Source organism: Opisthocomus hoazin, chromosome 15 (assembly GCF_030867145.1).
Source record: "Opisthocomus hoazin isolate bOpiHoa1 chromosome 15, bOpiHoa1.hap1, whole genome shotgun sequence".
In the NCBI taxonomy this organism is placed as follows: domain Eukaryota; kingdom Metazoa; phylum Chordata; class Aves; order Opisthocomiformes; family Opisthocomidae; genus Opisthocomus; species Opisthocomus hoazin.
In genome coordinates this window covers 13,000,936-13,492,117 of record NC_134428.1, presented here as the reverse complement: position 1 = coordinate 13,492,117, position 491,182 = coordinate 13,000,936, and the positions used below count along the sequence as shown (strand labels likewise).

The window sequence follows — 491,182 nt, the reverse complement described above, 5'->3', positions numbered from 1 at the left end:
TGTATTCCAGCCACGTCCGCAGGCTAATTTCAATTTCCTGGTAATTATGCAAATGAATGTGGATTTAATTAAGGGCAGATTTCATTAAAGTCTTCTTGGGGAAATGAGAACAGGGTGGGGGAGAGCGAGGAGGAGGAGGAGGAGGCAGAGAAGGTGAGATGAAGGCAACACCCGCCCCAGAAGATAAATGGCTGCAGGGGATGCCGAGGGGATGGGATGGGATCCAATGGGATCTGATGGGATCCCTTGGGAGCCGGGGTGTTGCCTGCTCCCTGCTGTGGGACCCTGGTGCGGGGGGCTCTGGGCCCCCAGCCCAGAGGCAGGGGCTGCGGGGGGCCGGTGTGCAGCGTGGCCAGAGGCAGCACCCGGGATGGGCTCAGGGAAGATGCGGCAGTGGCTCCTCCGGTGCATCTCCAGCCCCGCTCTGGGGCAGAGGGCAGCCGGCAGCGAGCCCTCTGCGTCCGCCGACTTCAGCGGCCAAGGCTTTCATCTCTTTTCCCTTCCCATCAGGGCAAGGAAAGCATTTCTTTGACATGTGATTTTCTTTTTTTTTTCTTTTTTCTTTCCCCCAGCTAAAAATACAGATTTGGCCACGCCAAAAGGTCTAGGAAATCAATGTCATTGTCACCAGGCGCTGGCTGGAAGGACCCTCCCCTCCCCGATCGCAGACAAAAAAGGAAACGCTGCCATTTGATGTCGCTGAAATGAACCATTCCGGTCTCTTTCAGCTGAACTGTCTTTAATTCAAAGCGAAATGGCTAATTTTATCCCAGCAAGGTCAGGGATGCTGAGAGCCCGTCAGTGCCGGGAGGAGGGGGGCTGCTTGTCCCCAGGTGAAACCTTCAGACCCCAAAAAAGTGCCAAAAGCGGTGGCTCAGCGAAGCCATCACCTGCCTGCGTCCCTTCTGAGTTTGCTCCCGGGTTCGGCCGGAAAGGCGGCCGCACCGGTGCCGACCTTGGGCAGTCCCCGAGCGACAGATGAGCAGCGCAGGTGCTGCTCCGAAGGAAAGTAACTGATAGATTTGTGCAGATCCTCGAGCCGGCTGTGAGGCCGGAGAGAAGAGGCACAAGGTGACAGGAGAGTGGTGTCGGTGCTGGGTCTGGGATGGGTGCAGCAGGCCCAGCCCCACTGGCATCCCGTAAAACCAGATCCTTCCAGAGCTGGGAAGGCCAGCAGGTCCTGGTCATGCTACTTGGCAAAACCTGCTCACCTCAAATTTCATCCAGCCCTCTATTTCTGGAGCTGAATTTTGCCCATTTTTGCTGAGAGATGCTAAGTGAGCCACTGCAACCCCAGCTAAAATACTAGAGAATGAGAGTAAAAATAACTGTGAATGATCTGCTCGTTTGGAGCACAAATGATCAATGCCAAGCTGGCATCGCAAAAAACCCACTGAGCCCCACAGTAGCCCTTTAAAAGGCAATATTTTGCCACCAAGATGCAGCTTCAGCTCCCCAGTGATTCAGGAGGGGGCTACAGGATGAGACCCGCGGCTGGCATCCCCATGCATCCCGAGCCAGGAGCGGAGCACAGGGTCTGGGCTGCCGGTGGGTTCCCCTGCCGCTGCACAGAGACGTCAGGGGATGCGAGTCCAGCGTGGCGAGAGCGTTCATTAAATGTGCTTCTTCGGGCTGATCCGCTTTCAAGAGTTTCCAAAAATAGCGACGGCACCGAGCTGAGATGGGCGTTGGAAGGAAATGTGACTCATGTGCTACCCAGCGCCCAAGCAGAATCAGAGGAGCTCGAGGCCGCCGCGCAAAGTGAGCCACCCGAGGGGAGCATGACCCGCTGCTTGGGGATGCTGCCGACATCGGGGTCTGTGGGAGGAGGCACAAGGGCATCCCCATGCCCTTCCCAGCGGCCGCAGAGCTGCCTACGGAGGGGACACAGCTTGGGCTCGTCCCCTGTGTGTCCTTTCCACAGGGCCCCTCCACTGCCGGCGTTTCCAGCTGCCAGGGAGATGACGGACAGATGTCAGTCAAAGCCTGGCAGCTGCTGAGGGCCCCTGTGGGGACAAGCTGCTGGAGCCGGGCAGCAGAAGCTGTCCTGAGATGGGGAAAAATCCAGCCCTGTGCCACATGGAATCGTTCAGCAGGGCCGCGGCAGGTGGCAGAAGGGAGAAGTGACCTTGTGTGGCAGATCCAGCCACCTTCTGCCAAAGGGAGAGCAGAGCTGGCTGCGCCTCCATCCCCACCCCTTTGCAGCCCGTCTCCCGGGCAGGTCCTGCTCCGTGGAAACAGCCCCACGAGCATTCCACAGGGAATGGCTCTGCACCGAACTCTGCGGGGTGCCGACTGCCTTTACTCCAGTCTCAGCCGTCTGAGAGGATTTTGGCACAGGGCAGAGGAAGGCAGGAGGCTGCCGGCGTCTCCAACTTGGCTGTGTGCTCCCTGCAATAGGCTGGGGCACATTTCTTCACCTGAAGGTGTTGCTTCCCATGGAAAAGCCTGTGGTTTTCACCAGGCTTTGCTTGCTGGAAAATGGGTGGGGTTGTCAGCTTTGGGATGAGCGGGGTCCACCACAATTTTGGGGTGCGGTGAGGGCCCAGGGGAAGTGGTGGGGAGCACACCCAGCCCTGCACACCCTCCCCCGCCACCCAAACAGTTGGGTTACGGGCTCCGGCTCCGCAGGCCTCCCGTGTTGCCATGACGACTGCAGCATCCCAGCCTCGGCAAGGACGGGAGATCTCTGCCATCCCCACCACCGCCTGGCCCAGACACGGCTCAGGATGCTGGCATGGGTGTCACAGCCACAGGCAGCACCCCTGCCCTCAGACCTAGCTTAGGGTGCCAGGGGCAGCACCCCAAGCCCACGGCTGAGTGTAAGGTGCTGTTTACGCCTGGCTCTAAGTGCTCATCCATGCTTCTCCTAATTCAGACCTTCCTTCACGTCCCTCTGAAAGCCACAGGGCCAGCAGCGGCAGGAGAGGCTTTAGATTTTCCCATGAGGATGTGCCCATTCGAAAGCCCTCCGCAGCCAGGCAGTGCGTGCCGTGACCGAGCCGATGCACAACTCACACCGCTGCAGGCAGGTCTCTCCCCCAGCCGCTTGGCTGCAGAGCAGCAGCCCCTGCCTGCTCTGGCTTTGCTGAGTCCCCGCTGGCAGAGCAGCCCCCTGCTACACACAGCGTCCCCAGGGTGCCCCCAAAGCCCTGCTGTCCTCCCTGGGGGGGACAGGGTGGGCAGTGCGTTCCTGGATGGCAGACCCCACTCCCCCAGTCACCCCAGCTCTTGGGGTCTCTGGGACTGGCATTACCCCATGCTAATTAGAGCGTCATCACGGGCAGCTCTCGCTCTCAGCAGCCTCACAAAACCTCAGCCTGATGAGATCCCGAGCTAAACCCTGACTGACATTGATGGCACCGGGCTGGGGAGAAACTAAGCTCCTCGCCTCAGAGGCTTCTATGCCTCCAGAAAGGTCTTATTTGAAAAGCATTAATACAAGATTAATCGAGGCTTTAATAAACAGTGAATCAACCACTAATGGAGCCCAACTTGTAAGCCGTCTGTAACACCTTTGGGGCTTAAAGGCATCCAGAACATGTCTGGAACATGCTTAAAATGGGTGTTAATCACCTTGTAGCCCTGAAGACACCACACCTGGAAAAAACTTATGGATAAAATGTTACAGTTGAGACAGGAGGACTGCCTCATTCCTTGGCTGCTTTAGACGGGGTTCACTTACAAGCATCGTGCCCCCAGCACTGGCATGAAGGCAGGCAGAGGAATTTGGGTCACCCTTGTTGTCCTAGGGCTGGAGCTGGGCCAGGACCCCGTGACAAAACAAGGCCAGTTTGTGAGGGACAGCTGCAGCCCACCCAAAGCACAGCCACCCCCATGAAAGGGCACCCAGCCTGGTCAAAGAGCCAGGGCTGGAGGGGTATTGGGACACTGCCCGCAGCAGGGCAGACGCTGAAGCAGGTCCCTCTTCCAGGGCTACACCACCCTCCTCTCAAAGAGCTTTTCCCTGTGTCTATCAGCACTTCCTCACTGAAGCTTCACCACTTCATCCTTCTACTTTGCACCTCCCCATCTTCTCTGCTCCCAGCATTAGACAATCCCAGACAGCGATTCAGAGCTTCCTTCTCTCCGGACTCGGGCAGGGCCAGCTCCCTCAGCCTGTGCTGGACCCGCTCCAGCCTGTGACACATCTGCAGTCACTCAAGTGACTGACCTTCCCCAGCCTGGTTTGAGGAACACTGTGAGGACCCTTTGCCAAGGGTTTCCAAGCCCTGCTTGCTCTGGCCAGGGGCTCATGGTGGCTTGTCCTGCAGAGCTCCTCAGTCACGCCTGCCCTCACAGCCACTGCTGGCTGAGGCTGGCCAGGATAACCTGCGTGTGGTAGGACTGACTGGCTGACCCACAGGATGCCTGGGACACTCACCTGGCTTCAAATCCAAGCGAACTTCAGTATTTGGAGGCTGCCAAACATGCTGGCTGAGAGGCTCTGGAGGCTGGGAATCAGAATATAATCCATTCATGAGCTTCTTGGTGGTCTTTAATTCACTTCATAGCACCACTGCTCAGTGTGTTCAGGTCCATGTGCTTGGCTGTCTCCCTTTGGGGGAGAGGAGCAGGACGCAGGGGCACTTTGGTTGGCATCAACTCTAGCTCGTCGAAGCAGATCAGGATTCTCTGCCTGCTTGCAGGGTCAGGAGCCGAACACCATCTTGGCTGGCTTCCAGGCTTCCCAAGGGAGGCTGGATCTTGCAGAAGGCAAAGCATGGATGGGGTCAGAGACTGGAGCCAGCACAGCTGACCCTCTCATCCCTTGGCACTAGTCACATTAGTCTTACAGCGAACTGCCTGCAGCATGAACTACCTGGCTCCGAGTCACTACCCAGCTTTCAGCTAGAGGCAGCCCACAGCCATTGCTGGGAGCCACTTCTTCATGGCAAAGCCTCCTCTGCTCTACCATGCGGCGAGCCCAGCCCACTGCAGACCAGATCTGCAGGTCTGAAGAGCTGCTCCATGGCTCTCAGGTAGATACTCACTGGCCAGGCTGCTTTGAGAGGGTATCGCTGTCTCAGTGCACAGCCACAAACAGCTCAGGATTTTCTGCCAGAGCTCTGGAAAGGAGTCCCACACCCAAAGTCACTGCACAGAGCACGGAAACACAGCTGTCTTGCAGTAAGAGCCATGCGAGTGCCTGCAGCCATGTAGCAGGAGCTAAATGTCTTCTCCAGACCCCAAGCAGCAGCTGCCAGCTGAGGGCTAAGGTTCAGCTGAGGCAGACGGGCAGGGAAATCCATTCCGCCATGCCCACTCCTTCCCTCTCCAGATCAGTTGAAGAGATCTCCCAGATTTCAGCTCCAGACAGGTCAGCCAGAACACCGCAACACTGAGGTCTCCACTGTTAGATCAGCACCAGCAACATAACAGGGTCAGGCACAGCACGAGAGTAGCTTCAGTCCAGAGCCAGCAAGCATGGAGCACCACCCACAGTGGAGGAATGTCTTGCTCGGGCAAACCAGTCACATGCAGGTCCACTGGAGCCACCTGAGGACCCTGATCAGCTGTGGCAACTTGGTAATATTGCTGGAGACAAGAATCTTCATCTTCAAAACCATCTTTGAAAGCTCACACAGATCTCAGGAGGTTCCTGATGGCTGGAAAATGGTAAACAGCACACACATCTTCAAGTAGGAGGGCTCTAGGGGGTCAGCAGAAGAGGCAGCCCAGCCCCAGGGATGGGATGGGACAGGATGGGACTCAGCCCCAAGGCAGGGACAAGACTCCAAGGCCCAACAGAACTCCCTCTGGGTTTATATACCCCTCCCAGCAGCAGTGGCTACACATGATTGGCCAGGACAGGAGCAGGGAGATGCATGATTGGCCAGAGACAGCATGGCAGCAGGGGATTCCTGTAGGAGTTCTGTATCCCAGACCAATCCCAACCTGTGATGGGTCGTATGGCCAAGGGGAGGGAGAGCCTGGCTGGTCTCCTGCAGGACCTGGGTGTGTGATGGGTTTGCAGGGTGGGAGCAGGGATGGACGGATGAAAGGATGGATGGATGGAGGAACGGACAGATGGACAGATAGATAGATAGACAGATGAATGGATGGATGGACAGACCGACCAACTGACCAACCAACTCTACAGCCCCTCTGCCAAGCTCCCCAGCAGTGCCTGCAGTACCAGCAGCCCCAGCTTGGCCCCGCGCCACGTGAAACTGCCCAGAGCGAGCCTCTGCCCGGATCTGACGGCGCGAACCGGCTGCTCTCCGGGACAGGGAGCAGTGTCGCCGTTGGGTTGCGGCCATGCCAGGGCCAGGTGAGCCCACACAAGACGCTGCCAGCACCAGTCTCCTGCCTGACCCAGTTAGAGCAGTTCAGTGAGCTCCTTGTGCACTGGGCTGGTGTTTGTGCCTGAGCCATCCGCTGTTCCAACCAGTTTAATCACCCACCTCTGAGTCATCCTGGCCCCGCTTTATCAGAGCTCGCAGCCTCGCAGACAAGCCACCCTTTGTGCCTCTCCAGCCCCTGTCCATGGGGAATTGCCAAGTACCAATTAATCAGTGGCTCCCACTGCGACAGGCCTGGGAGGTGGTGCCCCAGGAAGGTGGAGATCAAGGAATGGAGAGGGGCCACTGCCCGCCTGAAGGAACAGAGCTGGGACTGGAGCCCGGGTCCTGATGCCACCCCTGGAGGGTGAGGAGGAGGCACACGCTTCCCTCGCAGGGACCGGCCACCACCCTTGCTATGCCTTCATCCCAGCCACTGGCCTCACTCATGTCTGAAGCATTTCAGCTCTCGGGCATGGCATGTTTCTTGGGTGGTGGCTCAGCAAGCCCTCCAGATGCAGAAACACCTGGAAATCCAGCAGCTGCGGCTCTCAGCCAAGACAGAGGTGCTTCTGGCTACACCAGCTAGAGCAAGGCAACACTGGTGAGCATGGGATCTGCGTGGACCAAGATTGTCCAGCCCGATGAGGATGGCTGATTCAGTGACAGCTCCAGCAGGTCCACCGGCTCCTCCTGCTTCCTGAGCCAGCCGTGGGCCTCTGGACATGGAAACCAGCGCCCAGTTTCTAGGCCATGCCTATGCAGTTCACCAGGAGAGCAGTAAATCCTGTTTGCTGTGGATCGATTTTCAGGCTGGTGGGTCTGAGTGGTGATGTGAGACATCCCCGCTTCTCAGCAGGGCTCATGTGCATAGGGCTGGAGCAGAATCAATTTTTTTGGGTGAATGTAAATGTTAGGAGGAAAAAAAAAAAAGAACTATTCTGGCCCAAATCAAATCCGCATGCTGGTGTTAGGAGGTTGTTTCAATTCTAGGTGTTGCATGTCTTCAAACCTGCTTAATAGAGCAGAAGGAAGGTGTATGGGGGACATCAACATGAAATACCCATAAGTTTTGCTCTGAGGTGATTGATTTTATTCTGGGTTATTCCTTGCCATTTTAATTTGGAAAGGATGGAGGGGTTGGTTAGACCAGATTGCAAAACCTCTGAGCAGCTGCTGAGTCTGCACTGGTGGCTGCAAGAGGGTCAGCAGAGAGAGGTTGGTCACCCACCGCTCCCGGCAGCGGTTGGATGCCGACCCTGTCCCAGGGACGCCTGGAGAAGGGCGCAGCCAGTGCGTGCTCACCGGGGATGAGCTGCTCTTGGAGCTCCCAGCAGAGTGGAGCAGGAGAGTGGATCGGCTGCCAGTTCAGCTCCTCTACCTGTGAATAGCAGCGTCACGTGCGTGCGCCTTGCTTAGTGCTGACAAGGGAACCGTTACGGTCCTCCTCTGCTCAGCCAGCTTGGTATCAGCATCCCGCTGCTGCTGGTGGCAGCCAGGTAGCGATTTCTAGGCCTAACTGATAATTAGCTAAATCTGTCCTTGGCACAAAGAGGAACACAGTGAGCTAGAAAGCTACAATGTGAATGTGGCCCTCCACTGCCCGTGCCCACGATCGGGAAGAGCACCCAGCACCTCTGCATCCCTTGGGACACCAATTCGCTCCAAGCGAAGGGCTCACGTGAGAGCTATCGAGCCCTGTGCGCAGTGAATAAATGCAACGTGCGTGAGCCCGATGGTGCTGGGGCACCGCGATGAGCTCTGTGAGCGATGAGGAGCTGCTCTGCACGCTGAGGCACTTCCCTGTGGAAGGGAGGTGATGATCGGGATGGAGCATGCTAGGAAAATGGGAGATCAGCACTGGGCGCTGCGCTGCTATCTTTCGTATCGTAGGACCCTAAGGAGTTAACACAAAATGCCACCTACTGTATTTTCTCTCTCCTCCATTGAGGCTGCTCTGACACTGGCAGCTGAACAATGCTAAATTCTGATTAGCTCTGGTTTTCCAGCAAGAGGGGAGGCACAAGAGGGTGGGGAATTAATACTATTCTGCATAATTTTTAATCTAAATTCCATTTCTTTTCTTTTCTTTCTCTAGGAAGCAAACAATCTAGGGGGTTTTGTACTCAATTTCTTGCTTTCATAATCTAAATGAATTGTTTGCAAGTAGGAGCCAGCTGCAAAGCTGGCAATCTCGGATCAAATCTGCCTTTCTCCTAGTTCTAGCAATCATTAATTTCCTCCTCAGCTCTGATTAGCTAATCCTGGCTGCCTTGTGGCAGTTTGCAGGGAAAAATAGCGTGTGAGCTGCAGCTCCCTTTGACAGAGCTGGAGCTGGCGGCGGGGTGACAGGATTGATATCTGCAGGGTCCATGGTGCTCCTGGTTGCCAGCTCTCCCAAGAGGAGTGGGGTGCTCTGAGAGGAAAGGCTGGCGAGGTTATTTATGGAATCCTGGCATTCTGGAAATATCAGAGAACGATTCTGTCCCTCGCTCTGTGCAGGGCGTGCTAGTTTGTTATGTCAACGCTAATTAGCTGGGCTTTAAAATAGGAATTTAAGATACTGCAGCTGCGTCTCCTTTAACAATATTGGGGTGCTGCCCCATTTTTTGATGTTGCTGGTGTGCCTGGGGGACGCGGCAGAGCTGTCACCTCTGTTTCATGCATGGGAAACTGAGGCACGGGTCTTTGCCTGCTGGTGGACGGGGGTTCACGAAGAACAAGCCTCAGCAGCAGGGCGGTGGTACGGGGTGCCTTCTGTGCCAGGCCCTGTTTTTTCACACGGCGAATTAAGAGTCACAGTCTCAGCTCCTGCTGTGAAGCTCGGAGAGCTCCTGCCTGCTGGCAGGCCTGGACCGGGCCAGGGTTGTCCGAACGGGGTGTCACCACCCCAGGCTGACTGCTGATGGTCACCAGAGCCCCACCTCCTGATGGCCAGCTCCCCGTGACCCCATTTTTCACAGGTCCAAGGGCCCAGGAGAGTCGTACGCGGCGCTGTTGGCCCACATGCCACTACGCTGGCTGGGTGCAGGGCTGCTGCTGGTCCTGCATGCTCCTTCCTTGCACGTAGCTCTGCAGGAGGCCTTGTCTTTCAGCTGCTATCTGGCTGCGTTTTGTTCCAACACACTCCTTTTTCAGATCAAATTCCCTGAGTGCTGGGGGTGGATCCTTTTAATTTTCATTTGTTTCAAAGCCGTACATGGCTTACAAGCATGACAGAAATGTGCCTGGAGTGCAGGAAACGGCCTACTTAACTGCAAGAGCAGAGCAGGCTCTTCCGTCACGCTGAATCCTGGGACCCCGTCCTCCCGGGGGACTGGGGCAGCTGCCTGCTTCCCTCACGGGCGCGTGTTTCTGCAGCTTCTCTTTAGCAGATGTTCGGTCCCACTGTAAAGCCCAAACAGCCTGTCCAGGCCGAACGGTGCTGGGCAGCAGAGGTTTGGAGGGTACTTCCAAGTTCTGACACCAAACTGCCGTGGGAGGTCAGGGCAGGTCCCCTCTCCATGTTCCCCGCTCACCGTGACAATCCCTTGTTGCTGCTTCAAGGTAGCTTAAAGAAGGGGAGATTGAGGCAAGACTATGACCAGCTGAGGATGAAGAAGTTGCAGGGCCAGACCTCTAACACCTTTCGGACTTACTGGACACTTTCAGCCTAGTTTGACAGGGGACAGAGATCCAAGACATGCTGAATTCTCAGTCTGTGCAACCTAACAGCTGGGGAGAAGGACTCCTACCAGGCTCTCACGGAGGGAAAGGCTGGTGCACAGAAGGGGTTCACCCTGCCAGCGGCACCCAGAGGTGGGCTGGCCAGCCAGCTGCACGCCGCTCTGCCTTACCACCACTTAGAGAACGCACAGGGACTGCTCTTGCTGTGTCCATGATGTCTGGAACTGGATGCACGTGCATGTCTGTCTTTGCCTTAGCAGATAGGAACATGAGGCATGCTGGGCTGAGAAGAGTCTTCCCCAAAGGAGCCGAATTTGTCCATTGGGTCCCAGGATGGCTGAGGACAGAATCACAGAATCACAGAATAGTAGGGATTGGAAGGGACCTCTGTGGGTCATCTAGTCCAACCCTCCTGCCGAAGCAGGGTCACCTAGAGCAGGCTGCACAGGACCTTGTCCAGGCGGGTCTTGAATATCTGCAGAGAAGGAGACTCCACAACCTCCCTGGGCAGCCTGTGCCAGGGCTCCGTCACCCCCAGAGGGAAGAAGTTCTTCCTCATGTTCAGACGGAACTTCCTGTGCCTCAGTTTGTGCCCATTGCCCCTTGTCCTGTCACTGGGCACCACTGAAAAGAGCTTGGCCCCATCCTCCTGACACCCACCCTGCAGATATTTATAAGCATTTATTAGGTCCCCTCGCAGCCTTCTCCAGGCTGAACAAGCCCAGCTCCCTCAGCCTCTCCTCGTAGGGGAGATGTTCCAGTCCCCTCATCATCCTTGTAGCCCTCCGCTGGACTCTCTCCAGTAGCTCTTCATCTTTCTTGAACTGGGGAGCCCAGAACTGGACACAGTACTCCAGATGAGGCCTCACCAGGGCAGTGTAGAGGGGAAGGAGAACCTCCCTCGTCCTGCTGGCCACACTCTTCTTGATGCACCCCAGGATCCCATTGGCTTTCTTGGCAGCCAGGGCACACTGCTGGCTCATGGTAAACCTGTCATCCACCAGGACACCCAGGTCCCTCTCCGCACAGCTGCTCTCCAGCAGGTCCACCCCAAGCCTGTACTGGTGCATGGGGTTGTTCCTCCCCAGGTGCAGGACCCTGCATTTGCCTTTGTTGAACCTCATCAGGTTCCTCTCTGCCCAGCTTTCCAGCCTATCCATGTCACGCTGAATGGCAGCACAGCCTTCCGATGTGTCTACCACACCTCCCAGTTTGGTGTCATCAGCAAACTTGCTGAGGGTACACTCTAACTCTTCATCCAGGTCGTTGATGAAGAAGTTGAACAAGGCTGGGCCCAGTACTGACCCCTGAGGGACACCACTAGTTACCAGCCTCCAACTAGACTCAGCGCCGCTGATGACAGCCCTCTGAGTTCTGCCATTCAGCCAGTTCTCAATCCACCTCACCAACCACTCATCCAGCCCACACTTCCTGAGCTTCCCTAGGAGGATATCATGGGAGACTGTGTCGAAAGCCTTGCTGAAGTCGAGGTAGACAACATCCACGGCTCTCCCTTCGTCTACCCAGCCGGTCATGTCATCGTAGAAAGCTATTAGATTGGTCAGGCATGATTTCCCCTTGGTGAATCCATGCTGACTACTCCTGATAACCTTCTTTTCTTCCACTTGCTTGATGATGGCCTCCAGGATAAGCTGCTCCATCACCTTTCCCGGGATGGAGGTGAGGCTGACCGGCCTGTAGTTCCCTGGGTCGTCCTTCTTGTCCTTTTTGAAGATTGGAGTGACATTGGCCTTTCTCCAGTCCTCGGGCACCTCTCCTGTCCTCCAGGACCTCTCAAAGATGATGGAGAGTGGCTCAGCAATGACATCCGCCAGCTCCCTCAGCACTCGTGTGTGCATTCCATCGGGGCCCATGGATTTGTGGACGTCCAGATCGCTTAAGCGATCCCTCACACAGTCCTCCTCGACCAAGGGAAAGTCGTCCTCTCTGTAGGCTTCTTCTCTTACCTCCGGGGCCTGGGATTCCTGAGGGCCAGTCTTAGCACTGAAGACTGAAGCAAAGAAGGCATTCAGTAGCTCTGCCTTCTCCGTATCCTCCGTCACCAGGACACCCGCCTCATTCAGCAGCGGCCCCACGTTGTCCCTAGCCTTCCTTTTGCTGCTGATGTAGTTGAAGAAGCCCTTCTTGTTGTTTTTGACATCCCTTGCCAGCTTCAGTTCCAGGCGGGCCTTGGCCTTCCTCGTCGCATCCCTGCATGCTCTCACTACGTTTCTGTACTCTTCCCAAGTGGCCTGCCCCTCTTTCCACATTCCATGGACCTTTCTCTTCTGCCTGATCTCTGCTAGAAGCTCCTTGTTTAACCATGCAGGTCTCCTGCCTCCTTTGCTCGATTTCTTTCTCAGGGGGATGCATTGCTCCTGTGCATGGAAGAAGTGTCGTTTAAAGAGCGACCAGCACTCATGGACCCCCCTGCCTTCAAGAGCCCTGGCCCGAGGTCCAAGGTTTTGATCCTGCTTATCGCCCTGCTTCCTCCACGCAGGATCCTGAACTTGACCATTTCATGGTCACTGCAGCCGAGTCTACCTCCGACCTTCATATCCTCCACCAGTCCCTCCTTGTTTGTTAACACAAGGTCCAGCAGCGCGCCTTTCCTTGTTGGTTCCTCCACCACTTGCATCAGAAAGTTATCATCGATGCTCTGTAGGAACCTCCTGGACTGTGCCTGCCTAGCTGTATGGTCTTCCCAGCTGATGTCAGGGTGGTTCAGGTCCCCCATGAGAACCAGGGCCTGTGACTGTGAGGCTGCTTGCAGCTGCCTGTAGAAGGCCTCATCAACCTCCTCCTCCTGGTCAGGTGGCCTGTAGTACACACCTACCATAATGTCACCCTTATGAGCCTGTCCCTTAATTCTAACCCACAAGCTTTCAACTTGTTCCTCATTTGCCCCCAGGCCAAGCTCAATGCATTCTACTTGCTCCCTCACATACAGAGCAACTCCCCCACCTCTCCTTGTTGGTCTGTCTTTCCTAAAGAGTCTGTAGCCATCTATGACAGCATGCCAGTCATGCGAGTTGTCCCACCACGTTTCTGTGATGGCGACCAAGTCGTAGCCGTCCTGCTGTATAATGGCTTCCAGCTCCTCCTGTTTATTGCCCATGCTATGTGCATTGGTGTAAACACACTTGAGCTGGGCTGTCAATCTCACCCCTGGTCTTGGCACGACAAGCCTAGGCTCATCCCTAGTGAGCTGGGCAATATCCCCTTCCCCCTTCAAACCTAGTTTAAAGCCCTCTCAATGAGCCCTGCCAGCTCGTGGCCAAGAATTCTTTTTCCCCTTTGAGACAGCTGAGTTCGACCTGTCGCGAGCAGGCCCGGTGCTGTGTACACCTCCCCATGATCAAAGAAGCCAAAATTTGACTGATGGCACCAGTCCCTGAGCCACCTGTTAACCAGGTGAGTTTTCCTGCCCCTTTCAGTGCTGTTCCCTGCCACTGATGGGATGGAGGAAAACACCACCTGCGCCCCTGATCCCTCAACCAGTTGCCCCAGTGCTCTGAAGTCCCTTTTGATGGCCTTGGGACTTCTTTCTGCTATCTCGTCCCCGCCAACCTGCATTACCAAGAGAGGGTAGTAATCAGAAGGCCTCACCAGACCAGGGAGTTCCTTAGCAACATCCCTAACCGTTTGTATTAATGCCAGCTTACTTGCCGGAGAGCTCATATAAAGGACTCGGCTGAGGAAGAATCGTGCTAGGATCAGCGGCTGCTGCAGACGGAGGAACAAGAGGCAGGGTTGTGTGCCCACGGGAGGGCAGGGAGCTGGGGCTGGGCAGACAGACGGTAACAGGGCTGCGGAGCAGAGGCAAGCGAACATTGAGCCGGCCAGCTTTTAATCTTATTTAACGTCTCTACCTGGTGTACTGAACTCTCCAGGGATCCAACCTTCCCTCAGACTATTTCCATTTTATTTACTGTGGTTTTGTCTTTGGTTCAAAGAACATAGTAGCAGCAGAAAATGGGAGTATCTCCATAATGTCTTTGGGGTCTGGAGAAGATGGAGTCTCCAAGCACCTGAGAGAAAGATAGCATTGAACCCCTGCCCCTATTCACTTTACTTCCTGAGTTTTTCCCAGCCAGAGGAATGCTCCAAACCTTGCTCCGTGAACGCAAGCAGGTTGTCTCTGAATGCATTCCACTAGAAACCACGGCTACAGTTCAGATAGATTTGTTCTTGGGCACTGATCCTTTCTCTCACCACTCTCATTTATCTTACTGATATTAATACCATATTTCGGACTTTATGTTTTAATGACAAACAAACATCAGTGCTCTTAGAGGCTGGCGGTCCCTGTGTGACCAGCTGCACAGATATGTGCAGTGGTGTCCACCCATGAGCTGCTTGAGGGCCTTGACCATCTTGGTTAGCAATCCTGGGATTCAATTCGGTAGACACTCTCAGATGTCAGGGAGTCAAAAAGGCAACAGAGCAGCTCTTCGGCCTGGGGAGAAAAGAAGGAAGGGGTTGGGGAAGAGATGTGATTTCTCTGCATTGCAGAGAAACTTCAGTGGTAGGTTTCTCGTGCGTGCTGCAGGCAGCATAGCGAGGACATTTACCAGGTTGAATTAATCCCAGTACAGAGGCTATGAGTGTGCCACAGCAAGGAAATGTCTGCTAGTTGTAACCATTGTTTGGCTGTTCTCAAGATTCACATTTGCAAGGAACTGAAGAAAACCAACAACATGCAAAGTGCCAAGTGGGAAATCTAACTCCTTCCCCAGCTGCTCTGCCTCTCCTTCCCAAACCTCGCTCCTGTGCGGCTCTGTTGGCATGGCTGCTGCAGAGACGGGGTGGCCAGCTTAGCACCAAGGGCTTCTGGACCAGTCTGTAATTCTGACCATGCTAGTGAGCACCACGTTCCTCTGAAGCATTGTGCGTGCTGTGCTGACAGCCCACCCCACGCAGCCCTTGGGGCCCTCCCCCTGCCAGCACTCGGCTGCTCCTCATAGGTTTTTAGGTTTCTTCTGTATGACTCCAGCCCTCCTGCCTGCTGCTGAAGGGCTAAGGATCATGCCAAGGTTGGGATGTGTTTTCCCTGTGTTGCTCTGCTCCAGTTCCAGGTTTCAGCTGTCTCTGCAGGGAGGGAGATGCTGGAGCAGCCATTGTGGCTGCTGTTAACAGCTTCAGGGGTCCAGGCGGAGCGGAGGGATTAGTGCTGCCTGCCAGTGGAGGTTCAGCTGCCCACCCACGGGCTCTTGCTGAGGAAGGGCTCTGCAGAGACCGTGCCGTCCCCCTGCTCTGACCTGCTAATGGTGGCAGGTCAATGATGCACTGCACTGCTGCCGAGGCATGGCCAGCCCAGCCTCACAATCTCATCCCAGCCACGGTGCAGAACTGCATGTGAGGAGAAACTGTCCAGCCACAGGATATCCCAGTGAGGCCGTGCACAGCACTCCTAGACAGCTCTCTGATCGCTGGGGAGGTTCCAGCCTGGGTAGGGACCAGGTGCCCGGACACCTGGGACTGCCCCACAGCGGCCCTCTGGAAGTGCAACAGCCCCTAATGGTGACACCAACAAAATGTGGCTCTATCACTTCCAAGCGCGAGCTGCTCCGTGTGTGCCCAAGAGAAGCCTGCCTGGGGAGCAGGCACCCGCAGGGTCCCTGGCTGAGAATAAGAAACTACTCCTAAGGCAGATATTTCAAATAGGGCAGGTGAAAAGTGCTGTAGAAATACTTGATTCTCTTGGTGACTGCAGAGGGAGGCAAGACAACTGGCCCAGACACAGATGTCAGCACTGAAATAGTCCGCATTTGGAAAGCTGATTTCTCATCCTATTGCCTAGTCCCAAATCACACAGGGAGCAAGTATGAAATTCCTTTTCACTTCCATGGCTTGACTCTACCAGTAAACACTGCAGCTCTGCTCAGACCATGAGGATTTGAAATCCATGTTCATTTAACCCTCCTGAACTTTGCCTGATATCATGTTGTTGCTCATTAGCTTTGACCTGGAAAGCCTGGCTGACATTTTATAAACTCATTAGCAAGAGATCAGAGAATCAAACATCATTCCTAGGGACATCCTTTGAGGTACAGTCATTCTCTGGTGAGCTTGCTCCTCAGATCTTGCTCTGTGATTTCTAAACCTACCCTGAACTTTGGAGCAAAAGGCCCATTTGAAAAGAAACATTACTTGCTGCTGTGCTTCTTGTAACCCACAATGAGAAGTGCTGCACCCACCACAGTCCCAGGACTAGACTCGTGGTCTAAACTCTGAAGTACTGCGAGTAGGCCCTGCTTCCACCAGCACCAGAGCGATTTAATTCAGTGCCCTGGACTGCCAGAAGTGGGGAGAAGGGCTGAGCATATTTGCTTTTTCTCTTATCTGTCACAGAAAGTACTATAAGCCTCTTGCTGATAGGCTGATTCCCCATAGCTGTGAAGCAGAAGGAATTTTATGTCAGCCAGAGATATGTAATGTCCTTTTCAAAGCAAATCAGAAGAGAGCCTGGACTTGCTGCCCTGTGACATTACTTGGCAACAGCCTGGCACCCTGGCAGCAGTGAGCGCTGTGCTATGACAGCCTTGCAGCTATCGCAGAGCTGTGCAGGCAGACCTTCCCAGGCACTGCAGCGCGTACAATCCCAGCTACGCCTGGGGAGAATTTTACTGCGCCTTAGGGAAAGCTGCTGAAAACAGCAGCTGTACGACTTCTGGGAAGTTTGGGCTAGTTTTGCCTGTGTTAAAAGGAGGAACACAGACTTCAAGGAGGGCTCTGTTTCTTTTAAGGCTCAATTCTTAGAGCACTGATACTGAAGGCAGCAGCTCTGATACATTATATGAGGTTACAAACACATCTCACTCTCCTGCTGGGTTTTCTTGGGAAAAAAAAGGGATCCACAGGAGAGGCTTGTCCACTTGCTGCTGTTACTCATTGTCCCCAGTACTTTTATACCTACTAGTTCTAACTCTTCAGGCACTGCCTCCTGTATCTAAATCTCGTTTGTTTTGTACTAAATTTTGATGATTACAGCCAGAGTTTTAAAGGTGTTTGTGTAGTTTATTCCCATTAGGTGCCCTAATGTGTTTAAAAACCTGGAGCTTAGTGTTTCCTTTCCTGGGATGAGCTACTGATAAAGTATTCAGCTAGCCCATCCCTGGAATAGCTAATGGCTTAATTTCACATCTTCCATTTGGACCCAGACTTCTGAAACATAACATCTCGAGCATAGGACATGTGCCAGCTTGGCAGTTGGGCTGAATTAATGTTTTCTGTCACTTATTTTTTACAAGTATCACAGGTATCCTATTAAGTGTTGATTCTTCGTAAAAAGTAACTGGCATCTACAGAAAATATTGAATCTTTATCAAAGTCTGAAAATATTTTGATTCAAAGCAGTGCCACCGGTATAACACGGAAGACAGTTTGACAGGGTTTTGGTCCCACCTTCCACCACCTGCTGGGGTCTCAGTATAAGCCAAGGGTTGGAGCTGTCATGAGACACTATCTCTGTTTTATACAAATTGAAATTTTCTTCTAAAATTAAAACAATTCCAACAGGTTTCATTCATCACAGGGTAACACATATCTATAGCATAAACCTCTCTACTTACCTGTTTCTCATTTTGGGGATAAAGAAGGTGCTGTGCAGTGTCCAGGACTGGCTGCTTCTGCCAACAGACACTGGGGATAAAGCAAAATGGAAGCCAGTGTTACTTTGCCATCTAAGCTGTCAGAGACTGCCGATGACCTAGCTTTGAGGAGGACTATACTCTGTGCCAGCAGCTCTGGCCATGTGCATCTGTTACTGAACTTCTTTACATAGATAAATCCTGGGTTTTACAAAGCTTTGTATAAATGGATTTGGATTCTTAAAATATAAGCCTTCAAGCAAACAGTAATGACCTGTTGCATAATGAGGTCTCTGGGGCAGTGGGAAATAGACATAAATGTAGATGGTTAGCTCTGCGCAAGGGTCTTTTTCTCAACAAAGATAATCTGTGTGTTTTCCCCAAAACCCACGACTTTCTAAGCTGCCTTCAGCAGTAGGGTCTGCTTCACCAGTCCTTATTTCGCTCGGGTCCACCTCAAGCCACACATGAATTGACCACAAGACATATTCAAATTATAATAACATATATACAAATTTCAAAATTGCCTTTTAAACTGACTCTATGCACGCTCAGAGTCTTAGGCTTGAAAACTCTCCAGAGGCTTTGGAAACCACTCCCTGCCCCCACGTCCAGGTATTGTGCTTGGCAACAGTTTTCCCTTCAGTGATTTTCAACAGCTCCAAGATTTTACTTCTGGTATGTTCATTTTTTTTTTGATTTCTACACCTCCTTTTCCTCCAGAGCTCCCAGAGATGAGCTTCCTATAGGGATAACATCACTCCCTGCTAACAGCAATTAACACTTGGTAAGAATGTTTCATCAGAGAGAATAACATCCAGCAAAGTTCCTTAACACTTGACTTCTGTTCTGATTGCACTACATTGTCTAAACCCAGGAAAGTACAAGGCCTACCCTACACCCCAGTTTTCATCAGAAGCAGCTAGGATTTTGGCATGCTTTAGTCGAACACCGCTTACTGGGTTCAGTACAACGTTAACTAGCTGAGTTCCCAAAGACCATGCAAAACATAGTTAGATCCTAACAATCTTATGGGCATTGAAAAGTACTTATTAACCGCTTGAAAAACCATAGAAGAGTAATCGCTATTAAATCAGTATCACCTATTAAGGCAGCTAAATCTATTTTGTCATGCATAAAAAGCAGAGCATGCCTTTCTTCCAGGAGTTGCTTTGAATTTACTTGTAAATTCTTCCCTCTGCCACCCTGCAGCTAGGAAATCTGGCTATAAAAACAAGTTATGACAAGGAAAATTCAAATACTTTATATTGGAGATCCAGGCAATCAGATGCTGACAGAACACGAAAGGTAAGTCTCAGATCATTTTTTCTGCGGATAGGATTATGTCACTTCCTTCTCTAGATTCTCCCCCCGGTCACCACTGCTCTTAGGCTGTGCTTCAGCTTCCCCTCACCTCTTCCAAACACTTACTTCACTCTGCCCTATGAGTTGCCCTTGGCACCCTCCCAGATTCCTACTTTGGTTCCACTCCTTGCAATCAATCAAGCTCACAGGCTGCTTTTGTGCCCCCACCTGCATAAATTTTGTCCCCTTTTCTGTTCTTTCTTCCCTTTGGTGCAGAAATAATGCCTTCATAGATGTCCAGAGAATGGACAGCGTGGGTGCTGCTGCTGCTGAACAATAATCACTACACAGTTATGAGGGTCTGCGTCTCTCTTTAAGGCTGCTGCTCAGCACAGCACATCCTCCACTGATTGAATGTCTCTTCTTGATGTGCCACCACTAGAGCTGGCTTAGGAAAGCTTTAATAGGCTCTGAACTGTGAGCAGTTATAATAGCAAAGACTGCATTGTTCCTCTCAACACCTGATTCCTCCTTCTTATCACAGCCCATCTCTGACATCATATCCCAGGCTTCCATAGAGATGGCAACGTTTCTCCCTGTGGCACAAAGCCCAGGTAACGTGGCTCAGCTGTGAATCAACTCCCAGGCCTGTAAAATAATCTCTTACACCATGATGTTTCAGTAAGGCAGCCGAAATGCAGGCCAGAACCCGTGCAGGTATTGGAATCCTGGGTCGTGGCAGTAAGAGCGAAATAAATGTACAGTGATTTACTCAGTACAAGAAAGGTCATGTGGCTCCTGCTGATGGAGTCATAAGTGTAATTAACCTCAGATGTTATTTGGAAATGTTTATAAACTAGGCAATGAAGATGTGTAGCATGAAGTGTCCTTATGAGACACTACTTAAGTCAGGCTGGATTTTCAATGACATTTGCAACATTTATTTTAAACAGTATGATGGCTTATGATACCATAAGGGTATGAGGGTACTGTTGGCTACAGTTGAGCTACCCAAGTACCACTGCCTCCCCTCCTCCCCATCCTTGGGCACACCTTGCTGCCCCTCCCTTCCATGAGTGTCATCAACCATGAAGGCAAATGTTTTTTTTTTTGGAGAGCTGGTTTTAAATGCCTGCATGATCACTAGCTCTTGGCACTGGGGTAAGAGGCAGAGTGGATCCTGCCATTTGGGAGTGCCTCCTAACAGCCATGATTTATGCACACGTATTTTGCAGTTCAGCAAGGAAGTTTATCCTTTCTACAGACAGCCATGCTGGCACAGACCCGGATGAGCGGTGGGAGACTCGTACCTATTCCTCCCTGCTTCCTTCTGGGCCCCTCAGCTCAACGGGAATGGCAGTGAGAAGCCACTGTGAGGTTTGCTCTGGGGGCGCTGCCTCGAGACTGGTAATCTTAAAACATATCAAGTTAAACCTGCAGAAGAGGGAAGTACTGCGTTGCAGCTGATCTTGTTATTCAGCACCCATAACTGATGAGCAAAAGCCTGAGGAAAATACAGAGGTGGGGGTTCTTGCGTTGGCTGCCAGCTCTGCTGGCAGTCACTCTCCCAGAACTACCTTCAGCAGTGGGCTCTGGGGTTCCCACCAGCTCACTTTCTTCCTGTGACATAGGAAAAAAAACTCGCTAGAAAGGTCTTGGATAACTTGCTCTCTGCTTCGACCTTGCAGGGTGAAAGCTTGGGATGTGGCTCCCAAGGGTGTAATTTTAAATGAATGGGAGCAATGTCTAAATTTTGTTACTAGCTTAAAAACATTTTGGAAAGTTACCACTGAAATTTGTTCCAACTGTTCTTCCCAGGTTTGACCTTGTGACTGAGCACTGTAACATTTCAGCAAACTACAAGAACTCCAAGGTGTCTACCAACTTGGATGTTCAGATTTGATCCCCTTGATGCCTGCGAACTCCAGCATCCTTGAATCCCTTATTCCTATCCCACTGACAGCCTTATCTGGAAGCCCTCTAGATGGTACAGCCAGTCACGACAGTCTTATCGGTGTGGCTGCTGGACTGCTCTATACCAAATGTGTCAGAAAATAGACTGACTTGGCTTCCTTTCCCAGAGGAATCCATGTGCATGAACTACGCATCGCATTGCCAAATACCAGCCCCTGTGCAAGGAAACTTTCCCTCTGGGGAGCAGTGGGTTAATTGGCCTGATAATCATTCTATTTCAGTAATCAGTCCCTGTAGGTGGGTTCTGTTTGTTTTACCAGGCTTATATATCCTCTACCCAGCATTTCTGGTGATTTATTTAAGAGGCTAATTTTTGATTTTGCTCTCTGGAATTTAAGTATTTTTTTCATAGCAAACATAAGCTGCTAAGATATTTCTCCTAGGAATTTTATTGATTCAGCAGGTCTATTCCCAATGTGAGCCCTTATTTCAGGGAACTGCCTGTATTTGTGGAACCATGCTGCCAAGCCTCACAGACACTCTGGGTCCTTAACAAACAACACAACTCAGTATTCAAGGTCCTGAGTACAGCACACATCACTTTGAAACTGGGGAACATTCCGAGGTACTGACCCATTAACAACAACATAACTCAGGAAGAATGGGTTGCCTTTGAGTGGCACCTGACCTCATGGGAGTCTGAGCTGGAACAAGAAATTCAGCTGTCCTCCTTCAGATCACAAGCTCTCTAGCAGGGGTTAGGACAGTGCTGTTAGAACGACACTGTCCTCGCTTACCTGTCCAGCAGGGAGTCAAAGCAAACAACCGTATTGTCTCGCTGTGCTGCTAGCACCAGACACAAACCATCCATTAAGAGGGAACACTACAAGAGAAGGAAGAACAGAGCTTTGGTGTTGCTATCCACTTAAATAAGTCTGTAAGCCTCACTGATGAACCACTGACAGCACAGATAACTGCTTGTGTGCTGTGTGAGGGGATGAAAGTCACAAAGCAACGGACTCTTTCAAATTGAAAGAGTATCATGTCTGAACTGCTAGTTATCCTGCTCCTATGGCATACTATTATTCCTGTTCCCTTCTCTCAGAGTGAAAATAAGCAGGTTACTTAGGTGTGCTATTCAGTCACTAAGTCTGCTGGAAGCAGGAATACAGAGATAACAGTAAATGTTGAGATATTGTAGCAGAACACTTATTACTTGAAGGCGCCCATCTCTCTTCTGGCAAGGGAAAGCAAATATTGTAATGTTCACCTTTGGCTCAGCAGTGCCAGACCCTTCTGGAAACATGCCAATTCTGCTCAGAGTAATTCATCTCTGACAGGAGGAAGTGTTTCCATCGCCAGGAGAGCAGTGCCGCTGCCATAGCTCTCCTGCCCACACACTGACTCGCTTTGTCCTTCCTAGAGGGCTGTGCACATGCTTCTGTGCAGAGGGATGGCATCCTCAGGGGAACCGCAGGAGAAGAAAGTAGTGCTTAGACTAATTGGATGCTAGATGTAATTGCTATTCTACAGAGTCATACTTCAAAGGGGTGCTGTCAGTTTAAAAAATCACAACCTGAAAAGATTTTACCTGTTCTTATTACAGATAACACCTAAGACTCATACTGAAAAGCTGGAAGCACAAATGTTTGTATTTTTTCAGAGGGACTGCTGTGTGTCTTTGACAGCCCTTTGTTGATTGCTACTTCCAGTATAAGTAGTTTCCCCCCTTGTTTACTCTGTGCTCCTGACTGCACTTCCTTGCACATTCTACCTTACTGCTCTGCCCCAGTAAGGTTCCTGAAACAGTGGGCTTCTCCTACACCAAGTGCAAAGAGAAAGACAGCCTGGGCCAGATACCCTGCTGCTGTAAAGCAACATATCTGCTCACCCCAGAAGCACATCTCATGCTTCAGCCCCATGAGCACTTGCTCAAATCCCATGCTGGACTGCAGCTTGAGCTGTCAGCATCAACTAAAAGAGAAGCAAAATGAAATCTCTGCCTAGGACTCCAGGGCACAGTCCAAAAAGTGGAAGGGTTATTTAGCATTGTAGAAGAGGATTAATGGGGTGTGATTAGAGAAACAGAAACTGTATTTATATAGAGAAACAAGACAGGATACAGCAGCAGAACATAAATAATAGCAGCAACTGCACACTGATAGGTGAATGGAATAAAATTTCAGTGTTCACAGTAAGGATATGTTCACACATAATGATGTCAAGGTTGGGTGTCAGTGAGCTAGCGGAGATACAGGAACACAAGGTAGGGACTAGCTAACGAGGCACATTGCCCATGTTATTTACCAGTGGTATTAGAGCTCAGATGCAGTGCTGTGCTAATACTGTTACCAAAGCAAGTCTGCCCAGAGCTAGCCTGGATATCTCAGCACAGCATGGCATTAAAAGGCTCTTCTTTTGCGCGAAGGAAGAAAAGCCCAGCTCCAGCTGTTTCATACCTTTGCTGCAACACTGCACTTTGGCCTGCTTAGTATCTCAGAGATGCAGTGAGCTTGCGGTGTGTCCAGGACAGTGAGGCGTACTCCAGTCACTGTGAAGTCTTTGCCAATAAGCTGATCAAGCAGTTCGACATAAGGTGGGTGCTCTGAACCCCGAAGGATTATCCCAGGCAATACGAGGCAAGTGGTTTGGCAGAGGTTATCAAGCAATGGCCGATCTGATGGGAAAAGATCAAAACACAACAGATGCTTGTTTTATATCTACCCCCCACAACTGCTACCCTCTAAGTAATTCTTCCCTGCCGCAGACAAGTAACTGGAAGATCAGAGGCACTCAGGCGTTGTTATGTTGTTTGGGATGTTCACAGATGCAATTGCTCATCCTGAACTGTCAAACTGCATACAACGCCTATGTGTACGTATCCGGAGATCACAAGACAGCCGTAGTGACCCCATTTCAGGAGTCAGACAAGGACGTTCTGCTGGTTTGCTACAGGAGATACTATTCCATTTAATTTCTTCCAAGCAAAGAAACCTGTTAATCCAGCTGCTTTTATAATCCAAAATGTAATTCTGATCAGCATACATAAGACTTACTGTATTTCATATTTTCCTCATGATAAATCTGTCTGTCCATTAGGCAGCAGCTTTGTGATAATTATTTGCTGAAAGGACAGGATTCTTTGTGTGCAAGAGCTACCTCTAGTGTTCAAGATGAGACCAAAGTGAATGATGTGTCTGGTTTGCCAGAGGCGCTTACTATATTGTGCCTGACAGTTCAGAGATCACGTGTACTTGCTTTTCCAGGACAGTAACTCTTTGAAATACATTTTCTGAGACACAAACGCATCAGGGCTGTACACTGGTTTCCTTTTTACTCTGCTTAGACATCTTCAAAGCAAAAAGATCCTCATGCAGCAGGAAATGAGGGACACATATTTTGAGATTTGCTTCCAACGCTGGGCTGTACAAAGCTTGCAGAATACCTGCACTCTCTCTACAACAAGCTATTTTCTATTATTTTATTTTCTGCCATCTCTTCTAAAAATCAAGAAGTGCTTCAGTCACCACTGACCTGTGCTACAGGCCTGGTCCTTTCTCATCGTGCAATAAGTTGATGGGGAAATACCCTGCCTGTCAGCAACAGCAACCCAGGATATTTTGGACTGGGAACACCTGCAAGCCTCTTCTCACTGCAGCTTTGTGCTCTGAACACAGCTCGAGCTGACACACCCCACCAGAAACACAACAATATGATCACATTTCTGCAGCCACCCAGACAAGAAGGTCAGACAGCTACATGCTGAACAGCCCGCTTGTCTCAAAAAAGCTGCTGTCACATATGCGCAGTTGCCAAGCTCTTGTTTCAGGACTCATACAACGGCTCGGGAATGTCAACAACGCTGCAAGATAGGCCTCACCCCTCACCACAGGCATCAGTTATGTCTTAAACCTTCATGCAGTCAGTCTCTGATATATTAAGTGTGCAACGTAAGAAGAGGAGCTTGCCTGAGGATGTGTGATTTTTGTAATGATCATGAAGCACGCATAGGGCATAGCCCAAAGCCACAAGTAGAAAGATTTAATTGATAATTACCTTGGGAAAAAGCCTCCTTCAGAGACCCCCTACACAACAGTGACTCGGTGCCTAACAAGCAGCTATGCTGCCATTGAGGCAAAGGCCTTGATTTACCCCCATCCCCCTTGCACTCCTACATGTGCTGTCCCATGCACCTGCTGGTATGGGTCAATGCCCAAAAGTCGTGTATCAGTAAGGGTTTGAGGTGGGAGGTGACTGCCTGTAATTCTCTAGCATTTTTATTGTACTCTTCTGCCATTCCACAATAATCTCGTGATTTTACTGCTGGGATTAATAACTGCAGAAATTGGGTGTAGCACAGGAACATTTTCTCAGCTGCCTACCCTCCTGCTTGCCAGTCACACCAGAACTCAAGCTACAGGAATGAGAACAATCCGGTTCCAAATACATCTGCTCCTCAGTGAACACCACAGGGATGCTTTACCTGGTTGCTGCTTGTTTATAAAGACTTGGGATCAGCCCACAGTATCCCGACATGGAAGCACCCCCATGTGTTAGTTACGTCTCCCCACATAAATGGTGCTGCATCGCAGCCTGTGTTGTACACATGCCTATCAAGTAAAATCGACAGAAAAGGCCCAGAGAAACTGTAGGCTTCTGAGGGAACTGACAGGCTTGCTGAAGCTTTGAATTCAAACCAAACTGAGACCAGCGACACCTGGAAGTCATTTTGAGCTAGCAGCTCTTCAGCAGCTAGTGGGAACTGAATGAGATCTCAGGACAGTTCCTGAGAGTTAGATGTCCACGCTGCCAAAATGACTCCCTGCATAAATTGTTATTTACTCATTTCACAGAACAAAACATCTCACAATCGCCCATCACTATGGTCTCTTGGCCTCTCCTGTGGCAGGCTTTGAACGGACATGCCAACCACCACAGCCATGTTGGTGTTGAAATGCATTGTCAAAATTCAGCAGAGAAAGGTGCACTGTTGCTTACACTAGCTGTGTTGACAGTGCTTGTTCTGCTGCTGGTGATGAGATCAGCGCTCTCAACAGCCCTATATTTAAATCCATGAAAGCGCTGGAAGTGGAAAGGCCTGGCAGGTAAACAGTTAAATGGCTGGGCTCCATTGGAGCTGTCTGCAGCTCAGAGTTGTCTCTCCTTTCTGAAAGGACATCAATACCAAATCTTGCTGCCACCAGATGGTTTGTCTTACTGTCCAATTAATCAATAACAGTCTCAATCTATAACAACAGTTACACATTTCCTTACCAAGATTGCATGGTTGCTCAGAGCCCAATAAATTGAGTTGCCCTCCTGTTTCACGTTTTATGATCTTGTGTTGCTTGCTGATTTCCAAACCGACTACGGGGTCACGTTTCAGGTTATAGATCTGCAGGAGAGAAGGGAGTGAGCGAGAGACAAGTCATGGGAACACCGTTACCTAATCAGAAAGGATAACACTTCTTACGTATTGATTCAGGCAAGCTGTGAAGCTTTTGTTGGTGTAGTGTACTTCTGTAATTGCCAGCCTAGAAAACACCTGCTTGTCTAGAGATACAAGAACATTTTGCATGTGTTCTTTTTTTATTGAGGCTTAATTCAGTATGGCATCTTGTCATCCTTTTAAAGGTCCTACATCCAGACATCTTTCTAAGGTCTCTGCTCCCATCTTTTCAAGGCCAGTAACTCAAGGACTGTGAGTCTCTGGCATCTTTATCCAGTGCCAAACTGGTGTGTATCAGCTCCCTTCTGACTCTGAATGAACTGGCACATCCACGCATCCCAGCACAGTGCAGTCGTGATGCTCTGGTCTGAGTTGCAGTGGGAGGGCATTCACACTAGTGAAGCATACTCCAGATGTGGCCAGCTGCTTCCAGTTCCAGAGCTAATCTCCTTGGACTAATTCAGGTGTGTCACCTCTGTGCCACAGGGACATAGCAAAGCTCAGAAAATCCCATCCCTTTGTTGGGCATAACCCAATAATTTCAAACTGGTTTTGAGAAGAAAATGATCAGAGTAGAAGTAACAAACAAAACTAGTTGAACAGGAAAAACTTACTGTTCTGTTTTAGCCATTGGCAAATTACAGTGGTTTGAATCAGAGACCAGCAGCTACATAGTGTGAAGGGCCAGACAAGCAGAAGGGGGCCACACCACTACTGGTAGGCTTCTCGGCACTGCCCACGATGCAAACCAAGAGGCAAGAGTCCGAGTCTTGATGCCTCTGCCTGCAGGCAGGGAAGGACACGGGCACCCAGCAGCTCTGCAAACTGTGCCTGTACTTTACAGCATGAGATGTCTTACATGAGACAGCTCCACCCCTTTCATTGCTATGGACTGGTACCTCTACTGGCAGGGCACAAGGGACAACATCCTTGTGACACAAATAGGGCAGTGCTCCATGCTATGAGTGTGTGGATCTGTACAGACTCCATGGGAGACATTCAGCAACCAGCAAGTTACATTATCAGCCATCCCAGTTCATCTCCATTCTGGAACGCTACATGAGAAAAGCTGGTAAAAAAAACCAGCCTTTGGGCCAACTGCATCTTAGCAATCATCGATGATGCTGCTGTCCCTCCCCGTGACCTGCTTCCAAAGCAATGTTGACTCTGTCTGGGAACTTTGCTTCTAAAGCATGAGCCGTGAGCCCTCCTGAATTTAGCGCACAGGTAACTGAACAAACATATCTGAAAAAGCACTTTTCCACTGAGACTGTCTGGGTCAATACAAAGTCAGCATATTGTGGTAGAGCATCCACAGGAGAGGGAAAACTTGGCAGCTGGTGAAACACAGCAAAAAAAGCATTATCCAAAGCATAATAAGAAAGAAGTCATGGGACAGGAGGGCCAAAGCCATTGCTCTGACACAGCAGGGTACTTCTCAGGAAAGGGCAGAATCCTACCTCTTCCTCCTCTAATGTCTGACACTCGGCGCAGCACAGCCCTTCTGGGAAAAACAGCTTCATATCCTGGACAGCTATTTGATAGGATTTGGAGCCTGGGAGATAAATACAATGAGAAGATTCTCTCAGGCCATGAATTAAACATTCTCTAGACTCACACTCATCTTTCTGAGAGATTGATGATGTGCAACTTACTGAAGTAATTGCTTTAAAGGCCAGCTGTTCCGTACAGTAATAGCAAACATTTTAAACCATTATATTTAGAATAGTTCTATTGCCTTCTTGGTATTTTGATTCTGTCCTATTATCGCTCAGCTTGTTCTTCATGTAAACAAGACTCCTTCTATTTCCTAACAGCGTAGTCAACGGAATCATGTTACGGAGCCTGTGAAACTCATCAATACCTGCTCCAATCCCCCACTGTTTTTCCTTTGCTTCTGGATCACATAAGGCTGGTCTTACTGAACGGGAAGGAGCTTCTAGTTAGTAAGACAACTGTGCTTAGTAACAATAATGTAAGTCTCGAATATGCTGGGGGCTCTGATTTACAACAGAAATCAGAATGAGACATTGCTGATAGTAGTATATTTTTCTGTTCACTCACAGTCATGAAAGGTAAATTGAGACTGGAACAGGTACAGAGAAAGAACACAAGGATCATCTGAAGAGTTAAACCTAAAAGACCTTGGCTTGTTTGACCCAACAGGACACAAAGCTGAGAAGGAATCTGATTTCTGATAAACACATGAGGGTGGAAAATGTCAGAGCAGAAAAAAGAACTACTTAAAATTAAAGTACAGGTGTTGGCACAAGGACAAATGGATACAATCTGTATAGGGCTATATTTAAGTTTGAAAATGTAAGAAGATTTCTAGTTATCAAAGCAGTGAAGTTCTGTGACAACCTCTAACTGGGGTGGATGCTTATGAAAGGGAATACATGATGTGGCTGTCTGTGAGAGAATTAACTGAACTCAGTGACTTGAGAGGTCCCTCCAGGCTTAGCATCTGAATATTTCCCTATAAAGCAACAGTGTTATAAAGCACTACTCAAAATGTTTCGAGATTTGTGGGTGGAAAATGTTAGAGAAGGCAAAGCTATTTCTATATAACTGGAGTTCAGATAGATTGTCAATGTGCTGGCACAGATCCATGCTCCTGGGATACAAATACACAAAACACAAATATCCTCTGAAATATTACCACCTTTGCAGGCTACCCATTCAAAGAATCATGTCTTACTGCTCTTGGACCACTCAGCCCTGTTTGAACTTCATAATTCTAGGTTTTGTATAGCCAGAGTCCTTAATACAGTAGTTTACAACCCTAAGATTGCATAAGTCACCAGCGTATAAGTCGTGCTGTATCCTTTATGTACCTCTACATCAAATTGTCCTTGTTTAAATCATCTATGCCGTTACAGACGACACAAATGCTCCCAAAGCTAGCAACATTTTACTCTCACTTTCCTCAAGGTGTAAGACTGTATAAGATGCATGTGCAAGAGCTTTTTGAGTTCAAGAAAAAGCACTATACAATGACTTCATAAGACCCAGAAGAGATGAGAGGAGAGCAGGTTTACCTCTGTAGCTGAGCCCCAGAGTATTAAAACTGCATTATTTGGTTTGACTGCATCACTGGCGCCTGGTCTTCATCTTACTTGAATTTCCCCAGTCACTCTGGGAGGAAACACACAGCTAGAGTTTTCTCTCCTTCAGCAAGATGGCATTAACTAGAAGTCTTCCTCAGCTAGGGCAAAACTGAGAAAACCTGGTATTCCTTTCTAGAAAAGGAAGATGGTCTTCCAGTCCCCTAAATGATTACTCGCGCAGTGATTAAGCTCTTCCTGCTTAACTTATAGGTAAATGTTTCACTCTTCTTGGCATACAGGCTCTTGGAGGTGCAAAGGGTTATGAACACTCCTTTCCTTATGGACAGACACCTCCCTGGCACAGCGGCTGGATCGGATTCTTGCGTCAGAATTACTAAGTACATTAGATACAGCTGCATTCCTTTTCCTTGAATGTGTGCAAGGATGGCTTCATGAGCCAACTGCATAGCTGGCTCCAACATAATCCACAACATGGTCTCAGAGCGCAGGTGGTGGTAAAGTGGTTCAGCTCTGAGCTCAGCCCAGTCTTAGAAGGAAGCACAGATCTGAAGGGAATGCCAAAGCAGAGATCTGAGGGTTTCTCTAACACAGGGAGTTCTCTGTGATTCTCAGTGAAAGACAGGATGAGACTCAGCCTCTCTTGCTAATATAAAGTAATCTTTAACTCAGTTATGCTAGGGATGCTCTAACTGTAGCATGGGTATCTTAAGTTTTGGATATATATTACCCGTTCTCAGCCATGACTGATGAGTTCTCATTCTCAAGGCAACCTGGATAAACAATCCATTAATCTTAAGAGTAAAAGAATCAGGGGCTGATAGTGGAAAAGTACTAGCTGAAGAGCCCTGACCATTTCTTCTGTGTAGGTAGATCTTGCACTTCAGTCATTCCCATGAATGAGATCCTGTGAGTAATCATGGTGAGAGATCTCTCTCGGTTTAGTCTTCGTCCTAAGGATTATGATCATATCTGATAAAAGAAGATTCTCCATCAAGGGGTTGGTTCTTTTCCCCAAGCTGTACATGGTGTACAAGCTTCATTCTCTACCAGTTCTCCTCAGAAGACCACTTGATATGGATGAAAAGAGGGAGTGATTTGAGAGTACAGAATACAATAGAAAGAGCAAAATAATCCAATGGATCTTGACAGGACAGTTCTTCTGAAACCTGAAGGCATACTGTGCCTGCTAGCTCACCTGTGTTTATAGAAACTATTGATTTTATTAATTTTACATACCTTTAACTACATACAGCACCATATCGAGGAAAAACACTACTATTCATGGACAGTGAACTGATGATGCTTAATTCCTTATGAATTTTTCAGTTGCACCCTTCACTCGTTGTGGCACCAGCCCAGGCCCCCTCCAGCAATACCCTTGGTTCTCCACAGGCCACTCTCTCCCGTGATACTTCCCATTTCCTCATCCTTCACCCACACTCTCAGCTACTTCTCCTCCCACCCACCCACCGTACACACTGCAACATCCTAGGTCCCTTCCTGCTGGCAGATGAACGGTGGCTGGTTCAGCACACTGGAGATGCTGACTAGCTGGTGTGCCTCTGCTGATATGCCAGCTGGCAAGAGCCTCTCCGACTGGAAAACAGCTGAATTTACCTGCTTTCCTCAGGGAAAGCAATTTTCGATCACCTTTCTCTAGCCATTCATTAATGTTTTCAGATGTTATAGCAACTCAGCATCTTGGAGTCTTTTACCCCTCTGTGAAATCTTGTTGCTGTTGGCCAGTGGGTTATGGAGCTATCAGGAGGGGACTCACAAGCAGACAGAAGACAGATGGTTTCTTGGGGATAATTACAAAACAACCAAGCTAAAAGTACAAAATGACCAAGCAGTGGAGAGATCAAAGAAAATCTGTTCTGATGGAAGACCTAGGGCTGTTACGGGAGGAAATTTTTTTTTAATATATGTTCTGAGAGGATGTTTCATAGCTTGAGACATACTCAGCTCAGCCACCAAGAAAACAATGAAAGCCTTCTAGGGAATAACGTTCTCTACTGCCTGCCAAGTCTAGATTTGTACTGACAATGCAGAAGGTAACAGGACATAATATATTTTTTTCCATTGGCATATCTAAGCCTTTAACTTTTCTTTTACAAAAACCTACCGTAAAATCCATTTTGGACTGTGCTGATGCCATACTGAGCCCGCCAGAGGAACGGATCTAGTGCCTGGGCTTGTTTAGGATCCTCTGGCCCCAGTAAATCTAAAAGCTTCTTCACAGCATTTGGCCTCTGAAGACACAGCACGAGAGCAGTACCTGAGGTAAGGTAGGTACAATGAGCTTCTAACACAGCTGGATCCTGAAAAGAAGTAACAGGGAGAGAACAGGTTATAACGAACAGCATTGGTGAGCGCTGGGCACATCCCAGCTTTCCTTTGGTTACGCCCATCCCTGTTTGAAGCAAACAGATCTGCTGTTACCCTTGCTTTTTCTCCTCTTTGTGATATAACTGCTAGTGGTCTCTGCAGGCAGAGCTTCCAGAGTATATACCATGGCCACCCAAGCCAGTATTTGTCATGATATCCACCAGGTACAGGAGGTCTAGTTCCCACCCTGAGTCCACACAGAGCTAAAGAAGTTAAGCACTGAGTTTAAGCCATAGCAGCTTGTGGTTTTAGTCCCCATGGTCATAGACCAGCCAACGGTAGTTTTTACACATACAAACAACTCCAGCAGTAATTTCCTAAAATCTTTTAGTAAGAAAGGAAACAAAATTCTCTTTCTAAAAGACAGAAAAGCCTTGTGCTGTGACTTGCTCTGCATATCTGTACATGCTAGGTACCAGAGGTGGAGTACACTTTCAGGGGGTAAGGACAAAAGCAAATCACTACTCTGCAGTTTACTTGTCTACAGCTGAACTTTTGATTTATGCAATACCTTTTTCACAGTACCTTCAGTGTGACATACAGATAGGGTGGAACCAATAGACATTAGCAATATCAGCAGGACCATAAAAGCTCTGGGATGATGAGCCACATTTAATTCTTCTGCTGACATAAAATGATGGATTACAAATACCAGAACTTTTCTTTTTGAATTCCCAAAAGGAAGGACCCCCACACCCATGCGGTTGCTACAGCACAGCTTCTCCCAGAGGGTGGTAGGATATCATACCCTAGCTAGGACCAGGACGACAGAAGTATGAGCTTTAAACAGGGAGGCTCAGGACAGGGCACTAGACATGGGCTGAAAGAAAAACAGTTCACCCTCCTGGCTTTGCCACTGATTCATTGTGCTCCACGACAAATTTCTCTATCTTTGCTCCTTTTCCAAGCGTTGTCAGTTCAGTCTGTGACCACTCCTGAGCTGAGATGTTCCTCTTGTAGTTGTGCAGGTCACAATGCCCTGTGATCTTTATTTTAACTAAGGATGAGTGGCAATGATAACTAGCAACGACTGTGCCAATGAGAAGATTTGTAGGTTGGAGACAGACATAATGATTGAGAAGCATGGTGAAACGTAGCAAGCGTCTGGGGCAGAAGGCTACCAAGGAGCGGCAGAGCACTCACAGCCTTGCTGACTGTCTTAATTAAGCAAAACTTTGGAAAGCCAGGCTTGTTGCAGATGTCTCTACTGAGCACGAGGTCAGGGTGCCCACAGCAGCTGCAGGCTTCCTTCTCCTGCCCCCTTCATCTTAAGAAAGTGGCTGAGCACCCAGCTCTGCCTCCCTCCGCTCCACAGTGTGGCAACACATCTGCTGCAGGGAAGCTCCACGCCAGCACTGTAAATTCTGTACAGCTCAGAAACAACAGCATTTTCAGCTCACTGACAGAACCAAGCCATGTTTTTTTACTTTTTTCCAATTTTTGAGGAAATGAAAACAAGGGGGAAAAACCACCGTTTGATTCAGCTGAAGCACATCATTCAGTCCCCTACAGGTTTTAATTCCTCTCCTTTCAAATCTTCTAAAAGCACCAGAGTACAGCAATTCTCTAGATAAAACATTTCCAAAAGAAAATCCCATTGTTTCATTTAAAAATATGGAGATAAAATACTTCAAGGCCTTTTTGCTTTTCTATCATTTGAAACCATTCACTGACTTTGAGCCAAATCCTCTCACTCACACTCCTCCTAAACTGCATTTCTAAGAAGTAGGATATAAATTGAAAACTGCTGGCTCAATCCTGATATTCTCTCCTGTATTTGAAAATGCAGAATGATCCATGAGAAAGCCCCCCATTCTTAATTTGGTTAGTTATGTAAGGGATTTAATACAAGTTGTGATATTTGCCAAGCCTCCCACCCCACGGAAACACAGGGCAAAGAAAACCCTGGGATGCCAGTCACATCACATGATTGCACACGCAAAACATACAGGAAAGCTTCACAGGCTCTCCCATGATAAGAGAGCTCTGCTTAAATGAGGATGAAGAGTTTCAGCACGCCATAGTCTACTGCAAAATTCTGACATTATAGAATCACAGAATCATTGAGGTTGGAAAAGACCTCTAAGATCATCTAGTCCAACCATCAAGCCAGCACCACCATGCCTGCTAAGCCATGTCCCCAAGTGCTGCATCTACCCATTTTTTGAACCTCTCCAGGGATGGGGACTCCAACCCTGTCCTGGGCAGCCTGGTCCAATGCCTGACCACTCTTCCAGTAAAGAAATGTTTCCTAATATCCAATCTAAACCTCCCCTGGTGTAACTTGAGGCCATTGCCTCTTGTCCTATCGCCAGTTAACTGGGAGAAGAGACCAACCCCCACCTCGCTACACCCTCCTTTCAGGTAGTTGTAGAGAGCAATAAGGTCCCCCCTCAGCCTCCTCTTCTCCAGACTGAACAGCCCCAGCTCCCTCAGCCACATCTCATACTTGTTCTCTAGAGCTTTCACCAGCCTCATAGCCCTTCTCTAGACACGCTCCAGCCCCTCAATGTCCTTCTTGTAGTGAGGGGCCCAAAACTGAACACCACATTCATTCTGTTCTGTGTAATACAAAACAAACACTTTTTGCTTGAAAATTTTTGTTCATTAAAAAATATGTATATAATCCACTTTTCTAAGGGCCTTCTCATTGGGAAATAAAGAACAGTGATGATGACTTCATGAAAACTTTCAAAAGGACTGGATATAACGTATCAACATTCATCCATGTCAGAAACATCTGCAAAAGAAAACGTTCAAAGACATAGTCTCTGTTAAAAAGGCCATAATAAATGAAATTATTTTGTTCCAAAGCCTCTAAACAGTGCTTTTAGATCTACATAACAAAACCCTTTTGTCTCTGTTTCCTGTCTTTCAGTTGTTCCCCAGCAAACATGCAGACTGTGGGCTAAAGACAATGTTGTTTCTAACTGCTGCCGACGGTGTCAGGGAGCCAAGGTGACTTCTTTCCTTCTGATAGACCCTCACATCCGCTCTAGACTCTGCCAGCCAAATGATGGCTTTATTTACATCCTGCCTCCCCACCGTCTTCAAACCATGTCCTTGCTGATACCCGAGCAGCTGCGGTGAGATTGCACATGTGCAGCTGACTTGAATTCAGTGAGCAATTTTGTTGATGCACACGGAGAGGAAGTTCCAGCTGTGCACTGGCTCTGGAGGACTGACAGGACTAAAAAGCAGCAAAATTGTCCTTCTGCCTCTACCGTTAGAATCACAAGATAGGACTGGAGGGAATCCGTCAAGTTATTGAGTCCAGTGACCTGCTACTGCAGGCAATCATATCAGGTAAACCCCAACAGAATGATCAGATCCCACTGTAAAGTCAAGCTTTCTAGCTGGCAGCCAAAACTGCGAATCTCTGCAGGGCTGATCTGCTGGATAAGCACAGAAAGGAGATACAGCCTTGTCCTGGTTTTGGCTGGGACAGAGCTAATTTTCTTCCTAGTAGCTGGTACAGCGCTGTGTTTTGGATTTAGGATGAGAATAACGTTGATAACACGCTGATGTTTTAGTTGTTGTTAAGCAGTGCTTACATAGAGTCAAGGACTTTTCAGCTCCTCACACTGCCCGACTACTGAGGAGGCTGGAGGGTCAGGCCGCCGAGACCCAGCCAGGGCAGCTGACCCACGCTGGCCAGAGGGATATTCCATAACACGTGACATCACGCTCCGTATACACACCACGGGGAAAGCTGGCCGGAAGTGCTGCTCAGCCGGCTGGGCATCGGCTGGCGCGTGGTGAGCAATTGCGTTGCACACCACTTGTTTCGTATATCCTTTTTATCACCATTATTATTATTATTATTTTCCCTTCCTTTTCTGTCCTATTAAACTGTCTTTATCTCAACCCAAGAATTTCACTGGTTTTCTTCCTGATTCTCTCCCCCATCCCACTGCAGCAGGGAGAGTGAGCGAACAGCTGTGTGGTGTTTAGTTGCCGACCGGGTTAAACCCCAACAAGCCTCCACAAGCAGAACTCCCTCTGGGAGCAGTTGCTTCTCACAGTCTGAACATGATCATATCATGCTGAGAGGACAATATCAGCTCTATTTACCTGACCTTTATTTTTTTTTATTAGCAAACTTCAGATAAAAAGCATTATCATGGCTCCTGCAATTAGATAACCTCAGCAAACAGCAGACCGATCTATTATTTATTGTAATGCCAAAGGCCAAAAGCTACTCAGAAGCTGAATGTTGGTATTTAAGTTGAAAAAGCAGTCTTGTTTCTGAAATCATGTTGCTGAGGCTATTTGTCAATGTGCATGTAAATAACACATCAGAAAGAGGAAGGAGATGCTAGGTAGTCTTGCTAACAGTGAATAAAACCCAAACCTGCTATCAAGTACTATGTACATACAATAAACTCACACTTTGCAGAGCACACGGGAGTTTTCTAGAGGTTTTTGGTGACGGATTTTGGATCACACTCCAGGTGGGAAGGAGATAGAAAGCCCTGGACACAATTTCTAGAAGGGTCAGACACACTGGCTCCATGTTCTTCAACAGGAGGTGCTAAATTTCAGCGATTTGTCCCCACATTAAGAGCCTTGTTTTGAAAACAGCATTGTATCCCCTTGTCCCCTAAACTGAGAAACAGATCGACAATGAACATCGCTCCTACTCAAATACTTCATATGAAATTCAGCTGTGAAAAACAGTTCTGCCCCCACCAGCTGCCATTGTAACACTTACAAGCCAGATTTTCAAAATAACCCAGTCCCTGAAGCATGCTGAGGCTTTTTGAAAATCTACCTACTTATCTTGGGAGCTCAGCCTTTTTCAGCCCTCATGAGTGAAAGACTTTCAGATGTGTTCTAAAAATGAGAAGGAGCCCCTGTACAGCAGAAAGCATTTCCTACTGTCCATTTCCCCTTGCCAAAGGCAGTCTATTATCTCTGCTTTCTCTCTTTCAAAATCCGGGTTTTTTTCCACAAACAAAACCCCAATAGTCTGTAATTTCTGAACTCATTAGTCACCAGCTCTTCAAGGAAACTAAATTAATGCTCAACAGCTGCTCTACTGTGTTAGAGAACTCCAAAAACAAGAGCAAATTTCCGTGAAACAACCTCTCTTCAAATTTACCCCACATATATCTACATCACTTCCCGAGGTAGACATTTGGATGTTTTAAAATGTTTTCTGCTTCAGATGATCAACTAAACATTTTTGTATTTAGCTGTATGATTAAAAACTGTATTGGAAAGCACTTCCCCATCAACTCCAATAGACACAATCTCCCTCTTACCAGTGGTCTCTAAATCTTCAAAAATCAGATGCCTGTGCTTCACTGCTTTGCTATCATGCAGAAGGTATTAATTATTCCTGTTTGATGGTTACATTAGAGCATTGTCCTGGCATGTTCCTGTCTTCTTCTGGAAGACTCTATTAAGGATTTCTATGAGACAGTGCTATAAACTCTCCCAACTTAACCCAAGAGCAATATTGATTATAAAGGTCTGTTTTCTGTAAGTTAATTGGATAAATGTCTTCATGAAATCAATCAACAATTCCCTCCCCACCCGCCTCAAATGGAAAAAAAAAAAAAAAAAAAAATCTAACTCCTCTAAAATGCTCAGCTTTCAGTTTCCTGGCTTTCACAATATCTTTACACTCATGTCCTGTTATCTCAGGATATTCCAGGTTGGGGAAAAAATAATTTCTAATGTTATAAAAGAGCAGGAACATAATCTATTTTTAGCTAACAAAAAGCCATAATGCCCTAAGATTTAAGAACCTTCTTTATCGTCTAATAGACATTAGAAATGACAGTAACTCATTTTTGTCTCTTTGCAGGTCATTTTTACAGGCTCTTGAACACACGCTCCTGGAGCAGAGATTCAGCCGTACATGTAATGTAATATAAAGTAACCAGGCTCAAGAGGTATATATTCTCTGACAGTGCAATGAAGGTTTCCCAGCTCCCAGGGCTAAACACATGGAAGCAAAACCAGGCACACGTGCAGAGGGTGTGGTATGCTCCTTAGATGTGCCCTACCTGGAATGACCTTGGGGAAGAAAGAGAGCACACCTGTTTCGCAGTTAAAGAGTCAGTGTTCTAAATTAGCAACTAAACAGATTCCTGGGAGGTCTGTATTGCCCATATCCTCCAAACCTGTGTTTCAGAGAAACCAGGTCTGCTTCTTTATGGCATGCGATAAAAGAAACCGTCAGCACATCAACTGTCTTTGTGTCTGATACTGGTACAGTTCTGATTGTTCTATATAGCTCACTTTTAACAACAACTCAGAAATCCTGGATGGGAATTTTTGTTCTTTTCAGGAACGGACTGTTCACTAGCTAACATATTTCCCCACTCTAAACATAAGGATAGCCGCAGATCTGCCAGTTTCTTAACAAACCTGTTTCACTTCGGAAGAAAGGAGGCCTAAGGCAATGTCTGGTTCCAGGTCTATGTGTTTCATTCCAACCACACTGAATTTTTCTAGGTCTAGTTTTCGGAGGATCCTTGCAAGGCTACGGCTCCAGGCGCCAGGTTTGACCAGCAGCACTGTGCAAAGAATCTGGGCTCCTGTAACAAAGCACACCAGTGAAAAACCCTGAGCAGCTCCTAAAATCAGAGGTAAAACATACAGTAATATTTGTTTACTAGCCTGGACAGACATTTGTAGAAGAGGGTTATCTAACAGCTGGCATGAAGTTCATAAAAATTTGAACAAAATAAGTCCACAAAAAAACCCTGTATATATATGATTTTTTGTTTTGTGGGTTTTTTTTTTGTTTGTTTTGTTTGATTTTTAGTTTAAAAATTTATCTGAAACAGTCTAGGGCTTGTAAATTTTTTTTTTCCCAGGAAATCTGCTCCGAGTCCAAAAAGTTTATGTGGCAGGTCTGTAAGATAAGACTCCATCCTTCATATGATACATGAATGTTTTAAGAGGGATAAAATGTTCCCTTTTACATTTTTCATGTGAACTGTGATAAAATCCTTAACACAGCTATTAAATTCTTATTCCTTATAGTTTATCTCTCAGTGTTCTGTATCTCGCTGTTATAGCTGTGTTTCAGAGAGGCACTAACAAGTATGACAGGTCTCAATAAATGTTCTAAACCTATTATGAATAGAATTGTGTTTACCAAACTTGAAATTTCAGCAAAAACTTTTTGCTTCTGACAAAGCTCTCCCAGCAGAGCTGCCAGCCAGGTGCAGCACTCGGTGTGCTACAAGAAATAGAAACCAAAACAGACCAAGATAGTTTTGCTGTCTGATGACACAAAATGTGTTAAAAGGCAGAAAATACATAAATTTAATTTTTAAATGACAGCATTTTGAAATTATTAGTTTTGCTAATCTAAAGTACCTTATTAGTAGGAATCCTAACCACAGCCTTTGTAGACGTATTGGCATCTGTAGTGTCGGAACCAGTCAGCTAGGACCCATTAACTGCTGGTGCCTAACCATGCCAATTAGCATGAAGCATGAGGTAACAGTACTTCAGTCAGCTAAAATTGATCCATGATTATCTGTTTGTGTACATAAAATGTCATTTTATGTTTCCTGTACATGCCACTACTAATTATACAGATGTTGACGCAATGAAGCATCAACAATGCTACATATAATTTAATGCATACTGTAATTTTCAAATGGCAAGAAGCATGTTGCTGATTCATGACAGAGAAATATGGGATCAAAAATAAAAAGCAAGAGTACTGCCCCCCCCACTTGATATAGAAACTTAACCCTTATCGTCCAGGTAGCCCTCCTATTAAAGATCTGCTATTTTCTTCACATCATTCTTGAACAGAAAGGTTTAAATGCCATAGCAACAGCCTGCAAGTGCAGAAGCAACCCTCTCGGATCCACTCAGCTGCTCGCGTGCAGACCGGCAGTCTCGACTGTATGCTGTTACATAAGCGCCCATTGTCCTCAAGACGGTTTACTCACCATCTGCTGTGTTTCTGGGCAAACATTCTCATTCTTGTGGTATGTGAATCACTACATGCTGCATATTTATGTACTTTAGATGCCTCAGGAGGGATTTGTCTTATGTCACTTTGCCAGCTTGGTTTGGTCAAAGACACGTGTTGAACATAGGTGGAACACCTTGCCACTAGAGCTAGTTTTCTCTCCTCGGTGATTATAAGTGACAACAGTTAGAGCAAATGCCGCTATCTATCAATGGGAACAGCCTCTATTGATCATGCATTACCAGAGGTGCCTGTTTGGCAGCCCTCAAGCATGCCTGATTTCCATCTCCAGTTCCAAATGCTTTGTGGCCTTTCCAGGTTTGCCAAAGTTACCTGGTCTTTGTTATATTTTTCTGCTTTGTAGTATTTTTAGATCCCTTCCTCAAGGCCAATTATATTTTTCCCCCCAAAAAATATTACATAGGTTTTGATTTCATAGTGTAACTGTGATAAATACTTTTTATTTTATATACTATTTATATACAATAGTTTAGATATGTGCATGGCTTAAAATAAGTGTAAACTCTAGAGAGGCAAATACCATATTTCCTGCCATGCTTACAAAAAAAGAATGTATACCACTGCCTGCATTCAAGCCTAAGGAAAAAAGTTGTTATAATACTTTTGCCTCTTATTGGCTGGTATATCTAGATGAGCTGGTTTCACAAAGTCCTTATCAAACCACATTTTTCCATTTGCTCTTCTCTCACCTGTTTGCAAGTAGGTAAACAGTGATTCTGCGTGGTGCCTCTGGCTCTCTCCCACTAAATAAGAAAAGCAGACAGATTGGAGTAAGTGGTATGGATGTTCTGGGACAATAATTTGAGAATATTGCCATCATCTCTACATAATGCAGCCAACATCGCTAGGACACACGGTTATTTTAAAGTGTTATACGGGGACACGCATGGCTTGATTTCAGACATTCAGATGTATTGGGATACCCTGGGAGCTGTCCTACTTACCACTTCTTCAGTAAGCCCAATAGCATATCCTGAAATAGACTGCAAGTACTAAATCATGTTGATTCTTGGTTACCCTTTTTGTGTATTTCAGGGAGTGGCTAACAGTGGTTTTAAGCTACCTTGGTGCTCCCAACACTTCACAGCCAAGTTAGAAGCTGTCTTGTTTCCAGTGTAAGTCCCAGAAGCTCAGGTGTTTTGTTTAATGTCCTCTCTGGTGCCCCTGGAAGCCAAGCAGGACTGTGTATTCTGACTACACACCCACTGAGCCCAGAACTGTTGTTCAGTCCCTTCCTCAGCTCTGCTGATAAAACCTCACCGATCTTCCCCAAGCAGCCAGGAATGGTCGCTTCAGTGGTTCTTGATAAGAGCAGAACAGTATAAAAGGAGTCTGGTCAGTCAGAACTTATGACAAAAGCCTATACAAAAATGTTTCTTTCAGTCTAATGTAAAACCTGCAGTGACCTGGAGAGGCAAGGAAAATTTAAGGCACTTCAAGGCACACACAAATTGGGAAATCATCTAGGACTGGGGCACAATGAGGACAAGCTTGCACCAGATTGATAAAGGACTTCCTTTCCCAGTGACCAGCAAATTTAATCAGTGTGACATGCAAGGCAGATGATAGAAAACTAAAATCTGCTCATCGAAACAAAATCATTACCATTCTTTTGTATTTACTACTGTCTGAAATTCATGTGTTTCTACCTTCCAGGTACATTGCCCTGGAAAGTATCTAGCCAAAGTGTTCTTTTTGTTTAATGAGACCTTCTCCTCTTTCCACATGTCTGTCTTTTATTTTCCTGGAATAACAAGAGTACACATAAAAGGTGCAACGAGCTTCGAGGTCCTTGCCTCGTAAATTTTTAGCTCACTTCCTCACAGTACCAATTTTTTTATTTAGTATTGGTGTTCTTTGAAAGAACTTCCAAGATCTGTGAATTCCGTGGTGACTGGAGTGGCATTGTAATGCAAATGACAGAGCCCCTGTCTGAGCCTTAGGAAACGTGCTCCTGCTCCGATTTCTGTCACCCACTTGTCAGACAATGGTGATCAACACCTTTCACCTCTCTAGGCTTCAATTACCCCCTCTGTAAAACATGAGGAAACACACCTTCTTGGAGATCTACAACTGAAAAGGGCTGCTAAAGAGCAGGCATTAATTACTGTTCTGGCCTGCATTCCACACCAGCCCTAGATAGGTCATCCAGCCACGCACAGAATTGTGTAGAAGAAAGGCAATACTACCACCTTCCCCCAGAGCCAAGTGGACCCATCTGGCCTTTCCTTCCTAATTGCCTGGGATGCTGATGTCTAACCAAAGGTTTACTAATGCCATTTGAATGACTCTGACAGACGACACAGAGTTATAGTATTTTTCAATCCATTTTAAGAGTATAACGCTATTTGTTTTTATCCAAGAGGCAACCGGTGCATATTTCTGATCTTACCTTCAGCCCTGGACCTCTTGCCAGGCGGTGGCAGGTATTTCATAGCAGGGCGGTGTTCTGCATCTGTAAAAGGAAGGAGATGTATTTTGATGGATTCATAATGGGGACCTTCACTTTTTGGGGGAGCAGGGGGTGATGAAGGTAGTTCTATTTAGCAGGGGAAATGGCAGACGTTTGACCAGCTGCAAAATATTGAAGAGCTGTTCTCTAGCACAAAGACCTCTCCATTCCTCCCAACAACAATAACGGGAGGAAAAAAATGTAATGACCTTATAAAAGAGATAGTGCAGGATGCTGAAGTCATGCTTCAGCTATGCTCCTTTGTTCGCAACAATGGCTTTGGTGGGAAAGGCTGGCACTGTGATTACAGCCTCCCTCAATAAACTGATCTCACAGTTCTGCTCTCCTCTTATCCTGCCTTTTGGTCTCAAGATTAGTTTAAGGAAGGGCAGCAATGCATGAATTCTTACAGTTTTATACAGTAATTTGGGATGTCTGATGCCTTCTTTTTTGAAGGCCTGCTCTTCTTGCTCTACAATCTCACATAGGACACCTATGTAGTTCACCATCAAATCTAACTTTTTGTGAGACTAAAATGAGTATCTTTTTCCAGACACCATCACATCTGTTTCTTTCTATTCAGTAAAGCAAATTTGTTACTCTGTGCTACATAAACACCGTGTGTTTGCACAAGCGTCTAAGTTTGCATTGACAACAAAGGCCTTCCCCAAGAAAAGATGAGGAAAGAGCTATAAATTACAAAGCATGAATGCATGTCTGCAACTGTTACTCCTCCTCACTTGATACATGGTGTTTCCACAATCTTGATTTATCTCTGTTTCTGAATAATCAGAAATCATTAGGCTCAGAACTGTTTATCTTTAGGTGTGAGGAGTCAGGCTTCTCCAAGAACGGAGGTGATATGCCAATATATTTCACATTAGAAGAAGCCAGTGGGAGCTCATACTCTGCTGCTCCAAAGCATATCATATCAATAACACCATAGTCTGCACGGTGATTTAGTTTAGAGAGGCGTGACTATACATTTCTTGCTACAGGAGGAAACTAGCAGGTTTACTATGCTGAAAGATCAATGCTAACATATATCACTGAAGTCTGAGAAGCTTTTGACAACAAAGATCTGTGTTCCTCATGAACTGTTCATTCTCTTCTAGTATAAAAATTAATTCTCAAGAAATCCACTTCCTTCAGCTCTTGTAGACTGGCAGTACCTTTGTCTCCCTGAGTACAGAGGCATGGTTGGGGCATCTAGCCTCAAGAAGTTGGGCACCGCAGTTAGGTGCCCACATTTAGGTGGGATAGATCTTGGTCTCTGTTTCCCAGTTTCTCTTATATACAGAGGTAAAACGCGTAGTATTATTTACAGGTCCTGCCGACTGCTGTAATATCTATTTAGTATTTATGGAGTACCTTGAGATCTTCAGAAAGGGCACCAGGCCATGCATAGCGACATTAAATTAATAGGCCAACATGTAGATGAACTCAGCTGGCTCCTGCTGACTTAATATCCCTCATCATTATCCAGCAGCACACAACCCCACTTTATGAAGTTTTTCTGTGCCTGAGAAAACCCCATAGCAATGGATTCTTTTGTCCAGGTTCAACAAATTCCTAAACACCTTATAACTGAGGACATTAGAAACAGTAAGAACATGTCTTACCAGTTACAAAATCGGTCTCTGTGAAGAAGAGGATGGCTTGTCTGAATGTGACCTCTGGTGTTAAGGCCATTACTGTCTGTAGAGGACTGCCACTCTTGCTTAGCTTCTCCCTGCACTGCGTTAATCTCTCCAATGCATCTGCAAGAACTTCGAAGGCATTGATCTGCCGTAATGCACACACAAGGACTGGGTTTGACATTAGCCTATCAAGGCTTCTTTGCCAAGAAGTATCTCCAACCTCAAAAGGGGTTATTTCTCTGGCCTGACATCGAGTGAGGTGGGGCAACCACTTGAGACTTAGGAGCTCAAATCCTGAATCAGGTTTTTCTGCAAGTCAAGAGAAATCTGTTTAGCATCAGTTGACAGCGTGTGTTTCATAGAAGCTGTGTTTTCTTTTGGAGACAAGTGTTTTGCATTCACATTGTTTTTTTTACTAGACAACAAGTTCCAAAGCTGCTTTGACTTTGCCCCCTGTTGCATCCAAAATGGATTGTAATACAGATATAGAAATATACTGGGAAAAATCACAAGATACAAATGCTAGGAAATTACATTACAGGGAAAACAAAAAATGGGCTATCTGGGAAATAAACAGGGAGCCACAGACAATAAGTGCCATGATTTGATCAGAGAACACAGCTAATGGAGAGAAGTTGAAAGGGAAATACTGATAATACACTGATAACAATTGGTTTGACACAGTATAATCCATAATTATAGATCCTTTAACACCTCTCATAACATTGCATTTTAAGCTATAGTCATTACAGTAATAAGCTACAATTTAACACTGACTTGTCTCTAAAGTAGCTTAAACATTGTGTTTGTAAAGTAGTCTTACTTCCAATGTAGCAAGACGTTTAGGGGCTCAATCCATGAGTGCATACTGCTGGAAGTTTCTGTCAGCTAGAATCTCCTTCTTGCCTACCATGATACAGAACTTACTCCACAGTATTGTTTCAAGAAAGTAGGATGCAACACAGTATAAGACAGGGTGCCAAACCTCTGCCCTTTGTTAATAAACTTCCTGCATTATTACACTTAGATGCAATCTGCATCATGAAATTATATAAAGTCATCATCCTGCTTAGCACTTCACAGCACTCTTGATGCATTTGTAAGCATTTAATGCAGAGGATAGTGTCGTTACTCCTCCTGTGTGCATGAGGAAACAAAGCATGAAGTGGTGAAGTGTCTCACTTCCGATCACAAAGGATGTCAGGGGACAGAATAGTTTGTGACTTCTGAATTCCTGATGCTGTGTCCCAATTACACAGCTGCATTATCTCCCAGTACTTCGAGAAAGACACAATGCTCTGGATTACATAAAAGGCTTAGTAAGTCTAAGCACATCTTTGAACTAATCTGAAACTGTCTGAAGAAAATTATGTCCACCTGAGCTGTCTCCAATATGCAAAGTGGCCTTGCCCACGTCTACCTAGCCAAGATAAACTCTTCAGTTCTTTAGGTCGGTAAGCAAAGAAACCTGTCCTCCTTCCTGAAGTCCCTTTCACCACTTTTTTCATAATGCTCCTGCTATGATAAAAATAGCTGGTCAGGGGAAGCTTCCTGACCAACTTCTGCTGCCCTGCCCCAGAGCTAGGATCACCTGCACTCTGAGGTTGGATATTGTCCCCAGGAAGAAGGATCTGGCGAAGGAGCTCTCCAGCACTCTTCATAGTGTCCATTCCGACCAGCGTCAGCATGACAACTTGCTCTATCTCAGGATCAGAAGCATATATTCGATTGAAGAAAAGATCCAGAGGAATGTTACAGGGGTCTGGCACTGCACTGAGGTTTCCTCCTACCCAGGAAGATCATCAAAACAAAACTAGTTATCCCACGAAAACAAATCTCAAGTCTTTTTCAGTGTGAAGGAATTGACTAATTCTCGATTGGGCAGACAAAGGCCAGTGCCTCACTGTGATACTGCTCCTCATGCTGCAGCTCAGCACAGCCAGAAAAAGAATTATGCATGAGGAGTAGTATCACAGCAAACCCTTACTATTTAGTCACACTCCTTACCTGGAATTACTTTTCACCACATAAAGCAAATATATTCAGTCCTAATTTTGATATCCTTATTCATATCATTAAGTAGCGTTGGTAGATCTATACCAAAATGATTTAAGGTATCAATTTCAGATTGATAACTGATGACTGACTTCACATTAAATTGACACTTCGTTTTGCTTTCTAGGAGATTACACAGCATACAATTGAGGGCTAAATAGGGGACTGGTATAACACCATCCGTATATCCACGGTCCTATTGGGAACAGTATAACCTGCAGAATCTCTGGCCCATAAGAAATCTGTGTTTGAATCCATGCTGTTTCACTACATGATTGTTTAAGCAATTGTACAGATTAACATTTATTTACTTAGTTATTCCTACATTTTAACATTTCACAATGCTAAAAAATGGTGAATGACACGCACTTGATTAGTATTTTTCCTTATGATTTAGTGTGAATTTGGTTTTGGAGAGCATCATACTTCAATTAAAAATCCTGATATCCAAAATTTTAAATAATTTAATTAGTTGAATAAAACTGTATTAACCTGCTGAATACATAAGAAAACACTACTCATAGTTAGTGAAATAAACCTCTGATTACCATGACCTCCAAGTGTATAGAACTAGTAGGTTTAAGACTCTCCTACCCATTTGAGTTATAGATTTATAATGTAAAACACATTTACTTGCTTTTTCAGGTCCTATCAATTTCCCAGCTTTGAACAAGTGAGTTACTGAAGTGAATTCAACTGTATAAACCAAAATGAAGAACATCTGAGTAAAGTGAAATGAAAAAGTGCCTTCTCTGCACCTACTGAGGAAACTACAGCTGCCAACATTTATCACTTCAGCAAATTCTAGTTTTACATGCTTAATCACCAATTTATCTCCTTTTATTATTTTGACTTCTCTTGAAACTATGGCAATAAATACATATTGATTGGATATTAATCTTTTAATTATGGTAGGTTTAAAGGTTGAATTGGTTGTTACAATGTCACATTTAAAGAATTTATTTTTCTACATATTTTAAAATTTACTTTAAAAAAGGTATTTCCCTTTCACCTCTCTATTGATTCTTCCATTCATTATCCAGCAACAGAAGACATTCAATGAGAGTTACTATCATTGACAGACAGCAGAATGCTAAACGAGTTATTATAGACAAGCATATTCCTAATATTCTTATTCAGGAAAATCCTCTAATAAGGTTGTCAGACCTTATAACAGCCAGAACAATGCATTGCCTGTAGCTTTAACCTACCCAGTGCCTGCAGCAAGGTGTCGGTGTAAGGAGCCACATGGAAACACGTGGAGGGGTCCAGCCCAGCAGTGGCAGGCAGGCTGCTCTGCCTGTTGCCAAGGAAGCCTCGCTTTGCCAGTTCGTTGATCAGTCCTATGCACAGAACAAAAGAAAATGTCAGGAATACAGAGCTCTGTGATGCAGTCTGACATGAAAACACTCTTCTTATAAAATATTTTGATTAATCTGACCACAGTTCCATTACAGAGACATTAATGTGAGCCATGCCGAGCTTCCCTAGGTGACACGAAATGCAGCTCGATCAACCCCTCTCCCCAAATTATATTCACCTGCAGTGGGGCAAGAGGCTGTTGAAAAAGTGAGGCTTGGCTACAGCTTTCTGTGGAGACATCTCTGGTTTCTGACCAGCACCCCAGCTGTTTCTATTACCTTCTAACAACTGCTGTGAACTGCAACGTGGAACATCTGCATAGAAGATGCCACACAGCTCTTACAATAGGTGTCTTAATTAAGTTGGTGTCCACAAGGAAGAGAAATCACAAATCCTGAGTCCAGTGCTCGAGCGCAGGCCCTCAAGACGAGCAGCAAGGCCGGTGTCCTGCACCCTATGCAGCACCATGTGGCCACAGAGGCATTGTTAGGATTACAGACCTGAACAGAAGCATCATGTTCTGCTCGTGTAAATCCCAGTCTGGAAAATAGCCAATTCCACGCCGCTTTTGCACACAGAAAGTGCTTGAAACTAGCAACCTCTCAGTTCCCGTTCTTCCCCCAAAAGGCTGGGCTAAGCACAGGCAGGCCATTAAGGTGCGTACAGTATGGTTCCATGACAATTAGTTCAGCCTTCTATAATAACATTTCAGACCACAATTTTAAAGGCTTGTTATTTTTTAAATTACTTTGTATACATTTTATTGCTTTCGACCATGCAAGCCCATCAAAAATTTACTGCAGTGTAGCATGGGAAATAGATTGTTAGTGTGAGAGGCTGATGATAAACCTCAGATGTCAAACGTAGCACTGACAAGACATTTGAGCTTGTACCACTGACAATCACCTATCCGCTTGTCAAAATTCAGGTGGCATCAGTAACCAAAAATGTGCCATCACTGCCACAGCAGCATTATCTGCTGTTTATTCAAGCTCCATACGTGGCAAAAAGTAAAGCTTGGAGAAAAATTTACGGTGTTTGATTCTCAAGACAGAGATCCATTACCCAAAGACACCTATCTATCTTCTCTATTTCAGGAATGATTGTAGAATTTTCGTTTGCTTTGAAAATTGAACAGAGTTCTAGACCTTGAAGGGATAACTGATTTTCAGGCGTATCGATTACAAACACAAAACTTCTTAGTGTGGTATTTACCCTGCTCAGACCCTAGTACTATTCTACACTTCCCAGAGGCAAAACCAAAGCTTATGTGGTGAAAATGTCAGCTGTCCCTCTCCAGGGCTCCGGGACATGGAATAAAGTATCTCTCTGGATCAGTTCTGAAGCAACCACAGAATACACAGAGAGAGGCATTTGCAAAATCTTCCTAAAAAAAAAGGAAAAACACCCAAGTTCTCTACAATGAGGGAAAACCTTTTACCTTTCCAGAATATTCTTTGTTCCAGTGCCCACCTATATATTTCTAGTGGAAATTTCCCCATGTAAAACATGAACACTGTAAACATCATCTGTGGCACTCTGTGAGAAAAGCAGCAAAAACTGTACTTCACTAATGAGCAACTTTACTTGGGTCTACAGGCAGCAGGTGATATGGTGCTGTAATTAGTCTGCCACGATTAATCCACTGTGTCTGTACATGTTTTCAGAACGTTCTGTGATAGTCTCAGGAGAAAAAGCAGAGGACTTTTTGAATTGTCTTTTTTTTTTTTTTGTCCCCAAACGTCCAAATGTTCTTTTCTATTGTGGATAGATTAAATGAAGCAATTGGGCAGTGGATGAATGCCTCCATCATGAGCTATTCATGATGGTGGCAACAGAGGGGTCAGCAACAGCGATCCTCCTCTCTCAGCAGTGGTGTCTGAAGGGGAGGTCGTAGGAAAACAGATGCAGGAATGGACTCTCCTGCTGCAGGCAACACGCCCACTGCCAGAGCAGGGAGAAGCAGGCAGAGCAGGGTCTTTGTTCCGTACTGGTCACGGCTGCTGCCTCTGACCTTTCCCACTTGAGACCAAAGTCATCGCATCCTTAAGAAAACCAAATAACACTTTTCATGAACCAGAGCCTCAGAACAGAGTCTGACTCGAAGAAGATTTCGGGCAGTAACTTGTCTGTTTTTTGGCAGTCCCTACACATAAAATGAGTTACAGTTCAGATGCTTGGAAGTCACAAGTATGCAGAACTCAGGGCTGAGGTTGATAGGATCAGATGCCATCCTCAGGCTTAGTGGCACATACATATTTTTGCTACCCTACCTCTCCGTGCAACAAGGTTTTTAAAATGATGAAGCCAGGCCCATTATGGAGGTATACAATGGGAAGCCAAGAGACAAAGCTCATAAATTCAAACAGAGGAGGTTCAAACTTGACACAACGGGAAAAAAGTTCCCCACGAGGACAGTCAAGCATTGGAACAAAGGCCCAGCGAGGTGAGGGAAACTCTGTCCCTTCAGATTTTCTGAAAAAAGCTCTGAGCATCCTGATCTGAATTCATTGCTGATGCTGCGTTGAGCAGGGTGTTGTATGAGAAACCTTCTGAGGTCCCTTCCAGCATGAATTACTCTATGATTCTAAGTTCAAGAGGACCCCAGTACTAAAGATCAAACAACTGACAAAAATTCAGCCTACTGTGTTGGGTATGCAGTAGCGACTGATTTACATGTTGGTCTGGAGGTATATACAGCAAAACAATCAGGCCTTGATATTCTCAATTAATATTCCCCGCAATGTAGTTAGACTGTTAATGTTTAGCTCATATGCACTGAAATGCAAACCTTCTTTTCCAAGGCTGTCGGGCATTACCTTTTACCAATGTAGGAATATGATGACTAGCATTCTCCTTTCTCAACAACAAAATGAGACAGTGCACACGTGGTTCAGCAGAGAGCTCTCCTCTTGAAGGACTGGTATCGGGTGAACTTGAAGTCTTGCTAGGGCAAAATACAGCAATCTGAAACAATAAAGGCCAGATTCTACTACTAAACCCAGGTGTAATCACTATAGGGCTCAAGCAAATCCTTAAGTTACAATGGCATAACAAGATTCAACTTACCAGCTGAGCTATAGCAACTTCCAGTAACTGAGTGTTCATGTATTATCTATTCATGGGACAGAGGAACTTAAATTAAACCTCAGGGAAGAAGCTCAACGTGAAAATGTTCTGCCCTGGAACTGGGCTGTGCTAAAATCACTACAGTCATACCTCAGCTGATATGTGGTACCATCCTAAGTCACTCATGCAAAAATGATCTTGAGTCCCAAATGAAGGGATGATTTTTCAGAAACATTTAGCACCAAAGAACACATTAAAGCAATAGATGCTGCTGCCAACTTCTTAAGTGGCGAGCATGTTCCAAATATTTGGCTATTTGGGTTGTAGTATTTCGTAAATAAGAGTTATGTTTATTCTACAAAACATTATGGGCAGGAAAAGTGTTCTTCCTCAGGCTTGGTCACAGAACAAGCAGAAAAGAGCAGGTTTGCACACAGTTTAATTTGCAAAATGATGCATTTGCTGATTGACACAGAAAACAATCCTAAGCATGACAATTTAAAGTAAGGGGTCCACTCTTTTGTAAGAGAAAGTGTCATACCATTCCTAGGTGATCTATTGTGTAAGAAGTGCAGAACTGGACTTCTTGCATATGTTAAATTTGACTGAAATCTTGCATTTATGATTATTACTGCTTCCTGAGGCTGACTTGTCAAAATGCCAAGTGTGCTTGTCCTGGTTTCAGCTGGGATAGAGTTGGTACAGTGCTGTGTTTTGGATTTAGGATGAGAATAATGTTGATAACACAGGGATGTTTTAGTTACTGCTGAGAAGCGCTTACACAGAGCCAAGGCCTTTTCTGCTTCTCACACGGCCCCACCAGCAAGTGGGCTGGGGGTGCACAAGAAGTTGGGAGGGGGGCACAGCTGATCCTGACTGACCCAAGGGATGTCCCATGTCATATGATGTCAGGCTCAGCATAAAAATTGGGGGAAAGCTGGCCAGGGGACCGCTGCTTGGGAACAGGCTGGGTGGTGAGCAGTTGGGTTTCTTTCATTTGCATCACTTGTCTTTCTTGGGTTTTATTTCTCGCTCTTTTTGTCATTTTCCTTTTCATTACATTTTATTATTATTATTATTATTATTATTATTATTTTATTTCAATTATTAAATTGTTCTTATCTCAACCCACGAGTTTACTCACTTGTACTTTTCCGATTCTCTCCTCTATCCCACCGGGGAGGGGGAGCGAGCAAGTGGCTGTGTGTGCTTAGTTGGTGGCTGGGGTTAAACCGCAACAGCACTCTAACTTGAATCTATCATCATGTTACACAGAGCTTCAAAGAAAAAAAAATTTGTAATTTTTGACAAAAGAAAAGCTCTTTTTGCAGCCCATCTGAATGCATTAGACTAGGAGACTTCATGCTGAAAGGCCATAAGCTGTACCAGAGAGACTACAAAGTACATAACCAAACATCAGTTTGTTAGATGAAGACTATTCTCCTGAATACACATTTGCAGATCAGAAATTGTTATTTTGGTTTATGGGGCTACTGCCTGCTCTTGCTTATTTTGAAATCAATGGTAAAAATCATGTTTGCCTTAGTACGAGGAGGCCCGACTGTAAATTTACACTTCTGTTCTCAGTTAGAGGCTGAGGGCTGGTAGGATTTTCTTACTAAAGAAAAAAACATCACTGAAAGCAATCAGAGTACCACTCACAGAAATACAGAGTGCTGGCTAGCTAGTAAAGAGAGAATGAGTGTCCTTGAGAACACTTACTAGAAGTGGGTTGGCTCACACATCCATAAGTTCACAGCATAATTAGTTTCAGAACAAGTGGTAACCCGAGGAGCACAACTGAGCTATGCATTCTGTCCGGTACCTGACTTGTTGTCATGCTTAGCACAACGGCTTGCTTGGGTGAAAGCTGCAGCTGTCTGATTCCTTGCAGAACAAACCCCCGACGAGTACAGACCGAAATCACGTTGCCATACGCATGAGGAGATACCAGAGGTGACACCATCAAAAAGATGTCCCCTAAATCAAGAAGAGGGTAAGAAAAGCAGCATATTATTTCCACAGAAGCTGTGGTATCAATGCAAGGCAACTCTCACAGTGGCTAGTTCCAAGGTGAAGCTCATCCCAAATGGTGACACTGTATTTTATGGTTTATTTGCTCTATCCAGCTCATAATGACTGCTATCGGAGGCCAGCCTAGGATGGAAAAGCTTATGGCATCGGTAATATCTTCATGAATCATCTACCCCAGACAGTCTGTCTCATCAGGTCTATGTAGCTATCTATGAGCTATTCATCTACCTTTGAGGTATCTATGCTCTCAGTCCACGTGCTAGCTGTGCGTCAGCTAGCACCCCTGCCACGCTGCATTTGAGCTGTTACCCTTACAGCTGGCAACCTGACAGCAGTCAGGTCCCTCAAGGTCTAAGGACCTGATAAGCCTGACCACACTGATGAATAACTAAATAAGGTCAAAAAGACCAACTGGCGATTTGTCCACCATGAAGTGTGTGAAGCAACTCCTGTCACTCCTCACTGCTATTATTGGTGGTCCTAGCTTGTAGCTAGCTTCTACAGTCTTGTTCAGCACTACCTTCTATTCCTCTTGTCCCTTCTTTAACCTTCATCCCAGAGCTTGCCTTGTGGCTCAGGCTCCTGACTCTTTGGACCAGCCTGTGATCATGACCTCACCTCACTCTTTTGTTTGGTGCCATCTGTGGCTGCAGAGGTTCCTGTCCTTGACTGTAAAGGTATCAGCCTGCTCATCCACTAGGTCTGGCTGCTTGTGCTCTCCTTGTATCCCTCAACCCAGCAGATAAGATTGTAGAAGCAACTGGAATTTACATTGAATTAGAACCTTGGGTTTTTAGACTCCTGTTTTCTAAGTTGAACCCCAAGCTCACTGCCAACAGGGTGGCAACGCATGCTATGAGCATGCTCAGGAGAAAGAGCCTACAACACCTCCTGAGCAGTGTATAATCCCCATCTTAGGTACTACAGGACAAGCTCAAGACTTTTCCCTCAAGCCTCTGATCTACCTGAGGTGTTTGCTTCGTCCTAATCTTATCTTGGGTCTCTGCTTTTACCTTCACCTCCATTATTACACTGTCCTAGTCCTAATAGAGCTTTTTTTTTTCTTCTATACAGAATGTACATTCAGATCACCATAACCTGCCAAGAGTGAGCTCTGAAGACAATTGTCAGTACCACTTGTACGTGGTTTCCTCTACACTGCCCTGTTAATTTCTGTTAGCTCTAACTAAATGACATAATGGGGCCGGAAGTATTTTAGTCTCTGTGTCCCAGTTACACTTTGTTTTGGGGGTAGAACTATCAGCAGTGAATGTTTCCTTCCGTTCTAGACTTTGTGACATGGGTATCTGCCCCCACAAGAATCTGACCAAGGCTCAGCTTGGTGGTTCAAAGCAATGGTAACAAAACAAAGGAAAGCTTGTTTATTACTAAGGATGGGACAGGCAGAATGTTTCTTCGCCTAAAATTTCTATTTGATTTTGATTTTAATATTGCAGGCTTTGAGCCAGGCTGACATTAGTGCATCATTCATTATATGTGAACTGTCAACATTTAGGGTTGCAGGTGGTAAGATTTTGGTTCCTCTCTAGTTGATAACACTTAAAAAAAAAATTCACATACACCATAATCATATCCCAAAATCAACGAGAATACCTGCTAGGGTCAGTAAAAGTTTGATTACTGAGAAGCTGCAGATATACCTGGTGGGAGCAGCAGTACATTTGTTCTGCTTGCTCTGCATGGGTGTATCTTCCTGTCTCCAAGAGAAGCTGCTGGAGACCTGGGGGAAGGAGTCACTGAATGCTTCCTTTCCTTAAAACCCCATAGGGTGTCTGCTCCCAGACCAGATTTTCAGCTTCTCTTCTGAGAGTCATGTTAGCTGTGACAGTTATCTATCTGAGGAGCAAAGCTTGAAAGTGACTTCCTGAGCCCAAATACAGATGGAACGTGGTGTGGTGTAACTCGGCAGCCCACATCAAATGTGAATCATTAATGGCCATAAAAGGAAGGGGAGGCATAAAATCTGACTCATTCCATCAGCAGCAACCAGCTGCCATCAATACCAATCCCAAATAACACAGAGCCAAGGGCTGTCTGCCAAGCTACTTGAGTTGAGACCTTTTTTTTTCTGCTTTCTCCCTTCTCCATTTTCTCTCTGTCACCTTCTGTCACTTTCCACTCCTTTCATCTTTTTGACTTATGCTTTCATTCTTTTCTTATACTTTCTTTCCTTTGGCAATAAAATTTTCTGTGTCTTCTTTCTATGTCAGTAGAACCCTGCTTTCCTTCTCCCTGACAGCTGCTGAGCTTCCACACCCCTCAGGTTTTTTTTCCTGTGAAACTATATTCAACTGTGGGAGTAGAAACCGGATAGCAATGCTCTGATAGCAATGTCTAAAAATCACTTGTGCCCAAGATCCGCTGTGCCACGCCACACTACAGAAGATTGTCAGCACGTTGGCCCACTACCACAGACATCCCTATACCCCAGAGATCCTTCTTAGCTGGTTATAAGGCCTGCATGCCTTGGCAGGTTTCCCTTGAACACAGTAAGCTACTGCTAGCTAGGTATGAATTCAGAAGCTGGAAGACTACTCCTACAAAGGGAAAACAGGGATTTGCGCCGAGTCAGGTGATAGCCAGTTAATATTAGCCCCATGAAGTGCTTTCTTTTCTGACTGTGTGGTCAGTCCTGCCCTGAGTGAAGTTTTAACCATTACACACCCACGATGATGGTACTGAACTTGTTACCAGCAGAGGTAGGTGATCTCTAATCAGATAAACATGCAGTTTAAGGACACTGTGAGGTCTTCACATGACTGTTTCTATGATGAACAGGCCCCTATCTGCAGAGATTTCCCGTTGGGTGGTTTTTAGTTTGGGGGATTGTTTTTTTTGTTTTGTTTTGGTTTTTTTTTTACCCTTCAGTGAAATCTAAGCCGCCTACAGGACTCTAGCAGCAACTCCCATGAGGAGTATGAGGTGGTAACACTCCGCCGTCACTTCATTTTAGGCAACGGTGTTTCACTAGAAATTCATTCCTGGCTCTAAGCTGGCCAGGTCTCAGCACTGAGCAATCCAGGGAGGCAGAATTCCCCAACACAGGTGGGCTGGAGTAAGGTAATATTGTCAGTGAAGGAGAACCACAAAACCTCAAGATTCATTCCTAACACTGACCTTTGGTAGTCGAGACAAGCATTGCTGGAGGTCGAGACAGCAGCATGCCCTGGAAATCAACATTTTCTTCATCTGCTTCGGCCCTAGTTGATGAAGGACTCTGACAGCTAAAGAAAGACAATAAATACTAAAAGCTGTTATACCAGGCTCTGACACAAACCTACTTTCTGCAACAAACCCAGGGCCACAGAAGCTTCTCTGGTAAAACTGCTTTACTGGAAAAGCCATTTCAATCCCTTGTCTGTGGCATGAGCTGCATCAAGGTCTCTCTGACTGAACATCATCTTATATTACTACCCCCCAAGGCTCTCTGTGTTCATGTAAAAGCAGCTAATGTAAAGCAGCGAGCTTGTCAAGGAAATCTGGGAATCAAGAAATATGTCAGGCTGTCTTACCAGAGCTTTTCCTACCCAAAATACATCATAGTTGCTATTCACTTCTGGTTCTTTAGCCAGCGTTTAACGAGTTTTAAAGGTTCATGTTGGGCAACAAGCACTATTAAGTCTGGCAGAGATATTCACGGCAGTGAAAAGTCTACAGCATTCCTGCATATCCAAAAGGACCAAATCACAGCACGGTGTGGTTCTGAAAGGCAGGGACGGACAGCAACACAAACTGTAGTCGGTGAAACAGTTTGGCTAGGTCTGTGAAGTACAGGCTGCTCAGGCAAACCTGCCTGCCTCATCCCCTGCCACCGAGCTGGCTGGAATACACCCTGCTTGTTTGCTCCCAGGGGACCATGGCATTTGCAAGTATAATACCATGGCATTTGCAAGTATAATCTGAGTTGCAGTTTGTATTCTTGTCTCCCAATGGACCAAATTGCCAGCATTACAAGACAGACAAGTGCATTATTTAGAATGTAGCACCACTCTGGACTGGCTAGCTTATACTGAAGGAGCAGAATTCATCACCTTTGTAAGAGGAAAAAAGCATCCCTGATGAAAACAAACAGATAAAAAAAGAGAATGAAACTTTGCCAAACTGTTTTTTTTTCAAATCTTAAAAGTAAAAATGATGAGAGTCACTGTTCATGGCCAAGCAGAAATGAACTCTGACACACAGTTCCTCCATGAGCATCAGATTAATTCTACACGGGTGCACTTTGCCAGTCTGCAGAAAGCACCACCAGGACTGCAGAAGACCTCACCTCTAGCCTGCTGCCACTGACACAGCGTGCCACGCTGCACCCAGTATCCACAATTAGCCGGGATCTTTAAAAATCTGTCCAGAACTTACAGGTGCAGGGCCTTGTCTGAGCTTTCTGCAGGGGAATTTCACCACAGCATCATTTATTCAGTTCAGCAATATTGAAAGGAGATGTCCAGGGCCTGAAACCCCAGTGTAGAGGCTGGCATCCCATGTGATTGCACAGGCCTGCGTGACAAGCATGACAGATAGGGAGAGGAGATATACAGTTTGATATCCTCCTGGTTGGTGGAAATTCCTTGAAGCCCTAAGCCAGGTCTTTTGATAAAGCACTGTAAAACAAATGCTTCAAAAGCCACAGATCTGCCTCAGCTTGGAACAACCACAGGGGCGTCTTTCAGAAGCCAGAAAAAGACAAGTGTATCTTTTCTTCCCTCTGCAGGCCAGCCTACTCTGATCCTCCAGAGGAAAGGGACCTCTGAGCACAGTACAGCCCTTCATTTACAATGTGCTTCCTGGGTCTGTAGGTTTGAGTGTCTGTCCAGGAAGCTGCAAGATTGTCGGGAAGGGAAATGTTTGTTTTGTGCTGTAGAAAGTACTCATTTTCATCGAGGAAAAAGCTGCTGAGAGGTCTGGGAAAAGAGTGCTGGGAAGGAGTGCAAGAGTCCAGGCTACCAGCTCAGCCTTTCCTCTGCCTCTCTGGAGGCACAGGTGGTGTGTAAGGGCTGCTCAGTGCTGACTGCCACAGAGCTGCTGAAGCTTTTCTCCCTGCCACCCAGCCCTTTCCCTCACACACCTCTGCTCTGCTGAGGAAGGCCAACAGCAGGCATTCTGTCAGCCTAAGATCAATGTTACAAACCAAGCAACTTGAAGATTAAAAAACATTAGCTAAATCCATTTCTGTCCGAGATAGTCTAAGTGAGTCTGTGGGAGCTGTGGTTCCTCTCCCTGTAGGACTACACAGCCTAGCGCAGACGGTCTATGTCGCATGATGGATTCCTAGACGCTTAAAAGCCCAGTTCCTTCTGCAGCCGTACCCAGACCCATCTGAGAGCAAGATTCCAGACTCCTGAACCTCACTTGTTCCCACCACTTTTTGGCACCCTATTGCTATGCCATCAGTTCCTAAATTGCATTTCTCATGCTGACTGCTAGAATTAAAAGTTTATAAACCGTCCTTCATTGTCACACACTTCTGTCATAATCCTCCAAAGAACTATTGCCATCCGAAGGCCCTTATCTCTAATCAGTTGATATGGATGGGACATAGGGCAAAGCTAGACCAGGCTTTCAAGCAAAGGGCCCCTCAGTGGCACACGCTTGCAGCCCTCCTCCAGCACCAGGCACAGCTGGAAGAGGTCTCAGATCAGTCTGATCAGATGTTTCAGGCATATAGGGCCCAAGAGCAGGTGCTGCAAGCGTATGAGTTACAGGCCTAGCCACCAGGGAACAAGGGATAGGTAGCAACTGCAGGAGTCCCACACCTGACCCCCTTGACACATCTATTATGTGCTGCAGAGGAGACGGTCCTGCGAGAGAGGGACTTATGCAGACTGTAGTAACTTGGTTGGAAATATAAAAGCAGACAGATTGCTCCCACCCTGCACTCTTGGTCACCGAGACCTTTAGCAGAAGACTGATATGTAAAGACAAAGCACGCTAGCTGCGTGCCTGCCTGGCCTCCATGCCACGCTTTGCCTGTGGGAACAACCACAGTTCAAAAACATCCAGGGCCATCACCTTGCTCTGTCACATCGGGAAGCCAGACCCAGGACACCAGCAGGCAGCACAGCACACGTAGCCCTCGCTCCAAACCAGAGGCACAGCTCCTCGTGCACATGGCTGTCCAGGAAGGGCAGGTAGACGAGAGGCTCCGCTGGGCTCCTGCCGTAGATGGCATTGATGGAACTGCAGTCCGTCACGCTAGCCAGCCGTGGGTCAGATGGCCCAACAATACTCTGCAAGGTGCTGCGTGCTTTAGGCCCTCTCACGCCTAATGCCAGCACTGGTGGCACCTTGCCAGTCTTGGAAGTATAGGAAGCAGGCAGCTTTTCTGTGAAAGACAAACACATGCATGACTAAAACATGGAACAATCCGCCCCAAGGTCATTCATTTCACTCAAGTGCTCTTTTCAGTTCTGTCATAGGCAGACTTCAAAGTAACCTGCTGGTTACCTGTCCTGTGGGTGATATGCTGGCAACCAGCTGCGTGTTTTTACCCAGTAGTGAATCTGACATTATTCACGTTAGTCTGTTAAAGAAAGGGGAGTTGGTTGCCTCATATTTGCTGTGGAAAGGAGTGTACACAGGGTTAGTTTATACGGAGCAGCTGATACACTAGAAGTCAACACTTCAACTTCTTGTGCAGTACGGTAGTCATGCCCACAAGGAAGGCTGGGGGATTAAAGGGGATTAAAGGGGAGATAGGACAAGAATATGAGTCTGTGTTTTCTGTTTCTATAATTTTTATCAGATATGGGAACGCTGGGAAGGGGATCACAAACTGGAAATTCACAGACTTCTTTTCTAGATTATTTCATTCTGTATCAAATACAGATTTTGTACTATGTTGTAAGGCAACATTTCCAGGCAAGTATTTGATTAGCTGCCCTTATTTCCCTGCCAGGACTTGAACTGTGGCTTCCCTTATTTCCTGTGCAACTCTTCCCTATGTCTCTGATGAACCTTTCTCCATGTCTACTGTCAGCGTGGTTGGGGTTCAGTAACTAACCCCAGAATAAGAGCAAGCTTGGCTCCTCCACAGTTCTTAATGCAGATGTTAGAAAAAGAAGCAAGGTGCATCACTTTCTTCCTTAAGGTTTAAAAACATATTCAATTACATCATTTGTTGCATAAGAATCAGAAGCCAGAACATAAGTCTCCAGAGCAGGCAGATAATGCAGAAACTGGCTGTAAATATTCAAAACAATCATTTTAAAGTTTTCAAGCTAAGGGTAAAAATCTAATTTACAAACTTGCATAGCAGTTCTCAGCTCAAATGAATTGTCTCTTCATACGAAATGTTCCTAAATAATGGTGCGTGATACAAAGCACTGAAGCAGATCTGCTGCCTGTCATCTCCTAATAATGACTGGTGATTTTATGGTTTTCCTATTCATTTCTGGAGTCCTTCTTCATCTCTCCAGCTATCAGTATGAATGTAGTATGTGTACAGCGCTGAAACAACTGCAACTGCAAGCTCATTTCGAAGGCAGTCTGCTCCTATTGTTTTCAAATGTAAAAAGGGGCACAGAGACTGGAGAATTTGTCTCCGATTAAGCTGGTCTTTCCTCACCTTCTGCCCGAGGAGAACTCATTTCTCTCACTCTCAGCCTGCCTATACCTTTCCCCGAGAGAAATGTATTGCCTGTATTCATGGTGGTATCACGTACAAAACTTCCAGAACTTCTTGGCTTAAAAGAACATACAAACCATACCATACTGCAGAAGTAATCTCTGTACTTTGCAGCTAATTTAATGCCTGATGCTCTAGAGTTATATTGCAGTAGCAACTCCTAATATTCCATACACGCTTGAAGATGGGCTTCATTATTTCACAAATGGAAAAAAATAAAGACTTGAGTGGTACATGCCAATATTTGAAAACGTTGTGTCTAATGTTCAAGACTTAGTAATTTGAATTCAAAGACCCTTATCACTTTTGTTTGCCTTATCTTCTTTGTCTCCCATCCCAGATCATCTTCTAGTGGCAAATGCGATGTTTTGGTGATGGCTTGTCAGCCAAAGCAATTAGAGGGTGGCTAGATCAGTACTCTTGTCCATGCTTCTGAAGTCACATAGGCAACAGGATGGGGGTGAATTGTGGAAGGGGGAGGCTGGATTTTCTGCAGCTAAAACCTTCAGGAAAATCAGTGGGAACTAATTTAGTGTATTTAACTCACATGAGTCTAACCCTGAAGCTTAGGGCACTACAGTCTGGGAAAGATTGCTGCAAAGGAACATCAACTAAAGCAGTTTGAGACATAAAAATGTATCAAGGGTTAAAAATTCAACTAATGAATATTCAGCACTGGGAACAGAAGGAAGGAAACAGCCCAAGATCTTTTATCATTTCTTTTGGGAAAGATATTGGAACTGACAAAGCAACACTCATGTAGATCTGACATCCTCTCCCCCATGCCCACAGCACCACATCACTCTTCATCTGAGTACATTTACAGATCTTTGCTTTCACCTCAGTATTGTCACACAATGGAATCTCTGAAGGAAATGAGACCTCACCTGAGCTAGAGAGGAGCACATCCTGCTGAGGGTAGAGCAGGCGGAGTCCACAGATATCCAGACCAGAACTGAGTACCAGCTGTAACATGTGATGGGTAGCTAGGGGACTTCGGAACAGAGTTTCAAACAGCAGTACCATGGCAACCTGAACACAAGAGCACATCAGAGAAATGAGCCAAATACTTCCAAGTCCTCAACGACCACACAGCTGTGTCTCTTCTGCTCACCTTTAGTTCCTATGCTTTATCTACATTGTAAGAGCTACAAAGAGGCTTTCTTTTATTTTATGTTTATGTGCAGTTCAGCAGTGTAGGCTCTTAGCTTCAGATCAAATCATAACTATCTATGATCATTATGACTGAATCTATTTCTGCTGATATAATTGTGTCTTTTGTCCCATAAACCTATTAGTAAAAACTGCAAGTTCTCTGGGGCAGAGACTGAAGCGTATCACTCCTGCTGTTTAACTTCATGTACTTCAGAAAGATAGTAAATTATAATAATAGACAAACTGGTTGTTCCTTTACACCTACAAAAGTACCAAAATCAACATAAAAAAAAAATAAATCAAAAGGCAGACAGATCACTGGTATTGTCCCAAATTTACATTTTGATATCTTCTTTACCAGACTAATCTAACTCAGCCCATCCCAGCATGTAGGAAGACATACACCAACACGTACTGAATGTCTGTACCCAAGAGGGAAGCAAATTACTATTACTTTCCCATCAGAAGAATCATATTGTTTCAAAAGCAAGCGTTTTACCCCAGGAAGTTATGTGGTACAGTGGGTAATAAATTGTCTAGCCGTAGATAAGACAAGCACGATTGTACTGGCCTCAAATTTGTGCATGGTTCTCCTGGATGTAAAGCAACACAACGCTATCCTCAGCAGCAAGCTTTATGGCTGCAGTGAATGCCAAATGAATTCATCACTACTGGACACTTTAAATGAAATGCTACTCCCCCATAAACACATTATGAGGCTTATACCATCATGATAAATGAAGATATAAATTTACTCAATTCATTAAAAAGTGGTCTAATTAGGAATAAAAGCTCCATTTCTTTATGTTCATCCAGCTCAAGCTCTCCTGATGTTAACCCAATACTCACAGCAGCCAGCGAGGAAGTATTTTTCTGTAGCTGCTATGAGAGTCCCTGGGGCCTGGTTGCCTGGGCTCAGGGCCAACTTCGATAATGCAGCCATCCAGCACTGAGAAACCCCAGTAACTGCCTGTCTCCCCTCTGCTGAGGAGCGAGGCATTTGGCTTTGGTCTCTCTCTGACCTTGGTTGCAGGCATGCCTTGGCCTAGTCTCATATGTCACTGGTTCTGGCCGTTATCCTAACCCGCTGAATGGACTTTCCAAGTTGGCCTTCTCAGTGTGAGCTGTCGGCTGACCCTGGTTACTGCTGCTGGACCTGCTCTGCTCTTCTTGCTTGGGTAATGTGGGACTGCACCCTGCCCATTAGATCACTGGCCCTGCCTGCCTTGCTGTCAGTGTCAGCTCCTGGCTTGCCTTCCGTTGCAGAGCACCCTGCCCTTGCTACGAGAAGGTCTGTACGGACCCACTAACAGCACTCCTGAGGCAACTCGAGAGCTGTAATGAAGACATGAGGCATTTCCCAACTGTGCCACAGAATCACAGAATAGTAGGGGTTGGAAGGGACCTCTTTGGGTCATCCAGTCCAACCCTCCTGCCGAAGCAGGGTCACCTACAGCAGGCTGCACAGGACCTTGTCCAGGCGGGTCTTGAATATCTCCAGAGAAGGAGACTCCACAACCTCCCTGGGCAGCCTGTGCCAGGGCTCCGTCACCCTCAGAGGGAAGAAGTTCTTCCTCATGTTCAGACGGAACTTCCTCTGCTCCAGTTTGTGCCCATTGCCCCTTGTCCTGTCACTGGGCACCACTGAAAAGAGCTTGGCCCCATCCTCCTGACACCCACCCTGCAGATATTTATAAGCATTTATTAGGTCCCCTCGCAGCCTTCTCTTCTTCAGGCTGAAGCCCAGCTCCCTCAGCCTCTCCTCGTAGGGGAGATGCTCCAGTCCCCTCACCATCCTCGTAGCCCTCCGCTGGACTCTCTCCAGTAGCTCTTCATCTTTCTTGAACTGGGGAGCCCAGAACTGGACACAGCACTCCAGATGAGGCCTCACCAGGGCAGTGTAGAGGGGAAGGAGAACCTCCCTCGTCCTGCTGGCCACACTCTTCTTGATGCACCCCAGGATCCCATTGGCTTTCTTGGCAGCCAGGGCACACTGCTGGCTCATGGTTAACCTGTCATCCACCAGGACACCCAGGTCCCTCTCCGCACAGCTGCTCTCCAGCAGGTCCACCCCAAGCCTGTACTGGTGCATGGGGTTGTTCCTCCCCAGGTGCAGGACCCTGCATTTGCCTTTGTTGAACCTCATCAGGTTCCCCTCTGCCCAGCTTTCCAGCCTATCCATGTCACGCTGAATGGCAGCACAGCCTTCCGGTGTGTCTACCACACCTCCCAGTTCGGTGTCATCAGCAAACACTGCTGAGGGTACACTCTAACTCTTCATCCAGGTCGTTGATGAAGAAGTTGAACAAGGCTGGGCCCAGTACTGACCCCTGAGGGACACCACTAGTCACCAGCCTCCAACTAGACTCAGCGCCGCTGATGACAACCCTCTGAGTTCTGCCATTCAGCCAGTTCTCAATCCACTTCACCGACCACTCATCCAGCCCACACTTCCTGAGCTTCCCTAGGAGGATATCATGGGAGACTGTGTCGAAAGCCTTGCTGAAGTTGAGGTAGACAACATCCACGGCTCTCCCTTCGTCTACCCAGCCAAGCGCCAGGTATCTTCAGCTCCTAGTTATGGACTTCAAGCATCTTCTAGGAGCAAGCCTGGTACACCCTTAACAACCGGTTAGGCTTGCTGCACGTTCAGGAAGAACTTAATTTACCTGCATCACCTTGAATCCACGCTAACAGGAAACTGAACTCTGTCAGGTCAAACATGCTATGTTTTGTCTTGCAGAAGAGCTAAGAAAGGTGAGTTACCATAGTAAACAAGTTACCGTACATGGGTGGAGGTCTAGCACATTTTGGTACACACTCCTAAACAGAGGTAAATGTCAGCTAATTTAAGTTACCTTAATCTTTTCTTCCGGGGTAAATCAAGTAGAATTACTTCCTACTTGCTCATGTAACACATACACAGTTACTGTAGGTCAGGCAGATAGTACCAGAAGCTTCATAATTTTTATTTTAATGTTTCTGAGAGCAAGTTTAACAAATGTTGTTTTGTATATTGGCTTGCAGTCAAGTGGTTTTGGGTTATCAGAATTTTGTCTACAGTTACTGATTTGCACCTGGTTGGTAGCAATTTCTTCAACCCGCACATTTCATAGTTTAATCTCCTGTGGCTCAGAGCAATCAGCACATCAATACTGATGGCACACAATACTCAGCTGATATATTTAGGTCTGAGTGAGAAATACGTCAAGATCAGTACTTGTACGAAACCTCAAGACTGAAATATTGCAGGTCACTTCATCGTCTCTCAGCTTCCCACATCGTCCCACAAGTCAGAAAGGAGTGGTTTGTTTGGTTTTCCTTTTACCTCAGTGTCTATATCTCTGCAAGCCTCGATGTCGCTGCTATCAGGGAAGTATTCTTCATCAGTTTCAACTGTCTGCCAGTAAAATCCGTTTGGCACTGCAAACACCTTCTCCACTGCCTGAAACGCACAAAGGACAACTCTTACCTATATGTTATCTTGATCCCTCAAAATAAAAGGCTAGGAAAAAATAATATTTTATGGCTAGACAGCATATAAGGATGCACATCAGTGGATTAAACTCACTAGTCCAGTGTTGTTAATCTATCATTTGCTTTCTTACAACCATACCACTAGCTCAAATTAAGTGATATCCCAAGAATATGAATCTGAAATTGCTTCCTGAGAGACTGGACACTCCCAGGGTCCAACCCAGAGACTCTCCAGCACGCAGAGTACCCACTGACACAAACAAGAGTTGCATGAAAAAGGCACTGCAGGATCAAGCTGAGCAGCTTGAGACCTTGATTCTCCATGACTGCGCTGAGCATCCAGTGGAAAAATGCTTTGTTAAAGGAATGCTCTAATTAACTAATCAAATGGAAGGGTAGGGAAAGAATTGCATGAACTTCTACATGCCTGTAACCAAAATAGGACATTTCTCCTGTGCTCATGTCACCACAAATGACAGATATCTGTAATTTTTATTGTGCCACATACTCATGGATAGGCAAAAAGACTCTGGCATTTAGGTCACAGCTTCACAGAAGCTTAGCATTTCTCAATCTCAGCATCCTATTTTGTTTCTCCTACATTTTCTGGGTAGCCAAGCAAGCAACTTGTACAAGTGTAAGTTTAAGGAAGTGTCACTCACGAGAAATTGCTGTGACTGCACGTTCGGTAAGCAAGGTCATAGTCCAGGAACAAATATAGCTTTTAAGTCATGTTTGTCAAGTTCTGGTTTGGGAAGAAGTGATGTACATAGCTACACCACAATGGGGCACTCCAGAAATACAGATGCATTCAGGTAGATTAAAAAAAATATACAAAAATAACTCCAAAAGAACAACTGTGATTTTTGAGACATAGATTTAGGTGGTGCAAATCAGAGTAGCTTCACTAAGACCCTACTTTGATTCACAGCTGTCATTAATCTGTCCTCATCTCATGTGGACAGAGCTTTTCAACAACAACAACAAAAAAGGAATTAAATTTCAACATGGTCTCATCAGGACTTTTATTATGGATACAAAATGGGCTAGCCCTGCATGAAGAAGTGTCCGTTCTGGATTACAAGGTAAATATAATGCTGTTTAATTGTGTAATCACCCGAGAGATTTTTTTTGTGCTGCTTGGCAAATGATAGGTACTTCATATAATTCTACATGTTAAAAAACAACAACCAGAAAATGAAATTAATTTGAATAATATTAAAAATGCTCTGACATCTGCCTTTCTGCTTCAGCAACCTTCCTCTACTTCCTGTGCTTCATGAGATATTTGCCTAAAAGCAGAACTGGGGATTTCACTTTTCAGTCAGTTTCAGTCAACACAACTACAGCAAACCAAGAGCTTTGACATCTCTCAATGTGTTTGTCCATTTCGTCCTGCAATTCATCATTCACCAGCCTCCACTTGTGATATAACTCTAGGCTGCTGTGGAAAATATCATCAGAGGAAAAGCAAGAAAACGTTGATTTAAGGAAACAGAAGATCTTCTCTGTTTCCAGTGTTTGCTGCCAGGACCTGCATGCAACACTGGCACAACGTAGTGAGCACAGACAAGGCCTATAAAATGGGGATGCAGCAAAACCCCAGTCTTCTGGGGTTCAAGCTGTTCCTTGAATAATCCTCAAGTCTATGAACTTTCAGAAAGAAGGAAAAAAGAAGCGACAAATGTGGTCAAATCAACTCCAGCCTGCATTTCCATAGAAACCTCCATTATAATCATCCAGCCCTAATTAGGACACAGAGGACGCAACTTGGGAAATTCAAGGTAAAAAGCCGACCTTTAGGGAGTACCATGGTGTAAGCTGTGGATCAGCTCTAATCCCAGGCACGCGGACACACGGCCGGCCTCCCTCCCCGCCAAAGCAGGGATCTGGCCACATCTACCAGGGAATCAAGGCCTGTGGAATATTGTTACTGGGATCTGTCAGATTCTGTTCTCTAGCAGCCAGTCTGAATGTGATTTCACAAAGCAACAGAATATGAAACTTGAAAAGTCTTTGTTCTCCTAGAAAATCCGTTTCCTCATGGGTAAGAAAATACACATAGATACCTGCAGTGCAACAGCGCCTGCTTTTTCCAGTCTAGCCAGAACGTGCCAGTGGAGGAGAACTCCTGACATTGCCTTCCTATGCAATGTGCAGGAAAAATAGGAAGAAAGCAACTTTCCTGTTCATGCAGGAAAGAATTGCCCCACGTCAGTTGTTAGAATATTGAGACGATCCCTACTTGACATATAATGCAGAATGACCCTCAGAAGGCAGCTGCATGACCCCATTCTTATTGAAAAAATTTTGGCGATTGTGACACTATTTATCTTTATCCTACTTTTAATGTTCCACAAAGAGAGTGAGGACAGGCGTGCGAATTGTATTGGTTTCACCTCAGGGCTGGTTCCCCTCTTGTATCTCCAGCAGCATTACAGTAGCAGCAAATCTTGAGTGCAAATGCAGCAGTTCAGAAAGTCTCTCCCAGGCTAGCTGATGCATCATCTCCAAATGCTGACCTGTCTCTTGGCGGGGGAAAGAGGAGACTCCCTCCCCATGCACTGCGCAGAATGGCAAAAAGGCAGTTCAGCCTTTGACACCTACCTGAAAATTCCTCTTCTCTAAGGCTCTGCAGACTCAGAGCACTGTAATAATCTCACACCTCATTGAAAAGGCATTGCAGTAGGGAGGAAAGGTACCCTACAGGTACCCTACAGTTGGCCAACGGCCCCAGGGATACTCTGACTTATGCTGTGACAGGCTTCAAAACCCAGAATCATTTAAGCACAACCATTTCCATGACTCTGTCTCCCCCACCCCTCACTGTAAGAAAACAGGGCTTCTTACAGCGCTGGTATCCTCTCCATCCATACCGCCACGACCAGAAAGAGCAGGAAAGGAGGGCACATCCATTACCTCCTATTTGCAGGGTTTTTTGGTCAATTATCCTTTCTCTTATTTGTTTTGGGAGACAAATTCTGATCTCTGCTACCTTAAAACAGTGGAAAAGACCAATTTGTACCATTTCTAGGACTGAACACACACCATTTTTTCCAAAAAGCATTAAAAAGAAACCCAGAGCTACTGCTTTGTTTCAGACAATATTAGTGAGATGAAGCCAGACAGCTATGGGAAGGAAATCCACAGCAGAACAAAAATGTGTAGTAAAATACTGAGCAGAAACAAGAATAAGCAGATTGTAGAGAAGACTGGAGCTGCGTGCAGCAAAACCATGAATCTTTAATTGTCATACAGGAATATGACCACTCTTCTTCTTGCTTACAGTGTATTTTGATCCTGTTTCCAACAACAAAGAAATAGCTTTTGCTGTCAGATGATCTGAGAGAGTCTTTTAAGTTGCAATGAGTCTTCTAGACTGCTTCCCAGCCACCACAGGCAAACAGAAACTGCAGGAAGAATTTCTATGTACTCCACAATCTCATCGTACAGGCAAGGTACATTTCAATGCAAAGATCTGTTCAGCCATTATCACTATGAGACAAGACCAAATCCCTTGGAGCAGGATGCTGCATCCTCCACTACCTGCAGCGACAGATTGTAAATTCTATCTGTATATAACCTCTCCCTTTCAACCCCACTGACCACACCAGTGGCAGCAGAGAAAAAGCGTTATTCTCACTCTAGCAAAGGCCTCGATGCTAACACACAGGCAAGGCTCACGTCTGATGTGATTCACCGAATCACACCCCTGAATTGGCAGAATTATCCTCATACTCTCTCTTCTACCTGCTGTCAAGAATCCCCATGCATTAGTGAAGTATTCCTTGTGGAATTCAGATTAACACAACTTTGAACTTGTTTCCTACACATCTTCCCTCCTCACTGTGCATGCTCACTTCAAATGGCTACAGGATCTAGTATAGGAAATGTGGAAGAACTGTAGGAAGATCCCAGGCAGCAAAAAGGCTGGGGATAGAAAGGGCTAATTGAGACCTTTGCCACTGAAAATGTACGGTTCCATTGGTTCCAGGCAGTTTCAGGATGGACCTCGCTTTCCCTTGCACCCTTTCTGGATAAGGAAAGAGATATCTTAAAACACAGATGAGAAAGGATGAGACAATAACTTCTACCCTTTCTGCCCATCACGCACAATACTAATGGCTTGACAGTTCTTTTAAGCTGCTCTTTTCTGAAATAATTACCAATGGCCGCAATTTAATTGTGAGCTATCAAATTTTAGGAAGAATGAAAATTCATAATGGTTTATTCCTCCCCAAGCTATGCCTTCATCTTTGTGCCAGCTGTGGTAGACATCATCATAGTCCTTTTTCCTTTGAAAGGTTAGGGTTTTTTAGTTACAAATGCCAATGACAGCCTGAACTCCCGGCCCCACTAAAATCAATGACAACTCCAACAGGGCTCAGCTAGGGTCAGGATGTTACCTTCTGCCTCATAAAGATACAACCACGCAGCTATCCTGTGTCTGCAGCTATAGATTAATTTCTATAAATGCACATAAATGAGGCCCCAGGACAAATGTCTCACCCATAGACAAGTCATATCCATGTGGAATCACCAGTCAATGGACATGCTCTCACTAAAGCTGTTGGTACAGCTTTGTCAGGGTGCATAGCAGACTTAGGGTGCCAGACACATGAAACCTGGCCCTTAGCACCAACTCAGATAAAGACAAGACACAAGCAAGATTTGGAAAGCAAAGGGCAGGATGAACCTGTCCTAATGAACCTCCTGTTTTACAACTTTAGTCTGGATTTCAAACCATCAAGCTGCTGGTTGTAGAGGCCGGCACCTGTCTCAACATCCTGCTGGGTCTGGTTTGTGGAAGCAGATGCTGTTCTGGGTGGTTTATCCCTCCCTAATGCCCATTTCAGCTGCACAACAATAAAGTTTTTTAAGCTGTGGCATAAGGCTCAGCAGAAGCTTCAGAGGAGGAAAGCACAGCCCTGAGCCATACACTAAATCTGTGAGCTTACAGCAACATGTGGATCAGGTCTAACAGCTGACCAAATTGGGTTGCACTCCAGGCAGCTCAGTCTGCGCTCTCTACCCACAAAACATTACATGGTCTAGTTTAGGCACTGCTCAAAGCTGCTGGTTTGCTCCTTCTCACACAGCACGAAAGGAGAAAGAGAGAACACATGGGGCAATAACCCAAAATCAAACCAGTGTAATTGCCAACATTACACGGCACTGAACCACAGCATATTACAGTTATTACGATTTGAGAAGTGTGAAAGGCGATGCCTACATATCCAAGGGCCTGAAGACAGTAGGGTGAAAAGGTGATGTGGTAGTAAGTGGCAGTTCTCGGAGCAAGTCTTTCATTAGCATGGAAGTTAAAAGAAGTTATAGTAAAAGGCAGTGGAAGATGCTGAAGCCCCTCGGCAGGGCTAAGGCCATGATGACTAAACAAAAAAAACATTACATCATTCAAACACTAAAGCTCACAGTTTTGTTGTTGAGCTCGTGCTAAAACACAGATTCACAAGATCCTGTGGAAATGCCTTTCTCTCCCTCTTCAGAGACTACCCACAGTTAGGGCAATCACATGTCTAAATTAAGTGCCCTAAGTGCACAAAGTAACAAGTGATGCATCTGGGCCCACCTTTCCACAGCATGAAACAGTAATTTATCATTTTCTCAGCAAGGCACAGCTCTTCTGCTACATGGTTATTTCAGTCTTGAAAAAATGTTTGCAACTTTCAAAGTTTGTGCGTAGCTGTATACATGTAGAGCTCCTCGGTAACACAGTTGCCCTCAACTCTCTAGCAGGGAAATCCCAAAAGTCTGACTTGGTGTTACAGAAATACCACATTAAAGAACTGCTGTACTTTCTGCGAGTCCACTCCCATACATCAAACTTCCTGTTAGTTCAGTCTGTGCTGTTTGAAGTTTTTGACAGCATTGAGTTACAACATCGGGGCAAATTTAACTCCCTGGATGTGGTTCTGGAATTCTTATCTATGCTTAGGTAAAACTGCATTTAAAGAAAAAAATTAAAAAATAGAGATTTGCTGAAGTGAAATGCAAGGAAGGAACTTTGTGTAGACCTGCCCTTAATCAGCACTACTACCTCAAAATAGAAAACGCAACCATTGCACTGGCAGTCAGCAGGGAAACTAACTGAAGGAGCAGCAAGTAGGTGACTGATCGCCAGGAGGTACAACAAAATCAATTTAGTGGAACTGAAAGAAAAAAAAAAAAATCTCATTCACCTTGACTTAGGGATGGAGGATCTTGCTTGAAACCTCACTGACACGCTCACCCATGCAATACTGCTGTGCCCTGACTTCTCTCCCATGGCAGGCACCTGTCTAGGTTGGGAGTTCAAGGAGATGCTCTGGAAGGTGACCAAAAAGATGGCGAGCGTTAGGGGCTGCACCCTTTCGGCAAATGTCCAGAACAACTGAGAGCAAGAGAAACCCAGTATGCCTTAATGGATCACACAGGCGGATGAAAAGAAGCATCAACACCGGCTACATATGTTGTCTGTATCCCTAAGGTTAATGCTTGCATCCTAGGGCTTAACAGGAGAAAGTACCTTTATTTTATGTTAAGATGAAGCAATCCTCTTTTTGCTGACAACAGACATTGCATTTAATTTCCATGGGGATTACATCACTCCTAACCTAACCTGGGGTTGTAATGACTGCATTGTGAGTCTACTCTTCATAGGAAAAGTGAATTACTGCAGATTCATAGGCCATATGCATAGCATCAATAAAAAACCCTCAGAGGAAAACAGCAAGAGAAAACCAGTCTGTTTGGGGTCCAGAACAGACTGAAAAAGCAACAGACAAATTGACTGCAAACAAGACATTGGCTCATGCACTAAAAAACCATGCGCTTAAAGGTTATTACAATTACTGATTGCAATTGCTCATAAAATCATACACAGAGCTAGTCAGTACACAAGCAGACAGCAATTTTACCTGATGTTCCCTCTCCCTCCACTCCTAACCATTTGTTTCATCAGCATGTCAGGATTTTTGTCTCAGCCTTATCTACCTGGAGCAAAAATACGTATTCACTGCATGCTTTTCCAATACATAGTAGCAGGTTCTTTGGTCTACTTAGTTTTGTATACACCACCTCAAAACAAACATAAGTATATAAAAAGCAAGCGAGGATCACTGCCCTTGTACAAAATCTTCAAACCTATGGAGTTAAAAGAATATGATATGGAATTTTCTATGGAGCACTTTTTGCTTTTGGTTGTATTTCAATGACACTTGGGAACAGCCTCAGTTGGTATCACTTTGTAAAGCTTCAGGGCAGACAACAGGGTTAGCTGCTGCCTGCTGAGAGTCTGGCTCATTGAGCTTTGCTTTGCGAAATCAGCCTTTCTGTTGAATAGCAAGACACATCTATCAAAAAACCATGATACCTAGTGGTCTCAGTGTAATTCAGGTCTGGGAACCTGGGTGGCACAGAGCATTTGAACTGAGGAAAAGAATAAGGTTTTTAAATTGACTCCAGTTTTTCTATGGCATCAAGGCAAAGATCCACCCCCAGAAAGTGCCTGCTATCTTGCTGTTCAATTTCTAATGATTTATAATTTCCCTAATAAAGGATTTGCATAAAAGCCCTGACTGTTTTAAATGATGCCTTATTTTATGCTTTAAATGTGTACAGCAGATTTATCTTTTACAAGTACGTCAGACTGCTTTATAGCACTTGCTTCTACTTGAAAGCCACAGTGACTGCAAATCAACAGCATTAAGCCTCCTTTTCCTCCACAGAAGTGGGATAAACCTTTAGGCAAATTGCTGAGTGCACTGCTAAGCCCTAATCTTTCATGGCATTGATTCCCACAGAGTAATAGTAAACCCCCAAATCTGGTCCAAATTGCAGAAAAGTTCTCGTGCTATATTATTTTCAGAACTAAACTTTGTAGTGAACCAGAACTGCAGTCTTCACCATTCCCTGGAACTGTGTCTCGAGGTTTTTGTTGATTGAGAAATACTGGGAAAAGAACATGATTGTCCAAAGGCTGGTGATGTCATAGGAAAGAAATAAGCAGAACATTCTGTCAAAAGGTACAGAAATCAGATCATACTCAGTGCTTCTTTGAAAACCTGGTCTAAATATTTACACTAACATAGGATATGCTGTTAAAAGCCTAAAAGCAATGCGGAATGCCCTCCAGGAATAAACTCCCCCAATAAGTATAATGAATTCTTGTAACATTTCATTCACTTGAATATTTATTATGGAGCATTTGCTAACCTGACAGAAGTGAAAAGTTAATTATCATTCTACTTATAGACAGCATGAGGTGAACTTTCTTGCAGATATCTCAGGCAGGCAAGTGATTTTTAAGCACTTGATTTTAAGAGGTGCTATGTCCTTGTAATCTCATACACTTCAGTGGAAATCTAGGCTGCTTCAAAGCATTTCTTTTCAAACTCTGTTTAAATCCTTAGCTAAAGTAAACGAGAATATCTGTTAACACTGGAAGAACAAAAGCTATTACTGGACCTAATAAGAAAAAAAATTTCCAGAAGTCCAAGCATTTCTGTACAGTACCTGAGGATCAGGATTAACAGCAGTGATGAAACTGAGCAGGACAGAGGGAATTTCAGGAAGAAGTGGACACAGCTGGTTTTGGAAGTGATCGGCCAGTTCTGCCCTCCACCAGATAACATCCGGAAGCCATGTACAAGCTAGAAATGCAGAAGTCTTCTGGTGAAAAATAGATGTTCCTCGTAGATGATCTCCAGTCTGCAAAGAGTCAATGGTTGAAAACCGTTGATGACAGCCTCAGGAACTTTCTGTTCTGTACCATGCACCTGTAGCAGCTCTTTCCCTGCCTGCAACAATCCCAGCCTCACGCATCTGCCATACAGCTGCACTTCAGCTGCTCTGAACCAAACCCCCCAGCATAACACCCGTCAGCCTCCCAAACCATCACACCCCACAGCCCTGCAACCAGAGCTCTAAGCTTGTCTCCTCACCCACAGAAAGCGCACTCCTCCCATGATCCTGGTATCACCCCACAAAGTCTCTACTCCCAGGTCTAAAGACGGAATTGAAAGTCCTGATACTGTCGGGGTTCCTGACCCAGGAGACGGGACTTGAGAGCAGATGTTGGGCCTTCAACAGTCAGCTACACCCACCAGCTGTGTGGAAGGGCTCACCCCACGGCTTGGGGACATGCCTCCACATAGACTTCACTCAAAGTGCCCCTTGGTGAAGGGGCTGGGGGAATTAACATCACCATTCCACCACAGCTCTCAACACACTCAGACTGCTCAGCTATAAAACTCCACCATGGATGATGACTGGTGAGTTAAAAGCAATCTTCAGTTGTTTGCAAGACACTGGTATAAAATAACTGGCTCGTGACATCCATCAGCCCACAAATTACTCTGAAACAGATACATACCACACTTAAAGGAGGAGAAAACGACATAAACAGGACCATAAAACAACCCAATACAATGAAACATTAATTTGCAAAGGGTTTTGTACGAATAAAAATGAAAAGATGTATTAATTTCAAGATTTTTTAAGAGTGATACTAATATTAATATTTATACATTAATATTGAATACTGCACTGCTAAATTACAGTTATCCACCATTTAACCTCCCCTCTAAGCCTCTTTGTTCTTCAAGATTGGTTCTTTATTAGCAGAACTTTCAGAGAACAAAATCGATGATCTCAGTAAGACCCAATTAGAAATTAACAGAATCAACAATTATGCAAAGCATCTTCTCTACACCAGCCATCATTACACCTGGAAATTAGAGCTCAAGCAGGAAAGGCCTGCAAAAAAGCTCCAAATCGAACAACAGAGATTGCAAGCTCTTCTGAGTCACCACAGAATTGTTAAATGATTGAAGTGTACAGACAAGAACCACGTTGCTCTGCACAGTGCTAGTGTGCCTAATTGGGAATGCTTAGTAGGTTCTTAGAAAGCATACTCTGTACAAATCTAATTCCCATCAGACATGCTTGTAACTGCAGCTTGTCTATCAGCATGCAAGAATTACAAGAGGTGAGTGTATAACCATTTGTTCTGATAACTAGTCAAGAAACCAAAACCATGCAGGGTTGTTCAAGTTCGCCTCGCTTCTATCAGTTGTTTGAAGGAGGACAGAAACAAAAAAACAAACCAAACACCAAAAAACTGACAAAAATGGGAGGAAACATAGCAGAACCACTTCATATAGGAATAGATGCCATCCTAGTTGAACGAGCCAAAAAGCTTACTGATCTGTGCAGAACAGGAGCTTTTGCCTTGAGAAGCTATTATTATATTTGTGTGGATAACCATCAGACCTTGGGATGGACAAATAACATGTGACAAACAATAAAAGACACACATATGACAGTGAAATGGCCAGTAAATTAAGTTGATGGCTTAGAGGTCTGGAATATAGCTCAGCTCCAGTTAATAACAATTGGGGAAAAAAAACCCAACAACCTAAAATCAAACAACAAAAAACCCCAGCAACAACCTATAGTAACATGAAAATATGAGGCTGCCTTGGTCCAGCTCTGGGTGATGAACTGTACCCCATCATGAGAGCTGTGACCTTATATCACACAACAAGCCACAGGATCAAATAACATCAAAGCCAACGAGACAAACACACTCCGCATGTTCCGTCACACCAGGGTTCGGAATTTACAGTGGGGCAAGCTGGGGAAAGTGAAACCTTGCCTTGTTCATACAGATACATCCTTAGGCTTAGTCTAGCAATCCAATGGCTGCTGTAAAAATCAAATTCATATTGTAATCCGAAGAAAATCTATGGACTACTGTCATTTTGCTGCTACTATGAGATATGGGTACAGATACACAGAGAAAGACGGGCATTTCCCTCCTAGCATCAAGCAGGCACAAACATGTACATAACATGCTGCATAATCTTGTACATACCCATCCTTGGCACTGAAAATGGACTCTGGACTCTACGCGCTAAGAACACTAAAATATCAATTTGTCATAATGCTTCTGACTAACATTTACACTACTTGGTATGTCTTTTTTACATAATCCAAAAAAAGTAACTAAGATTTTGCTACATTCTTATAGCAAACATGCAACAAAAATGCCTGGAAACCCAGTCCTATTTTGAACGGAAGCCCTGATAAGTAGTTCTCTTTGTGCCATAGGAGACAACTGGAACACGAACCAGCAAGTGCCACAACAGAACTTTGTTATCAGATTCAACCATTAAAAAACTGTACATTAACACTACAGTGAGAGACTGAAGACTTAAGTGTGAAGAGTAAAATCTACCATATTTCTCTCCAACAACAGTTGAAGCTGCTCAAGTGAAGGAATGGGGATATAAGAATAGTTGCTGTTGTTTCCCTTGTCTCTGCTGCAGCTGACATTTCTGAAAGACTTTTGTTGCTCCTATCAGCTTAGATCTCTGCTGGGGAAAGAGCAGCAACTTTGCAAATGCCTCAGGAAAGCAAAATTGACAAAAGTCATTATTACCACAAAGGCATACAGTAAAGCCTCTAATGAGAGGAAACCTCAGTTACACATAGTCTTGCTTCAAGGAACACCATCCAAATGCCTGGTATGTTTGCTGCTGTGCAGACTAGCTGAACCCAACAGCAGGGTCACTAACTGCAAATGGGGCAGCAGAATAGCATTCACAATTTACATGTGGAGTGGAAACTCTGCAGGGCTCGCCCCACCTCCCTGTGACACAACCCTTCCCAGCTCCAACCAAATATTCAGCGCAGCCTGACCCCACAGCTTCAAAAGTTCTTTCAGTTCCATGACACCAGATACATATTTTGAGCATACTCAGTGCTCAATAATTTTGATGCTTTGGCCAACTCCTCAGCTGAAATAAGCAGAGAGCGACAAGGCAAGTGGACAGAAGGCAGGTCAGTCTCTGTTCTTCCATTTTTCTTTGCTCCATAGAGCAACCATCTTGAATTCAGTTGCCTTAGACAGAAGTCAACATTAAGCCCTTGTCAAGTCTAGCAGACTGCTTAGTCTCATTAGCTCTGCTGCTTCTGCCAACAGGTGCTCAAACACTAACCGAAAGGTGGCTTATTGTTTTGGGGTTGAGTTTTTTTGGTAGTGTTTTAATAGTGACATTTGTTGCCAGCATTAATCATTTACTTGCAGGAGCACTGTCGTACTCCAGGCTTTGTGATACATCATGGGAAATTTAATTTTTACTGCTCATAGGCAGGCAGTTGCAAGTGAAAAACGCTTGCTGCAGATCAGTAGGGGAAGCTTACGCACGTTCTTCAAACCTGTTTACACTTACTCTTCCATTTAAACTTCACGTGAAGTGTTCAGCAGGCGTGATTTAGAGACCTGGGGGCCCCCCTAAGACTGCCTGCTTTTGGGTCCTGTGAGGTCTTTTCAGCATAGAGGAAGTGTCAAGAATGAGCACCTCTTGTCACGTTCCTGTTAACATTACCAGGGGTGAAGCAGGCAAAACTAGAGCAGAAAATCTACTACCAGCTTGCTAAAGCCACAAGCATTGCTTTGAGCCACCCGAAACTTGTCAGCCTCAACAGGCCATGGGGCCAGCACCTCAAAGGCTATTCAGTAACAGGATAGTTATTCAAGCAAGTGACCCACAGGAGGTCTTCAGTACACAAAGATCGCTGCTCCCCATACATACCTGGGTACACACAGAGTCAGCTATACTGCATAGGTCGGATAGGTATTTATACCAGGCAAGAGTAGCAATAACACCTAACAAGCTGTCTCCAAAATTTAAAGCAGAACAAGATGCTCAGAGTACCAAACTGTATCATATTAGCTCTGCGAAATGACAGAACCAACAAACTAGGGCCCAGAGCTGCTATTTCATAGCTTTGCTGTTTTCAGGACACAAGCTCGTATCATGCCCTATGTTACACTGTGCCACCTACATGTGCTACGTTTCCAGCTCGTGTTCTAGACCTTTCAGCTTGGTGTTTCATTGCACAGCACAGACTCTGTAGTCTACCAGAGCTGAGGGAATCGAGTCTCAGGTTCTGCTTCTGGGCCCTGACTCCTGGGAGCCAAATAGCGAGACAATATTCCCTTTCAAGGGCCACACCCTTCACATGGTTGAAATAAGAGCAAAACCCATAATATATGCCAAAGACATGTCTCCTCTGAATCCACTCAAATTTCTGCACTGTGGGGTTACAGCCACCAAAAATATATTAACAGCTAATGAGCAGCAGAGACAAAAGCCTATGCCATAGAGAGCTGGTTTCTCATCTGGTTTCTCAATTTAATCTAAGTTCAGCATAACTGAGGACAGCTTGAGTTGGCAATTAGCTGTAAGCAGTCTTTCAGTTCCCACAGTACTGGGCTGTTCCCCCACTCTGATTTAGAGCAGCACTTATGCTGCTCTATCCTGGTTTGCTGAAATTTGAGCTTGAACTGGCATATTCAAGCCTGATCCTTAGTGAAAAACTGTGCTAACTGCCTACAGCAGTTGTGCAAGACTAGCAAGTGTAAATGCTGCTACTCACTTTTATCTTCTGGATCTTGGTGCTGTTCTGGGCTGAAGACTCATCTGCTGGCATTAGACATGCATATAGAGCCAAGCCATGCTCTCGCCAGGCCTGCTGCAGCCCTACCACACAAAATGGAGCTTTGGGTCCACCTTTCATTTTCACAGGAGGCACCTGTAAATCCATTTGAACAGAATTTCTTTTTTAGATGGCTGTATTTTGATAGTGAAAATAACCCTGTATCTTGCTCTGTTGCTTTGGAGTAGAACCCCATAATGTACAACAATCCAGGGAGCACTCTCACTTGATCAGTGGATTATTTGTGGTTTAGCCAGTAGAAAAATCAATAAAGACCAAATTAAATAGGAATAACATATAGGTTTTGATAAGTCACAGGATTTATTTTCTCAGGGAGGACTTGCAAGGTCTGACTGCCACCAGTTCCACTATCTGAATGCAAGAACTTGCACTAGTTCCCCAGTCTCGCAAGAAACGAGAGCAGAGTCCCTGTCAATGCTGCACTGCATGTTCTTGTCACAGTGGCACCGTGTGCTGCCTTTATTAATGATAATGAGATCAATCCAATCTCAGTTAAAAAATTAATGCTAAGTGATTATGCCATTCTGAGGAGCTAGTGCAGGCTTCCTTAATAAGCCTGTCTTCCCTACTAGTGCTCACTAATAGCCAGCCCCCCATCAATCCCTACCCAGCGAATACACCTTTTAGTCAGACAGAGGTGATTTCTTTTTGATAGGTTTTCTTGTGCACACATGCGCGTGGGAGGCAAACATTCTATTTTCCGACAACACATATGTGATCCAAAACAAGAAGGGTAAAAAGTGACTTCTGCCAGCCCCTAGATGTACACTGGACCTGTTTCATCATGAACACCAGTTTGGTTCCAGAGAGAGGGTTCCAGTAGGACAGACCACTCATTGGCTCATCAGGCTGCTCAGAGTCAGGCTGAAACGTGATGCTCTTTATCACACAGAATGCACAAGAAACTTTATTACAGGGTAGAAAAGAGACAGGAAAGATACCTACAACAATTTGGGAAGGCACCGTAGTGCTTCAAAGCATCCTGAAATCTGGGTAGCAGGTGAAAGAGTGCAGAAGGCTACGGGAAAGTCAGACACAGGGAACCATCAAAGCCGTGAGAAAGGAATAGCAGCCATGGGAGGCAGAGATGCCCGAACTAGATCACACACTAGATGAAGAGGCAGGCAAGTTTGAATTACAGGACTATAATTCCTTCCCAGGTTTCTGGTGAATACAGAAATCACCAAGTCTTCTTCTCATGGTTTATATCATCACCATGATCTCCAGAAGGATTAATAGCTCTGCTATTTACTGCATATATAAACCAAAAGTATTTACAGGGAGATAAACGCCTTCAGAAATACGTTCTCAACACAGGGCCTGAGTGGATTTTCAAACTGTTGTATAGCTCAGCTGTATCATTGAAAATAGCACTACCAAGTCCTTGACTGGTTTGAACATGGGTTTCACATGGGAAATTCTGCAGCAGCTCTGCCACTGGGGAATGCTCATACCTGGAGGATCATGTTCTCAACTGCTAGAAATCACTGTATCATCTCCAATGAAATCAATAAAGATATGCTGATTTACACAAGCCAGGAAGCCAGTGAACCAGTGGAATTATGTAGATTATGACCAGGTGAGAATTTGGTCTAAAAATGCCTCAACCTTTCCACTTTAATTAAAGAAATGCAGACTTTTTCATTGCTATACAAGAGCCATTTAAGAAATTGTGGATTTTACCCCAGCTTCTATTGGGCAAAAGTCCATCACAATATTTGACCCTATAGTCTTGGCAGAGTGACACTGAGCCCTAGAAGCTGAGATACCCTTTCAGCCTTGGAGAGAGCTGCTACAAGTCAGAGCTGAGCTCAGGTTTTTTAAATGGGAATAACACAAGGGAAGGAAGCTCACACTGCACCTGGTCATGAGCTAACTAGTTTCCAAATGGAAGATTCAGATTCTGGGGCTGTTCAAGTGGCAATTTTCATTAGCATTGAACTAACATTAAAAAATGTTAGCAATGTTTTAATGGAAGTGTGAACATCATTAACAATTAATACTGTTTAAGTGATTTAAAAGCCTTGTGCAGGCTGTCCGCTCAGCATGAAATCTACCTTGAGAGTATGGATTGGTATTGGTATGCCAATGTCTTCAACCAGGGAAAAGAACGAGGCCAACATGTGAAGAGGGGAGGAAAAATACACACTGCCTGTTTTCCCTAGGGCAAAAGGGTAATATGAGATGAATGGGAAGAGTGAGAGGAAAAGTGGTTTCCTCAGAGGAGAAAAATATGTGATCCAAAGGGCAATCAAGATGAAACAGACCACCGCTTGTTTATAGCCCTCTTGACTGTCAGAAAGCTTCTATTCTCAATTAGAACAAGTGGTAAGAAATATGGACCCGTGTCTGTGTGCTTTTTTTTGCCAAGGACAAAGTATATACAATTTTTTACTTTCTGTGCCCTGTTCTTTGTAAACTACAGGCACAATCCAGCTCCCACTGACTTCAGGAAGACTTCTATTTACTCACTTTAAGATGAGTTAGAACATAATTTCCCCTTTGTTCAGCCACTGTTTTGTAGCTGTTGAAAGAAGATTTCAAAAATCATTATATATTCACTGGAGGGCAAAATAGAGCCTTAATTATGCAGAACCTTCTTTTGTGCACTGTCACTACATGTACTCACCAGAGACAGAAGCCATGTCACAAGGGCCTGGTAAATGTTGGCTGCTCCCAGCACCACGTTAGGCACCTGCCCACCGCACTGGTCTGCAGCTACTTGGCCACAACTTGACAGCCAAATAGTCATAAGCAGCATCTCATTTCTCCCACTCTGTGGTCTAGGCAACGTGTCAATATCTGGCAAGTAAGAGGCTTCCTGTCAAAGAAAAGTATGAAAATGGAAGTCATTTGGATTACTGGAACTGCATTCATCATCATGAATGATTACATTCATTGCCATCACAGGAGGGGCAATTAATACCTAGTGAGCATTTATCAAAGAGGAAGCATGAGCCATAAAAGCTAGGTCATTATATCAGTGACACCTCCTTAAGCGCTTTGGTTTTTCTTGGAGAGCTGTCACCTGGGTCTTCATTTAGTCAAACACTGCTTGGTGAATGGAAGATTACATGGTCACAGCTGGATACAGCATGATCAAATTTTGTTGGTATTCTTGAAGATTCAGTAGTGTTTTGAGTTTTTTTTTTTCTAATCAGTGAAATGCCTTCAAAACAAGCCTGATAGAAGTGTCAAAACTTTCATCATTTTCTGCTTCATCTAACATACCTCATTTCATAGATGATGCTACTTTTAAGTGAACTTGTCTCCTTTCTTTACTTTAGTATTCATACTTGGTTATTTGGGATTCAGATTTCCTCTCCTTTAAGAAACAACCTTGAACTGTGGGGTTCTAGTTTATGGGTTGTCTTTTGTCCTTCCAAAGATGCAGTAGCCACAGCTGTATTTGTTAGCTGGCTTGCTATTCCCATCTATATTCAATCTGCTGTCCCTGACAGTTCTTTTGTGAATTAGGAAGCTAGTCCTTAAAATCACAAAGATTCTCCAGTATACATAAACGTATTGCTCCTCAACAGTTACGATCCTTTAATAAGGACCCTCAGGACCTCCGCAAGGCATCCTGAGTGCATGTACTCTACAGGCGTGGACGCACATTCATTTTGCAAATACCTGGAGCTGTTGATGGAATTAACGTTTCCAAGCTACTTGCTGGAGCATCAACTCCCCACTGCTGAGTCAGCAAAATACAACATGACTGCACTTCCTGTACATGTCAACATGATCAGCTAACAGACTAAACTGCTAAGGTGAGCAGAATTAATCTGAAATAACCTACCGTAGTGTGTGACTAGCAAGCACCCTTTTCTGCAAGCTGAGCTGTGGAACACCACAGGAGCAGGAGGGTGTTGAGGGGCAGCTAAGCAGTTATGTTTTCAGTTGCTCCACGTAGCCCTTAATGAGGATGTCTGCCCATGCTGTTACACTGAATTAACCTTAATTTGATATAACTGAATTCACTTTGGAAGCAAAGTAAGCTAACTCCAATTAAAGCCACTTTAATTCTGAATTAAAGTGTCCACAAAGGTATTTAATGACTAATCCACTTGACAAGTTAATGTAGATAGACTTTCGTGCCTGTCCTAAAAATAGACAATTTCATAAAAAGTTTTTCAAAAAAATACAGTAATAAAAAGCCACAAGCAGATATATCATGTCATTCAGTGTTTTGGTACTGAAATATCCACCACAGACACAGCAGTGGCTACAAGTACCAAACAAAAATTGAAATTGGTAACAAAGGAAAAAGAGTCATGTGAAAGTTTCTGATGCTGCTGATCTGCATTGCTAACGTTGCTGTAGTCCTGGGGAGCTAACAGAATTCATAAGAGCTTTGACCCTACCATCGTAACTCTCTGAGGAAGAGGCCTTAAAAGAAACTTGGAGGCTTTCAAGAAAAGATGACCTCTTCTATATCCTACATATATCATGGTTCTTTCTTCCTCTCTCAACAAGGGTGTGGGGATCAATGACAGCAGGTAACTCAAGAACTACAGATTAAACCAGTATCTACTAGTGTTTCAGCAGGACATTTCCAGCTATTTCAGATTTGCTTGGCCTAGTAGCAGGGGAGGCCTCAATAGCTTTTCTGACCAAGATCAGCTAAGAATTTTACTTACTAAGGTTTCTTCTGAGAATGAGTGAGGTTATCATCAATGCTGGCCCCTCCCTCTGCCAGCCTCCTTATCCGAATAAGAATCTAGGCACAGAAGAACTTCACTAATTTCAGACATATTAAGGCTAATCAAAAAAAGAGAGCTAATCCTATTTAATTCTGGGCAAGAATTGCTGAAGTAAGATACGTTCAGTGCTTTCTTAGCATGCCTTCCAACAGCATTGCCTAATTTACCCTAGTCTACAGACAAAGAGAGTTCAGTTTGCCTACATGTTACACTGGCTTTTATTTGTGACAGTACTAGATTCTAAAAAGGCTAAAATTACCAAAATGCTAGGCTATTTTTGGTTGCTCTGGCTACAATTGTGCTGTCAATCACAGACAGGCCTGCAGCTGATTGTAGTCAAGTGCCAACAATTACCACAGTAAATAAGATAAAATTTCCTATTTCTAAAGCACTTGCTATTTTATTTTGCCATTACAGTTTACAATATTGCAACTTACAACCTTTCAGCTCAATCTTCCAACCACCCCTCCACTCCCAAATTCTGGCCATCTTTCTCCACACTAACGTAACAACAGCAGAAACACTAACCACGCTAAGCAGCCGAGGAATAACCTCCCCCCAAATCCACACCAAAAAAGAAATGAAGAAAAAGGAATTGTAAGACAACTTAAGGTTACCCGTATCTTCTAGCCCTCAGCTAAAGTGGTGTTGAAGATACACACACAGAGGCACAGCCCCAAATGAAACTACTGTTCATAAAAAAAAATCTGTAACATGAAGGCATCTGCACACATTAAAAAAAAAGCGTTTCACTGCCTTTTTTTTTTTAAAGCAGAGATGTTTATTATCACAGCAAGCTGACGCTTAGTAGATACAAGTTTGTCAGCCAAGATTAATGTAATTTTGTTTCTAATCAGACAGCTCTAATTGGTTAAATGACACTTGTGTTGGTGGTTTTTCAAAAGACTAGTTGGCATTGCTTTTACTACATCTGCATACAAAATTGGACAAACAGCTCTGTTGCCCAAAAACTGAGAAAAAATATCAAAACTGTTAGAAGCTGGAATGACCAAGTAGCAGCTCAGAAGCCAAGAGGGCCAGGTGAAGACTTTGCTGCTGGTTTCCAGATAGGTACAACAAGGAAGTCAGCAAGTGAGAGCAATTGCTGTCAACTGCTGTTTGGGAACCACACTACATTATGCATTTGGAAAGCTCATTTCACCACACAGACCAGAGAAAGCAGTATTTCCCAGCAGAATCAGCTCGCTCAGTCTGAAGGTTTCTCCCAGTGGAAACATATGGTAGGAGAAGCCAATTTATTTTGAAGATATGGTCTCTTCTGCAGGTAAACAAAACTTCAGTATTTCCCTTCTAGCACCTTTTTCAATACTAACTAAACTGATGCTAACACTGAAGCAAGGTATCATACTCAATAAAAAACACTCTCTACTATGTTAGGCAGACTCTGTGACAGAAAGTGCTAAATCAAAACATCCACTGCATGTAAAATGAAGATAAGTTTTACTCACACAGTCTCCTCCTCCTTTACTGAAGGAGGTGAGAGAGGGGGAAGGGGGGGAATAGGAAGAATCTCGCGCTCATTGGCTGGAGGCTTAATCAAAATAATTGTTTTCAGCCATGTCTAAATTTATCCTTCTATGTCATCTGCACCCTAGCTTGGATCACAGATTTAAGAGGCAATCCCTGATGAATGGCAAATTACCGACTGCAAAAATCTTTTGCCAAATGATGCATCTGCTGTACATTTGTAAATGTGAGCTGATTTCTAGGTACTTTAGCAGCTCTAGCTAATTTCTCTAATGAAAATTCTATACTCTTAGGCTGAAATAGCTCTAGCATAGCATTGCATGTTCATGCTTCATTATAGACAGAGCTCACGGTACAAAATGCAAGAATGTTGATTATGTGGTTATACATCTATTTTCCACACAGTCATGTTGCTAACGTAGGAGAGGAGATAGATAGGACACATTTAGCAATTCTGTCCATCTAAGGCAAAGCAGAAGACACTCTTTCATGGCTTCTAAAAATTCTTGCATTAGATGAAGACATTGGAAAAGTCAAGTGTTTGTTCAGTTTCATTCTGTGAAGAACAAAAAAAAATAATGACAACGCCATCTGTTAGATTATTTGAAATTCCACATCAAATTGTGGAATAAACCCTGAAACCATTCAAAGAACCACTTTATCATTGCAAAGTGGGAGCAATGGATAAGAATGAGGAAAGTATCTGCATTTCCTGCATGCAACTGGCAGAACATACTGTAATTAGGAAGGCAACATTTAATAACAAAAGGAGAGTACAACTGATGTTAATGGTCTGAATGGTCTTTCTGTCAATGCATTTCTGTACTAGACTCACTCTCTATAGCACCAACGGCTGAGTATCAAATATGCTGAGGTTATGGATCTGAAAAATATGATGGTGGCAAGATGTTATTGAAATTTTCTGATCTGAACTGAACCTGAGAGTGGTAAAATGGAGGAGTTATGATCCTCCAAAGCAGATAACTCTGCCAAAGTAAGATTGCAGGAATCCAATGAGCTGCGTAACGGAAGCATTTGCAATGAACTCTGTAGCTCCAATTCAGTTAGGGCATTACATATCATGTAAGTTTAAGTTAAAAAAAATAATAAGGAAAATATCTTTGCTGAAAGTTATATTTTTGTTCTGGGCAGTTATTCTTAGTCTTGGGCACGAAGAATATAATCTCTCCTGATTCAGAAGAAACTACTTTTCCATCTCTGGCAGCAGAAGTGTGCTAAAACTAGACAGCATCTCTGCTGGAGCATAAAGAGGGCAAATGTCAAAGAAAAACATCAGCTCGTCATCAGAAATTACTGAATATAGGAGTGCAGTTCAGATGTGACACACAGAAAGGAAACAAGCTCTGCTCAGCACAGGAATCAAGGATAGCAAAATTCACTTTCTATACCTTTTCATGCTGCTGCCAGCAGAGCATAGTCAACACCAAGTGCAATTTAAAGTAGCTTTATGGCCACCTCAACACTGGCAGACAGTTAATGATAGCTAGGATCAGTTTACATTTCTGGCTCAGGACACATCAGTGTTCTGCAAAAATCCCGCTTCATCCTGTCCATAATCCCTCTCAACACAAATGAAGACAACAAAGAGATGAGATGTAGTGTGAATTATACTGTTCTATGCCACTTCTGTGTTAGCCTACATTAAGGGACTTCTCCACTGCTTCACTAGAGTTAACGGCTTATCTGTGCTATCAAAGATATGCATAACCCCTCCGGCAAGAGTCAAGGATCTGGCCCATAGAACACATTAGCAGAGAGACACTGTGTGATCACTCAGGATCACACAGGCAGAAAATGTTTTTGACCCAAAATTCAGCATACATTTATTCTGCTATCTGCAGCAGACAACTCCACAGCATCAGACATTTTATCCTGAATAAGAAGAATCTTCTACCCGGGAGCGTGCTCCCTGTCTTAACCTGCTCCCTTCTACTTGTCCTGCCAGCACTCCTGACGTGAGTACACAGCACTGTCCCTCCCACACTGTCTCTCTTGTATATGCTGGTGTGTCTTACTGTGACCTCTTGCTCTGTCCTGGGCCTGTAACATTATTACTATTAAAGAGTCCTACACAACCAGCTAATGCTCTCTTTTGGACAATATCTTTTCTAGTCAGTCTGAGTTCACTAGACCAGAACACTATGAATCAAACAAGAATATCTATCAGTCAGCACTAATAGGCAAGTACAGTTAAAGCAACAATGACTTTCTTGCTAGAAATGCTCTGGAATTACTTCATTAGGACACAGAATGTTCTAATTAGTATTTAAATCCCGCTAAGAGCATGCGTCAAATACCAGCCTAGCATTAAGATGACTAAGGGCTAATTCCAACACAATTCTAATGATCATTAGAACACGTAACGTTCACACAATTGTGAAGTACGTTAACAAACCAAAAATGTTTGAAAATGGGTATTTGCACGCAAATACATTCAAGAAAAATTGTGTAAATTGAGGCCATTTAGCAACAAGTCTGAGTGCAGCTAAAAACATTCAAATAACTGGCATGAATAACTGGTAACAAGCAGCTTCTTTATTTGTTAGAAGTGGGAACGGTTTCTTCTTTATTTGTTTGAAGCAAGAAAATTTTCTGACAAAGGCTCAAATCCTCAGGTAAACAAAGAACTGCTCTGAAAATTGCACTAAAATATAAATCAAGTAACATTGAATCCTATTTGATTTTGTTTGCTTTCTGAGACATAATAATTAAAAATGAGAAGTGCCTTTTCCATGATTGGTGTTTACACTACAGTAGCACTTAGAGAGGCTTAGAAGGATTCAGAGCATCCTTGTGCTGGTGTTCTGAGCACATGTAACAAAAAGTCCCTCCCCTAAGGAGTTTATACTCCTGGTTAATGAGAAGCAGCTGAAATAAGTAAAAGACATTTAGTTACTTACACATTTCGTGTGAGCACAAGACTGGAAATCAGGAACTTGTGCCTCAGTCCTGGCTGAGGGATGGAGTATTTCTCTGCCAAACTGTAAAGTGAGGACAATATTTCCTTATCCTCGTTCCTGTCTAGCTGGATTAATTATCAAAAGCCTGTAAAACACCCTGAAGAGCGACAATGTAAGATGATCAAGAAACTTTAAATATTAATCTCTCTTCCCTTTCTTGACATTCCTGAAACAGCATCATGTCCTCCAAAACCCAAAAAGAAATAGCTGTATATTCCACAGCATTGTTCTTCAAATGATTTCAAACTGGCTCACAAATAAAATGTGCCATGATTTCCAGACTCACGGCAGGGAAGGGAATTGTACGTGGTCACCTTGAAATACTGTGATAGAGCAGGGAATTGGTCCTCAGCTGTCTGAAAATTAGGCAAGTATTTGGCACATAATCTAGCTGGCTTTAAATACTGTTGAAATGGCTGTAGTTTGATACTCCAGGAGGTTCACCATATACTCATCAACTTGCATAAAACCTTATTTTTTCTAGTCTTTAATCTATTTCTCTTTTCGTGTATTTCCCATGATACTCTATGGAAATCCCCCAAGAAGAAAAAAAAAAAAAGGGGGTGTGTGTGTAAACTATGCTCAGCGGCTTTATTGGGAAGTTTTACCAGAGCTCAGGTGGCTTGCGTTTCAAACTATCAGCTTCCAGTTTAGGAATGGATTGTGTCCAGTTTGTCATATAGGCTCTGAGATCTTGTGTTCTGCTGCAAAACACCATGCAGATAACCCCTCAGACCTGTGAATTCTCCAAGGCAGTAAATACAGGGGTTTCGAGATTCTGAACACTGCTAAGTGCTTACAATGTCCACCGAAGCTTGTGGGAAGCCCAGGTGCTTGGCGCAGAGCTGGACAGAGCTCTATGTTTTTAAAATAAAAATAACTGCATGATACTTCTACTCCATGATCTCAAATAAAGCCTTGAATTCCATTCCCTGCCACTAAGAATAATGCTTCCATAATTACTATTTGTGTAATAATGTGGTTACAAGTTGTGACTAAGCTTATCCCCCAGTGTGTTAAGATTTGGAACTGCAGTGCAACCTAAGTCAATGTTAAACAAGAAGGCATGAGAGAAACTAGGAATACAGTTTAAATTAGACAGCTTTTTTAATGGTAGCATGGCTGTGTCAGACAAGCCTGTACAGCCCCTTCAAAAAACAGAGGGACAGATTCAGCCTCCTTTCATCTACAAATAGCATTGCTGATCACAGCCCTGAGGTAAGGCCAGGACTTGTGAATTCTATCCCGATTCCAAGAAAGAGATGCATGGCAGAAAGTATTTCTCTATATAACTAAACATGACTGGCATTTGTTCATATGCATTGCAAACTTATGGTAGCTATTCTCTCTCACAACAAACACAGGACCTCTCCAAGAGCAAGACCCAGAGAGACAAAAGGTACAGAAATGGTTTTCTGTGCTCCTACCCTCTTCTAAATGAGAAATAGAATTTAGCCCATGGACATTTTAAATCTTCTCCAAGTTTAAACTGAACCACTCTGCTAATGTGAATGGAGGAGTGTTTAGGACCTCTACGGGCAGCAAGTTCATGCATGTAATTCTGGAAACTATATTCTTTTTACTTCTATTAACCTTTCCCTTAAGCAACCGCAACAAATGTTCCCATCTGTCAAGACCATGCATAAGTGTATTCAGGAATAAGCCTAAACTCATTTTAATCATTTCCAAGATATGCCAAGGAATATAAAGGATTAAATATTTCACCTTTTCCTGAGGCCATTTCAAACTAATCAGAGAAACATCACTGAAAGCAGTCATTTCTTTGTAAAGACCTGACTGTTCATAGCTGAAAAGTGCAATGGACAAAAGGAGGGACAGGGAGCCCCTGTGATACTATCAGACTGGGTCTCCATAAGGAAGTTTAAATGGAAGGTTCTCAATGGCGTTTTGGTACTCCTGTTGCATTCAGTACAGAAAGTGAGCTTCCCGGTTCTGAGCATACATACAGTAATTTGGATGGGAAACCTACTGAAGCACACAACAGGTTATTAAAGCAGGATTACTGCATGACATTTTTTAACTGCTCTGTTTGTGTGAGCAGAACTACTGAGTAGGGTCGTGTGTCTGTAAAGTTCCTGACTTGCTTTAATATGTGCCCTAAGAGTGCCAAAGTACACACTTCCACAACATCTTTTACTCAGAGAACACAGAGAGCAAGCAGGCAGACTCTGCCTGTGTAAAGGAAGCTGTTTATAATGGAGACATTTAAGGCCCAAATTCTCTGCTTTGCCTATTAAGGCAAATCCTTAGGATAGATCTGTGCCACCCTGAGCCACGGCAGAGGCAGTAGCAGCCTCAGCTTCTCTGGCTTGTGGACTACAGCCAAGGAGACCATAAACCAGCGAAACAACCTAAGCATAACATACCATGCCAGCAAACCCCCTCCCCCCTCATTTTCTTTCCATGGTACCAAGTGGGAAGATGAAGAGGAGGCCAGAAATACAGGCTCTGTGCCAGCTAACAGTCGCCTATGCTAGAAAAACATTTTCTTGGGAACTTCCATGCTATTCTGAATCCTGTGTGCTGGACTGGTGGTACAAACAGGAATCTTGGCCTTCTGTTTTTGCATGCTAAATTTAACTACATCTCTAATTGCCTTCGTTTATTTTTAAGCCTTTCTCGAGTTGAGGCAGCAGGTTCATTAAGTACAAGAGATTTTAATCTTGCTTCAGGAACTTATTAAATACCTCGCTGTAAAAGAAGGGAGGATTTCAGGGGCCATCTGCTGGCTGTTTGGCACATCACTGCTGGCCACAAACCCGCAGTATCAGGCCAAGAGAGGAAGAAGACCTAGAGTCAAGCACAAGCCAAATTCAGCTCTGATGGCAGAACAAGATTTGGTGTAAGAAATATTCTGAAATTTTTACAATTAATGTGGATTTTTTAAGCTATAGTAAAGTAATAGTACGGGCTAAATGCTGGGCTCCATTACATGCACACAAGTGCAAACGTAGCACTTGCTTTGGTTCAGTGTAAATGAAAATTTTTGGTCACAAGGTGATTTATACTTATGAGATCACAGTTTCAGAGTAATAAAGATATAGAAAAATTCAGTTACTGTGTCAAAAGATCATTATAACTGAAATAAAATTAAACAGCTTTCCTCGACTTCTCCATATATGTATATGGCACCACTTTGTTGGAGATAAGTTGGCTTTTCTGCACAGAACTACCACAAAACCCATTCCTTTCATAACTGGTGGATCAGGCCCTTGTACTTTCTGCCTACTGAGACACAAATTTCACTTCCTTAAAGTTCTTTTCCTTTATGCATTTTCCACACAGCAATAAAAATGGAGAATTTTTAAATACTGCTTAGGACATCACCTAAGTTCATTCACGTAAGCAGCTCCACAAGGGAGCTGGTGAGATGCCCAAGCAATAGGGTCCAGCTGGTAAACTGTTCAGTTGGGATCCTGGGACCCACAGTCAGTGTCCTTGAGCAATCCTCTGCGCTCAGGTAGGATGTAATAAAAAGGCAATTTCCAACGCTGACGCCACCACAACAGCTTTAAAAAGATCAAGACATCCATACAATAGTAATGGAAGATACAGACACCTATTTTAGTAAGACAGGTAAAGAATCAAAAGCATTTCACTGACAACTGTGCAGATCAAGGCACCTACTACATTAAAAAAAACATAGGAGAAGAAATTGAACCAAAAATATTTCTACAAGTTTTCAAAATCATTCTCTACTTTCAGTCATACTGTGTAAGTCCAGAGTGACTGTCACACTAACTGAGCATGCAATGCTTCAGCACCATTACTGATGGTAAGTACAACCCAGGAATTTTGTCAGGGGTTTTCCTATAGAAGTGGTATCACATCAAAGTGAGAATAAGGCCATAAAAGGGCAAGGAAGATTTTGACCATAGTGTATTTATGGGAATGCAAGCAGAAAATCTTCTAGTTGAGAATTTTATCTGACAAGAGTAAGCTGAGTCAATGGCATATTAATACAAAAACTGCACCAGTTTTGACAGAAAGGTAATGGAGTCTATGTTGATGAGATAGAAAAGAAAGTATCCACACAATATATTTGTTAAGTAGAATGACTCGTTTGCTTGCCTGAATGTTTTTGTTTTGTAAGCCAGCTGTAAGGCTAAGCTGCAAGATGATGATGATCATGGTATCACAATTACTAATACAAGGTTAGCCAAAGTGATTGTGTAGCCAAGAAAAATTGGATGCCTCGGTATGAGTCAACACATTCATTTTCCAAACAGTTTGGCTGTACAGGGTAGATAAAACAGTATTTATAAGGTACTGGTAACAAGGTGGTTCCTAACAGCTTTCAAACTACATTATCTTGTTCTGCCACATCACAGTAAAGCAAGAGGTAAAGAGAGAATCAAGCTGAAGCTCTGCTGAAAACACCTATTTTGTCCCAATAATAGAAGACCTTAATAAAAGACAAATGCTAGTTGCTGTCTGTTAAATTAATTCCACAGCTGTATGTACAGTATCAGGGCCAGAAGCACCAGCCCCTGCAGTGGTTTAGCTGCCTGTGTTCAAGCCCAGTTCTGACACAAGCTTGGGCGTGTAACTTCAGATGAGACTGCTGCGAAAGGAGTCTTGCCCTTGGTCCTCGACTGAGCTCCACTGCAGCTATACCTCTGCCTGGCCTCACCTCACTCATCTGAACCCTGCCCTTGACTGATTTGACTTTGTAGTTTGATCTCAGACCTGCTTCATCTCTACAGACTTCCTGGGTGAGCACCGGGCTGCTGGCTGACCCTGCGTACTGTCACTGGACCCTGTCCTGTCCCTGACTTGACATTCTGGCCTTGATCTTGGCCCTGCCCAATTACCACAGACTTGCCAAATGGTTAGCCTCGATGGACCTGCTCTGCTTTGCTTGTTTGGGTACCGTGGGACTGCACTCCTTGCTGGCGAGGTCTCTGCCCTGGCCTGCCTTGCTGTCACCTGCAGCTCCTGGCTTGGCTTCCCTTACAGACCAACCTGCTTTTGCTGCTCCCTGACATAAAACTCAGCAATGAGCCTGACAAAAGTAACAACTATTATCTGGATCCCATCTAATGGAAATGTAATATGGAAATCAACATTAGTACTAAGTTACTCTATCATAATACACAAGATGAATTGAATGACAGATCAAACCCACTTCACATCTTCCACTCAACTACATACCACACAGCATTCCTTCTCTGTCTCCCTTGTCAATAGCAATTACTTTGCTCAAATACTGAAACGAACCCTATGTGTGCTACTGCAAACTATTAATTCAACCTGACCTTACAGCATGGATCACATCACCACCCCGCTGGCTTTCAGAACTGTAGATGCTTAAATGAGTTCTGAATTATATCCAAAGGTTAAAAACATGTTTAAGGGGCCCATTTTCAGAAGGGATCAACTCATGCCAGTCTTAAGTTTCACTGAAAGTTTGGGTGATGGAGGGGAGCAGGAAAAAAGCAAACACACAAAAAGCCCCCAGGTTCTTTCACGTCTTTTTAAAAATAAGAGGTGGGCCAGATTGGAAAAGCTTTCAGACATCTAAAAACACAGGCCTGATGGGCAGAATTCTTAGAATGAACCCACTAATTTCCAGGGGAACTTGGTACTTGCATGTCTTGAAAATACCACCAGATATCAGCCCCTTCTTCACATGCTGAAAGCTAGTTCATAGTCTAAGTTACCTGCATGGTTTTGAAAGTGTTCTTCCCAAATCTGAGTCTCATTTATATGTGTGTTTGTCACAGAGTGAAGATGAGTACAGAGTTTGACTGAACCAGGTTAAGAAAAAAAAAAAAAGACAGCAGCATTAAATCCAAACTACACTGCTTTTAAATTTCAGACAAGAACTCTAATGTAACCCTAATGCAGCATTTCCCTCCCAGCACCTCAGTTACAGTAATTGCAGAGTTTCTAAACTTTCCCTCTGATTATTATTCAATTAAATTATTTATGTATATTATAAATGGTCAGAGGAATTCTGGAAACTATGACAAGTGTTCCAGATCTGAACATCTATCATTGCCAAAACAAAGGATTTCAAAAACAAATTTTAAAATATGCTACTCTGTCAAACACTGTGGCTTGTTCTTTGAATGTACATGTTTATATATAGATATTAGGTATTTTCACTGAGACATACAGCTGCCAAATTACAGCTTCTTTAGTTTTAAATGTCAAAACATTAAAGTTTTTCTGTTTTCTTATATGCAGCAAAGGAAAAAAGAAAGTAAAGAGAAACCTGTTCTAATTCAAAGAAAAAAATGCTGCTGTCATGATGAATTTCAAGTAATCTTATGAATTATTGTTGTATTTGATAAATGATGCTGATACATTTTTCATTCTTAATTTTAATAATGAATATTTCTGAAGAAGAACTAAGAGCAAAGTTGCCCACAGAACACAGTTATTACAGATTGTGCTGATTTTGTTTCTACCAACAGTGCCTCGTAAGTTCAGGCAGGTTTCCCTCAAGCAGGCTGTCAGTTAGTTTAGGTGCCAGTTAGCTGCTTCTGCAGGCATCAGAAGCTAAGTCCTGGGTTACCTTGTGCCAATGTCCACGCTGCCATGACTAGCTGGCAGTAATACCATTAAAGCCATTACGGGCATATTTACACAGTTGATTCCGTTACAGCGAGAGCACAGCGTAGATATACCCTGAGCCATACTTAAGATAACAGCTTGGTAATGGGGTTTCTCTCCATTTTATTGGCGTCAGTGCAGCAAATATGGGAAATTACCAAGATACAGAACAATCCAGCAATCACTTGGTCCATTGTCAGGAAGGAGTTAGCAAGGCTCAAGTGCGTTTCTGATGAGCAAGTAAGCGCCTATATCTCAATAAGGGCTAACTGGAATTTGGTGGCACCTCCCAGCAGACAGAGAAAGAACCAAGTCTGAATACTAGATTCACAGCCTTTGCAACCTTCAAAACAGAGCTCTGTGCAGTGCACTGTCCTTGCCAGAGCAGGCTGGTAGAGGGAAATTCAGCTGTTAGTTTTTTTTAGTCCTGTATTTCTCTCACTTATTAACCCAACATTTTAAAAGTGAGCTTTTAATCTGCAGAAATACACTAGTTAACTGCTTACAAAAGAAACAAATCTGAATTGTCCATCCCCCAGGTTAGGGCTGTAAGCTCTTTCAACTTTTGTACTGACTTTGTTATTGCTGTTAGCCCAAATAAATCCTTATGGTGGACTCACAGACACATTCTGAAGTTTCTCATCTCCTCTTACCTTCTCAGCTGGCTGTTTGTTCAGTGAAATCAGTACAAGGATGTATTAGCACTACATACACAAGTGTTCTCAGAAGGAAAAACAGTCCTGTACTCTTAGCCATATTTTAGGCTCTGGGAAAAATCACGATAGTTTGATACGCCCTTAATCAGGACATCACCCAAAAGCAGAAACTATTATTACAACAACTATCCTCAAAACCTACCAGCAAAACTGAAACATAAAGCTGCTAGTGGCTGACAACCAGACAGGACTCAGTATAGGCTTTACTTCAGAAGCATGGCAGTAAAAGGATTTCACTTTTTCTAAAAGGTAATGAAAAATCATGCGTGGAAGCCTGGCTCCTGTGAATTAGATGACACTGAGCCCATTGACTTCAGCAAGCCATATCCCGACAATGTCAAGCCTGATGGGCAGCTGTAAGGGGAGCACTCCCCATGTAGAAAAGGTGAGAAAAATATTATTAGCATCAGACAAGGGCTGTAGGACTGCTCATCTCTTCAGGTAATGGTGCTCCATAACAAACAGATTTTAAATAATGCAATGAAAAATACTTTTTGCGTCTAGGATCACATATGCATTTGGCCAGGAAGCCACTCTGAAAGGGACAGTCCTACACTGAGCTACTAACCATGTGGAACAAAACGGGGGTTTTCTCTGCCATGGGCTGCTTTCCCGTAACTGACTGCTGAGGCTGCAATCTCTCCAGCTGCTCCTGGAATCTGTGTCTCAAGTGTCTCTCTTTCATCTGTTCTTCCTTTTGGAATAGCGCTCTCCGACTTTCTTCTGTCCTGAAAAATATACAGATTCTGCTTCACTTAAGCTTTTCATTTGTGAGAAAAAGCACCCTTGTTCATCTGTTTGCATTTCTTTTTTCTTATATTTGTAGCACACACTTGAGGGTGAATCATGACATGAAAGACTAAAATAGATTTAGGAAGCACGTATGGTGTTTGTGAGGGGGACACAAGAAGTTGTCATATGATGAAATCATCTCTCAAAAAAACAAAGAAAAGGAGCAGAACTCAAACCTCTGATAAATGGTGACAATCTATTTGGAGACCAGAACTCTATTAAGCAGAGGCATGTTTGTAGTGTTTCACTCCCCATCTCCACACCAAAATTCTCAGTCTAACTCCATTTCCTATCTGCCATAATACAGCAACAAGTTTCCCTCTGAACCAAGGCCTTCCATCTTTCTACATTTTGATGTCTGTAGAGAGATTTCATCTGCCATTTCCATGGCAAACAGTAAGTTCAATTTTTCTGAATTCTTCAAGCCCCAGGTGCCCCAAAAATAATTTGAATAGCAAGAAAGAAAACTGAAATTTGTTAAAATCATTGTGGGCTATTTCTCAGCAACAATAAATAAGCCAGATTCTTGCCAAGCCACAGTCTACCATCTATGTTGCAGGCTAGCAGATAGACAAAATGGAATTTTATAGAACTGATGGAAGCAATAAGCTTTAATGTCAGGAATCCCATTGAGAAAAAAAAACCTGCAACCTACCATCTGCCATTTAAACCAAGTACACAGTAGCTGAAGTGTCTAAGTGGCAGGGTAGGCAACTGTTTAACACCAAAAAAGTAATAGTCTCTAGAGCAAGCAGATTCTAATTCATTCAAGGGCTCACATGTCAAAGTCAAAATGTTAAATTTCAGTCTGAAAATAGCAGGCAGAATATAACCTTTGGAAAGTCGGAATAATGGAACTCTCCCAGATAGCTGGGCAGTTGCATAATACAGCCTCCTGATGTCACTTTAAAATTAGACCTTATGCAGAATACACTACATTAAACTAAGCCCAAGGAAGCAGGGGCCCAAAGAACTCTGCTATTTCCTCAATCAATACTATTTTTCTTTTTCGTGGGTGATACCTTGGCAATTCAGCAGTAGTTAGAGGAGACTCGGGAGCATTTCCTGAATGTTGAACCTTCTCAGTTTCCATTCTGTTTTCATTTTCTATGTCAGCTCCATTGCCCCCACGGCTTGTCAAGGGGGTATTTCTTTTCTCTGACTTTAATCTCATCAGTTTCCTGGGAATCACCTTATTTGCCTCTTGCCTCACTTTAAAATATTGGGTTTGACTTATTTTAGAGAAACCTATCTCTTCCAGACTTTCTGGATCCCGTTTTACACCTTCAAGTTTTTCAGCCAGGGTAGATGTTTTATGAAGAAGCTCTGAGGTTTCTTTTCGGGCTGTATGCAGTTGTTGCAGTAGAAGGCTTTTCCCTGAGCAATTTCTCCTGCAAAGAAAACAAAAAAAACTAATTTAATCAGGATAGAGCATTATATGAATAAATTAAAACTCTGAGGAACTCCTCATATGAGTGACAGCTCAAAGCAAGGACTGGGCATCTACACAAATAATAGCTGTTGGTAATAGCAGCACCAGCACACAAGCAACACAAAACGCTACAATGACAGAACGTGAAACCGATCTTACTATTTTCTTCTTCTTCCACATTTCAGGCACAACGTACACCTACTAGAAGAGCCCTGAACAAACGTAATGTTGGCATGGAAATTAGAGTCTAGAGATTTTTGATCCCTTTGGATACAGGGCTTGGGATTCAAATACATCCAGAAGGAAAGTTCTTCTAATAATTTTTAGGATTTGTAAGTGTTTGGCTTAATTTCACCCATGTCTCCTCCCGGTTAATGAGACAGCCAAATTGCCAGCAACCACAGTATTGTGATCACATTCTGTTGTGGAATGTCCTATCATGATATAAGCAGCAGATAAGGTTATTTTGTCTTGCGGGTCTCTTCAGTGGTGAGTCTCCCAAGTCACCTGCTACAGGAAGACTGCCATCAGTTTGTAGCTTTTCTGGTGATTATAACCAAACAGTATACCTTATTTTAGTAGTAGCTGAAAAGTACCCGGACTGAGTAACAGATTGAGTTGGATATTAATGATGCGGTTAGGTGGTGTGTATATGTACACAGCATCATACTGCTGTACTTCTCTAGCTTAAACCTATGCTTTAGGATTCTTTCTCCTTAAGGATCTCACATCTCCTGCCATCATATCCAGAACCACCAAATCAACACTTAATATTGATGGCTGGACTACTAAGGAGTATGCCTACGTAGTGGCAGTTTTACGAGAGCACCATGTATTGGAGAGCAGCCTTATGGTATAGTATTAGAGATGGCACTGACTACCTGAGCACTCCAGGGATAAACCAGCTGCGTATTTTCTAGGCTAAGTGCCTGGACATCAAGACTACTAACCCTCCAAGGCCCTAATATGCAGATATATTGTACCACAGAATATGTAGCCTGATTGATAATTCCACCCAGATGAGGGTTCAATGCCAGTTTCACTCTTATGAATGAGATCAGAATCTTGCCCTGCTGAGACTATGAGACTTTCTTATCTAGAAACAGAACTGAATAAAGTTTGCCAGGCATTTTATTTGTGTATGTTCTTTAGCAACATTAAAATGAATCAAAATCCAATCAGCTACGCTCTGCTCTCCATCACTCCAGATTTACACTGATACAACTTCTGCATTTGCATCAGTGCCAGTGAATTCCCCAAGCATCGTCTTGTTCCTGCTTTATGCTGGCTTTAGATTAGATGTTCTAAATTATATTGAGGGCTTAGGCTCTGTTCCTTGTCAAGTCATTTATTCTTTCAAACCATTAAAAGAAAAGGAGTAATTGGCTGACACAACAATACAAGTGTTCTGCTTTCCTCTGCACTCCTGTAATATGAACTTACATGCATCAGATTTCTAAATGTAATCCAGAGCATAGATGCAGTAAGATGTTTTACGCTTGACATATCTGCTTCATGTTAAACAAATGTCTAACAACCTATGGGTATGAATCAAGCCCCAAGTTTAGCAACAGGAACAGGCTGGCATGTCATCTATGAAGAACTTACTTACAGTTTAAGATTCCATCCATCACACGCTCTCCCCTTTCCCCTCTTCTTCTCCCCCCCAATTAAGGAGAATTGAGAGCATCCCTGCCCACACAATATATTCAATATTCTCTTTAAATCAACATCTAATCTAGCCTATTTTATTATTTCTAAAAATAAAGGTTTGTCTGAGTCAACTGTCTACAACGTTTTCAAAGTTTGGTTCTGAGTCATTTAAAAAACAGTTCTCCTGTCACTCAAACATGTCTGGAGAAGGTTTCCAAGCCAGGTCTACTCTGTTTGTCTTTTGAGCTGTTTCCGTGCAGCTGTAAAGAAGCAAAGTGCTATACTGCCTCAAGGATCAACAACTATCGTCTAGCTTCGGTATCTTTACCATGCAACAGAAAAGAGTGATCTCCTGGAGCCAGACTGAAGCACTATCATTATTGGGCTTTGTTGCTGTGAAGACCAGGAACAGAAATATTTCAGTACACGAGCTCTCACTCTAATCACTGTTAGAGCAACTATTTTAGTTTCAGAAAAAATGAATATCATATCATTTGAACTAGGGTGCTGGTAAAGAATCTTACATTCTCCTGTCTGCTTGATCCTTAATTGTCATTGTCTCCTCTTCTTCAGTGGAGCTGTCGCTTGCACTATGAAACAAATTAGACCATATTAGTTTACTCTGTTCCAACTGGGTGTTGGCTTTTTGTCATTTCTAGGATATAAAATTAGAACCATTATGAAAAAGGGAGAGATACTTTCAGGGAAGAAATCCAGGTGTTATAGATAGTTCTTCACATTATTACTCTTGAAAAAAAATATTCAAGCAACTAACATCAAGATGCGTTAGGTGTTTATTAACTACAAGGTTTCTTCTGGCTACTGTTTTCTTCAACTCCTTGCTGCAGCAAATGTACAACCTGAGAAGTGAGCAAACAGCTACCTCAGACATCATTAGCTCTAGGGGAAAGGACGCATTTGCCAGAATCTGTTGCAGATTGAGAAGAATTTGGCCTTCCATAACTGACAATATAAGGCCTATTATCACACAGGAGACCGAAATCAGCACCTATAGTTGCTTGCCAGCAGCGTAGTCAAGGACGTCCATTTTGTACACAGTGCTGTCAGAATGCTAGCCCAACTCAGACAGCTGCAAGCATCACTTTGCAGTCACTGCCCACTCCTTTATAGATGGAAACTTTCTAACTTATTTCTCTGGATCATTTGCACGTCCTTTCTGTGCTGCCTGCATCCCATACGTTCTTCTGAGACAAGTTATTCTCTCCCAAGAATGTGTCTGTGCTCCAACAGGCCTTCCTACTAAGGTCACAGAGGTGCAGAAAAAAAGAACAATTTTAAAGTTGTATTTCACAAGTACGAGTACAGTTCCCACTTTGTTACTTAGTTCTTACTAACAATAAAGCCAGAATTTACCTTTGTTTCTCATTAGGGAATGTTACTGACTTCTGCGGTTTAGCACCTCTTAAATCTATGTACACAGTTACAGGCTCTGGCAGGCACTGTAATCTCATCATGTCCATCCTTAGAGAACTCCATGAAGATGATAGGACGGCAACATCCCTAAGTATAGAAAACATTGTTTCAGCATGTCCTCCACCTTATCCATAGAAGTCCTGCAGGACGTGGATTACAATCAAAATTTGATTGTGAAAGGAGCTTTGTGCTTGGGTATTGTACAGATTCAAACTCTGCTTCTGCCTACTATCTGTCTTACAAAGCTGAACTCAAAGATTCAACTTCCCCCGAGGAATACAGATCACAGGCAGCATGATGAGGGATATTTAGTTCTTAAAAACTGACAATGTCAAATTATTCCTTAGAACAAAGGTAGGTAATTATACTATCAAAGAGCTGACAAGTTTTAAGAGCCCAGTGTCAATCCGTAAACACAGGTCCCCCTTGCCCCCGCCCCCCACCTCCTTTGGCAATGCTATTTTATCCTTCAGAGCATCCAAAGTGCAAGTCTTCTTCGTGTCTCTCCCTGCTCTGGGAAAGCATCCTCACTGCACCTTCCCCTTCAAAAGCCTGTTCCACTATTGTTTCCTCTGTGTTGCCACCATTGATGTTGTTCCCTCTGAACAGTCTGGAAATCCACTTCCTTCACAAAGAACCCTCCAAGGTGCACTGACATCTCCACCGACACCTACAAAAAAATCATCCTGCATACTTTAGCTAAATTGAGGTACCAGTAAGAGAAACCGGTACTCTGGATAACAAACACTGTGGCCATGATAACTCAATTACCTTGTTTTCCTGCCTTTCCCATTTGTCCCAGGCATCTGGTAAGGTCTGGACAAAGGTAGTGGTTGGTGGAGACCGCTAAGGTAGCAGGATACTGACTGTTTATCATCAAATGTACATGAACTGAATCTTATTTTTTCCCCTTTAACATCCCTGTAGTGTACTCCAACCACGATATCAGCTTTCTGCAGAGGCTAGAGAAAAGCACCTTTCGAATACTATGAGTTTCCAGGTATCCTTACTGGCAGTCATTATTACCTGGTGTATATGACAGAAAAGGACCTACTTCTTATTTTCTTGCTGTTCTTCAAAGGAGGAGAGCTTGGCTGATTGCCACCTGCAGTGTGGAGACACTGTCCTGGACTGCCTGGCACACAGCTCTTTCAGCTTCTCCATGAGCTGATTGTCAGACCTACTCCTGAAGGTCTCTATGGAAGAGCAACAATAAGAATCACCAGTTGTGGCCTTCTGCCATGGGATCATCCAGTATACCCTTTCCCCATTTTCACTTTCTCCCTTTCTCTACAGCCTGTCAGAAGGGGAAGAATAAAGATACTACTGTCAGCTGGCTCTGACAAACTCACTTCAAACCTTCATCTATCTTGCATGAATCGCTCTTAGGCCATGACAGCCCACAAAGCACTGGTTTCAAGCTACAAATCAAGATGAAATCTTGAGAGAAGCTAATTAATTAAAAATATGTTTTACAGAGGCATTACAAAACCCGCTATGATTTCAACATTCAAGATGCTGCTGCAGGGAATGATTTCAACACAGGAAACAGTTTTATTTATGTTTATATGTGTTCAGCAAAGTTGGTATTAATTTAGTAATGTTACCATGATCTGCTGAGGAGAAAGCAACTGCTGCATGAGTGTTATCTTTCTGCTGCTCCAGCTCCTCAAGAATCTTGTCTAGATCCCATTTTTCAATATTCTGAAAGAAGACAGTTGAACTGTGATGGAAAATTCACTCGCAAGAGACTGCTACAAAACATGAACATGAGGAAGAACTTCTTCCCTCTGAGGGTGACGGAGCACTGGAACAGGTTGCCCAGGGAGGTTGTGGAGTCTCCTTCTCTGGAGATATTCAAGACCCGCCTGGACAAGGTCCTCTACAGCCTACTGTAGGTGACCCTGCTTCGACAGGAGGGTTGGACTAGATGACCCACAGAGGTCCCTTCCAATCCCGACCATTCTGTGATTCTGTGAAAAGTCCCTTTGACTCACTTTCTTTATAATAACTCCATCAGATTCTTCTGGCACATATAAAAACATAAATGGCATGGAAGTTCATAGAATCATAGAAAGTTTTGGGTCGGAAAGGACCCCTAGAGGTCATCTAGTCCAACCCCCACCTTACTTACCTCCAGCACTATGCCACTGTCACTTGCCAGTAGGTGAACTAGTGTGTCATTCTGGACGCTGTTGCTTCACAGAATGTTGAATGAGTCTCGACAGCTAGCATGACTAACAAAAGGATATTTACTGTTTGAACACTGTTTGCCTCATGTCATTGTCAAGGCTGTGCACACCTAGCATAGGCAAGTGCAGTATAACTAATAGGAGAAACCAGTGAAGGAATAACCAATGTTCACTCAAATATAACAAAGGTAGACTGCCTTCTCCTTCCTCACTCAAGAACTGTGATGTCTAAAAGGTGTTTCTAGAATGGACTGAACTGACCACTCCTTAAAGCGGAAACATAAGCCCATCCTAAACATCCACTTGACCCTTCTCTCCCTAAGATGGGACATAAACGATGTTATATCCTCCACATGGCTCTGTCTTCCATATTCATTCACACGGTAGAGTCCTTCCAACACCAAGTACTCCCCTTCATCCCTCAAACCCACTAACCGTAGGCCACCCACATATTTTATTTCCCTCATTCCATTCCTCCAATCACCTCTCCTCACCCTTTCACTGGCTCCAAAAGATGATGCCCCTAACTACACTGCCAGCTTGCTTTAAGCAGTTGCACAAGGAAGTGCCACAATGAAATGAATGCATTTACTACATCTCTTTGGACAATGCATCTATCCAACTGCTTCACCCTCTTTTGCTGAGGCTTTTTGAGAATCACAAACCCTTTTGATACAGGCTGCTGAAAACCATCGGAGACAGTAAAACAGATTAGAAGATGGCCTGATACAAGACCAAGCATACATATTCTGATCCTGAATAATGCCAAGAACTTCTTACTGCCACTAACATGAGAAGGACTTTTTGCTTTCCAGTTCTTTGAGATGAGGCCCACAGCCTTTTTCTCCCCCTCCAACTTCCAACCAGGGCACATTCCCATTGCTGTAGGTACAGTCAGCATCAGCTGTGATCTCTGAGCCGCTTATCCCACTCTGAAGATAGGATCACCAATTTCATTGCTATGAATCACACATACACTGGCTGAGGATATGGTCACACTTCACACTGCTAACTTAGACATGAGAACCAGTCTGCGATGACAAAAGTTCACATGCATTTAAAACACTGATTGCTTTCCCCTCTGAATATTATTTGAAATTAAAGTTTAATTAAAAATATCCACATCTGTCTGAAATATTATCACCGCAACTTAGTAGTCGTCATGATTTTTTTTAAAATGAAAGTGGCTGTCAATTATGTCACAACTACAACTACCATGCATTTCATATGACCACGACAGGGCTTTAGAAAAGCAGAAGCAGACTTGAAAACAAGCAGTTTCACTTTGTAAACACCTCTGCGACCTGCCACTCCCATTTAAGAGAAGATTCTCACTCTTTCCAGAGTGATAAATGTTCACAAATACTTGAACCATGATTAGATCTATTCTAATATTACGTGCTGCAGCCAATAAAAGGTAAAAGCCTGACAAGAGTCACAAGCTGAAGACTCTCACACCAACACAAAGCTAATCCTGGTTCAACAAAGTCATTGAGATGCATTGGTCTGGAACAGTGAAAAATGACTGACAGCTGAACTTACTACAACAAGTACCATGTCACAGGTCAGTACAGGTGCTGTTTTATCAAACAGCCTGAAGAGAAAGACAACATATGCATTTGCTTTAATTATGATGAAGCTGGTACTAAGCTTTGTCTTCAGTAATAGTGCTTAAATGCAAACCATCATAATAAAAAGATCAAACCACCATGTAACCTGCTATATTAAGGCTTTATCCTTCTAAACCTCAACAGGAACAGCACTATTGTAATGTACTATACACAGTCCAAAAGAAAAAGAAGATTTGCACAATTCCTTTTCTAGCACAGAAAGGGACTTAAGTATACTTTCGGAAAAAAAAATCCTTTTCAAATTAACAGATATTATTAGAATCAAGAAGAAACTGTATATTAATTGTAATGACTTTACTTAACAGTGCTGAAGTACCTTACTGAGCTGGGAAGTAACAATCAGCTCTCAAATCCAAAACACGTACACCACACACACAAAAAATACAGCTTTGTCCTCACTTCATGAAAGTGAGAATACACTGAGCCTGGTCTCAGTACTCATCCAAACGCATCAGACTTCAGTTCATTGAAGTCAATGATATCAACCAGGTTCTGAAAGGGAAATTGTGCCTCCTGAATTAATAAAGCAACTGATTGTATGAGGTGAGATGGGATTTGAACCTAGAACCACTTGAAAAAGATCCCCTCCAATAACAGCATGGTTAAATGATGCCGCACAATTGGAAAAAAAAAAAAAAAAGCAAGCAGCTGCATGTTTTGCCTATGCTAGAACTGCTGTAACATCAAAAATTTATTTTTGCGAGTGTGGATGAAAGGGGAAAGGAAACATTTGTACTCTGATTCTACAGAAGGCTTTGAACAGAAGTATCAGGTTCATGCTCTATGCTGATTGCATCCTAATGACCTTAAAAAAAAAATCAAAACAGGAAGTAGAGATCTATCACCATAGTACTGAAGAGAACAACCTCTCCATGCTGGGGCCACATACCAGTTAGGCACACATGAGCTGGTCATCCCACAGACCTAAGCACTTGCCTTAGGTGGAAGAGATTTAAGACTTCAGAAACAACCCTAACCACCTTCTCTTCTCACCTCCAGCGTTACCACAGTGCTAACAGAAAAGACAAAGTGCTGGAAGGCCAGAGAATTCAGTGTTTTAATGCAAAGTCTGCCTGGGACCAGAAGAGTTCCCTGCCTTCCCAGGGACAGATGTTGTGGTTGGCTTTCCTGAATAAGACCATGAGCCACGCTGCTGACCCACGGCTTTTGCTGCCATTACGGACTTACAGTGACAGCTCTATGAGACAAAGACAGCTTGTTGGTAGTTTGTATGGCACATGACCCATGAAAACCCAAATTCAGGACAACAATGAAAGCAACAAAGAACACCGTGGTATGTGCAGAATTCAGTATTTCAGTTCTTTATTTTCGCAGAATTCTGAAAGAAATGCACTGTGCCCTCTACCCCACAAGCAGCACTCTCTAAAACCATTTGCTTGAGACACTCACCTGCAACGACAAATGGGTTAGTTCTTGAAGATGATCACCTGAGGAGGTTTCTTCCTTAGCAATTCTTTCTAGACTGTCACTAATGCCATGTGAGGGAGGCTTGACATCTATCTCTAGATGGTCTGGTGACGGCTCTAGAACTATTTTGGAGAGTATCTTTGTCTCTATCAGCTTTCTTCTCTCCTTTTCACTGCACAGCTCTTCCACAGACAATGCTGTATTAAGCCAAGTGTTCCCTCTTTCCTTGTCCTGTCCCCTGCCCAGTTCCTTCTCTTCAAAGCGATCTGTGGAATATGCAAGAGATTCTTCAAGAACAGCTCCCTTTTGGCTTGGAATTTCTTCAGTATGGCTGGCCAGATTGGAAGTCTCATCTTTAATCATTTGTACATCTTCTTTTGTAATGACTTGGGCACTATCGGTTTTTTTCTGCAAGCCAAAACTTGCCAGATCTCCGTTCCAGGTCTCCCATGGATATCTTTCTGTTTCCTGGGTTTGCTACAGGTAGAGAAAATATACACATGCAGAAAGTCATATCTCCCTAAGCTTTAGAAGCTGACAAACCAAACCACAGCAATTGGAAGACAGCAGTGGTGGCTGAAATTATTTCAAACCCTGAAAAATTTAGGAATCAATACACAGCATTACTGTTAGAGCATAGGAAAAAAATACTAAAAGGACAATAATAAAAATTGCAAGGAGATGGGACAAAAAGGTCTAAAATCTAAAATTTTAATGGGTCACTGTATAAAAAGAAAGAAAGAGTCTCTCTAGTGGGAGGAAGTACTGGCGACTATGCTTTTCTATCACACAATTCAATCAAATAGGTCAAGTAACAGCAGCTACCCATGCTGGAGCCAATCAGAAGAGTGGGGTTACAGCAGAACGGCCTGCACACAACAGTCAACAACCTGCATGCTTGAGTCTTCCAGGGAAAACTCCATCAGTTCTTCTGACAGGTCAGGAATTAAGTTTGGCTGTTCCCGATGGAAGATGAAAAGCTCCCCATCACTCTCACAATCAGACTGCAAACAAACAAACAAAAAAAAAAGAGTATTTAAATGAGAGACTGTAACACTCACCTACATATTTGCTTTGCAGTAACAAATCTTATATTGTCAGTTCAGAAACAAGAGATTTCTCTGCAGTCACATCTTCACTATACCATCTGATAGTCCAACACTCAGTAACCTAGACTTACAGTGGCCTAACATTTCAGCAAGCTACAACTGTAAAAACCATGTAAAACTTTGAATTACCATGGAGGTTGATGACTAACATCCCTCTAAGCAAAGTGGTGGCATGAGCCAGCAAGTTCTCTGACTCCCAAGTGATTCTTTGCACCACCTCTTTTACCATCACAGAGTTGCAAGAGCAGGGCTGCTCCCTAAGGGAAGGGGAGCTGGGAGGGGAAGCACGTAACTGGAAAGGGCAAAGGCCTCACCAGGCAAAGCCCAGTCCCACAGTACCTAAGAGGAGTCAGCAGGACAGACTAGAGGTAGCGATCACACTGAGTCAAGAATCCAGATCATAATGCAATATTGTTGCTATGAGGCAGATCAGAGATCAAGCCTGAAAGTCAATTCACAGGTGAAAGTCTAGAACAAGCAGGACTACAGCTAGAAACCACTACTCCTCCAACATAGCCCACACAAAGAGTGAAGGCCCAGAGCTGAGATTAAATAGAGTTGCTGGGCATGTGGGTGGGAGCCCCAGCTGAGGCTGGTCAGGGCCATGAAGGCTTATTATTGTAATCAGGGCCCTGACATTCACTATTCAGAATGAAAAGCAGTATCTGTATTTGGCTGGACAGAGTTTAAATAACTTTGAAAATCTCTTTCCTGAACAAAAGATATGGATTTGAGATGAACCCTTATGCATAGACACTAAAGTGAGATTAAGCACCTCCTCAGCAGTCAAGACACAGATTTCCTGCTTGTCCCTTTGTTTTGCAAGCATACATTTTCAGTAACTCACACTGCAGAATATTCTTTCCGTCTGATGTAATTAATTTTTCTTAACATGAAGCGAACTGCAGCAGAACTTCTTTCCTCTTAATAAATGGCATATCAGGGTAATGAAAGGGCATAAAACACATTTGTCAGTGCCATTTTCAAATGCAGGAGTGCAGCCCATTGAGGTTACAGATCTCAGGTGCATAAATGTATCTTCACGCAAGTGGAAACCGCTCGGACAAAGGTGCAGCACTGAACTGGAGGCTCAGCAGGCTACTGTTTCACAGTAAGTAGGAGAGGAGTTATACAACCAGATCTTTTGCATGCAATTTAAGGGTAGCATGTAAGTGCCAAATAGATTGCCTCAGTACCTTCAGCAGGAGAGTTTTTCTACACGTAACAGAAACAGAGAACTTGGAGACTGTTTACAAGAAAAAAATCTCCAACATGACCTAGAGTTATATAATGGTATTTGGCACCCAAGTACAAAGTTATCTCTCTGTCTTAACCTTCTTGCACACTTACAGAACAAGAATGCCTAAAAACAACTTCTGAGCGCGGGGCCTTAATTTGTACTATCCAGTCACATATTAAAATACAATGGTTGTTTTAAATAACTAAAACAGAATGTAGGTGGAGGGGAACTGAGAAACAGTGAGGCAATACAACTTGTCCAACATGATAGTGATGGAGCCAGGTACAGAAAACAAGTCATGGAACCCGTATCAACACTTTATCCACTAGATCCCACTGCTTCTGATGATTGATTAACAATAAGTAATAAATACCCCATGGAGGCATTTCTGGCTCCTTCACTGGTCACAAGACTCCCCTCATATCATTCAAGGCCACACTAAGTTAGAATAAAACATATCCTTTAAGTGTTCCAGAATATTTTTCAAGTTTATGCATGTTTGAAAATTAACAAATATTCTGAATTGGACAAAAGGCCACTAATAATCGAGTCTTGAGACACATTATCACCTTGGAAAAGTCAATGCCAGAGCTAGCATCTTGGACCAGAGAGGCAGGCACTTTTATTATTTCCACCAAATTCCTGCTGTCCTGTGAACAGAGACCTTCAGCAGCCAAGAGGCAGCCTGTCCTATACACTACAACACAGCAAGTAAAAAACCTGTAGCGGTGAAGAATACGGCACAGTATCTGTCAGTCTTACGCTTTATACTAAAAGGTTAGTGGTATTATGCTTCTTTGCAGGTAGAATTGAAGCACAAAAAGGCAACTTGGTGTGAGGAGAATTACAGGCAGGGAAGAAAGTGGAATCCAGGACTGAAATCTCTGCCAAACACTTTTTTCCAGAGGACCACAAAGTCTTCAGGAATATCTCTTTCCTGTGATGCTCCTGCATAGAAAAGCATACTAACAGGCCTACTGTATGGCAAGTACATTATTGGAATGAACAGCATAATGCTTTCAAGCATAAAACCTTATAATTTCTTTTAAAATCAGCTGTATGCTTCTTTGATACTGTATTTTTGACTGAACAAACTAAGAAGAAACGTGGGCTCATTTTGCAGGATGCCCACTACCCTCCTGTTTCCAACCTATAAATACTTATTGTCTGGAGAAATCAGTCCCATTTTCAGGTTCCAAAGAATACAGTGAGAGGAGATGGTAATTACACTTTGACAATCAGAGATCATCCAGAAGGCTGTAGATTAATGCACAGTGTTACAACAGCCAGAACAGGTAGCCCATCAAGGACAGCACTAGCTACTCAGAAATGCCTGGCTAAGGTGACCTTCTCTTGCTTTTGAGAGATTTTTCTAAAAGACTGTGAGAAAGAAAGGCAGGTTCCAGTGCTTACTGTGGAGGTGTCAGAGTCCAGAGATGGGAGCTGATCTTTCACTGCAGCAAGTATGGCTCCCCATTGAAATGTTCTGTTACTCTGAACAGGAGCTGCAGGCAGCTCGGATGGATGCTCTGTGTTCTCACTTTGCCCTTCTGAGGCCATTTGAACAGCTTCCCTTCAATCAAACGAAAGATGAGCTTAAGTACACCTCACAAAAGAGCACAAGGGATAACATCAGTACAAAGCAAGAACAAAGCATGTGAATTCACGGTCAGCGTTAACGCTCAGCGCTCCCAGGGTTTTCACTGCCAGCAGTGAACCATAAAATCTGCATTTTTTGGAATCGTTTCTTCCCACCTGAGTTCAGAGGGCTGAACTTTCTGCCCTGCTCACCATGTACACCCACAATTGGAGACACACGAGAGGCAGTTTAGCCCCTCATTTATAAAGCATTTTTGGGATTCTTAGCCAGACTGACTTGTAACTCTGTTGTCAGAAAAGCACATTCACGCTGCCTGCGGGGAGAGGGAAGGTACACAGTGAAGCTGAGGCTCTCAGCTGGTCTTTTCTCCTCTTTCCTACTTGTCTCACTGCTCAAATGATAGATAAACAATCTGTGTTTCCTTTTTGTCACTGGGTTTGTATAAAAATGGTTGAAAGTAGGTACTGTCTTCGATTCTGACCTCTCAAAGTGTTTCTAAAGCGTACTCTTTCCTCATGTTTCCCTTGACGTATGTGAGGAGTTGAGACAACATGGTAGGGACTATCGCTGCACTAACAACTTAGATAATTAAACCTCCTGGAAAACCTTTGCTTTTTAAATTTTATGCTACAATTGCATGGTTTCCTGGGGAATCAAAAGTGGGAGTAAATAATTTCTGTTTGGCAAGAAAGCTTAAGAGGTTTGTGACTGTGTGTTGTTCAGTACTGAATTAGCTGTTGATACGATTACACCACCACTATTATTTGCATTGGCGTGGACCAATAACACTCTTCTAAACATAAAGTGAAACTCTTCTCACGCCTTGGGAAATTCACAACTTGCAAAGCGTCTTTGCAAGGACTTCTTATGCCATATCCATACCGCGGCGGCTTTGTTCGTGTGAGACAACTCCTGAATCTGATTTAGGTGGAGGGAAACCTCCGAGGCTGGAGTACTATGCCCTAACAGTAAGCAGAGGTTGCTAAGGGCAAGAGGAGTCCCACGGGGATGAAAGAAAACTGCCTACTGTGGCTGCCTCTGCTAACCTGAGAGAAAGCCAGCCTCCCAAGGCTAAGGATGTTATACTGGATACGATGCATCAATCATCTAATCCAGCATCTTCCCCGGGAGAAAGTAGCACTCTCTGTTTAAAACCAGGTGCAGCCTTGTTAGCTGTAACACAACGGGCGCTTTCGGGAGAGCTTCGGCCAATCGAGACGTGAAATCGCGAGCTTCTCCGTGCCACTAGAACCGGTATCTCCTGTCACAATCATCTCGGGATCATCCCCGGGTGCGATGGCAACGAGGGCGGGAAACAGACCTTCGCTTCAGGGCGGTGCTCAGGGGCAGGCAGCCCCGCCGCGGACCCGGGGATGAGCTCACCCCCGCCCCACCCCAGCACCCCTCACACCGCACCGACCGGTTTCCAGACCCGCACTGCCAGGTGGACACTCTCGCTGGGTGGGACCTCCCTGACAGCCACCAAAATGGCGGCCGGCGCAAGCGCAGCTGCGCCAGCGCCCCCGTCGCCATAGCAACGCGGCCAGCGGCTGCCCGCGCTCCCGGCCCGGCGCCGTTCCCCGCCGCGGGGTCCCCCCTCCCCCTCACTCACAGGGAGTGTGAGGCCTGCGGTCCTGGCAGCGGGGTAAAGCGAACCGACGTGACTTAAAAAAAAACAAACAGGAGGGGCCGGTCAGCAACAACGCAGCCCTGAGGCCTCCGCGACCGTCGCTCCGCCCTCCCCCTTCATTCCTGCAGCTCCTTCCCCCCACCCCTCCCCGTACCTCAGCCACCGGTACGGGTCCGCCCCGCCTGCTAGAACCGCCCGCCCTCCCGCAGCGCCCGAATTCCATTGGTTGATCTTCGCTCCGCCTCCTCACAGCGGCAGCGTGTATTGGCCCGGCGGCGTCTCCCCTTTAGCCACGGAGTCTCTTGGGATGTGTAGTCTGGAGGTCTCCGTGTGGAGGAGGGTTCCCAGCGTTCCTTGCGCGGGGGGAGCGACTTCCGGTAGTGGCGCTCACCGGGTGTGCAGGTGAGGGGCGGCGGGGCTTGTGGCGGGCCGGACCAGCGGCTGTGGGGAGGACGGGCAGGCTTGGGTGCAGCCGCTTATGGGCCCGTCCCTAGGCCGTCGCCGGTCTCGGCGGGCTTACGGCTGGAGCGGTTTCGTTCCGCTAGCTGAGGTCTACCGGCCCCGCGGCGGGGTAGGCCGGGGCACCGCAGCGGCGCGGTCCCGTGCCGCTGGTGTGCCCCGGCCTACCCCACCGCGGGCTCTATACCGAGTAGGGCTCCGGGGGAACTACCGCTCGGTAAGGTGCGGGAATAAAGTGCATGGAAACTGTTTTGCTGTGAGATTCCTGGGAACAGCCACGTAGTTAGCGGTTTGACGGCTACAACCGTTTGGGACAGACCTGCTGGAGAGGAGCTCTGTGGAGAGGGACCTGGGTGTCCTAGTGGACGACAGGTTGACCATGAGCCAGCAGTGTGCCCTGGCTGCCAAGAAAGCCAATGGCATTCTGGGATGCATCAAGAGGAGTGTGGCCCGCAGGTTGAGGGAGGTTCTCCTCCCCCTCTACTCTGCCCTAGTGAGGCCCCATCTGCAGTACTGTGTCCAGTTCTGGGCTCCCCACTTCAAGAAAGATGAGGAGCTACTGGAGAGAGTCCAGCGCAGGGCTATGAGGATGGTGAGGGGACTGGAGCATCTCCCCTACGAGGAGAGGCTGAGGGAGCTGGGCTTGTTCAGCCTGAAGAAGAGAAGGCTGAGAGGGGACCTTAGAAATGCCTATAAATATCTGCAGGGTGGTTGTCAGGAGGACGGGGCCGGACTCTTTTCAGTGGTGCCCAGTGACAGGACAAGGGGCAATGGGCACAAACTGAGGCACAGGAAGTTCCGTCTGAACATGAGGAAGAACTTCTTCCCTCTGAGGGTGACGGAGTCCTGGAACAGGCTGCCCAGGGAGGTTGTGGAGTCTCCTTCTCTGGAGACATTCAGAACTTGCCTGGATGCAGTCCTGTGCAGCCTGCTGTAGGTGACCCTGCTTCAGCAGGAGGGTTGGACTAGATGACCCACAGAGGTCCCTTCCAACCCCTGCCATTCTGTGATTCTGTGAACCAAACTGTGCTCCTCTTCAGACTCATCGTTGTGTGACTGCAGCCTATCCGGCACCGAACCCTGGTCTCCAGCTGCCTTGGGGTGCGACATCTCAGCTGACATAGACCCTGTCTGGGAAATGTGCTCCCTAATGTGGCTGTTGAAGTGCTTTTGTGCCTCTTACCTTGTCTTTTCACGAGCATATTATGCCCTTTATCATGCCTGAGGGTGCCAGGCTTGTGGTGCAGGTGAAGAGCTTGGTGTCTTTTCAACAGCCATGTGTAGGATCATACTGTAGATGTTGTGGGTCCTTAGCTGGGGCTTGTGGCCGCAGGAGTGCTGTTTTTCTCACACACCACGATATCCCCTGAAACTTGATGCAGTTCCCCCAGCTGTAACGTGTGTGCCTGTCTCTGGTCAGTCAGCAGGCAACAGTAGTGCAAAGATGTGATATTCTGTCTCCGGGAGAGCTTGTTGCTGTGTCTGGGCTAGTAACAGACTATTTGTACTTACACAAGGTTGTAACGAGGCTTCTTACTTCTTCCAGTAAGTTGTTGCTGAGTTTAGTGGAGGTAGAACTAAGTCAGGAGCAGAAGCAAAGCATGTTATTAGCTTGGTGGCTCGGTTGGAAACTCCAACAACCTCCACACTTGTGCTGTCTTGGGTGTCTTGTGTCTTTTGGGGCAGAAGGACCTGTGTGGATGGTACCTGTGCTTGTGGAAGAGGATGTGAGAGAATGAGTTTAGCAGAGTCAGTGCAGCTTCATGGTGCCTGATCAGTGGTGATTAATGAGCAGTGTTGGACTTATTCTGTGCTGGGGACTGTTTGCCTCAGCCGTTCTCAGATTGCCTCCCATATGTTGCAATATGGCTCTTCTGCCACTCTGTCATCTACTGACACATGTTTCTTAGGCTTATTCTCCAAAAAGGTAGGCTAAGGTGCTTTTTGCTGCAATTTACATACTAAGTTTTTGTAGTAAATCTCTCTTTTTCCTGCCTTCCGGCTTTCTCATCTGCTCAGACAGTAAACTATCTGAATCTAGGACAGTGTGGTGTTTGCTGCCTGCTGTGAGTCCCAGCACAGTAGAGTTCGGATCCTGAGAGTGATATTTAATACATCAACACCTAGCTGTTTAATAGTAACAGTCTGTTGGGGCTGAGGAGGGTCTCTAACAAGTGTCAACTTAATTGCTGTGCTCCAAAGAAGGACCAGCCTTTTACACGTTCAGGGTGTGTTTGTCTAGCTTATTCTTAGCAATCAAACCTCTGCTGGTAATCCATCCCAGTACTCTTTTTTTTTTTTTCTTTTTACAAGGATTTTTGTGGTCTTTAGCCAAAATCTTCCATGCTACAGCTTAAGGCTGTTATGTCCTGTGATATTCACCATGGCCACAAGGAACAGGTTATTTCTCTCCTCTCTGCAGCCACCATTTATGTATTTGAAGGCTGTTATTGCATGTCCCCTCGAGGCATCTGCTCTTTAGTCCAGACATCCCTGATTTCATTTCACCCAGTCTTTTCATTTCAGCCCTTAGGGCTCTGATCACTCTTCTTGTTCTGCAGATTCTGTTCAGCTGTCCTCTCTGTGCTCACAGGTGCTTGCACAGATGACCTCATGCTCCAGTTCAGGCTGGGGTGAAATCTCAGAGTTTAAAATAAAAAAAAAAAAAAGGGAAATACGTAGGCAGTTAGAGCACAGTGCAGGTGGTGGGAATGAGGCTGAGAGCCTTGAATATTCCAGAGTCAAGCATAACCTTTCTGTCATGTCAGTATTGTCCTGTTGACTGTGGATCAACTTGCCCCAGTTGCTTTGGTAACTAGTACCTGATGTGGGGCTGATTCTGACAAAGACCAAACACCTGTGCTTGTTTTATAGTTAAAGTATCCAGTTAACAAGGAGGTCTGCAGAGAGAATGGTGAGCGTCCCTTTCATCTGAATGTGCTTCTGAAAGCTGTTCTGGATTTTACTTCCTTTAAGTAACTGTGAACATGCCTTCTTGCCTTCCAGGGGCAGCTTTAATCTGTTGTAGCGAGAAACATTCCTATTTTTCTCCCTTATGATCCACTTAAATCGAATAATATCTCCTTGTATTTTGATTGTGAGGTGCTCAGGTCTTTCATTTTTGTTCTGCCCTGCATATTCTTGCTTGAGACCTCTGGGTTACCAGTGTAATACAAATTGCTGCTATTAGGTAAAATAGGTGCTTTTGCAGAGATCTTAAGAAAGGAAGCACATGCTGATTAGGTAGAATGGATGGTGCTTTTGTAGTCTTAAACTGAAGAACGAGTGGGGAAAAAAGCAAGGTGTGGGAGAAAGGATCCATATAGGGAGTGAAGAGGTAGGAGTTCAAGGCGTTTTGCTTACGTTGTGAGAAAAAGGACTGGTGCTTGCAAGACAAAGACTCCCAATTCTTTAAAAAATACAAGTATGGTTTTGAAGTATTATAGCTAAGGCAATCTAAAGAGCAACTGCTGCAAGTGTGTTCTTGCTCTTTTATTCTTCACCAATGCCAAATTTGGCATTTGCATGACCCCAGAATTAATCAGTCTAAGGAATTAAACTGCCAAGTAGTTATTAGGAAAAAGAAAGATTACTGTATGTTGGCTTAGCTGCCCAACATAGTATGTAGTGGGACCAGGCAAACCCCAGAAGTGCTGTATGAGACTACAGGGAGGGGAACTCTTCCCGTTGGATTGACTTGGAGGTAGCCTAAAACTGCTGAAGACCTCAGATGATAGATGCAGCTGTGCTGAACGGCTTTTTATGAAGTGCCTAACGAGAACACTCTGAGTGGTTAAAATGATTAATATGCAATTGCTCCCTACAGCTAGGGATGGGAAACAAACCTTTCAGACAGTCATGAAACTGTACTAGCTTTGTAATTAAGTTACTGTCTGCAGGATGGCGGACATGCTAAGATAATGAATGGGCAGGTGCGCTGCTGCTCAAAGTGTTTCAGCAATTTCCAGCATCCACGAAGACAGGACTGGGCTGCTTCTGAAGTGCTGAAACAATAAACGGTAGAAACAATCTACTTACAGCCTGATGGCATAATGAAGTGCACCCTACTCAGATGATATTAACTACTTCTGAGAGCAGTGGATAGTTGTCATTATTAATGACCATGTCTTCATTTCAGCAGAGCCTCCTGTAATATAAGACAGATGGAGAAAGACCAGGAACATCTGACACATGGATTCTTAATTCTGTCTCTGAATTATGAAACATGCAGACCAAGAATTACATCCTCTTGTATAAGACTAAGCATGCCATCAGCACTTAAATAAGTGTTTAGTCTTCTTTAGTCTGCAAGGGTATCCAAAGCTGCCTTAGGCATATTTTGATCAGAAGGGGAGGAAGTAAAGCCAGTGCTTCTGAGGTCTTAAGATGAGGCTTGAAAGATATTTTTTAGCATTCTTTGCTTTTATTTTCCCAGTGTATTCCAATCCCAGAGTCCACCACAGCAAGAAAGAACTGCCAGCAGAAACTCTGCAGCAAGTCTTATTGCTTCAGGCTAAGGAGGCGATCAAAGCAGAGGTAGGGATTTGAAACACTGTATGTCTGTGATCTTCCCTTCCAAGCCCATGGCACCCTGGAGCTGTAGTGCCAACAGGTGATGCTGTGTTCTGTAGAAAATGGAGATGGCAGCTGAAAGCTCTGCTGCGCTTTGGTTACTCAGGGTGGGATGTCAGAGCTGAGTGATGAAGCCAGTGAGTCGGAGCTGCTGAGCCGCAGTCTTTCCATGTGGCATGGGGTCGGTCAGATGATCTGTCGCGAAGAGCTGGACGTTCCCCTGGACTTGCATACGGCCTCCTCCGTCGGCCAATATGAAGTGGTGCAGGAGTGTATTCAGCGGTAAGGAGGGGCTAGGGAGGGCACAGGTCTGTGGTTGCTGACTGCCAGTTATGTTTTTTCATTGCCTGCTATACAGGTCAGTCTAACATTGCCATGGGGTCACATGACTGGAACTCCCAAAGTGTTCTTAAGCACAAAGTTTCAAGGGAAAAGCCTGCTGATAAAAATTAATCTGTGTAGTGATTTGGTGGAAGGTGTTCTCAAGCTGGTAGGAATTTTCAATCTTCTTTCAGTACAGTGATGGTAGCAAGAGGCTGCTGGAATTTACTATGATCTACAGCTCCAGGACACAGTGGTTCAGCTGAATTCTTTTCTCTGTTATTTAGTGGAGATCTGGATTTAAATAAGAGGAATTGTGGTGGCTGGACTCCACTGATGTATGCCTCCTACATTGGCCATGACACCATTGTGCACCTGCTGCTGGAAGCAGGAGTGAATGTGAACATCCCAACACCAGAAGGGCAGACGCCGCTCATGCTGGCCTCCAGCTGTGGAAATGAAAGCGTTGCTTACTTTCTTCTACAGGTGTGTATCCCGTAAGAAGTAGGTAAAGCCACACTACATGGCTTAAATTCTCCACGAGTTGCAACCAAAGTGTGCGATTTATGTTCTGTTGTGAGTTCAGCTCCCTGACAGGGATTTAAACTCTCTTGGTATCACAGCGCAGAGGGGCAGTGGCTAAGAGACCCAGCAGAGGGGGTGCAGTAAAGAACCTTCTCTGTTCTCTTGAAGCAAGGCGCAGAGCTGGAGATGAAGGACATTCATGGTTGGACTGCCTTATTTCACTGCACCAGCGCCGGACACCAGCAGATGGTCAAGTTCTTACTGGACAATGGGGCAAATGCCAACTGCAGGTAAGGAGGAATCTGTCATTTCTTTTCTCACAAAATGTTTCTTATTTCAAATATGGAAGCAGCAGTTGACTTATGAATGCATTTGAACACAGACAGGGAGACGATTCCTGCTTTCGTCTTTCCTCCTGTACCTTAGGAAGCTATGGCACACTCTGTTAGCTAATACAAGAACAGGTGACCTGCAAGCTGAACAGTGAAGTCTGCCCATGTTGTCATTGCTTATTTAACGAAGATCAAGAGAAATTAGATTTACTACTTGTTTTGGTTTTGGCTGTCGCCGGCAACAAAAGCGCCACGCGGCCGCCCCTCCCCCTGCTGGCTTGCGGAGGAGAATGAAAAGAAAAAGGCAGAAACTGGTGGGTCCGGGATAAGGGCAGTTTAACAGAACAGCAAACAGAGGGAAACAGGAACAACAACGATACAAATAAGGAGAAAACACAACAACAAACCGTACGACCCAGACAGCCGCTCTCCCGAACAGGACCGGCGCCGTGCCCCGCCAAGCCGCGAGCGAGTTCCCGCCACGCTGCCCCCCCCCCACCAGAACCCAGCGTGACATCACAGGGTATGGAATACCGGGCTCTCTTTGGCCAGGTGGGGTCAGCCCCCACCCCCCCGGCTGTGCCCCTTCCTGGAGTCCGGTGAAAATTAACCCTGTCCTGGCCAAACCCAGGACACTACTTTTTTAATTATGGGCTAAACTCTGAAGGCAAGCAGGTGCAGCACCTTCTGAACTCAAGTGCACTTTGCAAATCTTTCTACTGAATCTTCTGTGTACTTGGATTCAGTTTGTTTTTTTGAAGTGTGCAGTGCATTCCCATGCCTTGGGAACTGCCCGTACATTTGTGCATATTGAATTGCCTGAGGTCAACGGGAGGTTCTTGCTTTGTTAGCTCCTGCAAAACTGATATTGCTACAGAAAGGCAGATCTGCAACTGGAAGAATGATCTGTTGCTGTGCAGCCAATAGAGTAACACTTACCGAATCTCCACTGGGAGTTTTACTGAGATAGACCCAAGTGCAGTAGAACAACCAACACATGGTACAGCTTGTGATTGGCTGAGAGGAGAGGCTAGAGGTGCCCTGTCGGGGTAGAGCAAAGATGGTAGCATATTTCAGCTTTGATTATTCTAGTCCATCTGTGTGTTTGTTCTCTCTCTAGGGAGCCTGTGTATGGATATACGCCCCTGATGGAAGCAGCTGCTTCTGGCCATGAGATAATTGTTCAGTACCTTCTCAATCATGTAAGTGTCTAGACAGTTCTCTGTAAAGCTGTGAATCTGTGGTTCCAGCCCTTAGAGGAAGAACCGCAAGTTTGACACCAGACTTTTTACAGTATTATGTTTGATCCTTGATGACAGTCACCTCAAGCCCCAGACTTCAAGGACTGTTCTAAAAGTACCTGCTTTCTGAAGCTAGTACTCTGGTGCTACACTGGCCTTGCACAGATAGGAGTGAGATCTAACTGTCCAGATTTAACTGAATAATGACTGAATTGGAAAACAGATAATGCAGTAATCTCCATGTTGTTTACACACTTGCATGTTTGGGCTAGTGGGCATCTTCTACCTCCAAAAGCTTATGAGCATGCATCTCGATGTTAAACAACTTGGTTTTAATATCCCATTTAACTAGTCCAGCTTAGTTCCAGAAGGAGGCAGCAATGCAAAGCGTTTTTCAGATAAAATAAACTAGTTCCCTGTGGCAATACATAAGAGCCGTATACCTGGGCTGCTTGGCATTCAGGAGTTGGAGGGACTATGGGTAACTAGAAAGGCAACAAGGCATTAGTGGCCGTCTGTCAAAGGTGAGCCTGTATTTCTGATGGGCTTGGAAGAATTGAAAAAATTCTTTGGCTCCCTTGAAGTTTTGTACATAGTGTCCTCTACTATGTACATTTTAAACATGTGGGTTTTTTTCTATAGGGAGTGAAGGCAGATGTCAGAGATAACACTGGAGCCACAGCGCGGACACTGGCTATGAAGTATGGACATACAAAGATTGTGGGGCTGATAGATTTGCATGCGGCCCCAGTGCCAAAGGTCTTCTGCAGGGGTCCAGGTAAAAGATGTTTCGTTTTAAGAAAGAGCATGGAGAGGTGCTTGATGTTTTGAAAGTGTGTTGCAATGTGCATGGGGTAGTACTGATATCGGATACAAATATTCAGCATACTGCACACCAGGTAAACAATCTCACTTTTGGGACAACAGTACTAGCTGGTTTGTCATGGAAATTCTGGCATTTCTGAGGAATTGATTAAGGAAGGGGCATGGATCTAACAATTTTTTTGTCTGCTGGCCCTTTTCTGACCTAGTTAAACTGTTTCATCCTCCCTTTTTTAACATTTCCTTTTTATTTTCCGCTGCGTTTATAGGACCGGTTGCAAGTAAAGTAGGTAAACGAATTACTGTCCTGCTAACAATGTTTGTTTGACCTGCAGGAAAATATGAAGAGCTGAGTTCCTCAGATGAATCATGTTCAGCTCCCCAGAGACAGAGACCTGTTCGTAGGACCAAGGGTCCCAGTATCCATGATGGGCCCCAGGCTTTGGCTAAGATAACAGCAGCTGGAATTGGGGGAAAGAAGCAGTCTCGCTATGGTGAGAATAGTTAGAAGCCTAACTGAGAGTCCTTTGAGGTCTCAAATGCTTTGCAGCTGTTTCTATACCGACATTTTTTCTTTCTTTTGATTTGGGATTCATGTGTGGCTTGTACAGAAACAAAGATAGCAAACACCATCATACAAAGCTATCCAGTCTCTGGTTTGAAAAGAAAACCCCTTGAACTCTCTTGTCAGGGGTGGATATTGATGAGTGGAACATTTCTGTGGAACAAACACTGCTCTGACCTCAACTACTGTTCCCCTGACTCTTGACAACAGTCCAGCTTCCCTTTGAGGTGGGCTCAAAAGTTCAAGAACCCTTCTCACGCTGATGACAGAGGAAGTGGTCACACAGGCCAAGCAATCATTGATCACAAAAGGGAACTCGTTGCTCCTAGACCTGTCGGTTTTGTCTTCCCTAATGCTTGAAATACTACTAAAAATAAGATTATAAAAACCCTTGCAATAGGCTAAGAGAAAGATCATCCCAGTTCAGACATCAACCCCTGGATGCAGTGGTATGAGTTTTTTGTGTGTCATAGCCATAGGTATTTCTCAGGCTGTGATTACCTAGTTGTCTAGAATAGCCAAGAATATGGACTTCAAAGCGTGTTCAGAGTTCAGTTCGTTCTCTCCATACAGATACATGCTATCCCACAGGCAGTGGCTGTATTGACGTGATACTGTCAGCTTCTGAAACGGTAGTGGGATGCTACTGGTGTTCTAACACAGATGCAGAGGGGTTGGCTTTACAGGGTGTGCTTGGCTGGGGATGGGACATAGCTGGCACCTTGCTCTCCTAAGCAGATGTTTTTCCCCTTCGATAATTTGCATATGAAAAGGAGAGGAAATGCTGAAAGCTGCTATTTAAGGTGCTGTCTCTTTTTCAGTGCAGCCATCTAATCAAGTACAGCTGCTTTGTGTTTGTGTGAGGGTGGCTGTAAGCATATCCATTTCTTGGTTTTTCTCTGTGCTTCTTAGTGAAACCTGCTAGTTGTGAAGACAGACTCTTTTGATTATTTTCAAATCCCCGAGTGGTTGCTTTTCCTGTTGGAGCCTACCTGGTAACTTGCATCCTGATTGTTGTTTGTTCTCCCTTCTTCTTGCACACAGAGCAGGTCCCTCTTCAGGGCTATGTTACCTTCAATGATGATGGCAGCTGTGAAGCAGACGATATCCGGAACCGGGATGTTACCTCTCCAATTAATGAGCAGGATGTGGAGAGCAGCAGCAGCAGGGGTAAGTCAAAGCCACTGTCTCAGAATAGTCTGGCTTGTAGTGCACACCTGGATGTGAGACCAACGCCTTGGCTTGCATGTTCCTGTCCCTCTAAAATGCTGAGGATTGGAGTATGTCTCATGAGGAAGGGCTGAGAGCGCTGGGATGGGTTAGCCTATAGAGGAGAAGGCTCAGTGGAGATCTCATGAATTCATACAAATAATCTGAAGGGAGGGTGTAAAGAAGATGGAGCAAGGCTGTTTTCAGTGGTATCCAGAGGCAGAGGGCACAAACTGAAAGACGGGAGGTTCCCTCCGAACATAAGGAAATGCCTTTTTTTCTGCACACTGGAGCATGGTGTCAGAGAGGTGGTGAAGTTTCCATCCTTGGAGATGCTCCTGGACATGGTCCTGGGCAACCTGCTGTAGGTGACCCTGCTAAAGCAGGGATTTGGACAAGATGACCTCCAGAGGTCCCTTCCAACCTCACCATTCTGTGAAGCAGCACAAAGGAAGGATCTATGGGCAGTTCTAAGTTCATAAAGGATAATGTGGCTGTGCGTTGGCTCTGGGCTCGAGGAAAGGCCTTTCCTGAACTTTAGTAATGGGAGTTCAGGCTTGGTAGTAATAACCCACTTTGCCACCATATAACCAGGAGCCTTACAGAAACACACACACACAGCCTTCCTGCTCTCTGTGGTACTAAACAGACTTGGAAAAAGATTAGTGATATTTGTGTCTCGGAATTGTCTTGTGTTGCGAGTGCTGTATATGAAGCCTTGATCTGGGTTTTTCCTTCCTTTACACCTCCAGCAGGTTTTGCTGGTAATTGTGTAGCAAAGACAGCACTGAGTGCAAGAAAGTTGAATGTCAAGCTGTTTATCGTATTCCTTTCCAGAGGATAACGTTTTCTTCACCAACAACTTAGCAACTGTCAGGAGCAGCAGCAGTAGTAGTGAATGCCTGACCAAAGCCCTGGGGATCAGCAGTGAAGGCTCCTTGGAAAGCAATGAGGTGCGGTTTTCAATTTTCCTTTCTCTGCCTTGAGCTTGGCCAGCGCTGTCACCCTTCCACAGCCTGCTATGCCTCTACCTCCAGAGGATGCTGTAGTACCAGGCTGGGTGAGCAAAGGTAGTATTACAGGGACAAGAGAACGAATTTCCAAATTTGGAGTGGCGTGTTTGATCTCCGGCTTGTAGCCAGCTCTCAGAACACATTCAGTCTAGAACAGGTTGTTGATGGTTAGTCAGTAACTTTTAAGCTCTCTCCAGCTTCTGAACTCTGCAGACTGCTAGCTAGGTGGTGGTCAAGAAAGGACTTGCTAGAACCAGGTCAGTCCCGAGCTTGGCGGGATAGCAGGCAGTGTAGTAAGATTTAGAGAAGACCAGCAGTGCTGTATTGGCATGTCTGAAGGAGAGAAAGGGGAAGAAGCTAGAGGTTACTCAGTGGTTCAAGTCACATCTTGCATGGTTCAAGATATAGCTGTGAGGCTGATGTACAGAAGGGTGATACAGCTGAATGTGAGCAAAAGTTCCTCTACCTTGAGGAGCTTCTCGCAGGTAGAATCTCAGTGCATTGTATTGGTTCAGAGAGGATTCGGCATTGCTCTTTGCTCTGTCTGGCATGTTGCTTCCGAAGCTGGGATTGCAAGAGCCTGATAGCGTTCCGTGGTACCAAGCTGCTGTCTTGGGAGTGACTTGAGTTAGCCCTTCCTAAAAAGGGCTTTGTTAGTCTTTGCCTGTGTTTGTGAACCACTGTCTGGATTTAGAGTTCAGGACTTCAAGGAGTCTGCGCTTGGTAGCTGTAGTGATCCTGACATCTTTGGTGTCATCTAAGCATGATCATCCTTGACCTTTACATTTTGTGGGTTTTTTCTTTCAGGATTCTGACCATGCAAACAGTCCTCCTAGTCGGAAACAAGCCAAGAGCTTTAAGATCAAGAACCGCTACAGCAACAGTGACAGCCAGTGGACCCACTGTCCAGGGAAAGCTGGGGGCTCTAGTCAGCACCTAATCCTTCCTGAGCCCCCTGCCTATACAGGGCCCCAGGTAACTACCTGCAGAAAGCTGTCTCTGAAGTAGTGCAGACTGTGTCACTGTCAAGCGTGGGAGGCTTTTCCAAGGCTGCCTAAGCTGTTTTCTTGGCCTTCTTAGATAAAAGGAAAGTTGTCACCAAAGCACCTTTGATTACAAACCTCTGCCCAAACTTAAATGCTTATGAAACAGCAATTTCTTGTACAAAGAACTGTCTGCTTAGGTGTTGCAGTTGCTTGGAGGGGTGTTCTAGACTGTCAGGCCTGTAGATGTGCTACCAAACATGGCTGTGGTGGGGGCTAGGGTAGATGTCGGTGTGTCTGTCTGCTCTGCATTTGCTACAAGAGGCAATGGCTGCAGCAGACAGGCCAGTCCTGTTGTGCTGTGTGACTACAGGGAAGGGGAGTTAACCAGAAGTCATAACTGCTGCTAGAACCCAGTAAGGTAGAACAGCAACATGAGGAAGCAGCTGTTTATGATGAAGAGATGTGGCAATGCTTTTCTTTGTGAGGGTATAAATAAATTTGTTTTGTATGGGCTGCAGGACCTGGCAACATTCCTTGAGCAGATTGGGTGCCTGAAGTATCTGCAAGTGTTTGAGGAGCAAGATGTTGACCTCCGGATCTTCCTGACACTCACAGAGAGTGATCTGAAGGAAATAGGCATCACGTGAGTGTCTGATGTAGTTCTTATCTTTCACGTTACAAACCGTGCACAGAATCTGGTCAGGGAAGTTAAGCTAGTGAGTTCTCTTCTGTTCTGGCCATCTCCCACACAGTTTTGATATCCCATAGTTCCTGGCTGCAACAGGCTCCTGGTTTTGGAGGTGCCTTGGAGGCACCAGGAGACTGCAGAGGTCCTCGTGGCATCCCGTTGGGCCTAGGGTCAGATGGTGCAGTGCTTGGTCCATGACAGTTTGCCGTTCTCCCACCAGTCTGTTTGGACCCAAGAGGAAGATGACTTCTGCCATTGCCCGATGGCACAGCAACGCTCGTCCGCCCAGTGATGCCCTGGAGCTGGCCTACGCAGATCGACTGGAGGCTGAGATGCAGGAATTGGCCATTCAGCTGCACAAGGTAAGAAGTCTGCCATGAGCTGCTCAGTGCCTCATCACACCGCAATAAGTGATCAGTAGCATATTTTTATGTTGTCCCTCTAATGGCCTGGGGTAAAGGAAAAGACATAACTTTCAGTGGATGTGCTTGGTGTCAAGTAGAGCAGATAACACCAGAAGTGCAGCTTATCCACTCCTCATCTGTGCTCCATGCTTGTGAAGATTTTATGTCTGTTTCCCGTCTAGCTGAGAACTAAAATGATGAGTGGGAGGAATTGAATAACTACTCTTTTTCAGTAGTGTCCCTTTTATGGTAGAGTTGTGCAGCAATTGGTGAACGCACCTAGTAGGCCCAGTTTCCCAAGTCAACAGAAGTATCTCTGCAAATGGAGAGGAAGGGGGAATTGTAACTGTGTGGGGCTGGTCTTGGTGTGGAGAGAAACTGTATTCAGTGTACAAGCTTTATCCAACTTCCTTTCCCACTGGCTTGGGCGCACTTTTGCAGGAGCACTGTGGCTGCCTAAGCCGTTAAAATAGCAGGAATGTGCCAGAGCAGGCACGTAGTGATGTGCAGTACTCCCAGCCTGATCCTCCGCTCTGCTCTGCTGTAGAGGTGTGAAGAGGTGGAGGTGATGAAGGGCCAAGTGTGCCAGGAGCAGAAGCTGCGTGCAGTGGCTGAGAGCTGTTTGATGGAGCGGGATGAGACCTGGAATGCTATACAGCGCCAGGTCAGAGAGGCGCAGGCCATCACCGAGGATGCTGGAGTCCTACTGGGTCAGATCAAGTAAGTCAATCCCAGGAAATGGCACTGAGGCTACTGGGAAACGGGATTTGGGCTGTACAGAGATCAGAGCTCATATTGGCAGCCTTACAGGTGATGTGTAGGGTGAGACAGGAGAGCTCACCAGGCATCTGAACCCATTCGGGATCCTGCCTGACTTTCTCTTGTGGAAAGCCACAGCCATGTGAGCAGATGTGAAGCCGTAATCAGATGAATGAGCTATAAATGGCCAGACTTTTCAGAGATGTTGAGTGCTCCTGTTTCAACCAGAAGATGAAGGCACTCGGCTTCGTTGGAACCGAAAGGCCAAGTGCTTTGTGCTTGCATGAGACCCAGTGACCAGGGTGTAACTTGGCGATGAGGTGAATGCAGGAAAGAGTTTCTAACTTCCAAACCGTATCAAAGGCCTTGCAGTGTCCTGCCCTGGCTAGTGAAGGATACTTTCCTTGCAACTCTGACGCCTCGCAGAAAAAGCCTGCCCTGTTCATTCACACCAATGCCTTTGAGTTCTGTGTTCCCCCACCTCCTAATGTATCGTTGGTGGTGCTTTTCTCCCTGCCCCGATTGGATTTCTGTCATGAGCCCTGTTCTGTCCACTGATTGCACAGACGTGTCCTCGAAGGTGGCATTAATCCTACCCCTATAGTTCCTAGCCCAACAGGGAGCAGGGCCTGCTCACCACCAAGCTGGGGTGAGTTAGGATTGGCTTCCAGACGGATGGCAGAGCAGGACTCCCAACTGCAAGGGGCAGAACACTGGTCTGTGCTCCCTGACTGAGGAGCTGAGGCTGCCTGGTGGAAGGGCCCTGCCATGCTCTCAGGATACACTGTTTGAACTGATGGTGTGATGTTACCTAGAGAACTCTGCCTCTTCTTTAACCCGATGCCTGTCCTGAGGCAGTTTCGTTTGCCCATTAGAAACCTTGGATCAGGCTTGATTCTTGTATAAACCAGGTGCAGCCCCTGGCTTGGGCTTTCTCCTGCTCACCCCACCCCCTCCTTCTCTTCTCCCCCCGCAGCTCCTCTGTGGACGGGGGCAGAGATTGCTGTGGAGATGGGGCACAGTGGAGAGCGCCCTGAGCTTTGTCTGGGGCACGTCTTCCTCCTCCTGGGAAGGAACAAGGAGCAGTTTGTAACGCAGGGCGTTAGATGCGGTCCTTCGGCACCCCAAGCAGGTACTTGCAGGATGTAGGAGTGCACAGGCTGGCATGTTGTTCCAAGAAGTGTCCCTCTGCACTTCTGACGAGCTTTGTCTTGTTTGGCAGATCCTGTCAAGCAGAGCTGTCCTCCCGGCTGACCCAAGAGCTGGCAGTCGGCACAGTGCTGGACACAAAGGTGCAGCTGGGAACCGGTGAGAGCAGGCGGCCTGGTGAGCGTCTGGGTGAGGAAGAGCTTATCAGACTACACAGATGGGTGTGGGGGGTGGGTGAGCAGCGGGAGACCCCAGAGCAGACCGCATGTTTGTCTTTCATTGCTGAAAGGATCAAGTTAGAAGTGATTTGTAAATGGATGAGCCACCAAATCCTTAAATTTAATATAAAAATTCTTGCTTAGGGGAAGCATTTAAGGCGCCCAGGGTGTTAGGACTTTAACTGCAGCACTGCTTCTTAGCAGCTTTTGATTCTTAGTGGGAAGTGTTGGGGTCTGGCAGGTGTTTGTGGCTAAAAATGCAAAGCTGTAGCGCAGGCACCCAGTGGCAGCCCTGCTTCACAGGCCCGTGGCTTCCCCTTCCTGCACTGTGGTGTGCGAGCACCTTGGCCGTGTTACCACACTGTGCACTAGAGCTAGGTCTGAAGTGGGAGTGGTGGTCTGTTCTCTGACGCAGCCCAGGGGATTGTGCTGCTCAAGCCCTGAGGCAAATAGCTCTGTGTGGCTGGGCAGGGCTGGCCCACCAGCCCCTTGTGGCCTTATCAGGAGGGAGCAAGTGATCCTGCTGCCCTGTAACACGCTTCCAGAGATGATGTGCCCTTCCCTGCTTCTGTTTTAAGAGATCCTGTTGATTTCTGTCTGCTACACTTAACCTCTGATATTCTTTTGATGTATGACCAAGGCAGTGTAAAAAATTGAAAAAATTGATGGAGTTGCCAGATAAAACCCTCAGTTTGTCACAGGCAGTTCCAGTGCTCTTCCAATGTGACTCAAACCCCTAACTGGAGCCGCCTTCAGCATGGATGCTTCACAGCAGCACCAAACCCTTGTCTCCTCTTTGTCACGGAGAGCATGTGCGTTGATTAAAGGTGTGGTTCCTCTTTCTTGCAGTGCTGGAAGGATGGCCACCTTCTTTGAAGTCTCTGAGCTTGCCTGAGCTGTCAGCTGTCCTAGAGGAGTGTGTGGGAGAAATGGGTAAGGTGTCACAAGACTTTGGTGACGTGAAGTGACTGCTGTGCTGGAGGGGAGGCATGGCCGGGCTGGTTTTTGATGATTTGGCAGTGGTAGTTTGGAGGGACCTAACAATCCCCTCTCATTCAGGGAAGTGTCCAGGCTCTGAAGTTGGCGCTGGCATTTTCTTGCACTTAATCTCGCTGCAGATTTTGTGCTCTGCCTTGTTCTCTGCTGACAGCCCCAGGCTGAGAGAAGGAGGCTATGTAGCCCCCTGCATCTCCCCTGCAGCTGGCCTTTCTTCCTGCTCAGTGGTCAGAGCTGCTTGTGGAGTGCTTCCCAAAGCCTGTGTCCTGTCCTGGTGCCAGGAACTGTTGCAGGAACAGGCAGTTGGAGAGTAGAGACACTCCTGTTTTCAGTGCATTGGTAGCTGCGCAGGAGAAGGCAGCATGAGGGCAGGGCAGCAGGGGCTGAATGCAGACTGCAGTCTGTTCCTTACTTCTTGCTGGCCTGTTGCTAACGCTGATTTTTTTTTTTTGCTTTTGCAGGAAAAGCTCTGCAGACTGTAACTCAAAACCTCCAAAGGCTCCAGGCCCCGGGGCAGAGCGGGCAGAGCTGGCTAGAGCCATAACAAAGCAGGAGGGTGAGTGGGAACTAATGACAGCCGCAGAGGGTTGTGGCCTTGAAGGGGGGGCATCACTCCTCATGGCGAGTAACAGCCATCTCCTGCTTGTGCCCGGTGCTTGCTTGTAGCCTGCACGCTGAGGCTCAGCTCTGACTAGTCCTTATGCACCCTCTGGTTGATTTTTCCCTTTGGAAAATCCTCAGTCCCCTTGTCCCTCTGCCCCACTGAAAGGGTGTCTGTTCTGTTTTTCCTGGTGGCTGCAGGAATACTGACGTCGGGTGACTTCCACCCGGAAGCTGAGTGTGCTTGGGAGAATGAGCGCAAGGGCCGTGCTGGCAGCACCGCAGCTCTGCTGAGAGTGCCACAGCGGCTGGCAGATGCGCGGAAGAAGGTCGCAGTCATCAGAGAACAGGCCTGGGAGAACGAGGGACAGCAGAAGACAACAACCCAGCAGCTCTTTGGGCCTGACTGTTGTCTGGGTTCCCAGGATCATTGTTGTTCATACCAAAAGGTTAGGTTAAAGAGGAGAAGCACCAAGTCCAAAAGGTTTATCTGCCTTAAGCTTCCTTCAGCCCTTGTCATTCAGGGCTGTGTGGTTTTAGAAAGCTATCAGTTGCCCACAGCAATCAATTATCCTTTTTTGCATCCTGTCCTCGCCAAGACCTCTGACACTTGCCCTGGCCCCTTCTGTGCCATGTGGGTTGCTCAGGAGCTGACCCAGAAAATGCATCTGAGGCAATAGGGAGGGCAGGTTTGTTGTGGATGGGTGAAGTGAGTAGAATTTGCAGTGTTTGGCTCATTGAGCTGCAGTGAGACTTGTGCAGCCCTAATCTCTAGCAGGAATCCCTGCCCTACTGCCATCCCAGATCTGTGCTTCAAAACCTCTCCCTCCCACTAGTCCACCCTGGTTTGGTTCAGAATTTTTCCCACCTCAGGGCTTGTTCATGTTACTCAGTTCCCCAAAAAATTGGTTTTGTGGTAAATGCTTTATGGCAGAGGCTGTCGGTCTGGTTTGTCAGTGCCAAGATTCTGACGCTGACAGTGGCTGCAAGGCAGATGTTCCCCTGGAAGGACATGAGAGAGAAGGAAGAGCTGGAGACTGTTCAGTCTCCTGTGCCTCTGGCAGGCAGCAGAGTGCCAAGGCAGGCAGAACAAGAATCTGTCCCACACGTGACGTGGGCAAAAGAAATCACATCCCAGATGTAACTGCGGTGCAAAGCTCTGGTCCTCGACCACTGCCTGCCTTTGTTTCTGGGCTTTAGTGTTTGGAAATGGTTCTGCCGGGGCATTGCTGCGTTGGCAGTGTGGGTGCTTTCGGAGGGCAGCCGAGTGGTGCAGGAAGAGGCTGCTGCCTCCCCAGAGGCACTGCTCCATCCCCTGGAGCTGGGTGAGCAGCCACAAGGGCTCTGACTATTCCATTGATGTAAAATGGTTTCCAGCGGCTCTCTGTTCCTGTGTATTGTGGAGGCCTGGGGGGGAGGGAGCAAACAGCAAAGCCTGAAGTCTGTGAGTGATGGCTGTGATGAGTCTGGAAAAGTCTCTTTGGGAAGAGGAGGAAACTGTGTGTTCCTTCTGATTTTTGGACCTCGACCAAGATGCCAAAATACAAAAATCCATTCCAGCTCCATCTTTTGAGCTAGTCACCCCTTCTGATCAGCTGCTCGAGACCGTTTAGGTATACTTGAAGGCTAGTCTGTGTTTGGTAAAGGCGCCATCTCCTTTGACTGTCCCACTAAACTGGTATCTCTGTGCTTCCTGGGCACTGTCGTCTTGGGGCACCAGCGCAGGTGTGACCCACTCTGACATGAACCTGCCCGGCTCAGCAGCGTGCAGACTGTGGGGTGCTGCTTTCTGCTCATGCTTAACTCTTAATCTTAACTTGGCACACTATTTTTCCATCTTTAGCAGATGACATGGGTCTATGCATGTGAGCATCTGACAGCAGCCACGCAGCAGGCAGTGGGACAAGGCTGCAGGAGATCGCACCCTGAAGAATTAGTTTTGAGGTGGAGCCAGTTCTCCAGAGGCAGCGTCCCTGAAAGCTGCTCAGAGTGCTGAGGGTGTGCTGGGAACAGTGTTAGGGGCTTTGTCCCCCATTCCCTGTTGCTGGAGGAATGGTGGGGAGGGCCTTGGCAGTGCCTCTGGCTGTACTAGTACAGGACTGTTAGTGCTGTGAAGCCCAGACTTGAATTTAAGGCAAGATGTCTGTGGGGAAAGGGGAAGAAGTCTTCATAGAAGAAAAAAAAAAAACCCAAAAAACAAACCCAAGTGAAAGGGCCTAGGAGCACCTGGAGATCAAGGGAAGCCCTGGCTCAGCACTGCCTCCAGAGCTGGCAGGCTGCGCAGGAGAGCGGGTGGCTGACAGGAGAGACTGCACAGAGCTGGGCCTGGCTTTGCCAGGTCAGAAGGTGGAAGGAAGGGGCTTTTTGGGGAGGGAGATGGTACATCCAGCAGCTTGTGGTGCTTGGGGGCTGGGGCGAAGGGGTAGGCGAGAGACGCAGCGGTGTATGTGTGAAGGAAAAGGAGAGCCTCACGGAAAAGGTGCTGCAGGAGCCCAGAAGCAGAGGCTTAAAGGGGTGCTGGAGGGGCCCAAGGGGGACAGCGGGGAGGGGATTTCATAGACCAGTGTTTCCCTGAGGAGGCAGTCCCTTAAACCAAGGACTTCAAACAGCGTTCGTTGCTGACAGGGTGGCGGTGCTGGCAGGGGGGAGTCTGGTGCTACCCTGAGGCAAGCTGTCTGAATAAAATCGTATTTGCTGACTTGGATAAAATAATAAAAATTGAAAACCTGTTTCTGGTGTGTGGATTTCTCTGGAGGGAGTGCCAGAGCTGTGGAGGAAGAGCAAGCACAGGTACCAAACTGAGTGCTCCTCGCTGCGTTCAGCTTGCTCCTTCCTGCCTGGGCTTTGCCGCTTCTGCCCCCAAAAGGTCCAAGTGGTGTGGCAAAAGCTGTCTCCACGCTAATTCAGAAATGAGTTTGCGCCTTGAGTTGCATCCTTGGATTTTGCTCTCATAGTGGACTATTGATCTCTTCTGGTCTGAGGCTGGTGGGAGCTGTTGGGGTGACAGCTCTTCCTTGGCCAGCCTCTGCTCTGTCACTGCAGACGGGTGCTCAGGAGGACACCCTTCCGCAGCCAGCACAAAAAGCTTTAAATAGGGCAACAACACTCTCTTTCTGGTCAAAAGTAAAGCTCTGGCTATGTTTCAACACAGATCAAGCTGGGTTAGGGTTTGTAGTGGTGGGAGTGGAGCAGAGTCGCTCTGGGATCCCTGATATCTCGGTCGCGTGGACTCCAGCAGCAGCAGTGGGCCAGGGCTGTCTCCACAGCTGGTTTGGAAACGGCCAGGAGAGAACTGGCCGTGGCTCCTCTCTCATTCTCTGACTCAAGGTCCTTGGTGTTGGGAACTGTTCCTTGGCTCTGCTCAGCTCCATCTCGCACACAGCAGCACTTCAGAGAGTCCCTGGGAGCACAGGCTCCGGTGCTCACCAGGGAGACGAGCTCGGACCTGGAGAAGGGGCCAGCTTTCTTCTCCAAGGTAGCGAGGCCTCGTACAGCTCTGGGAGCAGCTCCTCGAGCAGTGCCCCGAGCGTGCGCACCGGTGCCGGGCTCCTGGAGCGAGCAGTGCCCTGCGGAGAGCAGAGGAGGATGCAGACAGCGATCCGATTCCTGTCCCCCTCCCTCAGGCCGGGTGTGACGGCTCTGCTGCTCCCAGAGCTGGTGTGCGAGCTGGGTCACTTGGTTGGGTTATTTATCCCGATCACGTGGAGAGCTTTGCTCCTGTCCTCCTTGAGTAACCTGTAATGGAATCCTAGGGAGGAGAGCGCGGTTCTCCCTCAAGCCCGGTGCTCTGGGTGCCTGTTTAATGCCCCGTCACGGGGAGTGTGTGTGCTCGTGCACAGATGGGTGCCCTTGCACATGCGGCTGCGTTTACCGCGGTGCTCAAGAGCCCCTTCCCTCCCTCGGAGCAGACAGAAGCTGCATGCTCTGCTTGCTGAAAAATAAATGTTTATTTACATCTGAAAAGATAGTTAAGGTGTAAAACGGTCTCTCAGGGGTTACATCGATCCAGGAGAGCTCCTGCGTGACTGCAGCCTGGAACCCAGCTGCAGCGGAGCCTGGCTCAGCCTCTTTGCTTGCTGTGCTCGAGGCAGCCCCCCTTGAGACGCTGCAGCCACACGAGGCTCCCCCCGGACTGTCAGCGAGCTGGAGATGGGGGACTGCCTCTGTCCCCCCGCGTGTCGCAGAGGGAGAGCTGCCTTCCCCCTCCTGCAGTGGCCTTTAGTGAGGTAAAGGTCGGACCAACAGACGCGGCAGCGTGCCTGTCCTGCTGCTGAGGGTAGGGGCGAGGGGGCCGGGCAGGGGGTGGCATCCGCTGCGGTGCCGCGGCTCTTGTGGGAGAGCCCCAGGACCAGTCCCGGCGAGGAGCCATAAGCCGGATACGTGCAGCCATGGCTGAACAGCGCTGCTCGAACCGCGCAGCCCCGCGTGCTCTGCTTGCAAAGGCAGCGGCGTAGATGCTCCCATGCTTCCTAGGGTCCACCAGGCTGCTTGGCTGGGGTAGGCAGCTGGTGCTTCTGCATCCAGCTGGGAAGGAAACATCTCAAACCCCAGCTGTTGAACAGCTGGGCCCAGAAACACCCAGGCTTGCCAGCAAAATGGTTCCTGAGCCAAGCGTGGTTCCTGCCTTGGACTTCACAGCCCTCCCTGCCGCAAAGGGGCAGGGGGCTGGGCTGGATGCTGGGCCTGGGACGGGGGAGGTCGGGATCAGCTCTCGGCGAGATGATGCTCTCAAGTCCTTCGCTCTCCATTGTGATTTTGGTTTTTTCCCCCTGCCACTGAAGGAGAAGCAGCGCTGCCCTTAATGCATAGGGTAAATACCACAGTCCAAGCGCCCAGGCGCTGGGGGAAAGGTCCTTGCGTGCCTGCTGCCTCGGCTCTGCTCGCTGCGAAGGGGGGGCTCGGGGGTCTCTGCTGCAGGGAGAGCTCGCAGAGGAGGAATCCTGGCGGTCTGCGCCACTGGAGAGCAGCGGGGAGGGAGGCGGGTGCTGATGCCATGTTCCCTCTCGGTGACGAGCGGGGTGAGAAGGTGCAGAAGCAGCAGCTTGCTACAGAGGAGCTGTGCGGGATGACTCTGGGAGCTCTCAGGGTGCTGGGGAGATGGCCCTTGCTTAGGGCATCACCTCCACGCTCTCCGTGCCCTGGGTGGGAGCAGTGCTGGCAGGGCACTGGTGGCACTGGGAGGTGTTTGTCCATCTGGGCGCTGGGGCAGCCGATCCGTGCGGCAGTGTCTCGCCAAGCAGCGTCTCCCATTCCTCGCTGCGTGCCCTCTGCTGATGGCGAGGGCCAGGCTCCCTCTCCAGCCACCGCGATCCCCTCCAGTGGGGGCCCCAGTTGGTAGGGGTGGGAGGGGGGTTCCCCATGAGCTTCCCTGGTGGATGCCGGCAGAGGTAGCTGATGGTGCCCGGGCAGCAGTAGAAAGCAGCAGGAGCATCTCTCCACGTAGCTCACCCAGCTCAAGCAAGGTGAGGCTTTTCTGAGGGGGCAGCAATGCCTGGTACAAGCCAAGGGTGCCTGTCTCCCCCTCGGACCGCAGCGGGGGGACATGCCCCCCAGCAGCTCCAGAGCTTTCGGGTCCGGCACCAATCCCAGCCCGGGTCCCGCATGGGTGCAGCCGCTCTCCTCCGGCTCTGCGGGGCCCATCACCGCATCACTGGGCGCAGCAGAGCGCCGGGTGGTCGAGCTTCCAGAGCTGCCACTTCTTCTTCATCTCTGACTTCACCTGCCACGCCGGGGGAGATGACAAGGGCTTTTCCCTGGCCGTGCCCTCCCCGCCAACGGAGCAGGTGTGGGGCAGGATGGCAAAACCACCAGCCAAGGCAGGGCCGAGCCCCGGCGCCAGGCAGAACCTGCAGTGGGGACGTACCTCCTTATTGGCGAAGCAGTAGAGCACGGCCACCAGGAAGCCCTGGAGGGAGAGCAGGGGAGTGAGGCCCCACCGCCACCCCACTGCCATCCCCATCCCTGGGGCTGGGACGGGCTGAGTCTCCCCAGGCCATTTCTGGGCGCTTTCGGGGCCGAGGTTCCCCTGCCAGCACTGCCTTGGAGAGCACAGGAGGCACCGTCGGGCACCCAGTGACAGGGCTGGGGGTGGGAGAGCTGGTGTCTCCCTCCCCAAGCCCAGCCACAGGCCCAGGCACCATGGTGGGGGTGAGCTGGAAGAGGGACCCCTTAATTCTTGCTGCTCGGTGGCCAGGGCAGAGCAAGGAGAGCAAGAACGTGTCACGCTCCCACCTCACCTGGAAGGAGTTGAGGAAGAGGGTGAAGAACACCTTGACATAGCGCAGGATGCCCGTGGTTTGCTCATCGGTGGCGAAGATGAAGACGACCTCGTGGATACCGAAGAGGGGGATGAGGGTGAGCGTGGCTTTGGCCAGCCTGAAAGAGCACAATGGGACCGCTCCGGCAACGAGTACTAAAGGGCTGGGGCACACGTGCAGGCAGGGATGAGCTCTTAGTTAACCTCTGGGTGGTTCTTTTAATGATGTGCGGGACAGAGGAGTGGGATGGAGGTGGACGGGAGGTGGCGTGGCCGCAGGATGGGGGAGGACCCCCAACCAGCCGCCCCCTCCCTCCCGGCTCACCGCAGCTTGTAGTCCGCGTAGCCCTTCTGGTTGGCACGGAGCTTGGCCAGGATCACCTTGAGGATCCGCATGAAGATCAGCAGGTTGATCTGGGGAGGGGGAGACAGCGCAGGGGCACGGATAGCCCAGCACGCCCACCCTGGCCATGACATGGCCACAGGAGATGACAACCCCCTCCCGTACTGCCAAGGCTGCTACAGCCCAACAGTGCTGGGTCCCCAGAGCCGCCCATCCCAAAACCCCAGCTAGGAATCAGCAGGGGCCCCTCCCAGCCCCTTTCTCCAGGGCCCAGCACAGCCACCCCCCCCCCATATGGAGCCCCAGAGCCTCGGGGTTACCAAGCTGGTGCAAAAAAACCCCCATTTAGCAATTAATGTGCATTTATTTAACCCCCCAATGTGCATTTAGCAGGATGCCGTGGCATCCCTTCGCTCCCGGGCTCTGCTGGGGGCTGCCCTGGGGGTCGCGCCCCCTCCCCAGGACCGGGAGCCAGGGGCTGAGCTGCTGTTCTCTGAAAAGGTGTGGGGCTGGCGGGTGCCTCCCTACCAGGGAGGCGAGCAGGATGGGGATGCGGATGATCCACCAGTAAGCCATGTTCTCGTTCAGCGCCCAGCACCTGCCCAAGGAGACACGGAGATCAGCACCATCACGCCGTGCCAGGTCGGGCAGGATGAGGCTACGAGTGTGCCAGCCCCGGCGCAGTGGGTCAGGGACCCCCACCAGCCTCCGTCCTGAACCCTGGCCCAGGGCTGAGCATCCCAGAGGCACCCTCCACCCCTCCCCACTCACTCCACGTTCTCTTTCAGGTACTTGGCAGCCACCCAGGGCACCACGAACACCACCGGCGTCCCTGCAAGTCACACAGCAAACCCTGTAAAACCAAGAACCCGCCTGAGCAGAGAAACCGGCCCCGGGGCGGGGGACACTGTGGGGACACCCAGGGTCAGCAGGGCCCCCATCCCGCACCCTCCCGGGGCTGGTTTGGGCCGCGGCACTCGCCAACACCAGTGACAGTCCCCTGCCCCACTGCACGCCCGGGTGGCCCCTACCCCAGCCCAGGTAGAGGTAGAGCCTGTAGTAGTTCTTCTCGGAGAAGACGGCCCCGATCAGCAGCTTGTAGAGGTAGACGGCTTCCACCAGGAACCAGTAGTGGTTGGCCAGGATGCAGTACTGCATCAGCACCTGCGCTGCCCGGCAGCCCAGCGCCGCCTGCCAGAGGAGACCCGCCATGGGGCACGGGCACCCCCAGAGCTCACCCACCGGCTGCTGGGGCTGCACAGGCACCCCAAGAGCTCACCCATCAGGTGCATGAGCAGCACAGACACCCCAAGAAATCATTTCTCAGGTGCCTGGGGCTGTACAGGCACCCCAAGAGCTCATCCATCAGGTGCATGAGCACCCCAAGAGCTTGCCCGGAGGGTGCACAGGCAGCACAGACACCCCAAGAACTCATTCCTCAGGTGCATGGTGCTGCACAGGCACCCCAAGAGCTCACCCATCAGGCGCACAGGTATCCCAAGAGCTCACCCACTGGGTGCACGTTGCTGCACAGGCACTCCAAGAGCTCACCCAAGGGGGCATGGGCACCCCAAGAGCTTGCGCAGAGGGTGCACAGGCAGCATAGACACCCCAAGACCTCATCCATCAGGTGCATGAGCAGCACAGACACCCATTCCTCAGGTGCCTGGGGCTGCACAGGCACCCCAAGAGCTCATCCATCAGCTGTGCAGGTATCCCAAGAGCTTGCCCACTGGCTGCACGGTGCTGCACAGGCACCCCAAGAGCTCATCCATCAGGTGCATGGGCACCCCAAGAGCATGCCCAGAGGGTGCACAGGCAGCATAGGCACTCCAAGACCTCATCCATCAGGTGCTTGAGCAGCACAGACACCCCAAGACCTCATCCATCAGGTGCACGTTGCTGCACAGACACAGAGTTCACCCATCAGGTGCACGGGCACCCCAAGAACTTGTCCACCGGGTGCCTGGGGCTGCCCGGGCATCAGCACCCAGCTGTATACCCCTCCCCGGGGCGAGGGTCCCCCCCGGTCCCTGCCCCACAAGGACCAGGCCCCGCCGTGGGGCAGCGCTTGCCTGGTGGCTCAGCAGGGCCTCCCAGTCGGCCACCTGCACCACCTCCATGCCCCAGCGCTTCTCCAGCAGCGCGTCCTTCACCATCACCGAGGTTGCCCGCAGCCCGAAGGAGGCGAAGAGGTTGGCGTGGATGTAGTTCCTGGTGCAGCGGAGCTTCCTGCCGAAAGCGAGAGTGTCGGGGGGCCGGTGGGCGGCGGGGCGACCCCTCGGCTCGGCCATCACCGCCTGGGAAGGATGAGGGGCAAGACCGCATCCCCCAGCTCTCCTACCTGAAGACAGTGAGGATGAGCAGGGCGGAGACGAGGGTCAGGAGTGACAGCGAGTACCCCACGGTGTAGAGCACCTTGAAGCTCACCATCAGCCGGCGGGCACCCTCCTGCCGGCGAGCACCATGCCGGTCAGCCCGGGTGAGCAGCGTGCAGCTGGGGTGCCCCTGCCCGTCCCTGCCCAGCAGCTGGGCCGCGGCATCCCACCTCCTCAGCGGTGGACTCCATCTCCTCCTCGCACTGCGAGTAGTCCCGCCAGGGCTGGCTGCCGTTCACTGTCACCCACTGCCCGTCGGTGCCGCACCTGCGGCTCACCAACCCGTGTTTCACTGCAGACACGAAGCACCGGCGCATTCCCCTCAGGCTCCCCCAAACCCCTCTCCTGGGACAGTGGGTCAGACTCTGCTCAGCCCCAAAGACCCTCTTCCAGGGCAGGCGTGATCGGGGCACGAGCTGGCTCTGCTCCATGCCCCACGTGTCCCCTTACCCCTGGTGTGCTCGGGGTTCCCTCTCCCCTGGCAGTGGGCAGGAGGGGAAATCCCGAAAGCCTCTCCCCCTCCCCGGCACAGCTCAGCCCTGGCTTCCAGCTCCATCATCACCTTTCTCAAACCAGGGCAGGTAGAAGGGGCAGGAGACGTTGACGGCGGTGCCGGGGCTCCCGTCAGGCCAGCAGGCATACATGTCGAATGTCCGGTTGCAGAAGAGCCCTTCCAACGGCAGTGAGGGGAGGAAAAGCCGGCAGTCAGACGCTGGTGGCACGGCCACATCCAGCCCTGCCATCCCAGCCCGCCACCAGCAGCTCTGAGAGGGCTGGCATCACCCGGAACGGGGCCCTGGTGCCCACACCAGCCTCGGCCCCCCGGGGCATCCCAGCCCGGGGCATCCCATCTGAGATGTGGAGACGCTGGTCAGTCCCCTGGCTCGTCCCTCCTTAGGTGACCAGCGTAGAGGATGCTGGAGGAGGGACAAATCCCAGCCGTCACCTGGCTGCGTGTGCCCCCACCTCTGACCCCAAGCAGGGGCACAGCCAGGTACCTGCCGGGTAGGGCTCGCTCGCAATCCTCCTCAAGCACTCATCACGGTACCGCATCCACTCCTCGAAGGTCTTCTCCAGCACCTTGGCCCCGCCGTGCTGCAAGCCCAGTGCCAGGTCAGCCCCCCCAGCCAGCTGCCACGCTGGCCTGTCCACCCCACCGCGGCACCCGGCATCCCCCCAATGAGCTGCTGCATGCCAGCATCCTCGACATGGGCAGGAACGCGCAACAAGGCCAGGACCGAGCCCGTTTGCAACGGGTCAAAGCCCGGTGGTGCCAACCCCGCTGCCCCGTGGGCTGGCCCCAGCTTGCTGCTTACCGGTATGGAGGAGAACAGGCACATCCAGGCAAGACGGACGAGGCTGCGCAGGTACCCGGACCCGAGCACATCCCCCATGGCTGCCCCGCCAGCCTGCGACCAGTGCTCCCAGCGCCAGGGTGCGTCTCGGGCTGAGCTGGGGACCCAGGTCCTGGGTGAGAGGTGGAGAAGCGAGGACGGCACGGCTCTGCCGGCCACCCACACCAGTGCGGACGAGGAGATGTGCTCCCCAAGGCAGCAGAGGAGAACCAGGGTGCGAGTGCCAGTCGTGGGCACTTCCTAGGCTGCCACAGCCCCAGGTCACCTGCCTGTCGGAGCCAAAAACTTGGGGAGCAGCAGGCAGAGCAGCTGGGACATAACCGGATCCCACACAAGCCTTGCCAGCTTCCACCAAGCAAGGGGGCCGTGATGCTGAAGTCGGATGGGAGCAAAAGCCTTCCCGATAAGCGACGTGACAGCCGCTGTGCCACCACTGCTCGCCCCGGCGGGTGGCTGGCACCCCATGGGTGGGTGGCCTGTTGCCACCCAGCCCCGGGAAGGGGCCAGGACTGCAGGGACAACCTCAGTGGGAGGCAAGGCAACCTCTCTGGGGGGGCCCCCCGCCTCGCTGCCTGCCAGCCAGAGTGGGACCCCCTAAATCAGCTGCACCCCATCACCCCCCAGCCCCATTCCTGCTCTCAGAGACCGACCCCGCGCTCCCCCGCCCCGCACAGCCCAGCCGGGGGGCTCCGGAGTCAGAAGCAGCCCGGGCCCCCCCCGGGGGTCCCCGGCCGGCGCGGACGGCCCCGGCCCCCCCAGGGCTCCCCATCGCCCCAGGCTGGGGCCCCAGCCCGGGACCCCCCCCCCCTTCCAGCACGGACACCCCCCGGTCTGCGCCCACCCGAGCTCCCCGGCCAGCACGGATGCTCCCCGGTCCCGGGGCTGCCCGGCCGGTCCCGCTCGGAACCCGCGGGGGTCCCGCTCCGCCCGGCCTGTGTCCACGCTCCCCCCGCCCGCTTACCCTGCGCTCCCGCGGCTCCGCAGCCCCGGCGGGCCCGGTCTGACCGGCAGCAGCCCCGGTGTTACCGGCACAGCCCCGGCTCCGCGACGTGACCGCGGCGGCGAGCGAGCGGCTTCTGCGGCGCGGCCGCCTCCCGCCCCGACGGGGGGGGGCTGGGGGCGGCACCGCCTCCCGGGGCTCGGGCCGCCCCGACGGGGCCCGGGGGGGCCTGGCCGCCGCTGCTCCCGCCCGCGAGCCCCCCCCTGCATCACTCGAGGACGGAGGTGGGAGTCCAGCTCCAGCCCCACCGGCGGTCCCCAGCTGCATCCCACGGGGACAGGGATGGGGGTCCAGCCCTGCCTGCAATGTCTGGTTGGGTCACACGGGGGTGGGGGTCCAGTTCCAGCCCCACCGGGGGTCCCCAGCTGCATCCACGGGGACAAGGATGGGGGTCCAACCCTCAAATTGTGGGTCACAGGGGTGGGAACACAGGTCCACACACCCTCGGTCCCCCCCAGAGCCCCCTGTGCAGCCCCAGGGAGAGTCGCAGGAGTTTTCCGCCTCCCAGGTTGGCATCCCAATGGCTGTCCCCTGGGCTGGGTGACGTCGGGTGCCGGCATGGTGGCAGCCCCTCACCACGTAGAGCCCTGCACAGGCAGGGTGGGCCGCTGGGGACCACCCTCCGCTGGGGACGATGCTGGATCCCACACAGGGACGCAACCCGTGACGCGGGTCCCATCGTCTGGCCCCAACAGTGGGGAAACCACAAGGGCAGGGCCAAGCGGTGAGACAAGCCGGGTGGCCCTGGTCACACTGAGGAGCCCCTCCAGCCTCCCACCTCCCTCCACCGCGGCTGCGAAAGCGCCCACAGCCGCAGTGTGCCGGGAGGCCGGTGCTGGCCCTGCCCCGCAGCCGGGTGCCCGGTTTACAGCTTAAGCTGCTGCCAGCTGGGATGTTCACCCCAAAACCACGAGCAGACACAGCGATTCAGATGGATGAGGAGCTGCATCTGTTGCTCTAGCAAAGTGAGCGGTGTCCGGTTATTCTGAGTGAGAAATCACCCATCAGCGACGCAGCCCGCGGGAAGGTTTCGTTGTTTTGGGGGAAGCCGAGCCCTCGGGTGCCTTTCTCCGCACGAGCTGACACCGGGCTCTTTCCGGGGCCGCTCCACCCTCTGCATTTGCTCATAAACAGATGACGGGGCTTTTGTGAGTCTGCTCAACGCGTACAGATGGAAAGCTACAAATAATGCACTTGAGGGTTAAAGAGTGGAGCCTGGGTGGGCTTTGGCCAGATGTGCCCACCCCGAGACTCCCCAATGCTCCCAGGCAAGGGGTGGGTCTGCCTCAGGGGTCCCAAAGCCCCGTTGGGGAAGGGGAGGCGAGCAGGGGGAGGGAGTTGGAGGGCGAGCTGGCCCCTCACATCCCTCCGAGCATCGCAGCGGTGTGAGGGCCACGCACGGGGAGCAGCCATTCCATCCCCACAGCTCTCCATGCTTGTGAAGCGGAGCTGGCAAGCGGCCCTGAGCCCATACGGAGGGCATTTTGACGGAGCACTGGCACAGGCTGCCCAGGGAGGCTGTGGAGTCTCCTTCTCTGGAGATATTCAAGATCCGCCTGGACAAGGTCCTCTGCAGCCTGCTGTAGGTGACCCTGCTTCGGCAGGGGGGTTGGACTAGATGACCCACAGAGGTCCCTTCCAACCCCGAACATTCTGTGATACCGGCTCTCCTGGGTGTCTGCACCCCATCTGAGCAGTGGTGTGGTCACAGCGACACTGGTTTGTACTGGGTAGGAGGTGGTGGGGCAATGCTGTGCTGCGATGGGCTGGATCTGTCCTGGAAATTCACTGTTCGGCTCGGCACCGGCTGCCCTCCTGCCCTCCGGCGCGGCACCACAGAGGGTCCCCACCGCTGGAGCAGGGCGAGGGGCAGGCACTGGGGACCTGCCCGGTAGGCGCAGGCAGGGAACGCGTCTCTCGGGCGTTTCTAAGGGGACTGGGAGAATAAATCTCTTTTCTGGCAGGATTCGAGCAACCCCTGCGCGAGGAAGCACGTAGCGCACAAGTGCCAGGAGCCAGCTCTCCTGCGGGAGCAAGTCGGTGTCCCCAGGCAAGCGGTGGCTGTGGCCTTGGCTTGGCTGTGTCCCAGCCCTGCTGCTCCCGGGGTGACAGCCGTGCAGTGGGGATGCTGCTCCACTTGCTGGGGGGCCCCTGAGGGGCTGCAGACCCCTCCAGTGTCCTCCCAGGGCAGGCAGGGCTCATGCTGGGGGGACTACAAGCTGTCAACGAGGGACCCCCAGGCTGCGCAGGTGCAGACCCTCACATACCCACTCTTTTAGGGCCAGCTGTCCCCCGCTACCTCGTTCCCTGGGGCTGTGTCCATTCGTACCCCGGCAGAAGGCAACCTCCTCCCACCAAAACTCACCAGGAGCCTGGAGCAGCATCGATGGGGGAGAGAAATCAGACTGGGAGGGAGGGCTCTGGAGACAGGGGTGGGTGTCGCTTACACACCAAGGGTGACAATGTTTCCATCAGCACCTATCGATATGATTCCTATAGGCTAAGGCCCCTGTCTGCCCAGTACCAGCAGAAGGCTGGTGTGACCCTGGCAGGTTATGGAAACACCTGGGCAGAAGGTAGCACAGCCACCACCTCCTGCTGAGGGAGCTTGGCTGGTTAATGCTCCAGAACTGGTAACAGCTAACGAAAAGCCCTAGGCACCATGTACTAACCCTTTGCAGGACTTCTGTAGGTGGACCCATGCACCTGGGTCCTTGCTCGGGGGCTTGAGGAAAGGGAGGCTGGTGGGCAGAGGGGACAGGAGCCCTATCCAGGCACCAGGGATGAAGAGGTGCTGGCAGAGCTGTTGGTGCATGGCACTGGAGATGGACAGTCAGCGAGATCTGGCTGAAGGACGGCGGCCATGGGAAGGTCTGGCTGGCCCAAGCCTTGGTGTAGGATGGGGAAACAGCGGCAGGAGGCAGCTGGTCTCACAGGGAAGCAATGCCACCGAGGTTAGGACAGAGGAACACTGCTGGAGGTGGAGATGATGGGGTCGTATAGGGTAATCCCAGCTAGGACACAGCTCAGGAGGTCTCTAGTCCAGCCCTGGTCACAGCAGGGTCAGCTCTGAGGTCAGACTTGACACAGGGCTTTACCCAGTCTGGTCTTGACAACCCCGCTGAGGATGGAAATAGAAGATGGACCATGACTGAAATCTCTAAAGCCCCCAGGCAGCAGACAACCCGAAAGAAGAGGGTTTCCCAGGGGGTTTCTCTGCACAAGCATCACCAAGCGCATGGGACAGGGCGCAGTCCACAGCCCTGGCTGGCCACCAAGGAAACTGGTAAGCCACAAAGGCTGGTGAGAAATAAGCATGGGTGCAGGCAGCTTTAGCTGGTGCAGAGAGAGATACTCTCCCCCTGTAACACCCTTCCTGGAAGAAGACGTAACAACTACTAACACAGAGAACTGTTGGCATCACTCAGTACCATGAACGATGGCCGAATAGCAGAGAAGGATGGGGACAAGGAGGAGGTATGTGGCCTTGGAGATGTCACCGCAGCCACGCTGCTGAAGCAGTTTTGCTGGGGGTTTTGCTGTTTTGCTCCTTGGCTGACAGTTAACATTCTCACATAGCGACACGTGCTTTCTGTATGAAGGTGTAATTCCCAAATGGCCACAGAAAAGCAACTTTGCCTGAAGACTTTGAGGCTCCTGCAGCAGCACCTGTGGAAACAAAGATGGATGAGGACCCAAGCCCCGCCTGATCCCACCCGTACCAGCTGGCCAGGGCTGCCCCTTGCAGATGGTGGCACTTAAACTTTGATTTTTGCTGTGATATTTTTTTTTTCCTTTCCTCCCCATTACCATCGGCAGCCGAGCGTGACTCACCGGAGCTCGGCAGCTCATTTTGCAGACTGAGCTCCAGATGGTCTCCCCCGGCTCACCCTGCCCCGGGTAGCTGCTGCCTTGCTGTCGCTTGCAGCCTGGCTCCTCTCCCCCTGGCTGCTCGTTGCTCCAGGGGAAGAACCAATTCTCCTCTTACTCCTCCGTCTTTCTGGAGCATCTATGGAGGACGCTTCCAGCCATGTCCTCATCGCCAGACCCGGTCACCCTATGGCTTTGCCACGCTGCCCTGCAGACCTCCCTGCGTGAACGCATCTAATGCCAGTGGACTCACCCCGCAGCAATGCCCAGGGATCCAGCATGCAGGTGCATGAGCTGGAGCTGCAATTCCACAGAGAAAGACCACAAACTCCCGGCATCATCTCCTAGCGTGGTCGCCGCTGACCCCGCAGAGGCTCTGCGGGGTCAGCGGGGACCACGCTGGGGCAGAGGGTCCATCTGGAGATTTGTTCACTGGTCCTTTGAATGGGGACACGAGGAACAAGCTGTTCCTCTCCGTATTGATGCATCCCAGGCAGGGTCTCCATAGTGACTGCAGCGCTTGTGGTTCATCCGGGGCCGGATCCTGACCCATGGGGTGCTGCAGAGCTGGTCATCGGCACAGGGAGGGTGGCTGGGACAACATCCAGGTCCAAGTATTGCTGGGACGGATGTGGTGCTACAGCCTGGTGCTCCGTCCCTGGACAGCTGTCACCTGCTGTCCCTGCCCAAGGACAACCCCTCGCTGCTGCCCTGCACTTGGGGGAGATGCACGGGCATTTCCCATTGGCAGTTTTGCAGCCAGACCATATGAATCCTCATCATCCTCTTGGCTGTGATCCTGGCAGCGCATTAGCATATGATGGTGATTTTAGCATCTCAGTTTGGGTATGGCCAGGCCCCTGGAGCTCTGGAAGAGACACAGCTGCTTGAAACACCTTCCCAATTCCTCACGCAATGGGTAAGACGACCACCAACCAGCTCTCCAACAGCTCCCATCCCGCTGGGGTGGGTTTTGGGATGCTGGCTGTGGTGCATGGCTGTCACTAAGGAGACACAGTTGACAAATTTACATGTTAAAGGCGGGGTTTGCTGTTAGAGATGGGAAGATTGCCCCTGAATGGTCGCATGCATTGCAGGTGTTGGTGCCTCCTGGGCAACCTGAGAGCTGCAGGAAGAGGCGAGCATCCTCCAGTGTCCTCCATCAGTGTAATCACGGGCTGGATGCCAAACCAGACAACTGCGCAGGGCTAAATCCCTTTCTCCAAGGACTGTTACCAGGCTCACCAGCAGAAACATGTCCTGAAAGCAGGCTTCATCTTATTTAGCCATTGTTGATGAGGAAATTCATACACGTGTATCATTGTAGACTTTGCTAATCAAGCTGCTTTGCTTCCCAGACAGAAGTAATTCGGGAACAGAAATGCTAATCAAGACATCCTGACTTGCAATTATTCAGTGAACTTCTCAGAAAAGCCTGCTGGACTGTTACCAGGTACAGAAATTCATCAGCATGTGAATGCCCACCAACCCACGTGAGGAGGGACATTACTCGTTGCAGCTGATCAATTCTGCACCGCTTGCTTCTGGACTTGGGAGGCTGCTGTAAGCTCAGGCTCACCAAAGGCTTTCATATATATATACAAAAAGCAAAGTATTTTTAATATCAGCAGATGGTGCTATTAAAGACAGCTGCAAAGATGTAGCCTGACGAGATGCAGGGGCAAACCCAAGCGTGCATGGAGCCGCTGGCCCTGGGATTTTGTCTTTTCAGAAGCTGTTGCCTGCATCCAGGCAAAAGCTGTTTCTTGCTTGAACCTCTCTGATGCAGGAGAGCAGTGGCCCCGAGCTGTGCCCAGCCACAGAGCGCTTCCTTCTTCTGCAGGGCAGTGGTTTGGGGTGGGTCGCACCTCTGATAGAGAGCAACAGCTTAATTACCTCCTGGGAGACATCAAGTCACTCCAGCCAACAAGGACATCACCACCGACTTCACAGGACTGGACCAGCATGCCCCATCTCCAGGACATTTGCTGCTTTGGGGCTTATTCCTGCAAGGACCATGAGAAATGTAACTTTGAATACTATGTTATATGCTTGAGCATTTGCCTGATGGCTACGGTCTTTGTACAATATGATTAGAAAGATATTAGTAATACGTCACCCTGTCCACAGCCAGAAATCAGCCAAATGCCGCTGTCACCCCATCCGTTTATGACCAGTTAGCGGGTTTTGTAGGGAATCAGCTGCCTGGATATTTATTCCTGATAAATGCTGGTTTCAAGAGATACTGGAGGTCAAAGGACGCCGGAGGGATAGGGAGAGGTGCTCTTTTGAGTAGAGAAGGAAGAAGCTTTCAAGTCACATCCTAAGAGACACCTTGGAGGGTGCCCCAACCCAGCACCTTGCAGGGGTCTACAGGACCCGGAGCTCTGAGCTGGGCGTTTTGCACAGCATTTCCACCCCACTTCCACCCTGTTTCCATCCCCTCGGGCAGCAACAGCCCAGGGATCCCACTCCATCCGCACTATTTCTCAGCAAAGGTCACTTCTAAGCCAGTGCTTCAGCACCGCGTTGCCACATGCTTGTGATAAATGACTGTTCCCAGCTCATAAAGGCACTATTGAATTTGGCACTTACTCAGAGAAACCCTCAGCAGATGCCGTCCTTCTGGAGAGCCCCCGGGCGCGCAGGTTGCCGGGTCTGTATTCAAAGCTGACCAAGTCTCTTTAGTTTCCGTTGTGTTTCTCGCTTTCTGCAAGCAGGAAGGCTCAGACGATAAGATCAAGAACTTCTCCGAAAATCATCTATATTCACGTCCTGCCCCGGAGCTGGACTCTTTGTACCTGTCCTCTGCTGAAGGGCACGGCTTGCCCTCCTCCATATGTAAAGCCTTGGCAGGCAGCACAGCATCCATATTCCACGTCAGGGTCGCTGTACCCCCGGCATCAGGAATTGAAGCAGCAGATAAGGGGCTGCATCTTTTATTTCCTTCCTGCCTATTAGCAGTCTGGTTGCAACTTCTTTTATTACCACCTATCTAAGTAGAATTGTGTCCGATCTTTCACTTGCCTGTCTTCTCTTTCTGGCCAGACCGACAGTGTAGCCACATCCGGGGGAAGCTATCTCCTTTTCACCTGCCAGCATGGAAATTAGGGCGGTCGACAGCTTCCTGCATGGGTGTGATGTACGAGGGGCTGGGGCTGGGCATGGAGCTGGGCTTCGCTCTGCGCTCAGCTGCATTTACAGCCCTGGGGGTAGAAATGCAGACGGCCTTCCAAAGGCGAAACACAGCCCTGAAGGTGACCTTGGAAAAATCCTGTTGGGGAAAAATAAAAATAAACCCCTTTGTTCCCGGCTTTGAGCAAGGCACAGCATTTTTGTCATCCTCGGGGTACAGGCACAGCATCCTGCTGCGTGCCCTGTGGACAGGGTACAGCTGCTTGCCAGCAGCAGAGGGGACACGAGCAGGTTTCCAGGCTGACAGTGCCAGGAGTTAGAGACAAAGTGGTGGCTGCTGCAGGAAGGGTTTGCTGAGGCTGTGTCCCACCAGCTAAACCCCGCTCTGCCACCGGCGGGGCAGCTGCCAGTGGGTTTGGAGCAGGACTGTCCCCACTGCCAGCACGTCCCGCTTGGCTTTTTTGCTCACCAGGCGTGAGCCAAGGCATCCCTGCGCCCCAGCGCTTGTCCTCCCCATCAGCTGCGAGCGATGGCTGGTGGGGCTCAGCCTGCCTGGAGGAGAGCCGCCAGGGTGGTGATGCTCCTGTAAGGATGTCCTGCACCAATGCGGCTTCTCTCATTGACAGCTGGACCTGACTCCTGAAAACCTCTCCTTCCATCACATCTGGATTTGCCGGATCTCTGTGAAACGGCAGGCTCCCCATTGCCGCGCTCCCAGGGAAGGCAAACCCAGAAGTTTTCTCCTGATGAACCAGTTTTAAATCAAACGCAAATTCTTCAGCCAGCACACGAAAACATGTCTTGGAGCAGCTGAGACGATGTGGATGAAGTGGAAACAGCGGCAGCTGACCTCCCTCTGATCTCATCTCTCCCACATCATCTCCTCCGACTGGCAGCTTGGATTGGTTTCAGATCTCTCCATAGAATTGTGTTCACATCATCACCTGGCTTTTTCATGATTTCTTTTTCCAGATCCTGTTTATAAAGGCCAGGTGTGGCTGTTAAGAAGCCAGCTGGTAATACCTGCGCTGCGGTGGTGCTCGCTGCAGGAATACCGGCCTCTACAAGGACATCGGTAATTAACGGATGATACCAGTAAGCACTGGCAGCCCTCTTGGAGAAGCGTGTGGTTCAAAGCACTCTACAAATACTGTTTCTGTGTGGTTTTCTCCCGAATATCTTAGCAGTCCTATTTTTCATACTCCCAAATGATGCTGTTTCATATTTTCACCCAGTTGGGGTGAAAATTGGCAACTTCTGACATTTCCCAACAGGGAGAAGTACCCATTCAGGACAGCCGCCAGCTCTGGTGAGCCACCTTTCCCCATCAGTTGTCAGAGCCAGGCACAGGCACACCTGGGAACACACAGACACGGCCCCACCCCACCTCCCAGATGTCCCTCAGGATCCCCACGCCTACGGACGAGCCAGCACCCGTGACACGTTATGCAGACCAGTGGCCACCATGGTGCCTGTGACAGACAAGGGCTTGTGGACATGGAGGAGGACAAAGCTGTGCTCCTTGCAGCAGAGGCTGTGCCAGGGACTGTCCCCTGCAGCCACCACTGGTCCTGGGCATAGCAATGACCTGTGTCTCCAATCTCCATCCCTACTGACCCCACTCCAGGTGAAACTACTGCTAAATGTCATTAAGCTTAATTGTCATTAAGCTGGGTAGGGTCTGGGCTAACCCCAGGTGTCATCTTGTAAGGGCGTCTTTATCAGAACCTCCCACTGGCTGCTCACGTGCTCTGTGGGGGTAAGGCAATGCTGTGCCAGATCAGGCCAGGAGGTAGGTGTTCTCCAAATTGTTCCAGGGAAGCTGGGTGACCTGGAAGATCTCTTTTGCTACTTGCTAAAATGCATGTTTGTTGTTGCTCTGAGGAACAGCAGCTTGGTCCTGCTTGCAAAGGCACATGGGCTGCTGCTGCTGCCTGGGTCCCCCCAGCCTGGGGACATCTCTGAAGCAAGCAGAGGTGCAAAGGTGGGTGGGCTGCTGTGGCAGTGTAACCCGTGCATGCCCCAAAAGCGGCGGTGGCCCTCCACTGTTTTGAGGACAGACATGTTTTCTATAGCTTTGACTTTGCAAAACAGGGAGAAATAACTAGAGGCTCAAGAAGCTGCCTTGTCTTGCAGTGTGTTCTGGGTCCTCCCTAGCTGTCCCAGGTGTTGGGTCTTTGCCACCTTAGGGTGCAGTGGGATGGAAGAAAATGTATTTTTTACGTAGGACTGTCATTTGCCTGACTCTGTTATGCTCAGCTAAGTGTTTGAGTGTGTTGGACCTGCAGAGTGAGAGGTGTGCTCTGTATTTCCTTCTTGCCGGTGGATCTGAAAAGGCTTTAAAAACATAACACAAAACTGCCAACCCCAGTTGTGGTACGTAACACAGCTTACGGCTGGGTAAACAGAGGCACTGAGCCTGCTGATGCTGTGTTGTGTCCTGGGGCAGGCCACTCGAGGTGGCACTGTTGGACCCTGGAAGCCCAGCTACCGGAGATGTCAGGGGGCATCTGCTCCAGCATACCCTCTGTGGGAATCGCCCAAACCCCACAGGCGTGGGAGGCTGCAGCTTGCCGGGCAAGGTGCTGTATTGCAGCACGCCTGGCTGTTCAACCTGCTGGGAAAGCTCTCTCCTACTTGCTTTGGGGAAAATGAAGTAGGAAAACGACCCTGTGGCTTCTCCCCCTTCTTAGCAGTTCCTTGTGTGCATTACTGCATCAATCTCCTAATTAGCTGGCAGGCTGGGCTGCACCCTGGGCTTAGTGGAGCGGCTGCTGTTTGCTGCTCCTCTCTTCACTTGCTGTTTGCAGGGAGTTGGCTCCTCTGCTCAAATGCAGCTCTCCTTTGAGGCTCGGACATGAAGAGTCTGGGCAGCTTGGCACATGCTGCTGTTCTGGGCTCTTTCTGGCATTGGATTTCTGTGCACGTACAAAATCTTCATTAAAATGTGGGGTTTTGGGTTATGCGTATCTAAAGGTATCGATAGATGCTGTGAGCTGGGCTGAAAACAGCCCCTCGGATTTTTATGTGTTAGCCAGGGCTGCCTGTGCGTGGCTGCCTCTGACGACAGAAGGGCCAGTTCATCTGTACAAAAAGCTGAGGTTCCCCAGTTAGTGCTCCTTCCCCACTCACTCCCATTTCTGCTGTCACAGGGAAGCTCTCCGCAGTATGGACTCCATGCCTTCTGCCTCTGCAATTTCTATCTTTAAGGAGCCTTGCTTCCCCATAGAAGAGCAGAGAAGACTTCTAGCTCTCAGATACTGGCTGGGCTCCTTCCTGTTGGGCATGGTCTGCATGACTCACTTGGAGGGCGCCGCATGCAGCAGAGTACCCACGTGTAGTGATGGGGTATCAGCAAACCCGTTTACTGTGGAGGTGCAGGCAGACATGACCCCCAACTCCTGCTCTGCAGCTTTCCCACCCTGGAGGCCATCCTCCCATGGTTTTATAAGCTTTAGACTAGGTTTTGAGGGGTATTCACTTCTCTTTTAGTTAATGAAACCTGAAGTGGGTCCTGGGTTCACTGGCAATGTGATGTATTTTCTGGCGCTTCAGTAAAGAGAGATTTCTGGATGTACGTATCACCTCTGCTCATAGAGGCACAGACATCATCCTCATGAGGTTTTTCTTCTGCTGTGACCAGAGATCTTCCAACAGCTTAATGGCTGATGAAGCCACCCAGCCTGTAGAGAAAACAATCTATCACTTGCTCGGGGAGCCAGAAATCCTGGTTTCCTAACTGAGGGGGGATAATAATTCCTCAAATCCCATGATACCTGCAGTGCAATAGCTTTTGCTTCAATAGCAGAGAGGTTATGAGGTCTCCTTACACCCACCATATGCTCCAGACGGAGGCAGGTGACACTGCCGCAGCACAGGCAGTTGCTGAGAGTGATGCTGAGTTCATCTAAGAAGGATAGCTTTCTCTAGGCTCAATTTCACAGCTGAGTGTATTTTTGCAATAGAAAAAGGTAGTTACAAGAAAGGGGTTATTTCCAGATGAAGCATGTCCCTGCTGCTGCTCGTCTTCTCCTTGTGATGGTCTTTGGCTTGGCCTGGCCTCCTGCTTCTTGCACCTCTCCTCTTGCACCCCACCCCCTGCCTGAAGCCCCTCCATCGTTTCCACCCCAAACATTTCCTTGTCACTAACCTATTTTTAGATGTATTGAACAAAAACCAGCTGCCCTCATCTTTTAACAGAGCAATGCTTCATTCTGCTGCTGAGATCACAGGTTTCTGCCAGCACAGGGATGTAAAATTGCCAGACTGGCTCAGCCCCGAGGTCTATTTATCCAAGACCCCGACTCCCTCTGCAAGCTGGGACTCGTGGAGAGGCTGTTTCAGTGGATGACGGTTTAACACCAAAGCAGAGCTGGGAGCGGAAGACAAACCCAGCTCACAGCACTTCAGGACTTTCACTGCAGTTTGATAAGTCCAGAAGGTTTTTAATCAAGCTGTTTCTTCTCCTGGCAGCACAAATGCTTGTGTGGTGAAGTAGATGCTTGCTGTTTAAATGCTAATGTTATTTCTGTGTTTCCCTTTGAGCTTTTTCTGCCTGTTTTTCAGAGGACAGGGCTCCATCCCACCGTGGCCGTCAGCAGGGCTCCTGCTGCCCTGGGCTCTCCATCATGGGGCTTCCCTGGCCACGGTGGTCCCAGAGCCCACTCGAGGCTGCTTGGTGGGGACTCAGGGCACAGATCTCAATGATCCCGCCAGCTGCTGCTGGAAAGCAACAGGGGAGGGTGGAAAGCAATTCTTGGGGCAAAAACTGGGCAAAGGTGGCACCTCCACAGGTAAGGAGTGTTTGGGATAACCCTGGAAGAGCTCTAATTTCCACTAATGTGTGTTCCTAGTTTAGATGGCAGTGCCCAAATGATGACTGCAATTAATTAAACAATGGAGCTGTGCCAAGCCGAGAGCCTGGAGAACAGGACCTTGCCTCAGAGGGCTTGCTTCACCCTTGTGCTGTGCAGGGCTTGTACTCCTCAGCTGTGAAAGCAGCTTTTTGCTTGGTGGTTCTCACGAAAAAGGGCAAATTGGGTAACTAGGCTTGGAAGGACACTGTCACCACTTAGACTCTTTCTCCTTGTCACCTTGGTTCGTTGTTCTCCACACCCTTCCCTCCAAGCAGGCCAGGAGCCAAAATGTTGGTGTTGCAGAAAAATACACCGAAACTTTTAATGAGAAAGCAATGATTTTCAGATCCCTTTCCCTTGTAGTGAAGATTATCTGGACTTTCAGCTCCCCGGGACACAGGGAGTGCTGTGTTCTCTATAAATCGAGCTCTGCTGTGCCATCTTAAACTGCACACCCAGAAATTAGGCGGATTCTGGGAAATCAGCACTTATCTGGCCCACTTCAAGCCAGCACTGGCATTCTGTTTTGAGGGGAGCTAATGGAGAGTGGAAATATAATCTTGTTTTTCACTGTATATAAATGAGAACCCAGTCTCTCCTCTCCTGACCTGTCAGACAAAGTCTGAGACAGATCTGGAAATCTACTTGCTTGGGGATGTTTTTTCATCCTAAGTAGTGTCTCTTGCTTATCTGCTGAGTGATCAAACGGCAGCCGTTGATTTATTACCCCTTCTGCTTGATACATGGGCTGCTGCTTATCCTGGGTACCGCACTCTGCTCTCGGAGCTCTTCTCTAATGCCAGCACATTAACAGGGAAACTGCTCTGCAATGTAATTATGGGGAATGTGATGTTCCTGGATATTTTCCTTCCCCAGACACAAGGGCTCCAGATTTTCTCTGGGTTCCTCAGCACAAATTGCACTTCACCTTCCACCAGTGATCCCCAGCCATTTCCCCACCTCCCAGTAGCGGTTATCTTCCCTTCCTTGCTTCTGGAGTGGTGAGGTTGCTGTTAAATAAAGTGGGAAGCAAGAAGTCTGCTCACAAAACTCTTCCATGCACTAAGGAGTTTGCAAGTTGAGCCAGCCCTCAGCAGCAGACAGAAAAGTTGGGCCGTGTGGATGGGGACAGCAAATGTTGCAGCCCAGGGTTGAAAACTGCCTTTAGGTGAAAATTAATCTGTCCCAGCTGGGTAACAGCGGAAGGCTCTGATCAGAAGGGCAAAAATTGATGCCCAGCTTGCAAGTAAAAGCAGAAAGTGGATGCAAAAAACTGAACATGAAGTATCTGCATGACACTTTCATATACCAGCCAAATGAAAACCTCGCCATATCCTACCCTGCCTTTTTTTTTTTCTTTACCAGTCCCTCTCTAAGCAAATTACTCTGGCAGATTCTCTTCCCAGTCTCTCAAGCTATAAGGGGTCTATTTGTAAAGCTGATATCCTCCTGCAGCATTTATTTAATGGGTACCTTGGGAAACAACCTAGCAGAAGCAGATTTTATTTTCTCTGCCATCAAGATGACCACATTCTCTTTTTTTTTTTTCCCCTCGCAGTGTGTGAAAGGTGACTTAGAGTATAGTGAAGTGTACAGCGACTTCACAGGAGGCTCTCCTGGGATGCAAAAGAAGCTTGAGGCCTTTTTACCCCCTCTTCCCAACAGGGAGGGCACAGATGCATGTTTTATTATTTTGTGCTTGAGGAATCCGAAAAATGCCTGATCATCTCAATTTTTTTATTCCTGATTTTAAAAACGTTAGAGAAATCGGAGTAAAAATTACTTGCTTTCTCACTTGATTGTATTTCCAACAGCACATCCTGTCCTAGCCCTACAAGACCTACAGTTCTGCCATCCCTGAGGTCAAGGACAAAATCTGCAGTGCAAGAACAACCAGGTAAGACAACATCAGAAGAGCAGGAAAATCCTGAAGCTCTTTTTCTTTGCTTTGCAGGTCATTTTCTACAAGGGCACAGGGAAATGAGGGAACTTGGGTGCTGCTGGAGGGAGGTTTGGCCTCGCCAGGAGCTCCCATCTGCTGACCAGACCTCGCTCCAGCAAAGGGGCCCCCAGGGCAGCGCTGCTGGGGGGCTGCACTCAGACTTGTTTTAGCTAGAAAAAGCTCTTTTTCAGTTTGACATCTGGATTTCTAGACCGATACCAGGGTGCAATTTGAAGAAAACAGGGGTACAGGCAGGAACCTGCATGCAGCCGGACCCAGGAGAGCTGGGCAGCCTTGTGCCTGTGACACTGGGTCAGGGACAAAGCCCAGTCTCAGAAAAGCCTGGTTATTGGCCCTGTTGTGTGGTCCTATTGGAAACCGGGTGATTCTGCATCTTTGAGGGCAAAAGCAAAGGTAGATGCTCTCCTAACACACGGGGAAACCAGGTGGGAATAATTGCAGTTCATAGCAGAGTCATTGCTGGAGGCACACAGCAGAAGTAGGGGCACAGACAAGTGTCCGAGCAGGTGACACAGATGCGGTTTTCCTCCTGCTCCTGTGGCTCAGCCTGTCCCGGGGAATGTGTTTGTGGCCACAGGGGTGATGCCCCTACCTGCCCTTGCCCTCCCAAACTCCCCGCCAGCATGGCTCGCCCGGCAGCTGTGTGTGGTTTCTTTCTGAATTTTAAGGCATCAAAAAATCTCCTTTCTAATTATCTGGTGGAGGCACCACAGCTGCTCCTTGGGGCTGTCTATCAGCTGGAACAAGTCCTGTCCTCACAACCGGCCCGTGGCACTCACCCACCTGCCACATCCCCGAGCACAGATCCTTGGCAAGCATGGTCCAGGTCAGCCTGACCCCACAGAACTGTTTGCCCCATGGGAACAGCACGAAACAACAACTTGTCGTGAAGCATAGTTCTTTGTTACTGGAGGAAAAAAATGTTTTAGGACAATCTGTCAGGTACTGTGATGTGAGAATTTGACTTAAAAACCTGTGACAGCAAATTTAATGCTGAGTTCTGCCAATAAAACAACCTGGGGAAAGAAGAGTAGAACACTAAAAAACAAAAAAAATACATATATTGCCCACAAAAAGAGAAGCCTTCATCTGCAGGAAGATGGCAACAAGAGTTCAGATAGCTGAAAGGAATGACAAGGGGAAAGATTAATGAAGCTGATTATTTATACGTTGAGAACCTGACAGATACTGGGGGAATTTGTCCAGAAGGAATGGGGTCACGCACAGGCTGAGATGGGGAGCAACTGCTGAAGGGTGCAGCCAGCTCTGCTGAGATGAGATGGGGAGAAATGAAAAACTCCTGGCTGACGGCCAGGAGGCTCTGACCACAAGATCGATAACGCTGGTTTAGATGTAAAGAGTGTTTGGTGAACAGGGCAAGGAAAGGGGTCTCAACCTGCTAATCATTAAGATTTATTTTGCTGGTCCTAAAATAGCAATAATGGGGTGAAGCAGCAAAAATCATACATGGAGGTTGTATGGTTTAGCTCCATAAATGGAGGGTGGATCCTGTATGGGCAGATGTGACCAAATTGTTCTTTCTCTCCCAAAAGAGAGGCATTTGCCTTGCAAGCAAAGGAGACTGGTGGGGTGCTACAAGGTCTGGCCATCCTTGCAGTGAGATGGTTTCTCCATCCCTGTCCTTCTCGAATCACTTTGATCACTGAGCTCATCTCCTGCCTTGGTCCAGACATGGAGGCTCTCACAGTGCACAGCCTCTCTGTGCGCTGGAAAAACTCGGGCACTGTTCTTGCTAAATTGGGAGCTGACACAGACATCAGGCTGTCTGATGGGATATTTGAATGAGGGACTATTTAAAAGCACATTGTGCTAACCACACATGCAGCAGCCAAAAGGGACCTGATGACACATAGCCTGGATCAGTGATATCCAGCTGCCCAGGTCAATGGTTTCTCTGTGAAATCTTTGATTAATGGATGCTCAAGAGCCGAAGGAGGACTCTACTTCAGTGGTGTGATTGGGGATGGGTGGAAGCCGGAGAGAGGGGCTAAAAAATGTTGGCAGAGTCCCGAAACCAGAATGGAGGCAGTGAATAGGGTGAGATGATGCTAAGGGCCTGGGGTGTGGGAGGGTTTGCTCGGCCCCACTTGCAGCATGCATAGCGCTTGTCAGCCCCAAAGTGATTTGAGGAACCCCAAAATTCCCAGTGCACATATGAAACAGGCAGGAGAGACTGTTTCTCCATAAGGTGTTAAATAATAGCTGTTGATTCTGTCATCCCCAACTGTGTTTTAGAGCAAAGCTGGACACTGCAAGGGCTGCTAATTCCTTATCACCAGTGCTTCAGGCTGCAAGGTGCGGTCACCACTTTCTGCTAGAAACCAGCCTGAGTGGCAACGGATGCCGCTGGATGCTTACGCACCGCTCAGACGGTGTTCCTGTCCCCTGGCTGGGTTCCTCCTGCACATCTCCCAGGCCCCCAGCAGCAGTTGTGGCTTCCGACAGTCATCAAGAAACAAAACTTCATCTAAACAAAATTAGAGGTTTAGATGGAGACCAGGCATTGCAGATGTGCAGTGAAGATATCACCATCTGTCCTCAGAAGCCTGCAATGTCATCTGATAGCTCACACACTGCCACACAAATCTATGCCAAAATTTTAGATTTTTCTTTCCTTTCCAACAGAATTTCCAGCTTTTGTAGTGATGCAGGAGAGGGAAAAAGCACCATGCAAAAGTGTGAACTGGGCTGTGGAACAGGGAGCCATTTCCTTGGAGGTCAGTTCATGGGTCTGGGGAATGAGTAGAGATGTGTAGCATTTTTTTCGTGTGGGTTTCTAGAGATGGGAACGCAGCAGGGAGAAAGGCTCAGCCCTCGTGGATGTGGTGTGAGCTCCTGCCACGGTTACATGGCTGCAGTTTGCTCCCCTGTGAGCCCCTATTTAGTTCAAAGTTACATCCACTCCATCTCCAGCGGCACATTTGTGCTGCCTAATATTAATATATAAATATTAATGATAGTTCTATAAATTGAAGAGCGGAGGTAAACAGTACACTGACAATTTCTTTCATTTATCTTACAGCTTTGGCTTTCCCACGCATACTTCATCTCACCTGCCTTCTGCCTGATAGTCAACGTACAACAGCAGTGGAGCAGGGGAACTTTTCCTTCCTGCTCTGGTCCCCCTGCCCAAGTTATCAGACAGCTGGAACACCCTTGAACTAGTGAATTCTTTAAGGCTTGTTGTCTCACGGCATTTTGGCATAAGAAACCCAGCCTCTAATCATGTCTCCTATTTTCTAAAGTGACTACTTCATTTCAATATTTATTCTTTGTAGGATTCATTGCTATTTCCTTGCTTTTGATTACTTTTTCAATCATGTGGATCGGGCACTGCTCAATATTGAGCCTGTGTGCGCACGTCTTACATATGCTTGGGCAGTTAGAACTGGAAAACTGCGGACTGCTCCACACAATGTCCCGAGACGTCCATAGATCAGCCTGACATCTAGATTATTTTCAGCTCATTCTACCCTGCGATATTGATGACACTGTCAGTAAGAGCTGTGGCTGCTCTGTCCGGTGTTTCTGCAGAGTCTCGTGGTCAGAGCTCCCCTTCCTTTAGGACATCTGAAACCACAAAGTGTGAGCGGAGAACCTGTCATGTTGTTGTTACTTGATGCATCAACATGAAAACTGCTGTTGGCTGCGTCCGTAGGAGCAAACTCAGGACACCAACAGCCTTTGAGTAGTTTGCTATGCAACTGCTGACAGGATCAGCCAGTGTCAGTTGCAGGTAGGAGCTGAGAGGTGGCAAGGAGCCGTGTCGGCTGGTCTGGGGACGCTGGTTTCTGCTGGTGTCACTGGGCAGGGACAAGGAACGTGCAGGGGTCTGGCTCTGTCGCCAGGCAGCCGTGTGCAGCCTGGGCTGTGCCAAAGACCTCCTGCGCATTACGGCTGAGAGCTCCACGAACTGCAGTCGCTGTCTGGGTGGCTGTGGCACCATAGATGCCCATCAGAAGTGTGTGTCCGTGGAGAGGAAGGTGTTCCCGCCTGCCTTCCTGCTGGTGCTCGGGCTCAGCCCTGCGACGGTCAAGCCCTGGGCAGAGCTGGGCGCCGGGCTCCTGTCCCGGAAGCGATTCGGGACCTCCTCTGCAGAGCGGCTGGCTGTGCTGATTCCAATGGGATGGAAAGCCGGGTATCCAGCCTACCCTGGGATGTGGCAGCGCTGGGTTTATGTCTGGTTTTCACATCCCTGGTGACTGTTCCGTCGTCCCACGGGAGAGCACGGCCTTTGCCTCAAACCACAGCAGCCACCGTTCAACGTGGCACAGGTACTGTCGAGTCTTCTCTGAAAATAACTGACGCTGGCTCTTAGCCCTCCCTCCCCGATTAACCGATTTAAGATGGGCTCAGCACAGCTCCGGCCCCGGCTCGATGTCACCTTGGTGGGTGGCTGGTGTGCGACAGTGGGAAGTTGTGGAGGCCGGAGCACGGGGACCCGCCATGAGACGCAGGAGGGTCCGGCCATCCCGCCGGTAGGCCCTGCAGAGCAAGAGCCCGCTTGCGCCGCCCCGGCCCGGCACAGGGCCCGACCCACCGCCACGGCACTTCGCTTTGCGCGGAAGTTTGGCTCGGCCGCGGCGCCGTAGGGCCGTTGCCATGGATACGAGCGGCGCGGCCTAGTGCGGGGGGAGGGGGTCCGCGGGCTGCCCCGGCGATGTCGTTCCGCGACCTCAGGAGTGAGGAACCTCGCTGAGGGGCGAGCTGGGGCGGGGGGCCGGGCCGGGGATCCCGCTTTTCCCTTCAGGTTTTTCCGTGTAGTTTCACGGCGGTGGAGGAGGCGGCGGCGGCAGGGGGTGAGGGGCGCTGGGCTCGCCTCGGGCCCGGGCTGCAGGCAGGCCTGCTGCGGGGCGGAGGGAGCCGGCCCTCCAGAGCCTGGCAGGCTGTGCCTTGGCGGGGCTTCAGGAACGCGGGGGACGGGGATGGCGCAGCCTCGGCCTTGTGGTGACCGCCGCAAGCCGTGGTTCGCTTCGCTTCAGTGGTGTGTTTTGTAGAGAGAAGCTGTTTGAACGTTGATTCAGGATTTTTGTTAACAAAACTTTGAGCAGGGGGTATCTGATGGTGAACGAGCAGCAGGCGGTGGGAAGCGGAGCTCTTGGTAATGTCCGTGTTGGGTATGTGAGAAGGAATCCCTGCTCTGGCTTGTTTTGCAGATTTTACTGAGATGATGAGGGCACTGGGGTATCCCCGGCTCATATCGATGGAGAATTTCCACACCCCAAACTTCATGCTTGTTTCAGAAGTGCTTCTCTGGCTAGTGAAAAGGTTGGTGATTAGCCTAGGAAAGGTTGGCGATCAGGCTAACGAGTGTCGGGGCTGATGCTGGGGTGTGATACGTGTGCTCGGAGCTGATGTTTTGGTGTGAAGCTGTATCAAGAAGTTTAAAGAGGAGCATAATTATATTTAGTCCTTCTTTGAGATCTGCTTTTCTGAATATCAGATAGAAAATGTGGCAGTTAAGTTTGCAGGTTTTTAGTTTAATTTTACAATGATAACTAAAGGTGTTTTAGTGGCTGAAGTAGAAAATACAATGACTCAGCCCTGGCAGAGACTGCATCCTGAAGGTGGACTTACTTATTCAAAAGCAGCCGTATCTCTTTCACACATTCTACAAACTCCATTACCATTCTGCCTACATCTGACCTTGTACCCCAAACAGGCTGATAGATAGCGAGAATTTGTCAAGATACAGTTAGTTCTTACCTTGTTGCTACAATTGTTATTGGTGCAACCTGGTATCGTCTAGCGTCCATGCCATGTTTAAAAAAAAACAAGATGATAAAGTACCAATCTACTGCTATCCAGTTGTAGTCTTACACCCACTGAAATCGATAGACTTTGGTTAAATGTTTATGAAACTTGAGGTGCTAATCAATTTATACATGATCTTCTTTCTCCCATGTAAGTGAAAAAATAAACTCAATTTTTTAAGCTACTCATAAGGTAGAATATTGCTATTGAAAGTACAACAGTGACCCGTTTGCCTGATTGTTATTTTTTGGCCTGGATTCATAATTAGTATCCATTAACTTTAATTGCCAAGCTGTTAGAGATTTGCTGAACACTGTTGCAATTGTAATAAAATAGGGAAATACTTACAACTGTTCAAAATTACTTGGATTAAGTCACCTAAATATTCTTTAAAATACTGCTGTTACACTGAGGGTCTAAATTACTGGTTGTTTTCAGCTCATGTAAAAACTTAACTCAGTGTCCCCCATAGTATGTAACAGTAACAGAGCAATTGAAAGAAAGCAAAAATATGGTTTTAAAAGTATGTTTCTCTAATGAACCTGCACACTTTTAAAAGCTTAAAGTTCTGTGTTATAAGATTACTGGGAGCCCTGTGCCTAATAGTGAAGTGCTTCAGTTTCAGACCAAATAGCAACTGAACACTGGCATCCTTTTCTGTTACGGGTCACAATGACACTTGACACAGGCAGACAGCTTTGCCAGCTTCTAGCACCCTTTTAATTACACTTTAAAGCAGAGAGGCTGCTTTGCACGTGCCTTGCTCATAATTTCAAATGTGTTTTGAAAGAGAAGTGACTTGTTTGCCTGTCTGAAAGCTGAAAATCTCAAAGCCTTTTATGAGCCTGGGAATTACTTTTTTTCTTCCCTGGTTCCTGTAGGCTGGTGACTTCTAGAAGTTTCTGCATTTTGCTGGTGATTTTTTAAAAGCATTTCACAATCTTTCAATTTGCTTTTTCATAAGTGTTGTTTATTCTTGAAAGTAATAAGTTTGAAATGATGTCTGAGTGTGAACTTTTCTTGTGTGATTTGAGAGTGTGGAAAAGTGTCGTAACATTTTAAAGGACAGGGTGGCTGTTTTTGTTGTTACCAGCAGTAGTAATCCGGTACAAGTCATTTTAACTTATGACTGGAAAGGCTGAGAGTATTAACTCAGTCGTATGCCTGGTGTTTTATATTGTGAAGCCGCACATGATTAAGTTTAGTTTGATTTGTGTAAGCAGCTTGTGGCTAAAGTGGTAACTTACTGCTGAAAATAAGTATTTCACAGACTTGACTGAACCAGCTAGATTTTGCTCCTTTGCAAAACTGACTGGAAAGAGGTTCTCAGAACCTGACAGTACCATTCCTTCTGCAGAAGCATCTCGGGTTTGGCAGCTTTTGCAGTTGGTGCACAAACCCCTTGCATGCATTCCAGGGTCTGGATACCCCAGTCTGCAGTAGGAGCTAAAGATTTGTTTTCCAGTCTTGTACATGTTTGTTATGTTTGATTTTTGCCTTGCAAATGAAGCAGTCTCTTTAATATTGCACATGTATTTCTTGTCAGAATCTACACATGGTTCTTTCTACAGGTATGAACCTCAGACTGATATTCCTCCTGATGTGGAGACAGAACAGGACCGGGTTTTCTTCATTAAAGCAGTGGCTCAGTTCATGGTAAGTCTGCCTAAGGAGTCGTGCTCAAGCATGCTGAATTACTAGTTCCATATTAGCTTTAATGCTTTCTCTCTTAACCCCTTACAATTTCCTTGCAGTGGGTGGCTGAGTATGTATTGTGTTCTTGTGCTGTGTTGTATGTCTTGTGCAGTTATAAACTCGAACAGGCCAGGGCACGCTGTTGCTGAAATCATGTAGAGATATGTACACCTCTTTGCAGAACTGTGATCCAAACATCTAACGCTAAAACGACACTCATCCTTACCACTTCATGTTTATAGAAAGGTAATAGTGGAAGATATAGCTGTAGATATGAAGATTTTGGAAGCTGTTTAAACGGGTTCAGAAGAGATCCCATCATATTTATTGCTAACTTTGGATGCCTCATTCTTTTGTGTGCTTGAATAGTCGTAACTATTGTATTGGTACTCTGTTGTATGAGCCTTCTCACTTGCTAGATCGAGGCATATTTTCCTCAGATCAAATCTTTTATCACATTGTGCATAAGCATAGTTGAATTGGACCATCAACATTTTTAGCCTTGTGGAATAAAATAACATAGTCCTTCATATCATTCTTGTTATTTTAATGCAGCGCGAGCCTTTGCTGTTACAATACACTTACACAGCGCTCCTAATCGGGTAGAAAAATCTTAATGGGGCTGCAGGTGGGTCTTGCAGCAATGGAAGTCTTTATGCTAACACCAAAGATTAATTTCTTATAATGCTTTTTTGAATTTTTAAAATATATTAAAGTGACATTTTAACCAAGCCAGCTTTTCCCCTCTGATTTTTGATGATGTCCACCATAAATTTTCTTAACTCTTAATTTTACTATGTTCAGAGCATGATACACTTCTGTACATACCAGAATGCACTTTTGAGCCCCAGAGCATCATAAGATGTAGTGAACAGATCTGTTTTGTTTGGAGGGATTTCTCCTCTCCAAATCAAGCATGTTTTAAAAGGACAAGTATGGAAGGAGAAATAATGTTATGCATACATTTTCCTTTTGATAGCTGATTTTGTGTAAGAAATCCCAAGGGTGTTGAAGAATTAGATAATATGATTCAGAAAACAAAATGAATAGAAATTTTTTTAGTCATCCTGTACTTAGTCTCCGTTAATATTACAAGATAACATGGGGAATATTGTAGGTTTTCAGCCTTCTCAGAATGAGAATAGCTTGTAGACACTTCCTTAATAATTCACTGTCTGTGGAATCCAGTTATCTTTTCCAGTAGCTAATAGCTTTATGCATCTGTAGCCCGATGTGAGACTTGATGGAGACAGATTTGTCTCTGAAGACAATATCAGGATAGATTAATCATCGTGAAATGTAACTAGAGTATTGCTCTCCGTTACTGAACGAGGAGTAAAGATGTACAATACAAATTATGTATTGCTCTGTGTTACTGGTGGTTTGAGAACTTACCAAAGGTCTCCTTTTTGGATGTAAAAGTTCCTCGGGTGTCTGCAGGGTTGTCTTTCGTGATTTTATAATCATTTGCCCATCTATAACTGTGCTAGTCTTTGTGGCTCAATACCTGGCTCCTGCCTGAGCCCACTTGGATCCAAATTTGAAGTAGAGTGCAGCACAAAGCCTCTGATGAGTTTAGTGTCCTAGAAGTGCATTCATGAAAACATACTTAGCCAACCAAGGTACCAAACTTTTTGAAAAAGGCAGACACGTTTGTTTTTTAAAAAGTGATGGGAGAAGCAGTTGATGCGATGTCTGCTGATAGTCTTCCTGAGTGCTTTCTGGGCAGTAAGTATCATGTGTTCCATTCCCATTTCAGCCTGTGGAGAGTTAGAGCCACTACTTCAGTACTTGGGAGACTATCCTAAGTATTAAAGAAGACAGGGAGATGAGAGCAATCCTCATTCTTCCTATGGAGAATGTGCCATTGGACAGGAAAGACTGCGGAATGTTTGGGCTGGACAGGATAAAGACCATGAGTCTGCAGCTGAACAGCTGGAGCACTCAGCTGGGAGTTCTGATTCTTCCCTGGACTGTTTCTGCATCCCCATCACACTGTCAAAATTTGGCTCTATGATAAAAACAAAGCAGATTTTAAAGGAAAATAAACTTTCTGGTTGTTGATGCCATCCTTGCAGTGTATTTTTATTTTTCTTTTCCATTGCATTTTAATAATATGATCTTCAGAATAGATGGAGGTGATTTTTAATGATACTTTAAAACAAATGAGGATTATAAAATAGCTGACTCTCTCAAGCTTTCCAAACATGAAGTTACCTTCTTGAGTAAGCAGTGCCATTATGCCAGTCTGAAAACTATATGTCCTCGTCTGTATATTTTTTTCCTCTTTTTAAGTAGTCTTTCAGTGAAAAAAATTTTTTTTTGTCCTTTTATTAGACATTGATTTTTTTCTTTCTTGGGGTTGAATGGAACTGAAATTGGAATTCATGTCTTTAACAACATCCTTTATGATGTGGTGCAATAGTCGTCTTTGTGTAGGGGATGTTTAACAGATTTTGTCAATTTAATGACCTGCTTCTCTTAAAATTTAATACCTACTGTTTCTGCAATTAGTTTTTTAGATTCCTTCTACTGAAAGGGAAGGAAGGAGAACAAGTCTGGCTTTCCCCTTTGTGTATGGGCTCATTTGAGGTCACGCTGGTCAAAATTTTCAAAAGCGATTAGGGTTTTTTGTACCATAAGTCTGGCATTCTCCCAGCTCAGGGTGTACAACATCAGTAACCTATCCTGGGAGTTTTGATTTCACTTTTCAGGTGAGTTTCTGCCAGCAGGAAGCAGATGTAGAATCAGTTTCCTCTGCTGGGTTGAGATTTTGGGATGAGAGAGGCAAGAGGTAAAGGTTTCTTGGAAATGGAAATCTCATTGTAAAGTCACAAAGTCTGACAAGATGCTTACGAAGAAACGTGGGCCAACAACTATTTGCTTTGTTTCCTTTGTTCTTTGAAAAGCTGGAGATGAATCCATGGTTTGAGTTGTGGTCCCTTCTCTCCTTAGTTTCACAGGAAACTTTCCTGCAGTTAATTGTTCAGTGAAGCTCAGTGCAGAGCAGCCAAAACTTGTACCGACCATTTTAATGTGTGAAGGTTTAAGGACTGAAAGTCTTGTGCTGTCAGAGCCATAGGGGGGTGTGAATTGCTTACAGTGACACTGTAATGCCAAAGCTGTGTAATACTGTGAGTGAATCGTGGATAGGTTCTTTCTGCCACTGAGTATTCCCAAAGGATAAACATTTTAGCAGAAATTTCGTCTTTAAAAGATACTGAAAGGATGTTAAGTCGTTTGGATGCTTAGTTTTTGTATTCGTAACCGGTGATCAGGTTTTCTTTGCTTGCCTGTTTAGATGTGCCATCAGGAAGACTGCCTCACAGTTTTACCTGAAGTTTGATGTTGACTCCTTGCGGCTGTTCGTTTATAATATAATCTTGTCAGGAATTTCAAGAACAACGTCTGTGTCCTTTCTGACAGATGTATCATTTCTATTATTCTCTCCCCCCCCCCCCCCCCTTCATTATTTTGAAGTATGAAAAGATAACATTATAATTTTTAATGTTTTTTCCTTACTGCTCTGTCTGTGCTTTTCAGAGATGGAAGACAAGAGAATAAAATCAGTAATACCATAGCAGAGAAAAATTTGAGAGAAACGATATAATATTCTGAAGGTACTGCTGGAAGAGAAGACAGTTAAATTAGGATAATTGATCTTATTCTTGTAACTCATTAAGGGTGAAATTTACCTCTCCGCAGCATCATCATGAGACCTGGGCAGCACTTACATTCCACTTAAACTTAATTTGAATTTAAGTGGTGCACAGGGTTTTTGCTGATCTTCATGCAGGGAAGAATTAATGGATGGTTTGAGTTTTTTCATTCTGGTAATTATCTGCAAATGTTCTGACATGCAGAAAGTACACATGTTTCAGAAAAATTTCTTCTAGAAACATCGGTAATACGGTGAGGCAAACTTGTGTTTCCAAATGGGAGAATTTATTTCTGCATAGAAGAGCTTGGTGCCCCCCAAAATAGCATTTGAGTGAAGTGTGAGGAGGTAAATGAAGATTTTGTTCTTTCTGACACGATGAATTTGTTCTTGCTTCCCAAAGGCTACCAAAGCTCACATAAAGCTCAACACGAAGAAGCTTTACCAGGCAGATGGCTATGCAGTGAAGGAACTGCTAAAGGTCACCTCTGTGCTTTACGGTGCTATGAATACCAAGGGAGTGGAACGCGCAGACATGAGTGAGGAAGACAGCACCAAGTTCAAGTTTGATCTTGGCTCAAAAGTAAGGCAAACTTATGCTGCGGGCAGAGGTTTTGTGTTAACTTACGAAAAACAACTCCATTTTCTGTCTGAAACTTAAGTAAACAATGTTCTTGCAAGGGAGTGGGTATGGCTGTAACTTGTACTTTTGTATTTGAGGTTATATGCTAGGACTTGTTTTCCAGAAGTGTAGTGCGAGGCAACGGTGGCACAAAATTGGTTATCTTGGTTTTGGACTGCTGTGAAATCATGGAAGTATTGGAGTAGGTCAGAAGAGAGTCTATTTCTATCTACTAATCTCATTGCAACAGGGGAGCTTGTAAAATACTGACTGAAAGTTGGTTTTGAGCCTGTTTGCATTGAAGGAATGGGGAATCTTCATATCATCCCAACAGACAGCAAAGTTGTTCAAGCCCTTAAGATAAATGCCGTCTCTAGATATTAAAAAAAAACAACACTTTGTTAAATAAGAGGAGTTCCTGTTACTGCTTTTTGCTAGTTTTAGCACCTCTTCTATATTCTAATATTTTTAGTCTTTGATTCTTTTATAGCTGCACTAAGTCATGCCTGCGTGTTAGGCAATAATACTACCATTCTTGAAAAAATGGCAGGACCACAGGCAATTTTTCCTCTGTTTGAGTCTGGTGTGTCTCTCTGAAGAAATAATGGAAAAACACTTGTAGGTGATCAATATTCATTACCTATGCAATGTCTTAGTCGCGTTCCTTTTGGTATATATACTTTTTACGTTTGCCTATGAAAAAGAAGATGTTTCCCATTGCCCTGGGCAGCAAGTGAACCAAAAACTGGCTGCGTCATGCTTTTAAGGAGGTTTTTTTGTTGGCCTGAAGTGGCTGAGATTTCACCCAGAAGCGTCTGTCTGAATGATGCCTCTTGTAGACCATTTTAAAGCCAAGAGACAGGCTCACTCTGATTCCGGTGGATGACTTTTTTAATTCTGTAGCAGAGCTTTGGCCACTGTGCTGACCTCCTATGCAATTTTAACAGCAGAACGGGAAAAATCATTGTGTATTTTCTTTGTGATGTTGGAGATTCTCTTTTGCTATTCAGTGCTGTTACTGTATTTCCAGATTGCTGACTTGAAGGCGGCTAGACAGCTTGCTTCCGAAATCACCTCCCAAGGCGCAAGTCTGTATGACTTGCTTGGCAAAGAAGTTGAACTAAGGGTGAGTACATCCTGGAGAGGGTATAAAAACTTGTCTTCACTGGGTGCTGCAAAGGAAAAGGGTGAAAAACGTATCAGTAGTTTTTAACAGCTGCATCTAAAATCAAGATTCTGTGAGTCTGAAGGAATGGGTCAGCAAGTTTGCATTTCCTTCCCACTCATGTTCATACTTGGATTGCAGTAAGCCTGAGAGATCAGTTTTCTGCTTAGCAGTAAACTGAAATACTCTCTGTAGAACTTTTTGGAAATATTCACTTTATATGTATGTTCTAGTGGTGGGGATAGATATATTCTGAAAGATAAATGATTAGCACCATTAGTTTTGCCAGTGCAAGGCTCGTTATTTCTGTTACAGTAATTGAAGGCCTCGCAAGCCTGCAGGGTACATATTCTTTAGCTTAGTTGTAAAATCACAGGCTGTTGCATGAAGTCACGAAGTGTCCTGAAATGCTGCCAATAAGTCTTTCAATTATTTTCTTAAATACATTTATCTGCAATGCTAGAGGTTATTCGTTTTCTGAAAATAGACGTTTAAAGAAGGGAAACCCTGAATGTTTTAGTGTTGGTTTTGGTAATCTTCAGATTTGCAATATCCGAGCTGTGGGAAGCACCCCCTGTAAGAGCAGTAGACTGTGTACCTTGACAATTAATGCTCCCAGGTCCTTGTTTGATGGAGTACAGCTGTTTCGAAGGGTAGGTGATATATAGGGAAGATTATCTATGGAACATTGCATTTTCTGCTGGATATGTTAACGTGGTATGCTGCAGCGTGAAAGGCATTAATATTTTAAAAAGGAGAGAGGAGTGATAAGCCAGTTGAATTCAACATACACAATTGTCACAAAACCCTTAATCGGTCACTTCTCATCTTACATTCTTTGCTTAATTTCTTGTCTTTGAAATAGTTTTCACATGAATACTACCTAAGGTGCAAGTGTTTGCTTTGGAGCAGTAAACTCGTTTTTCTGCGTACAGTGTCTCCAAGAACCCCACTAAAAAGTCAAGTATAGCTCAGTATAAGGCAACATTTTTAAGAAATACTGCAGCATTGGTTTGAAATTGGGCATTGTTTAATCACTTTAAATCAAAGCTTTTAGGAGTCCAACTGGCTTTAGAACTGGGCCCTGGAGAAGGGACTTGCACAAGTGCAGAGTGCTGAAAGCATGAAATGAAAAATCAAGAGATAAGTGCTTCAGTGCAACCACTTCTCATTGGGCCCATTAAGAAATCTTTGATGGAAGATTATTTAAAGGTGCAATTTCTAAAAGGACAGTATTTCTTATATACTGTAGCAAGCGTGTGTTTCTTGTGGGGTAATGACTGAGTGCACAAGATGGGGCTAACTAATCTAATAGGTACACAGTTTCTATTTTGCAAAAAGAATTGATAGTTTGAACTTGTTGTCTTTAAGAAATTCTGTCTTAGGAAAGATGACCTTTGCTTCTGTCTCATTAGCTCTGGGTTTATATCCTAAAAGCACAAAGTGACACTATGACAGCACAGTGAGAACTTCCGGAGAGCAGCAGAAAAGACTTTCATGCTCTGTTCCTTATGATTTGTGGCTGGTTCCAGCCTTCTTCAGTGGTTTGCTAAACTTGAGGAACCCATTTTTGACATGTGTGTTAAATGCCAAGTTTGGCACATAAATGTGTGACAGGTTTGAAACTTGATCCTGTAGCAAAGCAAATAGGTTTCGGGTTAAAAGCCATGAGACTGTACTAACCAGTTGTTCAGTGGAATTTGTCAAGTTTTCCTTTTTTAATTATCAGCACCCAACTCTGCTTTTCACTTGAAGCAAGAAATTTGCTCGTCAAATGAGAGGCTTAGAGCCAAATGCTGCTGTTTTCTTCCATCGCTGTTAGGTCTGATAATGCGCACAGAAGTCAGTGGAGCTGCAGTTCTTGCTAAGCAGCCAGTGTTGAGGGTGGTAAGGAATTGCCCTGCTTCATTCCACAGATCTTCCCCAGATCCTTCACAGAGTTGGTGAGGTGCTCAGAAGATCTCAGGGATGGCATCTGCTGCCTGCCCTTCCCTCCTGTTTCCAGGTTGGCAGAAGTAGGAGTGCAGTTAATTCAAGCTTCATATAGGAAATTAGAGCTTTGTCTGTAGATATCAAATTAGTTGCAATTAATCTAAGGTTGCTTTTATTATTTTTTAATATGAAGATAATTGATTTCCGTTGCTTATTTTCTTTCAACATTGCGTGGCTAAGTAATGCACACAACAAATTGCACTGGCAGAGGGATTGCGCTATTAAAGGGCAGTACAAGAACAGTATGGTTTATTTTTTCATTACATTTTATATCCTGAAACCTGTTGCATATACAAAAATGCATCAACTGCTGTGAAGACTGCTTCATTTTCCAGTGACTGTAAACGAAATGCCAGCATTTGGCACTAATGGATTGACTAGGTTTGTTCTCATCGTCTGAGCAGCCTTTGGGGAAAGATCATTGGAAGAAGTGAAGTAAAACTCACTGTTTCCTGTAGAAATGTTGACTTTGTGTCACAACCTTTACTTACTTTATTGGAGTTCTTTTTGCGCATAATTTGTATAGAAATTGTGTAGAAAAGCCCTATACGTCAGATAAATTCTATTGTTTCAAGTCATGGAACACTTTTTAACGAATTAGTTTCTGAATGAAAACAAATTTCAGCTAGGGAAGAGTTTATTAGCAGAATGGTTCTGTTAGGTGTATCGTAGATACATAGTGATGTAAACGCATGCACATATTTATTGGGAAGAGTTTGAGTTTGTATTCATTTTCTTGGAAAAGTGGTACTGTGCCTTTCTGATGCCTTTATAAATATGTTAATTCCTGGCTGAATATATAGTTCTTATGTATATGTAAACTACTTCCAAAGTTAATCTATAATGTAAAAAAACCTTTGAATTAAGAACAGTAGGGGAAACAAAACCTACAGGTTTTCATTTGCTGAATTCAGGTTATGATGCTGTTATGCTGTTAGCTAAGATTTTGGAGGGGGAAAAAACCCACCAAAAAGCTATACTTGTCTCATCAAATGAAAATCACAAATGTCATTTTTAGTTTGAAAAAGAAATCAGAGTTTATATTTGAAAAAGAGGAGGAAGACATTTCTGGATTAACAGTCCTAAAGCATCAGAAAGCTTAGATGTGAAGAGAAGTCATTTGGTTCCAGCCCTGCAGGCAGGGAAAGAGATTTCCACAGTCAGCGGATCCTGAGGTGTCTGGTGGGTTGCGGAGCACCAGGCGTGGAGGGGGGAGAAGCACAGGAGCTGCGCTGTCTTATTATGGCTGTGTCACCTACACTGTCAGGTAACTGTTAGACAGGAGCTTGGCCCAGTTAACTTTGGGGAGTAATTCAGCACTAAGGGGGAAAGGAGTGGAAAGCCTGACTTGACCAGAGGATCTTTGGAGTTAGGTGGTGATTTCCAAGAAAGCTGTGTTGTTTCTAGACCAACTGCAAGTAAGCAGAGCTTAAGTTGTTGGTGTCCCCTGGCAGTGCAATGGTGGAGATGAAGAATTTTTACTTAAAAACACATTTAATACTTACATTTGCAAGATAGTTTGCAGTTTTCAGTCTTACTGATCCAAGTCTTAGAGAAAGAAATTGCAAAGTTGGAATTCGTAGGGGCTGGTTTTGAATAGGTTGGGTCCTAACATTCTGTAATTTTACATACTTCATGTGTAAAATCATTGTAATCTTGATATATGTTAGGACCGTAGTGGAGCTGATGAATGAATTTTGTTACAACACAGTGAGATCCGCAACTGAAAAGCAAATTCTATGCAGGGAGACGTATGTCTTCATCTTCATTGTTTCTTTTACTGCCTTGGGGACTTTCTCTGCATTGCATTACTACGTAGCCTTAATGTTCAGAATATTTACAACTAGTTTTGGAAGAGTAACTTTGAGACACTTTGAGTTCTTGTTTTCTTTAATCTGTTTTCTAGCTTTTTTTTTTTTGGATGGGGAAGGTGGAAGTTGTTCTAGGGTGGGGATGGGAGATTTTGTTCGGATTTCTTTCTCTTTTTCGCTCTTCACACACTGTACTAAATGCTTAGGATGATTAAAAGAAGTAGCAGTTGAAAATACCAGTGCTGTGATTAAGCCTGTCAAGCCCAAAACCAAGAAAAGCAGCGATGGAATCAACGTCAGTAGTCAGGTGAAACGCGGCCCCAGCTCACTGCGCATTGGCTTTGGGTTTCACATGCGATGGCTGCCTCTGGACCCACACAGATAGCTGCTGCGGTCTGGTAAACGGCCAACAGCGGTTCGAAAAGTCAGTGGTCCTCTACACCCTGTAACAGCTGGTCGTTCATGGGGAAACGGGCACGATGAATCTGCGCGGGGAGGGAGGGGTGGTGAGGTGATCCAAAAAATTCTTTAGCACAGAATAAAGCAATAGTGACTTTCAAAGTCAGTTGTGGTCAGCTGAGGAAGGACGCTCATGAGTTGTTATACATTGAACATCTGAAATCTAAAAGGAACAATCTGCGGCTATCTGTAACGCGTCAGCGAAGCTGGCCAACTCTGACTGCCGGCCACTTTGCATCTGCCAGAGGTGCTGTGGACGCATTAGCAGGAGCCTGTCAAGAAGGTGCCTTGCTTAGACTTCCTGAATTATTGGATGCAGTAAGATAATGAAGCAAAAAAAATTCCAAAATAAAACTGCCTCTGTGCTAGAGGCAGGCATAAAGATTTCTGACCTTCTCAAGGTTGTTTTTGTTTTATTTACCTCTTAATTAGCTCTAAGCTGTGTAAAACTCAAGAAAGATGAAAATATTTTTTTTTAAATATATTTAGCTTGTGCTGAAGACAGGAGACGCATTGGGCTGATTTTCTAATGCTCCTCTTGGTGCTTACTCCATCTGTGACCTTCAATAAACTGTTTATTCCTTGTGTATCCTCTTATGTAAATAAAGTAATTTCTGTAATTTTGTAGATTAAAGCTTTTAACAGCCAGATAAAGTGTTTCCCAATCTATGGAGCATAAATTTCTAAGTACAGGGTATTACTACGAGTGTTATTGTTATGTATGCATACAGTGTAAGCATGTTCCAAAACTGATGGAAGTCATTGAGAGTCTCTTTACTGACTTCAGTTTGTGAAACGCTTGAATTAAACTCTTAGGAGAGCCGAAGGCGTTTAGGTCCAGCTGTGGAACTGAAACGGTATTAGTTACAACGAAAAGGGTTGCCACTAAGGACATTTAACTTGGATCTCTTTATTGGCAGCTTTTTGATTAAAGAACCCTTCCTGCCTGCCTCCCCCCAGCTCATGCTGTTGTAGCTTGCCGCCTACTCTTTCTGTGGAGAGGTAGATCTGATTTGAGTGATGGCTGCATTATTCAGTACTCTTTGAAAGTTAACTACAAAAAATTATTTTATTTGTAACGTTGGAAACATTTTCCATCTGCCAAATGTTAGTTCTGGGTACGAGATACTGCCTGGGGGAGGCTGATAAACTAATTTCTCTCATTTCCTGTGCTTTGGCTACAAAGCTGCCACACATCAGGGAGGAAAATATTATTTCTAGTGGAAATTTGTAACCTGGAATTGCCAGAACTCCGGAGAATTACCTAGTTTGCTTCAGATTTTTTGAACTGTCTTTCTTCAGACCAAAACCTAACCTACCAGCTTTAACAAAAGGGGCTTATTGCAAAGTGGGGAGCCATCTAAAACTGAAGGCAAAATTAAACCTTGCAGTTAAGATATATTTGAATCAATACTGCCCTATATTTTAGATTGCTGTAACTATAACTATGGTTATATGCTGTGTGGGTATAACACTTACGGATATGTGCTGTACGTAACAAATTATTCTGTAGTGAACTTCCCATTAGTGTTTAGCTCGGAGACAGCATCAGCTATAAATTGACGGGTGACATATTTCTCTGTGCAGTATGGGGACCATTTATATCAGTGCACTGATAATTTTGTCAGCTAGTTGGAAGATCTGAATTCTTGTAGCTCAGTTCTAGGCTGTTTTGAAAAACCATTCTAGCTTGGCTGGGAAGAAAATTGCATCTGAACCGTCTTTTGTACGTCACAGCATTTGTCAAAACCTGTATGACTCTGCAAGAAGCTCCGCTTAATTGGGCTAAATCACAAACACTGTCTTCTGAGTATCTGATGAGGTTTTGGTTGTTCATTATTCCTAACCTTCCTTCATGAGACACAAAGTATGTGTCTCAAAGCCATATCAAAATTTTAATTACGGAAGAGAGAATTGTGCGGGCTTAAACATAAGGACAATGATTTTGGCTATTTTTAGCTATTTAAAATACCCTTTTTTCTGCCCAAAGACAGCCACTCAGTATTTCTGTTGCTGGAATACAACAGCTACTCCGCGTACTGCCAGTTAAGCTTTGCCGGGAATGGAACCCCGAGTTGTATGGCAATATCTATGAAGTCAAAGGCTCGATGTGAATGAAAAGTTTAAACTATCTCTTTGGGTGGTATTGCTGCATAGACAATGCCTGCTTCTACCTTTGCTGCAGCTTTGCGTGATGCCTTCATGTATCTTTGAGGTCTGAAAGATGCTGCTGAAAAATACACTGCTTTTTGTTGCTTTTTTACCAAAAAAAACCATAACCCTTCCTGAAGTTTTCTGATACATTGTCTATAAGAGAAGGAAATTCTGTTTCTGATTTTGTTACAGAAGAATGTGGATAAAAGGAGGAACTGAAAAGATTTTTGCCTGACTGGGTGTCTTGCCTTTTTGATGACCCTGCTCTTTTTCCCTTTGAAAAACAAAAAGCAAGCTCCCACCAGTCCCTGCTGCCCAAGGACATTTCTATCTGTTTATATTAGGAAATGCACTCTCAAACCTAGCTTTTGCTCTGCGAGAAGGGATGTGTTCCTTGTCGTCTTGCCAGACTCTGGAAGAGACATCACAAGCCACGTCCTGGTTAAGGACCAGTTAAGTGATGCCCTGGAGTCCTGTGGGCCAATCCAAGCTTTACCAATGCAGAGTGCCATGAAACCTTACACGAAGGGAATTAAAGGTGAGGTGTTTAAGGGTGTAGGAAGATAGCGGTAAGCACATGCTGGCGTTTGTGAGCTGAGGGTAATTCAGTGGAGTTGGCTCTTGAACCAGAAGACTGGTGGACCACCTGGAAGGGTGTGTGGGGAGGGAACAGCAGCGTAGCTTTGTGCCTGTCGGAAAGGTTCAAAGTTCCCTTTCTTACCTCAGCAGTCTGTGTGCCAGAATTTTTTAAGGGGTTTCTTCTGTCATAAAGCATATGTTCAGATTATTTCTTATCCAGCTAGACAGGCCTTCTGATCCTTTTTGGTCTGCAGAAAAAATTATGCTTTCCGGTTGGTTCTCTATCTCAGATCTTCTTGTGGCATGCTTTTTACACATCAGGATAACAGGGGCTTTCAGACGCTGTCTTTGATTGAGGGCTTTGCATTGCTGAGTAGGGAAATGTCTCTGTGGATTCCTTTTGTGGACTGCTGAGATGAGCATACGAGAGCAGCATAGCTTTATCAGAGCCTGGGAGCAGCAGAATTCTCAACTAGCTTGAGCTTTAATCTCTTAAGGAGGAAAATAGGCTGTTAGAAAGTATTGGATTCCTTCAGAAGGTCTGGATTATTTTTAATGTCTCTCCTGTACCTTCGTGTTCATATATAACAATGCCTGATGATCTGTTCCCTGTATTGGCCAAATGAGATTACAATGTGTATTAGTAAACTCCCTGAATAATAAACTAATACACTCTCCAGAGGAGAGTTCTATTGCCTGTATAGGCAGCAGTAGTTGGAAAACCCTTATTTGCAGAGAGTATGGGATGTAAAATGCTTCCTGGACCAAGACTGAAGGCAACAGACAGTGGCAGTGAGGTGGTAACTTTTGTGTGCATCAGGCTTACGAACTCCTGAAAAACAAGGAAGGATTTAACCTGTGGTCAAAAAACATTTGGTGCAAAGGCTGGTATGCTGGAAAAAAGCTTCCATTTGTGGTTCTTATCACAAGAAAGGTGTTTAGAAACTTCTACTAGACGTTGTGCACGTCGATATGTACATATATTACATTTATTATGAGTGACTTGTGTACTGATCATGCTTAATTACTTGCCTTGGTTCCTTACGGCCGTTCAGAAGATGTGTGCATCCATTTATCCATACATCAAGCATGCAGGAAGCTGGTTTATCAGGTTTTGATGCATACTGATGGAAAACCATTACCAGTTCAAAATGCTTCACTGGGCGTATTTGCAGAATGGTTTTTGCGATAGTGGCCCTTCATTGTTAACCAAGTACAAAGCTCTGCGGGAAAATTCTCAGTAAGGGAAGTGGTGGGGTACATTTGCAGAGATGGTAGCATCCCCCTGCCCCTGCTTTTTGTGGCCAGTAAGTGCATTTGGCTTTCTGCATGGTGCCGTTAGTGTGCAGCAAGGGAGCATGGGGATTCAGGATGGATTCAGAGTTCCACGCCAACCTTGCAGCACTCAGCGAGGCAGGAGCGTCAACAGGGGAGTGATGCAGTTGAATGGATTCCCCCTTACACGTTAGTGTATTCGCTGAGCAAGACAACACAGAGTAGCAAGTGCACTCAAAATTTGCACTGTAGTTCACTTTGCAGGACCTTCTGCATGCAGACAAGTGCTAGCACCGCTGCTTCTACCTTGCCTGTCGCCTGCCTTTCAGAGCAACTCTTCAAGTTTCAGTAGAAGGCCAAGCGATAGTACAGATATTTCCCATTCTAGCTCTGACATTTAAGCTAAAGGAGCCGAGCTACAACTGAGTCCATGAAGGTACTTCTAGATTTCAGAATGGACTCACAACATTATCTTTCATATGGGGATTCTGAATGAGATTGTACCACCTTGAACACAATGGAAAGGTACACTGTACCTAGAAGGTGCTGGTTTTGTACCGGTTTCTGCTACGGTCAGAAGATGCTAGGAGCTGTATCTTGACCCTCTGCCAGTATGTGTTCTGTGGAGCCCATACACCACTTGACAACATCCAGTGTTTACTGCTGATTCTTGGTGCTTTTGGAGGGTTTAGTCTTATTTTCTCAACAATTTTCATTGTCAGTACAGGATATTTCTTGTGTTATATTTGACATGCAAAAGTGGGCTGAGATCCAAACTTTCAGGAGCTTTTATCTGGTTCTTTGTTTTGGGTTTTTTCATTGGTGGTGGTGAGTTGCACTTTGATTTTTTTTATTCAGAAAGATGACAAAGCCATACTGTGCTTTTTAAAATCTGAAGTGCAGGTGCAATATAGGCATCTAGTCTCACTTCAGATGCCTGAGGGTGTCCAAGACATTTGAAGAGGGCTGGCAAATATAATACAGACTTAAGGCATACCTGGAAGGTGACAGTGGATGCATTTGTTCAGGCAGTGGAGTCGCCTGCGTGTTACCATGTATTTCAGAGATTGTATACATACCCTAAAAGGTACTATACTTTCCATAAAAGAGAGGTGTTCCCTATTGATCCTAGAGGGACAGAGAGATGCACATTTCCACATCCAGGAAACTTAAGGTTGCAGACCATTGTGGAACAAGTCTTCAGTGGCAGGAAAGACAAGTCCTGTGCTGCTTTTCTGCATTTTCAATTTTGGTCAGCCTTTTTGTGTTTAGCTGGATGTTTGGCAATGAAGCAAGAAGAAGATTTGATAAGGTTACTATTTCTGTATTTGTATTCTACAGGATGCTTTTTTGCTGAGCAAGGTGGAATTCCTGGTTAGGTGAACCAGTTGCTTCATTATCTTTCAGTGGAAAGAAGCTGTACTGAGACACTAACCTGAGTGTTGCGAGAATAGTGGTAACTTGCAGTCCTGTGTCAGGCCAACTTCTCCACCAAAGGGTAGCTGCTGCAGCAAACGGCCAGAACCGCAGCTCAGTGCCCCTTCCAGACGAACAGCTGCTGATCTGATTCCTGTGGACAGAACCTCAGGCTTCTGCTCTGAAGGTCTGCTGTGGCCTTCTGCCTCGCTGGTGTTTGACCCCGGGGACCATCACTCAGCAAATCTGAGACGGGTAAATTCTTTAGACAGATGGAGTTTTGAAGGCTTTAAGATCGCTGTTGTCTCCTGAATGACTGCAATACAGTTTTGCTCTGAGGAAATTTATCTTCACTTTGGATGCCAAAACTGGTGCAATTTGAGCAGGGCTGGCCTCAGTGCAAGCTTCCCATGTCCTGTGGGGAGCATCCTGTCAGGCTGTGCTATGTTCTGCGCCACTGGGCAGTCAGCTAGGCTTTGGTTAGAAAGCTTTCTTCCTTTGTAAGGAAATTCTCATTTCCAAAGAAAACAAATTTTTTGAGTCTAAACCAGCCAGCTGATTTCTTAATACTTCCAACTGGCTTTGTCCAAAGTGAGATTCAAAACTTGAAGAACTAAAATCTCGGCCTTCCATGCAGCACCAAATATTAGTCCAACCAGGGAGGAGAAATAACGCAGCAAGCAGTGTCTCTTGTGTGCCTTCATGTGTTTTCTTTCATAATTGTCAGCTTTAGTTCATCAAAAATAATTTTACACTTGACTTCCCTGATTTTTAATTAGTGTTTATCATGTAAAACTATAGCCAGGGAGCTCTTGGACGCTTTGAACAGGAAGCACTGGTAAGTGGTAAACAATTAGCTTGTACATGAATACCTCTCTGGTTTTGCACATGTTTGTTTTCTCAAGCTGTAATTACCAGGCATAGTCCTAAATTGTTCTGCTTCTTACCTCCTCTTGCCTTGATAATATTTTCTATATTTTTTGTCTCTCGTGAGAACTCTAATGGTTAATTTAAAGGAAACCTCTTGAGTATTATAATGTGTATTCTGATTAGTACACCTAATTGCAAAGAGTGCATTAAAAGAAAATGAATGAGGCCACAGTTTTCAGCTCAGTTTCATTTGCACACTTTTTTTGAGCACGAGGAATTGTGAGTACAGCCAATGGCAATGTAATACCAGGTGTTTGGACAAATTTAGAGAACTGGTTTTGCCTTCAAGTGTACAGCCTATGTGCATCCACAGATTTGAGCACAAACAGATGCACCTTTGTGTAAAGCAAGGCTTTAAAAAATCTCAAATGTCATGTTACTGCTTGTTTTATATTGGGCAAGACATACCAGTGAGGATGAGTTGGGCTGGAGGAGAAATGTGCTTTATTCGCTCACATGGGGAATCAGCGATAGTCAAAGTGGTTGTGTTAAATTAATTTCCATTAATTTACTAGTGGCTTAACAATGTTTAAATTGACCAACTTTGGTATTTTAAAGTAAAGGGTTTTCCTCACACCTTCATAATCTTTGTGGGGTGTTTATTTTTATCCAGGCATAGTAACGTGATCTGCTTTCCTTTTAATCCTCTTCTGTATGGCCAGTTGCAAGGTCCTTCCTGGAAAGAGATATTAAAAATAAAAGTTTTCTCTTGGAGATTTTTCATAGGATAACAGGAAATGGCCTGGTGACGGATACTCAGGGAAGCTGTTACAAACATCCATTAAAAAATTTGTCGACAGCTTAGATGGTCACAAAATATATTTATTTTTCCATTATTTCCATTATATATTACCATTTTTTCCATTATATTTGCTATGTTTTCCACTTAAATTTACTACTCCAAACTGTTAAAATTAGGTTCATGGCACCGTTTGTAGCAGTGAAATGGAAAATGTTCATACGAACGCAGGGGTTAGGGAGGAGCTGTGTGTGTACAGAAGCTGTAATGGTCCACTTGGGTTCTCCTCTTGCTCTGCTGGGGTGCAAGGAGGTTAAGTGCCGTTACCTTCTTCTTTTCCAGTTTAGCCCTGATACCACAGTCTGAAAATACAGATTTCTGCTTTTACACTACGCTTGGCCTGACAATTTTTTCCAAGCGGATGTGGCTGTAGGACAGAGCTATGTAGTAAATGGTGTGGATTTCTTCCTCAAGACTGTGGTCTCGACATGAAACTTCCACAGGTAGTCGAGGGAAGGGGGAGGAAGAAAAGACATTAAATTTGTAGAAATGATTCCAACTTAAAAGGGTATCTCCTCAGAAGTTTATCTAAACCCCATTAGTTACCCTGACCCAACACACACTGTGGTGACTTGTGCGTGTTCTGTGGGTATTTTACCAGGCTGCTGAAAGGAAATTGGTAAGGGAGTTGTTTGTAATTAAGAAGTAAGGTCCTTGCTGTTTCTTTTATCTCTTTTGAAAGTGGGAAGGAAAATAATTTCCTTCCACCTGCTGAGTGAGAAACTATTTGGTTTGAAATATGTTCGCTGTGTAGCAGAGTTCTCACTGTTGCCGTCCGAAGAACTGGGTGCAGTTGGAAGGGCAGTGTCTGCACCAGGCTGATCCTGGCTGCCATTGCCATTCAGGCAAAGACTCCACAAATAAATAGGCATTTTATTGAGCTTGTAAATGTGTAATCTTCTCAGAATAGCTACTGAGCTACATTATTGTTGTCCGCTCTTCCTCCACAAGTGTCTACCTGTGGAGTTATTCAGGAATAGGTATTGTGCAGACTCTTTGTATCCTATTTTCATGCAAATTAACTTTCTGCTGCTTGGAGCTTGTATTTCTGTGTGGACAGGGGAATGTTCACAGCACTTCAGGCAGCGTAAGCTGTCACTGCCACTAACAGATGTAGCTCCTGTCACTGTTCCCAACATAATATTTCTTCTACTTCTTTTCTTGTGCCAGAAAAAAAGCCTTCGTGCAGCATGTGGCAGGCTCGTTCAAGGAACTACTCCCAACAGAGGAATAAGCTCAGCACAAAAAGCTGCTTTTTTGGCTGGATGAGCTCCCTGGTTGGGTTCACCATGCAACTGCTTGAACTGGGGTTGGTGAGGAGGGAGCTAGGCTGCCTGTGCGAGTACTTACCTCTGCAATCTGGAGTGGCTGGCGTGGTAACTTAACAAAGTAATTGTATCTGCTTCCAGAATTCTCCTTGTAGTAGGCTGGGTACAGCCTGTTGCAATGTGTATAAAGTGGTTTTAGATTCTTAGTCAGATGTTCTCTAGACAGATGCTATTTCCGTCTTTATCCACCTGTTACCAAATGGTTTGCCAACATAAGATGATTTTAAGGACATTTAGCTGCAAAAATCTCTCTCCTCTCCTCCTGATAGCAAACAAGTAATCCAATGTTTTCATATAATGACCAGGTCAGTGTTGTAAGACATCAGACAGTCGAATGCATGCTGAATACCCCTAAGTCCATCTGTGCCCAAAACTGCTGAGGATGGAAGAGTTGTTTTCATCCTTTGGGATCTAAACAAAGATTGCTGTTTTGATGAGGGTTCTGAACCACTTGGTTATCAGAATCGGAGAAGCCCATACATCTGCAACATCTGATTTTCATATGGGCATAGGAGACCCCTGCTGACTGTCCCAGCTGCCTGGCTGAGTTAGATGGGTTCATAGTGCTTGTTGCTCCACAATTTTTGTGATACTACCTGCAGTATTATTTTCATGAGTCTTGTAAAGGTGATGAAATCTTCTGTGCTACGTTGCATACCCTGCTGTAATAACCAGTGCAGTTTCTTAAAACCTGCATTCAAAAATACTTGCAGTTCTGAGAGTAGCACTTGCCTTGTTTTGAAAAGAGACCTTAATTGCTCAGTGTTAATCCCAACCTCAGTTAACTGTCTTTTTCATCATCTCCTGTCCTTTAAATCATCTGAGCTTTGGTGAATAAATACTAAATCTTATTCCATTTATTATACAGATGATGGTATCATTACTGCTTGACCACCCTCAGTTCTGCATATATTAATTCCTTTGTGTAGTGTTTAAATATATTGGTGTATTTTTATTTCGTAGGAAGCTAGAACAGAAGCTATTGCCAGACCTTTGGAGATAAATGAGGCTGAGAAGACGATGAGAATTGCCATTGACTGTGTTCTGGTAAGCAAAATGATATTTCTGTAATTGCAAAACTATCATTCCTCTCCTGCAAGAAGAACATAGCCCTTTTTATCAACAGCCTAGGGTTAAGAGTGACAAAGCAGACATCACCTTCAGCTGACTGGGCCAAGTGGTGCTGGCTGCACCTCGTTAGTTAATGGCTAATGTTGAACATCAGTTAATGGCTAGTGCAGACTTTGGTCTTTAGGGTAACATCAGGTGATGAACATGACGTTCGTCGTCATGGTGAACAGAAGTTCATCAAGGCCAAGATCAGTCTGTGATGACTCCTTGTGTCGTGGTGATGAATATGGTTGCTGATGAATACGATTGCTGATGATCCTTATGGTTTATTTGGGAAACCTGTTGTGTTCAAAGTGAACAAGCACGCTAATTGAAACTGATAGCTTTTCGTGGCAGAGAGAAGGTGGTGTCTGCACAGTGATGATTGTGAGCTGGCAGTCAGAAATCACAGCCTGCAGCAGAAAGGCTAAGCAATGCTAGCGGCAGGATCTAGCAGAACATGTCAAGACCCGCTCTGCTGTCACTGTCACACTGTATATTTGTGTTGGTTTAATGTGCAGGAACATTCCTCCAGCTGATGCATCGAAGAACTGCGCTTGGCCTCCCTTGGCCTCTCTCTTGGGGAAAAATCACGTTTTAGTCATATTTGCTGCCTCTGAGCTCAGTAGTAGCCCCAGAAGCTCTACAGGAGGGATAAAAAGTGCCTTCATCTGCACAGAAATCTACAACCCTCCTACGTTGTCTAAGCCACATAAACTTTGCAGAGTCAGGGCTGCAAGGGCTGTACTTGGTAACTCAAAATGTGCTGGTACCTGTGGAGTTGTGAAGGTGGGCTCTGGAAGCAGGATAGCTGAGCTGGCCAAGGGGTGAGAGGAACTAGCACTGGGCTAGTTAGTGCCATGCCAGTGCATTGTTATGGTTCTCATTTTGGAGGACCTTTTGTCTGTCGCAGTCTTTGCAACAATATCCTTGCTCCAGTGCTTGAGTTTCTGTATGTCTGAACCATTATCTGCACTCACAGCCACTGTGCAAGTAAGGTGGTTAATTAAATCTAGAGATTACTATAAGTTATTTAACAGCAAACTGTATCCTGTCCATTTGTATAATTACAAGGAGTGGAGTTCCAGGTTTAAACAGCCAATGCATAATCAATAGATACTCCCAGCGATCTGTCCTTATGTTTCTGCTCCTACTCACAGTCTATATGAATTCTAAATGTTGTTAATACGCGTTGCTATTCTAGGCAGTAGTGCTAATAAACTAACAGCAGCAGTAGAGCACTTGGCTTCTTGGGAAACAGCAATAACACGTTCCTCAGCTGGTTTAGTTCTGGACCAGTTAATGAAATTACCTATTCTAGCTGAGCAGCACCTAACAGTTACTGCTGGAATTTCAGCAAGTGTGAAGTCCTCTCTCTCTCTCACTCGAAAGATGCTCACGGTTTCCTGATTTTTTTAATAAGCTGGAATATTCCCGCTTCCCTCTCCTGGTTCCTGTAGCACATGTAATGTTCAGGATGCTTCCCAGATTTTGAAAAGATGAATAAAGCGAGACTTAGGAGAGGATGAAGATATTCAGATAGAGTCAGTGCTTTATAAAAGAGATCTTTATCTTGAAGAGGGGAAAAAAAATGGAAACCTAACCTAAAATTCCCTAAAATAGTACCAAGAAATAAACGCATCTCACCTGTATTTATTCAGATACTTAAACACCAAGAGTTGTCCTTATGTATCCTGTCAGATTTTTCTGAGGAGGCTTTTTCCTATCTTTTACTGCTTTTTTCAGTGAGATGGAAAAATAAAGATAAAGCCCAGGGCAAGCTGTGAGGATTTTTTCTTTTCTTCTTGAAGAACATCTGGGGAAAGAAAATCAGCTATTTGAAGTTTGTAAATGTCCAGTTAGTTCACTATTCTGGCCACAAAGAACTCTTTCATTTTCATTGCCTAGTCAGTTTATGTTGCAACTCATTGTTATAATGTTATTTGATAACATGAGATGCGATATTGTGTAGAAGAATGTTCAGCATCTTAAAGGTAATTCAGATTATTTCAGTGCGAGCCATGGTTCGCTGTCCTTCTCTTTTAGGAAGAAGTCCAAAAGACTAAAGACATGTTGAATAATGTGGCTTTGGATGAAGCCAATTTAGAAGCCAAGATTGAAAAACGGAAATTGGAACTGGAAAGAAGTCAGAAGAGGCTACAGACTCTACAAAGTGTTCGGTAAAGATTATGAACTGATGATCTACTGCATAAATGAGCATTAGCAGAAATGGTGGAACTGTGCATTGCTAATGCTTAGAGCCGAGAGGAGTGAAGTCTGCAATGAGGCCGAGATGATGGTCGGTAGAAGAGAGAGATTCTTTTTTCTAGAAATGCCCAGTCTGGATTGTAATTGCTAATTTTTCCATTACCATGCATTTGAAATCAGAATTTCAGGGCTGTTAAAAGTGGCCAGAATGTTATTTTGGGGGGTTGCTTAATTGCTACTTGAGCTGTACGAAATGGTCGGATCGCATGTCTTGTCTTTTGCTTTGTCATTAAACATGGGTTGTGTCAGGTAGTTCTCCTGAAAATGGCAACTGGTGCAAACATTCCCTCTGTTCCCAGAGGCTTCTAGCATTCTTAGCCACCAATAAAAGAGTTCATTATGCATCCCTTGTTAGGATCAGTTCTTCTAGGCAGTGGGTACAGCCTGCCTAAAATCAAGATGTTCGGACTCACAGTTAGGGTTAATTTCTTGCCCTTATTTAAACTGCAGGTTTGTACAGTCTGAAAGATCATGCTCTATTTTTGACCTAATATGCGGGTGTGAGGGGGGAAAGGAAATATTAGAAAAACAAGTGGTGGAAGGAATGACATTGATTCATATACGTGTTTTGATCAGTACACTTTGAAGGAAGTGTATTGGGGAGCTGTGAAGCATCAAACAGCGGCAGTGTTCTTTGGGGCGCAGCAGCTGGCTCTGCAGTATAAGGACCTTATCACTTATGGTGTCAAGTCTAGTTACGCTTGTAATGACACAGCACAGTTTTGTAGGAAATAAGTCTCCAGCAAAACTGGTGATTTACCAGCTACAAGCTGGTTTTTTGGAGTTATGGAACAGCAGGATAACTAACTTAGATTTGCCTACTAAAAGGGCCAAAATGCTGTCTTTCTGCCTGTTTGAAAGGAAATGGTGTTGGGTACACAATAACCTTTCCTTTGCTATATGTAATTTTTGCAGGATAGTTTCATGAGGTTTTTTGACTTATGCTTTTAGTCTCTGAAGTAGTGTGGAACCTTAAAAAACAAAAGGTCCTTTTAGATTGGTCTAGCAGATATGGAAAGGTAGCTGCAAACCCCAAAATGCTTTTTTAAGAATTCTGCATGTACAACTCAATATTTTGCTGAGTAGTTTGTGCTTGTTGTCTTCAGTCCTGCTTTTATGGATGAGTATGAGAAGATTGAGGAGCAACTGCAGAAACAATACAGTAGTTATCTAGAAAAATTCCGTAACCTGACCTACATGGAGCAGCTACTGGATGATCATCGACGGACAGAGCAAGAGATGTTTGAGGTAAGACAGTTTAGAAATGCTCAGCAAGAGTGTATATCCTCTAGTTCATGGCTTTATAACAGAAACTCTTTTAATACCCCTTTGTCAAAGCAGTGCCTTACTAGTCGTAGAGCCAGCTCTGAGTGACTGGCAGTTTACTGACAATCCAGTGAGTGTGACTGCTCTTGGACAAGCATGGTAATACAGCTTCATTTTTTGAGTTACTGAAGTTAAACAAGTGTAGTGATGCCTGTTTCCAGTCTATGACTCCCCTTGACTTGTTTTCAGTTGATGTTTTTTGTTCATGAAGAAAGTTTTCAGCATTTCTAGTCTTCCTTTTCACAGAATCACAGAATGGTAGGGGTTGGAAGGGACCTCTGTGGGTCATGTAGTCCAACCCTCCTGCCGAAGCAGGGTCACCTACAGTAGGCTGTAGAGGACCTTGTCCAGGCGGGTCTTGAATATCTCCAGAGAAGGAGACTCCACAACCTCCCTGAGCAGCCTGTTCCAGTGCTCCTTTTGCTACATACCATGTATCTGCTAAGAGTTATTGGGCACTTCTTTTTTGCCGACAACTGATGTGTAAGTGTTTCTCAACACAAGGCTCTTCAATTTCCTCATAGTAGTCTTCTTCAATGAAAACAGCAGACAGTGTCAGTGAAAAGATCAGACATGCTGGAATCCTCGCTCACATAGACTTCAGTTTTATTTGGCAGAAATTCTGTTTTCTGTTGACCTGCTTAATTGTATCAGTTCAGTGCGATTCTTTATTTTGTATCCTGCTGGATAATCTACATTTGTATCTCTTCTTGCTCCATCCTTTCCTTTGGGTGTTTAATGGACCACAGTGCTTTCAGCCGAGCTTTCCTTCAGCTTCCTGTAGCTTCATGTTTTACTTATTTGGCTTTTCATTCTTCTCACAGTCGTTACCCAGGGTATCTTCTGTTCTTCATTGAAAACATGTTTCAGTGAATGGTCTCCACTTGGACCTTAATACTGGTGGGTGTGCTGTGCCTTGAGTTACCCAGTGCTTCCTCGTTCTGGATCGTCTTACCTTTCATATGCAGAAAATGTTTTATTTTGTCAACACAACTTTTGTTCCTGGCAGAAATATGGGAGAGCTGTGCATAATGTTCCTTCTGTGTGGCTGTGACTTCACATTTTGCTTTTGTCAGTCTGTTTGTGCCTACTGATGTGAAAACAAAGTAGTTTGACCCCAAGTTTTTCAGTCTTCTCCTTTAAAGTATTCATACCTGTGTTTAGTTAGAGTAAAATTTTGTGACCTGAGCTTCGGCTGCAAATAAGGCTCAGTAGCTTTGTAGTCCCTATTCTCCTATAATCTGTATCTCTCGCATCTGTGAGATATCTTTTTCAAAAGCCTTGTCATGCTATGGAACTGATTATGCCAAGAAGCCTCCCCCTTGTTGATTGCCTGCCCTCTGGTCCTGCGTGTTTGAGCCGCACAGTCCAATGTATGGGGGGCTTTGTAACCAGGCTTCAGGCTGCTCTGCAGTCTGGAGAAAATATGGTAATTTCCATCACCTTTTGGAATGAGGAGAAGGCATGCTGTATTCTGTTGAGAAGGCTCAAATATTTTGCTGCATTATTTGCCTGAGGGATAAAGTAACTTGTCTTTTAAAAGACAACATGGGCATTTGACAACTTGTTAATCATTGTGAACCAATTTCCCATTAACCTCCCTTTTAATAAGCGCCGACTGTAGACATTATTTCACATATTTCTAACCTGTAGTCAGCTTGGTGTTTTCATGTGTCTTGTTTTAGAATGTTCTAGTTCTTCCCCATATCTTTGGCCAAAAAAAAGGTCCTCAATTAAATCATAATCTTGAAATGAAGCCTAAAACCTGTTTTTTCCCTTCTGTTCAAAAGCCATTCAGACTTAATATCAAAAGTAGAAATGTTTTGAACTGAGCTACCTGAAACTGTTTATAAATTCGTGCACAGAAGTTGGTAATGAGTTGGTGTACAGCTCTTCAGGGGATTTTTGTTAAAAGATAATAAGACGAAGAAAAAGCCTTTGTCATTCTGTGCTGTACTCGTGCTTAGAATACAGAGAGCACTTTTTATTTTCCTTTCTCTCCTTCTTTCTGTGAGACACCTGGAAATCTACCCATATGGTTTGCCTTTTCATTTACTAAGATAAGCAGGTAACAATGCTTCGGCACTGTGCAGAATTAAAGAGTATAAAAGCCTGTGACAAAAAGATGTGTTTTTTTCTTTGCAGACTTCTGTCACTTGTTATATGCAGTATGCATTAGCAGGCATCAGAACTGGAAACATCTTTGAGATGTGTTTTACGCTAAAAGCAAAATGCCAGCGGGTTTTCTGCATTTGGAATGCGCTCTTGCCATGTCTGGTGGTCTGTACTTGGGTGTCTTTGTGACCTCAGGTGATCAAGTTACTTGTGCTCAATCCTATGTCCATTAAATATATTGTGTTAACTTAAACCAGCGTGAAGTTTACCGGTTAAGTCTAGTTCTATAGCTTGAGCTTAATCCTGAATGTACCCTGAGATCCTTTCATTTCACTTCCTGTCTGTTGAATCTTTTCACGAGGGGGTGTTTGGGAAAACCAAAACCAACAAAAATAAGAAGGGGGGGAGAAGGTACATTTGCCAGTTGTTCTTCATAATTGGAGAGAGGAGCATGGGGATCAAGAACAGAAAATTGGAGTACCTAAAAACATGCAGAGTATTTAGAGGATGAGACTCTAACCATCCCTTTGCAGGTAGCAATCCAGTGACTCGGGTAGCCATGACTGCTTTGTTGTGGAAGCTGTTGCTTTGGTAGAAGAGGAAGCTATGTGTGTGTGTCTCTTACAGCCAGATTTTCAGGAGTGCTGGAGTCCAAACTATTATTTGAAGTCATTATGAGATGTCAGTGCTCAAAATCAGGTTCCGGGACTTGGTAACTGAAAGAGGATGAAAAGTCTGGGTCCCAGCTAAACCGAGAGACTTGCTGGTGCACTCCTATTTCCAAAGCACTGGAGGACTTTTTTAGTTTTTATTTCAGAACAGATTAGTCTTTTGCCAACCTGAAACACCAGGCTGTTTCTCTCACTTCTTCTGTCAGTCTTGATCTGCTTTTCAGATGATGCTTGATCACCTTTGGCTACTTGTTGGTGAAGCAAAACTGTGGGTCGTATATTACATGCTTGAAATGAAAGCAGTTTGCTCCAAAATGATGCTGCATGTTGTCCTGAAGTTGATCATCTCATGTCATTTTCAGAATCAACAGAAGAAAAAATAACGAGGATAATTACATTTAATCCTTTTTAATACACACTCTCTCCAACTGTCAAAAAACATTGAAAATTATGTTGATTTTTTTCAATTCTGTTTTGTCTTTTGTTCCACCAAACAAATCTTAATTATCTTCTGTAGTAGAAGTGAGAGTCAAGTCTTTTCTCATCGCTGCATATTTTGTTAAATAGCTTGCCAGAGAAAAGCAACAGCAATGTAATTAGATTAATCCAGTACTCCGTGTGCTGTTCAGTACTGAGGACTGATTCCTGGACCCCTTGCCTTGACTAGGTGCATGTTTTTAGGAGGATTTTTTGTTCTGATCGAGAGACCATTGCTGAATAACGAGACTAATCTCTAGAGCACTTAGACTCAAAGCTGTTTTGGTACCCTGCTGACGTTGCACAGCTAATGACCTGGGCCAGAGTGCGTTTCCTAATTAGAAAAGTGATTTAAAGATTGTACCCAAGCACAGAATTTTAATTAAGTGACACTGAGCAGTTGAAGTGCTTCAGCCTCTCCAGACGGCAGTGCTGGTCATTTGTGTGGATTTTTCTGGTTTGTTCTTCCATGTGGTAGGTGTACAGTTGTGTGGAGAGGAGCGATCTGTGGCTCCTGTTGTCGTCTTGAGCTTCCTGTTCCTTTTGCCTCCCGGTGTGCATAACAATACGGAGCGATGGTTGGAGAGCAATCGGCAGGAGTCTCCTGCCAGGCACTGGACAGAGAAATCTCTCTGTGTATCAAAAGGAACTTAAAGGCTTGGTGTTGGGGCTGAGCCGAATGAATTGCTAGAACTGAACAGTTAATTGATGATGAAATTGCCACCTGCAGAGCACCTGCCTGTTTGGTGTGGAAGCCCTTTGAAACACATGAAAAATAGGGCATTATTTGTCTGTTATCAACTCTCATTTGTGGAGATGTCAGAAGTCCTCACGTGACTCCTCCTTTGAGCGAGTTTCTCACACTTACTGACAAACTGTCATGCACTACTTATTGTTGGAGCCGAGGAATTTAAGTAAGGGTCTTTTGTCTTTGCAGTTTACTTAGCCTTTTTTCATTTTCAGTCACCTTTTTATCCTGTTTCTGTTCTCTTGTGCTGCTTGTGGAATTAATCCATCTTCTTGCACTTCTGTGCAGAAGCGAGGATTTATGTGCCATGTCTCCTCAAAGATTTGTTCTTATTTTTCTGCTTTGTAAAAAGATTCAGCACACTTCATTAATTTTTATCCTGTTTTTAAGATTAATTTATTAATGCTGTTTAGACATGAAAGCTGTTAGAACTTTGGCTGCTCTAAAAATCGGTTTCAGGGTTTTCAGATTTGGTGGTTGAAATTTTCTGTGGACTCTAAATGAATGTCTTTCTTTTAAAGGACAACACAGACAAATACAGTTCAGCGAGGCAAATATGAAACTAGCTTATTATTATTATTATTATGCTTATTCTTTCTTGTGCTTCTCGGAGGACATCCCTGAAGTACTTTCTTCTTCAGCTAAGGTATTTTAAGACTGCTTTTATGCTGGTGCTGTGACATCCCAACTAAGGAATACCGTGGACTGGTGGGCACAAAGAGGATATTCTAAACTACTCAGTCATTGTCTTTGATTTCGGATTGCTTAAACCATTTTTCTTTTCATCATTATGATATTACTATCAGTAAGCAGTCCATCATGACTAAGCAAGGAAAAGCCAAATAAACAGACTGTATTGTGACTTTCCCTTTGCAACCCACCCTCCCCAAATAAAATCCCCTCTTTGTTAAACTGATGGGTTTTTTTATCAGAGCTCCATACCTGAAGCAGTTGGTTAATTCTGAATACGCACACAATAGGGATAACTGAGTTCTGCTGCAATCTGAGATGCTCCTTGGTTCTGCTCTTTTCATGTCTTTTTGCATTGAGCTATCTCATTTGAAATATTAAATCTAGACATTCCTATTACAATGTCTGCTTACTGAAATAGCCAGACAGAAGGTTAATGTGAAAAGCGGTTGGTTACAGTCTTTAATCTTCTAGCTAATGTACATTTGAATTATGACTGTTTGGTAACATTTTTACAGGTACCAGGAGAGCACTCCTGGTCCGATGTTGATGAGCTGTATTGAATATCAGATATAAAAGTAAGCACAAGCGTCTTAATTGTTGGTTGCTCCTATTTTGGCATTTAGTTTAGTGTACGAGTATGACATTATTGGTGCACTGAGACACACAAATCCCATAATGGATAATTGTGGAAAAAAATAGAGGAGGAGGAAGGAAGTGCACAGGGTTAGAGTCAGGGCGATGGAGCGTAGGAGAAAAGGACAGAGGAAATTGCTGGCCTGAGAAATGGTGGTCACACAAAAGGAGAAGATGGAGATAGAGAAGATGTGGGAGGGCATGTGAAGAGCATGCTAGAAAAGATGGAAGTGTTGCTGTGTGCATTCATTCCACTGAAGCAAAAATCTGCAATCCCCTACCAATACCATGGCAACTAGATCTTGACTCTCAAAAGTACCTCTAAACCCCCTGGAGTAGTTGTGTGCTGCCTGCTCCTGGTGCTTTACTTGTACTGTCTCCCATTAAAAGCTATAGGAAAACTTTCTGGGAAATGAAAACAATTGAGATCACCTCAATTGATCTCAATCTGATCAATCAGCTCAGTGCTCGAAGATACACATATTCGTCAGGATTGTCTTGACATCTGATGTGCCAAATGGGTGAACAAACTTGCTTAGGAACCAAAATTTGAGGTCATTTGACTCAGCTTCAAGTTCTTCATATCTGACAGACTCTAGAACTTACTTTTTCACAGGCCTAGAGATAGAACAAGAGTTTATTAAAACTCTTATCACCTGTGAGTTTTTCTGACCAATGGAAACATTCATATTCTGCCTTCAGCAGCCCATGAACTCCTCAGCAGAAGAGGTAAAGAGGTTTCTTGTGCATCAGGGCTTGGTACTATGCTTGGATATGAACCCCCTGCATAGGCTACTCAGTCTAGTTCTTTCTTGCTCCTGTTGTAAACTGTGCTAATTCTGTTATATATGAAAGACTCTGCAGTTGGGGAAGGAACACAGGGAGAGTACCTACTAAGTTTTGCAGTTTACTAAGTCAGGGAGAGTTTCTCTGTCTTGCCAGCAATTGCTTCTGTGAAGGGGGAGATATAACAGCTCTCATTGATAGTGTAGCTTGGAAATCCGTGAATTAGTTTCATCAATAGAGATCAGATAGTTTCTGATCTCTCGTACTTTCAGTTCTTGTCTCGCTGAATTTCTTCTGCAATGATCCTGCTGCAGAAGAAATATTGCATGGAACCAGTGTCTCTTCAGTGCATTCTGAATGTGCTGTCTTTTAATTTTTAAGTATTGTCTTTATCTGGGTTTATTTGGTAAGAAGATAAAAGTGGATTGTTCTCATTACCATCTTTCTGCCTTCCCTGCCAGCCTGTATTATGCTTTTGCATACTCAGAAGTACTTTAGACATGTGAATTACGTAACAGAAATCTAGCTTGAAATTCACTCAAAGCAGGAGACAACCAAATCTTGAAGCAACGTTGATCAACAGATCTTTTTTTTTTTTCCCCAGAGATCAACACAGAAATAAAAATCGTTATGAGAAACTTTTTAATAGGTGATAAAAACCAAGGAATTGGTTGAAAGAAAGAGTTAAAATAACTCTTATTTTGGGACTGATTGTTTGCAAGTGATTTGCACCAAATGACTTATATGTATAATGTTAAAATGATGTATGTGAAATTCAGGAGGTTTATGCTCAGCTACTGCACAAGATACTTAATAGCAGAGAAAAGTAGCTATGAGTAGCATTTTGATTTGTGCAAGCATGTGTAATCTCATGACATGAAGAACAGTAAGGTTTGAGCTTTGAAGTGTTAAATAGTAAAATCGTTCTCAGTTTTCTGTCTGTGTAGAAACAATTGTTAGTTCAATTCTGTGAAACATGAAAATTAAACACTGTGTACATAGGAACAGTAGACCTCTAGGACGGTGTTCTGGCAGAACCCTTGTCTGACACCCACCTAGCCACGGGCTGGCAGCACTTTGCACAGTCGTTGCCTTCTCCTCTGAGAGCTCCAGAATACAGTCAGGATGCTGAATGGAGATACCAGTGGGCCAAATTGTGAGCCATACCATTTGAGAAGCATTGCAGCAGAGTCAAACATCAGGAGTGAGGAAAGGTAAGAAATACTAGGGCAAACAGTATGCCTTTCTGCTCAGGGACTATGGGTCATAGTTGTTTTGCTAGAATTTCATTTGCATTCTCATTCGGGCTTATCTTGAGCACAATGTAGCCCTGAGATCAATGGGAACCTCCATTTTAGGCCGCTAGACTCTCTGAGAGCCTGTTTTTTTTAAAGTTTGTTGACCTGGAGAGCTGTATGCCTCTCTGCTACTCAAGCTTTGTTGCATCTTTGAGGGGACTGGTGAGAAACCTGACTTGATCAGAGCCTGTTAAGCAGGGTCTAATTCACTTTGGCAGTGCTGCATTCATTTTAAATACCTGGTGGTGGCCATCTTCTAACATGAAACAAGGAGTTCATATACTGCATCCTACATCTTGGTTCCTCCTCAGGCACAAGGATTTTTAAACCAACAGCTCGCTCCTGTTTCTTCATCTGTCAAGTAGGCTAGAATGAAGCTATGCTATGTCCCTACTACTGAAGCTGGGTGATTGTGCAGAAGAACACAGAATTACTGAGACTAGAGAAGGAGGATGTGTAAGGTGAAGCCTCATGTTGTTGTAGATCATTGGTTGCCCAGCGAGTATTACCTACTTGTTTTGTATTACAGAATCATAGCCCGATGCATGTGAACAGTCCTAGAAACAGTGCTTGCCGTTCCCTTTGAAAAGAGAGGTTTGTCTGTGTCGTTAGTCATCTTTACTTTCTTCTCTAACCCACCACAGTGAGATACTTAAAAATGGTTTTATCCTGGTCTTCTAAGCTAGTAGTTAGAGCACTGTCCTGGCAAGCAGGAACTAGGAGTGCAAATGTTTTCAAACTGGAGAAATCATAAAAACCAGGTCTCTAACAGGACCGTTAGAGAGAGACTTGCTGGTGCTGCCTCTTAATTTGGGACTAGACTGGTGGGAAATAAGAAATTAACTGAAGTGTGTGTCAGCCACCTGTAGAAGAGATTCTTTGCTGCAAGAAACATGGGCTGTATTGATCTCAAGAGAGAAGGCAGCAGATTCCATTATCAATTCCTGGAACCATCAAGCTCACCAAGAACAACTACTGTGTAATATAATAAATGCTGTCCTTGAAAAGAGTGAATAATCCTGACTCCGCTATGAACACTTAAGGGTTTATGCCACCTGTAACACAGGGAGAGGATAATTTTGATGTTAGATTCTAGCAGTGATGTGACAGTGACTGCTTTATGGTGATGAACAAGACACAACTGTGACTACTAACTTCCAATCAAGATTAATTTGGATGATAATTTCTTCAGGCACTGCAAACTGACCTCAAGTTTACATTACAGAATTGTACATTAATTCAAACAAATCACACATCCAACTAGTATCGCTTGTAAGCGTGGTATGATAAAAATGTAATACATGAAGGGAATGCTCAATGAGCTGTTATTGAGTTGTTATAATTCATATCTTCCACAAAAGCCAAATAGGAAAAATGGAGAGGCATTGTTGTTATGGTAAACTTGCATTATATCTAATGGTGAATACATTTGATTCACAGGGCAAAGTCCATCCTCTGTCACGTGATTTTAGGCAGTGGTGAATTCCTGAGTTTAGTGCTGACTTGCATGAAAGTGTTTTATCTCGAGAATTCTGGGCAGAAAATATTAGTCTGGGTCTTTTTTTTTCCCCTTCTTTTTTTCTTACTTCTGGGGATGATTTAAAGGCCTGTGTTCTGGACTAGTCTCATGTTGCAATCTGTGCCGGTGCCTTACCAATCCTTCTGTTTCTTCACAGTCCTCTTGAGCTATGCCCTGTCATAGACAGACACATCAGTCCTCAGCAGTGTGCGCAGTGCTGTGTCACCTCTGATGTTCTGCTCCCTCGGCTCTGAGCTGTGGTTCCAGGATGGTTCAGGAGTATTTCTTGCGTCCTTCCAGGACCTTTGGCTTCAAGCCTCTAGCCAGCTTTATTGAATCTGGATCTTACTGAATCTGAAAGGAAAACCTTAACCTAGTGTAAACATGCTAGATGTATATACAGGCAGGATCCCTATGCTACTTTAACCAACTGAAAAAGGCATCTATGCTGGTACTTGTTGTGGTGAATCATGACAGCACAAAACTTCTCACTCTCAAAATGGCCCAAATTTGTGTGAGTAATGAGACAGCTCTCGTTGCTGGCACAGTGAAGTGTGCTCTGGAAGCCGAGTTGGAAAACCAGTTCAGCAGAAGCATTTCGTAGACATGTCATCTGTTTTTATGAAGGCTTCCCCATATTTATGGTGCCTCTTTCCCGTTATTGTTGCATGAATGGAGATAGTCAAGGTAAGAGTTACATCAGTCTGAAAGGAAGTGATCCATACTGTGCAAAATACGCACAGAAGTGTGAGGAAAAACTGGCTGGCCTTGGAAATAATGAGAATAGGGTGCACGTGTGCATGCAAGAAGGGATCTTAATCATCGGAGCTTCAGAAAGAGAGGGTAGGGTAGGTCATGGAGTTAAGGCAAATGTGAAGCCTGAAGCTCATGAGAGCCAGAGTTGACTCCAGAATTGGAAGAGGATAAAGTTGCACAGAGCCAGACTGGTATCTGTTCTGGAGAGCTTTCATGTAGCTTATGTCAAATTCCTGGAACTGCCCTGCGTCCCAATATATGGCCCAAAACAAGTACAGTACAGCAGTGGAGAGGAGTATTTGAGGTGGAAAGTTTTTGTGGTTTATTTGGGGGTTTTTTAATAGAAAAGCAATCAAAATAGCTAAATAACTTTTAAACTTGCTCTTTTTGGTCACTGATTCACAAATTCTGTTCAAAGCAAGATCGGCTGTGGCATCAGACCCCATTGCTCAGGACTTTATCCTGTCCAGTCCTGAAAGCCTCTAAGGACAGAGACTACACAGCATGTTTGGGTGGGCTGTTCACTGTTTGACCGCTCAAATGGAAAACGTGTAATGTGTAGGCACAGAAAAAAGTGAAGTAACATGTGCAGAAAGCTTTTCTATTGCATCAGAAGTTGCTCAAGAAACATGCCACTGGGCGAATTACCTATTTGCTTTATGAGGATGAGAGAGGAGAGCTGTAGAGAGAAGCAAAGAGAGTTCATACAAAGCATGAATATGGCACCCTAGTTGGAATTCGTCCCCCTGAGCTAATTTGCTCTTTCTGTTTAGTCCCTTCCTTTTGAGTCCCTAAAGGGAAGTTATTAATGTCTAGGTGAGACCTTCATGTGCAGTCTGCTTATTCAAGAGGAACAGTGATTGATCTGCCTTAAGTCTCAAGGTGCTACTTCTCGACTTCAGGTTGTGAAGTGTGCTGTTCACTTCCAACTCCAATTTATCTGTTCTGCAAAAAGCAGCTGGATGTACTGAAGCCAGAACTGCTAAGTAATTATAGAAATTTTAAGAACTATATGTGAGAAATGTCAAACCAGTCTAATTTCATAATACTTGCTGTGGATTGTGTTGCATGCTGTTGTTTGAAGTGGCGTTTTTTTAATACACTTCGCTGTCTGGCTTCATGTAGCCTGAGCGTGATAGCGTTAAGAGCTGCAGTGGTAGAACAGCATCAGTGTAGGCATCCTAGGCCATAAATCGCGTCTTGTCCTGTCTCTGCCTGCTGCTACTGACATGACCCTACACAAAGGCTCAGCTGGGCCCCCTGTTCCTTGCTCCTCTTTCCCACAAGTCCCTGGTGGCAGTTTACCTTACTAAAGACTTTTCCCAAAAACAGTCATCATAAGAGTACACGCTAGATTTGTTTACTATGATAACTTTCCTTTATGATACATTTCATTTACATTAGAAAACATTTTAGCTTTCTTCCTAAATTTCATGATAGCATGAATTAAGTTGGGTTAATTAACCTGAATTTCCCTGAAAAGGTAAACCTCTCAGGAAGCTTTTGAGGTATTTTTTTGACTTCTGTTTATGCAAGTGCACTTCAGTAATGACCTAACAGATCTAATTGTTTATTTTAATAAATGTAATCACTGGAGTTGGTGTGTCAGGATTTACAGGGGGAGGATGCTGCGTTCTGTGGTGCCTGTGAACTGACCAACATGAATGCTGTTTGGTCTCCTGCTACTGAGTCGAGTCTGGTGTTTCACTTGGATAAGTGCTGTTCTGTCAGCTTGAAAGTCTAATACTGTTCTGTGCCATTTATTGAGGTGCTTTTACTGTATCTGTTATGGTACTCTTAGTGAACAATTGCTGCACAAGAAGCAGCAAAATGCAGGGTTGGCAGGGTTTAACACAGGAAAATAATAACATAGAAACATAAAGTAGCATAGCTTTGCTGTTTTTCAAAAGAATTTGATTCTTTTGAAAATAGATACATCAGTGACAGGTAATGGCTAGCTGGGACAGAGGAAGAGTTTCAAGATTAAAAAACCCTTTCTCTGAAGAAAGGCAATGAATGAAATTAACAATTTTAAATAATGACACTACACCAGAAATTAATCCCCATCCCCTTCCACCAACACCGGTGGTGCCAGTATTATGAGAACAGTTGGTGAATTTCTGGTGACTGTCAGTTAAGTGTATAAAATACTCTCAAGTATGCTTTATATGATTTTCAGTATAAATGATCACTGTAAAATGACTGTTAATGATGAGACACGATGACTGTTTCAGCACATGAAAGCAAGGGAGAAGATGAGAATAATGAGAATAAGGAGACAGATGGTCTTGTAATAGGGGCTGATGATTTTCAGTTCGTTCAATGTGTGCTCATCCACTGGAAGGATGACCTCTAAAAAAGTTTAAATGGCCAGTGGTGATGGCTTTCAGACTCTCCTCAGGCCCAAATGGTGAAGATGCATAAATGTCTGTAAAAGCTAAGTATTTGTTAGTGTGAAGCTTGACGAGGGATACGGAGAATCTGCTAGAGCAAGTTGATGTTTTCTTTTCTGGTGCAGAACACTGTATTTGGAGCAGTGGCTCATTTGTTTGAGACCACATTCTGCAAAGCACTGTCCTTGATCTAATACTGGGGTTTGGGGAGAGTTTGCTGCTTCTGTGTTCATCAGAAAGCTCTGTCACAATGATAGCACTTCATAATTAGTGAGGTGGCATCATCAGGCAAAGAAGAATAACCTCTAGATGCAAAATCTCTCTCTGTGCCAGAAGGCCAGGGTCCTGCTTTAGTGCTGGCTCTAAGCCAGCTTCCCTGTGCTTCTATGCTATTTATGGAGTGCAACATTATGTGGTATGGGAAGGAATTTTATAATTTTCAATTTTAGTAACTGTTGTAGGAAAACAGAAGTCCCAGTCAAATGTCTATTGACAAGAAATGGGAAACCAAAGGACCCCTCTGGTAATACTACCAGCTGTTACTTTTGGTTTTGGTCTTTTACTGAAGCGAGATGATCTGGTAATAATAAGCATTTTAAAGTTCAAGGTTAAAATGAGTATTAGTTTATACAGCATGATCTGTGTTGTTTTACAGGTCAGCAGTTTGTCCTCTGATCCTTAACCATAAACTCCCAAAGCATTCATCACCTATCAGAAGGCCATGATCAGCACATTCAGGCTGCTGCTTTGCACCCCCTCCTCCTCACCTCCCAGCCTGTCCTTTCTAGAGTGCCTATATCCATGTAGTTCAACCCTCCAAACATGCAGACTGTCTCCCCATATTTCTGTAATCCTGATGGGATCAAAGCTGTGTGTGTTCTAATTCCTGCTGTTTGTTTCCTATGATGTATGTACTTGTGTTCAGGCACTTGAGGTGGGATCTGGCTTGTGCTGCCTTCACAAGGAATGTACCAGAGTCTCCCCTTCACTGTTCACAGTGCCCCGGATTCTCACTGGACTATCACCATCATCATTCCCTGACAGACCTAGTTTGAAGCCCTCCTCATAGGTTAGCAAGCCTATTGGTAAAGATTCTTCTGCCCCACTTTTTCAGATGGATCTTATCTCTCCCGTAGGCTTCATTTCTCAACAGAATAAAAAGGAGCAAAGCCCTTAGCATTGCAGTCACTTTTAGTCAAGCATAGCTATAGCCATGTTCCAATTCAGATCCTAAAACTGGACGTGAATTTAGGGTGAGGTGTTTAATAGTAATTCAGCGTGATAGGAAGCATCATCTTCTATTCTTAAAGAACAGCTCCAGGTGGATTGGTGCCTCACGCTATCGTGAACTTTAGCTGCACAACATCAGTGCTGTGTTCACTTACCTTTCTGTTGTACCTAGCAGGCTTCCTCTTATTAAGAGTACTGTCACATTCTCTGTTCAGGCATCGCACAATTTCCCTCATCCTTATATCTCACCCCTGCTGAATGAGTGGCAACACTCTGTTATGAAAAACAAATGCCATTGTGTGCGTGTAGCAAGAGCTAATCTCTGCTGCTTTGTTCTATAACAAAGCAAGAAACAGCTGCTGAGATTAACAGGCAAGGTGAAGATGAGGCGGTCCAATCCATCATCAAATTGCTTCACCTTAAGTATACTACAGAGCAGTAGGATTACCACTATTCTCTAAGAAATCGCTAGGGAAAAAAAAATCAACAGGAGGAAACATTGCTTTCCCTTACTCAGATGAAAAGGTTATGCATAGAGAGAGATGTCTGGAGAGATTTCTGGGATTGGGAGGATGTCTTGAGAACAGAAGGAATAGCCTAGGCAAAAGTTGAAATACTAGAATCTGAACAAAAAATGTCAGCAAACTCCAGTTGTTGTCCTGTTCTTTTATACTTATCCCCTTCCTATTTTCTCCCCTTCTTTCCCTTTTCTTTTTACTTAGTGGTAACTATGTTGTCTGCCAGCTGGCTGCGGGGCACAAATTCTTTGTATTCAAAATCCTGCTAGTGTTTTCTCCAGAACTTTCCCAATAAAACTTCAAAGTTAACTTAAAAAAAAGAGATGTTTTGAATGATCAAATACTGCGTCTTTTTTGTTCTTTCTGATTTTGAGCCTTTTGGACTTGCCGCGTTGTAATCTGCAGGGCAGAGTTGTCTTCAATCTCATGATTTCAGCAACTTGATTTTATTGTTTAAACCAACTCTCAGCAGCATAAGGTATATCAGAAAGGAATGGCAGTCAAGAAATCCTGGATCACTTGCCCTAAGGCAAACACTGAGTCAGTGGCAGAGCTAATTTTCTGTGGGTCTGCTGCTGGAGGATATTGGCCTCTGTTTAAAAACAAAAAAACCCCCAACCAATCCCCCCCACCCGAGACCCTGCACATAGTTGAGTGTAGTTTGCATGTAGTTGTAATTGCGTGCTCTTCTGTAATTCTTCTCTTAAAGAAACTATTAAAAATAGTCAATAAATGAAAAAGCATTTCTCAGGCTCTGCTTTTGTATAGCTTTCTGTAAAAAGATTTTCAAAGCCGTCTCACATTCACCCTGCTGTAGGAACTCACAATTGATGTTTTACTTGCCTGTAGAGCAAAAGGTAAGATTTAGATTAAAACATTCAGCCAAACAGCCATGTGCTTTGTTTTATTGTGGTTTTCCAAAGTCAGATATGAAATGGAACGCCATCTGCTTTTCCAGTAGATTGAGATAGAGAATATGTATTATGCTAATTCAGACTCCATTCTACAAAAAATACACATTGGTCTTTAGTGCATTCCGTGGGCTGTAGAAGACAGGGTAACATTCTTGCTGAATTGAACATAAAATGGTCATGAAGAAAGCATAGCTGATTGTAAACACAGGTAAAACTTATTAGTTTTAAAAGCCTTTGCTTGCCCTAGTATGTCAACAAAAAGATTCGTTATGTCCTGTTACTATTGACTGTATATAGACCATGTGTTTCTGTGTCACAAGAGAAGATGACTGCTGTGGAAAGCTGGTGACATAACTGGAGGCTAAGGTGAACCAAACCCTTATGCTGAAAGACATGGACAAATTAGTAGGAAGGAAAAATAGTTCTGACTTCATATAGGGAAACTTTTTCAGCATTTGGATAGTCAGGTGTCAGGCTTCCCAGACAGGTTGATCGGTTTGTCTCCTTGGAAGTTTGTTAAGACCCAGTAGCTCAAGCGCTGAGCACTGTGATCTGATCCCGCTGCTGATCCTGATTTGAGCAGAAGGTTGGGCTGGGGACTTCTGAAGGTCCCTTGGAGCCGGGCTTGTTCTGGGGGTCTAAGCCTTAGCAACAAAGTCCTGCCTTGCTGCCCATTTCACTAGGCTGTCTGCTCTGAGTTGCAAAGTGATTGATTCGATTATTCGTTAAAGGGCCAGTTTACACCTAGAAAAGGCTGCATACTGTGTGAGACAGAGGAGGAAAAGTTTCATCTCAGCAGAGATCTGTCTGCCTCTAAAGCAGGATTTTCAGTCTCAGTAATCTGTGTTGTCCTGAAAGGCCTGGGAGCTCCCTCCGACGGGGCAGACTGGCTTTGGTTTTGTGTTAGCTGGCACTTTAATTGTGTTAATTTGACACTGTGGTTCCACAGTGTATGCTGCCACTTATTTGCGTAAAGTTAGCTTGTAGAGTAAGATCCGTGCAATGTTTGCCTGTGGCATTTCAGTTCTGTTTGTTTTCTGGAGAGACTGAACAGGGTGCACAGCGTCCTGAGGCACCCAGGCCATTCCCGTGGGTGCTTTGCAAGGTCAAGGCACACCTCTTGCTTCATGGAGCTGTCACTCTGCCACTCCACGAAGAAAACGTGACTGTTGTTCTGTGTGGAGTGCTAATCTAGTAAAGTCTGCTACATGACATTGTGTGTTGGAAGAGCATCCACAGCGTTGTAGTCGTCACACCCTTAGCTCTTCTCCCTTGGCACATTTCGGAAGCCCTGGGTCACACAGAAGTGGCCAGTCTAGAACAGAAAAATGTCTCTGGTTAGCATGGTCTTGTTGTCACTGAGCTGATGTAAATCACATCTGCAGGATAATGTAAAGTGTGGGGAGTGGTGTCTGCAGTGAAGGAGGAAGCTAGTCAGGCCAAAAAATGCAGCCTGTTGATTGCAGTCGTTAAAGGTAGCAGGGAGAAAGAGAAGCTGAAGCTGCCACCGGCTCAGCTGTTTAAAAGTTGTCATAGTTTTTAAACCCAAAATGTTAAACCAACGAAGCTGTTGTAATTCTGTCACTAATTTAACAGATCTAAGATTTCTCTGTAGATTCTTTTAAGTGAGTACCTAACTTCAGAAAATGACATGATAAATTTTGTTTACTTTCTAGATATGTGATCTGCCATCGCTTCTGCCCCCTCCTTTGAAGAACTTACTTGTTAAGGACTATAAACAGCACTTAACTGATGCTATCCTGGTTCCGACTGGTTTGAGGCTGCTCTTTTTTGGTGCTGCAGATTTTTATAAGCTTTTTGTAGCAGCACAGCTAAACTGATGGAGTGATGGGCTGCTGTTGAAAGGGGTGATGTGCAGTCTCAGCAGCTCCATTGGACTGACAGCAGAATTTGACCGACCATGCATTGAGCTATTCAGAAACCTAAACCAGTAAAAAATGAACATTTTTCCTGCCAGTTAAGTCTCTGGGCTGGCTTGCTACCAGGTCAGCTGAGCTGCTGGCAGCAGCACAAGTAAGAGGCTAGAGGGAGAGCAGTGGCTCATCTTTATGGTTGAACCATTTTCTTAGACTTCATTTCTCTTGTATTTTAAGTCCATAAGCCAGAACTGAAGCTGACACAAACTGTACCCCATCTTCTTACCCTTGCTGTTTTTCCCACAACTGCAACACCCCGTCTTGACTTCTTCCAGTCAAGACTTTGTGTAACCGCTGGCTGAACTGCAGTGGAGAATTTGCCTGACTTGATTTTGTTTTGATGGGTTAGTTTTCACCAGGTGTCTTTTGTGTCGCTGCACAAATGCTTGCACCAGAGCCAGCAGGGTGAGGAAAGGGAAGGAGCAAGTGGCCCCGGGATGCAGGGGAGGGTGGCTGCTTGTTTGGCTGGATTTGGATTGCCAGCTTCAACTGTCTTAACTTGCACCGGGAATTACAGTATTAGGCAGTGATTATGTCTGTACCCAATATTTTACTGGTCCATGAACATTTTAAAAATGTTTTCTGCATGTATGAATTTGTCCCCATGACATTTGGGATATGTCCCTTCTTTTTTTTCTCCCTCTGGATTTTCTTTGCCATATGCACTGTGTAGGCTGCAACAGCCCATGGGGTTGAGATTCAGGTGGACGACTGATTCCTCACTTATTCCATTTGTCCCAAGGACACAGCAGTGGAAGGCTGTGTTGTAAATGTTTGCCTGGGCGGGGGAAAGACTTGTTTAAGTCACTGACTATCTTTACATCTTATGATTGACTGGGAGAAACCAGATAGGTAGGAGGAGGTAAGGAAAGAAGATAGAAACTGTGAGGCTCAGTCAGAAAGTGTTGGGACCCCCTGTTGCAGATGGAGGCCTTGGAATGGGCATATGCTACAGAGACCAACGGAAACACTGGTAGCTAGAAACCTCTGAAAATTTTGCATCACATCCACATTCATTTCACTTTAATCAGTCTTTAAAAAGGCTTTGCTAACGTGGAGAGGGATGGAAGATGGTGGTCGTTGCAGTGGTTGCCTTTCTCAGTGGGACTGAGCTGGGCAGGTTTGCAGGCAGAGTGCAGATGTGTTGGTGCTGTGTGGAGGTCACTTATATTGTGGTCAACAGCATGGATGGAGAGAAGACAGGTAACCTTTATTGGCCCACTGACCATAACTGCACTATGCGCAGCATCCTTGCATCTTCCCTTTCCTTTAATCTTCGGTTGTGTTCTTCTGTCCTCGCTATCATTCGTTCCTTGTAGAAGGAATTAATAAAGATTAGCAGTTTCCTAAATAGGATATTTAAAATGTTCTGAACCTACATGAAACCAGTTATAAAAATATGCTTGTGTCTTTTCCTTTTTCATTCTTGCAGATGGAACTAGCTTCTCCCTGCAGAATACAGATCCATCACTTCAGGGATTTCAGTAGTGTATGTTATTGCAAGTTGCCATTGGAGTGTCTCATTCGGTGTGATTTTGCATCATGACCATTCTGCTTTATAGCCGAGGAAGCTGTCATGCCTCCTGTGTTATTTCTGTTAGTTATGTTTTTTTCTATATGTTTTACAGTGTTATGTCTACAATCCCAAGCAATCATTAGCAGTCTTCCTAGCTTCTGTAGGGCCATTGTCTCTATTAGTACTGGAGAGTTTCTACGGCAGACACTTTGCAGAGTTGTCCAAAGCAGATTTTTGGATCAGAATTTATTCCCTTTGTGGCCTTGAGAGAGGCACTGACCTGGGTTTCTCACTAGGTACAGGTGATGTACATCAATTCCCCTTACCACCTGTTAGCATCTTCTCCACAAGCTTTTTCAGCATGAATTTCAACTCCCAAGATGCAAACGTTTATGCCAAGCTCTGATGCGTCGTGCCAGCCACTCCCGTGTGTGCTGGGTGGGACTTGGTGCTTTGCTGCTGCCTCGAGGCTGTTGGGAGGAGATTTTCCTTCCTCAGCTAGGACACTATTGCCATAGGTATGGATACGCATTTCCACCTGAAAACATTAAAACCGTTCAACCATTTTCAGATGCCCTTGTTACTTTCTCCCCTCTGTCCTATGGATATTCCGACTGAGTCCATGTTTCCTTGCCACAAATGCACTGTAAATGTGCAGATTTGACCATGTACAAGCAACTGGTGTTTTTAATTATGTGCATATTTTGCATAGAAAAAGACTCAGAAACATCTTAGTTCAATCCACAGTTAATTAACTTCCCCATCTACTTGTCTTGCGTGAGTAGAATTGAAGAGACTAAAAGGAGCAAAATTTGTGGCTAGATCCTTCCATCATTTGTTTGCCACCTGTTTAGTATTGCAGATTCTATCTGTATCTGATTGTATGCATCCATATCTTACCTACTTTCTCATAGTTAGTTTGGTATTCACCATTAATATTACCCAAATTTAAACTCGATGTCACTAAAAATATTTTTTTCTGTCTGATGCTGCTATTGGAATAGTGAACCTTAGTTCCTAAAATTCAGTCGCTTGCTATCTTTGCTAGATTTTAGTCCTAATTGGGTGGAGAACTTCATGAACTCGGTGAAACACCTCCTACAATTGCTTTGTGGTGTTCAGCAATCAAATAGTCCCTTTAGTCTACCTGCTCTGTGATGTTCAGCAAGTGCGTGCATCCTAGAAGATTAAAATTACTCTCATCAGTTTCTGTCTACAGAGCCAGCCATGGTTTGTTACTGATCTATTATGCTGGAATAAGAATCTCTGTCTTAACGGCCACTGCCCCGCTACCATCAGCCTGCTGCTTCTCTTCTGGGCTGTCACATTTCTTACTCGGTTGACTGTGCAAGACTTAGATTTTCTGAGTCCTTGTGGGCTTTTTTGTCACATTTTCTATTATCATTGGCCTTCATGTGAATGGGTTGAGACTTGTGATTTGCTTCTCTTCCTCAGCACAGCAACCACTGTCCTGCCTAGCTTTTTCCATTTGCTCTTAACTGCGTATGTCATAACTTTATCATATTGTCATTACAGTAGTGTTTCTCAGCATATTTTTATCTAACAACCTGCTGTAGTCAAAGAAGAAAATCAACAAACCACCTTGTGCCGTCTTGCTGTCACGGTTCTGCTTTGCACTGGAGTACTATAGTATAGGATATGGCGCTGCTTCTCCAGTTTATTGATGGGGCTTTTTGCTCCCACTTTGTCTGCATGCACGGAAATGTGTGAACTTGCTCTAGTTTGGTTTGTGTATTAGGAAGCTGCAGTCATTTCACAAACCTCTTATGTTTAGTGAAGTATTAGTTGAAAACAGCTACCAAAGACTGCATTCCACAGAAAGCCCCTTTCATTACTGCTGTTAGAGAACTTTCTGTGGGATGAAGACAAGTGAGCTCATTTTCAATATGATAACTGAGGTTTCAGCTGGTGGGAATGTATGGTTGACTTTCAGTGCTCCGTTTCACCCGAGTACGTGCTTTATATCCTGACCCTCATGGGCAACACAAGTGGGAGCTCCCATGTTTCAATTAAGAGCTTTTTTTCATAAAATATTTGCAATGCTGAAATTCTCTATGCTCATTGTGCCTGTGAATGCCCTTAACTGTTTTTATAGGACTATCCATTTAGCTACTTGACTGGGCAATGTGGCAGCTTTTCTAATTCAGTTGTTTTCACCTCTCACAGGAAGCAGCAAACATGCTACGTCTTATGCAGAACAGGCTGAAGGAAGAGGAACAGCACCTGCTGAAGAGTGGAAGTAAGTGGGAGTTCTTCACCACTTCTATGAGCAGAAAAAATGTGAAGTACTGGCTACTTTATGTATAAGTATCCACTTACAAGCCTGAAGCGGAGGGGACATGGGATAGATGGCAGAGTCAACAGGCTATATTAGAAGAAGTGGGGTGATAATAACTTTAGAAGGACAACAGTGAAATAGGGAACCTCACCTCTGCGAAGTGCTCCTCTGCCTTGTACATTTTACCTGCGGTACTGAGGGGTGGAAACAGTCATTGACTGAGCATGCTGTGCAATTGCAGTGAGCAGATTTTAGGCTTCATTTTACTATTATCAAAGCGTGTGCGGGCTAGCTGTGGGCACAGCGCTTGTCCCAGCACGGTGGGATTGCTGATGAAAGGCTGGTTTGCGAACAAACTTGGTTGGAGGATTCTACCCAGCAAAATGCTTGCATGTAGGTGAGTAGTCTCAATGGTTTGTGGGACTGCGTGGCTGCCTCGTATTACACATGTGCTGGTGTGCCTTGCAGAACTGGAATAAAATTTCTGTCCTCAGCAGTTAGCCTGCCACATTGCATGGCATGGAATTCGGTTATGTGTTCAGGTTAATTCTTTGGGGTGTGTCTATTGGATCATAACTTTCACAGATGAAAAAGTCTCAGCTTGAAATGCTCTTTACTGTCACTAATCTTCAAAGTGGGGTCCACGTTGCCAGCTTGCATTTGCTTGATTTTAGTGTACCTGCAAAAGGTGAATGCAATTAAAATTTGGGTGTTTTTTTCTTTTTTTTAAACTTACTCTTAATTAATTAGAATTCTAGCTGAGGATCAGAAGGGAAAAATAACCTCTTGAGATTTTGCAGAAAGCTAACAAACCAGACTTTGCTCCTTTTGAGGCAAGCATCAGCAAGAACTTCCTCATTAATTACCCCTGTGAATTTAATATTGAAATATGTGCATTTTTATATGGTTGTGGGAAAAAATAAAAGGCAAGTTAATTCTCAGGCTCAAAAGGAGTTCATGAAAGCTGAAATTGAGTAAGGACATAAAAGTTGCGCTTCAGTTTGTTTGCTGGCAGAGGTTTTCACAGCAAGCTCATGAAAGAGGAAATTCACTCATTTCTGCCCGTCTTTGGTATCATCTTTTTATGTCAATGCAGTAAAAAGTGAAGATGTTTTAGCTGAAACGTGGGAATTCTAACATAAATACAAGAATGTGGACCTGTTTCAGTGATTTACTAGAGTGAAAAAGTCCAGGTCCTGCTATCTGACAGTTTCCAGGGTAAATAATTTCAACAGGAGAAGAATATTTATCATCAGTAATTAGCATTATGAAATATAATGTGGCAATTTGCTGACCTGCTTTCTCCTCGTCTGTGGATTTTCACTTGGAAAACTATTAGTCATTTTGCATAACTGAAATAATATGAACCTTGCCTCTCAGTGAGTGATTTAACTGCCACCTAAGAACGCACGATTATGACTTCTAATGACCTAAAAATATTGCCATAATACATCTTTATTCAAGTACTTAATTGTCATAATTAGTAATTATTCTAGTGATAAGAGCATCAGGATCCTGTTTTTCAGTGCTGGCTCATTTATTGACTGTCCCCTAACTTTGGAAAATCAAGTCATCTTTGTCAGCTGCAGTCTGCCTTTATCTGCCTGCGGTGCGGAAGTCTGCAGAGCTGCAGAGGTGTGACTGAGACAATAAATTTGGCTCTCGGAGCCTTTTTCCCAAGCCACGAACATGGAGCACGGCTTCATTACTGGGTGCTGTAAGGTTAATTTATCAAATGTTGTAAAGCTCTCTGAGACCATTGTTTGCTAACATATAATGATCAGGTACCAGACTATGCTTTGTCCTTAGACCAGACCCCACTCTCCTCCTCTCATTATTAGTTAAATGATGCCCTTTATACAATTTAAAACCAAGAGATTTGCTTTGGTAAGAGAATGCAGAGGTTGGTGTCTTAAATGGCATAGTGCCCATTAGAGGTTTGTTTACAGAATGGTTACATTAATCCTAGCATCCTATTCAGAAGAAAAATATGTATTTTGCACAAGAAGAAACAAAGAAACTGCAGGAGAATTGATTCAGCATCACTGAGCACCTTTGCCTGCCCAAGCTGCCCCAAGGCTTAACTGTGAAATTCACACTAGATGTAGGAAGCACAGGAAAATAGAAGGATAAGAGATGGAGTCTCTGCCCTCCAGGCTTTCCGAGTGCCCTACAACCTTGGTGTGGTAGTCAGTGATTTTATGGACCACCACTGTGACAGTTGTGTGTATGGTGGGGAGATGGCGCACAGTGCTACAGGGATGAGTTCTTAAACCTCCTATCACCTGTGTTTGGAGATTCTGCATGCTACATCCTCCTGTTAATGAGACAGACACAAGGAAGATTAAAGATGGGTGTTGTTTACCATCAGAAGGATCTTTCTAAGGTGGGTTTCGGGAGAAAAGCTATTACCTTATTCCACTTGCATTTTTACGGAATGACCCCACACAAAGCAAAGTGCTTTTACCGTAAGTTCTCTTCAATCTTCACTTTGTCAAAAAACTCTGGGCTTTGCTCCCTGGACATTCAAACCAGCAAATACATTGTACCTGCTCACAGGACTGTTAAAGTAGGACCTGATCTGACTTGGTCTTGCTCATACAGTGGGTTCTGGAGATGAAGGGATTAACCTTGTCCTTGAAGAAGAACCTTTAGTCCCTTGCAGCGCTGCTCAGTGGAAGGCAGGCAGGCTGGCCTGATGTCTCCCAGTATCCTAAGGCTTTCTGGCTTAATTTTGAAGGTCTGGCATGGAGGGGTGAGCTTCGTTTGAACAGATTCATTGCTTTCCTACACAGAGGGGTAGCACGGTGCCAGTGCCTCCTGCAAGGAAAAAGAAAGGTTCTCTAACTCTCCTTACACTTTGCACCTGGGAGCTGCAAAACACTTAATGAGGCTCTTGGAACAGCATAGGCTGGAATCTGGTGATAGATTTGTTTCCATTAACTGATAAAAGTCAGCATCCATTCTCCCACTGTAAGCACTCTTACCTTTGCCTACCTTTGTAATTAATGCAGTCCTTTTATTGTCTGGATCCTTTGACCTTATCTCCTGCTAATTTTGTAAGAAGGGTTGCAAATTAACATTTAATTTCTCTGCAGTAGAAGCTGCAGGAATTCTGGACAGCTCTAGGTTGAGTTTCAGGCTGAACTAATACCAGAGAAACCTAAATCCTATTTCTTGTAAAGCAGAGCCATGAAGTGTGGGTTGAATTGTGCAAGTCTGTGTTAAGAATATAGAAAGCCCGTGGATATGGTCATGGTACTCGCAGAAAATTTGTAAAACTGTTCAGTGTAATTCAGAAACACCTTGGTTCTTTTTTTTCTTTTGCTAGCATACATTGTACGTTGTCTTTTCTTTCTGACAGAGCATCCCCATAAAACCACTGCACTAAAAAAAAAGAAAAGCTAACACTGCGTTATATGAAAACCCATTCTTAAATTGTATAAAGATGTTGAACTCTGGATGCAGGTCGGGCTTTGAGTATTATTTACATGATGAAAATATATGCAATTAAATATTTGCAGCGGTACAGAAATGTTTTTTTGTGATGAGCGGTAAGTAAATAGCTGTTATTTTTGTAATCTTTATTTCACATGAGATGCTCTTAGAGAAACCAATATATGATGTGGTGTTTTTCACACAGCGTGCTGCCCTTGTGGCACATCCGAGGTTGGTGCAAAGTAACAAATGCCAGTTGACTGAAACCTGGGGCTTGGTTTCCTTGTGGTTAGTGGCACAGTGACTCTTAAAACATTATATTAGCCACTGCTTCAATAAGCACTGTGAAGGCTGTTGATAGAACTATTGTCAGGTGTAGGGTACATGGAGAGTTGCTCTGATAATGGTTTGGTGTGAGAGGAGAGGGCTAGAAAGGTCACTGACCGCAGCAGAAATTCAAGATGTTTTTCAGGTTCATCCAAGGTTGAAAGAACATGTTTGCTGAACAAAAAGTAACAAATGGAAATGTTTCTAGACTGAAATACGTTTTTTTTTTCAGCCTGACCAGCTGATTATATTTACAGATCTTTCTCACTTTTTTATGTGCTTTTTCACATGTGTTTTCTTACATTATAAGATTTTTGAAAATATGAAAATAAACCCGTTGAATTTTTCAAAATGTTTCCTGTATTTCTTTTGGGTAACGCTATGCCCAGGATTTTATTTCAGTTTGCAAAAGTATTTGCTGTAAAACTGCATTTTTCACTGACTATTCCGCTTTCTGGTGTGCCGCTCCAGTCAGCCCACCCTGCATACTCTTGCTTGGTCTGTAGAATGAACAAACATCCATGTTACACCGCATTTTGACGTTTGCACTACTTCAATAGTGTTCAGCAGATTAACTGATGCTCCTGAAGAGCTTCAGTTCTGCTCGGTTCACAACCAGAGTGTTTCCTTGGCCAGTTCTGCTTGCCGAGCTAACTCTTTCTTTCCTGACATCCAAGCAAAATGTGCTTAGCTCTGTCGTCTTGCTCAGTTAAACAGAGCAGATAGGTGTTGTGCTTTGGATAGCAAATCGCATGACGCTGTTGCAGTTTGGTGCTGCACTGAATCTCTTGTACCCTTTCTCCTCCAGAACTGATGCTTTAAAACCTGACAGCAGATAAACAAAAAGCCCTATTGCAACAACTGCGGCATTTGAAGTGCAGCAGTGAGTCGCTGGGTGATTCCCGCAGGGGCGAGATGCCTGGATGGTATTGCTAATGATCAGCGCTGTCTCCAGGCGGATGCTCAGACCATCCATCGTCTTGTAACAGACACTTGGAATTTGTCCACAATAGTCTTGTGTTTTGCCTGTTAAATAATTGCAAATTCTTGTTCTAATTTAATAGTACTTTGATGGATCCTTGGCTTTTAAGCTCATTAGAAATAGTTATGGTCACCGAATATGACCTCTCTATAAAATGGGCCAAAAAATACCTCAGCTACTTTATTCCTGTGCCAAAACTACAAATCCCAGTTTAAATGGAGCTTGTCATTAAGAGTTGTTTTTAATTAATTCAAGTGACAGAGACCTGTTACTTCCCTGGGCGCTGGTTAATCATCCTTACTGTTAAAAATGGGAGTTTGGATGCTGTAGCAAATGACCGTTTTAAAATGACCAAGCGAGGTAAGACCGTGCACTTAGACCTCTACAACCTGCTGGTTGGTGTTTGTTGGTGTGTTACTGCCCAGTTTTAGTATACGCAGGTCTGAACATGCAAGCTTTCTGCTGAAGTTAGTAGGAGCCACAGGGGCTTGGACCTTGATCAGTAGCTCTCAGTACCTCAGGATGAATTTATCTTAAAGATCAGTTTTGTGCTAAGGACAAAGGATGTTCCCTACTTTTAATATGTATTTATTTATATATCAAAGGATTTCTTCCTGTTCAAGTTGCAGAGCTGAGCGTGTGGAAGTATTCAGGCTGATGTACACAACTGGTGTCTCCGAGTTTGGTGAGACACGAGCATGGGTTTCGTAGAGCTGAGGCTTTCAAGTGGGTGCTGAACTTCACCCTCCCTTCAGTCACATTTAAATCCCAGTCCACTCCCTTCTTTTTTTTCTGTTCTACAATTTCATGGTATTTGTTAAAGGGATTTTATATTGGATCAAGTGGCTGTCAGTTGCCCACTTGATTGTCTCATGATGTTTTTTCACCAGAATCAACATCCTGCTGAATCCAGTAATTGCTGTGGAGCCAGTGCCTGTGTTTTCAAAGCAGTGATTTTATTATGAAATTGAACATGCTAAACAACACTTACATCTAATTCTAAAGCATATCAATAAACTGTACCCATTGTGCTCATTATCTTCACCACAGTACTTTCTTATTTTACAGTTGGATATGTTTACTTGAATATTTATGCGTACTAACAAATCTGTAATTAAATCACTGGTAAGTTATTAAATCATGCTGTTTTTCCTTCAAGCATTGCAAATTACCAAAAATTAAATCATTTAAATGTAGTATTATCAGTCCAGGTATCTGTTCTGGCTTTTTCTGGAAACAGTAGGTGTGCTTTGGAACAAATAATGCATCTTCTGAGAGCAGTGTTTTTCAGTTGTAACTAGGGGGTACCGGACTGCTTTAAAGAAGACTCATTTAGTTGACTGAAACCCACCTTTATAAAATGGAAATGTTGAAATGTAAAGCAAGTGGAGTTCGAAATCCCAGTATATTCCCTCTCAGGTAGTCGGATATTTTGCCAGTATTCATTGTGCAGTGGAGTAACTCACAGCAGTGGGGGAATGGGCCAAACACAGTTCTGTTGATTACCTTTTCGTAGTGAAAATACAGGAGCTTGTTAAAATACCAGCCTTAAGTTCAGCTAAGTTGGCCTAAATTTGGGCACGTGGATTGCTGAATAGCAGTTTGTTGTGAAAAGTCAAATAATCTTCCTGTAAACCCATGCAAATCTCCTAAGCCAGCTCCATTAGAATGTGTTCTGTACTCCATGTACTAGTACGTGAGAATTTGTAGTAGTATGCTTTATTATCGTCATTGATTTATGCTATACTAAGAAAAATCTGCATTTTCTACATTAAAAATGTTCCTTGTCTCCCTGGAATTGATGCATTGTAATTTCTGTTATGCAGTATTACAGATGTAGTTGTGACTTCTCTGAGGGCAACAAGTAGTTTCTTTCTGTATGCTGTTAAATGGAACTTTCTGAATTGTTGTCTTTTATGAATACCAAGCATATTTTGTTGAAAACTGGACCCACTGGGCATGTACAGTGAGGAATGTAGGATGGTGAAACGCTGAAGTGCTGTAGCTAGGACAGGTTACACACAGCGTTGGACTAGTCTGCCGTTTAATGCTGCTGAGAAGCCTGTACTCAGCTTCTCTTTATCTTGTGTATTTAAATTAATTTTCAGCAATGTGCTCTGCTTCCGTGTCCTTGGGATTTTGGCTCAGCACGATTCTGCTCAGCTGATGATAGCTCGGATTGTATACTGCACAGAGCAAGGTTTGGTGACAGCAGCCATTGAGCTGGGTTAGAGCAATACAGTTATTTTTTTGTAAGTGAAAAAGCTGCTCGATGTCTTTCCAAGTGGTGGGCTGGAGGCTTGGAGGCAGAAATCTTAACGTTGCTGAATTTGCATTTCCAGCTGTCACTTTCCTGATGCTCTGGCGTGCGTTCACTGTACTGACCTGTGTGTTGGGCTATGGGCATCAGAATTCCAGCTAGACTATTCAAAGAAAATCCAGACTCTCACCATAGATCCGTAACAAGATTTGTTTCAAAGTCATACCTCAGTAGGAAAAGTGATACACTGTGCTTATACACTGATAATTCCCCTGATGAATCTTCTCTTCATTTGTATTGGAGGGTAATCAGGATTTTTAAAAGCGTAAATGAAAGTTATGCATAGAGTTGCTACTGGCTTGGCTTGTCAAGCACCCTTTAAAGGACAAGAGGTGGAGCTGGGGAGCACGGCATGCTTTCCTGGGGCTCGCCAGAGGTATTCCGTGGCATCCTCGCGTGGGCTTCGTCACTGACAGGCGAGAGTTACGTCAACTGAGTTAGTGGGGGAGAAGGATAAAAGAAATAGCGTGAGAAAGAGGGGACTGAGAATAGTGACGAACCTGAGGGAAGGGCCATGGGGGAAAAGAGCTGCGTTTAAACCATTTCTTTCATAAAGCAGCAGCTTGGGGCCCTCCAGCCTCCAATCACTTCTGTTGCAAGGCACTTACTCGCCGTGGGATCTTCCTGCAAGTCCCACTTTCCAACAGAAAGATACGGTGGGGAATTATATGATGAAATGAGCTTCCTTTTTGCGGGTTGAAATGGGTCAGAAATGGCTGGAGTGCGCTACAGGGAGCTGGAAGGGTTCACGTGGTTCAGGCGAGCACTAAACCGTCGGCGTGGGTGGGTAGGAAAGGGCACTGCTCTGTGCAGCGGAAGGACGACGGCAAATTCATTCCTGTTTGTTACTGTCTTCTTAACGCGGCTTTGTCCCAAGGGTTATATATTTCACACGTTATATGTGAGAGTCTGTTACCACAAAAGGTTTTTTTTTTTTTTAAAAAAAAAGGTTTCCATAAAAGCAAAATGTAAAACTTAAGCCCCACGTTGTTACAGCCATGCCCCCAACCAGAGCAGAACCGCGTCGCTGTGCCTCTCTGCGAGTCCTGTCCCCAAAGTGGTGTTAGCTGGGCTTACCATTTCGGGCTGTCAGTGGAGGGCTTTGGCTCCATTAGTCACCATCTCAGCTGGCAGCTCACGCTCAGCGGATCCCAGCGAGAAGCAGAAAGTGCTAATGGGGATGAAGTAGAAGTGTTTTGTCAAAGTAAGCATAAGGGCTCTCTGCAGCATCCTCAGCTCTGGCCAGCAGTGCTGCGTAACAGGAGCCCAAATAACAAAACCTGAAAGGGAGGAATTGCTGCTCAAAAAGAAAAAGGAAAAAAAAAAAACCCACAAAATAAGAAGGAGGGCATTTTAGTAGTAGCAGTGAGTCATCACAGATGAGAGAGTCTCACTGTTTAACATACAGAGCACTAACCTGAATCCTTTATTTAGGCTCCATGTGGCTTTTCCCAAAGAGTTTGCCTGGGTAAGGACTGAACAAAACCTCACTTTCCTGAATACCAGGTAAACAGAAACAGTATTCAGGTCACACAGCAATGAGTGATTCCTTCACTTACCAAAGAAGAAAGTGCAACACAAATAGAAAATGTAGTTAACATTACTGGAGCCTCGTAATCTTACCAGGGTATCAAATATATCCCTTGCTGTTATATTTTGTCATTAACTTAATATTGCAGTAAAAAAGATTGTGGAATAATGTCTAATATTTGTGTATTGTCCAATAATTAAATATTGCAAAGACGTGTCAGCTCATTACTAATCATAATTAAAGTAGTTATTTCCATTTTCAGCTCAGACATGTGTGTAATTAAATGTACCTGGGAAAGAATTGCCTGTTTTCTCTAAATAATTAACAGCTATTGCTGCTGTGCTAGGTACTGACCTCACACCGGGGTCCTGCTGGGTTTCTTAGAGCACGGCTGATTCCATAAGCTGCTGGAGGCAGGCCACCACACAGCATCTGAGCTGCGGGATCAGCTGGTGTGGAGGGGCTCATCCCTACACAAGTGAGAAGCGTTTGTAAGATGATAGGAGCTGAGGATCTGGCTCATTGATGGAGTGTTTGAAGAGGGAAGTAAATAATCACACGCAGGCAGTAGGTGGAAAGCAGAGCTTGGCCTTAGTGAGGCAAGGAGCTTGCACAAGCAGGCTGGCATGAACAAGGAGAGGGGGAAAAAGCTCATGGGATAGAAGAGGACTTAAATGGAGCAGAGCCTGCTCCAAACTTTCCACACACTTCTGCACCAGCTTTCCACCTGCTGTTTTGCTTCAGAACAGGCTCAGAGGAGAATCAGTGTGGTTGACCATGCATGTGAACCTCAAGGTAGGGCTCATACAGCTGACATGGAGGACAGTCTGCCCTTTTATTTCCAGGCACTTCTAAGTATCTGAAGGCTTTTGTCATCCTGTCAAACATCTGAAGGATGATTTAATCTAAGCCCTTTAGGTTTGTTCCAATTTGGTGACTGGGGAACTGGGAATAACAGACTAAGTAGACTTTATTTTGGCTAGGAGGAAGAAAACAAAGGCAGATTATGAAAGTATTGGAAGAAGGTCCTGCATCTTGGGAAGCTTGCTTGTTTGTCTGTCCAGGAATCTTGGGTTTAGCTGTAACTGCTCATAGTGCTTTTCTAACCTGTGATTAAATGAAAGGCAAAGGGATGTTGCTTATGTCAGGGTAAAAGACTAGGAGATGTATTAATGAGCCTACATTTTCCAAATGCTTTTAAAATATTTTTATCTTTAAATCAGTTGCTGAGATAACACCTTCTGACTGTACATATGCTTCATACCCAGAGAGTGTATTTAGAGCAGTGCCTTTATGGTACAATCTGAGGATTGTCCGAAGACAATTGTTTATGTTGTATGCATCTTTGGCACTTAGGTGTAGAAGAACGCCTTCCTTAGAATGTGGACATTGGGTGTTTCCCTGTGCTTGTCAGCAGAGCTAATGCTCTGTCTGCAGCTGTATTTTTAACTGAACAAAGGTAGAGACTGCTAGCACCTCTTACTTCCAGCTCCTATTCTGAGTTGTGGGTTGGCTTGAGTGGTATTTATCAACTGCTTTTTTTTTTTAACCAGATAATGATGATTCCGATGTAGAGATTCAAGAGGATGAAGAATCCGATAGTGAATTGGAAGACAGGCAGATCATGAAGCAGCGCACCACCATGGAAGCACTACTGCAAGGTATCTTAACCTTTCCTTGGTTGCCTTTATTCGAAGGGCATTCTGGAATTATCTGAGTAACCTTAAATGTAAGAAGACCCTGTTATCATTGAAGCACATTGGCACTGCTCAGTTCTTGTGAGCTGTAAGGGGATAGTGTCTTGTGGAAAAACCATAGTGCTTTCAGGGAAGCAAATGAAGGATTATTTACTGAAACAAGTACTGTGCGAGGAAAATTCTTCCTTGGTATTGCTTTGCGGATTCTGAAGTAGCTTTATACAAAGCCTTAGAAAAGTAGTGCTATTTCTTATTGCAAAGCATTTGTTTCCCTTTAGCTTCTGACACTCATTCTAATAGGGTCTTCTTCAAAAGGAGACCTACAGCGAGTCCATAAAGCCACCTGTACCGACACAGTCACGGGTGCAACACACCTGAGTTATTTCTTTCGGGGAAGGATGTCTGGCTTCTGCTGCTGTTTATGTGGAGTGGAGCTGCAGCCTCTGGCTGCTGATTCCACCAGGGCCCTGGTCAGAAGCAGCTCAGAGAAATTACTGTCTGAGGGTCTGTGTTTCACTTAAGTGAGAAAAGAAACATTCTGCTTGGTCTGTAGTCAAGCAAAATGAAACTAAAAAATTAGGTTAGTTCTCCGTGGCATTCTTGTTAGTGATGAGTGATTCTGAGCATCAGCTAAAGCCTCTCTGGGATCTAGATGAAGTGCCCATGTGGGTAATTTCATGTGCCACTACTTCTGCTGGAAACTGTTACTTAGATAAACTGCAAGTACGTGGTTTTTCAGAGTTGAATTCTGCTCTCCCCTCTCAGACTGAGACCAGAGCAAGAAGCTGACATTCTCAAGTCAAAATATTCAAGCATTTTTATCTTCAGTTCCTCTGTTTTTCATAAAACTTGAAAATTCTTGAAAAGTGCTAGAAACGCTAATATTCACCAAGAATTTTTACTTTGCAGTTTCTCAAGGAAAGGTTTGTATGTGATTTTTAGAGCTTTGGAGGTGATCGCAGCTGTCTGATGCCTCATCTCAGAGGACATCATAACCTAGTGATACAGGTACTGGCTGTGGCCAGAGCCAGCTATTAGTATCAGTTTTAGGAGCAAAAAGGTTTATTATAAAAGTTATAGATTTTGTTGCAAGTAGAATGTTTTCTAGGAAGAGCTGTTTTATAATTAATTACACTTACTGGAGACTCCACATTAGCTTGTCGTACCTAAAGCAAACAGTTCAAATCCCTGAGATGTTTTCTCTGCCATGCTGTTTAGATTGTTTTCTGCACTTTTGTAGGTCTCTTCCTGGTGTTTAGTAAACTACTTCTGGCAGATAATTACCCTCTGACTTTGCATACTCTGAGCATGCTGTCTGCTGTCTACACAGTCACACTCCCAGTCTTTACTCTCCTGATCTCTGTGTAAGTTGGAAGCCTCCCTTAGCGCTCTGTCCTCTTTTTGCCTTTCACCTGCTGTGAACTACTGAAGCAGCTCCAGGTATGTTAGATGGCTTCTGAGATGCTTTTCCTGCAGGTCCTCCAGAAGGAGTGAGGAGTGAGGTTGTATTCCCCCATTCTAACTGGCAGCACTTCAGTCCTGCAGTGATCCAGTGCAATCTCTGCTGGCAGAGATGGATACAAACATTGTTCAACTAAGGGAAGGATTGTTGGCTCACTTTTCTGCTTTACTAAGGTTACTCATCATCACCTTGGGCAAGTCGCCTAGTCGCTCTAGCTGTAGCTACACTGTGAGATTAACAGTGAGTTCTCTGTCCCTACGGCTGGCTTTGGTTCAAAATGCTTGTGCTTTTTGTTTAGGAAAACTCAGCCTTAGGATATCTCTGCTGCTAGTGTTAGAGTGAGCTCGCTCAGTCCTGCCCATTCGTATCTCTCCAGAACGTAGGATCAAAAGCTTGGACTGCATCAAGACACCAGTCAAGCCAAAGGTTTCCCTCAGGAGCTCCAGCCTGATCCAAAGTGCCTGCTTAGGCGACAAGCAATGCTCGCGCTGAGAACAGGCTCAGCTCTGCACCTCTCCACCTTTGTAAACGGGCCTCTTTGGTTCAGGTCCCTCATCAATAGTGAGGTTCCATGTTTGACTGTGTGACCCTCACCAGCTGAAGTGCTGGAGACACGTCAGGACCTGAGATTAATGTCAGGTGCATCAGCTTCTATAGAAAATAAGGCCTGAACACTCACTGTCTGTTTGTCATTAAACACACCAAGAATATGCACATGTTCTTCAGCACAGGTGGTTTGTTTTTAAAATATACTTAATTATTAAGGCAGCATAACAAGAATATTATTTGTATTAATTACTGCTTTTTTTTCCCTTGACTCAATTCAAGATATTTCAACCACTTTCTTTCGAAGCTTTGTGCCTTCTTACCTGGTGGGCCTTCTGGGCCATGTTTGCTCTCAAACTAAGAAGAAATGGTCTGCTGTGGTTAGTTCACATTCAGTTTCACATCTCTAATTTCCAGGTTATTAGTATTGTAAGGTAAGACTTCCTCCCTATGTCTGTAATAGGTAGGCAGTGTGTTTTGTCATTATAGAGGCAAGATTCTCGGGGAGAGACAATCTCTCCTAGTAGGCCACTTGGTATAATTGAGAAAAATCAACACACTTTCACCCATGAGTCCCTTCATCGGGTTGTCTAGATGCAGCAAAATTCAAATTAAATGCAGCTTTGACAATATTGCTTCTGGTTTTATTCCTTTAGCCAATTAAAAGACTTGAAGGTATAGAGTTTAATATCCCATGGAGCAGACAAGAGTGTTAGCTGGCGGAGATATGACAGTCTGCCAGCTCCTGTGGTACAGAGAGAAAATCGAACCCTTATTGCTCTTGTACAAGGAGGAATCGGCAGTAACAGGTTAGGAAGGAAGCTGTAATGAGCTGTGGAGCTTGTATCTCTGCTGAGTTCAATGCTTCTGCTTCAGTAATACAGCAAACCCAGCTTTAGGAAGCCAGGAAGGTTTCTGTACAGGGAAGGAGCAGGCATGGGGGTGAAAATAAATGGCTAGGAAGATAGTCGCCAAACTAACAGATGCTGGCTTGCTGGGTTTGTGGAACTACAACCTGTTTTGTTATTACAACGTCAGAATTACAGGCAAGTCTCCTTCATGGGGCTGCTTATAATAAATCCACACGTCACTAATCATTTGCTTTTGTGACTAAGAGAATACATTGATTTATCGGCTGGAACTTTTAATAAGAACATTGTCAAAGTGAATAAAAATTCACAATCACTTTTATTGTGTCTGGCAATAGATCAGTGAAGCTGTTACACAAATAAAGTAGATGCATGGACTTCCCTGCAGTCGAACCGTGATTTAGTGATGGCATTTGGATTAAGACTCTGTTTTGTCAGAGAAACAAAGAAAAAGAAATTCTTGCCATGCTGAAGGTCTTAACTGTCTGCAGTGCAGAGAAACCTCTTGCCTGAAACAGGCCATAAACCAGCAGTTTGCAGCAGGACGGTTGTTCTTGTGCAGATCGGGTGGACATGGGAGCGAAGAATGCAAAGCCTTCTCCTAGGAATGCAGAAGCTGCCGTGCCAGGTCAGGCATGAGGTCTGTCTGGCCTGGTCTCCTGTCTCCAGCACTGGCTGAAAGAAAATGCCTGGGGAAGACTGTAAGAACTTCCCTCGTTCCCTCCCGCTCTCAAACTGTTTCAACCCTCATCAGGAGTTCTGAGCTGGATGTGATTTCCATGAATTTAGTCTAACCCTCTGTAGATTTTTTTTTTTTTTTCCCCCTAAGAACCTTTCCAGCTTCCTCTTGAAGTAAAGTGGATTTTTTTCATCCGCACTATCAGAAGTGGCCGATTTTGAAGCGATGTATTTACACGTGCAGATCCATCCTCCCCATCTCATTTGGACCAGAGTTCTGAAATGCGTTTAGGAATCATGAGCAGATTCGGGATCTCTCCTCTTCCCAGCAGTAGCACTGGCTGATCAGGTAGGCAATGGCAGGCTGGCACACGCTGTGCTTGGAGCAGGGCAGGCAGTGGAAATGCTACTGAATGAAGCAAAAATGATCCGCGCTTGCAGAACTGTGGGTCTGTGCCTGTCTATAGTAAATCATCCTCTAAGGCACACTGCCAGGATGTTTCAGCTCCTGTAAACCAATTATCTGAATGCTTTAGCTCTTATGTTTCCTTTTGTAATGTTGGTGTTAAGGGGCTTTTTTGTCCTGTTCAGACCACAGAGAGCATTTTGCTACCAAGACAGTAACAACTTCAGCCCCATTTGGTCTTTATTGTAAGAAGAGAGCTTTATAAAACTCTGAATGTTTTTCAGCAAACAATCAGTCCAAAGTCAAACAGTGAGAGAGCAGATCTCTTGGAGCCTCTTACCTTCGCACAGCTGACCCAGAGGATTAATGTGGTAATGATGTGCTGGCAGCCAGGTTAGTGAGTGCACTTGCTGCTGAATGGATAAAATCTTTGCCTGTGAAAACCTACACTGTTTAACTGATCAGGAAGAAATATGCCTCTGGATGCAGCAGACGAGAATAAAGGGGTTTTATTAAGAAAGCAAAGTGTGCCTCATTGGAAGAAGTGTAACCAAATATGTGACAGTCAATCTGGAGGTGAGCTTGCGGGCAGACAGAGAGCGTGGTCCCATGTCTCCGTGGACATGGGCTGCTTTGCCAGCGCCAGCTGTTCCCGCGCCATAGCCAGGACCACGGGGATCCCCAGTCCTGCACAGATGCATCTCACAGAGGCAGCACACACAGAGCAGCACATACCCAAAGCGTGCTGCTGATGCTGTTGTGACAGGTACGTGGTGTTTTGAGATGACAGTGATGTTTAGCCTCCCTGTCTCAGTTTTCTTTTTAACTTTGAGCTTGTGATTATTAAGCAGTAGTTGGCTGGCAGACATGGGGAAGGGGCCAAAGGTACGCTGCGTGTTGGGGGGAAGGCTGCGGAGGCTGAGTTAGCCCTCATTTTTTGAGTCTTGTAGAGAGAATTGCAGCTTTGACATAGTAGCAAGAAATCTGCCCAGGAGAGCCTACGTAGTCCTGTTTCCAAATCCCTCCATATAGCATGCAAGCTGAAAAGTAGGGAAGTCCTGTTCTCAGTGGAAATGGTCAGACGCTGCTTGTGGAATTTCTCCCTCCAGCTCATGCCCATGTTCAGACTTCTGGTACTGAAATTCTGGACTGTTTTCCTTCCCTCTAACCTCCCCAGGTATGTAGAAGCCACAGGCGTGCCATCACCATGCAGGGGAGGGGAGGACTCAGTCAGGAAGGGGCAACAGCTGCCTATGCCTCCTGGGATGTCCTGTTCACACTGAGTTCCTGTGGCTGTCACCTGCCTAATTTTTTAGAAAGCATGTTAAGTATCTGGACTATTTCTTCCCTTCTCTCTGGTTCCTAAAGGAAATTACATCTCTGAGACAAAGACCAAGAAATGTATACAAGTGCATTTATCTTTACAAATACAAGATGATAACAAATCTGCAGGTTTTCTCAAAATGTTGCATTCTTCTCTGTTGGGGAAATGAGTCCTGATTAAAAAAAAAAAAACAAACAACAAAAAACATGCTGAAGCCCAGTGCAGTTGTCTAGGCATCTTTCAAATGCTGTGGGATGCCATCTCTGATCTCTCAGCTTCATCAGTAGGGACAGCTGCATCTTACTGGCGTGCAGCTTAGTGCAGAATTCTCCTCTTTGACTCTTCCCAAGTGATTCCCCCCAATCAGTCTGTTCAGAAACCCGTAAGAAACTGTGATCAGGTCTCCCCACTGCTGCAGTCAGAGTATGTGGAGTTTGTGTGGTTGAAAAACAGAAGAAAATGTCTCGTTCCGAGTCATGCCACACTTGATAATGAAAGTGCCACCAGGGAGGATTTGCCAAGGGGCTGTTGCACATGAAAACTTCAGCCAGAGACTCAAGAAACTGTCAGCATCCTCCTGATGTCCCAGCAGTTCCAGCATGGCAAGGCCTCTGTCTCAAAACACCAGGAATCTGCAGTTCACATACTCCATGGGGCGTGCGGGTACTCTGCATCTCGTGCTTTCAGAGGCCGAAATAGATTGTGATGTCTACACAGAAGGGAGAGCGATAGACTTGATGTGGCATCAAGCAGGCAGAGGTGATTCAGATGTGAACAGCAGCCAGGACACAGGCTCTGCTGGGCACTGAACTCTTCTTACCTCTCCTTTCTGTGTGGGATCAAAAATCTCCTCTAGCCAGGCTGCTCTCTTCCCGATGGTTCTTCATGAGCCCTGGTGTCTGCAGGCATCTTGTTGCATGTGTTTGCCTTGATGCAAAGTCTGTGAAGGAGATGAGTGGGACTGGATTTTGTACACACTGTGGTGGTGGCAGAGGGTGAAGGCTGAGGCACAAAGAATGGGTCTGGCAGGATGGTATTTGGCTGTGCATTAGCAGGATTAGAGTTCTTCTAGCTGTTTGATAATGTATGAAGTCAAGGGGAAAAATTTCACAAATGCATCTGCTCTCAGAGCATCTCAGAAGACTCTGCCAAACTGGTATTGCTCTCCATGAACTTTTAAAAATTACTTCCTTCCTTGTGAACTTCACAAAGTGCAATTTTATCCTGACTGGGTATGTGTACACGTGGCATATATGTGCTTTGTACGTGTAGTCCTTGTGACTGTGCTTCTGGAGTGAGTATGCTTTTCTAGTAAAGCAAAATAAGTTCTAATTGAAAACACTACACAAATAATTTTGGAGAGTCATATTAGTCTCTTCCTTGCCTCTTTAGGTCAAGCAGGAGGGAAAAAACAGTCAACACTAAGAGTTTGAGCCACTGGGTCTGACGGCCAGTGCTTGGAGGAAGCTACTCTGGGGAGGGGGGAAGTTGATACAGATGCTCCTCTCATTTTTTTGTATTTCTGTGTGGATCTCTGCCGATTCCTGCCCCCCACATAAAGAGTCTGTGAAGTCTTTAGTTTTGTGATATAGCAGCTGCTGGACAGTATTACCAGGCTCATGTGGCTGGGGAAAGGGGAGAAGCCAAGTATGTGTGGAAACACTGAAAAGGGGCTGTGCTTGGAATTCACAGAAATTAATTTGTCTTAACTTGAAATAGATCTTCCTCCCACCATCTCGGCATCTGCTCCTGGCAGAGCTGTCCTTTGCCCGCGTGTTTTGTGTCAGCAAATGTAAGTGCTCCCTGGGAGGGAGGAGGTGTTTCTGTACACGTTCAGCCTGTGTTATGGCCGTTGCCACACTGGACCTGGTGGAGAAGGAGGAGAGATTGTAGGTCTGAAATGTGGGATTGAGACAGGTGACTCACTTCGGAGCAAATTTCCTTTTCATGGAGAGTGTAAGAAATAGGAGTATGCTCATCCTGGGCAGCAGCCTGTAGTGTGCTTAATTAGTCATTGTGCTTTGGCAATGCTAGAAAATGCTGCTGAGATCAGGGCCTTGGGCTCACACTTAAGTACGCAGTGCCCAGAGGGCATGCAGATCAGAAAGACCAGGCAAAAGATTTATCCCAATTTTCTGTGTGCCGAGGTGATGTGGAGGGAGGGGAGGTGTCTTGTCTCAGCTCACGCTGTGAATTTGCATTAAGAGCTGGAGGCTGAACGCAGATCTCCAAACTGGGAGCAAAATGTTGCAGCTGGAAATCTACCTTCCCATCATGGTAGGTTGCCCTAACATCTCAGGTTAAGTGTCGCTTCTTGGATGTCAGACACAGGGTTAACAGATACCCACTGCTGGGCAAGAAGACCTAAATCATTCTAGTCCTGTGGATCCATTGTAGGCGGCTTCACGTGTTAGTACAGTGGCAAGCGTCACACGCAGAGGAAAAATGGCAAGTGCTCGCAGGCTTAAAATCGTGGATGCACGTTCACTTCTGCTCTTTGATAGCTCAGTGGCTATGAACTGTGGCGGTGCGCAGAGATTAGATTTGAATCCAAAGGTGCAGTGAATTACAGTCTGTTCATTACTAGCATTTTACCTAATTATCACTTTGTACAGCCTGTCCCAGCTGAATCCACATTATCTGTAAGTACACGTAACAGGCTCTTACCTGCTTGGAAGCTGCATGAGCCTCTGTGGCCAGAGCAGTGAGGCACTAATGCCACAGCAATCTGAGCCCAGCTAAACTGAACCCAGCAAATTTCAAGTGGCAAACACCCCTGTACCTGCCAGCTCTCCCTGTCCTGCGCAGACGACTCCTCTGTTTCCTGCCTCCCCCCCGGTACACATGGAAGTGCACCGCAGCCATCTGCTGCTCCTTGCTCCTACACATGGAAACTTGGGGGTTTACCATCTGAAAGTTAAAATAATGCTCATGCCTTTGTCCCAGAAGCTCTTCTACCGGTGTGGAAAATCTGCTTTGATGTGACAGCCTGAAGCTCCAAGCCCTCTGTATCCTGGGCTGTCTCCTGGGAGTGTCCCAGGGCCCTGCCACAGGACCTGGTCCTGCTAATCCCACAGTTCAAAGAGGTGCTCCTGGCTTAAACTGATGTAAGGATCAAAGTCTGAGCAGTACCTGGTTCTTGTCTTTTTCCAAATATAAGCAGTGATATGCCCATAAGATGTCCTTACTGTTTCCACTGATGGAAGAGCAGCATCCTGCAGACCTCTTAGCATTCTCTGAGCTCTTCCCTTGACATTTTTGAACCATCCTATTTCATCAGCTCTCCTTGTGATATTCTGATACTCTTTTATATTCAGCTTTATCTTATCAGTAGATTTTAGGAGTTCCCTGCTGCTTTCTCCTTTGAAGCAATAATTCCTTATCTAACACTTTATGCTGAGCCTTCTGTGTAGTAAAATTGCAGTTAAACTCTTGGAGCCATCTGTAGGCTGGGCAAAAAATGTGGTTCTGTGGTCATCTAATGATGTCAGTGGTAATTGTCTCTGAATTTACATAGTTTAGTCTAGAGTATATTAGAGCAAATGTCTCTAAAGCTTGAAGAGAGATCTTCTGTCCAGGAGTCTTATAATTCCATCTCAGCTGCCTTTGTTATCAATAACTAGACGGATAGAGGAGACCACTTTTATTTAAAGATGTAACATCCTTTAGATTACCTGCCTTGACACAGCAAGGTTTTTTTGGTAACTGCTGGCTGAGCTAGCCAGCTTTTTGCTACAACTAAGCCGAATCAGTCTGCAAAAGGGATGGAAGGGACCTGTCTTCCTTTGTACTTTGGGAGGTATAAAAGAGGTTTGACAGGATATATTTTAAAGTTGCTTTGTTTTCATGCTAAAAAAAACCAACCAGATTTTGTCTAGATTGGGAGAATCCATATTTGACATAGAGAAAACTAGTGATGACAGAAGATGAACGGGTGGTGAAGCGTGATGGTCACAGCAGGACTGTTACATAGGCATCCGGCTGGCGCCGAGTGACTTCTGGTGGCTGCAGGAAGCAGGGCTGAGTCACCCAGTCAGCCCACACACAGGATTTCCCCCGTCACAACTCTGCTGTACCCGTTCCTGGCACCTTCCAGGTTCGCTTCTAGCAAAGGAGACCGTGCTAGCACCTTCCCTGTTTCATATGGCCTCTACATAGCCAAAAGCAAGGTGTGAGTGTACTCTCCCTTTTCAGTGAACTCCCTGCAACCCTGAGATCTCCACCTCCCTCTTCAGACCTACACGTCCAACTTTCAGCAAGAAATTCCTGAGGTTTGCCTTGGCACTGCCTAGGATTCCTGTGAGATGTCAGTCCCTAGGGGAATATCAGAAAGATTCTGAGCATAGTGAGCTCTCTAAAGGATAGAAGGCTTGCCACGTGGAAAAGATGGGCTTTTGTGCAGAGGAAGGAATATGCCAGTTCACAGAATTGTTTAGGCTGGAAGGGACCTCTTGAGATCATCTAGTCCAGCACCTCTGCTCAAACCTCCTGTATGAGCAGGCTGTCCAGGACCACATCCAGTTGGGTTTTTGATATCTCCATGGACGGAGACTCCACAACTTCTCTTGGAAAGCTTGTTCCAGTGTTTGACCACCCTCACAGTAAAAAAAAAAAAAAAAAAAAAAAAAGTGGTTTCAGGTAGAATTTCCTGTTTCTAAATGTGTAATTACCTCTTGTCCTATCAGAACTGTCATACTGGCATAAGGTAGCTCTGGAAATACCATCCTGATTGAAATTGCTGTGGGCTTTACCATCTCCTACCTTCTCCTGACCTCTGAGGCTTAACAAGGGGGGTGACTTTACATGCATTGGCATCTCGTCCCTTCACTACCATTTGATTAGTCCTCTGAAAGTTAAATCCTGAACTGCATCTTTTAATCTCCCTTGGTGTTAACCATGAGCCAGACTTTATGGTGATTCTCTTTGCTCTTGCAGGAAGAGCTGGCGCACGGATTGTGGGAACAATGCAGGGTGGAGACACAGAGGACGATGTAAGTAACCATCCCACGTGCCTGCAGAGTTTCTCTGACAGTGCTTTAGAATGACAGCCCTCTCCTCAGCTAGAAAAGCACCGGTGTATCCGGTGAATCTTCATGCCCCGGGCCTGCTTTTCTCCTCCTTTCCTCCAGCTGGCTGCTTTCTCATCTGCACAGACACATATTTCCCTATTTTTCTTTTGCTCTTAGAGTCTCTGTGCACTGCCCTGTGCTTTGACTCCGTCTGCGGTGTATAACTAGCAGCTCATAGGCTGCAGGAATGCTGTTTTGTTGAGCTGTTGGGGCAGAGTGTTGGGAAGAGGGGCTCAGTGCAGTGTAGCAGGGGTGAGATGCAAGGATCTGAATCACCTGCATTGCTCTAAAATCACATTCCCTGGAGCCCCGAGTGGCCTGTACCAACACACAGCATCAGTCTTCCAGCTGATGGGACAGGGATGAGAGCTGAGCTGCGAGCTGTGCCTCTTGGGATCCCTGCCTTGCAGAGAAGGCTGTCCCATGGCTCCTGGCTTTGCATCTGGTTTCGGCTGACCTGATGAGCGGACAGTGGCTAACCAGGTACACACAGGTTTGTACAGCAGGCACCTGTTCTGACTGCTGTGCTCAGCCTTTGGCACATGTGGGCAATCTCTCTCTGCCTCTGGGCACTCGTAAGTGGTTACATCTGTACTAGGAAGCTGAAGCCAGCTGCTGTGGTGCAGTTTGCATCCATACAGTAAGCTCTCCCCTCATTCCAAAACGGTGCTTGCATCCAAGCTGCTGACCAGGAGTAATGTGGGGATGTCCTGTTCCCCAGGTGGTGCTGGAATATTGTTTTGGAGACTGCTAGTTCGCACAGGCCAGAAGTGTGCTAGGAAATGATACACACACTTATAAACCGTGATGACTGTGAACTTGTATTTGAACCTGTGCTGTCTAATAATATCCTAGTGTAGATGTAGCCTTTCTGTCTCGCTGTCCAGCAGACACCCCACCCAGGGCTACCTGTCCTGATGAGGAGGGCATGCTGGGATTTCTGGGCTCAGTAAGAAGCCCTGTGCTGCTGGGGGTTACCCATCTCTCTCAGTACTGCCCTGCCTTCTGCTGCCTTTGTGGCAGAGAAATTAAGCTGCTCTGAAACAAAGAATTTGCTTTTTGAGAAATCCCTTCACAAAAGCCGCTTACAGACACCAGACCCTGAGGGAGCAGGCTGGCTTGCATCAGGAAGCGGAGGTTAATGGGCAAGTTGTGAGCTAGCACGACTCCAGGGTCCCAAGAAGGTTTAAAATGGGGGGAAGTGGGTGGGGGAATGCACCTCTGTAGGACGTAAGAGTAGTAGGAAAGTCCCAATGTTTACCACCAGATCCCAAAGCCATGCGCCGTGGCTGTCTGACCCTGCTAGGTTAGCCATGCAAAGCTCTGGGCAGGTGATTTCTCCCCCAGGCAGTGCCAGAAGAGAGAAAATACCTTTGCTATTAAGTGTTCACTGCAGAGACCTGGAGGCACTGTAGTGATAAGGGAATTAAATCTCTTGCTAGAGGGGGATGAGCTGCCCTTCTTTCTGCCCATCCTCACCTTTTCTCTGGAAAGGAACTCGCAGACCATGCTCTGCTGTTTGCTTCTGCTGGACTGGATGTGGTTTAGGCTGTTTGTTGCCTTTTGGGAAATGATTTATGCCCAAACCAGTTTCTGGGTAGGGTCAGGAGTGCCAGTGCTGTAGGTGAAGACGTTGTAACCTTAGTCACGGTGCTGCCTGGTTTTGATTGACCATGTTCTTTCCAGATTTAGATAGTCATTCTCTGCAGTTTCTCTTTGCTTTGGACTTTCCTGTTAGCCACTTTCTCCCATGTCTCCCTGTTGGCACAGCCCCAGCATATCCAGGTGTGGAAGGCCAAGGCCTTCAGCCTCTTATGGCCCTCAACTGCCGCCACTTCAGTGGTCTCGTGGCTCTGCGCTCTTAGTGCAGCATCTCGGCAGGCACTAGGGCTGAGAGGCTTGCTTTGGAACCCCCCTGCAGGCATCTACGTGTCTGAGATCAGGGAAGGAAACTAATGAGGCCAGGTTGAACCCCTCAAAGAGTTGATCAGGTTGTGGAGCTGAGAAGAGAGCGGGCTTCAGCCTGCCCAAGAGCCAGCAGCTGTAGGCCCAGCCGCTGTCCTTTTGTGGTCTGGCACATGATGCCTGAGCTGTGCCTGGCTTTGCTGCCTTCTTCCCTTCTCCCATTCTGGTTACTTTCTCTTTTATGTTCTTGTACTTTCTTTTTTTTCCTGCTACGCCTCTCCTGTTCTTTCCACTCTGATTCTCCAAGGGGAGATCTGCCCCAGCACGGCCAGGCGTGCGCAAGATCATCACCAAGGCACAGGTGGGTTTCTCTCCTGTAGTTAATTTTTACGCCTTGATTCTTTGGTCTCGCAATAGGTATCGCTTTAAAGTTAAACACTGTGCAAGGTTTATAATGCCATAGGTTCAGCAGAAGTCAGGGAGTTCATTTTTGTCAGCCCCGTCAAGTGGAGAAGGAGGTTTGCAGTAAGTTGAATGGAGCAGCCACTGTCTAGCAAAGTGGGGAGCTGCTGGTGAAAGCCATGTGGGCCGTTAGCTCCCAGGGGCAGCTGAGCTCTGACCTTTCGTGATTTGGGCAGGCAGCAGCACAGCGGCCTGAGCTGAAAGAAAAGCTCTTGCAGAATCTGTTGCTGCTCCCCAGAGCGAGTCCAAATCTGGATCCATACCAGTCCAGACAAAGAGCCTTCCCTGTAGCCCCCAGATGTGTGATTGCACAGAGCACAGGGGAGGAAGCAATGTAACGTCAGCCAGCAGCACCATCCGTTACTTCTGAGCTGGCAAAGATGCTTTTCCATCTGAGGACTGAACTGACCATGAATTCTGTTTGTTTTCCTGCAGGAGGACTCAGGGGATAGTGAGATTGACCTGGATGAAGATGAGGAGGAGGATGATATGGAAGACGACAGCATGGAAATCTCCCCAAGCAAATCCAGTCACCGAGCAAGGAAGCCAGAGCCACTAGAGGAGAGTGATAATGACTTCTGACCCTTTAGTAGCAGGACCAGGAGGCATCTGAAAGTATCAACTTTGGAGAGCGCGCAGGCCGGGAACTAATATCTTACCATTTGAAAAGTGCTTGTCAGCATGAATTCAGGAGTCGGTAAATAATGTTCATTAAACTTGAAAATTAAATTCAGATTGCCAATCTTATGACTCGCAAAGCATGAGCAGTTTATCCGTAATGAGAATCACAGTAATGTGGAGTGCAGTTATTTCCATAATTGCATTAGAACTGGCCCTCATGCACTGCAGTGCCAGAAGTCGCACTCCAGTGAGCATCGTGTGCTTGATTTCCCTGCATTTTATTATGTCCAAACAGATTTTTTTGGCTTAATAAAACTGAATGAAAAGCTACTCTGGGAACACACAAATTAATTTTAAATCTGGCTTAAATCTATTTATCCTAAACATGTCCTTTACTTAATCAAGGGCTTGCCTCCACAAAGAGCAGCACCAGTTGCACGAAGGGAGTAGGAAACTAGTGAAGGGGTCCTCAAATACCACCTTCAGTGCGGCATCTCTTAGTATTTCGGCTGAGTCAGTGGGAATTGTTCTCAGACTTCCGTGGGCTGTGCTGGAGTGTGCTGAGAGCAGCTGTGCAAGACAGCACTGTAACTAAATCCGTATGAAATTAGCCCTTTAATTATACTGGTACTTCTGGGGCGGACTGAGATTTAGGCACTCAAATGGGCCAAAAGTTGGGCTTTTGTTCAGCAAGTTATATTGATGCCATCAATAAAAGTGTATTCAGGTGAATGCAGAAGGTGGAGGTTGTGTAGTGTGTGGTCTCTTTGCTTTTTGCTCTGCCTTAGCATTGTAGTTGTCTTCATGGGAGCAGAAATCAGTGCTTGATCAAAAGAGTTCATTTGATGTGTGTTCATTAGGGCAGAGGAGAGCCCAGGCTGTTCTCCAGTCCTTCCCTGTTTTTCATCAGCAAAGTACTTTGGTTTTGCCCCCGTCTCAAATCTAGAGTCGGGTCCCACCCCTCCATTATTGTGCTGAAGGAAGGAATACATGTGAGTTACTTGAAAACCCAAGAGCTTTTTCACCTCTGCGTGTCTCTGGCTCAAAGGGTGGGACCTTCACAACCAAGGCAGTTACCCATCAGCAGAGCTCAGAGCTTGAAATGTCACATCAAGGTGGCACAAAAGTTTACAGGTAAATACAACCCAGTTTTTGTGTAGTGATGGGACACGTGGGTGCAGTGATGTACTGAAATGTGCGCAGTCGTACAGGCTTGAGCTGAACTGGCTGACAGTTAGGACGCTTCTTGCACACTATGAAGTTATTTGGTGTTTTTCACCTCCCTTCAAAGCAGGCAGACACAGAAGACGGTGTTCTTAGTGCTGGGGGCCTGCTGCAAAGCCACGAAGGTGGTCCGGTGCCAGCCAGTGAGAAAGTGCGTGTGCTCACCGCATCCCTCTCCCAAGGGATGAGAACATCCTCATTTTAGGGCCTGTTTTTAAAACATTTTTCTATGTTATGCAGGGAATCTGTTCTGGTCCTCCCTGCGTGCTGAGATATATCCAGCCCATGAGACAAATTTCCCATGAGACTGGGCCTAGTCTCTGAGTCTGGGCTGCGGTTTCAGTGTTACAGTTTTCTATGTTATTTCCTATATTGTAGGCTGAAATGGAAAGCTGACTTAATGCCTTGTGTGCACAGAAGCAGAGCCCCTGCAGGCAGCACTGCTACCTACCCCTTTAGCGCAGCCAGACAGCTTTTAGGGCAGCCGTGCTTTGTGTTGCAGCTTCTCATACCCGGTGCCAGTGGAAATGCACTCTCCAAGCACTGGATGCTTTCAGCTCAGAAGTGTTTGTTTACAGCTAGGTATGTGCATATCTGGACAGATGATTAAATATGTTTCAAATTGTTGTTAACCCCTTGTTTCCTGGAGCTCCAAGGCATGGGAGCTGTCTTGGGGTTGTTGATCTCTCTCTCCATTGGTGTTCCAGGTAACGTTTCAGCTCAGGGGTAGACACAGGCTTTGGGCAGAGCTGGACCTGAGCCTCAGTTTGCCTGGAAATGATGGTGAGAAAGGTAGGGCTTAAATCACTCAGCATCACTTATCCTGTTGGAGAGCGTGCACCAACCCCTAACATCTCACAGAAAAGCCATGAGACCTCCTGTCACGCTCTTGGGGTCTGCAGCCGAGGCAGTGGAGCACAGTGCACCCCAAACATCACACGTAACGATCCACATCCAAGAGAGGACAGCAGCACAAGGCATCTTGTGAGCTAGGAACCGATTTATTTCCAAGTATGTACATATCTCACAGCTCAGCCCAGCGTTTCTCCAGGGTCAGCCCACAGCGGTCCTTGAAGCAGTCACTTGCTGCCCTAACTGCAGCAGCATGGCTCGGGGTGGGCTCTGGCTGGGGTGGAGTGGGGAGAGGCGACAGTGGCTGGACAGGGGTTTCAGGGGGTTGCATAGTTTGGCTACTGGTCCACCTGCAAATCTGGCACCTTCTGGAGAGACACGGGGTCTCTGCCACACACACGAGGGCATCAGCTGGCACCTTGGCTTTCAGCAGCTGCCTGCCCAAGAGGTGACCTGCTAGAGAAGGACACTGCCTGCAGTTGGATCTGTCGGGAAGACACATCCCAAGGTCACACAGCTTGTCACCAATGATAGCAGGAGACCCAGAAAGTCCAGCCTGTACTGGAGAAGCACGACTTAGTGATAAGGCAGTGCTAGTGTAGCACCGAGACGTGCGTGCTGGAGACAGCCCGTCCTCGTGCAGTGCTGTTCCCCTGACAAACGCCCTCCCACTCCTCCTCCTGTTCTCCTGAGGGCTCTTTGCTTCCCAAGGTCTGTCTAGATGGTTCCACTCCTGCGCCTTGGGATGCCTGTCTCTTCTGAGAGGCTTTGATAGCGAACAGCGCTACCAAACGCTTCAGTTGTGCTCGTCCAGCACCACCCTGTTACTGAGGGCATGGCAAACGGCACAGGTTGCACTCGCTGCCTCGAACCCTGCTCTGAAGTGCCCAGATCCAAAGCACCGCTCTCATCTGAGCAAGGAGATGGCAAACCTCTCGTCTCTCTCTCGGGTTTCAGCGGGAGCCTGAAGCACTGGGCTCTATGTAGCCAGGTGAGAAGGGGCTGCTGTGAATCCTGCCTGTGTTTCACCCGCTTCTCCTGGGATCCCTGCCAGAACTAGAGGGAGAAGAGCTGGCACAGGGAGCAGAGACCTAGAGCCCTGGCTGGGGTGCCGCAATGTTTGCCCACAGCGACTTGAGCTGGAACGAGAGCAGAGCTCTGGGGCGGTCAGGATGTGCCCCAGTCCGGGGCAGGGTCTGAGCACAGCACTGTAACCCCGCGGAGATCACAGGAGGGGGTCACTGCACCAGCGGTCACCCATGAAAACAAGAAGGGCTGGCATGTGGGATCGGCCCCCTCCTCCCTCCTGTTTGCATTTCGCCCATTCCTTGAAGCTCCCCCAGGGCCTGGATGAATGGGGACATGGTTGCGTATCCCTCAGCTTTCAACACCAGTGATTCTTGACCCTTCTGCACTGCTGATCTGGAGACCCCGGGTCCTCCTGGGCTGTGCCAGGGAGCTCAGGAGTTCTCCTTGCCCCAGTTCTCCTCTTTGAGACAGGCGGGCAAGGGGCCGAGCAGCTACCTGCAGAGGAACACTGGCCGAAGGGATGCACCAGGCCACCTCCTTGCTGCAGCTAGGCAGCCTCACACATCCACAACGCAGTCGGGTGAGTTTGTCCGGATAGCATCGGAGATCATCTTGGCTCCCGACTGGCCAATGTGGTTCCCCTGCAAGCTGGGAGCAAAGAGAAGAGGAGTTCAGACTCGGACATGAGGCAGAGCAGGATGTTTGGTGGGTATGAGAGACGCTTCCCAGCTTTGCACCAGCATCCAGCATCATCTGCACCATCCAGGAGCCCTTGCTGGGACCCCAGTCACAAGGACTCTGGGTTTGAGAGCCCAGAGGCAGCCAGGTGAGAAGCTGGAGAAGGCCCCTACAGAGCTGGAGGTGCTGATCCAGCCCGTCCCTGTGATATTTTGGAGAGTATTTGGCTTTTGGGGAGCATCACCAGAGAGGAGCTGTGGGGTCTGGAGCTGTGCGGGGATGGTGGCTATCATGCCAGGAGGAGAGGAGGGTGCTTTGCCCCCTTGCCGTTGGGGAGGTCCCTGTAGGGCAGCCAGGACTGTGCCAGCGGTGGGGAAGGTCCCTTGATGGTTCCTGTGGTCTCCCCGGTCCCTGCCTTACCGTCAAGCAGCCACTTACTTCACGTAGGTGAGGCCGTGGTTGCCCTTCAGAGCAGTGGCGATGCAGATGGCTCCGTCCATGCCCAGGGAGTTTTCCTGCAGGCTGCGGGAGGTGAGAGAGTCAGAGAGCACTGGCCAGGGAGACATGGCCACCAGGAGGGAATGCACACCGTGGGCGTTGGGAAAAGCCACCAGCTCGAGGGTTTGCCCTGCTGAGAGCTGCTGGCCTGGCCATCCCCTTGCTGCTCCCTCCAGGAAGGTCTGGAAAGGCTCTTTTTTTTTCCTGCCCCGGGGAGGGGGGTACTTACTTCAGCCGGCGGAGGCTGCGGTTCACCTTCAGCGCGTTAGCCATTGCCTTGGCCCCTGACACGCCGATGGAGTTTCCCCGCAAGCTGCGGAGGAAGGCAGGCAGTGAGGAAGGACAGCCCAGACCAGCCCCATGGTGTGCATGGGTGAGGGGAGGAGGTGGAGAGGTGGCCCCACACCAGAGAGTCAAGGGACAGGCAAGCCAAGTCTGGTAGGACACGGTGCAAGGGTGAAAGTGGTGCTGAGCTAAGGACCAGGGTCTTGGACACCCCCAGGGAGTGGTGTCGCAGACATGCGGACTTGGTAGCCCCACCAAGCACTTACTCCAGGATCTGCAGGCTCTTGTTAACCATCAAAGCTTCTGCCAGGGCTTGGGCACCAGTTGCACCAACTGAAGCTACCTGCAGGCTACGAGAGAACAAGGACCCTTCAGCGCATGTTGTGAGGTGGCTGTGGTGTGCTAATCAGAGAAGCTAATTAGACAGGCTGTGATACCAGAGCCCTGCTGCAGCCTGGATACTCACTGGAGATCTGCCAGGGTTGTGTTGACCTTCAGCGCGGCGGAGAGGGCGGCCATTCCCTCATCTCCAATGGCGTTCTCCTGCAAGCTAAGACATGCAAGTGCTGCGTCTGCCTGCGGCCCGGGCACCTGGGAGCAGGGAGGCCGGCAGCGAGCAGAGGGCAGTGTGTGCCGGGCTTTCCCAAACGGCTTGGGAGGTCCCCAGGTCACTGGGCTCTTACAGGATCCCCAGCCACGGACACGCAATAGGGGCACAGGATGGACTGGAGTGCATGGAGAAGACAGCAGGCAAAGCCACCTCCCCTGAAGCAGCGTGAGGGCAGAGTCCCTGGGCAGGTCCCAGTAGTAGGACACTGCCTGGGACCTGCCCGCCCATGTCCCCACTTACTCGAGGCTGGCCAGGCTGCTGTTGGACTGTAGTGCTTGTGCCAGGGCCGTGGCAGCTTTTGCCTGGATGAAGTTCCACTGCAAGCTGCAAACGGAGACAACAGGAGGTGAAGCACGGGGCTGCGAGGATGCCCCGATCCCTGCAGGCTCAGCACCCATCCGCTCCCATCCGGTGTGGTGCAGCGCCGGAGGTGACCCCTGTGCAAGACCATCCGGGATGGCACGGCACACGTCTCATGGAAGGGTGACCCGCTCTCACAGCCTGGATGGGCTGAGGTCCAGGAGCAGTGTCTTCAAAAGCAGGGGCTTCAAAACCACCCAGGTCTAAGGGGAAACTCACTGGAGGGACGTGAGCGCCCGGTTCTCTTTCATCGCTAAAGCGATGGCCTTGCCGCCTTCATCATACAGCAGGTTCGCCGCTAAGCTAGAGGCAGGGGACAGAGGACGCAGGTCATGCACACAGAGTTTGGGACAAGTCCAGCGACACCACGCAGCAGCGTGGGTGCTGTCCTGGGGCCCGTGGGACTTACTCCAGCTTCCTGAGGGTGCAGTTGGTCCGCAGGGCACGGGCGATGGCGGGGCCCCCCTCCTTGCTGATGGAGTTCTCCCGTAGGCTGGGGAAAGACACAGGGGTGGGGAGGAGCAGCAGATGCAGGGCATTGCCTGCTCCCCCCTGCAGCCCCCCTCACCCCCCACTCCAGGGCTGAAACCATCTATTGCCACAGCAGTCTGGCTGGCTTGCATCCCCATCAGCTTCTGCGTCTTCCATTCCCTGCGCATCCCACAGCTGTGAGCACCGATGCCATCGGGGCTTTTTCCCAGCCTCCCATCCCTGCTGCCGTCATTTCATTGCCAGACAGGGCTGAACTGGTGCAGAGAAGATGCTTGCAGCCGGAGGAGGGACAGAGGCTGCTTTCAGCATCCCAGAGCACTTGTGGAAACCACCAGGCCAAGGAAAAATTCTTGCATCCTGTGTCCTGGCAGCAGCTCTTGGCCAGGGTGGCCAGAGGGACTGTCACTTACTTGAGGTTGATGAGTCCCTTGTTGGAGCAGAGAGACGCCGTCAGCGCGGTGACCCCGGCGCTGCTGATGGAGTTGCTCTGGAGACTGAGACAAACGGGGGAAGGTGTGAGGGCGGGCCAGGCTTGGCATCGCAGGTAGGCTGCGGGGTCGTGTTTGGGGTGAAATGTGCCCATTTGCCTGTTTCACTGAGAAAAAGGCATCTCCCAGCCATGGGAGACAGCGTGGAGCCAAGGCTAAAGGACCAAATTTGGGAGCAGCCAGGCCAGGATCAGCATCTCCTTCTCACCACGGCAGCACCAGCCCCACTAAGCAGAGGCAGCGGGGTTTGCTGGCATGTCAGGGCAGCCATGTCCCCAGCCGGCTGTCACTGCGGCTGCAGTTCCTGCAGTCTTTGGGTCCTTGTCACACCTTTGGAAGCCAGTGACAGACCCAGGACACAGCAGCTTGTCCCCAGGAGCCATTGGCCGCCTGCTCTGGCTGGGTGGGAGGAATGGTCCCCTCTGGCTGCCGTTCCCAAGGGGGGTGAAGGTTGCACCATCCCACCGTGACTCTGCCAGGCCCCAGCCTGTTACGTTCCTTGTTAGACAATTCCCATCACATTTGAGAGAGGGAGAAGGCCAGAAGCTGCCGATGTGCTCCAAAAGCAGAAAAAAAATTGTCATCTGGGTTGAAGATTAACTTCTTCAGTGCTCCCTTGGTGAAGCCAAGGCCAGCCCTGCTGCTGCCGGCATTGCCTGCGGCTGCTGCACAGTGCTTCAGCCTGCACAGAGCACACATGGCCCTGTGCCACTCCATGGGACACGGAGTGGGAGAAATGTGGGGTGGATCTGGGGTGGTACGAGGGGCTCTAGGGGCAGGGGAGGGAGCCTGGAGAGGGAGGGAGGTGCTGCTGGCGTGAGGAGGCTGGACTGGGCTCTGTTGGGCAAGCAGGGGACCAGGCATGGTGCGAGGGCTTACTCGAGGCTGTGCAGACTGTGGTTCACCTTCAGAGCTTCAGCCAAGGCAACCGAGCCGTTGTCTCCTATCGAGTTGCTGGACAGTCTAAGACACAAGAGGAAGAGCAGGCGTTACTGGCAGCCACGCTGCAGCCAGCTTAGATCTGCCAGCAAAGGATTCGTCTCCCCCAGGCTCTTTCTGCTCCAGCAATAAGCATGAACTTGCTGCAGTCTCATTTCCAACCTACATACACCTCTGTTCTTGCATGTTGGTTTTGAGCTGAAACAGCTTTTAATGTATCCACAGGGCTTGGAGACCTGCCGCTTGCCTCTGCGGGAGGGAAGACTTGGCGTCTCGGTTCTCTATGGGGCTCCCTGCATCCCTGGAGATATGGAGAGCATCTCCACAGGGTCGCACTGAAAGCAGCGCTGCAGTCCTTTCCCCCCTCCACCCACACCAACCCTCTTGCGCAAAGCCAGCAGAGTCCATCCTGCGTGCATCGCATGGCCCAGCCCCTGCCCATCACTCCTGCCCGTGGATCCCGGGAGATGTGGTGCTGGCATCGCCGTCCCTCTGCGCTGTGCTGCTCTTACATCAGCTCCTTCAGGCTGCAGTTCCGCTTCAGCGCCTCCGCTATTTTCCTCGCACCGTGGGCTCCGATGGCGTTCTTCTGCAGGCTGCAAAGGTGAGGAAGGCATCTGTGAATATCGGGTGCCCCATTGGTGGCACCTCGGTCTGCTGGGTGGCTGGGAGAGGGGGACAGCAGGTCCTGGTCACTCACTGCAGGGTCATCAGCCTGTGGTTGGTCAACAGGGCCTCGGCCAGGAAGGTGGCACCTTCCTCCTTGATGGTGTTGTGCTGCAGACTGCAAGGAGAGAGGAGCAAAGCCGTGCATGGCAGCCACTGCAGCGGGGTGAGGGGCCATGCAGGGGTGCAGGGTGGTGGTTGCCTGCCCTGGCGTTTGCTTGCCCCCATCCCTGGTGTGAGAAGGGCGGCTGGCCCCTGAGAATCCCTGCCTGGGGGTCTGTCTCCCTCTTCTCCCATGGGAGGTGTCTCCTCCCGTGCACCTGCACCCTGTGAGGGATGGACCTGGACCTCAACCTCAGCCTGGACCCACTGAAGCTGAAAGGCAAGAGGACTCCAACATCTCTGGCCCAGGGCTTCCCCTGTCACCGGGTTTCTGCCGGCTGCACTGGTGCCTGCTGCGTCGCAGAGCCAAAGCGGGTTGTGCCCAGGATCTCCCCACCTTCTGGCCCTCAAGGTGGGGAAAACCTCAATGGGACAGGAGAGGGCTCGATGGGGCTTGTCTTGGGGGTCTGCTCCTGGAGGTGCTGCAGAAGTTGAGACTTACTTCAGGGAGAGGAGGACTTGATTTTTTTTCAGTGCATCAGCCAATGCTTTTGCTCCAGTGGGACCAATGCAGTTGCTCCGCAGGCTGGGGCGAGACGGGCAGAAAAGCCAAGGTTAGCAAAGCCAGAGTAGCGTGTGCCCAGTTTAAGCCAAATGTCTCCACGTGGCACAATCTCAGGCACTGCTGAGGTGGGACATCAGGCATGCAGTTCACAAGAGTCAGGTTCACCTCTTGAGCAGTGGTAGTAGTGGTGGCTTTGGGGGCTGGAGACCCTCCCCAGCTCACCCAGGCTGCGTGGGATCCAGCCCAGCTGCGGCCAGGGGAATGGTTCCCAGCAGGGATCATGTGCATGGCAGGAGCTGGTAAAGGGGAAACACTTACTCCAGCACCATCAGGCTCCTGTTCACCAGCAGCGACCTGGCCAGCGCTTTGGCTCCCTTGTTGCTGATTTGATTTTCTGCCAAGCTGACCAGAAAAAGAAAAAATGGGTATTTTTCAGGGGGAGAAAGAGGCTTTTGCAACCCTGGTATGTCCCAGGACGCAGCTGGGATGGATGAGCAGAGAAAAGCCACGGGGAGCATTTGGTTAGTAGTACAATCATGCGAAGTGGTGGATGCTCCGAGGTCTCCTTTCCTGGGATGGACATCAGGCAGGGGATTGCAAGGACAGGGTGGAAGGGGAGTTTCTAGACTTAAAATTCATTTGTGTTGTGAAAAGGAAGCTCAGATCGCAGCATGGGGGACTCTGCACACAGCCACAAAGAAGGGCAGGGAGGTGGGGAAAGTGGGGACCCATCTGTCTGAGGTCAGGCATATCCCTGTGTGGGGATCAGGAGCCCGTCCCCTCCATACATCAGATGTTCCGTGCAGAGCCTCGAGTGTCCAGCAAAGAGCTGTGACCTTGGGAAGTAGCTTGTTGGGATAACCCATGGATTTTTACACAAATTTTTAGGAACAGTGAGGAGGCAGCAGTCCCAGGAAGGCTGGGCGAGACAGCCTGCCCAGTCACTGCAAGGACACGGAGGGTAAGGTCACCATAGCTGTGTACAGGAGATCGTGTGGGGCTCTCCTTGTCACTAGGCATCTCGGGGAGCCAGTGGGAGAGACGTTCCTGGAGGACCCTCACCCTGGTTCCTGAGGTGCCCCCAGATCTGCTCTGCATCCCCAGGAACAGCCTGTCTGCCCTGGGCCAGGTCCTACCTGAGCTTCTGGATCTGGCAGTCCTTTACGCTCAGCACGCTGCCCAGCAGCTCCATCACATTGTCCTTAAACTGGTTATTGTCCAGCCTGGAGAAGATGCAAGGAAAGAGCAAAAGCAAGCATTCTGGAGAACAAAGAGTGGAGAAAAGACAACCAAGGACTGCACAGGAACACAACCCCCCCATGACATCTGCCCTTCACAAGGGCAAAAAATAAACCCCTCCTAGCACAGAAGCATGGTGACCCAGTGCCATCCCCAGGGCAATGCTCTGCTGATGGGCAACGTGGGTGGGCCCATGTCTCCCATCGACACCCAGGATTTTGAGTCCCAGCGTCCCTGCTTGCTTCTCCCAGTGCAGTCCCAGCGGGACTCACCTGAGGTTGTGGCAGAAGAGGAGCTGGGAGAGCAGGCTCTTACAGACGTTGTAGGTGAGGCAGTTGGAGAGGTTTGTCTCCTCCATGCAGACATCAGAGACCTGCAGGAGATAAGCCAGGGCAGAGCAGTTCACGGGAGTGAGCATCCCGGCCAAGCTTTCATTCTTCATTGCTTCTTCCACAGTCTTAGCGATCTCTGTGTGCTGAATTTCATACAGGCAGTGCATGGTGTTCACTGTCCGCGAGGAGATGACATAGTCGGTGTTCAGGCAGCCCTGGAGGAAGCTGATTGCTTGGCTCCTGAAGCTGTTGTGCTCATCCTTCACCAGCAGCCACCCAGAGAGCAGCTTGTTCACCTGCGGGGAGAGGAGCCCAGAGAGAAAGCGCACAAAGATGTCCAGCTGTCCATCCTCTGCCTGCAGCGACCTCTGAACAGCACTCTTGAAGTGGTTGAGGAAACCCAACTTGGGCCAGGACATCCCGCTCTCCGTGAAGAGGTCAAATATTGCCCGCTTTGCGGCCGTGTAATAATAAATAGCTGCTAGAAACTCCTGTATGGTTAAGTGGGAGAAGTAGTAGACTGTGAAGGACTGCAGCTCTTCTTTGAGCAGGAGTCTACTGCACAAGCTGCTCTGCAGCAAGGAAAGGTCGATGCCGTACGCCTTCATGTCCTGCTCGTAAAACACGTATTTCTTTTTGAGCAGCCCATAGAAGGCCAGTCTGCCCAGGCTGCCCACTATCTTCTTGCTGTTGTTCACCGCTTGCTCGATCCTGAGTGTTTCTTTTGGCTTTTCCAGCCAGTCGCTGCTCAGAGCCATTTTAAAATAATAGGAGTAGACTTCTGATAGGGTCTTAGGGACAACGGTTTCTTGGGATTGATCAGTGCTGTTTTTTAGGTAATAACCAATTGAGGAGCCAGAAATCCAGCAAAAGCCAGGAACGGTGCACATGATGTGTAATGACCTGTTAGCCCTGATGTGATGCAGGACTTGACTGGATAGGTCTTTGTTGTCAAGGAACATCTGGTCCAAGCAGTCCTTCATCTCCGCAGCTCCAAACCCTCGTATTTCCGTCATCCGGTCAACAAGCCCGCCAGGGATTTGGCTGGCTGCCGTTGGCCGTGACGTGACCCAGACAGAAGCCTCCTGCAGTAGGTTGCCACGTATAATGTTGGTGATCAAGTTGTCCACTTGTATCTCCTTTTTGGGATCTGTGCATACTACCGTGTTGGAAAAATCCAAAGGGGTCTTGAACTCATCCAAGCCATCAAGGATCAGCAGGGTCCTGGCAGCTCCTGCTGAGATGCAGTTCGGCTCGGTGATGTGAGGGAATGCCGAGCGGATGAGCCTCTCAGCAGACAGCTTCTCGTAAGTGTTGAGCTCCCGGAAGGTGAGGGGCAGCACAAAGATGATGTCCCTGTTGATTTCCCCCTTTGCCCAGGTGTAGACAAACAGCTTCACCAGTGTGCTTTTGCCAATTCCGGCCACTCCAATGGTGACAGAGATCCGAGGTGGGATGCTGACTTTGGAGAGAGGCAGGAAGAGCTTCTCCAGAGGGATGCTTTTGGTTACATTTCGTAGGCCTTTGGTGGCTTCAATCTGCAGGATGTCATGCTCCTTCTGCTGGATATCGGTCAAGCCCTCCACCAGAAGCAGGTTTGTGAGTCGCTGGAGGGGACCTGTCTCCAAGCCATTCCCATAGTAGCTTTGGAGGCTTTCCAGGTGCTTTTGCACCATGGGTTCTGCACAGAGGGAAATGAAACAGGGGTGAGGAAGAGGATGATAACCCCAAAGGCAAATGAGAGATTCTGCTTCACTTTTCTGCCATGCCCATGCAGAGGGGGAAATTTCAGGGAGCCCTTACGCCTGGGCAGGAAGTTATGTGCCAGGGTCTTGAGGGCACTAATAGGCTTCAATGGCCCTGACTAGCCTCACCCATCAGTCCAGGAGCCCATTTAAGCTCAGCTCTGGGCCTTCAGCCCCTGCCTAAGATATGCTGTTGGAGCACTTGTCCACAGCACCATTGCGCCTGCACCTGCTATAGACCTTGTTGATCTGGACCTTCATCTTGCACCTCATCACTCTGCACTTGCCTGGTGACCACTGGACCATGTCTGACCCTGGCTGCCCTCACTGGACCTGATCCTGATGTATGGATTGACTTCCCAGTTTGACCTCCAGCCCTCCCTCATCACCATGGACTTGTTTGATGAGTTGGACTCTTGGTTGAACCTGGTGACCATCTCTGGACGTGACCTGCTCACCTGGGTCAGGTACCACGGCCCCTGGTACAGTGTATTTAAACCCTCCAGCAAAGGCTGGACAAGCAGGGGATGGTGCTGCGAGAGATTCAGAGCAGACTCCAGCCAAGGCTGGAACCTTCCAACCAGCAGGGAAACCAAGGAAACCTCTCCTACCAAGAGGGTTGCAAGGAGAGCCTGAAGTTGGGGCAGCCACCAACAGATAGGGTCAGGGATGCCCAGCCGTCCTCCTGCCCATCCCCGTGTTCCCAGACCAGCTGCTGGGAGTGATTGGTGTGATCTGGACACTGAGGACATTAAAGACTCCTAGTGAGGTGTGCTGAGGGCAACGAAGGGTCAGGAGGAAGGTCCCTCAGACATGGCAGAGAGCCCTTGTCACCCCCTAACTGTGTCTTTCCCCAGCAGAGACCCTGAGATGGCACCATCACTTGCATGGACACTCCCATCGGAGCTGCCAACGATGCCCAGCTCTGTGCACATCTTGGGGTGATCCAGCAACTGCCCACAGCCAGGACATGTGTGCAGACACCCCTTATTGGGTCCGAAGAGGACTGCCTACCATAGACAGTGATGTGAAGGTAGAGGTGGGAATTGGTGGTCTCAATGAATGTCTGCAGGGATTGCGAGGCGTAGCTGCCCTTGCCAGCCAGGACGTCCACCACTGCCCTCACCTGCTCGGGCAGGGAGCTCGCCTCCTGCGCCCGGCCAGCCTCCTCTGCCGTGAGGAGGTCCAGCTTCCGCAGGTAGCAGATGATCTCCTCCAGGAACTGCGGTGAGATGGACCTCACCAGCTGCTTGCGGTAGCGATTGATCCAAGCCTCTGTGGGAGAGGAGAGCAGGAGAGTTGTGTCTTGAAAAAGCCCTGGGCAGGCTGCTCAGGGGTGATGGGGAAAGGCAGCAGTGCAGCACCCCATTTGACTCTGAAGGTAGTAGGGGGTAAACTAGAGCCCTCCAGAGTGACCTGCCAAAGTCCTCCCTGAGATGATGCCATCCCAAAGCTGTGGCAGGCTGTTTTGTTAGGAGCTGCTTGGTTAAGGCAGCAGCTATCAAAATTGGAGTCAAAGAAACCAAAGAACGCAATCATGAAATGACATTTCCTCCTGGAAAGCAAGCCCGTGCAGAGATAAAAGTCTGAGCAAGATCATTTATCTTCAGAGACAGCCATTCTCCTTATGTCAGCACAGTGGTCCCCAGTTCCTTGGACTAGGAACTACTGTCAATGCTCACACCTTGGTGCCCCACATTGTCCCACTTTTGAATCTGAAATTCCACCAGGATGATGGATCTCCAGCTGCCCAGCCACCACTCACCTTCCATCAGAGGCCTCCCGTGACATGGGCAATGCCTGGGTGAGGAGAGCTGCGTTGGCAGCAGCACGGCCGTCCCATGGACCAGGGCTTCCCCCCAGCCGGCTCACAGCATCGGTTGAGGCTCCTCAGCCTTTATCCATGTTCCTGGTGGAAGAAGAGGAAAAGCATCAGGAGCAGCGTGGGTGGGAGCCCACCTTGAGTTAACGTGGTGCTGACTGTGGTTGAGATAAGGGTCCCTTCGTCAGCTTTTGGCTGAGACCAGAGTCCCTGGTGCTGTGGACCTGGCAGGGGCAGAGCCGGGACCGTCACGCTGCACATGTTTGTCCAGACCTCATGTGCTACAAACCTGGTGCCTTCACCACCACCACTGATGACAGAGCCTTCCTCGGGCAGAGTGATTGCATTAATTACCCTGACGATGCCCCGGTGCCATCTGTGGGCCACCTAGTGAGTGCCTGAGTGCCACCGCTGTCACCGGAGGGACAGCAGGGCTCTGAACCGCTTGTGCATTTTCCTTCTCTGTGTTGTCAAGGAAGTTGTGGGGCAGCAAGCACAGAGATGAAGGGCCTGTTTCAGTTTCGAACACACCTCACCGCCGTCCACAGCCTCCATCAGGGTTTGCTGAGCGTGGCCAACACCACATCCTGTTGCAGAGCTCTGTAGATGCTCCACTTTTGGCAGCACTCACACAGAGAAGGATCGTCTACCTGCTCCCTCCCCCTTGGCTGCTGCCAAACCACGCTGAGGGTTTGGTGTTTTATTTTTAAGAATTGTGTCTGCTCACTGAGTCCAGTTGTTTTTGTGAGCACAGATGGAGAACGAAATGCCTCCACGTCTGAGAGTGCTCCCAGCTTCACCTGTGTTAGCAGATGTCACTGTACCATGGCCTCTCCACCAGCCCCAAAGTCATCTCCAGGAGCTGGATGTGTCCAAGGGGGAACTTCTCAGCCCCAAGCAGTGATGCAAACAGTGTCACAGTGCCCTGGCCTGTGTCCTGGCACGGCATCCTTTCCTCACCTCCACCTGGCCTACAGGATGCTCTAGATCCATGCGATCAACCCCATGTGTGCCAGTCAGAGGCATCACAAGGAGCTCCCTGCCCACAGCCAGCGTTTTCTTTGCCCAAATCCACTCCTGAGCGGGATGTGGGCACCATGAGGGTTTCAGTGCAGCATCGCAAACAGTAACTCTTCTTTCTTTGGCCAAACCCAACCTCTTCCAGGGAGGAAGGACAAATGTAGCTTGTCCAGGGAAACTTGGTAGAGTTTCTGGTCCATGGTGTTAGGTCCCTGGTGCAAGGTCAAGGTGCTTGGAACATCTCCTTTGCAGCCTCTTCTGTTCATTCTCCTGCCAGGAGATCCCTGCTGAGGTTTCTTTCTCCCACAGAAAATGCAAGGGCTCAGCCAGCTGCACGGATGGTGGCAGGGCTGCAGGAGGGAGGACCAGGCACAGCATCTCCCAGAGCCGAGTCCCTCACAGACCCCACTGCCTGGATGTCTCATCGAGACCCCTTTGCAGCACATCCTGTGGAGCCAGGTAAGTGTCCGAGACTGGTGACAAAGCACCAGCCCATCCCCATCTGCCCAGATGGTGTCACATGGGGCTCAGATAAGCCCTTGTAGGGGCCGGGGGTTGCTGTTGTAGTTGTGTCTGAACCCACAGCCTTTGTCTCCAGGAGGGAAACCCAGGTCTTTCTTCTCTTCCTCAGCTGCTCAGCTCTGACTCCCTGGTTCAGAGGTGGCAGAGGTCCACGCTCCCCTCTGGCAGTGATGGTGGCTCCGCAGCAAAGCCCTTTTCTCCATACAGGGAGCAGCAGGGCTGTGGCAGCAACTTGCCTTGTTCTTCACCCCCTAGGCAGTGACTTGGTCAACTAAGCTGCCATCAATTAAAGGAGCTCAGTGAGAAATTCACAGTGAAATTTTCCCTCTTTGATGTCTTTTTGTCTCTAACTGGCCTGGAAGGTTCAATTAAGTCTTTGCACGCAGCAGGCCCCAGGTCTCTCATCTTTGCCATGCCACAAAACACAGCCAAAATGAAAGAGGATTTTGCTGCTTGCAGCGCTGTTCCCCACAGCCCTTCCTCTGCAACGTAGCTGGCGAGAAAAAGCCCTTTGATGGGGGGCAATCCTGCTCTAACGCCAGCGATTATTTGATGGTGTCCTCTGGTGCTGCTTCAAAATGTGATCCTGCTGCTGGAAACCGTGCAGGGATGCGTGCCTGGAGAAGCGGCGATGGTTTGTGTCTGCCCTGCCCTGCTCCCTGCATCCCCAGGGACACCGGAGTAAGAAGCTGGAGGGCAGGAGGATGCCCAGACGAAGTGATGAATGGTGTCTGCAAGCCCCAGGGAGAGAAACGGGGGATTTTGTTGGCAAGAACTTGGCATTAATGCTTTTTTTTGCCCTAGTGTGGTCCAAAAGCCCAGCCCAGTTTTCGTACAGCAGCCATTCCACCCAGACAGATCCATCGCCCTGTGCTTTGGGAATCTGCTGAGGACCTGGGACTGTCTCATACCGGGAGCTGTTGCAGCAGTTGCCAGCAGCTTCACGGCCACATTGGGCTGTGACGCTCAGCAGTCGGAAATCTGTGGTCGTCACCCCACGGGGGCTTGTGGGCAGATCCCCTGGCAGTGTCAGGGGATGCTGGTTGGCACCTCGGGCAGGGCTCTCCAGCCAGCACAGCCTCAGGGACTTGACCCACTGTGGTGGCCTGGGGACAGGGCCGAAGGATGCCTAGTCTAGATGGGCACCAAAGTGCTAGGCAAGAGTTCCTGGATGGCTGCAGGGACCCACATATGGAAAACATCAGAAAATGGGCTGATCTGCAGCATTTAGGTACTTCTTACGCTTTTTATACCGAGTAATAATTGCATCATTCACCAGGCACATGAAGGAGCAGAGAAATGCCTGCTCCAGCATGGCTCCGTACCCCAAACACGCAGAAACCCTCTGCCCAGCCGTTGTCTTCTCCCCATCCCGTCACCGCGGGGTTTGCAATGCAGCGACATCCTCGGAGATCTCCAGTTTGGGGCGATGTGTCTCAGCGCAGCACCCATCTCACCGCGGCTCTCCTTCCGCCGGACATGAGAACGGAGAGATACCAGCCCTGCAAGACCTTCCCACCACTTCCCGGCGCACTGGCTTTCCTCCAGCGAATCTCAGGCTCCTTTACCAACACACCCGCGGAGCTTTTATTTATTTCTCCTGTCCGATATCCATCCTGAACTGATCCCACTTCGGGGGTCAGTGAGCTGCGCACAGAAACATTTGCCAAGCCAACATCTCCAGCCATTCCACCTCAGCTGAGCAGGTCCTGAAGCCAGGATACAGGCTGCCACCTTTTGGCAGAACCAAAAAGATTTACATTATTATTTTATGCTAATTAAGCAAAACTGTGAAGTATCTTCTGCATTATACCCAATTACGAAACTTGAAGATTTGCAGGTAATTCGCATATCTAAGTTTACATATGACTTTCAGATGCAGTCTTATGGTTTCGGTCTGGATTTAATGCTAGCAAAATTTATTGCAATTACAGAGTGACCGCCTAGGCCAGATCTAACCCTTACCAGGCTGGGCTTTTTTTTCCAAATCTCCAACCAGAATAATGGGGCCCAGGCACAGCACAATTTAAATAGCGAGCAGGGGAGGCAAGAGCCGTGAAGGACCCCCGGGACTGAATGCCAGCAGTCCCAACACCAAATCTCACCAGGAGAAAACAAAGATGAATCTACGGGTAATTCCAAACCAAAGCCAAATTCAGAGAGAAGGTCTCTCGCAGGGTTCTGCCACACCTCGCAAGTTGCAAAATGAAGAAAGGTGCCTTCACTGAGCTGATCGTGGCCCCAGCACACTTCACCACGATGTGCATCCAGCTGAATGAAAAGCCGATCCTCTCCCCACAAACAGCTTCTGCCCTTCTCGCCTACGGGATCTCAGGACTTCAGCATGAGAATTGGGAACAATGTACTGCCAGGCTGCCTCCGTCACCAGCGCCAGCCCCATCCGCCGGCCTCGGCAGAGATGCGGGGATGCTGACGGCTGCGGTACCCACCCTGGCGTCCCGCCAGGGTTTGATCCTCGGGGTCAGCCCCAGTTTCTGGGGTTGCAGAGTATCATGAAAAGCACCGACAAGCTCTTGAGAGAGAAGCTTTCGTGCAACGTGGACATCCTTTGTACCGAGCTCTGCCCAGGCTGCCCTGAATTGACGTGTGTCTAGCCTCCGGTAACCCTTCCACAAGGCAGCCAAACCACGAGCACCAGTGACGTCTCAGTGGGTGACAGCACCAGCCAGTGCTCCAGCTGGTCTTCTCCCCGGCAGTCTTATATCCATAGGATATGTAGTGTCGCTAATGACCTCAGAGGGCTTAGTAACAGCAGGATTAAGCCTACTGCACTGTCGCAGTCCAGGATGCCTCAGGCTCCCTACCCACATGTGCACCGGGGTGTGCAGCCACATGTCCCCTGCTGAGCTTTGCCACCTCGACCTGCTCCCTGTGCCTCTGGGTCCTACACAGTGTTGGGCGATCCCCTGCAGTGAAAAGAGCCGAAGAAGGTACCAGCTGCAGCTTTGGAGGCCTTGGTGTTGCTGTTCCCTCTGGGTGCAGGAAGCCGCGCTGACCCCCATTTCCCAAAGGGGGATGGTGGGGTGCAGCTCTGGGTTTTGAGGTCCACTGGTCTCAGGCTGCCAACCAACCCAGGACCCTTCCTCGCTCCTTGGTGCAATGTCGTACTGTGCCATAGGCAAGTATATCGCTAATCTCATCCTTTTCTATTTGCAGTACATGCTGGGGATTTTTTCTTTACGGTTTTGAAGTGGAATGAATTCAGTAAATGACATTAATATGGAGGCAAAACCTGACGCTGCCCAGGGCAGGGAGGCTGTGTCCAGCAGGGTGGCCTGGCTGTGGCTGCCTTCAAGTCTGGGCAGGCAGTAGCGGGCAAGGGGACAGAATTTGTGACAAGTGCCCCACGAGCTCCCATGCGCATCTCCATCACTCAGGGCTCAGTGTCGCACACTACCGCACCCTCTCCTGCCAGCACCGGTGGCTGTGCCGCGCCAGGCTGCTCTGCTGGGTGCAGATGGCAGTCGGCCATGTCTTGCCCATACCAGGGACCTCTGCCCAACAGCTCCTGGCCCTGCCATGTGTTGGCCCAGCGACTCCGTTTCATGTGGCTGTCACAGTGAGAGGTCTGAAGCAGCTCGTTCCCGCGTAGGACGGCCAAGTGATGCCTCCCCTTCTCCCTGTACCCCTCCAAAGCAAAACCAGCACCACCAAAACCTTACCTCGGCCTTGTGCTGTGTTCCCCAGGTCTTCATGGGAGCAGGATAGCAGAGAGGGCATCCTCATCACAGCGGGAGTATGCAGGCCGTCCACATCCTCACTCAGCCCTGTATCCCCAGAGCTTTGCTTCCTCCTCGCCTGGATGCTCAAGTTCAAGGTAGAAAATGGAAACCCTGCTGGTCAGTGGCCCCTGCCACCGGGGGGCCCACAGAGGTGATGGGACCCAGCGGCTGGGGCGATGCTCAGGGCAGCACCTGGGGAAGGTGGGTCCTGCTTCCCCAGCCACCCGCCGCCGCCGTTTCCAGCCCAGTGGCTTTTTCTCTTTTTCAGTTTGCTCCTCACCCCTTCCTGCGCCGCCGGTCTCGCTCAGTCTTCCTTCCTGTCAGCGCAGGGCTGCCGCCTATGCAAATCGATGCGAGTTATCTGCTGAAAAACAGCAGCAAGCGGTAACCGCCCGTAGCCTGTATGACCCCCTGGGAGCAGTGACGTTGGGTCTGTCCCGGCAGGATGCTCCATGCCCACGGCTGCTTTCTCCTGAGAGTGCCACAAAACCAGGCTGACCAACGTCCAAATTGCACCGAAATCCCTCGAAGCAGAACCAAGATCTCACTGCGGCTTGGGAGAGGTGAGGGGTTTCGCTGTGTAACCTCCTCGCTAACCAGGAGGGCTGGGGAGATCCCACGGACGGGGCTGGTGTCGCAGCACCTCTGCCCTGTGCTGGGCCATGCATGGCAACGCTTCCACGAGTAAATTCAGGTTGTATCTTGAAAGAGCAGAATGAAGGGGCAGGGATAAACTCCTCTTCCTCCAAAGCCGTTTTTCTGCTGGTGCCGAATGTTTTCTCGAATTATGAGTCTGTCTCTAAAGAGGTGGGTCGCGTGGCACCAGGGAATGGCGCATCTGCTCCCAAGGAGCCGGAGCCACAGCAGCAGCAGGACCAGTGGGACCGCCCCTGCCCAGCTCAGCTCAGGCAAGTGAGGTTCGTCATTATTTTGCATTTTGGTTCTACAAAAACCTTAATTTTTAAACTCTGTAACAGGTTTTGCTGGCGTTTAGGTAAATCCTGTTAATTCTGAGATGCAGAGAAGAGAAGCCCTGTGAAGGCGGGTGGGCAGGGTGGCACAGCAGCACTGAGACACAAGGCAAATAACTCCGCTTTCCGTGAGTCCCAGGGCAGAGCGGCCAGGCCTGGGGAAGGGAGGGAAGCGCAGCTCCCCAGAATAGTAAGACAATCCCATGCTACAGTGTGGTTTGCTGCCATTCTGGTTTATACCCAGTGGCTCGTTTGTTGGGATAAAAGCTCCCACTGCTGGGATGATTTGGGAGAGGTCAAAGTAAGCAGAAGTCAGCGATGAAAAACAGGTTGAAAACAGCACATCCTGTTACGAGGTGGGATCTAGCAGGTAGCTCTAACGAAGCTGCATCTAAATCTATAATTACACATCTTTCCCTTCACCAAGTCCAGCTGAGAGGTGGTTGATGGCTGATGGTGGAGATGATGGTGGGGAATGATGGTGGGCTCACAGTCAGATCATCCGCATGTGGTGAACTGTGTTTGGGCAGGAGAGGTGGGGGCAAGCAGGAGTTCGGCCCTCCAGCCAGCGCGCCAGGCTGCGCGTCTCCCTGGGCTCGCTCTCTGCCGGTCCTGGGGCTGTGCCTGGCCGGGGGTTAAACCCTTTCCTCTTCCCAGTGTTAGGTCTGACGGTGATTTCCGACACTGGCAGGAGCCTGGTTTCTGGAGGAGGTGGCATCTGGGAAGTCCCATCAGCTGTCACCTTCCCGATGAGTTGTAGCGAAAGATCCCTCACATCAAAAATGACTGTGCAGAAGCCCCAGCCAGGGCTGTACCTCCTGCTTTCAGTCATTTGCTTATGTTAATGAAGACACCTCAATCATTTCTTTGCAACTGCATGTAACATGTGCCTCGTGTTTTTTCCAGGCTGTTCGCTTGACTCAGCCCCAGGCTTCCCAGCAGACTGCAGGCCTGTTCCCAGCCATGGGCCCCCGCAGCCGCCCCGTTCCGTGCCCGGTGAAGCCCGCAGCAGGCGGCAGAGGCACCGGTAGCTTCCAGAATGGCCTCTCTGCAGGCTCCCATGGGGGTTCAGGGGGGCTGGGGAGCACGAGCCTGTCTGGAGCAGCCGCGCAGGGGTCCGGCAGGAGGGTGGATTGGAGGGGCTCGGTCCCTGTGTCGCGGCGGGGGCCAGGCAGCTCCGTCTGGCAGTCCCAGCGCGCCCCATCTCCCTTGGTGAGCGGGGCCCTGCGGGAAGCCAGGGTCAGGACAGCTCTGTGCCTACAGGGGCTCAGGGGGGCTCCGTGGCCCGGGCTCTGCTGGAAGATGGGACATTTGAGGTCCATGTAATGATGCAGAGCCCCATGAAGGAGGCCAAAAGCTGAAGCAGAGGGGAGCTGAGGTCGTGAAGGCAGATCAGGACGGTGAGCCATTGCTGGAGCTGGCCTTGGTGGGTGCTTACGGAGCCTTTGTTGTCACCAAATTCTGGGAGCACTGCAGCAAAGAGAAAGAAATCGTGCAGGTACCGGTGCTTGCTTTAACTGGGACTGCATGCGGAATGGCTGGGGGTGGGATAGAGGGCCAGCCGTGTGGCGTGTGAGTGGGGGTGATGGGAAGGTGCTTCGTGCAGCCCGGCCAGCCCTGATGCTGCAAGTGGCCAGTCCAGAAAAGTCCCGGGTCCCAGTTCCTGCAAAGCCAGAGCTTGTTCCCTGTTCCCTCGCAGTCCTGCGACTCCAGGATCTGATGCCTTCAGGGAGTCATTAAATGCCACAAGACTTGGCGTGGCAGAGAGCACTGCCCAGGAGCTGGAGTGGCAGGAGTGGGAAGACTCGGCTCTGCGGAGTTCCGGGGCCGAGCCGGGAAGACCTGTACTTCTCTGCACTTGCAGCTTTGGGGCTGAAATGTACTGCGGCATCAGAAATCCCAGGGCCTTCCCCAAGGGCAGTGTTCCCCCAGGACAGATATTGCAAGGTGGCGGCGAATAAAAGACAAGATATGTTAGGGCAGGTATGTTGGCCCCCGGCAGATCTTTAAGGCTGGTGTTTGTGTGCTTGGTGGAGGAGCTAGCACCAAAGCTGGAGGGTGTGGGGTCTTTATAAGGTAGGATAGTGCAAGTGGAGGACTCGTCTCCACCTGGGCAACTCACAGGGCTCGCTGGGTCTGCTCAGCCCTGGTGCCAGTGAGGGGTTGGGGTGCCAGGTGCTGAGGAGCTGGCTCAGCTGGCGTGTGTTGGATCCTGCCCTCCTGCCCTGTGCAGCAAAGGGGACAGGGAGGGCGTGGGGATGGTGAGAGTGCACACGTGTCCCAAGCAAGCTGTTCTCCTCTTCATGGCTGGCTTCAGCCTTCATCCAGGGAAAGCAGCTTGCTGACTTGTCGAAGCGCCCCGGTCTGCACCACATCGTGTACAGCGGCCTGGAGAACGTGAAGCAGCTGACGGGGGCTGGCTGGAGGTGTTCCACTCTGATGGCAAAGGCGTGGTGGAGGAGTACTTCCAGAAAACTGGTGTTCCCACCACACTTCCATTCTACTGTGAGAACTTCCCCTCCATCTTCAAGCCATGGAAGGTCCCGCAGGGTACCTTTGTCCTGGGTAAGATGGGACCTCGCACTTTCCAGGTCACTGTCCTGTAGTTCTCATCCGCTCCCACTGCGCCGAGGCTCGCTGACGGGCAGAGAAGCCACCAGGGCTGCAGACCCATGGGGAAAAGAGGCCTGTGCCAGCTTGGCCACAGCAAGTTGCAGCTGCATTATGGTTCTTCAGACCTGTTTGGTGGCCTGCAAGCAATGAGTGAGATCCCAGCACTGTTGCTGGTGCTGAGGGCTGCTCTGCAGATCCTGGAGCGTCAGTGGACACCCCAGTGTGATTGGGGTGTCGGGGGTCAGAGGTGGGGCTGCAGATCCAGGTGAGGCACGGTGTTCTGGCTGCCCACAGCTTCTTAGCTCAGCCCTGTGGGTGCTCTTGGCTCTTCCTCACCTCGTGTTCACAGGCTGGGTGCCGAAAACTCCTGCTGCACCCCCTCAGTGCTGGGGCTACCCTCTGACCAGAATCCGTCTCTCCCCTACAGCGCTGCCCATGGGGGACACCCCCATGGATGGGATGGTGGTGGACCTTGGCCTGTTGTGCTTTGCCTGCTGAAGTCTCCGGAAGAGTACATCGGCCAAGTGCTCGGGCTCAGCACGGGCAAGCTCACCGAGCCAGAGTACGCCACTGTCCTCTCCCAGCAGACGGGCAAGACTGTGTGAAAGCCAGCGAGGTAGGAAGCGTCCCTTGGTGCGCGTGATGTTCTTGAGGTGAGGGGAAGCTGCTCAGGGCCCTGCAGCTGCTTTGAGGTGGTGGCAGGATGACCCCTGTACCTTCTCAACAGCTGAGTGCTCCGCAGGTCCCTGCCCCAGCCGGGCTGCTGCTGGCTGCGGGTGGGCACCCCTGCCTGGCAGCAGCAGTGGAGCAGCACGCCCGGCCTCTCCCGTTGGTCTGGAATAGCGGAGGCTCCCATGCCAGGGCTGAGCACGAGCAGCAGCGGTGAAACGAGTGCTGTCCTGCCCCAGCAGCAAGCTCAGGAGCTGCTGGGGTTGGAGGGCCCTTGTAGCTCAGCATATGGGGTTGGTACAACCCAGTGCTGGTATCCGGGATGAGTCCCGCTGCCCCTGCGTGCGGTTGGAACACACGTTGGCACCAAAGCTGCCTTGTCAGCCTTGTCACTGAGACAACGCACGCTCACGGGTGCGCCCGGGCAGGTCTGTGCCTGGCTCGGGGGGATAATGGAAGCCGGAGGTCTCCTGGAGAGCCGGGGGCCAGGCAGTCGCTAGTGGGGCTGGGCACCTACAGAACAGGTCTCTGCTGCACGCCGTTCCTTCAGCAGGTCTCCCCTGAGGGCCTTGCCATGCCCCCGGACTGATTTTTATTTTTTGTTTGTACTTTGGCTGTGCTGCTCCTCTGGGGCAGCCAGTACAGCGGAGAGGAGTGCAGTGGCTCCCTGCTTTGAGCACAAAGCACCTCTGATGCTCTCCGCAGGTTCTGCTCTCCCAGGGACAGATAAAGCAGCTCTCTTCTTCCCAGGGCCCCAGCGCAGTGCAGAAGCACAGGGGTCCGCCCTTTGATTCGGGCAGGGAAGGCAAATGCGAGGGTGCCAGGCAGCAGCCGGGGTTGTTCGGGCTCTCCAGAGCTCTCCTGGCCCCCAGGCCTGTGTTTCTAGAACGCCTCAGCCACACCTTGTGCCCCAGCGCAGGGAAGGGCTCCCTCACAGCTGGGCAGAGCAGGTTGGGTTCCTGAGCCAGCTGTGTGCCAGAGCCAAGTGCTGGCCTGAGGTGCTCAGCGGCACTGCCCTGCCAGTGGCCGTGGCTGCAGGGAGCCGCTGGCTCGGGACAGCTCCAGAACAAGCTCCTCGGCATCTCTGCAGCACGGTTTCTCCACCTTGAACTTCTTACGCTGCGCCTGGAGGAAGTGTGGGCGGGGGGCACCTCCTGGGTCAGCACTGGCCGTGAGACAGTGGGCTGCTTCACTGCAGCTCTCGTCAGTGCACTCTGGCGAAGGCTTTCCTCCACCTTGCCCTCACGCTGCAGGGCTGCTGCTGCCCTCACGCAACCCCAACCAAAACGACTTGCAGGCAGCAGAGCCCTCCTCACCGGTGGAAACACCACGGCAGGCTGCTCTAACACAGCCCTCTTCGTCTAAGGGAAAGGCCCCGCAGCCTCTGCCCTGTGAAGACAGCATTTTCTACCCGATTCTGCTTTGCAGATCTCACCAGAGGAGCAGGAGAAACGTGGCTTCCCCAGCGCCAAGGAGATGGCCGCTATGTTTCGTTTCTATGCCCTGAGGCCGGACTGCAACATGGACCTGATGTGCAACTCAATCCTAAATCCCGCGCCTTCTGTCAGCGGGTGGCAGGCACTAAGGCCGCCTGCTGACCCTTCCCTCCCTCCTCGCCCAGCTGAGGTTCTGCAGCAGGGTCCTGGCCAAGGCGAGCTGCGCGGAGCCACGCTGCCTGTCCCCAGCGCCCTGCGACAGGGCTTCGGTCCAGGCCTGTGCTCCAGGGGCTCTGCGGGTTGAGGCTGTCCAGACCAGTGCAACCGGAGCCAGAGGGACGGCGGCAGGGCTGCGGGCAGGCGGGAGAAGCGCTAGCTCTGCACGCTGTTTGCTCGGTGCTTCGGGGTGGTCTCACGGAGATAGGGTGGTGGGGCCGTGTCTTCCCCGGTCCCCCTTTCCTAGGCAGCGCCAGGCGGGGGCCGCACTCACAGCACCGCAGGGCAGTGCCGCCTCTGCTGCGGGCTCCCGAGCAAACAGAAAACCCCGGGGTTTCTCCAGAGAGCGGGCTCAAGACACAGCCGCACGCCTGCAGCCAGCGCTGCACGAGTAGTACCCGGGCACCGCTTGGGAATAAAGCAGAGCCTCGTTCCTCGAGTCGGGCAGCTCAGCCGTGGGCTGGCCTTTGGGCTCCGGGAGCCAATTTCAGTCACTGCCCCCTCGAGTAAAACCTTTGCAGGACTGTCCAACCTTAGGATTTAAGACTCAGCTTTAAAAGCGCCTTCCGCCACACCACCATACGCTTAAGGTACTGCGCGGGTAAGAGCTCAGGGCTGGGGCAGCCTTTGCCTGTGCCCAGAGTCAATCGCAGTGCCCAAGGAGATGCTCAAGCCATCCAGCCCTGTCGTCTCCTCAGCTGAGAGAAGAGCTTTGTTCCCGTTACAGAGGGAGGGAAAGGGGGTGACAGACAAGGCAGCAAGGCACAGCACGTGTTAAATATCTTTATGAAGTCAAATCTTATTTACATGGATACAGAATCACTTTACAGACAGCTTAATCAGGAGGCAACGCGTGCTTTATTTCAGCAAATTAAGGGCGGCAAGACTATAACATGTTCTTGTTTAACTGGTCGATTAGTATGTGGGCTGATGGTACCCGCACGGTATCACTAACAGCAGCTACAGTAACCACGAAAACACTCACTGCAAGAGCTCAGCTCCACCTGGAAGGAGCGATCCACTCCACTTGCACTCTCACACATACAGGAATGACGACTCTTTCACCAATCATTTAGGCTACGGGTGTTGCGCTCATGTAATAAAAGACTTTGTCCCAAACTGGCAAAGGGTGTGGTGCTAAACTCGCACCCCTTTAGAAGCGGCAGCGTTTGTGTTGTGACTTTAGCGAGCGGTGGGATGGAAACCTGACGAGATTCCACCACCGCTCTTTGTGGTGGAAATCAGCAGGATTGAGACACGCCAGGGCTGCTGAGGAAGCCTTCCCGCTCCGAGACGGGCAGGACAGCCAGGAGCGCTGGCGTGAAGACGGGGTTAAACCCACCGACCCACCACGTCTCCTAGGAGATCAGCAGTGACAAGTTCACCAAGCACATCCAGCGTTCAGAAGGGCACCTGAGGGAGCAGCAGCCATCTTGGACTCCATGAAGCAAGCCAGAAGATCAATTTTTATTTCGCATTTCCACTGTTTTGGATCGTTAATAGCATTTCAACTTTAATTTTTACCAAATAAGCTTCCAGTAGCAGTAGGGACTGCAGAGCAACCTCACCAGAGAGCTGCCATTCTGCAAGGCTGGCGTTTTCCTTCATTACCCTCTCCTAGGACAGCGGGTGGGTTGTGTACCATGATGAGTGCTGGTGTCTCAGTGGTCCGCAGCCTCTCCAGCTGGGATTCTGGCTGTGCTGCTCACTGACATCCTCCGCTCTCCAGAGCCCGCTGCCGGAAAGACTCCTGCCCAACTGCAAAGATAATCTGCTGCTGCTGGCTCTTAGTTTCCAGTAGAACGCTTCCCTGCAGTGGAAACGAGAGAGAAGTTGCATTTCCCAACCGACTCCCCTAAGGCACGCAGCCCCCGCAGCCTGCTTCGCAGGCATGAGAGCACCTCCCCGCCTGACCTGCCCTCACACTCCGACAGCCACGCAGGACAGACCCGTTTGGAGCCTGTGGTGACTGGAAGCGGAGCCTCTGAACCCGAGACACCAGTGCCTGCCACGGATGATTTCCAGCCTGCACTGCTCCCTCGCAGCAGGCCGACACCAACTAAACGGCACCCTAAGCTGTAACACTGTGCGCGTTTGTGTGACGAGGGGCTTTGCAGTGCTTTCTGACAAAGATCGATCCCTTCCCGGTGCCGTAAGCCCACGGTAGGGGTGAGTCCACAGCCTCCGCAACTGGCAGCGGGGGCTCTGCAGGCCCCTCTGTGCCTCCCAGCAAGCCTGGGCTTCGCAGTGGCAGCAGAACTGCCCGGTCCTGGCTTTACTGGCTAACGGGAAAGCACCCAGGGCTTTCAATCAGGTACAGCCCCTGAGTGGGCACGGAAGCAGGGCTGCAGGGGAGGCCAGCAATCTCCCCGAAGATGTATCCAGCACTTTTGCTGCAACAACGATGCGATTTAATCCCTGGCTTTTTGCTCCAGGTCGCAGGGGCCAGCTAGGGCACTTCACACCGGTGGCTGGAAGGCCTGAGGCTAAGGGAGAAGCAATGCTGTGCTTTTGCTGCTTCTGCCCCCCCAGAAGTGCAAGTTCTGCTCAGTGTAGGGGAAAGACCAGAACAAAACACAAGAGGCCTCCTACCTCAGACAGGGTGTCAGGAGCTAAACATTTTCTTAAGTTTGGAAAGGAATCCCTCCTTGTTCTCCTCAGCCTCAGGCCTATCCCCGCCTGCGTCAGCGCTAGCCGTGGCCCTGCCACCTGGACACAAACAGCAAAGGGCTGCAGTCAGACACATCTCCCACCAGCAGCCAGTACCCCTGAACAAAGCGAGAGGGTTATTTCAGACTGGAAATGGTCAAGGCAGCTGGTTTTACCAGCATCACCATGTACAGCAAGCCACAGTCCTGGACCGCTTGCAGGGAAAGCACCGGAGAGCCCATACCCCAGAAACAGAAAAGAAGACCGTGAGCCCAGGTGACACCGTTCCCTTCCCCTCTCCCCAGCCCTCCAACTGGTGAGGGAATTCTCGTGCTGCACAATCAGGTCAGGACCCCATGGGCTTTGAAAACAAGCACTTGGAATTGAGAGTCAGCCACTAAAAACAGGTTGTCAACTTGACCGCAGTCAGCCACAGAAAAAAAGTTATACTGGTGGTCCCTGGAACAATCTGTCTTCCCGTTTCATGGTGGTGTCTTGACCCTTTAGAGCAAAGCAGCACAAAACCACAACAGGAGCCTGCCTCAGGGAATTCTCATGCAACGCTCAAACAGTATTGAGGAGAAAATGAACTCAGGGTAGAATGAAAAAGGCTACAAATATTTCAGAGCAAGTGTCCAGATAAGGAAGCTTACTGGCAGCAATGAGCATAACTTTCCTGTATAAACAGGTCCTAAGAAGTTGTTTATCCCTCCGAGAAGTGGCTGCGGCAAGGACAAAGTAGACCTCTTTGCCAGTCTGTTTTTTCTGCAGTATAACCATCAACAAGACAACCCCCAACTCCTCAAGCTTTCTTTGCGCAGAGAGAACACAAAGTCCAGTCCTCCCCATCCTCCCCCAGCTCAACCTGATGCAATGGTATGAAACAGCGAGGCCAGCAGCAGAACACGCCTCCATCCACGCTGGGGATTTCTGCTTCCCACAGCAAGGACACGCTGTCAGCAACAGCCTGTCTCTATACTGCAAACTACTGGCCTTGGTGTTAATCCACCTTGCTGCTTCATTGTGGTACAAACTGGCAGGTTTGCTTTTTAAAAAACAAGTTTGGAAAGGATTTCTTTTTCTTTGGCACATAAATGCCTTTAAAAAGCTGGAATTCTGTCTTTGGAGGTCTCTCCCGTTCCCCCCCAGGGCTGACCTTTAATGCTCACCCTCAGTGGCAGAGACCTAAGTTCTGTGTTACGGAAGCGCTAGAAAACAGAACACTGGCAAGTATCTGGCAGGCACCGCCTCCCAGTGTCCTGAACTTCAGCCTACATTCCTCTGGCTTTGGCATGTGTGGTAGAGAGGACCCGAGTTCCTGGGATCATTTAGCAGCTTTGAAAGACTCTCACCTTTGCCTAGCTGCACACAGTCATAAACGCCCTTTTTGCTTTCAAGCATAAAGCGAAATCCAACCAGCTTTAAGAAGTTCATTGTTCCAGTATAAGCCAGGAAAAAATTGTTTTCCAGCAGCGACAGACAAAGCTCTTGCCTGTTTTACCATATGCTTTGCCCTTAGCCTGTATTGACGTCACATACCTTACCCCTAAAACTTACCACATGCGATTGCCGAATCAAAATTTTTCATCTGGAGCTGAAAGAGGAGTTTTACAAAGCCCCCGGCTGACTGCGCTCCCTCCATCACGCTGGACGCTGTCTCCTGACTGGAGCCACCACTCGGCACCGATGAACGTTTCTATCCTAGATCCCCCCAGGTGCTCAGAGAATGGCTCAGAGCATCCTTGGCAGCACCACCCCGCTCCAGCTTTCCAGGAGAAACATCCCCGCTGCGGCCAGTAGCGCGCGCTGAGAACGGATTAGCTCACACAGAAATTTGGCCTGAAGCACATTCTCTTCTTCTGCCTCTGCTCCTAAGACAAGTCATTTCTGGCACGGGGGCAGAGGCAGGGAGCAGACGGCATTCATCACCACGGCGAGGCTCTCCGCAACACGTCAGGACCTCGGAGTCTCTCAAGACCTGCTCTCTATTAATGCACAGATTTGCCTGGGGAGTATTCCAGTAAAGCTTTCTGGGGAGAGGCTACCTCCTTGCTTTGTGCTATGGCCCATTAACATCCCACTAAAACTACTGCCAGTAGAACACGCTTGGCAGACTGTCTCAAGGTGACCTTCACTCACCTTCCTCCCCAGGAAGCACTCTGCCCTCCCACGCCAACTCCACCAGGAAGGGGCACTAATTCCCCACTAATCCCGCTCACCTGATGCTGTGTTTGTCACCCCGTTCACCGTGCCGTCCACGTCTGCCTCGTCCTCGGCATAGCTCATCATTAAGGCTCTCTGGCGATCCGTCAGCCTCCTGCAGGTCGGAGACAGAGGTGTTGGTTACGGCTGTCTTTAGGGACAGACGTATCTGCAGACCTCCCTAACCTTCTCCAGCAGCACACGCAAGAGGCAGCTACTGGAAGTACAAGATTAATACACCTGGCATACACTGAGAATCCCTACAGCGCTCTTCAAACAGGCCATCTATAAAGAATAAGCCTCAGTGGAAGCAAAGAGATATGACCCACTCCATTCCACCAAACTGCAGTGAAAAATATTTTGAGGCGCTGACAAGAACCGTACGGAGCTGCAGCAGAAGACACATCTGGTGAGGACACCCCAAGAAACCAACTCCCTTGCCAAGGGCAGCGATACAAGCTAACAAGCTTCCTTCTCTACAGCTGCAGCGGGTGGCTGAGCAGTCTGAAAAGACCTTGCACAGACTTCAGTTCCTTTAAGCTGTAGGCGTGAGAGCCCAGACGCGCTGCGAGCTGGACCACTGCATTTATGTAACTGGGACCCAGAATCGCAGGTAGCCAGGCAAATACACGGGTGAAGAACTGCTTATGTGTTTCCAAGGTTTAGGGGTTTTAGAGCTGGGCTGCCAAATGGTGTTATTTGAAAAATAACTAAAAAAAAAAAAAAAACCACAACAGAAAAGCCTACCTCACATCAGAATTAACAGCAGAGTGAGAAATGGATGATTGTGATAAAGCAGGAAGGAATTGTCACAAAATGTTTCTGAACAACATTTTTCGCAAAAAGTTCAAGACTTCACAGAAACTTGTTCTTAGCTGTACTTACTGAGGAACTTTTATCTTTATGTGAATGTAGTGGTCTCCGTAGCCATAACTGTTAACCCTGGGAATGCCTTTCCCGCTCATTCGAATTCTCTGGTCTGGCTGAATACCAGGGGGTATCTATGAAGACAGAGGGGTCACATTTACCACTCTAGTTTAACCACTTCGATAGCAATTACGTTACATCTCTGCAGAAATTAACTACTCCTCCAGCAAGCTTCCAAGTAGGATGGAAGAGGTCTGGTACATTCAGGCATCTGGACACATTTGGACGCTAAGTCGGGAACGACGTAGAAGCTTTTGCAGGAACAAGTGAAGAGCCCCACGCAGTGTGCAGACCCTGGGTGGGTTTTGTCCAGCAGTCCACCCGGCCCGGCCTTCCCCTGGCCCCACACAGCCACCGGAAAGGGGCTGCAAGCAAGCAGGCCACAACCCACCTGCCACGCAATCCTGAAGAAGCCCGCAGCGCACTGCTGGCAGACTTCGGAGATCTGCACCACCTTTGCAGCAAAGGAGAAGTCCCTGCTGTCCCACATCAATTTATGCCCGAGCTCTTCCACGTAACGGTACTTACCGTGATGTTGATTGTCTCATACAAGCCTTGACACCTGGCTGTGCCTCCCAGAACAGCCTGGGCTATTGAAATAAGGAGGTCCGAATGGATATCTGCTCCATTTCTTCTGAACACAGAACTTTTTTGAACCTGAAAGGCAGGCAGTTCCAACGAGAAGTGAGCACACCACCACGAAGTTCTTGCGGTAAACTGCTTTGAAAGTTCTCAGAAGAAAACACGGCAGAATGCTGCAGTCAGACCGTTACCATCCACAGCCTGCACGGCTAAGAAGCCTCAGTTAATGTTCAGTCTTTCAGAAAAACACAGATCGTGACATAACTGTAATTAGCCAGAGGCTTAGGAGGACGCCTGCTTCCTACCTCCGCAACTCCCTCCCCTAACCCTGCGTGTTCATTTATCGGTGTCAGTATGATTCTGCGGAGACAGAGAAGACGTTGCCTTGCCCAGCATGCCAAACAGGCGAAGGCAGGATGAGAAGAGGGAGGCAAGCACCTTTGCACTGGCCTCACAAGCTGGAAGAGGATTATTAAATCCTCCCGCACCACAAAACAGGTGCTGAAATTTTTTTTCTCCTTGACAGAGACGTGTATGACAGGATACCTATGGGAGGAGAGGGCCCCAGCTACAACCAGGTGCAAAGCAGCACTTAATGTGTTTCTGCAAGAGGAGATGCGACCAGGCAGCCCCTCACGGGCATTCCGGCAGCCCTCCTCAGCACTCCCACCCCTGCAAGCAGGCAGCTCCTTCGCAGTGCCGAGTCAAAGACTCAAGGCATCAGGAACCAGCTCTGCCTTTCGATGCACGTTACCCTACAGGCCTCGTCCTGGAATGAGCAGCGCGATTCTCCATGGGCAGACTTCACGTTACACCACTTGTTACAATGCAGATCTGCTGTCTCAGAAAGCTCACGCGGATCGCGTTACCTCAGCTGTTTCAAAGCATCACTCGCTCTTCCTCCCCTGTCCCCCATTCCCTCAGACTTCCCAGGCAGTTGCGAAGGGAACAAGCAACCAACTCAAACAACAGACACAGCCAGCGACATGACGACACCTACCCTGAATGTAATGAAAATTTCTTTCTTCCCCACAGGCATCCGAACTGTCTGCCCGTCCTCAACGCCTGCAATCAGAAAAAAAGAGGCAACGTTACCTTGTGTTACAACTCACATGCTACTGCAATACCTGCAACTCCTGCCATCCCCAGAGCTGGCCACCACAGCAGCGCCAGGCACAAGACCTACCAGCGGGCAGCACAGTAACACTCTCCACAGGAGCCCAGGAGCTGTGAGCACACATTTATACCTCCCAGGTGATCACTACACCCCGAGCAGGCTCGCTACTTCAATCCCCGACACAATTCTTTTGCGAAATTCATCAGACTAAGGAACACTGGGCAGCCTCCACAAGCTGCAGGAAAATTACCGGCTGCTCGCCCAGGGCGGTCTCGAAGCAGCAAGTCTTCAGCCCCATCACTCATTTTATTCTCTCTGGCGAGGAAGGCCGTCAGCATGCCTTTCTGAGCTTTCAAGATTCCCACCCTCCTCCCAAGCTTCAGCAAGGACAAAGAAAAGACACAAGGTAACAAAACCTTCTGAGAGATTCGCTTTTCAAAACCTGTCTGGAAGGACCCATGTAAGAACCAAAACCTCAGCTGAGGAAGGGCAAAGCAAACCTTGATATCCATGGCCAGAAAGTTCATCTCGTTACTAGCCCTTTCAGTTGCCAAGCTATCAGCCTGCTTTGTTCGTCATGTAACTTCTCTGCAGCAAAACCTCTTACGCTGCGCTCCCATTCGTACCTGGCAGGGACCAGCCACGCTTCGGAGGCAAACGCCTTGCTGTTGGCCAAGCAGAAGCAAGTAACTACAGTTATTTAACGGGGAGCTGCACACAAGTACACCACTAACCAGCGGGCACAGGAACCATCACGGTCCTCTTCTGTTTGGTTTGCCCCGTTCCTCGACAAACTACACATGGTGTTGTTATGATGGAACCACGACCGCCGCACCGTCGGCATGTAGATCGCATTACGAAAGGGCCAGTATTTATTGTTTCCTAGCGAGGAAAACACAGATTGTACAAATATCTGTTACTGAGCCGGCACTTTTCACTTCCACCAAACACTGCCAGTAACTGGCCCAGCCGATTTGAGTCCTTCTAACTGCATGTGCACCTGACAGGACAGCGATACCCTTTAGCAAGGGGTGGAGCTAAAAAAGGGGTGGCTCAGCAATCCAAAGATGATGCTGCTTGTGAGAAGCTGGATGAGATTCAACTGCCATCACTCTCCGATTTCCACCCAAACCCATCACTGCTATGAGCAAGTGTCTTGTGGCGAGGGAAAGGGAAACACAACGCTTCATCTCTAGGACTTAATGTGCAAGGAACAAAGCTCCTTACAGTGCTATTTCACAAGAAACTACAAACATCTGTATTTTGAGGAATCCAAGGATGATCCACTTGCATGAATTACTGCCAGAGTCCAGGAAAAAGTTACGGAGACTAAGCTATGGTCTGAACTGTGAAAGCCACCCGCCAGATCGAACCATGCGAGAAAACAGTGGGAAGAGCTTGCAGCCTCCTCTGACCTGTTCTGGGCAGCAAGATACTCTGGTCACAGACTGCTCACCGGTAACCACTCTGACATGTGGAAATGGAAAGCCTGAGGCTCGATCACTACTTACTGTACGTAATGTGCACTTTCTTATTTCATGGTTACCCTTAGGCTATCATCATCTTCCTCCTTCCTCCACCCCTCAATTCAAAGTATCCCATTTAATGCCCAAGTAATTGAGAACTGTTACACTATATAAATATGGTTGAGTAAACTCAGAATTGTTACATTATGTAATAAATATGGTTAAGTAATTTCAGAACCATTACATTATATAAATATGGTTTGCTGGATGTGCAATACCAGCTGACCTAGCCCTGAAGGCTAGTGCATTTAGCTGGGCAGAGGACTTCTTTAATACAAAGAAAATCTTCCTAGTGCCTATTAAGATCAAGTCCACATTAACTCAGCTTCCCCCAAGATAAGCTGATGACCGTAGTGAGAATTTTCTGCTGTGGAAGGGACTGGCTTTTCCCCCAACAAGGGAAAGCACAGCAGAACCTGTGTCTTAAAAAGCACTTACCATGCCAGTGCCACTGCAGTAGTGACAGCGCTGCGCTTTGGTACCCGGTTCGTGTCCTTTACCATCGCATCGCTGACAGGAGTCGTTCATGTTCACCACAATCTCCTTGTTAACACCTTTTGCAGCTTGGGTGAATGTCAGTTCCATGATATACTGTACAGGAAACACGGACACCAACCTACAGCTGACGTGCGATCGCGTCTTAAACAGACTGGAATTGGTTTAGGCCAAATATCAAACAAAGCTTAAAATACATCCAGGTAATAGAGGGTGGGGAGAAACAGATCCAGAAGGAGAAACAGAACAGAAGGGTTCTGCCTCACTTGAGGAAGCAATAATCTGTCTCGTATAAATAAAAAGGGGTACAGAAGGACAGCAAACATTACAGGAATGATGATGACACCAGTCTGATGAGCAGCTGCGTAGCAGAAATGAGATTTAAAAAGGTAAAAGGAGGAAGTAAAAACAGAAGTCAAGCATTTCTCTGCCCTCAGGAAAACTCTTTATGCTTCTGAAAGCTTTGTTTGATGGGAATGGAGCAACAGGTGAGGGAGAAGGCTTTCAATCCCCATGAGTCCCAACCTCTTTCTCAATAAACTCTTCACATCGGCAGAGATGACTGCACAAAACAGGAAATTCCACTGATAATAAAAAGGTCATTCTTAGTAAAGCCAGCACACTGAATACCAAGCAGTTCTGAAGGCAGCACATGAATCAACACTGACAGGACTTAACAGAGCATTTAGCTGCACCACAGAGAACAAAACACAGGTTTTGTTTTATTATGGCCTCTGTTGCAAAGTTAAGCCAATTAAGTTGCAAAATTAAGCCAATTAAGCAGCCAAACCTAACGCTGGAAGGCTTGTTTTACAGTTAAAAGGTATTTTGTGGGTTTTGGCATTACATATCAAAGCAGACGTATGTAAATCAACGTACAGCAGGAAAGATGCCTCTACAGTGATGGAATTGTTTGGCAGCACCAACTGGTGTAAGTGAACACCAGATGAAGGAGCTGAAGTCCAGAAAATCTACTCTGTCTGGACGTGTGAAGGATGTATCCACATGGTTTACCAAAAATATGCGCCTCTCCCACCCATACAATGGGATATTCACGTGCTGACATCCCCAGAAGCAAATTCTTTGCCTAAGCTCTCTCCTGGAGCGACCTGTGACAGACTAGTGTCCCTCTCCAGCTTCTGTGGGTTTTATTTCTCATTTCCATTGCATTACTCAGAAAATGAACGCGCTTCATACCTCCTGTGGCTGGTCAAAGACGCTCTGAAAATCGCCGAAACGGGACCCCGAAAACTCTCCGAAGATTTTTCTGAAAAGCTCTTCCGGATCAATCGACGGACCGCTGCTCCAGTACTGCTGCCCAGCGCCGGCACCCGCTGCACCTGCGTCGAAACTAGCCGTGCCGTACGCATCGTACTGCTTCCGCTTCACTTCGTCACTTAGTACCTTTGGGGCAGCAGGAGGATGCCATCAGGAGACCATACGGATCCCGAGCAACGGGACAGCCTGCATCCGCATAGCTGCGTCTCTCAGGAGAATTCATGGCTACTGGCACCACCACCACCAGCCCACGTTCTCAAACCTTCTTGCCACCAGGAGGGCTACCCCGGCGCTCAGCAGCATGTGAATTACTGACAAGCTGCTGCTTCTCTGGTGTCCCTCAGCTCGTCACCAGGAAAATGCCAAGATCTTACTAATTTATAATAAGCAAGAATAATTTACATTATATATTCAATCATTAATACATCAGCTGAAAACGGGTGATAAGAGTGCTGGGGAAAATTTGAAAACCCATGAGAGCACAAACCAACATCAGAAGATTTCTGAACGAGCTGAAGACCAGGAAGAAACGGGGCTGGCGTGCAGCACAGTGGAAGGCACCTTTGGCTCAAACAGCTCCTAACTGTTGACAGATTTTTTTGTTGCTGTTTTTTTAAGCTGACCAATAACTCCACCGCAGTGACCGCAGCACCTCTGCCAGTCACTGACTGCTAAGAAAGAGCACAAATTGAAAGAGCCCAAAACATATTCAGCTAAATCAGATTCCTGGGCTAGGCACTTTCCTAGAGACACCGTTGGGGCAGGGGCACTCAAGCCTGAAGTACAAGATAGCAAAAAAATAGCCATGATTTTTACAGCACTCAAGAAATGTTTCCCCCCATCCAGCCTCCAACCTTTCCTCCTTTTCATCACGATAAAATCCTGCATGTTACCTCATAGGCTTCTGCCAGCTGAGCGAACTTCTCTTTAGCTTTAGGGTCATCCTTATTCGTATCAGGGTGGTATTTCTTTGCCAGCTAAACAACAAAAATTCAAGTATTAGAGACAGACAAACATGATTTCATAGAGTCATAGGTTGGGAAAGACTTCTAAGATCGTCCAGTCCAACCATCCACCCAACACCACCATTCCTACTAAACCATGTCCTGAAGTGCCACATCTACCCATTTTTTGAACCCATCCAGGGATGGGGACTCCACCCCTGCCCTGAGCAGCCTGGTCCAATGCCTGACCACTCTTTCAGTAAAGAAATGTTTCCTAATATCCAATCTAAACCTCCCCTGGCGCAACTTGAGGCCATTGCCTCTTGTCCTATCGCCAGTTAACTGGGAGAAGAGACCAACCCCCACCTCGCTACACCCTCCTTTCAGGTAGTTGTAGAGAGCAATAAGGTCCCCCCTCAGCCTCCTCTTCTCCAGACTAAACAGCCCCAGCTCCCTCAGCCACCTCATAAGAGTTGTTCTCCAAACCCTTCACCAGCCTTGTTGCCCTTCTCTAGACACACTCCAGCCCCTCAATGTCCTTCATGTAGTGAGGGGCCCAAAACTGAACACAGCACTCAAGGTGCGGCCTCACCAGTGCCGAGTCCGGGGGCACGATCACCTCCCTACTCCTGCTGGCCACACTATTCCTGACACAAGCCAGAATGCCGCTAGCCTTCTTGGCCACCTGGGCACACTGCAGGCTCATGTTCAGCCGGCTGTCGACCAGCACCCCAAGGTCCTTTTCCACCGGGCATCTGTCCAGCCACTCCTCCCAAGCCTGCAGCGTTGCATGGGGTTGTTGTGCTTTGTACTTCAGCGCGTCTCACATGCCAGGTAACGCGCATCAGGCAAGGCTTGGAGTTCACTATCGATACTCTGGGAATGGAACGCCTCCGTTTTCCGTTACCCTCCCAATACAACGACGGAGCCCCCCGGCGATCCCAGGGCCTGCTGGAAGGCGAGCGGAGCCGGGCGCAGCCAGACCGCCCCGCTGAGGAGACCCCCGAGCCGAGGCGCTCAGCTCCCCCCCCCGCCGCCTCCCCTCGCCTCCCGCGGGCCCCAACAGCGGGAGCTGACGGGCGGGCCCCTCCTCTACCGGCCAGCCCCGGCCCCGGGACCTGCCTGGTAGTAGGCCTTCTTGATCTCCTTCTGGCTGGCGGAGCGCGGCACCCCCAGCACCCGGTAATAGTCCTCCTTGGCGCGGGCCCCGGCGCTGCTGTGGAAGGCTGCGGCAGGGCGCTCCGTCCCTGCGGGAGAGGAGGGCAGAGGCGCCGGGGTGAGGGCCGGGAAGGGACGCGACAGCCCGCGGCTCGCCCACCCGCCCCGGCCCCGCTCACCCGCGGCGCGGAGCCCGGCGCACAGCGGCAGGAGGCGGCGGGCGGCGAGAGGCCGCGGCCCGCCCAGCCCGCGGACGCGCCAGAGCAGCGGCAGCCGCCCGTCCCCCGGCCCGCGGCTCCTGGCGGCGGCGGCGATGGCCCCAACCCACCGCGACCAGCCCCCGGCCGCCATCTTGGCCAGTACGCGGCCTTGCGCCTGCGCCACCGGCGGCGCGCGACGGCGGCGCGCCTGCGCGGTAGCCCCGCGCCGGTGCCGGGCTCCCGCCGCCGCGCATGCGCGGTGCGCCGCCGCCGGACGCGGCCGCCGGTGCCTTCGCGCCCTCCGGTTGCGGCGGCCGCTGAGCTCGGGGGGTCGGAGCCCTCCCGCTCTCCCCGTCCTCCCTGCCTGCCTTCCCGGCCGCGGGTCCGGTGGCCCCGGAGCTCTGCGGGAGGCAGGGGAGCGGGCTGCACACAACCCACCCCCCCCCCCCCCCCCGGGACGGCCCGAGGGCGAGGGGTGCTGAGGAGAGCCCGGGGGGCGTGCCCAGTGCGGAGGGGCGGGGCTAAGCACAAGGGCGGGGCCCGGGCGGTGGCTGAGCTGGGTCCGGAGCGGCCCGCTGCAGCCGGAGCACCATGAACCGCTTCAAGGCGTCCAAGTTCCGGCACACGGAGGCCCGGCTGCCCCGCAGGGAGGTGAGAGCCGCGGGACGCTCCCCGCCGTCCGGTACCGGGGCGCGGCAGCGGGGAGGCCCCGGGGATGACGGGCGCGGCTCTGAGTCCCCGGCCCGGTGCCCGGCCCCTCTTGGGGCTCTGCAGCCGGGGGCCGGCGGGGACCCCCAGCCCTCTCCCGCGGGGCTCCTGTTCTGGTGCCGCCGCCTTGGGGTACCCGTCCCATGGCGGTGGGGAGCCGGGCTGCGCCCCTCCTGCCCTGGCACCCTGGCCGGGCACGGGCAGTTGCCCACCCACCATCCCGGCTCGGCTTGGTCCCTCAGCCAGGGCAACGTGCATCCCGAGCAAGGAATGCTGGGCCCCGCGCCCGTCACCCCGCTGCCGCAGGGAATGGGGAAGTGCCGGAGCCCCGTGGGACTGTGCCGAGCTCCGTCGCCCTGCCCGCCAGCCGCGGGGCTCGGCACTGTCGACGCCGGGCAGGTCGGTGGGTCTTGCCAGGCTGCACGGAGCCAGGTGGTGCCCAGCTCAGCCCCAGCCGTGCTGAGCGTCGTGATCCGTCTCGGCTCACGAAGGGATACTAGGTCAGGGGTGGGTTATGCCGGGTGAGCCACGTTGGGGAGCGTTACTGGGACACGTAGCCCTGTCCGGGGGCTCCCGGAGCTGCACGCCCTTCGCCTGGCATCTCTGCAGCACCGTGGCCATGACTGAGGCTGCCACTGGCCCATCCTGCACTGACCCGGCGAGCACCCAAAGCATTCCCCTGAGCTTCAGCTGTAGGAGCGGATGTGGTGGTCCCTGCCGTTGTGCGCAGCCTCGAGGACCCCGCTGTCCCCACGGCATGCCAACCTCGGCACATCTGCAGAGCGGGTGGCTGGTCACCGAAATCTCAGCTGGCCGAGCGTCTGGCTGCGAACCTCAGGGTGCTGATGGGCTGCTGCCAGCGGCCGGCCCAGGGAGCGCGTGTGTCTGTGCGGTGTGGGTGCTGGGGCGCCCAGCCACAGTCATGGCATCCGCTAGGCAGGGACATCCCTGTCACCACTGCCTTCGTGCCAGCTCCCACGGTGCGGGAGCTCTGCGGAACATGGGTGGACAGCGTGCTCTCACCCCGGTGCGCGGGGAGGTGTCTGCTTGGCTTCCGGCAGCCCACACCGGGCTCGGCACATGGGAGGTGGCCTTTCAGAGAGGCATTTCCCATCCAGATGTGAAACGTGTCCCTGGGAAGCGAGGCCACGTCACCGAGCTCCATGGGGTAAGAGGTGGAAGATGGACGTCTCGTCTCTGGACCCATCTCAGGTGTCACAGCGGGAACCGCTGTTCGTGTCCCCAGCCAGGCAGAGCAGCTTGTTTACGGAGGTGAAGGTGGACATTTGACCTGGCTGCATGAGGAAGCGCATCTGAGTCGCTTACCCCCTTCAGGCAGCATCTGCAGGGCTCTTCTGGCAGAGACGCCCTGAAAGCTTGCGGTTTGTTTTAGGGACATACCCAGGATGGTACCACATGCTTTACCGGCTGCGTTGGCACGCTGCAGGGAGGATCACTTCCCTGAGGGCTCCTGCCTGCGTGTGGGGACGTTGTGGGGCAAGGATGGACCAGCTCAGCCATCCCTCTGTGAAACCTCGCTGCGGGGGTCCTGTGTGGTAGCCCCAGATACTGGGGGCCAGATGTAGCTGGTGTGCCCCCTCGCTGAGGGACCAGTGCGGGGTGACAGGGTGCAGACTGTGGGACCCTTCCTCCTGGGTCCTGGCCACGCTCCAGACCTGTTCCCCGTGGCCACTGCAGCCCCCGGCCCGCCTGCTGGGTGCAGGGAGAGGAACCTCCCTTCAGCAGGAGAAGGGTTAACAGGTCTGCCACCGAGCAGGCTGCGGTGACAAGGACCGGAGGAAGTGCTGCAGGAACTGCTGCTCTCTGTCAGGCCTCAAAAGGAAGCCGTGCAAGGAGAGGAAACCTGGGGCTCAGTCCTTTTGGGGATGCGTACCCAGCTCCCTTCCCTGCAAAGAGCTCTGCCCTGCTTGCGGGGTGTCCACTGCTCTGGCGACCTGCTGCAGCTCCCTGTGATGCCGGTGGCTGCCGGCGGGCATGCCGGCATGCTGGCAGCTGTAAAACACCAGCCGTTGCCCTTAATCGAGGGTTGGACTTGGCACTGGGTGTGCCGGGGAGCTGCTGGTCCTGGTGGCCACTCGAAGCCAGGTGTCTGTGTCCCCTGGAGCGGGTCTGGCTGACGCAGGGTGTCCCGGTGCCCCACCGGCGCAGTGCTCGGCCATGGAGTAGTAGTGAGAAACACTGCAAAGCGGGATTTTCGTTTTGGAGCTGTAATGAAGTTCTTTGTCCGTGGGGGAAGCATGCTGTCAGAGGCATTATCTGCCTCAGTCAGCCACGGCCTGACCTTGTGGTGCTTTGCAGCCCAAGAGCTTTTGTCCCATCCCAAATTCCCCGACACCAGTTTATTGCCCAGTCCTCTAAGCCTTTCCCACCATGGGAAAGCCCAGGGCTGGGACAGTTTCGGAGAGAGGCAGCACTGGGAGCCGGGATGCTCCTGTCTCCCGTCCCTGGCAAAGCTGACCCCAAAGCTCCCAGCCCCAGCAAGGGGCTGCGCTTCGCGCAGAGAGCGTGAGTAGCCATGTTGTCCCAGCCCTTCCAGAGGATGGGGCCCGATAAAGTGCCCCTGGCACAACTCCATTGGTTCTGGCAGCCTCCGGGTAGTGCCAGGTCCAGCGGCGTGGGAGCCCTGTTGGGGCTGAGGGTCTCTAGCTGTGCTGTGCCAGTGCAGCCGTGCTCCAGCCACAGCACCAGGCCCCTCCGAAACAGAGGCACCTCCTGATGTGGGTTTTCCCTCTCCATCCCAGGCCTGGATTGGGGGTATCCGAGCGGGCTCCGTCGCGTCCTGCGGGAACCACGTGAAGGCCAGCTGCCGCTGGATCGCCTTCAATGCCGAGGCGCCAGGTGAGGCACAAGGGAAGGGGTGCCGAGCACGGTGGGGGGGTGGGATGGATTTGCCCTTGTAGTTCCTGCGGGGCTCATTGCTGGATCAGGAGCCGCCAGGACGCGCTAGGATGAGTGGAGGAGGTTTTCCCCAAGTGCCTCCAGAGGTGCTGACGGTCCCACATCTCTTGACTTGCATGGCAAAGCTGGGTGGCCTCCCCATGTCCCAGGCTGCGGGGGGGTGGGTTGTTCCTGGGAGCGTCGTGTGGGCGATGGGCAGGCTGGTGACCTGCTCTGGTGTCCTCTCCTGCAGGTGTGCTGGGCATCGTGCCGCTGGAGTGCGAGGACAGAGGCAAGAGGACTGTGTCTCAGCTCTGCTGCCACCCGGGTGAGCTGGGTGCCTGCCGGCCCTGGTCCGGCTTGTCCCGTGCCGGGGCACCGAGGAGTCGGGTGCCACCTCCCCCCTCCCCGGGAGGTGTTCGACCCTGCGTGGGCTGTGCGGAGGGGCCCCGGTGCCGAGTCCCAGCCTGGGATGCTGTGCTGGGCTGTATCGCAGGCGAGGGGCTGGGGGAGCTGCTGGAGTCCCCTGGGACCATCACCCACGGGCAGGGTGACCGTGACAAGTCTCCCTTGTGTGCGAGGCACGAGCCGACTGCAGCCACGCTGAGCACATGGGGCTCTGCCAGGCTGGGCTTCTGCTAAGGAGCTGAACTGGTCCACGTCCCTTCAGCTCCCAAGCTGCAGCGCGGTCTGGACGCATAGCTCTTGCTCACCCTCTTCCTCCGGCACACCCTTCCCATGTTACTCATTGCACGCCCTGAAGTTCCCAGTACACCCAGTGCCGGGCTGGCGGAGGAGCTGGGGACGGCATCGCCGCGGGCGTACCTGGCTCCAGCGATGGGAGGAACAGGCGGGACTGGCGGCCACGTGGCCCTGAGCAGCTCTGATGTGGGCAGAGCGAGTGCTGCCGGGGAAGAGGCGGCTGGCAGCACTGCTGCGGGCAGAGGAGCACGCGCTGCGGAGGCAAGGGCTCTGCCTCCTGCCAACGGAGTGTTGGGGAGCCCGGGGTACCCCTCTCCCGGGGGTGGAGCAGCATTTCCCCCAAAAATCTGCACCAGAGCAGCGAGACGGGAGCCGGTCCCAGCGCCACCTTCCCATGCGCATTGCCTTGGCATCACTGCGGTACAGCACAGCGTGCCCAGCCCGTGCTGCCGCTGCCCGGCTCGATCATGGCATGGGGCTGGGCACAGGAGCTGCACCGCACCAGCAGGCAGGCCAGCGAGCTCTGCTGCACCCAGGGCAGCGCTGGAGGGGGCACGGGGAGCCGGCACAACGCTGACAGCTTCTTAAGGAGATTTAGCACCAGCCCTTTGAAGCCGCCCGTGCCAGAGCAATGCCTCCGGAGCGAGGAAAGGATTTTTCTCTCCTCGCAGGGCAAGTGCAGCGCAGTGAGCTGCTCACTTTTCGTGCCTCCCGGGCCTGTCTCTCCACAGCCTCCTGGAAGCGGAGAAGTACACAGTGACCTACTTTTCCGAGCGTGCCAAATGCATCTGAGGGGCTGCTGCCGATGGTGCCAGCCCTCCTCCCGCGGGGCCCTGCTGCCGGAGTCGCAAGGAGCGTCCCTGCTGCCAGCACGCCGAGCCGGGGCATTACAAAGGGAGCCTTGTTACCAGCACAGCCCCAGCTGGCCACGGCCTCGCTCGCCGGTGTCCGGGCTGGCACAGACGCCCTTGCGCTGCTCATGCTTCTCCCTGTGCCTCCCGGGGATGTGCGTCCTGAAACCGGAGCCCAGTCGAGGTGGTGGTGGGTTAGACGGGAAGATGCAATTGCGAGGCGCTGCCCTTCGGGGCTCCCGTTCCCCCGGGAAGGGGTGCAAGACCCTGATGGACAGCGGGGAGAGGCTCAGGCTCTCGCAGCAAAGCCTCAGTGGGGCTGAATCCGACCCCGGCTGCCCGCGCCTGCCCGCACGCGTGCGTGCGTGGAAAGAGTCTGTGTCTGGGGAGGAGGAAAGGTGGGCAGACGCGCTGTCTGCAGGGGTGAGGTGAGGACGGACCTGTGCCCTTCTCCTTCCAGATGTGGTGACGGACTTTGACTTCTCGCCCTTCGATCAGTTCCTGCTGGCTACGGGCTCTGCTGACAAGACGGTGAGTGCTCAGTTACAGGGTCCCGAGGGAGCACCCTGTGTCCCCCAGGCGCATCCCTGGAATTTGGTGTAGAGCCTGGGGGAGATGGAGCCGGAGTGATGGGAGTAAGAGCCTGGGGAGGAGGGTGCCAGCCTTGGGGAGCAGTGTGGGGTGTCCCCAGGTTGGGGGGTACGGGGCAGATGATGTCATTGAGAGATCAGCTCTCTCCCACCTGGGATGCCCACAGCTCTGATCCCACCGAGCTGTGATGAGTCCGGCGTCCTCAGGGACCGAAGCCTGGAAAAGCAGCAAGCCCAAGTCGAGCGCTGCCGGCACCCAGCCGAGCCCGGCTACCCTGCCCGGGGACTGACCCCCCTCTCCCTGGGGCTGCAGGTGAAGGTGTGGCGCCTGCCCGAGAGCGGCCAGGACATGCCCAGCGACGCGGGGCTGACCCTGGGGCCCGGGGGGGACCCGGTGGATGTGCTGCAGTTCCACCCCACCGCAGACGGCGTCCTGGCCAGCGGCGCGGGGAAGCGAGTCACCGTCTGGGACGTGGGGCAGCAGCAGCCGCTGACAGGTAGGCATGGCCGTGCCTGCTGGCTCCCACCTGCGACGTGTAGCTCCACCACACTGGTGCCTGCGCTCCAGCAATGGGCGCAAATCCAGATGGTGGTGTCACCGAACAGCCAGCGCGGGTGGGTTTTTGGGCAGGGAGCACCGCAGCCCCTCGTGTGTGTGCACGGGCTCCCCTGGGCTCCGATGTAGCGGTGTAAAAGGCTCCTGTCCTGCCTAGGGTGTCCGTCCGTAGCAGCTTTGCTGGGGGTGCCCTGGGGTGACGGGTCCCTCTCCCTGCGCGTGGGTAGACGTGGGTGCTGCGGGCTGTCGCTGGGCAGCCTCCCCCAGACCCCAGCTCACCGGGCAGGGAGGGGAGGCTGGGCGGCAGCGTGGGGGTGTGAGCGCCCTGCGGCTTTCCCAGGGCTCCTGCTCCTTGGACCGAGCCGGGATGCTCCTCGCGTGGACACAGCAGCGTCCCGGCAGGTCCTGGCCCCTGCTCCGGCTGCCACCAAAGGCCGGATCGTGTCCCCTGGGAAGCGCCCCGGTGCCCAGGGGCGGGAGGGCAATGGCTGCCACCCGTGGCCCTGCCTCACGGCCGAGGGACCCTGCTGACCGCGGCCCTGGGCCTGCCTTCTTCCCGCAGCCCTGGCCTCCCACGGCGCCCGGCTCCACAGCCTGGCCTGGCAGCGCGATGGCCGCCTGCTCGGCACCTCCTGCAAGGTAGAAGCGCAGCGCTGGCTGCCTGCGGCTGCCGGGGGCAACAGACCCGGGGGGTCGGGGCGGGGGGGGGGGCCACGCGGCGGCCCCATTTTGGGGGAGAAAAGGGCAGAAATGGGGTCGGCGAGGGGCGGGGGGGCCGCTAGGTGGCGCCTGCTGCTCGCTGCGCCTGGGGCCGCCATGGGGGCGGGAAGGGATGGAGGGGGGGGGCATGGAGGGGGAGAGGGATGGAGGGCGGGCAGGGCAGGCGAGCGGGCCGAGCGAGCGGGCAGGCCGAGCGAAAATGCAGGCTCCTGGGCCAAGCTTGCAGACCCAGCCAGCAGGCAGGACCCCGGGCCCAACGAAGGGGCAGGCCCCCATGCCAAGCGTGCAGGCCCCCAGGCCGAGTGTGCAAGCCCCCAGGCCGAGCGTGCAGGCCCAGCAAGCAGGCCCCCAGGCCCAGCAAGCGTGCACACCCTGGACCCAACAAACAGCAAGCCTCCATGCCGAGCGTGCAGGCCCCCAGGCCAAGCGTGCAGGCCCAGTGAGTGGGCCCCCAGGCCCAGCAAGCATGCAGGCCCCCAGACCCAAAGAACAGGCAAGCAGGCCCCCATGCCGAGCATGCAGGCCCCTAGGCCAAGCATGCAGGCCCAGCGAGCAGGCAAGCCCCCAGAGCCAACGAACAGGCAGGCCCCCAGGCCAAGTGTGCAGGCCCAGCAAGCAGGCCCCCAGGCCCAGCAAGCGTGCAGGCCCCTGGACCCAACGAACGGACAGGCCCCCATGCCAAGCATGCAGGCCCCCAGGCTGAGCGAGCGGACTGGCCTCCATGCTAAGCGCGCGGGCAGAGCAAGCACAAGGCCTGAGCGCGCGGTCTCCCCTCTGTGCGAAGCACGCAGGCCCAGCGCAGAGGTGAAGCGTGCAGGCCAAGCAAGCTGCCAGGCCATGCCAAGAGGCCAAGCCCAGCTGAGCGTGCAGACCGAGCCTGCAGGCTGAGCGAGCAGCAGGCCCTCTGCATCGAGGGTGGAGGTGAAACGTGCAGGCTGAGTGAGCAGGTGGGCGCGACGTGGAGCATGGAGGCCAGCCAAGTGTGCAGACTGAGTGTGCAGGCTAAAGCAGGCGGTTGGAGCCCCGTACCAAGTGTGCAGGCTGAGCACAGAGGCTAAAACCACAAGCCATGCCGTCTGGGGGTGCAGCTCAGCCCCCAAGCCATGCCGTGTGGCCCCCAAGGCCCACAGCACTGCTGTGCCATGCCATGCTGTGCCATGTGAATCTAGCTGGCACGGTGTGCGCTCCCAGATAGCACCCTGGCAGCAAGGCTGGCACCGGGCACCTCCCTGCTGCCTCTGCACCCCAGCCAGCCCTTTCCAAAGGGCATCCCACATCCCATTTGGCTGTGGGGTGCCAGGCAGGGCTCGCTCCCTTGCCCATGGGATGCTGGGGAGCGCTGGCAGGATGGCATCCGAGGGTTGGGCTCCATTCCTGGCTCTACTTTGGGGGCTGCCCCCTTTTCTGCGAGCAGTTTTGAGGGTGTCGGGGTCCTGGTGAGGCTGTGGGGGTCCTGGGGGTGCGCCCCTGCCTGTGACGTGGGGCAGGACGCTGTGCCATAGGGGCAGGCAGGAGGAGCGCTGGGCATGAAGGACGAGGGCTGCTCGCTCCAGCCTTCTGCCTGACACAGCCTGACATCTCACTGGTCCCAAGGTCCTTAACCCTCCTCTGTTTTCTTTTTATCTCAACAGGACAAGAAACTGCGGATCTTTGACCCCCGAGCCAGCCCGGCTGCCTCCCAGGTACTGTCCCCCACAGGTGTGCTGGCCAATGTGGTGCAGGCAGCCCTGCCTGACCGGGGTGCCCGCTGCCTGCCCTGGGGTGGGCTTGCTGCCCCAAACTGTGCCTGCCCTGGCACAGCTTGGGAGAGGCAACGTGATGGCACAGGCTGGGTGCAGGGGGAATGGGCAGCCTCCTCCTCTTCCCCAGTGGGGTTTGACAGAGGGGGCCCCTGCCCACCCGCCTGGGCCAGCAAGACCCCCTGGTGCGCTGGCACACTGCTGCTGGGGCTGTCTGCCTGCGGGCAGCGATCCCCAGCCCTGTGGACGTGGAGGCTGCGAGCTCCCAGGCTCTGCACCGCTGGGCGGGAGCTGGGTGAAAGGCTCTCGGGGACGAGGACCTGGCAGGGTGAGGGCTGGGCGGCTGGATCCGCACAGCTCAGCAAATAACGATGATTAGGAAATAAGCAGAGGACTTAAGCCTTGACGTCGAGTTTAAACAGCCTCTTATTAGAGGTTTCCTGTGGCTTGGGAGCTCTGGCTGCTGGCGGCTGCCGTCCCTCACTGCGGAAAGGACTGGAAGCCTTCGGGAGGGGAGGGATGCAGCGGAGAGCCAGGCGAGACGGCCGCAGCGGGCTCTGCTGCTCCTCAGCTTCTCCTGCTGCCGGTGTGCACGTGGCCACAGGCTCAGGAAGCTGATGGCCCCGGTGCCCATGCTCAGGCACAGCCGTAACCCCGGGCGCTGGCTGGGGGGAGCTGGTACCCCAGTGCGGCACTGCACCAGGACTCACCTGCCGCCGGCTGCCCCTGTGCGGGGCCTGGGTGCTGAGCTCTCGTAAGGCCCCAGGGTGCTTTCTGTGGGTACAAGCGGTGCCCTGACCCTGCAGGCAGCGTTGTAAATGCAACACCACAATATATGAACATAAACCCAGCAGTTACATGTGCAGGGCCAAATGCTCCCAGCCCTCGAGTGGCCTCCGTGTCGCTCCCTGGCTCCGGGTGCCACTCGGCATGGCTGGAAGGTGACAGTCTGCTCCCAATTCCTCCTGCATCTGTCCACCGACGGCCCCAGGCGCTGCTCCCCACCCCACCTGCCCCCCGCTTCTCCCCCTGCCAGACCTGTCGGCTTCTATAACGGCGTTTTGGCGAAGCTGTGAGCGCGATGGGCTCGAGCCAAGTCTCCTGGGGAGGGTGGACTCTGTCTCGCTGAGCTATTAAAAATAACGTGTGAATGATGGTGGCTGTTCAAAGCAGGCAGTTCACTTCCCTCCACTGCCGTCTGATCCAGCCCAGGGCCGGCGCTCGGGGTTTGCCAAGAGAAATATGCACCTTCACTGCCGCGGCCGAGCGCTGCCGCGCCGCAGCCCTAACCCCGGCCGGCTGAGAATTGATGAAGATGTTTAGTCTTGGAGAAGTACTGTGCTGAAGGGGAAAACTTTAAAATGCCATAAATCCTCTGGAAGTTTTGCGCAGGGCTTGCTTAGCCAAGAGGAATAACACTCCTGTGTTTTGTTTTTTTTTTTCCCCGGTTGCTGGAGGGCTGGGTTGTTTGGAAAGGCTCCTTCTCTCCAGGGCCAGTGTGGTTACGAAACCGGGTGAAGCCGGGGCCGCCGTGCGGTACCAACACCTCGCGAGCTCTCGGCTTTGAAGTCGCCCGGTTTTTCACAGCGGCGAGCGAGGTGAGCGGCACGATGGGTTTTCCAGCTGGGCTGGCCCCTGCGGTGCCGCGGGCCGGGTTTCCTCTGCAGCAGGCGAAGGGCTCGGGCTCGGCACCGCCGTTAGCTCACCCCGGTCCCTTTGCAGCATGCGGTGCCGAAGTCGGACGCGGCAGAGGGCTGCTTTTCCAGCTGGTTTTGTTAATTTGCCAAGCCTGCCTCATTAAACCTTTGGTTTTTTTAGAGCAGGAGAAAAGGATGAGAAGGAGCTAAAGTAAGAGCCTCGGGAGCAGGGAGGAGGGGTTGCCACCGCTTTGCTGTGATGCGCAGGGCTGGGGACTGAGGTTGGGTGGCGAGGAGGGTGACTGGCAGGCTGCCTGCACCCCTCGGCCGTGCCCCCAGCGGGGGCCTGACCCCTCCAGTCCTGGCTATGTCCGCAGCAGCTATTTTGAGCACGTCCCAGCAGTGGGCAGGAGCCTGTGACGCAGCGAGAGCGGCGTGCCCGGGGTCTGGCTGACCCGCAGGGTGGTCGGTATGTACCCGGGGCCATGATTTCCCTTGGGAGAGCAGTGGCCTCATCCTGCTGCACCCCCAGCCCCTCATTGCTGCGTCTGGCCTGAAGCAGGGAGCTGCGGCCCCTTTGCGAGCATGAGGGCTGTGCTTACACCCCGTTGCTGCTCAGCGTGCCTTCTCGGGGCGCTAAGCCGTCAGTGTTGATGCTAGAGTCATCCCTTCGCTGCTGCGGGTCCAGCCGTGCCTCCTCGTGCAGCCACGCTCCCCTTGCCCAGCTGGGGCTGGGTCCCAGCGCTGCCGGCCTGCTGGAGAGGTCCCACGAGTCCCGGCCTCTGCGTCATCCCCTCCCAAGGCCACGCTGCCCCAGCCTCAGCCCCCTCCCCTCCCACGGGTGCTGGTGGTCGCCCTCCTCGCCTTGACCCTCTGGCTGGAAGCGAGTCACATCCTCTTCCTCCCAGCTTCAGCTCTGCCGGGGCTCAGTGCTTCTCCGCTCCCGCCCTTGCCTACCCCGCGACGCCTGGGCAAACCCCACAAAATGACCCTCCTGCCTCCCCCGGGCTGTGCCCTCAGGGTGCAGTGGGACGGGGTGGTGAGTGGGGGTTGGAGGGAGGGTGCCTGTACCCCGACTGATGCCTTGGGTGGGTCACCAGGACTGGTGCAGGGCAGTGGTTTGCGTATGGCGTGGGGTAATAAGGTGGCATCTCTGCTTGCCCGCTCCTCCAGCCACCCTGTCCTCCAGGTCCCCAGGCTGGGTTCCCGGGCTTCCTCTCCCCGCGGCTGGTGGGGGCAAGACAGGCGCACAGCACCCTGCCTGCACAGCGGGCCAGGGTCTTGCCCGTCCTCCAAAGCAGCGCTCACCAAAGTGGGGTGCACACGGCAATCCGTGGGCGCGCAGGGAGAGAACATTAGACCTTCAGCCATGTGGGCATGTCGTTTATACGTCAATCAGCATGCGTCTGCTGGGGGGGCGTCCTCAAAAATATTTACTGACGGGGTGTGCGATCGAGAAATACTTGGAGACGCTGCTGGAAAGAAGAGAGGTGGCTGGCGGGGGCAGAAAGCTGCTACGTGGGGGGACCGTCCCGTGCTCTGTGGGCAGCGTGGCTGCACGTGAGCCCGTGCCCCGGTTCGGTGTGGCAGAGCCACGTCCGCCGGACACGGCACCGCGCCGCATCCCGCCCCCGCACGCTGCGTGCATCTGGCCGGCACCTGGCTCCCATTACGGGGCCCGGGCAGGCGCCGCCGGTGCTGGGCTGCGGGGCCGCTGCCGTGCGCAGCCAGTGTGGGATGGAGAGGAGCCGGCTTCGTTCTCACGAGAAACTTGCCCCGCCGACGCTTCGGCAGGACCGGGGGCGAGGGAACGGCTGCGCGCACTGGGCGAGCACACGCTCCTGCTCACGTCTTAATGAGCTCGGTTTTAATGAGTAGGACCGGGGCTGAGGGCAGCTGGGGACAGCTTGGAGGGTGTCCCCGTGGGTTTGTCCCCACCATGGGTTTGTCCCCCCGCCCAGTGGGCCATGCCGCCGGCAGAGCTTGGTGCCACTGGGGGCTCCCGGGGGCTCGCAACCCCCCAGGCACAGCTGGTGAGGGGCTGTCCCCCCGAGGCCGGGGCTGCCCCACCTCTGCCTGCAGCCCCAGGGCTGGGAGAGGGACTCTGGCCCCTCTCCCAAACCACAGCCACCATCCTGCGGGCCACATCAGCCGCCAGCACAGAGCAAGGGGAGGGTCTCCATGGGCAGCATGGCCATGGTGGCAGAGCGATGCTGTGGCGAGGTGGAGATCAGGGCTGGGGTAACCTGGCTGTGCCGACAGCCCCATGGACCCCAGCGTGTCACCTCTGGCCAGGACCCAGCTGTCAGCCCAAGGCCGGCTGGGGACCGCTCGCCGGGGGAAGGCATCAGGACATAGGGAGACTTTTAGCCTTCCTGCCCCCGACCCCATCGGTGCGGTATCCCACGCTGGGGTCACCCTGGGGGTACCTGACTCCCAGCCTCGGCAGCGGCTTCCTCCGGGCTGGTGGAAGGTCCGCAGCATCCCACATTCCCAAGGAGACCGTGGGAAGCTTTGAAAAAGTTGGCCTGGCTCTGGGCTGCCTATTTATAGCACCGCGCACTCGGCACTCTCATGCTTCTGTTCCCCAGCGTAGCTGCACGGGACTGTTTATATTTCCTCTGCTCTGCTTCCCCCTTGGCCGTCCTTTCCAGGAATGCTGCTTGGTATGGCAGACATGGGGAAGTCGAGGAGGATTTCGGATGAGCCAGTGGCATCACGAGGGATGCAGGCGTGTGGGGGCACCAGCTCGCCCTCGCCTGGGTGCCCTTCCCGGCTGGGAAGGCCATGCCTCGTAGGGTGCGGGCATGAGGGCGCAGGTCGGCGCCTCGCTTGCCGAGGGCTGGGGCTCCGGCACAGCATTTTGGGACACCCAACCTGGGGCTTGATAACAGTCTCACAGCTGGGCTTGCAGAGATGCGGGAGAGGAAGGGTGGGTGCTGATGGGTGCTGCAGTCTGCCCAGCCTGCGACCAGCGGGTCCCCTCCACCGCCTGCCTGGGGAAGGGAGGTCCTGCTCCTGCCCCAGCCCCGTGCCTGGGCATCCCTGCCGAGGTGGGAGCCTCCGCAGCCGTGGGGGCTGTCCCGGTGGGAGCCTGCTCGCCTTCCTGCCCTTGCTGGGCTGGCAGCATCCTCGGGGCGCAATCCTCGATGATGCTGCCCTGGCTGGCGGGATCGGGGAGGCAGCTTGGGCAGGAGGGGGCTCACCCCGCTCCCTGCGCACCCCAACACAGACACCCCACACCGGGCAGGGGCCAGTGCCGGCAGTGTGATGGCAGCCAGAGCATCGCTGCTGCCATGTGCAGTGACTGGGTTCCCTGTGCTCCCTCGGGAGCAGGATGAAGCTCAGGGTCTCCCCGAGCTCTGGGCAGAGACCAGGAGGAGCAGGGCCGGCCTGGGAGAGGCTGCTCTGCACTCCTGGCCACCTCTGGAAGAAGGGGGATTTGGCAACAGAGGAAGATCCCTCACATTCTTCTGCCGGGAGGAGGATGCTGCGGTGCTGTGGTTAACCCCCTCGGCTCCCCAGGAAGCCTCGGGGGCTTTGGAGGGAGCGATGGCTTCCCCTGCGTGCATGGACCCATCGTTTCACTATGGGAAGGAGGTGGCTGTCCCCAAGAGCCAGCTGCAGTGCCCCGTCCTGGGAGGAACCCTGCTGCCCCGGCGCCCGCTGGCACAGGGATAGCTCAGCCTGGCGCTGGTGCCTTCTGCGCCCACACAGGTCCCTGCGCTGGGGCCGCTTCCCACGGGGGTCAGATGCCTGCGCTCTGCCAGCCGCAGGCCAGGCTGAGCTGTTCCGGCCTCTGCCAAGGGCTGAGCTGTGACCCCCCCGAGCTTTCTCCTCCCCATCCAGCCCCACGGCTCTGCCCTGGGCTCCCCAGCCCCGGCCCTCCCTGCCCTGCATCCCGGCTGAGGGCGGCTGCTCCTGCGGAGGCAGGGATCGCCCCAGCACTGGAGCAGCGTTGGCTTTGTGTCGGGCTCTCCCAGGCAGCCGAGGCGCCGAAGGCGGTCGCTCCCCGCGGGCAGCTGTTACCAGCTCACCCGGCCCCGTCGCGGCATTGCCACCAACAGCTGTGTCCGACACGCTGGCCCTGCTCCCCGCCGCTGGCCTCCCTGCAGCCCCTGCACAGGGAGCTGGGCTGGGGACCCCCGTCGGTACCGGCGCCATGCCCCAGCTGCTGCTGGGAGGGATGGGTTGAGCTGGGGAGAAGGACAGTGCCGGGAAACCCTCCCCATGCAGCTGATCCTGCTCTGAGGAGCGAGCGCAAGCTCCCCCCAGCCTGGGCTGCCTAAAACCAGCTGGGCTGGACCTGCACAATGGGCTGGAGGAGGCTGGGCTGCCTCGGCGCTGGCGTGGCCAGGGAGCTGGGAGGCCTCCTTGGCTCCCCGTGTGCCCCCCGGAGCTGGTGGTCTCCTCTCAGCCTGCCGGAGAACGAGCAGCTCAGGAGAGATGCCGGTCCCTCGGGCTGCGGCTGGTCCCCTGCTCCAGGGACACGGGGGGATCCCAGCACCGCCCCGGGCTGGGTGCCAGGGTCTCTGCCCAACTCTGGCAGCCGCAGGGACCCGCAGCAGCCCCTTGGCCGCCCCGGGGCTCTCCGCTGACCAAACCACACCGGTGTCCACCATTGGTGCCATGTCACGCCACCCCAGCCCTGCCGAGACCCTGAACACCAGTGGGGAGGACACAGGGCGGGGGGTCTCCAGGGACCCCCCAGGACTGACTGCCATCCAGCCCCGCGCACTCACCCCTGGCAACGTCTGCACAGCCGGGTGTCTGAGCCACCACTGACAGCGGAGCACCCCAGCCCCGGCCTCCGCACATACTTGCTGCCATACGTACTGCTCAGCCGGGATGGAACTAACGCAGAAAACATGGCACTGCGCCGCGGCCAGCACAGCGTGGGCTGGGAGCGGCGTCGGCATCGCCCTGCCCTCTGCCAGCCACGCCACCGGCCCCGGGGAGCTGCCGCCCACCGCCGGCTCCCAGGTGCTGTGCTGGATGGTCCGGGGCACCGGCAGTGCACAGGGGTCAGCGGGGCCGGCACGGTCGCTATCGACTCTCCAGCTGTTGAGTTTTGGCTGCCGTAGCCGCGCAGCTCAGGTGCAGAAGTGCTCTCCCGGCTGACGAGCAGGCTGGCCCCGGCTCCCAGGGTTTCCATCCCCCTTGGCACCAATCCTGGGACGTGTTCCCTTCTCCAGGCCCTTCTCCCCCCAGGAGCCAGCTCCAGTGCCAGTGTGTTGGAGGTGGGGGACGGGCCCCTCCTGCCCCACATCCTGCCCCGTGGCTGGGAACGCCGGGCCCAGCTTGGCCAGCACCACCTCTTCCCAGTGAGCCGCACTGGCTGGCGAGTGCCGTGTTTGTGCTGGCAGGAGGCTCGCATGCCGGAGCCGGGGGAAGGATGAGCTTGGCACCGTCTGCCTTCTCCCGCCCCAGCTGCGGGTCTCTCCAGAGAGCGGGCATCTCGCTGGGGCCGGTGACCAGGACCGGAGGTGGCTGCTCCTAGCGGGGCATCTCTGGTGGGGCAGTGGGAGATTCGGTGCCTCTGTGGACCCTCGTCGCAGTGGCCGAGCCTCACTGGCGGTCCCAGTGCAGTTGTGGCCAGTGGTGCATGGTGCTCAAACCGAGGGGGATGCGGCTCGGGGGACGCAGCTCCTCTGGCACCAAGGAGACCGTGTGCATGCCAGCCCGGGGCTGCGGACGCGTGGGCACCCTCCTGTGCCCACCCCATCCCTCCTGCCCCGCGCTGGGTCCCCCCTGCCCTGCACGGAGGTGCCAGAAGTGCCGTGATGGGTTTAGCTCTGGCAGAGCCCGCTGCTTTTCCATGCCAGCTCTGAAATCGTTAGCAGTCTTTTACTGACGCTTCACAAACGAGAGCGAGGGGGCTGCGATCGCTGCCTGCGCCGTGGGGCGAGCGCTGGCTGCTGGCTCCTGCTGGGATGCCGGGAACCGCAGGGCCCATCTGGGGCCCACATGGGAGCTGGCAGGCAGCCGCCACTGGCCCCGCGGTTACTCTTCCCTTCCCGTCCTCGGCTGAGCAGCACCAGGGTGCAGGGGGGAACACTGGGCTGGGGACAGTGGGCAGGACGAGGCGGTGGTGTGGGCTGGGGGTCCCGGCCCCGCGGGGAGATGGGGGCAGAGGCAGAGTGGGGCTGCAGGGGGTCAGAGCACTGTGGGGTCCAGGCTCAGTTTGCCGTGTGTTTCGGTAGCATCCGGACACAAGTGGGGCACCCAGCTCCTGCAGTCAGGATTCGGCATGGATCGAGAGCCCGGGGATGCAGCTGGGGAAGTAAGTCCCTGTGACTCCAGCCATGGCCGTGGTCCAGCCTCTTCTCATGCCTGCCAGCATGGAGCAGCTTCCTCGCGGCACACCGGCCCTGAGCCCCCTCACCGGGTGCGGACAGAGCCCCGAGGGACCAGGGAGCCGCCCTGTGCCCCCTCACGCTCACATTACCTGCTGCCACCCTCTGCTCCTCACTGGGAGCCAGGCCAGCCGCTCCACAAAGCAACCACGCTGGCACCAGCCCAGGGTGGGGGCTCGGGACTGTCACCGCTTGCAGGCTGTCCCCACTGCACTGTCCCCGTGGGTGTCTCTCAGTGGGGCCGGGAGCCAGCACTCAGCTCCACGCGCTCAGCCCCGGCGCGGTTCACGGCCACCACCGGTGAAGCACACATCCTGCGCGGCGTTCCCGCCGTACCGGCAGCGATTCTGATGGCTGTGTCTCCTGTGCCTTGCAGAGTGTCCTGGGACACGAGCACAACAAGGACTCCCGGCTGCTCTGGATGGGCTCAACCGATTGCCTCATCTCTGTCGGGTTCAGCCAGGTACGGTCCTCACCGGGAGGGCAGCTCTGGCCCTACCGGGATGTCCCAGCCCCGCTCCCTGCAGCGACTCTGCCAGGGCCCCGGGTGCTTTTTTGGGTGGTGTATCCCCCATGGAAGCAGGAGGCCCCCTCACTGGGTGGCCGGGCCCCTGCTGGGGACCGAGGGAGGCTGGCTGGCGAGGGCGGTGGTGCCCCACCAACGCCGTGTCTGTGCCCTGCAGATGCGGGAGCGGGAGGTGAAGCTGTGGGACACGCGGCAGTTCAGCAAGGCGATGCTCACCGTGGCGCTGGACACCTCGCCCGGGTAGGGATGGGGACTCGCCGCGGGGCAGGAGGGCAGGCGGTGGGGACAGGGGTGGCACGGTGGGGACGCCGTGGTCAGAGACCCACGGGGAGTGTGGTGGTGGAGCAGGAGGTGGCAGAGAGCTCCGGGCGCCGGCAGCACCCGGCCACAAAGCTGGGGACAAGACTGGGGACGGTGTGGCTGCGTCCCCAGCACCATTCGGGTGGGACAGGAGAGCGATGGCAGTGCCAGGGCTGGCACAGCCGTGTCCCCAACAGTGCCACCAACCACCACAATGCCACAGAGCACCCATCGCTCCCCAGCACTGCTGAGGTGGCTGCTAGCTGGGTGGGCACATGGACCAGGGCAGCACAACAAGACGCTGCGGGCGAGCAAATCCCTTTGGCTCTGCCCATCCGCCGGAGCGGCTCAGCCCTGATCCCCTGCTCGCAGTGGGCTGCGGCACTTGGTGCCGTGGCAGCTGCCCAGCCAGCCGTGGCCAGGCCGGCGGCAGAGCCATGCTCGCTGGGCGTCCCGTGGGGAAGTGGAAGAGGAGCTTTTGTGGCCATAAAGGGTCAGCGCCCCTTGTCAAGGCGCGACGGAGCTGTCTCCTGTCTGCCCAACGAGCTGGCCCAGCATCACGGTGCGGGCAAGGAAACGGGAGGAGGAGGAGGAGGCAGCGCCTTCATCCCACCAGGGCGATGGGGGTTTGGGGCAAGGTTCTTGCCAGGCTGCGCTGGAAGACGCCGGCTCTCCCCAGAGCTGCTGGCCACACACAGGAATGCTGGGACACTTGCTGCACGCCGGGCTGGCTCTGTGGTGGTTTGGGGTGCCGGCGCAGGCTAGGTGGTCGGCAGCTGCCCAGTGCCGGTACGGGGCCTCTGGCAAAGAGGTGAGTGAGCTGTGACAGCGGGGCTGGCACTGGCAGCAGCCGGGACCGACGGGAGGGGAGAGCGTCGGCCGCGGGCACGGTGGGGAGGTGCTGGCACGGTGGCCGGGGAAGCAGCCCCGGGTGGGAGCAGGCAGGGAGGCTGATGGAGCATCCCTCAGCCTCCTGCAAGCTCCCAGGGCGAGCAGCTCACAGCTCTCCTGCTCCCAGCTCTGCCAGTGCAACGGGCCGAGGCAGCCTCGGGGACCAGCCATCATTAGTGTCCAGAGTGAACACTCCTGAGGGAAGCCGGGGCACACGGCACACTGCAAGGGGACGCTTTGGGGTCTGTTTTTGCTGCTGGCAGAGCATCCAGTGAGAATTACCCCAAATCCCGCTGCGTCTCGCACCCACACGCGTGGGCCTCCCTGCTGGCGCTGGGCCGGGGCGAGCCAGCCCGGCTAAATTGGATGCAGACGCCAGGCTGTGCTCAGCCCCCTCTGCGCAGGCTCCAGTTATTTTGGCTGCCGGGTTTATCGGCCGCCAGGAATGTGGCTGGCGGGCGCTGCCTGCACGTCATGCCGGGGCTCTGCCGGCTTGCAGCTGCGTGGCACGGCGATACGGAGGAGGGGGACTGGGGGTGGTGGGGGTGAGTGGGGACCCCCCCCCATGCCGGGGAGCCGCCAAGGAGCGGGAGGTGCTTTTTTTAGGCGGCCGCGCCGGGGCCGGCTGTGCTTCCAGCCCCAACCGCTCCCTGCCTGGAAATCTGGCAGAGATGACAAATGGCGGAGGGGGATTTGGGCTGGCTGCCGGCAGAGGTGCCGAGCGGGGGCCTTGCTCTCCCTCCGGCAGAGCCGTCCCAATTGGGGGCTGGCAGAGCACGGTGCTGGGGACCCCTGGAGCCATGGCTAGGGCAGGGTGTGGAGGGTTTGGAGGTCACCGGGCCCCCCCCCGGAGGCAGTGCCCAAACAGGGGAGCTGCAGGCATGGGTCAGGCTCTGTGCAGGGAGCGCTGGGTGCCGCTCGCTGCCCCAGGGATGGCGATTCGGCACCCCAGGGATGGAGGAGCAGCCGTGAGGCTGGGGTGCCTGTGTGGCTCTCCAGCGTGGCCATGGGGTGTCGAGGCCTGTCCGGCAGCACAGCAGTGCCGGCCATGCCGTGAGCCGTGCGCGGGGAGCCGGGCGCAGCAGCAGCAGCTCATTGAGGCTCTTTGAGGAAGCAATCAGTGGGCGGGCAGGAAACTCATACCGTTCATTACTGACGCCAGGCCGGCAGGAAGGGGAGCCCGCGTCCCCACCGCATCCCCACCGCGTCCCCACCGCGCCCTGCCACAGGGCCTGTGTCCGCCGAGCCGGCACCACGCATCCCAGGCGCCCTATGGCACCCCACAGCGGGGCCACAGCGTGCCCCAAGGTGGGGGACACCCCCAGCGTGCCCACCCCAATGCCCACCGCCGCACCGAACCCCACGGGGTGGCTGCCCCCCTGCCCAGCATCTGCAGGGGAAGAGGGCAGAGTGTGGGGGGGCACTGGCCCCATTCACCCTCACATCAGCAAGTGCATTTTGGGGGTCCCCCATCCCAAACGCTGAGCAGGCGAGATCTTTGTGACTGCGTAAAACTCATTTTCAAAGCACTCTGGCTGTGCCGGGGCTGCGGTCAGGAGCTGGCCCCCCCGCCAATGCCCAGCACCCCGAGGGAGCCGGTGGCAGCAGGCGCTGGTGGCCCCGGCCCCTCTCCACGCCGTGGTCCTCAACGTGCCACCTTCGGGTACCCACTGCTGCCTTCGACCCGGGTTTTGCCTCCCCACCCCCCGGCCCCCTTTAATTAGATCAAGGAGTGACGGGGCAGGAGCCAGGAAGGGGCCTCAATAGGTTATTGTTGCCCTAAATTGTAACCAGCACCAGCGGGGTTGGGTTACTGGCTCCGACTTGGGGTCAGCGACCAGATCCTGCTGCCGCGTGCCCGGCGGCCAGCGCAGCTCTGCCCGGGGACAGTGCCGTCACCGCGCCGGGGCTGGCGACAACAGCAGCTCCCTTGTGTCGCCACATCTTTTGGTGTCCTGAAAATGTCCCCAGGGAGGCTGGTGGGGGATGCCGAGAGATGGGAACAGCCGGATCCCCATCGCCCTTCACAGTGCAAAGTCCACCAGAGCTGGGAGGTGCCGGAGCCGGGACCTGCCGGGACCGCGGGGTGGGGAGCTGGCACGGCGGGGTGTTTGCGGAGGGATTCGGGGCTGTTTGGCTGCAGCAGGACACGGAGGGGCCTGGGTGGTTCCCTGGGGACGCTGCCCGCGATGCTCAACCCCCCTGCCGCAGCCAAAGCCCCGGCATCTCCCAGCTCCAGCCCTCGTGTCCCTGCTGCCACCCTGCCACTTCTTCCGGGTCACCGGCTGTAACGGGACCTCGACGGCTGGTCCTGCTGCCACCCCGCTTGGCCCCAATGCCCTGGGCACTGCTTTTTCCTGGGACTTAGAAGCCCTTTTGGGTCACACTGGGCGTTTTGGAGGGTTCTCTGACAACACCCACCCCAGCGGTCCGGCCTCGGTGGCAGAGCCCTGAGCAGGACAGGTCCATCCCCTGTCCCCATCCCTGTCCCCGTCCCCCTGCAGACCACTGCCCTCACCCTCTCCTCCCGCGGGTGCGTGGGCCAGCGGCTGCTCGCCATCAGCGACACAGGGGCTTTTCCTGCTGCTCCCGCTTGGCTGCCAGCCTCGGGCACGAGGCGGGGACAGAGGCCACCCCATCAGGTGCCACCCCAGTGGGACCCGTCCCCAAGGGGTGAGATGCTCCCGAGCGGCCGCACAAAGGGGTTAATGCCGGGGCGGCTGCCCGGCCCACCGCCTGCCCCGGTAATTACACGGTGTAAAAATAGCCCTGTGCCACACGCCGGGCGCTTGGGCGGGAAGGCAGTGAGCGGCGGCAGCGCCAAAATCGCTCCCAGATGGGCCACAGCCTCAGCCCACCACCGCCTCGGCGGCCGACCGGCGCTCCCCAGGCCCAGCCTCCCGGCCTGCCCCAGACTCCAGTGGGATTTCGGCCTCTCCACAAGCTCCTCCTGGCAGCCGATGCTTTGCGGCAGCGCGCGCGCCTACCCTCTTCCCAAGGGAGCGGGGATGGGGACCCCCAGCACCGGGGCAGGGTGTCTCCCCGGGGCTCTGCTCCGGCCGTGGGGACCTGGGGGACCCGGGGGACCAGGCTTTGGGTTCTGTGGGGCTGTGCCCAGCGCAGGGGACGCTTCTCTGGAGGCTGAAGACCTCCGAGCATGCAGCAGTCGGGGTGCAGGCCTGCGCCGGGCAGGGTGGGCCAGCACGGGGGGCAGCAGGACGTGCCCCGGTGAAGCCAGCGGCTCCTCCCGTTGTGGCTCCCTGCCGAGCCCCCCATCCTGCCAGCGGCTTCTGGCCGGGGCTCTTGGTTACTGGCCCCGCTGGATCGCGTAGCGAGAGGGGTTTTTTTTGGGTTCATTTCAGGGGTTTTTGCAATCCTTCCCCAGCGCTGATTCAGCTCAGAAGAATCAGCAGCGCCGCACAATGTGCCGCTCCGAGCCGCTCCTGGTGCGCGCCAGGGCTGGCAGTGGCCAAGGGGACTTTTGTGCTCGGGTTTGGGAAGCCGCAGGGGCTCGGGGGGCGGGAAGGGCCCGTTTTGGGCACTGCTGAGCTCCCGCGGAGCTGCCTGGGTGCAGATGGGGGGGATCCAACACGGGGGGGGGATCCGAGCCCTGTCGTGGCTACAGCATCCCTGTTCCCCTCCGTGCCTAGACCAAACCCCGCTGCCCCCCCATGCTGCTCCAGCCCCTTCCCTGCATCTCCCGGCCGGTGCCAAAAACCTTGGCTGGGGGCTTCCCGGCTGTGCCACACCTGCCAAAGCCGAGCTTTGCTCCTGTCGTGCCGGGGCAGCCAGTGTGGCATCGCCAACGCAGATGCAGTCACTGGGGAGCTGCTGGCAGTCCCCCAGGAGCAACGGGACCTGCCGAGGGACCGTGGGGGTCCCCAGCACCCACCTGACATGCGGGGGTTCCCCTGCAAACCTCCAGCTAATTGCAGCTGGGGAAAACAGTTTCGTTAGGAGAAGGGCGCATCACGGAGCCAGGCAGCAGGAGGGAAAGAGAGGGGCCAAGAGGGAAGGGGCTCGAGGGTCCCGGCGAGGTCCTGGTGCCAGTGAGGGAACGCGCAGGGGCCGACCCCACGCCCGGCCAGGCTCGCAGGGCTGCGGTGGCGACCAGCCGGAGGCACCCGGCGTGAGGCCACAGCTCCACCGAGGACTTTTCTTCTCTCCTCCTCACGGGGCTGGAAAATATACAAAGCTCGCAGCGAAAATATTTACACAGCAGCAATTTTCAGAGGAATTTGGGATGTTAATTTGAAAAATCTGTGGGGAGAGGACCACAATGGGCCCTTTGAGTGGGCGAGCGTGGCCATCGCACTGAGCCGCCTGCGCCGGCGAGGGGCCCCTCCTGCTGCTGCGCCGGCCCTAATGGGAGCCAGCCCTGCCGGAAGCCCACCTGGGAGCTGGGGGGCTGCACCAGCCCACCCCGCCGCCGCCCTGCGCCCCTAATTGCATCCAGAGCCGCTCCCTCCCGCCGTCGGCCCCGGGCGAGCGGGACCGGGGCGCTTACGGGGTCAGGGCCAAATCCTGCAGCAGCACGGTGCCTCCCAAAGAGCCGCCGACCCGGTGTGGCACGGTGGTGACCCTCGGCTTGGCTGGCAGCAGCCGCAGCACTTCAGCCCACTTTTGCTCATTCTCTCCAAATCAAACATACCTCGGCAGGCAGGGCCCCAACCTGGAAAATTCCAGCCCGAAAGATAAAGGATTGGAAAACGATTAAAACCAGAGGGTTGGAGCAGAAACCACTTGGCAGCGGGAACCTGCCGAGCGCCGGCTCCCAGCCCTCCCTGCCGGGGCCAGCGCACAAAACTGGCTGCTCCCGGGCCGGGGGTTCACCACGGGGGCCCTGGCCTTGGTCTGGCTGCAGCCCCCGGTTTCAGGGGACCGAGCAGGCGGACACTTGTCACAGGCGCTTTGGGGGTCCCAGTGCCGCCATGGGTGACATCAGGAGGTTCTGGAGGCTGGGCTGGGCTGTTTGTCCCGCAGCCGGCTCCGAAGCCATCTGGCAGGCAGGGAGGGATGAAGTAAGGCTGGATGATGCGCAGGGCAGAGGCTGATCCGAAAGCCGTGGCCTCTGTTTAGGGAAGACCTCCTCTGCGCCCGCGGCCGGGGCAGCGCCCTGGGGGTGAAGCCTCCCCCCTCCACTGCCCTGACTCATGCCGGTGCTCGCCAACAACAGCGGGAGGACGCGGCCGACCTTCCCGCTCCTCCGCAGGGGACACGTCACGCTGTCCGCACCGCTGCCCGCGAGCCAGGGCAAAACGGGCAGCGCCAGCAAAAGCGCTCGGGGCTGCGCAGAGGCGTTCATTGTTGTTGTTTTAATTTTTTTTTCTTTTTTCTTACAAAAAGACACCCTTCTGGTCTGCCTTACAAAAGAGACATACACAAACTTGTACTAGAAAAAAAAAAAGGTTTCCCAGAAGAAATGGGAAATAACCGTGTATAAATATTCTCTCTGAGTTCTTAAAGCTTCAATTCCCGGTTTGCCTGCTCGGCGCTTCCTTTGGCCCGGGGATCCCGAGGGTCCTAGCACCTCGGCCGGGCCTTATTGCTCACATCAGCTTCCAGGGAGTTGAGAGTCACGGGCCGTGCTCCGCTAAAGGACCCTTGTTACCAGCACGTGGACGTCCCTTAGCCGAGTCACCAGCAGCTTTCTTTTTAGCTGTAGCTAAAAAAAGCCCACCCAAACCCCAAATTAAAAACCCAGCCCCCCTCTCTTTCGCTACCCACGTTCTACGTAGAGTCACAGAAATGAAGGCACTGAGCGGCAAAATTAGTGTCTCCTTCCGAAGCGTGGCCGCCTCTCGGAAATTGCACGTTACGGGTTTGGGGGTTCTCTGCCTTAGTTCAGTTCAGTCCTCGCCGTTCCGGAGGGACACAGCCAGGTGCCGCCGCTGGAGCTCAGCCCTCGTCTGTCCCGCCTGGCTCAGAAATAGGAGGGCTTGAGCCCCGGGGTGTTGTTGTTGCTGGGGTAGCGCGACTGCATGAGTGGGACCTCGCACTCGGAGCCGCCGGAAAGCATCACCGCTTCCGGCACCTTGCAGCCATGGCTGCTCAAATCCCCATTTTCCAGGCAGGCTTTCACCCCTTCCAGCTCCAGCGGGCTGGCGTCCATCCCGGTGCCGGCGTGTGCCTTCGCCTGGCGGTGCCGGCGGTAGTACGTGCCGGCAGTGACCACCACCACCAGCAGCAGCACGGCGGCCAGCGCGGGGACGATCATCAGGGCGAGGTTGCTGTCCTTGCTCTGGGTGATGGGGGAGTGCTGCTGGTGGCTCACCGGCAAGGTCTGCGCCTCGGCACAGTGCTCCTCCTTGGAGGCCTTCTCCCCCAGGGGCCCGATGCAGACACGGTAGGTGCAGTTGGGCTTCAGCGCCCGCACCGTGTACTCAGAGAGCGAAGCCGGCAAACGCAGCATCACCGGCCGCTTGTCCGGCCCGGAGAGGTTTCGGTAGCTCAGGCGGATGCCCTTCAGCTGCGCTCTGGACTGGATGTAGTTCTGCAAGTCCACTTTGAGGGAGGTGCTGCTGACCTGCGCGATGCTGACCCGCCAGCTGGGTGGCGGGGCTGGCGTGGCCGGGGATGCCGTCGTCCCCCTCTCCTCCGCCTGGCAGTATGCCCCGGTGAAGCCCGCCGGGCACAGGCACTCCAGGTGGTTTTGGGCACCCAGGAGGCAGGTGCCGCCGTTCAGACACGTGCGAGGGGGACAGATGGGTGGTGGGGGACTGCTGGGAGTCGGGAGGCCGCTGAAGGGCACCGGCGTGGAGCTGCCCTGGGCGGCCCTGGCCCCCGGGCTGGGAGCGGCGGCGCTGGGCTGCGGCGCCGGGCGGCTGCTGGTGGGGATCGGCATGGGCGGCGGCAGCGTGGTGGTGCGTGGGGTGGTCGGGGCGGTGGTGGTGGTGGTGGTGGGGCAGCCGAAGTCAGCGTACTGCAGGTGGTGGAGGAGCTTGCCGGAGTTTTTGGGGGGGAAGTGGCAGCGCGTCTCCTCGGGCCGCCGCAGGACCACGCCGCTGGCGTTCACCCACTGCACCAGCCAGCTCATCTGGCAGATGCAGTTGAAGGGGTTGCCGGCAGCCGTCACGGCCCGCAGCCTGGGGAAGAAGCCGGAGAAATCCCGAGGGATGGTGTTGATGTTGAGGTTGCTGATGTCCAGCTCCTGGAGGTTGTGGAGGTTGTGGAAGTCCTCGGCCTGCAGCTGGGAGATGCGGGCGTTGCCAGCCAGGCTGAGCTTGGTGAGGCTGCCCAGCCGCCGCAGCACCGCCGGCACGCGCTCCAGCAGGTTGTCGGAGACGTCCAGCTCGTGGAGGTTGTTCTGGGCCTGGAAGAGCTCCTCGTTTAAGCTCGTCAGGCCCAGCCCCGCGATCTTCAGGGACTCGATGTTGAGGGTGTGGAAGGCCCCCTGCGCGATGGCGGGGATCTTGTTCCAGCTGATGTCCAGCAGCAGGAGGTTGGGCAGGTCAAGGGGGGGCACGGCCCAGAGCTGGTTGTTCTGCAGCTTCAGCTCCAGCAGGTTCTCCAACGTGTTGAAAGCGGCAGCGTGGATATGCTGGATCCTGTTCCGCTGCAGGTAGAGCCGCTCCAGCAGCCGCAGCCCGTGGAAGGTCTCATTGGTGATCTCCTGCAGCTGGTTGGAGGACAGGTCCAAGTTGACGAGCTCCGTCAGGGGCTGGAAGATGTTTTTCTGAATGCTGGTGATCTTGTTTTGGGAAAGGTCCAGGAGCTGGAGGGCGGGCAGGCCTGCAAAGCTGTCCTCGCTGAGCATCGTGATGCCGTTCTCAAAGACGTAGAGGGAGAGGGTGTTGGGGGGCAGCCCCTGGGGCACGGTGTGGCCCCGTCTGGCCGCACACAGGATGGTCTTGGGGTCTTGGCACTGGCAGCCTGAGGGACATGCCCCGGCCAGCTCCCCAAGGGCCAGGAGCAGCAGCGTGCAAAGGATCCGCTGGCTCATGGTGTCAGCTCTGTGGGAGAGAGAAACCCAGCCAAGGTTAGGGGCCAGGCCCTGCCGGGGGGGGACCTCAGACTGGTGGGGCTGCGGGGTGCCTCAGACCCCCGCACCGGTGCAGGGGGTGAGAGCCATCTCCCCTAGCCCTGCCTGGGACCCTCTGGCCCCAAAGGGACCGCAGAGTGAGCAGGAAGGTCCCTGCTGGGCTCCTGCCTCCTGTGCTGCTCCAGCCTGGGCTACAGCCGGCGGGAGCAAAGCTGTCCACCCCAGCGCCTCGCTCTCCCCCTCCCCGCACTCCCAGGATTTAGGGCCGTGGCACCTCTATGTGCCCCGGGCTCTACCATGAGACACATCGCACCGGCCTTGGCCTAGCCTCTCGGTACCGTCTCTGGTGTGGCACTGAGACCCCGGAACGTGGCGAGGCAAGGGCCCCTACCTCCCCGGCTGCTCTCGGCAGGGTGCAAATCAAACAGCCGGGGAGGGGGTGGGAGCCCGGCCAGCCTTCCCCGCGCACCCAGCACTGTTTAACCCTTTGCTGGTGCCACCAGCCCCGCAGCAGCACCCAGGGGGTCGGCTCCTGCTCAGATCACCGGCGGCAGCAATCCCCTCAGGGATGGGGCACCCAGGGGTGGCCTGGGCACAGGCTGTGGGGCCAAAGGAGCCAGGTGCTCCCCCGCCCCTGTGTCCTGCAGAGCCAGTTGTGTCCCTGCACAGTCCTGGGGCTCGTGCTAGCCACCCCCAGCTAGCTCCTGTCCCCTCGGGCCATGGGTGGCCTTGCTGTCCCCCTCCCTGCAGGCACCTCAGGGACCCGGCACAGCACCCTGGGCTGCACCCTCATTGCTTGAGGACAGGCACGGAGGGGACGATGCTCCTGGGGCAAGCAAGGCTGTAACCACCCCCGCGGGCGGCCCTGGGCGATGTCCTCGCTTCAGAGGCAGCTGGCTCCTCTCTCAACCCCGTCTTTCAGCCCTTTTAATGACATTCCTAATTAGCACGGGCGAGGGGGCGGCAGCGGGACCTGGGGTCTGGGCTGGGGACCCGATGTCTCCTGCCAGCCCATCTCATGGGCACATGGGGGTGGCAGAGGGGGGTCCCCGGGCAGGGAAGAGGCGAACCCCACCAGGCTGCTGGAGGCGAGGGGGCCAGCAGCCCCCTGCCCCACCAGCCCTGGCCGTCGTCGCCTCCTCCCCTGCTCCAAGCTGTTCGTAGCTCCAGGTGACCCCCTCTGCTGCCCGGCCACGTGCGGGGAGCTGCGGGTCGCCCAGCAGCACGTGCTGCCTGCCCCGGCCGCCCCTCCGCCGTGGGGGGCCCTGTCCAGGGCAGGGACACCATGTCCCGGGTCCCCCCCCCGGCGGAGCCCCCCTTGCCACAGAGGCACCGGCGCTAACCCACAGCCTGACAGGGTTAACGGGGCGGCCAGCTCTGTCCTCCCTTCTGCCCGGGGTGGGCCCCCCAGGGTGGAGTGTTCAGAGGGTGGGGTGCACCCGCGCCGCTGGGCAGGGTCACCACAGCAGCCTGAGTCACTGGGCTGAGCGGCCATGCCCCGCCGTGACCCGTGCCGTCAGTCCCCCAACACCGGAGAGGAGCTGTGCCGAATCCAAGGGGTCACCGCCACCGTGTCCCCTCCCCGGCACCCCCGGCTCAGCCCCCAGCCCCGCGCTGATGCCGCTGCCGGGTCGCGCCGCACCCCCGCACCCCGCCCAAGCCATCAGTGACCGGCACGAGGACCGAGCAGAGCCAAAAAGGCATCCCGGAGCCCTCGCGAAGCGTGTTTTGGGGCTAAGGGGCAGAGCTGGCACCCCTCACCGCCGTGCCACCTCCCCGAGGTGGCCCGGCAGCCCGAGGGTGCTGCTGGCAGGCAGAGCCCTGGGCGCAGGGTGCCAGCCATGCCCGCCCTGCCAGGCCGGCCGGGTGGGCAGCGCCGGCACGGGGCCAGGCTGCGGGAGGCTGGCGAGGCCGGGGCTGGTTTTGCAATGCCAGGGTCAGGTTTCGCTGACGTGTCCCCTGCTGCAACCAGCTGCTGACTCCAAGTCTCTCTCGTCCCTTTAATTACGCTGGCATTTCCTCGACGCCTGCCAGGCTCCCCGCTCCGGGCTGGTTTGGCTGGCCGGGCCACGGCCACGCATCCTCGCCTCGCCACGAGCATGGGCAGGTCAGCACGGCTGCTCCACCCACACGCCCCCGCCGCCTCCCCGTCAGCATCACCCCGCTCCACCGGCACACGCCGGCATCCCGCCCTCGCGCCCCAGTGTCATGTCGAGGCAGCGAGGGGTTAACCCGGCTCAGGCTCGCCGGGGTGCTCGCCCCTCCGAAATGGGGGACAGGGGAGCAGCCCCCCCCACGCCCCAGGGGGTCCCCAAGGGTGGGGAGGGGGCCCCAGTTCTGCTGGAGGTGTTAGGACCGCCCTGCCAGCGGCCTGCTGCTGCCTTGGCTGGGCTCCCCCGCGCCTGCACCGCAGATATTTGCCAAATTATTCATATTTTCCGGCTGCGGGGAGGATCTGGGCTCGGATTCCCCCAGTCCCGGCTCAGCCTTTCCCTGCCAGCCTGTCGGGCTGGGAGCGCCGGGCCCCCCCTCCCTGCCTGCAGCCCCCCGTTCCATCCCGCTGCCTGCCCAGGGTGAGGGACTCGGCGGGGGACACCCCACTTCGCGCCCACCATGTGTTTTATGGGCGAAGGTGATGCCAGCGGGGCGACACCTGCACAGGACGGGCCACGGCCACTCTGCGCAGGGAGTCGGGGGGTCCCTTCCCACAGCAGCGAGCCTGGCCCCGCAACTGAACAAAGCCACCGGTGTTGCCAGTGGGCACCGGCAGGCCGGGGGCCCTGGGCTCCGTCCCCGTCACTGCAGGGAGGAACACGGTGGCTTCGCCTGGCGGATGCAGGCGCCGCTGCCCTCCCTGACGCCCCCCAAAACAAGCCCACGTTGGCACGTGCCCCTTCCCGAGGCCCGGCCGGGGGGTGCCTGCCTAAGCCTTTAATCCTCCTCCCCTTCAACCCACCCTGCGCCGCCGCAGCTCCCACCTCCTCCCGGGCTCCCCTCCCCATTTAATTAAAGTTTCCACAGCAGCCCCGGAGGAATGCGGGCCTGGTTATTGCATTCCCCGGGGCACTCGCCGGCCCCTCGGTCCCGCTCCTGCCCCTTTGACCCGGCCGCGCTCCCCGGCTCAGGTGCTGGCAAGGAGAAAAACCAGCAGAGCCGCTTCACCGGCAGCCAAACCGCCTCCAGAGGAACCCCAACGCTGGCCGAGCCTGGGAGGGAGGCGGCCGGCGATGCTGCCACGCGCGGCACGGGCAGATTCCTACAGCGTGACTGGGGTGGCCGCGGCTGTCCCCGAGCGCTTCCTCCTGCCGCGTCCCGCCGGCCGAGCCAGCCGGACAGGCAGCGCTTGCGTCAGGGCCACCCGGCCTTGGCGTGGTGCAGGGAAAAATAGTAATTAGCCTCATCCTTGACGGCGGCACTGCCCAGCACTGTGTGGGCAGTGGCACGGCCCCGGCTGGGTCAGGGCAGGCCAGCCGCCCCGGTCCCGGCAGGATGAGACCTGACAGCGTGGGGCACGTCAGCAGGAGTGGGTGTGGACGGGGACACGAGTAGGGGTTTTTGGTTCAGAAGAGGGCTCTTGGAACTGGAGTGTCTCTGCTGGGATGCGCTGGCTCTCATGGCGGCTGCCGGCCCGGGAGGGAGCCAGGCCCAGGAAAGGACACTTTACCCCGCGGTGGCCCAAAGTCACACCCGGAGAGGGTGACGGGTCGGCATTCCCACAGCGCAGACGGGGTGACGGCACAGCCGCAGGGAGCTGCCGGCAGGCGAGGCAGTGGGGCATCCCTGCCGGCTGGCGGCCAGGCTGGCCGGTGGCCCTGCTGGCACCTGGCCCTGGGTGCCAGCCGGGGAGGAAACCCTCACCGGCACTGCCCGGGGACCCCGCTCGGCCCCACGGTGGGTCAGCGATGGGGCATGCTGGCCCCCGAGGACAAGCAGGGCCAGGGCAGCCAAACCTCACCCCGGCCAAGCCCTCCGCCGAGGAGGGTGGTGGTGACACCGCTGCCAGCAGCTCCCACCGCTGCCCGGCCCCAGTGGGCGAGCCCTGCTGCCACGTCTGCCAGCACAGGGCGAGCACAGGATGGGGACGGGAGGGTGCCGGACCCGTGGGGTCCAGGGGCCCTTCTGCTGGCAGGGTGGGTCGCAGCTGGAGGGAGCCGGGCTCCACATTAGCCCTGGCCACACCTCACCCCCTCCCCGTGACAGGAGCAGCACCAGGCCGAGACCCCCGGGCCAGATCCCAGCACCGGACCGAGACCCCCAGGCCAGACCCCAGCGCACCCCACGGCAGGACCGGGGACCTGGGGCTGTGCGGCACCCTCGTCCCTGCCCGGCCGAGGCCTCGGGGGGAGCAGGGCACGCTGACCCCGGTCGAGGCCCGGAGCGAGGCGCTGGCCCGCGGTGCCCTGCCCGCAGCCGGCCCCGGGTGCCCCCCGGCCCAGCCGAGGCCCACCGGGCCCCCTCGGCCCCGCCACCCCCCTGAGCCCCCGGGGGCCCAGCAGAGCCCCCTCCCGCCGCGGGCCGCTGCCCCACGACCCCCGGCCCCACGGCGAGGGGAGGGCCGGGCAGCGGCGCCCGGGGACGCGGCACTCACCGGGCCGGGCCGGGCCGGGGAGGTCAGCGCATGGCGGCGGCCGGGCGGGCGCGGCGCTCCCCTCTAGCGGCGCCGGGCGCGGGGGGCGGCTTTAAAACCGCGGGGGCGGAGCTCGTCCTCCCGCCGCCTCCCCATTGGCTGCAGGGGACAGGGGAGGAGGGGTGGGGCACCGCTGCCCCCAAGGCTCCGCCCCCCGCGCACCTGGGGCCCGACACGGGGCGGGACCGCCGGGACCCCCCGGGACCCCCGGCAGCTCCACCGCCCCCAGAGTCACCGCGACCCCGGGGACCCCGGCAGCTCCACCGCCCCCAGAGTCACCGGGACCCCGGCAGCTCCAGCACCGCCCAGCCCTTGGCACCCCTGGTAACAGCAGGGGCTGGGCATCCTTGGCACCCCCAGGGACCCCCATAGCCAATGCCCCCAGGGTAACCGGGGACCCCAGCACCCATGGGCCCCAGTGCCCTGGTACCTCAGCAGCCCTGTGCCCCTGGCATCTGCAGAGCCCCTGCCACCGTCTGCTGGGGGACGGGGAGCAGCGGGGGCCCCTGGCAGGGCGGCCCCCATGCCCTGGTGAGGGCAGAGCGGGGACAACGCTCCCCGCTGGGCACTGCGAGGACAGCACGGGCTGGGCTGGGACAGCCAGGCACCCCGGGGTGTCCTTGTCCCAGCCCTGGGCTGCAGTGGTGGCGGCAGCGCAGGTGACGGTGACTGCAGCTGGGCAGGGGACCCCGGTGCCTGCCACGGCCACCCTGCCGGTATTTGCCCATGTTGTGCCAACAGTCCCAGGGCAGCACTGTGCCATAGCGGCCGTGGCCATCCCTTGTGCCGTCCTGTGGCAGCACCGGGGTTTCCCTGCCGTGGGGACCTGCTGGGGCAGCAGCGTGGCACAGCCTTGGTTTCGCCGTATTTCCTCAGAGCCGCATGGTCTAAAATGCCGGCACAGCATGGCACGGCGCAGCCCAGCACAGCTCCCTGCCCTCGGCACAGCCACAAAAATGTCAACTGAAAGTAACAGATTGTCCCTTTGTTCCCCGCCTGCGGAGCTCCCTCCTCCGCCCCTGCCCAGGGAAGGCTGAGAGGTGGCTCTGTGCTCCTCGTCACCACGGTCCCCTCCGGTCACCGAGCATCCCCTTGGCCATCGTTCCCTCCAGCCACCAAGCGTCCCCCAGCCCGGTCTCCTCCAGGCACCAGGCCGCAGAGCAGGGCAGGGCGCAGCACCGGGAGCAGGGACAGGCTCCAGCTGGCACAGCCCCAGCCACAGGGCACTCCCGGGGCCGGCTGGCACCCGGGTGAGGCGGGCGGCATGCCGGGGTGTGCCACGTGCCTGCCCCAAACTGGCCCAGCTGGCCCAGCCAGCCCCAGGGCTACCCTGCGGGTGCCTGTGGCTTCCCCAAAGAGGGCCTGGTGCCATTACCAGGTGCAGGATGCAGGGCTGGGAGAGGGATGCCCCGTGGCTGGGCACGGCTTCGCGGCAGGCACCATGCGGCCGGGGGTGCCATCGGTGCCATCCCGCTGCAGACCCGTCACCTGGGGTGGGATGGCGAGGGCCATGCCACGGGGAGCAGCCTGGCACACCGAGGGCACCCCCCTTGGCGGGGGATCAGCGGCCTGATGCTGCCCCGTGCCACCCCAGGATGGGGTTCAGGGCGCGCACCGCTGGGGGAAGGCGCAGGGTCTGTCCCCGTGGCCGTCAGCATGTGGCACGGATGGGTGCCCGTGGCTCAGCACCCTCCTTCCCTTGCAGGGCGGCCATCCCGCTGTACGACACCGACACAGGGCTGCTGGTGCTGGCGGGGAAGGTGAGGTCCCACGGCAGCGGGGTGCAAGGGGGTGCACGTGGGTGCGGTGGGGTGCTCCCCACAGCCCTGCTCACGCCCCGTCCCCTCTGCCTTCTTCCAGGGAGAAAACCTCCTGTACTGCTTCGAGGTGACACCGGCGCAGCCGGCACTTACCCAGGGTAAGCAGGATGCGTCCCGCACTGGGTCACCCCTACCCACGCTGCCTGCCCCATGGCACCCTGCCCCACAGCGCCCTGCCCGTCCCCCAGTGACCCAGTGCCGGACGGAGGGCAGCACGCGGGGCCTGGCCGCTGTGCCGCGCCTGGCCCTGGACGTCATGGCCTGCGAGGTGCTCCGCGTTCTGCAGCTCACTGACACCACCCTCGTCCCCGTCAGCTACCTGGTGCCACGCAAGGTAAGGGAGGGCTGCGGGTGGCACTGTGTCACGGGTGCCTGGGGCCATCTCATGGGTGACACCTCGCTGGCAGTGGGTGACAAGGGGCACCAGCATGTGGGGGCACCGCGGTCCCCAGCCTGGGGAGAGCAGGAGGGGAGGTAAAACCTGGGTGCTGAAACCTGGGTGCTGATGGTGGGTTACAGAGGCTGGAGGGTGGGTGCTTGAGGCTGAAATCTGCATGCTGATGGTGGGTGCTGGAGGCTAGGCTCACTGGGTGCTGGATTTGGGAAGCTGGGTGCTGCGCGCAAGGTGCTGGGTGCTGCAGAGTGGATCCCGAAATCTGGGTGCTACCTGCCAGGTGCCTCCATGTAATGGGTGCTGGGTGCCAGATCCTGAATGCCGGGTGCTTGGAGCGGCTTCAAGCGATTGAAATTTGGGTTCTGGGTAGTAGAGCCGGGGTACTGGGGGCAGGATCCTGGGTGCTGGGTCCTGGAGGCTGGGTGCTGCAAGGGGTGACGCTGGGAGCCGGGTGCCGCTCCGGAGGCTGGCTGTGCCGAGGGGTGCACGAGGCAGCCCAATGCCGGGCAGTGTCTGACACCTACAGGCTTCTGCACGGCCGGAGGGACTGGGATGCCGGGGGGTGTTCCGGGGGTGCCCGGGGGTGCCTGGGGGTGCCCCGGTCCAGGCGGTGCCAGCTGGCAGCAGGATGGCGTGCTGCAGGGTGTCAGGGACGCCCACCTTGCCCCGTCCCCTTTCCCGCAGTCCACCCAGGACTTCCACGAGGATCTGTTCCCTGACACTGCCGGGACGCTGCCGGCCACCGGCGCCCAGGCCTGGTGGGCAGGGGACAGCCAGCAGGTCAGTGTCATCTGGGGGGTGTCCCCATCAGTGGTGTCGCCCAGGGCTGCCACCGCCCACTGCTCTGCCCGCTCGCAGGTGGGGAGGGTGAGCCTGCACCCTGCGCGGAGACCCTCAGAGACCTTCCGCTCCCCCGTCATCGCCCGCACCCAGCTCCAGGCACCCGACATCGGCCCCGCTGACACCGACACCGACCGGAGCGTGAGCATGGGGCACCAGGCAGCGCGCCAGGGGTGCCGAGGGGCCGGAGGGTCCCCGCTGCTCTCGTCCAGCAGGGAAGGGGAGGGCTGGGATGCCGGGCCCCCCTGCCCACCCGCTCATTCTCTCTCGTAGGAAGGCAGCGGCTACTCCTCGCCGTCCTCGCTGGCCTCGCCGGGCAGCGCCGCCACCTCCCTCTCGGCCAGCACCGGCCCCTCCAGTGGCTTTGCCAGCAGCCCCAGCCAGAAGTCGCTGCAGAGCATCTTGGGTGAGCAGGTGGCAGGGCGGGCTCGGCGTCCCCCAGCGGACCCGGGGCGCTCACCCATCCCCAACCCCGTGCCAGGGCCCAGCTCCCGCTTCCGGCACGCGCAGGGCAGGGTGCTGCACCGCGACACCCACCTCATCAACCTCCGGGGGCTCAGCCTCACCACGCCCGGCGAGAGTGATGGCTTCTGTGCCAACCGCCAGCGCGTCGCCCTCCCCCTGCTCTCCGCCGGTGGACAGATCGCCGTCCTCGAGGTACGGCACGGTGCAGTGGCCGGCGCAGCGCTGTCACGTGCCGTGCAGGTGACCCCCTGGTTCTCTCCCACAGCTCTCCAAGCCGGGCCGGCTCCCCGACACGGCCGTGCCCACCATCCAGAATGGCGTGGCGGTGGCCGACCTCTCCTGGGACCCCTTCGACCCGCGGCACCTCGCTGTCGGTACGCCTGCTGTCCCCGGGGGAGTGTGCCGGGCTAGTCCCCTGGCACCGGGCGTGCCGGATCACCGGTGTAACCCCAGCCTGTCCACAGCGGGTGAAGATGCCAAGATCCGGCTGTGGCGGATCCCTGAGGGAGGGCTGCAGGAGACGCTGCGGGAGCCCGAAGCTGTCCTCCGAGGTGAGGGGCACGTGGGGAGGCACACCGAGCACCCCGCGTTGGGGACAACCCGCCCCGGCGGTGTCCCCGTCCCGGCGCAGGCAGCGACAGCCACGCACCGCTCAACCTTACCAGGTCACACGGAGAAGATCTACTCCATCCGCTTCCACCCCGTGGCATCCGATCTCCTGGTTTCCTCCTCCTACGACATGACAGTGCGGATCTGGGAGCTGAGCGCCGGGCAGGAAGCCTTGTGCCTGTGGGGACACACTGATCAGGTAAGAGGTGACACATCTGGGGACACCCAAGGGGTGCATTGATCAGGCAGGGGACATGGCGGGGGGGACCACACAACGTCTTGTCTCCTCAGATTTTCAGCCTGGCTTGGAGCCCCGACGGGAAGAAGCTGACGACAGTGAGTAAAGACGGCCGGTTACGGCTCTACGAGCCCCGGCGCAGCCCTCAGCCTCAACAGGTACAATCACGGCGGCGGGGACGGGCTGGAGAGCTGGGGGTACGGGCGGGTGCCCGCACCCCCAGCTCTCTCTGAGCAGGCAGGGTGATCCTCACCCCATGCAGGAGGGTCCGGGTCCCGAGGGGGCCCGTGGAGCACGCCTGGTTTGGGTTTGCGGTGGCGACTACCTCCTGGTGTCCGGCTTCGATAGGTAAAGAGCCGGGGGGGAGGACACACACCGGGGCAGGGGTCCCCAAGGGACACTGTGCCCCCCCCTCCACTCTGCACTGTCACCTCCCCGCAGCCGCAGCGAGAGGAGGATCCTCCTGTACCGGGCGCAGGCTCTGCCCGAGGGCCCCTTGTCTGTCCTCGGCCTTGACGTGGCCCCTTCAACCCTCCTGCCCTTCTACGATGAGGATACTGGCGTTGTCTTCCTCACCGGCAAGGTGAGGGCTTGCACCCTCAAAAAAACGTGTGGGGGTTCCCAGCCTACAGCACCCCAACAGTGTGGAGGGACCCTCTGCGCGTCTCCCTGCCAGCCGCCATCTCTCTCCGTCTCCAGGGTGACACCAGAGTCTTCCTCTACGAGGTGACGCCCGAGCCCCCCTATTTCCTCGAGTGCAACAGCTTCACCTCCAACGAACCCCACAAGGTAAAGGGGGGGCCCTGCCGGGGCAGCGCTGCCCCCCCCCAACCCCCCAGCCCAGCAGCGGGCCCCGCTCACGCCCCCGCCCCATCAGGGCTTCGTCTTCCTGCCCAAAACGGTGTGCGAGGTGCGGGAGGTGGAGTTCGCCCGGGCGCTGCGCCTGGGGCAGAGCACCCTCGAGCCGGTGGCGTTCCACGTGCCGCGCGTCAAGGTAAGCAGCAGGGACCCAGCCGCCTTTCAGGGGGGAGATGTGGGAGGCGGGGGACCCCCCTCAGCGCCCCTCACCCCCGCAGAAGGAGTATTTCCAGGATGATATCTACCCGCCGACCCGTGTCTGGTGGGAGCCGGCCCTGGGCGGCCGTGCCTGGCTGGCGGGGGAGGACGGGCAGCAGCGCCGCGCCAGCCTGCGGCCGGCCGACATGGCGCCAGGTGGGTGCGCAGGCGCCGGGCGAGGGTCCCACGGGGCCGGGCATGGGGCGGGTGGGTGTGTGTGTGTCACCCGTGGGGCGAAGCCCCCCTGCCCCACGGCGATGCCGGTCTCCCAGTGAGCGAGGCCCCCAAGGAGGCTCCGGCACGGAGGTTCGTCCCAGCATCCGTCTACCTGGAGGAGAAGTCCGACGAGCAGAAGAAGGAGGAGGTGGGTGCTGGGGGAGATGGGGGCCGCGGCCCCCCGGGACCACCCCGCCGCGGGGCCCAGGGTTGGGGGCCGTGCCCCGGGCCCCACGGCTCGACCCTGCCGCCCTGCAGCTCCTGAGCGCCATGGTAGCCCGGCTGGGCAACCGGGACGACCCGCTGCCGCAGGACTCCTTCGAGGGGGTGGACGAGGCCGAGTGGGTAGGTGCGGGGCCAGGGGACACGGGGCCGGGCCCCGCCGCGCCCCTCACCCCCGCCGGGCCTCCCGCAGGACTAGGCCGGAGCCCGGCACCCCCAGCACCGCGCCGGGGACCTGCGGAGCCTCCCAAGCCCGGCAGGGAGGACCGGGAGGAGGAGGCGGCGACAGCGCGGCCCGGCCCGGCCCGGCCCGGCTGAGGGGAGGCGAGGCAGGGCCAAAGGCCGCGCCCCGCAACCAGGCCGGGCAGCGGCGTTGGGCCCCGTGCCCGCCGCGGGCAGGCCCCGCTATTAAAGCCGCTGCACCAGCACCCGTCTCCTGCTGTGACTGCTGGGCCGGGGAGGGGGGAACACACCGGGAACCAAAGGGCAAGGCCGCGGCCTGCACGGCACCCGCCCCGTGCGCATGCACAGCCTCGCCATTCGGCGGCGGGTCCTCCGGGCGCGGCGCGGCCACCAGGGGGCGCTGTACGGTGGAAGTGGGGCCGCTCGCTCCTCCGTCTCGGTGTCCGCGGCGCCCTTCGCTCCCTGACCCCGTGACCGCCGGGGGGGCGGAAGCGGCGGCGGGGCCATGGTGAGAGGGGCCGGGGCGGGGGGCCGGGGCCCGGGCCCGGGAGGTGCGGGGCGGCCGGGGTGGGGGGGGCCGGGGCGGCGGTGACGGCGAGTTGTCCCCCGCAGGCCAAGTACCTGGCGCAGATCATCGTGGTGGGGGCCCAGGTGGTCGGGCGGGCCTTCATGCGGGCGCTGCGGCAGGAGTTCGCAGGTAGGAGCCGAGCCGCCGGCCCCGACGCCTCACGGCACCCCCCAGCCCGGTTCCCGCCACCTCCCCCGCGCCGGGGCCCTCGGCCGGGGGCAGCGTGAGGAGGGCAGAGGGGTGGAACTGGAGGGTGGGAAGGGGGCTTGCTGCCCGCCCCCTGCCTCAGGCCTGGGGGTCCCAGGCGCACGCTCAGGCCCGCCATGTCTCCGGGCAGCGAGCCGGGCAGCGGCAGAGGCGCGAGGGCGATCAGAGAGGCCCCAGTCCGCCGCCGCCTCCCGCATCATCGGCATCAGCCTCCAGGAAGCCCAGCAGATCCTCAACGTCTCAAACCTCAGCCCGGAGGAGATCCAAAAGGTAGAGGCTGCTCCCACAGCGCCAGTAGAGACCGCGCCGGCGGGGCCCTGCCCTCCCCACAGTCACTGCCGGGCGTGGGAGCGACAACTGGTCCCTGCAAGCCCAGTTAATCCCAGTTTGGGGGTTCCCTGCCCCAATTGGAGGAGCGTGCCGGCAGCTCGCAGGCGTTAGGAGATTGCCAGGCTTGGCCCCTGTGTTTGGGGAAGGGGGTGTGGGGGTCTCCGGAGGCGCCTGACCAGTGTCACCAACGTCACACCCGTCACCTCCAGCACCGCTGCAGGGAGCGGGAGGCCGCCAGGGCAGGGGGCTGGGGAGGAGGAGGACAGGGAAGCGGCGAGTCTGACAGGGAGCTTCTCTTTGGCAGAACTACGACCACTTGTTCAAGGTGAACGACAAGTCGGTGGGAGGCTCCTTCTACCTGCAGTCCAAGGTGAGCAGGGGGAGGGGAGGGGAGGGGACAGCCCCGTCCCTCCGTGTCGCCCTGTCACCCCAGCCTCGTGTCCACAGGTGGTGAGAGCCAAGGAGCGGCTGGACGAGGAGCTCCGCATCCAGGCCAAGGATGAGAAGGAGAAGGGCTGGAAAGCCGAGACGTGACTCCCACCACCCCGTGCGCCGCTGCCCTCACCCTTAACTTATAGGTAGCCAATAAACGCCGTGTCCTCCCACGCCTGGCCTGGCTGCTCTGCGCCCCGGGGAGGCAGAGGGGACTTGCCCGCCTCTGCCCCGGAGGAGATCGGCCCCTGCCAGGGGCTGGGTTTTGCCCTGGGGAGGAGGAGGAGGAGGAGGAGGAAGGTGGCTGGGGAAGAAGGGGCATGCCCGGGGCACCGAGGGTGGCCAGGGCTCACATGGCACCCGGAGCTATTTTCGTGGTGTGTTCAGATGCTCTTAGCCAGCGGGTGCGGATACCTCTGGCTCAGTACCCTGCCCTCCTCCCGCTGCGGGACGGTTGCTGGGTCGGCGAGGGGCCAGGGGGGGGACATGCTGCAGCCTGCAGACCCTGGCTGGGCTGGGGCTGGGGCTGCCCGGCCGGGAGCACGGGGAGCTGCCCTGGCGTCGGGCAGAGCTGGCTGTGCCCCCGCCACTGCACCCCCCGTCCCCACCTCGGGCTCCTCACCGCCGTCGCGGACTGAAACAGGAACTTACTTCAACTTCACTTTATTGTTTTCTTAATAAACTTCCTCTCCCCTGGAGGAATATAGTGTTATAGTTGTTAGCTTATCTCTTACGTCTGCAGTCCTGAAACGCTATGCTAACAGCGATGGAGCCCAACAGGAGGGAAATAAAAACAACCCAGAAACTACGATAGAAAGGCACTTCGAGACCGTTAAAATACTGATGTCCTGGAATGTGCAACAACAAACCGACAAAGGAGCGAGGAGACGTGCACCGGCCGGGGCGGCCTGGTCGAAGGCCCGCGGCCGTGCTGGGGCTGTGGCAGCGGCGGGTGGCCGCCGGAGCCCGAGGGTGAGGGAAGGGAGACCGGCTCCCCGCGGGCGCGCGGCTGGGGGCTCCTTCCAGCGGGGAGGGGGCAGCGTCGGGGACGTGCCTGTGTGTCCCCCCGCCAGTTCTGGGCTCCGCGGGGACCCTCGCGTCCCCGGGTGCCAACGCGCTGCTGGCACCCGGAGCCCTGCCCGCGCTGCTGCTGCCTGCGTGCGCTTGCGGTACATGGTTAGGTATGAACGTAGCTAAACGGGGTGGCTCTGCCCCGGCGCGGAGCCGGCGCGGCAAGCGGCACACGCAGCGTGTGCCTTGTCACGGGGAGGGCCGGGGAGGCGGCGGGGACGAGGGCGGCCACAGAGCTGGGGGACACGGGCGGGCGCCGGGCCGGTGGGTGCCCAGCCAGCTGGGCCCGGCACGGATGTGCCGTGGCCGCGGCGTTGTCCGGTGCCGGGCACCACACGGGGCTCTGGCTCATGGCTGGCGGGAGGCCGCAGTCTCCCACGCCGGCACCGAGGCCTTGGGCAGGGAGACACCAAGTCGGCGGCAGCGGATGAGCCCAATGGGGGCCCTGTCAGAGCAAAGGGGGGCTGGTCGAGAAATAAATAGCGGCGTCTCTGGCTGCCCAGGCCAGGGGGGAGCAGGGGGACCCCCCCCCGAGGTGCCTCCGAGGTGCTCCGGCTGCCGAGGGATTATTGCTTTTCTCAGAAGAGTCCGTTCTTCTTTCGTGACAGTTGAAAGCATGAGGGAGGCCCCCGCCAGGGCTGGGGGGCTGCGGGGAGCGGGATCTGCCTGCAGGGCCGGTGGCCGGCCCCGGGCATCGTCGGACCTCCTCAGTTGACGGCGGCGGGTTTGAGCAGCAGGGAGCCGGGGGGGATGAGCACCCAGCCCGGCGGCAGCCCCTCGGGGCTGCCCCCCGAGCCGACGCCAGCTGAGAGGTCGAGCACGGCCCCCGGCAGCAGCGCCAGGCTCTCGGGGGGAACCCGCGGCCGCCCCGGCTCCGTCCTTTCGCCCCTCTCCTTCCGGCTCTCCGGCCCCTTGCCCGCCTTGGGCAGCCGCCCCTCGGCCCCACTGCCCTTCTCCCCCTCGGCCTTGGCCTCGCCGGCCAGCAGCGACAGGACGGGCAACCCCAGCCCAGCCGCGAAGGGCGAGGGCAGCAGCGGGCTCTTGGCCAAGTTCAAGGGGCCGCCGTTGAGGGGCAGGACGGGGCCCGGCAGGGCGGGCATGGTGGCCCCGCAGCCCAGGGCGCTGAGGTCGAGTGGTGCCGGTGCCAGCGGGATGGGCAACGCCGGCAACCCCGGGGGAGCGAAGAGGGCCGCGGGGTTGGGGATCACGAGCTGCGCCCCATTAATGTAGGGCAGCTCTGCCGAGCCCAGGGGCGTTTTGGGAGGCGGGTGCACCTTGAGCATCTCCGGGTGCTCGGGGGAGACAAAATGGCCGTGGGCCTTGATGTGCTTGCGGAGGGAGCTGGGGTCGGTGTAGCGCTTGTGGCAGCCCGGCATCTTGCAGGAGTAGGGCTTCTCCACGTAGTGGGTGCGCGTGTGCTTGAAGCGGTCGCTGGAGTTGGAGTAACGCTTGTTGCAGCCTTCGTAGGGGCAGATGTAGGGCTTCTCGCCTGTGGGATGGCACAGCGCCGGGGCTGCCGGGGGGCGCACAGCCAGCCCCACCGGGTCCCCCCCCACCCCCGGAGCCTCCCCACTCCCCCCGGGCGAGCGCGGTGGCCGGCGCTGACCTGTGTGCGAGCGGTTGTGGATTTTCAGGTTCTCCAGGCGGGAGAAGCTCTTGTTGCAGGTGGGGCAGCGATGCGGCTTCTCGTTGGTGTGCGTCCGGATGTGGATCAGCATCTTGTACCTGCCGGGGGCAGGGGAAGGGCGAGGGGGTCAGCCCCGGCCCCTGGGGCATCTCCCTGTCCCCATGCCCTGGCGATGGCATGGGGGGACAGGGACATCCAGGCCAGCGCTGGGATCTAGCCCCCCCAGGACCTTGCACCCTGGAGGGAGGGATGGAGGGAGACCTCCCCCTGCCCAGCCCACAGTGCTGGGCTCCTGTCTCCCCCCCTGACTCAAAGCAGCCCCCAGGGACCCCCTCCCAGTGCCCAGAGCCCCCCCTGCCCACCTGGCATTGAAGCCCCTGCCGTGGCGGGCACAGCCCTCCCAGTGGCAGCAGTACCCGGCGTCCTTCTCGGGCTTGACGTGGAAGTCGTTGACGTGATCCACCAGGTCTTGCAGGAGGTCAAAGAACTGGTTGCACTGCAGGCAGGAGGCTGGGGGTGAGGGGGGGGGCCTGGACCCCCACCAGGGCCAGCCCCTGCCCCGAGCCCCGCCCCACCCCGTGTGCAGGAGCACCAGCATCTGCGCAGATGGAAACAGCCCCTTGCGTGCCCCACCCCCAGCCCTGTATCACCCCCCAGCATCCCTGCACGGGCCCCAGGTCCCCATCACCCCCCCTCCAGCCCCACAGAGCCCTGCCGTGACCTTCCAGCCCCACATCCCCTCCCCAGCTCCAAAATGCCCCCCGTGTGACCCCCCTGCACAATCCTACACCCCCCCCCATCCCAGCAATGCCGCTGCGTGGGCTCCCAGCCCCCCAGCACCACCCCCAGCCCCAGGACCCCCCAGCCCTCCCCGCTGACCTTGGACCAGCGGCAGATGAGCTGCTTGGGCAGGGGCAGCTCAGGGGGCAGGCGTTTCTCCTTGCCAGGGGGCAGGAAGGCGGCGGGGGGCAGGTGCAGGGCCCCCCCTGCTCCCAGTGGCAGGAAGAACTGGAAGGAGCTGGGGAGGCCGTCGATGTAGCGCAGGGACTGGAAATCCTGGAGCAGAGCCTGGGGAGGGGGTGGTGTGGGACAGGGCTGAGCTGGATGGACCCCCCCAGAGACCCCCCCCACCTGGGGTTGGGGGCATGGAGGGGCCAGGCAGGACACAGCCGCCGAGGTCAGGAGCACCCGGGCACAGTCCCCACGCTGGGGACACCCTGGGGGGACACACACGGCCATACTTACGTGGGGGGTGAGGGGACCGGGCAGGTCCCCGTTGCCCTGGCGCTCGGGGGACAGCGAGGCGCTGCCGGCCGGGGACCCCCCTCCGGAACGGGGCGAGAGGCTGAGGTCCACCACCGGCATGGCGGGGAAGCGCCCATCCCGCGGCTCCCCCAGCCCGGAGTGTGCCAGGAGGCCAGGGGACGGCGAGGCCGGCACGGCCCGGCGACCCCCCCGGCCCCCCCCTCGGCCGTCCCCGGCCGGCGGGGCATCAGGACGCTGGGGACCGCGGGGCCGGGGGCCGGGGGGACCCCGCTTCTCCCGGGCGGCTCGCAGCTTGGAAATGCTCAGCTTGAGGTCCAGCGGCTCCTCCAGCGAATGCATGGTGCCGGGGCGGGCGCTGCGGGGGGGACAGCCAGGGGTCACCACGGGGATGGCGGCAGGGGGCACCAGTGCCAGCCGAAGCATCACCGCAGCCCAGCCCCGCGGCGATGCCCGTCCCTGCTGCAGGCCGGCGGCCGAGCGGGTGCCGGCGGCCGCGGTGCTGGCAGGGGACCGTGCCGTCCCTTGCGGCCACCCTGCCATGGCCCCCTGCCGCAGCGGGCAAAGGGCACGGCACTGGGGGGCCCCCCGGCCCCCGCGGCCCCTCGGTGTCCCCAGCATGTCCTCTCCACGTCGCCAGCCCCCGGGGCCCGCGCAACCCCTTGGCCGACGACCAAGCCTCGCCAAGGGTTGCCAAACCCCCTGGGCACCCGCGGCGGTGCCCCCGTCCTGCCCCCCACCCCGTCCGTCCCCGCGGGCCTGCCCCGGCGAGGCCTTTCCCAGCAGCAGAGCAGGGCGGTGGCGGCCACCAGCCCGGCGGTGACCCAGGCAGCCGAGCCCGCTGGCCCCAGCCCCGGAGGCGGCAGAGCTTCCTCCCCAGCCGGGGCCCCTTCCCAACGCCGCGGCCTGCCGGGGCCGGGCAGGGGCTGCCTGCGGCACGGCGCGGCACGATGGCGCGGCACAGCATGGCACGGCACGGCATGGCATGATGGCGTGGCACGATGGCACGGCACGGCACAGCACAGCATGATGGCACTGCCCCGACGTGACACCCACCCCGCGTGTGCGTCCCCCCCCAGCGCCACCACCCCCACAGCTCGCCCGCCACACATCTGGCGGGCGGCTGAGAACGGGCAGCTCAGCGCAGGAGTGAGCGCCCGATCCCGTCCCCCGGCTGTGCCCCCCAACCCCCCGGCTGTGCCCCCCAATCCCCCGGCATGGCCCAGGGCAGGGCGGGGGTGGCCAAGGGGCCGGGACGGGGGGGTGGGTACGGCGCGCCCAGCACACGTGGCGGCAGGGACCCCCCCCCCCCTCTCCCTACCCCACCACCCCACCCCGCCCCGGGGGGCCCGGCCCCCGCCCTGCCCCGCCGCCGGGGCCCCCCTGCGCTGGCGGGGGTCCAGCCCGGCTCAGACACTGAGGAATGCGGAGGAGCCGTGGGGGGCGTGGGGCCCGGTTTGGGGGGGGGGGAGCGGGGGACACCCCCCCCCATGGCAGGGGTGCCCCCCGCCCGATGGGGGGTCCCTGTCCCCAGCTCCCACGGCGGGATGAGCTGCCCCATAGCAGGCTCGCCTTCCCTGCGGGGGGGACATCTCTCCGAGCCCCCCATGGCCATGACGGACGGGGGGCAGGACCCAACGGGTGGGATGTCAGCGCGGGACCCCCATCGCTGGGGGGGGGGGGCGACACCGTCCCACTTCTTCAGCTCAGCCGAAGAAGCGGGACGTTCCCCCCCCCCCAGCGATGGGGGTCCCGCAGGGTGTGGGGGTGCCGGTCCCAACCACGGTGGCCATGTCCCCGTGTCCCCCCGGGGACAGAGACCCCCAGCACCTGCAGCCCCCATGCAAGGCCCCTGCTACCCCACCCCCACCCCGAGCCCCCCCTCCGGCCTCTCCTGCCCGCGCCAGGCGCTGCCAGCCCAGCCCCTCCGGCCTCCCAGCGAGACCCCCCCCCCGCTGCCGTACCAGTTCAAACCAGTCCGGCGCCAGGCGCTGGGCGGGCTGGAGACCCCCAGGACCCGCCCCGCGGGGCTGGGGGACCTGGGGTGACCCCGCTGCAGCTGGCGGGGTGCCAGGTCCGCGGGCCACCCCGCTGCTGGCATGGCCGGGCTGTCCAACCCCCCCCCCCCCCGGAATAGGTCCCCTCATGTCCCGCTGCTCCCCACGGGTGCCCACGGGGACTGGGGGGGGGTCACGTCCTGCTGGTGGCCCCGATTTGTCACCATCCCCCCCAGCACCCACTGCCCCACGCGGCCAGGGCTGGCGGCAGCCCCCAAAAGGGTCCCCGAGAGCAGCCGTGGCTCCGTCCCCCGGTCCCCAAGCCCAGGCCGCTGCCGTTGTCCCCCCATTCGTGGGCGCGTGGCGGCCGTGGGGACCTCCGGGGTCGGGGGCCTGGGACACCCCCGTCCCTCTGCGCGGGGACACACGAGAGGGGCTTCTCCCCTGTCACCCCCCTGATCAGACCCCTGGGCGGCAGCAGGGACCCCGGGTTGGGGGGACGCAGGGACCCCAGGTTGGAGGGGGGGGACACGGGGACAGCGGGGTGACACAAAGGGACGCGGAGGTGGCCGCTTGCAGAGGGGTTTCTCCATGCAGGGCGGGGGACGAGCCCCCCCCCAGCAGCACCCGGGGACACTGGGGACAATTTGCGGCCGGTGCCTCGGGGAGGGGGTGACCCCGGCCGGGTCCCCCAAGCCCCCCTGGGCTTGGCCACTCCGCGCGTCGCGGGACCGGGGGTGACCGGGGCGGCCAAAGCCGCCCCTTCGCCCTCCCCACGCGGGGGGAGGGGACACCGGGGGTCCCCGGGGGTGGTCGCGGCCGGGGGGAGCCACCCAGCGCGTCCCCGCCGCAGCCAAGGTCAGGACACCCCCCCCCCGCCTCCCCCCAAGCAGCGAGCGCCCCCGGGAGCCCCGCGCTCCCGCCCCCCCCCCCCCCCCCGTACCCCGGGGGCGCAGCGGGGCCTTGTCCCGTGTCCCCACGGCGGGGGGGCTGCAGGTGCCAAGCCAAGAGACCCCTCCGCCGCATCCCCGCACCCCCCGGGGCAGTGTCTCGGAGCCCCCCGGGAGGTTGTCCCCCCCCCCGGTGGCAGCGGCATCCAGACCCCCCCCCCCCCCCGACGAAGCGCCGGTCCCCGGTGCGGCCGTACCTGCGGGGGGGGGGCTCAGCGGCAGCGGCGGGCGGGGAGCGGGGCTCGGCGGAGCGGGCCCCCCCGCAGCCGGGCCGCTCCGCCACATCTGCAGGGGCCGGGGGCGGGGGCGGCGGCGGGGCTCGGCCCCCCCCTCCCTCCCCGCTCCCCCCGGGCGGCGGCGGCGGGCGGCGGCGGGGCGGGGGCTCTGCCCGCCGTGATTGATGGCGGCCCCGCACCGCCCGGCCCGGGCCCGGCTGCGGGCGGGAGCTGGGCGGGAGACGGGGCCGGCCCGTCCCCGCCGCGGGGGGCACGGGGGGGGGGGCACACGGACACGCACGGACACGCGGGGACACCCCCCCTCCCACCCCTGCGCAAGGTCACCCCGGCGCTGCGGCAGAGCCGAGCCCTCCCCCCCCCCCGGGCGTGTCCGCGCCCCCCCGGGGACGTGGCGGGGCGGGGGGGGACCCCCGGCGGCGGGGAAAGTGCGGGCGGGGCCCACCGGAGCGGCACCGGGGACGGTTTGGGGGGGGGGGGGGGGGGCCACATCGGGGGGGGTATCCCCCTCCGCGCGGGGACGGCGCCGCCTGCCCGCCGCGTGACGTCACCCAGTGCGGCTGGCGTCACGCCTGGCGGGGGCCTCCGCATGACGTCACCCCCGGGGGGGCGCGGGGGGGTTGTCCCGGGGCGGCGGGGCCGCGGCTCCTTCCGGCGGCAGGATGTGGCGGGGCCGGCCCGGATGCGGCGGAGGGGCGGGGGGGAACTCCCTCTCGGGGCCCGCGGGGGGGGGCCCACCCGCGGGGATTTTCGGGGGGGGGGCGGCACCGCCCCACGGGGGTGGGCACAGTCACACCCCCCCCCGCGGGGTTGTTTTGCGGGGGGGGTTGGGGGGGAGGCGCAGCTGCAGCCAAGAGCCCCGCCACAAAAGGGGGGGGACACGGGGGGGCAGCAGTGTCCCGCGCGGGTGGCTGAAATCACCCCCCACCCGTGGGGGGTTTTTTGCGGGGGGGGGGGGCGGCTGCTGCGACCCCCTCCTCCCCGGGCCGGGGGCTGCGCGGCACCGTCCACTGCTTTTCCATCCTTTATTCCCTTTTTTGAGGATTTTTTTCCCCAAAAATGGGGGGGGGAGGTGGGGGGAGGTGAACCCCGATGTCTCTGCCCCCCCCAAGTGGCAGCGGGGGGAGCTGCGTCCCGGGGGCGCCGAGCGGGGGGGGCCTGCGATGCCGCCCGCAGCGCTGGTGGCGGGTGAGCTCGGTGTCCCCCAGCCCGGCTTCCTGCGGGCCACCGGACCCCCCGCACCGGGCGCCAACGTCACGCCGCTGCCCCCCCCCCCCCCAAGCCCCCCCAGATGGGGGGCACGGCTCCCCCACCCCGGGGACACTGCAGTCCCCTGCTCCTGCAGGGCGCGGTTTCGGGGACCCCCCCGGCTGCTCGGCCAAGTGGGGGGGGGCGCGGGGGGGTCCCACGGCGGAGGGTGACCCCGGCCCCACGCGGGCAGCGCTGGGGGGCTGCGGGCAGGGGGGAGGGGCTCGCCCGGCTCCCCGCAGAGCCCGGGGGGTCCCTGCGGTCCCGCGTGGCCCCTGCCAGCGCCCCGTCACCCCCCAAAGCCCCCCCGTCACCCCCAAACCCCGAGCCCTGGTGGCAGCCCCGAGGCTGCGGCCAGCCCCTGCAGGCCCCCGAGCCCCCCGTGGGGCAGGGCAGGCTGTGCCGCCGTGGGGCTGAGCCGTGGGGCTGAGCCCCGGGGTGGGAGCGGGGGCTGCTGGGCCCTGCTGGGGAGGGGGGGGGTGGGATGAGGTGGGAGAGGCCGGGATGGGGCGGGATGGTCTGGGGACTGGGCAGGGTGGGGTGGGATGGGATGAGCTGGGACAGAATCAGACGGGGTTGGACAGGGTGGAATGGGATGGGAACAGGATGGGATACGGTGGGATGGGGACAAGATAGGGCAGGATAGGGCAGGATGGGGACAGAACAGGGTGCGATAGGGTGGGATTGCAACAAGAGAGGTCAGGATGGGATGGGGTCAGGAGGGGATGGGATAGGGACAAGGCAGGGCAGGATAGGGTAGGATAGGATGGGGCAGGATGGGGATAAGGCAGGATCAGATGGGAACAGGATGGGATGGGACAGAACAAGGTGGGATAGGATGGGATTGGAACAAGATAGGTCAGGGTGGAATAGGACGGGATGGGGACAAGGCAGGACAGGGTAGGATGGGATAGGATTGGAACGGAACAGGTCAGGATGGGATGGGGACAAGGCAGGGCAGGATAGGGTAGGGTAGGATGGGATGGGGCAGAATGGGGATAAGGCAGGTTTGGATGGGAACAGGATGGGATGGGACAGAACAGGGTGGGATAGGATGGGATTGGAACAAGACAGGTCAGGATGGGATGGGGTCAGGAGAGGATGGGATAGGATGGGATGGGGACAAGGCAGGGCAGGATAGGGTAGGACAGGAGAGAACAGGGTAGGGTAGGATGAGATGGGGCAGGATGGGGATAAGGCAGGCTCGGGTGGGACCGCGGTGGGATGGGACGGGGTGGGTTTGGAACACGAGAGGTCAGGACGGGATGGGACGGGGACGCGGCAGGGCAGGACGGGCCGGGACGCGATGGGGCTGGGTGGACGGAGCGGGACGGGGACGGACGGGGCAGGACGGGCCGCGGCGGGGCTGGAGTTAACCGGGTCGGGACGGGGACAGATCCCCCCTCCGCGCGCGGGGGGGCGGCGCCGTGCCTCGCGCCCCTGCCAGCCCCTCCCGTGCCGCCCTTTGTTTACACGGGCGGGGGGGGGGGGGGGGGCGGCGCCGGCGGGGGCGGGCGGGGGCGGGCGCGCGGGAGCCGCGGCGCTCGCACCAGCTGTTTCCCGCCTTGGGCCGCAGGCGGAGGCCGCCGGAGCCGGAGCCGCCGGAGCCGGGCCCGGCCGCCCCCCCCTCCCCGCCCCCCCCCGGCATGGAGTACTTCATGGTGCCGGCCCAGAAGGTGCCCTCGCTGCAGCACTTCAGGAAATCCGAGAAGGAGGTCATCGGTGGGCTCTGCAGGTGGGGGCGCGGCCGGCGGGCGGGCGGGGGGACCCTGGCGCCGGGGAGGGGGCAGAGGAAACCATCTGCGGGTTTGGGGGGGGGGGGGGTGTTTATTTTTTAGGGGGGGTTTGTGTGTGAATCGATGGGGGGGGGGGGGGGGGGAAGCGCAGCGCGGCCGCCGCAGCCCCGCCGCCCGCACGTGGTCCCGGGCGCGCACATGGGGCCGGGCGGCCGCGAGTGGCGGGGAGCGGGGAGGCGCGGCCGCCCCCCCCCCCCCTCCCCCGGCGGAGTGGGTGGGTTTGTAGGGGGGGGGGGGGGGATGTTGGAAATGGGGGGGTCCGGCGGGGTGGGGGGGTGTGTGTGTGTTTACTGCCGGGCCTGGCCGTGACTCTGCAGCCCTCCCGGAGGAGGCGGGTCGCGGCCGGGGCTGCCGGGACATGTAGTGCGGGGCGGCGGCGGCACAAAGCCCGCGGAGGCGGCGGGGGAGCCCCGGCGGGTCGGGGAACCCCCCCATCCCCTTTCCTCCGCCCCTCGCGGTGCGGCGGGAGCTGCGGGGCCGCGCAGGGCCCCAACCTCCCCCCGCCGAGCCCCGCCGTGGGGCCTGGCCCGCAGCAGCCGGGCCCCGCCGCACGTGTGGGGCCGCCCGGCCCTGCCCCAGCCCCGCGCCTGGGCCGGCTGCACCGGGATCCCCGCCTCGGTCACTGCGGGGGGCTGGGGCCTGGGGGGGGGGGGGGAGGGAGGGCGGCCGGGGGCCTGGGGCGGGGAGGCGCGGCCCTCCCTCCCGTTCCCGGCGTGGGGCAGAGATCCGGGGGAGCCTCGCGGCCTGTCCGGCGCCCCGAGCTCGGGGACGGCCTGCCCGGGAGCTGGGGGTGCCGGGGACACCCTGCCTGGAGCCCCGGGAGCTGGGGGATGCCCTGCCTGCACGCTCGAGGGTACCCTGCCCGTGAGCTCGGGGTGCTGGGGATGCCCTGCCTGGAGCCCCAGGAGCTCGGGGACATCCTGCCTGAGAGCTCGGGGTGCTTGGGAACGCCTTGTGTGCACACTTGGGGTGCTGGGGATGCCCTGCCTGCAAGATCGGGGTGCTGAGGGACGCCCTATCTATAGCCCCAGGAGCTTGGGGTGCTGGGGGATGGCCTGCCCGTGAGCTTGAGGCGCTGGGAATACCCTGCCTGGAGCCCTGGGAGCTGGGGGATGCCTTGCCTGCATGCTCGAGGGTACCCTGCCCGTGAGCTCAGGGTGCTGGGGATGCCCTGCCTGGAGCCCCAGGAGCTCAGGGACATCCTGCCTGAGAGCTCAGGGTGCTGGGGACACCCTGCATGCACACTTGGGGTGCTGGGGATGCCCTGCCTGCGAGATCGGGGTGCTGAGGGACTCCCTGTCTGGAGCCCCAGGAGCTTGGGGTGCTGGGGATGCCCTGCCTGGAGCCCCAGGACCTCGGGGACATCCTGCCTGCGAGTTTGGGGACGCCCTGTGTGCACACTTGGGGTGCTGGGGATGCCCTGCCTGTGAGCGGGGGGGTACCCTGCTGCAGGCGTGGGGACACTGTGCCTGTGACCTCAAGGAGCTTGGGGATGCCCTGCCCGCATGGCCCTGCCCACCACCACAAACCGCAGCATGAGTTGGTGGCAGCGGCGGACACGAGTGGGCAGAGTGGGGCATCTGCCCCGGGCCCACCGAGCCGCCAGCCCCATTGCCGGGCAGTGGCTGGCTCCGACACCCCACTGGTTTTGTTTCCCTCGAGGTCTGGGCGAGTGTGATGTCGCTGCCAGGCTGTGCCAGCGGCTGCCACACCACCGGGGCGGGAAGGACCAAATTCTCACCCGACCCAAACCCCGCGGCACCAGCAAGGGGCTGGGGACACCCCAGGGGCTTCTCTCCTGTGCTAGGGCTCTGGCGGGTGCCACCCGCTCCCCCTGCCTCTGTCCTGCCCCAGCCCTGGTGGAGCTGGGTGCCAGGCTGGCTTCTGAATCCATGGGTTTTCCCCCCCCCCTTGCCATACTTTGCTGTCACTTCTCAGGTCTCTTCCCAGGAAGAGCCGCCGGGGCAGGTTGCAGGACGTCTGCCGGCGAGGAAGCAGGCTCTTCCTCCTTCCCCAGTATTTAAGAAACCGCTTCCGCACTGCCCGGTCCTGGGCCTCTCCGTCCCATTCCCCTTCCATGGCGGCGGCTGGGGGTCCGACATCCTGGAGCGGTGCTCAGGCCACCTCCCCAGCCCCACTAGGCATCACTCCAGGGGACAGACCCTGTCCGTACGAAGGGACAGCGTCCTCCAGACCTGCTGGAGTTTGGCACATTTTGGGGACGAGTCTGGGGCTGGTTTTTGGCAGGAGCAGGGAGGTGGGCGATGGCAACCGCTGGATGGGAGCCCTGTGCCACGACCCCGCCGCCAGCAGCTCTGGGTCTGCGCCGCAGGCGGTTGCTCCCCATGAGTGGGGCAGACCCCCAGGCACCCAGCCCAGCTCCGCACCCCCAGGGAGCTGCACGGGAGGGACCCAGTGTGGCAGGCGCTGGCTCCTGGTGCCAGCCTGAACTGGGACGCAGCCTCGGCGGCTGGGGACAAACGTCTTCCCCGTCCCCCTGGGCTGAGCTGGGATTCTTCCCCGTCCCCCTGGGCCGAACTGGGATCCTTCTCTGTCTGCCTGGGCTGAACTGGGATCCTTCCCCGTCAACCTGAGCCACGCTGGGATCCTTCCCCATCCCTCTAGGCTGAGCTGGGATCCATCTCTGTCTGCCTGGACTGAGCTGGGATCCTTCCCCATCCTTCCAGGATGAGCTGGGATCTTTCCCCGTCCCCACGTATCTTGGAGGAGCCGTGGCACGTTCTCCAGTTGCAGCAGGCCGTGGGTGGACTGGGAGCCTCTGGGCACGCAGCGGTGCTGTGAGCAGGGCTTGGCTTTGCCACTTAGACCCCCGGGCTCCCAAACCTCCACGGTTCCTCCATGGCCTTGCCGGGAAGGTGGGAGGGCAGGACCCTGGGCTTTGCGTTCCAGCCTGGTGTCGGCATGGTGCTGGGTGGGATGGCCCCGTCTCCCCGTCCCGCAGCCGCTGGGCACCTGGGCGGGAGGCCGAAGCCCATCTTATCTTGCCTAGCGCCGGCAGCCCGGCACTCATGTTTAGTCTTCGGTGCCTCGCAGCATCCCCAGCGCCGGCGGCCTGGCTTGCAACTGGTGGGTGCTGGGTGCTTGCATGCACCCCAGAGAGAGCTGCTGCGGGGAGGAGAAATGGCCGGCGGTGTGGCAGGGGCTGCCGGTTGCGCTGGTTTGGCGTAACAGCCAGCTATTGCCCTGGCGCTCAGCTTCTTAATTGCTGGTGCTGGCCCGTGCCTGGTGGGCTCCCCATCCCTGCGATCCAGAACCCGTGCCAAGACCCGGAGAAGCCGGACCCCCACAGCGGTGGGCTTTGCTCAAGGGCCTGGTGACCTGGACCCACCGGTGTTGGCCTTGGCCGGCCGCAGCCCTCCCGGCCGCTGTCCCCGCTTGCTGCCGCTGGCGTCGCCGGCTGCGGGAGGCATTGCCCGGCCCATCTGCGGGGCGAGGGCGCGGGGGGCGAGGAGGCGGCGGCAGGAAGCAGGCAGGAGCTGCGGCTCAGGGTGGGACGGGGGCTTCTCTGCCGGGAGCTGTCATCTGGAAGCCATCAGCAGGGCGGGAGGGAGGGAGCTGCCTTCCCGGGGCCACACACGCCGGCTGGCCCCGCGGGGACACAGCCGGCCGGCCCACGGCCTCCCTTGTCTGCCTGGGGGTCCGCGCTGTGCCCTGCCTTCCCCTCGGCTCCCCTCACCCAGCTTGCTGCTGGTGATGGCACTGGGCAGCTGGTGTCTGAGCTGGGGGGCTGCGGCAGGGCTGCCGTTTGGCTGATGCATCCCCCGGAGCTTTGGATATGCTGCCGGAGAAACCCCCCCACCCACTTTTGTGTGTGCCAGCACCGCAGCCGTCATGCCCCCCGTGTTCCCCATCCCGTTGGTGGCTCAGCATCGTCATTGCAAAGCGAGGGGGGGACATGGCAGGGGTGAGCCAGTGGCAGGGGTGCGGCCCCCTCCTCCCTAACCCCCAGCTCTCTCACAGCTTGGCTAACATCCCCTTGACTCCGGAGACCCAGCGGGACCAGGAGCGGCGGATACGCAGGGAGATCGCCAACAGCAACGAGAGACGGCGGATGCAGAGCATCAATGCTGGCTTCCAGTCTCTGAAAACCCTCATCCCACACACGGACGGGGAGAAGCTCAGCAAGGTGAGTGGGATGGCACCGGGGCTGCAGCCCTGCGGGTCGCAGGTGCCAGTCCTGCATGTGGGGGCTTTCGGCGTTGCTTGTCAGGCAGGACAGGGCTGTAAGACTAATTGGGAGTGTTTGCCTGTGTTAATTCAGCAATGGAGGTCTCTCCCTGGGAGGTTTCTGCGGTGGGAGCGGTTGTTTGTCGCAAGCCTGGTGTCCCAGAGCGGGGTGGCCTGCGCCGGGGTGACGAGGTGGCCCCGCTGCAGAGGGGAGGGGGTTGAGGAGGTGGCGCTCAGCAGCCGTTCGGGTTCCTGAGACCGGTAAACTGGAGGTTCACCATGGTGGGAGACCCAGGGGTGAAACGGACCCTGGATGGAAATGCCGGAGCCAGGCAAGGAGCAGTGCTGCTGCCTCCCGAGCCGGGAGGGAGCTTGGCAGGAGGGGGGTCTGGGGGGACGCTGGAGTCTCTCCTGCCTCAGTGTCCCCCCTCCCTGCTCTCCTGCAGGCAGCCATCCTCCAGCAGACGGCCGAGTACATCTTCTCCTTGGAGCAAGAGAAGACTCGGCTGCTGCAGCAGAACACCCAGCTCAAGCGGTTCATCCAGGTAGCGCCGGCCTGCGCGGCCCAGGGGCGAGAGGGGACGGTCCCGGCTGACCAGGGAGGGGACGTTGTCGCTGTTCTTTGGGGTCGGGGCAAGACCCTCTGCCCTAACAAGCCAGGGAATGGAGATGTTTTGCACCCTCCTGGCTGGGCAGGGGAGCCCCGTTCAACCCAGCACCCCTTACCTGGCAGGGGGAGAAGGGCTGGGGTCCCGTTTCCCATCTGGGGTCTCGGGGGACAGCCCGGTGGCAGTCCCAGCTCTGGGGTGGCCCAGTTGAACTGCCCTGGGTGTCACGGTGTGAGAAGTGGGTTCGCACAGGGCCGGAGGGTGAGGAGGACCAGGAGGGTGGGCACACAGGGCGCGGGAGCCTGCCCGCCCGCCCCCAGGCTGCGTCGTCCCTGTGGATGGAGGTTTCGACCTCGTGTGCTGCCGATGTCCCCAGGGAGCCCCTTCCTTGCAGGGGGGTGGCTGAGGGGGTGGCGTCACCCAGATGTGGTGTGGGTCAGGGGGAGAGCACCAGGGCTGGCCCCCGGCCCCTGACACTGCGTCCCGGTGGCAGGAGTTCAGCGGCTCCTCCCCGAAACGGCGACGGGCGGAGGATAAAGACGAGGGCATCGGCTCGCCGGACATCTGGGAGGACGAGAAGGCCGAGGATCTGCGGCGGGAGATGATCGAGCTCCGGCAGCAGCTGGACAAGGAGCGCTCGGTCCGCATGATGCTGGAGGAGCAGGTGAGGCTGGGAGGGCCCGTGCGGTGCCGATGTGGTGCCGGCCACACCTCGGGACCCCATGCTGGGAGCAGGCCGGGCTCCCCACCGACGTTGGGGCTCTCTGGGCGGCAGGTCCGCTCGCTGGAGGCCCACATGTACCCGGAGAAGCTGAAGGTGATCGCTCAGCAAGTGCAGCTCCAGCAGCAGCAGGAGCAAGTGAGGTTGCTGCACCAGGAGAAACTAGAGCGTGAGCAGCAGATCCGAACCCAGGTGAGTGTGCCGACGCTGTCCCGGCCCACCCGTGGGGGCCAGGCGGGGAAATACAGGGGGTCGGGGCGGTTCAGTAATGTGCTTGGCACCTCCCGTCCCTTGGGGCTGGCTGGGACAGGTGGCAGTGTCCCAGCAAAGCTCTCCTCCTCAGGGAACTGGGAAAGGGTCGGCACGCAGCCTCCCCATTGCTCGGGGTGGGGGGCTGCGCTCAGGGGCACCTCGTGTTTCGAGGGGGGGGGTGTGGCGTGGACCCTGCCGCGGCAGCTGCCGAGCGGCTCTGTGTCCCGGTGCAGAGGGCTTTGTATGGGGAAGGGTCGCTTTTGGGTGGGCAGGGATTCAGCTTGGTGCTAGCGAGCCCATGGCTTTCCAGGGCTGTGCTGGGAGGTGCTGGATGCGGCCGCCCCCAGCTCACCCCGCCACGGCACTGTGTCCTTCCCCACTGGGCTCTCCCCACCGGGCACACATGGAGAGCAGCTCCTGCTCCGGTGAGCTGTGGTCCTGCTCCAGCTCCCACAGGCACGTTTCCTCGCCCTCGGGGCATCCGTCCTGTCCACGGGCAATGCCAGCTGTCACAGTGACACCACCAGCAGCGGTTGATGCAGGTCACGCTCCCCGTGCTGGAGCGGGTGGAGGCCAACCCCATCTCTGGAGGGTTCACCTCTCACTGGGTGACTCCTGCTGAGTTTTGGGGACCCACCAGACCACTCCCTGCCACCGCCAGGCTGGGAAGGGGGGAACGGGAGAGCTGGCAGGCAGCACTGCCGGGCAGACGTGGCAGGGCTGCAGGGACGGGAGCCTTCGCCTTTTTCCCTGTCACAGCTGGATTTGCCAGCGGTGGAGGGAGCCTTACGCCAGCCTGGTGCAGCGAGGAGGCGAGTGCGGTGCTGGCACCCAGGGCCACGCCGACCTGGGGAGCTTCGAAAGGAGGGAGAAAAACCAGCTTCCTCCCTCCTTTGGCTCCTGCGGAGCTGCGTCCCCACAGGATCCCTGCCGGCCACCTCCCGGGGAAGTTCAGCCTATTTTTAGGTGAACTCTCCTTAGCCTCCTGTTAGGGCGGATCTTCCCATCCGCTGGTTTCACGAGGATCTCCGAGGGGTGCGCCGGGTTCCCGGCTCGGCAGGTTGGCGCGATGGGAGGGCTGGCACTCGCCTCTCCCTGGCTTAAAAGCCTGAATCTTTCCCCCTTTGGGATATGGGAATCCTCAACGTTCCGCTCTGCTAGAGCTGAGGTGGCGGCAGCTTTCAGTGGTGTTCTCTTGCGTCCGTCCGGGACGGGTGAACCGGAGCAGCCGAGCTGGTGCTTCAGCTCTTACGGGCTCTCAAAGGAGTTTGGGCTGCTCAAACAAGCGTGATGCGCTCCCCGTCGCCACCGTGCCCAGGTCCCTGCTGACCGGGGCGGGGGTTTTGGCTTCTCTCCCCAGCTCCTGCCGTCACATGCTCCCCCAGCGCCCACCCACCACCCCACCGTGATCGTTCCAGCGCCGCCTCCCTCCCATCACGTCACCGTGGTCACCATGGGCCCGTCCTCGGTCATCAACACAGTCTCCACGTCCCGGCAAAACCTGGACACCATCGTTCAGGTAAGGGGGACCAGGCAGGACGGCGGCGGGGTTGGCGGGTCCTCGGGGGGTCCCTGACCCCCCTGGGTGTGTGGGATGGGGGACGCGCGATGTCCTGACAGCCGGCGGCTGCCCTTGGCAGGCGATCCAGCACATCGAGGGGACGCAGGAGAAGCAGCTGCAGGAAGAGGAGCAGAGACGTGCTGTCATCGTGACGCCGGCGCGTGCCTGCCCTGAGCCCTCCGCCTCCGACACCGCCTCCGACACCGAGGGCAACGACAGTGACTCCATGGACCAGAGCAAAGAAGAGCCCTCAGGGGATGGGGAGCTGCCCTGACACCCCCCTGGCCGGCAGCCGGGGCGGGGAGCCAGGGCGGGGAGGGGGAAAGCGTCAGAGAATATGCTGAAATTTTTAAAAAATACAACGCGATTTGGGTCTCTTTTATGACCTTTTTCCAATACTGTAAAGCAGAGCGCTGGAAGCAGGCAAAGGTCACCCTTCAGCTCTCGGGGTGGGCTCGGGGCACAGTGGGACGGCGGGGGGGGTTGTTAGGGACGGGGATGGGGGAGTTGCAGCCCCTCACCCCTTTTCATCACCCCTCCCCCCCCCAAGTCGGCAGCAGCCCTGGTGTTCCTGATGGCGTTCCCTTGGGACGGGGCCTTCAGTTGGGATCTTAATTTGGTTTTTTCCTCCTCATTTGTGTATTTTTGTTTGTTTTGTTTTGTTTTTAATTAAATGTTCATTTTTAAGCAGGGGGGAGATGCCAAGTGACACGGCAGCAAACGCGGGATCGGCACCCCGGCTTCGGGGTACGACCAGCCCCTGCCACGGCTCCCGCACCCCGCGTGGGGCAGGGAAAACCCCTTTGGAGAGTAAAAAAAAAAAAATCCCGGGATTACGCCATCGGAGCACGGGCGGGGGGCTGGCACGTGCCACCCCCCCGGCCTTTCCAATGCCCGCATCCTCGGCACGGGGATGGCGGTTTGGGGGCTGATTTCCCACCCCCATCCCTGTCCCCCGCTCCCATCCCTCCTTTAAGCACTTAATCTGGTTCGCGGGGTCCGTCTGCTCCGAAGAGCTTTTCTATTTTGTGATTGTGTCGCTTGGGTCTGTCGTGGCGGGTGGGGGGGGGGGTGTCCCCATTTTGTGTATGTCCCCCCCCTCGCCCCTGCCGTCCCTCGCCCGGCTGTAGGGTTTTAGGCCAGTCGTGTGTAGAGCCTCGGTGGTATTTGGTAGGTTCCCTCCCAGCCGCAGCTGTTTCTTGGTTCCTTTCCCCCCCCCCTTTTTTTTTTTGTATTTTTTTTACGATTTTCAGGTCTTTGTGTTGATTGAGAAGCTATTCTATTTTGTTAAGAAAGTGGAAAAAAAAAAAAGAGGCTCGTGCCTTTGTAAAGAAACAAAATAAAGTTTGTACTTGGTTTTTTAGAAGCTCTGTCCCGGTGTGAACGTTTGTGGGGAGATGGGGACAGGGATGGAGCTGGCCCCTGCGGGACACCGGTCCCTCTCAGGGGACCTGGGGCTTGGGGGCGGGGCAGGGGAGCGCTGCTGGTGTTGGGACTCGCGGGCGGGGGGCAAAGGCAGAAGGATGCCGGCCCTGGCGAGGTTTCGTCCTGAGCAGCTGGGCTGTATGTAAAGGCTCAGCCCTGCCAGTGCTGCCCACACGTGTTATGAGAGCGCCGGGGCTCAGCTCACGGCTGAGATGGGAGGGGGTCTGGGACTGGTTTTAGTGAGGCTGCTCGGCTGGGAGAGCTGGGGTCAGGCTTTGTGTCCCCTACCCTGGGGATGGCACTCGTGGTGCCCCAGGATGGGGCTGTCCCCAGGGCTCGGGGGGGGGGCACCCACCACTCTGTGGGGCTGCTGGCCTGCTGCATGCCTCACGGAGGGTGCACCCAGCTCTCTCCATGGAGTTTTCTTTTTTGGGGCGGGGGGGCACCCGTTGTTTCCCATGGGGCACCCACCTCAGCATCCCCCACGGGCAGGGGTCTCTCGCTCTCCCCCTCCACACCGTGGCCCTTCGTGGGGCCTGGCTGAGGGCTGGCTCCTGTCTGCTCTCCTCTGCCATTGCCCCCTCTCTGCCACCCCCATCTCGGGGCCGGGGGCTCCCACTGTTCCCATGCTTGTGGGGCGAGCCCGGGTTGGCAGAGGGTGGAGTGGCTGTTGGTTCCTCCCAGTTTGGCCCCCTCCCCAAGAAAAAGCTGGGTCATGGTCTTCCCAAAAGTGGCTCCTCCAGTGATGGAGCCCAGAGGCCACTCTGCCACAGCCAGGCTTTGGGAACAGCACCGGGTGGCTGTCCCCTACGAGTGAGGGTGACAGGAGCTGGTGACCGTGCACCTCTGGCTGCCGGTGTCCCTTGTGCTGTGCTGCTGGTGTGGTGCCGGCGACGATGGGGACACCCCCAGGGTGGCGGGGATGTGTCCCCTCGCCTGCGGGGTGCACGGCATCGTCTGGTGACCCGTGGTGGCTTGAGGAGGCCCCAAATCAGCCTGGGGTGAGGTGCCTGGGGACTCCCACCTTTGGGGACAGATAGGGGACCCCACAGTGCCGTGAAGCTCAGCTGTCCACCACCCTCCCCCCACGAAATCCTGCTCCAGCCAAAAAGGGGCTGAATAAAATGGGGCAGCGCGTGGGCAACCCCCTACCCCATGACAGTGGGATGCTGTGACAGGGACGGTGACCCCGCATGGGCAGTGCCACCCCAGGGACCCCGTGCCAGGAGGTGTCCCATGCCATCGCATCCCTGACCAGAGCCTTTCCTGCTGCTGCAGCCCTGCCGCCATGCCCCGTCCCCATCCCCAGGGCCCCCCGGGAGTGACCGAGCGGCGGTGGCAGCATCTGTGCCGGCAGCTGCCTGCCTGCCCTGCCCCGCGCCCGCGCCCGCTGTATAAATAGAGGCAGCGAGCGGCAGGGAGCTCCTGGCAGCCACCATGAAGGGCCTCAACCTGTTCTGCTGCTGCGTGGCTTCGCTCCTGCTCCTCGGCACGGCAGGTACGGCTGCTGCCGGGCTGTGGGGTCCCCATGAGGGGCTGCGGGGTCCCCACGGGGCTGCGGGGGTCCCCACGGGGCTGCGGGTGCCCCCGCGGGGTTGCGGGTCCCCATGGGGTTGCTGGTGCCGTGGGGCTGTGGGTGCTCGTGGGGCAGTTGGTGTCTATGGGGGGGTGCACACTGAGCAGGGCTGCAGGCACCTATCGGGCTGGGGGGTGCCCATGGGGCTGGGGGTGTTCGTCAGGGCTGTGGGTGCCCACGGGGCTGCAGGTACCCGTGGGGCTGGGGGTGTTCATCGGGGTGTGCGTGCCCACAGGGCTGGGGGTGCAGGTGAGGAATTGGGGTGCCTGGGGAGCCCAGCCCGCGCCCCAGGACTGCGTGGGTGCTAGGAGCAGGACAGGGTGGCAGGGGTACAGCGATCCTGGCTCCCCGATAGCTGTGCCAGGGCTGCAGAGTCCCCCCAAAATGTGGAGGGAAATGTGGTGGTGGGACCATGGCCAGGAGGGACTGAGTGGGGGAGTGCGGGCTGGGGTCCCCCCTCTGTAGCCGGAGTGGGGGGCTGTGCTGCTGCCAAAATGCCTGGGGTCAGTATCACCCCTGGGTGCTGCGGCGGCTCGGTTTTGGGCTGTGAGGACTTGGAGGAGACTGCCGGGGTGCTGGGGCACCCTGTAGTCAGAGCAGGATGGGGGTGGACTGTTTGCTCTGGGAGGGGATCTCCCCCACCACCCAAGGACCTGCCAAGCAAGACAGCACTTTGGGTGACCAGGGACCCCCTTTCCCGGGCCATTCCGGCCCTGCTCAGCACCCTGTCCCCGGCCGGGCGTCCCTTGGGGCTGCGCAGCCTCGCCGGTACCCTTGCTTGCCCTTGAGTTAATTTGGGCCGGTTCTCTGCCTGGCCGGGCTCCGGCGGCCGTGATGCTGGGAGGGGGGCGGCTAAGTATGGAAACAGCCGTGTAAGGGGACACTGTGCTCCCTGCAGCCGCCCAGGCCCCCCCGGCCACCGGCCCCCCGCCCTGCGCTGCTGCCGCCTCGCGCGCGGGCACCCGCAGCTGCCACCTTCCAGCACCCGGCACCCCCGGCCCCGCCGAGTTTTGGCCTTTTAAGGGCATCTTGGACCATTCTCACAAATCAATGGGTTTTGGGGCCGGCGACGCACACCGCCAGCGGTGGGGTGACCTCTGCGGGGCTGCACGTTGGGTCTGGGGACGGCGGGCATGGAAATGTCCTCTACGTCCATGGCTGGTGGCTGGTGCCACCCTAGGCTGGGCTGGTGGCCCGGTGGGACATCAGGGGCTTGTCACCACGACGGGTGACCACCAGCCCAGCTCTTGGTTGTGCTGAGGCTGGCACAGAGGCTGGCACGGCCCGAGCTGCAACAGACAGTGAGGGAGCAGCCTGGGTGACGCTGTGGGGCCGGGCATGGCGTTGGGCACCTCGTCACCAGCACCCTGTGTCGGGATCCCCCGGCTCCGAGGAGGCTCCGGGGCTGGGAGGTGCCTGGGGGGTCTGGAGACCCAGAGCCATCTTCGAGGGGCAGCTGGAGTGCGCTGAGCCCTCACCCTCGGTGTCTTCTTCTTATGGGGGGGAGGATCCTGTATTTCACCCCAGTCCTGTAGATCTGGGAAAAAGACACAAGCCATGGCACATCTCCTGCCCGTCGTTCTGCTACACGGGGACCGGTGGGGTTTGCGCAAAGGATTTTGCTTATCCTTTGGCGCAAAGTCGGGCTCTCAGACCTGGGCTCCTTTGGGGTGCAGAAGGTGGCTCGGGGCAGGGGGTGTCCCATTTTTGGGCCTTGTCTTCCCATTTAACCCCGCTTCGGCAAGGAGAAGGTGGGAGGAGGAGCCCAGTGGGAACCTGGGATCTTCATCAATGCTTTGTGGAGGGGTGCAGTCCTCGGGGCGAGGGCTGGCTTTGGGGTGGCTCCTCCAGCGTGTGTGGGCATGGCCAGGTTAACCATCCTGACCTCCATCTTGGCACAGAGGGGGGTCTCTGGGGTAAAGCTGCTCTTTTCTTGCGGGTAGTGGTGGCGGGTCACCGGCCTGACATGGCGAAGCAGGTTTCGGGTTGTGGTCTCCCTCCAGGGAGGGAGAACAGGGTTGCAAAACTGACACCCATCCCCCCTCCAGCAGCCATGGCTGGCTGTGAGGGTGACGAGTCTCCGGGGTCCCTGGCCGAGGCACAGTCCCCTCTGCCATGCACTGCAGCACCAGGACACGCTGCCGGGGCCGCAGCACCCAGAGGGTTTGGTGACACTTGGGGCTGCTGGGGCCCTGTCACCGCTCCCAAAGTCCGGGGCAGTGGGAAGGGCCCCGCACCCACGCTCGTGCAGCTCCATGGCCAGGGCTGGCAAAGCTCCCCAGAGCGGACGGGACCCCCGGTGGGGCCAGCACCCACCGCGGGGCTGGGCACCCTCGGGGTGAGGGTGCTTGCTCACTGCCACGTCCCTGCTCCCACGCAGGAGTCTTCTTCTCCCTGCACTTGTATGTCGGGCAGAGCCCGGCCATCCCTTCCGGGCTGGGTGACCATGGCGAGTCCCCGCGGCCACCAGGAATGGGCCACAGGGACTCTGGTGGGGCAGTGCCCAGCCACCACGTTCAGCAGCTTCGCCCTGGGGACCCCTTGGCCCCCGCAGCCGTCACAGGTTTGAGTGGGAGGGCTATGCCGGGCTGTGCCGTCAGCACCGCCGAGGCGGGCGAGGAGTCAAGGAAAGCCCTGGCATGCTGGCATCCTCCTGCAGCAAGTGCAGAGGGCAGCAGGGGGCTGGCACACACCTCTCCTGGTGACAGTCAGCGTGGGCCATCGCCCCGGGAATCCTCATCCTGCCTCAGCCTGGGATGTGTCATCTTGGAACGGGCTCTGTCACCAGCTCCTCGTGGCATGTTGGGGTGGTTCCCATCACCCAGGACACGTCACCTCGGGGTGGGCTCCACCTCCCAGGACAGAATGTCTTGGGGTGGGTTCCACTACCTGGGTTGTGTCACCTCAGGCGGGCTCAGAACCCAGGACACAGCACCCATGGGTGAGCTCCAGCTCTGCCCATCCTGGACTCCCCACCCCGACCATCCCAGACAAATGCCCCTCAAGGTGATGAGCTTGCCTGGAGGTGGGGGACCTCTGAGTCCCAGTGAAACCCTACCAGACTGTCCTTCACCCTCCCCCCAGCACTGGCACAACCATGGGCACCGCTGCCGTTGGGTGTCACAGCCCCAGTGAGGCAAAGGGCTCGGGGTGCCTCCGCCACCCACATATCTTGGTCACCTACATCCCTGTCACATCCCTGGCACCTCGCCAGGAGGAGATCTCGGCCCCCATGGGTGCCCCAGCTCTCCCATAATGGCTGGCCAAGCAAGGCAAGGCAGATGTTGGCTGCGTGGTGATGCTCTCTCCCGTCAGCCATCCTTGGCCCCGTGTGTAGGTGACAGCCAGCCGAGCAGCATAGTGAGGACGTTTTGCTTGGGCATGGCCCCGGCGGCACAGGGGCACTGGCAGATCCCTGTGGGATGGCGTGGGGCTGGGAGGGACCCCAAGGTGGGCCGCACTCTCGCCGTGTCCCCATGTCCCCGTCGTGTCCCTGCACTGGCTCCTTGCACTGGGAGAACTGGCTTGCTGGGGTGCCGAACCCCAGCCTGGCCGTCGGGTCCAAGGGTGACCGAATCGCTCACAAAATCACCCTTCCCCAGGCGCTGCAGGAATAGCAGCGGGTGCTGGTGCCTTGGCACGGCTCGGCCGGGCTATTTTCAGCCCGCGGGGACATTTCCCTTGTAAGTGATAGCCCAAGGAAGCCGGCAAGCTCGTGTGCCGGCGGGGGGCTGGCGGAGGGGCCGGGGAGTCTCCGGCCAGGCATCCCGAGCCAGGCTGGGGCGTTGGCAGCAGCAGCACGGCCCCGGTGCCAGCCGGGCGCTTGGCTTGACCCTGCCCAACTCCCCGCTCGTGGGGGTACGTGTGGAAAGGGCTCAGAGCCGCGGCCCCGTCCCTGCGTGATGGCTGAGCTGGGATCCCCTGTCCTGTGGCGGGGGGTGAGGGGGAAGCCCCCGGGGTTGGGTACCACTGCTCGGCACAGCCAGACAGCCTCTCTGCCCAGACATTCCCAAGGGTTTGAGTATCTTGTGGGACAACGGATCATCAGGCATGAAAATCAGGTTGACAAGTGCAAGGGCTTTCCCTGTCCTGCCCAGGTGACCAGGAATCCTTGGGATGACAAAAGAAGAAGGATGGGGAGTCTCCCCTGGGGAAGGCTCACACTGAGTGCGTGAAGGATGTCCCTTGAGGCCACCAGCAGACCCTTGGGGTGGGTTGGTGAAGCCTCTGGTCGCTGGAGGCCCTGGGGACAGGACGGGCGTGACCTCGCAGGAAACCCTCCTCTGGAGGAAGGGGCTCCTCCAGCCTCAGCCATGGCGGTCCCTGTTCTGCCATCGCCACGTTCAGCCACGCTCAGCCTCAGGTCCCTCAGCATCTCCCCAGGGCTGCGGACCCCCCATGGGACACCTCGGCAGAGAGGGGGGGGAGGGGAACATTCCTCAGCATGCAGCATGAGATCTGCCTGTGCCGAAACACGTGCCGTTTTCTCACAGCCTGTTCACTTGCGGACCCAGATCCCCCCCGGCCAGGGAGTCACAGGTGCTTTACGTTCCACCACCCTCAGCTTGGTGTCTGCTGCAAGTCAGGAGTTCAGGTTTTCTTCCAAATCTTTAGGGTGGGCACCCTGTAGGGACAGTCAAAAAATATCCCGCAGAAGTGATTCCCCATTTCCATCTCTATATTTAGAAAGCGCCAAGCCTGGTTTTAATCCCTCTGGTGTGTCCTGGTGAGGTTTCTTTGCTCTTTCTTAATGAAAATGTCACGCAGTTCTAGCCGACCATTCATAGAAATCAAATCTTTTTTATTTTTTTCCAAATTAATTTAAAAATCTCCTCCACAAATGAGGTCAAGTTAGTCTGACAAAGCTGTTTCCTATACCCACACTGGCCTCTGCATAGAAAAACTGGAAAATACTTGCTTTTTGCTGGCGCCTTGGGATCACAGAGCCTCTGGGACGGGATTCTGTGCCTGGCTGTCCTGGGCTTTGGGGTGCACAAGGGTCCGGAGAGCCAGTCCCACCCTTGGCCACCCTCATGCCTGTGTCCCTTGGGCTTCCTGTGCCGTTTGGGGACACTTTGCTCTCCCAGTCGGTGGTGTTGGCCTGGCCAGCTCCAGACTGGTGCTGCAGCTGGGCTCCCTCCTGCGCCGGTGCCTGCAGCGCTGGCTTGGCCATCGGAGCTGCCGAAGGGTAATAAAAGACCAGGGGCTTTCTCCGCGGGGCTCGGCAGCAGCACCAGGCTCTGCTGGGATCGCACAGAGTGGGAAACTGAGGCACGGGAAGAATGGGGAGGAGATGCCATCCTCTGCCACACTTCGGCCGAGGACCCGGGGTGGGCTGCAAGGCTGGGGGTGCCCAGTCCTGAGCCTGGGTGAGGGGCACGGCCCCCGCTTTGGGCTCCCCTGGCCCTGCCTCCCCCCTGGGAAGGGCTAGTTGTCACAGAAAGGTCAGCGTTGTGGGGCTAATCCACCTTGATTTACTTTTTGCAGCAGCCAGGCTGGCAGAGGCACGGAGCATCTTAATGCCCGGGTACTGCACCCGCTCCCCGATGCCCAGGGCAGGCAGGGGCCGGCCCTTGCCAGGCCAGGGCCAAGAGTCATGGGGCTGCGGCTCCTTTGGGTCCAGCCACTTTCCGTGAGGTTTCAGAGGACTTTGTCAGAACAAAGCACAGCCCTCGGGCTGCCTTCAGCCTTGCCTTTGCCCAAAAAGGAAGGGACAGACAGGTTTGGGGTGCACGCTCCCCCCCAGAATCCCACTGTGAGGTCGAGGGGAGAGCAGAAGCCGGTGGTCTCCCTATGCACCGCAGGGACCGGGATGGGGCAGGAAAAGGGGGCGTGCGAAAAGCCATCCCCGTGGCACCGTGCATCGCCAGCCCCACGCTCGAGGCTCCTATTTCTGCTGGAGGGGGAGAGTGTCCCTCCCGGGGCCACCTGTGCCCATCTGTCCCTCCTGGCCGTCCCCTGTCCCTCCTGGAGGACCCGTTTTGGTGCTGGGACGTTGCCGTTCCAGGTGGCCGTAGGCGGGGTTGGATGGGACCCCGTGGCAGGGTCACATCCAGCCCCGCGGAGCCATCCTCATCCTTTCCACATGCCCTTTTACTGGGTGCAAACCAGCGCTGGCATCTGTGTCCCTGCCGTGAGATCCCCGTCCCCACGGTTGTGGCCCACAGTGGTGTCACCGCTGGGGAAGGTGTCCCCAGGCAGCTGACAGCCCTCCCAGCCCTCCAGACAGGCGTGAGATTCGGGGCGGGAAGGGCAGCACAAGCCGGGGACCGGCTGGGAGGTCGGGTCCCCAAAGGGCGCAGGGCAAGGGCTCCTCTCCGATGCCACCCGGGCGCTCGGCACAAAGCAGGGCACAGACAAGGGGAGCCCCGGAGTCGCTTTACGACGTGGCTGTCCCCGCTCCCTCCCAGAGCCCACGGGGACCCACAGGATGGGCCCCAGGAGCGGACGTCACCGTTGTCTGGGTCCAGCGGCCGAGGGGCTGGTGCTTCACTGCCCACACCTCATCAAGCTGCTCCTTCTGATCCCCCTGTACGGTCGCTGGGCCGTATTTTTAGCCTCCGGCGGGCACACAGAGGGTGTTAAGCCCATAACCTTCGACCCATTTTGCTGCTCATCGGCTGGCCATCTGCAGCTCAGCACAATTCATCTTGTGCTGGATGTGGAGACCATGTAGGGGAAACAGGAGGGAGAAGGAGGTGGAGGGGGGAAAGGGACTTTATATAAGACCTTAAAGGTCACAGGAAATAAAGCCCATGACCAGCACACCGGCAGGAACACCCTAGTCTGAGCAACAGGGAATATTTCCCTCCTCCAGCAAGGGACGGCTCATGGTGGGCGCTGGGGTTGCCATTGTGCCCAGCCATGGTGGATGACAGACCCTCTGTCCCCCTGCTTTGGGTCAGAGGGACACACAGATCCCGGACAAAGCCCTGGGGATGTGCGGGGTCTCCTCTGCCTGGCCCTGCTCCCCCCTGACCCACCTTGACCCTCCCCATATGCCCACCCGAGCAGCTGTGCTCTGCTCCCAGCCCTCCAGGTCACCGGCTATTTTGGGGTCAAGCTGAGAATCTCCCCATCCCCGTCGGCCAAGGGGACAACTCAGGAGACCCAGGCTGATCTCCAGCCCACCGGGGCCAGGCAGGAGCATGCTGGCCCCTGGCCACCCGGGGCTTTGCAGGTCAGACATAGCACATTCCCCTTCAAGAGGCTCCCAGCAGGCTGGGCACCCTGGGCATCCCACGGGAAGGTGACCTGAAGGAGAGGGGTGCTCCAGTAGCTGCGCAGGACCCGTGTCCCTCCATCTGGGAGCTGAGCTGGGAGCTTGGAGGCACCTGCAAGCCGCATGCCAGCCAAGGACGGGGGAGGTTGGGGAGGGCAGGTTGAGGGTGACTGCGCATCTGGTTTCGGTGGGGCGAGGGGCCGCAGCAGCAGCTCCGCAGTGCCAGGCTGCACATGAGGGCGACTGGAAACCTGCGCAGGCTAAGACGTGCCCCGTCCCTGCCCGCCATTGGCATGGCTCATCCCCGGTGTGAGCCCACCACCAGCCCCACCGTGGATAGAGATGCGACCTGCTGCCCAGCATCCCCGGCCATGGCAAACCAGCTTGCAGCGGGCAAAGTGGTGTGGGGGTGGCATCGTGCTGACCTGGCTCGGGTTCTCCTGTGCCCAGTCGCCGCGGTCCCCGACAGCCAAGCCCAGCGAGCCCCAGCACCGTAGCTTTGCTGAGGCCAGCGAGGCTCTGCCGATGCTCAACAGGACACACGGCCTCGTGGCTCCCCGGCACGGAGGCAGTGCAAGAGCCAGAGGAGAAGGCTGGGTGCCAGCTGAGTGGCCATGGCCAGCGCTCCCCATGCCCGGCACTGCCCACTCTCCTCCCCACGGCCCGGGTGGAGATAGCATTTTCCCCTGGTTGGCATCTGCTTGCCAGCTGGAGTACAAAGGAATTATTTTCCTCTGAAACGCTTCCCTGGTATGCAGGCATTAGACGTTTCAGGGGATTATTTAGACTAGCAGCAACTGTTTGTAACAGAGACAGTATAGCTGGTGATCTTTTATTTTTGGCACCCGTTGACTAATGTTAAGTTGCAGTTGGAGGCCTATGGAAAATACGGATGGCTTCTCCCGGGCTGCAGAACAAACTCATTGTGTCCCCGCCAGCCGCACAGCGCGGCAAATGCTTTCCTAGTGAAGGGATGCTCACAATAAATAGCTCCCAAGCCCTGCTGCCGGGGTCAGGTCCTTCCCGTGCAAAGGCAGGGTCTGTGCTGGGAGCCCCTCACCCTTCATCCCCCTCACCCAGCCACCCGCCATGGCAGTGCTGGCTACGCTCTCCCAAGGCAGGGCTGGGGAAGGACCCTTTTAACCTGCCAAGTGCCCGCAGCCCCTTGAGCTACACTTTTCATTATTTCTTTTCCCCCTGTTTTTTAGGGCTGCTTTGCCGCCTTCCTGCAGTGCTTCGCAGCGGGCAGCAGCCATGGCCAGCACAGCCGTAGGGCCCCCTGCTAGCATCAGCTTTGCCCCCCCACAAATGCCTCTTTGCACCCAGCTTCTTGCGACAGTGCCAGAAAACTGAGGTGGAACTAGAGAAGGTTTAAGAAGGCATTTAAACCTCTTGGTAACAGCCACAAATCCTCCCTCGTGCCCTCCCCGGTGCTGACAGGGGCCATTGGGTGCCCCAGTAGCCATGTGCCGGCACGGGTAAGACTGACTGAGCTGTTCTCATCGTTTAGAGCCAAACGCCCCCGGCATGGACCATGTCGGCGGTGCTGCTGAGAGCCCCTTGCCAGCCACAGAGCCCAGGCTGCAGGATAAGGCAGCCAACGGCAGCCCTGAGGAGGACCAAGATGGTGGCCCCGCCAACACCTCCTTGCCTGGCACTGCTGAGGAGGGACGTGGCGAGGGGGAGGAAGAGCCAGTGGGTGGTCTGAGCGGGCACCTGGGGCCAGGGGATGGCCAGCCAGAGGTTATCACCATGGAGAAGGGCCAGGAGGGTCCTGGGGAGGACAGCACATCAGGCACCCCTGAGGCAGCGCATCATGAAGGGAATCACAGTCCGGGCCTACAAGATGGCTTCCATGCCCAGGAGGATGAGGAGCCTGGCACTAAGGAAGGAGTCTCTGAGGAGCAAGGGCAGCCTGGGGAAGAGCAAAAGAAGGAGCCAAGACCAGTGTCTGCTCCCAAAGACGAAGAGGAAGGGGGCGAGCAGAGCTCTGAGGAAGATGACGAGCAGGGGGAGTCTGAGGAAGATGAACATGGCGAGTCTGAGGAAGATGGAGGTGAGGAAGAGTCTGAGGAGGAGGGAGAGTCTGAGGAGGAGGGAGAGTCTGACGAAGATGGTGCCGGGCCAGTGGGGACAGAGAATGGAAATGAAGGGGACGACAGGGAAGTGGCCAGCGCTGCCAGCAAAAGGGGTCGTGGCAGACCAGCAGCTGCCGGCAAGGGAGAAGCCAGGGATGGCCCTACCAGTTGCCATCACCCACCCTGTGGGGATGCAGCAGAAGACCCGCCAGCAGAGGTGGAAGACCCACTGGCAGCAGAAGATCCACCAGCAGCAGTGGAGAATCCTCCAGCGGCAGAAGACCCGCTGGCAGTTGTAGAAGACCCGCCAGCAGTTGTAGAAGACCCACCAGCACTAGAAGACCCGCCGGCAGTTGTAGAAGACCCACCAACAGCAGAAGACCCGCCGGCAGTTGTAGAAGACCCACCAACAGCAGAAGACCCGCCGGCAGTTGTAGAAGACCCCCTTGCAGACAAGCCATCGCTGGTGGAAAAGGAGATCCTGCCTGACCTCAGCACCAACCCCGCTGCTGCCAAGCTCCGGCACGGCCAGATAGGTTGGAGTCTTTTCTTGTCGGTGTGCTGTAGCAGCGAGAGTGACCTACTATCAACCCCCAGCGGAGCTGAGCTTGGCACATTAAACTGCGCCTAGTGCATGGCCCTCTCCTAACGCTTGTGCTTCCCATGCCTGCCCCTAACCGCTGCAAGGCTGGGCCGGCCGTGGGCACTGAAGGCACAGGCAAGAGCCTGCAGACGCCTGCAACGCCAGCGCTCATCGCAGCGAGACCAAAGCTGTCCGACATTTCCCTCGCTGCGCTTTAAGCCCATGATTTCTTCTCTGGGCTGTGGACACGGCTAAGAGATTTAACACCCAGGCCCCTTTCAGCATCCGCAGACCTCTTAAGGCTCTCCACCCTCAGAGTCCTCCAGACCCCTGTCTCTCTTGGTGCACGGGCAGGACGTTGCCTGGGCTGGTGGGCCTCTTGTCCACCAGCCCTTGCCTCGTCGGGTATGTGTGAATAGCTAGCTCCAACCGACGAGTCGTCGAAGGTCCAGTTCTGGGCACTGAAAGGACAGCTAAGGAAAAGGGACACCCCACCACCACAATTTCCTAGAAACGCTTGTGGACTTTGGACCACGGGTTGGGCAGCGACCTTTGGACCCAGCAGAGTCTTTTTCTGCTTTCATCTCTAACGTCCCAGCTCAAAAAGTTCCCACTTGTGTCAAAAGGGAAACTCAGTTTGGTCTCTGTGGCTTTACTTGGCAAGTGAAAAGGTCTTCCCCAGCCCAACACTCAGTAGACACTCAACAAATCTGTGGGGCTCGGCAGTGCCCTGCTTGGCCCAGGTACCCCCAGCCCAGCCAGCCAGCACACAGGTGTCCCCAGACCTGCCCCCAAACCCCAACTAAAGCCTGATCCAGCTCTTGATATCAGAAAGCACTTGGAGCTGCCCAGGACCCTTGTGTGCCAGCACCTCCGGGGTGAGGACACGTCTGTCTCCCTACCACAGGCAGAGGCAGCTCTCTGGGCCTGGCACGGAGCCGTGGGGTCCCCAGGACCACCCCGAGCCAGGGCCCCACGCAGAGGGCTCCAGCCTGATACGAGGGCAGCAGTGGGAGGGCATGACCCCACTGGCAAAGGCGAGGCAGCTGGGGTGGGTCAGGTCTCTCAAGAGTCAGCCCCAGCCTTGCACATCCTCAGGTCTCTGGCTCAATGTGTAATTTTGGGGGGAGCAGACGGACAGGCAGGCAGGCAGGCAGAGCAGAGCACACCTGCAGCCAAGGCTTAGCCCTGGAGAAGCTGCAGCTGCCGGGGGACACGCGGGGGGCCTGGTCAGGCAGCAGCTGCCCTGCGTGCTCTCACTACTCCCCAGCCCCGGGAGCCCCTTCCAGGCACATCCTTTGCATTCCCTGCAAGCAGCCAGCCCTCACTCCCCCCCAGCAGACATGACGTGCCACCCTTGCCAGCCAAGGCATTGCCCACAATGCTTCCCCCAGCAGCCAGAGCTCTGGCAGCCTCTGCTGAGTCTTCAGGAGCCTTTGCAAAAGAGAAACTGTGCAGCGAGCCAAAGGCGACAGCAGCTGCCAAGGAGCATGATGGGTCCATGGGCACAGGGTGTGCGTGCTCCCCCATGCCCTCTCCCTGGCAGCTGCTTGTGTGAGCTCCTGTGTTGCGTCCCCAGCTCTGGCAGTAACAGGTCTCCTTGTTTTTTCCTCCAGAAGAGGTTGAAGATGCCAGCGAGCCGACCAAGCGCGACCGGTCCCACTTGGAGAGCACCCTCAAGCTGAACGAGGACAAACCTGCCGATGATTTCTCAGGTGAGGGGGCCCTGGGGGCACCAAGCCATGCATGCCCTGCTCCTGCAGCCCATGCAATCCCCGCAGGACAAACTCCTCACTATTCTGCTGCACCTAGAGCATGGATGGGATCTCCCCTCCCTAGAGTGTCTTGATTTTAACCTTAGTTCTTGTAGGCCCAGCAACACCATATCTTCCATAACAGCCCTTTTGCTGCTCGCCGGTATACTTAGGTATAAAATACTTTAGGTATTTTAAAGACAGCCCCAAGAGCATACAAGACTAAAGAAGGCAGACATGCTGGAAAATGTAGAAGGTGAACCAGCCCAAGCCAGCCACACTGCTGACCAGAGAAACCCAGGGCAACATACAGGGGTCGGATTTTTATTCTGATTATTTATTGACTTTTGCTATTATAAGCCTTGCTTCTGCTGGCCCCACAGGCAGTCTGGACTGGGAAGCAAGTGACAAATGCCTCTGCAGGAAAAGTTCCTTCTTTCTTCTACACAGCAGCTGAAGGGCTGTGTCATGGGTCCCTGGCACCATCATGGAGGGCTTTTGTGATCATGAGTGTTGAGTGCTAAACAGCATTAATGAAAGATGTTCCTTCCATCAGCTGCTGGCATGTGCAAGACCAGCAGCAGATGGGGACAGTGCCCAGCAGGAAACATAAGCAGGGAGGGGCATCAAAATGCATGACTGGGATCAGTTTGGCCAAGATTTTGACTGCTAGCCAAGTCCCTTGATCCGTGGCTGAGTCACCCTCAAGATCTGCAGGGAATGCTCAGCAGCTTACCTGGGAGGGACTCAGCCAGGGTGATGTGGTTTGCCTTTCACCCCTCCACATGCTTCTGCCCCTGCAGGAGTACTGCAGCGGCTGAGGAAGATCTACCACTCCTCCATCAAGCCCCTGGAGCAGTCCTACAGATACAATGAGCTGAGGCAGCATGAGATCACAGGTAACGCCGCGGGCACCGGGGTCTCCAGCACCATCAGGTCATTGGGATGCAGGTAACAGCGCAGAGAGCAGATCATGGAAACCTCAGATAGTTTGTCTTCCTTCACAGCTTCCCAAGGCGGCCGTGAACATGCTAGGCTTGGAGGACTTGCCCTAGTGAACCCAGCGGCAGGCATTCCTGCATCTGCCTCAGCCCATCTGCTGTCAGGACCATCTGTGTAGGCTGAGAATTGACCTCTGCCTGCTTCAGGTCCTCCACCTGCTCAACATCAATGCCCTGTACCCATGCCAAGCAGAGATCATGGCCCAGTGAAACAGGCTTGGCAAGGAAGCTTAGGACCTCTCAAGGCTGGGGATGAGCTTCCTAGGGGTGGCCGAAGCTGGCATCCTTCCTGCTCAGTATGGGACACAGCCATGCAGGCAGGGTATCCCTCAAGCTCAGCAGCCTTCACTCATCCTACAAGTTAGAATTTCCACGCCTTGGCAGTTACAGACATTCGGATCAGGAGAACAGGTTGCTGTGGCCACTGGCATTGGCTTGGCCTGAGCCCCAGCAGTGCACGTGCCTCCAGAAGAGGAAAGTGCAGCCCTGGCCCCAAGATGCTGACAAGCCACAGGAAGCTCTTGTGACTCACATGACACAAGCAGCCTCATTTTCCAAGCACAGATGGCTCAAGCCCAAGGTCCCTGTTCACTGGAGTAACCCTCCTGTGAGCTCCCACTCAAGCCCTGTCCTGAACCAGGGCCAGATGCCCCCTGCACCTTGGTTGGGCAGGCAGGGGATGCCAGAGTCCCCACTGCCTGCATCCCACAGCTGCATGCCCATTCCAGCCTCCTGCCAGGGTTGCTCCTTGCCCTGAAGTTCTGCCTGCCTCCCCAGGTTTCCAGCCTTGCACATCCTGGAGCCATGCCCTCCCTCCTGGGGAGCCAGGGCCCAGATATATCCTCCACACGGACCTCTCATTTGCAGCTGGACTCTGCTCCACCAGTGCATGGGTCCCACATTAGTCTGGGCAAACCCGTGGGTCACCTCCTCATAGAGCAGAAGCCCTGCTTTATAGGAACCCCCACTGCAGCCCAAATGCAACTCCTAAATCCATGTCAGACATTTTGTAAGCAGACTTGAATGTCTCCATATCCAGCCAGCCCATTTCCAGTGTAAAGCCAGTGGGGAGCATGGGGTGGGTCTGCAGAGCCCTCATCACATGCCCAGGTCTTGTCCCCTCAAGACACAGAGCACCCCGGACACCATCCACCACCCACCCACCGGGGTTCTGGAGGGGGCATCTGTAGGATCTGTAGAAGATAAGCCGTGCCTAGCTGCCTCCCGCAGCCAGCTGCGTGTTGCTGCCTTTGCCTGCCTCGCTCTGTGCTGCTTGCCAGCAGCTGAGGACCACGACCCGCTTGCTGGGTGGGAGGGTAACTGGAGGGGTCATAACAACACACCATGCGGCAGCCAGCAGAGGAGGGGTGCCCCACAGACTGTCACCCACCCAGAGTGCTGGTCTGTCCCCTCCCTCACGCAGCCACGTGCCTAGGGAAGGAGCACCAGGAGATGTAGGGTTGGCACCCCGGTGTGCGTCCCCACAGCCTCTTCAGCGGTGGCACCTTGCAGCAAGGACAGCCCAGCCATGCCCTGTGCCAGCTGTCTCCATCCTGGAGCTCACAGATTCAGCCCCAACCTCCCCTCCAAGCTGCTTTGGTCTGTGCTGGTGGCAGTGCAAGCTTCTGCATTTACTGTCAGCTCAGCCTGGGGCACTGCTTAGGAGAACATTTAGGGTTACAGGGGCAGCTGGTGGGCTCCCAGTTTGTAACCCTTGCTTTGCTGTTCACTGCCAGAGGGCACAACCCCCAGCCTCAGCTCCCAGTGCACATCCCCCCATGCCATTCAGCCTTCCCGCGCCCAAGCGCCCACCTCCCTGCCCACTTTCTGGGAGGTAATGAGTATTTCTCAGGCACCTGCTGTCTTCCTCCCTCCCAGCTCCTGAGGAAACAGCCACCAACCCTTGTGCTTTCCCAGCCCCAGACCCCAGCGCTCCTCACAGCCTCAGCTCACACCACAGCCTGTTCTGCTTCACCACAAGTAACAACTATCCCTCAGCTAGCAGTTCCCCAGGTCAGCTCCCAGCACACCCTGCTGTGTCCCACATGGCACCCTCCCAGCAGTCCAGACGCACCCCAGAACTGGTAACCCATGGTCACAGCTTCCTGATACACACCTGACAGACCAGGAAACAGCACATGGACGCCGTGATGTCTGCAGCCCTCATCTCAGCCATACTCCCATCAAGAGATGTTCCTCCTGCCACCAAACTCCTGGAGCAATTCTGACAACCCAGCCATACTCCAGCACATACAACCTCAGCCCAGAAGGCTGAAGCCTAGCAGTTTGCCTTTAATACCCACAGATCCAGCTTTTCCCAATCCCTCATTAGTAAGTGTAATTAGAGAAACCTGCAAATTAGTTAGTTGGCCCAGAGAGCCCCCATTGCTTAATAAGTCGGGTGAGGATAGAGTGGGGCTGAGGGAGCCTTCTCAGCTGCATCCTGTGTATGGTGGCCCTGTCCTGTGCCAGTCCGTTGAATCAGTCGTGTCCCTGCAAGGTGGGAGATACCCCAGCCTCTCTGCCTGTGCCCACCCCCATGGTGGGGGGGAGGCGGGAGGGCACAGAGCTGCCGGCTCAGCTGGCCGGGAGGAGCAGGACAGCTGGGAGAGCGGCGGGCAGGCCTGTCATGGAATATGTGTGACCTTTGGAGGTGTAAGCCAATATAGAGGGGTGCCATTGCAAGCACCTTCGCCCCTCCATTACACAGCGGCCCTCCATTTTGTCTCCCTTCCCATCGGCTCCTCTCGCGTGCACTGGCCGGTGTAATTCAAGGAACCCTTCTGCTCCTCGCAGCTTGCAGAAACACCCGTGTAGATGAGTACCTCCTGTCCCGGGGGATCTGTCATCGCCAGCCTAAGACTCTGAATTGCTGGGGTGCATCCCGGGAAAACTGACCCCACTCCCCTGCTTACAGCGTGTTTAAGCCCCGCAGGTGCTGTCTCCTTATCCCTGCCCGCCGCCCTCCTGCGCCTCTGCTCTGCCATCCCTCGCGGGTGCGTGCCCCTCCGGCTGGGTCCGCCTGTGTGCTTGGTCACGACAGGGCCATCCCGTGGGGACTGTCCCTAGGTCAGGGGCGAGGGACTCTCCCAGCCTGGTGATGGGAAGCTTGCTGTGAAGTCATGCTGGTTTGTGGTGCATGCTGGTTACCGTGTATGTGCTGATCAGCGTGCCTGTATAGGGAATGACCTCCCAGTTGCCATTGCCAGCCACTCTGGGGCTGGACACGGGTAACCACGCTGCTGGGGTGGTCAGGACACTTATCGGGGTTGGCTGCTGCCGTTACCATGGCTTGTTGGGCTCTGTTTGCTCAGCGAGTGTTACTGGGGGAGGCAAGCACGCTGCTAAGCGGGGCAGGGGGGTTGGGGTGCCATCTCAGACATGGCAGCTCTTCTGGGGCTGCTCCCCCAAGCCACATCCCCAGTGTGCTGGGCACAGTGGGGTTTCGTGCTTGTCCTGGTAGTTGAGTGTCTCATTGCTCACAGACTGTAACTCCTTCTCTCCTGCTGGGAATGTGGCTGTCGCTGGCTTTTCCTGCCCACGAGAAGGTCAGGGCCAGTCTTCAGCTCCCTCCGTGGCCTGGGCCAGACCCGGGCGTCCGCGTCCCTCCTTTGACTCACGGTACCTTTTCTCTCTCCCCGTGTGCCCTGCTAACAGCTTATCCCGGACGCACCCTGGGCTCCTCTGCCACAGGTTGGTATCGCTGCCTGCTACCTGCATGCTGCCAGCGCTGCCTAAACTCTTTGCTGGCCTCCAGCTTTCCTATTCACCTGCCCCAGCAAGGACCACACTTCCCAGGCACTGAGCAGACCCTGGTTATCGGCGTCCCCAGCCCTACCAGGGCTCAGCATGTGTGTCACCACACTTGGTTGTTGCAGGCCTGACTCTGTGCATCCCCACCTCGCCCAGGCTTTGACATCTTTCCCTCTTGGGTGAAGACGCAAGAGGTCACGTGTTCCTCTAGCGACGGCTCAAAGGTGTTTGTGGTGGACCTGTGGGCCGATCTCCCACCCACGTCGTGAACCAGAGGAGCCCAGGAGATTTCCCACCCTGCAGGGAAGCTCTTCCTGCCCTTCACCCTCCTACGTGCAGAAACTGGATGTCCACCCTTGATCCCTCTCGGCTGCAGTTTAAGCCGATGAGCCCACAGCAGCTGTCCCAGTAGCACAGGCTGGCCCCTGTGCAGCGGCCTCAGCCCCCTTGGGAGCCAGAGCTGGCTCCTCTCCCTGCCTGTCCTGCTCGGGGTGTGCTGCCAGGCCCCCCGGGGAAGCAGGAGATGGGAGATGGGCCAAGAAGCACCAGCCAACACCCAGCCCTTCCCCTGGGTCCGGTGCTGGGCCACGAGGACAATGTCACTGCTGCCATACGAGGCAGGGAAATCCCATCTTCTAGTCCTCGTGTCCTACCCCATGGCTCCCGGTGCTGGATCCTGCCAAAACGGGCTCCTCCACACGGCCAGATCCTGCCGAAGCGGGTTCCTCCACCCCCCGACCCTGGACGCGGTGCAGCCCTGCCAGCGCCCGGAGGGCCTCTGGCTGCCTGTCCTGCCAGCGTGCCGGCAGTGGGGAGGGTTGCAGATATATATAGCATATTTTGATAGCTGTCTTATCTGCATCTCTAGCTGCAGGCGCACACACGCGCCTGCGCATGCTGCTAGCGTGGGCGTACGCGCGCGTGGAGCATGGCGTGGAGGCAGGCGCAGGCGGTCTGCAGCCACGTGCAGCTCATCCCGCCGGGTGCCGGCACACGTGCCGCGCGGCTACACGCGTGGCTTTTCGTGTGCAAGCTGGCCAGTCCTCCAAGGGCTGCCGGGCAGTGCGTCCATGCCGGCGGCAGAGTGACCGGCGGCATTTGGGGTGCTGGGATGGAGTGGCAATGTGGGTGATGCCGGGAGAGTCTCCCTGGGTGTTTCAGCCTTCCTGGGTGGTTTGAGGAGAAAGCAAGACCATCGTGACCACGGCTCAGTGTGAACAAGGAGAGGGGGGAGGTTTTGCTGCGTCCTCCGCTGTGCCAAGCATCCTCGAGACAGACTTGCACAACAGGGGGTGAGCTGACACCAGGCCCCTCCACAGGGCTTGAGGACAAGGAGGGAGAAGACCCGGCCCAGGGTTAATCCCAGCCCCAGAGCAGCAGTGCTCCCACCCAAGTCTGGCGTTGCAAGCAACATGGAAAAACCTCACAGAAAGCCACTGCTCTAGGAAAAAAAAACCTTTTTGGGCATTCAAATTCCTCCTACCCCCAGAGCTGAGCAGTCCAAGACAAATGCAGGCTCTGTGGAGGGAGACATGACCTTCCTGGCCTTGTTTGCCGGGTGCTTTGCCGGATCACCACATGCTCTTTACCCTGCAGACCTGGCAGCTGAGAGTAGCTGCGTTTTAAGCTGCCTCGTTTTAAGCAGTACCACAGGTTTGAGGACCCCCCTGCCCGCAGGCAGGGCCGGATCACGCATTGGTGTGCGACCCCTTCTGCAAATGCCACCGGGACGTGCCTGGCTTGAGCCGGGATGAGTTTGAGCTGAGGTGAGCTTCAGCTGGAATGAGCTTGAGCTGGGCGTGAGGCAGGCTGGGCTGGGAGCGAGCAGCCACAGGGTGGCTGGAGAGAGCCGCCGTGATGGAGCTGCTGCCATCCCTGCCCTGCTGCTGGCGAGGACCGGCTCTTCTGCCCTGGCTGGACCATCCAGGTGACGCAAATCGGTGCCAGACAGACATAGCAGGGACAGATGCCAGGCCAGCACCCTCCTGGGTGGGAGATGCCCCTGGGCAGCAGCAATAAGGAGGACCCACACATGGCCTCACATCCTCGGAGCTGCTGTGCTACCTGGAGAGCCCCAAGGATCCAGTGCCAGGCACTGCCCACAGAGCCCATAGGGTGCCAGCGCCCAGTTCCCAAAGCAAGGGGAAGAGAAGGTCTCGGCGAGCTGTTGGTGACGCAGCAGGGGTGCTGCCTGCATCGCTGCCCGCCTCGGCACAGCGGGGCAGAGGTGGGGTCGTGAAGTGGAGCCGGGGCATGCGGGCTGCCTGCGTTCACACAACCACGCCTCGCCAGGAACGCGTTATGAAAGAGCACGCGGGGACCCGCCTCAAACCTCTGGCACGACTTCACAGGGGATAATAATAATAATCTGAAACCCAATTAAAGCCGGCAAGTGAACAGAGTAGCAGTGATAGAGTGGCACAGAGGAATGATTAATAACGAAAGTCCGAGGTTTCAACATGTTTTTCTCCTGCGTGACAAGGCAACGTTGGATCCTCGCAGCTCGCAGGCAGGGAGAGGGCAGCGGGCAGGGTTGTCCCCCCGTTCAGATGTGGCTGCCCTGCTTCAGGGAGGAGGGTTGAGCTGCGTGGACGCAGCTGTGCCTCTCGGAGAGGTGTCCTCAGCCCATTCCCTTCCCCAGCCATGACACGGTGGCCCTGTGATGGGCAGATGTAGGCAGGAGGAGGCTGGCATGCTCTGCCCAACTCCTGCACCCATGGTTGGATGGGTTCGGTGTGGAGATGCCATGCAGGGCCCTCCAGCACCCTTGGGAGTGGGAGCTCAGCACCATGCAGGCTTTGTGACTTCCCCACCTTGGAAACGGATCCCCGGCTTGCTGGGAAGCTGCTGGCTCCTGTGTGGGCAGCAGCCATGGGAGCAGCGGGCTCTCTCAGCCAGCACAGGGAGAACAGCTCTGCTTTAGAAGTGGGGCTGAAGACGAGGTCCTGAGAGCAATGTGGGTCCTCTAAGGGCATCTTCTCACCCTGGGCCACGGGGAAGGCTCACCTCTGGCTGAGGGACAGCAGCTCCCATCTCCTCTGGTGGCATCCAGCCCCTGCGCTGGACAGGGGGACGGGCCCTCTCCCACCCTGCGCCAGGATGGGGAAGGGGACAAGAGCGTGAGTCCCTGCTGCCAGGGGTGGGGAGCAGCAAGTGCCTGCTGCCGGGCACGTCCCCACCTGCAGCAGATGCCCAAGGGCTGCGCTGAGTTGACACCATGGCAGGGTGGCCACAGCTTGCTCTGCTCTCTGCCGTCTGCCACCACGGCTCTCCCAGCACCATTCCCCACCCGGGTTCATCAGACTATATCAGTGCTGGTACACAAACGGGCACAGGGAAGGTTCCCACCAGCAGGAACTCACTCCTCCAGTTTTTATTTCCATTTCTGGCCTGACCTGGACTTGAGTTGACTAGCAGGATCCCGGCTATCCTGGGTATGGCTTGGGGGCTGGCATGGGCCAGGGGCTCCTCCGGCTCCACCGGCTGCCTGCCCAGTGGCCTGGGGGCTGGGGGTCAAGCTGTGTGACTGCACAAGTCCCGCTTGAGCAGGGATTGCTCCCGGGGCAGTGGCAGAATGTGTCCAGGGACTTCCGAGCTCCCAGACCGATTGCTTGGCATCAGGACAGGTCCTTACGGGCCCACCACCAGCCTCCCTGAGCCCCTTAGCAAACTGCAGGACTTGAAGAGTGTGGGGTGGGGACTGCAGTTCATTCTCCGCCTGGCCTTCCCCAAGCCCAAAGTGGGGCCATTTGCCCAGCCTCCCCTCCCCATTCTGGGCTGGACCCTCACACCCAGCCCACAGGTGGGCAGAGACCTTCTGCTCGATCGGAAGGCTCGGAGCCATGACTTGGGGGCAGATCCCTGCGAGGGTATGGCAGAAATGCAATGAAGGCAGCCAGGCCAAGGCTCGCACCACGCTTATGCCAAGCACGACACCAAAGTGTTGCTCCTTCAACCATGCCAGCTCCCTTTACACGAGGCGTTCGCCTGGTTACAGCATGGCCACCTCGTTCGCATGTCCCATGCTTCGCAGCAGCTGCCTTCAGACAACAGTCCCGCTGCAGCCAGCCCTAAACTGACTCTGGCTAAACACGAACCGAACTGAGACAAGGTTTAAAAGACCTTGAAGTCCTCCCGTAGTCTAAGAAAGGCCAAACCTCAGAGCAGATCAGACAAGGTTCGCTCTCACTGCAGCAAGGTGGGGTCTTCCGCTGAGCATGGTGATGTCCCACTCGTGCAGACACTGGGGCCTGTTGCTGGGCAATGCCTTGGCTCGCAAATGGCTGGTGGCCCCAAAGGGCGGCTGTTTCCCCGGCGGCATCACCGCGCCACTCGGATGGGATGTTCATTACAGCTGGGACTTAATCACCTGGCGGTGACAGCTATTGTTTCTTCACTTCCTCTTGTTATTTCCCCTCTCTGCAGATGGGGAGATCACTTCCAAACCAATGGTGCTATTCCTGGGACCATGGAGCGTCGGCAAATCCTCCATGATAAACTACCTCCTTGGGCTGGATGACACTCCCTACCAGCTCTACACAGGTACCACGCTCACCGCTCCCTCCCTGCTCTGCCGAGAGTGCGCTGGTGCCTGCGTTTCTGCATCCCCGCAGTCAGCAGTTCCTGGCCGCATCTCTTCGATCCCCCTCGTTATGGCAGGGAGGTTGCAATCTGGTCCGTGCCACCCAGCTGCAGTGCCACATGGAGGGAGAGGTTCCCCACCACAGCCCAGGGCCTTTCCCCCCTCCCTGAGCAGGAGGAGGGCACCTGACCCTGCAGCATCCCCATCCCACAGTGCAGGGCTCACCACTCCTGACTGCGAGAGCAGCAGTCATGTCACAAGGGGAACTCGCCTTCATCTTCTCCTCTCCCCTCCTCAAGTGGAGCAAACTAGTTCACCCTCTCAGGAGAAAAGCCATTCCTCTTCCCTCTTCCCTGCTCCCGCGGATGTCATCTTGCAGCTGAGGGCAGACGTCCGTGGTCAGCTCTGTGCCAAGGTAATGAAGGCTCCCAGGAGGTGGTTCTCCAGAGTGCCCTGTGCTGTCAGGCCACTTCCAGAACAACCAGTCTCTGCAGAAAACAGCCCTGCTAGCACGTTCTCAAGAGGTTTGGCAACAATTTCATGGCCCCACTGCTTGCCTTCCCCCAGCATCCCTTGGCAAGCAAGAAATGCTCCTGAGCTCCCAGGCTAGTCCCAGGCCAGCCCTGTCATGTCCATTGCCTGGCATGGATTTCACAGCTCTGCTGCTCCTCTCATTGCTGGGCAGGGGCAGAACCCACCACCTCCGAATTCACTGTCATCATGCACGGCCCCAAGCTGAAGACCATCGAGGGCATCGTGATGGCTGCTGACAGCGCCCGCTCCTTCTCGCCCCTGGAGAAGTTTGGGCAGAACTTCCTGGAGAAGCTGATAGGGATCGAGGTGCCCCACAAACTGCTGGAGCGAGTCACCTTCGTGGACACACCGGGCATCATTGAAAACCGCAAGCAGCAAGAACGAGGTAGGGGTTTACTGAGTTCACCTAAGTGACTCCAGAAAAGATGTCATAACGATGTGAGATGACAAAGATGACTGAAGCACCATGGGGAAGAGCCCTAGGCTACAAAAGTGGTCTTGCGTTGGAGGGGATGGTGATGTTTGTCTGCCCATGGCCATGGCAGCAGAAACTGGGGCCTGGGGAACACACCTGAACATCAGTTAGAGCAGCCGTTTCTGCTGTTTGGAGGTGTGACAGTCAGGTGTTTGGGCAAGGTATCTCCTGGGGACTCCTTGGGCCATTGATTGTCTGCCTTGGCTCGACATTCAATGCCCCATTTGTCACCCTTGTAGCCAGGCTTTGCCAAAGGCTAGTGCTAAAGGAGGGCCCAGAGAAGCACTATCCCCACAGCACCTGGAACGCCAGGACAGATCAGCAGGGCTTCTTGACCCACTTGGTGCCCAGTGGGGAGAGAAATAATGTGGCTGGTATCTGCTCACAGGAGTGGCGGGAATCCGTGGCCAGCAGCAGGGAGAAAGAAGGTTTCGAGATGAGGCTGAGGGAGACACGTAGTCACAGGCCCAGACACACAGGGATGGGTTTTCATGCCAAGAAACTCTGAACTGTTTTCAGCACATGAGAAACAGGTTCTGGGCTTCATGGGAAGTCCGTTGTTTCTCACACCCTGTCCAACCCAGACAGGGCGTGAGACACAGCAGGCTCAAGATTTATCTAGACACAGCAGGCTCAAGATTTATCTATCCATTGACCTGAAAGGACTCCTCCTGTGCTGGCCATTTCTGCTGGATTTGTCTCTTTCCTCTCCTCAAGGTTACCCGTTCAATGATGTGTGCCAGTGGTTCATTGACAGAGCTGACCTCATCTTCGTTGTTTTTGATCCTACGAAGCTGGACGTGGGCTTGGAGCTGGAGATGCTGTTTCGCCAGCTGAAGGGCCGCGAGTCTCAGATCCGAATCATTTTGAACAAAGCCGACAGCCTGGCTACCCAGGAGCTCATGAGAGTCTATGGTGCCTTATTCTGGAGCCTGGCTCCTCTCATCAACGTCACAGAGCCACCCAGGGTGTATGTTAGCTCCTTCTGGCCCCAGGAGTACCATCCAGATACCCACAAAGACCTGTTCCTCAAAGAAGAGATATCGCTCCTAGAAGATCTCAACCAGGTGATTGAGAACAGGATGGAAAATAAGATTGCCTTCATACGCCAGCATGCCATCCGGGTGCGCATCCACGCCCTTTTGGTCGATCGCTATCTACAGACCTACAAAGACAAAATGACCTTCTTTAGCGATGGAGAACTGGTGTTCAGGGACATTGTGGAAGATCCTGACAAGTTCTTTATCTTTAAGTCCATTCTGGCAAAGACCAATGTCAGCAAATTTGACCTCCCCAACCGCGAGGCTTACAAGGACTTCTTTGGCATCAACCCCATCACCAGTTTTAAGCTGCTGTCTCAGCAGTGTTCCTACATGGGAGGGTGTTTCCTAGACAAGATTGAGAAGGCCATCACTCGCGAGCTTCCCGATCTCTTGGGAAGCATTGGCTTGGGGAAGAAGCCCAATGTTCTCTCCTGCGACATCACTGGCTGTGGCGAAACCCCAAAGAATCGCTACAGGAAACCCTAAGGTGTTCTGTAATATAACCCTCCACGTGTTCCTAGTGGTGAATGAGCTTATGTCTTATCTGTCCAAGAAGCCGTGGTTTGTTAACCCTTTGAGTGCCACACTGGCAAAGGCTACTGTGCAACGAAGACTTTGAGTCATTGACATCGATGGCAGGGGAAGACGGGTGGGCATAAGAAAGAGAATAAAAACTGTGAATTCCTGACATTTTATCTTTTTTCTTTTGAGTAGAAGGCAATATTTAAGCTGAAAGTATGAGTAATGCACGGTGAGCTAGAACTGTAGCTGATTTTCACTGGTGCCAAGAGTGCATGAACAGGAGTTTCAACCTCTGCATCCCCGAAGCCGGCAGGGAGTGAGAACGAGGGCACGGCATGAGAGCACAGGGGAGAGCGGTGAAGCACTAAGCCAGGGCATCACCGGGAGCCCTAGGGCAATGCGCTGGCCAAGGAAAGAGAGCCCAGGTCCCAGATGCTGTTTTCAGGCACAAACACCCTACAAATCTCTACAAATAGCGATCTCATTTTTCTTTCCGAGACTTTCAGGTTGCTTGGTGAGTTCTCCTTTCACTTAACAGCTGAGTTGAACTTCTGCAGCCTTCACCTGGGTGTGCGCCTTAAGAAAGAGCTTTTGCAGGGGCATTTGTAGCTCCAGACAGGTAGCTGTGATGGGATTTGCAAGTCCATGTCAGAGGAAGAAGTGGGCTGGAAAGGAGCTGCCAGGACTGGCTGAGCTGTGCTGGAGGAGGAGGGCCAGCACCCCAAACCCCACAGTCCCGCAAGGAGCCATGAGTAGGTTTTCCTCTCCCTGGGCCAGCACAGGGACAGGGCACTTGGTGCCTGCGTGTGCCTTCAACCTCAAAAACCCATGCTGGCAAGTCAAGCCTGAGGGTCAGCAGGGCTCCGAGGGTGAAGAGTTTGGCAGTTTGACCTTGTTGAAGTCCATGTTGCTGTTTTGTCAGACTCAGACCCCTGTGTTTTTGCGCTCTGTGGAATGGGGGTCACTAGCTGCATCCATTTTGCCCATCTGCTGCTCTGTTCTCCCTAGGAAGCCCAGCCAGGTTTCTCTGGCTTGTTCACCGAACTCCCCTCATTTTAGCCATGATTTTGTTGACTCATCTCTGTGCATCAATGCTCAGTCCTGGGAGGAGAAGGAGTATTGCTCTGGAAGCACCCGGGCAGGGTAAGGTTCCCCTTGGACAGCTGACCTTGAAACCTGGCAGTGAAAGCCAGGGGATTAGGGGTGGCCTTGTCACTTGGCACTCACGGCCAGCACGTCTGGCTGCTGAGCCAAGCACAATCCAACCAAGAGGTAGATGTTGCCCTGGATGGAGACCGGCATCGGCAAGATCGCCAATGACCTGCTGAATGACCTTTCTCGTTCCTCCTGCCAAATGACCACAAGGTCCTGCTCTCCAGGAAACCTCTGGAGCAGAGCAACTTACCTTGGACAGGAACAAGAAGACATGGAGGTGCCGGGTGAGGCAAGAAAAAGGCAAAAGGAATGAAAGAGGGAAAGAGAAAGCTGGGGATGGAAGGCTGTGTTGTGATGGGAAGGGTGTGAAGGGCAGCGCCCCTTGTCTCCACGTGCCCAACGGGACGTGGGCTAGGGCAGAAGGTCTGTGGAGGCTCCCTGTCCCTTGGCACTGAGGCCAGGCACTGCGAAGAAGACGTCCTTTTGAGTCCAGATGAGTTTGAGTGGATGCTGCCCCAGGGACTTCCATGCTCCTTTGCCTCTGCTTTGAGGTAGGAATCTACCTTTGAACTGCTGAAGACAAAACCCAGATCTACGTCCAAGCATGGGAAGGGGCATGGCTTGCGCAGAGGGATTTTGCCCACAGCGCAGAGGGGACCAGTGGTACAAGCGAAGGCAAGCGGAGTGTCAGAGAAAGCAGCAGCCAGCACAGCCTGGAGAGCAGTGATGTGCTCGTGAGTCAGCGCCATGAGGTCTCAAACCTGCCCCAGAGCTGCTGCCTCCCTGCTGATGTTCCTTCTTCTTTCTTGTAAGTGATCCTGCTGCTCGTCAGAGTCTCACCTGGTCCTCCTCAGCTCTCACTCTCCTCCACCGGGCTAGTCTGCATGGTTTTCTTAAGAGCTGATGTACTAGAAGCACTGAAAGAAACGGGCTGATATTGTCACTGTTCCTGCCGTCACACTGCGTCTCACCGTCATGGCAAGCAAAGGCCATCAAATGTTTCTATTTGCAGGTGCCGTATCGCGCCATCTCTTTCCTTGCTGCCCTGTCCCCCAAAGCCCTTGGGCTCTGGGGTGCCCAGGGAAAGGCCCCCCCATCCCAGGAAGGAGCTCGGACTCTCCATTATGGCTTTGAACCCGAAGGCACCATTGCTCTGCTCTCAGGCTGCTCCCACCGTTCTCCCCATCCCTTCTCTGTTTCCCTTTTCTTTCTCTTTATCCTCCAGCACCCATTGCCTCCTGTCCTCCCTTTCTCTCCCTTCAGCACCCACACACCCTGTGCAAAGCCCTGGTGCCAGTGTCCTGGATGGGGCTCCTCTGTGACAGCCAAAACCTTTCCCTCCCCTCGATACCGTACGTTAGGGTTCTTTTTCCAAATCGATGGCAGCGGTGGTCTGAAGCTGGGGCTGTTTTCCGCTCCCTGTGATGCATGCTGATTTGGCTCCGTGTCGGCTCGGGGAGATGCTGACACCGAGATGCTTTCTGTCCCGTGGATCCAAGTGGCTGTCAGTCCCAGGAGACTGTCATCCCCAGCCCAGCTGTTTCTGAGCTTTCTTACAAGGGCTCTGGGGATCCAGGGGTGGAAATGGGGAGCAGGGAGATCATTTTGCCAAGAAACACCAAGCCCTGCGCCCATGGAGCTGGGGAGGGGGGTGAGCGTCTCGCCCAAGGGCATCGCAGAAGTGCGGGAGCTGGGACACAGGCCCACGCAGATGCCCGGGATCGTGCGCATTGGGATAAAACTGTCAGCTCGAACATCAGCCTGTCTAATAAAACCCGGTATTTTCCGAACACGCTCCCTGGAGATGTTTGCTCTGTTTCTCCTGCCGGTGCGGTGCGAGCGCTGGGGCTGAGGTGGCCTAGGGGGTGCAGCTGCAGGGAACGAGGCAGGAGCTCCCGTCTCCTTTCCTGCACCCTGGCCTGGCACCCATCCCTCGCACGGGATCTGCCAGCCACGCCTGGGCTGTTTGGTTGCCTTTTCCAGCCTGGCTTTCCGTGCCACAGGCACAAATGGGCAAAGCGAGCCCCAGCTCCTCCGCTTTGCGCTTCAGGACAGCGCGATTCTCCCTGGTGGGACACAACCTTGCTCCCACCTGCACCAGGAGATGTCTTCTAAGCCTGCTTTGCTTGCAGTCGTCCTCCTCCTCCGCCTCCCCTCATGGAGGCCCCGCCATGCTGAGCGCTCAGAGAGAAAAGCCAACCTAACCTTCCCCTCCGCCGCAGGGTCTGCTGCGGCCTGGCACAAAGCCGGCTCTGATCCACCTGGGGGGTCTTCGGCACGAAGCCCTGGGGAGACGCCGGAGCCGTGGGGCCATCAGCGAGCGCTGGCAGCCGCGGGGCTGAGTCACGGCCATGGGCCCATGCGCGCTGCGGCAGGCAGGCTGCCCTGCGATGCACCCTTGCCGGCAGCACCAGCGCTCAGCTCGCCCGCCTCGGCGGCACGGTGGGCTGGCGGCACGCGGGCATGCTCTGCGCAGCGGCTGCTTCTCCTCCCTCCAGCACCATGTTCACACCCCGCCTGCCCCGGCCGCAGCTTTGGGGTGAGGGCTGCAGGGACGCCCTGGCTGAGCCCTGATGATGCTGGCTGTGGCCTCTGTCCTCTCCCTGGTGGCAAAGGCACCTGCGGGTGCGCAGGAGCCCTGCTGCAGACCAGAGTCCATGCACCGCCCGGCTCTGGGTCCACAGCAGAGGGAAGGGGACTGGGGTCCACAGCGGAAGGTGAGGGTCTGGGACCAAGGTGGAAGGCAGGGGGTCCAGGACCACAGAGGAGGGCAGGGGGTCAGGGACCATGGCAAACACCAAGGGCTCTCGCCAGCCACGCAGTGAGAGGCAGATGGAGGCACCACCCCACCGGAGGCTGGGGCTCACGCAAACTGCTTATCATAACCCTACTGCCCGGCCTGCCTGTCTATCTATCTGTCTCACTCACTAATCAAGAGGTTGTTCCAAGAAAGCTGGCAGAGGAGAAGGAATGTTTCACTCGGCTGTTGCTTCCTTCGGAAAGTCTGGAAAAACTGTGGCATCTCGACGCGTGTGAAGGTCTGCCTGGCGGGAAGCGCATTCTCCTTCCAAAGCCGCTGTAATGACGTGAATCATGAGCCGGTAACGCTCCTGGCAGAATGGAAACTGATTCCGCTGAGACGCGGTGCTGGCAGCGGCTCTGCTGTATTTCTCCGACGAAAAAGACAAACATTTATCTTAGAGACATCACTGGGGAAGAGCTGCCAGTGCTGCCGAGAGCCCAGCCATGGCCAGATCCCACCCAGGGGAGCCGCAAGAAGGTTTCCCAAAAGTCTCCCAAAGCCCGGCGGTGGCACTGCCAATATCTAAATGCCAGCCAAGGGGTTTACGGTCCCTGCTGCTTCGGTTGCCCTCTACAGCCTCAACGTCTCAGCAGCATCTCTGCATCTCTGGGATGAAAATATCCCATATCCCAGCAGCTTGTTTGCGATGTCAATCTGATTTCTGCATTTTTATAGGCATCATGTTGGACATTGCTGTGAGAAACAAGGAGGGGGTGCCTGACCAGACTGTGTTTTCTCTCTGTAAGCTTGAGGCCAGAGCTTCTCGCGGTAATGAGCCAAACTCTCCACCTCCACAGCCATAATCACCCCATGGCAGAGCACGTGCCTTTAACCACACATAGGGAATGTGGGGATTCACTGCCTCTTTCATCAGAAGAGGACCTAAAACCTTTGGGAAGGTCTGCCAGGAGCTGGGGGGGAGCCACCATCCCTGTCCAGCCTGTCCCCTGCCGTCCCCTGCTTACCCAACGCTGGGGTCAAAACCCAACCGAGCCTTGCCCCCGAAGTGCCCCGTGCTGCATCTGCAAGACCCCAGCGGACGTGGCACGTTTATGAAGCCACTCGCTTCCTTCCCAGGTGCCCTTCAAAATCTACCAGCCCGGTTGTCCACCCTGGAGCTGGGGCTGCTGCCCTCCCTGCTGCAGTCAGCCGGCTCGCAGCAGCCTGCCCGACCTGCTCAAGCCACCACTTACGGACCCCAGAGCAAATCAAACACCCTTTCCATGCAAGTACCTCCTTTTTGGCACCTTCGAGCTTTCTGCAGCCCAGAGGGCACCCTGGCTTGCACTGTCCCCAGCCCTTGATTGTGCCCTCCTTGGGGTGCAGCGGCAGGTGCCGGGCTCAGATTTCATCACCACTTCGATGGTCGGAGTAGGAAGAGTTTCAACACTAAAGCACTGATGTGCAGCATGCAGCTTCGCATCACATTAGGAGAACACCACCCGTCTCCACCCAGAGCACCACATCTGTGAAGAACCCTCAGATCAATATGTGTTTGCCCAAGACACGCATGTGTGGGACACGGAATCAGCAGGGCATGTAAAGCCGTGTCCTGCAGAGCTTCCAGGTGCTTTGGGGATGTTCCCTTGGTCAATACCCGCAGGATGAGGATCGCCCATGTGCAGGCTTCAAAGTGGTTGGGACCCAGAATTGGGGTTTGCACGTGACATTGGCCCTCCCTGGTGGAGATGGGGTGAAGGATGGGGAGCAAGCCCACTGCCTTGGGAAGAGCCTTGGGCTGGGACCAGTGACGCCCCAAAGGATCGACTGCTTGACAGAGATGGGAAAAGCCTGGATGTTGGCCCCAACAGGTCACCTTTAGCGTGCCTGGGTGATGTTCAGCGCAAGAGGCGGAGGAGCCAGGGCAGCCCTGAGCCCTGGGAAGGTTATTTTCACCCCATGGGGTGTCCAGCATACGCAACTCCTGCAAAATGTTGGGGTGGAGGGCTGGTGGTGGGTGGTTCAACTGAGAAGTTCTCTTGGATGCTGGAAACAAGAGCTAAGAGGGAGGTGAGTGGTGGGCCAGGACCTGGAGGGGGGGTTCCTTGAGGCAGTGCAGAGACCAGAGGGTTTGCAGGGTGCTCACACGCTGCTTTCTCCCAGCCAAGAACCTGTGCAGCGCAGGAGGCCATTCGGTGCTACATTGTGGTGAATTCCCATGCAATTACTGTATATATACCCAGCACTCCCACACAGGTTATCTCATTTGGCTGCTCCTTTTCTAGAGCGTTCATTAGCGGTCATTTAATTACAGGCTGCAAAAATGAGCTGTTCCGAAATACTAATATATGTATGCAAAATATGCAACGAACAATTAGTGCTACTAACGAGAGAAGGAGTCGCGGTACCAACAACAGGGAAAATACAGCAAGGTCCCAATACACCTGAGACCTGACCTAGCTCCGCCAGCCTGCTGTGACCTGGAATTATCCCCGCCGCCTTTCGGGGCATGGGGACAGGTAATGAAACACGGGTGGGTGAGCTGATGGCCTCATCTAGAGTACTGTGTCCAGTTCTGGGCTCCCCAGTTCAAGAAAGATGAAGAACTACTGGAGAGAGTCCAGCGCAGGGCTACGAGGATGATGAGGGGACTGGAACATCTCCCCTACGAGGAGAGGCTGAGGGAACTGGGCTTGTTCAGCCTGAAGAAGAGAAGGCTGCGAGGGGACCTTATAAATGCTTACAAATATCTGAAGGGTGGGTGTCAGGAGGATGGGGCCAAGCTCTTTTCAGTGGTGCCCAGTGACAGGACAAGGGGCAGTGGGCACAAACTGAGGCACAGGAAGTTCCGTCTGAACATGAGGAAGAACTTCTTCCCTCTGAGGGTGACGGAGCCCTGGAACAGGCTGCCCAGGGAGGCTGTGGAGTCTCCTTCTCTGGAGATATTCAAGACCCGCCTGGACAAGGTCCTGTGCAGCCTGCTGTAGGTGACCCTGCTTTGGCAGGAGGGTTGGACTAGATGACCCACAGAGGTCCCTTCCAACCCCTACTATTCTGTGATTCTGTGATTCTGTGAGGCGGTTTCCCACCCACGGGAGAGACACGGGGTGTCCGAAACCTCCTGTATTCACAGCAAAGGCTGCCAGAGGGGATGGGAAGGGGGTGCTGGTGCCGCTACCACTCTGGATCTACATGCAGAAGGATGGGGAAGGCCCTCGCTTCCCGGCGACTCTCCAGTGCCATTTGCCTGGAGGTGGGAATTAATGGGGCTGAGCATGTGAACTGGGCGCTCCTGGGAATGGGGAACGCTGCCGGGTGCCTCCCGGTAACCGTAATTAATTGTTGTTAATATTAAATTCAGCGCTTTTATGCAGGATGGAGAAGCGCTTAGGCAGAAGCCCAGCTCCTGTACTACCTGTCATTAAAAAACATGGCAATTAAGCTGTAGTGGAAGGAAATAAGAATAAATGCATCCTCTCTAAGTGGCTTCAGCATTCCACGGGCATCTGTGTCCCACCGCTTCCTCTTCAGCTGTCCGAGCTGCTTCTGTTTTCCCTGTTCCCATGACCCAGATGTTACTTTTTCTCCTTAGTCCTGCTGGCAGCTCCTGACAGCGGGGACTCGAGCAGGGAGGACCCTTTGCAACCGATGGAAGTTTCATGTCAGCTGCAGCCCCAGATCTGGCCAAAGCCAGGGCTGTGCTCTGGGAACTTGCTCACCTAGTTGGTCCCCGACTCTCTTTTTGCTCCTTTGCTCCCTTGCAGCTGGCGCCAGGGCAGGGTACAAGCTGTACCCAGTAGGAGAAAGACATTAGAGATCTGCCAGGGAGGGGAGTTGTTGGCAAAACCGGGTGCACGAGCATGGTGAACCCCGGTAAAATCATTAGGCGGGCACAGAGAGGCTCCTCAACCCCCCAGGCTGCGGGCGTGGGATGCTCTCCGTACCTGCTCACCCTGTGATGGGAGATGCCGGGACCTGGGGAAATGCAGGAGAGGCACGAAGCCAGGCAGACCCTCCGGCTCGGCCCCATCGTCTCCATCAGCCGGAGGAGTACCGCAGAGCCGGGAGGTGCTGCCGGACCCCAAATCCCCCCGGGATGCTGGGAATAGGCAGCGCCGTGGCACACCAGGCCCACCAGTACCCGTAGACGAGACATTTTGTCCTACTTTGACAATCCTTTTTGTCTCATTCAAGCAGAAAGCAGAAGAGTTTTAGAAACTGTGAAGAAGCGTTCAGAAGCTCTGGGGGTGCCCACAGAGCCCCCCCCCTCCAGCGGCAGAAATCCAAACACTCAGTGCTCTCTGGTTGATGAAGGTTTGCTACTGCCCCAATATGAAGGGTTTCATGACTTGTTTCCACCTTGCAGCGGATCTGAGTGGGATTTTCAGCAGCTGAGACCTGCTCCTGCTCGTCAGCGGTGACTGACCTCAGCCAAACACTGCCACAGAGCCAGCCCTGGCCATCGACCCCGCAGGGCCCGGGGCAGCCCCGGTGTCTGCGGCATAGCTGTGCCAACAAATGCGATCGTGGGGCAAAGCAGGGCGGCGAGGGGAGTTACTGCATCCCGGGACGGGGGTTTCACATGGCGTTGTCTGCCTGGTTCTCCCCCGGTGAAGGATGAGGCGGGATGCCATAGGGTTGGGTGTGGGGCTGGTGGTGATGGGTCAGCCTTCGCCAGTGGACACTGAGAGGAGCCACGCTGGCAGGGGCCGAAGGGACCGTCCTCTGCCTCTCCCCAGTGGCTGATGGGACTGTGACATGGCCAGAAGCTGCCGTTACAGTCTAGGGAATGCCAGAAGAGACAGCTCAGGGCGGCAGCAACGCAGAGCCAGGTACACCACACCACAGTCCTTAAACCCCTTATGTTGCCTGGGGAAAGGCAAAAAAACCCAGGACAAGACTGAAGGCAAGGACCTTGGAGATAAAGAGGGGCAGCGAGCAGAAATCAACCCTGCAGAAAGTACGATACCAGCGCCAGGTATACTACATTGAAAATACTGGACCCAGTGCGATAAAGATGGTTTGAAAAGTATCCTGAGAGCTGAAGCTGACTTTCCAGAGCCACAAAGGATGCCGGCAGAATCGCACAGGATCTGTTGGAGCATCAGGATGGATGGGGAGGGGTGGGGAACACCAGGCGTGCCTAAATTCAGGTAGATCTGTGACTCTGGCAGCCCCAGAGCCCGGCTGGCTGGGGACACAGCAGTTTGTGACGGCCAAGCAAAGGGTCTGGGATGAAATGTGAGGGATTGCGGGAATGCCCCAGATTCGTCCAGTGCTGGGTGGCAAAGACTGATGGCAACGGTCCCTGTGCTGGACCCAGGCTCCGGCCACGTCCCCCCCACTCTGCAGCCGCGGCAGGGGAGGGTTGCTGGAAGATGCAGCAGAGAAGGGAAAGATTTTGCTGGGACTGCAGTGCTGTTGAATAAGTTTTTTTTTTTCCCCCATTGCTTGCAAACTTCGTCATCTTGTACACAAACACAAAATGCCAGAACGTGAGTCAGCTTCATGGCAGTTTGGCTTCTGCACAGAAACGAGCCGACAAACGGCAGAACTGCAGTTCGCAGAAGCAATTTATTCCTGTCTCCAGGGTTTCAACAAGTCGCTTTGCTGCAGGTAGAATACACTCCCATTATATAAAATAAACAAACAAACAAATAAAATAATTTTAAAATTATGGAAAAATAACTTTTTTTTGTTAGTTGCTTCCCCTTGAAGGGAGGAAACCTTTCAGTCTCAGCTAGTAGCCAAACACACTTTTTTTAGCTTTGATGTATGTTAGAGTGCAGAAAGAAATGCAGACAGTATCTTCCCGTGAGCAGCAGATTCAAACTATATAAAGGTGCTGTTTTCTTTTAAACAGCTGCTAAAGAAGTTTCACGGCTCAGTGCTGTGGTCCAGCATGACAAAAGATGCTACTCACACAGGAGAGCAGGTCTGAAACTGCCTCAGCAATCTTAATTCCTGAATTTCTCAGCTTTTTTTTTCCCAACATAAAGAACCTCAATGAGCCAATTCTGGAGATCTTGACATAATGTCATTTTTTTGGTAACAAATGCTAGAGTTTAAACTCCACTCTGTAAACTCTCAGCCATGTACTTCTGTCTACATCTGTAAATAATCCCGTGCAGGTCAGCAAAACTAACCACGTATGTACAGCTAAACACGTGTGAAAAGTGTCTGCATGACTGAGGCCAGTGATTGCAAAACCGTTTAAACAATAATCCTCCATTTTTGTTAGTTTCTTGAAAAACTTTGACCGTGGGCTTGACATTCTTCCTGTTCCGTTGAGCCAAAGGCGATTTTTCTCCCCGGGCAGTCTGAGCAAAAACCTTCCCGCTGGTTTCAAGCTGTTAGGCTTCAAAAATCACATTTCCCATGAAGGATATTCTGTCCTTTTAATGCAGAGATCTCAGCATTGACATCTACTGTGTAAATAAAGCTAACCAAAGACAGTTTTTATTTGCTAAAAGTCCTCCACACCACAGCCTGGTAGGTCTGGCTGCTTTTGCTCTATAAAGCAGCATCTGTAGGCACTGCGAGCATCCTTTATTCCTATAAATGGGGTGTTAATTTTTCAGCCTAACATACAATTTAAAGAAGACTTCAGCCTCAAAACTCCATGTGTTCATCCTCTTCTAGGATGTCGAGTGGCAGAGAAGCGGTGGGCTCCAGGCCCGAGTTCTGCTCTCTCCCATCCACGAATGGTGCGAAATCATTAGGGAAAAAAACAAGGCAGTGAGTGGGTGTTGCTGAAGTTTCCGTGGTTAGTGAAGCATGCTGCTCGTTTAGGGGAGGAAGGTGGGTTGCGCGCTGGTCCGCAGTCTGGCTGAGGTTACAAATCCCATCGAGAGCCCTGCCCGCGTTTCTGGTTTGTAAGAAGAAGTTTGAGGCTGTAGCAAAGCGATGGACTCGGTGCCTCCTGGTCTAAGCAGCCGGGCTGTGAAGGTGAGATAGGGCAGGATGAAAAACCTGGTTAAAAATCTACATGCCTCCCTTCAAGACAAACTGCCTCTAAAGGAACATGGCATATGCCTTGAGCTGGAACCAAGCGTGACGAGAAAAGGAAGGAAGGGATCCAGATTAAGGGCGAATCCTTCATTAAGAGCTCAGACGGTTCAGATAGATAAAAAATAAAATGTGGCAATCATTATTTGGGTTATAACAAAATGAGATTTAATAAATAAGTGTTATGACCATGAAAGGGGAATAGAGTATTTTCCCTGCTCTTCCACAGAGCCAAAGCTGAGGAAGGAACCGAGATGAGGATGGTAAAGAGGAGAACTGAGTAGACAGGAGAAAGCCCTTAGCACAATAGATCTGCTGCTCACCCTCTGCTCTCCTGGTTCATGGCCAGAGTCTGTTCTCGCTCTACGGCCGTGTGCCTTTGCCTCCTGAGGCCACCGCAGAGTTTCAGCAGAGCGATGGCACCGCGCTGCTGCTGCCTGGCACAGCCCGTTGCTGCAGGGCACAGGGGACCCTGCCTTGGTCACCTTTCAGAAACAGTGGCTGATGATCATAGAATCATAGAATGGTTTGGGTTGGAAAGGACCTTAAAGATCGTCTGGTTCCAACCCCCCTGTCATGAGCAGGGACACCTTCCACCAGACCAGGTTGCTCAGAGCTCCATCCAACCTGGCCTTGAACACTGCCAGGGAGGGGGCAGCCACAGCTTCTCTGGGCAACCTGTGCCAATGTTTCATCACCCTCATGGTGAAGAAGTTTTTCCTAATATCTCATCTAAATCTGCCCTCTGTTAGTTTACAGCCTTTTCCCCCTGTCCTATCACTACACACCCTTGTGAAAAGCCCTGCTCCGTCCTTCCTGTCGGCCCCTTCAGGTACTGGCGGGCTGCTATAAGGTCACCCCGGAGCCTTCTCTTCTCCAGGCTGAACAGCCCTAAGATGGTGGAATCTTTTTTTTTTTTAATATTTTCAGCCATGCTTCAGCTTTGTAGATCATTCAGGAGCAGGTTCTCCAGGCACCCAGGAGTTTAATACTAATAACTGAGATGTTTTGACTAGATACATAAGACACACAAGCTGCTTGCTTGTTTATTTGTTTGTTTGTTTGTACTGAAGAAACACTGAGAGACAATTTCAGCTCCTTGGTTTGTTTTCTAAGTGTTCCAGGAAATAATTTACCAAATTAACAGACAATTTGTGGGACAGTTTCAGGCATGCGGTGACAAGAGGGGTCACACATAGTAATACAGCAGCCACCTTGGTCTGCACCAAATTCCCTATTCGAGATATCCTTTGGTAAATAACTCCTCTGTCTAAATCTACTGAAACGCAACATCCAAGCAGTTCTCGTGGGTACAAACCATGCAGAGCCTCCACAAGCTGCAGCCTGGAGGAATCCGGTGGTGGGAATTTACTGAAAAGCCTGTGATGGGTTATGTTTTTCTCCTGACTGTGTCATGATGAGTTTTGCACGTGCCACGAAGCCCGAGGGTTATTTGATTTTTGCTCAGTAAGTGTGACTGTCGGTAACCCCATCACCCAGTTCCAGGAGATTCCCGGTCTATAAAAGGATTAGGGCCCCATTCCTAAATCCTGATTGCATCTCGGCAATAATCGCTGGATTGCATCACTTCTCCCACCACGATCTTTCATTGTGTCCTATACGCCACTTTGTTTTGCACCCCCAACTCCCCTTTTTAACAAATATTTGCTGTCTTTTCAGCACCCCAGAACCGATCTTTCTCCTTCTCTACAGAAGCACGCATTTTCTCTTCTTCCCATCCAAAGGTATTTAGCGCACTTGTTCAGTCCACAAACAGCAGAACTCCAACCTGAGTGACCGCACATTTTTAATTCCACAATACGCAGCTGTCAGGGCAGCAACATAGGCACAAATGCCTGGGAGATGCAATAACCATCCCTGCCCAAGCTGTACGCATTGGTGTTTTCAGCAACGTTTTCTTCCCGTCTCGTTCCCTAGAAACAGAGCTGGGCGCGTGGCAGAAACAGGCATTCACGCTCAGCTGCAAACACGGGTGTTCGGAAGGCGTTTGCCGCTCTTCGCACTCCATCGGCAGCCCAGCAAAAGTCCCGAACGCTCGGAGAGCATCAAGCGCTCCATAGAGTTTATCTGAGAGCATCAAAATGCTAAAATTAATATCATCTTTTCATACTTTTTAAGTGCTTGATTCTGAAGCCCTGACAATAATCTTCTACTCCGGTCTTTTCTTTGTGCAGTGTAAATAAAATCTTTAAGTCAGAAATTGTGAGGCACAGCTGCAACGGGTTTAGAATGAAATCAGTTTTTAACCAATACAAATGCTAAATGTATCACCTAGCAGTAGAATCAGTGCACCACGCTGGACAACCCGGATTTCAGCCACCGCGCTGACAGAACTGGGGTCAAATTGCCCTATACCGTTTTTTTTTCTGGTTTCATCACAGTCTTAGTCCTACCACCACAGCACTAAGCTGGAATAATGGCTGGCTCCTGGGTTGGCAGACAGGAGAAGCGGACTCCTTCCGCCTTTATAGAACACAAGTGTGTAGAAACCATCTTGTACACAAACTAAAAATTGTTACAATGCGTTCTGGATGTCTTCGGCTTCACCCTTGTCACATCATTGCTAAATTGCTCAGATGCATCTGCTCTGGTTGGGGTAGTGGGGGTCATCTGTATGCCTGGACAGCATCAGTTGCAGCCACGCAGGTGAAATCTCAGGTATGGCTGAGAAGAATGCTTTCTTCTACCCCTTCTGGGGAAAAAAAAAAAAAAAAAAAAAAACACCAAAAAAACAGTATTACTGAGTTGGGTTATTCTTTCAGATGCTTCTGGCACCCGCAGCGTGGAATAACAGATTTGTAGTTAAAATATACTGTGACAGCCTGAGCCTGGGGAAGAGAAATCGAATCTATTCAGGGATGCGGCCGGGAACGCTCTGCTAGCTGCAGAGCGAGCGCTGGGCCCCGACAGCGAGGGCTCTCGGTGCAGCCGTGCCCTGCTCGGCTCCACTCGGGGCACCTTGCTGTCGCCGGTCAGCTGAGACCAGGGATCAAGTCACCAAAACGCCACAGAGATTCTCTTCTCCCCAGAAACCTGAATTTAAAAAGGGCTTGGTGCATGCACAGCAGATGCTTTGCCGAGCGTTGCGTTGTGTAATTCTGACAACACCACAGCCAGGATTCTCTGCGGATTTGCAGCAGGTCTTTCTTCCACACCCGCGGCGTGTGCACCAGGTGATTGCACAATCCCGTAACTGTGCCGACAAATTCTCATCCCTGTCTCTTTTCAGTTGAATAACCCGAAACACTCAATATAAAATCTGTTGCGATTTGCAACTGCGTTGTTGCAAAAAATCAGAAAATGGTAAAATTGTGTGTCGCAACTTTCACACCCACTGCGGAAATGACAATTTTCCCAAATCTCTATCGTTTCCTCCACAGCACTGCAGGAAAATCCCGCGCCAAGTGTCGCCCTAGGAGGAAACTTGCCTGGCAAGGTTCTATGAATAGTTTAGACTGGTTTAGTTCTGATTAGTCGACTGGTTTAGAATAGTTAGGTCCTGAGGGTCCTTTTGGTGCTCCCATACCAGAGAACCCCCCTGTCCATCAGGATCTTCCCGCAGAAACTATGCTATGGAGACGGGTTGTCCAAAGAAGCGAGCTGTGGGAACAGAAAAGGTTTATTTTCCGTTTCTCTGTAGTGTTGGCTTCACCAGCCTTATTTTGCGAGATCACAGAAGCTGTGACATTGTATGGGTAAAGCAGCATATGTAAGATCTGCACGGCTAGAGGGGAGCAGGTCATGTCATGGCCCAGGAAAACCACATGTGGGCATCCGGGGTAGGCGGAGGAAAGTTTCCAGAGAGAGCAAAATACACCCAGACTTTCCCTAAGGTGAAGGGATTTTTTTCGCTCAGCCCAGTAATGGTCACATATCTCCTCTGCTCGGGGTTCGAAAGGGGTTACTGGTGTTTATTTGCCCATTAGAATGGCCTGCTCTTTACAGGTAGCAAAGCCAGTTTGGAAGGCTTAACGGGAGCGCCAGCGGCTGTCATTTGCTTGGAGCAGGAAAAGCGTGAGATCAGCCTGTGGCGTGCATGGAGGAAAAACCAGGAGCGCTCACGGAAAGGTGGCACACAGCAGGCGGCTGCTCGACAGCCTCCTGAAACTTTGTTTTCAATGGGTGTCCTCTTGTAGGATGCTAAAAATTAGTGATGCTTTTGTCTGCAAGATAAAAGGCTGAGCAGCTTGAGAAGGGGAGAACTGGAGAATTAACACTATGATTGTTTTTCTACTGCTTGGCCTGACTTGGAGCCACAGCAACTCCTCCCTAATTTATATCATATAAGTACTATTTTTACACGCCTTTTCACTGCCTTCCACCTACTCACGGAAGTCCTGCTGGTGACTTTACAGTGTCACTTCTAACTATTTAACTGCAACTGTTGGTCATTTTCACTGGTTTTTGCTCTTTTACGCTGCGCTATAGAGCAGCGTTACGGCACAGTAGCGAGTAACTCAGCGCTGCTTTGGGAATCCCAGAGTAGCGCTGCCATAGCTGATTTCCAGTCAGTGTCTTATGGCTTCTATCCTGTTTTCTTGCCTTCATTTCCTAATGGTTTAAGACTTTGCTTTAGCCTGGTTGTAGCCTGTTCTTTGTCTCCCTAATTTTCATGTCCTGAGAAGCTGTAAGTTGATGGAGCGGGAGCTCGACGCTCAGATAGTTTAGGTGATATCCGTCACTACCACTTCTACAGTCCTTCTCCTGCTGTTTATTCCTTGGTGCTTCCGCACCCAGACAGTCTCACTTGTAGTAATCTTAACGCTCCCATTTCAAGTAAAAAAATGCCCTTTTTTTTTTCCTTATTTTTATTTTAAAGAAGCAGAGTGTCATGGGAGTTCATCCACCGAGCAGTCCTAGTTATAAAAGCAGGTTAGACGTGGCTCTATTTGCAGACAGCAGTGGTGCTTCCTCCCTTCAGAAGTGGAGCGAGTTTCCATTTCAGGCTTTGCTGACTCAAGGGTGAGGTACCCGAGCTGATTCAGCAGCTTGGCAAGCCAGGAGAACTTCTGGTTATGAATGGAATGAGCAACGAATTTTGTCTTCATCTTACAGAAATGTATATTTGAGCAAAGCCACCTCCTGGTGGCAGACATTTTTGTCAGATTAGGGGTACGGTCTGCATTGCTTTCGGTGTTGAAGGCCACATGACTGAGACGACCGTAAAGCCTTCGAGTAAAATCCTGGTCCTACAGGAGCCAGCGGTTCCCACTCAGCTGGGCCAGGTTTTATCCTCCCTCTTGAGGTCCAAGTCACAGAAAAAGATCTTCTGCTACTTACTGGCTTATTTTATCTGCGCATCTCATCCGGGCCATGAAATCGTGTCAGTAATATGAGTAATTTGAACTGCAGTTTCGGAAGGATGAAAATAAAGAACTCAACTCAAACCAACCTGGCTACCCCGAGGAAGTGAGAAGAATGCGTTACTTACTCAGCTTCCGTGGCTTCCTATGGAAAAGATGTCAAAGGTAATCCTCCTGCTCTTCTTTCATGGAAAAGTGAAATAAGCACCGTGATACTATTCTGAGTTTAAAAAGCATGGAGGACTAACAACCCTCCGAAATATTTTTTAATACTTACCTGTTAGTCTGTGAGCAGAAGTCAGGAAAGTACTTTTATTTAACCCACAACATGAGTTCTTTCACCTAGAGGTTACCAGGATTCAAAGCAAAGCTCAGAATGAACGCTGCAGATGCCAGCAAGGATGCAGACGCAGAAGCGTGTCAGGAAGTGAGATCCTGCCATTTATCAAGGTAGGAAAGCAGGGAATGGGGCACCTGGGCTGTCTCCCTTCAGCCTTTCTGTCTGCGAATGGATGAAACAGGTTTTAACGTCTTTCCCCCCAATATTTATGCTGTTTCCAGAGCCAGATTGGATGAACAGCCTCCACCCATGGCATCCACGATGCCTTTGCTTTCAGGCTGTAAGTTTTGCATACAATAAAAGCCACAAACTTCTTGACAGCATTCCTCCCCCCCAGCTGCACCAACTATACCGGCATTAATACACGCTGTTGTTTTAGCCAGCAGTTCCCATGTCAGATTCTTCTGCCTGGTGAAGGTGGTTTGTGAAGTCTAAAAAAGCATCGTGTGGGTTGCCACATTTCAGAACCCCCCCCGAATGGTTTCGCGCAGCTCCATCAGATAAGCGGTGAAGTACAATATTATGAATGTCAAACAAAAGCTAATCATTAGAGCTGACAAAGCTGTGCCTCTGAGAAGGGAAGTAAATTCAATTCTATAGACTAAATACGTATATTTAGTGGCACGAAGTTAAAAGAAACATGCAGTAGGATATGCATTTGGCCAGCTATTGCTCTGTAAAGTATTTCCTCTGCCTCGGTCTCTGAGAACGGAAACCAGTCTTGGAGTATTTTGGAAGGGCAGTCAGAGCTCTCCGCAGAGAAACAGCCCAACCCAGAACCACCAGACACTAAAACGAACCCAGGAGTGGAGGCCAACACCGTCGGGGAGCTCCCGGCTCTACCAAGGTGTGCTGACTGCGGTTGCTGGGAACGCGACCTGGAGGAAGCATCTTCCTCAAAGGATGCTACAAACCTTACCCACACAGACGCTGCCTTAGAGGGACACGCTGACTGCATTACGTTGCGTGGGGTGAAACTCCTCCTGGATAAAAACAAACCAGAAGGCAGCGGGCAAAACAACAAACGCAGCTGCAAACCACTTCTTGCCCTCTAAGACAAGTATTACTCATGCTTGAAATAAATACAAGCATCACTGGCGTTTTTTGATTACCACTTACATGTATGTGACCTGCCTCATGAATTCAATGGAGAAAAACCTTGACAACAAAAGCAAAACGAAAATGACATAATACCCAATTCTAAAAAATCAGTGTTTCAGGAGGCAGCCTTAGGTTTTTCCCAGCCAGTACAGAGCTAGCAAAAGTCAACACTTGGTACCTGTCCTCCCTGCTGCATACACAGCGCGTGTTCCTGCAGAGCTCAGCAATGGCAGACGAGGCTTGGGAACGGCTGAGCTGCTGAGCGCCGGGCGACCGCTTCACCCAAAAGCTCGAAAGGAGGAGTGGGATGGGAGCCTACAAGTAACAAACCTAGCAGGAGCTTCCTCGGGGGAGCAAGGGTTCGGAACACTCTCAAAGTCACGATCTGAAGTTTACCAAAGGAGGGTTTTGAGAGTTGGGTGCAGAGGAATCTGATGAAGTTCAACTAGGGCAAGGGCAGGGTCCTGCACATGGGGAGGAACAACCCCATGCACCGGTACAGGCTGGGGCAGACCTGCTGAAGAGCAGCTCTGTGGAGAGGGACCTGGGTGTCCTGGTGGATGACAGGTTAACCATGAGCCAGCAGTGTGCCCTGGCTGCCAAGAAGGCCAATGGGATCCTGGGGTGCATTCAGAGGAGTGTGGCCAGCAGGTCGAGGGAGTTCTCCTTCCCCTCTGCACTGCCGTAGTGAGGCCTCATCTGGAGTACTGTGTCCAGTTCTGGGCTCTCCAGTTCAAGAAAGATGAAGAACTACTGGAGAGAGTCCAGCGCAGGGCTACGAGGATGATGAGGGGACTGGAACATCTCCCCTACGAGGAGAGGCTGAGGGAACTGGGCTTGTTCAGCCTGAAGAAGAGAAGGCTGCGAGGGGACCTTATAAATGCCTACAAATATCTGAAGGGCGGGTGTCAGGAGGATGGGGCCAAGCTCTTTTCAGTGGTGCCCAGTGACAGGACAAGGGGCAATGGGCACAAACTGAGGCACAGGAAGTTCCGTCTGAACATGAGGAAGAACTTCTTCCCTCTGAGGGTGACGGAGCACTGGAACAGGCTGCCCAGGGAGGTTGTGGAGTCTCCTTCTCTGCAGATATTCAAGACCCGCCTGGACAAGGTCCTGTGCAGCTTGCTGTAGGTGACCCTGCTTTGGCAGGAGGGTTGGACTAGATGACCCACAGAGGTCCCTTCCAACCCCTACTATTCTGTGATTCTGTGATTCTGTGATCTCTCCTACGAGGAAAGGCTGGGGGAGCTGGGCTTGTTTAGCCTGAGGAAGAGAAGGCTGAGAGGGGAGCTTAGAAATGCTTATAAATATCTGCAGGGTGGGTGTCAGGAGGATGGGGCCAAGCTCTTTTCAGTGGTGCACAGCAACAGGACAAGGGGCAACGGGCACAAACTGAAGCATAAGAAGTTCCACCTGAAGATGAGGAAGAACTTCTTCCCTCTGAGGGTGACGGAGCACTGGAACAGGCTGCCCAGGGAGGCTGTGGAGTCTCCTTCTCTGGAGATATTCAAGACCCGCCTGGACAAGGTCCTGTGCAGCCTGCTCTAGGTGACCCTGCTTCAGCAGGGGGGTTGGACTAGATGACCCACAGAGGTCCCTTCCAACCCCGACCATTCTGTGATTCTGTGATTCTTCAGTCCCACTTCACTGTCCTTCGAACCAGCATGGGGAGCTGGGAAAGAGGAGACTGCTTCATTAGTGAAGATCAAACGCAGCCTCTGACGAGCGGCCAGACAAAATCTGGGATCATGTGGGTCACTCAGCCAAGGCTTGTGACGTACCCAGCATCTTTGATGTGATTCTGTTGATTCTACGAACATACAAAGTCTCGTTTTATTGAGCGCAGGGGGAACGAGGCATGCTCCGCTCGCTCCTCCACCCGAGCTTTGCTTCTGCTTGTCCTCCACCTCCCGCACGCATGTCCCTCCATGCCCGTGCCCACGCAGGGAAAAGGCTCTGCCAACGGCCCCTCTGCTCCAGCTGTGTGCGCACACGCATGCCCGTGAGCTCTCTCCGTGCGGTGCCCGAGCCTCTTCCCTCCATGTGCGCTCGCTGCTACACACACACGAACCCCAGAGCTCTGCTTCGAGCGAAGGTGCCACCCCACGTCTTCATCTTGGATGAGTTGAAGCCTACCCAAGCAAGTCTCAGGGATAAATCTCAATTTTAAGGGCTTCAACTTTTAGCACACTCCAGGCAAACGGCGTTTTGCTCATTTACCACCCACCCACTCCTCACCACGCTGGACCAAAGGAACTGAGCGGAATCATGACTTTGTTGATATCAGAGGGAAAACTCGCTTCTTCAGCTGGAGGTCAACATACCCTGGGGTTCTTTCTGACGACATCCTGATTTACTTTGCAATAATATGGGCTTAAATTATTCCCCCCCCCCCCCCCCCCCCCCCCGTATTTTAGCTCTTTGTAGCTTGTACCCTTTTTGGAGGGAAATGCAGCTGACCCGGACCAGCAGCTGAGTCAGGACGCCATAAGCGATAATAATTAGCTGATACGATCACAGAGCAAGGCTAAAAAATCTACACCAGAATTCCAGTACCTCTTACATCTAAAAGTTCACATCACCCAATTTCTGCAGCAATGTAGAGCTTACGGGTTCACACAACGAAGTTCAAAAACTCTGGTAGTTTTCCCTTCAATTCTTTGCCAGTGAAATAAAAAACTTTCTTCCTTTTCCCACCAAATTTCTACAGTCTCTTCGGAAGCTGTCGCCCTTCTTTAACCCTCCAGGTTAAACAAATACACCATCCTTCATGCAGTAAAAATGGAATGTAAAGGACGTTCAGGTGAGTCGACAACGAGGTTTCACTGAAGCCTTGGGAGATCTGTCCAGGAGCAGCCGAGCCCAGGAGGCCGCCCTTCCTCTCTGCCCCGTCAGCCGAGGTATTTCTCCCTTCCCAACGACGCTGGCGGGCGGTGGCACGGTAAGCAGCACTCGCCATGAAATATGGATCAGCCGGGCCGCGCGCTGGGCTGGGAGAGCCAGCTCTGTCAGGGCAAAACCCGAGCCGCCATCACTTCTTCACTGGAGAGTCTTCTGGTGTCTGAGCGTGCCAGGAAAGACAAATTTCTTCAAAATAATAATAATAATAATAATAATAATAATAATAATAATAATAATAAAACAACCCCCACACTTTACAGCTTGGTCACTGCACGTCAAGTGATCTGTTTACAAGGGAAGTGGGAAAAAAAAAAAGGCAGGTTTCAGTTCCAGTAAGCGTGGCCGCATATTTTCTATTTAAGAAAGAAAATACGAAGTGTGTGTTTAGGGAGCGGTGCCGGCGGCGGGGTCTCGGCGGGAGAACCACACACGGGGCCGGGGGGGGGGCGCGGGGCGTGGACGCGTCACGCGTGGGCGCGGGGGAGAAGGCGAAGCAAGCGCGGGGAGGGAGCGGGCCGGCTGGGGGGGAGAGATAATAGAGCCGAGGGGGCCGCGGAGGCGAGATAGCGTCAGCCATAAACAAGGGAGGAAGGCGGGGAGGGGAGGAAGGAGCCGGCGAGCCCCCCCTCCCCGCACCCCGCTCTGAGGGGATGGGGCGCGCCCCTCAGGCCGGGAAGAAGGCGGGCGGGAAACAGGGGAGGGGGGGGGTGCGCGCTCCCGCCGCGGCGCCGCGCCCCATTGGCCGGCGGGGCCGCGCGTCCGCAGCGCCCCCCCCCCCCGTACACCTCCCTCCCTTTCCCCCGCGAGGAAGATGGTGGCGGCGGCGGCGCCCGCCCGCGCCTGAGCGCGCCCCCGCCGCTCTCCTCCCCTCCCCGGCGGCGCGCAGGTGGGCGGGCCGGCCCCCGCCAGGGCACGGATCTCCCCGCGGCGGCGCGGCACCACCCCGCCGGGAGTGGGGACGGGACCAGCCCGGCGGCGGGCGAGGAGGGGGAGGAGGAGGCGGCGGCCGAGCGCCGCGCCGGGGCTGAGGGGCGCCGCGGGGGCACTCGCTCCCTCGCCAGGAAAGCGCGGGGCGGCTGAGGGCCCCAGGCCCCGGCGGCGGGGAGGGCCGCGGAGGCCGGCCGGCGGGGCCATCCCGGTTGGGCGGGCGAGGGAGGGAGGGAGGGAGGCGGCGCGGCGGGAGCCGGCCCCTTGGCGGCGGGCGTGAGGGGAGCGCTGCCCGGCGGGCGCGGGGAGGAGAGCCGCGGCCAGCTGCAGCCGACATGGAGAAGCGGTCCCCTCCCGGCGGGGGCCCGGCGGCCCCCCCGCGGGACTGAGCGAGCGGCCGCCCGCCCCGCGCCTCGACAGGGCTGCGGGAGCGGGGCCCGCGGCGGGCGGGCGAGGCGAGGGGGCTATGCGGGGCTGCCCGCGCCCCAGCGCCCCGTCTGCCGAGCCCGGCGAGCGGCGGAGCCCCGCGGCGCTGCCCGGCCGTCCCTCGGCACGGGCGGCGGCGGGGGCAGACTAGAGGCGGCTCTCGCAGGAGCCCCGCTGGCTTTCCCGGCCCGAGAGACCCAACCCGTCGGCGGGCTGCTTCGGGAGGGATTGACAACATGGCTTCCCCACCGCACCAGCAGCTGCTGCATCACCACAGCACCGAGGTGAGCTGCGACTCCAGCGGGGACAGCAACAGCGTGACGGTGAAGATCAACCCCAAGCAGCACCAGGGCTGCTCCTCTGCCAAGCACTGCAAGTACAGCATCTCCTCCAGCTGCAGCTCAGGGGAGTCGGGGGGCACCCGGCGAGCCGGCGGAGGTGGCGGCAGCGGCCCCGGCCTCCGCCGGCAGAAGAAGCTGCCGCAGCTCTTCGAGAGGGCCTCTTCCAAGTGGTGGAACCCCAAATTCGACTCCAACAACCTGGAGGAGGCGTGCATGGAGAGGTGCTTCCCGCAGACCCAGTGCAGGTTTCGCTATGCCCTCTTCTACATCGGCGTGGCCTGCCTGCTCTGGGGCGTCTACTTCGGCATGCACATGAGAGAGAAACGGATTGTTTTCACCGTGCCGGCCCTGTGCTTCCTCTTGGTATGTGTAGCATTTTTTGTGTTCACTTTCACTAAGGCTTACGCCCGCCATTACGTATGGACTTCGCTCATACTCACGCTCCTGGTTTTTGCTTTGACTCTCGCTCCGCAGTTCCAGACTCTGAAACCTATCTCAGGAAGTGGTGACATGTCCAATCGGACTCCCCCGGCAGATCCCACAGACACTTGTCTTTCTCAAGTGGGCAGTTTTTCTATGTGTATTGAAGTGCTCTTGTTGCTTTACACGGTGATGCACTTACCCTTGTATTTAAGCTTGTTTCTGGGGCTGTCGTACTCTGTCCTCTTCGAGACCTTCGGTTATCACTTCCGCGATGAGAACTGTTTTACACCTCTCGGAGCCGGTGCGGTTTACTGGGAGCTCTTGAGTAAAGCCTTCCTGCACATCTGCATCCACGCCATCGGTATTCATTTATTTATCATGTCTGAAGTCAGATCGAGAAGCACATTCCTGAAAGTGGGGCAATCCATCATGCATGGAAAAGACTTGGAAGTGGAAAAAGCCCTGAAAGAGAGGATGATTCATTCTGTTATGCCAAGAATAATAGCCGATGACTTAATGAAGCAGGGGGATGATGAAAGTGAAAACTCCGTCAAACGTCATTCCACCTCAAGCCCCAAAAACAGGAAGAAGAAGCCCTCCATACAGAAAACCCCCATAATATTCCGTCCTTTTAAAATGCAGCAGATAGAGCAAGTGAGCATCTTGTTCGCAGATATTGTTGGCTTCACGAAAATGAGCGCCAATAAATCTGCCCACGCCCTGGTGGGACTCTTGAATGACCTCTTTGGACGCTTTGACCGTCTGTGCGAGGACACTAAATGCGAGAAGATAAGCACTTTGGGAGACTGTTACTACTGCGTAGCTGGCTGCCCAGAGCCCCGGGCAGATCACGCGTACTGCTGCATCGAGATGGGGTTAGGTATGATTAAAGCCATTGAGCAGTTTTGCCAAGAGAAAAAAGAAATGGTGAACATGAGAGTTGGTGTTCATACCGGGACGGTCCTGTGTGGCATTCTGGGGATGAGGAGGTTCAAGTTTGATGTGTGGTCAAATGATGTCAATTTGGCCAATCTGATGGAGCAGCTCGGGGTGGCTGGAAAAGTCCATATTTCAGAAGCTACTGCAAAATATTTGGATGACCGTTACGAAATGGAGGATGGAAAGGTGATTGAGCGCGTTGGTCCAAGCGTGGTGGCTGACCAGTTAAAAGGTACGTGCTTTTGTTTTGTGCTCAGTCTTTTTTTTTTTTTTCTTTTTTGTGAGGAGTATGTTTTCCCTAGTGCATCTTTTGTGCTTGCTGACTTGCAAATTGAACACGTTTTACATTTACCTCCGTGTGCTGGTGAGCAGAAACACCATGGGCATTATGGAATAAAAGACGCCACGGAGATAAGCGTGAAAGATCTTCTGGGGTACTCAAAATGTACTCAGGCTTCGAAACTCCCTGGCGCTCCTTGTGTGAGAGTCTCACATCGTAGGGAGGAGAAGGTTAATGTGTTTGCTGTCTGCAAGAGGTTTTTGTTTTACTGTTGTGTGTCATCCTTTAATTCAGTAAGTAAACTTGTTAATTGACTTCATGTGTCATACATAGAGCATATGTGTTTTGCAAAATTATGTATATCTGTGAAAAGTTTTTTTTGGCATTGGGAGAGTTGGGACTGCGAAGGCATTTGGGAAAAATGACAGCTGGATTCACAGAAAGAAATGAGCACTGTAGATTTGGCAGTTTGATATGGCAAGTTGTTATAGTTCGAAGTTAGGCTGGAAAAAGTTGCTCAGGTGGTTCAGCGAGCTGGCAGATGCTTTCGTTTTTGCAGCTCAAAGGATTTGGGGATGAAACTGCAGATTTGCCTTTTGGAAAAGAAAATGAGGGATCCTTCCATTCCCCTAATGGCTTGGCTAAGGGTCCGATTTTCATTTTTCTACAGAGTATTTGTTCTGAAATGAAACCCTTGACTGCTTTCTAGCAGCACGTAGCATCGCATGCTGGAGGAGTGTACATGCTGAGGGTTTAACTGTCCCTTTAGCAAACGCTGTGCCTTTGTCTCCCGGAGGTACAGTTGTCTGCAGTGCTGGTAGCCCAAGGTGGGGAGCAGACAAATCAAAGCAGGAGTGGAATATGGTGCAAACCCTTTTACGTGATGTGAGTTTATTCGTTCCATTTGTAAACGTACCCGTCTTTATAAAGTAAGCATGGAAAATAGAGTGGAAGAAACTGAAGGAGTCGCAGGATACCGTTGGGATGGAGGAAGGAGACATTTGTTGCAACAAACACAAAACTGGGCCAGGATGGTTGTGGAAAGGTCAGCGAGTAAGGACGGGAGGGGAGAGTGTTGCAAAACAGCGGTGGAAGCGGTAGCGGCAGGCTGCTCGCCGGTGGCAGGTGCTTATTTTGGTGTGACACAAATACTTATTTTTGGTGAGCTCACTGTCTGCATGCATATGGCAACAGGGCTGAAACGAGAGGCTTAGGGGGAGGAAGAGTGTCGACAGTGACATGGGTGGCTGGAAGCCGTAGGACTGAGGCAGATGTGTGTCCCTGGGCTTCGGCTTTCTGTTCAGCTTCTAAAAATACAGACTCAGTTAGTTTATGTGAGGCCTGTTGACACCGATGTATTTCAGTGGAAGCGTGCTTTCAGCAAAAAAGGATGAGACATAATCTCTGTTGCTCTAAGCTGAATCTTGCTGTTCTGCTGAAACTAAAGTGTGTAGGCTGTAGAGGAACAGCCCTGCGATATTTCCCTCCTCCACCTACCTTTACAGCCAGATGCAGTGTGAAGGCCATGTCATAGCAACAAATGAAAGGAAGTATTTCTGCTGAATTTATAACTGTACTCGGTATCATTAATCACAAAATGACATGGATGTACCTGTGGAGACTGATGGTATGTTTTTATTGATGTGTTTATATTTTCTAGGAGATCACAAGAGCACTGTGTAGAGCAGTTATACCCCATGCCAGGAGTGGTTTTTTTCGTGGTCTTTCTCAGACTTCTGTTCTGTCCTCGGTTGCATTTATAGCGAGAGGGCATAGGCTTCTGTGTCTCATCAGTACAGCGGTTCGGGTTTTGCAGCTTTAAATGCTTTTCACAGGTCCTGCTTTAGCCAGGGCACTACAGATGAACAAACTGAAATGCAATCTAGATAAGATGAAGCATGCTTTGTGGACTGACATTTTAATGGTCTCTTCTTACCCTGAAACCTGGCTATGAAAGCAACTCGAGCATGTGATAAGAGCTACGTTACCGAGGAATATGGGTTGGGTTGGTTTTTTTTCCCCTTTCCCTGCTCTGTTTTGTGGTGGAACTGTAATTAGCTTCCATTTCTTATCCATGTTTTATATAGTTACAGAAATCAGAGTCTGTGTGTGGTTTCAAACCAAGCGGACCTCTGCCATGACCACCTTTATCCGCAGGTCTGTGGCACGCGTAGTCCTTCTCCCTCCTGTGGCCAGACCCTCCAGGGCACATGGTGGGTGCTACAAAGTTGCCCATTTTTTCCTGTTTATTCAGTACTTTGTTCCACAGTCAGATTACTTGACTGATAGATTGCTTTTATCATTGCCTTTTTTTTTTTTTTTCCCCAATGCCATTTACCTAACAGCAGTGCCACAGGCTGGCGTCTAGAACCGGCTGCAGGGGAGGGATTTGTTAAGGAGCAGCTCTGAGATTTAACAGAGTAAACTGAGATTTCACCTCTTAGTCCTCTGCCAAGCACCTGCTCAGTTTTGTGAACGGAGGTGCTGTTGGGAAGCTTTGCTTTACTATTTTCCCTGCAAATTTGTTGATAGTGATAGAGAAGAGGACGTTTGTTGTGGCTGTTTAATTATGTCTTACTCTTTTCAAGTATGAAAGTGCTGTGGAGATAACGGACATAAGCTTTGTTTCCCTACTGGTACTTCACTTCTCAGCTTCCTTTCAACTTTTGGTATCTTAATGATATCCTATTTTTTATGTTCTATGTCTAGTATATTATCTCTTAATTGTTTGAGCTGCCGCAGTAGTCATAGTTATCTTTCTGAGGCTAAGTCAACATGAACAAGTAAACTCTTGAGCAAAATGGGAGGTGCCGAGGGCTCGGTGTCCACGTTGAGCATATTTCAGGACTTCTACCTAAGACTAGTTGTGGACTGGGTCCTTGAAGAAAGGTACCCGTGTGGTTGGAGCACATCTTCTGTCTCGGTTCACCCCGAACAGGTACAACTCTGCAGTGTGCACCAGAGCCGGGTACGTAGGAGGGAACGGGGCAAACTTCTTCAAAGCCGTGCTCCCCGTTGCGTTTGAAATACTGATGTAGCTGTACCCTGAGTTGTCCTAGTGCTGCTCTCCTTGGTTTTTTCAGACTAGACAAGGCAAAAGTAGATATCTCTTTTCCTTGTGCTGTTTTGTGGTTCACTGAAGTCTTAGATGGAAATACCTTTTCTTCCTCCTTTGCTTCCTTGGCTCCTTATTGCAAGAAGTGGGGCCCTGGTATGTTCCCTCCTGTTTCTGACTTTTGAATGAAGTAGATGGTGTCTAAAACAAACCAACAAAGAGGGCGAGCCACTGATGACCTTACAGCGTTTTTGCCTGTTTCTGACTGCTGTTTGTTTTAAGATTGCTTAGGCCATCTGTTTTCACAGCGCCCGATTCCCTTGGATGTGGGGGGAGCGCAGGAGAGCAATGTTGTGGTGATTTTTTGAGGTCCACAGATAAACCCTAGGCGTCAGTTCAATTACATCTTCCATAATAATTTTGCTGTGGGATTTGAGACAATTCTCTTTTTCTGTTTTCTTGCTCAGCTTCCTAGCAAATAAATTTATTGAAGACTACGAGATGCTGAGAGTCACATAATACACGTTAATGTGTCCCTTCTGAACTGTGTAGTCAGAGATCTCAGGATATAAAAAGTTCTGCTTATGGAAATATTTTTGTTTTGCTCTGTTCTTCTTGGTTGTTTGCATTTCTCTTTCTCATTACTTAAGAGGTCGCAATACTGCTATTAGCCAGCCAGGCAGCAACTCTTCTAGAAATACCAGGGTCACCAGCATCTGTTTTTGAGTGCTCAAAATACGTAAACATGTTGGGGCAAGAGTGCTTTCTCTGTGTTTGTAGAGCATAGCACAGTGGAACCGTGATTTCTTTTGGGGCATTTGTGTGTACACTGGTGCTCTAATAAGAGTCATTGTTATTGAAGTTCCCGTTAAAATAATTCCTGAACTTTCTGCAGCAAAACACCTCCTTGTTTGGTTTGCCTCAAGGAATGGCTTTATCGCCGAATTTCTGTTAAAGCCCCTGAAGATACAGACACGCTTTGCGCTCTGATTTTGTCGTTTGCTTTATCATGGAAAAAATGTAAGTCGATCTTGTGTACTCTGTCACCTGGCTAACCAAACTGAGCTGCGGATGGCTTCAGGGGGAAGGTTGGCTTTCACGGCGCTCGCTGCATGAAAATTCACCGATTCACCTGTGGCAGCTGATGGCCCTTCCTGGTAAAGCGTATCAAAGGTCTGCAGCTTACGGTATTGTCTCTCACTGTTCTCCGTGTTCCTTTTAATGTCTACTTTACTTTTAAACGTGTTTATTTTTGTTTTGTTTTGGTTTTTTTTTAAATAAAGCAAATCAGTTATAAAAGTCACCATTGTGCTTGATATTGAAACCTTTTAATGTCATTTGAGGCTATTATTTCTCCATGAATAGCCTAGGCCCTTACATGGTGGCAACCTGCAGCCGATGGGATGCGTTTCCCTTGGCAGACCGTGGGATACAGCTCTGCCTGGGGACTTGACACTCTGCTGCTTCTTCAGGTCTGGGTTACAGGGAACACAGCGCGGGTCTTCCTCAAAGACAAAAATCTCAGATAAGGTTTTGAAGAGATAAGTCACTGAATTTTTCTTCACTTCCTCCTCTCTGTGTCAGATCAGGGGGAGACCACGATTACACCCTGACAGCAGCTAAGTCTTCCTTACCTGCCCCGGCTTTCTGTCTTTGGCCAGACCTGCAGGCAGGGCTGCCGTATGCTCCTGGCAGTCACAGGTAGATGAAAGACAAGACGAAAGTTTTCCTTAGCTTTTTGAGCCCAGCCTGCTGGGTGTAGTATAAATCTGGAAGGCTTGTGCTTGTGCCAGCAGGACAGCTCTGCAGAGAGCTCCGCGCAGATTCAGCTTTGCTCTGTGGCTTGGCTAAGAGCAGTGTTAGTCTCTAACTAGTGAGTGTTTTGGGGGTTAAGGTTAGGTTAGGGTGCTTGTCTTGTGTCTTGCCAGCTGCTGTGCCCGTCTTCCCATTCAACCTCTAGTTTCAGCATGTTCAATAAATGTAAATCTTTATGTACTGGCTTTTTATATTTTTTGAACTTGTTTGTGACAGACATTGTAATTCTGGATTTCATGTGTTCTGGTACTAATCTGACAGTCAGGCAAAAATTGATAGAACAAATGTAAATATTTTTTTAAAGTGGTCATGAAGCAAGCAAGTGTATATATATTGACTTTCCCACAAAACAAAATTCTGAGTGCTGACTGAGGCAGAAGATTGGAGTGACTAGTCAGTTGATCAGTTTTACATAATCTGACCTACTAAGTATTGCTGTTGAAGTAGTGTTTCATGATCTTATTTTCAAGTGTGAGGCTGAAAATATCATACACAGGTTGACTTCACTCCTGTATTTAAAAAATCATAAGTATTCAGTGACAGGTAAAGAAGTATAATTAGAAATAGTGTGCATGAAGGGATATTGCCAGGAAGAAGTAAATTCTACATTGATTTAACATTTTGACGTGATCTGTAATTTTACCATGTAATAGTGAAAAGAAGAGGAGGTAAATAGTGAATATAGTTGCTCAGCCTGGTTTTTGTCAAGTCTTCACATGGTGAAGATGTGTTTCATAGCTATAAACAAAAGAAAGAACTTTGTAGGAAAACCTAGTGATTATTCAGCTTTCCAAATGTTTTACATGATGCAATGACATAACTTTTTCTGAAAGTATTTGTGCATTAGTACTGACCAGCTTTACTGCCAGGAAGGTTTTGTGACCTCTGCAGGGAGGTCACAGTTTCTCCAAATTTTGAGGAAGATTTGTTGAGTTGCCCTTGGTTTTGTTTGTGCAAGACCAAGTAGAAAAGTGTCTCGATTAAAAAAATACTTACACTTCAGCTGTTTCTATTATTTAAGGGAAAATTGGATGTTGGCTTTTGAGGCTTTGAGTTTTGATAACATACTTAAGTGCTAATTTGACTGCACACGGTGAAAAATAATTTGTAAGTGTACTAAGTATCTATGTAAGATTCTCCACTTCATACTGGATGGAGGCTGACTCTAACCATATACTTTGCTTAACAGCGTGGGCTCCAGTTTCAACTTGTTGTGTGTCTTGACACTAATTAACAAATAAGTCAGGGCAGTACTGACAGCCTGATTGTAAAGTGTTGCAGCTCTGCCTGTTCAAGCCCTGCATGAGCACTGTAGAGTGAAGTCGCAGTTTCAGCAGACCTGAAGACATTTACATCCTGTGAGAGTTGAAGTGAGCAGTGCAGGACTGGAGCTTTTTTCCTAGAACATGGGAAAGAGAAGTGCTGAAATACAAGGTCCTGTAATACTGGAGGGATGCCATGGCTTCTGCTGCATTCGGTGATCATCATGTGCAGAGCCTTTCACTTATGTTTCTGTCTTTGACTACCCAAAATATAGGTGCTGTAAGGTAAACAGGTGCCCTACAAATAACAGGTCTGAGCTCTCTTCTTCCTTCTTCCCGTTTACATCAGCAGATCTTCAGAGGTAGGTGGGGGACTATTTAAATGCAAGAGAACCTCTTCTTTAAATGACAGCCTTGACTTGCTGACTTTTTGGGGAAAAAGATTGATGGAAAAGACAAAACAAAGTCAAAGACACATAATTTATATTCATCTTCTGTCATGAGGAGGATGCATGATTTGAATGGGTTGTTTAAAACTCTTTTTGAAATCATTTCACAATATGTAGTTCACTTTTCCTTTTGGCAGGCAAAGTATATAAGAATGTACATTCACCGCTTGAAAACAAAGTACAATTTCATTGGATTTCAAGTTGCTGTAGATTGTTCTGGAATATTACTAAAATTAGCAAATTAAAATTGTTTTCTACCATCTACAGTTTGTGTGTAAGGGAGCTCTCTCTTGACCTGAATCACAAGCTCACTTCATCCATCCTGGCTCTGTAAGGAGAGACAGCCATTCCCCTTTCCATTACAGCTGACACTTGAAAATTCTCTGCTATTTTTAGATGATTTCAATCTCATTTCTGTCCTTTGAAAAGAAAGAAAAAAATTCCCAGCCTTTAAATTGTTACGTTCCAGTGGGAGCTGCTATTGCAAAGAAGCCAGCTGGTCAACAGAGTCTCATTAACACATTTTAGCAGGTTCTGTTATGTGAGTTTGCATTAGCGTGGTGGCTGTTTTTTAGGTTTGTAGGAAATTGTTGGAACTCAATTTAAAGCAAAGCTGTGCGGGTTTGGAAGGTGTAGCCTCTTCCTCCCAAGTAATAATTTGTGAAAATATTAAGTGGCAGTTGGAAGGGAGGTGTAGACTGGAGGTTGTACGGTAGCGTTACAGCTTTTTCTTCACTTGAATGCCATGTTGGGGCACTGGTACTGCCTTAGGCAGTAGGGCAGATTTGGCTGGTTAGGCTTATCTTCCTAGGCATATGTCAGTATTGGACTGTACCAGAAATCTGCACTGCCCTTCCAAGCCAAATTGTTTTCATCAAATGAATATTCTTTCTTCCTCCCCATGTTTTAACCTAGAGCAGTAGACCTATGAGATTCATGGCTTTAGGGACACTTTTCATGGTTCTGAAATTACTTTGTGAAGGAACAAAACATTCTAGATGAATTTCTTCAGCTAGCATCCCTTGGACTCAGAATGCTCCTTGCAGTTGCCTGTAAACTTTTTGGGTTTGTGTTTGCTACAATAACTCGTTGTGGGAATTCTTAGCAGACCATAGAAATAGCAATGATTATATTGCAAGCCTTTATTCCACTGGTAGCACTTAATGTTCCTATTCCAAAGCTGTTGTTTGTCAGGTCAAGTTGAAGACTTAGAAATCATGTTATTGTCATAAAATAGCATTATTTATTAGCTCTACAGAATTGGAACAGTGCAGAGGAACTAGTGGAATAAAGTCCAAAAGATTGCTGCTTAGCATATTCAGAAACATGCGAACAAGGGCAAAAGTCTTATGCTATGCATTTAACATCTTGAATGTCTGCTAGTCAAAGAGCAATTTGCTTTCCTTTTGCTTTTTCTCCCCTCCCTTCAGCTGAAGTTAACGGAAATCCACTTGTGTAGGTGTCGGCGTGGGCCGGCAGCTTCCTGCTGGCCACCTGATTCCTTAACCCGTAGGTCCTCCTGTTGCAGGGCAGGAGAGGGCCCACACTGAAAGAGAGCCGAAAAACATCCAAATCTGGCTGTCTATAACTAAGTCTATAAGGACTTCGTTTCCTTCCAGTCTTGTAAATTTATAGGCCTTAATAAAAAAATCCCTTTTTTTATTCATGAAAAGAGAGGGAGGAGGAGAAAGTGGAAAGCAAAGCTAATCAATAATCGATAACAATGATATTAACAACTATTCATATGTTTTAAGAGCCAGAATGGTGGTGGGTGTGTTGACTGTGCTTAACTGCACAATAAGCAAAAAGAGTCTATAATTGGAATCAAACATGCTATTGAACATTGATTCAGCCTACAGGAAACAGGAAAACTAGCGCTTCTGATACTGGATGCTTATATCTTTACATTAACTAGATAAACAAGGATATTTGAGTCAGAAATGGAATCCTGTTGTTTTTGAAATGTGCAGCTTTGATGTTTGACTTAGATGCATATGCCTAATACATGGAATAGAAGTTAATTTTGTGTTTCCTTTACAGAGTATTGCATTGGTATCCTATTTCAAAAGGCCTCTCTGGTAAGCTTTTGCATAGTTGTTCCCAGTAGTTCTTGGGATCAAATTCTTGCATTCTTAAACTCTTGTTTAATGGACATGTGAACTCCGTCCTGTAAGGTACTATGTGTCTTTAACCTCTGACCGACTTGGACGAAAGTAGAGCAGATAAACCTTTTGGAAATGCTCAGGGCTTGACGGGACCCGTGTTAGAAGGCAGGATGTAATGAGGAAATGTTCCTGTAAGGGCATTATTGCAAAGAGACCAGGTACAACATTAGCTCCAAATTTCCTTTGTTTAGACAGCATGATGCTTGGTAAGAGCTGTCTGTGCTTCTAGCAGGTCTGTGTTTGGACTACACTAAGAGAAGAAACGGCCACAGGCTTCCAGAAGAAAGACGGAGATTTTGCAGTGTCGCACACACCCGCAGTGAAATTGCACCAGCAGATAATCAGGCTTTGATCCAAGACTAATGTAACCTTTCCCATCTATTTCCAGTATTTAAAATTTGGTTCTGATATGTTAACGATGTGTAGGAAAGCAAAAGGATTTTACTTGTTTTGCTCTGTCTGACTCCCTGTATGGGACTGACTTTGCTACTAAGATACAGCGATTCTGTCTCATATGTACATATATATGTGTGTATATATATATACAGCAATTCTATCTCATATGTACGTATAAGTTACTAATGAGACAATATGAGTAATATTTAATGTTTTACTTGCTGCTTGGCAATGTGGCATCAACTAGAAGCAGATGCCGCTCCTAAAAATACCACGTGAGGGTGAGAAAACATATAATAAAGTTGTTTCATAATCCCAATAAACCATTTAAGAGAAACGCCCACACCCCACGCCTCACCCCAGGTTCTGGAATCCATAATGATCGGTAACTGAATTTTTCTGCTGAGAATGTTAAAGTAGGTTATGAAACATTGCTGCTGCTGGAATTTGCTGTGGATACAGAGGTAAACACAAGGTCTGCTAGTCTTCACCGAAGTCACGTTTTCTTACCTGTGTCAGATACTTTAGTTTGATATTTGATGGTAGTTTTCCACAAGTAAGTCCAAAAATCTGAATTACATAAAGCTGTTGTGAGTTGTTTGCCTTTTATACATACATATATGTGTGTATATATGTAGCATTTCAGTAAATATGTGCATCCTTAGGATGTTTCTTATGTGAAAATACTCAGAGTTGTCTTTGCGGTCCGTTATTTCTGAATAATTGGATGCCTGAATCATATTTAATCAGCTCAGAAAGTGTGCCTAATTCTTGTAGCATGAATGACTAGATGTTCATCAGATGGGTGGCATTTTTTAATGAAAGTTTTGCTTAGCTACCTGTATTTAATAGGGAACATCACAAAATCTACCTGTTGATATCAGAAGGCGGGAGCTGTGTCTAAGAGAGGTTTTCGGAGTGCGCTTGTCTGTAGCTGTGACTGCTTCAGCGCGGCGTGGGACCTGCCCAGCTCTGCAGCGCTGCTTGCAGCCGACCAGCTCTGGGAAAGGAGGGTGCTTGCTGCTGTCGCGGAGGTTGTTCGACTACGATCTGCGTGCGCATGTAACTGCACCTGCCACCTTTTGCTCTGTCCAATGTAAGGGATGGAAAAAAAGGAAGTAAAGGATGCCATTTTTTTCAGATGTGCAGGCAAAGGCTACCGAGGGAGGAGTGCTGGTTTCTGAGCCCTGAGGAAGCACTGAGACTACATTGTGCTTTGTGGCTTGCTCCTGCTCAGAGATAGAGACAGTTTGGCGATGGCTGGTTGCTGTTCAGGAGTTGGTAATGATTGTGTGTCCGTAATCAGGTACTGAAACTTAATCGGACCATACGGAAGACATTTTTCATCAGGCACAGTGTTTTCTGTTATAAAAAAATGTGTGCATGATGTGGCTCTATTTAAAATGTAGTACATCTGTTAAGCATTTAATTCTTTCCAAGATTTTAGGAGGTGACAAAGTTGGAAATTGTCTTAAAATGTAGATTGGTTTTGTTTTTTTTTCCCCACGTTAGAATATTTGCCTGCTAGGCTTCTGTACTTACCAGTGCTTCTTTGAAGTGCTGTGTTTGATAAACGCTTAAATAAACTGCATTACATATGTATTTTGGGGCTTAGATTATGATTTGACTTGTGTGAGCTTAGTATCAGCCATAGACAAGCGTGCAGCCAATACGGCCATAAATTTGTGTGAGTTGTTCTGCTGCTACTGTAATGGAGAAGGCTTTGTGGTGCTAGGTTGTGCTGACAGGGTGTTATTTGTCTAACCCGTATGGAGTAAAGGATTTGTTAATTCTTGCACTGCTTAGTAAGCGCAGGAGTTGGACCATGCCCCACCAATGTTTGGCGCAGCTTTTTAGACACTAAATCCTCCTAATTCAAATGACACTCTTTGTTAAAGTTTGCAGTTATAATTGTTTTGTTTCAAAGAAGAGCCAGTTGTTTTTAACAGCAGAATTCTTGATTTGTGGAAAAAAACTTGACTCTGTGTGTGTGTGTGTGTGTTAAATGTGATCTTTGGGATGTTACGGTAACACGACGGTTTTGGGGGGGGAAATACATAATGCTTAATTCAGGAACTGTCTTTACTATAAGTTGAGTATGTCTATAATTTGTCTAAATAAGACAACTTTAAGTGTAGCAAATGACTTTCACAAACCTAAGTAAAGCAAAATGGTGTTCTAAAAGTCCTTGCTGCTGTATTTAGGTGATTCGGTATAAAATGAAACCAAAGTACAAGAGTTAAAGCTATAAACACAGACTTTGGGATCAAAAGAAGGATGACGGGGGTTATTTATAAGAGTTTTTATTGCCCTTTCAATGCATATGTAAAATCACAACTCTGCTGCAATGACTGTTAGGAGACAATCTTGTAGAAAATGAGCCAGTGAAGTGTAGCCAGTATTCGATGGTCATTGAGAGGGTTAATCCTGTAATCTTTATCTATAGAATGAGGCACTTCTCAGACAAGAAGTGGTATTGAATTAATTAAGAAGCCTGTGCTGCTACCTGGGCTTCCCGGTTGATGAGGAGCCGGTGGTGCTGGGCCCCAGCGAAGTGAGCTCTCGCACAGCGGAGGCAGAGAGCAGTGAGCTGGCAACGCCGATAACTTGCTGATAACTTATTCCAGACGCGCGGTCCTGCTTCGCGCGGCAGAGGTGGTGAGCGTTACGGAAGCGAGGAAGGAAGAGGGTGGCAGCTTGAATTCAGTGTTGGGCCATAGGCTGGCAAAACCAGCAAGGATCCCATCCCTGCGCCATGAGTTGGTGATGGCTCTGTTAGAGCCCTGTAGATAAAGAAATAGTTTTCATTTTTTGAGCGTAGTTAGCTTTTTTGCGTGATGTGACTTTGCTGTGTCTCGTAAATTGAAGAGAACTTCCTTCCGAATGCCTTTATTTCAAGAAAGCTTAAAATAACTGTCTTTGTTTATATACATTTAAATATTTTTATACTAATATGTAGTTGAACCGTAACAAATGGCGAATCAAATTTTACTCTTTAGTATTTACTCTCTCCTTTCCCTTGTCAGGGGATAAAAATCTACCCCATAGGCGCAGTACACAAACTGGAAAGATCACTGGGTATTTGAATAACTAGTGTGGATTAAATGAATGCTACTTGTACATGGATGGTATGGTAAGAGTGAGCCAAGTGCTTGGTTTGAAAGCTCTGTCTACAGTCCCTGTCTTTAGCTTCTTAATGAATAAACAACTGATCTGTAGCAGTGCAGCGCATTCCTGAAAAACCGTTGTCTAGACATCTGACTGGCTGAATGCAGTGTTTTCCTGCTGTGCCTATTCGATAATCTGCCAGAGGGGGTAAGTCATCCCTGATCAAACTCTGGTTGTAGCTGCTGTCAGGTGTCTTGCTGTTTGTGTTTTGTGGTGTTCCTGTTTGCTCTGATAAAACTTCTGGAATAGTTTGCTTCAGTTTCCTGTTCTGTGAAGTCTAACTATTGCGAATGCGAGGGATTTTTTATGTGAAGCTTTCCAGACACACCCTGAAAATGTGACGGTGTGGCTTGATGGAACTGAGATTTCCACTATGTGGCTCCTTAAACCAGATTTAAATCCCTAGCAGTCATACACGTGTTCACTTCTATAATGTATTTGTGGTAGAATGGGTGACACGAAGTGCTGGCATTTGCCGAGGTTGGGTAATGAGCTCGTTTATTGATAAGAATCTGTACTAATGCTTTGTTGACAGTGATTCCCAAAATGCTGTATTTGAGATTTGTCTAGAAATCCAGGTGCTTGTTTCTGTAGTAGAGTTAAATAGGCTAAATAGAGAGTAGTTAAAATTAGTATTATTATTGCATGGGACGCAGAGTGTATTGCTTGATAATTCTGTCTTGGACACTGTTTGTCTGCAAACATTCTTTTTGTGCTGAGATACGAATATTTTCTCATAACCCATTACAGTCCCGCGTTTTCTACCTGTAGTGTTTTTCTCCCTGTGTTGAAGTAAGGGGGAGTACAGGGGAGAATTGTACTTTCCCTTTTTAGTATGGCAATATAAATAATTTGTAAAATAATTTGAGGTCTTAAAAAGGTAAATCTGTATTTAGACATTAGAATGAGAAGAGATGGGGGGACTGTGGAGGTAGCAGGCATCGCTATTGCAGAAGCAGGGTGAAGAATTGCAGGTTCAGCACAGCAGCATTTGAAATCTCTTCACCGATGTGGGCAGGTGCAGTATTTGTAGGGAAGAATGTAAGCTTTACGTTCTCGGTAAGTTCTCACGCTGCAGCCCAGTGTTGGTTTGCTTTCCTGGGCTGGGTGGCGGGTACTCATTAGCGGTGTTTTCCCAGTTGCTCATCTGCACCTTTTTGTTTGGCTTTCAGTTCCTGGCCTCGTAGTTGGAGCAGTTCGGTGCCTGGAGACTTAGAGAGGAGAAGTTGCCATGAACTATATTTTTAATTAGTTTTTTTTTCTTTTCACACAAACCAGATAATCTATCTTTCATACTGCAGTACTATGGTAGCTCTAGAAGAGAGAGGACTTTTAAGTGACATTTATTTGGGAGGAAGGAAGTGAGTCTTTAATGGTCTAAAGTTTTATGATGCTGCATAGCATTTAGGACAATTCATGCTGTTTCCTGAAGCAGAATTTAGCTTTTTGGATGTTGGAGGAGGAAAGATCATACTGCAGCAGCATATGCAAGATGTTTTTTGTTGTTGTTTTTTAATAAGCTCCCCCCAAAACAAATTCCAAGACCTTTAAGACATGGGGAGCCTCTACTTGTCCCACGTGTAGAAGAATTGATTGATTCAGTGAACACATCCAGCTAATACTTGGCTGTTTTGAATACAGATACTACTTAGCATGAGTGTTTATGTCAATACTACTTCTGATGTGAATGTGGCTCCATGGGTGGAGAAATTGGAATTTTTCAACTGTCAGTGTATATTGTACAAAAAAATTACTTATTTTTAGTTGCATTTTTATGAGCCAAGACAACAGAGAGACCAAATATATGATAAAATCTGAAAGGTAAGCACTAAAGTGAATGTTTACAGCACAGTCAGTAGGTTGTTGAGTTCCTTCATGTTTGCCTTTAAAATATATTACTATGAGATTTGGAACTTTAATTACTTGTTTTTTAAATGCATTGCAGTTTTTCATTTTATTTTTTTTAGATAATGTCCTTGAATAAGAAGTTAGTTGGGGGAGGGGGGGCGAGTTTTAAAAGAACCTGAAGTGAAAGGAAGATTAATGGCTGATCTTTGTTGCACTGGGAGAGGATTAGTTTCCGTGGTCTTCTGAGCATGGAGGTGATGGTGCTTTGTGAGCTCAGGTGCTAGGGTCTCTCTGTGGGTGTTAGTTTTTCTTTTTGGATGCTCCGTTACATTCTTGACTGCAGATTTTAGGGGCCGCATAGGAGCTGAATTTTCTCAGTGAAGCACGAGCTACTACCCGTGATAACTTGTGTGCTTCTAAAGAAGGATTGTATTTGCTGGTAGATCCTTCTCTCTCCCCCCCAAAAAACTGACAGCTGTTTTAAGAAGTTATTTTCAGGCTGGAATGGGAAACTTGGAAGAGAATCAGACTCCTCTATAAACAAACTTAGCCTTCTCCCCCCCCACTTTTATTTACAACTTAATGTAGTTGATCATATGTTAATGCCGTAGTTTATTTCCCCCTTCTTATTTACTTTAATGTTCTTTAATGTTTGTTTGCTAATAACTCAAAAGCATAAACAACTGGTGGTAGTGGTAGACTTTATGATGGGAGTTGTAATACTGTTTCCAGTGCCGTTTGCTGATGTGAAATACGTTGTGAAATAGGAAAGGCAGGGTTTACAGATATTGGTTTTATTATGGTTTCTAGCCATAGAACTGAAGAGGAAAACCTACTTCTGAGCAATATGGCACGTATTTTGCTGCAAGTTTCCAAGGTCCCATAGCAGAATGGCAGCTTTTCTCAAAATATTGTGGCTTATTTAGATAAATTTTCAGTGTTTGTTTTCTTTGTTCTCTTGCAACTGAAGATAAGCCTCGTAGGCATTACAGCAGCAAAATATTTTAATGGGATGGAAGCTGCTAGGGGAAAATAGTTATTCCTAAATTTTCTTTTGTATTTTTAATTACCTATTAGATGGTATCTTCTGAGAAGTAAATTGGGGAGGAATTTTGTGACAGTATTCAGAAAAACTGGGAGGCACTAGGGAAGTGAAAAATCAAAGGGATGTTGGGTGACAGTGTGAGGAAAGAGATTGTAAGAAGCTGAAATCTGTAGAAAACGAACCTTAATCGCTTTTTGTGTGGTGTTTCTTGGTTAGTCCTTGGATCTCATAAATTTTGTTTCAATAAAGGAAGAAACATAAACAAAAGATGTAAACCAAATGGAGAGAGTCCATAACAGAGCAACTGCGGTAGGTGTCTAGAAAAGAGCAAAGGAGTTGCAGTTGTTTGAGTCTGGACTAAAAAGCTGGATGGGAGAGGGAGCCATGGTCTTCAGTGTGGTGAAGGCTGCCGGCAGAGGAGAGAGGAGATGGAACGAGAAGCCCTGGGCTGAGATTGCTGCACGAGCACTCGGCACATCAGCAGGAGCAGCAACGGCTTCAGAAGTGACAGAGCACTCTTTAGGGACTGCTTTGGATGCTCGGCCTCGGGGCCGGCGAGTGCCTGGACAGGGCAGCAGTCCTTTGAGCCTTACCGTTTCTTACTGCTGTGAAGGTAACTTACCTGCTAGAAAGGATCAGAAAGCTGTGAATAGTCATGGATTCTGGCTATAACAGCTTAGCCGTGCTGCTGTAAATAAAAATGCAGTATTTCAGCAAGATGGCATTAAAAGAATTTTAATCCTCTTTTTGAATAATTTGGCATAGAACTGTTGCTGATTTACTGGGAGGGGGAGATTGTTGGTTTGTTTTTTTTGTCATGAATGGTCTGACTTGTCCAGGATGCAGAATAAAAGAGAACTGCCCCACTTGAAGAGGATAGAGATGATTTTTGCTGTCATCAAAAGCTACACGGAGTAATAATGTAATGCTAAAGCTACGCCTTTCCTTTCTACGTAAGTTTAGTATGCAGCAGTCCTGGTAGCCCAGTCCAGTAGTGTGTGCCCAGAGAAGCTGAGTGGTGCGCATCGATAAAGGTTTGCCCACACAGGTTGCAGGGTGGTGACCCAGGTGTGTGTTGATATCGTGGCACCTATTTCTGAAGTCAAAAGGTGGTGCTGAACAGATACTTGTACGCTTGCCCTACCTCCTAACAACCACTGCTGAGCAGAGGAAATAGCATCGCAGAGTTAGCATTCCTTCTTTTCTTTTTTGAACACCTGATCAGTTTCTGCTTTTCACTGCCAGAGGTTTTCCTGTAGGTGGAAATTCAGTGTGCAGTGGTATTAGTTTTTATCTTTATATGCAGAGATGTGTAGGTATGTAAATGAATGCATTGATTCTGTTAGTTCAGAGCTGTTAGTGCTGAAAAAAATATCGCAAACTGATGTTTTTTGGGGTGGTTTTGCTTTTAATGTGAAAACCTTTGGATGCTGCAGCCATATAAAACGGGGAGATCGAAGCTGGCTATCTCTTTCTGTCCTGGCTGTGGGTGAAGTGGTGCCTCCGGTGCAGGGACAGCCCGTGTCCCCGGCAGGTAAGGTGCCAGGCCAGTGCAGCGCTGCCTGTGCGTGAGCAAGTCTGGCTGTTGCGTCTTCCCGGTCTGCGCTTATCAATGTTTGCCTTGGGCAGCCGAATCTAATTCCACTTCAGTTAGCCAGGCCTCGGTTTGCAGCACCCATGATCCCTGATCTGAAGGTGTTTTTGTTGTGGGTACACTTGTCTGATAAGTTTTTGTGATTAGAAATGTATTTGTTGGAATTTATTCGGCTCTGGTCTGCAAGCCTTGCCATAACATTGCCAAGTCTGTTTAGCTGGAAGCTTCACTTGTGCTGTCTAAACTTGCAAAACCAAACCAGACGTAACTATTTGGAAAGGTGGTTGTGTGAGCTGTTGTTACTGCATATTTTCCAAATTTATATTGCAAACAGTAAGATGAAAGTGAAAAAAGAGGTGATTTGGGTGGAAGTATGAGCCATGAGTAGTAAACGATCCATTTCCTCTTCGGCTTTGACTAAACAAGAGCACATGTGTATCATGAAACATTCTCAAATATTTTCTCTTCTTATTTTCATGTTTTTCATATCTACTAGTACAATTGTATAGGCTCGCTTATTGATAAGCAAGTATGTATCAACGTCCTCGTATCAAAGCCTAAGAAAATAAACTTGATTTTTTGATTCAGACAGAGTTAGCAAGTGATGGAAACAGTACATGCGTGTGACAGAACGTTCTCTGCAGTTGAGGAGCCTAATGACTTTCTTGGTAGTATTTCAGGCTTGGTGCTTCTCTCAGCTATCAGGGGAAACATCAAATAATTAATTTAACATTATGCTAGCAGTTGTCTCCTTGAAGTTTTCTAGAGGGAGACTGAATAAAAATACCTTAGAAAAAACATGTGACTAAGATCAAAATATCCTTAGGGGAGGATCACTTCAAGGGCTGTTTTTAGGTACCTAAAACTTGAGACTGTCCTTCCCCCCCACCGCTTGCATAGTTTAGTTTTGTATGGTCTTTTGGTTGTGTGGTTTTTTTTTTTTATTAATTCTGTTTATTTTCATGATCAGGGAAATTGTTGCCTGGAAGTACTATATTTTTAAGGGTCTCAGGAAGTTTTAGGAGATTGTATTGTTTATATTAATCAATTTATACCAGGGTGCTTAATTAATGATTTCTTTGCCTGTGTTTTATTAATTTTCACATCTCCTGTTAAATTGCACAGAGCCATGTTTAATGCAGAAAGGCTGCCAGTGTCTGTTTGTACCCAGTTTCCTCAATAATTTGTTCTCTGAGTTTGAAACTTGAATCTTTTATTTGGTTTTGTTCGTCTGATGTAGCAGTGCCAGATGTAAGGAAGTTACAACGGGAAATCTAAATAATTACAACTTCAACATTTTCTACAACATTCAACTTTGACGCGTCTTGAACTTCTCCAGGCTATACCTTGCATTTAGTTTGCAGTCTGAAATCACAGTGGGAGCTGTGTTCCTAACTCACTTGCATCTATCTGTGTACAGGTTGTGGAAATCAATTTTTAAGCTCCAGTTGGGGAAACAAAATCAAAGTATAATATAATAAATATATTTCACTCGCCCCACTGGGGCTGTTCTAGTAGAAAGCAAGCAAGCTGTGTCGAGCAATTTGAAGCCCGTCCTTGTTTGGTGCCGCGCGTTCCCGAGAAGCAGCAGGGAGAACGGGTGGCCTCTTTCCCCAGTCTCCCACTCACGGGGGATTGATGCAATAGGGATAGTCCTGAGATTTAGTCCAATAAACTAAATCCTGTCTTTCGATGGAAAGGAGACAGATTTTTAATTTCTCCATCCAGTTGCCAAATGCAGTTTTTTCAGGATTGCTGGAGCTGGATGCTGTTTGCTGGAGGGCAAGGGGATGCCTACCAGGCTGGTGCTCAGCTGGTGCTGGCGGTGGCCGCGATGCGTTTCTCTGCAGGATTCTGCGCTTTTCCCATGTCCGTAAGCTTGTGCAAATGATTAACCAGCAAAGCTACTTCCCTACAAATCGTCGTCGAGGCTTGGCATTAACGCTCCTCAGGCTGTGTCCCTCAGTTGCTGCTGCTCACTGGTGCTCTGGTTTTTATTCCCTGCTTAGCCGGCTCTCCCCCTCTTTTCTGATTAGTGTAACTTTTATTCAAATTAAATTAGGGAAACTCAAGGGAAAGTGCAAGCATTTTAAGAAGCTGGTTCTTCTCTGCTAGTGCCGTGTTTAAGTGCTGCTTGGAGTTTGCCTCCATACAAAATTTCAGCTTTTGCTTTGTTTTAGGAAGGGTGCAGAAGTGAGATAAGGGTTTTGAAGTAGGGGAGGTAATGAGACTTTGCTGCTTGTAATGCGATGCAGACAGTGTTGACATGGCTACATGGTTTTTTTGCCTTCCCCCCCCTCCATGTAGACTAGAACTGTTGAGTCACGTTGTCTTCCCAGTTGCCGTTTGGAAAATTTCTTTTACCTTCATTAATAAAACCTTATAAATGTTTTCCTTCCCTGCCTCCAGCTTCTTACTTTCCCTATGCCCCTTCCCTTACTTCCAGTCCTTCCTTCCAGGTTTCCACTCCGAGACTGCAGCCACAAAAAGGGGTTGATGCAGTGTTTGGTACAACTGAAGGAGTGAAATGCCGAAGCAAAGGGAGTAGGTGAGGTAATGGGAGTAAGTGGCCGGGGCAGAATGGTTGGAAACTTGTGCAGCAGATCTGCTGATGGACAGGCATTCCTCGTCTGTCTGCAGCAGATCTGCTATAGGGGTTTCCCACTTCCTCCGGTCTCTGGTTTTCTTCCTTCTAGTTGTCCAGTTAATGTGCGTATCAGGGCGGGATTCCCGAAGAAACAGCCAAAAACTTGACTGGAAAGGGTCATAGTCATCCTTTTAATTTTATGTGGGCCATGATCTGGAACATTACACAATCTAAATGTTGCTGAATTGGCAGTGAATCTCCAGACCGTTCATTCTTCTAAACCCGTTTTAGCCGTTTTTAATAATGTGATAATTTAAAGATGCAAGTGGCAGAGTAGCCGAGCCCCTGGTGGGTTCCTTTGTAGGAACGGAGCGCCTGTAAATCTTTTTCAATCCAAGTAATTTAACTCTGGATTTATGGGATTTACAAGAGAGCAGAACGGACAGGAACTAATACAATATCCTATCTGGAGCATCTCTTTTGCACTTGGAAAGAAGAGAGTACTAGGAAGGACAGAATCAGGATGACTATGAGAAGGACAGCTTGCCTGGGGGTGACCACAGCCATGGGCTCTTGGCCCCATAAAAGGAAACAACATTTCTTGTCAAAATACAGCTGCCCAGCCCATTCGCTTTCTGGGAAAAATGTCCAGTCGCTCTGCTGATACAGCCTTGCGATGTGCAGATTAAAAGTATAAACACTTACTTACTCTTAACTAGAATTGTTGGCTTTTCAGAACCTGTAGGGCAGGGGAATAACATAATGCTGCGGACTGACGAATGGTCACCATGTAGCAATGTGAAGCCTAGACAGAGGTTGAAAGTTCAAAATAGTTTGTTTTTTAAAAAAAAGCCTTTCATTTTATCAGGAGGAATAGAGCGAACAAACTTATTTGCAAAAAATCATGTATCTTTGCATTAAATAGAATCTTTGCTACTTTTTAGCCAAAGATTAATCTCATCATTTAATTTGAATTATTTTATAGTAACAGATAGATAGATATAGATTTCCCTTATCGCTGAGAGAATTTTAAATTTCTATGAACTCTTTAAATGATGCAAGAAAGTGCGGTGTTGGCATATAATGTAAACCAAGTGACTGGAAAAGTAAATATTTAAGGCTGACATATTGAAGTATAAATAGCGGTTACTGTTTGTAATGTTTCAAATGTAAAAATATTTCTCAAGTTAGTGTGCACCATTGCTTGTCAAATGGTGGCGTTTTTTTTAAAAGTTGCACTTATATTTTGGAAAATATACCTCAAATTGGCCTCAAAGACATCTTTGACAGGTTGTGGTGCCTCAGATCCCTTACGCACTTATCACTTGTCTCCTGAGGAGGTCTGATCCGCTTGTTGGCAGACATAGTTTGATAGGCGGTGCAGTTTATCATTCTCAGGGGTTTATCCCTATATTCCAGGCTGGATTAGGAGCCCTCTAATCCAAAAATGAGGAAAATGGTCAGGCGGTGGGAGCTGGCTGCATCAAATGCCAGCGCTGAGTCAACTCCAAGTCCGGGGCTTCTGCCTGGCTGCTGGCGTGGGAGCTCTCGCTGCCAAAGCTTCTTTGCGGGACACTTGCACTGCTCCGTACCGATACTGCTGATTGGCTTTTTTCTCCTCTCGGGCATCTCAACAGGCAAATGGAGTTTGGTTTTTCTCCCTCTCTTTGGAACATGATCTTTAGCACTTGTGTTTTGCAAGGACAGGGTATTTACCGTACCTTGTGTCTTGAAGTACCTTGTCCCATGGCCTCAGCTGAGCGACTCTCCTCTGGATTTTCCGTTCTTGTGGATTTAAGGAAGATTGTAAGTGTTTTTTTAGCACAGCTCATGTGCTCAGCTGTAATTATACAAGCTTTACTGTATCCTATCTGTGTCATCAAGACTGGCTGGCTTCCATGTGGGCACGAAACCAGGGAGATGGAAGCTTTTAGCATGCTTTGACATTGCACAACAGCTGTACACTACTTAAAGCTAAAGTTTAGCTCAGGCTGAGCCAACCTGACATTTGAACTGAACGTTTAACATGTTTTACTTTAGAAATAAAGTTAAAGGGAGGCATGCCTCCATTGAAAAGAGTTATTATGATAACAGGTAGCATACATCTGGAATTCCATTGATAATTATAGCTAAATCTGCTTTGGAAAGTTTATATTTTGTATGTAAAATGTGTTTTTACTAGAAGTTTTCTGAAAGGGAGTAGTGCGAGAGATCTTTCTAAATTTCAGCTTTTCCAGCTCTTAAAATAATGAGTTTAAAATGCAGAAATTCAGTCTTGGATGGCACTGCAGAAAGTGCATACACTGGAGCCTTTCAGAGTGTTTTCTCACCTTTCTGAAATGTAGCTTGCTTGGACCAGATTAAATTTGTCAGTGGTACACGCACAGTTATAAATGTTAATGATCGTAGTCTCCATAGATGCTGCTGCTGTCTTTGTCAGCTCATGCTTTCTCTTTATTCTATCTTTAATACGGCCTGCTAATACTGAGTTATATTTTGAAACTGTGGTTTGGAGACTCCTTTCCAGGACCACGAGCTCTCTGCCGGTGAAGTTCTATATTGCATTACTTTCTCTAGTAGCAGCTTCTTTTGGTGGTAGCTTCTGTTCCCTCGTTCTCCTCCTGAACCACGTGCAGTCTTCACGGCAGAGTGGCATTTTCAGTCACCGTTCCGAGTAGCCCAACACTCAATTAGTTTTGCGTAGCAGCACAGTGACGGTGGCTGGACAACTCCTGTTTCTACCTGGCTGCCCTTGTGATGGGGTTGTAATATTCATGGCAAGGGTGGTTTGGTGCCACTAGCTGGGTCCAGCAAGAGGAGACGAAGGACTAGGGACAACTGTTGCATTTAAACTAAGTCGTCGGGTTGTCACAGCACTAGGAAAGGCAACTGGGAACAACACGAACACGTCACCAGGTAATGCTTGTAGTTGTGTTCGTTGCTGACCAAATTATATCAGTAATTCTTATTAGGTCAAAAATCAAATGGCTCATAAAAGCTTTTGTGGCCATGAAAGAAAAAAGTCTCAATTTTTTAAATGTATTGGTTGTTCACAGGTGTACAGTGAAACATGGTTATATATTTAGCAATAAGTACTTGCTCTACCACTCCCATACCTGAGATGAGGGTGATGTAGTAGCATTTCTATTATTACCCTAATATAAATAATTTATGTAGTAAATTATTATTATACATATTAGTTTTTAATCTAATATAGCATTATGATAATGAAAATCAAGATCATTCTCTTAAGTGTGCTAAAAACAACAAAAATAATCTCTGTCCCTGTGAACTCTGTTTTAAATAAGATAGATGCAACAGAGAGATATAGGCCACAGCAGAAATAAATCTGTATTCAGGATATGAATATACTTACATATTTTCTTCTAAAATGAGGTTTTAAAAAGTACTATCTAATGTCCTATCTTATATATTTAAAAGCCTTAAAGCTTTGTTCATGATCATCAAATGCGCTGTGCTGATTGTGCAATACAGATAACGCTGAGGCTGTTTAACACTTAACAAAAGCCTCATCTTGCCAGCTTCGCTCTTACCAATTTGTTCTCTCCTCCATTTGATCTGCTGCATTTCATGCAGCCTGCTGCTACTTTTCCATGTCTACTAATTCGATAGTTTGTTTATTTGCTCTCTCTGAAATACCTGAATGAACATTTGCAGAGTGTGGAAGGATGAGGTTGCCCTGCAGCCTGCTGTACAGGAAGATCCCCAGGCACGCCGCGCAGTCGATAACGCCTGGTTGTGGTACTATGGGGCTCACCACAAGCTCTTTTTAACTTCTATTTTTATCTAATCGTGCTTTTTTGTTTTTTAATCACTTCTACAGACGGCTCATTTGCTATGTTTTAAACATATTCGTGTACTTCAGTCCACGTGGCTGTTTGGAAATGAGCTATTCAAACTCATTTAGATAGTAATTGTAAGCTGCACATTTATATCCCATTTTACATTTTACTGCAATTTGTAAATCCTATCAGCATTGGATTAGAAATGTTCTTCAGGGAAGCTAGATATGGTACAGTCAAGTCTCTGAAAGTGCTTCCTTCGTGCTTATTTCTTTTCTTTCTGTAGCTAAAAAAAATTAGATTTTTCTCACCATAGTACTGACCATCATCCAGCTGTTTGAATGCTGGAGTGATGCCCATGGTAAGAATGTAGGAGTGGCCGATAGATCCTTCCCTAACTTTAGAGCTCAGAAAGGGCCAGCACACTTCGTACAGTAGGAATCACTGATTTGGCTTCCATGAATAATACACATTTCTGTCTTTAGCAGTTAGCTCCAATGCATTTGTATAATTTATAAAGTTTTAACGCCAACAGGTTTTACAGGTTGTATGTAGTTAATTCTTATCCCACAATGATATCTTGAGCAAATGCTTAATTTCTTTTATTGCCAGAGAAATGCTAAGTGCTAATTCATGCTGCAGTTGCGTTCAGGTTGGATTTTAATTTTGTGTGTGTGTCACTTAACAACAGATGCTTTGGGGAGTAAAGACTCCTATAATTAGATTTGGCATGTGTTTTCATGATAGGTGAAATAGTTTGCATGTTTCTAGAATAAATATTTTCTGCAGTCCATATTTATAATAGTGGTAAACATTGAACAAGTTAGCTGTAAGTCCTACATACTTAGTGTAAGCTGTGGCTTTTGGAACATGTGCCCTTGTGATTCAAAAATATTGAGTCCTTTCTAATGGCCTTTTTTTGCGGTTGTTTTAATACTCCAAAAAAGGGAAAGATCAAAGTGCAGTCTGTTCTTTCCTGCCCTTCTAGATATACAAAACAGCTGCAAAGCACAATCAACTATTGTAGTGATATGTGCCCGAGGTCTATAAATAGAGGGAAAGCTTCAAGCATGAACTGTGCTGCTAGAGAGGCCAGGGGATTTTTGCTTGGGGTTACTAGACATTCCCTAGCTTGTTTGTGGTTTAGAACCATAATTTCCTAGGCTGCTATATTCCAATTAAATTTGAATTCAAAATGATTTTGCCATGAAGGCTTTACATGACTTCACTGTTTGCAGTTTTCTCGTTCCCTGTTTTTTTAGCCTTTTCTTTTTTTCCCAACACACAAGTATTTTGCAAGTATCTAAAGGAAACCAATTTAAATACAAGAACAAAATTGTTTACCAAAAGAATATTGCTGTGATGTATGGCCTTAGTGGGAAGTTTATGGCGGTACGTATGAAGAGTGAGAATCGGAATCATGTTTCATTAAATTGTGGTCTGGACTCTACTTCAACCTGGAAATGCATAGTGTGGTGCTTGGTGAGAGCTTCGTGTTCTTCTGAACTGGAAAGTAGGCGGCTGCTGCAAGTACGCTCTGCCTCACTGTGCAAAAGAGTAATAAAATCTGTACGGCAGATTCAGAGCTGTTAGAGCTGTTCCCAGATTTTTTTTTTAACTCAATATGCTGCATATTTTTTATTCATCATGTTAACTGGTATTGGAAGAGCTGCTGAGAATGTGAGAACTAGGGACTTGTTAGATGATGGGAGAAAAATTAGCATATTTGGCAGAAGTAGGGTGTTGGAGATAATTTGGGGTTTGAGTATCCAGGATGTGGTTGAAGCTGCTGCTGGCAGAGGTGAAGGAGACTTGAAACTGCTCATCTCCTTTCCACACTCTCTCTTACTGAAAAAATTATTGATTCCTGTTGCATTTCAACAACATTAGCACCTAACAATACCAATAGTGCTGTCCCGCTTTAAATTTAAATGAGAGGGAGGGATAAAAACAACTACTTTACCATTTGAAATTGGTACTTTTCAGATGTGACCTTCATGCTTTGAGTCAGGTGAACCAGTTCATCTCTTGAGTCTTTCTTCTTTCAACGACAGGACTTGAAATTCGGTTTGTCACTGCATATCAGGAGTGATTTAGAAGGTCTTGCCCCATATAGGCATCTCACTGAAGGTGTTTCATGAAGCTTTCAGTGAATAAATACAATTTCAGTACATGTGGTCAGCATTTTCGAAGGCCGTGTGAGGTTATGGTGGAAATTCCTCAGAGAGCAGAGTGGGAATTTGAAATACACTTGATGTTAAACAGTGTAGTTTGTGAAAAGATAGCAATAAAAATGTTTAAGAAAACATGTTGAAATCTCTTCTGAAAAAGATATAGATATCCTTTTTTTCTTTTTAATAGTGCACAGACTTACAATGTTTATGGCAGCACCCAGAGTTTCGTAGAAGCTGCAGGTATGTTTATAGGGCTGCTGTTCTGAACTATGATGATGGTTACTGAGCAGTGTTTGCTCACGTTTTTTGTCAGTCAGACAAAATTCCTCATGAATTCAGGTTTACCTGAATTGAAAAACCTCACCTCATATGACCATTCTTTGTGAAGATTAGGGCATGGAGAAGAATTGCTAAACCAAATACAATGATAGCTCGGAAGACTTCCTCCTCACTGTGTGTTGTTTTGCCGGGTCAATGAAAATCTAAACTAAACAGGCACACAGCAGATCTTTGAGACAAACAAAACTTTTCCTATAGTTTTCTAGGTGGCTGCAATTTGGCTTCACAGGATAATGTCGGTTGTTCAGGGACCTCTGAAGGTGTTTGTCCAAACCTGTGCTCAAAAGAGCTTTGGTTAGAGCTGGTTGTTACGAATCTCCACAGCTGTAATTTGTCCTCATTGTATCTTGTCCTGTCTCTCTGCACCTCTGAGAAGAGCCTGGCTCCGTCCTCTCCCTACCCTTTGGTTAGGTAGTCGCAGTCTTCTCTCAAATCTACTGAAGCCCAGCTCTGTTCTAGCACGTCGTGTGTTTCAGCCCCCTCACTGTGATGGCCCTGCCTGATGTCACTCCGCGGTGTTGGGTGTCTCTCTGGTCTGGGGAGCCCAAACCTAGATGTGGTTCTCCAAGTGCCATCTCAAGTGCCCACTGGTATGCTCTCATTGCTGGGGTCTCACTGGATAGCAGTCTGTTGACTGCTCCCAGCATGTCATCGTGTCCCACCCCCCCCAGTTTGGTATTGGCCATGAACTCAATGGTAACGTAGAGTTATTTTCTTACTGAAAATGAGATCTGCAAATTGAGGAACTCCTGCTCTTTGTGGAGAGGAGGCAGACCAAACCTGTGCACCAGCACTAGATGACAATTGACTCCGTCGGAGAAGTCTCCAGTATTTGACCTCTTCAGCTTCAAGAAAACAAGACCGTTTCTAAAGCACAGCAGAATGGCAGGGGGAAAGCACCAAACCTTGCTTTCATGTTGAGACAGGAGCAGGGATGACTTCTTTCTCCATAACCACTGTGACCCATCTGTGTGGAGGCAAGCATAGCAGAAGAGGCCAAGAGAGGGAAACTGGGTCTCCTGCACTGTCCCTGCAAGCTGTATGGAGGATTTTAGCTGTTTTGCAAAGACTTGGACTCTTTCTTAGTATATGTTTTGGTGAAACCTGGTTCTTCTCATCCTTCAGGAATGCAGCTGGAGAACTTCATCACAAAGCCTCCTGCACTGGATGCAGTCAGTGGCTCTTCTCTACAGTGGAAGCATGGGTTGGGCCTCCTTAGTAAAGCAAGGAACTTCCACGCCTGTTTCTGAAGCCACTCTGACATGTTTAATTTCTGACCATCAGGAAGCTTGCTTTGTAGTACTGCTGGCAGCAGAGGAGTTTGCAGAAAGGGTCTAGAGAAGGCAACGTGAAACTCGAGGCCAGTGCCGCTCTTGGTTGTGAAGCGTGTCCCAGTGTCTGTCTAACCTGTCGGTGGTTCAGCTCTGTCTCCTGGGAAATGAGCTGGCCAGACGTTCCCCTTGGGCTGCCAGCCTTAGAGCCTGATGCTGACTCCTCTCTCGTGGGACCTGCCTTGTGTTGTCTGTTGGGTGCAGTTCCGCTCTGTGCTCAGTTGAACACAAATCCATGGGTTTACCTCCTTTTTTCAGGAAAAGTATTCAAAAATGTAGTTACAAGATTAACTCCTCATTCAATTGCGAGAAACAGAGGGGATAAAAACGTGCAGATCCGGAGATGTGCACATCCATCTTGTTCCGAGCAGAAGTAGAGGGAGAGACAGGAGCATCTTTTGTTTTCACTTTCAGAAGAGTGCAGCAAAGGGGTTCCTCTGGAGGCACTGCTGCAAGCAGAGCGTGGATCTGTGTTCCTCAGCTGCCTACGTCTGAGGAGGTCCGGGAGGTCTGGAGGCTCTGAGCCACAGCAGCAGTGCTGCAGGCACTTGCAAGAGCTGCGGGAGTGTGAGGATTGTGCTGGGGGCACGGTCCGGGGTGCTGTGCTCCTGATGCCTTCTGTCACAGTTAATAAAGACGATGAAGAGCCTTTGGAGAGGTCAGTGGATTCTTTGATTTGGACTAGAAGAAAATGTTGTCCTCTAAGTTTCTTTTCCCAGAATAGAGTGTATAAACTGAAGTGTGTCAGAAGGGTTGGTTTCTCGGGGCAGGTTCTGTATTGCATGCTCCTCAGTTTTGGGATCAGCTTCTTTGCCCAGCCTTTTAAGTGCATCAGGCAAAAATAGGCTAAGCCTTACTTCAGTACCCAGTGTTTTTATTTATTTGCTTTTGAGAGTGGTACCTGTTCTGTGTCTTCCTGAAATACTGTTTTTTTTCCATGAGATCTTATTTGGTTTCTGATGTTGTTATGGGCCCCTCAGTTGAACTCCTGAAATCACCTTATTATCTTGAACAAAGTGTAGCTGTTGTGATAGCACTCGCTACAGTTCCCTGTTTGATTTGGCAAATCTTTACCTGAACTTGCTGTACCTTGTAGTAGATAGTGATGATCTAAAAGCAACATGGGCTTCACACCGAGAGATCAGATTCAGGCTTCACTGAGCATAGATCTTTTTTGGTTTTTTAACCTCCGGGCTTCTGTGCTTGCTGGTTTGCCTCAGAGAGAAAGTGCAGCTACCCTGGATGCGTGCACAGTGCTGCTCCAGCTGAAAAGACAAATGCTTTGCTTGTTCTGTGGTGCTAATGGGAGAGCAGACTTAAAATAATCAGTTTTCCTCTAAAGTAAACAGCTTTTACACTTCTGACATAAAAGACGAAAAGCACACCACCTTCTTTTAAAACCAGGGCTTGCTCCTTAAGATTGTGGCAGCTTCATCAATTAAAAAAATAAAGTATATCCTTCATATGAGAAATTATTTTTAAGAAACACTATGTGATTTCCATATTCTATGTATTCTTCGTATTCTGCAAACAGGACACCCGGCTGTTGTGTAATACCTTTGGTAGATGGCTATGACTCAGTGGAGCCCTCCAGTAACTATTAGAAAAGTATTTCCTTTCTCAGCTGAAGTTTATACGCTCCCGTTCCAGTTTCCCAAGTGAACTCTTGCATGAAATTCCAGTGGCCTGGATCAATGAGAAATTAAAACGTCCTTTCTTGGACTAGGCAGCTGATTGGAAAAAAAAAGACACTGAATTTTAGGTTTAGCACAGAAAGTTTGGTTTAGGTTGGATTTTGTGCTCTGCAGGAGGATAATGCTGTTCATTTTGAAGTTTCATTTTCCTAAGAGATATGAATGGAGGTTTCCAGCCTTGGGAAGTGTCTCAAGTGGAACAAAAACTGCTGGCTGTGCGCATAACCTGTTTGCCTTTCTCTGTTCAGCAGAGAGCTGCAGCACTGCACTGACAGATCCATGAACCTTCTTCAAAAATCATTAGCTGCATCATGCAATTAATTTTGACATGCCTGTTTTGGTACAACTTTTGATTTTTTTTTTTTTAATTTTTTTTTTGGTCTGCAGAAGTGATCATTCTGTAAACTCCAGCGGGAGACTGTATTGTATTGTAGTGATGTATATTTGCATGCTCATCTATATTGGAATATACTTATAATTTGCATTTTCCTATTCTCATTTTCCTAGTTTTTGTAAGATACCCTATCATGATGCTTTTTAAGGGAGGAAAATCTCTCACTTCTACGTGATAACACAGCATTGATGTGTCTTCCTTTATATTAAAAATTATTTTCAAAAAGTATTTATTTAATTTTAAGTGGTTTTAATAATTAAACTTTTATTAAACAAGTTTGTTAAAACTTTTTAGATTTAATCATTTGGGAGGATACTCTTTCTTCTGACATAAAATTCTTCTATAATTTTGTATTGCTGGTTAAGAGAGTGTGTGAGAGCAACAGGAAGAGTGAAGTGCAGTCAGAAGTTCACCCAGGAGGAGGGCAAAATGCCCACAAGGAGCAGAGATCTCACTGTACACAAAAAGGACATGAAAACTGAGACATAGTCTAGTGTGACTGAGGTTTTGATGATAGTGACAGCACATACGTGGACTGAATAACCTGTGAACTCACCTGTACGTCATGCACTTTTTAAAACCATTTCATGATCTCAGGGTCTTTAATTTAGGAGAGATGCTTCAGCCCTTGGATCATTGCTGTGACCTCCTCTGGCCCCGCTCCAACAGCTCCATGTCTGTCATATGCTGAGGACTCCAGAGCTGGACGCAGGACTCCTGGTGGGGTCTCAGTAGAGTGGAGCAGAGGGGCAGAATCCCCCCGCCTTCACCCTATGCCCACGCTTCTGGGGATGCAGCCCAGGGCACGGCTGGCCTTCTGGGCTGCGAGCGCACATTGCCGGCTCACGTCCAGCTTTTCATCCTCCAGCACCCCCAAGTCCTTCTCGGCAGGGCTGCTCTCCATTCCCTTCATCCTCCAGCCTGTATTGATACTGGGGGTTGCTCTGACCTGGGTGCAGGACCCTGCACTTGGCGTTGCTGAACCTCATGGGGTTCACATGGGCCCACTTCTCCAGCTTGCCCAGGTCCCTCTGGATGGCATCCTGTCCTTCTGGCCTGTCGACCACACCACTCAGCTTGGTGTCATTATGGCCTTTCAGCACTTAAAGGTGGCTTATAAGCAAGATAGATACAGGCTTTTTGGTAGGGCCTGTTGCAGTAGGGCAAGAGGTAAAGGCTTTAAATGAAAAGAGGGCAGATTTAGGCTAGATATAAGGAAATAATTTTTTACAGTGAGAGTGGTGAAACACTGGCACAGGTTGCCCAGAGAGGTGGTCAATGCCGCATTCCTGGAAATATTCTAGGCCAGGTTGGATGGGGCTCTGAGCAACCTGAACTGGCTGAAGATGGCCCTGCTCACTGCAGGGGGGTTGGGCTAGATGGCCTTTGAAGGTCCCTTCCAACCCCAACTATTCTATGATTCTGTAATTTCGTTACGTTGGTTGTTTAGTTTCAGTTTCCTCGAAGGAAGGCATTGCAAACTGAAGGGTGATTTTAACACTGTCAGTTTTTCTGTCTTGAAACTTCCTGTGTGTCTCTGAGTTTTGCAGCTGCCTTGCTGTACTCTAGATGTGCCATTAATTCTAAACCAGCAAGGGATTATACTGGTTGTCTCAGGGTGATACAAAAAAGTGTCAGCAGTTGGTTATAAAATGCTCCCTTTACATAAAATAGTATTTGCAAGTGTGAGGGTAACGAAAAACATATTCTTTTTCTCATTCAAACCAGCTCATAGTGTTTCTTAAATATTTTTGAAAAAAGAATTGCTTGCTATCAGATTGACAAAAAACCCCACTTTTTAAAATGAGTGAACTAAAACCACTGTGATTCATCATGTTTCTCAGAAACCTTGATCCCTAACCTCAGGGAAAGAGTAATCCCACAAAATACTTTATTCTTCATTGAGGAATTTTGTTTTTGAATGCCTGGATCTTCAAATAAATCACGAAAGACTTCATTGGGTAAGTGATTCGGTAGAAATACAAAGAACTTGGTCCGGAGAGGTGCCTCTTCCAATTCTAACAGTGCTCTGACAGTAAATGGCAACAGCAGCACAGAAGTAAATACAGAGGTTGGGAAAATCCTTAGCCTATGTTGGATTTCTTTCAATTTTTCTAAGTATAGCCAAGAGCCCTTTTTTTTTAGGGTTTGGTGGGGGAAGGGGGGTATTTCTTCTGTTTCTGTGCTTTCTGTTGCTTTTTAGTTTTTATGGTCTTTTTTTAAGCTCTTTTTCTACAGGTATAGCTGCAATTAAATACATAGTTTTCACAAGAGTCTTCTTCTGGAGACCTGAAATGTGATCTTTACTTTTCTCAGTGTACTTTATGCTCTACTTCAAAGTGATTAAGAATAACTTCACCTCTAAATGAGAAGGGATTTAAGTTGCGCAGGTACAGCACAACACCAGCCCAAAGCTCCAAAAATCAGGCTGGGGGGACTGTTCCCCTAATTTCCGTAGATACCTGGGCCTGTTTATATGGGTACCTTGCAGGGCAACTTTCTTGCGATGCGCTGCAACACCCTTTGCAGAGAGGGTGGAAAAAAAAGAACAGACCTTCGTGCTGTGTGTGCTGATCTCGTGGTTGAATGTTTTGTTTGAAGATGCCCAAGCGCTACAAGGTGGAGTGTGATGCAGGAGTTTGCGTTGAGTAAAGTAAGTTTTCGTAACAGAACGTTCTGTCAATAAACCTGTTACGTGGTATCATTTAACCATAAAGTTTCCACAGCAAAACTTTTTTCCTCATTTCTTTCCACACTGTGAAGTATTTGGTATATCCCGAAACTACCGTCTGTTACATCAGTTTATCAATAGATTACTCAGCGTAGTTAGGTGTCTGGCATGTGAACATAACAGGAACATTACTTATATTGTATTTTGTGTAGATACAAGATGCTTTTTCCTGAGAGCTGGGAGTCTGGCTATATCAGTTCACCAGTAGATTAACTAGAGGAGATGGTGGGCCACTGTCTCGTGGTTTTGGTTTTTTGGAGAGGAGATGAGTTTCCGTAGTGAACTATCTATTTATACCAGCTCAGAGCCCACTGATTTTTACCCCAGTTGTTTTTGCATTCCAGACACATTCCTGTACTCCCCAGTAATAACTTTTAGCCTGAGGGAAGTTTGAAATGTAATCAGCTAGTTATTAGCACGAAGTCTGAGAATGTTTTAGCAAAGGATGAAGAAACCAAATATGGGACATGAGCTGATGGAGGAGCTGGTTGTTGGGGGCTTGCTTTGGTATGAAGTAGGCTGCCAGGTTTGGTCTAAATGCGGAGAATAACAATAGATGACTTACAGAACATTCAAACCTTGGAACAACAAAAATGCTGATTTTAGCCATGTCTGTTTTACGTGACTGGAAAGACTAGTACTCACTTGTCAGACGGTGGTGTTAGTATCTCTTTTGGTCTTAAAACTAGGTTGGAGTATCAGCACTGGGCAAAGACTTGTTGCTCTTAGTATGAGGATGAAGTCATTTCAAACACAGAAACAAGCCAAAGGGACATGCCAACGGACTTGCATTTGGAAAATGTTTTATTTAACTGTATGTTATTTAATGTCGTTCACACTAGGTAGATTTAGTGATGTGACATAATGATGATCAAGCAAATCTGTTGAGTAACAGGTGACAAATCTCAAAATTCATTTCATCAGGCAGTTTCCTATTTGGATACATGAAAGAATTTGTTACATATGGTCTGTATTTCTTGGGCATGTTTCATGGAAGTTATGATTTAAGTCATGTTATATTAGTTGGTGAAGTACAAGTTGCTGAACTGGACAGTGATACAGCATTTGAAGTGAATGCACAGGACCAGAGGGTAGTGTGGTTGAAGTCTTGGCACGAGCTCCCTGTTTGCTCTAATGTCTCCTGGCCCAGGTGGTTGGCTCCTGTACGCTGGGAGCTTTGAGTGACAGGATGAAGAGCCTCAACAGCTACTCATGTGACAAAAGTTTGTTCTCTGTCCTGGTACTTTGCGGGGGGGTTGTCACCCTTCTTGCCCACTGTCTTGTCTTCCAGTAATAAGAGAAGCAGTGTACTCCATTGGACACTAATATAGTGGGAGAGGGCAGTAGCAGATGTCCGAGAAGTGTTCAACCTGTTCTGGTTTGCAGGCTGCTATGAGTAAGGGTGCTTTGGCACGCTTAGATACTCAAAGATAGCTCTCAGCAGGCTTGTTTTCCTTGATTTTTCGTTCACAGACCCCTAATAACTACTCCATAAATTCATAGAGTCTGAGGATCTCAGGCTGAAGACAACTGAAAGTTGAATCAAGTGTTGGGTAAGACTCTGTCTTTGGAGAGGCTGCTGTGTCTTTCTCATTGGCGTAACTAGCAAAGAGCACGGCACCCTTCGCGTGAGGTGGTGAGTGCTGTCTTGCAGCCAGTCATCGTAGGAGCCATCATATTCTTGAGGGTCTGCTCCAAGTGCGGCAACACATGGATGGTCTCCATGAAGGGTTTAGTGCTGTGTCTCGGGTAAAAGGGATCCGTGTTGGGGAGCCAACCGGGCTGCCATGTGGAGAGGAAGGGGATGGTTCTGTGTCAGGGCGAGAGGCTGTCTGAGTCTTATGCAGGAAGGAAATGGAAGGAATTTCAGAAACGTTTTGACTGTGAGTAAACATAGTTCTGGAAATGTTTCCTTTTTAACTTTGCTTTGTGACTTTTAAATTCTTTTTATTTTGGGGAGAAATTGTTTGTTTATGTATTTTACTTAAGGAGGGGAAATAAACTGAAAAGATGATACTCTGCTTGGGGGAGACACAGCACTCAGCAGTTGTTCTCATGTTAATCTTTCTTTTGTGCTAGAAACACTGCAATTATTCTGTGGTTGAAGTTTACCAATTAAATTAAAAATACAGCTGTATAGTGATGCATACTTATGTGGTGACTGCACTTAGGGATTTCTTCTTCACTGCCTTACAAGTGTTTATACTACAGCTATATATTGTTATTCAGAAGTGCCTCCTGCAGCGGTTTTATTTGCATTAGTTTTATTTTTCAGTACTGAATTAGTAACCATTTAAAACTGCCAACCACATGTAAACAAGTGGTGCATAAGTTATGAATAACAACTTACCTGGAGTTACAATTGCCTGTTTGTATTGCACAAGGCATGATGTTGGGGGAATTGTGACATGACTGAACTCAGTAGCGCAACATCATTTCTATTTATCTGGTTTCTCGTAGCCCATTTGAATAAGTATCTTGATGCTCACAGGATTCCCACAGCCAGCGATCCTGGTAGTGGGGCTGCAGGATTGCCATGGTGTTGAAATGGCGGGCTCTGCTCCAGTCCGTCTGCCACGCGATGAGCAACGTTTTTGCAGGCTCTAAAAGCTGCACTTGCTTACTACGTAGCTTTTCAGTTCTGACCAGAGAGCAATGGAGGCTGGATGGTTTTAAATGGGGGTAAAAAATGATTGTTATTAGCTGATATAGCAGTAATAAAATGTATTTAACAAACACTTGATCCAAACATTGATCCTTCAAACTGTGCTGGTGGACTTTGATGACAGGTGAAAAAAATGATAATCTTTTTCCTTATTTGAAAACTGATATAGAGATGGAATAAAAAAAAATATCCTCTTATTTTTAATGCAGCAGTTATCTGTGATACGGCAATTTACTACTTTTGGTTTGATCCCTTAAGGACGAATCTTTTATTTTTGCAGAGTATGACTTGGGCTAATCAAGTTAATGAGGTATTACTCAAGATAATGTCAGTGAATGTGCTTTGGTAAAATTTCACAAAACATTGTCATTGTCTGGAGAATACTTCCGTCTCATTCTTTTCAATTAAGTATTTAGGATTACTTGCAGAGCACAGGGTTTGTCTTCATAAAGATGTCCCAGTGCAAATAAACAAGTATCAAGAAAAGCTGGTTAAAGCTAGTAGTCAAGTTAAACAGCAGAACCAGTGGTGTGCATTTCCTAAAGCCCTGCCATACCTTCTCAAATAATTGCTTTTATTTGGTTACTGCTTTCTGGAATAGGAAGAGGTGACAAGGAGTGCATGTATTTTCATTTTGACGTAAGTGAAGACGTGGATGTTTGCTGTGTGTTTTCAATATTGTTTGACCAGTTGCTTGGAAAAAAACTGTCTGAAAACTGCAGATGACAGTATGGCATCTGGTTTTTACTTTACTTTTTAAATGTCAGGCCGTGAATTTTTAACAATGAAGAACCAAAAAAAGTTCCATATGCAGAGCCCACCAGCTCCTAGCAGGTTTGCATGTGCTCTGTAATTAATTTATGTTTACTTGCCTGCAAGTCCGTAGAGAACAATGCAATTGTAGGGCTCTTTGCGAGGGCATAATTAGCCTGTAGGATTATCCTGGTTTAAATAAAGTGCTGATTTAGCATGTCAGATCCAGACTACCTGCATTATGCAAGAGGGAAAGAATTTGCCTGATTGTGGTCCTGTCAGCACAAAGAGATTGCACCAGTATAGCAAAATAGAATTCTAAAGTCTTGTTTAGATTGGTGCGTGCTCTTGTCTGGATTCTATTAAAAAAATATTAGTGCTGAGAGCCACAATAGCTCACTCTGTTACCAGGGGCCAGAGCAGGCTCCTGTTGCATCAGACTATTGTTTTTTATTGGAATCCTTTGGTGCATCCTGCATGCTCACTATTCATCATTTCTAAAATATCAATCAGAAAGAAAGGTGGCATCTTCCAGTCCCGAGTGACTTTCTCCTGGGTGGGATCTCCAATAAACTTCTAACCGCTTTCAATCTGGCTATGCCTTTTTATTTTGAAATAAGTAAATTCCCATTCCTGAGAGCCTAAAGCTGACAAAATTTTCACTCGCAGCCTCTCTCTCTTCCACTTACTAAATTCCACTTGTGTTTTGCAGAGGCTGGTATGGGCCTCCGTAGTTCCTGAGGTATGCCAGCCAGTACGTGGGCAGAAGAAAATTTAATACAAAAGATGTGTTTCTGAGATGCCTGTGGCTTTGTGTAATTGTCGCATCTAGAGGAGTGGAATATTTCCTGAAAAAGCCTTGTTTTTCCATAGATCTCTGTTTTATAATGCTGCTGTTTAGATTGTTTGAAGTCCTTGCCTTGGACTGCCCCTGTGCAGTTTTCTGATGGCTTGTTTCCCTCCTGCAGTAAAACATAGTTTAAAGCTGGAAGCAGTTTTTTTCTGCGTTCAATAATAAAATAAAAGGAATTTTTGGAAGTATATGCTCCATATCCCCAAAAGCTTGTTGCACTGTGAGCAATCTGGAATATCAGAACCTCCCACATGTGCAAATTCACCAGGCAGACGTTGACAGATGCCTGACCAAAAGCTTAGATTGAAGAGACCGTATGGGCAGCGACTCCCGAAGGCTTCCTCCATCGCCTTGTTGACTTCCACGTCATTGTTGTGGCCTGGCCACTGGAAGGGATGTGATGTGAGCACAGGGGTGCACAGAGTACAGGTGTGTTATGGAGGAGCTCCTGGGTCTCGAGACGTGGTCCTGCATTCATTAAAATGGAGGGCTACGCAGAAGTTAAGATGGTTCTCGCCTTAGCCATCTGGTTTGGAACTTTGAGGTACTTTCTAGTCAATTATGAAGGGGGGGGGGAAACAAACCCGTGTTTGCACCCTAAGAAAGAAACTGGAAGAAAATGTCTCTCTCTAATGTCTTCAAAAGATGTTATAGTGTTGTGACCTTATCATTTTTCTTAAAGAACAGCATCCCTAGCATGCCAAAACATGCATGTTGTATATCTACACTGTATTTACATCTGCTTTACATCACTGCAGTCATGCAAAGCAGGCTGTATGTCTCCGTACCGCAGCACACAATTTGCAGTGGGTGTAGCAGTGAGCAGGGCAGTGCTAGAGAGTGGCTTTCCTGGGACTGAGACAGCTCAGCACTCATCCCTGCTGCGCAGCATCCCTTCTGCTCCTCTGCCTCTCCAGTTACTCCAGTGCTGGCACCTCATTCGCAATCCAGCCAGTGGAGCAAAGATTGGATATCTACACAGGCTGTATTCGTAGTTAGATTCAGTTTCTAATTCATTATTCCTTAGGTATATTTGCAGAAAAGGTATTCTGTGGTAGGAATATTATAGTTTTTGAAGTAGTTTGATTCCCCTAAAGAAGCTGTGCCCCTGTGTGCTTGGTTGGCTCTTGTTTTGGCAGCTGCATTGTTCAAAAATTTTTTTCTCTCATCATGCTCATTCCTTTCCAGCTGTTAAAATTAACACAGAGGGCAAAGGGGTAGTCAATAAAAGTGAAGAATAATGCCCATAAGATAATACCAGGTGATTTTTCACATGTGTAATTGCATCATGGAAGTTGTTTTCACAAAGGTATTACAGAGATTAAGACCACAGGAGAGTTCAGAGAATGACTGAGTAGTGTGAGTAAAAGCCAGACAGTATCTTTACCAGTTAATCCCAAGTAACCTAGAGCTGGAGTTAGGCCCTGGTTTTACTTTAAATGTAGGAACATGATATATCTCTTAGGTTTTGTGAGGAATCCCTGGGGCAGATTAAATCTTTTATCTGCAACACGTTACTAAGTTTGCTGGGCTTCGAGCTGCTCTTGCGGAGCATGCTATTTCTGACTGAAAAATCCCAGGCTTACGTTTTGACTCAAGCCTACTTTTCTATTAAGGTGTCAAGCTGTGAGCTATATTGAGTAAAAAATGAGTTCAAAACCAAGAGTTGTTCCAGGGAACGGGCTCGGCTGCTGTTCGCTTTCAGACCGCAGTCAGTGGCACACGGGCACCACCAAAGCTGGTGGAGCAGAAATGAAATAAGGGCAGATGTAAACCCCAGGACAGGGATCAGTCTCACTCGTCAGCCCGTCTTCCGTTTGGCCAGGAGGGTTTAAAAATACATATCTATATTTATTGCTGAGCCAGCAGTGGTAGCTAGACCGTTGGGTTTGAGCTGCATGTCCGTGCTGGATTTGTCTGGCCCTTTCTCTCCCTGGTGTTTTTGTGGGGTTTGTTTGGGTTTTGTTTTTTCCTTACACAGGTGAGAAGAAGATAAGAGACTGGAGGAGGATAGACCAGCAGCCTGCAACTGAATTCCTGCAGTTTAGCCATAAATGTAGATGGTGGGTTTGGGTGCAGGGTTCCCCACTTAAAACTGGCAGACGTTGAATACCAAAATTGCACATATGTTGTTGATCAGCGTTTTCCAAGCCCAATGTTGTCTGTTAGCTGATCAAAAGTAATAATTTTGCTAAACAAAAGAGGCACAAGAAAAACAGTGGGTTTCCATAACACGGAAGATGCCTCTGGTTCCTCTGGCTTGTTACAGTTGTTCTTTGGAGATTACAAAGATAGGTTTGGGATTTTGTTTTTTGGAGTTTCTTTTATGTTTCCAGTCTATAAAGTTCTGTTACTTATTATGGTTGTTTCTGCTTTCCAGAAACCTAAGATAACATGTTGGCTCATAAATTCCATTTCTAATTTTAGCCACGGGAAGTGTTGCTCCATACGTTCAAAGTGCTTTTCCAGGTAGGCTGTTTTGGTAGAACCCAGGCATTTTGGGTTCCGTGCTTTTGTTTGCACTGAGCTGGAAGTGGTTTCTTGGGGTTAGAGGGTGGGACTTGCTTTGTTGGAAATGCAGCTTTGCGGGTTGGAGAAAATTACTTTTATTTTTTGTAAAGCCATCCGATGTCATCTTGTGCAGTCCTGCAGTGTGAGTGACAGAAAATGCCCGTTGATATAAAAGACAGTGATGTGCTTTTGGTTTCCAGCTGTGTTGCTGAAATTCAGGACTACAGCAGGACAATTCTGAAGAGTGTTTTTAGGGCTTTAAAAAACCCCCTCATGAAATCTTTTTTCTGTCATTCCACATAGCCATTTGTCAGATTGGTGGGATGCGTTGTGTCCAACTTCCCTGGCACTTCCACCACTATTTTTCAAGAAGGATCGATATCACAACGTGGCATTATTGTATTTAATAATGTTGAAGTGTTCAGTAAACTGTTGTGGTGTGTAATGTTGCACACAAACCACACATCACGCAGAAGCAGTAGAAATTTGCAAGCTTTTTGTGTAGGGGCTATAACATTAACATAAAAGTCTCCCTTAGTTGTGTGTGAAGTCTGCTGGCTTTGGCTCTGCAGGGACAAGATTGCTCTCAGGCATGAAGACGACCAGAGGAAGGGACCGTGCAGTGTGGGACACATCTGCCTGTGGTCTTCTGCAAGGAGCAGGTCTACCACCGTCGGACCTCACAGCGCAAACCTTTCCTGCTGGATTTAAGAGATGAGGTCTGTGTGCTGAGTGAGAGATGCGGGTTTTTTCAGCCTGCTCCCAGTAGCTGGAGGAAGGACGGCGAGAGATGCTGTACCTGAAAGAGAAGTAATTCTCAATGATGCTGGGGAAGCTGTTTAAAAGAATAAAGTAAATGTGCATTTGCTGCGTTATTATGGAAATGTGTTCTGCTCCTCTCGGAAAATCCTGTTTAGTTTATCTGGGAAGATGATGGAAAAGGTGAAGGTCTAGAAAAGTTAAAAATGAGGGAACTGTGCATTTGTAGTCAGAAGCAAGCAACAGCAGCACCCAGCGGGGTGGGAGCTGTTACAGCCTTGCAGCTGGAGTAGAGGTTGAGCATAAAGACAATACAGCAAGTTAACTGCTCCTTTCTTTCTCTCTGAGCTGTCCCAAGGCGTGAGGGAGAACAGTGCTTTTTTTAGATGCTGTGTCTAGTCGTGTTCAAACACAGTTGCTGGTGGTTCCTTTAGGAAATCAGGTAAACGCTGTTTGGCACAGCCCGTCGGGCACAGCTGGGTTAGGCGAGTGTTTCCGCTCTTGGAGCATCGCCGAAGCTTGACAGAAAAGCTGCTCCTCTCACTGTGAAAGATCAGGCTGCCTTGGAGGAAACCTGGTGAGGTTCTCTGCCGTGGAAGCTCTGTGCTCTCCTCTGTTCAACACCAGCAAGGAGGTGCTGTGAGCGCTTGTCCTGGACGTGACCTCTCTGCACGGCCTTTGGTGCTGCGCAGTCCCACGCGTTCTGGAGCATTCAGAAATGGATTCTACACACACCCCCCCCATGCTGATATGCTCAACTGCATTTTTGTCTCCAGGCAATCTAATTGCAACGAGGTCACTTGCTTAAAATAAAGAATGAACCTGTAGACCTTTACATGCCTAAATTTCTGAAAACCAGAAGCCTGCAGTTGAACTTCAAAGTCAAAGCAACTCCAGCGAGTTGCAGTGTAGAATGATTACTAGCACATGGGATTTCCACTCGCACAACTATGACGGTTCAGTTGGCTGAAAGATATTTTGCAGGGATATCGCAACCCCTTTGATTATCCGGTTGGTACTTACCAGGTGCTGTTGTTAGGTAAGGATGTTCCTCTGGGCTTTTGCTTCTCTCTTCGTTTCAACATATACAAGTATTTTAATGATCAAGTTATTAGAAACTCCAAGAAGAAAAACTTGCTGAAGTTATTTCCTAAGTGTAACAATTTCTTGCCAAATGAAGATTGTAAAATAGAAAAAAAATAATTAATGATCCTTATTTATATTTAAAGTTGCATGCTTCTGGGCACTACGTTCAGCTTGGTTACTGGGTACCTCTTTGAAGGTGCCTCAGTTGATCTGTATTGTGTTAGCTACGGACTCTGTCTGGGAGAACATTTTACATTTCTGTTTCATCTATTTTCAGACTTGCTCTCTAGTGAAATACAAAGCGCAAGTTTCTATCCTTTAGCATCTGGGGTTTCTATATTCTGAGCAGCGTTTCATGTTCTAGTTGTATGTTGTGGGGAGCCGATGCTCTGAGGAGCTGCACATGTTACCGGTGCAGGTCGGTAGTGCTGGGCAGCCCCGTTGGGCTCGCAGGGACCTGGCTTGGCTTCTGCGGCTTCTGCGGTTTCTTGTTGCAGTGTGAAGCACCAGTTCCCGGCTCAATGGATGAGAGCGTTGTGCTGGGGGCGGGGGAAGAGGTTTGCATGAATGCTCTGTGCAAGGGTGGGTCTAATAAAGTGAGACAACAGTCTCCATAAATACAGGTTTGGCAACTGTTGAATTTTAAGGATGAGGGAGAGTATTTACTATTGAAAATCATGCTTAGATTCAGCAACAATTGGGACCCAAAGGATACGAAATCTCCTGAAATGACGGTACGCTCTGTATTATCTCTTGCATAAACGTTAGGCTAGAGTAGTACCTGAAAAAATATTTAAGCTTTGATAAGGAAAAAAAACCAACATGGACAAGTTAGGAAAGAGATGCCAAAAAGAGACTGCAATTAGAAGAACTAAGTACATTTCTGTTCACTTTTTTTGCTATTATTTGACTGTCATATTACATTCCAGAAATTGCAGTTAATAATTTATTTTACAGAGCAAGTCAGAGTCTAATGAAATTGTATAGCCGTGTATATGAGGAAACTTAACTGTAGATCGCTGTTCCCTTTCACTGGAGAGGTAGTGTCTGAAAACCAGTATTTTCACTCCGACATTTTTGGCAAAGTACAAAGATGATGTCTTTAAGAGGCATGGAGAAAACAGTTATTGTATTTCTAGAAAGAGAAGGCAAGAGCCGATTGGTTGCAGAGAAGCATAACCCGCAGGTGGATTACCACCCATCAGTTTAGAAAGAAAGAAGCTAAAGCCAATACTGAACTGCAAAGCTTTTTTTTTTTTTATCAGATTGCTGTACCACTACTGGTTACTTGTATCAGAGTTAATAAAATATGGTATTAAATTGTGGAATGATAACAGCTAACACTTCATCACAGCAGACTGCAGCAGGTAATTAAAATGACTTTCTAGCTGGAAAGTAATTCTTGCTCTCATGTGGGAGTGACAGTCACTGGTTTTTACACGAAGAGACAGTTTTCATGCAAATTCTAATTTTGTAAGGTAAGATACTGCAAAAGTAGAGGGTTGTGAAATAGAGCTCATCTGGGTTTGTAAATTTATACTTAATTATTTGGAAAGAAATAAGATTAAATTATTAAATTGTGTAAATGCTAAGGGAAATGGTGGAAAGATAAATAATGTAGGAGAATTGTTAATATAAAGCTATTCAGTAAAAGGGGCATAATTAATACAATTTGGATTTTATTACATCAATACAAGGAATGTTACTCGTCTTACAGAGCAGAGGGCTGTATACTGGGAAGTAGTTATTCTGAAAAGCAAGGTCACCTGTTTGTTAAATGCTGTTTCCCCATACTGAAAAGGTGAAGCGATTCATGGGTGAAGGAACAGGGGTATAGAAGAAGAGCGGGATTGTATTTTTGTTAAATGAATAAGACCATGACTGAAATATTGCCATCATTTTTTGGTGTCTCTTAGAATGAGTGCTGAAAAGGGGTTCAAAAACATTTGCAGTTCATTAGGTAGAGACATGAGAAGTATGACACATTCAGTTTGCCACAGAGAAGGGAGTTTTCCTGTCCACTATCAATAGAGGGCTAAAAAGTTTCAATTCCTTACAGGTGAAGCATAAAAAAACCTGAAATTTGAATCTTAGTTTCCCAAGGAATTGCTTACGAACTGTTGTATTAATGCCCCATCTTTTGAGACCTCTTGCAGGAGAAGCCATCTCGTCTTTAAAAGGTGCATCTCTGCAAAAGGATGCTCTCTGCTTACACAGAAGTTGGATTAGCCTGGCGTAACAGCAACTTCTGTCCTGAAGTCATAAGGATAAATGAACCAAAGGAAAGGAAATTAATGACTTAATTAGGGGCTTGAAGGACTAGGACATCTTTTCTCTCCCTTTCCCTGTTCATTCCCAGCAAGTGACTTCCCACCAGCTACCTGAGGCAGCTTTTTTCTGCAACACAGCCACGGTGGAGGATGGCAGAGCTGCTCCAGCCTGACCCATCTCGGTGCGGGCAGGGAAATATGCACATGTACATGCAGAAAATAATTTGTGTGTGAATGCATGCATATGAATTTTTTTATTGTTATTGGTATTTTTCAGTGTTTGGGATGGCTTTCTGTTTTTGTAAGTTCAGACAAAAGCCACTGATAAAAAGAAAAGCTAACTGAAGAGAGGAGCCAAGTACAGAAATTTGTTAATGCTTCTAAAATTCAACGAGGACTATAATAAACTGGAATTCTGTGGAGATCTCACCTGGTAACTGTTTGGTCAAAAGTACACTTTCCAAACGCTGCCACATCGTTACTCAAAATGGTTGCGTTCAAGAAATGAGTGTTTTGACTCAGCGTGCAGGAGCTGTTAACTCTTTGTAATGCTTCAAGATTTTCGGAACTTGAAGACAAGTGAAGGAAATCGCTTGTGTTCCTCAGACGTAAATGATGTAGCTCATTTTACCGCAGGCAGAAAATACTGTAGACATTAAATTGGTGTGTTGGGGGTGGGTTGTTGCAGCCGGTTCCCCATCTTTGCTTCCAAGAGCCATCTCTGGAAAAAGCTGAAATGCACTGCAGGATAAAGCCTGCCAGAATACAGATTTGCTATCAGGCAGTTTGAGGTTGTTGGTGTTTTTTCCCCCAGAATTTATTTTGAATAAATGTGGGGGAAGGAGGTGAGCATGAGATTGAGAACGGCGGGAGGGGAAGAAAGGGCGAGCTTTGCCTTGATAAATGGCAGTGTAAGCATCTCATAGCACTTTCTTCATTGCCATGTCTTGAGTTACAGCGTTGCGCAGCAACATACACCAAAAATTGCACCGTGTTTGCTGGTTTTCACATAAAAAAGCAGCTCCTCCGTTGTTGGCTTATTTAATATTGCATTACCTAATTGATTTAAATGTGCTGCGTGGTGGTGTGAGTGTTTTTCACTCCATCCACTGTTTGTATGGAAAATGATAGTGTTGATTGTACTAATTCACTGGAGATGTAGAAGGAGGAAAAATACTGTTCTCGTATAATACGTTTTAGTTACATCCATACAGTTCTACTGAATTAATGACCCTTTTTTTAATGCCGATGTATTTCAGACTGAATGTAGGAGTTGCTTTGCGAAGTGTCACAGTTTTAAGGAATATTGAAGCAAATCGATTTTTCCTGTCATAAGAAGGATTTAATAACAAAAAAAGTATTAGGCAGGTAATATTAGTAAAGTTCTGCAAAGATGGAAGATTTTTAGACTTCCTAATTTTCCAGAACTTTCCAGAAATAACCTTTTTTCCTTACTTGCTGTGCTGAGCCCCTGACCTTGCAGTCGGCACTAGTAGTAGCCCGGCTGACTTCTTACTAAAGGTCTGCTGTGATTCTGCAGGACACTGGCTTTTCTTTGTCCGATTTCAAATTCCCCATTTTGAGTAAGGCTTCTTGTTCAGCGGATGTGGTGGGGCTGGGGAGCACAAGGGGGTAATAAAGAGATTTTTAGAGTTCTTGATGCCAGCAGCCAGCCGTTTCAGCCAACTTTCAGCCCTGCAGCTCAAGCCTGTGGGACAGGGTGGGTGCGGGCGGCTGTCAAGGCAAAACGTGGCTGTGGACTGGTGGGTTTGCCTCGGATGGGAGGGGCGAGGGGTCGAGGAGCCACAGCACGTTGCAGTTTCAGGTTGGGGCGAGGGTGGATTCTGCTTTCCCAAACAGATTTTTAATTACTGGTGTACCATAGCCTTTTCCCTTTTTCCTCCCTGTAGAGTTCAAACTGGAGATGGTTTTACTGTATGCAACAGATTGACTGAGTAATTACACTGTGCAGCACAGTAAGACAGAAAAATTGCCCTTTCAAAAATACAAAAAAAAAAAAAGAAAAAAAATGTTTGTTTAGAAATAAAATGGAGGAATAATAGGAGTGGTAAAATAATCCTGTTGCTTTAAGGTAACTTTTAAAAGTAGGAGTAGTAAGCTTAATGCTCTAGCTTTTACCACAGTAAACATACAATTGTAAGCTGATGGTGGTGAATTCTGTAAACGACCTCCTCCATCAACAGAAGTTTGAAAGAGACAGCCCTCATCTGGAAGCCAGCAGTAGCTCAGGACTTTATTAATCGGCACTGCCAGATAAAATCCAAGCGCTACTGTAAGCGATATGAAAATCAAGATTGGCTATAACGTACCGTCTCAAATAGGAGAGCAAGTGCTCCGGAGCTTGGAGAGGCTGAGAGGGCATTGTAGCTTTCCCAACAGCTTTTGAGCTTGAGGTTGAAATGGTGGATACAGATGCGGGTTTCTGCACTAGTTGTAGGAATGTTCAGGAGCTTAAGTTACTAGTGGAATAAACAGAGAAACTGCAAAATTGCTATCGGTATGTCTAACATTTTTATTGGAAAGGTTACAGACAAAGTACTGTCTGTGTTACGTGTTACAGACAAAAAAAAGGTTCATAGAACATGATTTTTCTGTCTGTAAAGAGGTTATGAGAGAATGACCTTATCATAAGGAACAGAAACCTGCCCTCTTCCAAGGGCTGCAACTTGACATATTTATTTCCAGCTTTCATCCTGTGGACGGAGGCAACTGAGTGCAGTCGATGGCTGTGACAGTCATGTGTCTGGCTGCAATTGGGTGACGAGTGTCAGAAAAAGGGAGGGGGGTGGTGCGCAGCTGACCCAGATACAAGCCCAGCAGCCATCCCATGACAAGAAGTCGGCTGCAGAATGACACAGGACAACAATCTCTGGTGCCACAAAATAGCGAGCGCTTTCCAGTTGTGCAAGCTGATGACCTCCACGCTTTTCAGAGCATGTCAGGGCCCTTCCTCACCGAGTGGGAGATTTCCCATGCAGTGACAAGAAAATTCATTCATTTGAATTCAGAAAGCAGTGTGATTAGTAACTCTTTCTTAGTCTTTGTGCCTAGAAATAACTCAGAATGTCATAATGCAAAGTTTCACGGAAGTAAAATAAGCGATATTCTACACAAAATTCAGATCTTTCATTTTTTGAACAGGTTTTAGATACAGCTCAGCTTGATACAGTGTGGTATTTACCAGCCTGGCCTTTAATATTGGATCTGCTTTCCAATTATGCTTCAATTCGTACAACAGTTGCAGAGAGCGTGTGTGGGCGTACATGCAAGAGCGAGATTGATTTTTGTTCTTTAGAAATGTGAAGTCTGCACTAACTATGAAAACCCATCAGAATTTCTAGCACTTAAACGCCATTTCCTTTCTCAGTGTGCTACCAGCATTAAGCAATCTTCACGACATTTCTCTGACAAATGGAGAGTGCAAGAAGTAGAATATTAACACAGATCTCACTGAAAACCAGGCTGCAAATCCTTTCCAGAAGTAGAGAGTTAATGTGAGAGCTCAAATTACAACTTGGAAGCGAATATGTAAGGTCTTAGCTCTATTTTTCAGAAGTACACGAGTGAAAATGGACTAAAGAAAATACACATCAGTCCTGGCTGTTGCTGTGTGTTACAGTAGTCCCTGGTGCCTGGGACAGCAGATGTTGGGCAGTCCTGATTGCCAGCACTTTACGCAGAGCATCTTTGTGTTCCTGGTGGTGTTCCCAGCCGCTGTCCTTTTTTGTTTGCTGGATTCCCGAACCTTGATAGTGCTTTGATAGTTACTCTATTTCATATCTGAGAAGTCCAAAGAGTGTTATTTTTGTCTTTCTGACTGTTCATTTCTTTTTTCTGTAGGTTTGAAGACCTATCTGATCTCTGGTCAGAAGGTAAAGGAGCCCCACTGCAGCTGTTCGCAAGCGTTGCTTCCTGGCTTGGAGTCCGGAGATGGAGCCCGGATACAGGGAGCATTGTCAGCCGAGAACACCGGTGACTCGACAAAAACTGTCAAACACGTGGAAAAACCTAAGGTGAGTTCTCGTTTCGAAGCCGAGCAGCACAGATCTCAAACTGTACAAACCAGTGAGAGATGCGTGGATGGGGAGATCTTACAGGTTTGGTTATGCACTGCTTTGTATATTTGTATGTGTATATACACACACACACACGTGTGTGTGTGTGTGTGTGTGTGTGTACATACAGTTACAAAAGCATAGTTTGAGGGACAAAATATTTACAAAGTAAAATGTGTCGCCAGTTGACAAACAATCCCTAAAGTAAGGTGAACGTTTTTTAAAGGTGGTTTCACATAAATAACTATTTTAGTATTTCAGGACTGAGAGGTCAATGCTGCTTTTTCAACGGTATTGATTTTATGGGGGAGTAAAAAATAGTTTTTATGCAGCTTCTATGATTTTCTGCTTTTGCTGCACCGTACTTCTGCCTTTCCCCTATTGTGCATGTCAGGTACCTGCGAACCATTTCATGTGAGTCTATAACAGACATCCCCACGAGAAGATAACGGGATTGTTTGTGCGGTGGGAGAAAATGCTCTGGTAGACTATGAGACTGTGTCTTTTCTGCTTGCTCTAGAAACCTATATCGAGAACTGAGGGCAGTGATTTGTATGGATTCAGCTTAGAGAAATGATGACATTTTGTTATGTTCACACCTCTCACAAGATCTCTTGACAAGGAAATCTGTGAAACAATGTGTATTACTTCGAAGCTTTGCTGTTACTCTCCATCTTCCAGCTCAGAACAGACTTCCCAAACAACAGATGTCTATTCTCTGTTCTCGTTTGTGCTGAGAGTTCCTCGTCCTGGGTTGCCCGAGCTGGGCGCGAATGTCAGAACCATGGGTGGTCATCTATCTGCAGGTCCCTGTCCGTAGATTTCAGTGTGTTTAGTCATGAGAGGGTCTCTCTGACACAAGTTTGAGATTGAGCTGACAGAGCTGACGGGGGGTGACTTTCATGCTACTCCATTTTTGCTGCTTTATATGCTTGTCGTCTGCAGTAGGAGAGCATGAGTAGGGCATCTTTACCCTGCCTCTGTGCCAGGGTTTAAGTTTTGGAGTGAAAATACTGGATCACAAGTGAAATCAGCTGGAAGGCTGACCCAAAGATATGGTCCAAAGCTAAGCGAGCTCCTTATGGAACAAGGAAGGACTGTTTAACTACAGAAGGTAGCTGTAGCTGTCTTTATCCCTCTGCAAAATACGCACTGTGTGTGGTTTGACTGCATCCAAGTTTCTGGTGATACTTTTCTATTCCTTCTCCTGTGTAAGAAAAAATGTATTTAGCATCCCTCAGGCACCAGCTTTCCAGCTCTCTCCTGTCTTTCAATGAAGGTGCTGGTGCATAAGGTAGGAAAATACGTTTCGGAGCAGTCAGTGGGTCTGTACAAGTAAACCTCTCTGTGCTGCCCAGTGCGTGGCCATGCAGAGGTACAGATGTGACAGTAAGGGATGGAAACTCCTCTACTTCAAGTAGTGGAGGAAGAAGAACGTACCAGGTGGAGCAGCGTTACTGACCTAGCTGTCTGGGGGGCAGGGGAGGAAGAGGAGGGATTAAAGCAGTAAAACCAAGGTGCTGTTCTGAGAGAAGGTGAGGATGCCTTGTAATGTCAGACAGCAAACCAAGCTGTAACTGGAGGACCGTGAAATTACAGCAAAGCACAGGACTGACCTAAGTGCAGCTAGGATTTGATAAAATTTTTTATGTATTAAATTGTGGTACTTCTTGTTAAAATGATCCAAGTCCAAAATGAAATCTGTTGTTAAGGATCAGCTGTGGTGTGTGTTTTCTAAAACATGGGGTGACTTACTCTGCAGAAGGGTAGATACAGATGCACCACTCTTCCTGGACAGCTGGTATGCGATGAGGAGGCCTGCTGCTGGCCTCCGGTTTTGTTTGCTGCCTAGTCCCTGGTATTCTCCTCTGGGACCGTCTTGGCTGGGTGTTAATTGCTGTTTCAATGCTGAATGGTGGTCTGTACAGTGCAAAAGTACAAATGTGGCTGTCCGAATGAGCAAAGAAGCTAAATGAAGCTGCTTCAAGAGACCATCTAGGACAAGTGCCAGCTCAGTTTAAGCCTTCTTGGATACCCTCTCTACTGTTGCACTAAAGCTGCTACGTCGAGTTTATGCTTTGTAGGTACCTGGTTTTATTCATCGCCATGAGCACTGCAGGTCTGGCGAGTGATTTCCTAAGCAGCCTCACAACTCTCTGGAAGTAGTGTGCTTGTCTTGCCCAAAGTCCACTGATGCTGGAGTGAATTTTGAACAACCCCAGACTCAGTGTTCCCTGCGGTCTGATAAGCACCTGTATAACGCATGCCACAAACCGTGTCAGAATGCTAGTAGCATAGTGATGGAGCAGTTGTGTGAATGCTGAGCTCTTGCCTCAACACGTGTTCTGCGACTGTGGTTGCAGCATAGGAGTGCAAAGCGTGCTTGCCTCTCGCGGCGTGGCTGGGGACAGGTATTCCAGACTCCACAGCGGCTTTGTAGTGTAGCTGTGCACCAGCCTCTTCTCTGCTGGGTAGGCTGTTATGTTTAATGTTTAATTTGCCAGCCATGCTACAGTAGGTCTTACAGTGTTTGTATATTAAAAAGTTCCCACAAAGAACAACCATGCAATTTAATCACAGATCATGCACAATTTTTGAAAAGGAGTGGGTTTCTTTTTTACAGGTTGGGTTTTTGGGGTTTGTTTTTTTTTTTTTTTTTAAACCCTGCAGCTTTCTGGTAGGGTCTGGAGATAATAATTTGCAAAAGAATCATGACTTTCATGCCAACTTTTAACTACAAAGCTGTAAACAGTGTAGGAGGAGATGACTCCAGTTCTGCAGGAGAGACTAAGTAGGAGGGGCAAAATTACTGGCAAGTTGAAATATTTTTGTTTTAAAGAGAACAAGTGACCATATTGGATGCAAAGGATGACTTTCACATTTTGGGCTTGAAAGGATGTGCTAGCGGACAAGATCAGTTAAGGAAAGTCGGGAAGGAGAATGCAATAGTAATTGATCCATAAAAGGAATTGTATTTCCTGCTCTCCTCCAGTGAATCTGCAGTTCATTTAACTGCAAACCTTGTTGCAGTATGGACAATAATAAAATGCGTGTACATAATTAAAATGGTGAAGATAGAGGCTAAAAACTATAAGTAAATCTGTAATAGCAGCTGATTTTTTGAATGAAACACTATAACCTGCTTAAGTGGTTTTGGATCAGTTAATTTTCCCTATCATATTTTATAAAATTCCTTACTTGACAGGTAATCATAAGCTGTTGTAAAAATGTCTTCATCATCTCTTGGTATGAAAACAGAAAGTACTTTTGCTTGTCTTGGTGTTTCCTGAAAGCACATTAATGTATTATTCATCGTAATGAGGTCACATGCACTGAGCTTGTGTGAATGTCTGCAGCAGAGAATGAAGTTAATGATACTGACTTGAGCACAGGGGCTAAGTCACATGGACTGCTGCCTCTTCTCAAAAGGTTGGGCTGCTTGTCAGAGATTTCTGTCTTCTGGTTTAACCCCGGGAGCTAAGTGTTTGAGGTGGTCTTGCTGATCTATTAGCAAGATCAAACAGGGAGTATTTTCTTTACTTCTTCGTTAGAGGTATTTGGTTTTTATGACCATTAACTGGCTTTTGCCATGGATAAATCTACTAACTAATGCTCTAGGAGCGTAGAAGGCTCGTTAGCCCATTGTCATATTCGTTTTTAAAGCCGTCTAATATTGCCTTCCATGAAGTGGCCAAGGCATTCATGACATTCAGTCCTAGATTATTTTTGAACAAAACCATCTGAGAACCAACTTCATACTTTCTTCAAGTGTGCTGGTATTTGTTCAGACTGTACAGGTTCAGAACTGGATGTGACTTGCTTATCTGATGCCAGATTAGGAAACTCAAAATAATTTCAGTGCCCCAACTTGGACCGTGCTCCTGAGGAGCAACAGATATGATGGTATGCAAGCTGCTAGGAAGGGTGTCTTGGTGAGTGCCTTGGAGAGGCATTGTTGAGTGATTAGGTGGATCAGCAGTCACAGGAAGAGTGGGCTGGGAGGAATGCCATGCCGTCACAACCTGAGAATTGAAGAGGCCACGTTATTTGATTTCAGCTGTGACACCAGAGATGGAAAAGTTAGTTCTGACAAGACTTACACACTGGTCTCTGAAATAGCGAGTGAACCTGAAGGCAGCAGTTGTTGTGGGTCTGGACCAGGAGAATGATAGGCTACAGAGGCTTGAACGAGTCCCTCCGGAGTCCAAAATAAACAGATGAAATGGATGTAGGGTGTTGAGTTTGGGACAAAAGGCTCTGGTTGCTTGTTGGAAAACTTACCAGGATGTTTGGTGCATCACCTACCACCTTTTCGTATACAGTGTGCTGAATTTAGTATGCTGTTCCCTGTGACTGGTTTCTGTGTAGCCACTAGTAGACTTCTGGCAAGCCTGGTAGCAGTAAACCATCTCCAGAGCAGAGGTGTTGCCAACAGGAATCAGGCACGGGGGCCCTCTGAGGCACCATCCTGCTTGTACGTGGCCGGGACTGGGGGAAAGTATGAAGAACCTGCAAGATACAGAGTTAATTCCCCTTAAGAAGATCACATTTTATCTCTAAGGGGTTAGGTTGTATTCAAAGCTGAAGTGTGACATTTTAGGTTGCTTCCAAAATGCATAACCTGCAACTGTTACAAGTCCTGATGGTTTTGCTTTCGTTGTTTTCATGTTTCCTGTAACATTTGCTGGGTGTTTGACTTGAACAATGTACAATAACCTAAGCTCCGCTCTACTTAGAGAGCTGTGTGAAGAAGTATTTCCCTTTATTAGTTTCAGATTTGTTGCTCTCCATTTCCCTGTGGTGTTCATAATGCATTGTGGTGTTTTGTGCTTTTTTTTGAATTTTGCTGCATTTTGTTCTAAGTCTTCACTCCTCATGCCATTCAGATCCTTTTGCAAACAGTTTTTGAAAAAGAAAATTGCACTTCTCTCATTAAAGAGCATTCCATTCTTCTTCAGGAGGTCCTTTGCAGTGATTACAGTGTAGCTGTGATCTTACCCTAGGAAAGCTTTCCTGGACTGGATTTAGCTTCAGTAAACAGAAAATCTGTGATTTATTTTTGACATAGTGCATTCTGTTCCAGTCAAATTTTGCTCCCTGCTTCCCATTCTGTAGCTTTGTTTATCTTTTAGCCATGCCGCAAGTATACAAGTGGACCGAATCATAAATTGCGCAATACTACGAGGACACCAGAACGTTCCTGGCTAAAATTTTTTTGTCTCATTGCAGCCTTGCCCTTCATGTAGTACCACCCTTGCTCCCCACTGCGATGTCAGCATAGATGAAGGAGCTATCCAAAATGGTTGTCAGGATGAGCATAAAAACAGTACGAAGGTAATTGAAGTGTTTATCATGTTAACTCTTCTCTTCCCTTCTTTCTCTGCTTCAGTTAGCTTTCTCATTTTCACATTGCTGTTCCTTTATTCAAGCTCTTAAACAGCAGAACCAGTTTTGATTTTGAGCGGTTGTGTTCTGAAATTTAGTTGAGGGCCCCCTCTCCCCATTTTCAAAATTACCAGTGTTTTTGTGGGCCCTGTTTGATACTGACAAGAACCTAAAATTTGGACTCTTTGAATTATGCTGAGGCTCCCCAAAGAAAGAGGCACAACCAGCACTACCACACTCTACGTCCCTTACACCAGCTGGCTATGTGTCACCTAGCCGCAAGTTGCACCTAGATCTTGCCAATGTCTGCTGCATCCTAGCTCTAAGCTAAGGCAGAGTCATTCCTGTTCACGCACACAGCTGAAATTCACAGCATCTAAGTCAGTTTGCATCCGTTTTCTGACCGACAAATACAGCGTCTCATGTATTCAGCGTGCTGCTGCCAAGATTGTTTCCTTGCCTGTTGCTTAGGTGTTCTCATTGAAGCCACCTATTTCCTCTACAGTAGCAGACGTTGCCTATTTGTCATTTTGTTTGTGGCCTTTGTAGCTTTTCTGCTCTGCCTGTTGCCTCTCACTCCTTCCTGAATATTAAGCTCCTGCCTAAACGCAGACTGGATACCAGTGCTCATCACCTGATTGTTTCATTTTCAAGCAAGTTTAATGATTTACCTTGTTGGGGAGAATCATTTTATGAACACATTCAGGGATAGGTATGTTGTTTTTTTTCTTCACATCTGTCTTTACAACTTTTGTCGCATATAGAGGTAATGGAAAAACTTCCCCACACTTATTCTACTGATGAGCTACTACATTAATCTTCTTAGTCCCTCTGCTTTCTGCTATATTTGACCTGTTTTCTCCTATGTGTAAATGGTAAGCTCAGAAGCAGGGACTGCCTTACTGGACTGGGCTGGTATGTAACACAGTAGACCATGTTCTGTGCCAGAGTTCCTAGGAAACAGCCTAAGGAAAAAAGAAAATAATAATCCCTTCAGCTCTGAGGGAGGCAGAGCAGAGTACCCAGCAGGTGCTGGTTTTGGAACAGCATGAGATCTTTAAGACAGAAAACATTGTGGGAGATCTGCCTAGGCTGCCAAGATGGTATGCGTGAGATGCTTCTTCCCCAGGCTGCCTCTGCCCACGTGACAGGGATCGCCAGGAACCAACTGCAAACAGAGATTTTCCCTAGGTACCAAATGCCTTGTGTTGTATGTTGTCTTCATCAGAATTGTCCTGTGAGTTTCTTCCTACTGCAGCTGTATTAGCTTCGTGTGTGTTAATTGGCAAGTCATCTAACCTTGCTTAGAAGAGGTCTGAACAGTGCTGAATAAAATGTCCATTATTTCACTGTAAGAAACGTGCTAGTGGAGACCAAATCACATGTCCTGCTTGGGTTCGGTTTATATATCCCTAAGTCAAAAATTGGACCAGTTAAGTGGTTACCAGTAAGTGTGGGATGCCTGTTTAACTGCAAGCTTAAAGAACAGCTACATGTCCAAGTTGCCGTGGCATTTGATCTCCAGATCTTCTTTGCAGTCTCAGCTTTGTTGCAAAGAGCCATAAGCTCCCTCTGCCTGTCTCTGGAGTCTGTCCCCTTCTCATGCCACGTCGCTCCGCCTGGCCCTGCAGCACTCATGTCCCCTGTCTTTAGGGAACGTTAGTGATGTTAGCCATGGCCTTGGACATTTGTGGGTCCCCACGGGCTCTGGAGCCTCCCTGTCTCTTGACGAGAGGAAACCGTCGCGTGGTGCGTCAGATATCTGAGCACCCAAAAAGACCTCTCTAGCCTGTTGCCATCAGAATCCACAGTAACATTTGAGCTAACAAAATGTAATAAATAGAGATTTTCTCCTTACACATAAGGAATACACATTCATACTCTAATCCTCTCCTGTTAAGATTAACGTCTGTGGGAGACGGCACAGGAAAACCTCGAGCTGAGTGAAGGGAAGAATTTTCTTAGGGATTTGAGCCTTTGCCAAGGAGCTAAAGAGAAAAGGCCAAGAGAAGTCCATGCTGACCTTCTCTGAAAGAGCAGAAATTTTCACTGCATTCTTCAGGTGAATTTGAGGAACAGACAGGGAAAGCAAACAGTGCACAGGAGTCCATATCTTTTATTCGAGCTGCGCGTAGCAGAAATTGTGTTCTCTTGGTTACTGCTTTTCAAGTAATGTCATCTGCTGCAGGGGTGAGGAAAAGGAGGAAGATTCTTTACCAGAAAAAGAAAAGGTGGTAACTATGACTTTCATGTTTCTTTTTAGGCCTCAAGTTGTTCTGGGAAGTGCTCTGAGCAAATACGGTCTTTAGCATAACTTAAAAAAAACCCCAACAATAAAACCCAATGAAGATCCTTCGCTTCTAGCAACTTGTTGGACAGTTCTCTTTGGTTTGCCTTTGTTGGTACTCCTGGTCTCACAGACAGGGAGGTTTCCCTGGCACTACAGTAGGTCTTGTGCTTCTTAGCCGTGTTCCTCTGGGTAGGCTGTTACAGTTGCAGAGGAACTTGCTCTGAAGCTGCTGAAATATTTTCCCTTAGAAAAGGAACCGGTGACCTTTTGTGTAAGAAGTTCTTGTGCCTCTGGCTTACTAGGAGAGCCGCCCTTCTGTCATATGCAAGCGCCGATCTGGTCCAAGAGTTTTTGCTCTGCTTTTGCTGAGATATGTGTTGCTGAAATCACCTTTCTCTTCTGTTGATTACATTCTTTAGCAAAACATTGGCAGCACACCAAGGTAGCTACTTAATTTCCTATTCTACTTAGTCAGCTGCTGTCACTGGCCTGTGAACACCTGCAAGCTGCCAAAACAACTGTTGTGATCGGTAGAAGGGACTAGACTGGGAATCCTTTCGTCTCCTGGCTCCCAGCAAGTGGCTTGAGGGGCTCCCCCCTCCATCGGGGCAGCCCGCAGGGTGGGGATCCTGCATCCCTCCCGGGTGGGCGGAAGGGCCGGTACAGCCCACCTTCCTCCTGCTTTTCCTGCAGCTCCGGGGAACCGTTCCAACACACCTTGTTATGACTTAAGCTCTTGAGGCCTTGGCAGTGATAGGGAGCCAAGCCCAAGTGTTTTCTGACTCTTCCCCGCACAAGGTGACGTTCTGCTGCCATTCCGTTGGTCTTGTATCTGCACTGGTTGTGTCTGCGCCTTTCGTTATACCTGCCTGTTTTCCTGTGTCACGTTTGCTTTATCAGATAGATGCACAAGGAGGCTGAACTAAGTTTGCATGGGCAGCCAGCAACCAGATATTTCTTAACTTCAAGTTGATTGTAAAATCTAAGTAACATATTTCAGTGCGTGGTTGGGGTGGTGGTGGTATTTATGGTATTTATTTATGGTCACTGTGGTGGCATCCAAGAATAGTCTTCTGGAGGAGCTTGTCACTGCTGTACAGGCAGAAATGGAGAAACTTCTGTCATGAGTGGGTTTCAGGATGAGGATAAATGATACCTGATAATTGATAAGACATGGAGGGGGGACATGAACATTCAAATATGCTAAGTTTGATATATGTTTGCATTTGAAAATGATCCTGACTAACTGCAGTTCATTTTCATTCTAAATGTATTTAGTTGTCTAATTTTTTTTTTTAATTGCTTCAGTGCATATTGGTCTAGGTCAAAGAAAATGTAAAAGAAGGAACTTCAGGTTCCATGAAAATAGAGTGATTTTTGGTTAAAAGTAATTTGTCTTCTCAAATGAATGGAAGCAGAATCGGTAATACTGTGTACCTAAGCTGTGCTTGTGAGCTGGTGTCAAAATTTAAAAATACAGTATTAATTAATACAAAGGCAAAAGAAAACCAGAAAGGAGAAGTATGTCTTAGTGAACAAAATGTAATTTAATTTGCAGGATAAATTTTTTGTGGGATGATGGGGCATCTGAAAGGGCTGTTCCCACAGGCAGGAGAAAAGGAGGCAGCTCTGTCTGTGAAAGCAGCAGGGCTGTAGTGGTCAGTGGAAGGATCATCAAGGGCTGGCAGAGTAAGTTGTCTCATGACCTGTGGAAAAATAACACAGTTTAAGTAGGTATTTAAAAAGCTTTTTAGAAGAATCTTGACCACAAGATGAGTGCATGAAATTTTGGCTTATGGTTGGTCTTCATTGCGTGTGTGAAAATGTGCTTTGTTTTCTGCTCCTTGGAAACTTCGTACAGAGATGATGTGAATGACTTCAAGGCAGGTGGAGTTAGGCCTTTGACGTGAGCAGGTAAAAGCTCAGTATGTGGAGGGAAGAGCTTCTTTCCACTTTTGCTCCATGAAATCTCATCTGTGTACTTTCTCAGCCACTGATGTTCCCCATGTATGTTTTGCTTTCCGTCATTCAGGCTCCAGGAGGACACAGTCCAAAGACTCAAAATGGGCTTCTGAGTCCTCCACAGGAAGAAAAGCTGAGCAATAGTCAAACCTCGCTTTATGAAATGTTGCAAGAGAAAGGAAGATGGGGTGGAGTGAGTCTGGATCAATCAGCTCTCCTTCCTTTGAGGTTCAAAAACATCAGAGAGAAGACAGATGCTCACTTTGTGGATGTGATTAAAGAAGACAGGTAAGGAAAATCGAGCTGAACAATGTAAAATTGTATAAAGGAGAGAAGGTGGTAACAGGGGGTCCCATACGTTTTGTCTTTATTTGTGTGCTTTTTGTCCAATGTCAGTAGTTATTGTTAACATATAATATGTTGTATGTTTTCTGATCTTAGTCTATATTCTGTTTAAACTACAGTAGGAACTTGATGTCAGAAACATTCTGCTGAGGAATATGTAAAGCCAGGTTTTTCATCATTTCCGTGGTGAACGGAAGTCATTCTTCAGTCAAGTCTTCGAAAAGGAAAAATAGTCTTTAAATGATTTGTCATGAAGTTGAACTCTTATCTTTACATTCAAAAGTCCTCTTCATGTGCACAGCATGTAGCTTCCTCTGCAATTAAAAGTGTAACATAAAATCTGAACCACAAAACTCACAGTTTTGTGTAGCAAAAAGAACAACATCTGATAAAGTTGTGTGACTAACTAAAGCCTAGAAATCATACTGGGCTTGGAAGCAGAATTAATAGGAGTGATTTCTCATGGACCTGCTACCTGCCTACAGCATTTTGTAAAGTTAGCTTCTCTTTCCATTTCAAGCAAAAAAAAAAACATGTCTTGGGCAGAGGAAAGTATGTTCTCCAAAATTCAGTAGTGTGTGATTTTTGTAGACACACAACCACATCTCACTGTGGCAGTGACTTGACTGGATCAACTGAACAGATAACTTGAGTTTGTTATTATTTATGGCTATTCTTATTTTTGCTTCACTGCTTCCACTATGGTTAGGGATATTTTATCTAAATATCCTTGAAACTGTGTGCTTTTATAGACTCCAGGCTGCTTGGAATAGGGACACTGTCGCTGAACTGAAAACATGACTAAAGCAGGGAGAAGTGAGAGGGAGGGACACCAGTTCCTCTCCAGTCTCTGCTCTAGATTTTTTCAGATTACCTTTCTCTTGTGGCCAATTTCAGTTAAAATTTAGGTTCATTTTTTTTCTCCTCTGTGTGTGGTCTGTCGTTAGTGGCTGAGAAGAGGTATATAGCTGATATTTTCAAATATTAGAAGACAGACGGATTGGGGAAGTCCAAATGTTGGCAAAAATCAGCAAGAACAAATTGAATTTTTGTTTAAAATGTAATTAGCATGCTGCAAATTTTAGGTTACAGAAGTAGCTTAATTTATGCTGTTGGTTTGCTGAAGATACCTAGCTCGAGCTCTTATGTTCCTGGAGCTTTCCACCTCTACTTACAGAACGGATAATTCTTTCAGATTTGGAAAAAGTAGGACCATGATTTGACATCAGTCAGAGCAGAGCTTTTTTTTGGTCTCAATTAAATATCATCATTACCATATTAAGTGGGCCATTTCTTGTTTCCAGGGAAACTTCTCTGCTGAGTTCAGTTCATGTAAACATAACTTTCCAAAAATAATCTTCTGATTAATTACATCTATGTGAAATGGTTTAAGCCTACCATTTTACATTAATCCTTTTTAACATTTCTCAGTGTGAAGTTATATGTAATAAGTCATTTTAAAAGCATTCATAATCCCCTACTGTAAAGTATAATATGTTGTTTGTCTCAACAAATCTAGTATGTGTGAAGATGTTTGAGTGGGAAATTTGAGTTTTCTCAGAAGTCGTGGTCCAAGCTTCCCCTTGGTCATCTTATGTGATACCACATTCGCAATAATAATAATAATGCTGGAGTTCTGCTGCTTTGGTTTTATGTTACTGCAAACCCAGGAGCAGCGAAGTGTGAGCTTCTGCAAGCATTGGGCGGTGATTTCCACTGTGGTGCAGGATGCTGGTGTTCTGATATAGATGTGTATTAACAGAAAGTACCTGACCCAGATGTGGTGATAAGGCACAGAAATTAAGCGCACAGGCTTCATGTGTGGCTGGAAAGGGTTAAACATGTTCTGGGGAGGATTCAGGAGCCTATGTGCCGCGACAGGCAGCTGCCTAGGGCGGGCTAGGAGGACGTGCTGGATGCTGGTGATTTTTTTCATTTCCCAGCCTCTTTCCAGAGTTTAGCTGTGTGGCTGAGAGTTTCACGAGCGGCCGTTGGTCTCTGCGTGCCAAGGTTTCAACTTGGAGCTGATATTTCAGCGCAGTTCCAGTTGTCTTTAAAAATAATAATAATAAAGCCAGTGTCAGTGTGGCATGTTTGTATTATTGCATTATACAAGAATCCTTTTCATAGAAGTTACCAGTTTGCATCTTTTTACAGCTCGATTATATATATTTGGCAAACAGTGTGTAGTTTGAGCTTGGAGTCTGGCTTTACTACAACCACTATGAAAATACTATGCTTTGTTCATTGTAATCTGCATGGTACTGTGTATTTTAAAAGAAAACTATAGTGTAAGAGTACAAAATGTTTAAATTTGATGTCGTTGGGGATACCCTCAAAGGATTTTTGCTTTTTACATTTTTGTTTTCAATAAAAATTATGTATTCCTTAGGTTATAAACCTTTTGAAGTACAAGAAACAAATACTCATGTGCTAGTCAGGACAGTACTTGGAGATAATCTCTTTAGACTTACAGAGCAGAGTCCCAGGGCAATGTGAAGCTCCCCCCAGAAGCTAGGTTCTGTGCAGCCTTCATCCCCTCCGTGGGTCACTTTCCTGTTTCAGTGCTTCTAAAATTTGTTTATTTCTTTCATCTCCCACTTCCCAGTCTTGCTCGATTCAGGGAAAACAGAAATCACTTGTGCTGGGGAGGCACAGTGCCTACTGGGAAGCAGATTATGTACTGGATTGTGTTTAGTCAACTAAACTGGGATCTTCCTCTTTGAGACAGACGACAGTTGACGTGGAACTGGACTGGTGCAGTACAGCTGGCTGGCATCAGGAGTGCTGCCTTTGCCCTGGTTCCATCTTGTTATACCTTCTGTTTCATGCTGCACTGACAAGCTGGATTGTTCTTCCTACATCCTTAGGCTGTGGGAGCTCCAGAACAACATCACCATACTCTGGTGGGCTGCCCTGGAGGAAGAAAGTGAATTCAACAATATTTAAATTTAAAAAAAAAACAACAAAGCTTTAAAAATTCATATTGTAAGATAAATCTTACAATATGTAGAAACATCTAAGAGGGGAGAAGGATGGAGGACAAGGAAAAATGAAGGAGAGAAGGGACACTTGAGTGAATGTGTCCTGTCATTCCTTCAAAGTATCCTGATGTCTTTAATATGTTGGCCAAGGCCAGAATGTTTAAAGGTTGTAAAGTATCTGCTGCATTCATGGTTGAAGTCTTTTGTCTTCTCGATCTTCAGTCTAGGATTGTGTATTTGGTTGGTCTTCAGATCAAGAAAAAAATGCTTCCCACATGCCATCTTGTGCTAGGGAGCTTGTACTTCCAAAAAAACGCTTTGTCAAATGCTCGTAAAAAAATAAAACAGCAAAGAACCAAAACCAAACCCTCTGGAAAAAAAGAATTCAGACCCAGACTAGCTCTGTATGATCTTTCAGCTTCTTCATCTTCTTGGAATTTGATCTCCTATGCATCTCTGGTTTTTGCTTAGAGTTATCAACTTGAAAACAGCCCACGCTAATTGTCGCTTCAGTGCTTCAGTTTCAAGGTGGGAATAGGACTTGGAAAAAAGCTGCCCTGTTTCAGATTCTACAGCAATTTTAAAGACAGTTCACTGTAAATAACAAGTGGAATCGGTGACTTGAAAATGAAAGAGGTTCATAGCAAGAGTGTGTTCTGCAGTCTCAGATGAGGACTGCACAGAAGAGAGGGTGATGGGCTATCCCAGCAATAAATGGCATAAGCAGGCGTGACTTTGCCCTGTGACCATCAGGCACAAAGCACTCGCTGCTCGCTAAGTCCAGTTCTTTCAGCTCTACAACACCTGCTAGCGAATGAAAAGGTTTGCAGATCAAGTACTGTTGTTAGAAAACTTCTTTCGTAAACCTCTTAGAACTAACATAAAATTCAAAAAATGTTCCATTTTTGTTCCAGATGATGGGGAATAGAAACAACTTTTTAATGATTGAGGCCTCTTTCATGTTTGGGTTGGTTTGGTTTTTTCCTGCACCTGACACTGGAAGATAAGGTGAAGGAGTGCATAAACACCCTCTGGCAGATGCAGCCTTCTGGTTCTTTAGCCCTAGTGAGCTAGCTTCAGTGTTTGTGTGTGCCTTTTGTTGATGATTCTGGTGATTTCAAATCCTCTGTTTCAGAAGTAAATGTAAGCTATCCATCTCCTCAGGTTCCGTTTCTCTGCAGCCCCGATCGTTAAGGGAATGTTCCCAGCTGAGTTACTGAGTTATTTTAGTGCCTTTGAAATAACAAGGAAGTGCTGTTTTCTAAAATGGACAACGTGGGGGTTTTTTCCTAACAGTTTGTCACGTTTGTCATCCTTGACTTGCTTTGAATGACAGCATTCCACCTAAGACACACATATTCCACAGCCACACGTTGTGCCTCTGTAGCAGCAATTAACCTTTACAATTTGCTGGCTTATGTTATAATTATCTATAGTCATCTGTGGTTATAGGTGTTAAGTTTCTGGAAGGACTTGTTAGTCTCTTCCTGAAAATATTATGTTTGTTCTGTAATTTTTTCATAAAATACTTCCTTTGACTGAGCGAGTGATGTGGCTAAGGGGGCACCTCATCGACCGAGAGCGAAGAAAAGCTACAGGAACTTCAAAGCCAAGCACTGGCGTCCCTAGAAACAGAAACCGCTGAATGAGGGGCTCTGAAAGAGTTACAGCTGAATAAACTGACGTTGATACTGTCTTCTCTCTCTAGCCTCATGAAAGACTACTTCTTTAAACCGCCTATTAACAAGCTGAGCCTGAACTTCTTGGATCAGGATTTGGAGATGACCTACAGGACGAGCTATCAGGAAGAGGTGTGTTTCTCCTGGCGTTGGTTCCCTTCTGTAATCTGTCTAAGCAACTGTCTGTCATTTTTAACACATTTCATTGCAGTTGATGACAAGGGTCGTGAAATGTCAAATGTGATTTACTACTTGGTGTTGCTGCTTCTGAAAACAGTCTCCTTTCAGTTTACCTCTCTTGTGTCATGCCCTGAGTCGAGCCCAACATTTGGGCTGGAAATGCGTTTTTGCAATCCACCAAGATATGGTAATTACTTCTCACCTACCTTTTCCCCATTTCAGGTTAATGTTTTAAGGCTATTGGCAGGCCAGAGAACCATGCTCAGATGAAGGTAAAGGACCAAGTACTCCTTGCCATCTCATCAAATATCCTAACTCTGCTTATGGTAACTCTGAATTTGATTCCTGCTCATGTCACAGCCTCATGGCTATCCCTGTGGAACCCAAGCCAGCTTTGAACTCAGATGTCCTGCGTTCTGTAAGGGTTCTGTGTTCAGAAACAGGCAGTTCAAAACACTGTGTAATGGTAAGGAATAGTGAGTAAATTGTAAGAAACTTGGTGCCTTCTTCGGGATTCTGCACAGAGTGTAAAAGTCCTTAACCCCTCAGGGACTAATTGTGTTGCAGGCTTTCCATGTCTGTAGGTATTCCTGCCTGGTTGATACGAACTAGCAAGATGTTTTCAGTTTACGTGTAGCGACAATAGTTGTCAGTACTAACTGAGGCTACATTTCCATGAGGAGCTGAGAAGTTGCTGCCAAGAGGGCATTTGCTCTCCCCTCCTTGGTCCTCCTCTTCCCTGCTCCTTCTAATGGCTCTGCTGCTTATCAGGATTCCCTTCTGTGAGCCAGTTCATTTTACTAGCCTAGCATAAAATATTCATGTTTTGGTTTTCTGTTTGGGGCTTTTTCTTTTTCCGTCTCAGTCTGTTTTCTGCTGTATTGAACCAGCAGCTCACCGAGAGGTTGGGAAGTGCCAGAGCCAGTGTGAGATAAGTGTCCGGCAGCAGGAAGGGGAATGGGCCCTTCCCTTCCAGCAGCATTGAGCTATTAGTTTGGGTCATCCATCTAGCAGAATTGCATCGTGGTAAATGTAGGTGTTGATTCCTTTTATTCCCCGTATGTCCCACATCTGAGGGCAGGTAGGATTTCTGCTTCTGCTGCTTGTTGCTCACTGTTCATGGGTTGCTTTCTGTTCTGCGTAGCGTTGTCATATTGTCCTTGGCAATAGCTCCTATTTGCTTGTTTTCCAACGTTTACAAATGAGACCTAACTTACATTTTTTAACAAAGAAAAGCAGCCTGTGTTGCAGTTCAATTTGTTCACTTTGTTCAGGAACTCCATACTCATCCTGCAGCACTGTATTCTACTGGTATCTCCCTGAATAAAGCTTATGTAACAACAACAGGTAGAAACTTCCCATGGGATGCAGCCTGAAAAATTTGCACAAACTATACAGAAAATAGTAAATCAGTTTTTTTCCAATTGAAAGATTGGAAAGAGAAGCAAAGCAGTGATAGTCAACTATATACAGATTGACCTATTAATGTGGATATGTAGGAAATTCATAAACAGCAGGAATGTGGTCTGTGCGTTTTGTTAGCAGCAAGCTATTATTATGTAAACCTCCCTGGAAATGGGAATCTTTACTCTCTAATAGTAACCCTGCAGCACTGGGGCAAAAATCTGCTAAAGCCTTAATATTAGCATAATACTGGTCCGAAACAGCAACAGAAAATCTTATTTTGGAAAGTGAAATGATTTGTCAGCACTGCTGGTTCTTTAATTGCCTTGCAGTGAACTGTTGCTGAAAGTAACTTCCAACACTGCTGAATTCACCTCTAATTAGACAGTGCCAGCTGCATGCTCTGTTTGTGATTGTTCTCTGTAAGTGGCTCCACTTCCCAAGAGCTTGCTTAGCCTGTTCTTGTTTGGAAATTAGGCACAATTTAACACTGTTAGGGCGTCCTTAATGCTGTCACTTTAGGATACCGTGCTGCTTTCCTTAATTCAATTTGTGTGACTTTCTGTGTGGGCTAACAGGATTCTGCTAGAGTTCATATTAAAAAGTAATTTTGGCATTGAATGATACTAGCAGAATATATCAGTTTGCAGAGAGGTACAAATGACGAACAAGTTCATTTCCCAGTATTGCAGAGTGCAGACAGTGTTCTAAGGAGCAGAAGAAATTTCCAAATTAAACCAGAGTACAAGAGTGTAGTATTCAAACTGGGCTGCTTAGTGGCAATATGGATAACATACTTTTTGTTTTTCTTTGGAACTTGCTTTCTGTGGTCCCTTGGGCAGATACAAGCACTCGTAAGACTGGGCTCATCTGAGTAAGCCAGCGTGTGGAGCTCATGATGTGGTTCTCAGCTGGACTGGCCAAAGTAGCACGCAGCACAGCTGCACAAGCGCTGGAGCCAGGACGGGACAGGATGGGAATGTGTGGCGAGGGGTTACAGAAGAACAGGACTTGGTGTCCTGGGCTCCGATCGATTCGGATTACATAGTGTTCCGATTGCTGCTTTTAATCTGGTTTGAAGGGGAGATGTGAGCTCTGCCACAGGCAAGTAACTGTTTATGCAGAGTGGTGTTTGGAGGGTTTTCTTAAAGAACCATTGGAGCTAAAAGGTTTATTGTAAGATCTACTATTATTTTAAATGAAAACCCTTGAAGAAAACTTCTAGCTTTATCTGCTAGTAATTATGGGGTTTATGTTTATTTGCATAGAATAGGCAATTTTTGTATGGTTTATTTCTGTTTCATAATATTCTGTAAAAATCACCCAGACCTAGGGGCTGTGCTGCCAGTGCTTTTTTTTCAACACAGGCTTCTTCTCAGGGAACTGTGATAACCATTGAACCACCTCTTCAGTTTCTTGTTTCAAAACAGTACTTATGTAGGATTAATGAAGTGGCAAGAAGTTCTATATTCTTTTGGGTTTGTGAGGTGCTGTTTATGGTACAGTTGAATTCAGCAAAATAGCATTTATTCATTTTCATCCCTTCCCTCAATCCCTGTATTCCACACAGGTTATAAGGAATGCTCCAGTGAAGACGTTTGCCAGCGCTACCTTCAGCTCGCTCCTGGACGTGTTCCTCTCCACCACAGTCTTCCTCATACTCTCTATCACGTGTTTCCTGAAACACGGGATGGTTGCATCCCCTCCACCACCTGCGGCAGTCGTGGTGTTCATCATTGCCATCCTGCTAGAGGTGCTGTCCCTTGTCATCTCAATTAGGTAAATAAAGCGTAAGAAAGTCTTGAAAGAGCAGTGAGAACTGAAATGGTGGCTGGCTTGGGAACATTTTGTTTGACAGTATCCCAGGAGCTCACTTGGATGGTCTGTAACATTTGGGGAATGGTGTTAGTGAAGCCAAGAAGGCTTGCGGCAGATCTTGTGCTGCAAAGAGAGGTCTAACTACAGAAACTGGAGGAGAGAAAGATGACTCTTGTAGCGGCCACTTAAGGAAACAGAATCTGCACCCTGTGCCTGTCCCTGTTTATTGTTCCTTGGGATGCCACACAGAGCTGGATATCTTCTCCCCTCACAGGGCTATCAGAGTGAGGGAATTCAAACAGAAAACTTTTATCGTCCTTCAAAAAAAAAACCATCCTGCCCTTAAATTCCTAGATAAAAGTATGCCATTCTGTGTTAAAACTGAAATAAGTTGTCAGAAAAGCAAAGACCAGTCCTTTTCTGAAAAAAAAAAATAAAAAAAATTGCAAAAGTCATATTGCATCTGTCCAGAATTAGTTTTCTTAATGATCTCTGTTTCAAGTCTCATGGGTTTAATACTCAAATAGTTTGTGTTTTCTCTGTTGGATGCATAATTGGAGTTCAGCATTTCCCCCGAGTCCTGGGCTGTGGGACAGCCAGCTGCTGCTTGCAGAAAGGGTGGCTTCGCAGGACTGTGCTCAGCAGTGCCAGCCCCGCAGTGCCCCTTTGCAGCCGACAGCAAAGAATCCCTGGTCCCTGAATTCTTCAGTCAGTCCCTGCAACCCCCGCGCCTCTGCCCCTCCCGTGCCCTTGGAGGTGAGGCTTGGCTGCTGACGCAGGTACCTGATATTCAGCAGTGACCCCTTCCTGATGTGTGCCCAGCCACCCAGGGGATGTGTGCTCTGGGCTGCTCGGACACTTGCGGGCCTTACCCTGGCATTTGTAACTTGACGGTGAGCAGTTACTCTGCGGTTCCTACATAGTGTGGGGTTTTCTTCAGACACGCAGGAGTTCCTAACACGTGGAAGTGTAAAAGACTGGAGTTGTACATGCATTTGGTGAAGCCTGTGCTCTCCTGGGTGTGTTGTCTGATTTATACAGATACCACGTGTAACCTGTTATTAGCCTGGATGATAGACCCAATAATAAGCTGTTTGTTTGTCTATACTTGTGAGAGCAAGTTTATTCCGCCCTCCCCATCCCCCATTTTCACTGCACTTCCTTCTGACACGAGAGCATGTTAGAAGGGTGGTGTGTGGAAGCGTGTGTCCTCACTTGTAGTTCTGCAAATCTGTCAGGTGTGTGTAAGTTAAAATGCTTTTGTAATTACAAGTTAGAAGCAATTCTGCTGTTGTTTCAAAATAAACAAGAGATTGCAGTTTGCACTCTTATTATGACTTTTCAGGGTCAAGGTAGAAAGTGCTAAATCAGTACTTCAGTCACTGAAGCAAGCTTGTAACTCACTGTGCATATAAATGTATGCAAGCGTATTTACAGGAGAGCTGGCATTCAGGAGTAGAGAGGTGTATTTTACGAGCAGTGGAAATGCTTTTAAGGACAGTATTTCTTAGCAGATGCATTTGATTGTTGCCATTTGAGTAGTGTTGTAGTTCTGGAGTTTTTAGAAAATCTAGAAATTCAGAAAGCGTTAAGACCCGTACTGGGAGATGGTTGAACTGGTAGGACTGTCATCCCAGTGCATCCTAAACTGGATTAACTGTTACTCTGTCCTCTCTCTTGCGTCAGAAACGCATTTTCCCCTTTGCAGAACAGTTTCTGTACTCTCTCTTGGGTGGAGGGGAAGGTTTTTTTTGTCAGTTTAATGTGCATGGGCAGTTCTTTCGTCACACGAGGCAGGAGAGGAAGGCGGCATTGAGTAGGTAGTCTGAGCTTGGTGGCCATGACATTGTGTCTTAGAATTTGTTCAGCCCTGAACAGCAGAGCTGGTTTCTGCTATCCAGATATATTTGGAGAAGATTTGTGTTCTTTCACCTTGCAGGTACTTGATCAAAATACTCCCATGTTAGTAGTTTTAAATTCATTATTGTTCCCACCTATTTTTCCGGTGTTACATTGCATTTGCCTTATCGTATTTTGTACATTTATAAAAAATTATTGCTATAATCTTAGAAATTTTTATAAGTAGGTACATAAGGCCTTACCTCAGTCCTGTTCTGTAATTTGTGGTTTATGGATTTCTTAAGGAGAGGGAAAATCCTTGTTTCCAGTGTGCTATCTATACAGTCAAGAATTTGCAAAGTGGTTTTGTCTTTGAGCAATGTACGGCTGTACAGAGTTTTAGCTTCATTGCAGCACTATATTGAGAGCCATGCTCTGTGGTAGTGAGCCCAGGCCGTTACCAAGGTGAGTTTAAGTGACTTTACAATGTTTTCTTTACACTGTTTGGTTTTGCCACTGACATTTCTAATATTTTCATGAGACTTTGTTGGCTTAAAGCCCAAATTTTACTTTCTAAGCTGGCTTGGATGCCTCATTTAAAGTCGGTGAGACTTTAAAAAGCAAGTGCTTCAGGATGACTCCTAAGTCTTAGAAGTATATATTTTTAAATATTAATCATTCTTTTGTGCTGAATTCTGATTTGAAAAACAGGTTGAGGAACATCTCACATTGTGGAGAACACCTATAAAAAACTCTCACATAGTCCCACCTGGTGTAGCAAGAACAGATTTTCAATACACTGTACTGACAGCACACAGGACTGTCGTTATCCTGACAGGCACTCACAGGAGATTTGAGCGTGTAGTCAATATTGCAATTCCTGCACAGCTGCTATGGGTGCAGGCGATCGGTGGTCGCTAGCACTTGCTGCATTCACTGGAGTCAAGATGACCATGAAGCTCAAGACCCCACAAATTCTCCTGGTTAGTTTGGGAAACAGGAATCACTGGATGGGATCAGTGATTGCTGCCCTTCCCTGCCCTCTCCTTGCAGAGCAGAGACACAGGAATCGGGTCCCCAGGTGTCCCTTGCTACTGGAGCCCCCATCGTGCAAGTGACAGATGTGTTGCTCCTTTCTTTTGGTGGGAGGGAAGTGTCTGCCAATCCCTCTGTATTTACTCTACAGTTGCAAGCAATTGGTTCTCAGAAACTTCTTACCATGGGCTCATGTTCATGATTTTTACTAATGAGGTATCATTTGTATTTGGCTGAACTCTCTGACCATTGCATCTAAGCTAACGCTTCAGTAAATCTCTTTAAAGTACAAAACAGAATCATCTCAGATCTGAGCAGATCTTACCCAGGATACCTTCCTGAAAATAGCCTCATCCTGTACACCAAAAAAAGCGGTCTTTGAAGATGAAAATCCCAGAAGCTTTCTGGTAGGTTTTCAGCTTTAAATGCAGTGGCAATGGCATATTTGGGGGGGACTTTCGTAGGAAAAAGTATCTGTTTTGGCTTGGAGGGTTTCTTTTTTGTTTTGTTTTGAATTTATGATCTGTATTTGCTTCACAGTAAATACATAAAATACATTTTTGGGCCCTTCCGGTCTCCACAACCTGAGGCACATACCTTGAGCAGAAAGAAGAGAATCGTCTTCTTCCTCTTCAAATCCTTTTCAAAGCGAGGACTGCTCAGTCTGACCGCTCGTTATGCGCAGAAACAGCGCAGAGCTTCCTGTGCAGAAATGTCATCCCAAATGACAATCACAGAATATCACCGAGATATCTTAAGGGAGGAGATTGAACTACAATGCTGGGCACCATCCCAGAATTTCAGGAAAAGGGATTATTTTAGGACCAGAAAATTCTTGCTTAAGTCTCTCATTGTATTTTCATTATCGTGATGCGAAACACCCTGCCTTTAAATGAGCCTGACTTTTAATTGAATCCAGGGCTCAGCCTAGGAAGTACTCGCTACAGCTCTTGTGGCTGAGACCTTTAGTCCAGCTGCAGGAAGGGGAGAGGAGAGCGCTATCGCTGCCTGTACAATGAGAAACGAGTTAAAACTTTTAAGTTCTAGAAGAGCAGAAGTCCTGGTGGAGCAAAGCTTACAAAGGAGAGGGATGTTTTGATTCCTCTGAAGTGTCTGATGATAAATTAGTGGAGTATCTATCGATGAGGATCCCACTGTTACTAGAAGTACCACTCTAAAATTAATTGTATAAAGCTGCACTTCAATAACGGTGCTTAATTTGTGAGCATGTGGAAGATGTCATCTCCTGTTCTGTAAAAATAGTGCAAAGAATGTCCTTCTGCCCACTTGAAATGTGACTGCTTTGATTTTAATGAGTTCAGCTGAAGTGTAAGAGGTCCTAAGGTTCTGCTATTTTATGGGAAAGATCGTTGAACATGTGACAGTGTGAGATTTCAGCTGGGATTCTTAGGAGTGCTTCTGCAGGAACACAGGTAAAAGGCACCTGCCCACTATTTTAGCTGTGAATACAGGATTTTTGTTAACTAGGTGCTTTTGACATCTAGTTCTTGTTCTAAAGTAAAACTTGATATAAAGAAACTTTCTTTTTTAAAAAAAAAGTGTTGCTTTTGATAGCATCCTTCATTGAAGACTTCTGAGTGAAGAGATGAGGCCAGAATAGTGGATATTTCAACTCTGTTCAAAAGTGTGAGAGGTGGGAGCACTTGAGGAGTTGCTTCATGAATTCAGAAGTAGCTTTCTAGAGAGCAAAAAAATATTTTCTGGATGAAGAAAGCAAGCAAGTACAATCAAAACAGTGGAATGGGAAACTGCTGTTGTCTGACTAAGCAAAACTGCCCTTTGCCAGGAACTTCACCTTCCCAGGGCTGGCTGGAGTAACACCCACGATCTGTCCGCGGCTGAGACCGTGTGGCCGACCAGTTGTATCTTCTAAAATTCCTCATGACCAGGAACAGAAAGTGTTGTCTGCAACTAGAGCTTAATGAACCGGTTCTGTTAATACAGAGTATTGATGCAAGGGAAAACAATGTATTCTGTTTGCCTTTATTTATTTCTAACATCTGTGGCTTTGGTATTTAATATCCCACCAAATTGCTGCTATGCCAAAAGCTTTTGATTTGAACTATGGGAATTGATTTTAAACTGCCAGTAAATACAGAAATGATGGTAACTTTCTCCATTACCCATTAATCATTTATGTCAAAGTTACTACTTTGAGCTCCAGCTTGTGTAAACATCTTGGATGCTTTAGCATTTCAGCCCTGTTGAGCTACCCACTGACACTGCATTATTTACTGATACTGCCCCGTAGCCATTAAATCTGTCTGCAGCTCTCATTGCTGTCTGGATTTAATGCACTTCTTCCTGCGATGAGATGGTTGTGCTGTATTCACAGACTTTCGCTGTTTTGTGAAGGATTTCAATCGTTTTAATTCCAGAGTGCAGAGCATTGCAATAAATACCGGACCGGGGTGGGGGGTGGGGAAATCAATGCAAGAAGGTAAACATTATCACGAGAAATGTGGCATTGTCCTGGAATTTGCGCTAGCTTTTTTGAAACGTGCAGCTGCGTAAATAAAGAAGTGTCCTCATCTCAGGATTAACTGATCAGGTTCGGTGATGGATTTGTTGCTATAGTTCCCACAAGAATTTGTCCTGGCATGGAGGCTTGGCAAAACAGAAAAATAAAATTAAAAAGCTTTCTGCGCCGCGGAGTCCCTGTTGTGTGGGTTGGGGTGAGAGACATGAGCCGCACTGGGTACCTGCCACGCTGTGCGTGCCGCAGAGCTGGTTTCTGTGCCAGCTTACGCGGGAGCGACGTGGAAGATCCTGCGGCGCGTGGGCAGAGGCGTCCATGATCGGCCTCGGAGCGATGGGCTTCTCCTGGCTCTGCAGCTGGCTGCCGGCGAGCATGGGGACGGAGCCTAGCCCGTCTGCGAGCCCGGCTTGGTTTCCTTTCTCACACTTCAGCCATGTAAATGCTAAGTCTAATTCGCAGGCTTTGGGAGAATTGAACTTTATTTTTAGAGGCATGAACTTGGGTGGCATTTTCAGAAGTACTGGATACTGGGCGAACTTGGCTGCCACCAAAGACAGGGATAGCCCTGTCGTGGATGTTAGAGGCGACTGAGTTAGGACTGAGTATACTCCTTTGTAAACCCCAATCCTTCCTCTGCAGAGCTTTTCTTACATTTTATTTTGCTTTTTATACATTTTTTTTATTTCTGTACTTTGCTGGAAATTCTGTTTTGTGATGGAATATAGCTAGAATTTTTGGTGTAAATGGATGTCTCTTAAACTAGGAACTAACAGAACTGTGAGCACCCTCTCGTGGGTTCTGGCGGTATTACAGTATCTTCCCCCCTGTTATGCCAAATCTATCTTTTTTCGATGCATTTAAGTATAATTTTCAGATTTTAATATATTAAATTAGAGGAGAGCTCTTGAAGCTTCTAAAAAGTGCTTGAGGTTGCAAAATTTACAGAGGTCTAGATCAGAGAATCTATCATAAACAATTAATATTTAAAAGGTGTGGAATAAGTATTAAATTCATATGAAGAACTTTAAATTTATCCTATTTTGTATCAGGCTTTTATCCAGCATAATACCTTGTCTTTTAGACAACAGTGCTCAAAAATGAGTGGATAGTTTGTCTCTTTTGGAAGACAGAGATAATATGGAATAATTTGTGTAACTATGGGAGATTGTGAATTTCATATTTAGTGTATGTTGTATTTATACTGTTTTTTTTAGCTGTGAGCATCTCTGTCCAAAAAAATAGTAGTTCCTTGCTGTTTGGGCTCTGCTGCCGTCCACTGTTAGAACAGCAGAATTACCTGCCCAGACTGATTCTGGCAATTACGTACATCCGCAATGAAATGGCTTTGAATGAAGCTAACTACTACATTACCTTTTTGTGCCTTCATAAAAATAATTAGAAACCTGAACAGCAGGTGCTGTTTTTCTAGAGTGATTAATGTTTTTGGGCTTTAAGAAGCAAGTTATCCTGAGGATTTGTTTCTGTAGGTAAACATGCAGTGTCCTCAAGCATTAAGCATCCTTTCACCTTTCCGTATCCATTTGAACAATTAGAAATGCTCTCATTTAAGAAGCATCTCCATTAAGCTTCTCTCCAGAGCTCTTCCAGTTGGCTCCTTCAGCACTTCACAGGTTTGGGCTGTCGTTTTCTCAGCAGCTTGAGGCAAGACCGGTTCCTTCCCGCATGCCTTGTGCGGAGCCGGCTGGGTGGCTGTGAAAGATGCCAGCAGGCGAGTGGAGGAGCCCGGCAGCTGCCAGCTGGCCCCTCCGTGCTCATCGCAACTGCGCCAGGGCTCGGCCGCCCGTCGAGTGTGCCAGCTCTCAGCCCACGCTCCTCTTCCCCTGCGCTGGCAGACAGGAACTTCTGTCGGGTGGTTGGAACTGGGAGAACTGGTTTCCGTTGCAGTACAATGTTAAGGCGGCATGGATTTGCATGGCCTCTGGGTGTCTGCTCTGTTAGCAGGGTATACAGCCCCGCTTTTCAAAAATTTCTGGTGTTAGGTTTTTTAACTTGTAAAAGCTTCCCCTCTCCCCACCTGTTTTAAGGCTAGATATTTATGAATGGAGAGAAGTCTGTCCTACGCTTACCTTCCAAGTAAGTGAAATTTGGATTTCAGTTTATTTTCTTGAAGCCTGCTGTCCCACTTGCTCTCCCCACCTTTGCTGACACCGCTTGCCGGAGCACCCAACCAGTCATCTTTCAGCAAAGGTGGATTATTGCCTGAAATTATCAACAGGTGCTACGGCACGTAATGCACTCATACAGTCTAAAGGAAGAGTTTGAAGTGATACTATTATGGGTAAATTAGATGTATGAAGTGATGCGCTGAAATTAATGCCTTGATCTGTGATTTCATTTGTTCCAGGATGGCGTTCTTTCTGGAGGAGGTGATGACTTGCACCAAGCGTCTCCTGGAGGTGATATCTGGCTGGCTGCCTCGACATTTTTTCGGTGCAATCCTGGTTTCTCTCCCAGCTCTTGCAGTTTTTTCACACTTCACCTCTGATTTTGAAACAAATATACATGTAAGTTGTCGAACTCTGTTTCATAATCTGACATTTTGGATCTAACAAAGCTTGTTGCTTGCCTGCCGTCTTCCTTCACCTCCCTCGTGCTTTGCATCTGTTTGATACAGATCTCGTAGACGGATAGGGCTTTTGTGTATGATGAAATGCCTAGTTTGTTATGTAAATACAGCCACCTGCTTATTTGAAAACTCTCATACAAAAGAGGAGAGGAATACCTATAAATGCCTGCCTAAATATATTCTTTTTTTTTTCTTAGACCAAACATGTATGCAGGTGTTTATTCTAGATAATGCAAGTAGCGTATCTCAGGCTTTTCACTGCATTCGTTCTGATTTTGATTTAGAGTTGGTAGTCGGAGATGCTGTGTATACTTAAAAACTTTGCATGCACATTAGTGAATCTCAACAGCAAGAACTGTGTTAGCGGTGGATGTTTTTTCTTTGTGGAGTTAGATGGGGAAACTCAAGGAGAGAGCTCTAAGTACATGGAAATGATTACCCTGCAGAGGCTGCGGGAATGGTTAAAAGAATGCAATAGCTGCCTGCTGAAAAGGAACGGAAAGAACTTGGCATATTTAGCCCAGCCACAGAAAGATCCACAGAGGATTTCGTGCCTCCTTTGATAAAAGCATTCAGAACAGGCGGAACAAGGAGTTAAATATTGAGAAGGGGGAAGAACAGTTTAATTTAGAGGCTAGCTGTAGCATAAAGTCAGTGCTGAAAGACTGTGAATAAAATGGACTGGAACCAGAGGTGGAAGTTTTGTTTCTCTGCAGGTTTCTATTAGGTAGCACAGTGAACAGCCCTGCCTTTCCAGGATCATCAGGGAATTCTGTTTCACAAATCTCATGCTATTTCAGGGCCCTGAGTGTAGGTAACGGCCAGATCCTCTTCATTCTTCCTATCACAGTTTATTACTGGGTGTTGGGAAGTGTTTGTGGAACGTGTGGACCAGACATTTTTTGGTCCTTTCTGATCTAAACATACATTCCGTGGTTATCGCAGTCACAGAAGACTGTATTTGATATTCTTTGACATCCCATGTTTAAAATAATTCTGCAGCTTTTACCTGTTGTGAACTTTAGTTAACTATTTTTAAACTGGAGATTTTTTTTTTTTCAGTTTAATGATGGTCTTCCTCCCTCATGACTAGCAGTAAACTAATTATAGGAATGGTTTCCTCACACTGAAGGGAAACTGAAAACCTTCAAATCTCTCAAATCTGTGCGTTGATTTTTGTGTCATCCCAGTCATCACCATCCTTGATCATCTCTCCAAACTTTTTAAAAAAATGTTGGAAGAACCATTGTACTAGCGTATTCTCGATACCTGTTCAGACCAGATGTTAGTCTAAGCGCTTCAGGCAGCGGCAGTAGGGTGGTGGTGTCCATCACCAAGCTGAGAATGAAAGTTGCTTTCTTTCCTCTTGCAGGTCCTCCAGAGTCGTGGGGTTGTTGGCTCACTCTCCAAGAGATGTCCCAACTCGTCTTGTGCTCAGTGTTTCAACAGTCATGGAGCTCTAGGAAATGGAGTCAGTCTATAGAGGGTCGGGTAAGTGTCGTATTTTACTATGACATGGTTTTGCGAAGTTTTTTTTTATTCATAGCATTTTATACCCTCCCTGGATATAAAATAATTAAAATCAAAATTAACAAAAACAGAAATGAAAAAAAACTTTCCAAAGCCATGCGTACATAGTAAAACACAGCACTTACTGACCCTCTGTAGGCTGGCTTCGTGCTGGGGCATCACTTGGAGTGAGAACCAGTGCTCTGCCACTTTAGGAGACCTGAAATGGGGGAAAAAACGTAAGTTTAAATCATGGTTTTTTATGGACACTTCTGAAATTTCTTTTATCCATTTTTGAGTCATTTGAAAAAACAGCAACTGTGCTTGTGGTTTAAAAATGGTAAATTATGTAATGTTTTTTCCCATACACTGTGTCTACTTCTGAATCACATGCTTATTTGTTATGCTTCAGTGTTGCTAATCTGCAGTCTCTGCGCTTCAGCTGTAAAGGAAATTGAAAGTGAGAGGGAAGGGGAGAGAATGATCATCTGATACTGTAAAATGCAGTATATAGCTAGAACAGAATGCCATAATGCTATTGTGGAGTCTCTGTTTTAGCTTGGATGGTCATGAATATTCTTCATAAAACCAAAATCTGCGCATCAGCTTGAACGCTGTGACCACTCTAAGATTGTATCTTAGGGAAGTGAAGGCATTCTAGGGGATATATCCATCCTGGCCTGCCTTTTCTGGATCTAGTAAAGATGTGGATAGGGAAAGGTTTGGGGGTGTTTTTTGAGATGGAGCATTTGGAACAGAAAATCTACAATTGTCCTTTCAAATTGGCACAAGTGGTGGCGTTACAGAGCATCAGTTGACAATGACTGGTACCTGCCTTTTGTTATCAAAACAGATCATCTTCGTTTTTGCGTTCACTTGCTGCTGGCTAGTACAACTCTATCCTCTAAGCAGTGTTTTTAAGGGTAGCCAGTTGGGTGAAGTTTCCGAGGGTGAATGTGTTCCTCGTTTTCAATGCAGTGGAATTTTGACATGCAATTTAAAACAGACAGGGTCTAAACCCAGCAATTGAAAGGAGATTACCATGAATGTTTACCTCTTCCCCCCTCCCCTTTTCTTTTCCGTCCCTTTTTTTTCTCTAATAAGAAGAGGCACTGAGCTTTTGGCAAAGGTAAGCTGAAGGTATTGAAGGTTACTGAAATAACAGTTGTGTAGACTAATACAGAACTCCATCTAGGGAAAACTGTAACAAACTACCTGTGCTATAAGTTTTCTTGCTCTTTGAAGGGAAGACCTCCATCTTCAAGTGCTGTCTCCTGATGCAGACACTGTGAGGGATTACTCACTGTGCATATAATACAGACAAAATTAGATCCTTCTCTTTCGTATCACACATTCGTTAATTTACGCTGGCATTTATGTGCAGAAGGGCTCCAGGCAGCGAGAAGAAGCTAACTCGCACTCTCTCTCTTTGTTGCAGTACACCATGTTTATGTGTTGCGCGATTCTGATCACCATTGTGCAGTACTGTAACTTCTGCCAGCTTAGCTCCTGGATGAGATCCCTGTTGGCAACCGTCGTAGGAGCAGTGCTTCTCATTCTGCTCTACGTCTCCTTGTGTCCAGACAGGTGAGCATCACACCTTTGCGCTCATAGACCGTGCGTTGGATGAACAAATTTGGTTTTCTTCGCCAGCGAAGTGAGGGTCTGATGCATGGGGTTTTGGTATCTGCCATGAATTACTGCAGCATCTCAAACTTAATAATTTTATCTGGGAAGAGTTCTGCTTTTTTTTTTTTTTTTTTTTTTTTTTTTAAGGATTTCAGGACGGTATCTGAGGGGCCCTTTCCTGTAATCTGTTTTGAAATGACGCTCAGTCCTCAACTGATGTGTTTCTAGGGCACACTTGTTCTTATCCAACCCATAGAATTGCGTTTCACCATTTGTTTGAAAATCTATTTTATTAAGAAATTTCTGAGGCATTTGGTGGTACCAGAGAGCCCAGTTGTTCCCCAGCACCCCTCTGGATTGATTTCTGCCCTTGCGAACCATGTGTCTTTCTTCCACCTCCCTCGTCAAAGAGTTTACCACTGTGGAAGGCAGGTGCTTAGATTTAATAGGATTCTTATACTCTGTTTCCTTTCTCACTTTCCTGCATTTTCAGAGGATGCTGCAAGACAGTAACCAGAGGAACGAAATTAATGCCGTTTGTGTGCAATAGCTTGAAGGCTTTTCAGTTTCTCCTCTGATAAGCAATTTTCCCCATAGGAGAACTTGTTTGCGGTATTCTCCGTGTAGTTTCTTGCCGAGAGTCAAGGGAGTCCTTCCAGCCATCACTCCTATTGTCAAAATTTTATAATCAACTTGCACTTCTCAGTGCCCTTGGCACTCTGACCATACCATGGGCTTTGCAAGGACTTCTTATGACAGATTATTCTAGTTCCTCTCAAACGCCCTTCCTTTTACCGTTCTTCAGAGGCCTGCTGAAGCATATGGTGAAAAACATGAAAAAAACCCAAACGAACCAAAAAGAGTTTGCGGATATGTGTTTTGTATGAGTGTTTAGCTTTTAATTCCCTTTTTGAGTATCTTCAGTGGTCTCTTCCAATTTTGATCTAATTTATATAAAAAAAGACAGAATAAAGTCACCCCCTAACACCTGTTCACATCTGTAATTTGGAAGTAGCTGTAAGGGTTGTAGGAAGAAAGTCTTTCCTTGGAGAAAAACCAACTTGGAACTGAAATCAATTGACAAATAGTTTCTAAATAGTATTAGACTAAAGAAAAATCCTTTTCTTGTCTCTGCAGAGTGCTCAGGTGAGGAGTGCGGGACAGTTCTTTCTAGCTTCAGTGGAGGGATGTAGTGTTTATTTTCTGGACGCCTTCTCTTTCTCATCTTTGATTTGTCCCTTTGGTTTTTGTTGTCCAGCTCCTCCAGCACACTGAGCGAGCCTCTCCCAGTGAGAAAGCTGACTTTCCACCTGTTGGCTTTTTCCCTTGCAACATTGACACTCACTGTCCAACCACCGGCTTCACTGAGAAGTTAGCCCGAGGTTTGATTTCTCAGGGAAGTTAGTGAAGAGCAAACCCTTGATGCCTTTTCCTGACTCCCTGGCTTCTCTTCTGCAGTTCCCCCCAAGCAGGGGTTCTTGCAGCTCATTCAGCTACATGCGTGCTAGTGTGTCTGCATGGAGCTAGCGTGGCGTAACTGGATGCTGGTTCGCAGCAGAGCCGTTTAAAATAGAGTAATACAATGTACTTGTAGTACCAGAAGTCTTCATATGAAAGCAAGCAGTGAAGCTGAAGCATGAGGAAGGAATGGTAGTGACAGACATTCCCTGGAGTGACTGCATCCATGTCCAAGGCATTTTGTTGCAGAAGAAAGTCGCAAGTTTTGGTGCCATAAATGTAACTCCTAATTCCTTATTCAAAGACAAAACTTTAGAACAAATTATAGGTGTGATTGCTAAATCAGCTTGTGCGTAAGCTCTGTATTAAGACTTTGTGCAGAAAGAAAAACACATAACTTGGGATTTTCCCTGCATTTCAACTATATTAAGGGAGTGGGGAAGGCTGTTCCTGAGAAGTGGAAACCTTGCTATTGTGTCAGTTCATACCATCAACTTCTGCTGACTGCTGAAGGGGTGATATGAATGTTAAAGAAACAATATCTTGAGAAATTTTGCTAATGATAGCATATTTTCGCCTGCGATTTGAATAGTGGTGACCATTAATGGACAAAGTGGAGAAATCATGGAATATGTTGTTATTTCATCTTTTAAAAATAAATATTTAAAGCAATAATCAGAGCTGTTCAGCTGCAGATCTCAAAAAGTGATTTATAGAACTGATCATGAACAAAAATAATACAGGTTGAGTTAGTGAGACCCATATATTTTTTTGTTCCTCTTATCGTTAGTGTGGATAATACTTTTTGTCACAGAGGTAATTGCAGCATTGTATGCACCACAGGTAAATCCACTCTGCAGATTTCTTTACATCTTTATCTGAAAGTAACTAGTCCTGAGAGTTGTAATACTTGATTGTGGGAGAGACATTGTAATGCAGGTAAACACAAAAATTGCTTTAACTGCTTACTTACTTTCTCTAATGGCATTTTCAAAAATAGGCTCTATGTTTGTTTGGCAGTTTTTTGTTTTGGGGAGGGTTGGGGGTTTGGTTTTTGTTTTATTTTTCTAAGTCTTTTTACCCTGTGGTCAGATAAGATGAAGGCATAACTGAGTTTTAGAGTTCTGAAATTGCTTTTCCATGTTTCCGAGGTAAGATGGGATTGTTTAACAATTCCTCGTTCCAGGCATTGTCTTGGCTGCATTATCATCAGCTACCCTTTAGCGATGTTTGCATCTCTGTATCTGACTGTGGTTGCTTCTTCCAAGCAGAAAGCGCAGATAAGTCACGTTCAAGCAAAGGTTGTCTGAAGCCGATCGAGCGTGCAGTGCAATTATTGGCCCTATGGTCTACAGAATAGAAAAGTTGGAAATGCAAACCGAAACTGTGGCAGAATGTTTTAACTTCCCTTCTGATATCAGTGCTTTTTTATTGCAGCTCCGTGGAAACTTTTCATCTAGATTTGGCACAGAACTTTAGGTAAGCTCTATATAAAGTTACTATCTTTATGTTCAGGGGTAAAACATTTTCAGTCAATTATGTGTAGCGAAATTTTACATCCACAGTAACACACTTGGGAATTCAACAGCTGGGTTCAGCAAGTTGTGTCGAAGCTCCTTGTGTACATAATTTCCTTTATAGAGGACTTGGGTGTGACCAAAAAAATCATCAGAGAGCTGATGCTGCAGTGACAGCATTGTGTAATACGATTTTCTTTTTAAATTTGATTTCTAGGAAATGGAACTATGGAGCAGCTCTATGAAATAGCATCTGTTTTTCTAGTAATAGCAGTTTTTAAAGCATTGTCTGTACACCAGGAGCTATTTATTTGATTTCCTTGGTTGATGTGCAGCATTCAGGAGTGTGCTGAGTTGGGTGCTGTCCACAGCTGGCCAGGTGAGACTTCCCAGTGGTAGAGGATGTTCAGCTGAAAAATCTGGCTGTGAAGCCCTCACCGGGACGGAGACAGGCTGGCGATGACGGTCTGGGTACTGTCTGCCACCCTGAGCTCGCGTCGGCAGAAACAGCAAGTCCTATCATCAGGAGCAATCGAAATTTTAGCCCTGGCCTTTCAAACAAACAAAAATAAATCTTTTCCTGGCTTGTTAATAGCCCCTTATAAATAAACATGTGAAAGATTCACTCTGATTATTTCGGTGTTGAATTTCTCATGATTTTATTGCAAGTTTTGCAATGCCATTTTTGGTGTTTTTGTTGGTCTTTGGTATTAGAAAAGTACATGTTTGCTAATTACAAATTTGGGAGCAATACGGGGGCAATGTTGTACTTCGTTGAACTAAATGACCCTGTGAATATGAGACTCAGTAACTTACCTGAACAAATGTGTGTCAGGAGCAGGTTGCTTTTACTGGGAGTACGTGTCAAAACAAAATGACTTTTTAAAAAATATCGTCCACATGAATGCGATGGTAGTTTAGAAAATGTGTGGCTTTTAAGTACGGAGAGGGTAACTGTGCTTTCGTGTTAGATATTTATTCACCAAGGAGTTAGCCCTTACTGCAGTGCTGGGTTTGGAGTTTTGGCTTGGATTTTTTTTTGCATGGGTTTTCCTTTTTGTATGACTTTGATTCATGAAAGATAACTTCATTTTCACAACAGAATTCCAGTTCACTAAATCCAGAATGGAAAGTTAAATCCAAAAGAACAGAGGTGGCTGGATTTTTTTGTAAACTAAAACACTGGAGGGAATTTGCTGAAAAGACAAAGCCTGGTGATCTCTGGAAGTCAGGTCTTGGGATTAGCTGGAGTTTGGATCCTTAGTGGTTTGTTAGTAGTTTGTGAAATTGCTGAACCTTTTGTGCTGCTCAGGATTACAGATGTCTTGCCCAACACTGAAACAGCTTAGCAGGCTCTTGACCAGCTGCTAATCACTAATACATAATTCATTCTGCCTTAAATAATTGACAGCCCAGTCTTCCGTTCAGTGACTATCTCTGCATCATCATTTATTTTAAATCTGGCAAAAAATTAGCTATCAAGCATTGTTTGCATGCGAATGTTTTTCTTTCATAAATACATCATAGAACTTCGAACTCAGGGCAGATAAAGGTGAAAGTGGAGAAGAAACCAAAGGGGGCAGGTGATGTTATTGCAGACAGACGTGGAGCACTCTCTGCCTGCTTTGCAAATCCTTGCTTGTGATTCAAATACCAAATAAGGCTGTGACCAAGACATCTGGCTTGTTAAACATTTCTAAACTTCATTTTAAATGTTTTATTATGAGATGTACTAGATTTGCGGTTTGACTGCCATTCCTTCAGCTGGGAAGAAAGTGCCGCTGTGTCGTGCACGCGTCATCGCGACGTAGCGCGGCCCTTTCTGCGTGTCGCAGCAGTTCTGCCAGGTTGGTTGGTCACGGTCTCTGTTGTATGCAGGGACCGTGTCAGTCGGGCATGATCTCTGTTAACAGTCCGCACTCCCCTGATCTGAAGCTGTCCAAACCCATAAATTGATGCAGCGTTTTTGTGCGTTGGAAGTTAAAAGAGAGTTAATCCTGTTCTGTTTCTACTATTAATTTGCCACAGAATTTGGCATCTCTTTTCAGGGCTCTTTCAATGCACATTATTGAAATTTTCCTTTCTCACTGAAATAAATAAATAAGGCTCCTTGCTCACCCCAGTTGCACAAAAGCTTTTCCTGTGTTCTAAGAGGGCCAAGCAAACTTTAATGAGGTTATTCCCTTTTCTTGATCAAGAATTGAGATAATTAATATTGCATGGGAAGAGAGATATTAGTAGTGGTAATGAAGTCTTAGCACAAAGTTCATCTCTGGACTATCCATGCTATGCTCAATAAATCCAAGTATGGAATTTGCCCTGTTTTCCAAACAGGCTGGTTCTTCAGCCCAAAAGAGATATGAACATAAGCTTTGTCTTTTAAGCAGGAAATGTTTCTTGTTTTCATTAATTTCTTAGAGCAGGTAGGGTGTATCATTTTCCAGTTTATGACTGCTTGAGGGGGAACAGTGATAGGCCACTTGAGGTGGAAGACTAAAAGTGCTTGATGGTAGGGGTTTTTTTTAACATGCATCCACTGTGTGTTCTTCGATGAAAGCAGCTGTTTGATTGCCCCTTTCCACACTGTTCCGCCATTGCATTCTTTTTTAAGATATAGTGGCATGCATCCTCTTTAAATATGGCAAGATCTCCAAATCCAAACGTAAGTTACTGGCTCAGAAGCAAAATGGTTTTCCAAAAATCTTTGTAAGTGGAAAGCCATTATCTTTATGATTTGTGATCAAGCCAAAGGAGATTCTATCTCCAGAGCTCTCACTTGTTCCATATTCAACACACAGCCTGGATGAATATGCCAAGTTAATAGTTGAGCGTCTGTGCCAGGAAGCACTTCACCAGTTTGAGTTAAAGGAACATTGTCGGCTAAAGATTTCAATTGGAATGATTTTTCTGCCACAGCACCTCATAAAGAGTAGAGCTTCAGAAGATCTGGGGGGGTGTGATCCTTTCGGTTATAGGCGTGTGGGGTTTTTGCTTTTCATTCTGAAGGGTAGCTTCGGGTCGTCCTTGCTAACTACTGTGTGAGATGATTTATAGTCCTGTAGGTCCTGTAACCTGGTCACTGCAATGTCCAGAAATTTGATTTCCAAATGAGTGAGATGTAATTGCTCCCTCCTTCAGGTTGGCATCGTGGCTTTTTGTACTAGTGCTTGTAGCAGTCGCATCGTGATTAATAATGCTTGCTCTGAAAAAGATTCTGTGCTTTCTTTTTTAAGATACTAACCCATTACCTTATTAATGAAATCAGGTCAGCTTACAAGTGAGTCACTCATTTCACACGCAGATCTCTGAGGTTGTACGCCCACGTGGGAAACAAGGTCAGGCCAGCACTTCAGGAGATGATTGAGAGCTCGCAGATGCCAGTGCTTCAGGAGCGGTGAATGGGAGGCAGCAGGTTTTGTTTAAAAGGCAGATCTTGCGTTCAGCATGAGCCACTTCTTGCAACGTAAAATTTGTGGTGCTTGCCTAATTCATTTAAGAGGAATTAAGGTACTTTGAGGAATATTTTGTACAATAAACTGTAAATAAAAAGCCTTTAATGACTTAAATAAATCCCTGTGGCAGGGATGTTTGATGTTAGCGCAGATTATCTGGATCAAACTCATACTCTCAAAGGAGTACCATGTCATTGCTCAGATCCTCTAGCAGATCTCTTCCCACAAGATAATGGAAAATAATGGACTCTTCTGAAAAGAACCTGAATTGTGCTCCTTAACCGAGATTTATTCCTCATCTTCTCCAGCCTTATTTGTTCTTCAAGATCTTTTCTCTTACTTCTCCTTCCCTTGTTTTGTTTTATAAGCCCATCAAACTGGGAGGATATTCTGGCACCTGCAAAATAGGTAGCAAGGATTGTATTTCAGGATTTGTTACCATTCTACTCATTAAAGACTTAGGCTTTGACTTAGTCTCTGACTTGCCTTTCTAGGAGAAAATGAATAGATTCATGACAGAGGTTCTGTTGAGAAAAGTAGTTGTAAGGGAGGAAGGAGGGAGTCTTAATACCGCAAGGCACCAGCAATTACGGGAACCTGATTGTAGGGACCTGTTCTGAGAGCTGGGAGTAACCTCCTCCTTGCATTCTTCCCTTGTGCTTTTTTTAATATCAAATCAATAAAATTAATATACCTTCACTTCTTCTGGGACAAGTATACTTATGGCTGAAAACAAAAGGAGTGATTTCCAACATAATACGCAGTCTTAGCTTTAATCTGAAATTCAACCTGTAAACTCTCTATTGTAAATATTTTACTTGTGGGAAACTTTTTCTCTTACTAAAAACTAATAGATACAAACAAAGACCATAGCGCATGCAAATGTTTTCAGAGATTGTGCGCATTCACTCATTTCACAGCTGTGCTGTGTTTTTGCTTCTTCACACTTTTCTGTCGATCAGGTATTTGAGAATGAACATTCAGAAAAAGACACTGGGACCATAATCTAGCTCAGTTACTAAAACGTGTGCTTTGATTTCAGAAGTGGAAGCATGTGCCCCATGGACATAAAGAAACAAATCGAACTCAGAAATACAGAAGAAAATTCAGTCATCTCTTCTTGAGCTGTTTATGCAGTTGTGCTTTGAGTTTTAATCTCTTACGCTAACATACCTTCAGAAGAGAAATACAGACGTACACCAGGATACAAATGGCCTTTGTTTTTCAAGGAGAAGGGCTGATGTGAAGCTTTCCCGTATCAAACCATCTCTTAACTTGAAAAACTTTGGCATGTGTCTGCTCATGTCAAATCTTACGCTTTGGCATAGTTTTAGAGAAAAAAATGCAGTTAAGCGACTCCAGAAATCACTGCATGCCAATCTGTCTGGGTTTGGGCTTGGTTTCTAGGATTGCATAGGTGGTGTCTTCTCAGATTGAATTGGTGTCTTTGCATCTCTCCAGAAAGCTGAGATTGTAGACTGCAGATGTCTCCTTGTTAAGGGTGGTTTGGCATCGGAAGCATCCTCCCTCAGTGCCTCATAATCTGCACAGGCATCGACAAATTGTCAAAAGGATTTGAAATATTACTCTCAATCTATGAGAGACATGACACTTTTTTTTTTTTTTAAAATCTTGGCACTTTGAGAAACTTTCTGTCTCCACCATAAAAAGCTTCGGTGGTTATAATGTACAAAGGATGTCAACCCAGAGCTCCGTATCCTCTGCTTTCGTGCAGGAGACGTGCAGTTCTCCATGAAGTGTCTGGTACAAGGTAGTCTTCTTCCAAAACCTTTAAGCATTAACGTTAAAGGCACGCTGCAAAGGGTACTGGTCTTTGATGAGGAGACAAGGGAAAAGCTCTAGGAGTATATAAAGCAGATGTTTCTGAATACTGGAGGTAATACAAAAAAAGATAAAAATCCACAAAACTTACACACCCCTCCTGTACGGATACACATGTGCGCGCATATACTGGAATACACGCAGGCATTATTAAGCATTTTTATATACCTGTTTACATGCCGTGCTTTGAGTTATATATTTAGATATAAGGATAACGGTTTCCTTGGTGAAGTCCTGGAAATAGGACTGCCGTAAAGGCTGGGCAATTTGTGTGTTGCTGAACCTGACGATATCCCTTTAAGGAAGTACTTGAGTGAGTTTAGGAATGAAATTCGTTCTTTAGCATGCTTAACAGCAGATAAAGTGATTGAAGCCTATTTTATAAATTGGTATGTAATGCACACTTCCTACACTTTTTTTGTAGAAAAGGATTTTGAACTGCGGAGCAAAGCGGCAGTGCCCTGACTCTGTGTTTTTAAATGCACCTGTGGTGTTCTTCCTTTTCTTTTGCTTCCAGCTCCAGAAAGAGTCCGTGCAACAGCTCAGTGCCAAATGACACAAAGAGGCCGGCGGACCTGATCGGTCAGGAAGTGATTCTGGTTTCCTTCCTTCTGCTTCTCCTTGTCTGGTTTCTGAATCGAGAGTTTGAGGTCAGTTACCGCTTGCACTACCATGGAGATGTGGAGGCTGATCTTCATCGCACCAAAATTCAGAGCATGAGGGATCAAGCTGACTGGTTGCTGAGGAATATTATTCCATACCATGTGGCTGAGCAGCTGAAGGTTTCCCAGAGCTATTCCAAAAACCATGACAGCGGCGGCGTCATCTTTGCAAGTATTGTGAACTTCAGCGAGTTCTATGAAGAGAACTATGAAGGAGGCAAAGAGTGCTACAGAGTCCTGAATGAGCTGATTGGGGATTTTGATGAGCTGCTGAGCAAACCGCACTACAGCAGCATTGAGAAAATCAAAACAATTGGGGCAACCTACATGGCCGCTTCGGGACTGAACACCTCGCAGTGTCAGGACAGCAACCATCCCCAAGGGCATTTGCAGACCCTTTTTGAATTTGCCAAAGAAATGATGCGAGTGGTGGATGACTTCAACAACAACATGCTGTGGTTTAATTTTAAACTTAGGATTGGCTTTAACCACGGCCCCCTCACTGCTGGGGTCATTGGCACCACCAAGTTGTTGTACGACATTTGGGGTGACACTGTGAACATTGCTAGCAGGATGGACACCACTGGCGTCGAGTGTCGCATACAGGTGAGTGAGGAGAGCTACCGCATCCTCAACAAGATGGGGTATGACTTTGACTATAGGGGGACAGTCAATGTGAAGGGGAAAGGTCAGATGAAGACCTACCTTTACCCAAAATGCATGGACAATGGGATCGTGCCACATCACCAGTTGTCTATATCTCCAGACATTCGGGTTCAAGTGGATGGCAGCATTGGGCGATCTCCGACGGATGAGATTGCCAACCTGGTGCCTTCTGTACAGAATTCTGATAAGATAGCCCATGGCACAGATAACCCAGAAACCAAGGACATCCTTCCTTCCACCAAGAAGCTCCAGAAAGATGCGGTGAGAGCAGAGGAGTGGGGCAGGTTTGGCAAAGCTGTGGAGAAGACTGACTGTGAGGAAGCGGGAACTGAGGAGGTCAATGAACTGACAAAGCTAAATATCTCTAAGAGTGTATGATGCACTGTCGGAGTTGCATGAAGTGCTCTGTCAATAGAAACACAAAGACATTTGCAATTGGCAGTTTTCTTTTTCAAGAGAGACCTTCTCAACACCTGGGTTGTACGTTTGTTTTCATTTCGGCACCTGATGCTGTGTGGATCACAGCTCTTCAGGGTTCGTTTTCACCCATCTCTCTCCTCCATGCCCCAGATCACATCCCAGGCTCCCCAGCTCCCTGTGCAGCCATCTTACAGCTGAGTAGAGGATATTAAGTGCCTTCAGATATACTCCATTGGACTCCCTGTCAAGGTACAGAGGCCCCAAGTGAAATCATAGCTTTGGGTATTTATCTAATTTTAAGGAAGAGAAAAGCTGTGGTTATATCATTTTTATTGTTTCTCACAAAACACTTTTTTTGGCTAATGCAACTCCTTGGGTTTTTTATATCTCTCTGAACAATGTTTTACTGTTATCAGACCTTTTGTATGTAAACACACAGACAAATGTGCATGTATCTACCATATGAGACTGACATAAAGTGCCAGTAAAGTACCACGAAGGAATGTCTTGGCGAGGGGGTGACACAATTTGACTTTGTGTTGGGCTGGAGGAGGAGTTCTGCAGTGGCTCAACATTTAGTTAGAGTAGGCTGAACAACTGCTGTAGTTTTATTCTCCTTTACCAATGCTTTCTTCGACCTTAATGTGCCGTTGTGTGCTTTGGATACACTTCTTTTCCATATAGCCAATGAGTTACTGACCCGTGAGAATGGAATAAGGGTTCGGACTTCACCGGCTCTCAGGACAGGTTTCCAGAAGCAGAGGAGTGACCACGAGAGTGTTACAATTCAGGTCTTAAGAGTCTAAAGCAGTTTCATGTTACTCCGTTGCCTAGCTGAATTTGCGAAGGTAGGTGAAGTTGGTATCTCTGAGCTGCTCTGGTTTGAGAGAGAGAGAAAAGCAAAATAAATGTTTTGGGAATGCCTTTTATTTATTTATTTATTTTTATTTCTTTTTTTTAATTTGTTTGGGGGTTTTTGTGTGCGTGTGTGGAAGGGATCGGGAGAGATGAATTGTTAATTGGTTTAATAAGAGTAATAAGATGGTGTTTCAGCCTCTTTGAACTACCAACCACTGTGAGGATGTTACCTAGGCAATATCTGTTTCAAAGCTGGTGAAACTTCTGAAGCCACCAAACGCAGTTGAGTACCCCAGCTTCCCTCTGTACTGAATCAATGGTGCTGCACAATATTTTTCAGGATTTTTCCCCCTACACTGTGCTTTTGCGGCAGGGAAGAGAACAGCATGCTCCCTGCGTGCCACTGAAAGCAGGAATAGGGAAAAATGTCCTTTCTAGTGAGCTGAGAAGCACAATAATTTCCCAGTCCTGCAGAGGACTCTGTGCAGGTCCCTGGGACCAGAGACCCACGGGAGCACAGGAACCTGCTTGTGCAGAGGGAACGGCAGGACGGGGGCCTTAGACTGTACCAGTTTGCATGCTTCCATCACCATCCACTGACGTTTGATGCCCTGCTTTGGGTAATACTAATTATTCAGCTATTCCAGTTCAGCGAACTCCTTGCGACACCAAATAAAGCGTAAGAATCTTTATGCCCGAAAGAAGTTCATTAGCTGGGGGAAGGCGGGTGAAATGCGATGCTGTGCTGTTGCGTATTGGTGTGGGGTTGAATTCTTTCTTTCTGTCTGAAGTCAGACTATATCGATGCTTCTTTTTATTCCCTGTGTGATTTTAGGAGTTTGAGGAATAAGTACATACATTGTGAAGTTCCTGTTCAGCTATTTGAGATCCATCTGCACTCCATGGTCAGCGTGGAGCCCTTGAAGCCTTTGTCAGATGTCAGCCTGTGAGATTTCTGGATCTCAGTTAGTCAAACAAGACTGAACGCTGTTGTCACAGAAGCTGCTGTTTACGCACGTCTAAATTGTGTTTGATAGGAAAGCTATTTAAAATTAATCCTACTTGCTCAATCTGCCAGCACACAAAAAAAACGGAATGCTTATCCCCATACCCTTCTGCCACCGATGCTGTAGCCTGCTTGGGGGCTACTCCTGGCGAGCAACAGTATGAGGCTTTTATCAGGGCACAGTTTTACAGCAGCCTTCCTTCTCCATATATTAAAACTTGTCCCCTTCCACCCCCCTCCCTGTAGTGGGTTGCACTTCCAACTTTCAGGTAGTAGAATTCTGCAATTACCTCTTGAATCCGACGAATGTATTCTTGAAACCATTTTTAGGGTTCTCGTTTGAGTTAAGCGCGTGTCAGTATTCCTTTTCTTACAGCAGAGAGTTAACGTGGTCCGGAATTGTTTACATGCCTTCTAGTGTTACATTAGCCTCTCAAAGCCATTCAAACCTTTCTCCCTTTCACTTCTTTCTCCTGGTTTTGTAGACAGCTCTACCCAGCATTTCTCTCTGGTCGAGCAGCAGTTTGCAGTGGCAGAGTTCAGCTGAGATGCGCCATCTTCTCTCTTGCCTGAGACACTGCACAAAGCCTAAACCTCCACCAGCAGCCGCCCTGCGCCCAGTGAGAGGTTTGTGCCCTGTGAGCAAACCTGAAAGGGGAGAGTGCTGGAGTAGGGCCCCGCACCCAGAGCACCTCCCTGCTCGTTGGTCAAGCAACACAACGCAGAATGCAAAAGCCTCATCCTCCAGCCTGTAAAGTCAGTGCCGTCGTGGTGTGGTGCTGCGGGAGCACTGTCAGTTTTCTGGTAACGTTAGACTGCCAGAAGAACCACCAGGGCCTCCTTTTTTGTTGGCGCTAAGCTAACAAAATGAGTGAGGACAGAAGCGTTAGCAGACTCTGAAGTCAAGGGCTGTTGTCTGCTCTGGGAACTGCCGGCGACGTTACTCTGCCTGAACTCCAAAGCTGGGAGAAGGGCCGTGCGGAGCTGAGTCGCCGTGGTGCCCCTGGTAGTGTATTGCCAGCAGCAAGCGTTTGGTGGCTGAGACCGCAGGTCTTCTCATGGAGGTTTTAAATCTGCTCTTTAATGCCGTGTAGTGACAAAATGGAGAGGCTAAGCTCTCCACGTATGGTTTGGATAGCGGGGCTTTCCCAGGCACAAGGAGCGAGGAGATACCCGTTTTCTGTTGTAAAACAGTGGGAGCAGAACCTTTACACCTTCCCTTTACGCCTCCGTAAAGATGTCCCAATACTTGCAAAAATAACTCTGGTGGCGTTTTTAATGGCATTGCGCGGTTCCGCGGTCCTCTCTGCGGCTGTGACACGTGTGCGCTGGTGGCAGGGGTTGATCAAAACTCGTTTCGTTAAAATACCTTTTGTGCTGTTCTGTTAGTGCCGCCACAATTCGAACGCGATGTGAAAGTTGGGGAGTTGCCAGGTACCTGGAAGTGTGTTCTGTGAGCATAGTCCGTGCATTGCTGAGCTTCCTATTTTTAGGGTGTTTTAGTGATGACAATTTAAAAATTATCGGGGGGGGGGGGGGGCGTGTAGTAAAATTGCTGAATATTCGCGAGCCCCATGCTGCCCTCTGCCACAGTTCACTTGCAGGAGCTGCGTTAGAGCATAATGAGGAATACGCTGACTGTTTTCTGCAGCGGCGTCTGAATCTGCTGCTAGCACACAAAGATGCTTCTTTTTCTCCCGGCTTCTTCTGTGAGACAGATTTCTTATTCAAAACGAAGTAAGTGGCATTCCCAGTGATTTACTTCTGGCGTTTATAATTTTAGGGGAAAACAGGTTTGCCTGTTATTTCCCAGGGTTTGAGGTTGTTCCCCTGTGCTGGAGGTAACGCCAGTGCTGCGAGCAGGGCGGGACAGCATGTCCCAGTACAAACCATAGGAGGATTTTTAAGATGGCAAAATGAGGGGGAAGAGGATGGACTCCCCAAGGGCTTTACGAAAAAACCAGTATTTGGATACTCTTCCTTCAGGGCTAATACACAGAAAGGGGGAGCCCAGTGCAAAAATGAACAGAGCTATAAACCAAACACTGTACCCGTACCAGCTTTTAGTTAAAGAAGAGCTTATTCTCGATTAAAGAGCCAAGCTTTTAGGGTATCTAGCATTTTTAAATTAACTCTAACCTGTTTCTAGAACTTTAATTCTGAATACAACAAAGTTGTTGCAAGGGAGCAGTTATTCACTTCACGTCTTTATTTTGCAACACCAGAAGAGGCTGAGAGCACCCGAGGGTGGTTATAATGTGATCAGCTGTGTAACTGTGCAGCTAGGGCTGGGGTTTTTGCCAAACTTAAAGACTGTGGCTGTTTTCTCCCTTCTTTCCTGCTGTGGGCTTGTTTGCTCGGCCTGGGTGGGATACCCGAGAGGTTCTTGCCTCCCTGCTCCTCACCTTCGCTAAACTGCGTCTTCCGTGCTGCACAGCAGTGCTTGAGCTGTGCTGCTGCCAGGTCGCAGCTTCAGGTGCTGCTTTCGCTGCTCTTCGCCTCTCTGTTTCCTGATGTAAAGGAGAACAGTACATTTGGTTTGGTCTCTCGGCCCATTTGTGTGGTCACAGCTGCAGCTTTCTCCTCGTGGTGGTGTTAAGCTGCTGGACAGAAGATACAGAAGAGCAGCAGGCGCATCCCAGTAGTTCAATTTAAGAATTCCGTGGAGAAAAAAAACCCGACATTTTTCATCACACCAAAAATGGGAAGAAAGCTTTATTACCCTGAATTTTAGCAAGGGTGCAAAACAGAAGAGGGTAAGAAATAAAATCCAGTGTTTGTTGTCAGTGTTGGGATTCGCTGAAGCAGTGTTCCTTGAAGTCTTGTTTTAGTGAAATACTACAAAACTGCTAGAAATGCCCTAATTATTCATTGGTGTGGCTTTCCCAATGGCTGCAGATGTCGCAGGGGTGGTTGGACTGTAAAGTCAGAATGACTGAGCTCTGAGCACCCTGGGCTGGTGGAAGATGTCCCTGCTCATGGCAGGAGGGTTGGAACCAGATGATCTTTAAGGTCCCTTCCAACCCAAACCTTTCTATGATTCTATGATTTTCGTGTGGAAAGAGAAACAGTCCAGGCAGAGGGGCAGGGATCCCCCAGTGCCGCGGTGCTGCCACCTCGATGCCCAGCAGCTGTAAAAACCCAGCTGGGGTGGGACATCGTGATGTGGAGCATCGGTTTGGGCAGGAAAGTCATTCATTCCAGCGTTTTTCCTTTGGAGTTCTTTACACAGGCTGCAGCAGTCCTTGTTTGGATTTCTAGGAATACAGCATTTAAGGAGAAAAACCTGGATTACTATTTGCTGTTGCTGGGAATATCTTCTGCAGGCCGTTGCGGCAGGATTCTGCAAAGTCCTGTAAAACAGTTGGAAATGGTAACCATTGCACGCTAATTCCTGAAGATGCTGTAGCTGCCCGGGTTTTCATGTCAGTGGTCTGATGATTTTTAGTCGAGGGCTGTGAAACTGTGGACCGTTTTCTGCTAAAATATACCAAAAACCATGAAGGAAACTGGAGAGGTGGGAGACGGTGAGCTGCAGAAATGCAGCGTGAGCAGCGCAGGACCCGGCGTAATGGTGGGATTTGGGCTCGCTGTGCAGATGCGCGTGGGGCGGGAGAGGCTCTGTGTGATAACGGGCGCTGCCAGGTCTGACATCGGTGAGAAAAGGAGCAGGTGAGCGTGAAACGAGGCGTCGGGTTGTGCTGAAGGCTGATCTTTAATTTCCAGGTGCGGTGTCCTCGCTTGGCTGCTGCAGGGGAAGGTTCCGTGGTGTGAAGAAGAGCCCTCAGCTTCCCAGCCAGCTGAGCAGTGCATGTTTCCTGTGCTGGGGTCAGGGAGCCTGAAAATGGGCAAATTTTTTTGTAATCTGCTTTAACGCCACCCTCTGAACTCTGTCCAGCACAATGAGTTCTGTCAGTGAAAACTGGACACCAGGAGCTTACTGTCTTTCTCTTATCAGAGTTTGTTTTAAATCAAACATCTGGCTCTGAAGAGGTTCAGGCAGAAAATAAAAATAAAATAGGGGTGAAAAGTATGTTGTCTCAACAGTGGCTCAGTTTGAGTGGTGCCGTGGGGATTTTTGAGGTGCTCTATAGGCGCTGGGTAGAGAAGAAATAATGCAAGTTTTCTGTATAAAACCCTTTTCAAGTCTTTGTCAGGTGAGCTGAACTTCTGTCTGCAGCCCAGAGAAGTGGCTGGGCTGTACGCTGCATCGAGAAGTGTTTGCTGCTTACCTCAAGAGTCGACATTAGCTTTTGAGAAGGAAGATTAGTCTGGAAAAAAATAGATCAGTAGGAGATATTTAAAGCTTTTTCCCCCCCAGTACTTTACAGTAGCTGCTAACCATTTGCTCGCCGAACCACACCGCCCAGCCCGAGGCTGGCGAGGAGCCGCAGGCAGGCGCCTGGTGTTGCCACGCGCGCCGCTCCGGATGCGATACGTTTAACCTCACCTGCAGCAGCTGCTCCACGCGCCTGTCTCTGCGTCGGGACTCTGTGTCGAGGGAAGTAGTCGTTGGTGGTTCTGGGAAGGCCCCGAGGCCGCTGTGTTGGCTTCTCGCGTCTTGGCCTGTCCGTGGTTTGTTGTCTTCTCTCCCCGTTCTCTGGCTCACTGCGACAACGCGTATTTCAGCCTCCAGAAGTTGCAGCGTTCACTGAATCTGAAGAACTGCAGAAGGTTGTGGCTGGGAACAGTTACTAAAATTCTAAGTTTCGACTCTAACCAATCTGTCATCCGGCGACGAGCAGCGATGCGTGGTGGAAGTCGGAGCCGAGCGTCCCAGCGGGAGCCTGCTGCCAGCACCGCCACTCGCACGTCCCCGATTTGAGCGTTAATTCGCAAATCCTCCTGCAGATGAGTCAGAACGAAGCGACTTTCTGGAGTTTTTCCTTCTTTTCTGCCTTAGTCATTCAGCTCTTCACTTGTTCCTAACTTAATGTGTTAGGTAAAGATTAGTTCGCAGTTGAAAGACGGTTTGTATCGATTCATGGTTGAAAGATTGAAGCTCAGGGCAGGGAAAATGCAGCGTGTGGTACATCGGCGGGTGCGGCCCAAGGGAAAATGCCTTTCGCTTCTTTGAAACTTCGCCTTCAGTTGAGTGAGACTAGAGCTTCGGCTGTGATTTATTTCTAATATTAGTTGTGTAACTCCACCTTGCTGTCGCCCCTAGAAATTGTCCAAAGGAGGGGGTTCGCAGTAGTGCAGTGGTCTGCTCTGCCTGCACTTCCTGCTCAGGAAGTGTGGGCTGAACGAGTGGTCGGTGAGGTGGATTGAGAACTGGCTGAATGGCAGAACTCAGAGGGCTGTCATCAGCGACGCTGAGTCTAGTTGGAGGCCAGTAACTAGTGGTGTCCCCCAGGGGTCAGTACTGGGCCCAGTCTTGTTCAACTTCTTCATCAACGACCTGGATGAAGAGTTAGAGTGTACCCTCAGCAAGTTTGCTGATGACAGCAAACTGGGAGGTATGGTAGATACACCAGAAGGCTGTGCTGCCATTCAGCATGACCTGGATAGGCTGGAAAGTTGGGCGCAGAGGAACCTGATGAGGTTCAACAAAGGCAAATGCAGGGTCCTGCACCTGGGGAGGAACAACCCCATGCACCAGTACAGGCTTGGGGCAGACCTGCTGGAGAGCAGCTCTGCGGAGAGGGACCTGGGTGTCCTGGTGGACGACAGGTTAACCATGAGCCAGCAGTGTGCCCTGGCTGCCAAGAAGGCCAATGGGATCCTGGGGTACATTCAGAGGAGTGTGGCCAGCAGGTCGAGCAAGGTTCTCCTTCCCCTCTACACTGCCCTGGTGAGGCCTCATCTGGAGTGCTGTGTCCAGTTCTGGGCTCCCCAATTCAAGAAAGATGAGGAGCTACTGGAGAGAGTCCAGCGGAGGGCTACAAGGATGGTGAGGGGACTGGAGCATCTCTCCTACGAGGAGAGGCTGAGGGATCTGGGCTTGTTCAGCCTGAAGAAGAGAAAGCTGCGAGGGGACCTAATAAATGCTTACAAATATCTGAAGGGTGGTTGTCAGGAGGACGGGGCCAGACTCTTTTCAGTGGTGCCCAGCGACAGGACGAGGGGCAATGGGTACAAACTGAAGCACAGGAAGTTCCGTCTGAACATGAGGAAGAACTTCTTCCCTCTGAGGGTGACGGAGCACTGGAACAGGCTGCCCAGGGAGGTTGTGGAGTCTCCTTCTCTGGAGATATTCAAGACCCGCCTGGACAAGGTCCTCTGCAGCCTGCTGTAGGTGACCCTGCTTCGGCAGGAGGGTTGGACTAGATGACCCACAGAGGTCCCTTCCAACCCCTAACATTCTGTGATTCTGTGATTTGGCCCCTGTGCAGGCACTGGGGCAGGGTCCCACCGGCACCGTCGGGCATTTCTCTTCATGTGTAGTAGCTTGGGAGTCCGCAGCTGCCAGAGTAACCCTCTCCCCAGTTTAATTGCTGCTAGTTTTCAGAGACCATGTAGAAATAGAGAGAGGGATGCTGAGACAGAGACTTGTTATACCCTACTGCGAGTACAGCTTTAAACTTCCGAAGTAATAAACTCTTTCAAGCCAAGAGCCTTAACAACTCCAAACATCTGCGGAGAGACAAAACAGTTTCAAGTTTGTGCTGAATATTGGGGAATTTTTTTCTGCTCAACGGCGGGTGTCTCCTGTTTGCCGGGAGGCAGCGGCAGTATCCAAAGACGATAAGGACCTTGGCCACCCTCACCGAACTACCCAGGAACAGGTAGACAGGCTCTCCCCTTGTGCTCTCAGGAAAGTCACCTCACTCCCCGGGGCTGGTGTGATGGCTTTATATATTGCGTTGCTCGGAAACACGCCTGCTTTCCGTGAAACAGTATTTTTAACTTAGCATAAAACATCTTTGCTGGCGGAGGGGCTGGGTTCCTCTGTTCCCACCCCCCAGGCTCTTTCGGTCCTGCGGCGTTGAGATGCAGAGGGCGGGGATGCTGATGTCGGGAAAGCCAGGTGAGTCGGGAAGGAGCTGGATGTGCCCCGGGAGCCGGAGCCGACGAGGGCCGGAGCTGCGGAGCCGCCGTGTCGGTCCTGCAGCAGTGGGTCTCTGGCAGCCGCGGGCCGGGGCCTCGGTTCCCCGCAGCTGGAGGTTTGGGGAGCTTTGCGGAGCCGGTCCACGATGGCTGCCAGATGCCTTTGTAAATACGTCTTCCCTCCTGGCCTGTTGGCTTCGTTTCATGTTTTCACGTGAGCAGATTTCAGTTGGTTTTTAGAAACGTCCACTAGAGCCCGAGGCGCTGCCGCCTGACCCCGGCTGGGCTGGGGTCTCGCCGACCCCGGCTTACGCAGTATTGCGCCTGCACGCGACCCGACATAACATGTCACTGGGCGTCAAGAGCGGTGGCACCCAATGACCAACAGCCTGCCAGAAGCGGTTTTCAAAGTGAGAAACTCAAATCAGGGTTGGCTTTGGCTTACTGAGGAGCTGTCAGCCGGGCAGCGGCGCGGGCGCGGAGCCGGGACGGACGCCTGACTGTCCCCTGCTTGCTTTGAGAACTGCCTCGACAGTGTTACCCGCGACTTCGGCACTGCCTGGCCTTGGCTAAGCACGTGTGGAGATTGTACAGAAAGCACTAATGGAGAACATTATTGAAACATTAATTGAGAACAGTTTCCAGCTGAAAGAAGAAGAAAGAAAAAAAGGCAAATTAAAGGATTTTAAGGTCTCCAGGTTAGCTGGAAATTGTTTCTTCATGACATCTCTGTTTTATTCCTCTTCCCACCCAGCGAAGCCCATGCTCCCGCTACCTTCTCCCCAACCTTCTTGCAAAAAGAGAGAGAACCGGTCTGTTTACACCCACCGCTGGGGGAAGCTGGCGGATCCTGCCGGGGCTTTGCTGGGCGACGGGGCTTCCTCGCAGCGGCTTCCCTGTAAATACTCTGCCTATGATTTGTTGACAAAACCGACATGGAAAAAAGTTGTATCTGTGAAATACTAAGCTATATATGTATATAGATAAACCGCATATTATCTCCGACTCGTTACTACAGCTCTGTAATCAATTGTATATGAAACTGTTTTACTGTATGGCAGATCATTTCACGCTATCTTAGATGTAGAAAAGCTGAGAAAGTAATTCACAATACACTATGTCAACTTCAAATTGGTTTGCTTTTGTATTTTTGCTCCAGCACGACCTCAAGTGCAGTCCTGTGCCGTTTGCACATTGTTTCCGAGAAGAATAGTTTGGAACAGAAGTTTTTTCAGCCCTTTGTTTTGGATCTGGCTTTTTACAATGTTTCTTTAATAAATCACGAACCCCCCGAGTTCATTGCTGGTTAGGTGCATATTGAGAAGGCTTTTTAAATGCAAAAGGAATTTGTCACATAGACCGCTGCACTTTGATGTGTCGGTTGGCGGTAAATGACCTCCGTGTTCCCCAAGCCAGATGAGAAGACAGCTCCTTCCTAATTTTTCGTCCTTTTAATACCACTGTAAAGTGTGGGGAAGGGGCTGTGCAGCGGCCCAGCCGGCAGCACCTCAGCAGCTGTCGTCATGTCCCTGCTGGCTGCAGCCAGAGGTCTCGGCACAGAGCTTTGCCACACAGGGAGCTTGCTTGGGCCAAAACTGAGGGTGAATTTTAAGCAGTTATTTTTTTCTTTAGCAGAGAGCAGGGATTGTTTATCCTGGAATGCCAGTGCCTTATTCAAATGAATCCGCTTATGAAGTGGAGTGAGGCATTGTTATTCTGGAGTGAGAGTCCGCGGACGAAGAAACGGCCGACAAGGAGCGGCTGGCTGGGAAGAGGAGCCTTGGTGCTTTCAGACTCTGAACCTGTCCGGCCAAAAGAGCTGAAAGTGTTGGACTGCTGCAGGCAGCTGTCCATCCGTCCGTCTGTCTGTCACACCGCCGCCTCCCTGGGGGTCTCTTTTAGCATCCTGCTATGTATTCACTGGGTTTTGCTGGGGGGGGGGGGGAGGGGAACCCTGCTGAAGCCGTGAGCCCTTGCAAAGTCAGGTTTTGACCTGGCAGGTTCCCCCTGGCCCCGTGCCCAGGCACCCTGCTCCTCTCCTCCCGCCCAGAGACCTGCAGCCGTCACGGCCCACAGCACTCAGCCCTTCTCCTCGAGGCACGCACAGGCGGTGGGGCCCTGCGGCCATCAGCTTTTTACTGGTCCAGCTGGGCGTCCGCATCTGGGCGACAGCGTTTGCCTCTCCCTGCGACTGCAGCACACAGAATCACAGAATCACAGAATGGTAGGGGTTGGAAGGGACCTCTGTGGGTCATCTAGTCCAACCCTCCTGCCGAAGCAGGGTCACCTACAGCAAGCTGCACAGGACCTTGTCCAGGCGGGTCTCGAATATCTCCAGAGAAGGAGACTCCACAACCTCCCTGGGCAGCCTGTTCCAGTGCTCCGTCACCCTCAGAGGGAAACGCCGAGAGCTGTGTCCTCCTGGAGTCGTGGAGAGGTGGAGTCCCATTTCTCCGAGGGTGCCAACTTACTGTTTTCCTCCATATTTTAAATAGTTTTGTTTTTTTTCTGAAGACAAGGTAAGTACCAGAGCACGTGCGCGATGCGCATGTGGCGCGATGGGCTCTGCGGCCAGCAGTTTCACCGTGTTCCTCGACGCCAGCCCAGGTGTTTAATGCCAATAGGTGTGTGTAAGCCATGCTTGAGCGTTCCTGCGTGCCTTCTGTCGCAGGGGGAAGATGCTCCAGTGTCACCCAGCCAGGTTCCTGTTGTAGATTGTGGTGATTGTCAACTGCCAAGGGGTATTTTATAATAAATCTTATCGAGGCATTTCAAATAAAGCCAGTCTTCCTGTTTTGCTTTTCAGTGCTGCGTTGTCTTCTCCCCAGGTAACCCCATGTTAAAGCCTCTCCTCTTCCTGTGCTTTGGTTCGTGGTCAAGAACGCGTTGCACGCCGATGCTGGCTGCGTTGAAAGATGCACGCTGTGTTTGTGTAGTGTACACGGGGACTCTGGGTACGAGAAACGCCCGGCAATCTTTCGGGGATGTGGTTCCCAGAAGGCCAGCCTGCGTTTGTCCGTAGGCAGCCTCGGGGGACTCGGCATCCTCGGCAGAGCCGGGCAGCCTGGGATGACAGAGCTGACCTGGAGGCTGTCGCACTTCTGCCGGCGCTGCCGGGCATCTTGCACCTCAGGCACGCAGCAGCAGCGGGGAGCTCCGCAGGACCCACGGGCTTCTGCCTTCTTTGCGTTTCGAGGTTGTCCCAGGTGCCTGGAAGGTAAGCAGGAGCTTCCCCACGGTGCAGTGGCGTGGCGTGGGGGCTGATGGGCGTTGCCCGGCTCTGCTGCTCTCGGGGTCAGCTGCGTCGGAGGAGGCACCGTCAACGCTGGGGTGATGCAAATGTGTGACTCGCCCCAGGTGTGTGGCCGTAGCACCCGGAGCCGTCTCGCTATCTGCGGGATGCTGCGCCCGGCTTGTGCCCTCCCCTGCTTACTGGAGGTGATCCTTCAGCATTTCTTCGGGAGGTGAGAGCCTGGGATGAGCGCTGGCCTGGGCTCGGCCGGGCGTGGAGAGACCACGGGAGGTGGTGAGGAGCAGATCTGCCAGCTCCCGATCCGGGTTCCTAGGGTGTTCTTGGGGGGTTGCCTGGGGATCCCCAGCTCCAGCTGCTTCCCTGGTTCCCTGGGGCTGCTCCAGCTCCCGCTGGGTCTCAGCCCCACAGCCCAGCCCGAGCTCTGCCCGAGGGGACACCCGCCCGCCTCGCCGTGCTGCCCCATGCTGACCCAGCACCAAAGAGCCAGTGTCGCCGACCCTGGGCCCGCTCCTGGTGCAGCACAGCAGCGAGGGTGCTGGAGCCTGGCTCCCCGCATCGGCAACTGGCTGTCATTTTCACTACCCTTGAAAGGCTTTTCCTCCACCTTCGGGGCAAAATCTTTCTTTGAAGCAATAATTTTTGCACTTGCTTGCCCTAGTTTCGTAACGTTTCAGTCCAGCCAAAGCCCGTGAGCGATTGGTGCGCGGTTACCGCTGCCGCTGAAGCACTCGGTGGTGGCGTTGCGCGGCGCGGTTCTGCCACGGCGCAGGGGAGCGGGGACCTGCCAGAGCTTCGCTCAGCCGGCTTTTGTTCTCACTTGTTAATCAGTGTTTTGCTTTTGGTAACTAAATTTTTGTTGCTTTATGGTGTCGAGCAGCAATTCTCATTTCACAGCTTTGCAGAGTTTATGGGAATTTTAAGAGCTAGATGCAAATGAACTTCATTAACATGCTTAATTATCTTATAAGCCTCATATCCATCTGTCCTGCATATGCTTTGTACTCGATGCTTTAAGACAAGCCCCCGCGTTAGGCTTTGCGCGAGGCGGCTGTTAGCGGGAGCCTCTGGACAGAGCCCGGCTCTGCCTGTGAAGGGACGGGGCTGCGGTGCCGGAGGCGAGTGTCGGAGGTGAAACCTCATCTGCCAAAGGCCGGGTCCCAGCTGGGAGCCTGGAAACGAACCGGTAAAACACAGGGCAGGATGACACCACCTTAGGAATGTTTTGCTGAAAGCAAAAACCAGCGTGGAAACATTTCTGGTGTGACAGAAGGGGAGAGACGCTGGCAAGAGGCTCCGGGCCGGCAGCTCCTTGATGGGTGGGAGGTCGGGGCTGGGAAGGCAGAGCCGGAGGCAGGAGCTGTGCCCAAGGGGAGTTCGCTGTAGAAAAGCTCTGGGTCAGTCCCCAGAGGAGACCTGGCCTCGTGGTGCCGCGCTGAAGGGCCTGTCCCACACTCAGGCGTCTCTAGATGAGGGATTTCAGCCGGGGAACGTGCAGAGGGTGGGTTTGCTGTCAGGGTCGCTGCAGAGCTGTGTACCGGTGCTCAGGCTGGGGTCCCTCCTCTCCCGCACCCCAGGGCAGTGTGGGAGAGCTGCGGCGCCCGGCAGAGCACCCATGGGTGCCCTGCTCAGACGCCAGCCTGGCACTCGTGACGGTGTTGGGGTGCCGGGTGGTAGCGCCAATTACTCGCAGGGATCTCTGGCCCCTGGACCAAGGGGTGTGCAGGAGACGCCCAAAGCTTGAACGCGTGGCTGATCAGCGTGGTTCCTGGCAGAAAGCCGGGCAGGGTTTGCGTGGTTCCGAAGGCGTGGGGGTGGCAGGGCTCGGGTGGCCGGAACGGTGGGGAGCGGCAGTGCCAGGGCCAGAAGCCGGCTGCAACGAGGGGCTGCGCCCTGCCGGGCTCCGGTGCTGAGCGAGTCCACACGTTTCTGCCCGTGCGCGGAGCGAAGCTGCGGGCAGAGACACAAGAGCCTCGAGAGCCCGATGGGGTCTTCTCCGAGCTGAATCTCCAGGTCCAGCTGCCTGTTTCAGCGGTCAGTACTCCTGTTTTGGGGAACTTGGAGCGCCAGAGCCTTCCCTGATGGCCGGCTCCTCTCCTGCCTGGGGGATGGTTAAAATAAACCCCAAACCTTGCCCGTTTGCAGCCCAAGATCCTGGACTTGCATCCCTTCATGGCACACGATGCGTTTTGCAGTGGGGAAGCTGTGCTGCTGTTGCAGCGCTGGGTGCCGCGAGCAGAATCGCCGCGAATGCTTTTGTCCTTATTTAATTTTATTCAAAAATATCAGAAAAAATGACTTGCAGGTTGTTTTGCAAATCTGTAGATCTGCTGGGCAAGAGACAGTGCAAATCCCGAAGGGTTTAGGGGCCGTAACGGGGGCTGAGCACAGGGAGCAGCTCCGGAGGAGGGGGCAAGGCGGCTGCAGGGGTTGGGGGTGCGGAGCTGGCGGTGCTGGGTACAGCGAGCATCTTGGCAGGGAAAAACAAGCCAAGGGCAGGACTTGGTGCAAATCTTTAGCTACGACCGTGTGGTGCTGGAGCTGCCTCCGTCAGAGGACGCGGTGCACAGGGGTGACCCGCCGGGGTGCTGCTCGCCGGCCTCTCGTCTCGAGAAGAGCAGTGACGTTGCTTTGCAGCGAGCGGCCGCTCGTCGGGCGTATGTTTGTGCAGAAGCCAGAGGAGAACGTGAGTTTTTCCAGGCCCGGAAGGGAGCGAGGACGCATTGTGCAGCAACCCCAGAGCTGCGCAGCCCTGGGGACGGGCAACCATCGCCACAGCCATGAGTCCGTTGTGTGCGGGGAGCGCAGCGCATAGCAAAGCGCTGACGGAGCAGCTCCTTCCCTTCCCGTGCTCCTGCCAGCTCACACCGTGGCAAAGACACCCTGTTCCCGCAGGGGCTCAGATAACGCCCTGGGCACCCCTCTGCCTTCCTCCCTCTCTGCATCCAGCCTCCCTGGTCCAAAGCCAACGTCGCTCTCGAGTTACCCACCACGCAAGCCTCCCCGTTTTCCTCCAGTGCAGCCAGACGCGAGGCTGAAGACTGAGGATACTGAAAAATCTAGAGCTGGAGCTCTAAAAAATTTTAAACATTAGCAAGCAATGGTGACCCTGCGCGCTTAGGGGCTCCACACTGGGATGCTGGAGCTGGAAAGATGCTCAGCACCTGGGGAAGAACTGAAACCTCCGGTCATCCGGCACAAATAGCGATGCGGCTGCAGGGTGAGCAATGCCGCTCCGTGCCGCTGCGTGACCGCGGGCACAGGGACCCGTTTGCAGGCAAAGGGCCCTCGCCGAGCCGTGGCGGAGGAGGTGGGGGGCCAGCACAGGCTCGAGGACGGGCTTTGCTTTGCACAAGGAGCTGACACAAAGTCTGAAACTCCCCCCCTGCCGCGCCCAGCTCCCCTGCGGCACTGGGATGGGGAGAGGCCACGAGCCCAAACGCTCTGCAAAGCCGGGCTGTGGGCACTGGGGAGAGAAAACGTGGGGTTTGGGACCAGTTGGTGGGTTTGGAAGCAGGTGCTCTGCGGGCGTTTCAGGGGGAGCTCAGGGATGTGCCCAGGTAGCACAGACCCCGCGGGGACTGTGGTTTGATGGCGACGTGGGCGATGTACAAACCTTTTATTGACAGCACTGGTGATTATAACTCTGTGCCAGCCGGGCTCTGAATCCCTCCTCCTGGAAAAAGGGGATACGGTTTGCCTTTTCTTTTATAATTCCTGGAAAATACAATGAGAAGTGCCCCCCTCGTGTTGCTCCTGCCCCATGGAGCCCCTGTTGCACCGTGCTTACCCCACTGTGCAGTGCTGATTCGCACTGCGGGCCCCACGGCTGCACCCATGGGTGCCTGCGAGATCCAGCCGTGCACAAGCAGCTTTGGTGGGGTCAGGTCCTGCTGGTTGGGCTCCTCAGCTCCCATGAGCTCCCCCAAACTCTGCCCGGTGAGATCCTCCCCATCTCCAGTGAGAGGGGTCGCAGGGAGTCCGCGGAGAGGGGAGCATCCAGGGGAGGAGAGGAGCTGGTGCAATACCGGGGTGGTGCCTGGTGCCAGAGATGCCCCCGAAATGGTTTTTAGCCCTGGAGGTGCCCGGTTTGCTGGTGCTCTGGCGTAGGGGCCCCGCGGGGGCTGGCACCATGGTGCTGATGCCAAGTGCACCCGTGGGGGCATTGGAAAGGGGAGTCAGGGCGGCGAAGGGCTCAGCTTCCAGGTGAGGTCTTGCAGCATGCGTCACTTGCTGCTTCCAGGCCGGGTCCCCAGACCCCTCCTTCACTGCTGGACTCTGCTCGATGCGCCGTGTGCTATTTTCCTTCCTCCTGGGTGCATTTTTGGGTGCCCCTGTGCTACCTGCCCGCGGCAGAGGGCAGCTTCTTGCTTTTCTACCTGATGCACAATGGTGTAAATGCCTGAAGGACCCTCATCACTCAAGGTGCTCCCCAAAGAACAAAGATGCCAGAAGAGACCCCGCAAAGCAAAGGGACAGTGACACATGGAAACCTGCAGCTCTCCCCTTCGCCCCTGTCGGCAGCTGGGGCTGGGTGGCCCTGGGGACACGGGGACAGGAGTGGCGAAGGCGCAGGGCCCGGCATGGCCCAGCCTTTATCTCCCCCTAGTGCCACCCGCTCCGCTGCTTCGCTCCAGCGCTGCACAGTGCACAGAGTCCAGCGGTGCCGCACATGGCGGCCGTGGGGTTTGGGGGGACCCGGCTCCAAGGCAGCGGCGCCCTGGACCAGCGCAGTGAGCACAGCCGCTGCCGGAGTGCAGGGGCACGAGGTGCAGCGTCGTGGCGGGGCAGGACCCGCATCGGGAGCGATGACCGAAAACCCGGTCGAGCAAACATCAGGCAGGGCCGTGGCGCCCGACAGCGATACGGAGGCGTTCGGCATCCTGGGAGCGTTACCGCTGTGGTGGTGATGGGGAGGAGAGGGAGATGACGAGAGTGAGGCAATGAAGGCGCCTTTGCTTGGCCCGAAGGTACTGCCAAGGCTGAAAGGAGGTTGCTCCCGTGTTGCGGTCAGCGCGACATCGTGACCTGTGCAGGGCTGAGGTTAAGGGTTCATCGCACCTGCGAGGCTCCCCGGGGCGAAAGGAGAGTGTTGTCCCCTGGCTCTGAGGCCCTGGGGGGCCATGAGACCAAGCCCCGCCGGGTCTCTGCGCTGCGCTTGGGCAGCCCCGGCACCGCTGCAGCCTGGGATCAGCCCTGGGCTCTGCAGGACCTTTGGGGACAAGGACTTTGCTCCGTCCTGAGCCCATCCTGTCCCCGGGCCATGTGTGCACCGAACTATGTCCAGCCTCAGCAGGAGACATGGGGTTGCACACAGCCCATCGGGCTCCACAGGCATCTCTGCTCTGCTGCGGCCAGCATGCGGGTTTGTCCTCTGCCGTTAGCTCTGCGCTGTCCGTGCCCGGCCGCCTGGACAGGGCAAAAAGAGGAAGAGGAGGGCGGCTCGACCATCAGCCCGGTGCAGTGAGGTGTGTGGCAGGGAAATGGTTAAAAAGGCACCTTTGGCACCACAAAAGGGTTTTGTATGGCTGTGGGGAGCGGGGGCCTGCCCTGTATTTGGCTCCCCGCATGCCCCTTTGCATCCTGCTGCGGGCGACACACTGTGCTCTGCCTCAGTGACCTGTCCCCACTGGGGACTCCACAAGGGGTTGTCCCCAAGCCGGGGACAGAGCTTGTCCTGATTTAGTGCTTTTCGGTTGCCCATTGGGGTACCAGACATGTTTTAGCCCTTCTGCTCGGCCGTGGCTGGGACCGAGACCTGCACGTGGGGCCAGGGACGCAGGGCAGACTGGGCAGTGTGGGTCTGTAGTGTGTGGGGCCGTACTACGCAGGGTGTGGGGCTGGACGGGACCCAGGGATCTGGGAGGCGGGAGGCTGTGGCTATGCTCTGCGGGGAGCGTGGGACGCACAGGCAACCTCCGCTCTACGGGGGAACGTGAGCAGTGCTGGCTTCACATCACCGTGTCCCCAATACAAGGACCTGCCCGAGCCGGGGGGGGTTGCACAGGAGCCGTGCTCATGCTTGGCCATGAAACATCCTCTGCAGCATCCCCTAAACCCGCTGCGCTCCTCCACTCCCGGTACCGATCCCTGGGCGGTTCCCAGCAGGAATCAGCCCACAGAAGGAATTTGCTGCACTCTTCTGGCTTTAGAAACATTTCGAATCAGAGGATTCCTCTTTTCAAATCGCATAGAGGGGAGTCCCGCACCCAAAGGGTTAATTGCAATGAAAGCCCGTTTGGTTTTAGCAGCCCCTCCCGGCCAGGAGCTCGCTGGCAGCCCTGCGCCCGGGTATTTATAGCACGGTGAACTTTGAGCGTGTCCAGCGAGCGGGCACAACCCCAGCTGGAGACACAGGGAGGCCCCAGCAGAGCTGGAGGCTGTCGGGAGTCCCGGCCCCAGAGCTGCAGCGAAGCAACCAAGATGATCTGCCACCTCATCCTGGCACCCACACACCCCGCTCCGGAGCTGGGCGCCCAATGGCCAGGCAGTGCTGAGGCAGCCAGCGACCCCCAGCTGTGGGACCCCCGTGAATGTGCCTGGATGGCTGAGGAGACAGGGTTAAGCCTCCTTCGGCCATGGTGTTGGAGCAGCATCCTCCGAGCTGGTGTTCCCAGTTTCGGGAGCAGCATGCGCTGTCAGTGGGACGCAGACGTCTTCCCTTTTCCATGACAAACAACAGGCAGAAGCTCCCACCTCCGCACGCTGTCCCAGGCCAGACCTCTCCCCAGCAGGCGACCTTCCAGCCAGGTCACCATGTCCTGGAGCGAAGCAGAGCATCACCTCTGGCTTCCTAACTGTGAAACGGGGCAGAGGGGAGGGGGAGTGTGGGTGGCAGGGGGTGGAAAACCTTTGTGTGTGTGCAAAGCCATGCAAAAAACCCTAAAACCAACAAAAAATGAGGATTTGCTTATCTGTTAACAGGTGGCAGCTGTACTTATGGAGTGATGGGCCCCACATTCAACGCAGCAGCCCTGACTGTCACTCTGTCCATGTCAATGCAGCTTGCAACAGACCCGTGAGAGGCTGGAAGAGGTGCTGGGCTCACAGACGACCACGACCTCTCTATGGCCATGGGAAGCCTCACGCCATGCGTTGCCTCACACCATGCCCTGCCACTGAGACCTGCTCCCCACCAAAGCGCCCATCTTCAGCCAGAGGTTGTCCTGCGACTGGGGTCACCCCGAATCTGCAGCACTGTCCACAGCCATCAGCTGGTCTGTCGGTGTCCTGGTCTACAGGGACATCCACAGTCTGCGCAGGAGACTGCGCTTGTCAAGCGCAAGGGGAAGAAGAGAAGCGTCTCCAGCAGATGTTGTCTGGCACATGCTTGGATAGGTGCTTCCACAAGGGCATTGATCGAAGATGGGATCAGAGCTGGGAAAGTCAGCTCGAGCAATGTCTTCTTGCCATTGGTGGAGATGGTGTGTGGGCTGGGGGCCAGCCGCAGGCATGAACCAGCTGAGGAGGAGCATTGCAAGCCCGAAGCAGCCTTCTTGCAAGGGCAGGACTGCTGAAAGTGAGTAGTATCGTTCCCGAGGGTGGGCTGAGCTGCTGGTGGCCATGCGGGACGCCCACCCACCCCACAGAGCCCAAGTGCTCTCGCTGCCAGCCCTATAGCATGAGCGTCTTTGGAAGACCCCGTCAGCAATCAGTGTTTCTCCAGCAGCAACATTGGCGAGGTGGGGCATTATTTTTAGGTATGATTGAGACTGAAGCAGAGGAGACAACAGAGTGCCCTGGGCCGGCATGCCGCCATCCGTGGTGGGCTTGTGCTTTGACCACTCCGTGCTGTTGAGATCCCCTTGGCTCAAAATTGATATATTTCTTTGCACAGAAGGGCTCGAAGAAATGGAGATGGGCAACAAGGATGATTAAAGAAATGGATTAGCTTCCACCCAAGGAACAACTAAACAGGCTGGGATGCTTCATCCACAGCAGGAGATGACAAAGGAAAGAAGACAGAAGGCAGGAAAAGCTAAGCTTCCCCCAGGTCAGATAAATCTGGGTGGATCTTCATGAGGACGATGGGAGATGCATCGCTGACACAGAAATGATCTCCAACCCCTGCTCCTGGGGCTGAGCGTAGGACTTGCAGACATGGTGGCTGGAAGCTTACCAAGACCATACAGTATTTTTTTTTCCCATTAAAAGCGACTGAAATGTTTTGGCTGAAATTTAATTTTTTCTTGTGAGTTTTCACTGCGATTCTGGCCCCAGAAGAGAGCAATTTAATCTACCAGAGGTAATGTTTTACAGCATTGTGAGCAAATTGTCATGGTTTAACCCCGGCCGGCAGCTAAGCACCACGCAGCCACTCGCTCACTCTTCCATGGTGGGACAGGGGAGAGAATCGGAAGGGCAGAAGTGAGGAAACTCGTGGATTGAGATAAAGACAGTTTGACAGGTAAAGCAAAAGCCGGGCACGCGAGCAAAGCGAAGCAAGGAATGCATTCACTGCTTCCCATCGGCAGGCAGGTGTTCAGCTATCTCCAGCAAAGCAGGGCTCCATCACATGTAGCGGTTGCTTGGGAAGACAAATGGCGTCACTCTGAACATCCCCCCCCCCCTTCCTTCTTCTTCCCCCAGCTTTATGTGCTGAGCATGGCGTCGTGTGGCGTGGGACATCCCTCTGGTCACTCGCTGATGGGGGGGGTGAGGAGCAGAAAAGACCTTGGCTCAGCAGTAACGAAAACAACCCTGTGTTATCAACACCATTTTCAGCACAAATCCAAAACATAGCCCTGTAGTAACTACTATGAAGAAACTAACTGTATCCCAGCCAAAACCAGCACAAAGTCAAAATTGGGTCTTATAAAGGGCAGTGCCTGGAAATCTTTATCGTGGGGGACTGGCCTCGTTTATAATTACAAATATATACAGTTCTGTACAGTTGCACATCTTGGCCGGCTCTGAGGGCTCAAGATTGCCCCTTTTTTTCATGAAAGCACTGGTGATTTATTTGTGGGAAGACTTCTTTTATACCCTCAGGAGAATAAAACGGGGTTGCGGTTGCCCTCAGAGATGTTTTTTAGGTCCTACCTACCCCAGGAACATCAACAGACCTTTGCATCTTCAGGCATGGGAGCCAGCAGTGAAATGTCGGGGAAGGAAGGGGAGGAATGGTTTCAGACTTACAAATTTCTGCATAAAATAGATGTTAAAAGCACATCTTCAAAACAGTTGAGCAAGAATACTGTTGATTACATAAGGTTGTTGTGAAAAAAAATAGGCTGATTTACATTTTTATAGGAAATAAAAGGAGTTTTGTGGGTGACAGCACCTTCCACTGAGAATGTCAGTGTGAGATAAGTGGGCTTCAAATAAAAGAGTAAACATTTTCCTACGGGGACTGAATTTTTACCAGAGAGCTCAGCCAAGGAGAAAAGCATTTTTAAAAGACAATTTTTTGTTGCTATAAAAAAATACCTTTTAGTAGCAGAATGTGCATTTACTGCAAGGATGCTAGTTTTCACCTTTGCCTGCAAATTTTCTCTGATTTGTCTGAGTTCTGGTGAAGCTTTGGGCAGCAGGAACGCTGGACTGCATCTGTTTTGTGGATGTGATATTTCTCAGGGCAGGAATTTCAGGGCAGGAGGAGAGTTTGATGTGCTTTTTAGGAACGGAGGGATTTTTTCAGCGGCCATCAGAGCAGGCTGTAGTTCAGCGATACTTTCATTTCATTAACAACGAGTAGCCCGGTGGGGGTTTTATTCCGGTTTCAGGTTGGTGGCCCGCTGAGATTTGCTATGCCGTGCCTCAGATCCACTGCTGTCTGGCGTAACAATTCAGGTTGCTTAAAAGCGATGATTAGCATAAATGAACGAGTGGGTGAAATGTTCATTATATTGCCTACTGTCATGTTTGTGTACCAGATTTTGTTACCATCTGTCATTTCTGTTTTCTTGTTGTTGCCAGAAGTTGTCATTCTGAATGGAGGGTGGAGACATATTTTCAAAAGCTAACACAAGATAATTTTAGGTACTTTAGGGCTCATATGTTCTGTGCTGGGTGTCAGCAGTCCTCATGTGCATCAGCCTCGCGAGTCTCTGATAAATTCTGGGCGGTGATTTAGTTGAAGTAGTTTTTAAAGTCATTGGTTACGGTCACGCAAATGCAGGAGATTCTCAGCTCTCGTTGTTAGGAAAAAAGCACCTGGTCTTTGCAATCGCAAAGAAAGGCTTGAAAATAAAATATATGCTTTCGCTGATCTTAAATGAAAGAGAGAATGTGAAGAAGGCGGTATACAGTGACATCGGACTGTTAAAAGCCAAGCTCCTGCCTAGAGATCTGACCAAGGAAAGAGACAGCTCCTCTGTAACAGACTGCAACATCCCCAGATTATTTCCAGAGATGTAAATGTCCCGGGGACGAGACGCTGGACAAATTCAACCTTGAAATAAGCTGCAGCTCTCTCACAGTGACGGTAACTGCATACTGCAACAATTTGCAAGGGGAGCGGTGCACTCACCAGGGCTTGCAACCTTTAAAGCAAAATTAACTCATTTTCAGCCGCAGGTTTTTAATTCAATTTTGGGAGGAATGGCTCAGCCTGCGAGCGGGGAGCTGGGTGGGTGAAGCCCCAAGGATTTCTTGCCTTGCTCCAGTGCTGCAAGATCACCTGGTCTGAGAGCTCGATGCCCTGGGCCAACTGGGGAGGGAGAGGGCTCCGGAGGGCCCGGATCGTCCTCGTTCCTTCCGGAGCACCAAGCTCGTGCTGCGAGCGTTTAAGCCGTCCCTGGCAGCACCGGGGCTGCACTGGCACCTTGTTGCTTCCCACCTCAGCTCAAAGCAGCTCTGCTCTCCTGAGGGCTGTGGGGTTTTAAGCTGACCTGAGTTACAAGGCTCTGTGTTCGAGTGAAATACAATGACCTGTGGCATTCAAAAATACAGAAAAGATGATCTCATGGTTTCAGTTGGGACTTCAAATTCAGGAAAATGCAAACCCAGACAGTTTTGGGATGGTTTTTGATAGTTTGGGCACAGTTAGCTAATGATCCAAATTCATAACCAAATCTATAAAGATATCCCAGTGCTGTGGTGGGAACTCATGCTGGAGTGGGAGTACAGAGGGTCACTACTTGCACAAGGAGAGGTGGGGAAGGTGGAGATGGGCCTGCCTTTGCTCTGAAAGAGGCAGAGATAGTTCTGAGCATCTCTGATCGAAGGCTGGGGCAAGACCAAAGGAGGAGAAGGATGAGAATGAGACTTATTTCCAGCAACTCTTCAAACAGCTCAGGATGTCTGGCAGAGGGATTTGAACTCCACGTCCAGAGCCACAGAGCGCCCACCCGCTGCTGAACCATGCCAGGATGTTTCCTGGCTTCTGCAGAAAGAGAAGCCACCAAGGGAGGACCCCTGGGAAATCCCTCTAAGAAGCCCAGAAATGGGTGTCTGAGCACCACCGTGGAGAAGTTTGCACTAGCTGCTGGAGACACAAGAGAGTAAATGAAGCATCATGCTGTGAGTGAGTAAAATCCACATCCCCTCTCCAGGTCTCCTACTTTGCTGGATGCCTCCTAGAAGCTTTTAAGCAACCCAGTGGTGGGTCTGCACCCTTAGTGGTGCCGGCCACCCAGCCTTGGCTGCCCTGTCCCCTTCCTTGTAACCACAGGAGGAGGCAGGACCAGGTGTGCAAAAAGGGCTCGAGAGCACAGTGTGCAACTGGTGTTGGTGCTGTCAGCCAAGGCTCAAACCAAGCCCATCGCGTGTGTCAGGGGGTCAGTCCGGGCTGGTCGTCTCCGTAGCTGGAAGTGTCTCGGGTCACTCTTCTTCCCGACTGCTTCGCTCTCCCCGTCCATGGGCTGAGGTCATGGGACTGCGCTTGCTTCAGCAACTGGGTTCGCGCTGGTTCTGGTACATTTTGTGATGTTTTAAGTTATAAACTCTCCCTGGCACAGTCTCCATCCACACAAAATCCTGTATTTTACCAAGTCTTTGGCTGCTTTCATAATATCAGTTTGAGACAACAGCTCTGTCCTGTTTTGACACTTCAGTAATGTAAATGGGCTTTCCTAGCTTGAATTCTTCCCTATTTGCTCTCTCCCAGAGGGTAATTTTACAAAGCTCGCAAGCAGAAAGCCATTGTAAAAAGGTTGGGTCTGTTTTTGTTTCGCAAGTGTATTTCAGAGCTCTCAAATTCAAACCAGCCTGGTAAATGGTCCTAAATGAACACCAAGTGCCTTCTTGTGTAGAAGAGCCCGGAAGGCAGCTGAGGAGCCTTCAGATAAGCAGGGAGATGTGAGCTTGCACCATGGGGAACGGAGCTGCCCTGGCAGAGGGGCCAAACTGGTTGCTTACAGGCTGATTTAATGGATGTGACTGGGTATGGTGGCGTTGGGGGCCAGATCCAAGGTGTGGTAGTTTGTCAAACACTGCTCATGGGACCTCCAGGCTGGGTGATTCGAAGCTGATCTGGCTCCACTCCCCTGCTAAGCACAAGGCGGGGATAAGCCTTAATAGCTGATGTGGGGTAGGAAGAAAAGCAGGAAAAAAGGGAGTTTCTCTTCTTAACGCCTAGTCTGCTGTTGGCTTAAGAAAACAGAAAAACAAGTGACCTGGGATGATCTAAGGCCTGAGCACAGCGTGCATGTGCATGGCTATGCACATCAACAGCTGCCCTGCTGACTGCAGTGTCGTAGGCAGTAAGCAGCATGCCTGAGGTGGACAGGTTGGTTTGAAAAGTTAATCCTGTTATAATTAGAGGCAGTGTTGTAACAGCAACGTTGTCGCATCACAAATCATCAGAGGGCGAGATGACACCAAGACCTCACAGTGTGTCAAGTCTTGCAAGGATGGGACAGGAGTAATATGCATAACAAAAATAATCCAGCCTCGTGCTTAAAGGAATGGAGCAATAATCTGAGAGAGCTGGGGGAGGTTTCTCTGTCCAGCTTACAAGGTGTTTGGCCTTGAGGATCTTCTGGCAAAAAAAGTATCGTGTCCAATCAAGGACACAAAGTCCAAACAAATTAGAAATGCATCTGGACTAATGTGTGGTGATGTGCATGTATGTTAAAAGTGCTTCCTGACCTTTACAGGGATTGTTTTATACCCTGGAGCATGACATTTTATTACTCTTGCCTTCTACATAATTTATTGTAGAAAAATATTATTTTGGCTATAAAATTATTCGCCTTCATTTTAAGCTCAGCAATAGTATTTAACTTTCCGATCCTTTTTGAAACTAATTTCCTCAGGCAAATTACATGCTGTGCCAAGAGATTCCTTTGGCTTTAAATTTTCCTGCCATTAATGTCACAGAATGGGACATCACAGCTGAGAGGGTGATCATTTTTTTGATAACCTTGAAAGCAACAGAGTAGAGCACCTCGCCGGAGTTGCTCTCACACAGGTTTTTCAGTAGAAATTATCCCAGTTTTTTCTCTGCCAGTTATCACCACCACAATTGTCCGCTTTGCTGCCCTGCTCTCATCCCCTTAACCTGAGCTAGAAGCTGTAATGGCAACGATTATTTCTATTTTCGCCTGAGCCCGTTATTTAGGCACTGTGCAAACGCATGGCAAAAGGCAGTTTCTGCTGGAAAAGGTTTTACAGCTGAAGCCCTCGTGACGTGTTTGGGAGAAATTCTGGACTATATTGACCAAAAGGGTTTGGGTTTGGCTCTACCACACTCTACACTGAGCACCCAGGAGATGCCAGGTGTGATTCAGGCAGCCGACATGAGTCAATACTTGGGAAGCGAGATGCATCTGAGTGGGATGCAGGAGAGCCAGACCTTACCCCAGGAGCTCTCTGAGGCAACCACAGGGCTAGAGAAATTGTGAAGCCTTTGAATTGGTTGTTGCCATAACAAGAAAAAATAGTGAATTTGGTTGGAATCAAACTGATGTGAAAAACTCCATGAGGGGAAAGTCAGTGAAATGATATGTTTTGGTCCCTTTGTCCTTTCTTACTCCTTTTATTTTCTCAGTTTCAGAGCTAAAAGCTGGTTTTATAACTTTGCTCATGCAGCATGGAACTTAAATGTTTTCTCTATCAATTAATAGATCAGAAGGTTTCAGTGCTTTCCAAAAGCTGAAACCTCGGGGGTTTTCTGCACACTCACTGAATACCTGAATGTGCAAGAGAAAAGTCCAGTTTTCCACAAACACATTATTCACTAGAAAGAAGGGAAAAAAGCCATCGTCATCCAACTCTACCAGTCCCCCAGAAATGCTGAGAAGATGGCTAGCATTCAGTCTCATTTCTCCTAGAAAATGCAGTTCCTAACTCGAGACCAGAGGGAGATGTCTCCTCTGCTTGATATCTGCCACTGTAACACTCTCCTGATGTCCAGCCCTACACCACAGCCTGCCTGGTTTGGCCACAGTTCTCCTGAACCTCAGCTCTTGCGCAGGAGGGCCCTCAAGAGACCACCATGTCCACCCACCCACCCCAAGGCTGGGCCTGGAGCTAGATCTTTCCTGATAGCTGCTTGGTCAACTTGGTGATGGGGACCAGACACCCACGGCATAGCTCGGTGGGGTGCTCTTCAAGCAACATGGGGCTGGGTCACGACAGGTCCCACTTCAAACCAGACCACACCAAGCTCTGAGCTCCTCGTTCCTGTGGAAGTTGCTCTTTTTTTGTCTAAAAGAGGGAAAGAACCCTCATGGTGGAGGAAGAGCGAGGCTGGAGGAACAAACAGGCGGTTAATGTATTCACCTTGTCAACCCAGCTCAGTGGGCTCCCTGCCCTGATGAATATTGAAGAATTTTATACAAATTGGAACTGGTTCAGCAGGACAGTTTTCCAGAGACCCAGCCCAGAAGGGCCCTTCCCTCCACAGGCAGAGAGGGCAGTCCGCAGCCTTGCTCGAAGGCTAGAGGGGGACGAGCACCCCCATTCCTCTTAAGGGTGACCTGTGAGACACACAGGTTGGGGGGTTCCCCAAGAAGGGTGGTTGTGGGGGAACCCCAGGCCAGTGGGATGGAGTGATAGCCACCTGCAAAGCTGCTGGTCTTTGAGTGCTGCAGAAGTCTCGTGTGCCGTAAGCTAGAGGGCTTTGCAGGTGTCCAGCCACAGAACCGTAGTCACCAGGCACCTCCATCGCTGGAAGTGCCAGCAAACACAGAATTTAGGTGCCTCAGGGGGAAGGAGAGGGCTGAGCAGAGTCTGCAGACTGGGTGGTGACTAGGTGCTCAAGACAGTAGTAGGGCAGGGAAGTCCTGTGGAGGAGCCAACCATTTCCCTCCGAAGAGCTCAGTTTTGGGACAGCAGTTGGGGTCTACAGAGGCACGGTGCTGTTGCGCAGTTGCCTTTGGAGCTGATTGCTGGCCGAGTGGACCTGTCCAGTTGCATGATGGCACATGACGATGCCCAAGCAAGGACAGGGCACCCACCTCCGAGGCTTTACGTTTCTCCAAGAATTTGGGTAGAAGATGAGGGGCCTGTCTGCCACCTAAATCCAAAACATTTCACAGAGCCGGCTTTTAACCCAGGTTGCGGGGAGAGGCTGACACTACAGAAGAGCTTGGGGTTGCTCTCTGGGTGACTCTGGGAGTTCAATAGAGTCTCTGATTAATAAGAAATAAAGTTTTTTACAGGCGTGAGGAGCTGAGGCCAAAGCAAAAAGGTTATGGGATGGTGGACAAGCCAGGATCAACCCTTGATAAGGGAGGGAGAATTTTCCAGGGATGAAGCTCCTAGAGATAACCGAAGGTCTTGCACTAAAGCCGTGTTTGACGCCAAGAGCTCCTCCGAAGAGGTCTGAGGCAGAGGGACAGGAAGGGCTCAGTGGAACAGGAGCAGCAGGGCCGCACTGTTGTGGCTACCTCCACCAGCCAGGACAATGGCAGAGCAGGGGGAAAATGCGATTGGTGTCCCCACAGCTTGGCAAAGGCTCAGCAGAATTTTGCACACAGGCAATTAACAGGATGGTGGTGAGACTACGAGCTCAGGCAGAGTTTTCATGGAAACATCAGATTTTGCTGCAGCGAAATAGAAGGCCTGTCAGCCAGAACACAAGGAGGGCATTTCTCAATGCCATCCTAGATGCTTACGTGGAAGTCACTGCATTGTTGTGAGGACTGCTACTGATAAAAAAAGAAAGCTATATGCAGAGAGAGAAAAACAGCTGAACTATGAGATTTATAGTAATGAATTCAATTCCACAAAAGAAATATGCAGTCTATCCAAGTAGGTTAATAAATGCTTGGATCGCATTTGATCGGAAGGAGCAATGCTTAGTGTGGTAAAATGTGCTGAGCCGTTGATCTCATCTGTGCGATGCCCTCATGGAAAGAGCAGAGGACAGAAATGGGTGAGGAGGAATCTGAAGACACCTTTCAAGGGACAGGGAAGCGCCCAGTCCCCCACCTTGGGGCAGAGGTTCAAAGATGCTAAGATGTCGCTGCTCTGAGGTGCAGGGAGTGAAGAGAAGAAAGAATGGACAGAGGCACCAGCTCCGGTGGGAAGGAGGAGGTCTTTCTCTGAGGTACAGGTTCAGGCAAGAGGTGGATTCTGTAGTGAACTTGGCAGACAGGAGCGGGAGCGGTGCTCGCCGCCAGAGTTCACAGGTCAGCACGTCAACTTGGACTGCCATTCATTGGGGATTAAGCTAATGCCAAGCCGTGACCTGCAGCACCTGAAGAGCTTTCAAGTGCTCCCTCCTACTGACTGTGTGATGGGGAAGGCCAAGCCTTTGACAGAGGGACAAGGCAGAGAGCAAGGAGGTGGAAAACGCTGAGATCTTCCCGTCTCAAATGGCCAGAGTGTACCTATGGGCGCTCTGCGTTTCCATGCACTCAGGGAAGGGATCTTTCACTGTAATCTGCAAGGGAAAAAAAAAGTTTCATATCTTCTTTTGGCTCGTGTTGGCTGAAACCACCCATAAGCCACTAATTGCCACTGCTAAAAGGGAGTTGGCAGACATGAAACTTGCCCAGATTACCCACATTACTATTTTATGGATAGAAATATGATTTTCAAATTGACTCTGAGGCTAGGTGAGGGCTGGTGTCCCAGTGGCAAAACTGTAGTGTAGCAGAGCCCAAAGACAGACATTTTTCATAGCAGTTTGACTCTTAAAAAGTAAAGCAAATGGACTGCTTTCTCTCAGACAAAGTGCAAACTATGATTTCCAGAACAACATCCCAGGATGAGAGTGTAAAGACAGATTTATATGGGTTTTTTTGCAATAGTTTGTCAGGCATGGCAAAATTACAGGCCAGCTCCAGCAAAAGGGCTTCACATTTGGGACATAAGAAAGGAGCACTCGGAGTGACAGATTGGATTATGTTGATGACAGAAGACTACGTGTTTTTCCTGAACTGTTATTCTCACTTCTGTGAGATAACCTTACTTGTTAAATGGATGATTCCCCTACATCAGAGATGTGCTTGTAGAAAGGACAGTCTCAACAGACGATGGGTGGGATTCTGAGCAGTTCACAGCATGTCCACGTTTGCATCCAGTCCCCATTAGACTCTATTCAACAAAGAGGTAGAAAATGGCTTTAAAATAATGAATATGTTCTGAAAAGGAAAGGAGAATTAGCTCTGACCAGTGCTTAACTGCGTTGAAGGACAGAATGGCACCTACAAAACATGGCTAGCTACCTGCAGATCCTTTGTTTTGCATGAAACGGAGCAAGGAGACCGCTTGGGATGTTGGTTAGGCTCCATACCCCAAAGAGCTAGGGGTTTGCAGAAGTGCACAGACATAGAGCTAAACACAAAGCAGCACTTTGATTGCGGTCCCGGGGGTTGCTACCACTTCCTGAACACAACAATTATTCACATATACAACGAAAATCAGAAGCCAGAAGCAGCAGATATTTCACTTAAAGTTGCTTCACAATAGTGTGAGTGCCGGGTATGTCTAACCAGAGACACAGGCTTGGAGGAAGAATAGGCAGCACCTTCTGCAGCAGCCAGGAGGAGAGGAGGTAATGGGCGCTAGGCTTGTCTATTTGCCTGGGACCCCTTCGTTTGGCAGCACACAGGGGTGGTAACGCAATCAGATGCTGGGACGTAACGTTACCGGGAAAAACAGACTCTCTTATTCCCCGTGAGAACTGCTCTGATGATGCTACGGTGACTACAAGTTACAGCGCAGAGCTCCTCAGAAGTTATTCAAACACTGCTGATTGTTTGGCTGTAAGGTCTTGAGGTCACAAGCTATAGAAATGATACTTCCAGGTTTTGGCCGGGGAAGGAAGGTCGCATCTCAGGAACTGTATCTTTAAGCAGTTTAGGTCTGGAGGCAGGAAATCTGGAAATGGGCTGCAGCAGTGCAGATTTTATTATGCAGTTTCTCTTGGAACTAGTCCCCGAATAAAGGAGTTATCCATTAAGCACCTGCTTCACTGTGCCTCCTGAGCACCGCAGATGAAGTCTTCAGGAATCCATGCAAGGGCCTAATCATCAGGTGGGGGAGCGGATCGCCGTGCAGGGGGGTCCAGACTGGGAATCCTGGGTGCAAGTTCACAGTAGTAGGGCTCATTTGCTTGCTATATAGTGGTTTTCAAACAGTTTCCTTTCTCCTCACAAAATCCTCCTACCCTGTTTGAGCTTGTTCTGTGTTTGGCATTACCAGTGGGTGAGGCCATCTGACTCTAGCAATACCGACACCAGAGGGCTATGGTACCTCGAGCACTGCAGTGCTATGAAGCTCTTTGGGTATTTAATCACAGCCGTGTTTCCAGGGGCAGTGGATAAGGGTCAAGGCCTCCCTCCTGCCATTAACCCGATGCTGTTCTAATCCCATGGCAGGGGGCAACTGGGGCCATCTTAAGGGGACATCGTGCCATGGAGAAGCTGCAGGACACAGCAGCAACAGGATCCTCCTCCTCCCTGCTACCCAGGGTATAGGATTCCCTCCACCCCAAAGCACCTCCTTCCTCTCCCACTCTGTCCCCAGGACTTGCAGCCCCACTCTGATTTCACTGACGTGGCAAGTCTGGCACTTGCTGTAAAGATAGAGGAGTTCTCCCAGCTAGTGGGAGAGGAATCATGGCCTCCATGAGTCCTCCCATCTGCTCCCCGTTCCCCACACCGGGTACGTAGCATTGCCCTGGCAGGCACACTGGCACACCAGCTCCCATTACGGTGATGGTGGTGTCAGGACCTCTTGCTCGGTGGCTGCGTGGTCAGAGCTGCAGTACTGGTGTAACATCAGGGTACTGTCGAGCACCAGACGGCATTAACATCTTCCTGGAGCCAGGTGTAGCTGTGGGACCACTCAGGTTCCGTCCCCAGTGGTAGATCTCCATCCTGACTTCCTGCCAGAGCTGCAGAGTTATCGGAGCGGCAGAGAAGGGGGTCTGTAAGGGGAACAAAACGTTACTGAGGTCTCCCCACGTCAGCTCCTCCAGCAAATCCTACATTGCCAAGACCACAAGTGACTTAATGGGCAAGGCAAGCGCAAAAAGTGACCCAAGCCGCAGCTTGAAATGTTCTGACCAAACCTGTTAAAAAGCTGAAGCAGCGGATAGCAAAGGGCACTGCTGTCCTCGGTTGTGCCTGACGGACAATCTGCCCCAATTTCCACCCCACCACCACCTCCAACAGCAAAACATTTTCCTCCCAACCTACACTGGGGCAAACGCCTTACATTACAGTAAAACACTGCTGGACAAAAGCTGTTGCTGTCATGCCCTGTGGGACACGAAAGCCTGTCCCACGCTGAGCCATCCTAAAACAGACGGGAACTCGCTGCTTTTGAAAGAAATTAAGGCAGGCGCAACCAGAGAGCACCTGCTTGTGTAACTAATGAGTAATGTAGTGATAGGAGCAGAGGCCTATACGAGACCTTCAGCGTGATTACAGTCAGACCTCAGTAAGGACGGGCACCATGTAAATAAATATAGAATTTGCAAGTAAATGTAATGAAATGCATGTAAATGTAGAAGTAAATGTAATAAATTCAAGTTTTGCAGTAAACAAAAGACCGACATGCTCTTTGCAGAAGAAGGTGTCATTATAGATCTCCTTTAAGCCAATAAAAGGTTGCCGATTAATCCATCGCGGCTTATGGTCTTCATCAACGCATCCTCGGGGTTGTCGTTGTGTCCTTCTCCAGCCTGCCCTCGGGTCGTGGCTGCTCTTCGGGGACACACCAACATGTAGGCGATGAAAACAGCCCCGAGCAATCAGTTTGGGTATGGGGAGTTCTGCTGCCACGTTGGCACGTCACGTTGCTGGGGCTCATACAACCTGCTTCTCAGGTTGGGAACCAGTATGGAAATGCATGGAAGTGTGTGAGCTCCAGTCCTATAAACCTGTTTCGGGCTGGGGAAGTCTGTCTAGATAGAGTGCGAGGTGTTTGTAAAGCGGAGCTGGGTCCGGCTCCAATCAACTCGGGTCGGAGAGTTGACCTCATGTGTGGCTGTGTCGGCCTCACGAGGGGATGGTGTGCGGGGGACGTTGAGAGGGGACTTCTATGACAGGACTGAGAGGGGACGGCGTGAGGGGTGAACGTGAGGGAACTGAGGGGAGAGTGAGGGGACTGAGGGGAGACTGAGAGGGGATAGTGTGAGGGGGATGTTGCAAGGGGGTATCTGCAGCAGGACAGAGAGGGGAGACTGTGGGGGAGAGGGGGGTGACTGTGAGGGGACTGAGAGGGGACGCTGTGAGGGGGACGCTCAGAGGAGACACCTGCGGTGGTTGGGACTGAGGGGAGACTGTGGGTAGCGGAGGGGAGGCGACTGTGAGGTGACTGAGGGGAGACCCAGAGGGGACGCTGCGAGGGGAACCCTGACAAGGGCAAATAGGGGAGACTGAGGTGAGCGACTGGGAACAACCGAGGGGGTCCCTGAGGGGAACGAGCGCACGGGAGACAGCGGGGTAGGGCGCAGCACCGCCGCCGACCCCCGAACCCCTCCGCGGAGCAACTGAGGACGGCCCCGTCTCTTTCCGGCACCACTCGCGCCTTTCCGGCGTCGGCGGGGGCGGGAGGGGCGTGCCCCGTGCGCGGTGACGCCAGGCGCAGGCCCCGCCCCGTCCCCGCCCCCATGGTCTCTGGAAAAGAGAAGAGAAAAAAAAACTTTTTTTTTTAATTGAGGAATCAACAGCCGCCATCTTGTCGCGGAGCCGGAGCGCGGCGCGAGCGGAGCGGGGCCGGGCCGGGCCGGGCCGGGG

General features: G+C 50.2%; 13 protein-coding genes across 33 annotated transcripts; 7 read left to right on the top strand and 6 right to left on the bottom strand.

The window, feature by feature from the left end:
• Window positions 1–13,656: 13,656 nt before the first annotated feature.
• DNAAF8 (dynein axonemal assembly factor 8) lies at window positions 13,657–110,734 on the bottom strand. The gene is made up of 32 exons (XM_075436977.1): window positions 110,648–110,734; window positions 108,849–109,008; window positions 105,977–106,090; window positions 105,069–105,563; window positions 101,443–101,539; window positions 100,890–101,031; window positions 99,776–99,922; window positions 98,926–98,991; window positions 96,339–96,707; window positions 95,093–95,252; window positions 80,684–80,875; window positions 77,974–78,129; window positions 73,042–73,236; window positions 64,379–64,495; window positions 60,783–60,927; window positions 58,281–58,593; window positions 55,392–55,498; window positions 52,045–52,199; window positions 49,970–50,117; window positions 47,000–47,131; window positions 45,325–45,519; window positions 43,716–44,042; window positions 42,034–42,096; window positions 40,331–40,384; window positions 38,051–38,220; window positions 31,407–31,602; window positions 27,671–27,765; window positions 26,036–26,156; window positions 23,221–23,438; window positions 21,559–21,644; window positions 17,525–17,594; window positions 13,657–14,409 (listed from the first exon to the last, which is right to left on the bottom strand). The coding sequence occupies exons 2-32, from the start codon at window positions 108,993–108,995 to the stop codon at window positions 14,332–14,334; spliced, it is 5,070 nt and encodes a 1,689-aa protein (XP_075293092.1). The 5' UTR covers window positions 108,996–109,008; window positions 110,648–110,734; the 3' UTR covers window positions 13,657–14,331.
• A 298-nt stretch (window positions 110,735–111,032) lies between these two features.
• ANKS3 (ankyrin repeat and sterile alpha motif domain containing 3) lies at window positions 111,033–130,224 on the top strand. 3 transcript variants are annotated; one of them, XM_075436728.1, is made up of 18 exons: window positions 111,033–111,067; window positions 115,560–115,660; window positions 115,803–115,978; window positions 116,305–116,503; window positions 116,711–116,832; window positions 117,995–118,076; window positions 118,758–118,893; window positions 119,273–119,431; window positions 120,547–120,672; window positions 121,549–121,664; window positions 122,532–122,699; window positions 123,229–123,353; window positions 123,619–123,760; window positions 124,350–124,522; window positions 125,784–125,899; window positions 126,778–126,861; window positions 127,386–127,480; window positions 127,726–130,224. In XM_075436728.1, exons 3-17 carry the CDS (start codon window positions 115,809–115,811, stop codon window positions 127,466–127,468), a joined length of 2,001 nt encoding a protein of 666 aa, XP_075292843.1. In that variant the 5' UTR covers window positions 111,033–111,067; window positions 115,560–115,660; window positions 115,803–115,808; the 3' UTR covers window positions 127,469–127,480; window positions 127,726–130,224. The 3 variants fall into 3 exon arrangements, with proteins under 3 accessions (XP_075292843.1, XP_075292841.1, XP_075292842.1); XM_075436726.1 differs by lacking the exon at window positions 111,033–111,067 and having other exon boundaries at window positions 115,578–115,660; window positions 125,784–125,887; XM_075436727.1 differs by lacking the exons at window positions 111,033–111,067; window positions 125,784–125,899; window positions 126,778–126,861; window positions 127,386–127,480; window positions 127,726–130,224 and adding an exon at window positions 125,538–125,683 and having other exon boundaries at window positions 115,578–115,660.
• A 1,764-nt stretch (window positions 130,225–131,988) lies between these two features.
• Window positions 131,989–138,900, bottom strand: LOC104336108 (glucagon receptor-like). Its single transcript, XM_075436511.1, has 14 exons — window positions 138,818–138,900; window positions 137,818–137,953; window positions 137,500–137,596; window positions 137,064–137,171; window positions 136,672–136,793; window positions 136,468–136,574; window positions 136,199–136,355; window positions 135,155–135,314; window positions 134,895–134,955; window positions 134,652–134,721; window positions 134,106–134,194; window positions 133,761–133,899; window positions 133,388–133,429; window positions 131,989–133,243 (listed from the first exon to the last, which is right to left on the bottom strand). The coding sequence occupies exons 2-14, from the start codon at window positions 137,893–137,895 to the stop codon at window positions 133,172–133,174; spliced, it is 1,302 nt and encodes a 433-aa protein (XP_075292626.1). The 5' UTR covers window positions 137,896–137,953; window positions 138,818–138,900; the 3' UTR covers window positions 131,989–133,171.
• Window positions 138,901–156,855: 17,955 nt separating this feature from the next.
• Window positions 156,856–227,925, top strand: CLUAP1 (clusterin associated protein 1). 7 transcript variants are annotated; one of them, XM_075436360.1, is made up of 13 exons: window positions 156,856–156,975; window positions 157,858–157,969; window positions 160,027–160,111; window positions 164,212–164,391; window positions 165,461–165,556; window positions 179,302–179,385; window positions 181,495–181,628; window positions 182,823–182,964; window positions 203,434–203,506; window positions 213,697–213,804; window positions 224,061–224,116; window positions 226,407–226,460; window positions 226,997–227,925. In XM_075436360.1, the coding sequence occupies exons 2-13, from the start codon at window positions 157,869–157,871 to the stop codon at window positions 227,141–227,143; spliced, it is 1,260 nt and encodes a 419-aa protein (XP_075292475.1). In that variant the 5' UTR covers window positions 156,856–156,975; window positions 157,858–157,868; the 3' UTR covers window positions 227,144–227,925. The 7 variants fall into 7 exon arrangements, with proteins under 7 accessions (XP_075292475.1, XP_075292471.1, XP_075292476.1 ...); XM_075436356.1 differs by lacking the exon at window positions 156,856–156,975 and adding an exon at window positions 157,276–157,383; XM_075436359.1 differs by lacking the exon at window positions 156,856–156,975 and adding an exon at window positions 157,429–157,451.
• A 1,523-nt stretch (window positions 227,926–229,448) lies between these two features.
• NLRC3 (NLR family CARD domain containing 3) lies at window positions 229,449–241,091 on the bottom strand. Of its 2 annotated transcripts, none has more exons than XM_075436366.1 (18): window positions 241,052–241,091; window positions 240,301–240,561; window positions 237,482–239,222; window positions 237,107–237,193; window positions 236,289–236,372; window positions 235,908–235,991; window positions 235,338–235,421; window positions 235,150–235,233; window positions 234,578–234,661; window positions 233,621–233,704; window positions 233,128–233,211; window positions 232,938–233,021; window positions 232,599–232,682; window positions 232,215–232,298; window positions 232,015–232,098; window positions 231,693–231,776; window positions 231,404–231,487; window positions 229,449–230,935 (listed from the first exon to the last, which is right to left on the bottom strand). In XM_075436366.1, exons 1-18 carry the CDS (start codon window positions 241,056–241,058, stop codon window positions 230,845–230,847), a joined length of 3,279 nt encoding a protein of 1,092 aa, XP_075292481.1. In that variant the 5' UTR covers window positions 241,059–241,091; the 3' UTR covers window positions 229,449–230,844. The 2 variants fall into 2 exon arrangements, with proteins under 2 accessions (XP_075292481.1, XP_075292480.1); XM_075436365.1 differs by having other exon boundaries at window positions 240,413–240,561.
• Window positions 241,092–248,327: 7,236 nt separating this feature from the next.
• NMRAL1 (NmrA like redox sensor 1) lies at window positions 248,328–252,720 on the top strand. The gene is given in 9 exon segments (XM_075436049.1): window positions 248,328–248,391; window positions 248,628–248,714; window positions 248,717–248,862; window positions 249,693–249,774; window positions 249,777–249,929; window positions 250,405–250,449; window positions 250,452–250,578; window positions 252,044–252,174; window positions 252,177–252,720. Coding segments are annotated over 9 exon segments (903 nt in total). The 3' UTR covers window positions 252,245–252,720.
• Window positions 252,721–253,067: 347 nt separating this feature from the next.
• DNAJA3 (DnaJ heat shock protein family (Hsp40) member A3) lies at window positions 253,068–265,542 on the bottom strand. Of its 2 annotated transcripts, XM_075436187.1 has the most exons (12): window positions 265,356–265,542; window positions 265,141–265,265; window positions 263,968–264,051; window positions 262,994–263,200; window positions 261,740–261,892; window positions 260,510–260,657; window positions 259,659–259,723; window positions 258,605–258,733; window positions 258,035–258,150; window positions 257,167–257,264; window positions 254,891–255,007; window positions 253,068–254,108 (listed from the first exon to the last, which is right to left on the bottom strand). In XM_075436187.1, exons 1-11 carry the CDS (start codon window positions 265,525–265,527, stop codon window positions 254,904–254,906), a joined length of 1,401 nt encoding a protein of 466 aa, XP_075292302.1. In that variant the 5' UTR covers window positions 265,528–265,542; the 3' UTR covers window positions 253,068–254,108; window positions 254,891–254,903. The 2 variants fall into 2 exon arrangements, with proteins under 2 accessions (XP_075292302.1, XP_075292303.1); XM_075436188.1 differs by lacking the exon at window positions 254,891–255,007.
• A 103-nt stretch (window positions 265,543–265,645) lies between these two features.
• On the top strand, window positions 265,646–304,211 carry LOC104336104 (mitochondrial import inner membrane translocase subunit TIM16). Of its 6 annotated transcripts, XM_075436183.1 has the most exons (31): window positions 265,646–266,027; window positions 268,847–268,943; window positions 269,236–269,310; window positions 270,996–271,066; window positions 271,439–271,622; window positions 272,244–272,320; window positions 274,033–274,083; window positions 282,510–282,596; window positions 282,817–282,899; window positions 298,164–298,218; window positions 298,319–298,376; window positions 298,467–298,612; window positions 299,357–299,452; window positions 299,531–299,653; window positions 299,786–299,918; window positions 299,994–300,169; window positions 300,243–300,351; window positions 300,442–300,528; window positions 300,643–300,785; window positions 300,878–300,982; window positions 301,087–301,172; window positions 301,266–301,407; window positions 301,524–301,613; window positions 301,702–301,818; window positions 301,901–302,036; window positions 302,153–302,244; window positions 302,355–302,441; window positions 303,114–303,198; window positions 303,407–303,546; window positions 303,911–303,976; window positions 304,054–304,211. In XM_075436183.1, exons 1-31 carry the CDS (start codon window positions 265,968–265,970, stop codon window positions 304,138–304,140), a joined length of 3,144 nt encoding a protein of 1,047 aa, XP_075292298.1. In that variant the 5' UTR covers window positions 265,646–265,967; the 3' UTR covers window positions 304,141–304,211. The 6 variants fall into 6 exon arrangements, with proteins under 6 accessions (XP_075292298.1, XP_075292299.1, XP_075292297.1 ...); XM_075436181.1 differs by lacking the exons at window positions 265,646–266,027; window positions 268,847–268,943; window positions 269,236–269,310 and adding an exon at window positions 270,214–270,719 and having other exon boundaries at window positions 301,904–302,036; XM_075436180.1 differs by lacking the exons at window positions 265,646–266,027; window positions 268,847–268,943; window positions 269,236–269,310 and adding an exon at window positions 270,214–270,719.
• VASN (vasorin) lies at window positions 289,153–296,484 on the bottom strand. Its single transcript, XM_075436711.1, has 2 exons — window positions 296,420–296,484; window positions 289,153–291,802 (listed from the first exon to the last, which is right to left on the bottom strand). The coding sequence occupies exon 2, from the start codon at window positions 291,790–291,792 to the stop codon at window positions 289,774–289,776; it is 2,019 nt and encodes a 672-aa protein (XP_075292826.1). The 5' UTR covers window positions 291,793–291,802; window positions 296,420–296,484; the 3' UTR covers window positions 289,153–289,773.
• A 480-nt stretch (window positions 304,212–304,691) lies between the features above and the next one.
• GLIS2 (GLIS family zinc finger 2) lies at window positions 304,692–311,184 on the bottom strand. The gene is made up of 6 exons (XM_075436186.1): window positions 311,144–311,184; window positions 307,982–308,357; window positions 307,616–307,804; window positions 307,099–307,232; window positions 306,716–306,834; window positions 304,692–306,598 (listed from the first exon to the last, which is right to left on the bottom strand). Exons 2-6 carry the CDS (start codon window positions 308,339–308,341, stop codon window positions 305,817–305,819), a joined length of 1,584 nt encoding a protein of 527 aa, XP_075292301.1. The 5' UTR covers window positions 308,342–308,357; window positions 311,144–311,184; the 3' UTR covers window positions 304,692–305,816.
• Window positions 311,185–314,022: 2,838 nt separating this feature from the next.
• TFAP4 (transcription factor AP-4) lies at window positions 314,023–322,863 on the top strand. Its single transcript, XM_075436912.1, has 7 exons — window positions 314,023–314,162; window positions 318,205–318,370; window positions 318,858–318,956; window positions 319,513–319,683; window positions 319,795–319,932; window positions 321,353–321,511; window positions 321,633–322,863. The coding sequence occupies exons 1-7, from the start codon at window positions 314,074–314,076 to the stop codon at window positions 321,825–321,827; spliced, it is 1,017 nt and encodes a 338-aa protein (XP_075293027.1). The 5' UTR covers window positions 314,023–314,073; the 3' UTR covers window positions 321,828–322,863.
• Window positions 322,864–324,399: 1,536 nt separating this feature from the next.
• On the top strand, window positions 324,400–351,046 carry SRL (sarcalumenin). 5 transcript variants are annotated; one of them, XM_075436683.1, is made up of 8 exons: window positions 324,400–324,476; window positions 333,287–334,390; window positions 336,057–336,152; window positions 336,995–337,090; window positions 340,850–340,885; window positions 345,371–345,487; window positions 346,213–346,446; window positions 347,254–351,046. In XM_075436683.1, exons 1-8 carry the CDS (start codon window positions 324,416–324,418, stop codon window positions 348,063–348,065), a joined length of 2,556 nt encoding a protein of 851 aa, XP_075292798.1. In that variant the 5' UTR covers window positions 324,400–324,415; the 3' UTR covers window positions 348,066–351,046. The 5 variants fall into 5 exon arrangements, with proteins under 5 accessions (XP_075292798.1, XP_075292797.1, XP_075292801.1 ...); XM_075436682.1 differs by having other exon boundaries at window positions 336,054–336,152; XM_075436686.1 differs by lacking the exon at window positions 333,287–334,390 and having other exon boundaries at window positions 336,054–336,152.
• A 19,129-nt stretch (window positions 351,047–370,175) lies between these two features.
• Window positions 370,176–458,494, top strand: ADCY9 (adenylate cyclase 9). 2 transcript variants are annotated; one of them, XM_009936291.2, is made up of 10 exons: window positions 370,176–371,961; window positions 418,618–418,790; window positions 424,062–424,166; window positions 428,540–428,757; window positions 433,507–433,609; window positions 436,632–436,840; window positions 444,619–444,778; window positions 447,788–447,936; window positions 450,874–450,915; window positions 456,765–458,494. In XM_009936291.2, exons 1-10 carry the CDS (start codon window positions 370,263–370,265, stop codon window positions 457,951–457,953), a joined length of 4,047 nt encoding a protein of 1,348 aa, XP_009934593.2. In that variant the 5' UTR covers window positions 370,176–370,262; the 3' UTR covers window positions 457,954–458,494. The 2 variants fall into 2 exon arrangements, with proteins under 2 accessions (XP_009934593.2, XP_075292294.1); XM_075436179.1 differs by lacking the exon at window positions 424,062–424,166.
• The last annotated feature ends 32,688 nt before the right edge of the window (window positions 458,495–491,182 follow it).

Excerpts from the sequence above, each read along its gene's own strand:
- DNAAF8 (XM_075436977.1), bottom strand. The coding sequence starts at position 108,995 with ATGGCCTCAGAAGGGCAAAGTGAGAACACAGAGCATCCATCCGAGCTG. Across the intron at positions 78,130-80,683 it reads TGACATGGCTTCTGTCTCTG|GTGCCTCCTGTGAAAATGAA; the intron begins GTGAGTACATGT and ends ATGGATTTACAG. Across the intron at positions 21,645-23,220 it reads AGTGCAGTGTTGCAGCAAAG|TGTTCCCTCTTAATGGATGG; the intron begins GTATGAAACAGC and ends CTTCTCTTGTAG.
- ANKS3 (XM_075436728.1), top strand. The coding sequence starts at position 115,809 with ATGTCAGAGCTGAGTGATGAAGCCAGTGAGTCGGAGCTGCTGAGCCGC. Across the intron at positions 118,894-119,272 it reads GGTCTTCTGCAGGGGTCCAG|GAAAATATGAAGAGCTGAGT; the intron begins GTAAAAGATGTT and ends TTTGACCTGCAG. Across the intron at positions 121,665-122,531 it reads GCTCCTTGGAAAGCAATGAG|GATTCTGACCATGCAAACAG; the intron begins GTGCGGTTTTCA and ends TTTTTCTTTCAG.
- LOC104336108 (XM_075436511.1), bottom strand. The coding sequence starts at position 137,895 with ATGGGGGATGTGCTCGGGTCCGGGTACCTGCGCAGCCTCGTCCGTCTT. Across the intron at positions 136,794-137,063 it reads CCTGCCCTGGTTTGAGAAAG|TGAAACACGGGTTGGTGAGC; the intron begins GTGATGATGGAG and ends TCGTGTCTGCAG. Across the intron at positions 133,900-134,105 it reads TACGCGGACTACAAGCTGCG|GCTGGCCAAAGCCACGCTCA; the intron begins GTGAGCCGGGAG and ends GTGCTCTTTCAG.
- CLUAP1 (XM_075436356.1), top strand. The coding sequence starts at position 157,362 with ATGTCGTTCCGCGACCTCAGGA. Across the intron at positions 181,629-182,822 it reads CAGACTCTACAAAGTGTTCG|TCCTGCTTTTATGGATGAGT; the intron begins GTAAAGATTATG and ends TGTTGTCTTCAG. Across the intron at positions 182,965-203,433 it reads CAGAGCAAGAGATGTTTGAG|GAAGCAGCAAACATGCTACG; the intron begins GTAAGACAGTTT and ends CACCTCTCACAG.
- NLRC3 (XM_075436366.1), bottom strand. Across the intron at positions 231,777-232,014 it reads AAGAGCCTGCAGATCCTGGA|CTTGCGGGGAAACTCCATCG; the intron begins GTAAGTGCTTGG and ends CTTCCTCCGCAG. Across the intron at positions 230,936-231,403 it reads CACGGCCTCACCTACGTGAA|CTTGCAGGGGAACCACATTG; the intron begins GTAAGTGGCTGC and ends CTTTGCTCCCAG.
- DNAJA3 (XM_075436187.1), bottom strand. The coding sequence starts at position 265,527 with ATGGCGGCCGGGGGCTGGTCGCGGTGGGTTGGGGCCATCGCCGCCGCC. Across the intron at positions 260,658-261,739 it reads ACTGCAGTGGCACTGGCATG|GAAACAATAAATACTGGCCC; the intron begins GTAAGTGCTTTT and ends TTTCCTCGCTAG. Across the intron at positions 258,734-259,658 it reads AAATTTTCATTACATTCAGG|GTTCAAAAAAGTTCTGTGTT; the intron begins GTAGGTGTCGTC and ends CCTGCCTTTCAG.
- LOC104336104 (XM_075436182.1), top strand. The coding sequence starts at position 270,152 with ATGGCATGGGGCTGGGCACAGGAGCTGCACCGCACCAGCAGGCAGGCC. Across the intron at positions 298,219-298,318 it reads TGCTGGTGCTGGCGGGGAAG|GGAGAAAACCTCCTGTACTG; the intron begins GTGAGGTCCCAC and ends GCCTTCTTCCAG. Across the intron at positions 299,654-299,785 it reads ACACCGACACCGACCGGAGC|GAAGGCAGCGGCTACTCCTC; the intron begins GTGAGCATGGGG and ends TCTCTCTCGTAG.
- VASN (XM_075436711.1), bottom strand. The coding sequence starts at position 291,792 with ATGAGCCAGCGGATCCTTTGCACGCTGCTGCTCCTGGCCCTTGGGGAG.
- GLIS2 (XM_075436186.1), bottom strand. The coding sequence starts at position 308,341 with ATGCATTCGCTGGAGGAGCCGCTGGACCTCAAGCTGAGCATTTCCAAG. Across the intron at positions 306,835-307,098 it reads GGCAGGGGCTTCAATGCCAG|GTACAAGATGCTGATCCACA; the intron begins GTGGGCAGGGGG and ends TGCCCCCGGCAG. Across the intron at positions 306,599-306,715 it reads CCACAACCGCTCGCACACAG|GCGAGAAGCCCTACATCTGC; the intron begins GTCAGCGCCGGC and ends GCCATCCCACAG.
- TFAP4 (XM_075436912.1), top strand. The coding sequence starts at position 314,074 with ATGGAGTACTTCATGGTGCCGGCCCAGAAGGTGCCCTCGCTGCAGCAC. Across the intron at positions 318,371-318,857 it reads ACGGGGAGAAGCTCAGCAAG|GCAGCCATCCTCCAGCAGAC; the intron begins GTGAGTGGGATG and ends GCTCTCCTGCAG. Across the intron at positions 319,933-321,352 it reads AGCAGCAGATCCGAACCCAG|CTCCTGCCGTCACATGCTCC; the intron begins GTGAGTGTGCCG and ends TTCTCTCCCCAG.
- SRL (XM_075436682.1), top strand. The coding sequence starts at position 324,416 with ATGAAGGGCCTCAACCTGTTCTGCTGCTGCGTGGCTTCGCTCCTGCTC. Across the intron at positions 324,477-333,286 it reads CCTGCTCCTCGGCACGGCAG|AGCCAAACGCCCCCGGCATG; the intron begins GTACGGCTGCTG and ends CTCATCGTTTAG. Across the intron at positions 340,886-345,370 it reads CCTGGGCTCCTCTGCCACAG|ATGGGGAGATCACTTCCAAA; the intron begins GTTGGTATCGCT and ends CCCTCTCTGCAG.
- ADCY9 (XM_009936291.2), top strand. The coding sequence starts at position 370,263 with ATGGCTTCCCCACCGCACCAGCAGCTGCTGCATCACCACAGCACCGAG. Across the intron at positions 428,758-433,506 it reads GATGTGATTAAAGAAGACAG|CCTCATGAAAGACTACTTCT; the intron begins GTAAGGAAAATC and ends TTCTCTCTCTAG. Across the intron at positions 444,779-447,787 it reads ATTTTGAAACAAATATACAT|TACACCATGTTTATGTGTTG; the intron begins GTAAGTTGTCGA and ends TCTTTGTTGCAG.